Source organism: Rana temporaria, chromosome 2, assembly GCF_905171775.1.
Source record: "Rana temporaria chromosome 2, aRanTem1.1, whole genome shotgun sequence".
NCBI classification, from domain to species: Eukaryota; Metazoa; Chordata; class Amphibia; order Anura; family Ranidae; genus Rana; species Rana temporaria.
The window spans coordinates 211,343,550-211,920,265 of record NC_053490.1 but is presented as its reverse complement, the minus strand read 5'-3'; the positions used below and the strand labels follow the sequence as shown (position 1 = coordinate 211,920,265).

Below are 576,716 nucleotides of genomic sequence, written 5' to 3'. Positions count from 1 at the left end.
AATTTTAGGCAAAAAAATGTTTTCCGTTACAACTCCTTTAAGCTTACTGTAGTTGCTAGTCAGATTCAGACATGAAGCCGCAGACCTTATACATCTCTGTTTGTGCCCAAAGTACATATTCATATCTTCCAGGCTGTATGAGCTGTTATGTTGTATAATCGATGCAATGCACTGTATCATTTTCACCATGTAGAGATCTCACAATGTGCCTATTTACTAGTTTGGAAGGTTCTGTAAGACACGATGGTAACTAAATACAAACCAAAACAGATGGCTGTGTGTATGTTCTAGTCAGTGGGCTTTGTTTTTAGTGTAATAATTGCAGAGCAGCCAACTGCTTCAGCCCAGACAGATTTCTTCGATACAGGATAGGGATTTGGGGAAATAGCTGTTTGCTAAAGAGAGACCTCTGCTACTTGAGATCAATTTACAACACTAAAACTTTCTCAAGAACTTAATTTGTCTGATAGCTGCAGACAAAAAAAACAAACAAACAACAAAAAAAACTTAACCGTTTAGTCCGTAGTATTTTAGAAAAAGTTATCAATTTGACATAATATTCACATTTCATCTCTAAAAGACTTATGACTTTAGAGTGCTTGTGTTTTTATTGCAGTATTTCCCACAAGACCACTTAAGGGAAACCAATTTTCAAACTCATTATAACTGGCACAATTTTGTCAGTCCAAAAATAATTTACTGCAGACTTGGGTTTAGCATATCTCACTTACATTATTCTGTTTGCCACGGAGTATCTGGATAATTATACTTCAATCACATTTTCACAGTACCTCTGTGTACGATTTTCTACAAGTCTCATATTAACATCAAAAAAAGTGATTCTGGGAGTCTGGAATATGATCCAGTTACTGAAATGGTAGGAGGTAATTGTAGGTTCACGTTTCTGAAGAGGATCTTGCAGTCTGTCAATGGGAAAGTAAATAAATGTGAGTGGGTTTTATTTCTGCACTTTGTCTCTCCCAATTATCACCTGGATGGATTTAAATCGTACACATCAAACAAAGCCTAAAGAGCAGATGTGACATTGCCAACAAGAATATATTGAAAAAGAGGCATAACGGCATATGTAGATGAAGCCGCACTCCAGCCTCCTATAAAATATACCCATGCAGTGTTGCCCCATAGCCTCAAAAACTAAATAGGTTATATGCTGAAATTGGCTAGGGGGATATAACTAGGCCATAATCTTTACGTTACTAATCACTTCCTCTGCACTTTTCATTACAGCATGCCTGGTCACATGGTCTCTGGTGTCATCCTGTACAATGCAGGTCCTACAGTATTGTATGTACATGAAGATTGCGAGAGCCTGCTCACATACTGGGACTCTTTTCCAGTTCCCCTAGTTTTCAGCTTTTAGCAAACCTATGCATGTAGGGTAGGCGGTTGACACTACCCCCATGTTCCCCTCCTCGTTGGGTGCCAAGTGTGGGTCACATGAGAGGCCTACCCTGGGGTGGGTTCTTCTGGGCTACGTTAGGCACTTTTACAGGGTCAATTCACACACACAGATGGGGTAACTTTACTCTGTGCGTCTTCATCAATACCCTGGGACAAGGCTGAGGCTGCGGTGGGGGAATACTCAGCCTTCAGGCAGACCTCCACACTTAGAAATGAACATACACTGGCACTGTAACGGTCCTTCTGTTAACTCTCAGGCCCCCGTGACCATGTGTACCTTCACAGTAACATGCATTTTGGAAGCACACATTGAGCCAATTTCCACAGCCACCTGGCCAGCATTTTCCATTAAGATCCCCGGTAGTGGAGTGGGCCCTGCCGTGCACTCTGCACGGGGTTCCACACGTGCTCTCAACTCAACTATCGAACCTTCTGCACAACTGAACAGAATGGGGAACCTCTATGGTGCAATCAGCTCCCAATGCTGCGGAAGGAGTGCCGACAATATTTCCCTTGCTGCTAGAAGCCATGCCACCTGTAACAGGTACACATTATTGACCAACTGCTTGTTACACTTCCGTTGCTCTAGGTAACTACTTATGTCTTCACATTACTCTTCATACCCCAATGTGTTAAAGACCCACTCTGTGAACTATATGTGTGTCAGTTACTTGAAATACACAGCTTTAACGCAGGCTGAATGCACATATGCAGACTCTCGGCCTGTGGGCCTTCACGCTGAATGGCCGCATATATGAGGCCCTATGTAAACCACTTACTGTGCTGAGAGGGCGCTCCCTGCGTGCTCTCAGCATGGTAGCCGGTGGTTACCGGAAAGCTCCCAATGCATACTTGCGATCTGGAGCTTTCCAATCATGTGACAGCCAATCACAGCGGTCACATGACCCAAATGCCCCCATCCACCTCCTGGCATTAAAAACCCTTAAAGCGTTGGGAGGCGGCCATTGGGAAGGGGTTAATAACTTCAGATCAGGCAAAGAAAAAGTTTCAAATGCTTTACTTGACCAAAGTGCAAAAATACACATTTATGCCTTGTACACACAATCGCAATTTCCGATGGAAAAAGTCAGACGTTATTTTTTCATTCGGATATTCCGACCATGTGCCCCATTGGAAATTCTGACGGACTTAGAAAGAGAACACGTTCTCTTTTTTTCCGTTCGTCTGTATGGAACTCAGACGGAGAAAAAAACTTGCATGCTCAGAATCAAGTCGACGCATGCTCGGAAGCATTGAATTTCATTTTTCTCGGCTCGTCGTAGTGTTGTACGTCACCGCGTTTTGGACGGTCGGAATTTGGTGTGGCAGTGTGTATGCAAGACAGCTTGAACGGAATTCCGTCAGAAAAATCCGGCGGAGTTTATCCCGACGGAAATGTTGTTCTTAGACGCGAGTTTCACAACTCGCATTCAGCGCTCTATAAGTATTTATTCCAATCCAATCCAATCCAATGTGTACGGGGCACTAGAGTCCAACAGATAATGACATTTTTGCTTCCTAATTCACTAACTATATCTATACGCTTGTGTGCTGCCGGCATTCCTGTTAAAGTGCATTCCATTGTCCATAGTCCTTCATAGGCTCTATCACGCAAGTGTAATGCGCACACACGATCATTTTTCGGCATGAAAAAAAACTACGTTTTTCGGCATGTAGAAAAAACAAAGTTTTTCCAACTTCATCATTAAAACGACGTTGCCCACACACCATCGTTTTTTAAAAATGCTCTAGCAAAGCGCAGTGATGTACAACACGTACAACAACACTATAAAGGGGAAGTTCCATGCGGATGACGCCACCCTTGGGGCTGCTTTAGCTGATTCCGTGTTAGTAAAAGACGATTTGCGCTTTTCTGTCTGTTACAGCGTGATGAATGTGCTTACTCCATTATGAACGGTAGTTTTACCAGAACAAGCGCTCCCATCTCATAACTTTCTTCTGAGCATGCGCGGGTTTTTAACGTCGTTTTAGCCCACACACAATCATTTTTTACAACCCGAAAAACGACATCGTTTAAAAATGCAGCATGTTTCAAATTTTTTTTTGTGGTTTTTCAGAACCCGAAAAATGATGTGAAGCCCACACACGATCATTTTAAATGATATTTTTTAAAAAACTTCGTTTTTTTTCATGCCGAAAAATGATCGTGTGTACGCGGCATAAGTCCTTCTTTGGCATGCTCCAGCACTAGTGTCTTCAGGCAAACCCCAAGCCAATAATCTCTGTTTCAAGCCATGACAGGCGACATTCTCCTACTCCCACAGATCTCTTCTTCTGTCTCCATCCTCTATGGGTCTCACGACTCACTAGGTTACTCTTAGGCCTCGTACACACGACTGAACATGTCTGCTGAAACTGGTCCGCTGACCAGTTTCAGCAGACATGTTCGGTCGTGTGTACGGCCGACCGGACAGGTTTCCAGTGGATATTTGTCCAGCCAACCGTTTTCCGGCAGACAAATGTTTCTTAGCATGCTAAGAAACATGTCCGCTAGAAGCCTGTCTGTCGGACATGATCGGTCGTCTGTACAGACTCACCGTACATGTCCGATTGGCCGCATGTGATTCGACGCATGCGTGGAAGCTTTGAACTTCCAGGGCCGCGCACGTCGCCGCGTCATCGTCGCAGCGACGGCGCAGCCACGTCACTGCGGATCGTGTACGCGCGGATTTCTGTCTGATGGTGTGTACAACCATCAGACAGAAATCTCCGAGGGGACATGTCCGCTGAAAACGGTCCGGCGGAACCGTTTTCAGCGGACTTTCCCCTCGTCTGTACGAGGCCTTACAGGGCCAATGACAGCTCTCTGTACTCCCAGGGCAACTCTCTCTAAACTGGACCAATGTTTATATCACTCAGGGCAAGTGAGATAGACTCAAATAGGGCTGTAGCTTGCATAGGGCTTTGCTTTCACACCTGGGGGCTGAATGGAGTGACGGGAGAGGGAAAGGAAGATAAGTAAAAGTGATTGTGGAGACCTGCAATAAAGTGAACCTATTGCTTTGTCCTATAGATTTAGGGCCAAATCCACAAAGATCGTGCCTAACGTAAATTTTTCCATTTAAGTTACACTGCCTTAAAATTTCTACCTAAGTGCCCGATCCACAAAGCACTTACCTAGAAATTTTGGGCTGTGTAACTTAAATTCCGCCGTCGCAAGGCGTTCCTCTTCAAATGGGGGCGTACTGCGCATGCTCGTGACGTCATTTTCCCGACGTGCATATCGCGAAATTACGTTACGCCGAGCTTTGTGGATTGCGACGGGTCAATAAATTTGCTTCGGGAAAAAAAAAATGCGGTGAAAAAAAAAAAATTGCGTCGCTGGACAGAAAGGTCTGCTTTTACATGGTGTACTAACTTTACACCTTGTTAAAGCAGCCCTAATTTTGCGTATGCAAACTAAAACTTACGGAGAAAAAACGAAGCTGAAAAGCTTCGTGGATCTCCGTAAGTGCTAATTTGCATACCCGAGGCGGCATTTCGACACGAAATGCCCCCAGCGGCGGATGCGGTACTGCATCCTAAGATCCGGCAGTGTAAGTCCCTTACACATGCCGGATCTTCTCCCTAACTATGGAAAACTGATTCTGTTAGGAAAAGGGATAAGACGGAGTAACAGCAGTTACGCCGTCGTATCCCTTTTGTGGATTTGGCCCATACTTGCAAAAGTTTAATAACCCTTTAGGGCACATTTGCACCTTGCTTTGTGCATTAATGCAAACGTAAAGTCACTTTTTGTATGCCTTGTATATTGATTTTTTTATGGGAAATCAATACATGTTCACACAGAAAAAACATATCTGCTTTGTTTTCTCGCACGTGTGCCTTGTGGTGCATTTCAGTGTAAGTGCGGTGCTCAGTACTATAATAGTGTTTTTTGGGGAGCAAATCAAAATAAAGTCATGACAATGTATGGTAAAACATTATTGAAATGCAAAAGTATGAATGGGATCTTCGTTTAACAGAAATCTTCCAAGTTTTTGGTCTTATATGATGTGGCTATCTATAAACAGAAGATGGTGGTTGGAAAATCCAGTCCCTGCATGATTGTATTATTGGATAATAATGACATATTCATGCATAATCATTTAGTCCAAACATGCATGTTTATTCACTAAACACGTGGTGCTGGCTCTATCTGAGGAGAACAAGTGCAAAACAAGTCATATAGTGCTCCTAGTCATATGTTTTTCATATAGATATAAGATTAAATAAAGATTCAATGTATTTGCTTCTTTGAAATTTAACAAATGGTATTTTTGGACCTAGAATGTTGTAATTCTGGTTATTTATTTATTTTAATGTTTATTGGCCCACATTAAAAGTCACCCGGTATATGCCCATTGATCTCATGTCTACAGGTAATCTTTTTCTGGCAATATATTTTGTCTACCCATGGCAACTTGCTAACCAGAGCAAGATCTTTGTTTGGGGGAAGAGGGATGTGGAGAGAGCTTGCCCTAGGAAGGAAAAACAAGACTGGTAGAAACTAGACAGATAGAAATCTTGCATACAACTAGTAGAGCCTGTAGGGACCTTTCACACGGGCAGACCAATGAGGTCGGCCTGTCAGTTTTTCAGGCAGACCTGATCAGACCCTCCAGTCTCTTCTATGGAGTGCTGACACCCGCTGACATCTGATCAGATCCTGTCCACTAAAAGCAGACAGATGGGGATTCGTTCTCCATCTGTCTGGTGGATCGGATCGAATGGCTGTCAGGTGTAAACAGAAAGGTGGTCTGTTTACATCTGACCACCCATATAGGAGAGCAGGCTGTGTCTGTGTCCGCTCTTCATAAGCGGAGCAGACAGGGACCAGCCATCCGCCTGCTCAGCGGGGATCAGCGGACAGATTCCCCACTGAGCAGGCAAACTCCAACTGAGGATCGTGTAGCAAGTAGATGATTCCCAAGTTATCCTGGGAATACCTATGCACGCTCACTTTTCCCACTGCCCACACACACCAAACACACAGCCCGGGGAAGCTTGGCACTGTACGGGGGGGGGGGGGGGGTAACTCTGTATGGGGGTAACTATGTACAGAGGGGTAACTATGTACAGGACTATATACAGGGAGTAACTATGTACAGGGGGAGGGGGTAACTATGTACAGGACTATGTACAGGGGGGTAACTATGTATAGAGGGAGGGGATAACTATGTACAGGGGGAGGAGGGTAACTATGTACGGGGGGGGGTAACTATGGCTCTGCTTGGGACTCTGATGTAAGGACTGGGATTGGGGACACTGATGAAAGGACTTAGGCTGGGGACACTGATGTAAGGACTTAGGCTCCGCTGGGGACACTAGATGTAAGGACAGACTCTGCTGGGGGCAACTGATGCAAGAATGGACTCTGCTGGGGGCACCTGATGTAAGGAGGGACTCTGCTGGGGGCACCTGATGTAATGAGGAACTCTGCTGGGGGCGCCTGATGTAAGGAGGGACTCTGCTGGGGGCACCTGATGTAAGGAAGGACTCTGCTGGGGGGCACCTGATGTAAGGAGGGACTCTGCTGGGGCACCTGATGTAGGAAGGGACTCTGCTGGGGGCACCTGATGTAAAGAAGGACTCTGCTGGGGGCACCTGATGTAAGGAGGGACTCTGCTGGGGGCACCTGATGTAAGGAGGGACTCTGCCGGGGGCACATGATGTAAGGAGGGACTCTGATGGGGGCACCCGATGGCAAGTGACACACTCAGGGCTCCCACTGTTTCTGCATTATGGTGAGTTGAATGATTTAATTTTATAATACAATGTAATAATAGATAAAATGCGCTTTAATCATCCTGACTCCATAACAGCCATGGTGCTGGGATGATTGAATCGCTAACACCAGGTGTTTGGAGTATCTTTATCTGCTGATTCTTAAAGTTTCTAGAATACACATATTGCTATTGTGGTGTTGGATCTGGGCCTGCTGTCCCTCCATCTCTCTTTTTTTCCTTCCTTCTCTCTCCTTCCCTCTATCCCTATCTCTTTCTTTCTCTCTTTTTTGCTCTCTCTCTCTGTCTCCCTCGTGTATCTCAGACTCTAACCACACCCCTTTGAGCTACGCCCATCTAAGCCATGCCCAACATTCCACTTAAACCACGCCTATTTTTCACGTGCCGCACGTTGGCTTTTTTTTCTATACTACGCCTACAGAAGAAATTCCCCGCCCCTAATTATAATAAGACTCTGCCTACAGGCAAAAAGGGGTCCCTATAATTTTTTTACAATGTTGGCAACTATGTATTTGGAAGAAAAACAGGAAAGAAAATGAAATACAGCAATATTGATAATTTTCTGTAAAATAAAGGGGAAACATGCTTCAGACAATCTACCATGTTGGGTTGCTTCCTACCTAATTTATAAAGGTAGTGATCTGCAATGGACTATTTCTCCTCAACCAGTTACCTTTGGGGTCGGTACCCCATCAGTTGTGAGTTCATTTCTTTGCCTCTGAAGTGGTTGTCAGTTAAATAGACCAGCTGATGGCTAGGTCAGCATTACATTTTCTGACACCAGAGAATTATCCCGATCATCAGTTTGTATCCACATGCAGCTGAGCAGCCAGTATGATCAGAAATATATTTTGGAACGCATGAGCGATTAAACATATTCCATCTGATCTAAGAAAATGAGCGATGACAGCAGACTGTGTGGTGCCTCCAATATATGATGACCTCCCTCCCCCTACTGACTTTGCAGTCACTAAGTCTGGTGGATATTTTTAATGTCTTGTTAGACACTGTCCACCCCTTATCGGTAGTCACAAGCCTACAGGATCCTGTCTGATTCATTAGCAGCAATGCGTTAACCCATATTGAATGTCCTAAATTTAGGTATTTATAATCCAATCAACCTTTCAATCTAACCAGTTACCAGATCAGGTACCAACATTTTTTTTTATATAACAGCAACTGTAAATTTGCATGAAAATATCTAATCACTTGTAATGTTATAGTTATCGACTGATCCAAATACCAATCAATCACCTATAATAACAGATCTAATTTTTTTGTGATTTTTTGGGTTAAAATTGATTTTGATGATGGTTGCATAAATACTTTGATTGATTACTCACTATAATAATAAAATAGTCTTGGAAATTAAAGATTAAAATGGTCTTGGAAATTAACAATACAGTGTATGAGTTAAGCCCTGTACACACGACCGGAATTCCCGGCGGTAAAAAAGTCCGCCGGGAAAACCGAGAACCTGCTCGGTAAAGTTTCCCCATGTACACACGGCCGGGTTTCCCGTCGGGAAAACTGTGGGGAGAGCTTTGGCCGGGAATCCCGGCCATGCTCCCTCGCAGTGTTTCCAGATAGGAAAACTTCCGGGTTTAAAACCGCCGGGAATCCCTGCGGGAAAATAGAGAGCAGGTTCCCTATTTTCCCGCGGGGATTCCCTGCAGTTTTCCAGTCAGGAAAACTGCGAGGAAGCATACACACAGCCGGTTTTCCCGGCCAAAAGCTCTTCTGGCAGTTTTCCTGGCAGGAAAACCGGCCCTGTGTACGAGGCTTTAGATTTAATTTAAATTTCAAAACAATTAACTCATAAAACAATAAGATCAATATACAGTGAGGATCGAAAGTTTGGGCACCCCAGGTAAAAATTTGTATTAATGTGCATAACGAAGCCAAGGAAAGATGGAAAAATCTCCAAAAGGCATCAAATTACAGATTAGACATTCTTATAATATGTCAAAAAAGTTAGATTTTATTTCCATCATTTACACTTTCAAAATTACAGAAAACAAAAAAATGTTGTCTGCAGAAGTTTGGGCACCCTGCAGAATTTATAGCATGCACTGCCCCCTTTGCAAAGCTGAGACCTGCCAGTGTCATTGATTGTTCTCAATCATCGTCTGGGAAGACCAGGTGATGTCAATCTCAAAGGTTTTTAATTCCCAGACTCATCTGACCTTGCCCCAACAATCGGCACCATGGGTTCTTCTAAGCAGTTGTCTAGAAAACTGAAACTGAAAATAGTCGGCGCTCACAAATCTGGAGAAGGCTATAAGAAGATAGCAAAGCGTTTTCAGATGTCAATATCCTCTGTTTGGAATGTAATTAAGAAATGGCAGTCATCAGGAACAGTGGAAGTTAAAGCAAGATCTGGAAGACCAAGAAAAATATCAGACAGAACAGCTCGCAGGATTGTGAGAAAGGCAATTCAAAACCCACGTTTGACTGCACGATCCTTCCAGAAAGATCTGGCAGACACTGGAGTTGTGGTACACTATTCCACTATAAAGAGATACTTGTACAAATATGGTCTTCATGGAAGAGTCATCAGAAGAAAACCTCTTCTACGTCCTCACCACAAAAATCAGCATTTAAACTTTGCAAATGAACATATAGACAAGCCTGATGCATTTTGGAAACAAGTTCTGTGGACCGATGAGGTTAAAATAGAACTTTTTGGCCGGAATGAGCAAAGGTACGTTTGGAGAAGAAAGGGCACAGAATTTAATGAAAAGAACCTCTGTCCAACTGTTAAGCATTGGGGTGGATCAATCATGCTTTGGGGTTGTATTGCAGCCAGTGGCACAGGGAACATTTCACGAGTAAAAGGAAAAATGGATTCAATAAAATTTCAGCAAATTTTGGATGGTAACTTGATGCCATCTGTGAAAAAGCTGAAGTTAAAGAAAGGATGGCTTCTACAAATGGATAATGATCCTAAACACACCTCAAAATCCATGGGGGATTACATCAAGAGGCGTAAACTGAATGTTTTGCCATAGCCTTCACAAGCTCCTGACCTCAACATAATTGAAAATCTATGGATAGACCTTAAAAGAGCAGTGCGTGACAGACAGCCCAGAGATCTCAAAGAACTGGAATACTTTTGTAAGGAAGAATGGGCAAAGATACTTCAAACAAGAATTGAAAGACTCTTGGCTGGCTACAAAAAGCGTTTACAAGCTGTGATACTTGCCAAAGGGGGCAGTACAAGATATTAACTCTGCAGGGTGCCCAAACTTTTGCAGATGCCATTTTTTTGTTTTCTGTAATTTTGAAAGTGTAAATGATGGAAATAAAATCTAACTTTTTTTGACATATTATAAGAATGCCTCATCCGTAATTTGATGCTTTTTGGAGATGTTTCCATCTTACCTTGGCTTCGTTATGCACATTAAAACAAATTTCTACCCGGGGTGCCCAAACGTTCGATCCCCACTGTATGTATGGTCAGTATTAGACAGGGGTTCTAGTGAATTATAATTGTTCCAAAAGTGAAAAAAATAACATTTAGTAAGCTTACATTTTAAAGTCTTTTCATGTTTCTTACATACACTTGCTTTGCTTCTTGGCTTTCTTCTGTAGCTGGTTTGTTAATAATTTAAACAGTCAGAGTCCAACTAGACACTTTCCAGTGTCAAAAGATGCTCAAGTAAAGTCTGCTCAAATGATAGGAACACATAATAAATGTAAGCAGGCATGGTTACAAGAGGGGTCTTATGACACTTTGGCCAGCATATCCAATTGCATACTACTGTATGAATGCAAGCATATTGTGTTTATTTCCTATTTTAGTGTAAGTGGACTAATTCATTATATATATTGTGATATTGGGGGATAGTTAGATCAGTGGTAGAATAATTTTTATTGAGTCCAAACTGTGATTGTAAGGCTTTTATGTCCACTTTTATTAAACAAACTCAAAGTTCACAAAACAGTTGCCCGCACTGAGGATCTTCACCATCAAAACAGCTAACACAAAATACCAAGCTGCGCTTCTGCTTAGTTCTCAACCCTGACTTTTGGCTGGTCCAGAGATCATTGGATGTTCAGCTGAATTCTTCTAGAATAATTGCCATTAATACCATACTGGACAGTAACATTATCTTCAACATCAGGCTGAGGTAAGAACTGCATGGCTGACTTGAATTACCTTTGACAATTATGGAAAGATATCTCTCACCATCCATGCTTGAAGCAAATTTGGCAAATGTGGAGAGGTTCTACTCATTGGACTGTGAGACACACAGCTACCAAGTATGCAGAGAGTGGATTAGGCCACTTGTTACACATAATAGGAGACCAACTGCCTGCAATAGTAGACCTGCAACAACCACTAAAGCATCAGGGTACCCCTGTGTAGAGCGAGGCCTTGTCAGAGTACTGGGCCACTGATCAATTGACCACCAACTTGCTGGGAAGCTCCACCGTGATATTTCATTTTGAGATATCAGGGATTGTTAGTGGGTTGGCTGGTGACTAAGGCCTTGTACACACGATAGGATAGCCAGAGGACAACGGTCTGAAGGACCTTTGTCTTAGGTGAACCGATGAAGCTGACTGATGGTCCATCGTGCATACACACCATCAGTTAAAAAACCGATCGTGTCAGAACGCGGCGACGTAAAACACGACGACGTGCTGAAAAAAACGAAGTTCAATGCTTCCAAGCATGCGTCGACTTGATTCTGAGCATGTGCGGGTTTTTAGCCGATGCTTTTGCATACTAACGATTGGTTTTGACCTGTCCATCGGTTACATTTTAAAGCAAGTTCTTATTTTTTTAAACTAAGGTTAACTAACCTATGGGGCCTACACACGATCGGTTTGGACTGATGAAAACGGTCCTTCAGACCGTTGTCCTCTGGCTATCCTATCGTGTATACAAGGCCTTAGAGCCTGATATGGATGTCTATGTGAAAGATGTCTTTGAAATAGAGTCTGCATCTGAGAAGGAGGAAGAAAGTGCCATACCCCAACAAGTGTGCACCTGGGGATAGCTGATGGACGAGGAGGCAGTTGGGGAATCTAATCCCAATATTACCTCCCCGATCCAATTAGAGAAGTCTTTGATTCAGTTCTAGTGTTAGGTGTGCAGTTTGAAGAGAGAGTGTATAAGGTCTGGATATGGCTGGATGTAAAAGATTTTATATTTTATCTGACTTTCCCCCTGCACACCACTTCCCATGCATCAGTCCAGAACATGTCCAATGTGTTTTTTGTCACCAGATTGTTACTCTGACAAATGTTGCAGACTCTGATGGATAGTTATCAAGAAGATTGCCTATCATGGCTTAGAGTATGCCTATGTGCCAGTAGCGATTATGGATGAGATTGAAAATGCAAGAGATAAGTGGTATGAGGAAGAGATGTGGGGCTTATAGGCAGGTTGAAATGGTTGAATAGTTGCTGTCCTGGCCAGGGGGTTAAGAGTTAATGCCTTTCCCAGTTCTTTGAGACTTTTGGCGGGTCCTGCTATGGGTCTGGCCCACGTGCCCTGTGAGATATAAATTGGGTCAGTGGTCTGGCACAGCAGAGAGCGGGAGTGGAAGTTGGAACTGAATTCATGAAGTAGAGTTCGAAGGGTTGAACTGTGAGACCCGTAAGGGATGGAGAAGGACAAGAGACTCATAGGAGTAGGAGAATGTGAGGTTCACTCTGAAGACAACAGTGCTGGAGAAATGCCTCTGAAGGACTATGATTGCTGGAATACATTTCTTCAGGTAGCCGGGGCAGCACACAAGCTAGCAGTTAGGGATGTAGGAATATTATACCTTGCATTTTGGACTGTGAAATGTCTATTTTCTATCTGCCAAGTAAACTATTAAAACGTTGTCCATGCCTGTTAAGTGTAAATCACATCCGTGCTACAGGTATGTAGTTATTCATGGCAGTGAATGAATGAATGAAAACTTATATAGCGCAACACATGCAAACTTAATCGCCTCTGGGCGCTTGTTGTTCCTGTCTCCTTTGGTATCAAAGGGCAGTCCAGCCTCATGAAGCCAAAAGACGCTTCTAGCATTTTAAATCACCAAATAGACCACTGTAGGTAAAACTGACTGGAACCACCAAAATGTACACAAATGCCTTGCTGCCCTCTTCGGTTTAGGGTAACCAAAGCTAGAACATAAAAAGAACGTCTCCTTTTTTTATGTTCTAGTTTTGGTTGTCCATGCCTGGTCTGAATTGGCTAAAGAGGTGTATCGCAAATAACCGACACACATACAGATAACAAGGTTAACACGTGGGTCTTAACACATTGGGGTATGAAGACATTGGTGTAGAATGAAATAGTATGGAGACACAAGTGGTTACCTAGAGTAATGCAAGAGTAAGGGCCCTTTCACACGGGCGGACAAACGGTCTGTTTTTTACAAGTCCGTTTACGTAATCATCCGATTCCCCATAGGGGAGAGCGGAGGAAAGACAGGGCGGTCTCTGCACAGTGTGCGGGGACCGCCCTGTCCGCCGACAGATCAGCGGGGATTTACAGATGATCCCCGCTGAGCAGACGGACACACACGGGAGGGATCAATACGGATCCGCTCCGTGTGAAAGAGCCCTAACAAGCAGCACCTGTCGATAGCATGTACCTGTTATAGGTGGTGCTCCCAGTTACTCACAAGCATCATTATAACAGATGTCAAAGAGAAGCTGATCATGGCTCCAGATTCCAGACTCTACAAGTCAGTGGACAGAGAAAGCTTTCTCTGTCATAATATACAGATGAAAATTTCTGCAGATAGGAGTTTAAGCTCATAACAACATTTGCAAACAAGATTTTCTCCGATGGGGATCCAACTTCCACCCACAAGGCTCATTGGAATAGAGTCACTTTCAGAGAAGTTATTCAATAAAGTCCCAATCTCCCACCTTGCAGAAGCTCAACCTTTAGTTTTCTTTCAGTACATATTATTTTGGAGCAAGAAGATATATGAGGTGTATCTAAAAAGTTTGGAGAATGGGCTGATATCTCAATAGTAACATGGGCCAGGTGTGCAAGCATACACATGGCTATCCAGCGACACATTGAGAAGCGCCACCTAGCATGGGGTACACATGAGCGCCAGGGTAAACCTGCTGCGGGCAGTCGAACTTAGTCAGTGTGGGAGGTTGGGTCACAGTGCAATGGAACAACAAGTGAACATCAAGTTCTGCTACAAATTGGGTAAAATGGCAACGGTTTGTGCCACACAAACTGACATAGGAACAGAAAGCAAAATGGATTTCATTACCATGTGTGACCAGGAGCCATCCTTTCTGCGAACCATCATCACAGGGAATGAGACCCTGGCCCAGCGACTTGACATCGGGACATGCCAATGCCATAAATGTACTGCAGAGACAGTGCTACCCATGCCGCCAATGCCATAATGTACTGCAGACAGTTCCACCAATGCCATATTGTGCTGCAGACAGTGCCACCCATGCTGCCAATGGCATAATGCCATTGGCAGCATAGGTGGCACTGTCTGCAGCACATTACGGCATTGGCGGAACGGGTGGCACTGTCTGCAGAACATTACAACATTGGCGGCATGGGTGGCACTGTCTCTGCAGGCAGCACATGCGTTATGGGCCATAATGCATGTGCTACCTGCAGACAGTCCCACCCATGCCACCAATGCCGTAATGTGCTGCAGACAGTGCCACCCATGACCCAATGCCATAACGCATGTGCTACCTGCTGATAGTGCCACCCATGCTGTCAATGCCATATTGTGCTGCAGACACTGTCATCCATGCCGCCAATGGCATAATGCCATTGGCAGCATGGGTAGGCACTGTCTCTGCAGGCAGCACATGCGTTATGGCATTAGCGTCATGGGTGGCACTGTCTGCAGCACATTATGGCATGGGTGGCACTGTCTCTGCAGGCAGCACATGCATTATGGGCAGACAGAGCCACCCCTCCTCCACCAAGTATAGTCCAGCCTCAGTACAGACCCCCATCTCCACTAAGAATAGACCCTCCTTCCTTAGTACAGCCCCCCTTCTACACTAACTACAGTTACCCCTTAGTATAGGCCCCCCACTCCACTAGGTATAGACCACCACCTCCCTCAGTACAGACCCCCCTCTCCACCAAGTATAGTCCCCCCTCAGTACAGACCCCCCCTCAGTCCAAACCCCCCTCCACCAGTATAAACCCCCTCCCTCAGTACAGACCCCCACTAAGTACAGACCCCCTCAGTACAGACACCCTCTCTCAGTATAGAGCCCCCTCTCTTAAGTACATACCTCCCTCAGTCCAGACCCCCCTCCACTAAGTACAGACCCCCCTCCCTTAGTACACAACCCCTCCACTAAGTAAAGACCCCCCCCCCTTCCTCAGTCCATACCCCACTCCACCAGTATATACCCCTCTCCCTCAGTACAGATCCCCTCCACCAGTATAGACCCCCCCTCCACTAAGTACAGACCCCCTCCCATAGTACAGACCCCCTACCATAGTACAGACCCCATCCCATAGTACAGACCCCCTCCCTGAGTACAGATTCCCATCTCCACTAACTATAGTCCCCCTCAGTACAGACCACACCCCCTCACTATAGACCCCCCTCCCTTAGTCTAGGCCCCCTCTCCAATAAGTACAGACCCCCTCCCTTAGTACAGTCACCTCTTAAGTATAGACCCCCCTCCCCCAGTCCTGACCCCCCCTTAAACTACAAGGCCCCCCTTACACTAAGTACAAGGCCACCCTTACACTAAGTACAGACATCCTCCCCCAGCTCAGAACCCCTATACTAAGTACAAACCCCCCTTACACTAAGTATAGAGACCCCTCCCTCACTCCACACTCTGTGCCCCTCCTCCATCTACGACAATACAGTCCAAACAAATCTTAGCTCAGCATACACAGCAGTGTCCCTCCATTGGTCTGTGTACACCTCACACCTCACTTCAGGCTCAGGCAGTGGACATCCCATAGTAAGTGTCACCCTTTCCTCCCTCCTACCTGTTGCAGCACTCGCTTGCAGCTGGAGAGGAGACTCAGACGAGGATCGCGTGCAGCCGCGCCGCCCGGGTGGAGATCGTGACATCATCATGTCTGTGAGATGTCACTGGCTCAGTAGGGAGGAGGAAGCAGGACACACGCCAGGCACGGCTGCGGAGCTGGGCGTGTTATTCCAGCGGGGTCAGCGGAAAAAAAAAAAACCTAAGGAGAGTCAGGATGGTGTCACCCGGGCCGCACCCCCTGCACCTGCCTAGCAATGCAATTGCCCGCTGGCCGGGACTTGAGCCAGCACAGGGAGCGGTGCGGAGGTGGTATTCTTCCACACCCGAAATAGACAAAATAGTCCCTTCCCTCCTGCGATCTAATAAAACGAAAACAAAAAAAAAACGGAAAATCTTAAAGAGGGGGGGGGGGGGGTTGGGAGGTGTCGGTGGTATGGCAGTATCAAATGGTTGTGGTGGTTGGGCATTTGATGGACGTTAAGGGACACGGCTGCAGGATTTTTTTTACTACATTAACTTCTTGATCTGATCAGGTTGCCGGGCCCCCCTGCTGGCCAGCTGTACTGGCCTATCAGCGGCCCTGCCTGGTGCTACCAGTTCGATTCAAAATTTAAGTGGCAATTGATGGAATGGTGTTTCATTCCTAAAGAGCCATTTGCTGACAGTTTCCAGAAGCTTTATAAACATTGCCAAAATTGTAATGTGAAGGATGGTGATTATTTTGAAGATTAATGAACGTAATTTGCTTGTTTTCTGATGCCAATCACCAAACTTTTTTAGACACACCTCGTATACTTAAATGAGTAATAAGGCCAAACACACATACAGTGTATAGTTTGTTCTCGTCATTAGTGTGACATAATATTTTTGTACATTTTGCACCTCGTGTGTGAATAAATGCTCGATGCAATCTCTTTATTGGAATCAATATAGGCTTATTCCATAAAGTGCTGTAAGCAAGACATGTGGACACCCATAGTTAGCAATCAATATTAATGCTATCTTGGTCCCCTCTTTGAATAATGACATTGTTTACTTTGAACATGTCTAAATACATAATTATAGACATCATCAGGCTTATTTAGTAAGTCAGTGGGATATCCAGGTTGTTGAAACATAGTCACAAATCAGCAATCATACCTTTACTGATCTGACTGCAGTAAACTGTAACGGTTTGATCAATACTGATTACTGCATTTTACAGATCATTAATGCATTGTCTTGATTAACAATTTGAGCATCACAGCAAAAATTTCCAAAGGATGAAGTTGTATACTGTGTTTTTCAAATAATGGAACAGCAACATTTCCAACACACGCAATATGGTTACAACACTTAGAAACTCACATGGTCGATGTTTAAAACTGGCACATCTAAGTATGCAGGCATCCCCGGTAAAGCTGTCCAGATAGACCACCATCCTCATCGAAATCAACTCCATCCCTTTCACACTGCGCTCTACAAGCGATTCAAGCCTCGCTCTCAGATCGCTCTACTACAGGGTAGTCTTCCCGGTCACAATTGCAGACTGACAGCGGTGAGAGCCGGCGGTGCGGAGGATGGTCTATGTGTTCAGCTTTACCCCGGGCGCCTGCATACTTAGATGTCCCTCTTTTAATCATCAACCATGTGAGTTGCTAAATGTTGTACCTTCATTAAATGTAACGATATTGCTACACTTAGAGGCGCCTCTCTTCTCTTTTATACTCTGTAGCTCCTGCTGTATTTTGCTTCTAATCCCGTTGCGGAGGCTTCCATTTGTGAATAGACATTTTATGGTTACACAACCTTGCATCATCGTATACACATCACATTGCTATAATCTTTTTATATGGACTATGAACTGAAGGACCTATGAATAAATGGTTGTGGAACAAATCATCTGAGTTTCCATTATTTCTTATGGGGAAATTTATATTGATATACAAATGCTTTGGATTACAAGCATGTTTCTGGAATAAATTATGCTCGCAATCCAAGGTTTTACTGTATTTAAAAAGTTTTAATCTAGTGTAGCACCCTCTAGTGTACTACTAGTGTGAGAGAAGAAAAACATATTCTCTGACTCTTGTTTAAACCAGTGATTCTGTAATTGGCTAAGGGATATTAGAGTTTAGGGCAGCATGACTCATACAGACAGCTCTCTGGTGCCTCCCTCTGGTTCTGTAAGGTTGGAGAACATTCTGGAAAACTAGAGGGCGGAGACTAGGAGGGCTGTTCTGCATATTTAGGGGCACTTAGGCAGTCCCCAGGTAGTGGCCCTGGCAGGGGACTAAGTGAGCCCTTAAGTAGCAATGAGTCATGCTGGCAAAGTGGAGTGGGGTGGAAGATGGAGTGGGTCTAGGTCTAGGGAGAGGGACCCTACAGGCAGAGGCTTGAGCTGACTCAGGAAAGATCCCGTCTGCAGTGTGGTCTAATTGGAAGCAGTGGGAGCAAGAGGAGGACAGTGAGTACATCAGCACACTAAGGCCCCTTTCATACTGGGGTGTTTTTCCGGCGTTTTTCAGGTGCTTTGGCGTTAAAAAAAGCTCCCTCAATGGGAAGGGGGCTTTAGGAGTAGTGTATTCAACGCTCCTAAAGCGCTGCAAAGAAGCTGCTTGCAGGACTTTGCAGCGCCTCAGTTTGAAAGCACTCTGGCTTTTACATTGGGATTGCAGATGCAGCTTTTTTCAGGCGCTTTACAGGCGATTTTTTTAACACTAAGACCCCTTTCTCACTGGGGCATTTTGTAGGCGCTTTATCCAAGTTGTTATCCCCTAATAAAAACAACAAAAACAAATTACAGGACTGACTTTTTGTGTCTGGCTGCAATTGGAAAAATGTGTGTTGCCTGGCTGTGCAGGAAAAGGAGAGTCAGTTACCAGCGGCCCCTACAGGGGTAGTGCTACACTAGCAATTCTTGCACCCCGGTCACATTGGCGCAACATTGAAATCGTGCCACTTTACTGAAAGTAGCACGATTTCAAAGAAGCATTTCAGTGCTACTTCAGGTGTGACTTTGAAAGATATCTGTGTAACTTCATGCACAGATGTCTATTCAAGTTGCTCCTGAACTTGCAAAAAGTAGTGCATGAACTACTTTGAAAATTGGTGCGATTCAGTCGGAGGTGCACCGATTTGACCATTTCCAATGGGGACAATAAGGTGCGACTTTTCATGTGATTTGAAACTGTCAAATTGCATGACAAGTCGCCATAAAGACCAACTCCGGGAAACATAAACATTACCCCTGCAGTGGGGATGTGCCCTCACTGTAAGAATAGTGGTGGTGCTATCTCAAAGTAACAATAGTTTCTTGAATGCTTGCATAAGGAGAATAGGTTGATCTTGAGAGTGAATAGAAACAGCTGTAGAGTGACACATCATAAATATACTAGGACTCCCACTTCATCCATAGAAGCACTACAATTATAAATCCTCTAAATCCCACTCAGTATGGGCTCATCATTTGCTTCATATATAATTGGAAAGATAGAACAATCCTCAAAATGTGGAATTACAAGAAGGGTCCTTAGCTGGTAAAATCTTTCAAACAAAGTGGTTATACGCATAGACTAGAACCAGCAGTGTCTCAAAGTGGATTTAGTCTGTAATCTACACAGACTTCTACAGGGACCACTGAGACTGCATATATATGGCTCGCACATTATCCTGAGGTCTCCAGGTGGATTTAACCTGTAATCTATAGTACAAAGAAATGTCCACAGACAGATTTCTATAGGGACCACGATTCCATATATGCATGGCTTGGATGTCAGGCATATTGCTAGAAGCCCATTAAGTAGATAACCATAAGGAAACATAAACCTCAACTCAATCTCATAAGTCTTCTGCCGCGTACACACGATCATTTTTCGGCATGAAAAAAACGAAGTTTTTCGGCATGTAGAAAAAACAAAGTTTTTCCAACTTCATCATTAAAACGACGTTGCTCACACACCATAATATTTAAAAAGTGCTCTAACAAAGCGTGGTGACGTACACCGCATACAACGGCACTATAAAGGGAAAGTTCCATGCGGATGACGCCACCCTTTGGGCTGCTTTAGCTGATTCTGTGTTAGTAAAAGACAATTCGCGCTTTTCTGTCTGTTACAGCGTGATGAATGTGCTTACTCCATTATGAACGGTAGTTTTACCAGAACGAGCGCTCCCATCTCATAACTTGCTTCTGAGCATGTGCAGGTTTTTAACGTCGTTTTAGCCCACACACGATCATTTTTTACAACCCAAAAAACGAAATCGGTTAAAACGTTGTTAAAAAATTCAGCATGCTCGAAAAAAAATGTTGTCGTTTTTCAGAAGCCGAAAAATGATGTGAAGCCCACACACGATTATTTTAAATTATTTTCTTTTTAAAACAACGTTTTTTTCATGCTGAAAAATGATCGTGTGTACGCGGCATTCAAGTTGAAGGAGCTTCATTCCAGGTGTAAAAGCAAAAGTCCATCCATCAGAAAGAAATGTAGGGAGCACCACCTCAGGAGCAATGGGAGAGAGACTATAGTCTGACCAGTTTAGTTGGTATCTCAACTTCCACGGAGGCTGCCCCTAATTAATATTAATAAATACCAATGAAACTAAGGGAGTTGGTTTTTATCTTGCTATGTTTTAATGATGTTGTGTGGCGTCTCAATTACTTTAGACCAGGGGTGTCCAAACTTTTTTCAAAGAGGGCCAGATTTAATGAAGTGAACATGCGTGAGGGCCGACCATTTTGTGTGGTGAAGAATCTTTTGTGACCACAACGAATCCCTGAGCGCCGCTCAGGACTAAGGATGAGCTTGGGCGTGGTAATTGGATATGCGGTATTTATCGGTGTATAACACGCACAGGTGTATAACATGCACCTTCACTTAAATAAAGAACTGTGAAGCAAAATAAGGTGCCCATCAATGCAGCCTAATCAGTGTCTATCTGCAGCCTCACCATTGCCATGAATGCAGCCTGATCCATGCCCATCTGCAGCCTCAGAGGGGACAGGGAGGGGGCGGGCGAGCGCCAACAGATTACATACAGGAGAATCTCCTGTTTAATCAGCGGCCTCTTTATTACAAAGTTCCACCTCTTATGATAGATTTCTCCTGTATATAATATGACAGTGCTTGTCCCTCAATCCGCTGTGTCCCCTTTGAGGCAGCACTGATAAATACAGTATACATATCTATTGTGGCCCTGGGGGCCAAAAAATTATATATATATATATATATCCAAACTACCAGGAGGGCCACATTAAACCGAAACATGGGCCGCAATTGGCCCCCGGGCCGGACTTTGGACATGGCTGCTTTAGACCAACCCCATGATTTAGAAAAAAAATGTACCCTTACAGTAGGGCTCTGGGGAACTGAAAGGGTTATATGTTTGATATGGCCCACGGAGCACTCTGATGTGGCCCGCGACCTGTTCTGGGATGGCGGGTTGGCAAGCCAAGATTGCGGGTTGCCTACCCGCCATGCCAGAGCATCAGTGTTGTAAATAAAGCCAGCGGTACAGAAAGCAAACAGCTGCAGCTTCCTGTATATCACCGGCTCCTGTCTTAGGTGGAGTGATACCAAATGTACTCTGCCTGGGCCAGCAAGTTTATTACTAAAATCCTAGTATATATGGACATATGTGTTGTGCAGTGGTTACTGGGCTGCTTTCAAACTAATCCGCAGGTGTAGTGCAGTGCACCTGCAGTTTACCTGCACTGAGCCATATACTTCTGTTTTACCTGTGGGTTTGGTGCACTTTCAGAAAGTGCACAACACCTGCAGGATATAATAGAATTATATGGCAAAGTACAGCTAACCTGCAGGAAAGCCACTGGTGCACTGCGCTGCATCCGCGGTGTGGGTACACTGCAGACCATCATTGTAAAAGTAGCCTTAGGCCCCTTAAACATGATCGGACTGACCCAATCGGACCCTTCATTCAACTCTATGGAGCGGCAGATGGTAAACAGACTTGTGGCCATTTACACCTGCCTATTTGCAATCCGATCTGCTAAAAAAACAGAAGTGGATCCGACCCCTTCCATTTGATCAGATGAGAGAGCCCATAGAGTAGAGTGGGCTATGTCTGTGTCTGCTTTGCATACGCAGAGTGGATGCAGACCTGTCATCTGCTCATTGTGGCCCGTGGCTGGTTACTAAGTCGCTTAAGTGGCCCTCACTCTTGAAAATGTTGGTGTGGCAGGCGCAGCACTATGAAGTGCCTTTATGCGCTGTGGCATTAGAAGAATTTTGATTTCTCTGACAAGACTATCTGTTACTCTATAATTCCTGTAGTGCCGTTCTATGGAAGCAAATGGTTTAAAGAGCACACCAAACTCTTGAGATAACTTCTTTATTAACTTCAGCTTTTCTTCTTATATAACACTGACATTTTCGCAGCAGGCAGTCCATGTACAAACACGTGTTGAATAAAGTATAACAAATGGCAGTTCAACTGTTCAATCTTGTCATTCTACATAAAATGGTAGATATGTTTCTTTCTTCAGTATCTGTACTCTCACTTTAAGTTATGTAACACTTTATGATCTCTCCGAGGCTTAATCAATAGTTTTACTCACTCTATGTTGCTGTTTGCAGTTTGAAATTTGATGTTTGGTAGCACATTTGCTCTGAGGTTTGCTCTGATGTTTGGTTTGGTGGAACTACAAGTGAACACATAAATAGTTAGTACTGTATACAGTCCTAATCACACTATTAACAATAGAAACGTATATAACTGTATTAAAAGCCCATTTTGGCCACTTGCTTTCATAAAGTAGATATGCCGTCGTAACTCTGAATCTACGCTGTCGTAAATTTAAGCGTATTCTGGAAACCAGATACGCTTAAATTAGGCTAAGATATGAGCGGCGTAAGTCTCCTACGCCGTCGTATCTTAGGGTGCATATTTACGCTGGCCGCTAGGTGGCGCTTCCGTTGAGTTCGGCGTAGAATATGCAAATGAGCTAGATACGTACGTGCGCCCGGCGCATTTTTTTACGTCGTTTACGTAAGGCTTTTTCCGGCGGAAATTTAGTCGAACAAATAGCTGGCCTAGCCAATGTTAAGTATGGCCGTCATTCCCGCGTCTAAATTTTAAAATTTTACGTCGTTTGTGGAAGTTGTCCGTGAATGGGGCTGGACGTAATTTCCGTTCACGTCGAAACCAATACGTCCTTGCGGCGTACTTTGGAGCAATGCACACTGGGAAATGTCCACGGACGGCGCATGCGCCGTTCGTTAAAAACGTCAATCACGTCAGGTCACGAATCATTTACATAAAACACTCCCCCCTGTTCCACATTTGAATTAGGCGCGCTTAGGCCGGCCCATTTACGCTACGCCGCCGTAACTTAGGAGGCAAGTGCTTTGTGAATACAGCACTTGCCTCTCTGACTTACGGCGGCGTAGCGTATATGCGATACGCTACGCCGCCTCAAAATTAAGCCAGGCTATCTGAATCTAGCTAATAATGAGTAATGCAAAAGTATTTTTTGTTGTGTCTCAGTGATTCACATAGAATCCATATGAACTGATCCATGGGACCCATACATTTTTCTGGTTAGTACTAATGAGTGTTTATAAAAAGATTTTGGCATTCATGTGTGAGTAAAACCTTTAAATGGTATGATTAAGAATGTAGAGATCAACTATTAGACCCTAATTAATCCCTTTGGCAAGAAGGGTTTGTGCATGTGATGGCTTTTATTGAGAGGGTTTATGTCAGCTTTATGACAGCACAAGCTGAACTTTATGATATCCTAAAATGAAGACGTGTGGGGAACAATAAATATGAAGCAACTACTAGATTTGCTTTTTTTAACCACGGCAATGGCATTTCATAGAACCTTTTCGTATGAGTGACTGACAGCTGTCTTTTAATTCCTGAATCATTTTAATCATCTTCCTTTGTTTGTTTGCAAGCGTTATGTGTGTATTATAAGCTCTACAGATAAGCTGTTCCAAATTTAAATAATGTAAGGCAAAACATCTACAGTATACAGTGCCTGCTAAAGCACTACTGTGTATAAATAATTGCTAATTATATTTCAGTGATTCACAGTTAAAAATCTCTCAATACAATAACTTGTTGTCGTTCTAACAGTTTCAAATGGTCCTCTCGGGAAATGAAGACAATGTGAGAAGTGCAAGGATCTAATAAATGCTGGCATGACAGTAACTGAGTAAAATTAATAGCTCTTAACACCCATAATTAAGCCTGGAACTGAACAGCTCCTGTTTTTTATGTAATTGGAATGCAGTAATCAATTTTTATTATCACCACACTATCACAAAAAATAAATAAATCATCTCTGCTACTTATATTGCCAGGATTTTGAAAACTTTAAAGCCCAACTCCAGGAATTAGAAAATATCTAGCATTGTAGTACCCTGTCACCCACACACTGTAAGGGTTAAATGTTCTATATGTCTGTGGACTAGAACAGGCATTTTTATTAACCCTTCGGTGCTTCCTTCTTCTTCCCAAAGCTCTGGTCTGTGAGTGGCTCCTTGATGTAATCACATACAATGCAGGCAGGGGAGGGCTGGCAGGGGGGGCAGGGTGGAAATCTCCCCCCGGGCTGGTGACACTATGCACAGCCACCGGCCACCACTACCAAATGCTGTTTTTGCAGAGCAGGAATATGCCTGCTGGAGCTCTGTTAACGCAGGTCACGGCCGCTGCTAACCTCCCACTGTGAAGCCGTGCCTGTGTCAGCTCCGAGGTAGATGGCTGCAGATATGAGCTATGTCTCGTCTCACACATAGCTCAGCCTCAGCGCACACCAGCGCTGACATCCCCTTCTCTCTCTGCACAGACACGAGGAAAGATAGAGCTCATCTGCTCCTTCTCCTTCTGAGTCTGCCCTGCCCACACTCCCCGGGCATGTGTGGGCACTGGACAGGAAGTTGGAACCCGAAAAAGCATCAGACAGCCTGCCTGCGCCTCAGCCTCCATCCTGGAAAGCTCACCCTCTCTAGTCTCTCCTGCCTCCCAGTGTATAAAAAGGGGTGCTCTGTGGACTTTGTTAAAGGGGGGGGGCAGGCTTTGGTGAGCAGAGACCCTCTTTACACAATAGTCCACAGCATGCACCCTTAAATTAAGTTTTCCAGAACACCCCTTACATCAGATCTGATGTATATGGGGTCTGTGCGGACTCTGATGTAAGGGGAGGCCTCTGCGTGGACTCTTGTGATCATGAAAAATCTTAGACTGTTTTCCTTGATCCATCACTTTTCCACACTCTATGGGCCATTTGACTGGACTTGCCCCCCAGGCCTAAGGCTGCCAGCCCTCCCCTGAGTGCAGGGCTAGTGACCCTGCATTGTACATGAAGGAGGCGAGTTTACAACCATGGCCAAAAGCAGCTTAGAGAGGAGACTGGTTTATACAAAATGGTAAGTATTTCTCCTTAGACAAAACAAACATGCAAGAGTATTTTTTTGTTGTGCCTGCAATTGGGCTTTAATTCACATTCCTAATCCCAACATAGGCAGAGGGAGAAGACATTTCACTGATAGGATTAATTTGTGAATTGTTACTTGCAAATACTCCTCTCTCCCTTGCCGCACTATATGCCCACCTTGAGCTTAGAGAAATACCTGGTACTTCCAGGTATGGGGAGTATGGGAAACAAGTCACATCTGCTCTTCTCATCACATTGCAGCACTGGGTGCCTAAGTAGTCCATTGCCAGGCACCAGTGCTTTCAAATAGGGGTGGCTAGACACTGTCATGTTTGTGACCAGAGCCACTTGATGCTTAGACATGTGTCTTCTCTTTGCTCCTGTGGGCAAATGAAGAAGCAAAAGCAGAGAGAAAAGGAAAGGTGAGAATAAGCAACTGAGGAGTCAGCATTTAAGTAAATCTGTTGCTTTACCTTGGCACATTTGTTAATAGACAGATTCAAGTGCAATATAAAATACTCCTTCTCAGGCAATGGGAAATATGAGCAGCCATTAAACACTAGAAACAAGGTAAATGTTTTGCATATTTAGTAATTTATTCATATGCTATGTTTGGTTTTCGAATACAATAAGACTAATTTGAATAATCAAGTAGTAGAGTATACATTCTGAGTCTGATTTTTGGATTCGATTAATCTAACTGCATCAGAAGTTGATATTTTTCAGTGTAACCTGGACTGTAGCTGATAACTGCTGTAAAATTTACTCCTGCTGAATAATCCTTCTTCAGTGTGTACAAGGTTAAACTGAATATTCATTAATGCAGAAGTGCAGCAGCCATATTTATGGAGACAACTTTGCAATGTTCATCTATGGAGTGTCTTCAGTGTAGGGTGCAGCTATCTTGGCTGGGTATGGATCGATCTGAAACAGCATTGATGTGAGTACAGAAAAAAAGAAGAGAAGGGAAGCTAACAGAGCTCACCACAGGGTTGCAGTGAAGGAGGAACAGTGATATGTGGCCAGAGTTTGGCAGAGCTATCTGATGCTATGCTGCCCAGGAGAAAAGTGCTGATCAGAGACTGCTGCTGCTATTATATACTGTGCAGTGCTACTTGTGAGGGGATCTGGATCCTGAGAGCCCACACTGGGGATCAGTATTTAACTTGCAGGCCAGTGACCATTAACTGACCCCTGACCATCAGGAGGGAACCACTGGCTACTATTACTAAGTTCTAGCTTGTGAGGGAGGACCCTTCGCAAATTTATGTGGAAACACCTGGAGTTCAGACAATGCCTATTGTAGAGACAGGCCTCTTGGCCACAGACTTTTTGTGTTTCTTGCTTCCGTGAAATAGTTATGCCTGCGTGGGGTTGTCTTAACATTCCTTTATTTGGGAACATCCCAGTGCGGTCGGGTTGCCTTACCTCCCCTTTATTTTGGAACAATCCAGTGCCTCTTTGGATTACAAAGACTGTACTAGAGAGCATTCCTAAGTTGTAGGGAAGGGAAAGAGGGACTGTCTCAGCAGAATTGAAATTGAGGTCACAACAACTTTTTTCACTGTTCTCCTGAAGGCTTGCTACATGTGGCAGTCTCGCCCCTTGTGAATCACTGGGTGTGCGGATGTACTCACTCTGTCCTCTTTGCTCCCTGCTGCTACTTAGGCAAGATTCCTCCACAAACCGAGACACGTTGATAGGATCTTCCCAAGCCAGCCCAAGCCCAGCCTGAAGGCTGAGCCCCACAGAACCAGGGGTCCCCTACTTGGCCACCGACAGCCTCCTCAACACCCCAACTTCCAACTGAGATAATGATTAAGTGCACCTGTTAACACTTGGGATGTTCTGAATAAAGGAATTATGATCGATTTCGGAGTGCAGCCATTTCTTCTATTGTTGTTCCACCTGACTCCACTGCTGGCATGTCTCCGCCATATCTAAGGGATGACTCAGCCACCCTGCCAAAATATTCTTCCTGGGGATTGGCCAAGTTCCCGCAAGTATACAGATCACACCCTCCTGGCCTTTGCCCACTATCTTCTAGAAGTTTCTTTAAGCATCTAGATCCACGGGGAGGTACCATAGACCTACCTCTGTGGAGCCATCCAGCCTGACCTGCAGTAACCCTGACCCAATTTCTGTCTCGCAAACTAACCATGAGTCATAACTTAAATTTGCCTGTACTAACGCTAGTAGCACACTAGAGGGTGCTACAGGTAAATGCAATTCAGTTCTGTTAATTACTGTTTAAATACTCCAGGTGTTTAACTATATATTTCAAAGGAATGTTGTTGTCGTTTTGATTGTCTTTTATACATTTGTATTTATCCCTGGACATTTGTGTGAAGTGTTCCCACTCTTGAGGAATCGTTTCTAGTCTTGAAGATTGTGAACTGTTCCTACTTTTGATCATTGAGACCTCGTTATCGTTGTGGTAAAACTGATAGTATAGCATATCTCTGTGGGTGGTGTAGTTTGGTGACAAGTAGACAATGGCTCCTCATACTGGGATGCAAAAGCTAACTCCTAAATGTAAAATTATTTATATCAAGCTATCATTTTTAAGGTATTGGAAAGATTAACATGTATTTAGTGCAAGATGCCAAAATTTTCACTTTCACTTTCCATCAGTTTAGAGCAGCAATGACAATAAAAGATGAGTTCTGATTGGCCCAATGTATAGTCTTTGGCTCATTGGTCAGATAAAATATGTTCAATACAAAGCAGACCTCCAGGCAGATATAGAGTACACAAACCAATGCAGCATGTAATCATTATTGCAATATTAAATGTATTTTTCTAAATGCGAGCTGTTGAAGAACCTGGCTTTGACTTGGTATTAGCCTCTCGCAATCGATTGTACAGCAGAGCTGAGAAAGAGGTAAGGAGGAACAACACAAAGAGCTAGTCAGGTGTTCTACAGTGCGAGGAGAAGGCTAATAGGAGAGAGCAGATTGACAGAGAGATGAACTCATCAATGTGCTGCTTCTACTTTCACTGTCCAGTCACAGGGTGGGTGTGGCAAGGGGACCTGTAAGTGAAAATGAAAAATTAGCTTTACTCAATTGTTAGGCAGGACTGTGTTATGCAAAGAGCTGTGTAAATTGTAGAACTAGATGGACAAAAATACAAACCCCTGGCAGGTAAAACAGTTGTATTTCATCTGTGTATTTAGCTTTTAGCTAAGTCCAAAATCTCAGCTGGCTACCCCAACCGCCAGTTTAAGCATGTTCCCATTGATGCCAATAAGTGAGTTTGACAGCAGGGGGCCCCTTAGCAAACTCTGCAAGCCAAGTTTAATCTCCTACAGCATGTGTACAGACCCCTGGAGTTGACATGTCTGGTTGTAGGTTGGTGGCCATGGGGTCTTAAAAACACAGGTTAACTCCCTGTTTTGAAGGACTCCTGGCCACCCATGTGAAAGAAGCCTAAGCTTGATTCACACCTTTGTGTCAAATACCACTCATGTGGTGGCTGCATTGATTTTCTTTTTTTATGTTTTTTTTCTTTTTCTTATCAATGCTCACTCCTCCACTGTATCTATGTGGGAGCTATGGTGGTCACCCAGACAGGAAGTAAGTTAACTGATTCTAGGGCAGCTCACAGGAAGTGACAATGATACTGCATGTCTGGCAAGATCAACAGCAATTTTCTGTATTTGCTAAAAAGGTTTTTAGTCTAAAAAGTGCAAACTTTTCTATTTCTATTACAGGCCTCACATCTCTGGTACTAAAATATTTTACACTTTGTTCTTGGGTTTAGTTATCCTTTATGTGTTACTACAATGCCACATTATTATTATTATTATTATTATTATTATTATTATCACATCACATGTATTTATATAGCACTGACCATTTACATATACAGTATATTGTACATTCATATCAGTCCCTACAATCAATTGAAGGTCCATAACTCACATTTATACATATAATAGGGCCAATTCAGACAGGAGCCAGTAACATATCAGCATGTATTTGGAATGTGGAAGGAAACCCACGCAGGCACAGGGAGAACATCCTGACAACCCTATGACAACCCTAGGGCTGCTAATTGGAAGTGCTAACCACTTAGCCACTGTGCTACCATGCTTGGGCCCTTAAAGTGGAGCTCCACCTAAAAGGGGAAAATCTGCTTTAGGACTCGTCCCAGCTCCTCTTAAAGAATTGGCTCCTACTTCCGCTCCAACCACCTAGGTAAAGCAGAAGTTCTCCTGCCTCCCCCCTGCACGTGTCCCAGAAGACAGTTTGACCATTCAGGATGCGAAGCGCTGCTCACGCAAGCTGTCACAGCCGGGTGCCCATAGTTAAGATGCCAGCACCGAGAAAAGAAGACAGCAGGTGAAACCGGCTGGGGTAAGCACAATGGTGGATCTTGGGAAAGGTGAGTGACTGTTTTTTAGGGCGATGCAGATGCGCGTGCCTGGCGGCCGCGATGTCCGCCAGGTGCCTGCGATTGGCAATGACAGAGCAGGGACGTGGAGCTCTGTGTGTAAACACAGAGCTCCACGTCCTGTCAGGGAGAGGAAACAGATGCTGTGTCCCTTGTACATAGGGACACAGCATTGGTCACCTCCCCCAGTCAGTCCCCTCCCCCCACAGTAAGAATCACTCCCAGGATACACATTTAACCCCTTCCTCGCCCCCTAGTGTTAACCCCTTCCCTGCCAGTCACATTTATACAGTATGCATTTTTATAGCACTGTTCGCTGTATTAATGTGAATGGTCCCAAAAATTTGTCAAAAGTGTCAGATGTGTCCGCCGCAATATCGCAGTCCTGACAAAATTCGCAGATCGCCGTATTACTAGTAAAAAAAAATAATAATAACAAGTCAGAATTCTATCCCCTATTTTGTAGCCACTATAACTTTTGCGCAAACCAATCACTGTACGCTTATTGCGATTTTTTTTTTACCAAAAATATGTAGAATACGTATCGGCCTAAACTGAGAATTTTTTTTTTTTAAATGGGATATTTATTATAGCAAAAAGTAAAAAATATTGGGCCGGATTCAGAAAGATGAGCGCATCTTTCTTCCGGCGTAACGTATCTCTGATACGTTACGCCGATGTAACTTTGGGCGCAAGTTCTGTATTCAGAAAGAACTTGCGCCCTTAGTTACGGCGGCGTAACGTATATGTGTTGCGGCGTAAGGCCGCCAAATTTAAATGGGGATGTTGGGGGCGTGTTGTATTTAAATTTTACTTGACCCCGCGTTTTTGATGTTTTTTTTGAACGGCGCATGCGCCGTCCGTAAAATATCCCAGTGTGCATTTCGCCAAAGTACGCCGCAAGGACGTATTGGATTCGACGTGAACGTAAATTACGTCCAGCCCTATTCGCGAACGACTTACGCAAACGACGTAAAATGTTCAAAACTCGGCGTGGGAATGACGGCCATACTTAACACTAGCTACGCCTCATATAGCAGGGGTAACTATACGCCGAAAAAAGCCTAACGTAAACAAGGTAAAAAAATGCGCCGGCGGGACGTACGTTTCTGAATCGGCGTAAATACCAAATTAGCATATTCCTCGCCGAACTATACGGAAGCGCCACCTAGCGGCCAGCGTGATTATGCAGCCTAAGATATGACGGAGTAAGACACTTACACCAGTCAGATCTTAGGGATATCTATGCGTAACTGATTCCCTGAATCAGGCGCATAGATACGACCGACCGCACTCAAAAATACGACGGCGTATCAGGAGATACGCCGTCGTATCTCTTTTCTGAATCCGGCCCATTGTGTTTTTTTTTCAAAATTGGCACTCTTTTTTTGTTTATAGCGCAAAAAATAAAAACCGCAGAGGTGATCAAATACCACCAAAAGAAAGCTCTATTTGTGGGGAAAAAAGGACGGCAATTTTGTTTGGGAGGCACGTCGCACGACCGCGCAATTTTAATTTAAAGCGACGGGCAGGAAGGGGGTATATGTGCCCAGTAAGCAAGTGGTTAAGGTGGAGAAAGAAAAAAAAAATGTGTTTTTATACAAATAGTAAATCATAATAGTTTTTTTTTTTAAAAGAAAATGAAAGGTGAGACTTTTTGTTTTTGTTTGTGTCCGCTTCTTCAGTCTAATTAAATCAGTCCCTGCTTGTTTAAAATTCCATAATGGAACTTGTGTCATCCCATGTAATACTGAGTCACTGTTCAGTTTTCTGTTTTCTGTACAGTACAGAAATCCCATAGGCTGCACGTGGATGATGCAAGTGGCAGTTAACAGGATGGCTCAGTTTTCAGTCCATCGCAGCTGCACATTCAATAAACAGCATGTGGCTTTCATACAAACGATTGTTAAACTGTTTACATGGTGCATTTCTCCCACTGAAGTATGGATTGCTAAGAAATCAAGTAGGTTCCAGGCATATTTTAACTTTATTTTATTTTTATTTTATTTGTATTATTTTTATAATAATAGGTAATATTGTTTGTTTTAATAGGACCTTTGCTTTCTGATTTTTTTTTTATTTTGCTCTTTCTCTGTTTCTAGTATTTTAAATTTAACTGCATCAACTGTGCCAGAATGGTGGTATACACAATTAAACAATTTGCTTTTATTTTTTGGGGTGAGAAACCACAGTTGTTTAAGCTTTTAGAAGTATTTTAAAGGGTGTTGATAATGATCATTTTAAGTAATAGGTATACAGTACACTGTGTGCATTTCCAGAAATATGATTTTTAAACAGAGGCTCAATATAAGAGATCTGTAATGCATAGATGGAGATGGCCAGTCTTGTCAGCCGTGATGGATCGTATAAGCCTAGGAGTCTCCTAGGCTTATACGACAAGCCATCTCCATCTATGCAATAAAGATGTCTTATATTGAGCCTCTGTTTAAAAAAAAAAATTTGACCAGTTCCTTTGTGGATGTACCTTGTCTATCTGAGGTATCCCTTCTGGGCAGGGGCGGACTGACAACTTATGGGGCCCCCGGGCAATAGAAGAGTATGGGGCCCCTCTGGCTTACAGATGGCCACCACGCCAGGAGGTAGTGCAGAGGCGGCAGCTAAAATCTTGGGATATTCACATTAAAAGCATGTCATTTTCGGACATATCAGGGACAGATCTAAAAAAAACACAGATTTTTACATACTGTCCCTGGTTTTACTGAGCCTGGCAACCCGGATGGGGCCCCCTAGTGGCATGGGGCCCTCGGGCAGTGCCCGAGTGACTCAATGGTCAGTCCGCCCCTGCTTCTGGGTACTTTAGAGCTTCAAGTCTAGTCCTCTTTGTTTATATCCCAAGGCAGAGATTTACTTCTTTTGCTGGTCCGTGGTGTGGTGTTCCTTTTGGTGCTGGGTTGAGAGCCCTTTGTGGGTGATATGTGCTTCCCGCTCCCCCTCTTCTGGACTCTTGGCTGGTGTATGGCTGCAAAAAAAAACTTGTTTTTAAATGATGCGGTTTCTCGGGATGTTTCAGAATATCCACATGATATTATTGCTTTACCCATAACCCCTGAAGAAAAGGATTAACGCTTTATTTCGCAACACGTTGGGTACACTCTGTACACGTGTGTTCCACCAGACACAGCAAGTGGTTTTATGTGTTCAACGTTTGTGTAAACCCACGTTTTTTTTTTTTACTAGATATTTTGAAATTTCCTGTTTTGATAATTTCCAATAAAATATAATTTTTACCAAATATTTGATCATTTTGGAGCATTCGCCCTTTAATGTCCCATTGGAGGGATTTCCTCTGTAGCTTCTCTGACTGAAGCCTCGTACACACGACCTCGTACAAACTGCCAGGGGAGCATTTGCAGGGAATCCCGGCTGTGTGTATGCCGAGAATCCCAATGGGAAAAAAGAGAACCCTGCTCTCTATTTTCCCGTTGGGATTCCCGGCAAAGTGTTTCCTGCTGAGAAAACCGGTCGTCTGTATGCTTACCTGTCCCAGGTAAACCCACGCATGCTTGATATGAGTTCGACGCATGCGCGATAGCATACAAGGTTAGTGTAGGGTATAGAAAGATGGCGACAACGGCATCAAATGTGACGAGCGCTGGCTCGTCGTAGTCGATGACGTCACCGCGTTCTTGACATTCAAAAGAACGGCGGTTCTTTTGAGTGGCACGGCTATGCACGGCTTTGCAAGGCAAGCTTGCCAGGAATCCCATCAGGAAAACCAACGCTTTTTTTCCTGATGGGATTCCCGGCTGTGTGTACAGGGCCTTAGAGATGTGGGCATTTCATCATACCTTTTCCCATCAGCATTCAGCATACCTTTAAAAGAACTCATAAGCTGCAATATAATTGTTTTTGGAATTAATACTGATTCTGGCCCTTATTCACACATGAGCATTTTTCTTGTTTCCTTGAGTATACTCAACATGCAGAATCGCCTTTTTTCTAATTGTGCATAACACACAGTCATTCTATCATTCTATGTTCTACACCTTATGCTCAAAAAAGTACATGAACGTTTTATGAACGTATTTAGGCTCTTTTGGTCTTATAGACATCAATGGGAGCATCTATAAACATCTATAAATGTGCGATCCACATTTCCACAGCATCTCCTAAAGAACTGCTCTTCTCTCTTTGCCTAGCCCAGAAAACAAACTTCTAAAGCTTAATACATGTGCAAAAACACTTGTAAAACACCTGTAATACGACTGTAAAATGTTTATAAAACACCTAAACAATATTGAAAAAATGCTTCAAAATCACCTGTGCACAGTGCTTATGATCTGCTCATGTATGAATGCAGGATAAGGATTCCAGGGAATTTTTTTTTTGTAATCCTGATCTATCAGCCCGGCCCAGTCTACCTCTGTGATCTACAGACCCCTTGCACCCCCCCCCCCCTTATGTGGAGATGAAAAGGGGGAGTGTTCTGTACACTTCTTGGACTAAAAGGGCTGATTTACTAAAACTGGAGAGCACAAAATCTGATGCAGCTCTGCATAGAAACCAATCAGCTGCCAGGTTTATTGTAGAGGCTCAAAGTGGATGTAAACCCTCACATTTACCCAGTGGAGGGAACAGCCTCAGATGATACACAGAGATAAAACAAATCTCCCTACATAGGTTTTACATGTATAGCTGCTTTTTTTTATCTTTATATACTGTTTAGAAAGTTCATATCCTGTTAGGAGATTTTCTATTCCTGTTAAGCACTGCAGTGAGGCCTGGGCATACAGCCAAGACAGCTGATTGGAGGAAAGGGACACACCCCCTCTCATAATAGGGCGAGACTTTCAGATCTGTTTGTTGAATAGTTTAGCACTCTGCTAATCTATTTAAAGCATCCTCCTAAACACAAAACTCAGGCTGCTTTTATCATATTTGAGGGAGAACTTGAGGCTGATAACAGAAGAATGGAGCAGGAGAAAGTTACAGGATACAGTGCTTTGAAGAGAGATAAGAAAACACTGCAGATATATGTGCCCAGCTCAAATTTCACGTATCAGGTTTACATCCACTTTAATTGAACAAGTTGAAGTTAGAACCTGATGGGTTACCATGCAGAGCTGCACTAGATTTTGCACTCTCCAGTTTTAGTAAATCAACCCCGCGTGACAACGCTACACCTCCAAAGATAAACTTTAGTGATCAAGTTAGTGTTCATTCACTGTAGTATAAAGTTAGTGCATTCTGGACATCTAAAGACTGGTACTCTGCAATATGTTACATTTTTGTACTTGTGTTTTGAAACATTGTGCATATCACTTGCTGTCTAATTTAGTAGTATTTTTATTAAAAAAGATTTTCTATGGGGCGTTACAGAATGTGGGAGGTGGGACCCTACTGAGGGAAGAGACCTTGATTAATAAGGAATTTTTGCAAATACTCTTTAAGCAGTTGGATTTTGTATGAACCTACCTCCTGACTCACTTGTATTTACTTTCTCTGCCATCCCTACGCTACTCCATCGTTCTGGAATCACCCATGTGATAACTCTTTGCTAGATAGTGTTAGAACTTACTCAGGGTTGGCTCAACATCCTTTGATGAAGGGAAATGATCCACCATACCAAAAGGATATTTTACAGCAGCTCTGAGCAGAGGAAGCATAAGAAAGATAAAAAATAAATGGGTCAGGGTAGGATTTAAAGATACACTTTAAATCAATTCTAAACCAAAAATGTCATATATTGCAGCTTACCAATCATTAGGTGTGATGGCTTTATTCGTTTTCTTTTTCTAAGCTTCCCCCCCCCCCCCCCCTTCTATTTTCACCTAGTGTTCTAGCTAGCAAAACACCTCCTTTATTAGAGTGTCCTCACTCTGGATGAAGGAGAACAAGGGGAACCTGTGGACAGCAACATTGTCAGTCTGGGGGGAAGGGAGGGGAGGGTAAGATGTACTAGCAGATTTAGACACACTGACACAATGAAAGCCACACCCACACTACGGTTACGTAACCAGTTACACCAACTGTTTTCTTTTGGAATAAAGAATTTACATAAATAAATAAAAGCTGATCATTGTAAACTCCCCCGTCAGTGGTAAATGGTTTGTCTCAGCACTTTAACTGCTACTTTAGCATTTGAGTGTGTTCTGTTGAAAAACAACAGATTTACAGGCTGGATTTCTAGATGAGAATAAAAGAAATAAAGCCTAAAAAAGAAAATAAATGCATAGTTGCCAACATTTAAAAAAAAATTATGTTCATTCAATTAGCGTGTGGAGTATATGACAGTGGATAGTATGTGCATGGAAGGAGTGTATGATGGCAGGTAGTATGTGCAGGAGAGGAGTGTGGAGTAAATGATGGTGGGTAGTATGTGCAGGAGAGGCGTGTGGAGTATATAATGTCAGGTCGTATGTGCAGGAGAGGAGTGTAGAGTAAATTACGGTGGGTAGTATGTACAGGAGAGGAGTGTGGCGTAAATGATGGTGGGTAGTATGTGCAGGAGAGGAGTGTGGAGTAAATGATGGTGGGTAGTATGTGCAGGAGAGAAGTGTGGAGTAAATGACGGTGGGTAGTATGTGCATGAAAGAAGTGTGGAGTGTATGATGGCAGGTAGTATGTGCAGGAGAGGAGTGTGGAGTAAATGATGGTGGGTAGTATGTGCAGGAGAGAAGTGTGGAGTAAATGACGGTGGGTAGTATGTGCAGGAGAGGACTGTGGAGGGAATGATGGCAGGTAGTATGTGCAGGAAAGGAATGTGGAGTAAATGACGGTGGGTAGTATGTGCAGGAGAGGAGTGTGGAGTGAATGATGGCAGATAGTATGTGCAGGAGAGGAGTGTGGAGTAAATGACGGTGGGTAGTATGTACAGGAGAGAAGTGTGGAGTAAATGACGGTGGGTAGTATGTACAGGAGAGAAGTGTGGAGTAAATGACGGTGGGTAGTATGTACAGGAGAGAAGTGTGGAGTAAATGACGGTGGGTAGTATGTACTGTACAGGAGAGAAGTGTGGAGTAAATGACGGTGGGTAGTAAGTGCATGAAAGAATTATGTATATATTCTCAGCTCCCAGGATTTTTGGATCAAGTCAAGTCATGGGATATGGGAAAAGGCTGGGTTCATAGCTCTTGACTGTATATGCTGTGATGCTGTGGAGAAAGGCTGCTGCACTTTGCAGTTCATCTGCGGCACGCGGGGGGGAGGTCATGAAAAAAAAAAAATTTTCTCGATGTGATTTGTCGTGATTCCTCTCAAGCCTGCCTTGCATACACAAGTTTGTGAAACACGAATGCTCTAGCAAAGCGCGGTGACGTACAGCACGTACTATAAAGGGGAAGTTCCATTCGAATGGCGCCACCCTTTGGGCTGCTTTTGCTAATTTCCCCGTCTTATAGCTTCTGAGCATGCGCGTTTTTTTCCCCCTCGTTAAAGTGCACACACGATGTGAAAAAGGACAACGTGAAAAACGACGAGAAAAAATAGAGCAGGTTCCACATTTTTAACAGGCATTTTTCTCGTTCGAGAACAACCGGGCCTATTTTGGCACTTCTCTCTTTCATGTAAAAATCAAAAATTTTTTTGCCAGAAAATTAATCAGAACCACCAAACATTTTATATTTTTTTTAGCAGACACCCTAGGGAATAGAATGGTGGTCATTGCAACTTTATTTCTCGCACAGTATTTGCGCAATAATTTTTCAAACGCCTTTTTTTAGGGAAAAAACTGTTTCATGAATTAAAAAATAACAAAACAGTAAAGTTAGCCCAATTTTTTTGTATAATGTGAAAGATGATGTTACGCCGAGTAAATAAATACCTAACATGTCATGCTTTAAAATTGCTAATGGAATGGCGCCAAACTTCGGTACTTAAAAATCTCCATAGGCGCTGCTTTAATTTTTTTTACAGGTTACTATTTTCGAGTTACAGAGGAGGTCTAGTGCTAGAACTGTTGTACACGCTCTAATGCACACGACGATACCTCACATGTGGGGTTTGAACGGCGTTTACATATGTGGGCGGAACTTGCATGCGTGTTCGCTTCTGCGAGCTACCGGGGACAGGGGCGTTTAAAAATTATTTTAATTTTTTTTTTACTTAATTTTTTTATTTTTACACTTTTTTTCCTATTACAAGGAATGTAAACAACCCTTGTAATAGGAATCACTGTGACAGGTCCTCTTTATGGAGAGATGTGGGGTCAATAAGACCCCACATCTCTCCTCCAGGCTTACAAACATGAAATCGGTGAAAAAAAAATCACCGATCACATGCCGACAGCCGCAATTGTGGCTTTGTTTACTTGCGGGTACCGGGCGTGACGTCATAACGTCGCGCCCGGGCCTCCGACGGTCATAGAGATGACTGGTTACCAGTCATCTCTATGCTTCCCAGGCAGCGCCGGCCGATTCGCCGATAGCACGGGAGAGCCCGGGGAAACACCCGATGGCGGCGGGGGGGGGGGGGCGTCCCCTCCAGCCTATAAGAACGATCAAGTGGCAGAACTGCCGCTTCGATCTTATCGTGCACAGAATCGGCGGCTGAAGACGGTGATATCTGAATGATGCCTGTAGCTGCAGGCATCATTCAGATATCACTGCACAAAGACGAGGATGTTAAAAGACGGCCTCCGGTTGTAAAGTGGTTAAAAAATGGCATTTTTCTCGTCATGAAAAATGGTCGTGTGTACGCGGCAATAGGCTTTGGTGAAATGGTTACCATTGAACTAGCAGTCTGTGTTTTCATCCTTCTGACAGGGCTCACATTGCAAGGCAGAGCAGCAGATCGATGAATATTATATGCATTTATTATAGTTATATTATATATTATATTAAATGCATTTTTATATTATATTAATTATGCACTGCTTAAAGTTTCAGATTTTTTACTTGCATGGGAAAATGCTAGAGTCTTAGTAAGCTGTGTCTATGTAAATATCCTTTGTAGACGTTAGATACCTTTATGAAGCTGTGTAAATGTTCTACCCTGGCAACAAGCAAAACTTGAGTGATTTTTATTGTGCATTGTTTGTAATAATTATACCCATTACTGTTGATTTCACAGATTTGTTTTATAGGCTTTACAATGCTCTGGAAACATACCATAAAAGCTGTAAAAATAAAACACAGAGAAGATAGTGTTTGACTGTCATCCATGGTATTCTTCCTTGGAAATGAACTCATCAGAATAATATTCAGTATCTACACCATGATAACATAAGTGGGTGTTCATTACACAAAGTGAAAATGCACTTTTAGAAGTCATTGAGTTAAACTAAAGGCAAATAGGCTATTCTGATGCCAGACATGGCAGCATACATATGATATAGCTCCGCCCCTATATCCACCCACAGGACTCGTTTAACTCTCTATAAAAGTCTGACTGAGAGCAACCTCCCCCATTCTCCTTTTTGTCCTCAAAAGATCAACACCTACAGACTGTTACACTCAGGATAAGCCCTTACCTGCTAACTATGTCAAAGTTCCGTCTGGGTTCAGCCTCTCCCAGTGCGAAGTCCCACATCTTAGACACGCTAAACGCACCAACAAGGTGGGGAACCCCTTCTGGTGGTCTTCTGGGGTCTAAGTGTTCTCTAATCAGAGACGACAATCCTCCTTTGGCGTTGCCTGCGTTGGAGTCTGATTTAAGCAGCTGGGACTGCATTCAAATTGCATACAATTTGAGGCTCTTAAGGTTTGGCCTCATGTTGTGTGGTTTTGGAAAATCTGAGGTAAAAAATCTGCAGAGGATTGTATGGTGTGTAGCCAGTTTAAAAGTGTCCTTTTGTGTGTATTAGCTCTTATTTTGATTAGAACAGAGGTGAGAGAGGGCTGCGTCTCTCTCTCAGGTGATCTTATTGTAGGGAACAAATGGCCAGGTAATGGATGCCTTTGCTATTCAAGCATCCAGAGAGGCAGCATCTCATTCTGAGGAACAGTCAATGACAGGTCTTGCTATCCTAGTAATGGGGATAGATGGGGGGGGGGAGTAAGGAGAAATGTATTACTGGGGGTTGTGGGGTTTGTTTTGTTTAAATTTGTTACTATTTGCCCGAAAAAAAATAAAAAAAAATAAAGGGCATATATGTATATTTTTCTCTCTCTCTCTTCCCTTATTTCTCTGTTGCCATGCAGTCCCCCTTGCACCTTTCGGTAACTTCCATCAGCATGAGCCTACCGCCACATAGTCAAGACCACCGTGCTATCAGGTAAAGGGCCAACTTTTGGTAAGGAAGAAGACATGGGAGAAAAGAGTGCATCGAGCCCTGAGGGCGCAAATGTACGCTTAAGAGAACGCACACAGCTTCTCCTCCTGAGGACTCAGCGCCCGAAAGGCAAATGTTGGTCATGTGGAGACGACCCTATGCCTGGAAAGCTACTTTGCAGCAACTGCTTCAGGCAGCTTGCCAGAGACCAGGAGTATGAGAGTCGGCAGGTGTCAACCTTACTCAGCAAAATGGTCCCCAACCCCCTGGCTGAATTTTCCAGTCATCTTGGGCAACCAGGACAGAAGTGGACAAATAGTGTGGGCACTACACCAGGTCTAAACCAAGCAATTCAACCCTCTCTAACTGGAGGGGTACCAGGCACTTCAGGGGTGACTCTAGCCCAGCAGATTAGGCAGGCTGGTTCCCCAGATCCAATATTACAGCCAACCTTTCAGGCAGAGGAAGATGATATTGCCTGAGGAGAACCTCAACAGAGGGTCCTAAGGGTTGAGGCTTTTGTTTTTACGCTAATATCACCATTTGTTATGGCAGTAAAGCTGCACTGGAATGGGAGGATCCAGAACCTCTTCCAAAGAAGGAGAAAACCTGTTATTACACACCATACAATCTGATTTTAAATTGTGTGGCAATCGCTGTACAATATGCATTGGGTGCCGTTATCTTTTCAGGGCACCCCAAATGCCATGCGATTATTGCTGTGATAGTCACATGGGAGAAGGTGCCTTTTAAAACATTGTGGTCGCCCTTAAATAGGAGCAGGGGCTTATTTTTGCATACGTAGGGCAACCAAGTGAAAGGGCCGCACCCATGCGAGTTGCAACATTGTGTACAATCGCTCTTTGAAAATCGCTGAAACACTGGTCCCCTCTAATTGACAATATCAAATGCCTCTGAAAGGTGACCTAAGCACAGATTGCTTTTCAGTGCAATAGCAGATCCTGCTATTGAACAAGCCTTTGGGTTCCATAGGAGGAATCTAAAGAAACAGGTAAGCTACCTTTCCTCTTATGACAGAAATAAGAAGCCTGTTTCAGGAGGAATGAGAAAAGGGAGAGAGAAAATCCTCCTTAACCAATAGGTTGTAGAAGTTGTATCCAGTAACGGAGAAGGATGTGACCCCTTTATCTAACCCATCAACGGTGGATGTGGCAGTCATCAGACTGGCCAAGAATGTGACACTTCCTCCTTTCATGATATCCTTGATTGACGCATTTCACACATTCATTTTGTGCTTAATCATTACCAATGGCAAGGCCATTATTGGTGGTTCAAGCAGCAGCCTCCAGAATTCTACAATCTGAATTGGATTTGGGGTTCAGTTTGCTTAAGGTGAAAATTTCTGCCATCTTGGCTTTTACCCAAAATAAATGGGCAGCAAACCTGCTGATGGATCACTTCATGAGAGGTACTTGGACTACGCCCTCCCAAGAGAAATAGGTTCCCTCAATGGGACCTGGCCATAGTCCTCAATTTTCTAGCAAACCCTCATCGTATTTTGACAGAAGACTGTTCTTTATGGGAGATCTCTTTAAAATCAGCTTTTCTATTAGCCATGATTTCAGGGGAAAGTGTGTGGACTCCCTTCCCAGACAGGGTTGTGCTGAGACCATTGGATCATTTTGTTTCAAAGAGTGGCATCCATATTTCATCTTTCCAGTGAATGGGTGCTTCCAGCCTTCCCAGCGGAATCAGATGCTGATCTGCGCAAGTTGGACATTCCTAAAGTCCTCAAAGCCTATTTCCATGCTGCTTCTACATTTAGAATCATGGAGATTTAAAGAGTAAGGGACTTCGGCCAGAACCACCTCAGCCTGAATAGTAAAAATATTCACTGGGCATGTAGAGCCGGGAAGGATCCTTCTTGGACGGCACAGGTAGGGTTGTCTTTGGAGACAGTCTGCAAAGAGGCTAGCTGGTCATCACATATGTTCTTAAAACACTACAGGGTGGATCCAGCAGCTCTTACTACAGTAGAGTTTTGGAGGAAGTCTATCCAAGCTTCTATGTCTTTTTGTTGAATAAAGATTAAGTTTACAGCATTAAACCCTCCCTCTCAAAAGCTCATCATTTATCATATGTATGCTGCCATGTCTGGCGTCAGGAAAAGGGATGCCTTTTCCTGATGCCAAGACATGGCAGCATACAAACCCTCCCTCTGATCTTTTTGCTTCATTCGGAGAAGGGGGGAGGTTGCTCTCAGACAGACTGTTAAAGAGAGTTAAATGAGTCCTGTGGGTGTATATAGGGGCGGAGCTATATCATATGTATGCTGCCATGTCTTGGCATCAGGAAAGGAAAATTACGGTAAGTATTTGATACAATTTTCCCTTTTTCACTTTGTACAGGAATTTTCACTTAGCTTGAAAATTCACTTTGCATGAAATTCCCCATCACATGGAATGTTTTTCCTCAACTCCTGCATAACTTGGTATATTACTATACAGAATCTACAAGCTCATGTGGGGTGCAAAATAGCTGTAGTGGATTTTCCATAGGTGGCTAACTATGACAGCTGCGTTAGGGTTGTAGAGATCCCCTCCCTAGGGGTCCTGGACAGCAGTAAGGCCTGATTCACACCTACGCAGGTTTCAGTTTGTATATTCCAGGTTCATTTTGCATATTTCAATACACGTTTTTCATCCATTGAAGTCTATGGAACCAAAAACCAGAAAAAAGTCCCTGGCCCTTTCCATAAAATACACAGATGTGAACTGCATCCATGGGAAACAATGTTAAATGGACTGTAGTGTGTTTCTGCAAAAGTGAAAAAATGCGCTAAAAAATGCCGAAAGGCCTGGTAAAATACTAAGCCCTGTCCTCTTCCACAAAAGATAGGGTAATTGCCTTTTTAGTAGCAGAAACATTTCCAGTTCAATAAATGGGATATACCCTGGGACATCATTTTTGACATGTGTAGCCAATTCATCTTTAACAAAAATCCCTGAGGACTGCAGAGTTGGGACTGTTCCTAGTCATCCAGCTACTGTACTTTAAAACAAAATTCTTTCTCTATCCTGAGCTTTTTTCTTTAAATTTAAAGGCATAAGTATAATGAAAAAGACATAATGACATGGATGGTGAGAAGGTAGGACATTTTGTTCCAATTTCACCATCATGCATGAATGGAAGGTCATGTTTGTTATCAGAGTTTGACTATGTTATAATCAGATGTGGTAGCTGCTTTAGTGTTCTTTCTTCGGGGCGTTTTTTCTTTCTATACTTTCCCCTGATCTGGCCAGTAACACACTTCCTGTATTGAGGTGCATCCACTCTGGATGAAGAAGAACAGGGGGCACAGCAGACAGCAGTATTGTCAGTCCGGGGGTAGTCTTAAAGGAGAAGTGTAGCTCTTTTGGCTATACTTCTGCCGTGTCATATAAAAGAGCTGATGGGGATGTTATTCCACAGCCTGCCAATATGCTTGCTTCAATGCTGTATCATGACCTAGGCCAACAAGGCCCAGGCCTAGGGCAGCACTTTGCAGGGGGGCAGCACGGAAAAAGTCCCTGCCGGGTTGTGCTACACTGTTAGTGTAACGCAATCTGCTTCTAATTTCGATTGTCCTATCATCCTGGACCACAAACCTTCCTCACTGTGCTATATGTTTTCTGCTGCACTATTGGCATGGTTATATCTTCTTAGTCCTCACCATAAAATGATCAGATTTTTAATTTCATTTTGGATAGAGTAAGGGAGGGTTATAGCCCCTGTCAGTTTATTTGTTGTCATCCTTGTCCCATTGTAGAGATTTCCCTTCACTTCTTGCCCCATAGCCAAACAGGAAGTGAGAGGAAATCTATGCAAATGAAGGAAATCCAATGCCCCCCCCCCCCAGGCCCTAAGAACTAGTGTCCCCACTTGAAAATCCAGGGCGGGTCTTAAACAGAAAGGGGTGTGGCCTTGACAAGAAGGGATGGGTCATATTTAATTTAGGGGTGCACAAGTTTAGTCAGGCCTAGGGCAGCACAAAACCTAAATACACTACTGGCTTGCTTGCATGATCCACAAGTTAGTTTAAAGTGAACAGCAAGTAGTGTTACAAGATTTTTTCCTGTGATTACATTTGTGGTCTTTTGTCATCATCAGCCTATTAGCATATTTTCCAACATAGCGGTGATCACCCAATAATGAATTTACAGTATTGCCTGTGCTTATTTCTCAAGTAGCCCTTTAGAACCATCATCTGTGTTATATAAGATGATATGTTGTGGTGATTGATAAAATGGGTGTGAATTGGGTGCATCTGATGTTAAAATGTATAAAAATGTAATGTTGTTTAAAAAAAACACTTTTTGAAAATAAACTGGATACAACAAAAACTGTAGGTATGGAATTATTAGTCAAATCAAATTTAATATTTGCACTGGGTGGAGGCAGCAGGACACATTTTCCTTAAAGTGAAAGTAAACCCTCCTATCTATTTTAGCCAAGGAAGCTGCCATCTTGGCCTCTGTTTATTCTTCAACTGCCATGATACTGCACATGTGATCAGTTATGATACCAGTCATTAGATGGTTTTACAGTTTGGTTAAGAAGCACAACCACTGTGACAATTACATTCTCGGCATCAACAAGTTTTCAGGCCTGCCGTATTCATTGTGTATTTTTTCCTCACCAGTAGCCTTACACCAAGGCTTGAATTTTGCATAGTCAACATAAGCCATAACCTATGAAGTACTGTATGACAGCTTGGGGTTTTAGAAAACCTATTCACACATCCTGTTTTAACCTTTTTGGGCTATGCAAGCACTCACTCATAGCTTGCTATAAGTAAGGCCTCGTACACACGACCGGTTTCCTCGGCAGAATCCATCAAGAAACTTGGTGGGAGAGCTTTTTTGCAGAGGAAACCGGTCGTGTGTACGTTTTTCATCGAGGAAACTGTCGAGGAACTCAACGAGCAAAAAAGAGAACAAGTTCTCTTTTTCCTCAACGGGAGTCTCAATTTGCTCGTCGTGTTCCTCGTCAGGCTGGTTTTCGAAGAGAAACTCGAGCGTGTGTATGCTAAGAAACCCGCACTAGCTCAGAATAAAGTATGAGACGGGAGTAAATGTTGCATTTGTAATGGAGATAACACATTTTTCAAGCTGTAACAGACTGAAAAGTGCAAATCGTCTCTTAAACTTTTACTTAACACGCAAACACATGAGATTAGCAAAACCAGCCCCAAGAGTTGTGCCAGTGGAATCGAACTTCCCCTGCCGTTGTATGTGTTGTATGTCACCGCGTTTGAGAACGAGGAGATTTTGTCTTGACAGTGTGTACGCAAAGCAAGCTTGTTGAGTTCCTCGCCCGACGAGTTACTCGGTCGTGTGTACGAGGCCTAAGAGCTTGTATAGCCCAAAATCTAAATGCAGTCATATTCTGCTGATGTGACTGAGAATGCAATAAAGAAGGCATGATTATAAAATGGAATGCTGCCATCTTTCACAGTTTAAATGCCACCTGCCGACTTTATATTATAAACATGAATTATTAAAAGAAAGACAAAGAAAAAAAATCAAATTATAAAGCATCTCACCAATATAGTGTATATATGAATAAGGTTGAATGAGTGATGCAGAAGAAGATGCAGCTCAGTTTCATTGTCAAAGCGGTCCTCTTTTTGGCTGCAAAGAATGTTTTACGGGAAATTTATAGAACACTCAGATGAAGCTGAATTGCGAAATGGTTGTGTGTTGCTTCATTGCACAATAACTGTTCATTTTTCTCTGACTGGTTTTATAACCAGGCCTATAAGCTATGGGTTCATATCCAACAGAATCTCACAAAATTAAACCTTTTATCTCTTCCCAGGATAGAACCTAAACCGAGAACCCATCCAATATCCTGTTACTAAGCATTATTTACTGACTACCTTGAACAAGCGTGTCTTTCATTTTACTGTCTCTGCTTTACCAAATAAAAGTTTTTCATTAGGATCTCTGCAATTATTGTAGATTGACACAAATCCCATTTGAAACTACTTCCATTGACAACCCTATGCTCATTAAATCTTACTACCATTTAAACAACCTGTGTTATGAAAACTCTGCCTATAAAAGAGTGCCCGATCTACCATTGGAGGCATTTTAGTTGCATAACTCCCCTTCTAAGCAATGTTGTAATCATGTAATGCAATATCTTTGAACTAATTTGCTGTAAACTCTACATATCACAAACAAAATTATACAAGAAGATATTCCTCCCTGTGCAATGTTTTTCCTATTATACCATTGCTTTCTGCTGAAAGACAATAAATCAGATTATTTATAGATGCTGTTTAGTTGGCCTTTAGTTAGCATGCTCTGCTGCATGGCTGTCTCATTATTCAGCTGTATTCTATATAGCACTAATCTTCTAGAAACATTTTGCTAATAACAGGGCATAAACCTATCAATCAATAAGTGCCCAAAATTGTAAGGTAATGGCTAGTGCTATTTGTTCTAATGGATGCAATATTTATTTAGTGTTTTGTATTGATAATTGGCTGTACACCCAATCTTAGCAGATCACACTTCTTTCATTCAGCTACCGTATTTATCGGCGTATACCGTGCACTTTTTTGCCCTGAAAATCAGGGCAAAATTGTGGGTGCGCGGTATACGCCGATACCCACTTTCCCGCGCCGAGTTTTGAATACTGCGCTGACATATACCGAGCGCAGTACACTCGGGTATAGTCGGGCAGTCTCGGCTCCTTCCGCGCTCACGTCCTGGACGTACAGGACGTCAGCGCGAGAGTTGCCGAGCATTGCCGACAATACACGAGTGTACTGCGCTCTGTATATGTCGGCGCAGTATTCAAACACGGCGCAGGAAACGAGTGGGGAGGACGCCGCAGAAGGACGCCGGACCCGACGAAGAGGACACCCAAAGCCGCAGAAGGACGCCGGACCCGACAAAGAGGACACCCGAAGCCGCAGAAGGACGCCGGACCCGACAAAGAGGACACCCGAAGCCGCAGACGAATGCCAGACCCGACGAGGCCGCCGATGGACGCCGCGCAAGACACCAATACTGTAAGTACAAAAAAAAACTTTTTTCCCACAGGATTGGGGGCAACTTTAGGGGTGCGCGGTATACGCGGGAGCGCGTTATACCGCGATTAATACGGTATATATTTTTCCACTATTAGGCCCCTTTCACAAGGGCACCGTCAGTTTAGCCACGTTAAAAACGTAACAGTTCTTATCTGTTGCTTCATTCGTCTTCAGCTGTTGTAAATTCTGTTAATCTCCGTTTACATTGGTCTTCCGTTCAGTTAACATCAGTTAGTTGAACCATTTGCATCCGTTTTGATTCGTTTACAGCAGTTTCTGTGGCTTTGATGATATTACCCAGACAGCATTGCTCCTCCCATGTTGCATTGCCCTTTTCAGTGAGTGACTTGTCCTTGCTTTGTATCTTGTCATTGTGTGTTCTATCTGCGTTGTGTGATGGATTCCAACAACTTTTGGCACAGCGTGACATTGTTTGTCATATTTGCCTATATGTGGGGAAGGGAAAGGAGAGCAAGAAAAAGCAGATCGTGGCTAGGAGACTTCGTCAATTTTGGACCCATCCCGTGCTACTGAAGTGGCCTGAGGTTGAGTCAGCATATAAACCAAAAAAATATATAATTTATTCCATTCGGATCTCTACAGACGTTCAGGCGTTGACGGACATTGACGGCGGTAAAAATCTGCTAGTTTTAGCGGAGCTTTTTAGCCGCTAGCGGGGCGCTTTTAACCTCTGCTAGTGGCCACAGGGTGAAAAGCACCAGTTTTGCAGCGCTGCTGAAGCGCTTTGCAGGCGTTTTGGCAGTGCTGCCCATTCATTTCAGTGGGCAGGGGCATTTTGGAAGCGGTGTATACAGTGCTCTCAAACCGCCCCAAAGATGCTGCTTGCAGGACTTTTCAGTGAAAAGTCACACGGAAATGAATGGGGAGGTGATTTTTAGGTGTTAGTTAGAGGCTATTTCTAGTGCTAAAACGCCTGAAAACCGCCTCAGTGTGAAAACAGACTAAGGCTACTTTCACACTGAAAGTGCCGGTGTCGGCAGTAAAGCACCGCTAGTTTTAACAGGGGTTTACTGTTTTAGCTGCGCTTTTCGGCTGCCAGCAAGGTGCTTTTAACTAGCTAGTGGCCAAAGGAAGGGGTTAAAAGCACCTGTGTTTCTGCGCTGCCAAAGCACTTTGCAGGCACTTTGGCAGTGCTGTCCATTAATTTTAATGGGCAAGGCGTTTTGGGAGCGGTGTGTACAATGTTCCCAAAACCGCCCCAAAGATGCTGCTTGCAGGACTTTTCAGAACTTCGAAAGCACACCGCCCCAGTGTGAAAAGTCACACTGAAGTTAATGGGAGGCGGCTTTCAGGCATTAGTTAGAGGCCATTTCTAGCGCTAAAACGTCTGAAAACAGCCTCAGTGTGAAACCAGCCTAATGCTACTTTCACACTGAAAGCGCCAGGCGTTGGCGGTAAAGTTATAGCGGTGCTTTACCATAATTTTAGCAGCACCTTTCGGCCGCTAGGGGGGCAATTTTAACCCCAGCTAGTGCCCGAATAAAGGGTTAAATAGGGCCGTGTTGCGGCGCTGCCAAAACGCTTTGCAGGTGCTTCGGCAGCGCTGCCCATTCATTTCAATGGGCAGAGCGTTTTGGGAGGGGTGTATACACCCCTCCCAAACCACCCCAGCGATGTTGCTTGCAGGACTTTTCAGAACGTCCTGCAAGCGCAACGCTCCAGTGTGAAAAGTTGCCCCACCTTTTTTTAGAAGAAATACTGTGCAAATATATTGGCAGAGATAGAGACTTGAGCAGGTTGGTTGAATACAGGGTTTCCACAAAGGAAACCTACCAAGGGAGAAATCCAGGGCTATGTTGCTGATCTCTTTTTGACAATGTTAGCTACATGGATTTCTCTGGATTTAAACTTCAGAGTCACAGAAACATAATTAGCATTGATGTATGTGTAGCGCCCTGCTCATGATTACCAAGCGCTATGTTCAAATTTAGTGGGTGTCTGAGCTGATAATTAGCTCAGACTTTGTTAATTAAGGCTAAATCAGCCTCTGTCTCAGCTTTGGCTGTGCTTGGAGGGATTTCCCTTTGTTTGCCTGTGGGTGGCATTGCCACCATACGCCAATGTTGGAATTCAAGCAGGTCAGGGTGTATTGGGTGTCTTTCTCTGGTAACATCCCAGTGGGAGTGGTCTCCCCGCTGGGCATGCTGGGGAAGGATACTTAAGGAGCAGACGCAATTTGTTGGGGCCCTTTTTCCGCCTCGTGACCCTCCTGGTGCGAGGTATGTGCTGCATGATTTTTGGCCTCGGGCCATGTTGGCCTGAGGTTGCGTTCCTACCAGGTAGGCCCAGTTGTCCTGACTGGGGCCTACGATTTGAAGGTGATCCTGTGCTGTCTGTCCTGCGAGAGGAAGCCGCTCAATGGAGGAAACCAGGGGAGAACCTGTCCCGGAAAGGACAGAGCGGAAGACTGGTACTTTGGGAGAGGTCCGGTAACTTTATTGAAGGATTCACCGTAGTCTACGAAACCTTACAGTGTGCCAGGTTGGTTTAAAGGCTCTAAGACTGTAAGGCTAGATATCCGGGTACCAAATTCTGTGGCAGAGGATTCCGGACTGTTCATTTTGCTTGCAACCAATCTGTGGCAGAGACTGTTACTGATTATTGTTTGTGCTTCATTCCGGCAGCTAGGCCAGGTGAGAGGGGCCTAACCGGGTGAGCTATACCCACTCAAGAGGAAGTGGTGAGTGACTAAATTGGAACTTAGAAGTTTTCCACAGTGATCTGTACTATGCACCTGAACCTTCCCCTGTTCCTCCATCCTTCTACTTTCTTGCAAGTTATGAGAAAAATAAAACCTGACCGCTAAAGGTTTTACAACTTGTGTGGACATTGGAGTTCTTTTCTTCCCCTAGACAACGAACATTGAGGTAACATGCAAGGCCCAAAACGAATCCAGCAGCTCCTACGGGGGTAGTGCGACATATGTCTGTTTGTATTTTGACCAGGAGTAGTGTGTCACGTCATTGACACACTTTTTACATTCTGATTGTACAATCGCCTTTAGATATACCACCAGATCAGGTATAAACTGAATGTTTTTAGATAGGCCTTCATGCTAAATAATTGTCTATAAATTGTATCAGACTGTGACATGTGACCATCCTAAATTCCCCGGCAGTATGATTCTTTCAGATTATTGGTTCTGAAAGCGGTACAATTATTTTGCATGGAAATTTGGCGTTTTATATTGTAGGCCTGTAATTCTTATGCCGCGTTCACATGGTCGTTTTTTGTGATGAATAAAACCGACATTTTTAAAAACGTCATTTAAAATGACCGTGTGTGGGGAAAACGTTGTTTTATGTCTTCTGAAAAACGACCAAAAAAAAAATTCGAGCATGCTTCAATTTTTTTATGTTGTTTTTTGTGTCATAAAAAAATCACAGTGTGTAGCTAAAACAACGTTTAAAACTACGTTTTTAAACCCGTCCGTGCTCAGAAGCAAGTTATGAAGCGAGCTTGAATGGAACAGAGTGCCGCCGTACGTGCTGAATGTAACCGCGCTTTGCTAGAGCATTTTGAAAAAATGATGGTGTGTAGGCAACAAAAATGACGTTTTTTTTCATCACAAAAACGACCCTGTGTACACGGCATTAGGAATAACTCACTCAAATATGTCCAAACAGGAGTCTAGTAGACATCCCAGGTATGATAAAGTTTAAAACACAAAATCATAAATTATAATATAATAAATAACTATAAATAATTATAACAAATAATGGATTAATTATAATAAAAACTATTCAATAATGTAATCAAATCAAAAACACTGAAATTTGCTCAGTTGCAGAATTGTCGCTGTCATTACTTTCAGTGTTTGATGACGAATTTCCCCACAAATCGCTATCGCTCACTTGTGGGATAATTTCTTATAGTAGATAAGGTTGAATAAAGACAATAGTCATTCCAGTTCAACCTGTGTAGGTGCATGTGTGTCGGTGTCTATAATTATTTCCTATATTCCTGTATGTTGTGTTCTTTAAGATGCACATCCAAGAGTCTCTTAAAAATCTCAATACTTCCTGCACCCACCACAAATTGTGGAAGAGAGTTCCACATCCTTATTCCCCTGACAGTGAAAAAAACCCTGCTCAGTTTAAGGTTAAACCGCTTCTCCACCAATCTCATTGTGTGGCCCTGTGTCCTCTTACACACCTTGAGACTGAATAGTTTTTTTCCTATGCTGGAATCGAGGTATTTGTAAATCGCTATCATATCTCCTCTGAAACGTTGTTTCTCCATCGAGAATAAACTTTGTGTTTGCAGTTGTTCCTCGTAATTGAGCTCCTCCAGGCCCCATTATTATTTTGTTGCTCTTCTTTGGAATCTCTCCAGTTCCAGCACATCCCTTCTGAGGACTGGTGACCATAACTGGACAGAATACTCCAGATGTGGTCTAACTAGAGTTTTATAAAGTGGTAGGATTATCGTTATCTCTGGAGCATATCCTTTTTTTATTCTGCCGGCTTTATTACCTGCAGCTTGATATTGCATGCTATTGCTCAATCTGTCATCTACTAGGACCCCCAGATATTTCTCCTTGATTCTCCCAGCGATTCTCCCCCTTGTGAGTAGTTTGTATTTATGTTTTTTTGCCCCCAAGTGCATTACCTTAAATTTTTCCACATTAAGCCTAATTTGCCATGTATTTGCCCACTCCATTATTTTGTTCAGGTCTTTCTATAAAATGTCTATATCCTGATTTGAAGTAATTGCCCTGCTTAATTTTATGTCATCCACAAAAACTGAGATATGGATATTTATCCCATCCTCTATATCATTTATGAATAAATTAAATAGAATTGGTCCCAAGACAGAGTCCTGGGGCACCCCACTTACCACTCCAAACAAGTCAGAGTACACGTTATTTATAACTACCCTTTGGACACGCCCCTGTAACCAGCTTGTAGATTAAGCACTTATGGGCGACCGTGTCGAATGCCTTTGCAAAATCCAGGTACACTAAATCCACAGGCCTCCCCCTGTCTAGATGGCAGATCACTTCGTCATACAACCAACGATTGATGTTAGGCTGACTGGCCTTTTTTGAATATTGGTACCACATTGGCTTTTCTCCAATCAGCTGGTACCAATCCTGTTAGTATGCTGTCCCCAAAGATTAGGAACAATGGTCTGGCTGTAACCTGACTGAGTAGCGGTCGATATACCCCTCCTTTTCCTGCATAAAAACTAAGGAGAAGAAGGCATTTAGTACAGTTGCCTTCTCTGTGTCATCCGTAACCATCCTCCCATCCTCATCTTTTAAGTGAGCAATGTGCTCTGATCTTGCCTTTTTATTGTTAATGTATCTAAAAAAAATATTTGGATTTTTTTTACTCTCCTCCACTATGTGTCTCTCATAATCTTTTTTTACCGCCTGATTGCATTCTTTACACTTCTTATTGCATTCCTTGTAGTGTTGGAATGCTGACGGTGATCCATCCCCTTTATATTGTTTAGAGGCCATTTTTTTTCTCTATAATGAGGCTTTTTACATTACATGTTAGCCACCCAGGTTTAACCTTCACTCTTCTATATTTATTGCCCATTGCCAATGCATCGTGGGATACCTTTGTTTAATATGCTTCTAAAGCATTCCCACTATGAGCAGGTTGTCCTGGGCTGAGATCGTGCCTCAGCAGCCTCGCTAAACACAGCTGGTAAAATTTATTTGGCAGGCTGCGGGTAGGTGAGAGTCTCTCCTTTTTTGGAGCACAACTTCCAAAGTTCAGTTCTTCTTTAAGACTCTGGAGTTCCTGTTTTCAGAGGTTTCTGAGTCCTGGAAATGATACTTAAATCAGTACAGGGTATGGTTTTAAATGTCACTGATGTGATATCATATTGATAAATCATATAAAAACTGCATACCTCTTGACCTTCATCGTGTTAGAAATGCACTTTTTAGTTATATAGGTCAAAGAAGACAGTTACTATAGTGAAATGATATATATACTGGGTAACTATTTCTGATTTACCAAATTTACTGTTATATTGTAGTAAAAATAAACACACTTGTCACCAGAAGGGATTACTCATTTTTTTTATTTAGTGCATCTACAACATGTTGGCCTGTATTGTATATTAACAGTGAATCTTGGTATGACAGCTGACAGGTTTCTACCTCTGACCTGTCAGAAGATGACCAGAAATGTATTTTACATAAAGAGGTCATTTTCATAATGTCTCTCACATTGGCATCTGCTCCATAGGGCAAGGGGGGTCAATTGACCCCCCCTGGAATCGTAAGAAGGTGTTGAATTGTGGCTGAGAAGCTTCATACTGCAGCACCTCTCGCAGTGCTGACTGAACAGTATACTGAACTTTTCAGACGCTTCCTTGCTAACCTCTCCCATATAGGGAGTGTGGCCGGGGAAAGTCTGCTTCAGCAGTGGGGCACTGTGTGGAAAGATATTGTATTTACATATGTCCCTCCTGCTGGACGGGGGCTGGGGCTAGGAAGAGCTATGCACGGGTCTCATTTGTGTGTGGTGGGGATGATGCTGCTGGCTCAGAGGACGCTGAGTGCAGGAGCTAAGAAAGTGTGATCTTGGGCATGAAACAGGGAAGGTAAGGATAAAGAAAGCAACATGCCCATGCATTCTACTCATGGCACTGTGTACTGTGCACTGTGTACATGGCACTACTGCACTGCCACCAACTCCTAATATTATAAATACTTCAAGTTGCTGCTCACCATCAAATGTGTTCCCACATTCCACAACTTAATATATAAAGATTAATGGTGTTGCACTACCCTTTAACCACGTGCAAAAACATATTTTAAATAAATTATGTAAAAAAGTGAAAATTAAATACACAATCCCAGGGCAATAAATCTATAAATACCCCAAAAAATATTCTCCAAAATATTACCACATATGTTGAAATATTATAAATGAATTGCATAAAAAATGGTAATTGAATACACAATACCAATGCTGCAAATCTACTGATTAGAATATACCAATAAGTCGCTTTTAACCCCTGCTAGCGGTCGAAGAAAGGGTAAAATGCGTCACGTGTATCGCCGCTGCCTGAAGTGCCCCCCCGAAAAAATTTCAGCGGACGCCCATGGTCTTTCAGGACCAGTATAACAATGAATGATGAAAGTAGGTGGTCATTTACTAGGAAGTAAAAAATGAACTCCTTCCTTACAATCTGTTGATTAACATTCCCCTGCACAGTTTACTGCGCTAAAGGCATTTTATCTAGGTCCTACTTTTGACAACTATCTGTCAACACTGTGCGCAGCTGCTAGCTGTTAAAGCAGTATTAAATCGAAATGCAAAAATGTTATATATTGCAGATTACCAATCATTAGATGTGGTGGCTGCTTCAGTTTTCTCTCTTTTCACCTAGTGATCAGGCCAGTAACACACCTCCTGTATTAGAGTGCCCCCGCTCTGGATGAATGGGCACAGGAGGCACCTTTGGACATCAGCATTGTAAGTCTGGGGGAAGGGGAGTCTAATGCCTCGTACACACGGCCAGACTTTCCGAGAAAACAAGTGTCTTTTTTTGTCGAAAAGTCCGGCTGTGTGTTGCCTCCATCTGACTTTTTTTTCGGAAGTCCGACGGACCTTAGATAGAGAACCTGTTCTCTATCTTTCCGTCGGACTTCCGATGGACTCACGGCAGACTTTTACATGGTCAAAAGTCCGACCGTGTGTACAAGGCATTAGATGTACTAGCAGATAAAATACACAAATAATTTGACATCACATTTTAGCTCACACTTTATAATCAGTTATTTTTTTTTTTCCTTTTGGGATAAAGGTTTAAATAAATAAAAGCTGATCATTGTAAGCAGCCTTGCCAGTGTTAAATGTTTTTCTCATCCCTGTAAACTGATACCTCTGGAAGAGCGCTTGCTCTTTTAAAAAACAACCTATTTACTAGGCAGATCACCAGATCAAAACAGAGGAAAGAGAGCCTAAAAAAAAAACAATTTCAGCCACCACATTTAGGAATTGGTAAGCTGAAACTTGATAAATGTTTGATTTAGGGTTTAGTAGTGCTTTAAAATGTCCTGTGACTAACAGCCCTGGTTCTTATTGACAATGAGTCCCCAACAATGTTATCACTATGCCATCTTTTAAATAGTGACAATTACACTGATAAGCATAGGTGCACTGCCATCTTCTTTTTGAGGCTTAGGCCCCTTTCACACGGGGCAGACTCTATCAAGCGGATCTGCCTGCTCAGCTGGGGATCTGTTCACTGATTCCCACTTAGCAGGAGGATGACAGCGCCGATGCAGAGCAGACTCAGACACAGCCCGCTGTTCTCTGTATGGCGGTCAGATGGAAACGGACTGCCTGTCTGTTTCCATCTGACTGTCATCCAATCCAATCAGCTAGATGTGAATGTTTTTGGCAGACCAGGTCGAATGGAGGTGGGTATAAACAGACACGTGTCTACATGTCATGACACTGTCTGCATGTGATGACTATGTCAGCTATTACATACTGTAGTTATCACATGAACACTGGAGACTTCATTCACAAAAAATAATCCTCAGTATAAAGAACAGGGTGCATATGTTTAATATTGTAATTGTCAGACACAACTGCACTAAAAAAAAAAAAATATATGTTTGTTAACCATTTCATGCCCTTATGACATACCAGTATGTCCTCAGGTGCAGCCATGATCCCAGTATCAAAATTTGCAGCTGACAATGGGCTTTTCTGTAGACGTTCCCGGGCTTTCTGGTGCAATCAGGGAGCACAGGATCTCTGATACCTGTCCAGTTGGCTCAACACAGTGGAAAGACAGGATTTTTTCACTTCTGGTTTTGGTTTTATCAGATGCTTTTGGGGGCAGAGGAGAGATCTTGGGTCTAATAAATCCCACATCTCTCAGTAAAGAACTGCTATCACTGCCCATGCTATCACACAGCATGTTGTTCACCCCTTTGTAAGATTGGGGTGATCAGACTCCAGCAGTAAGTGCGTTTTTGGTGAGTACGCCAGTCCAGAACTGAATTTTTTAGGGTCTGGTAGCCCACGTTTATTTAAAAGCACAAAATGTTCACAAATACATCAGTAACCCTCGCAGGGGGTTCCACCATTACTGTATCTTGCATACTCAACACTTTAGCCTCCTGGCTTTCATTCTTGCCATCCGGCTGTTTCAGGCCTTTAGCCTAGGCCTTGGGTCTGTTCCTCAGAACAAACAGTTTCCTAGTGATAAGCTCACTCCTTGCTTACTCCTGGTCAGCACCTTGCTGCTCAATCACCAATGACATCTGCCTCCTGCAGACATGCATACTCTAGCTGCACCCATGCAGCGTCTCTGACTCCTCTCAGGGGGATGGGAGTCCACCTGGCTCCCAGCACAGACTTCCTGTCTGTGGGGTGGGGCTCTGAGCCATAGTCAGGTCAGAACTAAATAGCCCAAGACACAGCTGTGCAATTAATGTGTCTTTCTTTCCAAAATCTGGCGTAAACCAGCAACCTTTCACGTAGCACAGAGTCCCACCACCACATACCCCCCCCCCCCCTGTTTTGAACCGGAGGGAGGAACACATAGACCCATCATCACAAATGGGACACCTCTTTGGCAGCCATTGGCTGCGTAGGCCCATTTTTTCCAGGTATGTTTACACCAGCACTTCACAGTGGTGCCTCTGTGCCAACTATCAGCAGGAGTCCTCCTCCTCCTGATAGTTTTCACTAGCTGTAAACCATAATCATCAAAATTTTAAGAAAGAAATGCTTGAAATATAAAACTCTGTGTGTAACACATCTATGTGGAATTATGGAAATACAGTAAATTAACTTTTTGATGATATTCTAATTTTATGAGATGCTCCTCTATTCAACTGGTCTTATGAATTGCACATCCTTGATGGGCAGCAAAGCCAGGTCTGGGTTCTCTCTTCATACTTCCTTGCATTAAAAGTGACTCTGTTGTCTAAATAAAAGTTCTAACAAAAGTTAACTTGCAAAGAAGACAGTTCTAACAAAATAGTTAACTTACAAAGTAGACCAAAAAAAATATCCTCTTACCTCTCCTGCTGTCCACGGCACTGAATTCTGCTCTGATAGAGTAGAAATTGTTCTATGAAGTTTGTTTAAAACAAACACTTCTGGTAGCTTCAGTCTCCTGTGTCCGTATAGTGCATAGTGGTTCCTATAGTGATGTAGGGCAAAGAAGAACTTGTGGCATGGGCAGCAAGAGAGTTAATTATTAGTCCTCTATTGGGTTTAAACAACAGACTCAAGCAAACCAGCCTGGTTGGGGATGTATCCTTGGACAGTGGAGGAGGGGCAGCAAATTGAGATCAACTCTGAGATCAACTCTGTGCTCAGCCCTCCTGTAAGATGGTTTCCCATGTTAGACATACTGCATGCTACAAAGCAAGACTTTGTACATGTTCAAATATTTGTTTTTTGTTTTAATTAAGTATTCGTTTTTTCCTGTGCTGTTTGTTTGCCTTACCTTGTAATGATGGTGTCGCATGTTGTGGCTATCATTTGTAGTGTCATGGCTGATCTGTTCCTCTATCTTCATTCATTAATCAACCTACCTTGTCCCTATTCACCAGTGAGGCAAGCTAGTTCTTGTTCCAGGTCACACATGCATGCGACTTCTTGTTCCGGGTTACATTCACCAATTCACATAATGCCTTTAGGACTCCATGCATACTTAAAAAATGCCAGACCATTTCTTGTGAAAAAAAAAAAAATGCCAGACCCCTCATATAGAGCGTACATATATTTAGGCGGGCTTAGGATCGTTTAGCATTTTTTCTGCCAGAAAGCTCCAATAAAAAATGCCCCTAAATTCTAAGCTTTAAAATATGCCTCTAATTGTCCTAATGTGCATGGACATATAGGATAACATTGAGCTGCTTCAGAGTCCAATCTTTAAAGTGTTACTAAACCCAGGACCCTGCATTCACTATATCTGGACTCCCACAGTACACAGAACATGGAAATGTTATTATTTTAGTAAATATAAACTGCCTTTTCTCATCAGCAGTATATAGCAGTCTTGTGACTTCTATCAGTGTCTGGTTAAAGCTTGTAGGAGGAATTTTCATTCTATTCTGACTGTCCTATGAGGCAGCAGGACCCCTGACCCTCTATCTGGACAGTGCTGATTGGCCCTGTGCTGATTACATGCACTTTCTCAAAAAACTCTCTAGAAATACACATCAAACCAGGCATGTGCAAAATGCCCCCAAGGCTCTGTTCTATCAGCAGATGGATTGGGGACTGTGGAAGAAGGGGAGAATCAAATAGCCTTTCTACACAATGCAGAGGATTAAGATGTCAGGTTCCAATGTGAGCATAAGGCCGGGTACTAACGAGCAAACATGTACGGTGAAACCGGTCCGTCGGACGGCGGGCGCTCGGACATGTACGGCGGGCGCTCGGACATGTACGGTAGGTCTGTACTGACGACCGTACATGTCCGAGCGGGCAGGATTCCAGCGGACGGTTTTAAAACACGTCCAGGAATATTTGTCTGCTGGGAAAAGGCCCGGCGGGCAAATGTTTGCTGGAATTCGGCCCGCTCGCGCCTACACACGACCGAACATGTATGCTGAAACTGGCCCGCGGACCAGTTTCAGCATACATGTTTGGTCGTGTGTACGGGGCCTAACAAGCATACTTTGCTGCATATACAGACTGATTTTACTGTTTTGGGCATCCCAGATAGCTACGCAGATAGCATGGATAACTTGCCACAAATTTGTGGCAGTGTTGAATTGTAAGTCTGTTAACTTGCTGCACGTTTTCACTGGCAAGTTGTACAATCGCAGAGCACTTGAAGTTGACGCTTTTCCTATTTGTAGCAAATTTGTGTGGCGAGTCTCTAGCAAGAGCAAAGTTGCAGTGGTAAGTTTACAACAAGAGCTCTGCAAGTCCACATCAAAACAATTCAGCCACAGTGACCCCTGTGGTGGGATGACTATTGCACAACATAACTAAACCAGAACTTGCAGGAGACTTGCAGAATGTTTACAAGAAAGTTGATCTGCAGTCATGCAATGTACATAATATAACTGGGTGCTGAGTCTGACATTTATAGGTAAAGTCGATCCGGGTAATTTTTTTTCCCCCTGCTGTAGGAAATTGGATCATGCTTTGCTGGGTTTTTTGCCTTCCTCTGGATCAACTGTGGGTGAAGGATTGTGTATATAGGATTGTATTTTTTTACTTTTTTTGCTTTGTTTTGTTTTAATTGGTTGAACCAGATGGACTTGATTCTTTTTTCAACCTGACTAACTATGTAACTATGTAATGTGGACTTCCCACAATTGTGCAACAAACGTGTGAAGCCTGGCAAGTCTAGCAATAGCTTACCGTGTTTCCCCAAAAATATGCCCTGGTCTTATATTTATGTTTGGCAACCAAAAACAGAATAGGGCTTATTTTCAGGATAGGGCTTGCCATTTAATGTGCTGTCTTCTCGCCCCCTCTCCCTCCCTGCCTGGCAGGAATACCCAATGTGAAGTGAAATAAAAATGGTTGCAAACTGCAAGAATCCTCTCCATTACAGTAGTATATAATGAAAAAGGTGTGTGCTTCTGTAATTCATTGTGTCACATACCTTCTTATAGCGCCGCTCGGTGCTTCCATAGCCTGCTGGAGCTCTTTTCCACAATCAGAGCATTGCATAGGGAGGGGGGGCGATATCCCCAGCTGACAGGCAGGAGAAGAAGAGATCAGCTGAGCGCGCCTTGGTGCTTCCATAGCCTGCTGCGATCCAGCATTGCAGAGGGAGGGGGTGAGATCCCCCGCTGACAACCAGGAGAAGAGATCAGCTGAGCTCCCCTTGGCACTTCCATAGCCCACCGGAGCTCTCTTCCATGATCAGAGCATTGCAGAGGGAGGGGGGGGGCGAGATCCTCTGCTAACAGGCAGGAGAAGAAGACATCAGCTGAGCGCACCTTAGCACTTCCAAAGCCTGCGCGATCCAGCATTGCAGAAGGAGGGGGCAAGATCCCCTGCTGACAACCAGGAGAAGAGATCAGCCGAGCGCTCCTTGGCGCTTCCATAGCCTGCGCAATCCAGCATTGCAGAAGGAGGGGGGCGAGATCCCCTGCTGACAAGCAGAAGAAGAGGAGATCAGCTGAGTGCTGAGCGGCACTGTATACTGAAGGTATTTGGCTACAGATTCGATTACAGAAACACTAGGGCTTATTTTCGGGGTAGGGCTTATATTGCAGCCCTCCTGGAAAATCAGGGTAGGTTTTTTTTTCAGGGTAGGTCTTACTTTTGGGGAAACACGGTAGCAAGTATTTTTCAAACATGCAGCACAATTGCTTGCTATCTGGGTTAGTAACACTTTAAAAGATCCTTTCAGAGCTAAAACCACCAGAAGTGCGGGTAACCCATTTATACCATGCTTACATAGAATGCCCCTTAGCAAAATAGGTTATTTTGTAGAAGAGGAAAATATGGAGTTTCTGTCTTGAAGTGCTCTACATTCTTTGCCCTCCACTCAACAAGCTAAACTAAAGCTGGCCATATATTATACAATTTTCTTATTCAATTTCCTTTAGCTTTACCTTCAACTTTGTAGTGCAAGGACCTGCCTGATTGCATGCAAATTGAACGTGTTTAGGTTTGACCTCATATTATATGGTTTTAGTAGATCAAAAGGAAACTTGTGCATGAAAAGTGTATAATGTATGGCCAACCTTAGAAGCTGATTGGCAACCATGCACCGACTTCTGAGTGCACCAGTCTTAAGCCTCGTACACATAATCGGATTTCCGTTGGACAAAGCGTAGGACTTTTGTCCGAAGGGCGTTGGCCGTGAACTTGTTCTGCATACAGACGGCAAAACTTTTTCAGCCAACAAATACGAAACAAAGTGGTTTTTCAGCTCTTTAGCGCCATTCTTTGGGAAACTTCTGCTAATGTTGTACTATGGTTAGCATTGCTTCTGAGCATGCATGTTTGTAATTTGGATTTTTTTCCAAAGGACTTGTGTACACACGGTCGGATAATAAGACATCACACATTTGTTGTCGGAAAGCATGCTACCCAACATTTGTTGTCGGAAAATCCGACAAAAATTGTCTGATGAAGCATACAAACGGTCAGATTTTCCGACAAAAACCCTGCCATCACACATTTGTTGTCGGAATATCCGATCGTGTGTACGAGGCTTTAGGCTGGCCATACATGTTCTATCTTCTTTTACAATTTTTCTTTAGATTTGCCTTAAACTATGTAGTGCAAGGGCCTGTCTGACTGGATACAATTAAAAGCTGTTTAGTTTTGAACTCATATTATATGGTCTTTGGTAAAGCTAAAGGAAAATTGTACGAGAAAATTGAACAGCCTAAGTAAATCTACCGGACAGTGGGGCAGATCCACAAATCTGAGATACGCTACGCTGCCGTAACTTACCTGGCTTTGGTTTGAATCCTGAAAGAATTTGCGCCGTAAGTTACGGCAGCGTAGTGTATCTCTCGCGGCGTAAGGGCGCAGAATTCAAATGCGGCGAGTAGGGGGCGTGTTTCATTTAAATGAAGCACGTCCCCACGCCGAACGAACTGCCTATGCTCCGTCCGTCAAAACTCCCAGGGTGCATTGCTCCAAATGACGTCGCAAGGACGTCATTGGTTTTGACGCGTCCAGCCCCATTCACGGACGACTTACGCAAACCTAATAAATTTTTTAAAATTCGACGCGGGAACGACGGCCATACTTAACATTGCGTACGCCACCAGATAGCAGCTTTAACTATATGCCGAAAAAAGCCGAACGGAAACGACGTAAAAGAATGCGACGGCCGCTCGTACGTTCGTGGATCGTTGGAAATAGCTAATTTGCATACTCAATGCGGATTACGATGGGAACGCCACCCAGCGGACCCCGAAGAATTGCATCTAAGATCCGAAGGCGTATGAAGACGTACGCCTGACGGATCTAACCCAGATGCCGTCGTATCTTGTTTTGAGGATTCAAAACAAAGATACGACGCAGGAATTTTGAAAGTACGCCGGCGTATCAATAGATACGCCGGCGTACTTTCTTTGTGGATCTGCCCCAGTATGTTCAGACTCACAATGGTCAACTGGAAAAAGATTTTAACAAGTCTGACTTTCCATTACATTTCATTATATTGTACAATATCAGTATCATACAATTGCATGTTGCCTTATACATCATTTTAAAGGGGTTGTAAAGGTACAATTTTTTTTCCTAAATAGCTTCCTTTACCTTAGTGCGGTCCTCCTTCACTTACCTCATCCTTCCAATTTGCTTTTAAATGTCCTTATTTCTTCTGAGAAATCCTCACTTCCTGTTCTTCTGTCTGTAACTCCACACAGAAATGTGAGGCTTTCTCCCTGGTGTGGAGTGTCATGCTCGTCCCCTCCCTTGGACTACACGAGAGTCAGGGCGCTCTCTACGTTGCAGATAGAGAAAGGAGCTGTGCGTTAGTGGGCATCCTGACTCTCCTGTAGTCCAAGGGAGGGGGCGAGCACGAAACTCCACACCAGGGAGAAAGCCTCACATTACTGTGTGTAGTTACAGACAGAAGAACAGGAAGTGAGGATTTCTCAGAAGAAATAAAGACATTTAAAAGCAAAATGGAAGGATGAGGTAAGTGAAGGAGGACTGCACTAAGGTAAAGGAAGCTATTTAGGGGAAAAAATTGTACCTTTACAACCCCTTTAATAGAGATTTCAACACTCATCCTACTGAAGGCACAATTACATTGCCTTCCTATAAATTGCTGCATTGTTTAACAGAATGTTATTATTATTATTTTTACATTTTCCTTTTTATTGGAGGGGAAGGATTCTAAATAAAAAAAATCTTAAGCTAAATGCACTGCGTTCCAGTTGGTGTAGTAATCCCAGCATACAATAAAGCATGCTAGCCCTGTGTATGTTGTGATGATGATGATATACTTGCAGCTTTCTCTGTTCAGTACAAGGGTAGAGCTGCAGGCGCATGTCACATAAACGAGATCAGCCAAGCAATACGTAGCCACTGTCAGCAGTGGCTGCCCTATTTATATAAGTGCTTTCTGTTGTGCTATGCATGTGTGCTCACGCAGCAAGACACTCAAAGGAGGATTGTTTACATCTTCCAGCTTTCAGAATGGCATATATTATATCACAGGAGCTGAAGATCCCTTTATGTTTGGTAAGAGCACATTTTTTCTTTGCTTCTTTTTAGGAAATCAAATGGATTTATCATTAGTGCAGCCACAATAGGATTATTTTACAATGCTTTGTACCAGCACACATTGTTATCCATCACTTAAAAGGAGCGCCACATTGCATTTCATGAGCTCATCTTCACTATTTCTAGAAAGAAAACTTTTTTTTTTTTCCAGCACTGGCAGTGCCTCTGACATTAACTATATATTAATAATAAAATACCAATTTAAATGGCAAAAATGAATGGTATGTTTTGTAATTAAAAGGCTGATAGGATTTGTGTTAAAAGCTGGCACTCATCTTGCATATGTGGGGCATGATTGCTGAAGGTGTTAAAAGTTCATTTGTCGTGTGTTTTTTTTTTTTTGCCATGTGCCTAGGGTTGCCACCTCATCCCTTTAAACCCGAACACATAATCATTACGCAGGCAAATTTAATGGAGATAAGGCACCAAATGAGTTTTTATTACCACCTTAATTAGCCACAGAACCTGTGTAAATAATAGGCGTTCGTTTTTTAAAGGGATAAGGTGGCAACCCTACATGTGCCAAAGCAAATGGATCTGCAATCTGATCGCGGATGGCAAAAGTAGCTGCATTTTTTTTTTTTTTTAGGCTCGGTGCCACTTGAAGACATTGCTTTGAATGAAAGGGTATGGCAGATTTAATTAGGCAGTTTGATGGCGTGTCACATATGAAACTAGAACAGGATGTAAAGTAAACATTCCCTTCTAATTAGCAATTGCTAGAGCAGTTTGAGGCACATTCTGCAGGCAGCTGATTGCTGTTTTAACATCTCTCTAACAATAAAGGAAGCTGACATAGCAGGTGTAAACAGAGACAGTTCACTAAATGGCAAGCCTCAGAGGTTGATTTCAAGGTGAAAGTCGATTATGAAAGCTATATCCATAAATACAGAGTAATTACATCTTCACCCCCCCACATAGCAAATGCACTACTCAAACAGCTATTAGTGTTATCTCTCCATATCACTTAGTTTCCTATTTAACAACGCTGGCATAGTTTATATATAAAATGCCTACCAAAGGTAAGTGCAAAAATTGTTTTTTTCGTGATTTCCATTATAAAGAGACAGTAAGACACAATTTACGGTTTATGATTTACATCGCTGCTGTAAATGTAGAATTATGATATTGTAACATGGCTAAATGGGGGGGGGGAAAAAAGAACAGGTACAGTCTGTTCAGTACAGTATCATGTTCCCCAGAGAGTATCTTCACTGTGTGCTCTGCTAAGTGCTCGCCATTGATGTTTGTCTGAACAAATGTATATTACTAAAGTGTTTCCTGAGCTGCTGGACAAATGCACCGCTCCTTTAGGAAAGAATAAAGCTGATGGATTTACATGTAAATGTTGCATTCGTTTGCACTTTATGGAGCCAGTGCAAAGGATACAAAAACACAATCTTATTGTTCCACATACATTATAGAAAGGATTGTCATTTTACAATCAGATACTAAGGAATACATATACATTAACTGTGTGTATTACAGTGTTGCTAACCGTCAGTATTTTTACTGGCAGCCAGTAAAAAACAGGCAATTTTCTCCTGCCAGTAAATGCCAGTAAAAGGAAAAGGTTGCCAGTAAAAAATATGGCTGTGGCGCTTGGCTCGGTCCGGAGCCGGCCGAGACCATCCGAATGCCTGCTACAGTGTGTTTGGGGTGGCTCTAGCGGAGGCGGTGCCTGAGCATTTCCTGTGATGTCATGGTGCAAGGAAGTCAAGCAGAGCGGCCAGAGCCTCGTGTGCGGGTCGGGAGTAAGGCAGGCTAGGAGCAGGACTGTCAGTGCTGTTTAGACTGCAGTGGAATGGAGGGATCACCTGGCGTGGAGAGTGACTGTCGCTGTGACTCAGGAGGGTACATGTCGTGTCAGTGATCTGTGCTGCTGCACCCTGCTGTCATTGTCACTGTCAGAGTCAGTTCATATGTGTGTGCCTGACCCAATCAAATTTCTTACCCGCCTGTCCCTGAGCTACTTACCATATCGAAAATAAAATAAGAAATATGTTTTTTGCTTTATTATGCCTAAATACATCAACAGTATGCTGGATTTTTTTTTCGGTCTGTACTTACCTGTTTCTGTCGTTTTCACCCGGCTTCCGGGTTCTCGCTCCCCCGGGGAGTAGGCGTTCCTAAGATCTGCATAGATGATTGACGTGCGCGTCATCGCCTTCCGAAAATATCCGAGTGGGACTCGGCACTTTATGGCGCCTGCGCAGTCAGCTCTACACGGCAGGCGCAGGTGCCGTAAAGAGCCGAGTCCCCGTCGGATATTTTTGGAAGGCGATGACGTGCATGTCAATCATCTATGCAGAGCTCCCCGTCGGGGAAAAGGAGCGACACGCCCACTCCCGCAAGGAAGAAGACCCGAAAGTGCGGCTGAAGACAGGTAAGTGTACACATAAAAAAAAATGACAATGCTACAAGCCTTTATTAAGGCTACAGATAGGTTAGCCAAAAAGTTAATTTTAGGGTGAACCCCCGCTTTAAGTTCCTAGAGGGCTTAGAAGATTAATTACTCCACAATGCGTGCAGCTACAGAGGTGAAAGAGGGCTTGTTTTAAAGTGTTTTACTGTCTGTCCAGAATATGATAATACTATCAGTAAGTCACACAAGCAGGGATGATTACAAATCACATAAGGAAGCCCAATCACTCAGGTGTCACTAATATGAATGGATCTCATGAATCCCCTTGGTTCTGGTAGGAATGGCGCTCTATTTGGATTGACCGTGTTTCTCAGATCAAACACATCTGATTAGTGAATGTGTTGATTCCTTATGTGATTTGTAATCATCCCTGCTTGTGTGACTCACTTCCGTAGGGTATTTGAGACCACACTGTCTAGTAAGTGCAATATTACTATCCATGGTGGAGGGATTGTCACGCCTGTAGGTCAACATTTGCAGACAATGGGCATCGGTCCAAAGGATTGTTTATTTTAAAAATTAAATAGACTGATACCTGCAGTGAAACCAGTTAGTGTGAGTATGCTAACTGCAGGAATATGAACTGGGTAGCAGTGTTAATTTTGACATCAAATTTCAATTTGGTTTTAGTCATATGCCTCGTACACACGGCGGTTTTCCCGACTGACATAGCAGGTTCTCGGCTTTCCCTTCAGGATTTCTGTCAGAAACTTTTTCCGTCAGAAATCCCACACGTGTGTACGGGGCAATAGTCTTTTGACTAATGTGCCATTTTACTTTTAGTTCTATTTTAGTCATCTGAATTGTTTTAGATTAAGCCATATTTCAGTCTCCTACATTTTAGTCAACTAAAATCGGATGAGTTATCGGTATCTGTGGACTATAACTCCATTGTGTGGATTTTGATTATATATGGACACAGCATTGATGGCTCTTTGTGGACTGTTTCTATGATGAACTTTTCATTTTGCACTAATGTGGTGTTATTTTCATACATATGTTCATCTATATATTATCACTTTATGTGAAGCACTACATTTATGTGTTTTTCACTTTAAAGTGGTTGTAAAGTCACAAGGGGCCAGATCCACAAAAACCTGACGTAACTTAAAAAATCCAATTTAAGTTACACTGCCTTAAAGTTTCTACCTAAGTGCCTGATCCACAAAGCACTTATCTAGAAATTTCAGGCTGTGTAACTAAAATTCCGCCGGCGCAAGGCGTTCCTATTCAAATGGGGCGAGTCCCATTTAAATGAGGCGCGCTCCCGCGCCGGCCGTACTGCGCATGCGCGAAGTTACGTTACGCCGAGTTTTGAGGATCGCGACGGCTTAAAGTTGCGTCGGGGAAAAAAAAAATGACAGCGGCATGCATTCCTGAGGGAGAACTCCATGCCAATTTTCAAAGAAAAAACCGGCATGGGTTCCCCCCCCAGGAGCATACCAGGCCCTTAGGTCTGGCATGGGTTGTAAGGAGACCCCCCCACGCCGAAAAATTGACGTAGGGGGTCCCCCTACAATCCATACCAGACCCGTATCCAAAGCACGCTACCCGGCCGGCCAGGAAGGGAGTGGGGACGAGCGAGCGCCCCCCCCCCCTCCTGAGCCGTGCCAGGCCGCGTGCCCTCAACATGGGGGGGTTGGGTGCTCTGGGGCAGGGGGGCGCACTACGGGCCCCCCCCCCCCAGAGCACCCTGTCCCCATGTTGATGAGGACAGGACCTCTTCCCGACAACCCTTGCCATTGGTTGTCGGGGTCTGCGGGCGGAGGCTTATCGGAATCTGGGAGTCCCCTTTAATAAGGGGGCCCCCAGATACCGGCCCCCCACCCTAAGTGAATGGATATGGGGTACATCGTACCCCTATCCATTCACCTGGAGGCAAAAAGTAAAAGTTAATAAACACACAACACAAGGCTTTTTAAAATATTTTATTATTCTGCTCCGGACGCCCCCCCTGTCTTCGTTATTAGCTCTTTTACCAGGGGGGGCTTCTTCTTCCACTCTCCGGGGGTCTTCTCCGCTCTCCGGGGGGGGGTTTCTTCTTCCGCTCTCCGGGGGGGGGCTTCTCCGGACTCCGGGGGCTTCTTCCATCTTCTCCCCTCTTTCGCTGTTGACTCGGCGAACCCCGGTTCTTCTGCAGCTCTCCGGTGCCTTCTTCTTCAGCGCTGGCTGCCTGCTATGTTTGTGTGTTAGCTCGATTTCAAACAGGCAGCCAGCGCGGTCTTCTGTGGCGTCAGGGTCTTCTGGTCTTCTGTTCTTCCGATGTTGCCTCGTCGCCTGTTGTCGCTGTAATGATGGAAGCGCGCCTTGCATCCCATTTATATAGGCATCACCGTCCCATCATGCTCCGGTAGGTACCCACGTGGTGGGTGCACGTGGGTAGGCACCCACCACGTGGGTACCTGCCGGAGCATGATGGGACGGTGATGCCTATATAAATGGGATGCAAGGCGCGCTTCCATCATTACAGCGACAACAGGCGACGAGGCAACATCGGAAGAAAGGAAGAGAAGACCCTGACGCCACAGAAGACCGCGCTGGCTGCCTGTTTGAAATCGAGCTAACACACAAACATAGCAGGCAGCCAGCGCTGAAGAAGAAGGCACCGGAGAGCTGCAGAAGAACCGGGGTTCGCCGAGTCAAGAGCGGAAGAGGGGAGAAGATGGAAGAAGCCCCCCGGAGTCCGGAGAAGCCCCCCCCCGGAGAGCGGAAGAAGAAACCCCCCCCGGAGAGCGGAGAAGACCCCCGGAGAGTGGAAGAAGAAGCCCCCCCTGGTAATTGAGCTAATAACGAAGACAGGGGGGGCGTCCGGAGCAGAATAATAAAATATTTTAAAAAGCCTTGTGTTGTGTGTTTATTAACTTTTACTTTTTGCCTCCAGGTGAATGGATAGGGGTACGATGTACCCCATATCCATTCACTTAGGGTGGGGGGCCGGTATCTGGGGGCCCCCTTATTAAAGGGGACTCCCAGATTCCGATAAGCCTCCGCCCGCAGACCCCGACAACCAATGGCAAGGGTTGTCGGGAAGAGGTCCTGTCCTCATCAACATGGGGACAGGGTGCTCTGGGGTGGGGGGGCCCGTAGTGCGCCCCCCTGCCCCAGAGCACCCAACCCCCCCATGTTGAGGGCACGCGGCCTGGCACGGCTCAGGAGGGGGGGGCGCTCGCTCGTCCCCACTCCCTTCCTGGCCGGCCGGGTAGCGTGCTTTGGATACGGGTCTGGTATGGATTGTAGGGGGACCCCTACGTCGATTTTTCGGCGTAGGGGGGTCCCCTTACAACCCATACCAGACCTAAGGGCCTGGTATGCTCCTGGGGGGGAACCCATGCCGGTTTTGTTTTTTACAAATTGCCGTGGAGTTCTCCCTCGGGAAAGCATACCAAATGCCGTCGCTGGAATGGGCCTTTACAAGGTGTGACTAGTTTACACTTTGTAGAACCAGCCCTAATTTTACACTTGCAAAATAACACTTACGGCGCAAAAACGAAGCTAGAAAGCTTTGTGGATCGCCTTAAGTGCTAATTTGCATACTAGCAACGGCATTTCGACTCGAAATGCCCCCAGCGGCGGATGCGGTACTGCATCCTAAGATTCGGCAGTGTAATTCAATTACACATGCCGGATCTTCTGTCTAACTTTGGAAAAAGCCTTTTGAGGATCGTTTCCAAAGTTACACACAGACTGAACAGCACTTAAGTCGGAGTATCTCTTTTGAGGATCTGGCCCAAGGTTTTTTACCTTTATACATTCTATGCATGAAGGTAAAAAACTTCCAGTGTGTAGCAGCACCCCCAAACTCTGCCTTACTCGAGCCCCCTCTCGATCCAGTGATGTCCATGAGAGCCTTGCCTCTCCAGGGACTCACACTCCTGATTGGTTATTGGCGGGAGCCATTGAGCCAATTAGGAGACTGAAGGGGTGGGGCTGAACCGTGGCTCTGTGTGTGAATGGACACAAATGAGCAATAAGCAACTTCTGCCTCTCAAATAAGTTCCCACTGACACATTGATCATTTTAGCTAACTGTAAATGGGTAATTCTTCCCAGTGACCACAAGTGTAAGGAGCATTTTTCCCATCGCCTATCACACTAATATATCGCAAGCTGTTGATAAAGTTTTTTTTTTTAGAAGGGGTTCCCTGAGACCAGAAAGTTATTTCAAGGGTTCATCTGCGTTTAAAAGGTTGACCTGGAATAATGTGAGGGTCAGTGTGTTTTAAGTAGGAAAAATAAAAATGTTTTATTTCATGTTAGTGTTGTGTCAGTGTGTTTAGGTGAGATAAAAAGGAAAACTGAACACTATTGTTTCTTGGCCCTACGAGTGCAAACAACAAATAGTTTATAAACATTGAGGCCCAGATTCATGTAGGAGATACGCCAGCGTATCTCCAGATATGCCGTCGTATCTCTGAGTGTGAGGCGTTGTATCTTGGCGCCTGATTCAAAGAATTAGATACGCCAGAATTTCTCTAAGATACGAAGAAGTCTCCTATGCCGTTGTATCTTAACTGCATATTTACGCTGGCCGCTAGGGGCGTTTACGCTGATCTACGCCTAGAATATGTAAATCAGCTAGATACGCCTATTCACGAACGTACGCCCGGCCGTCGCAATACAGATACACCGTTTACGTTAGGCTTTTTCCGGCCTAAAGTTACCCCTGCTATATGAGGCGCAGCCAATGTTAAGTATGGACGTCGGGCCAGCGTCAAATTTTCCGTCGATTACGTCGTTTGCGTAAGTCGTTCGCAAATAGGGCCGTGCGTCATTTATGTTCACGTCGAAAGCATTGGCTTTTTGCGGGTTAATTTGGAGCATGCGCACTGGGATACGCCGTTCGTAAAAAGCGTCATTTACGTGGGGTCACAATAAATTAACATAAAACACACCCACATGTTCCATATTTGAATTAGGCGGGCTTACCCCGGCCTATTTACGCTATGCCGCCACAACTTTGCTTTGTGAATACTGCACTTGCCTGTCAAAGTTGCGGAGGCGCAGCGTAAATAGGATACGCGCTCCCTACGTGAATCTGGACCTGAGTATTTTTGTGAACATCAGAGTTTAAGTTTTTTTTTATTTTTTGGCAAAAAATGTACAACTAATAAAGATAATTAAAAAGTCAGAAGATGTCCATTATCATTCATTACCAAATGAATGCCTAATTTGTCCTGAAAAAAATAAAGTATTATTCACATGGGTATACTAAGTACAGTCAGTAGGATGTGTCCCCTGTGTTGATGCCTCGTCTGTTAGTTGAAAACCTCCTCTGCCAATGCTCCTCCCCACCCAGTGCGGTAAGGGTTATTACAACTAAGTAGCAGTCACAGACTCTTATCTTAAAGGGGTTGTAAAGGATTTTTTTTCCCCCTAAATAGCTTCCTTTACCTTAGTGCAGTCCTCCTTTACTTACCTCATCCTTCAATTTTTGTTATAAATGTCCTTATTTCTTCTGAGAAATCCTCACTTACTGTTCTTCTGTCTGTAACTCACCACCGTAATGCAAGGCTTTCTTCCTGGTGTGGAGAAAGCCTCTTGAGGGGGCGAGCGGGCAAGTCAGGACACTTTCTACTTTGCAGATAGAGAAAGGAGCTGTGTGTTAGTGGGGGTCCTGACACTCCTGCTCGCCCCCTCCCCCCTCAAGAGGCTTTCTCCACACCAGGAAGAAAGCCTCACATTACAGTGGTAAGTTACAGACAGAAGAACAGGAAGTGAGGATTTCTCAGAAGAAATAAGTACATTTAAAAGCAAAATTGAAGGATGAGGTAAGTGAAGGAGGACTGCACTATGGTAAAGGAAGCTATTTAGGGAAAAAAAATCCACAAAAAGCACAAAAAGATATCCCTTAGGCTGAGCCAGGGCAAAAGGGGAAGCTGCCCCTGGCCAAATCATTGTTCTGGGGCCCAAAGCAGCTGCCCCTTGAGCCCGCACTGCCTGCAAAATAGTTGATAAGTGAATTTGGGAGGGCCCAAGAAAATGTTTACCCAGGGTCCAATCAATAATAAAGACAGCCCTGACCACCTGCATTTCATCTAAATGATCTTCCTTGTGGCAATGTGTCCTAAACGGTATAATTTGTTCCTCCATGTTTATTGTCTACTGCCTAATATACAGTAGCTACAGTATGAGATTTACTGTCTCATACTGATACTACTGTCTCATACTATGAGACTTTAATCTCTTAGATAGTAAGCTCTAACGAGCTGATTCCTACTGTATTAAAGTGTATTTTATTTGTACTGTCTACCCTCAAGTAGCGTAAACTGTCAGTGCTATATAAATCATGTATAATAATAATAATAATAATAATATTAATAATAACCACCGGTATTCTGTTACTGACTTTTGGAAAATGAGCATGGCAGTGTGTGGAACATGATTTCTCTATTCCCTCCGCACAGTTTTGGAGTTGTCAGACTCCTTTATCATCACAGTGACACTACTATATAAACATAGGAATAATATTATACATACCCCTATTGATCATTTCAGGGTATGGTGTGTTATTCAAGACACTATTACCAATAAATTGGTGGGCATGACCATGCCTATAGTTTATCCCTGTTAATGTCTAGAAAGGAAAACCTGAATAGGAGCTCAACCCCCATCCTCAGCTGTTGGCTCTCCTTCTTGACACTTACCACGAGGCATGGAATGGTAGCATAAAAAGACATAAAATTATATAGAAAAGCATTGAGGGTTGCTGGGTTTAATATTTGGAATAAGAATAATTCATGAAGAAGGCTCTGAATGACAGCTGGATGAATAAAAGGAGACGGCTCCCTGAAGCTCTGCAGTTAAGGCATTTGTCTACCTGTTGGTAACACTATATTATGGCATTTTAACAATCCATGGCTTGTGTTTCTTTTCTGCAGTGCAGGGTCATTCTTTTTAAGAGCAGGAATTGTATTTATTTAATAGTTTTTGCAAATGTACTCTACATTTCTATTTTGTTTTTGTTTTTTTTGTTTTTTTTTTAAATGGTATGGATGGAGTTGCCTAAATCTGTTTACTGATTACAATATTAGTAATTAATTGCTATGCTTACAGAAAGATTTAAAGCCCAATTCCAGGCTGTCAATAAACAATAAATGTGGGAATCACTGGGATGAACCATCCCCCCACCGTCTGTGCATATGAAGGCTACAATGCTCATTTTACCTTTGAATGAATTCTCGTTTTTTCTTTAAAAATAACAAACATGTTATACTTACCTGCTCTGTGCAGGGCTTTTGCACAGAGCAGCCCAGATCCTCCTCTTCCCGGGTCCCCCTTCTGTGCTCTTGGTCCCTCTCTCCTGTCTAGTGCCCCCACAGCAAGTAGCTTGCTATGGGGGCACCCGAGCTGAGCCGCAAGCTCCCTGTCACAGTTCAGTCCCACCACCTCTCTCTCCTGATTGGCTAACTGACTTTGATTGACAGCAGCGGGAGCCAATGGCGCTGCTACTGTGTCTCAGCCAATCAGGAGGGAGAGTCCCAAACGGCCGAGGCACTCATTGACATTGCTGGATTGAGAGGGGGCTCGGGTAAATATTAGGGGGGCTGCTGCACACAGAAAAAAAACTTCTGACTTTACAACCACCTTAAGGTACGTATTGCTCTCTATTACCTCCCTCCAAAACAAAATGAGCATTATACCATCTTAAAAAAATATTGGCCATGAACCACTGTTTGATGTTATGTTTACAAGAAATCTGTCAGGATGCAAATATGAAAACTTTTTTGCTGACCTGTTTTTGAAGGTGCATGTTTTTAGATTGCCCCAGAGCAAGTACATGTTTATCAGTGTCACAACATGTGCTTGCTCTGGGTCACTGACTTAAAGCGGGGGTTCACTCTAAAAAAAAAATTCTAACATTACATCCAGGATACTAACAACATTTATAGTATGCAGGTCTTTTTTTTTTTTATCGCTGTACATACCGTTATATTGTGATTTTCTCCCCTGCTTCCGGGTTCTGATTCCTGCGGGACTGGTCGTTTCTATCCCTGGGTTAGATGATTGACGGCTGGTGAAACAGTTCCCATGTCGCACAAGGCGCGTCACCAGGAGATGCAGTGGTAGTATAAAGAATTTGGTCTTATATAAATGTTATTTGGGTGAACCTCCGCTTTAACGTTGCGAAAAACAGTCGTGTGTATGCGGCATAAGAGTCCAAAGAGCATATCCTTGGCACTGCATCACATTTGTAAATCATCCCCATGGGATGGTGAACAGGTGTTTTTGGTGTGATCCCATCTTTCTCAAGACAATGGTACAATAAGCCAAAAGCACAGTTGCTTGGCGGCACGGTGCTATGCCTTGAGTTGTTGTTTGCAAACAGAAATAGGAATATTAACTTTCATAATTCTAAGTGAATTCAATCTCAGATTCAGTCTTCTCTAATGTACAAAGCTGTGCATTATATAAAATATACAGTATGAGTAACCTATATTTATAAGCAACACTACATAAAAAGTCCTACGCAAAATTGCACAGGTCTAGGAGTTCCTCTCACTATCCATGTGGCAGTGCTTGGGAAGGATAATATTGACCTGAGCACTGCATTGTGAGTCAGAGTAAGGAGCATTGACATTTGTCTCATAGCCCAAAGTACATTTTTTAGGTGCCTACAGTAGCGTATAGGGTAGGCAGAGGGGCAGATGGTGCACCCAAGGGTCTCCTCTATACAGTCACATGTTTTTCTTTGCTCTTTAGCAGCATATGAAATGGTCTACTATATGTATATCATTTTTCACATGCCAAAACATAGCTCTTTGGATGTAAAAGTCCCAAAAATGTTAGCATGTTATACTCCTGCATGTAAAATGGATGTTGTGGTAATTGATAAAGTCTGCAAACCTATTGTTCGCAATGAGTTAAATCTGGCACTTAGACTTTTATCTTTTGATAGCTGGCATTTTGTGTGTAACAGTGCTAACTATAGTGTTTTATTGATTGTCCGTCCTATATGTTAGAGTTAACGACCAGATGCTATTAAGAAAATGATAATGTAAGAGTAGTATTTACCCGTCAAAGCAGGTGTAGTGGACCTGAAACACTCTGTACAAATAACATACCCTTTAAGATGTTTTTTAATGAGCTGTAAGCTTTCTTAAAACCTACAGCTCAAGGTACTATTTCATAAAGAGGATTCAAAATACATGTTTGTAAAGATAAATACATAATTTACTTGCTGTATATAAATGAAATACAAATTCTAAGAAAACCACCCAAGCTTTACTATTGAAGATTACCTATGTCTGTGTAATATGTAAACACTAAAGACAAATTCCACCAAACTATGCTTGTCCTTCTCTGCCAGGTCTGCAAACTCTGTTTTGCTCATGTTCTGCAATTTACAATTTACACGGGATGTGTTGGCAGATGGGATAATGCTTTTATGTATTACCTAATGCAGAAGATGTGTAGAATTATGATATAAGGCCTGAATTCAGGTTGATTGAGATAAGCACTGTAATGCCCTGTACACACGATCGGACCTTTGTCCAACCAAATTCACATCGGAATTCCGACAGAATTCCATCGGAGTAAAATAGAACATGTTCTCTATGTAAACTTCAATGGAATTCATCGGAATTTCCAATGGAATTACTCCGATGGGTCATACACACGGTCGGAATTTCCAATGGAAATTCCGATCGTGTGTACAGGGCTTAAGAATGGTAAGAGGTAAACAATAGAATCTGTAGTATCAAAAAGCTCACTTACTGCAAAATGTTAATTATTGAATTGAAGTTAATCTTTAATAACCAGAATTGATGACGCACACGTTGCCTAGGCATGCACCAGAAGTTGATGGCCAAAATGGAATATGACTGTTTGTGGCTGGTCTTCACATATGTCCATCTATCTAACTTTGAATTGATGTCATCTAATAATATCACTGCTTTTTTTTAAAACGATCCTACTGTGAAACTACACTCAGCTTTGTTACTGGATATAAAAATAGTTTTTTTTTGGCCTTTATTTTGTCTGGGAATCATAATCTAGAGCCAGTATATTCAGTCAGGGTTAGAGTGCTAGCCAACTAGCCACTATTCTGCCTGGATTCACATTTGAGACATTTACCGTACGTGTATTATATTTTTTGCTTTACCCAACTGCTCTTTACAAACATATCTTGATTGACAATATAAAGAGCAGTTCTGTCTTGTTTGTGTCCCAAGTTTTGGAGTTATTTATTTTATTTCCCAGTGACATCAATACTTTGGGGGAGAACTAAAGGAAACTCTAAATGTGTGTGTGAACACCACTCTAGTTCAGTCTCCCATCTCCACCTCCACTAACACACAGGCCAGGTGCTGGCCCTGTCCATTATGGATTCCAATGAACAAAAAGGATTATTTTTGCTTAAAGGAAAATCTACTCAAAGGTTCCAAATTTCAAACTTTCTATGCTCGTTGGGAAATTCCCCCTGACTTCCCCTTTGGAGACAGTTACTGGTACAGGGAATTTTCCCAACGGGGACACACAAATAAAAACATGACAAAAGTAATAATAACACTACACACGTTCAGCCAAAAAACATTTGCTGGAGTTGTTCTTTAGAAAGCGCTCTTTCTCATTGAACTTAAATATAACTTCTATTTACTATAATAAATTTGCCTGTATATGACTTTTGGAGCTCATAGTAAGGCTAGCCAAACACAGAAAGATTTTTCCCATTCAGGGAAATCAATAGATAATATAGCAATAATCAATAAGCAGTATCAAACACAGAGCCATGTGGGTACTCAAATTACTCAAAGCTCAGTTATTTGCATTCAGGAGTCACTGGGGTTTATTTACCTAAAGCAAATAGGCTGTTCATTTTGAAAGATAATTTTCCCTGAGCTTAGTGAATGAGATGAATGTCTGATGACTTCCATTATCCAAATATGCGCAAGCAAAAAATATATATATTTTTAATATGGCATGTAATTAGATATTCTTTGCAAAGTGAACTTTCACCACATTCACTAAGCTTAGGGAAATGTCCTTGCAAGGTTAACAGCTTAATTGCCTTTAGTAAGTCCACCCCACAAAAATGTATTTCAGGCATGGTTCTTTTCTCGAGCTGGTCAGAAAAAAATGGGTGCCAGTCACATTAGTAGACGTTTAAAAAAGGAAAGAATTTTATTGCACAAGGCAATTTGAGAAGGAGGGTGAGGTGCGGATGAGGATCACTAGATCTCAAACTACAGTTGTGCTCATAAGTTTACATACCCTGGCAGAATTTTGGATTTCTTGGCTATTTTTCAGAGAATATGAATGATAACACAAAACCATTTCTTTCACTCATGGTTAGTGTCTGGCTGAAGCCTTTTAATATCAATCAACTGTGTTTACTCTTTTTAAATCATAATGGCAACAGAAACTACCCAAATGACCCTGACCAAAAGTTTACATACCCCAGTTCTTAATACCGTGGATTGCCCCCCTTTAACATCAATGACAGCTTGAAGTTTTGTGTGGTATTTGTGAATGAGGCTCTTTATCTTCTCAGATGGTAAAGCTGCCCATTCCTCTTGGCAAAAAGCCTCCAGTTCCTGTAAAGTTACTACATCTTTACATCAACAATAAGTCAAGTAGGTGGCAGAGCAGCAACTGTTAGACTGATTTCTCACCTCTATCCTTTGTCTGATTTCCTATACTATCTGACAACCATCAAATAGGCAGGCAGTAATAAAAAATCTTCCAGGTGAGGAAGCAGACAGCAGTTAAATGTTGTAAGACATTTACCTGAAATTGAGGTTTTATACAGAATAAAGAGCAACTAAAGGGAAATATGAAGCATTCCTAGGTAATCATACACTTGTATGATGATTTAAGTCTAAATATAAGCACAGTCATTTTTCTATTTAAGATCTCTAGAATTTTAGCTTGTGCTGCTATGTTATTTCTCAGATCAGGAAAAATGCAGATTCAGTATTTCGACCATTAGCCTTAGCTTTTGATCTGTGCCAAGTAATATGTCTGATTTGTCAAGCCAAACTCATTTATTTCAGCCTTTGAAAAGTATTTAAACCCCAAATCTGTTATTCCTATCTGGTTATCTGGTCAGAAACAGCATCAGCATTTTCTATCACAGGCTGACAGTACTAAGCTACTGCCTGTGTACCCTCCTTCAGTTGACTATTGGCCTGCTTATTAGGTCTGTTATATATAAGAAGCAGCCCAAAAAACAACTCAAGAAGCTCCCAGTACAGGCTGGCATTTATACTCATTGAGACATTAAAACAGGCATCACTAGTGGACTGTAGTCCGGACCCGGACTAATTGACAGTTCTGTCAGGATCCTCTCCCGGGTGATATCCTCCTTTCCTGTAAAAGGGGCTAGGATACAAGGAAGAGAGGCTGTGAAGGGGACTGGGATACACATTGGGGTGCTGTGACAATGAATGGGATGCATGAAAAGGAGGATGTGAAGGGGACTAGGAAGTAAGGAAGAGGGGTTGTGAAGGGGACTAGGATACAGGGAAGTGGGGCTGTAACAGGGACATGGATGCAAGAAAATGAGGATGTGAAGAGGACTGGAATGCAAAGAAGGGGGGCTGTGAGGTAAGGTGAGGGCTTTTATGTAAAGCGAATTGGGACGTAAATAGGGTGAGGCTATGATGTAAAGAGGTGACAGAGCACACTGATGTGAAGAGGAGGGTGTATGTAATGTGAGGTGGGGGCTGAGGTCACTGGTGTAAAGGGGGAAGCCTGTAATGTAAGGAGGGGTTGTAATGTGAAGGGAGGACTGAGTACACTGAAGTAAAGGAAACGCTGTGATATAAATGGGGGGGACTTTGATGCAAAGGGGGGCTGTGATGTAAAAGGGGTAGTGTAATTTAAAGAGGAGGCTGTGTTGTAAAGAGGGGGATGTAATGTAAAAGGGGTGCTGTATTGTAAAGAGCGGTGCTGTGATGTGAAGAAAGGGGTTCTGCAAAGTTAAAGGGGGTGCTGTGGTGTAAGGGAGGACTGTGATGTGAAGAGGGTTTGCTGCAAAGGGAAGGAAGGGCTCCCCAATGGGGTTTTTAGGCAGCAAAGAATATATATAAGTAATTACAGAGATGTACCAATTTGTTGTAAAAAAGTAGAAAAAATGTATTTAATAAGTAGAAAAATTGAAAATTTTTAAAACAATGAGCTCTGGTACAGTTTACACTGAGAACACATACATGTAAAAATATAGCACCAAAATTACATGACACTGATCAACATGAATGGCTGATCTTCGAGTCAAGTTGTTCCTGCAAAGGGAAGGGCTGATTACACTAATGTAAAGGGAAAACTGTAATGTAAGGGGTGGGGAGGGCTGTGATATTAAAGATCTGAGTCATAGCACAAACATGAGACTTGGACCTCTGCTGGAAGAAATTTTTTACTGACTGGACCTCCGTGAATTTTAATTCAATAGCCCTGCATTAAAGCATACTGAAAAATAGATTTTGGGTTTGTATAACTTTAAGGTTCTTCCAAGCTCTACCTTACTATTTTGAAAGCTCAGAGAGCAAGACTATCTCCATATAACCAACTATTGTAGTGGTGTGTGTTTAATAGGATACATTTTATTGGTAGAATATACCTGTAAGCCATTATAAATAAATTGTGAAGTTGACAGATTTATTGTGTACAACTTGGCTACCACAAAGAGTCCAGGTATCCTGTATTGACACGTCTGATGGCAGCAAATCATTTGCCTATTGATTGCTTCTTTGCTTTTATTGCTTGTGTTTTCCTTTTGTTCTTTCTTTTTTTTTTGTTATTACTTACAGTTTATAAACTTGTCAAGTTTCTTATAAACCATCAGACCATTACAAGAATACTGCGCTACAAATCAGAACCTCTTGTACAACCACTGCTATGGTATATAAATATATTTTCTGCATAAGCCACCTAATAAGTACAGTTAATAATATTAGAAATTACTCTGATTTGCGATAACTGATGAAATTACATTGATTTTACAGTTAGGGTTTCCCTGGCTCTGCACTCCTCACTCTTGTGATTGGGTTACTCTTCCAGCAGACTGCATGAATCCTAAGGACAAATTATGGGCAAGTACAGTGTGGTTCCAAAAGAGATATTATTTGCAGAAGTATCTGTGCAGTCAAGAATTCATCTGATGAGTATTATAAAGGTATATTATTTAAAAAGTTATACAGAGCACCATCGATGCATTTAATGGCAAAATACCTTTATAATACTTATCTAATGATCCCATGACTGTACAGGCAATTCTGCATATCTTCATATCACTTTCAGGGCTAAAGCATACCTATTTCTAGTTCTGCTTGACCACTCATACAATGAATGGTAATGCTCTTGAACCGTGACCAGCATCAAATGCAATCTCCCATCTCAAAAGGCCTGCTTGGAGACAGAAGTATTCTCCACAAGCTGATCTCAAGGTTGACTGATCCTAACATGGGGTTTCCCGCAACCCTACAGATGTGAGTAACCACTTTTATATGACAAAACATTGCGGGTGACAGAAAACATTACACTTAGCCAGCTGTGACTTTCTATGCTCTTTTTTTCTTCATTCATTTTTTGGCATGATCTCTTGCATCTTTAAATTAGAGGCTACCTTATGCATGAATTATGATATCTTTGCCAATGTCCTGAAAGCTTTTTAGATTTAGCACACTAGAAGTTTCAAATGGCGTTGCAGGGATGTAACTTGTTTTTAATACTAATATGTTATTATAGTAAACTGAAAACATCCTGTTTAAAGCTGTGTTCCGCCTGGGAAAAAAAAAACAAAGTCAGCAGCTACAATTACATAGCTGCTGACTTTTAATATGCGGATACTTATCTGTCATGGGAGCCCGCAATGTCGGCACCCCAGCCGATTTTCAGGCTGGCTGTTGGGTGCTGTCGCCTTTATCTCCACTAAGGGAAACTGTCAGTTAGGCATTCTGGCAACACAAACCCTGTTCCTTATTGCGCATGCACAAAGTGCGCTGTGCTTTCTAACTGTCCCGGCGGAACAGAGAAAGGAGTCGGGGGCGGGGGGGGGACTGAACTATCGAGGGACAGAGCTGCAACACCGTCTCCCAGAAGTGGGGAAGGGTACCTGTTTAAAACAGTTACCCATTACCCCATCTCTCCTGAACGTTGCCAAATATGGCACCGGAGGGGGGAGGGGGAAGCATATAAGCAGAGGTTCCACTTTTGAGTGGAAATTCGCTTTAAGCTAACCACATATGCAACAAATTTATGTTATAGACGAAGTAAAGCCAGGCAAATATAAAATATTTAAACTCACGCGTCCCCTAATACATCCTAAATTGTTTTTTAAATGCAAACAGTAAGTACCTGAATCTGACAATCAGCCTCATGCAGGCTATTGTACAGCAGAACTTACACTGGGAAATGGAGAAACAACATAACAAGACATTTATTTGCTCATAAGCTGTCACATGCTAGAAGGAAAGAGACGAATAAAGGAGAGATGAGCTTATATGTGTGCTGTTCTTACTTTCACTGTCCATTTACAGGCTGGGGTAGGGAAAAGAACTGTTAAGCCGTGTACACACAATCGGTTTGTCTGGTGTAAAAAAAGGACATGCTTTAAATTTTTCCTATGGATAAAAGACCGATAGGAAATTCTGATTGTCTGTTTGGAACTCCATTGGAGAAAAACCCACGCATGCTCAGAATCAAGTCGACGCATGCTCGGAAGCATTGAACTTAATTTTTTCCGGCTCGTCGTAGCGTTTTACGTCACTGCGTTTTTGCACGGTTGGAATTTAGTCTGATAGTGTGTATGCAAGACTGATGAAAGTCAGCTTCATCGAATATCCAACGAAAAAATCCATCGGATTTGAGTCCATCAGAAATCCGATTGTGTGTACATGGCTTAAGTGTTAGTAAACTGCAGCAGAGAAAATGTAGATCACATGCCCTACCAAATAGGGCCACACTAGGTGACAGAGCTGTTTAAATCTTATGTGTGAACAGACAGAAATAAAAACTTCCATATACAGTGGATATAGAAAAGAATCATCCAACATGTAAAAAAACAAAAATCTAAAACCGAATCACTGAGTTGGAAAAGGGGTCATCCCCTCTCCTAAAAATGACTTGTAAACTCAATCAGGTGTGGCAAATCACCCTTTCAATGGCACACAAAGCCATTTGACTTATAACTGTGATCACCCGTGGTTATTTTGATTAGCTCAGCATGAAAAGAGCTTTCCTTGAGCATTTCAGTCCCTGGTAGTGCAACTGAAGCAAACAAATCAACTATGGGTGGCAAGGCACCAAGATCTCCAGGATAAAGTTAAGGACAGGCACAAGTCAGGAGATGGATACTAAAAGCTGTCAAAGTATTTAGTAGAATAGATAGTAGAAAAATTACACATCAACAAACTTCGTTATAAACCACTTTTTGTCACCAAATGCCAGGAAGGCATTTGACAGTAGGGGGTTTAACTTTATATTTACTGTATTAATCAATCTCCAACATCTGGGAATTCCGGGAAAAGTGATGTCACCTATAGGCTCACATAGCCCACTGTTGTTGACTCTCCCTCCTTTCACCTACAGCCACTGCTCACTGACAAAGGGGAGCTGAAACTAAAATTATGACTGGACCGGAGCAGACTAAAAAATGGTAAGTATACAGATCATTTATACACAGGGTAGGCAGGACAGGTAGGAGGAGAGGGGGACATGTTTAAGAATATAAGCATTAGGCTTAATTTCCACTTGAGAGTGTATTTAAAACCAAAACTTAAAAAAAAATTCTAGATAGAGTAGGGAAGAGTCAAAACTGCTCTCAGGTTACATTTTTCTGCCTGTGTCCTGGTAAGGGAGATTTCCCTTTGCTTCCCTTCCTGGAAGCAGCCACTTTTGACACTATTTTGGGGCCATTGTTAATTTTTACAGTGAAAAGTGCTATAAAAATGCACTGATTACTGTGAAAATGACACTGGCAGTGAAGGTGTTAATCTGTAGGGGGCGTTGAAGGGGTTAAGTGTTTCCTAGGGAGTGTTTAATACTGTGTGGGGGCGTGGCTTTGCGTGTGACATCACTGATTGTCGTTCCCTATGACAGGGAACAGACGATCAGTGGCAGTCACACTAGGAAGAATGGGTTTGTTTACACTTACCTCTGCACGTTCTTCAGTTCTGTGACCTGATCGCGAGACACCGGCTGCTGGGCTCTTAAAGGCGACGTACAGGTACGTGCTTGTGCCCAGCCGTGCCATTCTGCTGACGTATATCAGCGTGAAGGGGTCCTTAAGTGGTTAAACCATTGGCTCAAAATGTACATAGTCTAGTGTGGATTTACAGCATACATACTGTGTGTGTATACACACACATACACACTATATTGTCAAAAGGATTGGGATGCCTGCCCTTAAAGACACATAAACTTTAATGGCATCCCAGTCTTAGTCAGTAAGGTTCAATATTGAGTTGGCCCACCGTTTTTAGCTATAACAGCTTCAACTCTTCTAGGAAGGAATGTTTGACCATTCTTCGAGAAGCGAATTTGTGAGGTCTGGTGCCAATGTTGGGCGAGAAGACCTGGCTTGCAGTATCCACTCTACTTCATCCCAAATGTGTTCTGAATGGGTTGAGGTCAGGCCAGTCAAGTTCCCTACAGACTAACACTGGGATGCCTTTAAAGTTTAAAGTTCATGTGTGTGTAAAGGGGTATGGGTATGTGTGTGTGTGTTTTAATAAAAACGGTTTCCCTTTAAAAAAAGATTCTCTGATTTTATTTTTGGACCCAACATCCAAAGATTTTGGCCCAGATTCACAAAGAGTTATGCCGGCGTATCAGTAGATGCGCCAACGTAACTCCGAATCTAAGCCCGTCGTATGTTTAAATGTATTCTCAAACTGAGATACACTTAAACATGCCTAAGATACGAAGGCCTGCGCCGTCGTATCTTAGGGTGCAATATTTACGCTGGCCGCTAGGTGGCGCTTCCATTGTGGTTGGCGTAGAATATGCAAATGAGTCGTTACGCCGATTCACAAACGTACGCTTGCCCGTCGCAGGAAATTTACGTCGTTTCCGTAAGAGATACGCGGCGTAAAGATAAACATGCCCCCTAGGTGGCATATCCAATGTTAAGTATGGCCGTCGTTCCCGCGTCGCAATTTTAAAATTTTACGTTGTTTGCGTAAGTCGTCCGTGAATGGGGCTGGACGCCATTTACGTTCTCGTCGAAACCAATGACGTCCTTGCGACGTCATTTACCGCAATGCACATTGGGAAATTTTAGGGACGGCGCATGCGCAGTACGTTCGGCGCGGAAACGCGCCTAATTTAAATGATCCACGCCCCCTACCTGGATCATTTGAATTAGGCGGGCTTGCGCCAGGGGATTTACGCTACGCCGCCACAACTTTACAGGCAAGTGCTTTGTGAATCAAGCACTTCCCCGTAAAACTTGCGGCGGCGTAACGTAAATGTCATACGTTACGCCGCCGCAGTTTTGCACGAATCTACGTGAATCTGGCCCTTTATTTCCACAAACATGATAAAATGAAGTGCCTTTCGGTGATCTGTTTGTTACATAATTTCATAAAACATATGCAAATCTGTTGTTGCTTGATTTTCCACTCTGCTACAGTGTGCAGTATGTATTCCATCTTGAGCAATATGTAAATTGTCCCTGCTGCTTTTACAGTTGCTCTGTAAACTGCTTGCCAATTAAACATTTTAATGTAGTATTTTTGCATGTACAATCTCAAGGGCCTATTAAATACATCTCAAATGCTGCTGGGGTTTTTGCAAGAAGTTACAGTATGGGAGCAAGGATGCATTTTCATTGTGCGATAAGGCAACATTAAATAAAAAGGCTGACATGCCACAGTCAAATTTAATCTCTTCAGTATTTATTTTCTGCTACACTGCGGTAATCACCACTTTGCTCAAGGGATCTAGAGCTATCGTGCTTTGTGTGACGTATTCCAAGTACAGAGCTCACTGTAGCAGGTTATGCAAGTTCAAATTAATTCCCTTTTTTGTGTCTTAGCTAGTATGCAAGAATATACACATTTGAATGAAACATAAAATAATGTTCTTATAACAGAAAATCTGTGTAGCAGTAACATCATTTTATTTATGTTATAAACAGCAAACAGATACTGGATAGACAAAAACACTAAGGCTGGATTCATAATTTTTCCGTTTGCATGCAGGCAGTACAGCGTAAAAAATAGCGCTGCTATCCCGCCTGAAAAACTCCTGCACTGCATACTCAATGTGAAAGCCCGAGGGCTTTCACACTGAGGCGATGCGCTGGGAGAGAAAAAAATCTCCTGCCAGCAGCATCTTTGGAGCGGTGAGAGGAGCGGCGTGTATACCGCTCCTTCACCGCTCCTTCCCATTTAAAACAATGGGAAACCGTGGCAATATCGCCCGCAATGCGCCTCTGCTGAGGCGCATTGCGGGCGCTATTAACCCTTTATCGGCTGCTAGCGGGGGTTAATACCGCACCGCTAGCGGCCGAATCCCGCGTCAAATCCGACAGTATAGCGCCGCTATTTTTAGCGGCACTATACCTCCACCGCGCCTCCCGCCCCAGTGTGAAAGGGGCCTTAGACTTGGAAGAAATACTGTCATTAAAGAATATGTCAACCCAACATTTCCTATTCCTGATATGTACCTGCTGTACCATACTTGTATTAAAAATGATCATGTTCTCTTTGTATTGCTTCCTTTGTGTGAAATACCTGGTGTTCCTGCCAGTCCCTTTGCTTTCCCATTAAAAAACTGGCCACACTAGGCACGAGAGCACATCATGGTCAGTTCTGTGCTGAGAACTCAGCTTGCTCTCTTCCAATGATCAGACTTGTGCTGATAACCAGGGCTCAAGTCACAGCAGGAACTCAGTTCCCTTTGCAGGACTAGAGCAGCCGAGCCGCCCAAGCCAATCCTTCACTAAGCGGCGATGCCCAGCTCGAGTCACTGTCAGGGGCAGGCGAACCTTGGTAATCCTTTATGTTACTGGCTGCTTCCTGTATATGGATTCATCGGGTAGTGTGCGGGTATTCCGTCACTTCCTCCATGCCGCAATGTCTCCTGGGAGCTTTTGTCATTATTCCCAGGAGACATTGTGGAGGTCTGCCGCGAGTTATCGCAGGATTTAGAAAGAACTTGTTTCTTTCGAAATCCCGCGGTACAGTGGATCGAAAAAAAAGCGTATCATTTTTTTTTTCGGTGGGGGAGTGGATCTTGGGTGGGAGTTCCCACACTTTTTTCCCCAGGACTTGACCCCTGCTGATAACCCCCCTCCCCCTTGCAAAGCCATTCACAGTGTGCTGCTGTTTCTCCTTCACTAGCTCTCTGAGCTCCTTATGCATATATATAATTTTGCCTTTCATTTCTATTTTAAACTGAATGGGTTGTTTTACAACAGAGATGAAAAGGATACGGAATATGCTGCACTTCAACCTTTATTTTCTTTAAAATCATCACAGACAGTGTGGAGTACAGCTGAAATTTTACACGTTTCACGCTACAGTTAGCACTTATGCATAACCTCCCTGGTTATGGAGGTTATGAGTTACGAGTAAGCACTAACTGTAGCACGAAACGCGTTAACTTTCAGCTGTCCCCCACACTGTTTGTGATGATTTTAAAGAAAATCAAGGGTTGCAGCAGAGGCAAGGTTATAGCAAGGCAAGTTACAGAATGAACAGTGTAATCATAGAATGCCAGAAAAGAGGAACTTTTTCTTTTGCTCTGACACTCTTTAAAAGGACTAAGGAGAATTTGTATTTGGCGCCTGGTGCACCCAAGGCATAGTTAATGTGCCTTTGGTGCTCTGTTTAATTAATGGCATGCCTAGGAAGAACACACTAACCCAATGTAGAAGGATGACATTTATCCAGCATTAAGAACAGATAACCAAAGGCCAGTTTTGGAACGTTATAGGTACTTAAAGTATATTCATATCCTTACTCTCAAATGTAAAAAAAAAAAAAATCACAGCTTGGCCACTGTAGATTTAAAAAAACGTTGTTCAGAAACGAATGCAGTTATTTGTCAAAGCCTAATTTATTGGTGGGATTTAGACCGAAATATATTACAAAAATCCAGGCAAAAGTCATTTTCTACTGAATGGATCAAATAAATAAAATCAAATTTCTATTAGCTCTGGAAATTACTGTAGCAAAGAGTAAACTATTTCTGAGCCTCTGTAAGGCAAACATTTAATTAAAGCATTTGAATTAAGCCACGCCACTTAGAAATATACTGTCAGTGTGAGTAATTCATTTTAGTTGATGCATTTTTTTATTTTTATTGGACAACCAGTTCCCTCTGCAATTAAAGAACAACTCCAGGCAAATGTTTTTCTTAAAATCTGCTGAAAAAAAAGAAGTATACTCACTCATGAACTATTCACAAATTCACAAACTCACTCATGAACTATTCACAAAATACAAGGAGTTCTGTGAATAGTCAAGGGAATAGGAGGGTACTGTTAGGCCCCATGCACACGAGAAGCAATTACAAACACCTCTAAACTGACGTTTTGAAAGGCAAAAAACGGCGTTTAAAACGCCCGTTTTTGCCGCGAATTGCGCTGCGTTTTACCGCGTTTGCGGCTGTCAGCGCTTATCTCAAAGACATTGTAGACCCTCCCAAAGTTTAAAACGCAAAAATAAAACGCTTCTGAACCCAAAATTTTGCGTCTGAAAAAACGGACATAAACCCAACTGCTTTAAAACGCCAAAAAACGTGATTGTGTGCATGGACACATAGGATAACATTAAATGTGTTCAGGGGCAGTTGAAAAAAATGCCCAAATGCCTCAACTCGAGTTTAGCAGCGTCTCGTGTGCATGGGGCCGTAGGTGACAGTACAGGTGTTGTGTTGAGAGCTGCAGTTCTCATAGTGACAGTGCTGGAAGTATAGTGAAAGCTATACTATCTAGCATGAATAATATGGCATGTAGTAAAGAAAGGGCAGCTATCCTAAAAGTGCCACGTAGGTGACTTTTTATTTTTACACAGCAGATGAATTTTCTTTGGAGCTGTGCGCAAAATCATGTTGAGTTTATGGACTAAAAATACTTTTTTTTTACATTTCTGAATAGTTTTGTTTACATTAAAACGGTTACAAAAAGTAGATTTATAATGCCAACCAATTTGGTACCAATCCAGTCCCCAACTTTACTCCAATGTGTATCAAAAAGGCTGGAACTGCTCAATGGTTGCATGCATTCCAATGAACATTTTTACAATGGGAATGGAAGACTTTTTCCATTTCATCAGTGTAGACAATGTGGCCAAAATCCATTTTCAGTTTTTAGGGTGGATTCTTTTTTTTTTCTCTTCCAGAAGAGCATTTGTGAAGTCAGGCACTGATGTGGATGAGAACCAGCTCTCAAACATTTTGTTGTCGTAAATTCGAACATTTGCTGTCGGAAATTCCAATCATGTGTACGTGCCATTAATAGTTTATTTTTATAAATTAACAAGACTGAAAGTGACATAAGAGAAATCCAAATGTTGAGATCAGGGCTCTGTGGGGGCCAAACCATTACTTAGTTGGCTGTATGTTTGCGGTCGTTGTGCAGATGTGAAATAGAAGTGTATTGAGTATTATTATCTGATGTTATTGTTATTGCTAATTGCTGGACTTAGCTATCAATAAATGATTTACATCATACCAAAATTTACTATCTCACTACTTTCATTAAGCAGTGGTTTAATGGATAGAAACATAGTTCTATTTAATTACAGTGCAATATAAATAGCAATCAATAATCATAATCAATAAAAGTCCATAAGTTCTGTAGTTCCACGGGCAATGTCTCAGTCTACAACATAGGTAATTCTCAATGTGCCATCATGCGAAGCAAACAAAAGTGATATCCTTTGATAACGTCTCGTTGGAGGGACAAAAAGCGTCAGTTGCCCGTGGGTGGTGACATAATTTCCATCCGGTGAGACGCAAGTGAATGGTTACTTTCAGTTTCAGAATTTTAACATGTGTTATAACGTTTTTACATGTGAGTGGATATTGTTTGTTCTATGTAACCAATAAACGGAATTAGGCTATATTGCTTTCTCTGCCATTGGTTTACATTGCATGATTGTACATTGAGAATTGCCTATGCTGTAGACTGCGACATCACCCACTGAACTACAGAGCCCAGCCATCTTTACAAGCGTTATGACTTCTGTCATGGGAGTCATATATATCTGGTGAGTGAGGGCACATAGAGGGGAGCACGGATGGCACAGATTGTGGTTTTTTTTCAGCACTTGCCACTCTATTCTGCACAATTGAATATTTGAAGCTGCATTGGAAGATTATGATATGAAAATTTGTGAACTTTTGAAGGATTTTTGAACTTATGGACTTTTATTAATTATGATTATGGATTGCTATTTATATTGCACTGATTATAATGTGATAATGATGTGTTAGCATTATCTTTGTGTAGCGCTCTATATTTTGATTCACATTGAAAGGCACATGCACTTTGTGAGCAGCAACCTATTTAATATTTAATTATATTTAATTTATTCCCAATTTATAATTCTCTTATCCATTAGCGCAGAATTATATATTGGTGTAATATTTACATCTATATACCCATTTATCTATAGTTCTATATAAGGTAACTGGTAAAATATTAGTACTTTCTTTGGTAACTCTTGTCCTTACCATCTAATATCTTCCAGTGACATGTAACAATTTTTCATTGGAGCTTAATTTTTCTGTTAATATTTCCTTGGATGAATGCCATTTTGTCAATATTACTTTGAATACTATTGTACATAAATTAAAATACTATGACTATAAAATCTAATGTGTATTGCAGATATATTTTAAAAGATTAATGAAGCCTTAGAAAAATAATAAATATTAAATAATACTAAATAACAAAGATAAAATGATGTTGTCCATATGAGTTTGTATGTGGAAGACCAGGTATAATCTGCAGATAATCATCCAATGCCTGTAATAAAATTTTCTTTTTCTAAACTTGGCAAAGCATGGCAAGAATTGTCATGTCTAAAGATATCAGGTATTCATCGCTAGATGTGTTAAGACTACCAGTGGCAAGTTAGCTGAGCATCTAGATCTATTGGCTGATTAAGTATTTTTAAAGGTGAACAAGTACAATAGAGAACAGCCTATCGCAGGGAAAAAAATTGCAGTCAGACGAGGCCAGTTCCTATGCCCCATAATAAGGCATGGCCAGTGGTGTTTGCATTGCAGGAAGCTTATAGGTGATAGAAATGAGAAAGACCAGGAGGCTCTCTTATGATATCTATGACCACCATAAACAAAATGTAATGTAACTGCAGCTGATTATCTAACTAGTTTAGACAAAATATAACACAGTCAGAGCAGTGCTGCATTAAACTCTGTGGAGGCCCCTAGGTAGTCGAAACCTTGCTCCCCCCCCCCCCCCTGCAGGTTTCTAGATGTTTTTCTTGTGCACGGTCAAGTGGGATAACATTAAACTAAGTAGTGTGCACGTTGGCCGTTAGATGGAGATGACCATCATTGCATGTACGTAGGTTGCACCAAATAATTTTACAAATTGAAAGCTAAAAGATGATGAGCTTTTAGGTGATATGGTTTGTGTACATTAAATTATTATTGGTTATATTATATTCATACAGTATTTTCTCTTTAATGTAATTTTAATGTAATTTTTTTATTTCTTTGAGCTAAAGTGATACTAAAGTTTCTTTTTTTTAAATAACAAACATGTTATACTTGCCTGCTCTGTGCAGTTGGTTTTGCACAGGGCAGCCCGGATCCTCCCCTTCTCCGGTCCCTCTTCAGCACTTCTGGCCCCTCCCTCCTGTTAAGTGGGGGCACCCGAGTCAAGCCACAGCTCCATGCATCCATTCAGACATGAAGCCGTGGCATGGCCCTTACCCCTCTCTCTCCTCATTGGCTCACTGACTTTTATTGACAGCAGCGGGAGCCAATGGCACTTTGTTGCTGTCTCAGTCAATGAGGAGGCAGCTGAGTCTCTTGTCTAACATCGCTGGATTGAGATGGGGCTCAGGTAAGTATTAGGGGCTGAGGGGGGCTGCTGCACACAGAAGGCTTTTTATCTTAATGCATAGAATGCATTAATAAAAAAAAACTTCTGCCTTTACAGCCAATTTTAATTAATTTTCTCTATATTTTGTAAACAATTTAAGAATGTTTCATTGTAATTTTTCTTTTAATTTTCAAGATCAAATTATTATTATTTTGATCATTTGTCACGGGGGCCCTTAAACGGTGTGGGTCTAAGTACCTAGTCTGCTTATTGATTACTCCGACGCTGTGTGAAAAATACTTTGCTGTCTTGTGTACTCTGCACATTAAACTAAAGAAGATTGTGGGCAGAACTAGAACTCATCTATGGTTTAAACTAGGGGTCTCCAAACTTTTCAGACAAAGGACCAGTTTACTATCCTTCAGACTTTAGGGGGCCAAATTGTGGCCAGCGAGGGTAAAAAAATGTCCCAGGCTCAGCATCAGTAAGAATAAACATGGCCTCAGGGTTTGTGATAAGTAGGAGGAGGAGTGCCCCATCATTGGTATTAGTGGGAGTAATAATACCCTATCTTTGGTATAAGTAGAAGAAATAGTGCCCCATTGTGCCCCATTGTTGGTGTCAGTGGGAGGGATAGTGCCTTATATTTTTAGCAGAAATAGTGCCCCAAGGGCCGAAAAAAAAAGCTAGCAAAGGGCCGCATCTGGCCCTCAGGCTGCAGTTTGGAGACCCCAGGTTTAAACTAGCAGTTTTAAAACTAAAGAATATCTCACAAAAGTGGACCATGCTATCCAAAAATTTAGATACGTACACACACACATATTTTTATGCCAGAATTTCTAATTAGACTTGTAGAATATGTTTAGGAGTTATATTTAAAGCAAGATCTCAACTTATTATTATTTTTTATATATTTTCTATAATCATTAACAGCCAGGATTAGTCATGTAATTCTTGAAGGTCAATTTTGTTGTACCCCATAATTATTGGGTAGTCAGCATCTGCCAAGACTGCCTTTTTTGCCAAGTTTGGTTATCAAAGTGCAAACTCCAAGAAAGAAGAGGTCCAAATCGCAAGGGCAACTTATGATTGGCCATAATCCTAGTTGCATCAGTCCCTGAGAATACACAATTTTTTTCAGGAGGAAAAGTACAGTACAGCAAAGTATCTCTGCTATAGAACTTAATTTATTGGATGCAGGATAAAAAACTGAGAGTAAACATCCATTGCATCTCAGGTCTGTGTCACAGATTGATGTGCACTGTAAGCTCTTGCCTTGAGGTAAACTGTAAAAAAAAAAAAAAAAAGAAAACATTCAGTGTACTTTATCTCTCCAAGAGTTTTTCAAGTCACTGCTCTTGTTTAGGCTCAGCTGCCACATTCTATTCAATCACAGCGACAGTTGTAAATCTGAGTAATAGCTTTACCCTGAGCAGCTTTACCCTGAGCGGTCTCCATGTATAAACAGAATAATATGTAGGTAGACATTGTCATTAACAATTTGATTTAAAAACAGGATGTATTTTTATTTATTTTGTATCCTGTAATTGTTTTGCAGTATTGCGTTGCTGCAGCTCCTTCTATGCACAGCATTATTGATCAAGCTACAACTCATTAAGGAGTGACACCATGTTCTAAGTGCACAGTGGTTTTACATTTCATTAGAAGAAGCATTTCCCCCTGTGAAACCTAACACTGTCACATGGAAGAGCCTGCTATAAGTCATTAGCACTGTGAGTCTCAATCCATCATCGTTTTTTGTGGCGTGTGAAAATGAAACTGGCACCAATAAATTGCTCAGTAAAGAAGATGGAAATGACAATGCCAGTTAAAAGTCAGTTTTGAATGTACTATGTCTTGTATACACTACCTAATTCTCTTTGACATATGCATTAAAAGGCATCTCTAATGTAAACCTGTCACAAACCTGGGCTATGATGATAAAATGCATAAGCAAAGGTTACCTTCAGTGAATATATCAGCACAGTTAATAGAACCAAAGATGTAGGCGGAGAAAGTTGCATGCAAATTCTGACTTTTCCCAGTAAATATTGAGTTTAGCCTTTTGCTCTTTATTCTGGGACTCCCTGTTGGTCCTTTAATATGAATGGTAGATTCATAGACCAATAAAACGTTTTGAGAATCAGGAGCATGCAAGGCTAGGCTTTATTTACAAGATAAATCGAGATTTTCTATATAATTCCATATACCTGTGTCTCTTGATCTATTACTCCTTTTGATATATTGATTCACTGTAGGTAACCTGTGCTTATGCTTTGCCATAATATGCTAAGTTTGAATAGTTTAGGTTCGTGACAAGTTTACCTTTAATATGGCTACAAAAATGAAATTGTCACTGTAATTGTTTAAGTTCCAGTGATAGTAAAATATATGATAATGCCATCATTTTTATTTTTATCATTTTTATAGTAGCTATAATCTGAATTCATGTTATTAAATGTTCAGTACTAAAGATTATTATATTTTCAATAAAGCCTTGCCGTGCTTTTTTACCTGGGGTGGAAAACGTTGGAAGTATCCAAAAGACATTTATTTGAAAGTATTTATTGCCAGAAACCACTGATTCATGTTTTTGCAGTACTAGCATGGGTTTGCAGTTCTTTATTAAGCTCGTTAGTGCTGGTCATATACTTCAAAATTTTCACTTGATCTGAATATATGGACGGCTTGAAAAATTTGCCAACCAATAAAGCCTTGCCGTGCTTTTTTACCTGGGGTGGAAAACGTTGGAAGTATCCAAAAGACATTTATTTGAAAGTATTTATTGCCAGAAACCACTGATTCATGTATTTGCAGAACTAGCATGGGATTGCAGTCCTTTAGTAAGCTCGTTAGTGCTGGTCATATACTTCAAAATTTTCACTTGATATGAATATATGGACGGCTTGAAAAATTCGCCAACCAACAGAACCCAGTATCTATAGAGGGATATATATAATCAGCAACAATACTTAGGTGTGCTGTGGCATTAATTAGATGCTTAGCTGGAATTATGTGTGGCAAGAAAACATAATTTTTTTTTATACGTTTTGTTTTCATGTTAACTTTTTTATCTGAGTATAGATCTATGTTTGTCTCAAGCATGTTTGAAGCAATTATCTGTTGACTGGCTCACTACTTCTGCTTGAAGGTTATTACGAGCATCAACTATTCTTTCAGTAAAATAATACTTTCCTCCGGTTAGTTTGAGGTCATATCCCTGTGTTCTTGATTTTTATTTCATATTGAAAATACTGCCCTCCTGAACCTTATTCACCCCCTTGATGTATATAAAGGTTTTAGTCATGTCTCCCCTTTCCCTTCTTTCCTCCAGACTGTACATATTAAGTTCCTGAAGTCGCTCTTGATATATTTTATCCCCCAGATCTTTCACCATTTTTGTTACCAGTCTCTGGACTCGTTCAATCTCATCAATATCTTTTTGTAGGTGAGGTCTAACTGTAGATCTATATAGGGGAGTAATGGTGTACTACCTAAACTGTTACTCCATCACTCCTTCAAGATTGGGACTCTGACGCTACTAGTTGTATGTCGCAGCATAGATCAGCATTTTAGTCTGGGCAAAGTTTTTCCAATATTTAGTCATTTAGGTTTTGGTACTATGTGCCAACTGTAGCTTTTATTGGCTGTTCTCATCTAATAGCAATGGAACATGGTTTTATGTTGGCCTATTCACATCACAGTCCAATGACTTGAATTGTATCCAATGAAATGCATTCAATCAAGTTATTTTATTGAGAGATATACAATCCCAAACATGAATGACAGCTCCAACAGAGTATACATATTAAAATGTAATTTAATCTATAAGTCCCGTTAGAATCTCAAGCTCTTCCTATTTTATTTTAGTATGAATATAGATACCCTACACACTGACCACATATCGTCATATGCCCCCAGATTGTCATGGATATGCAATAAAGTCTGGCAGCTTACCTGTCTCCATGTGTTCATTAAAGGCCTGACTCTCTTTCTGGCTGCCTTTTTATCATCTCTCCTTCCTGTATGGCCCCACCCCAGGCCATCCCAGGAAGTCTATATTAACTGTTGCACTGCAGGTCTGCTTTGCTGTTCAACTTTGTTGTTAGCTTGAGTTCCTGTCTGCAGTTTACCTTTCTGTGTACCGATTTTGGCTCGTCTCTGACTACTCCTGTTTGCCTGTGAACCTGACCTTTTCGCCTGTTCCTTGGTTACCCTTGTCTGCCTGTTGCCCCGACCTCGGCTTACCCATCACCATCCCTTGTGTCTTCAGTGACTGCTTTCCCTCTCTTCCTACGGAGCGTGACCTGGGGGACCCCAGGGACCGCAACCTGGGTTCAGTTGCAGCGAAGGCCATCCTCACCACTAGAGGCTCTGGTGAACACCTGCTGGACCTTAGACTCCGCGCCCTGGGGAATCTTGGGTTCATGTTCCCTGTCCATCCACAGCAGTCTGCTATTGGGTTTACTACCTTGCGGTGCACCCCTGTCTCCATCAGGGTGCATTTGTCACCTGGCCATAGGTGACCTGGCACAGATCTTTCATCATTTTGGTTACCAGTCTCTGGACTCGTTCAATCTCATCAATATATTTTTGTGGCTAAACCGTTACTCCATCACTCCTTCAAGATTGGGACTCTGACGCTACTAGTTGTATGTCACAGCATAGATCAGCATTTTAGTATGGGCAAAGTTTTTCCAATATTTAGTCATTTAGGTTTTGGTACTATGTGCCCACTGTAGCTTATATTGGCTGTTCTCTTCTAATAGCAATGGAACATGGTCTTATTCACATGAAAGTCCAATGACTTGAATTGTATCCAATGAAATGCATTCAATCAAGTTATTTTATGGAGAGATATACAGTCCCAAAAATAAATGACTGGTCCAACAGAATATACATATTAAAATGTAATTTAATCTATAAGTCCCGTTAGAATCTCAAGCTCTTCCTATTTTATTTTAGTATGAATACTAGCTGAATACCCGGCGTTGCCCGGTCTTCCTATCTTAACCTTTTGGGGAGGAAAATCATAGTAATATAAATATACCCATCTTTTATATAAGGGTGTAGGTAAGGGTTAATTTAACTGTCATATATTTTTATTTGGCATATAAGTAATATGTGTACCAGGTATTATTGAAATATCTCCAGGCGTACAGAAGTTATGTGGGAACATACATTTCCCATTGATTTGCATGGGACTTTAAACAAAAACCCAGACCCTCACAAATGGGGGTAGTTAAGGGATAAATTAACTATCCTATAGTTTAAGTGGACATATAAGTAACATGTGACCAAGTGTTATCGAAATATGTACAGCCGTTTGGAAGTTATGAAGTAACATGTATTTCCCATAGAGTTGAATGGGACTTTAAAGAAAAACCCCGACCATGGCAAATGGGGGTGGGTAAGGGTTAAACCACCTATCCTATGTTTGTTGCTGACATATAAGTAACATGTGTGCCAAGTTTCATGTTAATATCTTTAGCCGTTTGGACGTGATGCTGGAACATACATACATACACACACACGTTGAGTTTTATATATATAGATAGATACCCTACACACTGACCATATATCGACATATGCACCTGTGAATGTGCACTTATCCATATACCCTCATACCTGTATACTCTATCTTTAAGTAGCCTTCCCTTCATACACAGGTTACTGCCAGTTTCTGATTGGCTGGTCTGATGATTCCTTTAATCTTACATGAAATTAAAATAATACATTTTATACATCTGGATCTGGGTGTTCTGGTAGATCATAAGCTGAATAATAGCATGCAATGCCAAGCTGCGGTTTCCAAAGTTAGCAAAATTCTTTCTTGTATTAATTTTAGGTATGGACTGCAGATAGAGAGTGAGATAATTTTACCCTTGTATGAATCATTAGTAAGACCTTGAATATGCAGTTCAGTTTTGGACACCAGTTCCCAAAAAGGATATCGGGAACTGGAGAAAGTGCAGAGATGGGGCAACCGAACTAATAAGAGTTGAGGATGGATAAAGGAGCTCAGCTATGAGGAGAGATAAGATGAACTAAATGTATTTTCTCATTGAGAAGAGGAGATTAAGGGTTGATCCAAAGGAGAGGAAGGAAAAAAAAATATATAATTATAAAGCATGATCTAACTTGCTCTGGGGGGGGGGGGGGTTCTTTCCTGATCCCCCAAGAGGCAATCAGATATTTCCTGGATAGACTTTACCTATAAATATTAGTATCCAGTTATATTATGTGCATTTAGGAAAGAATCCAGGCCTTTCTTAAAACAATCTACTGAGCTGGCCAGAACCAGTTCTTGAGGGAGTCTATTCCACATTTCCACAGCTTACTGTGAAGGTGCCTTTCCGTATTTGGAGATATAGCTGCAAAGGATTGGCCAACTCAATATTGAACCCTAAGGACAAAGACTGGGATGCCATTAAAGTTCATGTGTGTGTAAAGGCAGGTGTCCCAATACTTTTGGTAATATAGTGTATGTATAGTACAGTCGATAAAGTTCAGTAGTCTGGGGAATACATTTTATAATGCAACAGTTTGTGTTTGTGGTATGTGGTGTACTGTATCATTGCAGCTAGAATTTGTCCTAAACTTTTACCAGTTATATATTGTTGTTCATAACATTTGCAAGAATGGCATGTGGCTGGGTATACTGGAAGAATACACAACAAACTTATGCTATGCTTGAAAGTTTCTTGAGGAAAAAATAGAGGGTTGAATAAACAAGGACAGTGATAACCCTCTTACAGAAATAGGTGAGGTTAAATTGTGGAAGCAAGCAGTTTAAGATGTCCGCTACAGTGCATTTGCATCTCTAGGTGACATTCAGAAGAAGCGTGCAAAATATCAAGCCCCATCAAACATAAACAGCTTTTGGTGTAGATAAATCACAGACTTTTTTGCTATTCCTTCAGTTAAATAACCTCCACATTTCCTTCTCTTCTGATCGCAATCACTCAGATGTGCAGCGACACAATTCAGTCTCCATGCATTTTTCATGTTCCGAACTTGTGCTCATGTCACATCAGTCAGAGAAAAGGGGATTGATTAGGGAGTAGTTTGACGACTTGGCTTATTACCAGAGATCACAATACAGAAGCATGGCTGTAAAGAAATCTAGTGCTACACGCAGTTTGAACAGCTCTTCGGGGAATGAGCTAATAAGAGATTCACCACAAAAAGACAGCAGCCTCTCGTAGATCATGCTGAGGACATTTTATGAGGAAATATCTGCTTGTGATTTACATTTTGTAGTATCTCATAATCTGTAAATGCCTGAGAGCACTAAAAGAAATATTGTGGTCATTAACACATATAATTGTTTCTGTGGATTAATGCACTTCTTCTTAATATATCCCTAGTAAGGAGAAGCTTATGTTTAGAAATGAACAAAATCTAAATATTACTTGCAGGGATATATTTGTATGTAGTTCAGAATGTGAAAAAGGTTTTTTTTATATAAAACAATTTGAAGTAATACATTTAGTTTCATTTAGAAGTATGTATTACAACTTCAGTTTTTGCATTAATTCTGTTAAGCACATCTTCCTGAACTCCGTTAGCATTATTAACTTACTACTGGCTATACACAAAAGCCTATAAGAAAATGGTGGTACTGAGGGTTAATAATTGTCTGTATTTCTGTTGTTTATCTGTTACATACAGTATTCAGAGACAGTAAGCAGGAAGATACAAAATGGAGCACACCGAGGCCTTGTGTCACCAGGCCATGGGCTTGTGTTGATGGCATCACACTGACATCGGTCTCAGACTTGTATGGGAATGCAAAACCTAATCGAAACAAACAGATCCCGCCAATACAGGCCCTAAAATAGAAACTATACATATAGTAATTGTTTTCCTAGGACATGTTGTACGAATTATGTGGTTTCACATTTTCTCTCCTTTTAGAAGTAAGTCTACCATTCTAACTACTTTTGACTAAACTGTATATTGTATATGTCCCTCTGTACCAGGATGGAACTCAGAACATGCTGATCCAGTCTAATGATGTATGTTTTTTCTTTCAAAACATGAAAGCTTGTTTGATCCCTGAACAATCATAGCCACACGTCTGGTCAGCGTTAATTATACCATTTATACATTCCATTGGGATACTGCAATGACATTTTTGTTTCTTTTATTTCTATATTCAGGATTATGTCCAGCTGCCACACATTTATGCTCAAAACATTGCAAGCTAATGTTGTGTTTGTTTTTTTATTGTTTTTTACAGTGGATATGAACAAGATAAAAGTGTACTGCGCAGAAAGGAATGGGAAAGGAGGAGTCAAGAAGTCCAGCCAAGTGAGGATATTTTTCTTGTCAATTACCCCCTCTTCAGTGAGCCATACAAGGTAATATGTATTGTACTGTAATACATGTAGTCAGGACCTACATTAGGATTACCCTACTTTAGTTTGTCTGAGTTAGTGTTGCTTCCACCACATGCTTGTAAATGCTAATAATGAGCACATCCTACCATTTAGGCCACCCAACAAGTGATTGGGAGGATCAGCCTTGTTTATGGCCTTCTTACAGTTTTTTTCATACTTTTTTTGCTATTCCTGTAAGATCCACAGTTGTTTACTGAATAGTTTGGCTATTTAGAAGGAAGTGGGGGGAACCTCTTCATATTTTTTTTTTATATCAGTCAGTTAAAAATGTCATTCCTCTAGTAAGGCACCTACCAATCAACTTTTCTCAGGTAAAATGTTCTAAAATTGCTAGAGCACATTTTGGTAAGCCATGTTTTCTTGCATTGTTGGTATCTCATCTAGTAGCTACACATTGTAATGAAAAATTTGATTGGGCTATGTATTTATTGGATTTTTACAATTTCAGACTAACAAAGGAGATGAGCTTTCAACTCGTATCCAAAGTACACTTGGAAGCTATGATGAAATGAAGGAGCTGTTAACAGAAAGATCCCACCAAAGTCATTTTGTTGGCATTCCAAAGACCGATCCAGGAAACACACCCCTTGAGAAGACAGAGGGCCATCTTCCTCAAAACTCCATAGAAAGCCATTACTTGGTTTGTCACACTGTGCAAACAGGTATAACCTCTTCAGCAACAGCTGTACAGCTGAACAACAAAGCCAACATGAACTGGCAAATAGCTGGACATTCCCTGGAGGGGAAGAAGGTAGAAGGAAAAACTGACCAAAGAAAGATTACTCCCAGTAGTGATTTTAAGTGTGGACAACACATCATCGACAAAAGCAAAAACTACATGTTGAAACCAGAATCATCAGCAACTAATGAGCATCAACGCAACCTGTTAATATGTGGATTTGACAAACCCCTCAGTAGAAGGATAGCACATTCGAAACTGAACTGCAACATAGACTTGGATCTACCCATTAAAAAGAAGTCTTGTAGCCAGAATAGCAATAGTTTAAATTCTTTGCAGAACTTTCCTGCTTCAATCGTGTCCAAGGTAAACACTGTTCAGCAAAAGCCAACAGCATATGTACGTCCCATGGATGGCCAGGACCAGGCACCAAATGAGTCACCAAAATTGAAATTACCAAATGAACTGAGCATAATATTGCCAAGGGAACTTTCTAATATGGCTGATTCAGACAAATTACAAGATGAGAAAACTGAAACATTTGCAGACCACAGTCAAGCAGAGGTAGGTTTTTGGCTCTTACAACCTTGTTTTAGGTTCATAGCAGTACATTTGAAGGCAGCATCAATATTAAAGGGGAGTTCCACCCAAAATTTCACATTTTAAATATAAATACCCCTGTAATACACAAGCTTAATGTAGTCTAGTAAAGTTAGTCTGTAAACTAAGGTCCGTTTTGTTAGGTTGTTAGAGCATTTAGTTAGTTTATAATCTAGAAATAGACCGTGGCCATCTTAAGTGTGGGCATCATGAAGCCAGACTGTATGACTTCCTGGATTTCAGCCTTGCAGATCTCGCACATGCTCAGTGCTGCACAAGCGATGTAAAAGGTTTCAGTCAGGTTTCCATAGCAACGGGAGTGTCAGAGGAAGTTGCCGCCCCGTCTCTATGCAAATAGGCTATTTGCAAGGACTACTGGGATACATGATGCCTATCCCAGAAACCCTTGTGAATAGCCTTGTGACTTAATAGCCTAGGCTAATAAGGAGGAGGAAGTAATAAAGGACTACAAAATAAAGGTATTTATAAGCATCAAAATAAATAAAAATTTCCATTCTGAACACTATGAGATTAGGGCATGCAGCACAGACAAACATAAAAAAATGGGTGGAACTCCACTTTAACTTGTCCATTCGTATATTCTCCTATGGGTTTTATTTTGATAGAAAATTTACTATTTATTATTGTTTAGTGCTATTATTCCAAACACTTCATATAATAATTTAAAGTATATTGAGGCAGTAGCACAAAGTGCCTTTTTTCAACCTGACTAACCTGACCACGTAAAGTACTGTCATTGCATGCATGTCATTGCATGCCAGACCTTTATAAGCATTACTGCTCTTTACACTCCCTGTAGATAACTACTGTGTGGTGGGGGCATTTATAAATGCTACATATGTGGTTGCTAAAAGTAACTTAAAGTAAATGCATAATATTCCTATTGCTTTGCTTGCAACATAGTAAAGAGTTCCATGTTGCTATTGCGCCTTGGCAAAAATATTCAAAGTGCAAAAAAATTTGTTTCCAGCCTGTTCTAAAATTATTCATAGATAGGTTGGTTTAACAGGCCGGTATTATCATCCATATGATTCATACACTTGTATAGACTTGAGTTCTTTAGCTATTAATACTCCATAGAGTAATTTAGAGGATATGTTCTGCTTGAAATTATACTATAAATACACAATACTTTCTATAAATTATGTATTTGTTTCGTGACTGAGAAATTAGAAATCAATTATGGTAAATATGTTTTTCAACATTTTTAATCAAATTCATACTTGGGGGCTCAGTTCAGATGAAGGCCAGCCAAAGGATCATCTAGTATGTTTTAACAACCAGTCTGACTTCCCTGCGCTAGACATACGCTTTACTCACAAATCATTACTCAGTGGTACCTTGATTAAATAACGGATGAAAATTAAATGTGTTTCTAATGTTTTTTTTTTTAATTCTGTTTGCATTTGTTTAGTGTACGTAGCTGGGGCAACAGTACAAGAGCTTTTGTAAACAGCAATCCATCATGGTAGCACATTCCCTGAGTACTGCTCTATCACACTTTTAATTAGCATGGATTACACAGCAGTATATAAGTGCCATGACATTTAAATAACACTTGCTTCATTTACTTGACACTCTCATAACTTACTGCAGATATTGGAATCCCAGCTCCAGAGCACTACACAAAAACAATTTAACAGAATGAGAAGAAAAAAGAAGAGCAAAGAAACGTCTGAGATCTGATTCCTTGTCACTCTTGGTTACCTTTCTATGAAAACGGATAACTTTCAAATGAAAGCCGGCACCAGCCTGTCTGGAGAAAATGCATTCAAAGTGTATTTTCTAGAAGGCATTCCATTTTCATGTGACCCAATACGTTTAAATTATATTAGAGATGGCCAGCACTTTAATTTACTCTGCTCTGACATATAGTTTAATTACTACACTGACGGGTATTAGACATCCTGAAGCAGGTTTAAAGAAAAAAAAATAGAAGTCTGTATTAAATTAATTAGGGAACCACTGACCCATTCTATGATATATTTTTTATAAAGGCTATTGAGGGTAACCTTTGGAATAAGACTTGGCAGAACAAAGCTAATGTTACAGCTTTTCTATAAAAAAAAGAAAAAAAGACTGTTATTTAAAATACATGCAATTTAATAGTACAGTAAAACTTTGGTTTGAGAGTAACTTGGTTTGAGAGCGTTTTGCAAAACAAGAAAAATGTTTTAATAGATTTTGCCTTGATATACAAGCGCTGTCTTGATATAAGAGTAGCGTCATGTCAAAACAGAGTATAAAAAAGAAGAGAGGAGCCTCTAAGTGTAGCAATATGGTTACATTTAATGAAGGTACAACATTTAGCAACTTATTGCTACACTTATGCCTTGTACACACGATCGAAATTTCCAATGAAAAAAGTCAGACGGAATTTTTTCATCGGATATTCCGACCGTGTGGGCCCCGTTGGACTTTTTTCCATCAAAGTTTAGAAATAGAACATGTAAAAAAAAATTCCGATGGAAAAAAAACCTATCGTAAATTCCGATCGTCTGTGTGGAACTCCGATGGAGAAAAAAACACGCATGCTCAGAATCAAGTCGACGCATGCTCGTAAGCATGGAACTTAATTTTCTCGGCTCGTCGTAGTCTTTTACGTCACCACGTTTTGGACGGTCGGAATTTGGTCTGACAGTGTGCATGCGAGACAGCTTGAACGGAATTGTGTAAAAGTGTAGTTAGCCACAGGGTTTTATACAGGTCCAGGACCATGGTCAAAGGCCCAGCCCTGCAACAAGCTATTACTGCACTGGTGGAAGGAAATTAAAACACTTGATTCCCCCATTAACACATTCAGTGTTGATGTGGTAATACTTCCTGCAGTGCAATTGTGTTTTTCCGGTAGGGGGGGGGGTGCAGGGAGCCTTACCAGCTGGCAGAACTCAATGATTACAGCTAGCGGTTATAGCCACCAGCAGTGATACAATGTCAATTTTGGAACAATCAGCCTATCTATACATGGGTCGAAATTTGTCCGGTTTCTACTGAACCGGAGAGATTTAGATCCATTTATGGCCAGCCTGAAGTTGCACGCTTAGGCCTTAAGTTCAAAAAGGCATCTCTCTGTGATATTCTCCATTCAAGTGCAAGGTCTTATGGTTGCCTCATTGGAAGCTGTTATCTTCTAACACTCTTCATCTCTCAACTCCCCTATGCTTCTTCCCAGCCAAGCAAGAAACTAGCTAGCTTACACTGGAAATAGGAAAGTAATTTTTCCCACCTAAATTGAAGGTGACAACAGATGCCAGATTCACAGTCTGGGGAAGAGTGTTTTAATCTCTCACAGTTCACAGCAAAGTTCCTCATTAACCTTTTCAAGCTCAAAACAATACAAATGTGTCTGCACCACTGCACTCTCCTTCTTTAGGGACACCCAATCAGGGTGCAAGAAGACTGCCAGGACCTGGATTTTAACCCAGAAACTCTGTTGTGTCAGGCAATGTCTCTTCTTGCTGACCTGAAATGCTGGAAAGTTCCCTGGACAATTCCTTGAAGGATCCTATCTTGAACAGTGTTTGTGTGAAACTCTGAACTCTTTGCTCCTCCCATGAATTTCCTGATTAAGGTCATGTCTTTGGACTTCCTGTTTGCCGGATTATTGTGCTCTCTCCAGCCAGTATCTCGCTCATGTCTTCTCTGCTGCCGTCCATATTTTACTACCACTTGTAATCAACCCTTGCCTATGCTGCTGGTTGGTGGTAGTTTTGCTAATGTTATAGCAACTGGTTTTCCAGCCTGATCCCTAATCATGACAAAGACAATGCCATGGCAGTGACCTATATCAATAATCAAGAGAGAGCCAGGATTAAGGCAGCCTTGAAGGAAGTATGTCTGATTATCTGCTGGATGGAAATGCACTGGCCCGAAATCTGTTCATACCCTAGGAGTGGTCAATTGAAAGATGTATTTCCTTAGTTATTATCGCCTGGACCAAGGGGAGCATTCTCTACATCTGACATCTCCAATTTTGTATGGCAGAAATGGGATACCCCAGATGTGGACATCCTGTCCTCCAGGTACTGCTGTTACCCCGGTTTGTGGCCAGGACCCAGGATCCGATAGCACTGGCATCCAATGCTGTGGCAATCCTATTAACAGTTCAGGTTAATATTTGCCTTACCTCCAGTGTGGATTTTTCCTTGAGTGCTCTGCAACAAGAGAAGAGAAGAAAACAGTGATTCTCATTTCATTAAACTTGCTCAGAAGAACCTGGTACACAGATACACTCAAACTCCTAGGAAAATAACCCCTGGCCTCTGCCAAATAGACTAGACCTCCTGTGCCAAGGTCCCTTTAGAATCCTGCTTATTAGTCACTGGCTCTAATGGCATGGCTGTTGAAGCCCAGGTCTTGAATAATAGGGGTATATTATATCTGTCATTATCACATTCCTCAATGGCAGAAAAGCCACTTTTTTTCGGCATGTGTAAACAAAGGCATTTCAAACCCAAATGTTACTCAGTTCCTCGTATTCTGGCTTTCTTTTAGTTGAGACTTGACAAAACTTGGCTTTAAGGTTGTGGCCTTCTCCATCCTATTCCAAAAGCCTTTAGCTTCTCTCTCACTGGTAAAAGTTTTTATCCAAGGTTTTTCATGGATCTGAGCCCCATTATAACACTCTGTGCTTCCTTGGGGTCTCAGACAGGTCCTCTCTGCCCTGCAATAACCACCCTTGAAACTACCTTTAAATTACCCAAGGGAAAATAAATAAATACATTACCCAAGGGTAGTTCCCTCTGAATTAGAGAACTACCCTTGGGTGATGTCTCCTGCAAAGTAGCCTCCTTAATGGCTATTGCATCTATCAGATGTATTTTAGAGCTACTGGCCCTATCTTGTAAGGAGCCCTTCCTATTCCTTCACAAAGACAACGTAGTCTTGTGTTAAAAAAACACTACCTTTCTCCCTAAGGTAGTATCAGCATTCGATCTTAATGAAGACATTGTCCTACTTTCCTTGTGCCTCTCTTTTGGTCTTCCCCAGGGTCTTGAAAAGGGCACCCTGCAGCCATGTCCACTATTGTCAGGTGAAAACATAACTCATTGTATACATTTTTACTCTATAGGATATAGATTTACATTTTCTGTACAGTGTTTGGTCAAATATGTAATATACATAGACTAAATCATTAATAATATGATTGTCTAACATGTTTAGTTAGTGCTTAATTTTGCTTATATCTTACATTTTCTGGTATGGCAGGATTTGAAATGGCACCTTGGGCAAACAGTTAAAGCGGAGGTCCTGCCAGAAAAAATAAATAAAAGCCAGCAGCTACAAATACTGCAGCTGCTGACTTTTAATAAATGGACACATACCCGTACAGCGCGCCCGAGATGTCGGCAGCAGAAGACAAGCAACCGCTCGTCTCTCTGCTGCCCCGCCACCATCCTCGGTGAGGGAATCAGGAAGTGAAGCCTTGCGTGGGAGTCATTCACGGAAGTGGGTGCAAATACCTGTATTATACAGGTATCTGCACCCCCCTCCCCCATGAAAGGTGCCAAATGTGACACCTGGGGGGGGAGGGTTCCGAAAAGCGGAAGTTCCATTTTTGGGTGGAACTCCACATTAAGTTACCAGTAAAAATCTGTACATGTGTACTACTCTTTAGTTTATACCATTGGGTTTGCAGTTCTTTTCAGCTGCTCTTATAATTCAGACTGGTTACAGCAACAGACAGACAGCAACACTGGTTACACACCAATTCTGTTTTAGGTTTGAAGCTGTCTGTGACACCTGCCTGCTTGCTGGACAATGATACTAAATCATTGTCCATTGAGCATGTACTGTATGTGACGCATAAAGTTGCAAAGCTGAAATATAGGTATAACCCATTTGGCTGTGCAATGTAGCAGAGGTGTGCAAACCAGTATACATATTTGACTCTCTACTGTGTATCTGTTTGCCTGAAAACTGCATGTGTATGGCAATCATTGGAAAACTTGTTAATTGAAGTGCTGTACCTGTTGTTGCTTACATGGAGAATATAAAATAGGAAAATTCAGAAAATATCCACAAAATAGACACTTATATTGACTTTTTATAATTTTGGAGCATGGTAGAGTCTTCTTAGGATAGAATGTATCTACAAATCTTTTTCCATAATCAATTAAACAAATAAGGGTATTAATAATTTAAGATAGTGGGTGGAGCCATGCAAACAATTATTTTATGCCTTATGGCCTGCAAGTCATTCAAAATACGGCCGCTCGACTAGTGACTGGGAAAAAAACATGGGAATCAATCTCACCTTCACTGAGATCCCTTCATTGGTTGCCAGTAAAAGACAGAATCACTTTCAAGGCACTCTGTCTAATACATAAGTGTATTCAAGGCAACGCACCCCAATATCTATGCGAAAAAATAAAAGCCCATAACCCCAATCGCATTCTGCGATCCACCAATCAAAACCTCCTCCAGATACCCAAAGTCAGATACAAGTCCAAACGGGATCGAAGATTTGCAGTCCAAGGACCCCGCCTGTGGAATGCACTACCAACCACCATCCGACTGGAGTCGGACCACTTGGCCTTCAGGAGAAAGTTTAAAACCCATCTCTTCTGAGGTCAAGGGGTTCCTTACCCATGAAATGGATACAGCGCCCAGAGGCGATTCAGATCGCATGTGTTGCGCTTTACAAGTCTCTCTCTCTCTCTCTCTCTCTCTCTCTCTCTCTCTCTCTATGGCCAACTGTACATTCATAAATGCTGGTTTATAGCACAGACATGGTCTAAAAAAAAGTTATTAATTACAAACTGCATACAGCTATTTCAGGTTTGTTAACCATGATCAATGCAGTGCATGGAAACAATGGCCCGGATTCACGTAGCACTTACGCCGACGTATCTCGAGATATGCCGCGTAAGTGTAAATGTGCGCTGTTGTATCTGTGCGCCGTGCCCACAGAACTAGATACGCCTGAAAATAGGCTTCCTACGACCGACGTAAGTTTCCTACGCCGTCGTATCGTGGGCGCATATTTACGCTGGCCGCAAGGGGCGCTCCCATTGATTTACGATTCGAATATGCAAATGAGTGAGATACGCCGATTTACGAACGTACTTGCGCCCGACGCATTAATATACGTGGTTTACGTAAGGCTTACGTCCGGCGTATGGTTATTCCCCATCTATGAGGCGCAACTCATGCAAAGGTATGGACCAGGGAACAGCCGTCGTATTTAACGTTGTTTACGTAGTAGTACGTGAATAGGGCTGGGCGTAGGTTACGTCCACGTCGTAGGCAGTGAATTTTTTGACGTATCTTAGGGAGTATTCTCGACGTGATTCTGAGCATGCGCACTGAGATGCGTCCACGGGACGGCGCATGCGCCGTTCTTTCGGCCCATCATTTGCATGGGGTCACGCTTCATTTAAATGGAGCACGCCTACTTCAACCTACTTTAAATTAGGCCGGCTTACGCCTACAAATTTATGTTACGCCAGGGCAACGTTGGGAGCATTTGCTTTGTGAATTCCATGCTTGCCTCTCAGCGTTGCGTTGGCGTAGCGTAAAAGAGATACGGCGGCATATCTATGAGCCGATGTATGTGAATCCGGGCCATAGTCTTCTATGGACTAGAACTTGGGGAGCCACCAGAAAGGTTATAAAGTGAGGTTCTTTGAAGTTTACATATTACTACATTTGGAGTAGGGGCACAAGGGAATGATTTGCACGGCTTTGCCAAGTATCCTACAATGAAGGATAAATCCCTTGTTTTGGGGGTTTGTGATGGAATTCAGACATGCAAATGCTCTTCACACTAAATCAGTGGAGGTTTCTTTGGTTTTGTTGGTCCCCCTTATCATAATCATTCAGTTTATACATTCTTAAAGGTTATCTGTTAAATCATGTTTGCATACTTATGTATAAAGAAGTATGCAAAGGTTTCAACACTGTTTACACTGGACAAAAATCTTTGTGACACACACAAGCAGTCTACCTGCTACTGTATATTCTACAAATGTAGCACTCACATGCAGCATAGAGTTAATGTACCGTGCCATGACAATGCTTGTTTGCATTATAACTAATTTGTTTAGACAAATTATTTCAAGGAAATGTAAAACTATAGTTGAATGTCCTAGAAATATGTACACCAATATTTCAAGTATATGCTGCCATACAAAATGACAGGTTTATTTAATGCAGTTAGTTGGATGCATTCAGCATATATAATGCATTTTATTTTATGATTTTTAATTATCCCCAACGTAAGCATATAACTTTTATTTCACAGAGAACTGACTTTTCCTATCTTAAGTATACCATCTTACTGCTGTGATAGAATGTGAGAGACAACGTGATTTTGTCATGCAACAATCATATTCTTCAGTGTAATTTTGTTTCACAGAAGTTGCCTCCATTAATATAGGCCCATATGGCAAGTTTGCTTCTTATCACTTAGGGCATGATTCACATGCAGTGATGGTTTCTAGGATTCTGGTAATAAGAATAGCAGAAATACATTTTTCAGCAATAAGATGCTGACAGCTTTCCTGGAATAGATTCAAACAGGGAGTAGTTCTACTGAGATAGATGACATAAGTTAACACCTAAAAGTCAAATAACACCATATGTAGATAACATTCATAACAGCGGATGTTCATACACTGCAAATCTAAGTTTATTAATCACTCATTAGGAGTCTCATGTTCATGTAAATCCAATCAGTGCTGGTGCCAGACATTTCTGCAATGCCATGTGGCTTTTTTTTTATTCATCTGTGTTATCCCTGTAAACCCCTTGTTATATTAAACCACAAATATACTTACAGTATATGACCAATTTATATATCTTCACGTTTGTCAGTGGTGTGCATGGCTGAGCCAGCGATAATTTGGACAAGAGAATTTATCAAACAGATGTATGCAAAAATCAAGCACACATCTATTGCAAATCAGGCTACCTCTCATTTAGCACAGAATTTTCAATATGTTGAGTAATAACGATCACTCACTGTGTTTAGTCAAAATAGGAAGGGGCCGGTAAATATGATATATTATGATAAATTTACCAGTCCCTTCCCCTGCTCTCCATTCTGAAGCAATCCCCTAAGCCTCTGCAGCAGCTGGCAGGAGGGAGAGAAGGTAAAGCCGACAGTGCTGCAGGAGGGGCACACAGGAGGACTCAGGCAGCAGTGGGAAGGTGATTCTGTAGAGAATAGATGGATCATGTGGTTGTGCGGGGGGGGGCTTTTACTGGAGCCAATCTTTTTGTAGATCCCTACTGCAGCTGCTGAAAGCCAGAAGAGAAGGAAAGGAGAGGAGGGAAGCAAGCAGCACTGCTTTGGGGGGCAGCAGGGGTCATGGACAGGAGAGGGTGATCAGTGAGGGGAGGCAATTACAGGAACCATTCCCCTGTGTGACTCCTGCTGCACATGAAAGCAGGTTTTTTGTAGCTGGCTGTAATTGCCCCCTGCTGCACCGATCACCCCCTCCTGTCCATAAACTGATACACTTTGCTGCCAGGGACCCCCTGCTGAACTGATTGGACCTGGGCATGTACAGGAGATAAGAGGACAAGAGACCCAGCTGTACCCCCTTGTACCCCCTCAGCTGTACCCCCTCAGCGGCCTCATCTTAGGACTCCCATGCACCTGGGGCTCCTGGCCAGTGTACAGGGGTGCCCATGCATTAAGACAGACCTTTCAATCACTCCAGAGAGCAAGCCTCAATAATAGCTGAGGCTATTTTTGGAGACGATATTCCTAATGTTGCATTAAACAGAACAAGAGCAAGTTCAGACCATTCCATTTTGCCTTTATAAAACTCAGTAAACATATAAAGTAACAAAAAATATTTATTTATAAACTATTTATAATTTAAAAGGACACACATACAAGATTCTTGGTAAGTAATCTTTGCTGCATTTTAGAGTCACCTGGTTTGGGGAAAAGTCACAAAGTGATAATAAATAAGCAGGCCGATTTGGTGGTTCCATTAGAGCAGGGGTGGGGAACCATTTTTCTGCCAAGGGCCATTTGGATTTTTGTAACATCATTCGGGGGGCCGTACAAAATTATCAACTTAAAAATTAGCCTGTTATATTTGGTCAAACATTTAGTAGTGCAGACCTCAGACAGTAACCCCCACAGTAGTGCAGACCTCAGACAGTAACCCCCACAGTAGTGCAGACCTCAGACAGTAACCCCCCCAATAGTGCAGACCTCAGACAGTAACCCCCACAGTAGTGCAGACCTCAGACAGTAACCCCCACAGTAGTGCAGACCTCAGACCTCAGACAGCGGCGTGTGTTTCCCTCGAGCGCAAGCTCCTCCTCCTCTGTGGGTGTAAACAGAGAGGAGGGCCACTGCCGGGTGTACCAAGATGGCCGCCGCTCCGGAGCTAGGCCGAAGCCGGGGACTTTCCTAGGCCGAGGCTCGGGAGCGCTCCGCGGATCGCGGGGTGTGCCGATCCAAACAGGGTGACCTCTTCGGATCACCGATCGGTGACGATCCGTTGCACCCCTAGTCAGAAGGAGCCGGAACTACAAGGTAAACATCGGCTCCTTCTGACAGCTCCGCAGACACACACTCAGCGGCACGGGGGGGGGGGGGGCGGATGGAATGATTTTGCGGGCTGCAAGCGGCCCACGGGCCGCAGGTTCCCCACCCCAGCATTAGAGCAACTTAGGCTACATATTAACAAAGTATTTTCTACATATTGGTGTATTTTTTTGACCCATACAACTTGATCCTGAGCAGCCATCTGTGAGAGTTTGGAAGGATCCTGTCAGTGTGTAAGATGATCAAGATGATAACAGGCAAATATCTCACCTCCTATGGTTCTTGGTGAGTGATCTACAGAGGCAGCCCTAGTTCTTTTGGAAATCATTGGATGGTTATCCTATCAGCTGTAAATTACCACCGTTTTTTATGGAATCTCTTGGGCATCATTGCTCAAATTCAGACATAACTGCTGAAATGAAAATATGTGATTGAACTGCTCTAAAAGAGAGTATGAAAATTAGAACATATACCTCCTCTACACATACATATCTCTGGATAATAAGTGGATTCCTATCTAAATTCATGAGCTCTTTTCATGACACTCTGAATCTTGCTTGAAATAGAATAGATTAACCTTCTTAAATTCATCCACATACAGATATGTCTTTCTTGAAGTTGTCAGGTTCTTTTGGTGACAGTATTTAATTGGGCATGAAGAAAGGTGCTTATCTTTATAATAACATGTTTGTCCTAGTTTTCATTCAAATCTGTATTTCACTGATAATCAGAACTCATGCTAAGATCTGTTTGCATAGCAGAAGTCTTTATGCAGGTACTGTATGTGGGGAATTGTGTCCAAGCATTAGCACATAAAAAATATGAAATGCTTACAATAATCTTTTTTTCACTCTGTAATTCCATACTTTTGTTGACTTCCCATGGTGTACGGTAACTATTTATTCAGTATAAGCGTGCTGTGTTAATATTGTGTTTTATTGATGTACAGATGGTTCAGGATTCATAACGTACCTATTCAGGCAAGCTATGCAATGCTGGCTTAGCAGGTGTACAAAACAATTTATGCAATAGTCTTATCTGTAATGTAAATTCGAACATCATTTGTTGTAAAACACTTGACAAATATGAAAGTAACACATCAGGACAGAAGAATAAAACAAATGTAACAGTTGTTACATTTTTGTCATTAGGTTACATTCACATTGAACGTAGTGTATTTAGGTGGTTTTAAAGGCTTTTTATGTGCTTTCAATATACAAAGTAGATGCAGCGCTAGATAGTAATTTACCAAATATCAAAGTAAAAAAAAGGTAAATAAGAAAAACGAAAGCAGAGTCCCATTGAAAATCAAGTCCATAGATAACAAGGGAATGACACCCATCTGTGCAGGTAAGGTTATAAAACTGCAAAGAACAGATCGTGACAGAATCCTTCAAACAAAGTGCATCCAGTTTGATACCCAGGTGAATAGGTAGCCTGCTTACCGGATAGTTATGACCACTAAACAGTAGCCTCACCCAACTACGCGTTTCGTCACTAACGCGTAGTCACGGGGAATTGGCCAATCCCCAGGTGACGTCCGTTAGTGACGAAATGCGTAGGGTGGAGTCTACAATGGTGACATCATCACGTTCTCTTTCCCAGATGGTGGATGGGTAAAAAATACAGGAAGTGAAGTGAAGTGGTTGGAGACGTCGTGGTTCTGCCTTTTAAGATATGCTGCTATTTCGCTACGATATGGCTTCTATTTTGTAAGTGCAACTTATTCATTTTATTAAATATATTTATTCAAATTACTGCACTATGGGAGTTTCTCTTTTATGTTTTTGAGCACTACTAGACAATAGTTGCAGTTCCAGATACTACCTAAGGTCCTGGGGAGACTGTAATTTTCCCTGAGCTGGGTGAGACTACTGTTTAGTGGTCATAACTATCTGGGAGCAGGCTACCTATTCACCTTAGTGTCGAGCTGGACGCACTTTGTTTAAAGGATTCTGTCACGATCTCTTCTTTGCAGTTTTATTTTATAACCTTACCTGCATGGGTAGGTGTCATTCCCTAGTTAGCTATGGACTTGATTTTTACTTTTATATTTGGTAAATTACTATCTAACACTGCATCTACTTTGTATATTTATATTATTATGTTTGAGTTTTTGGTACTAGACTTTAAGGTGCTGGCAGCTGTATTCACTTTCACATTTACATTAATTTCTTTTTTCTAGAGCAGCATTAGCCTTTGATCTTGCTTTTTTACATTATTTATGTGCTTTGTTTGTGCATTTTAGGAGCAATGTGCCATACAGGAAATTCTTTAAGGGAGAATTGTGTTATTTTGGCCCCATAGACTTTTATTATTGGAGCGTCTGAAATACGCGTGCAATGCCTTTTTTTCAGGTGCTCTCATTGAACTCTGCAAGGCCAAAAATGCCAAAATCTGCCAGAAAAGAAGCTCCTGTACTTTTTCAAGTGACTAGAGTCTAGCAATAGATACCTGAACACTCAGGTGTAATCAGGCACCAAAACAATGGGATTTTTAATGTTGAGTGTTCTGTAGCAAGTGTACAAGTGTTGAGCTACTGAATACAATTTTCCTAGTCTACACTGTTGTGTGTAGTACAGCATGATATAATGGTCTTATTTGTGTTATGTTCTTGTTTTCTGGCTTTATTTTCAATCAGATTTTTCTTTTTATGTTCTTGTTTTCTGGCTTTTGAACTTTTGTTGATATGAAGATTTTTAGAATATTTTATAAGATGTTTTTTTTTTGGACACATACCTCTTTGCGATAGCCCTCTGAAATCCTTTTGACCACACAGCTGATAAATGTGATTTTGAAGGCAACCAGTGGAATTGGAAAATATTTTTATATATAAGAAATAAGCTTTATTTTAAATAAAAAAATAAAAATAAAGATACCTAAAGCTTCCTTTAAATAAAATTGCCAGCACGGGTCTGATCAGAGGAGGACAGGCAGGCTGTTCTTCCAGCACAAAAGACAAAACCAGAAAAAATTCCCCTGCTCAACTCACCAAACAGCCTGCTTACCAACCAAAGTGACCTGTCTAACAGTCTGCATTAAAATCGGGGGTTTAGTTAGCACACGTTTGCAAAGGCATGTGTAAGCTGCAGGGCCCCTTCACAGCACCCTGTATTATCTGCAGTTTGTTACTGTTTTCCCAGCACAACCAGAAAACTGTCCAGGCTGGGAGGGATGTGCTCTCATGCCTGGTGTGGTAATTTACAATAGGAAAGCAGGGGGCCTAGTGGGAATATCAGGAATTTCACACAAAGGAAGCAATACAGAGAGAACAGGCTACTTCTTAACCCCAACAGACACATACAGTATCAGGAATATGAAATGTTGGGGTAACATATTTGTAACAGGAGGGCCCGTGGAACCCAGAATCTCTTGGAAAGTATGAGATACCCTTACTTCAGCTCCCCTTGCACCTCTTATGTCTAAATCACCCTATGTCCATTAGGGGCATAGGGTGACTGAGAAAATATATCTTGGACTACTTCAAATGGGACAGTAATATTCATTAACAATATCTCTCAAGCAATATGAAGATGATATACCCTGAGTGCTGTGAGGTCTATGCCCAGGAAGTAACTAATATGGGCATTGCAGGATATATGTAAAGACTGACTGATTAGGAGGTGCTGATGTCGTCAACTCCAGCCACCTGTCTGCCTGTTGTACTGTAAATGAGTCCAGGCTAATTTCTAAGGTTCTTTTAATTGTGGCTTGTGCTAATTGACCCTGTATTGTATGAAGGAGTCCTGTGATAATGTGTATTGTAGTTTAGGAGACCGCCAGGCTGCTTTAAGGGATTAGTTAATTAGCTCATGTTAATTAGGTCTGGTCACAGGTGTATTTTCAGAGTAATATGAGCAGAATATAGATGCACCTCCTCTTTTGACTGTGTATAAAACTTGTAGTCTTTTCAATAAAGATTGTCATTCCTGCTTGAACCTCATACAGAGCTTCTTCTCGTATTTGGGGGAGAATTACTCGTATGGGGTCTAATTCGCTGGTTGGAGTGTCTGGTAGCTGCCTTGTGTTCGGGAATAGAATATCCTAAACAACTTTAACCCCTGTCATACTCGGGGTGTCGTTACAATATTCTTTAAGGATTCCGTTGCAGCCATAGCGCCAAAATGTATAAGTATCTCACCTAAAAACTCCATCGGAAATAGCAAAAAACTGTCTCACAGCTTTCATGTATTTTTACACAGGACTTTCGAATGTTCATAATGCCATAAAAGTGTTCCAAATGCTTTGTTGAATTGCTGCCATAGTTCTGTGAAGTAGGGTTTGTAGGAAAATGCAACTACATTCAGGGATAAGGTGAAAATAAAAATTATTATATGGAGGTGGTGGGTTTACCAAAACAATGCGGAAAATTTCTGTTGCAACTAGTAAGTGCTAAAAATTCACCATATTACAACAAAGCTCATCTCAAAGTTCCCATAGGTTTCCTAGTGCTAAATTGTAGAAAATAACTTATACTAAATGAGATGAGAATCTTTATATCAATTATCCAATAATATGAAAAAGCGTCTGTATATCAGTGGCGGTGCGTCCATAAGGGCGCACAAGTGCTGCACCCTCTCTCCAGCCACCCCCTCTATCACCAATAGATAAGTTTGTGCATTGCATGAATCTATCTATGGCCGCCACTGCCACAACCCTTTTCGGGTACCAGGCCCCTGAATTACAGCGGCTTGGGGGGGGGGTTTAAGCACCTTATTAGAGCCATAGGCTCTATTAGGCATCAAAAAAGGTAAACAGTGAGTGCCCTGCTTGGCGCTCGCAGTTCACCCAGTTGTGTTAGAGAAGCGAATGAATATTCACTTTCCTAACACTGAGCCGCCTCTCTGCCAATCAGATGCTCGGGTCTGTTACCCATCACCTGATTGGCTGAAATGGATCAGGCATCCAATCATAGTAGAGGACGGTAAGAGAGGATGGGAGAAGACATCAATGATGGCACATTGGGAGCATTTGATGGGGCACAGTGGGAGCATTTGATATGGCACAATGGCAGCATTTGATGGGCACAGTGGCTGCGTTTGATGGGCACAGTGGTTACATTTGATGGGCACAGTGATGGCAATTGATGGGCACAGTGGCTGTGTTTGATGGCACAGTGGTGGCAATTTATGGTCACAGTGGCTGCATTTGATGGCACAGTGAGGCTGCAATTGGTGTTTTTTTTTCAGAATTTTGTAGTTTGTTTGCGCCCCCCCCCCAAAAAAAAAAATTGAGCACCAGCTGCCACTGCTGTATATGAATGGTTATTCAAAGTGAACAGGAATATGCTTTTCACATGGTTGAATAATTGCGAATAGTGAATATTCGCAGATGTAAATTGAAATATTCCCGACACCTTTGGTAAAGTAGCCTAATTGTATTCATACATGAACACCTTGATAATGAAACAACCTTAAAAGAACACTAATTCTTTTTAGGGGTAAAATGAATAATAGTTATTATGGATGTAGCATTACCCCCATTGGAGCTGCTGGATTTTTGGGCGGCGTGTTACCTTGTGGCTCCTCCGAAATTCCTAGGGGTAAATGATGCGTATTGCATGTAGTAGAAGTAAAGGAATGTCCAGACAGGTGCTCTTTGCTGTGCTCTTTATTACCCAGCTGGGTAAAAACTGTAAACTTGTGGTGAGGAAAGTAAAGCTGAAGATAGGAGAATAGCAGATTCAGGCGTAATGATAGGAAACAGTCCTGCTCCCAAACGTAACACTTCTTTTCACCACTCCCGCCAGAGTGGGTTTAGAGGACCCGGACAGGCCTCTCTCACTGACCTGTCAGCCGGAGTATCACTTGGACAATTATAGGATGATGTCTCTGCCACAGACCCTCCTTGGTGAACTTGAACTTGGGAGAAAGTCTCTGCCACAGACCCCTCTCAATGAGCCTCAGAAGATACCTCTGCCACAGGTCCCCTCTGGGTTGAATTCTTGGAGATGTGCCTCCTTAAATGAGTTACGTCTGGATCTCCTTCAACTTGTCGCCCAGGTACCGACCGATAGGTGATCAATCCCTCGGTGCCGGCTACCGTGATCCCCAGTGGTTTGTTCAGGCCCTTTTGGACCGCCAGCCTCTCAATGGCGCTCCTCAGACTGACTCCCCACCGAACAGCAGTAAAGCTTGGGATCTTCAAAGTGAGAACCCAGTCAATCACTGGGTCCCCATCGCTGTTCAGATACTCCGGGCCAGCATGGCCCCGGAACTAGGAACACCGCATGGCATGCACGCCCCGGCCAGGTAGGCCATAATAACGCTGGGGCGCCATGATGTGGCCACCCTAAAGGTGGGTGCCACACTGGACGAAGAAGAACCCAGATTCAATGGCGTCTGTCCCATTAATACCCCTCCCCAGCATGCACAGCGAGGACAAACCCCTGTGATTGGCTGCTGGGAAAGAGCACCCAAACCTTGACTCCACTGCTGCCACCTGCAGCACTGGGGCTGAAAGAACACTCCAGCACAGCAGAATGGACCCACAGAACAGGCTGAGACAGAGAACGCATTTTGCTACTGACAATCTGGATAAGAGTTTAACTACACTCTGACCTACACATAAATTTAGCTAGCACCAATACTGCAAGGTATATAGGTGCTACATGGAGTACATGTATCTGCTTTAAATACCCAATCATGCACCAAGAAAATTAAATTAAAGATCACATAGTGCACTTGCTATTGTTATGGTATGTCACTTATGTTTAAATGACGCTTAAACAGAACCTTAGTTTATTTATTTTACTTATCTGTGATAGATGGTCATGGGACTTCCATCATTGTTCTGGTTTTCAGTTCTGCTTTTTCTTTCCCACCCTTTAATACTGTCTCATTCTCTAACTGCATTGGCGGCTGTTCTGCAGGCAGTCGTACAGCCATTTCCTGTCATTTGTACTCCCCCCTGTAGTTCTCCAAGCTAAAATAGTGACCAAATGACAATCCCAATGACACTATGGGGTGTTACTTCTACTGTTGTAATTGTTTTAGCCCTTCCAGTAACGCCCACTATCAATGATTGCCATGTTTGTTCTATCAGCATAGATAGGGGTCTCATAGCCTAAACACATGGATTAACGAGTTTGGGGTGGAGGAACTTGATTGGCCTGCAAAGAGTCAATCCTGATAGAACACCTTTGGGATGAATTAGAGTGTAGACTGTGAGCCAGGCCTTCTCATCCAACACAAGTGCCTGACCTCACAAATGCGCTTCTAGAAGAATGGTCCAACATTCCCAAAGACACACTCCTAAACCTTGTGGACAGCCTTCCCAGAAGAGTTGAAGCTGTTTTATCTGCAAAGGGTGGACCAACTTAATATTGAACCCTACGGACTAAGACTTGGATGCTTTTAAAGTTCACATGCGTGTAAAGGCAGGTGTCCCAATACTTTTGACAATATAGTGTATTTATAGATTTAAATATATATTTTTTTCCAGGTATAAACACTTAACTACATTCGTAGGTGTGTTTGTGTCTACCTGGGCTCAGCATTTTGTAATACAGTTCACTCTAGAACCCGCCATGCTTTATATGGACAAAAAAAGATAAGCAGAATATTTGAGGTCAACGCTGTGACCACTCTATACACTATAAGCATGCTCCCTGTGTCAGACTTTAATTCTACAAAGCCTTTGTGCTCTGATCATCTCAGCATCCTGACATCAAATCTGATTTTGGTACTCAAGGTACTGTATATGTAAATACATAGGACAAGATTTAGTAAAACTGGAGCACTCTGAATCTGGTGCAGGTGTGCATGGTAGCCAATGAACTTCTAACTTCAGCTTTCAAAATAGAACCTGGAATTTGATTGATTTCTATGCAGAGCTGCATACGATTTTGTACGCTCCACTTTTAGTAACCCCCATCCCCCATAGAATCATTTTTAAATAAATACCTAAAAAGCAAAAAGGTGCAATCAGTGCAAAAATTGATAATGACCAAGCTGAACACTATAGAATAAACACGAAAATTATAGTGACAAATCATATAAAAAAGGAAAAGTGCAGCGCAGTATTAAACAAATAATATTAAAGATAATATATGTGCAAATCAATATCCAATAAGGAAAATGAACCAGACAAATAAATATATTAAGCATGTGTCAAGTGAAAAAAAGGCCGTAGTGATAATCCACCAGTGTTGAAGAATTATTGACAATCCCTCCACCATAGGTCTCTCTAGGTACTCTCACCTTCTAGCATGGACCCCTGAATCACAGGAAGTCATGCAAAGCAGATAAACTAAAGATTAACCTCCCTGGCGGTATGATTCTTTCAGAAAAAACATGCTGAAAGCGGTACCATTATTTGCAAGGAAATTTGGTGTTTTATATTGTAGGTCTGTAATTTTTAGAAATAACTCACTTAAATCTGACCAAACAAGATTCTAATAGGCATCCCGGGTATAACATTTTTTTAAAAACAAAATTATAAATTATAATATAATAAATAATTATAAATAATTATAACAAATAATAATATAATTATAATAAAAATTATTCAATAATGTAATCAAATCAAAATCACTGAAATTTGCTCAGTTGCAGAATTGTTGCTGTCATTATTTTTTTTTTTTTATGACGAATTTCCCCGCAAATCGCTATCGCACAATTCTGCAAGTGATTATAATTTATTATCGCTGTTTTTTAGCTGATCTAAAACTATTTTTGACATAAAGGGACACTTTTGGTTGCTATGGACAATCTACAGTTTGCAGGGAGAAAGAAACGTTTTTATTATATAAAATGACATGCAGGGCACTGGACAGACCACTAGGGACAAGGGGGGTGTGTTTTTTTTACATACAGTACTGTAATCTATAAGATTACAGTATACTGTATGCATAGTGTTTGTTTACTTTTTTGAATTTGGCGCCGTTCTCCGTCCCCGTGCGTCGTAACGTCGCAGGGAACGGAGATCGGCGTCACACGGAGGCACTGTGTGAATCGAGCGAGGTCCTGCTCGCTCACACAGCGCGGTGGCATCGCTGGATCCAGGGACAAGGTAAGTAAAACTCCCTGTACATCCAGCGAGGCGAGCCCGAGTCTGACTCGGGGTTACCGATCCTTGCCCAAAAATCTCACCCCGAGTCAGACTCGGGAACACCGCCCAGGAGGTTAAGGGCAGATCCACAAAAGCATTACGCCGGCGTATCTCTTGATACGCCGGCGTAATTTTAAATTTCCCGCGTCGTATCTTTGTTTTGTATCCACAAAACAAGATACAACGGCATCTGGGATCGATCCGACAGGCGTACGTCTTAGTACGCCGTCGGATCTTAGATGCAATTTTTCGGCGGCCGCTAGGTGGCGTTTCCGTCGAAATTCGCGTTGAGTATGCAAATTAGCTATTTACGGCGATCCACGAACGTACGTCCGGCCGGCGCATTTTTTTACGTCGTTTGTGTTCGGCTTTTTCCGGCGTATAGTTAAAGCTGCTGTTATGAGGCGTACTCAATGTTAAAGGGGTTGTAAAGACAAAAATATTTTCCTCTTAAATTAAAGTCTGACAGTAGCTGATAAAGTAAAAAGTAATGTTTTGCATTATAACTAGTTTGATACCTGTTGAAATCGAGCTGTTTTATTCACCTCCAGCACTCCTGAATCATTATTCTCACTGACTTCCTGGTTTGCGGTGCGCATTCATTCTTGCTACATCACGGCCTAATGGGAACTACAGTTCCCATTAGGCTTAGCCTCCATGCCTGTGAGGGATAAGAGAGCATCTTCACGCAGGGCTGTAGTCATAGGGAGGGGGTGAGCACATTCTGCTTTCCACCATGCAAAACGGCTCAGATGCTGGTGGAAAGCAAGAAGAGGAGTGACAGGAAATGGCATTTTCAAACCTGGATTACTGTATTTTGGAGGTCAAAAGGAAAAACGAGGTAAGTGATATTTAATGCTCTAGCTTACAGCAGTCAATTGATCTAATAAAAAACAAACCTTTAGTGTTCCTTTAAGGGATTTGCGTAGAATGACATCACCGTCGGAAGCATTGGCTTTTTCCGGTTTAATTTCGAGCATGCGCACTGGGATACCCCCACGGACGGCGCATGCGCAGTTAAAAAAAAACGTTGTTTATGTCGGGTCACAATGTATTTACATAAAACACACCCCCATTACATCCATTTGAACTAGGCGCCATTACGCCGGCAAAGATACACTATGCCGCCGTAACTTACGCCGCGGATTCCTTCTGGATTTGAAAAAAAAAAGTAAGTTACGGCAGCGTAGTGTATCTTCGATACGCTACGCCCGGCGCATAAATGCGCCGCTGTACGAGGATCTGCCCCCAGATGTCTCAAAGTAAATCCTCCAAATAACTTAGGACTCCAAAGAAAACAATCTCCCTTATGGTTCAGCAGACAATGCAGATATATAGAAAATAAAGAATCTAAATGCTCTTCGTTTTAAATAAAAACAAGCATTTATTTAAAATAGCACAGGCTACTCACATAGCCGTTGAAATCACACAGCATGTAATTCACATAAGGACTGTATAGCAGCGGGTGACGTCATACGTAGCTGCCTCCCCGTAAAATAGTAAATAAATACCTAACTGGATTACATTGCGCTTTTTTTGTCTGGAATTAAGTATTCATTTTTTTACATGTATTTATTGGATGTCATGTGTCAGGTGTAAGTAGGGTCAACGTTAACATGTAACATAACTAAAACTGTTTCAATTGTTTTTAATAGAAGACAATTGTTTAAGAGTTGCTAAATCTTAATTACAAGTACATTTCCTGGAATTTAACCATGGTGTAAATTAAGAACCCATTAATAATAAGCACGATTTTAAATGATAATGCAGTACATCTGTGTATTTGTTTAATTTTAAACAAATCCAGGGTATGTTAATGGATTAAATCTGTCCCTAATTATGGTAACAGCTGTTGGATAGTTGTCATTAGTCTTATGATTGTGCTATTGCCCATGTATTTCAGAGCATTGCCATTACAACACAGGCTAAATGTATTGCCATTATAATCTGAAATTAGTTGAAATTATATGTTAATGTGTGCTTTTTGCATTTAGAATTCTATGTTAAAGATGTTTCATTAAAAATACTACCAAATGTTTCTGGTTTATATTCTGGCATCTACAGTGGATATAAAAAGTCTGTTAAAATTTCAGGTTTCTGTGATGTAAAAAAAAACGAGACAAAGATTGAACATTTCAGAGATTTTTTCACCTTCAATGTGACCTATAAACTGTACAACTCAATTGAGAAGCAAACTGAAATCTTTTAGGGGGGGGGGGGAATAAAACAAAAATAATGTGGTTGCATAAGTGTGAACACTCTCTTATAACTGGGGATGTAACTGTGTTCAGAATTAAGCAACCACATTCAAACTCATGTTAAATAGGAGTCAGTACACACCTGCCATCATTTAAAGTGCCTCTGATTAACGCCAAGTAAAGTTCAACTGTTCTAGTAGGTCTTACCTGACATTTTCTTAGTCACATCCTACAGCAAAAGCCATGGTCCGCAGAGACCTTCAAAAGCATCAAAGGGATCTCATTGTTAAAAGGTATCAGTCAGGAGATGTGTAGAAAATAATTTCCAAGGCATTAGATATACCATGGAACAAAGTGAAGATAGTCATCATCAAGTGGAGAAAATATGGCACAACACTGACATTACCAAGGACTGGACATCCCTCCAAATTGTTGAAAAGACGAGAAGAAAACTGGTCAGGGAGGCTGCCAAGAGGCTTACAGCAACATTAAAGGAGCTGCAGGAATATCTAGCAAGTACTGGCTGTGTGGTACATGTGACAACAATCTCCCGTATTCTTCAGATGTATGGGCAATGGGGTAAAGTGTCAAGATGGAAGCCTTTTCTTTACGAAGAAAAACATCCAAGTCTGGCTAAATTTTGCAAAAACAAATTTGAAGTCTCCCAAAAGCATGTGGGAAAATGTGTTATGGTCTGATGAAACCAAGATTAAACTTTTTGGCCATAATTCCAAAAGATATGTTTGGCGCAAAAACATGGCGGCAGGATGATGCTTTGGCACTGTTTTTCTTCAGCTGGAAAAGGGGCCTTAGGCCTCGTACACACGACCGAGAATCTTGTCATAAAAGAAATGTAATTTTCCTCAACGAGGTTCTTGTCAGGCTTGTCGAGAATCTTGTCAAGCCTTCTTTGCATACACACTGCCAAGACAAAATCTCATTGTTCTCAAACGCGGTGACGTACAACACGTACGACGGCACTATAAAGGGGAAGTTTGATTTCACTGGCGCCACCCTTGGGGCTGCTTTTGCTAATCTCATGTTACTGCGTGTTAAGTAAAAGTTTGGTGAGAGACGATTCGCGCTTTTCAGTCTGTTACAGCGTGAAAAATGTGCTATCTCCATTACAAACTCTACTTTTACCGAAGGTGCGCTCCCGTCTCATACTTTATTCTGAGCATGCGTGGGTTTCTAAGCATACACACGAACGTGTTTCTCTTTGTAAACCAGCCCAACGAGAAACAGGACGAGGAAATTGAGACTCCCGACGAGAAAAAAGAGAGCATGTTCTCTTTTTTTCTCGTCGAGACAGTTTTCTCGACGGAAAACATACACGCAACCTTTTTTCTTGGCAAAAATGCTCTGCCAGCATTTTTCTTGATGGATTTTGCAGAGGAAAATGGTTGTGTGTACGAGGCCTTAGTCAAGGTAGAGGGAATTATGAACAATTCCAAATACCAGTCGATATTGGCACAAAACCTTCAGGCTTTTCCTAGAAAGCTGAACATGAAGAGGAACTTTATCTTTTAGCATTATGACGACTCAAAGCATACATCCAAATCGACAAAAGAATGGCTTCACCAGAAGAAGATTAAAGTTTTGGAATGGCCCAGCCAGAGCCCAGACCTGAATCTGATTGAAAATCTGTGGGGTGATCTGAGGGCTGTGCACAGGAAAAAGCCCTCACAATCTGACAGATTTGGAGTGTTTTTGCAAAGAAGTGTGGGAAAATATTGCCAAGACAAGATGTGCCATGCTGATAGACTCATACCCAAAAGACTGAGCGCTGTAATAAAATCAAAAGGTGTTTTGACACAGTAATAGTTTAAGGGTGTGCACACCTATGCAACCATATTATTATTTTTTTATTATTTTTACTCCTCTCCACCTAAAAGATTTCAGTTTGTTGTTCAACTGAGTTATACAGTTTATAGGTTACATTAAAGGTGGAAAAAGTTCTAAAATGGTTTATCTTTGTCTCATTTTTTTTACATCAGAGAAACCTGACATTTTAACAGGGCTGTGTAGACCTTTTATATCCACTATATCTAATGCTGTCACCATCCTTCTTGCTATATTTCTATGGCTGCTGTTATCTGTACTAGTTTGTAAAAATGTAGGCCTAGTATTTGCCGATTTTCCTTTGCAGGGAAGACATGCCCCCCTCAAAATTCAAAAACAGAATCACTGAGTTGGAACACTCGCTTGTGTCAGTATTTTGTTGCTTTAATTACAGCCTTTAGTCTGTTGGGATATGTTTCTTCTAACTTTGCACATCCACTCTTCTTTGCAGAACTGTTCAAGTCCCGTTAAATTTGATGGTGACCATTTGGAGACTGCAGTCTTCAAGTCATTCTACAAATTTTCATAGGGGTTTAAGTCCGAGTTATGACTAGGCCATTCAAGGACACTCACCTTTTTTCTCTGTCAACCACTGTGTGGTCATTTTTCCTGTGTGCTTCGGGTCATTGTCATGTTGGAAGGTAAACCTTCTTCCAATTGACAACTTTCTGGGGCAGCAGGACAGTTTTTTGCCTCATTCATTTTTCACTTTATCCCTTTTATCCTGACAAGTCCTCCAGTCCCTGCTGCAGAGAAACACCCCCATAACAGGATATTACCATCTCCGTGTTTCACTGTAAGAATGGTGTTATTTGGATGGTGAGCTGTATTGGATTTCCACCAGACATATAGTTTGGTGTTAAGGCCAAATAATTAAACTTTAGTGTCATGTGACCATAGCACCCTTTTTCATGTTACCTTAGAATCTTCAAGGTGCATTTTGGCTTGTGGTCTTCCTTGAGGAGTGGCTTTGTAATAAATTCCTGCAACTGCTTCAGAGTTGCTGTAGGCCTCCTGGTAGCCTCTCTGGCCAGTGTCCTCCTGGCTCTTGCATCCAATTTGGAGCGACATCCTGATGTAGGGAGGGTCTGTGATGTACCAAATACCTTCCACTCCCTAATAATATACTTTACTGTGCTTTTAGGCATTGATAAAGCCTTCGAAAAGTTTTTGTATCCATCTCCTGACTTGTGCCTGTCCACAACTTTATACCGGAGATCTTTTAACAGTGTCTTGCCACCTATAGTTATTGTTTGCTTCAGTTGCACTACCAGGGACTGAAATGCTCCAGGAAAGCTCTTTTTATGCTAAGCTAATTAAAATGACCACAGCTGATCACAGTTGAAAATCAAATTATTTGTGTGCCATTGAGAAGGTGATTAGCTGCACCTTGGTGTTATATCTTTAACTTGAATGTTATAGGTTGCACTGAGTAAATACAGCTGGATTCTTTTGATTTGATATAGGATCTGTACTGCGCCGAATGTGCTCCCATAGGAGTTTGTCTATACCCACTGTACTTTAAATTATATTCACCACAGTATTTGGCTCCTATGTGGGCAACTTTTGCTGTATAAAAATATTTCAATTTTCTATAACCCTGCCCAATTATACATTTTTGACACAAATGAATAAATGTGGCACGTGCCAATTTTTTTATTTATCCCAAGGTGCTGTGCTTGATTCAAGTGTGCTTACTCCGCATGTGATAAAATTATGGCGAAAAACAAGTTATTTTCAGTAAATTATTTACACCACTTTAGTAATCATGTATATTGTAGAACTGTATTTAAATTACAGTAGAACATCAAGAAACATCCTTAACCACTTCAATACCACACACCATCATATGACGTCCACAAAGGGGATCTCCTATCCTGGGTGGACATCATATGACGTCCTGGACTTTGTGCGGTGATATCTGAATGATGCCTGCAGCTAGAGGCATCATTCAGATATCTTTGTGTTCCGGCGGCGATCCTGCGCACCATAAGAACTATCATTCCACCGATTAATCATTCTTATAGGTGGCGGGAGGGGACAACCACCGGGCAAGGGTTGTGGGGATGAGACCCTTGTCCCCATCAACATGGGGACATCCTCACCATGTTGAGGGCATGTGGCCTGGTGCGGTTCAGGAGAGGGGGGCCGCACTCTGTCCCCCCCTCTTTTCTGCGGCCGGCCAGGTCAACGTGCTCAGATAACGGGTCTGGTTATGGATATTTAGGGGGAATCGCACGTCATTTTTGTTTTAAATTGACGGCGGGGTTCCCCTTAATATCCATACCAGACTGAAGGGTCTGGTTATGGATATTTAGGGGGAACCGCACGTCATTTTTTTTTTAAATTAACGGCGGGGTTTCCCTTAATATCCATACCAGGCCTAAAGGGTCTGGTTATTGAATTTGCGGGGACCTCCGCGCATTTTTTTTCCCGAACTCCGATCCCGGACCCGAACTTTTTCCAATTATTCGGGTTCGGGTTCGGGAAAAACCCAAAGTCCGTACCGAACCCGAACTTTACAGTTCGGGTTCGCTCAACCCTAATAGAGAGGGCAGATTTGTGGTGAATGGTGAATCTGGCAGGAAAGGGCGGGCAGAGTTGAGATCTCTTGATGAGAACTTCTAACAGCCCTTTAGTTGTATTAACCCAGGCCACACCGGAAGATTACAATTGCAGGGGTAGGGGGTTTGTTAGGACAGAATACATTTTATTACAAGGACACCTAATACTGATGCCGCGGACACATGATCGGTTCGTCTGATGAAAACAGACCGTTTTCATCAGACGAACCGATCGTGTGTGGGCCCCATCATTTTTTTATCCATCGGTGAAAAATCTAGGAACTTGTTTTAAAATGATCTGATGGTTAAAAAACAGATAGAAAAAAAACGATCGTCTGTGGGCACGTCCATCGGTTAAAAATCCACGCATGCTCAGAATCAAGTCGACGCATGCTCGGAAGCATTGAACTTCATTTTTCTCAGCACGTCGGTGTGTTTTACGTCAACGTGTTCTGACACGATCGTTTTTTTAACTGATGGTGTGTAGGCAAGACTGATGAAAGTCAGCTTCATCTGATATCTGATGAAAAAATCCATCAGACCGTTTTCATCGAACCGATCGTGTGTACGTGGCATAACTGTAAGTAGTGTTGCTTTGCTTGATTTTTATGCTTTTGATTATAGCTACACGTAGGCTTTAACGTGCTTAAAGGAACACTAAAGGAACGTTTTTTATTAGATCAGTTGATTGCTGTAAGCTAGGGCATTTAAATATCACTTACCTCGTGTTTCCTTTTGACCTCCAAAATACAGTAATCCAGGTTTGAAAATGCCATTTCCTGTCTCTCCTCTTCTTCCTTTCCACCAGCATCTGAGCTGTTTTGCATGGTGAAAAGCAGAATGTGCTCACCCCCTCCCTATGACTACAGCCCTGCGTGAAGATGCTTTCTTATCCCTCACAGGCATGGAGGTTAAGCCTAATATGAACTGTAGTTCCCATTAGGCCGTGATGTATCAAGAATGAATGCGCACCGCAAACCAGGAAGTCAGTGAGAATAATGATTCAGGAGTGACGGAGGTGAATAAACAGCTCGATTTCAACAGGTATCAATCTAGTTATAATGCAAAACATTACGTTTTACTTTATCAGCTACTCTCAGACTTTAATTTAAGAGGAAAATATTTTTGTCTTTACAACCCCTTTAAGCACAGCTGGTACAACACCACATGTGGCAATATTTATATCAAAAAACTGATGCAGGGTTGAAGGCTCTCTTTTTTTGTGTGGCTTTAATTACCCATAACGCAGCCAAAACAAATGCTGATGGCAAAAAGTGAAACAGGCTACGGTATATTTAAAGTTAGTCTACCCAAGAACAAGAATTATAGCCTAAGTGCAGTAAAAATTAAAAAAATTAAAAATCATCACAAAGTACATAACTTATGCTGCGTACACACGATCGGTTAAACCGATGAGAATGGTCTGATGGACCGTTTTCATCGGTCCAAACCGATCGTGTGTGGGCACAATCGGTTATTTAACCATTGGTTAAAAAAAGCCAACTTGTTTTAAATTTAACCTAATTAATTAACCTAAGGATTCCTAACCGATGGGAAAAAAACAATCGTTAGTAGGCACAACCATCGGTTAAAAATCCACGCATGCTCAGAATCAAGTCGACGCATGCTTGGAAGCATTGAACTTTGTTTTTTTCAGCACGTCATTGTGTTTTACGTCACCTCATTCTGACACGATCACTTTTTTAACCGATGGTGTGTAGGCGCGACGGACCATCAGTCAGCTTCATCGGTTAACCGATGAAAACGGTCCATCGGTCCGTTCTCATCGGATGGACTGATCGTGTGTACGCGGCATCACAGTTAGTAGGATGTGTCCATTTGGCTGATGCCTTTTCTTTTATGAAAAGAAGAGGTTTGGGATTTTAGATGAGGTGTGCAAATAACAACTGGTACGATGAAACATAATAGACAAAATAACAATAGAAGGGTGATAAAAGCAAAGTATTTATTAAATAGCCTTAATGGCAGATGGTAAAACATGATAATACATCATGATTATAATTGCAAAGATACCTATGATGGGACATATACATAACAATAAGTAGATTCAACACATGAACATGGGAATGTAGAATGCGATTGCGGCTTTGTTTACTTCCGGGAACCCGGGCATGATGTCATAACGCTGTGCCCGGGCCTCCGACGGTCATAGAGATGACTGGTGACCACCTGGTCACCAGACATCTCTATGCTTCCCATCCGGCGCTGGCCGATCATTTCTCCCGGTCCCCGTTAGCACGGAAGAGCCTGGAGAAGCACCGAATGGTGGCGGGAGGGGGGATGTCCCCTCCTGTCACCTATAAGAATGATCAAGCAGTGGAACTGCCACTATGATCATTCTTATGGTGCACTGAATCGCTGTCTGAAAATAGTGATATCTGAATGATGCCTGTAGCTGCAGGCATCATTCAGATATCCCCACTGAAAGTCCAGGACGTCATATGACAACCTTGGGCGGGAAGTGGTTATTTTTTGTTATTATGTACTCAGTCTTTACAGATATCCCAAACTTTTATGCAGCCAGCTCTGAGTTCTACCTTCCCATGTTTATGTGTTATAAATCTACTTATTGTGATGTATATGTCCTATCATATGTATCTTTGCAATTATAATCATATGTATTTAATAAATACTTAGCTTTTATCATCCTTCTGTTGTTTATTGCCCTAAAGAGCAGAAAAACCACGTAGCTTTGTATTTGTTGTCTGACAAAGTTTTGCCGTCTGTATGCAGAACAAGTTCACGGCCAATGCCCTTCGGGTTAAAATTCCATGGCTTTGTCCGACGGAAATCCAATCAAGGCTTTAGGCTACATCTACATGGGAGTTTAGTTGTGGCCAGCATTTGCTGCTGGCAAGAATCAGTTTATTCTTGCTGTCAGCTGTAAACACTGCTTGCACACACTGTATTTGGCCATAGCACAGACAAGAAAGTAAAAGAAATGGGATGCACTATTTATTCTCTAGAAAAAAAATAAAGAATTAACATTTAAAACTTTAGAACTGGTGAATAAATACAGTTAACGGGTTAATGTTTGCTCTGTACAATCATACCATTTTTAAACAATTTGTATATTTTTTTAATAATTTGTATTTTTGTAAGCAAAATACTTCTTTCTATCCCAGCACCAAGCCTTGGCTCCTATGGGAATCGTTTGGATGAAGATTAGGAATGACAGTTCATGAAATTAATGAATGTATCTGTCTCTTTGTATGGCTCTTTCCTCTGGTTATAAGCCTGATGTACACTCGTATTAGCAAAGTGCCTCATTAATGCACTGCTTCAAGGCCCTGGCAGAAAGCACGGCAGGCGTCTACTCCTCCCCGCAGCACATCACAGCACACGGCCCAAGTCATAGCTATTGAAATAGGAAATTAAGAGAAACTACCTCATTATCATAATACCATCAGAAGCTAAATGATATATTCACAATCCAGCAAAAAAAGAAAGTGTAAATGATAAAAAAAAATAATGTTCAATTTAAAATGATTACAGCATATTAATATGCTATTAGCAAAAATGAATTCTATTGTTACTTACTGCTATGCATTCATTCATGCCAAATCAACGCTTCTTCCTTAAAGTTGGCTTTTGAGAAACCAGTTTAATTTTCTATTTTAAACTACAAGGAAATAATTATAGAAAAACAATTGGATTTGACTGAAAACAGTCTTTTTTGATTATTTCTTTTATTTTTGTCTGAAGATGTTTTTTTTTTTACTTTTCGTTTCTAAAGATATTACATTTCCAGCAGGAATAAATGATGCATGTTGGTAATCAAAACAAATTTACACCATCAAAGGGAAGGAAGGATAAGAGAAAAATGCCTTAAGAAAACAGATTTATCAAAATGCTCACAAGTTAAAACCTCAACAAATATATCACTGTATTCCCTCTAAAAGCTAATTCCAAGATAACAAATGTTTCATGCTATACTGGAGAGTAGAAAAACCAAAGTAAAATAAGGCTAGTGAACTACAATGCTTGGCAGAGTGACTTTTGGGATTATTGGCCCTGTATGGTTTATTTGTTGCATTAAAAACAAATATCCTGATATATAAAAAGAATCAAGACCGGAGATGGAAACCTGGAAGCCTAGAAGATGTGGTGAAAAGGATTCCACCAGAAGGTCATCTCTAAATTATATCGTACAACTATCCTTTTAAATTCTATATTTAGTTGACTTATTATGTAAAATCCCAGAATTGATCAAATGTATAAAACATCGTTTTTAAAACAAACCTGAACTGTAGATGCTCCCTTAAAAAAAAAAGAAAAGCAAATGGAAAATAATTAAAGTGATTGTAACGTGTCATAAAAAATAATGATAATAAACATGTTATACTTACATACTCTGTGCAATGTTTGAAGTAGGGAAGCAGAAGCAAGGAAATGCTTCCACTACAGATGCAGCTTCCTCTCTAGCAAGGAGAACATTGAGAATCACAATTGTAACATCACCAAATTTTACTCTAAACCTTGTGAGTCCAGCATTTAGAGGCAACACTGCCTTAAGTGCAGTTATGAAACCTAAAATGCACCTACTTTAAGGTACAGGAGCGCACTGCTATTTTCAGGAGCAATTTAGCACGAAAGGTTAATGGTTTGTTTTACCGCTTAGACATAATGAACATTTCTGAATGTAGAAGACAGAAAATCTTCACATTTTAAAGTGAATTATTTAAATATTGAAAATAAGCAGTAAACAAGCTTAAATTAAAGCTAACCCAACCTCTGTAGCAGCTTTTAATGTAAAACATTTTATTCTCAAAGATCACAACAACATCCGCTGGTCATTTACATTAGAGTCTGTCAGCATTCCAAGATATATTCCCAAAGAAAATAATGTTCAGTGATTTCAATGTCTGTATTGTGAACTGTGACAGCAGGCAGGTAAAATCGCCTAGTTGTGTCCAGGATAGAAAATATGTGTGTCCTAGATTCAGGCTTTATGCAGATTTGTACCACTAGGGGGAGTCCTGAAGGGGTAGAGGTAAAGAGCCCAGCTGAAGTAACCTAGTGCTCTAACAGAGCGGACCATAGGTCCCGGCGAGTTTTTAGCTTAGGTTCCCCATGCGCTACCCCAAGTGTTCCCTGGAACCCCCTTAGGATCCAAATGTTTTCCATTTTTATAGAACATGGGAGGGAGGCTGGACCCAAGAGAAAATCTTGCACACACACCAGGGAAAGGCGGAAAAACATTAACCCCTTCCCCCTGACCTGGGCAGCCAGGTGCTAACTAGACATACAGTAAGCCACCTGCCTACATGTGGGTCTTAGTACACAGAAATAGCTGCTTTCCTATAACTCTGGAAGAAAATCTCTTGGGAAAACGAAAGTCAGTTATGGATATTTTATGAATCTATTCAGTTTTTGTGTTGTTGTCATTTTTCCCATGGGGACATTTACCTTCATCAGGGTTTGGTGCCTTTTTAAAAAAAAGAAGAAGTTAACTAGTAAGGTCTAGCTAAATTTAGCCTTACCTAAAAGTGGACACTGTCAGTGGGGCTGTGGATGTTGTTAGGGCAGTGGATGGTGTCAGGAGGGCAGTGAATGATATTACTAGAGCAGTGGATGGTGCCAGTAGGGCAATGGGCAGTGTCAGAAAAGAAGTGGACGTGTCAGTAGGGCTGAGGCAGGTGTCAGAACATTGGATGGTGTCAGTCAGTAGAGCAGTAGACGGTCTCATTATGGCAATGGACTTTGTCAGAAGGGCAGAATATGGGGTCAGTAGGTTATTGGACGTGTCAGTAGTTTTTTTATGTCTGTTTTTTTATCATAATTCTTTACCATTTTTTTTTTTTTTATATTTTACTATGTTTTGCATTTTAGCAACCCTGTTGAGTATAAACAGACCCCTGATGTCTCACTTTTGAGACAGAGAAAGGAGATTCTCAATCTCCATCTCTGAACTGTAACCTCAGCTGCACAGAATGAAGGAACATGAATAGGTCTGTACAGAGCTTCCTGTTCATTCATAAACTGAAGGATAGTAAACACAGTTCAGTTATGAATGAACAGAGTGAGTGATCAGTACTGATTCATTCATTCATTCAGAAAAGTAAGGGGCCAGTAAATTACATATTTACCGGCCCCTTCCTAGCTGAAACATCCCCTACAGCAGCTACAGGGAGAGGGGGAAGCTGGCAACACTGCAGTGGTGGAGACAGGGGAGAACACAGGGGGCCCAGGCAGCAGAAATAAGAGTAACTTGTACTGGAGGGTTGGTGGGGGCAGCATATACAGTCAGGAACCAATCCCCTCCATTTTCCTCCTATAGCCGCTGAACACTGGAGGAAAAGCAGGTTTCCAGCGGTGGTAGGAGGAAAATGGAGAGATCGGTTTCTATGTTTGCCACCCCCCACTGCCTCTCCTGTGTGTAAAACCGATTGTGACAGGGAGGTCGCATAGAGCCCTGAAGCTACTCCATTGGTTGCGGTGTCTACTTAGACCCAGTGGTGGTGGGGTGCTGGTACAACTTATTTATAGTGTAATTTGATTCAATCTGCCCCCCCCCCCCTGTTTTTTGTTAAATAGCACAGACCCTCACCGTTTTGCTCATATTCCCTTAGTTCATTGCAAAGACATGGCTTAGGAAAGTAATTTCAACAGACCGGAAATATGCTGTGTATATGGTGCTGCCATATAGTAGTAAATTCATACCTCAATTGGAGAGTAATTGGAGATAACTTCTGTATACCCCACACTGCCTTTTAAATAAAAAATCTCTGCTCGTCATTCCTATTTTTCTTGGCTTCTTTTACTACTCTAGATGACCCCTCCAATAATTTCACTGAGCTATGTACCATGCATGCACAGTACAGCAAAGCAATCTATCACAGTTTCTGATTATAACACTGTCTTGAAGGGCAGTGCAAAGAGTGAATTTAAGGACTACATAGCTATATAATTTTTCACATGGGGAGCTGGGGATGTACTGTGTGCTGCATTTTTATAAACAAGTACAGTTACACTTGAAGCTGCTCACATGGTATGTGCAGAAATTGCAAGTAGTATAGTTGTTAAAATATATGGTGTCACAGTGATTGTCTGATATACTGAATTACTGTACATTCAACAGAGTAATCTTCTGCTGCTACAGTAGCAGCAGGCACAACACCCAGAAACAATAAAGTAGGCTTTAAAATTAGTTTGATTTAATTTTGTTATTAAAGATACCCCCATAGATTCTACAGTCTAAGGCTTCGTACACACGACCGAGTTTCTTGGCATAAACCAGCAAGAAACTTGCTGGGAGATATTTTTTTGCAGAGGAAATCGGTCATGTGTACATTTTCGTTGAGGAAACTGTTTGAGAAACTCGACGAGCCAAAATAAGAGGAAGTTCTCTATTTCCTCAACGGGAATGGAGAAACTTGCCTTGTCGAGTTCCTCGACAGTCTGACAAGGAACTCGACGAGGAAAACGATGTGTTTCGCACGTTGAGTTCCTCGGTCGTGTGTACGAGGCCTAAGTCCAACATCTTAAAAGAAGTAAAATGAATGTGCACAGGTTTCTAAATAAGAACAAGGGAGTTTTGTTATTGTCCGGCTGGGAGGCTGCGTGATCACTGCCATTGCCACTTATAAGTAAGCATGTACTCCATTTTCATTTTTAAAAATAAAGGTTCTCAATAAGAGCATCAACCACATGATATCATCTTTTATTTCATTCAATAGGCAAAAAAGCTTCTTGCTGGATTTAGTGTCCTGTAGTAAGGGCTGGTGGATAGAACTATAGCACACAGTGACTAGGCCTCTGGCACACACATAAGTGTGTTGAATTCTGAAAAGTAGGAAAAGCCACCAATTTGTACCTCTGAGGCCCCGTATACACGACCGAGTTTCTCGGCAGAATTCAGCCGAGAAACCCGGTCGTCTGTACACTTTCGGCCGAGGAAACCGACGAGGATCTCGTCGGGCCAAATAGAGAACATGTTCTCTATTTCATCGTTAGTCAACGGGGAAACTTGGCTCGCTGAGATCCTCGGTGGCTTCACAAGGAACTCGACGAGCAAAACGATGTGTTTTGCCCGTCGAGTTTCTCGGAAGTGTGTACGAGGCTTCACTGTGAGGGCTATTTATTAAGTAAGTGAGTCAGGTGCCTATATCATGCAAAGCAGACTATAGAGGATTTTCATCCGTTTTCCTGCGTGTGCGCAGCCATATTCTCTTGTAATCCTGAACAATTAATTGTAATAATTGTAAATAATTGTGATTAAGCCAGTTTAGAAAATTTTAAAAGAAGCATACCAGGTGCAATATCTATTTAACACTTGTGTGACAATTTACACAAGTGCAGTCTACAATGCTTTTCCAAAATTCTGTACATTTTTGTTGCCATTGAAGAACCAAGTATAGCATCAATGTAAACCTTTACTATATTATCTTAACACTTTATTACATAGAAATGTATACATGAATTTATTGACAGCTTCAAGAGCAGCCAAATTTGTTTTCACTACTCTAAATTGTATGTCTGAAGATTTTCTGTTACTGTTTCTTCTTGAACATAAATGTATATTGTTTTTGTATATATAAAAATTTGATAAATAGATAATTTTGGAAGCCAATTTGAAGTAGTTGTGGAAAAAAAAGTCTGTGTATTTTTATGCCATTAAATTAATATTATCTTTTTTTCCCAGCAATGATACATCACTTTCATTAAATTGCTTTGTGTTAAAGTGTATGGCTGGCAGTAGGTAAGAAATCCCTTGTGCACGTCTGGCAGCGAAATGTAAGGGAAAGATAAAGAATAAGTAGTGTGATTGATTAAACCAAGAGTGGCTTGCATGCAAGCATTATAGCGGCATGTGGCTTTGTTCACTGGCAAAACAGAGTAAATTAAAAATCATAGTATTTAATTTATAACAGTTACCTATGATGTGAGAAGGAGGCATCATTGTTGTTAAATAATACATAGCTTATTTCCATTTGTGGCAGCCTAATGGGATGATTTGTTCTATAAAAGACATATTTCTGCATACAAAAAGAAGAAAGCAACATCTTAAAAGAAATAAAATGAACTGTATAATTTGCTTTGCCGAGCTGAGAGTTGCAGATGCAATCTAAAGTTTTGGTCTCTAATGTAAAGTATAAGTGAAAGTTTTGAAAGCCACTTAATTCTGAAATGTTTAATTTTGTGCTCTGTTATTGACATGTCCCGAATAATATGGCTTGCCTTTCTTTTAGTAACAACTTACAGAAAGCAGCATTGTACTTATAACTGGGAAATGCGTGCATACTGCATGAGGTTTAAAATGTTCAGATCTATTCGACCTCAAAGGAATATTTAGCTTATTAATGGTTGGAGATAAAAAAGAAAACACACACACTCCGAAGCCTAAGGCTGAACTTGTATTATAAGATTTGTACAATAAAAATACAAGCACATATCAAAGCATACTAAGCCAAGGGATATGAACTTCTTACAATGCAATTATCCAGCATAACAGCATTCCAGCTAGGTTCTGAGCAAAATGAAAGTTATTTTTACAAACTTTAGTATATTTTTTTGTGTAGTATGAAAGAGATTTCAGATCTCTTTTACTATACTGACCCTCAAGTCTCAAAACTTGACTTGAAATATATATTCATCAAGAATAAATACACTGATGCCGCGTACACACTGTCATTTTTTGTGATGAAAAAAAAACGACATTTTTTAAAACGTCATTTAAAAATGATCGTGTGTGGGCAAAACAATCATTTTTTGTCTTCTGAAAAACGACAAAAAAAAAATCGAACATGCTTCAATTTTTTATGTCGTTTTTCAAAACGTCGTTTTTTATGTCATAAAAAATGATCGTGTGTGGGCTAAAACGACGTTTAAAACGACGTTTTTAAACCTGCGCATGCTCAGAAGCAAGTTATGACGCGAGCTTGAATGGAACAGAGTGCCGTCGTACGTGTTGTACGTAACCGCGTTTTGCTAGAGCATTTTGAAAAAACGATGGTGTGTAGGCAACGTCGTTTTTTAAAATTAAGTTTGAAAAACGTTGTTTTTTTTTCATGAGAAAAAACGACGTTTTTTTATAAGACAAAAAACGACCGTGTGTACGGGGCATAAGATTTGTATACCATTTTCTTATATACCATTTTTTGGATACTGTTTTGCAGGGTTTTCATAAAAAATGGCATATGTTTAGTTTAAAAAAACAAACATACCTGCCAAACTGGAACAAATCTATGGTATCAGGAAAGAAAGAACATGTTAAATGTTAATACATACATATCGTCAAACAATGCAGATATCTGCTTTTGTGTTATAGACTATAGGAAAATGTGACAAAAATGGTCTATAATAGTTCGACTTGGTTCACACTAGTGCAATTTCACATTTGATTTCAGTGGCACATAATCGCATGAGAAAAGAAATCACATTGTTTACAATGGTGCCTGTTAACATCAATGTCACATAGAATGGCACGATTTTGGAAAAGGGTCCTGCACTACTCTGATGTGATTCCAGTGCAATTTAGGCCCCATGGAATTTGTGAACCAAATCCAAAACACAACCATGTTTCAACCAAGTGGAACTACTTAATCACACTGAAAATCAGATCAAAATCAGATTGCAGTAGTGTTAACCTTGTCTTAGCAAATAAGGAAGTGACACTTAGTAAATAAGGTGAAACCATGTTTACTCCGAGTCAGGGCCCAAGTCCGGCGGGAACGCGTGGGAACGGAGTTCCTGCACTTTTTTCACAGCAGGAACTCAGTTCCCTTTGCAGGACTAGAGCAGCCGAGCCAATCCTTCACTAAGCGGCGATGCCCAGCTCGAGTCACTGTCAGGGGCAGGTGAACCTTAGTAATCCTTTATGTTACTGACCGCTTCCTGTATATGGATTCATCGGGTAGTGTGCGGGTATTCTGTCACTTCCTCGGAAGTGACGGAATACCCACACTCTACCCAATGAATCCATATACAGGAAGTGGCCAGTAGCATAAAAGATTACTAAGGTACAGTGGATCGAAAAAAAAAAAAAAAACATGCAGTTTAGTAATTATGCATATGAGCGTATCATTTTTTTGGATCTTGAGTGGGAGTTCCCACACTTTTTACCCCAGGACTTGACCCCTGCTCCGAGTACCTAATCATGTGCAAGGGAAGTTAAAAAAAAAGTCAGTAGTTTTCTTGCACTTAATTGGATGAATGAAGAGAACTCAGCTTCACCTAATTTACTAATCTAAATATAGATGCAATTTTCTGTTTACAAACGATTTTATTAGGAAGATCAGAAACATGTACAAATGTATAGAAATATAAAGATGTACAATAAAATTATATTGCATATATCAACAAAAGGCCGAGGCGTAAAGGTAATGAATAAGGGCAGTATATATAACAAACCCAAACGTATTAAACATGACTAGCTTTACCAAAAAGATTTTAGTGATAAACTATTACGTACATATGTACAATGTAACATTAGTATAAGGGTTATAACAGAAAATAAATCTTTGAGGATGCAGAAAAGTATAATATGATATTATGATGTTGGAGACATAGACCTGTCCCATTGATTCCCTTTTTAATTGAAAATATTCATTGAATCCTTAAATGTGTGATAAATGCGTTCAGATAGTTTAATCATTTCCATTCTTGCGAATACTTGTGGCCATGGGAGAGAAGTTGCAATTACAAGCTATCATCCATTGGATAAAACTAAAAAGAGTGTGTGAAGCCTCGTACACACGACCGAGAAACTCGACAGGCGAAACACATAGTTTTGCTCGTCGAGTTCCTTGTTAGGCTGTCGAGGATCTCGGCGAGCCAAATTTCTCCATTCCCTTCGAGGAAAAAGAAGACATGCTCTCTTTTTGGCTCGACGAGATCCTCGACAGTTTCCTAGTCGAAAAGTGTACACACGACCGGTTTCCTCGGCAAAAAAAAAAAACAGCAAGTTTCTTGCTGGTTTTTGCCGAGAAACTCGGTCGTGTGTACGAGGCCTGATAATCTAATGCAAGGAGTGGGTATACCAGGGATAGAGGTAGATTAAAGACATACATGAGGAGTTAAGGGGATTATTTTACCTTCTAACTGTGATATCTTTGTTGCAGTTGGATGCCTTAGAGGTTGCCAATATTTACAACTCCAGAAAATATGCACCAAAGTACCTTGCAGGGCAACCCCTAAAACAACAGGGAGATGCTGATGGGTAAAAGTAGTGTATCATGGAGGGGGTCATATACCATCTTGTAAGCAATTTCAAGGGTGCTTCTCTATTAGATGTTGAGCAGGTAGACTTACGTAGGTTATCAATCATGGTGTCCCATTCTTTAATTGAGAAGGAGCAGTCTATATCTGACTCCCACTGAAGCATGGGTTTTGATTTTTCAGGGAGAGGAAGTGTGTTTATGTAGTGATATAAATGAGAGATCAGACTTTGAGAATAGGGGGGTTGAAGGTTTAGAGAATAATGTTCTAGAAAAAAAAATTTGATTTGTTTATAGTGAGTGAATTATATTAGTGGTAAGTTATTTTTTGATTGCAAATGAGCAAAGGAACTAAATTGATTATTATTGGTGAGGGATTTCAAATTAGTAAGGTTATGTAACTGCCATGTAGCAAAAGGACTCCTATCTCTAAAAGCATAAGTGAAACAGGGATCACCTCGAAATGAGGCCAAAGGAGGAGCAGTGGAAGCAACATTTAGCTTATGTTTGAAGTGGGAGTATTTTTCAAAGGAGAGCCATGGAATGTTGCTATCTGAAGTGAACCATTGGGCAAATTGTGTAAAACCTAGCAGCAACTAGGTAATAAGACCATATGTGTTAGGCAGGCCTGGACACCCTGAAGGTTGAGGTCTGTGCGGAAGAGACTTAGGCCGCGTACACATGATCGGTCCATCCGATGAGAATGGTCTGATGGACCGTTTTCATCGGTCCAAACCGATCGTGTGTGGGCCGCATCGGTTAGTTATCCTTCGGTCAAAAAAATAGGAACTTGATTTAAAATTAAACCGATGGACGCCTAACCGATAGGTCAGAATCAAGTCGACGCATGCTTGGAAGCATTGAACTTAATTTTTTTCAGCACGTCGTTGTGTTTTACGTCACCACGTTCTGACACGATCGGTTATTTAACCTATGGTGTGTAGGCACATCAGACCATCAGTCAGCTCCTTCGGACCGTTCTAATAGACTGATCTTGTGTACGCGGCCTTACTATACAGCTTCTGTTTTTTTTTTTTATCAAGCCAAATACGTTTGTTTATGTCTCTTTGAAGAGAGTCTAGAGTGTATTTCAGAAATATTAATGGTAAAGCTCTGAAATAAAATAATAATTTAGGCAATGAACATACAATTTTTAAAGTGAAAGGCTAATTCCACCTTTCAGTTCATGTTACACCCCTAACATAAAAAAAAAGAAACATGGTCACATCCTCCAATGTGCCTTTAACTATGTGAGCCCCATTAAGTGAACCCCAGTGTTTACCACCATATAATATTTTCGCATCGTCATAAAATGTGTTTTTGTTGAGATCATGGCAAAAACTAGAAACTTATCAACCAATAAATTTAAATGTTGCTACATATTCTGAGTATTTTGTTTAATGATCTGTTTAGTGTCCAAAAATAAAGCCGCTATTTTGTGAGAGCAGAGCTAAGCTCAATAGTTTATGTCTGTATTTATTTTATTGAATTGTATTTTATTGAATTGTGCTCATCTCAACATTACAGTAATTAATAAGGTGGATAATCATTTCCACATACATGTATTTTATGAAAACTAAAACAAATGGCCTTCAAGCCTCTACAATATGTCAAACTCTGGAAAAGAGATCTAAAAAAAATTAGAGACCAAGAAGATTTGGGACAGATCTGTTATACCATGCACCACTGCCCAATAATCACAACAGCTATAGAAATCTAATTTTATAGGAGAATTCACTTTTTGACAAAAAATAAATAAATGCCCCCTCCCCCCCACCCCCTTGGTAGCACAACTGAAGAATGAAATAGTATGGTACCTCTTGAGTGAAAATATATCTGTGATCCTTACGGACAAATTGCTAAAACTGGAGCACACAGATTTTATTGCAGCTGTGCATAGTAACCAGTCAGCATCTAACTTTAGCTTCTTTGGTTAAGCTTTGACAATAAAACCTGGAAGCTGATTGGTTACTGTGCATAACTGCATCAGATTCTGTGTGCATCAGTTTTAATAAATCTCCCCCATTGTGTAAGTTCGACCAGGTCTGGATTTCCTAGATTAAACATAATTTACCTAGGGACTTTGACCACTTGCTCCTGTCTCTATGATTATTTCATCTAGGCCAATCTGTTTGGTTAAAGAGCAATTTGTGTCCACCCACGGTGGACCCCCTCACTACCTACCCACTCTGCCTTCCCACACTACTCTTTCCTTGATTCTTTTATTTTCATTTGGTCATTAAAGCACAATTTAGATATTGTTTGTGAGATTTTCTGCTGAAGGGTATTATGAACATAGATTACAGTCACAACATTCTTAATCAGAGATTATCATTGTACTGTACTTTGATAGTTTTTATCACCCCCTGTTACAACTGATAAAAAAATTGATATCCATGCATCTGTGATATTAACTAAAATATGTCTGCTGAAAGAGAAACTTGCAAATGGTTCTGTATTAAGGCAGGTGAAGATTGTAAAACCACCTGTCACCAAAATGACTAGATTAATGTCTGAGATTGTCACCAGTAGGAGCCCTTGGGGTATGTACTAACCACACCTGTTCAGTATTGCAGGGTGCTTGCTGGGTATAGGATCATTATGGTCATCCAGTATAATAAAAAAAAGGGGGGTGAAGGTGGGACTTTGTGTGAGGCAATGAGGGGTAGATTCAATTGCCTCCATCTCTAATGTATTTGAACAAGGGGGGAGATTGGTGGGACTTTAAATGAAGCATACTGCTATAAATTGAAAATGCATTTATGTTTATTGATTCCTGATACATAACTGTATACTGGTAATGACTGTATTAATAATAGCATTGGATAACAAATTATTGGTTAATGTGTATACACATATATTCCAACATAGATAAGGATAGTAAATAAATACATATAACCATATATTGCCGTAGCCACAGTAAACAGTTGAATCTCAGAAATAGTTTTGCAATGTGATAGCATGTAACAGTCGTTGAGTAGCTCTACGCATTTCGTGGGTTTTCCAATCATCAGGAGCCGTTAAAAGCAAAATTATCTATAATAAAACATAATAATAATAATAATAATAATAATAATATTAATAATAATAAGGCATATGGCACTTATTCTTATTATTATGTTTTATTATAGATCATTTTGCTTTTAAACGCTCCTGATTGGGAAAACCCATGAAACACGTAGAGCTACTCAACAACTGTTACATGCTATCACATTGCAAAACTATGTCTGAGATCCAACTGTTTACTGTGGCTACAGCACTATATGGTTATATGTATTTATTTACTATCCTTATCTATGTTGGAATATATGTGTATACACATTAACCAATAATTTGTTATCCAATGCTATTATTAATATAGTCATTACCAGTATACAATTATGTATCAGGAATCAATAAACATAAATTAAATTTTAATTTATAGCAGTGTGCTTCATTTAAAGTCCCACCAATCTCCCCCCCCTTGTTCATCCAGTATAATCATCTGCTCAAAAAGTAAACTCTGAGCCTGGGACAGAAATTAGCTTTGTGACCTCTGTTGCAAGATTTCTTCAAGATGGATCAATGGTTGTGTGTTAGCCTAGAAAGGACCCTTTTTTTCCTCTCCATCTCCCTCCATCTTCCTGTCATCTTATCCTATTTCCCTATTTGTAACTAGAGATGGGCGAACGGACACTGTGAAAGTTCAGACCTGAATAACGAACCCTACGTCAAAAATCAAAAGTGCCCATTTTGAAGGCTTATATGCAAGGAATTGGGCATACAATGGTCCGTTTGCGAGTTTTTTTTTAAACGAGTAGTGATTTTTAAAGTGAAAGCATAAAAATTAAAAATTCCTTCCACTATAGTGCCTGGGGGTCCCCTTAGTCTACCTGTAATTTGGCAGATCTGTACCATGTCTAGAATCTGCTGCAGAAATAATTGCATTTATAAATCCCCAAAAAATGAAATTTTCCCTGCAAACTGCCTTTATTTTGCTCAGCAACAGCTGGGGTGCCAGTGTGTATGATGAGGTCACAATGTAGTGCACTGGGAACAGGATTAGAGATTTTTTGGATACATTCTTTTGTCACTTTGACTTTGGATTGAAGTAACGTGTGAGTAAAAATTGGTCTTTTGGTGTTGGTGGCGCCTTACCACTATAACCCTATAGAGGTAATCTTGATGAAAGCAAGAATTGGCCTTGCTGTAAAAAAAATTGCAATGATGTGCACCTGTCAAACAGGTGCTGAAAAAATTGGTCTTTGTGTGTCGGTGTCGCCTTCCCACCGTAACCCTATGAAGGTACTCTTAATGAAGGCAAAATAAATTGCAATGATATGCACCTGTCAAACAGGTGATGAAAAATTGGTCTCTGTTTTGGCCCTGTGGTAATCACCCACCATGTGATGCAGATGCTGCCGATGGGGTGTGGAAGCTGACAGCCCTGGGCATCGAGGACTAAAAAAATTCAAAATGCTTCACTTAGGCGAACGCTTTATCCAACGCTCCTCTCTTGACCAACAGAAGACTCAAAACTAAGTTTTCCTTGACACTGTAACCTACTGGAGTCAGGAAAAAACGTTCAATAAAATCCTCTTTAACTGTCACGATCAGGCGTCAGGCTCAGAGGCCAGTAGCTATAGCAGTTGAAGACAGGTATACAGACAGTCACTTCTGGCAGATGACTCAGGCTCACATGAGGTTCGGAATCTAAGCGCTAACTGTTTTTCACCAGAGCTCCTGATGGTGGAGATCAATTTTGCTGCGTGTTAGCAACAGGTCGCGGTCCTCAGCATCGGCCCACCAGGAGGTGAACAAGCTGGGGTCCAGTAGCGGATTAGCAGATAAGGGTTAAACAGTAACGTGGTCAATAAACAAGCCAAGAGGTCAATCACGAGTGGTTGCAGGTTGGGATCAGGCAGTAGAGTAGTCAAGGAACAGGCAGAGGGTCAAACACAGGTGGTTGCAGGTACAAATGGCAGCAGGAATGACAACAGCAAGGCACTGGCAGAGAAGGCACAATAACCTGGCAAAGAGGAAGTGCTAAGACAAGGCTTTTATAGGAAGTTCATGGGAGGAGCAAGGGGTTCAAGGTTCAGCTGCAATCAAGACACCAAGCAGAGTAGTCTAATGGATCATATAGGTTTATCCAGCAGATCAGGCAGGGACCTGTCCAGCATCCCAGATAGCTCAGTGGGAAAAGACAATGCCAGACACAGAAGAGGTCCCAAGTTCAAGCCCAAGTCCTGACATTAACATGTCCTCAAGAGATTTTATCTTCTGCACTCTCTGTGGGTACAGGATGAGTTCTGAGACCTTCCCCTTTTAACGGTGGTAAAGGAGGGTTGCCAACCAGTAATCATCCTTCTTCTTTATGCCACATATTCTTGGGTCTTTCGTAGGATTTGAAGCATGAGGTTGCCCATGTGCCTCAAATTTGCAGAGGCTTGAGAAGCAGACTCCTCAGGGTCACTGAGTATGTAAATCACTATATGTATTTAGAATCTATATATATCCATTTGTACATAAACCCAACCTTTATTTAGGGATCAAGTTGTCCTTTTACCACTTGCTTACTGGGCACATATTCCTGCCCAGGCGAAATTTCAGCTTTCAGCACTGTCATGCTTTGAATGACAATTGCGCGGTCGTGCAACGTGGCACCGCCATCAGCTGGAGGCCGGAGGCCGTATATAGATGGCCTCCCGGCAATTCAGATCCACATTGCAGGCCGTAAAAAGTCGTCGGGCCGGCAGGAAGTGGTTTAACAGAGCACATTCTACACCGTCCTTGACTGGAATTGTGCTGGTTGTCTTGTATGTTTATAAATCTCTGAATAAAAATGTATTGAAACAGAAAAATATAACAAATGAGTACCGAGTACAGACATGTGTTTGTGCACATGTTTATGAATGTTTATTTTTTCACAGCGACACATAGAGGAAATGCCATTAAGGAGTAGCAGTAGGAGTAACAGTAAAAAAAAGGACCTCTATTCATACCAGTTCATTTGTATAAAGCAAAAATGTTGTTTTTTTAAGTATTTTATTGACATTTTTCTTTGGAGAAAAAATGATTTTATCAGAAAAACATTCAACAGACTTTCCCTCTTATTAAAATAATTTAGAAGCTTAAGTGATTTATTTTTATTATTATTTAAGGCAGCTAGACATTGTAAATTATTTGTAATGTGTTTCTTAGTCCTTTTTGCCTCACAAAACAAATACAGAAAAGAGCCTGACTCAAAAAGTGCCATTAGCACGAAAAAAAACATATCTTGAAATACTACAGTGCTTACCTTTTTCTTGTTTGAGGAGCATAATAAGAACTGACTAGAATGGCTCCAGACACCCAATTCTCTTTTCTACCCCTGAGGGTTATGAGAAAGTATAGATCCACTGGAAGATATAAAATATAGGACAGAAGTCAAATTGCCCTCTCTCTTGTCTGACACAATTTAATTCATCCATTATAGTGCAGGAAAATAGTTTTCTCAATTAATATATTGTCCTTACTACTTTGCCTACCAGATCCGTAATTATTGATTTCCATGTATTCTTGGATTACCAGAAGGTGTTGCAATATAAATCACACATTATCAAGATTTACCATTTTATTATAAATCATAGGTGTTCTAATGCCGCATACACACGGTCGGAATTTCCGCTGGAAAAGGTCAGACGTAATTTTTTCATCTGATATTCCGACCATGTGTATGCCCCATTGGAGTTTTTCCGTCTGAAATTCCGATGGACTTAGAAAGAGAACATGTTCCGTTTGTCTGTATGGAACTCCGACAGAGAAAAAAACACGCATGCTCGGAAACAATTCGACGCATGCTCGGAAGCATTGAACTTCATTATTCTAGGCTTGTTGTAGTGTTGTACGTCACCACGTTTTCGACGGTCGGAATGTGGTGTGTCCGTGTGTATGCAAGACAGCTTGAGTGGAATTCCGTCTGAAAAACTCGTCTGAGTTTATTCTGACGGGAAATCCGATTGTGTGTACGGGGCATTAGATGTCACATACTGTACAACAATAACAATGTTACAGTGGCTGTAACTATTCCCCACTCTATCCAAATATAACATGAAAAAGTTATGATTGAGGTTGGACTTTAATCTTTGTTATAGATTTAATGAACAAGAAGATTCTGATACAAAAGCATTATGGAGTCACATCCCATTCTTTCTCCACAATACAAGTGTGTGCAAGGGTGTCTGCACTGAGGACTATTGCCATTACTCATTTATGCCAGCATTAAGAATTTGAAAAACATGTTTTAGCCTAGGTTCACACTGCTGCGAATTCAAAATCGCGGTAAAATGCGCGATTTTACCGCGATTTTGCCGTGATTTCGGCCGCGATTTAATGTAAATCGCGGCCCAAAATCGAAAAAAGTAGTACAGGAACTACTTTTTGAAATCGCAGATGCGGCGTCGCACTGATTAGGACAGTGCCATTGCCGACAATTGCCGCCGATTTGAGATGCGATTTGACATGTCAAATCGCATCTCAAATCGTTCCAAATCGTACCCAGTGTGAACCAGGGCTAAAAGTGGTTGTAAACCTTGCTAGTACTAATACCATATTTCAGCAAATCAAATTAAGCTTGAATGTGCTGTGATTTTTTTTTTTTTTAAGTGCCCTTCCTGAACTTTGCAGCCTCATACCTGCAGGTTACGTGATTGCTCTTGGTTCCAAAGCAATGCATGAACCTGCCATTGGACATGTTCAGTGTCAGGGTATTTACGTAAGTACTGGAATCAATGTTCCCGCCCAGTGTCTGCCTTTCCATGGCAGTGGAACCCTCTCAGATACGGCAGCAGATGTAATTTCCTCCTTTCCCCAGTCGAGTGCAGGGATGGGCAGGGGTGGTTCTGCACTGACTACGAAAGATACAGGCGCACTGTGCTCTTGCACAGTGCTCCTGTAACATTAGCGGGATGACGCAAGATGTAAACTGACCACAGAACATGGATCGGCTGCCATGCCACCGTGGTCACTTTTATTTGTAGGAGTTGCACAGGCAGGATTAACCAGGTGAATCGGAGCATATGCAACCAGAAATAAAATACAGATATGAACAATCACATTGAGCTAAACTTAAAGAGACAGTAAAGTATGTTTTATTTTTACCTTTACAAACACTTTAAGGCATTTCCAAATCAGTTAAAAACATAACATGAGCAGTACATGACTATACAAAAAAGATGGGCTTTAATGAGAGAATTATAATACAAACGTATTATGTTTTAGGCATGACCAATCGAGTATGGAATGCTGTACCTACTTGTCCATACTGGTGGAAATATAAAGAGGGTCATACTAGATAACAGTTTCATATACATTAAAACCTTGGTTTGAGAGTAACTTGGTTTGAGAGCGTTTTGCAAGACAAGTGTAGCGCCTGTGTACTTCTCGTACAGGTGCTATATTAAATTTAGTGGGGGAATGAGAGAGTTATGTTGCTCTCATTCATTTGATTTGTTAAATTTGGCTGTCGCCAATTCTGGATTGTCCTGTGGATCAGTCTGTACTCCAGAGATGCAGTTTCATCTCTGGACGGCAGGTGGCGCCAGAGGGGTCCAGGCAGAGCCGCTTCTTCCCAGCAGCCAATTGGAGGAGTTTTCCCTCGCGGGGCATGCTGGGGAGGGGTATTTCTGTGGCGGAGGCCATTGTTTGGGGTTCTTCTTCCACGGGTTCCTGGTTCCAGGTGCGGCACCCACCTTCAGGGTGTGCGCACATCACGGGCCCCACCACTATGGCCTACCAGGCCGGGGTCGCATGCTACGTGGAGTTCCTGACTCTAGGCTCTCATAGCCCAGGGGACCCCAGTGACTTACTGGGTTCCCATCCTTATTGAGAAGATCCCAAGCTGGGTGCTGTTCGGTGGGGGTCTGAGGAGAACCCGGAGGCAGGTGATCCAATAGGGCTTAAACGAACCATCAGGGATCTGGGCACCGGACACTGACAGGTTGCATTCAGGCTGTCAGGCGGTGACCCCAAAAGACATACTGGGAGGATTCGCTCTACCTTTCAAACTTTCAAGCATTAGGCCTGTGGAAGAGGTCTTATCTCAACATCCTAATTCAGTTAGAGCCAAGTCTGTGGCAGAGACTTGTTTCCTTCCCAGAAGTTCTAAGTGGCGCTCTGGCTGCCAGACCTGTGAGAGAGGCCTGTCCAGGGGCACTTTACCCACTCCGGTTGGAGTGGCGACGAGATGAATACAATTATAGAAGGCAGGACTGCTTTCTCTATCCATAGCCTGATTCTGCGAAGTTGTTCTTCCTTCACCAAACTATCCTGTCTACTTCAAGTTGACATGTTGGTCGTGTTTGACCAGGAAATAAAGCATTTGAAAAGTCAACCAACAGTCTGGACATTCTTTTACTGCTTTCATCACTACCATCACCCCTAGACACAACATAGAGGTAACTTAAATACACTGATGCCAAATCTTACCAGCGGCTCCTCCGGGCTAAATTTTTTAATACATTTTGACTTGATATACAAGCGATGACTTGATATAAGAGTAGCGTCATGTCACAGCTGAGTATAAAATATAGGAGAGGCGCCTCTGAGGCCGCGTACACACGGGCAAACATGTACAATGAAACCGGTCCGCCGGACCGTTTTCACCGTACATGTCTGCCCGGGGATTTCTGTACGATGGCTGTACTAACCATCGTACAGAAATCCGCACGTAAACAATACGCGGGGCATGTCCGCGGCGTCGCCGCGATGATGACGCGGCGACGTGGGCGGCCCTGCCAGTTAAGTGCTTCCACGCATGCGTCAAAGTCATTCGATTCATGCGAGGGATGGCGGGCGCTCGGACATGTACGGTAGGTCTGTACAGACGACCGGACATGTCCGAGCGGGCAGGATTCCAGCGGACTGTTTTAAAACAAGTCCAGAAATATTTGCCCGCTGGGAAAAGGCCCGACGGGCAAATGTTTGCTGGAATCCTGCACGCTCGGGCCTACACACGACCGAACATGTCTGCTGAAACTGGTCCGCGGACCAGTTTCAGCAGACATGTTCGGTCGTCTGTACGGCCCATAAGTGTAGCAATATGGTTACATTTTAAGGAAGGTACAATATTTAGAAACTCACATGGTTGATGATTAAAACAGGCACATCTATGTATGCAGGCATCCAGGGTAAAGCTGTCCACATTCTCCTCACCGCCATTGATGTCGTCTCTTCCATGAGCGGTTTAAGCCTCACTTTCAGATCGCTCTACTGCAGGATAGTCTTCCCGGTCACGATTGCAGACTGACAGCAGTGAGAGCCGGCGGTGAGGATGGGGGTCTATGTGGACAGCTTTACCCCGGATGCCTGCATACTTAGATGTGCCTCTTTTAGTCATCAACCATGTGAGTTGCTAAATGTTGTACCTTCATTAAATGTAACCATATTGCTACAATTAGAGGCGCCTCTCTTCTATTTTATACTCTGAAGCTCCTGCTGAATTTTGCTTCTAATCCCTTTGGGGAGGCTGACATATTGTGGATGGACTTTTTTATGGTTACACAACTTATCACATTTCTATAATCTTTTTATATAGACTATAAACTGAAGGACTTATGAATAAATGGTTGTGGAACAAATCATTTGAGTTTCCATTCTTTCTTATAGGAAAATTTGCTTTGATATACAAGTGCTTTGGATTACAAGCATGTTTCCGGAACGAATTATGCTCGCAATCCAAGGTTTTACTGTACCAGCTTGATAATACTTTGTATTTAGGTTCTTTAAATGCGTAAGTTTGGTTGTGTGTGTGCGTTTTGAGTGTGGTGGTGTGTTTGTGTGTGTGGATGTTTGGGGGTTTCTCTTTCTTTCTTTATGGTCGGACTACTGTTTGTCCTGCTGTTTATTGTTTTCAGATATAACTGTTTTGCTGTTATGTTATAATGGCTGCCTCTGCCGCCTTTTGACTGTTTTGTAAATTTCTATGAAAAATCTAAAATAAACACCTTAAAAAAAAAAATAGGTTCTTTAAATGCATCAATTATGGGTACCCCACTGATAACAATAATTTGTAATGATAATTTTCCACGATTCGCTCTCCTATAAAAACAAAGTTGTTGCCAACATTAGTCCTCAGATAGCCCCAACAAGTCATGTTTTCAGGCTTTCCCTTACCTTGCATAGGTGCTTTAATACAATGTCAATGGCTCAGTATTTTACTTTGTTATGCAGTTTTCTTTGTTTTTTTTTAGTGAGCATTTAAGTTTACTGTAAGGGAATGTATGCCTTTGGTCAGATGAAGTGTGCAGGTTACAGTCTCCCATTAGGTAACTTTGTTTTATCAGCAGGAGAGGGTTCTGAACAATTAGCAATAAATATAAGGATAAGAGGAGTCTTTAAAGACCTTTGTACGTCTATAAATAAAATCTTAATATATGTTTTACTGTCATACAGTATATAAACCCTTACTTAAAATATACTATTGCATTCCTATTTATTTCTAGATATAGTGCATATAAAATTATACTGTTGTATTACTATATAATGTTTATTACATGTTATGATTTCCATTTTCTTTAATTAATCAAAAAGTAAAGCAGTCTAGTTTTCATAGTAGCAAGCATGAATCTGGTTTACTAATTGTGCCCATTTTCTTCCTATTTAGAATGTCCTTTCAGATGCTATAACTGGTATAAAAACATGAGGATTAGTCTTTCTTATTCAATAGTGCTTTTCTACAGGTCTCATTACTTCTCTGCTATTATCAGCATAAAACACATTGACGGTTACAGCTGCACAATCTTCCTAAATGCCCACAGCCAGGCTCAGACTTTTCATGCTCCGGTTATGAATTTTAGCCCCTGATATATTTAAATTACAATTTCCTTTATTAACATTTGAAGGTTCTTCTAGGGTATATGCAAGTTTAAATGTACAAATCAGAAAGGAGTCAGAGTACAAATTAAAGCCTCATATATTCTTTTATTTACTTTAAATATTTTTTATGAAGTATTATAGCACTTCATTTTAAAAGAAACTATAATGATTTGGGATCAATTTTCTTTTTGGAATTTTAAGCTGTTTGCCTGTTTTTTCTATTTATATAAGGTATTTGTTTTACAAATCAACATTTAATAGGATGCGCCAAGCCAAAAACACAAATTTAACAGATTATTATGGGTTTTGTACAGAGGCAGCACAACAGAAGCTGTTTACCTTCAAACTCTCTACCTTTGTTTGAAACCCTGCATAACCCTATCTAAAAAAAGAGCCAAGGACAGTGGCAAACCACTCCTCTGATTTATTCAGTTGAATGGGAAAACTTAATCTTGAAAGATTAAAGCTGGCCAAAGATGGATCAAAATGTGGCCTGTTCAATAGGTACCTGATGAATTTCAATCAATATTTGGCCATTATCCCTAGAGAGACGTTGATCTAACAATTGGCTTCTTTTGAACAGGAATGTTGGTATATTTTCATTTGATCGGGGCATGCCGCCAATCAGCTGCAGTGCGAGTCAATGTATTCTGATAGTGGAGGAAATTATCTGGCAGTGGAGGAGAGTATACTGCTCTTTCCACCTTTTCCTGGGGTGGAGCCTGATGCTTGCAAGAGTACAGGATTGTGTCAGTTTAGCTGTGAGTGCTGAGAGAGTAGGCAAAGGGGTTGAGCAGCTAATGGCTGGATGATCGCTTCATTCCTCTGCCTAACTAGTGCTCTACTACTGGGCTCTAGTAGTTAAGTTAATGTGAGTATATTTTTATTGTGTTTAATTAAATTGTGTAGACAATACCACACTATCTAAGTCTTCTTTTGGCATTTATATGTCCATCTGGAGCTGTGAAACAGAAATTGGAATAAGCACTAAGGACAGATGTGAACACCGTGTTTATAGGAATCATACAAACTGTGTTAGCCTAATTTGTTGCAGGATAGGCATGCATTTCTGGAAAGTCCATTGGCACAGTATGATGGAGGGCAATTTGGGCAATTTCTCAATGTTTGAAATACCATTGGGGGGGATTTACTAAAACTGGAGCACAGAGAATCTGGTGTAGCTCTGCATGGTAGCCAATCAGCTAGGTGTTATTGACAAAACTAGGTTAAACCTTGAACAAGCTGAATGTAAAAACTGATTGGTTACTACTATGCACAGCTGCACCAGATTCTCTGGACTCCAATTGTACTGTAGTAAATCTCCACCACACAGTGGTGAATATTTTTGGACAATACATTATTGGACTTATTGGGACTGTTTATGATCTTACACTATGTTGTATTAAAGCTTTTAGTCATATGAAGTTGGCTATCACATCAATTTAATGTTTACACATTGGTGGATTTGTTGATAGATGTTTGGGAATAATTTCAGCATTGTAGTTATTGATTTTTATTGATATGCATGGTTACATTTGTCCAAGTGGGACCAATGTAAAGATGCAATCAAATCCATACCTGGAGTTCAGCTTTAATATTAAGACTCCTGTACCGATCTAGCAACAGGTTAATGCAGAGGAACCTGACAGACATGATCGTCAACAGTCAACAGCTCTGAAAACGAAAACATGTTTTTTTTATTTTACTTTAAAGTGTATGACTGTATGGCTACTGTAAGGAAATCAAGCTCTTCTGCTTAATTTGATATACTACATAACCACTGTAGTTATATACTGTATATATTAGTGCTATATAATAGAATAAAATAACGATGATCATTGATTTACTATAATTGAACCTGTTGATAAAATCAGTGATGGACTGTAGTCTAAACTGAATGGTCCAGTAATTTAAACAGAGAAGGGCTAAATAGGGCATGCACGCAGTCTTATATACATCATATACAGTATATATAGATATATCTATATAGATATATCTATATATATTAGGCATAATTCACTTCATAATCCAACATGATAAAACCGTGGACATAAATCAGAAATAGGCTTTCCAGCTTCTACTTAACTCCACTGTAACAGCCAGTTCCACATTTGTACTTACTGAGGCTGTAAAGCCTTATCTAGCCATGGTTAGCTAAGATATAATCAAATTAGACTTTGTGTGTTTCCTTTAGCACAAATTCAGCGATTATATATTTGTAGTGGTAGCATTAAATCAGCAAACTTTATTTTATTTTTGTTTTTTTTCCTTTTAAATTGTCAGAAAAGATGAATGGATCAATTGACCCCAGGAGCAGTTTATTTATCCCTTTAGTCACACTTCAGTGGCAAAATCAATATCCTCCTGAAATATCTGATCCTCCAGTGGCTTCTAGTAAATACTAACAACTCCAAGCTTTGTGCAAGCTGAACAAGAATTCATTATCAGTTTAGATTTTTACTACCTCTATCGATTGCACTGAGTCTGCTTGTGGATTTCTATTTATCTGAGGTAAACCCAGTGACCTTTGCTTTAGAAAAGTTCAGCTTACGAATGTACAACACAAATGTAATAATTCACACAACGATATTATTTTTGAATACCGTGTCAGATCTATATATAATGCCATCTTTATAGTGTACTATATCACACTGTTATATCAGTGGTTTGGCTTTTGCTTTAATATTTATAGAACAGATGATCTGCCATGCTCAGCAGTAAGCCAGAAGGCAATCCCATTGTAACTCATGGTTAGAAATGCATCTTTAGTAAAAATATGAGCTACTGCAGATTTCAGCTTCATGGCGCCCACACATGGGATTATTGTTGGCCAAGATCGTTTTTTTCTTTCTTTTATTGATTAATTTTATCACGCTGCCCAGATGGCAAAATGTAAAAGTTTATTGTTGACACATTTGAAGTGAATTCAATGGGCTTGCAAACATGACAACATTACCTCTGTGATAACTACATGATATATATACTGTACATATCGAAAGGTTTAGACATTTGATTTTGACATATACATCGGGAGATATGTTGAAAATGTAGTCTTCTTGGTAGTTGCATACTGTCATTGTGAAATGTATCAGTACACAAGGGTTTCTTGTCCTTGTTAGGGAATGATCATGGGGAATGTTGGGTTATGTACCACATCACAACATGCTTCAGTTTGTTAGGATAAAAATCTGTAACTCTAGATAATTGTAATGAGAGAGTGGGTAACCACTCAAAGAGAACCAGGTAATCTGATTCCTGTGGTCCGAGCCAAGGGTGCAGGCAGTGCAATCAAAATGCAGGTTAGGATGACGTTTCGCACTATGCCTTATGGCTATGAAGAAGCACTAAGGCATAGTGCGAAACGTCATCTTTTCTTTTGTTGTGCTGTTTTTTGCTGTGGCATGTATTTTGTGATTTTTAATTAAAGGAGGAGTTTTTTTGGAGTGCGGCTGTCCCAGCTTTTTTCCTTCATTCTAGATAATTGTAGCCACAGAGAATATCAGTCTCAAACTTAATAACAGCCATATCCCACACAGAATAAATATGATATAGGTAGCCAGTGGCTAGTATACCTACTTGAGACAGGTGTTCCTGTCTTCAGTGAGCTTTTTTGGTGCTTCTGTCCAGTATGCTGACCTTTTGACAGTTACATGTCTGTGAGTAAGGCTTAGTGCCAGGATAGATGGGTCTTAATTCAACTCAGAGGAAAGTAAAGTTATGTGTAGCTTGGGTCTGTCATCCAGGGGTCTTTACAAGGACACAGGGATTGATTTCAAACCTAACATAGTTACTGTGCCTGCACTTCATTGCCCTAGGCACTTTTAAGTTTGGGTTGGACACATTGTAAGTGCATTAACCCACTAAAGCCAATTAGAATTATTTCTGCTGAAGTCATATCAGGATGATATTTATTCTCCCGGGTTCCTAGATGGGTTTTCTTCAACTGTGTCATACAACATTTAATTGAATGATAAAGAAAAAAATAGTTGTTGCATGGTCTGTATTGGTAAAACACTTCTAAAATATGCTAAACTAAACTAAAAACTAAATATAAAAAAATGTGCAAAGACACTTTGAAGCTAAGTTGCAGCAAGGAAGGTCCCTTGAGTTTTCAGTATTGCTTGTGCTTCTAAGCTGGGGCAGCAGGGGACAGCACATAACTACTCACATTATTTTTTAATAAATGCGTATGTTGAGTAATGGACCTTATTTTGTATCTTTTTTTAACTTCTCACACTTTTGTCATGCATTTTGCAATTTGTAAGCTAACTACATTGTAGCTGTGATAACTTGAGACAATGTCAGTTGTTTGAGGAGATTTCGGAGATGGTAGTGTCAAAGATATGAATTCAATAGTATCACTATATTTCTAATAATAAGCCATTTACCAATATCTCTACTGTAAATGTATGATAATACAGCATACATTTCTTTAAGTAAAACTACAGAAATATAAAACATATTTTAGCTCAGTTTTACATTGCTTAAAAAAAAAAAAACATAAAATGCATTTTAAATACTGTGAAATCTTTGTCTTGTTCAATCGTTTTTATTAATCATTTTAAATATAAGAAAAAGTCAGGGTCAGATCCTGTGACAAAATGTTGCAGTGCAGAATACAAGAAATGTTAAGCATTACATTTAGGTAGGTCAAAAGGTATATCTGTTTGACAACATGATAGGAGACTTATGTGGACAAATAAAAGTATCAAGGAAAGAAAAACTGTTAATTGTTTTTGGTAAAGTGACATTTAACATAGGGAAAACAAAGCTTACTGAGCAAAATAATACTCATGAAGGTATAAGTGATAAGCAACTGGTGTTGTCAATTTGTAATAAAGTGGCACAATTACAATTAGAAAAAAGGGGGAAGAAAAGGGTGAGAGTAAGAGAGAGGGAATTAAAAGAGAGGAAAGAGAAGAGGGGATTGGGCAGTGGGAAGGTAAGAATGGAGACATGGGGGTTTCATGGGAGTGGCAGGTAATCTAGGGTTTAGGGCATCAGGGTTTCGACTGAGTATACAGAATCCATAGAGACCATTGTAACGGCACCCCGAATATGAAAGGGGTTAAAGTCATTTAGGACATTCCATTCCCGAACACAAGGCAGCTACCAGACACTCCAACCAGCCGAACAAGAAACCCATACGAATGATTCTCCCCCAAATACAAGACAAAGCTCCGTGTTGAGGGTCAAGCAGGAATGAATCTTTATTGAAAGCAATACAAGTTGTATACAGTAAAAAAGAGGAGGTGCATACCTGCTCATATTACTCTGGAAAACATCTGTGACCAGAAATCTAATTAACATGAGCTAATTAACTAATCCTTTAGACAGCATAGGTGACTCATATGCATGAGCTTTCAGGTCCTAGTCTTCCTAGTCTAACTACAATATGCATTATCATAAATACACCTTCACACAATTGCAGGGTCAATTAGCACAAGCAACAATGAGATGCAGAGCAGCCACACTAGACTCATTTACATTATAGAAGGCAACAGACAGACAGGTGGCTGGAGGTGATGACATTAGCATCTCCTTATAGTATATGTCCCAACAGTATGAATGAGTCACTTTTTCTAATATGGCATATATCCTGGGAGATATTGTGGATAAATATTCCTGTCCCATTTTACTTTATTTATTTTCTTGCTCACCCTGTGCCCCTAATAGACACAGGGCAACCTAGACATAAGAGGTGCATGGGGAGCTGAAACAAGGATATCCCATACTTTTCCAAGGGATTCTGGGTTCCACGGGCCCTCCCGTCACAACCATATTTTCCAGAATCTCTCATAGGTATCTCGAAGAAATGGCTGATATCTCATTAATCACAGTCCCGCTCAACAGTGAACGCACCTCAGGGAGATTAAGTAAAGCGGACCTCAAAAAATCAGCTATCGTCTGCTTTGTGGCAGGAAGGATGAAAGAGATAAGCTTTGCTGCTGGGCTCGAAAATCCCTCAAGGGGTTTGTTCAGTAACACTTTTATCAGGTCTTTGCAGATGGTATGAACGTTTCAGTTAATTTCAGTTATTTTGAAAACGTTTCAGTTATTTTGAAAACGTGACCTGTTAGTGGGTCCTGAGGACCGGAGTTGAGAACCACTGGTATAGATGAAGGTAAAGGTACTAATCTATAGCCTATGTACTTTTGGGCAACCCCACCAAATGCAATATGTAGCATTATGCCTTCCTGACTACAGGCCTGGAAACAAGCCAGAGGATATTGGGGTGCAAATATGGCAAGTCGAGCTGTGGTAAGATACCATCTGAATAGCACTTTGTATGAGTTTTCTATGGCTAATATGTTGCGTGAAGTTTTTGCAGTAGTCTCCCATATAGCTCCCCAATCTTCATCGTGTTCTAGGGTATGTTGTAGAGAAGTGGATTATATCAAGTATCAATGTAATGAGGCCTAGAGAGTGGGATTGGATCAACATCTGCATTTAAAGGCTGTCAAGGTGGCAGAGGTTAGGGCGTTTTTTAATAAGGATGAAATATAATGACAGAGTTGCATACACTAATAAAATTCTTTCCCAGGGACGGAATGTTTTTTTGGAACTATGTAAATGATTTGATCTTGCCAAACATGAGGAATAAATATACATCAGTAAAGCTTTTACTGAGCCACCCTCGGAATCTGGCTGGGAATTCCACATCAGGAGGGAACAGTTGGCAGTTCACAATACTCATGAGGGGTATGTGGGGGGAAATGAGTCCCCCCGAGAATTCGAAAGAATCTCAAGGGCCACATTTGGGCATGTCCAAAAGAATCCAAAGAGGAGTTTCCTATTTGTCATGCAGAAATGTCAAGGGGAACCCAAATGCCACCATTAAGCATGTGGCGGTAAAGGGTCAATCCATTGAATCTCAGGTGGATTGGGTCCCAGATGCATTTAAGTAAAGATTTTTGGAGGATTCTAAAATAGTAGAGAAGCTTAGGGAGAAGAGTCATCCTACCAGCTTTCAGCTTGCAAAACTGTGAAATCCTTTTTTACTCAACCTTACCACAGTCCCTTGTGCAGCAGAAATTAGACTAAAAGTAGATGTAGATGAGGTGGGTGATAATTACAAGTGATGCTTACAATTTTGAGCTTTGTCTGTAATTATTGGGCTGTTTCTGACCACCTGGGGTCATAATGAGCCTTTACAGTTGTCATAAATGCTCATTATCACATAGGTAGATCTTCCAGCTTGTTAGAAAAAATGTCTGCAGCGTTAGGCATCCTTCTTTCTGCTGTGAAGTAGAGGGAGAAATCCAAGTGTTAAATACGTTTCCAGTGGTGGATGCTCATGCTTAAACTGCTCATTTGAGCATAAGAATATCTCCTAAATGTTATTTTCATATCAGAATATCTGTTGATCCATGGCCAGCCTAAGAGTGAAAGTGAGAACAAACCATCCTCTATTGCATTGCACAATTCTGCCAATTTAACACTTATGGGCACTGTATAACAAATTTGGAAGTGTTTAGACAGCTTACAGAAGGAAGAGGGAGCACAAGGAGATTTGATCATGCTCATTTATAGTCTACTGAAGTAGCAAAACTTTGAAAGTGAATATTGGTGTCACCCTAATGGCTAAGTAGTGTGGCAAGTTGTATAAATTAAAAGCAAAGTTGAGCCACATTATAAATATAATTTGTGTGTTTTTCCTGTTCAACTGTTGCACATGGGAGCTCTACTTAAAAGAAAAATTAGGGCACTGAATAATGAAAATTCTGCTCAGTTGTTTGCTATATGTCAAACAATAGATGCTTGCATAGAAAGGAACTCTAGCATGACCACATAGCAGGCTTCATTGGCTGTGACTTTCTGGTACTGTATCAGTCTCACTTAAAGTGGTTGTAAACCTCTGAAATAAAAACTGAAAAAAACAGTGTGTACTTGTCCCAAGCCAAAGCATTGAGTCATGTTCCTTACTGATCTCTCCTGTCTTTGCTATCTGCATGACTCACCTCTGACTGTCAAACTGGACATTATAAAATTCTGGGTTATGGCCCTGCCCCCTCCAGCACACAACATGTGATTGGCAATCTCAGCAGTACATGTTTTCCAATGAGAGTGTACTGTATAGAAGTTGGTGTATCCATTTCCTTCACTTAGGTCTCAGATTACACAGAGCTCTCCTCACTATGCTTTGAAGTGTGTGGCATCAGATCCCCATCCCTTGCTTGCTGGAGCTGAGAAAAAGCCTTTGATATGTGTGTTTTAGGAGGATGTAGAGAAGAGAGCGCTACAGATGAACAGGTACAACTTATGTAGGTGAATTTGTTTAATTTCTGTGTATCACCTGAAACTAGTCACTTTGCTTGATATATGTGAGGGTGTACAACCATTTTAATGTAACATGTTTTATATATGGTGACAGAATGCTGAAAATCCTTTATGTAGGCAAGTTTTTTTATATGCTATCTTTCGAGTCAGGCTCACCCTCCTTTCTCTGCCCCATGTTAGGGATCGTCAGTGCATAAATCAAGCTTCAAAGCCATGCTGCAGCTGCTGTGTTGGGCCTGCTAGTGCTTACACTCTAGGTCAGAGTTTCTCAACCAGGGTTACTCCAAAGGTTGCTAGGGATCCTTGAGCAATTGGCAATTTCTGCCTCTCAGATAAGTTCCCTCTGACACCATTGATCTTATTAGCTTTCTGTAAGGAAGTAATTCTTCCCAATGATCACAGGTGTAAGGAGCATTCTTCCCACTGACCATCACACTAATGTATCATGAGTTGTAGATATAGTCATTTTTAGCAGGGGTTCTACTAGATTGAAAAGTTATTTCAAGGGTTCCTCTGTTTTAAAAAGGCTGAGCAAGGCTGCTCTAGGTGTTATATGAAAATCTCTAATCCCATAGAAGGATGCTAAGCTTTAACATATGTAACCAGTCCTGTCTTAACACATTCATGCAAGAAAGTACCTGGCAAGTGACCCAGTTTTTCATTTCAGGTGGCATTGTGACCCTGCTGACATTAATAAAGCGTAACAAAATTACTCCATTCATGCCTGTGCTTCTCTGGGGAAACTGAGGACTAATAAACTAGAGAAATAATATTCTGCTATCCTAAATTGAATTATTCACCAAGCCATGCCTATGTGCAGCTTCATATACAGAATGAAACTCTGCCATACTGTAACTTTCATTTGGAACAACAGTTGGAAATAGCATTTTTGTAAAGTGTAGAAATCCAGTTCAAACTGGCTTCATTATGGTTTTAAGAAAAAAGTCTATGGTTTATGAAGCATTGCATAGGCATACCCCACTTTTACGTAAACAAAGGGGTTAATTTACTAAAGCTGGGAAGTGCAAAATCAGGCTCACTTCTGTATATAAACCAATGAGCTTTCAGGTTTTATAACCAAAGCTTAATTGAACAAGCTGGGGTTAGAAGTTCATTGGTTTCTATACAGAAGTGAGCCTAATTTTGCACTTTCCATTGTGTACTTAAAAGTGGGGCCTGTATTTACCAGTCTGTTAGCTAAGAACTATCTGTGTTGGCAACAGAAACGAATCAGACCCCACCAAAAATACATTAAACATATCCCATCACTAGTTCAGGTTATACATAAAATTATAATTGTGTGTGCGTGTATAATATCAACATTACCGGAAACAAAATCACCACATAAGACAAAGATAAGAAATGCTATATACCTGTAGGTATCAAAATTACACTTTATTCATTTACGTAGTATAACAATTTATTGAATCTACATCCTTTAGCCAAAAATCTATCCCACTGAGTTGAATTTTTACCCCTATGCAGTACTCCAAATACTATCTTACACCATTCACAAATGCCTGAGCAGATGAAAATGTATATTTGTGTATTGGAATTTAGTTTTTTAATGAAAGCCTGTAATTGGTGCCTCTCCATATTACCAGCACATCATTGATGTTGTGCACCCAGACAGTGATGTGTTGTTTAAATTCCTTCCTACCATGTGCCTACATATCTGGTAATAATAACTTTCTTTAAAAACAAACAAGTTGTGGTGGAGTATAAATTGCAACATCTCTAGAATAAGATCATAATGATCTTCTTTTTCTTTAGTTAAATTTCCAGGATATGTTTAACTGGCTCCAGAGTCCAGACCAACTTGGTGCTGAAATGACATATAGAACAATTTCAAGTACATGGCAACCAACAAGTTGCCATGCTTACTTAATGTGGAATTCTTCCAGATGTGGTAACACATCACCGGTATGTAAAATAAATAAAAGTATTTGATATACAAGTAACATTTACTTACTTACCCAGGCATTCTATCAGGCTTCCTATCAATCAAACAATGGGATGGGACCACTACAGTAGACCTGGGTTCAATATTTAATACAGATCCCCATATAAAGAACTTGACTTTACTCAGCGAAGACTGGCTGTGCTTAAATGTTTGCTTTTACGTGGAAATTATTGTTTAGCTTGCTATTGCTCTATGCTTCAGCATATGTCTCAACTGCATGCTTACTGTATATGGACAACATACTGTATTTACCAACATTGTTGTGGACCTTATTGACTTTCATAATATATGGGGCAGTTTTTTTCCTCTTATAAGTTTTTCATTTGTTCAGGCAATCATGAATAGTGCAGGTGGTATTTGCAGTGCTCCAGTCTAGGGGTGGTGTCACAATATTTCAGTAAGACAGCAGATAGATTTTTGACTAGGGAATGTACATTTAACGCATTTTTTATATTGTGTGGACTAAAAAGTTTAATTTTGATACCTTTCTCTTGTACCATTTTTTTGTTTTTGTATTACCATCCAGTTCTATTGTTTAGACTCTAGCTTGGGGTAATAAAATTCGTTTCTATTCAAGTTTTACAGTGTTTCCCTGGGAAATCTCACTTCCTGTACTGCTGGCAAAGTTTTACAAGGTAGAAAATGAAGATCATACCTTTCAACTCTCTTAAATGAGAAAGAAAACCTTCTAACACAAAATATTAACTCAAATGCAAGAGCATTTTCACATGCCCAATCATGCAGACCATGAAAGACAAATAAGAGCAAATATGATCTATTAAATCCACTTTTATTTTCACCACTACAGTATGTTTCCTTTATACTAGTGTTTGACATTAAATTGGATGTTAAAGTGTATCTAAAGCCAAAAACAATACCAGTTTGTAGGTGTGATGGCTGCAATAGTTAACTTTTTTCAGATTTTGTTCCTCCTGGTATTTTCACCAGCTGACCCTGCCAGTAACACACTTCCTGTTCTTGAGTAACAACACACACTCCTCTGTATCCTGGGTCCTGTACAAGGACACTTAATTTATGTCAGGATGAACAGGTATTTTGCTGTAGTGATCTGTACTATTTTGATACATGGGAGCTCAGCAAAAGCCCATAAAATTGATCCATAAATTGACACAAGGGGGGAGATTTACTAAAATTGCAGAGTGCAAAATCTGGTGCATCTCTGCATAGAAACCAATCAGCTTCCAGGTTTTATTGTCAAAGCTTAATTGAACAAGCTTAAGTTAGAAGCTGATTGGCTACCTTGCACAGTTATACCAGATTCTGAGCGGAGTAGTTTTAGTAAATCTCCCCCAATAGGTCTTTTTTGTGCAATGACAGTTAACTCTTCCAAAACACCTTGATGCAGCAAATCAAGGATACTCGAGTAATAGGTCCGAGATAGGACAGGGAATATGGAGGTCTGTGAAAAGCAATCGACCTGGAAATGACATTCTAAGGATGCTCTAGATGGCATAGCTATGCGTTTTGAGGCATCTGCCTTTTTGTCAAGCCATCATCTCCTGCTACATGTGTTACCTTTTTCTAATAAGTGAGGTGCCATTTTTCTTGTGCTTTTGATATCGAACACAATGCTGCACGTAGGCTAGGTTAGGCACCCCCTGGCATAGAGAAATGGAAGCCCCCCCATAGTCTACAAGCTTATTTGTTTATCTTATATTAAATTATATGATGAAGTGGACTGTTAAATATCCAATGTTTACTGTGGAGGGGGTGAAATATATAAGGGGTTTTGCTTAGATCTGTGTTCATGATGTGCATTGTTTCAGTGTATATGTTTATTTAAAGCATAATCAACTAGTTTCTCTGCTGGTATGATTTGATATAAACAACATTTTGGATTCTATCTATGCATGTTTGTACCTTTTCGAGGGGTAGTAAACAATTAAAGTGATTGTAAAGTCTCGTTTTTTTTTTAACAAACCTGTTATACTTACCTGCTCTGTGTAGTGGTTTTGCACAGGGCAGCCCAGATTTTTATTTTCAATGATTTTTATTGAAAATTTTAAAGCAGTTAGAAAATAGAACATCATGACAAGCAGTTGTAATACAATGTGAAATAAACATTCCGAGAAGGACAGTAACATCACTTGGCCTACACAACCAGAACCTCAGGTTGCCCCAAAACGAAAACCTAAAACAAAAATGTACACGAATAATTGAAACAACCCGAGGAGGCTGCACTGCCCCCTGTAAACAACTATGGGGAAACCATGGATCCTCCCCTCGCCCCCCCCCCTGAAGGGGGGGAGGGGAGGGGAAACACCCAATGTGGCACCACTGTTAGTTTTGCGCCAACTATCCCGCACATCCATGAGAACTAAACATTCTGGAGGTACTATTATGCCGTATTTACAAACCCTCTCATAAACAGAAGGTTTTTTACCTTCATGTATAGAATGCATGAAGGTATAAAACCTTGTGCCTTTAGAACCACTTTAAACTGGGGAAAAAAGTTTTGTCTTGACATACACTTTAAACCTTGTATGTTGTTTAAAGATATTATTCTATCTTAGCTGCACATACAACTGCAATAGTACGATTTTACTTCCATGTATTACTAACTGCAGCAGACACTTCATTAATCTGTTGTAAAAATCTACATTTAAAGGAGTTGTTTTCCAGATTAATAAGCCTTTCCCATATTATTTACATTTTGAAAGCTTATTAAAATAAGAAATAAGGTTCCAGTAAGCAAACTGCTTGAAAGAATAACTCCTGCACTATAATAACCTGTTTTTTGTTAACTGCTTAGACATTTATCAAAAATGAACATCATTTATCTCTGTGGTTTTGTTAAAAATCGTTTTTATTGTGCTTTGTTCCACGCACTCAGCTGGGAATAGTAATTCAGTCTATGACACGCACTTATTAACTTCAATGAAGTATGCAGTGCAGGGGCCTCTGGTATTTACATTATTCTCAGCAGTTGTGATTTTATTGCTGGAAGCTACAAGCATAATCACTGTTTATATACAGCCTTGTTTGCAAAGGATATAACATAGGTAATAACCTTCAGATGCCTCTAATTCTACAAAGAAGTAAACCTCAGAACAATTTCTTATTAACCTTTTAAGATGCCGACCAAAGGTCAGCAACAACACGTTAACCTACAGTACATCTGAAAAAACAACAAATACAGTACATAATTCTGTTCCTTCACATAGGCATGAATTTACCATCATCCTAGAAAATGTAGCAACTCATTCAACCACTTGACCCCTTCATGACCAGACCAGGCCATTTTTTGCGATACGGCACTGCATGAATTTATTTGACAATTGCGCGGTCGTGCGACACTGTACCCAAATAACATTCATGTCCTTTTTTCAAACAAATAAAACTTTCTTTCAATGGTATTTGATCACCACTGCGTTTTTTTATTTATAAAAGAAAATGACAATTTAAAAAATAAAAATATATAAATAAATTATTTTCTGCTATAAAACATAACCAATAAAAAATGTAAAAAAATCTAATTTCTTCAGCAATTTAGGCCAATATATATTCTACTACATAGTTTGGCATATATTGATTGGTTTGCGCAAAAGTTATAGCGCCTACAAACTATAGGATATATTGGATTTTTTTTACTAGTAATGGGGGGATCAGGGACTTATAGCAGGACTGCGATAATGCATGGAAAAATCAGACACTAACTGACACTTTTGACACATTTTGGGGACCAGTGACACTAATACAGTGCTAAAAATATGCACTGTCACTGTACTAATGACACTGCCTGGGAAGGGGTTAACATCAAGGGTGATCAAAGGGTTAACTGTTTGCCTAGCCCAAGGGTGTCCTAACTTTTTTCAAAGAGGGCCAGATTTGATGAAGTGAACATGCGTGAGTGCCGACCATTTTGCCCGATATTCTTTGAACCATTAAAATTCGGTCTAAGTGTGTTTGTCTGAGCACTAATACACTGCCCAACAAGAATTCTCTTCCCTTTGTGGATGTGTGTGGTGAAGAGATGGTCTCGGGTGTGTTATTTGGATATATATATATATATATATCTCTGTTGTGGCGCCCAACTAATCCCTGAGCGCCGCTCAGGACTAAGGATGAGCTTGGGTGTGTTATTTGGATATACCGTATTTATTGGCGTATAACACGCACCTTCACTTCGATACCGGCCCATAGTCATATGACGTCCACAGAGGGGATCTCCCATCCCGGGTGGACGTCATATGACGTCCTGGGCTTTTTGGGGGGATATCTGAATGATGCCTGCAGCTAGAGGCATCATTCAGATATCCTTCTCTTCTGCCGACGATTCTGTGCAACATAAGAATGATCATAGCGGCGATTCCCCTCCCCTCCCGCCGCCATCCGGTGCTTCTCCGGGCTCTCCGGAGAAAGAATCGTCCGGCGCTGGCAGGAAGAGTAGAGATGACTCGTCTTATTGACCCCGCATCTCTTCATAAAGAGGACCTGTCACACACATTCCTATTACAAGGGATGTTTACATTCCTTGTAATAGGAATAAAAGTGATAATAAAAAAATAAAAATAAAAAAAAGTGTAAAAAAATAAATAAATTTGTAAAAAATAAATAAATAAATAAATTTAAACGCCCCTGTCCCCGATAGCTCGCGCGCAGAAGCGAACACACACGCAAGTCCCACCGTCATATGTAAACGCTGTTTAAACCACATATGTGAGGTATTGCCGCGTGCGTTAGAGTGCCAGCAACAATTCTAGCACTAGATCTCCTCTGTAAATCTAAACTGGTAACCTGTAAAAAAATTCAAAGCGTTTCCTATGGAGATTTTTAAGTACCAAAGTTTGGCGCCATTCCATGAGTGTGTGCAATTTTAAAGCGTGACATGTTGGGTATCTATTTACTCGGTGTAACATAATCTTTCATATTTTACAAAAAAATTGGGCTAACTTTACTGTTTTGTTATTTTTTTAATTCATGAAACAATTTTTTTCCTCAAAAAAGGCGTTTGAAAAATTATTGCGCAAATACCGTGCAAGATAAAACGTTGCAATGACCGTCGTTTTGTTCCCTAGGGTGTCTGCTAAAAAAAACATATATAATGTTTTGGGGTTTTGCGTAATTTTCTAGCAAAAAAATTATGATTTGTACATGTAGGAGAGAAGTGCCAGAATAGGCCCGGTATGGAGGTGGGTATAAAAGCCTTGTATTGAAGTGGTTAAGAGTGAAGTTTCAGGAAAAAATTATAATTTTAAATAAAGAACTGTGAAGCAAAATAAGGGTCAGTGCCTATCAGCAGCTTCACCATTGCCATGAATGCAGCCTCGCCATTGCCATCATTGTAGCCTGATCGTTCACTTCTATGATAGACAGAACAGTCGTCCAATGGCAGCGCAGGAGATGGGAAATCCTATTACAGATGCCGCTGAGTAAACAGGAGATTCTCACCAGGGCCACAAAAAATATATATATATCCAGATTGCCAGGGGACTTTGGACATGCCTGGCCTAGCCTGTGCTTTTTCACTGTGGGGGGGCGTGCTTGAACTATGGGACAGCATTGATCCACGTTTCTGCTTGCAGAAACACAGGATCAATGCCTTACCTACAGATAGATAAATGCACATGTTTGCCAGCACACCATGGATCTTGAATTTGAGTCCAAAACTTTTATTGCAGAAATATCACCGCACAACAGGATAAGTGCAACATTTTGGAGTCACGCAGGACCCCTTTGTCAGGCATGTGACAAAGGGGACCTGCGTGACTCTGAAACGTTGCACTTATCCTGTTGTGATGTGATCTTTCTGCAATAAAAGTTATCTGTGATATATCCATTGTCCAGCTGGCGACCGCTGCAGCACCCACTACAGAGGAGCCTTTTTCCAGGAATGTGTGCGATGGGAATATAAAAAATACTTCACCTACTGACAGAACAACAATCTGCCTTGTTTACATAGCCAAATTGCTGTTCTGGCTCTCTGCCTAATGATTGGCGGGTGCCGACAGATATCGAGTTTGCGGTACCCACAGATCAGCTCCTGCTGTGTCTAATCAGAGAGGGAGTAGGTCATCGGCAGCGTGCATACACGCCCCAGACCCAGAAGTGCTGGATCACGTACTAGTTATCCAGGTGATCTTGCGCAGGAGAGCTGCCTTACCACATATAAATTTTCAGTATACGGTGGGCAAACAGTTGATGAGTGTGACAAAATGCGGTATCAGACCCATGCCCTCCTCACCAACTCTTGACAAAGGACGGGACACTTACGTAACAATGCCACTCTCAGCTACACCCTGTACAAAAAATTTCCAGCTCGCAGGACCACAATCAAGGTGCCAGCAGCCTGAGAGTGATTTTCGCTGAGTTAAGTACATTAAGCATTTAACCCTTTAAACTGTCACTGCCACTGTTTTTACCTAGAAGGAGGAAATTCACAATATTAGCAATATACATGTGCACACTGAAATATTTTGTTTCGGTTTCGTCCAACTTAGTTACTCCCAAATTTTGTTTTTATTTATTTTGTTTCGTTAAAAAATGCATTCGTCCGAAAATCAGAATTAAGGTTGAATCTGTCAATTGAAGGCTTATGGTGTCTGTCGGATGTTCTAAGAAGATTCAACGAAGCAGCTAAACTGTACAACGCCGCAATCGTACATTTCCGGTCGAATGCTCCGCCCACAAGCTATAGTAGAATTTTAATGTTGTATGACTAGTAGTAATTATAATTATTAATACTAATCAACCAACATTAGAATTCTTCTATAGCCCATAGAGCATTTGACCATAAATGTCTGCTCGCGGCGATCGTATGTTTTTAGCTGCTTTGTCGAACCTTCATATCTCTATAATGTTGAATCTTTTCTCTCTATGTCAAATAATCTTGGACTAATAGAGTTAGGTTAGGCACATTCGACCGCAGATTCGATAGACACAGATCGCTATTGTTACTGTCATGTCGTATCTTCTATCTATATCGAACTGTTGTTGCAACTAAACGAAAATAAAGCATTTTTTATGTCAGTTCTTTCGGATTTTAGATTCTGAAATTCAGACAAAAATGCATTCGGACGAAAACGAATGCACATGTCTACTTAGCAATAACAACTATGATTTTAGAATAAATGTCTATAACCCACACTGTTACCACAGACAGGTATGCTCAGAGATTTATACTACAGTAGCGCTCGTCAAAAGACAAGGACTCTTTCAGTTTGTGTTAGCACGTTAGAGACAGTTTAACACATTTCAAATTATATTTTAACCACTTTAAGACCGGCCACTGCACATATATTGCGGCAGTGCGGCTCTATTGCGCGAAACAATGTACCTGTATGTCGTTTCATGCAATAGATTCTATGGGTGCCACAGGAGTGTGCGTGGGTCCATAGGATTTGATGTCCACCAGCCACCCACAATCGCTGCACAGAGAGGCATAATGGGAATTTGTAAACAAGGTGGATCCCCGCTCTGACAGGGCACAACATGAAGATCTGCTGTTCCTAGTGATCAGGAACAGTTATCTCTGTGTTGTCCCAGTGAGCCCAACCCCCACACAGTTATAACACACCCAGGGAACACAGTTACCCCTTGATTGCCCCCTAGTGTTAACCCCTACCCTGCCAGTGCCATTTATACATTGATCAGTGCATTGTTTGGCACTAATCACTGTAATAATGTCACCGGTCCCCAAAAAGCATCACTTGGGGTCAGATTTGTCAGGCACAATGTCGCAGTCCCGCTAAAAATCACAGATCGTCACCATTACCAGTAAAAACATAAAAAAAGTCCAAAACTCTATCCCCTAATTTTTAGACGCTATAACTTTTGCGCAAACAAATCAATATAAGCTTATTGAGATTTTTTTTTACCAAAAACATGTAGCAGAATACATATTGGCCTAAACAAATCAAGATAAGCTTATTGAGATTTTTTTTTTTACCAAAAACATGTAGCAGAATACATATTGGCCTAAACTGATGAATACATTTGTTTTTTTATATATATATATATATATATATATATATATATATATATATATATATATATATATATATATATATATATATATATATATATATATATATATATATATATATATATATATATATATGTTTGGGATATGTATTATAGCAGAAAGTAAAAAATATAGTTTGTCAGTAATTTTTTGTTTATAGTGCAAAAAAATAAAAACAGCAGAGGTGATCAAATACCACCAAAAGAAAGCTCTATTTGTGGGGAAAAAAAGGACATACATTTTGTTTGGGTACAACTTTGCACGACCGTGCAATTTTCAGTTAAAGAGATGCAGTGCCGTATCGCAAAAAATTGCCTGGTCATTAAGGGGTAAATCCTTCCAATCGTTCCAGGGTTGAATGGGTTAATAATGGTGTTGCAAGGAAAAGGAAAAAGATGTTACAAGGAAATAAAGTGTCAATAAAGCAACAGAGAAATAAAAAGCAGTTGAAAATTATGAATACTTGCAAATCCTGTTTCAGCAGATTTCAGTCCACGAGCAAAGTGATCTATTGGCTCTCATAAATTGACAGGTCTTCTTTTGCTTGATGGTACATGACATCTGTCCCAATGTGAATGCATTACACCTTTCTTCACATCAAGGGGGGTGTTGACAGAGACCATCTGACCAATCATTTGGTCTAAGGGGTGGTTACTGGGATGTCACCACGTTTATGACCAAGTCCCAGATACAGTTTTCTATAAGTATTAATATCTCTGAATATCTGCAGGGTACAGTTGGCTACCCTGAGTATTATTGTCTAGCATGAAATTAGCTTTGAAACAGATATAAATATGACAGGTCTTCTGTTTTTCATGGGAGGGGTGTGGGGGTCTAATCCTCTCTGGTACCCCCTAGCATAGGGGTATTTGGGTTTAAAATGCTACCCAATAACTGATAAAGATAAATATGACTTTATTCTGGCTATACTGTCATGATATTATAAGTTATGACAATTATTGGGATGATGGATTCTACCCAAAGACAGATATGTGGATTCCAACTAAGGTATTTATGTAACTCTCTAGTCACTCAAGCATGTGAATCGGACATTTTTTTATGAGGGTACCTAGACTAAATTGTGTATTGGTTAATGGAGAGGTCTGTGAGTCCGATCAATGGACCGATAAGAAAGTCCTGGCATGAGTTACCAGTTCTATATTGTGCCAGATAGCTTCCTGGGGGATGTAAAAATAGACCACTGCTACCATTAGGCCTCCTTGTGTTACAAACTGTCATCTGTGAATTCTGAACATCTTTTTTGCCACAGACAAAGCTTTGTGAGCGCCTTGCCCACGTTACCAATCCAATGAGTGGGAACATCCATTTACAGGGTCAGAAAGTTCTCAATGTGCCTTAGTGTCTGTTGACTATAACTTCAGTGTTTCCCAGTGTTTATTTAGGCTTCATATTGAGTGTCCATATGCCATTCACTGGTGTAGCTCTTGCTTTACCATGGTGTACACATTGATAGTTAGGCCATAGAGAGGACAATTTAACGTCTGATTCTATGAAGATTCAAGTAAATGGTGAAGAGCAGATAAGTATAAAATTCACATCAACCCAGCCTATTCCTGGGGATGCAAACAACATCCTGGAATAATATTCCATATATACTGGACCTGCCTAAGGATCTGTCCATTTTGGGTAGTAGTATATCATGTCTGCAGTCTCTGACCGTCTCCTGTACCATGACTGCAGTCTCTGACCGTCTCCTGTACCATGACTGCAGTCTCTGACCATCTCCTGTATCATGTCTGCAGTCTCTGATCATCTCCTGTACTATGTCTGCAGTCTCTGACTGTCTCCTGTACCATGTCTGCAGTCTCTGACCGTCTCCTGTATTACGTCTGTGGTCTATGATGGTCTCCTGTAACATGTATGCAGTCTCTTACCGTCTCCTGTATCATGTCTGCAGTCTCTGACCATCTCCTGTATCATGTCTGTAATATGTCTGTAGTCTGTCAGTCTACCATGTCTGTAGTATGTCCCCCCTCCAGGTCCCAATAAAGTGTTCTGCTTCTCTTCCTGTATTTTGTTTATTGTTACGAGATCATGTAAGGATTCCAGGTTAATGAAGACTTTGTGGGGGAGCATCTCTGTGGTTGAGTCATTGCCATAGAAACATTTGTAAAGGGGAGGAGTTAGTAAAATTACCACGCCCATGTGGGGGCGCCAGAAATATTTCTGCACCCAGGCGCCTGTGACCCTAGGATCGGCCCTGCGCTTTTTCATACTCTCTTTCAGATACACATTGAGCCTGATGTGGCTGCATTCTTGTTTGGTCTTTGGTTTACCTCATATGCACAAGGATGGTAAAATACTGACCTTACATGTGCTAACAGATGCAAGATGTCTGACTACCTCTCACTAGCGACAGGTACAAGGACCAACTACACTTTTGTAATCAAGAGATCAACCTTATTGAAGCACTTGGGACCGATTGAATAATACATTTTCTACATATGAATTAATGTGTGAGCCATGGGCCCACTTGTAGGCCCTGCCCACGTTGTCTGAAAGCTGTAATCCCATCCCCCCATGTCCCCCTGCAGTTCTTTGCTAACCTTCTCTTCTACATCTTATTTACATTTTATACTCTTTCTATCTTTTTCTCTCTTCATCTTATTGTTGGTTTTTATAGCACAAGTGTAGCTTTCGATGTGTTATTAGATCAGGGCCACGTGCTATTGCTCTGTCTGTTCTTACTTTTATACCTTTTTGTTTGTTATATGATCTAATGGGCAGGTCTTGAGAAGGTCAGGTTTACATTCATGTAGCAGCCAGATACCTAACCTATGGTTTTCCACTGCTGGATTTTTTATCCCTAATCATGCCTAGGGTGAATAAGTTTTTCATTTTCATGTTTCCTAAGACGGCTAAATGTTTGATTCTTTATTTGCCTATTTCAAAACTGTGAGGATTGTAGCACAATGACGTTACTGTACTCTACAACTCTGGACAAAAAAAATTCTACTTTTCTAAGGAATACAAATTTACATCATATAATTTGCTGTTAATGCAAATTACCCAAACATGTAATGATTTTCTTGGAAGCCGTGTGTCACTTCATTTGAATATACTATATATTATATAGATGTCACAGCAATTCCACTATCCACCATCAATCACTGAGAATGATTTTCTGTAATATTGTAAAAACAATCTATTTATCAATATTTTCCAGATTTAGTGCATCATTTATACAAACAGTAAGCCAATCATGGAAGTTTGTTTAACCTTTGCAGGATCAAGAAATGATTCAGTTGTTCTGCTTTGCTCTATAATTGATTGTAAGTTCACAGTGCAGACTGATATAAGCTCCTTGCTGGCTGCTACTGATCTTTCCTTTTGAAAACACTACACTAGTTGTCAGGTGGTCAATATTATAGGCATAGCATTATATAATCATCATTTTCTAACTCAGAACAAGTATTAAAGTAATTGTAAAGGAAAAACATGTTTTTTTAACTACAAATAACGAACATCTCTATACTTATCTGTTATGTGCAAAGGAATTGCACAGAGCAGCCCTGAGCCTCCTCTTCTCAGGTCCCCTGCCGGTGCTCCTGGCTCCTAATCTCTGTCCAGGGCCCCCATGGGAAGTCACTTTGCATGGGAGCACTCGTGCATGGCTTTGATTAACAGCACTAGGAGCAGGTGGCTTCCTGCCAATAAGGAGAAGTAACAGCGCACTGAGCTTTCCAGTGAATGGCTGTGCAATGAGGGTGTGTCTGGACAATTCTAAACATGAGAGGAGAGTACACTGAGTTCCCACCATAGCTAGAGAACTGACCACGGTGTGTGTTCTCCTGCTTAGTGTGGTCAGTTTTTAATAGGAAAGAAAAGGGGCTGTCAGAAACACCAGGGATTTCACATAAAGGAAGTGATATGAAGAAAACAGGATATCTTCTCATACAAGTACATGGTACAGCAGGTACATATCAGGAATATGAAGTGTTAGGGTAAGAAATGCTTTAAGGTACAAAATGTTTAGGCTTTAGAACCACTTTAAGCAAGTGAACTAAAGTCCAAATGAAATCTCAGACACGAGGCGCGAATAACAGACCATGCACCAATGGTGTCTGTCCCTTTAAGTACTCATCCCCAGCATGCACAGCGGGGCGACCACTCCCACTAAATCGCTGCTGAGGGGGAACACCCAATATACCTTGACCTTGCTGCTGCCACCCTTGGCCTGGAGTGGTAATGACACCACAGCCATTCCTGGAACAGAGGCTAAATGTGCCATTAATCATACTAGTCTGAGCCAAATAACAGTTCAGACCCCCTCTAAATTTAAAGCAGCGCCTGATCAACAGGAGCAGGGCGCTACATACTCCCCCTACTACAAAAAGACACTGTGCCCAGTGTCGGGAACAATGGCGTCTTAAAGCCTGAGCGCCAACACCTGAACCTTAAAATTGGATGGGAAGGGAAAAGAAGAAAAAAGGAACACAATTAAAACACGTGTGACGTGGTGATTTTCATCACTCCCCAACCCATGGATTCCTTCCAACACATCCTAGCAAGTTATCACAAGACCAGCCTAGCTGAAATAATTGTATTCCTTCAAAAGAACTTTCCCATGCAATTAAAAGCATTTCCCGATCCAGCACCTCTATTCCAATCTTTTCCACTTATACTGTAAAGTAGTTATAAAGGTTGAAGGAGCCATTGGCTTCCGCTGCTGTCAATCACAGCTATTGAGGCAAGAACTAGGATGGAACTGCAGGTTTTTGGTCATGCCCCCCTCCTCATTCAAAGACATAAACATGCATGATCAGGCATTTCAAGAATGTATTTTCTGGAGACTTATTTAATGTAGTATCAAAGCCTTGGTGGTTTTTAGCTTAACACATTGAGCACAAAAAAAATTCTGGATATTAATAATACAAATAGTCTCCCCTACAAACTATTTGTTACAATTCTTACCCCTGCACTCACAGTTTACAACTTTCAATGCTAAACTTCCAGTTTTCACAGGAAACAGATAAATGTGGACTGTCAGGCTATTAGCTTGGAGAAGGGAGAGCCAGAGAGACAGAGTAGGGGAGTACCTTGCCTAGGTACGGGTGTATGAGTTTCTATTAATGCACGCAGTGTAGCGAGACACAGACAGTCTCTGTATGCAAGGCTGGCTCCATAGGATGCTGCAACAGAAAGGAGTCACCCTGAAACGGGGAACTTTGAGCAGCGATTCTAACGCGGAGTTCCACCTAAAAGTGGAACCTCCTCTTATATGCTTCCCCCCTTCCGGTGCCACATTTGGTACCTTTAAGGGGGAGGGGGAACGGGTACCTGTTTTTGACAGGTACCCTTCCCCACTTGCGGGACCGTCCCTCGTAAGTTTGGCCCCCCTCCTCCTTCTGCCACCAGTCCAGTTAAAAAGCGCAGAGTATGCGCAGTAGGGGACAGGCTGTGAAGCCGAAAGGCTTTACTGATGGTTTTACTTAACATGAATGGCGATGGCGGCACCCGAGAGGCGTTCCAAAAATCGGCTGGGGTGCCAACATTGCGGGAACCCTGGACAGGCTTTATAGATCTTTCTCTAGAATTACTCTATAACTGTCCTGCCTTTGTCTCAATCCATTTTTCCATCAATCTTGTTTTTTTAGGTCCCTGCTGTTGAAAGGCCTCCCAACAACTTGTTTGGTGTGTCTCAAATGCCTTTTTGATTTGGATTTGTTTAGCAATGGCTTTTAGATGAAGGTTGTTCCATACAGAACGTCTCCCATTTTTAGCTCTTTCAGAATATAATTGTCCTCTTGATTGTTAATGCCTTCCTTTGCCCTCCTTACCCAGTCACCAAGTTTTGGTGGATTTTTCTTTCTAGACATAGCTAGTTGTGCCATATTCTTTCTATTTTAATAATTGGTTTAGCAGTTCTCTGGTGGATTTTTAAAGTTTTGGATATAAACCAAATCCAGTGCTTCTTCAGGATAAAAATCCCAGATATGTTTTAATAGCTTTCTGGACTTAATAATGCTGTTTTTTTACACCCGTTTTATACAAATTAGAATGTGTATATTTTTAGATCATTTGGCGCATTCATTGTGCACACATGGATGCCATTAAATTAATTATTTCACTTATGAAGGAAACAATGGCGTCTTAAAGCCTGAGCGCCAACACCTGAACCTTAAAATTGGATGGGAAGGGAAAAGAAGAAAAAAGGAACACAATTAAAACACGTGTGACGTGGTGATTTTCATCACTCCCCAACCCATGGATTCCTTCCAACACATCCTAGCAAGTTATCACAAGACCAGCCTAGCTGAAATAATTGTATTCCTTCAAAAGAACTTTCCCATGCAATTAAAAGCATTTCCCGATCCAGCACCTCTATTCCAATCTTTTCCACTTATACTGTAAAGTAGTTATAAAGGTTGAAGGAGCCATTGGCTTCCGCTGCTGTCAATCACAGCTATTGAGGCAAGAACTAGGATGGAACTGCAGGTTTTTGGTCATGCCCCCCTCCTCATTCAAAGACATAAACATGCATGATCAGGCATTTCAAGAATGTATTTTCTGGAGACTTATTTAATGTAGTATCAAAGCCTTGGTGGTTTTTAGCTTAACACATTGAGCACAAAAAAAAATCTGGATATTAATAATACAAATAGTCTCCCCTACAAACTATTTGTTACAATTCTTACCCCTGCACTCACAGTTTACAACTTTCAATGCTAAACTTCCAGTTTTCACAGGAAACAGATAAATGTGGACTGTCAGGCTATTAGCTTGGAGAAGGGAGAGCCAGAGAGACAGAGTAGGGGAGTACCTTGCCTAGGTACGGGTGTATGAGTTTCTATTAATGCACGCAGTGTAGCGAGACACAGACAGTCTCTGTATGCAAGGCTGGCTCCATAGGATGCTGCAACAGAAAGGAGTCACCCTGAAACGGGGAACTTTGAGCAGCGATTCTAACGCGGAGTTCCACCTAAAAGTGGAACCTCCTCTTATATGCTTCCCCCCTTCCGGTGCCACATTTGGTACCTTTAAGGGGGAGGGGGAACGGGTACCTGTTTTTGACAGGTACCCTTCCCCACTTGCGGGACCGTCCCTCGTAAGTTTGGCCCCCCTCCTCCTTCTGCCACCAGTCCAGTTAAAAAGCGCAGAGTATGCGCAGTAGGGGACAGGCTGTGAAGCCGAAAGGCTTTACTGATGGTTTTACTTAACATGAATGGCGATGGCGGCACCCGAGAGGCGTTCCAAAAATCGGCTGGGGTGCCAACATTGCGGGAACCCTGGACAGGCTTTATAGATCTTTCTCTAGAATTACTCTATAACTGTCCTGCCTTTGTCTCAATCCATTTTTCCATCAATCTTGTTTTTTTAGGTCCCTGCTGTTGAAAGGCCTCCCAACAACTTGTTTGGTGTGTCTCAAATGCCTTTTTGATTTGGATTTGTTTAGCAATGGCTTTTAGATGAAGGTTGTTCCATACAGAACGTCTCCCATTTTTAGCTCTTTCAGAATATAATTGTCCTCTTGATTGTTAATGCCTTCCTTTGCCCTCCTTACCCAGTCACCAAGTTTTGGTGGATTTTTCTTTCTAGACATAGCTAGTTGTGCCATATTCTTTCTATTTTAATAATTGGTTTAGCAGTTCTCTGGTGGATTTTTAAAGTTTTGGATATAAACCAAATCCAGTGCTTCTTCAGGATAAAAATCCCAGATATGTTTTAATAGCTTTCTGGACTTAATAATGCTGTTTTTTTACACCCGTTTTATACAAATTAGAATGTGTATATTTTTAGATCATTTGGCGCATTCATTGTGCACACATGGATGCCATTAAATTAATTATTTCACTTATGAAGGAAACAATGGCGTCTTAAAGCCTGAGCGCCAACACCTGAACCTTAAAATTGGATGGGAAGGGAAAAGAAGAAAAAAGGAACACAATTAAAACACGTGTGACGTGGTGATTTTCATCACTCCCCAACCCATGGATTCCTTCCAACACATCCTAGCAAGTTATCACAAGACCAGCCTAGCTGAAATAATTGTATTCCTTCAAAAGAACTTTCCCATGCAATTAAAAGCATTTCCCGATCCAGCACCTCTATTCCAATCTTTTCCACTTATACTGTAAAGTAGTTATAAAGGTTGAAGGAGCCATTGGCTTCCGCTGCTGTCAATCACAGCTATTGAGGCAAGAACTAGGATGGAACTGCAGGTTTTTGGTCATGCCCCCCTCCTCATTCAAAGACATAAACATGCATGATCAGGCATTTCAAGAATGTATTTTCTGGAGACTTATTTAATGTAGTATCAAAGCCTTGGTGGTTTGTAGCTTAACACATTGAGCACAAAAAAAATTCTGGATATTAATAATACAAATAGTCTCCCCTACAAACTATTTGTTACAATTCTTACCCCTGCACTCACAGTTTACAACTTTCAATGCTAAACTTCCAGTTTTCACAGGAAACAGATAAATGTGGACTGTCAGGCTATTAGCTTGGAGAAGGGAGAGCCAGAGAGACAGAGTAGGGGAGTACCTTGCCTAGGTACGGGTGTATGAGTTTCTATTAATGCACGCAGTGTAGCGAGACACAGACAGTCTCTGTATGCAAGGCTGGCTCCATAGGATGCTGCAACAGAAAGGAGTCACCCTGAAACGGGGAACTTTGAGCAGCGATTCTAACGCGGAGTTCCACCTAAAAGTGGAACCTCCTCTTATATGCTTCCCCCCTTCCGGTGCCACATTTGGTACCTTTAAGGGGGAGGGGGAACGGGTACCTGTTTTTGACAGGTACCCTTCCCCACTTGCGGGACCGTCCCTCGTAAGTTTGGCCCCCCTCCTCCTTCTGCCACCAGTCCAGTTAAAAAGCGCAGAGTATGCGCAGTAGGGGACAGGCTGTGAAGCCGAAAGGCTTTACTGATGGTTTTACTTAACATGAATGGCGATGGCGGCACCCGAGAGGCGTTCCAAAAATCGGCTGGGGTGCCAACATTGCGGGAACCCTGGACAGGCTTTATAGATCTTTCTCTAGAATTACTCTATAACTGTCCTGCCTTTGTCTCAATCCATTTTTCCATCAATCTTGTTTTTTTAGGTCCCTGCTGTTGAAAGGCCTCCCAACAACTTGTTTGGTGTGTCTCAAATGCCTTTTTGATTTGGATTTGTTTAGCAATGGCTTTTAGATGAAGGTTGTTCCATACAGAACGTCTCCCATTTTTAGCTCTTTCAGAATATAATTGTCCTCTTGATTGTTAATGCCTTCCTTTGCCCTCCTTACCCAGTCACCAAGTTTTGGTGGATTTTTCTTTCTAGACATAGCTAGTTGTGCCATATTCTTTCTATTTTAATAATTGGTTTAGCAGTTCTCTGGTGGATTTTTAAAGTTTTGGATATAAACCAAATCCAGTGCTTCTTCAGGATAAAAATCCCAGATATGTTTTAATAGCTTTCTGGACTTAATAATGCTGTTTTTTTACACCCGTTTTATACAAATTAGAATGTGTATATTTTTAGATCATTTGGCGCATTCATTGTGCACACATGGATGCCATTAAATTAATTATTTCACTTATGAAGGAAATTATCTGCACAAGAACCTTATTTTACAGCACAGGAGGTCAATACTTACACAGTTGAAAGTTTGTAGTTTTTTAGGGAAAGAAAAAGGAGAAGCCGAATCGGCTTCTCAAAACATGGATTTTATGGGTACAGCATGAGGCAGTAGATATTAAAAGTAACAAATTGTATTGGATATTCATAAAAATGCAATTTTTATTGCAATGCTAGTATAGAGACAAGAAATGTACGATGTAAGGTAAAATATACTCTGTATAGGAGTCCACCAATGAGGTCAAACTTCAACGAAATACACAAAACTACTGCTAGTTGCTGATCTCCCGTAAAGCTGTGACTGGAAAAGTACCCGGGCAATAATTTCTGCAGGCATTAATCTTAATCTCAGGCATGGGTGCTTTTAACTACTTCAGCCCTGGAAGATGTTACCTCCTTCCTGACCAGAGCACTTTTTACAATTTGGCACTGCGTTGCTTTAACTGACAATTGTGCGGTTATGCAATGCTGTACCCAAACAAAATTTGTGTCTGTCTTTTTTTTCTCCACAAAAATAGCTTTTTTTTGGTGGTATTTAATCACCTTTGAAAAAAAAAATATATATATTTTTTACTTTTTGCTATAATAAATATCCCCCAAATCTTTTTTAAAAACAAAATGTCTTCATCAGTTTAGGCCAATATGTATTCTTCTACATATTTTTGGTAAAAAAAATCGAAATAAACGTATATTGATTGGTTTGTGCAAAAGTTATAGCGTCTACAATCTATGGGAAAGATTTATGGCATTTTTATTCCGTTTTTATTTATTTCTATTTGTTTATTAGTAATGGCGGTGATCTACAGTTCAGACACTTTTGACACATTTTTGGGATGCCAACATTGCGGGAACCCTGGACAGGCTTTATAGATCTTTCTCTAGAATTTCTCTATAACTGTCCTGCCTTTGTTTCAATCCATTTTTCCATCAATCTTGTTTTTTTAGGTCCCTGCTGTTGAAAGGCCTCCCCACAACTTGTTTGGTGTGTCTCAAATGCCTCAAATGGACATTTTTGGGACCATTGACATTTATGGAGCGATCAGTGCTATAAATATGCACTTGTTACTGTATAAATGTCACTGTCAGGTAATCGGTTAACACTAGGGGCGATCAAGGGGTTAACTGTGTGTTCCCTCACTGTGTCACCTCTCCTCTGACAGCGCAGGGATTTGCGCATCAGGTTCTCCGCTGTGCAGTAGGCCAGCATGCGTGACTCCGACAGCACTCGCGCGCCCTCTGGTGGCTCTCCTGGGCAAAGTGGTATATATATGGGATTTCACCCAGGAAAGCCATTCTGCCGCAGTATATCTGCGTGAGCTGGTCGGGAACTGGTTAATTGCTTTTAGTTGTCATTGGTCTCTTGGTGGCCTCCCTCACCAGTCTCCTTCTGGACAGTCACTTCCTTTTGGTGGACTGCCTGTTCCTGATTTTTAGCCATGCCATACTCTTTAATTTACATGACATCAATGGAAGCATTTGGAGAGTGATACAGCCTGGCAAACAACTCATGTCGGGTCAATTTTGATACAACACAACAGGATGCAATGTGAAGTGACACTAATGTGACCATGTGAACAAAGCACACCGTTTTGACAAGTGTTTGTGGAGCTTCAAAAATTGCTTATGAAATGCCAATTTTGAAGCTAGTGTAAACTTAGCCTAAATATTAAGCATACAGGTAGCTTTAGAGTATTGTGTTTGTTGACTTGTTTGGCTACCTAATCTGAGCAAATTGCAAGTTAAAAATGTTTAAGGGAATATTCAAATGTATTAACCTCCTTAGCGGTAATCCTGAGTCTGGCTCGGGGTAAGATTTCAATACCAAAAGCGGTATCCCCGAGCCAGACTCGGGGGTTGCCCCGCAGCATTCACAGGCACAAGTTACTTACCTTGTCCCTGGATCCTGCGATGCATCCCCGCTGTGTGAGCGAGCGGCGTCCTCGCTTGATTCACACAGTGCCTGTGTGTCGCCGATCTCAGTTCCCTGCGACGTTACGACGCACAGGGGCGGAGAACGGCACCAAATTCAAAAAAGTAAATAAACACAATACATACAGTATACTGTAATCTTACAGATTACAGTACTGTATGTATAAAATCCCCCCCCTGTGTCCCTAGTGGTCTGCCCAGTGTCCTGCATGTACTTTTATAAAATAAAAACTGTTCTTTCTGCCTGCAAACTATAGATTGTCCATAGCAACCAAAAGTGTCCCTTTATGTCAAAAGTGATTTTAGAGCAGCTAGAAAAAAGCGATAATAAATTATAATCACTTGTAGAATTGAGCAATATCGATTTGTGGGGAAATTCGTCATTAAAAGTAATGACAGCGACAATTCTGCAACTGAGCAAATTTCAGTGTTTTTGATTTGATTACATTATTGAATATTTTTTTTATAATTACATTATTATTTGTTATAATTATTTATAGTTATTTATTATATTATAATTTATGATTTTGTGTTTCAAACTTTATCATACCCGGGATGTCTACTAGACTCTTGTTTGGACAGATTTAAGTGAGTTATTCCTAAGAATTGCAGGCCTACAATATAAAACGCCAAATTTCCATGCAAAATAATTGTACCGCTTTTGGTACAAAATTCCAGACATAATCATACCGCCAGGGAGGTTAATCTCCTTACGACTATAGTACATTTTGCAGTGTGCCATGCTTGTTTGAACGGTCTGCCTGTACTGTGCTTGAACAAAAGGTTACATTGGGTGCAGAGGAAAAGAATGATTACTTATTTATATGTTTCATTTACTTATTTATTTGGGTAAGGAAGAAAATACAATTACTGTGTTTACTTTCCATTCCAGAGTTACATTACCATATTTCAAGTCATTGCTTTAGACGTGTAATCACATCTGAAACTATTTCTGAGATCTTGAAATGATCATTAGCTTGGCACTAATGTAATCTGCAGTAAGTGATTGCCAGAAACAAAATACTCACATAAGGTTTTTTGCTCCTGTGGTTATTGCTTCCCTCTCAATATTTGCACAATACTATGACCTATATTTATCAAAGGTTTACACACTTAACTATTTGGTTTATTTCTGCTATTTTGGTTGACTTCAGGAAAAGAGGACTAAATATTTTCACTGTAATGGTTTTTAAAATAGTTTAAAAGCCTTGAGTTGCTCATAGGAAGTCATCAGAGTTCATCTGTAATTTTTCTTTTTTTTTCAAGTGCAGTTAAAAAAGGCCTACTTTTCTAAAAATAAAGTTTTCAGAGAATACATTTTAATTTAATTTTTCAGTAACAGGATTCCTGCTCTACCAGAAAACCCATCAATAGCGCTGCCATGTTCCAAACGAGTGTTGGAACCTCCTTCAGTGTTCAACAGATTGATTGCATATAAAAACAGTATTCCAAGCAAAAAAATCAATAAATATGAAGAGAAGTGCTCACTCTTAAGAGTGTTTGTTCCTTAAGGTTCTGCTTCATTCCAGTGTTGCTTGATCTTCCTAAAAAGAAGCACCAAGGAGGCCTGTGAAGCTATAAGGTCTGAACACCTTATAGTGAGTAGGGATTGGGATATGGTACTTTAAATTTATATTAAGTGATCATATCATAAGGTTAAGCAGTTCAGCTGATGACCTTAGCCCAGTCCAACCATGGCCATTAACATTTCTAGCAGTAACATTACTTAGCCAAAAACTGATATTCAGAGACCTTTTAATTAGGCCTATCATACATCACATCACAGCATGGTGACACCTAGGCCTAGGTCATGAAAATCTGTTAAGCAAGGTATCTATTAAGCAGCTCAAGTTGAATAAACACCCAGAATCTGTGAAGCCTGAAAGACTTAAAGCGGGAGTTCACCCGAATTTTTTTTTTTAACATTAGATTGATGCTCATTTTGACAAGGGGAATCGGGTGTTTTTTTTTTAAATCGAAGCAGTACTTACCGTTTTAGAGATAGATCTTCTCCGCCGTTTCCGGGTATGGTCTTCGGGACTGGGCGTTCCAATTTGATTGACAGGCTTCCGACAGGCTTCCGACGGTCGCATACATCGCGTCACGAGTAGCCGAACGAAGCCGAACGTCGGTGCTGCTCTATACGGCGCCTGCGCACCGACGTTCGGCTACTTTCGGAAAATCGTAACACGATGTATGCTACCGTCGGAAGCCTGTCGGAAGCCTGTCAATCAAATAGGAACGCCCAGTCCCGCAGCCCATACCCGGAAGCGGCGGAGAAGATCTCTCTCTAAAACGGTAAGTACTGCTTCGATTTAAAAAAAAACTAGCCGATTCCCCTTGACAAAATGAGCATCAATCTAGTGTTAAAAATTAACTTTTTGGGTGAACCTCCACTTTAAATTAAGCCATTGTAATTAGGAAAAGTAACTTCTGTTGTAAAAGATGTGTCGAAACATTCTTTGGTATGTTGTTTTTTTTAACTGGCTTTGATTGCCCAATATAAAGCAATTAAGGAACATTTCGTGTTCCTGTCTAGGGATTTCTCTTTGCTAGGGCAAAACTCCAGTCATATTTCACAAATCCTGTAATGATAAAGTAACAGTACATCAATGATAAGAATCTACATAAATGTAGTAAAAAAAAACTATTGATTAGTTACTGGACACCCTCATATTACAAGGAGTAGATAGTTGATAAGACACATTACCCTTTCTGAGGAAGATACACATAAAGCTATGTCCTGGTTAGTCTCTAATGAACCATGATTTCATGATGTTCAATACTATATTGGTTATCCGACTCTAACACACGACCCTATGAAAATATCACTGCATGTAGAAATCTAGCTGGGAGAGAGGGTCTGCTGAAAATATAATACATATTTTAGCACTACTACCTCACATCGCTCAGATCCTTTGATTAGCTGCATCATTTCTGTAAACACCCTTTCTCAGGAACTAGATAAAATGGCTGCATTAACACCTGACAGCTCTCATTTTTCGCACCCATGACGCACTCACCCAACCCAACACCCAACAGTTCACCCATGCTGAAAATCACTCTGAGGCCCAGAATGGAATTTATGCTATATTGAATTGGACATTGTCAGGAACACAGACTAGGTGAAACATTGTTAAGTACTTTTACTTTTTCCATATAGTTTACTGTTGTTTATTTTCTATTTTGTAATATCTTTTTCTTCTCTTTTTCTGTTTACTTGAACAATTTTATTTTATTTTCATTAAATAATATTAAAAAATCATTAAACTTTATCTCTAATGCTCTAGATTAGAAATTTCCGAGTGCTTGCCTTTTTTTTTTAGAAAGCTACCATATTTAATTTCTGCTTTAACCTTGTCTGGAGTGGCAGTTGGTGTCAGACATTTTTTAACCACTTAAAGGAACACTAAAGGTTCATTTTTTATTAGATCAATTGATTGCTGTAAGCTAGAGCATTTAAATATCACTTACCTCGTTTTTCCTTTTGACCTCCAAAATACAGTAATCCAGGTTTGAAAATGCCATTTCCTGTCTCTCCTCTTCTTGCTTTCCACCAGCATCTGAGCTGTTTTGCATGGTGGAAAGCAGAATGTGCTCACCCCCTCCCTATGAATACAGCCCTGCATGAAGATGCTCTCTTATCCCTCACAGGCATGGAGGCTAAGCCTAATGGGAACTGTAGTTCCCATTAGGCCGTGATGTAGCAAGAATGAATGCGCACCGCAAACCAGGAAGTCAGTGAGAATAATGATTCAGGAGTGACGGAGGTGAATAAAACAGCTCGATTTCAACAGGTATCAAACTAGTTATAATGCAAAACATTACTTTTTACTTTATCAGCTACTGTCAGACTTAAATTTAAGAGGAGAATATTTTTGTCTTTACAACCCCTTTAAGGACCTGCTCACGACTATATACGTCCTTTTTTAAAAGATGGATATCTCGGTAATGGCAGCAGCTGCTGCCACAACCGAGATATCCATCTTTACTGTGAGTGGTCCTGTAAACGATAACGGTGGTCTCCGTGGCGGATTCGCCATGAGATCACCGTTAACGGCGCCGGGAGATGGCCCCCTCCCGCCGCTCTCCCGCGCCCTCCGCTGCTTACCGGAGCCGTCGGTAGCGGAGGAGGCGATCGGGTCCTTTCCTCTCCTTGGCTGGGATACGAGTGAGGGCAAGATGGCACCCACCCGTCCCCATAGCATAGCAGGGCGGAAGTGACATCAAAACGTCACCTCCGCCAATGCTTCCTAAAGCAATATTCTCTAAATGTCATTTTTTCAAATGACAAAAAAATTTTTTTTTGCATTTAAGTCTAAATATGAGATCTGAGGTTTTTTTGACCCCAGATCTCATATTTAAGAGGACCTGTCATTCTTTTTTCTATTACAAGGGATGTTTACATTCCTTGTAATAGGAATAAAAGTGATCCATTTTATAATTTTTTTTTAGTGTAAAAAATAATAAAATAAATAAAAATAAATAAGCTTGTGCGCAGAAGCGAACACATACGTAGTGCCCGCATATGAAAACGGTGTTCAAACCACACAAGTGAGGTATCACCATGATCGTTAGAGCGAGAGCAATAATTCTAGCCCCAGACCCCCTCTGTAGCTCAAAAGATGCAACCTATAGAATTTTTTAAATGTCGCCTATGGAGATTTTTAAGGGTAAAAGTTTGACGCCATTCCACGAGCGGGCGTAGTTTTGAAGCGTGACATGTTGGGTATCATTTTACACAGCGTAACATTATCTTTCACAATATATAAAACAATTGGGCTAATTTTACTGTTGTCTTATTTTTTAATTAAAAAAAGTTAATTTTTTCCAAAAAAGGTGCGCTTGTAAGACCGCTGCGCAAAAAGTATTGCAATGACCGCCATTTTATTCTCTAGGGTGTTAGAAAAAAATATATATAATATTTGGGGGTTTTAAGTAATTTTCTAGCAAAAAAACAGTTTTAGTCTTGTAAACGCCAAATCTGAAAAACAGCCAAGGTCCTTAAGTGGTTAAAGGTCAAAATTGTTACAGTAGAATGATTCTCTGAGTAGTGTGTGTCTCCATTAAATATGTTAGTGGTTGTTGAAAATGCGGCAGGTGCCATTGAAGCTGTCATGGTTGTCCATGCTGACTGCCCTAAACGGTCAGCGTTCAGACGTATATATGAACAGTTAATGTTTGGTCCGAACTTACATTTGGACCAAACACTTAACTCATACCTAATTATAGGTCACTGGATGGACTGACTAAGAAGCCATTTAAGTTTTTTTTAAGCTGGTAAAGCTGGTTGGACAAATTACTTCCCCTACTTCTTCTACTGACCTCGAAAAAACCAAGTGCGGTATGCTAGGGATAGATTTGACACTTTATCTACAGTCACGGCAGTAAGTTAAATGTCTTGTAATATACAGATAAAATATATTGTTTTTTTCAACAATTTTGAAAAGAAGAGTCATAATGGTAGGCAAGCATGAAGGTAAAAATTATAAATCAAAGGCTCTCTGTGGGGAAGAAGGCATAGAAACTAGAAATCTGTAAATGTTATCATATTGACTTTTTTTCCATTGCAGTACACCAACAGAAGCTATTGGCCTTTGTCATATTCTCTGATACAGAGCTCCCACTGTGAGATAAATAAAGGCCCTGCATATGAACTTCACTAAGATGGGTAGAAGATGAGACACATTGCAATTGCAGCAGAAACTTGTATACTTCCTCAAATAAATTACACCAGCACAAAAGTAAAATATTTAATGTGAGCAAAAAAGTAATTATCAACACAGCAGGAGTGTACATCCTATTGGGTAGTAAAAATACTTCAACTTAACCACTTCAGCCCCGGAACATTTTACCCCCTTCCTGATCAGAGCGCTTTTTACAATTTAGCACTGTATCGCTTTAACTGACAATTGTGCGGTCATACAATGCTGTACCCAAACAAAATTTGCGTCTTTCCCCCCCCCCCACCCCCCCCCCCCCCACAAATAGAGCTTTCTGGTGGTATTTGATGACCTCTACTGTTTTTATTTTATGCACTATAAACAATTTTGAAAAAAAAAACAATATTTTTTACTTTTTGCTATAATAAATATCCCCCAATTTAAAAAAAAAAGAAATTCAGTTTAGGCCAATATGTATTCTTCTACATATTTTTGGTAAAAATTAGAGTATATTGATTGAGTTAAGTTATAGCGTCTACAAACTATGGGTAAGATTTATGGCATTTTTATGGTGTTTTTACTATTTATTTATTTTTTACTAGTAATGGCAGTGATTGGACACTTTTGACACATTTTTGGGACCATTGACATTTATAGAGCGATCAGTGATATAAATATGCACTGATTACTGTATAAATGTCACTGGCAGGGAAGGGGTTAACACTAGGGGGCGATCAAGGGTTTAACTGTGTGTTCCCTGACTGTGCTCTAACTGTGTGGTGATGGGACTATCTAGTAGAGATGACAGATCATTGTTCCTACTTTGTAGGAACACACGATCTGTCTCCTCTCCTTTGACAGCACAGGGATTTGTGTGTTTACACACACAAATCCCCATGCTGGCTCTCGTGCATGTGATTGCTCGTGGCCGGCGGCGATCGCGCCCACTGGCCACGTGCATTAGGTCCCCCTGATGTGCGGCGGGTGCTCACGCACCCTCTGGTGGCTCTCCTGGGCAAAGTGGTATATGCACGAGATTTCGCACAGGAGAGAGAATCTACCACAGTATATCTGCGGTTGGGAACCGGTTAATAGAAAGACATCTGAAAATGGTACAATAAGATGGGAACACAATTCCAGGATGATACCAATGACTAGCAAAGTAGCTTAAACTAAGATCTTAAATGAGAGATATCTTGCAAAAAGAAAAATAAGAAATTGCATACTCCTGTGAATTTAACCTTGGCAGAAAAATAATGCTTGCTATGGAATCCCTGCAAAGTTGATCTTTTAATTAAACAGTGGTCTTACTCAGCAGCTGAAGTAGACAGAATGATTCCAAGAAAAGAGTTTAAATAATCATAAATAGTGGTGGCATACACAAAATTCACATATATGTTTTACAGTGTAAATATTAGATTTATTTTACTTGATTCAGCTATATGTTGTTGATTATATAAATATTTGTGAATTTATGCTACCACCCTCCAAATTCTATATCTTATATAATGATAATATTTTAAAGAAAAATAACAAAAACAATATATAAATAATGGGCAGGTGTAGTAATTGTTTATCTTAGGATTGTTATAATTACAAGGAGCCATACTGAAGGTGAAACCCAGATCTAAATGTATTATTTTAATTGCACAATACAGGACACAGGCTGGATATTTATAGACCCTGGGTTAAAGGCTGGGGGGTTTCCTCAACACTTGTGCAATGCCTGTAGTTAGTCAAAGGGTGCTATATATTTAGACCCCTAAATAGGAACCAGTGACATGGTCAAGTAAGACCAGTTCACCCTGTATTGAACTGATTCTGTAGGCCCACTTACATGTTTCCTGAATTTGTATTAGTTTCTGCCTAAAAGAACCATCCGAAAACCAGAAATTGTGTTTGGAAACTATTCACTTATGGAGTGTTACGTTTTTTATTAAAACTATCTCTGCCTAGAGTTCGTTATAAGGTACTCAGGCACATCCCAGTGCCCTTTTGACACAAGGACTACAGGAAGGTCGACACCTGGGTTGTTGTGTACTTATTTATGGACATGCTTGCCTCATTTGAATACCCTACTCCATAAGTACCCTACAGGGGAATACCATAAGTAATTGTTATGGCGGAAAAAAGGTGCAAGGCAACCGCAAAAAAAGCTCAGGCAAACATTCGCTCTGCCGAAGGTCTACAAAACACTCAAACCACTGAGAGTGATGTTGCTTCCATTGCATCGGAGCAGTATCCTATTTTAACACTAATCCCTGAATCTGATTCTAGCTCTATATTAGACACCCAATAAGCCGCCTTTTTGACCAAGCCGGATTTTTCTGTCAGACTTTCTTAGACAGCTAATGGCTTTAATACAGCCATTATTGTCCAGAGCTCAAGAGTGCCAAGATCCTTCTGCACCCCTGCAGTCTCTACTGGAGTCGTAAACTGAATTTTCTCCTCTAGAGGCTGCAGATGATTTCCCTCCCCCAGGTTCCTATACCTCTTATAGTATGGCTTCACACAATGTAGGTATGCTCACTTCTGCTGTGAGAAAAAGCCTCAGCATAGTATCACTCGATTCTCCTCTGTCTTGCCATGCCCCCTTGGATACTAAGAGACCATTTATGAACAAATAGAATAGTCAATTTATAGGTTAACCAAAAAAGTGGTCTGTTCCGGTAGTAGCCCCTGCTGTTTCGGTTTTAAACATCTTGTGCCTATAGAAGATGTTTCTTTATTTAAATATGAAATATTCTGCTAACAGACAGTTTAGGATTCTTTTAAAGGCTCTCTTTAACCTTGCATGCCCAGCTCTGCAATCGGCTATTTCTACTATGTCTGTGTAGCGCCTGGTTACTTCTAAGTACCGGTGCTGTTCGAAATTGAAGGGATAATCAGAGTGTACAGACTCTGATGGTGATTTCAATTCTAAAAAGGGTCTCTGTTCCAGCTGGGCTATACTGTGGGCTCATTCTGTTGTTGCCGGGGTGTTATACCACCCCAGGCCGACAGGTGGCGCCAGTAGAACTCCGGCTGGGGTGCCTCTTGCCAGCAGCCAATCAGGAAGGAGTTTCTCTTGCGGGGCATGCTGGGATCTAAGTTCTAGGGAGGGTCTGTGGCAGAGATCTTTTCCCTCAAAGTTTCGAGTGATACTCTGGCTGCCAGGTTGGTGTGAGAGGCCTGTCCGGGTACACTATACCCACTCCGGCTGGAGTGGCGACGAAAGCAAAGTGTCGTTGGAAGCAGGACTGCTTCTGTTTCGTTAGGCCTGAATCTGCTATTTCTTCTCCTCATACATCTTTACTATCTACCTCAAGTTTTATTTGTTTACCGTGTTGGGTAAAATAAAAGCACAAGAAAAAGACATTGCTTTGGCTCTCATCAACTACCCTAGATGGTGCAGTCACAGAGGAAACATGCCACCCAACAACATGCGGCAAATTCGAAAAGACACGGAACACCCTGTTAAAGTCTATGGGAGAAATCGAAAGTGCCAATTTTTAAGGCTTATATGCAAGTTATTGTCATAAAAAGTGTTTGGGGACCTGGGTCCTGCCCCAGGGGACATGTATCAATGCAAAAAAAAAAAGTGTATAGTATGCCTGTAAAGCAGCGCATGTTTCCCATGCTTAGAACTGTCCCTGTCATTTCTGAAGGAAAAAAGGTAATTTAAAACTCCTCGCAGCTATAATGAGTTGTCTGCTCCCGGCAATACAGAGAAAAGTCATTCATAAAAAATAAAAAAAATGCATAGGGGTCCCCCCAAATTAAATTACCAGGCCCTTCAGGTTTGGTATGGATATTAAGACGAACTCCACCCCAAATTTAAAAAAAATGGCGTGGAGTTCCCCCAAAAAATCCACACCAGACCCTTTATCCGAGCGGAGGGGGGACGAGAGAGCGCCCCCCCTCCTGAACCGTACCAGGCCACATGCCCTCAACATTGTGAGGATGCTTTGGGGGTCTGTGACCCCTCAAAGCACCATGTCCCCATGTTGATGGGGACAAGGGCCTCATCCCCACAACCCTTGCTCGGGGGGTCTGCGGGCAAGGGGCTTATTGCAATCTGGAAGACCCCTTTAACAAAGGGGACCCCCAGATGCCACCCCCCATATGTGAATTGGTAATTGGGTACTTTGTACCCCTACCATTTCACAAAGAAAGTGTAACAATTGTAAAAAAAAACAGACACTGTTGGGAAAGTCCTTTTATTAAAAAAAAAAAAAAAGATTCCAGCGGTGGTAATCCACTCTCGCTCTCCGCTCCAATGCTGTCGGTATCCTGCGATGGATGATCTCCTCTCCGGGGTCCAGCAATGAGAAGGTCCTCTGGACCTCTTTATCCAGGTCCAGGATCCAGCGATGCAATGTTTATCGAGCGCAGCGCATCACCTGTCACCATCGGAGAAAGCCCGGGAATGACGTGGCTTCAGCCAGTGAAATTTCTTATGTAGGTGAGGGCGGGGCCACCTGTCAAGTGACCCCATCCCCCTCTGACACAAGAGAAAACCCAGGCTTTCCCAGTGATGTGCGGGTGACCCCACCCCCCTCTAATGTAACGCTCGGATAAAGGGTCTGGTGTGGATTTTTGGGGGGAACTCCATGCCATTTTTTTTTTATTTGGGGTGGAGTTCCCCTTAAAATCCATACCAGACCTGAAGGATCTGGAATGGATATTGGGGGGGAACCCCATGTCATTTTTTTTTCAATTTGATGCAGGGTTCCCCTTAATATCCATACCTAACCTGAAGGGCCTGGTAATTGAATTTGGGGGACCCCCCCTTTTTTTTATTTTTATGAATGACTTTTCTCTGTATTGCCGGGAGCCGACAATTCATTATAGCCTTGAGTAATTTTAGATTACTTTTTCTCCTTCAGAAATAACATTTTGTGCAGGGACAGTTCTAAGCAAGTTCTAAGCCCCCCCCCCCCCCGGTATGAAATTTAAAGGAATATTTCTTTTTTTTTGTTCCACTTTAAGCTTTATTAAAATCACTGCTCCCGAAAAAACGTTTTTTAAAACCTTTTTTTGCATTGATACATGTCCCCTGGGGCAGGACCCGGGTCCTCAAACACTTTTTAGGACAATAACTCGCATTTTAGCCTTTAATATTAGCACTTTAGATTTCAAACATTCGAGTCCCATAGACTTTAACGGGGTTCTAAAGTTCACACAAACTTTTGGTCTGTTCGTAGGTTCTGGTGTGAACCGAACGGGGTGGGGGGTGTTTGGCTCATCCCTATTCCTGAAGGTAAACCTATTTTTAACCCTGTTGTTGCCAGAGCCGTTTTTGCGTTTTTTTGCACACAAAATTCATTTGAGGCCTGAAGATTAAATAAAACCCCCAAAACATTATATATTTTCTGAAAGCAGACCCCCTAGAGAATAAAATAGTGTTAGTCACATGATATAACCATAACATTTCCATAAAAATTATACTAAAGTTAATTTTAGGGGACACAAAAACACAATAAATGACCCAATTTTTGGTAAAATATAAAAGCCAAAGTTGCACCGAGTAAATTTATACCCAACATGTTAAACCTTATGTGGGCCCGTGAAATAGCATCAAACTTCAGTGCCCTATATTTTTTATAGGCGACTCTTTAAAAGCCTCTATAGGTCATCAGTTTAGCATTACAGGGGAGGTCTAGTGCTAGAATTATTGTTCTCATTTCGGCGTGTGCTCGATATTTAACATATGTATTGCAATCTAGATCTAGAATCATCAGTGATTCCTACACTTTGCAGTAGGAGACAAACACATACAATGTGTTGCACTACAATTGTCCTATTCTCTGCTCCAAAAGTATTCACAAAGGTACTTGCACCTTTCTTGCCCTTCTAGTAAGTCAGAAAGACTCACATTCCCTTCAACTATCTTAAAACATTCATAGGACCAGGGCTTTTTTTCAGCAGGAACGCGGGGGAACGCAGTTTCGGCACCTCCAGCACTAAATGTATGTAAGGGGTGTGGGTGTGCTGGAGGGTCTATTGATGCTGGTTTCAGGGCGATCTATTGTCACTGGTGGGGATCTGTTTTTGTGTGAGGGTCTATTGTTTCTGGTGGGGGATCTATTGATGCTGGGGGGTCTTGTGTTGCTAGTAGGTATCTACTATTGAGGGAGAGGTCTATTGTTGCTGGGGTGGGGTCCATTGTTGCTGGGGTGGGGTCCATTGTTGCTGGGGGTGTCTAATGTTGCTGGGGTGAGGTCTATTGTGGCTGGGTTGGACCCATTGTTGCTGCGGTGGGGCCATTGTTGCTAGGGGAGTCTATCGTTGTGTTACAGATCTATTGTTTCGATGGTGAGGTCTATTGTTGCTGGGGTGGGGTCCATTGTTGCTGGGGAGAGTCTACTGTTGTGCGAAGGATCTATTGTTGCTGGGTGGGGTCTATTGTTACTGGGGGACCTATTTTTGATGGCTCCAGGGGATCTATTTTACTGCTTTTCTTGTTTTTAGACAAGGGCAAATTCTAAACAAATTATTTAGCACCGCAAAATAATACTTGTGACAGTACTGGGAGGTGGGTAGGGATGAAGGGATGGTGCTCAGAAGAGCATAGGGTGAGTATACAAGGGGCGTCTCAGAAGGGGGGGAGTTCTTGCACCTATTCTCTGAGAAAAAAAGCCCTGCATAGGACTATTCAGATGCTTCAGGCTTTTGATTGAGTGATCAACTTTCAAAAGACTGTTTTCCAACTTTCTCTTCACCTAGAATATTTAGACCTCACCCTTTACACAGCCCAGGTAAAAGTCTTCCTTATACTACACAAATTCCTCCACTAAGATCTCATATTTAGATATTAAGGAAAATGAGACAGTGAGATTCTCTTAGAGAGTTCTGGGCCTAATGATAGCCTTATTCAATGCTGTCTGCTTTGCTCAATTTCAACCAAGGCCTTTCCCATGCAACATCTTGTTGATATGACATGAGCATGCCCCTTCTCTTAAACTCCCTATGCTCCTTTCCAGGCAAGCAAGGACCTCCCTAGTTTGTTGGATTTCCAATTCAGCCTTGACAATGGGAAAGTCATTTCTACCACGCTCAAAAAGGGTAATACCAACAGATGCCAGCATCAGAGGCTGTGAAATAGTGTTCCAATCTCTCACAGTTCAGGAAACTTGGTCACCTAAGGAAGCCAATATCCCCATCAACATCCTGGAGCTCAGAGTGTCGGAACTAGCTCTGAGGCCCCATACACACCATAGAATCTATCCGCAGATAAATCCCATCAAATGGGTTTCTGCGGATAGATCCTATGGTGTGTACACGCCAACGGATATTTATCCGCAGATAAATCTCCCCTGGAATGGATTTCCAGCAGATAAATATTTGTCGACATGCACAGAATATCTATCTGCTGGAATCCATTCCAACGGATGGATCCGCTCGTCTGTACAGACTTACCGGATCCATCCGTCCAAAGGGATTCCCCGCACGCGCCGTAATGAATAGACGCATGCGTGGAATTCCTTATATGACAGCGTCGCGCCCGTCGCCGCGTCATAATAGCGGCGACGGCGCGACACGTCATCGGCAGAGGATTTCAGCGCGGATTTCAATGCGATGGTGTGTACACGCCATCGCATAGAAATCCTCTGAAATCTTAGAGAGGATTTATCCGCGGATACGGTCCGCTGAACCGTATCTGCGGATAAATCCTCTCGTGTGTATGGGGCCTGAATCACCAGACTCTCCTTCTTTAAGGTCACCCGTTCAGAATACAATCAGATAAAGCCACAGTTATGGCCTATATCAACCACCAGGGGGATATCAGGAGTCAGACAGACTTACCTTAAGTAAGTCTAATCACATGTTGGAAGGTGGATTACCACAGTCCTCACTGCCTGGACCAAGGGGATTGCCTTCATCTCTTCATCTGAGATCTCCTGTGTCAGAAATGAGAGATTTCAGATGTGGACATCCTAGCCTCCAGGTTCAACGACAAGCATTATGCCCATGCTCATAACATCCAGAACATTTACTTGCTATGGGATTCTCATGGGCCACATTTTGGAGTAATATGAGTGGCCAACCAATTACTGTAGTTGTTTCCATTTTCATTTTCTAACCTGCACTTGAAGCGTTATAGGTGGAATCTGATTGATTGCTGTAACCAGTAACTTTATTAATTCCATTTGTTCAATCGTATTTTTGTACAAGCACCTTTGTGTTGACAGTAGATAATAAACAACATATGTTCTCTGATTTAAAATCAAATAGTCTCTGACAATCCTATTTAGTAAACCATGTTATACTTGGTAATGATAAATCTGAAATATGTGTATTTTAGCCACTGCTGTACACATAGGGCTGGATTCAGGTAGATCGGCGCAAAGTTATGCCGGCGTAGCGTATCGAATATACGCTACGCCGACGTATAGCAGAGCGGCGAGCACAGTATTCACAAAGCACTCGCTCCCAACGTTGCGCCTGCGTAACGTAAATTCCTCGGCGTAAGCCCGCCTAATTCAAAGTAGGTGGAAGGTGGGCGTGATCCATTTAAATGAAGCGTGACCCCATGCAAATGATGGGCCGAACGAACGGCGCATGCGCCGCCCCGTGGACACATCCCAGTACGCATGCGTCAGAATCACGTCGTAAATACTCCATAAGATACGTCGAATCACTGCCTACGACGTGATGTAATCTACGCCCAGCCCTGTTCACGTACTACTACGTAAACAACGTAAAATACGACGGCTGTTCCCTGGTCCATACCTTAACATGACTTAACCCTGCTTTATGAGGCTTAACATTACGCCGGACGTACGACTTACGTAAACAGCGTATATTATTGCGCCGGGCACAAGTACGTTCGTGAATCGGCGTATCTCACTCATTTGCATATGGGAATCTGAATTTCCCATATGCCTCCAGCGTAAATATGCGCCCAAGATACGCCGGCGTAGGCAAGTTACGTTGGTCGTAAGAAGCCTATTTTCAGGTGTATCTAGTTCTATGGGCACAGCGCACAGATACGACGGCGCACATTTACACTTACGCGGCGTATCTCGAGATACGCCGCGTAAGTGTTATGTGAATCCAGGCCATATTCTTTAAGTGGTTAAACAAAGCATGGAAAGATTTTGGGCCTGATCCACAAAAACCCGGCGTAACTTAATTTTTCCCGTTTAAGTTACACCGCCGCAAAATCTCTACCTAAGTGCCCGATCCACAAAGCACTTACCTAGAAATTTTGAGCGGTGTAACTTAAATCCGTACGGCGCAAGGCGTTCCTAATCTAATGGGGCGAGTCCCATTTAAATTAGGCGCACTCCCCCGCCGGACGTACTGCGCATGCTCCCGACGTTATTTTCCCGACATGCTTTGCGCGGTTTTACGATGCGCAGGGTTTTGAGAATTGCGACGGGCGTAGAAAAAAAAAAGAGTTGCGGCGGAAAAAAAAAAAAATGACAGCGAAGCGGGATAGAAGGGTCTACTTTTACATGGTGTACTAAGTTTACACCTTGTAAAAGCAGCCCTAATTTTGCGACGGCAAACTAATACTTACGGAGAAAAAACGAAGCGTAAAAGCTTCGTGGATCTCCGTAAGTGCTAATTTGCATACCCGACGCTGGATTTAGACGAGAAATGCCCCCAGCGGCGGCTGCGGTACTGCATCCTAAGATCCGACAGTGTAAGTCCCTTACACATGTCGGATCTTCTGCCTATCTATGAGAAACTGATTCTGTGGATCAGTTCCATAGATAGAAACAGGGATACGACGGTGTATCAGTAGATACGCCGGCGTATCCCTTTTGTGGATCAGGCCCTTTATTTTTATACATATTTTCTCTCATTATGAGTAATTTTTGCACTGCTTATTTTCTTGGTTGTGTCAATCTGTAAAGAGGAAATTTTATAGAGACAAGCAGTGAGCTCCACCAGGGTTGAGATTATGCAGTTAGGAGGCACCACACACTTGCGTCTCAAGCTTCAGAAGCCATTAAATGAAACCCATTGTTCTCAAGGGTCCATAGCAGCATGTGATTGCTTAATGAATGTGAGCTGTATAGTTTGGCAGTAATCCTTACCCTCATTATCTCACCTGTAGTCCTCAGTGGATAGTTTATATCTATACATAACAAGAAAGACGAGAAGAGCAATATTAATTTTCTATGTCTATTGTCAGGCATCACATCAGGACTAACATATAACAAAGGTATCTGTTGAGTCCCTAGGTGACACATATTTCTTAGGAATTGTGCTAAATTAGTTCTCCTATTGATCTCCATTTCTTCTTTATGTGCTTATTGACTGAGGCTTTTCCCATTAGCTTGCCAGGAAATAAACAGTTGCAATATTTATAACACAAAACAGGGTCTGTAACTTAGATCATTAGCAGCAATCATTAGGCCTTTCATGGATCATCACAGTTTGCTTACTGTAAACAGAAGACAAAGATTATAATGGAACTCAGAATAAAATGGTTGCAAAGGCAGAAATTATTTATTTATTTATTTTTACTTTACTACATTCTATGCAGTAAGATAAAAAACCTTCTGCATGCAGCTACCTTTGCAGACCCGTTAACCACTTAAGGACCGAGCCTGTTTTTCAGACTCTGGGCTAGATTCATGTAGATGCGCCCAGTATTAGGGCGGCGCAGCGTATCGTATTTACGCTGTGCCGCCGTAAGTTTGAGAGGCAAGTGCTGTATTCACAAAGCACTTGCCTCCTAACTTACGGCGGCGTAGTGTAAATGGGGCCGGCATAAGCGCGCGTCATTCAAATGATGATGAGGGGGCGTGTTTTATTTAAATTAAGGTTGACCCCGCGTATTGTACGTTTTTTACGAACGGCGCATGCGCCGTTCGTGAAAGAATCCCAGTACGCATGCTCGAAATTCCGACATTGGCATTGCTTTCGACGTGAACGTAAATTACGTCCAGCCCTATTCGAGAATGACTTATGCTAACGACGTAATAAATTCAAATTTCGAAGCGGGAACGACGTCCATACTTAACATTGGCTGCGCCACCTAATAGCAGGAGCAACCTTACGTCGTAAAAGCCTAACGTAAACAACGTAAATAAATTGCGCCGGGCGTACGTACGTTTGTGAATCGGCGTATCTAGGTCATTTGCATATTCTACGCCGAAAACAACGGAAGCGCCCCTAGCGGCCAGCGTAATATTGCAGACGATTATACGCCGCCGTATTCAAGTTACGTCGGCGGAGGAAGCCTATTTTTTGAACGTATCTGCCTTTGAGAATTGGCGTACAGATACGACGGCGCAGATTTGAAATTACGGTGGCGTATCTAGAGATACGCCACCGTAACAGCTACCTGGATCTAGCCCTCGGTGTTTACAAGTTAAAAACATTGGGCTAGATTCAGGTAGCTGTTACGGCGGCGTATCTCCAGCCGTAATTTCAAATCTGCGCCGTCGTATCTGTACGCTGATTCATGTAATCAACAAATATAATAGGCTGTGCTGACTGGTAAACAATATAGTGCAGAACAGGGACATGCAGTGAGATAAGTGGCTGGTGAGGCACTGGCTAGTATCAGAGCCAGATACATACGTCGCGAACGTTAGAGCGAGAGCAATATTTCTAGCGGCAGACCTCCTCTGTAACTCCAAACAGGTAACCTGTAAAAAAAATTAAAGCGGCGGTTAGGGAGATTTTTAAGTACCGAAGTTTGGCACCATTCCACAAGTGTACACAATTTTAAAGCGTAACATGTTAGGTATCTATTTACTTGATGTAACATCATATTTCATATTATACCATAAAATCAGGCTAACTTTAGTGTTTTTTATTTTTAGTTTATATTCATGAAACAGTTCGACCACCATTTTATTCCCTAGGGTTTCTGCTAAAAATATATATAATGTTTGGGGGTTCAGAGTAATTTTCTTGCAAAAATATTATGATTTTTACATGTAGGAGAGAAGTGTTAGAATCAGCTTGATTGGCAAGTGGTTATGTAACGAGATCCTTGCTTGCTCGCTTCCGCTCTCCCGACACTCCTCTGCTACTATTGAGTCAGCTTGCAGATTGCAACATCTGATGGTTCGGTCATCCAAGGCTCCGGGATCCGAACTACAGCTATGTGCCGTTTGGGATCCATTAGAACAAAACACCAGGCAGGCTGTATGTAAGTTCAAACAGGAAGACCTTTATTGGAAGTACACAACACACTTTTAAACAGAATTTGGAACATCCCGCCCCCAACAATCGCTTTCCTATTGGTCAATTGAAAAGTACATTAAGATCTCCTTCAGGTCCTCATAACCATTTAAATGAGGACTTGAACATGAGTCAGCAGGGATTGGTCCGATAGCTTGAATGGAGGGACTGTTATGTGTATTGTGACAGAAGCCCCAGGGGGAAATCAATGTACACAATAGCCAGGCACAGAACAATGGAGCCGTCTGGCATTAAGACAGAGCAGAAGACCCCCCCACTGTGTAACAGATTTCAAAGAGATACCCTTCAGCATTCCAAGGTCCATGACAGGTTAGTTAACATAAGTAAGTAATATGCAAATAATTATTATATATTGTTTTTAAGGTAATTTACTATATTTACAAAAACTGTACTCAAACAGGTGGCTTAACGGACAAATTACTGAAGTTTGAAGTTATAACTTCAGTACTATTGAGAAACCTCTAGTGATAGAATTTTTAAGGCAACGGGGAAAAAAATATAGCAAACAAAAATCATTTATATTTATATATTTTTGCTATATTTTTTGTTTCTGTTGCCTTAAAAATCCCATCACTAAAGGTTTCTCAATAGTACTTCATTATACAAGGGATGATGCCAACTACATGTTCCCATACATGAGCCATCTTAATCAGTAATTTCACAGTAAAAAGATAAATAATAAATTATTTTGTTATAACATATAACATAATATATGATTTAGCTTAATTAAAACAGTACCTTTCAGTAGGCAGTAGATTCTCATTCTCCCTCTTAACTGTGTGAGAAAAACATGGGATTATGAGTAAATCTTATACCCATAAACCCATGCCCTTTCCTTCTAGATAAAAGGGCTGGGCTGAAAGGGAGCATTTGTCTTTTAGATACATGCCCTATTCTATGACACTGCAGTGAGAGGAGAGCCTCCACTGCAGCATTTTTATTGGACAGCTTGTTCCAATGGTGCTTTGCCATTGGTCCAAGGCTCCAAGCTGTCCATTAAGCCCAGTGCTTCTGGCAAGAAGTGAGAGGCACTATGAGCTCATCCTCTCAGTCTTCTACAAACAGAGTATGCCAGCTTGTATTTAAATTGGCCGCTCTGTATGTAGTTTCTGACACAGTGCACAAGGAGTCCCAGATCTATGGAACCATAGGACCCAGGAGCCCCAAATTTTGACTAGTGTTGTGGTAGGACTTCAGCGAGCTACGGCCCTGGAAGCTCCATCATCATTTTTTTTTGGGGGGGGGGGGGGTTATGTTTACCTGTCTCCCCTGACTGCATGTCCCTGGTGCAGAGTCCTGTATACCAGTTAGAGTGCAAATGAAATAGTCCCAGAAACCAATTAGATGAAACAGATGGTGTTCCACAGGTGCACTACAGGTAAAATTTGTGCTATAAATGGTCACCACAATGTGCTCCACTCCAAGGTAAAAAGAGATTAGTCCCCTAACCAGAAAAACTGATCCTTCTTACATATAAAAGGGGGGGAACCAATGCGCAAAACCACAACTAACCTAGGGTAACCTAACTAATAAACAAAGTGTATAAATAAATAAACAAATATATGCAGCAGCCACTACATGAAAGTGCTCACGCACCAATCAGCATATAAGAAAGAGGGGGTGTAGTGGCGCTTGCAGTAAATAAATAAATAAAATAGACAAGAAACGCACAGCAACGTGTGATAATGTCCAAAAAAATGTGTTCCACTCCAAATTCCTCTTTATAATCCTCTCGCATCAATGACTTAAGATGTGAAGGAGGGGATGTGTGAAGATAATGAGATCCAAACAATATTTATGACTCAATGTCTAGAGTTCATACACAATCATATATGATGAAGCAAAATGTGGATAATTGCATTTGTATGAGTGAATCCATGTAACCACAAATAAACGTAGTAAAAGGGTGAACCCAAATGACAGTACGTGCACTATAATAATATAATAATAGGCAAAAAAAAAAATATGCACAGCAACGTGTGATAATGTCCAAAAAAATGTGTTCCACTCCAAATTCCTCTATAAACTCCTCTCACATCAATGACTATGATGTGAAGGAGGGATTGGGTGAAGATAATGAGATCCAAACAATATTTATGACTCAAAGTCTTGAGTTCATACACAATCATATATGATGAAGCAAAATGTGGATAATTGCATCTGTAAGAGTGAATCCATGCAACCACAAATAAACGTAGTAAAATGGTGAACCCAAATGACAGTACGTGCACTATAAAGTCTGTGCCTAAAAATATATAAATATATAATAAATAAATAATGTTCCAGTTAGGTGCACTAATTAAATGTGCCAAATAAATAAATAATGTTCCAGTAATCAAAGTGTCCCGAAAAAATTCCCATGCAAAAAACAGGATAATTGTATCACAGTGAACGTGGAATAAATAATAAAGTGCTTGATGCAAAAATTCCCAAAAAGTGCAATAGTGCTAGGTTAGAGGATGATGCTGCAATCCAATGCACGATCCATTCCGTGTAGTAGTGCAGAATCAGAAGGTAAATACTAGCCTCTCACCTCATGAAAGGCTAATTAGAGCCTTTAGGTAATATGAAGGTCAGCAGGGGATAGCTCTGGATCCAGGGCAGCCCAGGTAATTTTCATCACATAAGGTCCCAGGCAATTTTCATCACATAAGGTTCCAGGTAATTTTCATCACATAAGGTCCCAGCCGCTCTCAATAAAGCATAAGGCAAAACTCCATAGTGTAGTAGGTAGGAATAACATTTAATAACACATAGTATCACTTACAGTTAAAATCTTTGAACACCAGCAGCAACAGCAAACGGTTCACAGACAGACGAAATGACAGACAGCTAATCTCCGCTCTCGGCCGCGAGCGGAAATAACGTCTCCGACGGCACTTCTCCAAACACCTGACGCGTTGCGTGGCTGAACTACGCCACTTAATCGTAGTTCAGCCACGCAACGTCATATATGATTGTGTATGAACTCAAGACTTTGAGTCATAAATATTGTTTGGATCTCATTATCTTCACCCAATCCCTCCTTCACATCATAGTCATTGATGTGAGAGGAGTTTATAGAGGAATTTGGAGTGGAACACATTTTTTTGGACATTATCACACGTTGCTGTGCATATTTTTTTTTTGCCTATTATTATATTATTATAGTGCACGTACTGTCATTTGGGTTCACCTTTTTACTACGTTTATTTGTGGTTACATGGATTCACTCATACAAATGCAATTATCCACATTTTGCTTCATCATATATGATTGTGTATGAACTCTAGACATTGAGTCATAAATATTGTTTGGATCTCATTATCTTCACACATCCCCTCCTTCACATCTTAAGTCATTGATGCGAGAGGATTATAAAGAGGAATTTGGAGTGGAACACATTTTTTTGGACATTATCACACGTTGCTGTGCGTTTCTTGTCTATTTTATTTATTTATTTACTGCAAGCGCCACTACACCCCCTCTTTCTTAGATCCTTCTTACATGATGTCGGATTGAGGAGATGGAGAGAGCGTATCTAAGTATCTGAATTGGAGCATATGATCTAGCCCGACTCCAAAGTCGCATGACTTTCAGTGCAACTTTGGAGTCCGACTTTGATGTAACTTTTTACACTCTGTAGCATTAAAGTTGTATCAAAGTCAGACCAAAGTAGTGCAGGAACCTTTTCTAAAGTCAAACAGACTGGTGTAGTATCAGTTAAGACATTTCTCATAGGGAAAAAATTAATTTCTCATGTCATCCGACTTGGGATTTCACAAGTCAGATCCTATGTTGCATCAGTGTGAACCGAGGCTACAGTAAGTGTCATTTCTTGCTTCTGGGAGGCTTGCTTGTTAAGGCGATTTTAGACTTGGAAAGGTCAGGTTTTCTGGTAAGAGGCTAATCTATTTTTGCCTTGGAGTAGAGCACATTGGGTTGACCATTCATGAACTAAAATTATACATGGTTTATAGCACTTTTGCGCTTTGTGTAACTTTTATATCGTACTAATATTTGTAACAGGTATTTATATAGCGCCAACCCTTTACACAGTGCTTTACATATTGTATATTTACCGTATATACTCGAGTATAAGCCGAGGCACCTAATTTTACTACCAAAAACTGGGAAAACGTATTGACTCGAGTATAAGCCTAGGGTGTCCATCTGCATGCCTCACTGTGCCTCACTTTGCCTCACTGTGTCCATGTGCATGCCTCACTATGCCCCACTGTGCCCATACCTCACTGTGCCCGTGCTCATGCCTCACTGTGCCCATGCCTCACTGTGCCCATGCCTCACTGTGCCTCACTGAGTCCATGCCTCACTGTGCCCATGCCTCACTGTGTCCATGACTAGACGTTTAAGATGGGAGTATATAGAAGGGGTGCCCGGCTTTGAAAAACAGCACACTTTTCACACTTGTAGAGAAGAACTGGGGATACATGTGTGTCAAGTTTCGGGTCCAGGGGACCTACGTCCGGCCGGGACCGGGTCCGCAATTTTACCGGAGAAATTACCGTTTAACATGGGAGTCTATAGAAGGGATGCCCGAATTTGAAAAATCGGTGCTCCCCAGCCGCAGGTCCCCCGGACAACAAACTTTGCACACTTGTGGAGGGCTACATGGGGACCTAAGGCCAGCTGGTACCGGGTCCCCAAATTCCGGGACATTAGGCATAAAAAGGTGACTCGAGTATAAGCCGAGGGGGACATTTTCAGCACAAAACAATGTGCTGAAAAACTCAGCTTATACTTGAGTATATACGGTATATCAGTCACTGCCTCGAGTAATCTAAGGTCCCTACCTCACATGCATACATATGCATACATATATGGGCCACATATTGACAGGAGATGATTAAACTAACAGCACTCTCTTTTGGAGTTTGGAGAACACCCATGCAGCAACCAGTGTTGTCAAACATCAGTAAATTCACAGACAGTGAATCAGTGATTTTTACACATGTCTGTTGCAGATATAAACTGTCAGTAAAAACACTGCTGCCAGGAGATGGATGGGTCAAATGATTTATCCATCTTACATAGCCCAATTGACCCTTTTTTATTGCCCCCGTCCACCGCTAAAGTTCCACCTCCCTCCTGCTGGTAAAGTTCCAACCAAATGCTTTCTCTGCCCCAATCAGACAAGGAAGACGGAAATTCCTATTTCAGAGTCCAGACTTATTGGCAGTTCCCCGTCTGCTATTTTCACGTGTAGGTAAAAACTACACTACCAGTCTAAGCTCGAGCCAGCAATCATTGCTCTGCAGGGTGTCCTGAAATGCTGGCAGTGGTTGCACCTGGAGATGAAGGGTTAAACACACCTCTGCTTTTAAGAGACTGACATCACCCTCCAAATGACACCTGACATCACCCACACCTGTACACAGAGGCACTGAGCTGGGGAAGTGAGAAGATGACAGGGCTGTATGAAGCCTCGTACACACAATAGGTTAACCAGAGGACAACGGTCTGAAGGAACGTTGTCATAGGTTAACCGATGAAGCTGACACACCATAGGTTAAAAACCGATCATGTCAGAACGCGGTGACGTAAAACACAACGACGTGCTTAAAAAAACAAAGTTCAATGCTCCCAAGCATGCGTCGACTTGATTCTGAGCGTACGTGGGTTTTTAACCGATGGTCGTGCCTACTAACAATCGGTTTTGACCTATCGGTTAGGAATCCACAGGTTAATTTTAAAGCAAGTTATCTTTTTTTTAACCTATGGTTAAATAACCTATGGGGCCCACACACGATCGGTTTTGACCAATGAAAACAGTCCTTCAGACCGTTGTCCTTTGGTTAACCTATCGTGTGTACGAGGCCTAAGGGTGCCAATGGTCAAGAGGCCAGAGCTAACTTTATGTCTAAACTTTGGATGGCTCATTAGTGCTCTCATTAGTGCTCATTAGTGCTCCAGTTCTCTATCTGAAGCTATGAGCTGGGCAGGCTGTACCGAATGACGTCACACTCCAGCCAAATCTTATCATAGGAAGTGACAGCTTGATGCTGAAACGCATAAGTTATGGCTTGGAGTGTGACGTCATTCTGGACAGCCTTTCCAGCTTACGGTTTCAGTTAAAGAACCGGAGCTGACAGCCCTAATGAGTTTAGGCGTGCATTCTTAGTGTCTATTAACACTTATTAAATTAAACGTGCAATACTTTCTGATATGTTTAATACACATCAAGATGTTTTTACACTATGGATGCCTCTCTTGTGATGCCTTGTGATGCCTCTCTTGTGATGAAGACAGACAGTAAAGACCAACCCCTTATGTGCTGGAGAGGATTCTCTGTTTGTCAAGAGAAATAGCTTTATCTATTAAATTAAAGAGACACTTTACCTCATGAACTAATTTTTGATTGGGTGTTTTCGGTTTGGTGAGTATGTGATGTGCACAAAGGGGGGTCACAAGGTTTTTATTTCACTTTTATTTCATCTTATGAAATATTTGAAATTTTTGCATATTTTTCAATTTTTTTTGTTTGCACTGGAGAATTTTTTGCACTTCTTTTGCACATTGTATGCACTTTTTAATGAATATTTATATATTATACATTATATTTATATATTTGTATGACTATATGAATTGTTTGTCTGCATATAGAAAGCAACACGTCTTAATTGATTTTTACACTTGGGTTATTAACTTTTTTTGATGCAATGTCGAGTATACACAATTAGTTTGTTAGTTTTGATCAGTTCCATATTTATGTGAGCCTATACTAGGGTGGTACAGAGTGGTTACATATATATCAATATATACATATATATCAATTTTGGTAACTGCAGCTCAATATATAGAATGATGCTTAGTTTTTCTATTTGATGCAGATTCTGTTTGTGTGAGCTGTGTAGACAGCAATTTGGTCGCATAACTTATTTTTCTGTGTTATCCCATGGTGCCTCAGGCCTTTCATAATCCTAGTCATGCTCACATTTTGTTGCTCTGTTATGAGTTTTTAATTATTAAGCCGGCAGATTACGTGTTATGAGTATTGTTACTGTTTACATATTGTTTATACTGTTTAAAAAAACAATTGTTTTAGTTCATAATATGAGTTTTTGTCATATTTCAGGATGTTAGTAAAAAATTTGCTCTGTCAGTAAATTTTCCATGTTTTGTCAGTAAAAAAATCACGGGGGGCTGGCAAATTGGCTGGAACAGGTGAACATGCAAACTCCATGCAGGCAGTGTCCTAATTGGGATTCAAATTATGTAATGTGGGTCACTTATAATTAAAAGGCAAGGAACAAGCAAGTTCCATCCTTGGATCACCCAGACAAAGCTCTCCCTGACATGGCGGATCCCTCGTCCTGCTCTGGAATTGGGAAAGTCATTCCTTCACATGCCTTGGTAGGTGGTGATAATGGATTCCAGGCTTACAGGCTGGGGTGCAGTTTACAAGTTTCTGACTGTCCAGGGGTCATGGTCCCCACAGGTGTCAAAACTGACCATTGACATTCTAGAACCTAGAGCCATCAGATTATCTCTTTAACAGTGCACCTCCCTCACAAACCTCACATTTGAGGTTTGCCTTCCTGGTTGCCATTACTTCTTCGAGCGTGTTTCTGGGTTGGTAGATTCTTCTTGTAAAGAGCCCTTTCTTGTTTAGCACAGGAACAAGGTGGTTTAAGACCAAAAATTCCTTTTTACCTAAGGTGATCATCACTTTTTCTCACCTCAATGAGGACAATGTCCTACCTTCAGTTTTGTCTTACTGTAAAACGTGACAAAAAAACTGCCTTACACTGCCAGGATGTAGTTAAACTTGTCAGGTCTACTTGGTAGTCAGAGTCCCACTTTGTTTTTCCAGGAGGTTCTTGTAGAGGGCATTCTGCTTGTTGATCCCCCATTGTCATGTGGATCAGACAAATTGTTTTGAGGACCTTCAACCTTAACAAAACCTTTCCCCCTTTCTAGCCAAGCTCATTCTACCAGGGCTGTTGGTGTCTCTTGGGATTTCCATCTTCAAGCATCTGTATTCCAGATTTTCAAGGCCACCACCTGGTCCTTTGTTCACACATTCTCTAAGTTCTACCAGATGGATGTTTAAGTTTTGGCTGATCTAAGTTTTGGCTGCAAGGTGCTTCAAGCTGTTTTTGTGGGTCTGTTGGCAGTTCTGTATGTTGTTGCTCACCCCTCATTTTTTTGCTTGGGTATTTCCCATAGTCAATGAATACAAGTCCTATGTCCTTTACTGTTGGAGCAAGATAATAGGAATAACGATTTACCTGTAAATTCCTTACAGTACAGGACATGGTCTCCTCCCCTCTTAATTTCTCCTTTTTGCTTGCTAAAAAAAAATGGAATCTCACAGAGTTGGTGAGGTTATATGAGTGTGCACTGGGGGTGGCCCTAGCAAGTTTCTACCAGTGTCCAATCACCTCAAGGTAGCCTGTGTATAACCCATGGTCTATGAATAAAAGCCATCTATCATGTACTGTACTCCAAGATAAGGAATTTACAGGTTAATATTCCTTGATTTTTTGCTTATTTTAAATGTCCCTTGCATATGATTGCCTATCATTTGTATATTGAATGTTCACAACATTTACTAAGCTAAGGGAAAATTCGCTTGAAAAGTGAACAGCCTATTTTCCTTTGGTAAATTAACCCCACAGAGTGTAGCAGTCCCCACTACATTGGTGTTCTGTGTAGAATCAACCCATTACATAAGTAGTCAGTGTACATTTCAATGTTATACTGTATGTGCCCCCTTAAGTCCCATATTTGTATTGGAATTAAAATCAAGGGAGTAAGAGCGAGTGGGACTCCTAATGTGACTCTGGCTAAAAGCAGCTGAAAACACCAAGAACAAGGAAAAGGCCTAATGCCCCGTACACATGATCACTTTTTGTCATGAAAGAAAACAACGTTTTTCCAACTTCATCATAAAAAACGATGTTGCCCCTTGGATACACTATGTGGGGCCGGAGGAGCTGCCTGTGCCTGCCCCCCCCAGGGGGTGATTTCCTCTGGCAGGGGGCCCGGACTTAGAGAGAGGGAGGCCCTTGGAGGTCCTGATGACGACATGGACTGTAAGGCCGCGTACAGACGAGCATACATGTACGATGAAACCGGTCCGCCAGACCGTTTTCACCGTACATGTATGCCCGGGGATTTCTGTATGGTGGCTGTACTCACCATCATACAGAAATACGCGCGTAAACAATACGCGGGGCGTGTCCCCGCCGTCGCCGCGACGATGACGCGGCGACGTGGGCGGCCCTGCCAGTTAAATGCTTCCACGCATGCGTCGAAGTCATTCGACGCATGCGAGGGATGGCGGGCGCTCGGACATGTACGGTAGGTCTGTACAGACGACCGAACATGTCCGAGCGGGCAGGATTTCAGCGGGCTGTTTTAAAACAAGTCCAGAAATATTTGCCCGCTGGGAAAAGGCCCGGCGGGCAAATGTTTGCTGGAATCCTGCCCGCTCGGGCCTACACACGACCGAACATGTCTGCTGAAACTGGTCCACGGACCAGTTTCAGCAGACATGTTCGGTCGTCTGTACGGGGCCTTAGAGCCATGATGGAGACGTTACAGTTTCACTAACTTCTTGATGCACGCGTAACGGATGCTTCCCCCCCCCCCCATCCCTTTCCTTTGTCTGTGTGACCCCTCTCTGTGTTCCCTCTCCCTGTTCCCCCACTGCATGTGGGTCCAACCCACATGTGGGCCTGTTCCGCTTGTTTTGGTTAGTGGAGGGGTTTACCTTCTACTGGGGTGTGCTTGGGTAGGGCAAGCGGGGTGATCCACTATGAAACAGGTTTATAATTTGTCCTTTATATGCTGCTTATTATTCCCCCGGACGCACTTCCAGGTATAGGCACGCCCTAGGGGTGTATTTCGCCACTATGTTGCACTTGAATGCCCGAGATAGGATCCGTATTGACATGCAGTGTGATTGTTGTATTCAATTTATTGGGCCGTGTTGGCCGACTGTATGTACGTCTGTTTTTCCTCTGAAATTTTTTGAAAAATAAAGATTATACAAAAAAAAAACGATGTTGCCCACACACCATCGTTTTTTCAAAATGCTCTAGCAAAGCGCGATGACGTACAACACGTACGACGGCACTATAAAGGGGTAGTTCCATACGCCTTTGGGCTGCTTTAGCTGATTCCGTGTTAGTAAAAGACGATTCGCGCTTTACTGTCTGTTACAGCATGATGAATGTGCTTGCTCCATTATGAATGGTAGTTTTACCAGAACGAGCGCTCCCGTCTCATAACTTGCTTCTGAGCATGTGCGGGTTTAAAACGTCGTTTTAGCCCACACACAATCATTTTTTACAACACAAAAAACGACATTTTCAAAAACGACATAAAAAATTGAAGCATGTTCGAATATTTTTTTGTCGTTTTTCAGAAGACGGAAAACAATGTGAAGCCCACACACGATCATTTTAAATGGCGTTTTTAAAAATGTCATTTTATTTCATGCCAAAAAACGACCGTGTGTACGCGGCATAAGAAGGCACTGTCCATTGTCATTATCAGAGGATACAATATAAAGAACATTGTGTCCTTGGCAACATGGAAACAGCAACATCTTTTAATGGAAAACTGCACCTGCACAATTCCACGCTGGAACTATAGAGTAATACGCCACACAACTGAAGTGCAGGACTACATTTAGTACATTATTCCAACACTGGCATTAATATTTGTTTGGGGCAAAGTGAGTAGCTCAAGATGAGTGTTCAGTTAAGCAACAATGATGTCAGCTTCCAGCCATTGACCAGCAATGAAAGGGAGCATGTTACAGCTGACCATCAAAGTAATGGGAACTTTATCTCTGACAAATCAATGAAATTGGTGTAGGGGGCACTGCACTGATTGTTAATGTAAATTAGTACTTTATAATCCAAGAAAATGTTCTCCACCTAAATTTGTATACTTTTATTTCATCATGCACTGCATGGTTGAAGTTGATGATTTACCTGATTGACCATGAGTGTGGTTCATGCTACTTTGTTAGGCACCTTGTTGCATGCTTCTTAGATTTTTTTCCTTCGTTTGAGATCTACAAAGCTTGGTTACCTACTTTTATCATTGCCATGAGTATTTTAGTTTTATTGTGTGAGTGTTAATAATAAACAGTGCTATATTGCAAATCACCCTTTTTATAGGAGTACACTATATTCTCAGCTGTGCCCATTTTTATGAATGAAGACAAATTTTACTGATGATCTCTTGCTGAACTTTACTGTAAGGTCTTAACATTTACAATGAGAGCTTCTGTGTCACTAATGTTTCAGTGATTTAGAGTTTGATCCTTTCATGAAACAGACCTTACTGAATTATTGCACTTTTTATATATATATATATATTTTAAATGAGACTGTAAATGCCACAGGCATTTTTTCTAATTTACAACTATTAAATCCATCATTAAGTCTTTTAGCGAACAGCAGTTCAATTTAACGATGCCCTACAGTACTAACACAGGTACTTGACTGTGTTAATATTGCTGTATATGTAGTTACAATGAATTGTGCTTAGGTAAGCTGGTAATGTAGGCAGTGGTTACTAAGCCAATAAATAGAATCTCAAATTAAAGTCATAATCAGCAACTCCTATTTTCAGTTAGCTTTTCTTCTCTGACAAATACATTCTTAGTGTACTCTAGGTAAAATGTATATGTATATGTGTACTGTGTGTGTGTGTGTGTATATATATATATATATATATATATATATATATATATATATACTGTATGTATACTGTATTATTTTTCTGTTTTCCTATGTTAACGAATAAAGTGCTTTCTATTGTAGCTTTCTTCCTAGACTACATACTCTTAAGTGCTCTATTTAACACGGATATATTGTTTTTTAATTCAATAATTTTTATTTGGATTTCAAGAAAGGTACATTACATCTCAGTACAGTGTACAGCGAAGTATCAAGGTACAATAAAATAACAATATTAACAATATTTCCTTGAAGCGACCAGTTGAATATACATTTCAAAGTAACGGGAAGTTGAGAAATACAGTATAAGAAAGAAACAAGATAACATGAGGTTAGCCCCCATGTAGAACAACCACTACCGCTTACAAGCAAAGAAGCATTAAAAAGGAGTATGTAACCACTCACCGATTAACGGCGGACTGCTGATGAAAGTAGATCAGAGACCAGGACCCCACGGACGCCCCTTAGGCCCCGTACACACGGTCGGACAAAACCGATGAGACTGGTCCGACGGACCGTTTTCATCGGTTCACCGCTGAAGTGGCCTGATGGTCTGATGTGCGTACACACCATCGTTCCAAAAACCGATCGGGTCAGAACGCGGTGACGTCAAACACACGACATGCTGAATAAAATGAAGTTCAATGCTTCCAAGCATGCGTCGACTTGATTCTGAGCATGCGCTGGTTTTGAACCGATGCTTTCTGTACTAACCATTGGTTTGGACCGATCGGGCAGCGGTCCATCGGTTCGGTTTTGAAGCATGTTTTAAAATTTTGGACCGAAGGAAAACAGACCGATGGGCTATACACACGGTCGGTTTGGACCGATGAAACTGAACCTCGGTCCATTCTCATTGGTTTTGTCCGACCGTGTGTACGGGGCCTTAGGGAACACACTAAGTTCGCATGTGTTGCGCTATATAAGTTTTCATTCATTCATTCATTCACACTGTGTCCACTGGGGTACCAGTACTCCTTCACAAGGATATATTGTTAACAGATCATCAAGTTTATTTATTATTAGTAATCTGTGTATGTCAAGTAGAAATGCATTATTTACCTTATTTCAAGGTAATTTGCATTGGTTTGATTATTTATATAATTCTTTCATAATATACCAATATTTTCTTTGTATGTTGTAGATAAAACCAAATGACTCTTAGCATTACAATAATAGAGGACCATGCATTTAATTTAATTGTGTGTATGCTTTTGCTTGTGCTCCATGTTTTTGGTTTAGGTGGCACCCATTGAGAGATCTTTAGGTTGAGGATGGATCTTGGTCAGGTTTTCATTGCTGTCTGTGTCCCCAGAACAAATATAAAATATTCCATTATTTGGTGCATATTATTTTACAATTGATTGCATTGATCACAAAACTGATAGAGGTGGTCCCCATATTACTTCTTCAACTAAGTGACTATCCATATATATAGAAAACAAAAGAAAACATAATTTATGGAGCTGTATGGGTTAGATAACCATACATATATAGCCGTACCCACATCCCAGTGAACATAGAACAACAACAAAGATATGACAAAGAAATTGGACTTTCTGGAGTACAAAAATCCAAACTAAGTAATTATAAATAATATCACTTTATTCTAAACTCAGCTAAAAATCACATTGGTGAGCATATGCTATTCCTTAGAAGCTATCAATATTTATATAACAAAGATACATACATCATACCAGAAAAGGGTTTTATATTTCAGCAAATCGGAAGCAATCATATCTCTGATAATTCCGTTTTTTTTTGCCTCTATAGTGAGATATTATTAGTCATATTAAATAAACTATCACCGAGTGCATTCCAAGGGTTAATAAATATAGAAGAACAAAGGTTAAACATGGGTGACTAAACCAAAATGTAAAATGTTACATTAAGGACAAAAAATGGCCTTTAAACAAATCGGAGGGGTCAGTGTCAGCATTCCAACACTACAAGGAATGAAATAAGAAGTGTAGGTATGCAATCAGGGTGGCTGAAAAAGACTATGAGAGACACATAGCGGAAGGAGAGTGAAAATAATCCAATACGTTTTATAAATATATTACCAGTAAAAAGGCGAGGTTGGAACACAAAGGCCCCATAAAGGACGGGGAAAGGAAGATGGTTACAGATGACAAGGAGAAGGCAGCTGTACTAAATGCTTTCTTCTCCTCAGTCTTCACACAGGAAAAGGGTGGGTATAACAACCACAACGTTAATGTTAGCAACATGCCACAGGATCTATCCTTGTGGCTAACAGAGGCCAGAGTCCGGAAAGGATTAGAGAAGCTTAACATAAATAAATCACCAGGACCAGATAGCTTACAGGTTATAGCCACAACACTATTCCTAATCTTCATGGACAGCATACTGACAGGATTTGTCACGTACCTTAGGTGTGAGCCTGATGTGCAGACCTCTTGTACAACCCCGGCTCAGGGAGCACTGGAGTTGAGACAGTGATGGTAGGAGCACGGTGGGGTAAGAGTGCCTGCAGGGTTCGCTTTAGCTGGAGCTGGTGGTGCAACATGAGAACAGCTGATGCAGGTATGCTTCGGATGCAGGGCAGCAGATGCAGGTGTAGCGCCTGTGTACTTTCAGTCCAGGTGCTATTCTAAATTTAGAGGGAGATGAGAGAGTTAGCTCTCATCCAAGTGATTTGTGTAAATTGGGCCTCTGTTCTAGCTGGGCTGTACTGTTGGTTCATTCTGTGTTCCTGAGGTGCCATTCCACCCCGGGGCAGCAGGTGACGGCAGTAGAGTTCAGGCTGGAGCGCCTCTTGCCAGCAGCCAATCAGGAGGGGTTTTCCCTCGCGGGGCATGCTGGGGAAGGGTACTTATTGAGCAGACCATTAGGCGGGGTTCTTGTTCCGGATGTGGCGCCCACCTTCAGGGTGACCACACATCACGGGCCCCCGGCCATATGGCCTACCAGGGCGGGGCGCATGTGCCACGCAGTGTTCTTGGTTCCGGGACCATGTTGGCCCGGGACAACTGAAGCTATGGCGGGGCCCCAGTAATCAACTGGGTCCCCAAGTTCTGAGGAGAGATCCCAAGCGAGATAGCTGTTCGATGAGGAGTCAGCCTGAGGAGAGCCAAGAGAGGCAGGCAATCCAACAGGGCCTCGACAATTCATCGGGATCGGGGTAACCGGACACTGAGAGGTTGGATTTCAGCAACCTGTCAGTCGGTGACCCAAAGCAAGGAAAACTACCTGAGGGAGATTCAGGCACCAATATTACTAAGCGAGTCTGGCTTCATTATCTACGTTCTAGAGGAAGGGCCTGTGGCAGAGGTTCCACTCTAAATGTCATCCCTACCAAGTCTGTGGCAGAGACTTGTTTCTCCTTAAGGTTCAGAGTGATACCCTGGCTGCCAGGTCTGTGTGAGAGGCCTGTCCAGGTACACTATACCCACTCTGGCTGGAGTTGCGACGAAGTTAAAGTGTCGTTGGAAGCAGGATTGTTTCCGTTGCTGTTAGGCCTGAATCTGCAAATTCTCCTCCTCGCCCATCTTTTACCTATTTACCTCAAGTTCATTGTTTGCTGTGTTGGGCAAGAATAAAAGCACAAGAAAGACACCTGCTGTTTGGACATTCCATCATTGCTGCTCTCATCTATCTACCCCTAGACACACATAGAGGTAACACGCCATCCCATAATATAACCAGCGGCTCCTCCGGGAGTAGCGCTACACAGGTAAGCTGCGGTTGCAGAGTAGCAGGTGCATGTCAGCAGATGCTGGTATGCCGCGGATGCAGAGCCGTGGATGCAGGACAGCAGGCTGGAGCGGGGTCAGACAAGCCAGGTCATACACAGAAGAGCAATCAGCATAAACAGCAGGCAGAGAGTAGTCAGAGTCCAGGCTGGGTTTGGCAACAGGTGATCAGGCCAGCAGACAGGAGAAAGCAGGGTCAAACAAGCCAAAGGTCAGGACTGGAGATAGAAGCGTGGTCAGGAAGCCAGGTCAAACACTGGAACAGGACATAAGCACAGAGTCAGGTTTCAGGTGCAGGTAAAACTGCAAGGACCTAGTGCCCCTGGAGCGTCTTTTATAGGCCACTAAGTGCCAAAGTGCGTCTAACGAGCGCATTCACACATTCGTGCATGGTGTCCGTAGTTCGTCCATGCGTGTTGGCACACGTCTTCTAATGCGGGCAGCACGTCCCTGACAGGATTGATACCAGCTGATTGGCAGAAAGCTCACGTGGTACCAATATTCGAAAAAGGGCAGAGATACATTCCTGGGGACTACAGGCCTGTATGTCTAACGTCTGGAATTTTATAAACTATTTGAATGGATGATAAGGGACCATATCCAAGAATTTGCTGATGAAAACTGTATAATTAGCAGTAATCAAAATGGGTTTATGAAAGGTCGCTCTTGTCAAACTAAGCTATAAACATTTTATGAGGAAGTGAGCTGCCATCTGAGCTGCCGGTGGATGTAGTGTATCTGGATTTTGCAAAAGCACTTGATACAGTCCCCCACAAATGCTTAATCCACAAGCTGAGCTCTGTAGGCATAAACTATAAGGTTTGTTCTTGGATAGAAAAACAGCTACGGGGGCACGTCCAAAGGATAGTGATAGAACGAATACTCGGAATGGTCTAGAGTGGTAAGTGGGGTACCCCAAGACTCTGTCCTGGGACCAATTCTGTTTAAATTAATTATAAACGATAGAGAGGGTGGGATTAGTAGCTTGATCTCAGTGTTTGCTGTCAATACAAAAATTTGTAGGGCAATAACAACACAGCAGGATATAGAAACTTTACAAGAGGACTTTAATAAATGAATGGAGTGGGCTACTGAATGGCAAATTAAGTTTAACATTGAAAAATGTAAGGTAATGCACTTGGGGGTAAAAATATAAATGCAAGTTACTTATCAGGGGGAGAACCCCTAGGGGTTTCCAGGATGGCGAAGGACCTAGGGGTCCTAATAGAGGACAGACTGAGAAATAGCATGCAGTGTCAAGCTGCGGCTACCAAAGCCAGCAGAATATTAGCATGCATTAAAAAGGGAATTTACTCCAGACATAAATAGCCAGATTCAGGTAGAGATACGCCGGCGTATCAGTAGATACGCCGTCGTAACTCCGAATCTGCGCCGTCGTATATTTAAGTGTATTCTCAAATTGAGATACGCTTAAGAGTTTCTAAGATACGACCGCCAGCGCCATCATATCTTAGCTGTCTATTTACGCTGGCCGCTAGGGGCGTGTACGCTGATTTACGCCTAGAATGCGTAAATCAGCGAGATACGCCCATTCACGAACGTACGCTTGCCCGTCGCAGTAAAGATACGCCGTTTATGTAAGGCGTTTTCAGGCGTAAAGATAAACCACCAAAAAGATGGCCCAGCCAATGTTAAGTATGGACGTCGGAACCGCGTTGAATTTTTACATTTTTTTATGTCGTTTGCGTAAGTCGTCAGTGAATGGGGCTGGTCGTAATTTACGTACACGTCGAAAGCAATGAGTCTTTGTGGCGTAATTTGGAGCATGCGCACTGGGTTAGGTCCACGGACGGCGCATGCGCCGTTCATTCAAAACGTCATTTACGTGGGGTCATGCTTAATTTACATAAAACACGCCCACTTCTTCCACATTTGAATTAGGCGCGCTTACGCCGGCACATTTACACTACGCCGCCGTAACTTAGGACGCAAGTTGTTTGTGAATACTGTACTTGCCTCTCTAACTTACGGCGGCGTAGCGTATATGAGATACGCTACGCCTGCCTAAAGTTACGCACATCTACCTCAATCTGGCTAAAAGAGATTATTCTGCCTCTTTATAACACTCTGGTTTGGCCGCATCTGGAGTATTCTGTCCAGTTATGGTCAACAATCCTCAGAAAGGAAGCTGGAGCTGGAGATAGTCCAGGGAAGGGCAACAAAATTAATATGGGGATTAGAGGACCTCAATTAAGAGGAATGACTACAAGCACTAAATGTATTTTCCTTGGAGAAGAGACGCTTGAGAGGAGATATGATAGCCATATACAAATATCCTAACTGTGATCCCATCCTAAGTATGAAACTTTTCAGTCCCAGGGAGTGTAAAGGAAGACACAGGGCCACACGATGAGACTGGAAGAGAAGCGGTTTAACCATAAAGTGATTGTAAAATCTTTGTTTTTTTTTTAAATAAAAATAACAAACATGTTATACTTGTGTAGCGCCCTGCTCCCATTGAGTGGGCGCTATGTGTTAAATTATAGTTGCCTGAGCAAAAGTTTGGCTCAGGATTATTCTAAATTGTTGGTTCTGTTCAGTTCAGCTGGGTTACACAAGTTTCCCTATGACGGTAGGTGTCGCTGTCACTGCAGGTCACGGTTGGAAAGGCAGCAGGCTGGATGTATTGGGTATATCTCTCTCAGAAGAGGCTCAGGGGGCGTGGTTAACCCGCTGTGCATTCTGGGGAGGGGTACTTAAGGGACAGACGCCATTTAGCGGGGTTCGTCTTCCGATCCTCACCTGAGGGCCCTCCTGGCCTCAGGGATGTTGAGCTGTTTTATAGCCTCAGGGGCCTGCTGGCCCAAGGCCTAGCAACTAAGTGTAGGCCCAGAAGTTTCTGGGGACTACTGATCCAGGGATGGTCCTTCGCTACCTTATCCAAGGAAGGAAGCTGAACCAGTGGGATTCAATTGATGGACGTACCCTGGCGGATTTACCTCACCGCGCTGCCAGTCCGGCTGAAAGATTCTTGGCACAGTGAGTCGTGTAACTTTTGTTGGAACTATATCGAGTGGCAGTCGGTTACATGATCTTGTGCCAGAAGATCGTGGGACGGCCTGACGACACTTGTCAAGTCTTTGGCAGAGACTTTGTCGAGCTCCGCATCAGTTGCTAGGCCGGTGAGAGTAGGCTTTTCTGGTGGTTGCTACAATCCAGTGTGGAGCTGAGTTAGTCCTCTGCATCTAAGTGATACCCGTGACCCACAAAGACAAAAGTGCCTGAGTCTTCCCTATCCCTCTACCCCTCTGTTGGAGAATTTTGTTAATAAAACCCTTGAAAGAGACTTTGTGTTGGTGCGTACATTCTTATGGACAACTCTTCAAGGACAACCCCTGCAACGAGCATATGGAACAGTAAGGTAACGGCAGGCCCAAATCTAAACCAGCAGCTCCTTCGGGGGTAGTGCTACACTTACCTGCTCTGTGCAGTTGGTTTTGCATGGAGCAACCTGGATCTTCCTCTTCTTGGGTCCTTCTTCGCTGCTCCTAGCCCCTCCCTCCTGTCGAGTGTCCCCAGAGCAAGGAGCTTGCTATGGGGGGCCCGAGCTGAGTCACAGCCTTTGTATGTCCATTAAGACACAGAGCCCTGACCCGGCCTTGTCCTGTCCCCTCTCTCCCCTGATTGGCTAATTTATTTTGATTGACAGCCAAGGGAGCCAATGGTGCCGCTGCTGTGTCTCAGCCAATCAGGAGGAGTGTCCTGTATGGCTAAGACACTCATTAAATAAAAAATAAAAAAATTCCTTAACCCCCCCTGCTGAAGCTGAAAGACGGCTACAGCTCGTGCTGACTTGTGCGACCATGGACATTCTACCGTGATCGCTCTGCCCAACGGCAGATCTGGATAAAGTGCCAATCACAGCTGATCATGGATGCAAACACAAGCTGGTTAATGGATTTCCTTTCCCCACGCTGACAGTGTGAGAAGAGAACAGAGCCGATAACTGGCTTGTGTTAAAGGGACATCTACACGGATTATTAGGCCACTGATTTTTAGTGTTCTAACCATCAGTGCAGTCCCACCAGTGCTGCCAATCAGTGCCCACCACTGCTGCCAATCAGATGCCATGCTGAGAGTCTAGAAAACACGAAAAGAACACTACTGCTGGTTTAAAAAGAGAATGCAATATAGTTAAAGATAAAATAATTAATATGTGGCATTTCATATTTACCAGATAAAAACTGAAGTTGCTTTTATTTTTTAATGTACTGAACAAAATAGATAAATAGAATTGTACAAAACCACATTATATTCCCTATATTCTTAAATAGACATACTGTAGTGAGGCATATTTTCTACAAAACTACATCTTATGGGAATATTACCTTAGTTCTCAGGATTCAGTGTATGTCCAGTCTATCCAAATGTTTTTTTCTATAAGACAGTACTAAAGTAATTGTGTACAATAAACTGACCAATGGCCAACATTTTTCTTAGGTTATTTTCCCTAAAACGCGTGTAAATACATGCAGATTTAAAGTAATGCCGTCTTAAAGTAGAATTGCAGTTAAATGTATTATAAACAACTATATGGCATATTGTATTTATCAAAATCTATATAGTGGCCTGGATTCACAGAACTAGACAAGTTCAAATTGTTTTTGGGCCTTACACTTAATATGGGGCTTACAAAGAAGAATGAACTGCATGACTACTTGATGTCTGCCGGAGTACTGCGATTGTGTCACAGAGCTGCAGAACAGGTGTAAACAAGACATTTCCATGTTCTGCCTTCTGTCATCCGGAGCAGTGATCAATGTCATGTCACTGGTAGCCCAGCCCCCACACCGTTAGAATCACTCCCTAGGACACACTTAACCCCTTCCTCGCCCCCTAGTGGTTAACCCCTTCCCTGCCAGTGTCATTTACACAGTAATCAGTGCATTTTTATAGCACTGATCGCTGTATAAATAACAATAGTCCCAAAATAGCATCAAAGGTGTCCGATGTGTCCGCCATAATGTCGCAGTCACGATAAAAATCGCCATTACTAGTAAAAAAAAAATATTAATAAAAATGCCATAAATCTATCCCCTATTTTGTAGACGCTATAACTTTTGTGCAAAGCAATCAATATACACATTTTATATATATATATATATATATATATATATATATATATATATATATATATATATATATATATATATATATATATTGGGGATATTTATTATAGCTAAAAGTAGAAAATATAGCCTTTTTTTCAAAATTGGCGCTCTTTTTTTGTTTGTAGCACAAAAAATAAAAACCGCAGAGGTGATCAAATACCACCAAAAGAAAGCTCTATTTGTGGGGGAAAAAGGACGTAAATTTAGTTTGGGAGCCACGTTGCACAACTGCGCAATTGTCAGTTAAAGCGACGCATTGCTGAATTGCAAAAAATGGCCCGCCCGGTCAATGCAGCCAAATCCTCCGGGGCTGAAGTGGTTAAAAAAGGCAGGAATTCTTTCCTTAATGTACATAATATTACTGGGTACTGACATGTATAGGTAAAGTTGATCCAGGGACAATTCAATTGCCTGTTGGGGGATCAGGAAGGATTTTTTTCCTCTGCTGTAGCAAATTGGATCATGCTTTGCTGGGGTTTTCGCCTTCCTCTGGATCAACTGCAGGCAGGGCCGGCGCTGCCACTAGGCAGATTAGGCGACCGCCTAGAGCGCACTGCCGCTAAGAGCGCCCCGCCACTGGTTATTCCACTGCTCCCTCACTGTCCTATTTCTTTCACAGAGCTTGCACCGTACACCAGTGCCTCCCCCCCAAATCGTGGCGGCTCCGCTCTGACATCAGTGTCACATCGTGTGCCCAGGCTGCAACCCCCCAGGGCGCTCTCCGAAGTGTCACTGTGTCCAGCATCTCCTTGTACGCTCTCCGCTCTGAGATGTGTTCAGAGTGAGGCAGCAGCCCCTCCCTCTATGCTCTGACACTGTCTGTGTGTCACATGTGTCTACAGTTCTTTTCACCGAAGCTGCTCTCCCTCTGTGTCCAGCAGCACAGCCCCCCACCCCCCTTTCCTAGCCGTGTCAGTAGAGTGGACATGGATGCATCATGGGAAATTATTGTGTGCATGGCCCCTGGCGATGACTCCCGGGCTTGGGGACAGGTGGAGCCTGGGTGGAAAAGGTTCTGACACAGAGGCAGCAGAGTTGTTGATAAGAGCACACAGGCAGCAATCACAGGGTCATCGCTCTCATTGTCAGAAGTTTGCTGAGCCAAAGATTGTCACCTGCTGACACTGGTTTCGTGAGTAAAAACTGTTGTGTACTGTATATGTGATGCCAATGACATGTCATTTTAAAATGTGTGTATGTGTATATTAAAATATCTGCCAAATGCCCCCCCAGGGATTGAATACATTGATTGGTGCTGGTGAGATGGCATTTGATTGGTGCTGGTGAGGCGGCATTTGGGCGCTGGTGAGGCGGCATTTGATGGGCACTGGTGAGATGGCATTTGATGGGCGCTGGTGAGATGGCATTTGATGGGCGCTGGTGAGATGGCATTTGATGGGCGCTGGTAAGGTGGCATTTGATGGGTGCTGGTGAGGCGGCATTTGGGCGCTGGTGAGATGGCATTTGATGGGCGCAGGTCAAATGGCATTTGATGGGCGCTGGTAAGGCGGCATTTGATGGGCGCTGACCAGGCAGCATTTGATGGGCGCTGGTGAGATGGCATTTGATGGGCGCTGGCTGGATAGCATTTGATGGGCGCTGGTGAGGCGGCATTTGGGTGCTGGTGAGATGGCATTTGATGGGTGCTGGTGAGGCGGCATTTTGGTGCTGGTGAGATGGCATTTGATGGGTGCTGGTGAGGCGGCATTTGGGTGCTGGTGAGATGGCATTTGATGGGCGCTGGTGAGGCGGCATTTGGGTGCTGGTGAGATGGCATTTGATGGGCGCTGGTGAGGCGGCATTTTGGTGCTGGTGAGATGGCATTTGATGGGTGCTGGTGAGGCGGCATTTGATGGGCGCTGGTGAGGCGGCATTTTGGTGCTGGTGAGATGGCATTTGATGGGCGCTGGCTGGATAGCATTTGATGGGCACTGGTGAGGGTGTATTTGATGGGCGCTGGTGAGGCCGCATTTGATGGGCACTTCATTAAAAAGATGGGGTTTGCATGGGCAGGGAAAAGGGGGCGGAGTTAGGGGTGGAACCAAGGGGGCGGCAACATGAGGTTTCGCCTAGGGTGTCAAAAATCCTTGCACCAGCCCTGACTGCAGGTGAAGGATTGTGTATATGGGATTGTAAGATTTTTTTTTATTTTTTTATTGGTTGAACTGGGTGGACTTTTTAAACCTAAATGCCTATGTAACTAACTATATAACTATGTAATTCTAACTTGAATGTTAACTCTCACCTTTTTTTGTCCAGTTATGTAATCATTAAAAAATCATTAAAAGTGTTTTAAAAACTGCTATTATAATTATCAGAGTTTTTAATTTATTAACTCTCCATAAATCATAAATTAGACTAGTAGTATGAGATCCAGTATTGTGAGGAAATCAAGTTCTAATGTTAACAGGATAGGAAGTTTTTTAAATACTGTATTTATTGGCGTATAACACTCATTTTTTTACCCTGAAAATAGAGCATAAACTGGAGCTGTGGAAAGATTTTTTCCTGAAACTTCCCTCTTAGGCCGAGTACTCACGACCAAACATGTTCGCTCGAAATGTCCGACGGGCTGTTTCCGGCGTACAAGGCTGTTTTTTCATTTGGCCCGCTGGCTTGTACACACCAGCGGACGATATTTCCCTGCGGACCTGAACGCGTGCACGTAATCCACGTTTGACGTCACTATAAAGGGAAAGGCCAAAGTCAATGGCGACGCCCTCTGTTACGCTTTTGCTAGTTACGGCTTTGCTCGTGTTAGTGAAGGTTTGGTTAGAGCTGATTCGCGCTTCTCGGTCTCCAGGCTTTAGTAGGTAGTATTTTCTCGTTCAGTGCGTGTGCTTGTGGGTACGTAGTTGGCATTCGGGTACAGGCGTGCAGTTCGTTCTGCTTAGCAGATTCGTACTGTGCGTTCGTATCTGTGTGTCGTGCGTTCTTTGCAGGTACCGCTGGATTTGATTGTGCTTTCTGTTGGAGTGTGTTCTTGACTGACCAGCCGGCCGGTTTGAAGCCATGATGGAGCAGCAGCGTCAATTTTCGCGAGTTGGTGCTGTTTATGGGATGGCTGCTGGATATGTTCATTTGTCCAGTACTTTGGCCAGAAACAGGGGGCGGAGGCGTTTCTGGACCAAGAATTGGTTGCGCCAGCGTGACCAGTTCTCTCATATGCCTCTGCTTAGGGAACTCCAGGAGAATAATCCTAATGACTATAGGAATTTTCTCCGCATGACGGACCCCGTATTCAACAGTCTGCTGGAACTTCTGTCCCCCTATATCACGAGGCAGGACACTGTGATGCGCCAAGCCATCACGGCCGAGCAGAGGCTTATTGCCACGTTGCGGTACCTGGCGACTGGGAGGAGCCTGCAGGACCTCAAGTTCTCGACAGGCATCTCTCCGCAGGCGCTTGGGGTCATCATACCGGACACGTGTGCTGCCATCATTAAAGTTATGCACGAGGAGTATATGAAGGTAAGTTTCCTCATTTTAACCTCACAATGTGTCTTTAATAATGTGGCAAACTAACTTTTTATTTTATTTCCCAGATATGCTGTGTGTTTAACTAACGTTCCCTTTTCTCACTATGCATGTTGATATCAGCTTTTACATGTTCTTTTTATTTTGGCCTACCTGCATATTTTGATCTTACCCAATATTAACCTGTCCAGCATGCTATCTTCGGGCCAACCCCCACCATGCCACTTTTTTTTTTTTTTTTGTTTTCTAAAAACAGTTTAAACACCCCCCACCCCCCCTTCAAAGTGTTTTTGTCCCCATCAGAGGGCTGTGGAGTCTCTTATTAATTAAGTGGGCCTATATATTTGTGCCCCGAAATTCTCCCTTCATAATTTGCAAATGCTATTTTAAAAATGTAAAGTTGCACAAGGATGCTTGTAGGATTATGTTTGCAATGTTTATGTGCCAAAGTACTAAATCTCTTTTTTGTTTGTCCCCACAGCTACCCTCCACACCACAGGAATGGCAGTCTGTGGCTTCCCAATTTGCCGAGCGGTGGGATTTTCCTAACTGCGGTGGAGCAATAGATGGGAAACACGTCCGCATTGTGCCCCCACCCCACTCGGGGTCCTTCTATTATAACTACAAGGGTTATCATAGTATCGTGTTGATGGCGGTGGTGTCGGCACAGTATGAGTTTCTATATGTGGACGTGGGGAAGAACGGCCGGATGTCAGATGGGGGAGTGTTCGCACGGACTGATTTCTATGATCGTCTCCAAACTGGTGGTCTGGCATTGCCACCAGATGAAGATAATGTGGAAGGACTTCCGTTTGTGTTTCTAGTGGACGAAGCTTTCGGCCTTGGACCTCACCTAATGCGGCCTTTTCCCCAGAGGACCCTCACCTCAGAGAGGAGTGTGTTCAATTTTCGGTTGTCCAGGGCTCGGAGGGTAGTCGAGAATGCCTTTGGGATCCTCAGCAACCGGTTCCGCCTGTTCCTGACATCGATACATTTGGCGGAATATAAATTGAACACCATTATATTTGCCTGCTGCATTTTGCACAATTTTCTACGCAGGCATTTCCAGACGTACCTAGCCTCCATGGGCTCTGAGGCAGGACTACCCTCAGAGAACATTCCTGGCCTGGACACTGGTCGCGCTGGCTTGGCCCCCCAATCTGCTCGTGAGGTACGCGACAAATATGTTGAGTACTTCATGGGTCGGGGGGCCATTGCTATGCCAGATCATATTTCTTTCTAATTCGGCCCCCAAAGAAAGGAATATTCTCACAACTAATAAATAATTAGACCATTGGACTTTATACAGTTGTTTGTCATTACTGCTTTTTCTCTATTTTTCTGTCTTCCAGGTTATCTCAAAAAATAGTGCACTTCTAGTGCCAGATTTACTTACTCAGATGTATTAACTAACCACATTTGCACATTATTCACTCATCTACAAACTGGGTATTCAGTCTAGAAATAAGAAGCCACTCATTTTTCTGCTTTTGATGTCACATTTTTTTTTTTTTATTTTAGTCATTTTTTAACAAGAAATGTGTATTTTTAGGCAGAAAACATTTCCTGCAAATTTTTGCAACAAAATATTGGCTTTTAATTATTTTTTTTTTTGTCTTTATTGACAGTGATTAGCAATAATAATGATCGAAACACAATGTAAGAATAATTTCACTGAAACTATACGCAAAAATTTTTGGGCTTGTCTCCTATATATCTATCTCTAGAGATATATATAGATATATATATATATATATATATATATATATATATATATATATATATATATATATATATATATACACACTTCTAAACAGAATTTTTTTAGACTTTGGTTCAAAATTTAAGTTCTTATTTAGTTTGGTTTCCAATAACCCAGACTAATTTATGTAGAAATTTTTTGGTTTTTTTTTTATTTTCTAATTTTTTTTTGGGTATTTGTTTCGAAGACATTTATTTACATTTAGAAATTTTTGTGTATTGTTTTTATACAAAACATTTTTTGGCTTTGTATTTGTTTGTGTATAATTTTTTAAACAAGATTTTAACACAACACAACACAATTCTTTCTTTCTTTAGGTGAGATTTCTTGTTCGTTTTGTGATCTGAAACTGGAAACATTTACAAACCAAAAAAGATCAACACCAAACAAAAATTTAAAAAAAGAACAGCAGTCAGTCATATGGATGGTGTGCTTTCACACTGGAACACGCCAAAATTTCTAAATGCACACATTCAGTGAAAACTCGCCAAATGTCATTGGTTAAACAGACAAATGGCCACATGTGCTATCTGACATCATGGGTGATCAATGTCTGTGTTTTGTGGGAGCAAACCCTTCCTCTCAACTACTTGAGGATCGAGGAGGGGTTTGTACCCACAAAGTACAGACAATAGATAGTCTGTGATGGCAGATAGCACATATTGGCACACTGTGTGTGCATTTAGAAATTTTGGCGTATTATAAAGTACAAAAATTAAAAAGGGTTTTGTGGGCGGGGGGGGGGGCGGGGGATGGGCTTCTGTGGTTCAGTCTTTGACACGGCCCATCATGTCAATGATATTTTTGTAATTTTGTTCGATGACTAGCATCCTTTGTCGCATGTTCTCCATTTCCGTGCTACACTCTGAAATGACATTTCGCACATTCTGCTCCATGACTAGCATCCTTTCCCGCATAATGTCCATTTCCGTGCTGCACTCCATTAGTTGCTGTACAATTATAGAAGCACTTGCACGTGAAAAATGTGCTACACCATCTTCATCCCCTAAAAAGAAACAAATTGGCATTCAAAATATGTAAATAATTTCCAGCCTATCTGCATATGTTTGGCCCTATTAATATAGGGGTGACACTGACCTGATGGCCTGATAATTTCCACATCCCCAATTTCTTCATCTTCTATCACTCCTCCTTCTTCCACCACCTCCCCATCATCTTCTATCACTCCTCCTTCTTCCACCACCTCCCCATCATCTTCGACTCCTCCTTCATCCATCAATCCACCTTCTTGCAATTCGCCAAATTGTTCTTCCGCCACTTGCCCTTCATCTGCTATAAATTCTAAGTCCAAAATAACTTCTTCCTCCTCTCTTCCTTCCTCCTTTCTTCCTTCCTCTTCTCCTTCCACATCCTCTTCTCCTTCCACATCCTCTTCTCCTTCCACATCCTCTTCTCCTTCCACATCCTCTTCTCCTTCCACATCCTCCTCTCTTCCTTCCCCAGCCTCCTCCTGCTCAACATGTGGAGGTGTTTGATTTTGCGGGTGTCTGGCCCTCTCTGCCTCCTCCAATTGCTGGCGTCTTCTTTCCCCTATAAGAAATAATAAAAAACAAAAGGGATACTCATCAGCACACAGATATTGGATATCATAAATCGCACACATTGCATAGACGATACATTTATGATGATTTTTGGTTGTTTATTCTTTCAGCAATCCTCCATTTTTGGCGTAGTTCTAGGCCAAGCTCTGATCCTGCCCCTTTTTTGCAAAGAAGTGACACACATGGATGTCCCCCCAAAACATTAATTCTCGTCGACCCTCCAAATAAATATACTTTGATTTTTGAGACACAGGTGCTTTGCATTTCAAGATGTTAAAACATCATCTTTATTTGCATTTTGGAGAATGAATCTTGTTTGCCTGTCACATTCACTCAATTTAATTTCTGTGATTTTGCTATTCAACAATGTTGGAAAACCAAGTTTGGGGCCAGTCAGCCATGTCCAGGTGTGTTGTTCCTGGAGTAACGTCACATTTTTGCAAAACAATGTCATATTACGCGTGTTTACTATTTCACAAAATTTGGTAAGGGTTGTTATTTGACATAAACACAATACAGTATCTACACGTGTTCAAAAGTACAAGCAGGCCAAGGAGGCAGATGTGAAAAAATACATGTCAACACATTATTGCAGACATTCCCCCCCCCCTTAAATAATCTGGACTTACTTTTACGCAGAATTTTGAGGATCTTCTTCATGTGATGTGGCTCCCTCAATTTTAAATCGGACCAACGCTTCCGTAGTTGCTCCTTTGACCTGGTGACACCAAACATTCTACTCATTCTCCTTGCCACCTTGTCCATTATGTGTGACTTTCTACGGTTCGGTGTTTTGTAGGGCCCACATTCACCATCATAATCCTTCCTCCTCATGATGTAAACCAACTCCACCATTTCTTCGAACGCCATATTAGTGGCTTTATATGTTTTAGGCCTGGATCGGGACGGTCCTGCCTCTGTCCCTTCACTTGCGCCATGAGAGCTCCGTGCCCGCTCGTGTGACATCGCCATCTTTCCTTCCCACAGAGATTAGGGGCGTGGAAACGAGGAAATGTCCCGTCAGGGGCGGAGATGAGGGCGGGGATTCTTGCATATGCGGAGTGTCGCGAATGCCAACAACGTATTGACGTAGGTTACGCGGAGAATATTCGCGCGATTCCAGAACCTACACAGTTAACGCCATATTTACTTTTTCAATTGATTAGGGGCATGGCAAAGGTGACGAGGGCGGCGTTTCATACATACGCGGAGTGGATAAAAGGCGCTTGACGTGATTACGTAGGTTACGTGTTAATTCAGCGAGCGTAAGAAACGAGGATTTTGAGAGAGGCAGGTAAGAAATTTAAACATGGGATCAGCAGCGGGCTCTAAAATGTAGAGCAATGGGATGGGGGTTTGGTCGGTTGGTTGCACAGTTTTATTAAGCTATTATGTCTCTTGGATACCAGAATGTGATTTTCGTACCCAAATGCTTTTGTAGACATCACAAAATAGAGAGGTCAAAAATGCTGTGACTCATTATCAATTATGTAGGGTGTATTCAGATCAGGCCAAGTATTGTTCTGTGTTGGTTGGACAGAGGTCATTAGGAAGTTTCTTTCATGTAATCAATGCTGAGGGGCAGGATATCTACACATGCAATAGTGCCTTGATGAATGCTGTCATTTGTAATAATTGTGTATGGTTGTACATTTCTATTATTTCCTGCAATGTAACCAAAGGGGCGGCATGTATAAAAAAAATGTTAGCTAAAACCAACCAATGGGGCAGAGCTGGCCAGCATTTTCTAAACAAGAGACACTGTGTTTGTATTTCTATATAGGTACTACTTTTTAAACAACATATTCTATCAATGTAAATGCTGAGTCTTTTTTTAATTGTGTTTTTGGTTTCTTTTTATTTTTTCAATCTAGAATAAAAAACAGTAAATCATAATTTCACAATGGATCTCCTGCAGACCCAAGAGATTATCCAGCATTTGCTGGATAAATTTAGGGAAATGCCCATCCTGTGGGATTCAAAGCAGCCCACCTACCACAATAAGGACGTACGAGCGGCAGCACTTGAACAGCTAGCAGCATACATGAGGACATGGGTGCCAGAATGCAGTGCCAACATGGTGAAGGATAAACTTGCCAACCTCAGGGGCACATATAGGAGAGCGTACAAAGCTCACCAAAAGCAACTAAGATCTGGAGCAGCAGCAAGACCACCAAAGGAACCCAAGCTGTGGTATTACAGCCAGATGTCATTTTTGCGGGATCAACTGGAAGGCAGGCCATCAATGTCAAGTCTGAATCCCAACCTTTCCTCCACGCTACCTCCCAGCGGGACTTCCCCAGATCACCACAGCCCTGCAGAGTCAGATGAAGAGGGCCTGGCTGACAGAGAGGCAGATCTGCGCCTCTACGATGATGAGGTATAGTAGTTTCATAACTAGTTATGTAATAATATTAATTATTGTTTGATTCTTGACTTGATATTGGTTAATAAAATACAAGCTGGGAAGTAAAAATCTAAAATCGTGGGCAAACAAATAGGTGTCAGGGATGACAACTGCAGGGGTCAGAGGGTGAGTCTGTTTTCAAGTTTAAATTCAAGGCAAAAAATAAGATTCAAGCATGAAAATGTGAGTGAGTATATTCCTAAATATATTACAACATGTCCCTTTTTTTTACACAGGAAGAAGAGACCAGCCAGGAGGTGGCAGATCCTCTCCTCACTGTCAGCCAGGACGAAGGGGTCAGTGGCAGCCAGGAGGAGGCCGGGCCCAGTGGCGTTCAGCAGCTCCCCAGGACAAGCACCACCAGCCAGGCTCCTCCCCTTTATATTAGGCCACCAGGCCGTAAGAAGAAATTGGGGGCAGTGGAGGAAGCCAGCCTCAAAATGATTCAGGAGGCGAGTGCCATCATGAGGGCCCCCCTCAACCCCACTGAGGCCTACAGTGCCTCCGTGGCACATGATCTCAATAAAGGCACGGAGGAGCAGAGGCAATTGGCCAAGGGCATCATCAACCAGGCCCTTTGGTGGATGCAGAGGGAGATGCTGACCCCAGACACTGGGCTATGTGACCCGGCCCGGCTTGCTGAACATCATACTCCTGCTGCCACATCATCCCCACCTGCAAGGGCCCAGGGAAGACCCGCTGGAAGGCAGCCTGGAAGGAAGGTTGCAAGGAAGAGGAGACGTTGATGCCCTGCCTTCCATTTGATCCCCCACAAATGGCATCTTATGTGCTGCTGCTTCAGATTTTATTTTGTGTGCTTCCTGAGGTTGGCTAGTTTATCCTTCACCATGTTTCAAATGCAAGTTTGCATGTATTTTGCTAGCTGTTCAAGTGCTGCCATTCTGTTTTTGATCCTTTTTATAATTTGCTCAAATAAAAGCCTTTTTGTTGATTTGAAAAACGTGCCTATTGTTTGTAATACTGTGGGTATTATTTTAGGCATCAAACATTACAAACAAATAAAATGTTTAATCTAAAATATTCACTAACTCATGGGGGGGGGGCATTTGGTGTGCCAACATGGTAGACAATTTAAACAACCTTCAAAATAATCCAGTTAAATATACAAACAAAAGCAAAATCAAAACTATTTCCTATTAAAATATTCTAAATGGTGACATAACTATAAACACCTAAATAAAGTGGGAAAGATAACCATTAAACATTAAAAGCAAAAAATTTGAAATGTGGAGGACCACTAAAAATATGATACGTCGGGCCAATAAAAGTTTGCAAAAATCTTACTACATCACAGCTAACAAATGTCACTTTTCAGTATGGAACAACTCAGTTGAAATAACATGAGCTAAATAACTGATTAGTTATAGCAAGAGAAGAATGAATAAAACGACGGCATCAAGCGTTGTTTATTGTGTGGTTTGCTTCAGTGTTCTATTGCTAGAATTAATCTTTCTATTGACGAATGTGCCATATCCCAAACAAACGTGAGTTTTACCTGAACGAGCGCTCCCGTGGCCTCATTTAGTCTGAGCATGCGCGGGGTTTTTGTACGTTGGTTTTGTGTACTCACCACCAAACATGTCCGTTCGGACAGGATTTGAGCGGACGGTTTTAAAACAAGTTTGGAAATAAATGTCTGCTGAAAAACGGCCCGGCGGGCAAATGTACGGTGAAATTCTGTACGCTCGTAACTACACACGACCAAACATGTCTGCTGAAACTGGTCCGCGGGCCAGTTTCAGCAAACATGTTTGGTCGTGAGTATGGGGCCTTAGAGTTAGGGTGCGTGTTATACGCCTGTGCATGTTATACGCCGATAAATACAGTAGTTAAAATGTAGTAGGCTCCAAACTAGCCTTTCTCAAGCAGGGTTGCTTTTAAGTTGAGTTCCTTAACCACTAGAGTACCGGGCCATTGTCAAATGACGGCTCCACGGTGACTCTGAATATTCAACAGGACATCAATTGACGTCCTGTATTCCTGCGGCCACTGGGGGGCGCGCGCGCGCCCGGCGCGTCCCCGAGATGCCGTTGCGCGTGCCTGGCGGTTGCGATGTCCGCCAGGTACCCGCGATCGGTAACGACAGAGCAGGGACGTGGAGCTCTGTGTGTAAACACAGAGCTCTACGTCCTGTCAGGGGAGAGAGGAGACCGATCTGTGTCTCTTGTACATAGGGACATAGATCGGTCACCTCCCCCAGTCACCCCCCTTCCCCCACAGTTAGAACACAATACAGGTATACATATTAACCCCTCCCTCACCCCCTAGTGTTAACCCCTTGAATGCCAGTCACATTTATACAGTAATTAGTGCATATTTATCGCATTAATCGCTGTATAAATGTGAATGGCGCCAAAAACGTGTCAAAAGTGTCCGATATGTTCGCCGCAATGTCACGGTGACAGTAAAAAAATCGCAAATCGCCGCCAATACTAGTAAAAAAATTAATAAAATAAAAATGCCATAAATCTATCAGCTATTTTGTAAACGCTATAACTTTTGCGCAAACCAATCAATATATGATCATTGAGATTTTTTTTACCAAAAATATGTAGAAGAATACGTATCGGCCTAAACTGAGGGAAAAAAAAGTTTTTTTCAAAAAAAATTTGATATTTATTAACCACTTCCAGACCTGCGCACGACGATGTACGTCCTATTTTTAAAGACGGATATCTCGGTAACGGCAGCAGCTGCTGTCACAACCGAGGTATCCATCTTTAGGGTGCGCGGTCTGGAATCCGATAATGGCGGTCTCCGCGGCGGATTCACCGCGAGATCGCCGTTATCGGTGGCGGGAGAGGGCCCCCCCCCCTCCCGCCGCTCTCCCGTGCCCTCCGCCGCTTACCGGAGCCGTCGGTAGCGGCGGAGGCGATCGGATGCTGTCGGCTGGTGAGCGGGGACGGGACTGAAGGAAAAATCTCCTTCGCCCGTCCCCATAGCTCGGCTGGGCGGAAGTGACGTCAAAACGTCAGTCCCGCCCAGCCTCTTAAAGAGACAAATTTTTTTTTTGGTCATTTGAAAAAATGACATTTTTTATTTTTTTTCTATTTTTTGCATTTAAGCCCAAATATGAGATCTGAGGTCTTTTTGACCCCAGATCTCATATTTAAGAGGACCTGTCATGCTTTTTTCTATTACAAGGGATGTTTACATTCCTTGTAATAGGAATAAAAGTGATAATTTTTTTTTTTTTTTTTTTTTCAGTGTTAAAAATTCTAAAATAAATAAAAATAAATGCGAAAAGCAAAAAAAAATTTTTTTAAAGCGCCCCGTCCCGACGAGCTCGCGCGTAGAAGCGAACGCATACGCGAGTAGCGCCGACATATGAAAACGGTATTCAAACCACACAAGTGAGGTATCGCCGCGATCGTTAGAGCGAGAGCAATAATTTTAGCCTTAGGCCTACTCTGTAACTCAAAAAATGCAACCTGTAGAATTTTTTAAACGTCGCCTATCAAGATTTTTAAGGGTAAAAGTTTGACGCCATGCCACGAGCGGGCGCAATTTTTAAGCGTGACATGTTGGGCATCATTTTACTCGGCGTAACATTATCTTTCAAAATATATAAAACAATTGGGCCAAATTTATTGTTGTCTTATTTTTTAATTCAAAAAAGTGAATTTTTTCCAAAAAAAGTGCGCTTGTAAGACCGCTGCGCAAATACGGTGTGACAAAAAGTATTGGAATGACCACTATTTTATTCTCTAGGGTGTTAGAAAAAAAAAATATATAATGTTTGGGGGTTTTAAGTAATTTTCTAGCAGAAAAAAATGTTTTAGTCTTGCAAACACCGAATCTGAAAAACACCTAAGGTCTGGAAGTGGTTAAATAAAAAAGTAAAAAAATTGTGTTTTTTTTTTTAAATTGTCACTCTTCTTTTGTTTATAGCGCAAAAAATAAAAAACGCAGAAGTGATCAAATACCACCAAAAGAAAGCTCTATTTGTGGGAACAAAATGATAAAAAAATTGTTTGGGTACAGTGTAGCACGACCGCGCAATTGTCATTCAAAGTGCGACAGTGCTGAAAGCTGAAAATTGGCTTGGGCAGGAAGGGGCGTAAGTGCCCGGTATGGAAGTGGTTAACCAGTGAGTTGGCAAGTTAATCTCTCGTCTACACTAACCACCAATGCAAGGGAGAACTTCTACACTGACCACTAATTTTAGGGAATGTCAATCAATGTTTCTTTATTAAAAGGTTATTACTGAAAATAATGTTGTTGTATAAAGCGGGGGGGGGGGGGGGGAGGATTTAAAAGAAAAAAACTATGATAGGTACACCACATTTATTCTTTCATTTAAAATGTTCCACAATTATTGATCATGTCAATGTACCATCATTTTTAGGTATAATAATTTTTAGCAGAGGTTCAGAGACCTAAAAATAATAATATTTTTCTACAGAGTAAAAAAGGTAAGTGCTGTTACCTTCTAGCTATATATAATAGTGTTGCAGGGGTGATTGTATCCCTAGAGTGATTTGATAAAATTACAATTATTTTGACAGGTAAAAGAAATCTAGTATGTCCATTTAAATGTATATTTGTTAGTTTTTCTGGAGTTCTGGTTAAAAATCTGCACTGTATGAAAAATATATTTTTTTTTATTTTATAATTGCAATGCAGATCCTGATCCAAATTAAAACCATCATATAGTACTTAAAGTCTTTTATGCTCTGTCTTGGATTCACACATTTTCCTCTTCTGATTCCCCTGAAACTACAAGTGTACTTAAAATGTGAAACATATGTCAAAGGAATTATTTATTGCAAATGGTCTCTGCAATGTTAATTTCTCTTGCTCCATCTAAGCAACCCAAACTCATGTAGACTTGACATTGTTGGATTCCCTTTGAGTAAAAATAAAGAATCTCTATTTTTTTCTATTTTTTTAATCCAAAATATAATTTATTTGCAGTCTGAGAGAGTATGGTTTTGGAAAAAGTCGCAATACATGACTTTGGAATGGCAGAGAGGGTCTATTTTCCTCCCCATAGGGATGCCTATCTGTTAACTTTTGGCACAGCCAGTAATGTATTAAGGAGATGGGTGCTACATAGAAAGTTGGATAATAATGTAAAAGAGGTGACTTCTAAAAGACATTTTAAGAAAGCATAATAATATATTACATGTATCCTATAAAAGTATGCAGTATTTCTTGGTGCTTACTTTAGAAGGCCCAGTGCTGGAGTTAGTTCTGGTTGGTCCTGTGGGGCCCTTCAACATATAAATTAAATTATATGACAAATAAAAACGTGAACTAAAATGAATGATAAGCCGCATTTATTTAAAAAAAAAAGAAGAAAAAAAAACTTCCAAAGAAGACACCTGTCTGATTCCCCCCCCCCCCTAATTTTATTGACTGTAAGAGTACACATTACACAGGTAATTGGAACTGGCAGGTCATACATCACAGCTATGCATCACATTACAATATTTACAAAAAGTCTTTCTACCTACACCAAGCATCTGAAAAATCTTTAACTAAATCGTCAAACTGTATCATCTTGAGGACATTGCTCTTCACAGCCAGTAGGCACAGAACACTTTGTCTTTCAAGAGTAATCGTGGTTTCTAAGATAATTCTTTATCAGTGCCAATTTGTTGATCAACCCTTCTCCCGAACAATTAGTGACCATCTTGCTTAAATATATTCTAAAAGCTACAATCACACTTGGAAAGGTATCAGCAATCCCATCATTATATAATAAAACTGCCTATTAAGATGGTGTTAGGGCCTGCACCTCTGTGAGCCCATGTCATTCACCAGGGTAACTGCCTATGTACCTATCCTGCTGGTCAGAGGTAGTTCCACTTCTGCTATAGAAACTACTTGGCAAAGGCTGCAAACTTGACAACACTACTGAAGTCTTGATGGAAAACCAGTTTCATTTTTCCATAAAGGAAGTCTGGGAACCCTCTGGCAATTGGCCCTTTTGCTGCAACACTGACTGTCAGTATTCACATTCTTTTAGTGCTTTCTCTGATGCTCTTTAGATGTATTTAATGAGCATTTATTATTGTTAAGAGGTTGCTTATGGTGTATTTTACTTTATTAATTATTGCATTATAGTGCACTTCAGCTCATCAAGACATGCCTTATTGCCCTGTCACACTTATGTAGTGCCCCACTGTGTCTTGTAGGGGCAGGATAACTACTCCAGAGTCAGGAAGCTAGCTAGCATTTACCCCAGGGCAAAATCAATGGCTATAATAGGGAGTTTTGAACAAAAATTGGGAGCCAGTCACTTTTGATCTTTTCAAAGCTTTAATGTAGACCTTAGAAGAAGTTAGTAGGAGAGAGGGTTAGGGGGTCGCAAATACCAGTAGCTGATCACTTACAGACTCATTTGATCCAGAAAATGTACAGCTTCACAGTACCAGAACCTTTAAGCCGACCCGGCGTTACTGAAAATACGTTTTCAGCTGTAGAACAAGATCCAACTTCACAGTATCAGAAACTCTAAGCTGACTCGGCAACACTGTAAGCACGTTTTAGATGTAGATGCGTCCTCCAAATGAGTCACCAGGCCCTCCTGAGAGATCAGCCTTCATCCTGGCTCTCTCCAGCAAGGGTCCTCCCTTGGGTCTTCTCAATTTGGCTTGGCTTCTCCCATGCTGAGCAAAACAGCCTAAGGGCCACCTCAGGATTAGTAGGTCCCAGACAGGCTTCTGGGCCTACTTGCAGAGCTCACTTCAGCAGCACATCCCCAGGCCAGGAGGGCCTGAAATAAGAGAGCAAGCACAGGGCCCCACCCAAGTATATATCCTCTCCCAGAATACACCAGTGGCCAAGAACCTCCTACTGGGCTGGCTGGAAGAAAAATAAATATTCATAACTCAACCTAGTTGTACTATCTCATACTGGCCTGTGGTACCAGTGACACCTACTGGCGACAGTGAGAAATGCACTACCTAATTGAGTTTAGGAAAAGACTAGATAAACTGTACAATCAGTCTGAGCTGTCTACAACCCAGCCAAAAACTAAATTTACATGAAAGACCCAGTTTAGGACCAGGGGGGCTACAAGTATGCTTGTATGTTTCATGCCACTGTACGTCAATGCACATGCAAATGTTGACATGCAATGCAAAGTCCTTTGCAATGTGTGTTGAAGCACATGTCAATGTGCATTTTCATGTGTCGATTTTTATAGAAAATGCATGTACCTAAAAACAGATAAGTGAAAATGCAGCCTAAAATATAAAGGTGTGATCCAAATCTTAATAGGAATTTATTAAACACTTTAAAATATAAATATTTATTTTCATCTTATAAAAATAAACATACCCAGGGTATTATTAATTACCTAAAAAAAATGTAATAATTTAATTCCAGACGTCCTCTATTGAGAAGGGTTGATGGATTTAGAAGAGACAACTTTTGCTATGATGTTGATATTACACATCAAGGGGCAGATCCACATACCTACGCTGTGCCCGGCGCAGATGTGAGATACGCTACGCCGCTGTAACTTACTTTGCAAATCTTTGAATCCTGAAAGAATTTGCGCCGTAAGTTACGGCGCCGTAGTGTATCTCTCGCGGCGAGGAGGGGGCGTGTTTCATTTAAATGAAGCGCGTCCCCGCGCCGAACGAACTGCGCATGCCCCGTCCGTCAAAACTCCCAGGGTGCATTGCTCCAAATGACGTCGCAAGGACGTCATTGTTTTCGACGTGAACGTAAATGGTGTCCAGCCCCATTCACGGACGACTTACTCAACGACGTAAAATTTTCAAAATTATACGCGGGAACGACGGCCATACTTAACATTGAATACGCCACCAGATAGCAGCTTTAACTATACGCCGGAAAAAGCCGAACGGAAACGACGTAAAAGAATGCGACGGCCGCTCGTACGTTCGTGGATCGTCGGAAATAGCTAATTTGCATACTCGACGCGGATTACGACGTGAACGCCACCCAGCGGCAGCCGGAAAATTGCATCTTAGATCCGACGGCGTACTAAGGCGTACGACTGTCGGATCTAACACAGATGCCGTCGTATTTTGTTTGGTGGATACCAAAACAAAGAAACGACGCGCAAAATTTGAAATTACGCGACGTATCAAGAGATTTCTTTCAGGATCTGCCCCCAAGGGTGTAAGTTTATTACTGTCAATGCTATAGTAAAAATTCAGTTTGATATAGTATTACATACATTTATGAATTCAGAATAAATATAGAACACAAAATTGTGAAAATCAGTATTGCATACTATGCACATAAATGAGAAAATTATATATGTCATGTAATAAGAATGTGTTTTTTTTTTTTTTTTTTTGCTCATTACAGGATAATGATCACAGTGACATGGGATTTAGCAGTCCAAGTAAGAATCTTTTTTCTTATATATATTTCATTGCATATGTTGTACGTAAACAGTTGGCAGATGATGTATGAGCATGCTCATATGCGTTCATTCGATTTAGTTTTATGTGTTTCATTGCAGTAGAACTGGGACTGCAAGTATGAAAAAATGGAAACTGGTATGTTAGTTTGGGGCAAAAAAAAGGTCTCTGGTCACAAACAAAAACAATTGGCAATAAATTCTACAATAAAGCACTTACAATAAAGCAAAGAGGCTGGCATAGTTCTTATCCTCAAGTCTTTGTTTACCTAAATCCACTCAAGTTACAGAACAGCAGGGTTCTGTACATTAAAGTGGATGTAAACCCTCTCATATACCCAGTGAAGTGAACAGCGTCTGATGATACACAGAGTTGAAACAAATCTCCCTACATAAGTTGTACATGTATATCTGCTGTCTTCAACTTGCTATATTCTTTAGAAAGTGCACATTGTGTTAGAGATTTTTTTCTTCCTGTTCAGCACTGGGAGTGTAGTCTTGGCATACACTCTAATCCATTATATAGCACCCACCCCTACACACATTTCAGGCTGTTTTTTTCTCCTGTGTCAGAGTACTTGTCAGAAGTTATCATGCTGCTAACAGAGGAATGGAGCAGCAGAAAGACATGGGACTTATTGCTTTGGAGAGAGATAGGAAAACACTACAGATATATGTGCTTAGGTCAAATTTCATGAATTGGATTTACATCCACTTTAAACCTTTTTCCAATTTGTATTCTACCCTGACATATTAAAAATGCATTTTCCTAATGATAAATGGGACCCTTGATATGAGAATCAACATTTTTTTTCTAACTGACTTAAAGGAGACATATAGCTAAAGCTATTTTGGCTACACTTCAATGGGTCTCAAGAGTGCAGTTCATTCTGCAGTCCTGTGACCTGTTTTCAGCTGACAGTGGGCTGACGTCTACACTTCTTCCTCTGGCCATAGAGGCTACATGACAGCATAGTACCGACTTTTGTTATGCCTACTTATGTGAAACAGTATATAAAGAGGTCAGCGCTAACTGGTTTCAGATCAGTATTTAGGAGGGACTGGGGGGGGGGGGGACTAGTGGAAGATATTTTACTTGCAGGTAATGCTTCTTGCTTTAGAACTACTTTAAACCTCTTCTACTTTATATATCTATTGTGGCAGTAACAAACCCTTTCACAGAGTATGAGAATTGTTAACCAGCATGTGGGCTTCTCATTCATGCAGGTCAGAGGACTCTAGAATGTGTGTTTGGTAGAGAATAAACTGGTTTCCAGTGTTCCCTGAGATTAGTAAATCCTAGTATGGTCCCGGAGACCGGAGACTTTGTGGAGACTTGGGAGGGGAAAGGCTTCATAGAGACTTGAGAGGGATGAAGTCTCCTATCCTGGGTCCATGCTTTTCCAGTAGCCAGCACTCTGATTGGGCAGGTGTCTGCAACCCTTATGAGTTTTGTGTTTGCAATAGTTCAGGGCTTTTCTTTTCCCAAAGAGTCCATGTGGTTGCAACTTACAAGGTAGCAGTAAGGCTAGGTTCCCACTGCGAATCCAGTATGAGTTTCCACATTGCATGTCACCTGTGAATCGCTGCGGGTGTCAATAGAAAAGTTATTGGTAAATTGGTCAATTTGGACAGGAATTGGATCGCATGGGTGTGAACACCGATGAACTCTTACTACAAACCCTTTGCATAGAAAGAGTCATAAAGGCATTGAAGAATGAATATGCCATCTGTGGAAGGATCAGTATCATCACCAAAACTCCACCCATGGTCACCAATGATCTATGTTATCAATGTTATAGCGGAATATGTAAAAGAACTGGGAAGACCCAGGAAGACACTTATAGTGTACAATTGTATAGGCAGTTGATTAATAAATGCATGACTAGCCACCCATATTGATAAAAACAACAAGCGCTTAAACATTAAAATGTAATGAGGGATACAAATACATCTCTTTCTCAACTCATAAAACATAAACCTAAATAAACCAGAGGTTTTGCTGCTTCATACAGTACAATATCACATACCCCTCAGACTTTAAAGGAGCCCCATTGATTTGCAGTTATTTTCAGCTTTGGCTTTTTCATGAGCTGCAGACACGTGGTGTTAATTAAACACATGGTGACTTGTTGACCAGAGAACCTGTCCAAGTATTTCCCTTGTTAGACTTCAGAACCCATTACTGGCTTTTACTTAGTAAACAAACTCAGAAACACAGTTTACCCAAGGGGCCCTTTTATAAATATGGACACATTCTCTGAGAAATGTTTCTCCTGTCCACCACCTATCCATTAACATTCTCACGGTGCATATTAATAACCAAGCCTGAGCAACCAAACTTGTATGCTATTGCTTTTATTAGCTAAACATAAAATGATTACTGAATTTTGCACACTGTTACACAGACACACATCCAAATTGCATATTATTACCAATAGCAGTAACAAAGCTGTACTCTTGTCTGGACTTGGTATGGGGTATAATCAATTTTTAGTTGTCATCCAGGGCACAGCCTGCATGTAACTCTTCCCTATCCTACTCTTCATCAAACTCTTCCCTATCCTACCCTCCATCAAACTCTTCCCTATCCTACCCTTAATCAAACTCTTTCCTATCCTACCCTTCATTAAACTCTTCCCTATCCTACCCTTCAACAAACTCTTCCCTATCCTACCCTTCATCAAACTCTTCCCTATCCTACCCTTCATCAACTCTTCCCTATCCTACCCTTCATCAAACTCTTCCCTATCCTACCCTTCATTAAACTCTTCCCTATCCTACACTTCATCAAGCTCTTCCCTATCCTACCCTTCATCAAACTCTTCCCTATCCTACCCTTCATCAAACTCCTCCCTATCGTACCCTTTATAAAACTCTTCCCTATCCTACCCTTCATCAAACTCTTCCATATCTTACCCTTCATCAAACTCTTCCCTATCCTACTCTTCATCAAACTCTTCCCTATCCTACTGTTCATAAAACTCTTCCCTATCCTTCCCTTCATCAAACTCTTCCCTATCCTAAATAGGGGCGGAACGAGCGGCGTGCTGACGTCATCACCCTCATTCGCTTGATCTCTACACGGACGGGTTTGCCTGTTTAGCGTCCGGCCGGTGCAACAGGCTCAAGGCTTGTCTTTGTTCACAGAAATAACTGCCAATGAGAGATTTGAGTTTGGAGTCCATCTGACATTATACCATACTGCAGATACAGCTGTTATCACTATCCTGCTGGATTTTTTACATGCTGAATTTGGTCCATTAGGACCTTAGGATCTGGTAAGCAGACTACTTGGCTAATGGTCATGGATTCACACTGGGTTCCATACGGTATCACAAGAGTGCAGTTGTTTGGAGTATGCACGGGTGTTTAATATACCACACAACTTTATGGACTCTTTCATATATCTAATTGAATGGACTTTCACTTTTTTATGTCACTGTTCAATATATTCAACAGACTCACAAGGAATTTACTTCATTGTTATAAGTTGTCTATTGAAGATTGAGCACTTATGTTGAATTGCTAAACGGCTCTTAACAGTTTGGTGATATATGCACATGATATGTTCCTTCAGTGGTAGTTTATTTTGCATAATTCCATATCACTATATGTTTTCTTGTTCTAGTTTATTTAAGTTTATCCACTATTTGGAATTCGTATATTTTCTTACCTCACAGGTTTAATTTAGTATATGCACTTGATATACTCCCTCAGTAGTAGTATATACATTTATCACAAAAGATTTAGCGCCACTATTTATTTTCTTAATTTTACACACTGTTACTTCACAGATTAGTTGCTGCTTATCAATCTAGTTTCAGGCTACACATTTTCTAACCAACATAGCGCAGTTGTTTCCCCAATTTTATATCTTCCCTATCCTACCCTTCGTCAAACTCTTCCCTATCCTACCCTTCATCAAACTCTTCCCTATCGTGCCCTTCATCAAACTCTTTCCTATCCTACCCTTCATAAAACTCTTCCCTATCCTACCCTTCATAAAACTCTTCCCTATCCTACCCTTCATAAATCTCTTTCCTACCCTTCATAAAACTCTTCCCTATCCTACCCTTCATAAAACTCTTCCCTATCCTACCCGTCATAAAACTCTTCCCTATCCTACCCTTCATCAAACCTGGATTTTATTGGGACAAAGGCACTGCAAAAATCGAAAATGTGGTGACGTACAACACTGTGACGAGCCTAGAATAATGAAGTCCAATGCTTCCGAGCATGCGTCTAATTGTTTCCGAGCATGCATGTTTTTTTCTCCCTCTGAATTCCATACAGACTAACAGAATTTTCGTCGGAAAAAATAAGAATATGTTCTCTTTCTAAGTCCGTCAAAATTTCCGACTGAAAAAGTCTGATGAGTCATACACACGGTCAGAATATCTGATGAAAAAATTCCGTCTGACTTTTTCCATCAGAAATTCTGATCATGTGTACGTGGCACATGTAATGGGGATGTGTGAAGTAATGACCATTATGTTTTCATAAAGACCACAATCAAGCAGGGTATTCCTGATTGTCTACGAAAAGTCATGTTTATATATTTATGAACACGATGACTAGACAAGGGTGGGGGAAAGGATGTCATGATGTGGTCACTAACTTTGATAGTCTTTCTTTGTAATGATAGCCTGTTATATTATTTGCGTTAAAAATGTAATATGTGAAAATATTACTTACTTAGTAGCAACCAAACCAAAACTAGGCCATTTTAAATGACAAATGTGTAGATGTACTATATCTCTGTAAACCACAATGCCTGGGAGGAACAAGTTTCTGGTGTAATTTTTGTAGGAAATTTCTTTGGTAAACAACAATAAAGAATCAACAGAATGAGCTATTATTCCCTGGGATGAAGACGCAGTTTACTTTCTGTGGATATTAAAAAGTGAAGAGAAATATAAGAGCCCCATCCATAACACATTCACTTTTTAAGGCCAATTTAAAGTTTGTTTATGTGTAACGTAAAAATGGGAATTTAGCTGTAAATATAAAGGCCTCTTACACTGTGTTGATATAATGACTAATTTAGAATGCAGCCTGTTGTAAAACTGGATTTATAACATGGGCAGTAATTTCATGTATTTGATCATTAAAATGCAATGTGGATTACATGCTGATTCATATTGTTTCATAAAAAGTCATGGATTTCAGATATTGATTTAAAATGATATAAAATTACCAAGTTTATAAAGTAACTTTAGATCACAGTGCTAATTAATCTTCGTGGCTTTGCTTAAACTTTTCCCCTTAGGAAAAAAGATGTGTATAAAGGCATATTTACAAAGTACATTGGGTTTTTGTTTTGCACAAGCATGGACACTGGTTTGAAATAGCACCGTATACCAATTCAGTAATATTTGTTACGCTACACATAGGCGCATGCTAGGGGCTGGTGTCGCCTGAGGCGGAAATTTTTGCACCGCCACCCTCCAGCTCACCCACTCTAACCCTTTCTCATGCACTGAGCAGGAAGCTCAGTGACCCTGAGCCTTACTAAGGTGCTTACCAATTAAATGTGAAAAGTGTTTTTATCTATGAACATACAGTATATTGATATACCTTTATTTACAGAGATTTACTTGGAGTTGATACTCTTCAGTTTCAGATGGTGATAACTTTGCAAATGCTTTGTAAAAGCTTGCGGTACACACAGCCCTTCAGACTCAAATTTACCTTCTGAAACCCTTGTAAACAAAGACAAATTTTGCATTTAAAGACAATTTACAATCAGACACAATAGCATTTTCTATATTTCTATGTGTAATTATAAATAGTTGTGTTCATATTTAGGCAACTTGCCTATTTGGCATAGAAAGTCTTCATACAAAGCTTAGTTAATTATTATTCATGTTTGTACATATTTAAGTTAATTGGATGATGTGAGCAGCAAGATCAAGGTTCTGCTGTTGTTTGAAAGAGCTGTAGGGGGTCTCACCATATTGATACCTGGAGAGTAGAAATCATAACATTTCATGGAAATGCTTTTTATTTTTAATTGAACAAATTCACAATTAAAGAGATCTTACTAAAGTATCTTCTACTGCTTTACTAGAAAAGAAAGTACCTCTTACTGAGGTTATTATTATACAGGATATATTTAGCGCCAACAGTTTGCGCAGCACTTTACAATATATAGGGAGACAGCAGTTACAATATAATAAAATACAAGAGGGTTAGGAGGGCCCTGCTCATAAGAGCTTACAATCGAATAGGGTGGGGCAAGTGGTACAAAAGGTTATAACTGGGGGGACTGAGCTTATGGAAGAGATAAACGTTCATCTAGTTGGAGGTGATGTGTAATAGACGTCCTTGAAAAGATGAGTTTTCAGGGATTGCCTAAAGGCAGACAGAGTAGGAGATAGTCAGACAGATTGAGGTACAGAGTTAGCCTAATAGCATATTTATCTTGCTAGTACTCAAGGTTGTTCTCTGGCTCTAGTGATACATGCATGGTTGTCACTGTTTCTCGAAAAAAAACAACTATGGCTGACATTGCTTGTTGAAGGTGCCACCTAAAAACCTGTGACCTTGACTTTGCACACACAACTCTACACGTTGGTTACAATAGAATTCAGAGCTTGCTAAACACCTCCACCCTCCCATTTATTAACCAACACTTGATGTAGGTGAGACAAGATATTCCTTGCTACATCCTTAAATCCTAACACCATAAAGCAAAATTTTCACTTGTCTTAAGACAGTCACATTCTAGCAAGTTGAACAAAGTTCAACTGCCATCAATCCATGTAAAGAACTGCATTTAGTATTGCTCCATCAAACTTCTAGATCAACAATAACTTTGATCTGAACTGTGCTACATTTATTACCCTTATTGACACTGTGAATATAAACCCTTTTTAAAAAAAAGGTTTGACCTGATATTATGTGATTTTGGGAAATCTAAAGGAAAAAATCGAAAGAAAATTGTATAGTGTGTATCCAGCTTAAAGCAATTGTAAAGCTTCAAGTTTAAAAAAAATAAATAAAAATAAATCATGCTTACCTCCACTGTGCAGTTAATTTTGCACAGAGTGCCCCCGAAAACCATCTTCTGGGGTCCCTCGGTGGCTCTAGTGGCTCCTCCTCTCATCAGATAACCCCCTAGGAGAAGCGCTCTCCTGGGGGGGTTACCTTGCAGGCACGCTCCCGAGTCCATCATGTGGCATCCATAGACACTGAATGTAAGACTCGGCCCACCCTCCGGTGCCCACATCATTGTATTTGATTGAGAGCAGTGGGAGCCAATGGCTGCAGTGCTATCAATCTATACAATCAAGAGCCAAGAACCCCGGGAAAAGGAAGAGCGTGTCTCGGCCGGGTGAAAATCCAGGGCTCAGGTAAGGAAAACGGGGAGCTGGGGGGCCAGTCACTGCCGGGTGTTTTTTCACCTTAATGCATAGGATGCATTAAGGTGAAAAAACACGAGGGTTTACAACCCCTTTAAGAACACTAACAGGTTTTATAAATTCCCTCCTCTAACCAAAATGAACAAAAAAAATGATCACATTTTTGGCTTTACATTTTGCAGTAACCCAGTCAATAAATCAATATGGGGGCTGTTGTTATTGTGCTAGTTCTGAAAATGCTAGTTGTCTGGCTGTAATCCTGAAACTGACTCAAAGTATTGAAGCCAGAGGGTAAACATAATTACATGGCATCCAGCATTTTCAGAAGGAGAGGCCACCAATGGCAGTTTGCCTGCTCGTCTTATGTTTCCTTTAAATTAATTAGTAAACTTCTGCATGTACAAGTGCTCTTTTTTTGGTGAGAGATCCGTTTTCCACTATCCTATCCATGCTGCAATATATTTCACTCCCAGAAAACAGTAAAAATGTTTTTAATGTAATAAATTATCCATTCATATTTTGGTTTTGTTTAAAAGATATTAACCCTATCTTTTTTTTTTCAAGAACACAGTGATTTAAAGATCAGAAGCCCAGCTGATTGTTCGGCTCAAACATCGTAAGTGCCTTTGTTTTGTTTGTTTTTTTTCAATTTATCGCAATGAATAGGACTACAGACACATAGAGAGTGGAGGCCACAGAATAGCCTGGTTTATTTCCGCAAAGGTACAATCACAAAGATATAATATACTATATGTACAGTAGTACCTACCACAGAAAAAGTAGGACTTTAAATGTATCCAAGAGGAAAATAGTAATCAGATGCCACCTTTTAATGGATCTTTTAAAAAAAAACATATTTTATTCATCATTAAAAGTGATCACCCATTTTATAAAATACATATCTGTTACATAAAATCATAATATAAGACTTAGGCTAGGTTCACTCTATTGCAGGTGCAGGAATGGGTATGGCACCGTCGCACATCCGAAATTGAAACATGTTTTTGGGTGTGTGAAACTACATGGTGCTGCAGCAGGCGAGTTTTGGAAAAAGGTTCAGGGATCATTTCCCTGCATTTCCTACAGGTATAGCAGCCCGATCAAATTAATGGGCTGTAGTGCCTGCTCAAACATAACATGCAGTAAACAAGAAGATGTGAACCTAGCCTTATTGTAAAGATCACAAAATCAAAAATAAGATAAATCTCAACACCCATATTTAGTGATGCATTTCACAGTCCCCAAGAGCTTCTTCAGAACCTGGTTATAAGATGTATTTGAGCACTTTCAATTGATCTGTCTGATAAATAAGGGTGTTGGGATTTATCTTATTTTTGCATTTGTACAGTAAGTCTCAAGCCCTGTACACACGGCCCGCATTCTCGTCAGGGAAAAAAACGTTGTTTTTCCTGATGAAATTTCTGGCAAGATTTTCTTGCCGGCCGAGTGTACACATGTACGATTCAAAAGAACCGCCGTTCTTTTGAATGGCACGAATGTGATGACGTCATCAACTACGATGGGCATGCGCTCATCACATTCAATGCCATCGCCGCCATCTTGCTTCACCCTACCTATCCAGGAAGAGTATTTGAACAAAGCATAGCAAGAAAAACACTATGGGGGTTATTTACGAAAGGCAAATCCACTTTGCACTACAAGTGCAAACTACAAGTGCAAAGTGCACTTGAATTTACACTGAAAGTGCACTTGGAAGTGCAGGCGCTGTAGATCCAAAGGGGGGCATGCAAGGAAAATAAATAACAGCATTTTAGCTTGCACATGATTGGATAATAAAATCGTCAGAGCTTCCCCTTATTTCAGATCTACCCCTAAGGCCCCGTACACACCATAGAATCCATCCGCTGAAAAATCTCAGCGGATCGGTTTCAGCGGATAGATTCTATGGTGTGTACATTCCTGCGGATATTTATCCGCGGAAATTTCCCAATTCCAGCAGATAAAAATTTGTAGACATGTCTACAAATCTATCCGCTTGAATTGGCTCCCGTGGATCGATCCGGTGGTCTGTACAGACTCACCGGATCGATCTGTCCGAAGGGATCCCCCGCATGCGTCGTAATGATTCGACGCATGCGCGGAATTCCTTATATGACAGCGTCGCGCTCGTCGCCGCGTCATCATCGCGGCGACGGCGCGACACGTCATCGCGAGGGGATTTCGGCGCGGATTTCGATCCTATGGTGAGTACACTCCATCGGATCCAAATCCGCTGAAATCCTCAAGAGGATTTATCCGCGGAAACGGTCCGCTGGACCGTATCCGCGGATAAATACTCTCGTGTGTACTAGGCCTTAGATTTACAGCGACTGCACTTCCAAGTGCACTTTCAGTGCAATTTCAAGTGCACTTTGCACTTGTAGTTTGCACTTGTAGTGCAAAGTGGATTTGCCTTTCCTAAATAACCCCCATTGTCAATGGCTTTGATACCGCCAATAAATTGGCGGTATAATGGGCTATCAGCAAATATAAATGTCACGATTGCCCTATTTTTTTTTGAAGATTTAGTCAAAGATATAACTATGTCTTGGCATATATTGAAAGAGTTATCAGAAAACCTGGCAGGCACTCAGCAAGATAATTTCCTACTACATGGTACTTTACTACCACAGCATTTACAAAGTATGATATAATTGCTCTTTTGAACAACCAAATGTGAACTGTAAGGAAGAGCTGTATTGCCATCTGGAGGCATATGCGGAAAGCGGTAACTCTGGCCATACTGAAAAAGTTATACATTTCATAGTTCTGTGTAAAGACCTCTCCTTAGACTCAGTAGTAGTTTTTATGGACATGTATATAGCTAAGATATTGGTACACATGAAAGATGATAAATGTGTAAAAAAAAAATGTTGTTAAATTTGATAATGAAGCTTTTACATTTAGATGGATTTATATTGAAAAAATACATTTAGATATTAGACACCTGTTACTATACAGTATAGCTATAATATTAAAAGGTTATGCTAGTCCACTAAAAGTCTGATTAAATGCAGAATTCTCTCTCTCCCCCCCCCTCCCTCTCTCCCCCTTACCCCCCCTCTCTCTCTCTCTCCATCTCTCCCCTCTCCATCTCTCTCTCCCCCTCTCCCTCTCTCTCCCCCTCTCCCTCTCTCTCTCCCCCTTCCTTCTCTGTCTCTCCCCCTTACCCCTCTCTCCCTCTCCCTCTCTCTCTCTCTCTCTCTCTCTCTCTCTCTCTCTCCCTCTCCCCAATATCTACAACTCATGATACATTAGTGTGATGGTCAGTGCAATGGTCAAGACTTACGATGACATGATCTGGACAGCTGCTCTCCAATATGCTCACCTTTATTGAATACAAATACAGTCCATACAGCACAGGAGGTAAAGGAATTAAAGTAATTCCTTTACCTCCATTTGTTGTATGGACTGTCTTTTTTATTCAATAAAGGTGAGCATATTGGAGTGCGGCTGTCCAGATTCTTTCATTCATCTGTTGCATGCAGAGCCAACACCCTTTCACATGCAGGGGAAGTGAAGTCTTAGGACTGCTACCTGGAGCGGTATATTGCCTGTATTTATGATGACATGCCCCCCTGCACAGCCATTTAACTGGGAAGATTAGTGAAGTGCTGTTTCTCCATCCCCACCGTTTTAAGCCCATTGTGAAGCTATCGGTATTTCTCAAAAGTGAGTGCGCCGCTCATATTTTTGTAAATATTTTATTATATCTTTTTATGTGACAACACTGAAGAAATTACACTTTGCTACAATGTAAAGTAGTGAATGTACAGCTTGTATAGCAGTGTAAATGTTCTGTCCAGCTGGCAACAAACTTAGTACACCCCTAAGTGAAAATTTCCAAATTGGGTGCAATTAGCCATTTTCCCTCCCAGTGTCATGTGACTCGTTAGTGTTACAAGGTCTATGGTGTGAATGAGGAGCAGGTGTGTTAAATTTGGTGTTATTGCTCTCTCTCATACTGGTCACTGGAAGTTCAACATGGCACCTCATGGCAAAGAAAACTCTGAGGATCTGACATTTTTTTTGTTGCTCTACATAAAGATGGCATAGGCTATAAGAAGATTGCCAAGACCCTGGATGTCTAGAGAGGAGATAGAGCATGAATTAATCAGAGGAAGTGGATCCATTTAGACAAATGCAGCTTAATGCTTTTCTTCCATCAATTTCACAGCGAATAACAGAAATATCTATACCATCTGAGTTCGAGAAGATATGTCTAAAGAGGGACTTTTTTTTTTATTATCAAAAAGCCATCTCAGACAATGGGGGGACTTGGTGAGACATTCACTATCATTAATGTACGCCCTGTTGACCGAATCAAAAGCCCCACAAGAATTGGGCTTTATACAGGCATGTGGAAGAGATCTGGGGGTCACATTCTCTGAGATGCAGAGAAATAAGATATTCAGGTTCACACATAAGGCATCATTGGCAACTAGATACCAAGAAGGGGGGTGTAAGATTCTGAGTAGATGGTATAGAACCCCAGCAGTATTGAATCGGATATTGCCACAGGTGTCGAATCTTTATTGGCGATGTCAAAGATCGGTGGGCACTCTGGTAAACATCTTTTGGGAATGCCCGGGTATAAAAGATTTTTGGAAAATGGTATCTGAAACAATTAAAGAAATTACAAATGTGTCTCTTGGAGAGAATCCTGCTGCCTTTTTGCTGTTTGATATCCCTTTATCATCCGAAAAATATAAAAAATCTTTGCTGAGACATATACTTAAAGCGGAGGTTCGCCGGTAAAATGCTGTTTTTACCCTTAGATGTATGCTCATTTAGTCTAGGGGAATCGGCTAGTTGTTTTAAAATCCGAGCATTACTTACCGTTGGAGAGGGCGATCTTCTCCGCCACTTCCGGGTATGGGCTGCGGGACTGGGCGTTCCTTCTTGATTGACAGTCTTCTGACAGGCTTCCGAAAGGCTTATGACGGTCGCATCCATCGCGTCACGATTTTTCGAAAGTAGCCGAACGTCGGTGCGCAGGCGCAGTATAGAGCCGCACCGACGTTCGGCTTCTTTCGGCTACTCGTGACGAGATGGATGCGACCGTCGGAAGCCTTTCGGAAGCCTGTCGGAAAACTGTCAATCAAGAAGGAGCACCCATTCCCGAAGACCCATACCCGGAAGTGGCGGAGAAGATCGCCCTCTACAACGGTAAGTAATGCTGGGATTTTAAAACAACTAGCCGATTCCCCTAGACTAAATGAGCATACATCTAAGGGTAAAGAGCAAAAACAGCATTTATGGGTGAACTCCCGCTTTAAGACAGCTAAAGCATGTATTCCAGCTCTATGGAAAAGTACCGTCTCTCCTACTAGACCATAATGGTTTGCTAAAATAACAGAAATTCAACAAATGGAAAATCTCACAATGAGGCTAAGGGAGCAGGAGGTCAAGTATCGCTAAATCTGGACTCCCTATATTATATATAGTGAAAAATTGACATGAGGGGGAAGAAGCTGAGGGAGGGGAGATGTGGAGTTTTTGCTTTTTTTTTGTTTCCTCTTTCTTCTTCTTTTCCTTTCTCTCTTTTTCTTATCTTTCTATATTTATGTTCTAAGTTTTAATTTCTATGATACTTGTTCTTCTTGTATTGGGGGATAACCAGGGTGGGGAACAAGGTAATGAAAATAGAATGAAAATATGGCACTATAGTAGACCTATATAAAAGTGTGATTAAAATGATGAGATAGTTGAAGTAGAACCACACAACTGTTATGGTTGGTGAAAGAGTAACTAATGTTAAGGAAAATAAGATGTTATGCTTAAAGTAACCGAACTGTAAAACTAAAATAAAGAATTTATAAAAAAAAGATTGCCAAGATCTTGAAACTGAGCTGCAGCACGGTGGCCAAGACCATACAGCGGTTTAACAGGAGAGGTTCCACTCAGAACAGGACTCACCATGGTAGACCAAAGAAGTTGAGTGCATGTGCTCAGCGTCATATCCAGAGGTTGTCTTTGGGAAATAGATGTACGAGTGCTGCCAGCATTGCTGCAGAGGTTAAAGGGGCGGGGGGTCAGCCTGTCAGTGCTCAGACCATACGCCACACACTGCATCAAATTGGTCTGCATTGCTGTCATCCCAGAAGGAAGCCTCTTCTAAAGATGATGCACAAAAAAGCCTGCAAAAAGTTTGCTGAAGACAAGCAGACTAAGTACATGGATTACTGGAACCCTTATTTTCTTCTTAATTTGGGTTGATAGTTTTAATGCACATGTGATTTTAGAATGTTATGTTATAATAGCAGCTTATATATTTATACATGTCAATTTAATTTCCATGAGCGCCTAATTAGTGATTTATTTACTTCTGAATTTAATGTCCTGTAGTCTGATGAGACCAAGATAAATGTATTTGGTTCAGATATTGTCAAGCGTGTGTAGCAGCAACCAGGTGAGTACAAAGACAAGTGTCATGGTCTGGGGCTGCATGAGTGCTGCCGGTACTGGGCACAGTTCATTGAGGGAACCATGAATGCCAACATGTACAGTGGAACCTCGGATTGCGAGTAACGCAGTTAACAAACGTTTCGGAAAATGAGCACTGTATTTAAAAAAAATCCTAACTCGGTTTGCGAGTGATTCAAGCCAAAGCGGTGTGCAATACCGCGTTTGGCCTGGAGTGGGAGGCGCCAGAGCCGAGCAAAGCCAAACGGCACTGATCGGAGCTGATCAGCGCCGTTCGGAGCTGTTCGGAAATGCTCGGAAAGACTCAGAAATGGTCCGTTCCCAAGCCTTTTCAAGGTTTGCCGAGGTCAGCCGAGGTGTCCTCTGGCCTTTCCAAGTGATTCCAAGGCTCTCTGGCGCCCCCCACCTCTGGCCACATGCGGTATTGCATGCCATTGAAGTCAATGCTTAACAAATTATTTTTGTTTACATTGACTTCAATGGGGAAACTCGCTTTGATATGCGAGTACTTTGGATTATAAGCATTCTCCTGGAATGGATTATGCACTGTACTGAATGAGAGCATGATCCCCCCCTTTCTGAGACTGGGCCGTAGAGCAGTATTGCCAAATGATAACAACCCCAAACACACCTTCACACCTCCACAACCCCAAACACATCTTCATTTAAAGAAGTTGAGGGTAAAGGTGATGGACTGGCCAAGCATGTCTCCAGGCCTAAACCCTATTGAGCATCTGTGGAGCATCCTCAAATGGAAGGTGGAGGAGAGCAAGGTCTCTAACATCCACCAGCTCTGTGATGTCGTCATGGAGGAGTGGAAAAGGACTCCAGTGGCAACCTGTGTAGCTCTGATGAACTCCATGACCAAGTGGGATAAGGGAGTGCTGAAAAATAATGGTGGCCACCCAAAATATTGACTTTGGGCCCAATTTGATAATTTTCATTTAGGGGTGTACTCACTTTTGTTGCCATTGGTTTAGACATTAATGGCTGTGTATTGAGTTGGGGACAGCAAATTTACACTGTTATACAAGCTATACACTCACTACTTTACATTGTAGCAAAGTGTCATTTCTTCAGTGTTGTCACATGAAAAGATATTTACTGAAATGTGAGGGGTGTACTCACTTTTGTGAGATACTGCATATTAAGAAACAAAATATATTTATAATGTTCTTATATATAATTGCCATTGCATGCTACAAAACTGGGGATTCAAAGTGGGGGTAGAGTTACCGGGGAGGCACCAGGGGGAGTGTCCATTCCCCTGAAAGTATCAGTCTATAACCTAGGACAGAGGTCCTCAAACTACAGCCGTGGGCTGGATACAGCCCGCCAAGGTAATTTACCTGGCCTGTGGGGGGGGGGGGTGTCCAGATGTGTGCCACTGCGGATGCTTTGGAAAGGAGCTTTGAACATCTTGACTTCATCCTGCACCATCTGTGACTCTGAATGCCCGGTGAGCCTTCCTCCTTGCTCAGGCTGTCTCCCTCCACCCCCTGCATGGATCCCTCTAATTATTTCCCGACCAGTCCGCTCATCTGTGGTGTTAATCGCTGGCTGCATACGCACTGAGACTTGGGAAAGTTCTGATCTTTTTAAAAGTCCAGAAAAACATCATTTGTATTTGACCTTGGATTCAACTTCTGTGTTTTTCTGAAGAGATAAGCTGCCTATGGATTCTGTTAAGTCAGCAAGTGGCCACAATGTCCCTACGGACTTGGTCTAGTTATGTCATGAGCATTTGAAATAAAACAGTAAGAAGACAGATTACTAAAGTCTTCAACACACTATGTTCTATGTGCTGAAAAGACTTGCCTTTGTCACTGAAAGTTCATGATCACTGTCTACACTCCGAGTAAGATCTCTGTAGAAATTACTCTGCTGTATCATTCTTGATGCGCTTGTTCTCACTCACTAGAAGCAAGTCTTTCTATAATCTGGAAAGCTGGGCATGTTTTGGAGTTTTCCATGTATGTTTGAAATATATTCTTCTCTTCTATCAAGTATTAGAACATAGGAATCCATTCAAGAGCTAAGTAACTTTACCGTTCTTAACCAACAAAGGCTTATTCCTGGAGGCCAAGTTACGGGCAGATGACAGGAAATTATAACTTGCAACTGAACTTCCTCCAAGCATTCTAAACAACCGTCAAGATCACTAGCACCCTACTTACAGCAATCACTGCATGATCCTGCTGACAGCTGTCATCCCTATGTATTCAACTCATAACTGTCTTCTCAGAAGCCGCAAAAATGGAAGCATATTGCATTGAAAGGGAAGCAGCCAGCTCCAGATGACCAAACAGAAGTGCAAGCCTACCCAGGCCCAAACAAAAGTACAAGTTTTTCACAGGCAGAGGTAGAATCACATGCTATCAACTCAGTTGCATAGGTTGCTTCAAACCAGAATACATTCGCCAGCAGCAGAAGCTATACCAATCAATCACACAGGTCATCCTGATGCTTCAGATACTTCTCTACTTACCCAAGCTACTAACACCCTATGCAGAAACTCTTGTGCCATTGCAGACCTTATTAAATGTTTAACAAATCAATTCAAAACCTCCTGCCACTGGGCACTTGGTTCATTATGTTTTCTTTCCTCCTTTCTCCTTCTTCTAGAAGTTCATCAAAGATTTAGCCAGAACTGGGAATGATCCAAGCTTCTCAGTGATCAATTTGAGCATTCCTAGCCCCCCAACTACAAGAAGAGAACATCTCTCAATTAAATACAGAGACTGTTTGTGATAAAAAGAAGGAAATTCTACCCACTACCAGTGACAACAGAGAAGAAAGGCAGAAGGACCCAAACTCTTGAGATTTACTAAAACTGGAGCATCAATAATCTGGTGCAGCTGTGCATGGTAGCCAATTGGCTTCTAACTTCAGTTTGTTTAATTAATCTTTGAAACTTCTAGGCTAAAACCTAGAAGTTGATTGGTTTCTATGCAGAGTTGCACCAGATTTTGCACACTCCCGTTTTAGTAAACCCCCCTATTATTGTCTTATTCAAGAGGTTTTTTTTTTCGGAACCATGCCATTTGCTTCAGATGTTGTGTATCCACACAGTACCTCTCCAGAGACTGCAAGGCTACAGTTAAGTGCTCAGAATTTGACATATTCCAACCGTGTGTAGGCTCCATCGGACATTTGCTGTCGGAATTTCTGACAACAAATGTTTGAGAGCTGGTTCTCAATTTTTCTGACAACAAAATTTTTTGTCGGAAATTCCGATTGTCTGTAATTCCGAAGCACAAAAATCCTACGCATACTCAGAATCAATTTGACGCATTCTCGAAATCATTGAACTTCATTTTTCTAGGCTCGTCGTAGTGTTGTACGTGACTATGTTTTTGCTGCTCGGAATTTCTGACATGTGTGTGACCGTGTGTATGCAAGACAAGTTTGAGCGAACAATCTGTCAGAAAAAAATCCACGTTTTTGTTGTCGGAATGTCCGATCGTGTGTACATGGCATTACACTGAGCCCCCTTTGAACTGGACTCTACATCCACTGAAGATCTTACACCAGGATCAGATCTTGGCAGGGAAAGCCATAACATATAACCTCTAATGATTATATCTAAATGTAGTGAACTACATTACAAAGGATTTTCAGATAACAAAAAAAAAAAAACAGTAGTAAAATATGTCTGGTTTGGGTGGTTCCTTGAGATCACCTAAATACAGAAGTCAGGATGAATGCTGTTTTAGATCACCACAATAGTCATTCATTTGCCACTTGATAGCACTGACACAGTTACTTAAAGTATTGTCCTACACACTGAACACATGTGCTGGCACAATAGAAAACACAAAAAGTATTACCCCTGCTTAAGAATATATTATATCAGACTTAAAAGGAACTGTGTCTGCTTACATTCATAAAGAATGTATCTTATTACATTCAAGAGCAATCAAATAACTAAATACAACATGGTGGCTACTATACAAGAAGAGTGAACAGACTTGTAAGCATGAGGTGAGCTGGGGAGAGCCAGCCTAGAGACATGAGGTATCAGGAACCGTAACCTACAAGGACCACAGGTAAATGGTGTGCTTTAAATATCCCCAGGCTCCTCGCATAAATTCAGGCCATCATACTATATACCATAAATTAATATATATCATATATATAATATATACCGGTATATATTTTATATATATATATATATATATATATATATATATATATATATATATATATATATATATATATAAAGGCTGCTCACTCATCAGTGCCTATCAAATGCAGCGTGATAAGTGTCCATAAATGCAGCCTTACAAGTGCCCATCAAATGCAGCCTGAGCAGTGCCTATCAAATGCAGCCTTACCAGCTCCCATCATTGCAGCCTTACCAGTGCCCATCAAATGCAGCCAGATCAGTGCCCATCAAATGCAGCCTCATCAGTTTCCAGCAATGCAGCCTTACCAATGCCCAGCAACACAGCCTTACCAGTGCCCAGCAATGCAGCCTTCCCAGAAATGCAGCCTGACCACTGCCCAACAAATGCAGCCTCACCAGTGTCCAGCAAATGAAGCCTCACCAGTGCCAAGCAATGCAGCTTCATCAGTGTCTGGATATTGGATTTGAATATCCTGGTGCACCCGTCCTCCCCTCCCTCAGTCCTCCTCCTCCAGTGATCGCTGTAATAAGGTCCCGCCTCCTAGACCGACTCCTATAATACACGTCACACTGATTCAATTTGCCACCTATAACTGGAGGTGGGACTTTGTTACAGTGGCTGCTGGAAAAGGAGAATGAGGGAGGGGAGGACGGGCGCTGGGGTGACAAACCCCTCACTCGAATGTGTGGCACTCAGGACAAAACGCCCCCTGTTTGTACGGACGCCCCCCCTTCCCATACACCCACGCTGCCTGCCACAGCTCGCATGCTTGAGGCCAGTCCTGTAGCACGCGGCTGCTAATCGGAATGGCGTTACTGCTGTGGAAAAGTACAGGAATGCCATTCCCACGCGTTACCTCAGGACTCGAGCCCTGAGTACAAGGCATCCTCTTGTTGGACGAGATTTATATTGTGATGTAACCCTCCCCCATATCTCTACCTCGGCAAATCAGAGGATACAAGGCTTTCTGAAATGGGTGAGAAACAGATATCCTGATTCGATTTTGTTCTGGCAGCAGATGTGTAGTCTTTTGAGATGCTGCTGTATGTACCTGATGCTACATAAAGTATGATACGGTTCTTACAACAGCCACATAATTTAGAAAAATAAATTGTTCATTTGGGTAAGCCTGGCAAAAACTATTTAATGTAAAAGAAAACCTGGAGTTAGGCTTTAACCTAATCTGCAACTCAACTATAGTATCATTCATCAAGACCCAGGCTGATGGATGAAATTTACAAATCAGATGAAAGGTTTAGTGCTGGGAAACACTTTTATAAGATAAAAAGTGCATTTTATATACATTTATATAAATCAGACCAAAATGAGGGACAAATGAGGAGGAATGAGGGACAGATGGACATTGCTCCAAATCAGGGACAGTCCCTTAAAATCAGGGACAGTTGGGAGGTATGTAATAGTGACAACAGATAACAGTATCATACCACCTGCACTCCTCTCCTGCACAAAACGCCTGCTCTCATACCCTTTGCAAGGCTCTCCTGCTGTCATACCCTCTGCACTCCGTCTTCTGAACGTATTGCCCATGATCATACCCTCTGCATATACTGCCAAATGTCATAGCCTTTTCAATCTTCTCCTGCACATATTGCCTGCTATTATACCCATCACACTCTTTTTTACTGCCCACTGTCATGCCCTCCACATTCCTCTTCTGCACCAACCTGCCCTGTAATGCCATCTGCGTGCCTTTCTTCCACAAACTGCCTTCTGCCATTTCTTTTGCACTCCCATCCGGCACATACTGGGCTAGATTCACATAGATCAGCGGATCTTTAGATCCGCGTGACCTATGTGATTTAGGATCCGCCGCCGCAAGTTTAAGAGGCAAGTGGGTAATTCACAAAACACTTACCTCCAAACTTGCGGCGGCGAATCGTAAATCCCCCGGCGTAATTCAAATTCCGTGGCTAGGGGGAGTGTAGCATTTAAATCAGGCGCGTCCCCGCGCCGATTTAAATGCGCATGCGCCGTCCGCGAATTTTCCCGGCGTGCATTGCTCCCAATGACGTCGCTAGGACGTCATTGGTTTCGGCGTGAGCGTAACTCGCGTCCAACGCGTTTGAGAATCGGCGTACACAAACGACGTAAAAAAAAATCTACGCAGGAACGACGGCTATACTTAACATTGGCTGCGCCTCATCGAAGCAGGGGTAAGTGTACGCCGGGAAAACCGCTACGTAAACGTCGTAACAACACTGCGTCGGGCCCGCGTACGTTCGTGAATTGGCGTATCTTGCTGATTTACATATTTCTCAGCGTAAATCAGCGAGAACGCCCCCCCCCCGACGGTGTAACACAGTTACACCTGTCGGATCTTAGGCATATCTATGCGTAACTGATTCTATGAATCAGTCGCATAGATACGACCGGCCTAAGTCAGAGATACGACGGTGTATGAGGAGATACACCGTCGTATCTCTTTGTGAATCTGGCCCACTGTCTGTTGTCATACCCTCTGCAAGCCTCTCCTTTAAATACTGATGGCTGTCATACCCTCTGCTCTCCCTTTCTGCACATACTGCCCACTGTCATACCCTATGTACATCTCTCTTAAACATACTGTCCACTGTCATACCCTATGTACATCTCTCTTAAACATACTGTCCACTGTCATACCCTATGTACGTCTCTCTGGAACATACTGTCCTTTGCACTTTATTCCTACATATATTGCAAACTGTAGTACCTTCTGCACGCCTCCCCTGCACATACTGCCCACTGTTATACATTCCAGACTCCTCTTATGCACATACTTCAACCTGTCATACCATGTCATACTCCTTCACAAACTGCCTGCTTATCATTAGCATGCCTCTTCTGCACAAACTTCCCTGTGTCATACCATCTGTACTCCATTGAATTCCTTTACACACTGCCTGCTGTCATACCATTAGCATTCCTCTCCTGCACATACTGTCCATTGTTATACCTTCTGTGCTCCTTTCCTGCATATACTGCTTACTACCGCACCCTCTCCAGGCCTTTTCTATATTTACTACCTGATGCCATACTCTTTGCACTCCTCCAGTGGCGTATCTAGGGTATGGCAGATATGGAAAGTGCCATGGGCGCCATCTGAAGGAGGCGCTCGTGAGTGGCTGGGCAGCAAGGCACTTACCAGGGCATACTTGCCAACAGTCACAATTTTGCTGGGACATTCCCAGGCTATGGCCATCCTGGGTAGTTTCACGAAAAAAAAATTTTTGTCCTAGGCAGGGATGGACTGGACTGAGTTGTGATATCTCCCCCCCTTAAAAAAAGATGAACTGCCCCGGCTTGCACGGTGCCGCCCACACAGAATGCTGAGGGATGAAACAGCCAGCTACAGAGATAGCAGGGGATCCCCTGTGTCCTAGCCAATCAGTGTCTGTGGTACAGAAGGCCCCGCCCTCGCAGGTGTCAGCTGACTGCAGTCACATGACAAGAGATATCCTGCCGCCATCCTGGTTTACTTCCTCTTTAAACTTTCTGGAATACACATATTGCTATTGTGGTGTAGGATCTGGGCCCGCTGTCCTTCCATCCTTCTTTATTTCTCTCTTTCATCTCAGACTCTAACAACACCCCCTTTAGGTTATCTAAGAGACGGGTTTCAAATGTTTTGACGGGGGCGCAGTTTCAGTGCTTGCCATAGGTGCCATTTTTACTAGATACGCATCTGCACTCCTCTCCAGCACATACTGCCAACTGCCATACCCCCTTGTCTGAATTCCTGCACATACTGCCCACAGTCATACCATCTACACTCCATTCATGCACATACCGTCATACACTTTGTACTTCTCTTCTGCACATAATGCCTATTGTTACTTCCACCACATACTGCACCTGTACATACTGCCCTTTAACATACTCCGCACTCCACCCCTGCATATACTGCCCACTGTCATACCATCCATGCTACTCTTTTCTACATACTGCCTGCTGGCAATCCAATTATATTACTTTCCAGCATATATTGCTTCTTAAGTCACTGGAATAGGCATGCTTTTCTACAGTCTGCTTATCTTTTTGCAAAGATGTCCTTTAAAAAAATGTTTAGTTATGAATAAAGTTAGGAGCAGAGGTTGAGAAATGATGTGAGCCGAAGTCTGACACTTTAATCACACACTATCTGCCTGACAGCAGACAAATAATGTCTTGTGTATGCATCAGTTTACTTTTAACACAGTCTTGGATAACTAAAACGGCTCCATGAATCAGTGAAGGATTGAGTCAAAGAACTGATTCAATCTCTACAAGCTGAGAGATTTCTAAAATAACCTACCGGTAAATAAGTACAAACAGTGTCTTTGACGGATTCTGCATCTTTCGAGTCTGTCATCATTGGATCAACAAGAGTTAGAGTCTTCATGGAAAATAAATGGTGTACAACATACAGTATTTAATAACTGCTAAGGCACCTCCATGCGAGATGAAAGGAAAGCATTATTGATGTAACTTTTCAAAAGCTTAGGTCACCTTTTTGATGAGCTGAAAACTATGCTTGTTCTCACCAACACCAAGCACCTCACTCACTGTAACATTTCATGCTTGTACATAGTTTATCTATACTCATCTAAATTCAGCGCAACAATACAAAACAAAAACAAAAAACACTTAATTCAACTATACATACTTTTATATTTGCTCACTGAAATCAGTTGAACGAAGTGGATTTATTTTTGTTTTGTATGTTGCGCAGCACTTTGGATGTTACATATTACTTTTGGTGTGGGAACACCCCGCAGTGATTTAATATAATAAAATATGATCACTTATTGTTTATCTTTTGGGTAGCACAGAGATTGTTTTGCTTTACAAGCCATCCAAATTGAGTCATATTTCTGATGTCTAGTGATGCTGTGAAAAGCAGTTATTACCTTTCCTCCATAGCAACATCACATTTGTAGATGTAGGAAAAGAAAGGCACCTCCAAGTGCAGTATGCAAAATATAATAAAGTATACAAAGTGTTAAAAGCACGTTCAAGAGTGCTAAAAAACATGATAAAATCAGGAGTCATCTGTAGCATGTGTCCATCCTCGGTACGGTCGTAGAGAGCAGTGTAGAGCCATCCAGCAGCTGTAAAGGGTTCTCGTACGTGCTGGAGAGAGGAGATCCTCCTTCTGACGAATGCCTGTATTCCTATTCAGCCAGACATACATTCTTAACATACATTTAATTTGAATGGTAAATAAATAATATGCACATATTTAAAGGGCCAATTCATTTAATACTAAAAAAAATTTAGGTAGTTGTTGGTGACCTGAATTACCTTTGGACTTCTTAAATCAGTAGGGGGTGATGGTAACAAAATATTTGGTCTTTAGCTTCTAGCTTCCAAAACCCTTACAAGGTAGCTTCTTTATTAATAAAGAATTCTTTATTTCAAATGGGGAATGCAATTATACAGAACTTAGACTTCAAAGTGGAGGAAGCAGTGCCAGGAAATATAGAAAAGATCTTACCACTTCCAAATTCCCAAGAAATAAATGACCCACATTAGTAATTAATTGTACTAGCTGCCATCCACAATTTTTTTTTTCCAGTTTTGGATAGACAACAAGATAGTTGGAAAACTCTTTTAAAAACCTAATATACTGTTCACTAATATCCACTTTTGACAAAAGTCAAAATTTTCTGGTATTTTTCTTCTTCAATAAAATAAAAAACATTTCCTCTTTCCCTTTATACCATTACAATGTTGTTCAGCCTCTGTGTTATTCCCCCAAAAAAATGCTCATTCAGAGCAAAGAAAAATGAAATGCATGCAGAAGCTGGGACATAGCCAAACCAAACACGTGTAATTGTGTAGACACTATCCAGAGCTTAGAAAATGGAAAATGTGCCTCATAGACTCTATAACCAAACAACATTCTTGTGCCCTGTAACATTATTATGTCTACAGTTCTCTTTATACAGTGGAATGTAACTGGAGCAAGGTCAGGTTGCTTGTGTCCCTCCAGTTATAAGATCATTCATCCTTAACATTTTACCATCATTTTCTAAAAAAATGTGAAATACAATAAAAGAGGATTGAAACCAGCTCATACAGGTTTATATTTTTTGTTTTGGTGGTAGGTGGGCAGGGGGCAGGTAGTGAAAATTGCATCTATTATTCCTAAGTAATTGGAAGAATGGATCCTTAATCCCTTAAATGTGGCACATTGCAAGTTAAATTACTGGTGAAACCTGTGGTCCATATATATGTGTATCCAGAATTACTTTTTAGCATGAAAAATATAAATTAACAGCATTTCATGTTTCAATATTTACACCTTGCATCTAGCAAAAGGTTAATTTTGGTCTACTCTGCATTTTTCCAGCAGCAGTTTGTAATCTCCAGTGATTACAAAAATGCAGTGGAGCACAGTAATCATCATTATTGGCTACTTCTACTAATTATATTGAATCAAATACATACTGTATGAGAAGTAGATGTATTCTATTCTGAGACCTTGTCTGTGGTTACACTGCAAACTCAAAAAGGCAAAACCTAAGTGATTTAGTGTTTGTTCTACCCTAGGCCTATGAACAGCTCTTAAAGCTGAACTCCAGGAATTTAGACACTTTGTAAAATCTGCTGTCTTATTATGAGTTAAGATCAAAGAGGTGCATGCCACCTCATGGCATTATCTCTGTTATTTAAATCTGACAGTTTTACTGAGCACCAGGAGTACAGCTGTCACTACACTCCTGGCGGTCTGCCAGGAGGGTGCTGCTTTCTCATACAGAAGCATTTCTGCCTGCCCTTAAACACTTCTGTTCATTTACAAAAGGTATCATATAATACAAAGTGCTGTGTTGTTGAGCAGAAGGAGGGGACAGGCAGACACAGCAGCTGCATACAGCTGCTGGAGCTAAGACCAAAATGTCCAGTGTCAGAGCACTGGAACTATAGAGATAGCTGCACGCTCCCAGTAAAAACATAAACTGTAAATTAAATAGATAAGTCCACGAGAAGGGATAAACCTCATTAGACTTAACCTATAGCAATCCAGCAGATTTTACAAAATGTCTGACTTCCTGGAGTATTTAAAAGTTGAGGTTATATTTACAAAGTTGTTTGGTATCCTTGGATACCTTAACAAAGAAAATCCTATATATATATATATATATATATATATATATATATATATATATATATATATATATATATATATATATATATATATATATTGTGACAGGAAGTCAGGTAAATCTGGGGGTGTTGTCACAGATGGGAGATACATTTCTGCCTTGTTTAGAAAATTCACCAATTACTATCAGGTGTCGGCTGCAGAGATAGCCAGAAAGGTTTAAGGACGTTGGATAGCTTCAGCTGTTCAGAATGAGGAAATTAAGGCCTCTATAAGTTGTCCAGAGGATTACTGCTCAATGCTGCCTCCTGAGGCTTGTTGAGTTAAGGAGAGCAGTGAGCTGAGGAAGACTTCTGAAGGTGAAGTGGTTGTTGATATCTTTGCTGTGTGATAAGAAAATCAAAAAGACTATTGTTTTCTGCTGGAAGACCAGCAGTGTCTGCCCAGCAGTAGGCTGTGCCAGACTCCATAGGTAGGTTCCTGTGTTGTGAAGGTAGACAGCCCAAGTGGCCAGGGTTTATTTTATGTTTTATTTTGTTTATGCTGTTTTGATGCTTACACTTGTTTCCAGCAATATGGAAGAATAAACCAGAACCCTTGTTTTTCAACCACCCACGGCTGCCTCTCTGTATAAATTAGTGTGTAGTGAACCCACTCAGGAGGTCACACACCCCGCTACCGAGCTAACCCCTTTACAATATATATATATATATATATATATATATATATATATATATATATATATATATATACATATATATATATATATATATATATATATATATATATTAAAAAAGCTGCCCATTCGCCGAACAGTGAATTTTATGGGGCATTTGCGGAAAATTTAAGCCCTGCGGAACGCCCCATAATGCACTGCGAGATCGCAGTGCATTGCTGTATGATGATTGATCAAAGCATACACCTGACCTGCATGCTTTGGCCAATCACAGCACGCTCCTCAGCGAGAGCCATAATTGGCAAAAAGACTAAGTTCACGCCCCACACTATATAAGGCTGCTTATACAGCGCTCGTATAGTGTGTTATAGTGGACAGTGTATTTGATATATTTATATTGTAATGTTGGGGGTTATTAGCTCAAGTGTAGCACCCGCTAGCGAGAACAGTCCCACACAAATGTTTTCTTTTGAGGGCTTGTTGGCCCACTTTTATTAAATAAAATCAAACAAAGTTCCAGAGATGAAAACAAAAGTGGTTTCCCTCACTGGGGTTTTCACCATCAATATTAAATGATAGTATGTTCAGCCTCCTGGCTCACACATGCAAATGAAAATACAGAGCCACCTGGCTCTCTTCAGCAGCAGCACCACTGCTCAGGCTCCCGCATGAAGCCCTCCTGACTCCTGTCAGCAACCTCAGACTCAGGTCTCTGGGTTTCAAAGTGCAACCTGCACTCTCCAGCTTCTCTAGCTACTCCAGTGCACACCTGCACACTCTGGGTTCTCCCTTGCAAGCCTGGAGCCCTTGGGAGGGTGGAGCCCAGAACCATGGTCAGGTGTCTACAAATAGGCCAGCACACACCTGACCAGTCAGTGTGCTGGTAAATCTCAAAATCTGGACCCAGGACTGGGGATTTCATCCCACCCGGATCTCTACGAAATCCCCGGTCTCCAGGTCCCAAAGTGGACTTTATTAAATAATGAGGAAACTGAAACACCAGTTTCCTCTCTACATTATAAGCTCCCTGGAGCCCCTCAACCCATCCAGTTGAGAATTCTGGGACACTACACTTTTGGGGTACCACACTACCACAATATATATAAATATATATATATATATATATATATATATATATATATATATATATATATATATATATATAATCTGCATTCAGCATAGCCCACATATACAGTGCATTTTGGCAGTGTACAGTTTCAAATACACTTTAGGCGGTGTACACAGTATATAAAACAGTGTAGTGCAGTGTTAAAAAAAATACTTATCATGTCAGGAAGGCCTCCAAGGAGAGGCAGACACTCACAGGCCACTAAAAGAGGGCAAGCAGCCCCTGAAATAATATTTATTGGAGGGGCCGTTCCTGCACCCAACAAGAGTAACTGTGAGGGGTTACATTGTTCTGGCACCACCAACACTTAAGGCCGATTTGTTTAGCAGAGCATATAGTGCAGTTCGTATAGTATAGTATATATATATATATATATATATATATATATATATATATATATATAGTGATGAAAATAAGTATTTGAACACCCTACTATTTTGCAAGTTCTCCCACTTGGAAATCATGGAGGGGTCTGAAATTGTTATCGTAGGTGCATGTCCACTGTGAGAGACATAATCAAAAAAAAAAATCCAGAAATCACAATGTATGATTTTTTTTAACTATTTATTTGTATGATACAGCTGCAAATAAGTATTTGAACACCTGAGAAAATCAATGTTAATATTTGGTACAGTAGCCTTTGTTTGCAATTACAGAGGTCAAACGTTTCTTGTAGTTTTTCACCAGGTTTGCACACACTGGAGGAGGGATTTTGGCCCACTCATCCACACAGATCTTCTCTAGATCAGTCAGGTTTCTGGGCTGTCGCTGAGAAACACGGAGTTTGAGCTCCCTCCAAAGATTCTCTATTGGGTTTAGGTCTGGAGACTGGCTAGGCCACGCCAGAACCTTGATATGCTTCTTACAGAGCCACTCCTTGGTTATCCTGGCTGTGTGCTTCGGGTCATTGTCATGTTGGAAGACCCAGCCTCGACCCATCTTCAAAGCTCTAACTGAGGGAAGGAGGTTGTTGCCCAAAATCTCGCAATACATGGCCCCGGTCATCCTCTCCTTAATACAGTGCAGTCGCCCTGTCCCATGTGCAGAAAAACACCCCCAAAGCATGATGCTACCACCCCCATGCTTCACAGTAGGGATGGTGTTCTTGGGATGGTACTCATCATTCTTCTTCCTCCAAACACGGTTAGTGGAATTATGACCAAAAAGTTCTATTTTGGTCTCATCTGACCACATGACTTTCTCCCATGACTCCTCTGGATCATCCAAATGGTCATTGGCAAACTTAAGACGGGCCTTGACATGTGCTGGTTTAAGCAGGGGAACCTTTCGTGCAATGCATGATTTCAAACCATGACGTCTAAGGCCCCATACTCACGACCAAACATGTTTGCTGAAACTGGCCCGCGGACCAGTTTCAGCATACATGTTTGGTCGTGTGTAGTTACGAGCGTACAGAATTTCACCGTACATTTGCCCGCCGGGCCGTTTTTCAGCAGACATTTATTTCCAAACTTGTTTTAAAACCGTCCGCTCAAATCCTGTCCGAACGTACATGTTTGGTGGTGAGTACACAAAACCAACGTACAAAAACCCCGCGCATGCTCAGACTAAATGAGGCCACGGGAGCGCTCGTTCAGGTAAAACTCACGTTTGTTTGGGATATGGCACATTCGTCAATAGAAAGATTAATTCTAGCAATAGAACACTGAAGCAAAACACACAATAACCAACGCTTGATGCCGTCGTTTTATTCATTCTTCTCTTGCTATAACTAATCAGTTATTTAGCTCATGTTATTTCAACTGAGTTGTTCCATACTGAAAAGTGACATTTGTTAGCTGTGATGTAGTAAGATTTTTGCAAACTTTTATTGGCCCGACGTATCATATTTTTAGTGGTCCTCCACATTTCAAATTTTTTGCTTTTAATGTTTAATGGTTATCTTTCCCACTTTCTTTAGGTGTTTATAGTTATGTCACCATTTAGAATATTTTAATAGGAAATAGTTTTGATTTAGCTTTTGTTTGTATATTTAACAGGATTTTTTTGAAGGTTGTTTAAATTGTCTACCATGTTGGCACACCAAATGACCCCCCCCCCCCCCACATGAGTTAGTGAATATTTTAGATTAAACATTTTATTTGTTTGTAATGTTTGATGCCTAAAATAATACCCACAGTATTACAAACAATAGGCACGTTTTTCAAATCAACAAAAAGGCTTTTATTTGAGCAAATTATAAAAAGGATCAAAAACAGAATGGCAGCACTTGAACAGCTAGCAACATACATGCAAACTTGCATTTGAAACATGGTGAAGGATAAACTAGCCAACCTCAGGAAGCACACAAAATAAAATCTGAAGCAGCAGCACATAACCAAAGGAACCCAAGCTGTGGTAGTCCAAACAAGATGCCATTTGTGGGGGATCAAATGGAAGGCAGGGCATCAACGTCTCCTCTTCCTTGCAACCTTCCTTCCAGGCTGCCTTCCAGCGGGTCTTCCCTGGGCCCTTGCAGGTGGGGATGATGTGGCAGCAGGAGAATGGTGTTCAGCAAGCCGGGCCGGGTCACATAGCCCAGTGTCTGGGGTCAGCAGCTCCCTCTGCATCCACCAAAGGGCCTGGTTGATGATGCCCTTGGCCAATTGCCTCTGCTCCTCCGTGCCTTTATTGAGGTCATGTGCCACGGAGGCACTGTAGGCCTCAGTGGGGTTGAGGGGGGCCCTCATGATGGCACTCGCCTCCTGAATCATTTTCAGGCTGGCTTCCTCCACTGCCCCCAATTTCTTCTTACGGCCTGGTGGCCTAATATAAAGGGGAGGAGCCTGGCTGGTGGTGCTTGTCCTGGGGAGCTGCTGAACGCCACTGGGCCCGGCCTCCTCCTGGCTGCCACTGACCCCTTCGTCCTGGCTGACAGTGAGGAGAGGATCTGCCACCTCCTGGCTGGTCTCTTCTACCTGTGTAAAAAAAAGGGATATGTTATAATATATTTAGGAATATACTCACTCACATTTTCATGCTTGAATCTTATTTTTTGCCTTGAATTTAAACTTGAAAACAGACTCACCCTCTGACCCCTGCAGTTGTCATCCCTGACACCTATTTGTTTGCCCACGACTTTAGATTTTTACTTCCCAGCTTGTATTTTATTAACCAATATCAAGTCAAGAATCAAACAATAATTAATATTATTACATAACTAGTTCTGAAACTACTATACCTCATCATCGTAGAGGCGCAGATCTGCCTCTCTGTCAGCCAGGCCCTCTTCATCTGACTCTGCAGGGCTGTGGTGATCTGGGGAAGTCCCGCTGGGAGGTAGCGTGGAGGAAAGGTTGGGATTCAGACTTGACATTGATGCCCTGCCTTCCAGTTGATCCCGCAAAAATGACATCTGGCTGTAATGCCACAGCTTGGGTTCCTTTGGTGGTCTTGCTGCTGCTCCAGATCTTAGCTGGTTTTGGTGAGCTTTGTACGCTCTCCTATATGTGCCCCTGAGGTTGGCAAGTTTATCCTTCACCATGTTGGCACTGCATTCTGGCACCCATGTCCTCATGTATGCTGCTAGCTGTTCAAGTGCTGCCGCTCGTACGTCCTTATTGTGGTAGGTGGGCTGCTTTGAATCCCACAGGATGGGCATTTCCCGAAATGTATCCAGCAAATGCTGGATAATGTCTTGGGTCTGCAGGAGATCCATTGTGAAGTTATGATTTACTTTTTTTTATTCTAGATTGAAAAAATGAAAAGAAACCAAAAACACAATTAAAAAAAGCCTCAGCATTTACATTGATAGAATATGTTGTTTAAAAAGTAGTACCTATATAGAAATACAAACACAGTGTCTCTTGTTTAGAAAATGCTGGCCAGCTCTGCCCCATTGGTTGGTTTTAGCTAACATTTTTTTTATACATGCCGCCCCTTTGGTTACATTGCAGGAAATAATATAAATCTACAACCATACACAATTATTACAAATGACAGCATTCATCAAGGCACTATTGCATGTGTAGATATCCTGCCCCTCAGCATTGATTACATGAAAGAAACTTCCTAATGACCTCTGTCCAACCAACACAGAACAATACTTGGCCTGATCTGAATACACCCTACATAATTGATAATGAGTCACAGCATTTTTGACCTCTCTATTTTGTGATGTCTACAAAAGCATTTGGGTACGAAAATCACATTCTGGTATCCAAGAGACATAATAGCTTAATCAAACTGTGCAACCAACAGACCAAACCCCCATCCCATTGCTCTACATTTTAGAGCCCGCTGCTGATCCCATGTTTAAATTTCTTACCTGCCTCTCTCACAATCCTCGTTTCTTCCGCTCGCTGAATTAACACGTAACCTACGTAATCACGTCAAGCGCCTTTTATCCACTCCGCGTATGTATGAAACGCCGCCCTCGTCACCTTTGCCATGCCCCTAATCAATTGAAAAAGTAAATATGGCGTTAACTGTGTAGGTTCTGGAATCGCGCGAATATTCTCCGCGTAACCTACGTCAATACGTTGTTGGCATTCGCGACACTCCGCATATGCAATAATCCCCGCCCTCATCTCCGCCCCTGAAGGGACATTTCCTCGTTTCCACGCCCCTAATCTCTGTGGGAAGGAAAGATGGCGATGTCACACGAGCGGGCACGGAGCTCTCATGGCGCAAGTGAAGGGACAGAGGCAGGACCGTCCCGATCCAGGCCTAAAAGATATAAAGCCACTAATATGGCGTTCGAAGAAATGGTGGAGTTGGTTTACATCATGAGGAGGAAGGATTATGATGGTGAATGTGGGCCCTACAAAACACCGAACCGTAGGAAGTCACACATAATGGACAAGGTGGCAAGGAGAATGAGGAGAATGTTTGGTGTCACCAGGTCAAAGGAGCAACTACGGAAGCGTTGGTCCGATTTAAAATTGAGGGAGCCACATCACATGAAGAAGATACTCAAAATTCTGCGTAAAAGTAAGTCCATATTATTTAAGGGGGGGGGGAATGTCTGCAATAATGTGTTGACATGTATTTTTTCACATCTGCCTCCTTGGCCTGCTTGTACTTTTGAACACGTGTAGATACTGTATTGTGTTTATGTCAAATAACAACCTTAAACAAATTTTGTGAAATAGTAAACACGCGTAATATGACATTGTTTAGCAAAAATGTGACGTTACTCCAGGAACAACACACCTGGACATGGCTGACTGGCCCCAAACTTGGTTTTCCAACATTGTTGAATAGCAAAATCACAGAAATTAAATTGAGTGAATGTGACAGGCAAACAAGATTCATTCTCCAAAATGCAAATAAAGCTGATGTTTTAACATCTGGAAATGCAAAGCACCTGTGTCTCAAAAATCAAAGTATATTTATTTGGAGGGTCGACGAGAATTAATGTTTTGGGGGGACATCCATTTGTGTCACTTCTTTGCAAAAAAGGGGCAGGATCAGAGCTTGGCCTAGAACTACGCCAAAAATGGAGGATTGCTGAAAGAATAAACAACCAAAAATCATCATAAATGTATCGTCTATGCAATGTGTGCGATTTATGATATCCAATATCTGTGTGCTGATGAGTATCCCTTTTGTTTTTTATTATTTCTTATAGGGGAAAGAAGACGCCAGCAATTGGAGGAGGCAGAGAGGGCCAGACACCCGGAAAATCAAACACCTCCACATGTTGAGGAGGAGGAGGCTGGGGAAGGAAGAGAGGAGGATGTGGAAGGAGAAGAGGATGTGGAAGGAGAAGAGGATGTGGAAGGAGAAGAGGATGTGGAAGGAGAAGAGGATGTGGAAGGAGAAGAGGATGTGGAAGGAGAAGAGGAAGGAAGAAAGGAGGAAGGAAGAGAGGAGGAAGAAGTTATTTTGGACTTAGAATTTATATCAGATGAAGGGCAAGTGGCGGAAGAACAATTTGGCGAATTGCAAGAAGGTGGATTGATGGATGAAGGAGGAGTCGAAGATGATGGGGAGGTGGTGGAAGAAGGAGGAGTGATAGAAGATGATGGGGAGGTGGTGGAAGAAGGAGGAGTGATAGAAGATGAAGAAATTGGGGATGTGGAAATTATCAGGCCATCAGGTCAGTGTCACCCCTATATTAATAGGGCCAAACATATGCAGATAGGCTGGAAATTATTTACATATTTTGAATGCCAATTTGTTTCTTTTTAGGGGATGAAGATGGAGTAGCACATTTTTCACGTGCAAGTGCTTCTATAATTGTACAGCAACTAATGGAGTGCAGCACGGAAATGGACATTATGCGGGAAAGGATGCTAGTCATGGAGCAGAATGTGCGAAATGTCATTTCAGAGTGTAGCACGGAAATGGAGAACATGCGACAAAGGATGCTAGTCATCGAACAAAATTACAAAAATATCATTGACATGATGGGCCGTGTCAAAGACTGAACCACAGAAGCCCATCCCCCGCCCATCCCCCGCCCACAAAACCCTTTTTAATTTTTGTACTTTATAATACGCCAAAATTTCTAAATGCACACACAGTGTGCCAATATGTGCTATCTGCTATCACAGACTATCTATTGTCTGTGCTTTGTGGGTACAAACCCCTCCTCGATCCTCAAGTAGTTGAGAGGAAGGGTTTGCTCCCACAAAACACAGACATTGATCACCCATGATGTCAGATAGCACATGTGGCCATTTGTCTGTTTAACCAATGACATTTGGCGAGTTTTCACTGAATGTGTGCATTTAGAAATTTTGGCGTGTTCCAGTGTGAAAGCACACCATCCATATGACTGACTGCTGTTCTTATTTTAAATTTTTGTTTGGTGTTGATATTTTTTGGTTTGTAAATGTTTCCAGTTTCAGATCACAAAACGAACAAGAAATCTCACCTAAGGAAAGAAGTTAACTAATTTTTGTAAAAAAAAATAAAATTTTTTGTGTTGTGTTAAAATCTTGTAGAAAAAATTAGACACAAACAAATACAAAGCCAAAAAATTTTTTGTATAAAAAAAATACACAACAATTTATAAATGTAAATAAATGTCTTCGAAACAAATACCCCAAAAAAAATTAGAAAATAAAAAATAAGCCAAAAAATGTCTACATAAATTAGTCTGGGTTATTGGAAACCAAACTAAATAAGAACTTAAATTTTTAACCAAAGTCTAAAAAAATCCTGTTTAGAAGTGTGTATATATATATATATATATATATATATATATATATATATATATATATATATATATATATATATATATATATAGAGATAGATATATAGGAGACAAGCCCAAAAATTCTTGCGTATAGTTTCAGTGAAATTATTCTTACATTGTGTTTCGATCATTATTCTTGCTAATCACTGTCAATAAAGACAAAAAAATAAATAATTAAAAGCCAATATTTTGTCTCAAAAATTTGCAGGAAATGTTTTCTGCCTAAAAATACACATTTCTTGTTAAAAAATGACTAAAATAAAAAAAAAAAAATGAGACATCAAAAGCAGAAAAATGAGTGGCTTCTTATTTCTAGACTGAATACCCAGTTAGTAGATGAGTGAATAATGTGCAAATGTGGTTAGTTAATACATCTGAGTAAGTAAATTTGGCACTAGAAGTGCACTATTTTTGGAGATAACCTGGAAGACAGAAAAATAGAGAAAAAGCAGTAATGACAAACAACTGTATAAAGTCCAATGGTCTAATTATTTATTAGTTGTGAGAATATTCCTTTCTTTGGGGGCCGAATTAGAAAGAAATATGATCTGGCATAGCAATGGCCCCCCGACCCATGAAGTACTCAACATATTTGTCGCGTACCTCACGAGCAGATTGGGGGGCCAAGCCAGCGCGACCAGTGTCCAGGCCAGGAATGTTCTCTGAGGGTAGTCCTGCCTCAGAGCCCATGGAGGCTAGGTACGTCTGGGAGTGCCTGCGTAGAAAATTGTGCAAAATGCAGCAGGCAAATATAACGGTGTTCAATTTATATTCCGCCAAATGTATCGATGTCAGGAACAGGCGGAACCGGTTGCTGAGGATCCCAAAGGCATTCTCGACTACCCTCCGAGCCCTGGACAACCGAAAATTGAACACACTCCTCTCTGAGGTGAGGGTCCTCTGGGGAAAAGGCCGCATTAGGTGAGGTCCAAGGCCGAAAGCCTCGTCCGCTAGGAACACAAACGGAAGTCCTTCCACATTATCTTCATCTGGTGGCAATGCCAGACCACCAGTTTGGAGACAATCATAGAAATCAGTCCGTGCGAACACTCCCCCATCTGACATCCGGCCGTTCTTCCCCACGTCCACATATAGAAACTCATACTGTGCCGACACCACCGCCATCAACACGATACTATGATAACCCTTGTAGTTATAATAGAAGGACCCCGAGTGGGGTGGGGGCACAATGCGGACGTGTTTCCCATCTATTGCTCCACCGCAGTTAGGAAAATCCCACCGCTCGGCAAATTGGGAAGCCACAGACTGCCATTCCTGTGGTGTGGAGGGTAGCTGTGGGGACAAACAAAAAAAGAGATTTAGTACTTTGGCACATAAACATTGCAAACATAATCCTACAAGCATCCTTGTGCAACTTTACATTTTTAAAATAGCATTTGCAAATTATGAAGGGAGAATTTCGGGGCACAAATAGATAGGCCCACTTAATTAATAAGAGACTCCACAGCCCTCTGATGGGGACAAAAACACTTTGAAGGGGGGGTGGGGGGTGTTTAAACTGTTTTTAGAAAACAACAAAAAAAAAAAAAAAGTGGCATGGTGGGGGTTGGCCCGAAGATAGCATGCTGGACAGGTTAATATTGGGTAAGATCAAAATATGCAGGTAGGCCAAAATAAAAAGAACATGTAAAAGCTGATATCAACATGCATAGTGAGAAAAGGGAACGTTAGTTAAACACACAGCATATCTGGGAAATCAAAAAAAAAGTTAGTTTGCCACATTATTAAAGACACATTGTGAGGTTAAAATGAGGAAACTTACCTTCATATACTCCTCGTGCATAACTTTAATGATGGCAGCACACGTGTCCGGTATGATGACCCCAAGCGCCTGCGGAGAGATGCCTGTCGAGAACTTGAGGTCCTGCAGGCTCCTCCCAGTCGCCAGGTACCGCAACGTGGCAATAAGCCTCTGCTCGGCCGTGATGGCTTGGCGCATCACAGTGTCCTGCCTCGTGATATAGGGGGACAGAAGTTCCAGCAGACTGTTGAATACGGGGTCCGTCATGCGGAGAAAATTCCTATAGTCATTAGGATTATTCTCCTGGAGTTCCCTAAGCAGAGGCATATGTGAGAACTGGTCACGCTGGCGCAACCAATTCTTGGTCCAGAAACGCCTCCGCCCCCTGTTTCTGGCCAAAGTACTGGAATAATGAACATATCCAGCAGCCATCCCATAAACAGCACCAACTCGCGAAAATTGACGCTGCTGCTCCATCATGGCTTCAAACCGGCCGGCTGGTCAGTCAAGAACACACTCCAACAGAAAGCACAATCAAATCCAGCGGTACCTGCAAAGAACGCACGACACACAGATACGAACGCACAGTACGAATCTGCTAAGCAGAACGAACTGCACGCCTGTACCCGAATGCCAACTACGTACCCACAAGCACACGCACTGAACGAGAAAATACTACCTGCTAAAGCCTGGAGACCGAGAAGCGCGAATCAGCTCTAACCAAACCTTCACTAACACGAGCAAAGCCGTAACTAGCAAAAGCGGAACAGAGGGCGTCGCCATTGACTTTGGCCTTTTCCTTTATAGTGACGTCAAACGTGGATTACGTGCACGCGTTCAGGTCCGCAGGGAAATATCGTCCGCTGGTGTGTACAAGCCAGCGGGCCAAATGAAAAAACAGCCTTGTACGCCGGAAACAGCCCGTCGGACATTTCGAACGGACATGTTTGCTCGTGAGTACTCGGCCTAAGTGTATTACCAACAGGAACCTTGGAAACGGTGGTCCCAGCTCTTTTCAGGTCATTGACCAGCTCCTCCCATGTAGTCCTGGGCTGATTTCTCACCTTTCTTAGGATCATTGAGACCCCACGAGGTGAGATTTTGCATGGAGCCCCAGTCCGAGGGAGATTGACAGTCATGTTTAGCTTCTTCCATTTTCTAATGATTGCTCCAACCTTTTTTCACCAAGCTGCTTGGCAATTTCCCCGTAGCCCTTTCCAGCCTTGTGGAGGTGTACAATTTTGTCTCTAGTGTCTTTGGACAGCTCTTTGGTCTTGGCCATGTTAGTAGTTGGATTCTTACTGATTGTATGGGGTGGACAGGTGTCTTTATGCAGCTAATGACCTCAAACAGGTGCATCTAATTTAGGATAATAAATGGAGTGGAGGTGGACATTTTAAAGGCAGACTAACAGGTCTTTGAGGGTCAGAATTCTAGCTGATAGACAGGTGTTCAAATACTTATTTGCAGCTGTATCATACAAATAAATAGTTAAAAAATCATAAATTGTGATTTCTGGAATTTTTTTTTGATTATGTCTCTCACAGTGGACATGCACCTACGATGACAATTTCAGACCCCTCCATGATTTCCAAGTGGGAGAACTTGCAAAATAGCAGGGTGTTCAAATACTTATTTTCCTCACTGTATATATATATATATATATAGTATATATACTGTAGTTCAGAGTATATAGTTCGCTCAGTGTAATATATATAATGCAGTGCAGGGTATATAATGCAGTGTACAATATACAATATAGTGTATTGAAGTGGTTAAGGGGAGCCCTATGACAGAATTAAGAAAAAAACGGCATGGGTTCCTCCTGTCCATACCAGGCCCTTTGGGTCTGGTATGGATTTTGGGGGGGCACCACGCAATTTTAAAAAAAAATGGCGTGGAGTTTACCTTAATATCCATAACAGACCCGAAGGGCCTGGTATGGACTGGGTGGGGGGGAACCCATGCTGTTTTTTTTAATGATTTCTTTATGTATATTGCTAGGATCTGGCAATACATTACAGCCGTGAGCAATTTTAGATGACATTTTTTCCTTTAGAAATGCAATTTTGCTGTGGTACTTTTCTAAACATGGGAAACTTTTGCTACAGGCATACTAAGGACACCGTGAAAAACATATTCTAAAACCCTAAATTTAGAACTTGCGAACGACAAAAAGTTTGTGCGTACATTCGAACACCGTTAAAGTCTATGGGACACGAACGTGAAAAATCAAAAGTGCTAATTTTAAAGGCTTATATGCAAGTTTTGGGGACCTGATCCTGCCCCAGGGGACATGTATTAATGCATAAAAAAAGTTTTTAAAGTGGCCGTTTGTTCGGGAGCAGTGATTTTAAGAATTCTTAAAGAGAAACAATAGGGAGTGTCCTTAGTATGTAAATAATGCTAACAAAGATAAATCCGCCCTTTCTGTGTTCCCACCACTGCACTTATGAACAACTAGTGATAATCAAATTGGCAAAATAGTGAAGCAGCTACTTTAAAAAAAAAAAACTGTGAAAAACATATTCTAAAACCCTAAAATGATTGTAATAAAATATAAGCAGAGCTGTAAACAATGTAAGATGAAATATCCGTTTCCACAGGTATTCAACAATAATGCTAATGTCCATAAACATCACCATGTGACAAAGGTGAATATGTGCACAAATTTCAAAAAAATATATATAAATGTGTTTAAATATTAATTAAATATAAGTCCATAAAACACATCAAGTAGGTTTGTGAAAAAATAATGATAATAGCTTCCAGTCTTCCACCACACCCGGTGTCAGTGAATCCTCTCCTGTCAGATGCAAAACTCACCGGGGCAGATTCATGTAGCACTTACACCGTTTTTTTGGGAGATGCGCGGCGTAAGTGCAGATTTGCGCCGGCGGATCGCTGCGCCGTACCCAGAGAACCAGATTACGCCTCCAAATAGACTTCATCGCCTCGGTGTAACATTTCCACGCCGGCGCGGCGTTGGTGCAGATTTACGCTGGTCGGATCTGGCGCGGCCATGGTTTTTGTGTTTTAAATATGCAAATTAGGTTTTTGGGCCGATTCATCAACTTAAGCTTGTCCGGCGCAGGCTACTCCCGGTGAGCGGAAGAGAAAATTCCAGCGCCAATTTACCCCTCATAAAAGCAGGGGTAGCTTTGCACCAGACTTGCACAGGTCAGCTGGAGAGCAGCTAAAGCAGCAGCGTTACACACGACCTGAGCAACAACACTTGCTGGACAACACATCTGTGTGCCAACATGCCAGGGGCAGCCATGGTCCTTGCACTATTGCGTCGACGGGCACGTAGGAGGGCACGGGAGAGAGTATTCCGCACGCGCATTGACGTCTTTGACATGGGGGAATTGGAGGTGTTTCGCATCTACAGATTCAGCCGTGAAGTCATCCTGGAAATAACCAGAACCCTGCAGGATGACATCACCAGCAAGACACACCGCACACAAGCAGTGCAGCCACTGGTGAAGGTCCTGGCAACACTGCATTTCCTGGCCACTGGATCTTTTCAAAGAACAAGTGGATTTTCGGCTGGGATGTCACAATCCACCATGAGCAGATGTGTGCACCAGGTTATCCCTGCAATCCTGAGACGCATGGCCAACCAAATCATAAAACCCACCCAGGAGGTCCAGCGGATGAAGACAATGACAGATTTTTTCCAAATTGCCAGATTCCCACGCACCATCGGGGCCATTTATTGCACCCATGTGGCACTACAGCCCCCCCGTGACATGGAGCACATATACTGCAATCGCAAGCATTGGCATTCCATCAATGTACAGGTGATTGCCGATGCCCAATGCCTCATATGGCACGTCCGTGCCAAACACCCCGGGTCCTGTCATGACAGCTTCATCTACCGGCAAAGCAACATCCCTACAGAATTTGAACAGAACGTGTACGGGAACAGCTGGCTGGTTGGTGAGTGACAGGGTGTCAGGTATGACTGTCCCCCCCATGATGCAGACATCACGAGGGGCACATGTATGACTAACATCCTCCTGTCTTTTCCCTTCCAGGTGACGCGGCATATGCACTGGGTCCCCATATGCTGACTCCATTCTGGAATCCCCAAACACCAGGAGAGAGAAGATACAATGAAGCACACGCACGCACCCGTGGAGTGGTGGAACGCACATTTGGCCTCCTGAAGTTCCGTTTCAGATGCCTGGATAAGTCTGGGGGTACCCTGTTGTATTCCCCAGACTTTGTGTGCCAGATCATCGGGGCATGTTGCATGCTGCACAACCTCGCAGTGAGAAGGGGCCTGGAGATTGACATACGTGATGACCTGACCCCCCAACCACATAATCCCCCCCCTGCCAGAGGCTATCCCGTCTGCTGATGGAAGAGCCGTCAGGACACGCCTCGTGGAACGCTTCTTTTCTCGTTAAACACACACATTAATCATGGCACAATGAGAATGCATGCATGCACACCACTGTGGTCCCTAGCACACACACCCCACATCCACAATGAATTGGATTAGACCGAAGTACCCCCCATGGTACTAGGGAGCAGCAACGCCGCGCCAAGGCTCCAATTATGTTGCTGTCCATTCATACACCTTTCACACGGGTCGTGGGGATCACTTCTCCCCAACGACTGAGGGTGACAAACCTTAATGGCAGGATTGTCACCCCCCCACATTCACACACCATTCACACTGAAGCCTGCACTACTCCCCGTGTGCAGGGAAATTAATAAAAAAGACTCATAACCTGAGTATCAAAAAAATAAATAAGACTCATAACCTGAGTGCACAAAAAATAATCAAAACAATCAACGTCCCTTGCGTGGGCTCTTTCTTGTCCCTAAGGTTTTGGGCCGCTGTTGCCTGGTGCGAGCCGGGGCTGGGGGGGCTGGTGGAGCTGGGGGGGCTGGTGGTGGAACCTCCCCCAGTCTCTCCATAGCTGCCTGCCTTCCCTCCATTGCCACAGCTAGCCGGTGGAGGTAGCTATTCGTGGCAGCCTGCATCCGCAGCCGGCGGGTGATATTGCTGCGCTGCTGGCGCCTTGTCAGCCTCCCCTCCTCTCTGACAGCACCTGCCAGGCTCCGGACCTCAGTAACCAGCTCGGATGTGGTGTCCTGCAGGTCACCCATACAGGACAAAAGGGCTGCCCCGTTACCCACAACATCCTGCAGGCTCTCGTTTAGGAGCCGACTGTCCACAGCCTGCTGCATAACGGCCTCCTTCAATGCCACAGTGCAGGCAGCATGGCTCTCGGCAGAGGATGCCAGTCTACCTGCGACCGGGTCAGATCCCCCGCAAGAGTCCCAATGTGGCGGGTCTGCCTGCTTTGGTCCCTTGCAAGACTTAACTCCAGCTCTGCAGGGAGTCCCCTCGTTTTTTGTAATGCCTTCCTCTGGGCAGGAGCGACTTGAGGCCGGGTGGAAGGGCTGTAGGGGCAGATGTAGGGGCAGTCTCCACCCTGGATGTGGTGGGTCGGTCTGCAGCCGATGATGGCCCAGCTCCATCCTGCACATCTGTGGAGGACACAAAACATTCAGATGTTGGTGGTCCCACACACTTGACACTTGTTCCCCCCCCCCACACACACACATGCAACACACCCGAAAGAAGATAAAACACACTTACCTCTCCTCAAGGGCTGATCCCCAGAATCAAAGCCCTCCAGGCCCTCCACCAGCTCCCTAGCCAGGAACCTGGCCACAACAAGGTCCTCCGCTGTCAGGATGATCTTTTTGGCTGGTCCTCCTCCAGTTCCACTGGCATGTTTTCTTTTTGCCACCAATTTCTCTTTGACTAAGCGACGCAAGTCATTAATTTTCTTCCGGATATGCCTGGGCTCCCTGTCTGCCACCCCCAAAGCATTCACCTGTGCTGTGATCTCCGCAAAAATTCTCACTTTGTCAGCCTTGCCAGTGTAGGCACTCTGTGACCCATAGAGGCGGTCCCCATGTTGGGAGAGGCCCTCAATAATCACAGCCCTCTCCTCAGGGCTGAAGTTGGTCATTCGCCCACCTGATTCCTCATCAGCCATAACTGACCAACACACTGAAAACTACCTAGCTTACAAAAAAAAAGCTTCAGTACATTTGCACCTGTAGGGCGGAAGTCTGGGCTGATTTATGGACTGGGCGTTGGTAGTGCGCCGGCGGAGCTCAGGGCTCACGCCGGGGCGCAGTTCTGAGCATGTGCAGATTGGGGCATTTACCCCTGGATGTCACTGAGCATGTGCGGTCTAAAATGCGCCCCCGGCGTGACCCCTGTGCCACGGTCGGCACTTCATTAGCATAGGGTGACTCCCATTTGGCTTTACCCCGCCTTACGCCGTCTAAAATCCGCCCCGCTGGGGCATCGTAGACAAAAAAAGTTTCTTGAATCACCTAACTGCCTCTCCGCGCTGGACCGGTGTAGTCTAAAAATGATGCACCACGCCGGTGCAAATCTGCACCATTGTACATGAATCTGGCCCACCAACTCAAATTGCCTTACACTCTCGTGTTCGGCGTGTAAACGTGTACAAAGAGACCTCACTGGTAGGTATAGCAGATAATTCCAGTTCCAACCAATTCACTGCCAGAAAGCTCCGCATGTCATAAAATACTTAGTCATGGGATTGATCAATCCCATGACTAAGTCTTTGATGACATAACATGTCGGAAGTGGCTGTGCGGCAACCATCTGAAGTGAAAGTGTGACGTATCAAGGCCGATCAAGGAAGCAGAGATCCAGGAAGGAACAGCGGGGAGGTGGTGAGCGATCAGTTGACACCTTGGGTCTACTGTGACCAATATACTCGGTTTTCGGTTCATCTCTGAACAAGTATTTGCTGTGCAGTGTATTGCTCTATTTTTTGAGATTCATGTGAGTGCTATATTTGAAGATTTAAGTGTGTTATTAAACAGATTTTACGGTATCTGGCTATTTTGAGCACTTCTTTTATTTACATGCGGAGCTTTCTGGTAGTGAATTGGTTGGAACTGGAATTATCTGCTATACCTACCAGTGAGGTCTTTTTGTACACGTTTACACGCCGAACACGAGAGTGTAAGGCAATTTGAGTTGGTGAGTTTTGCATCTGACGGGACAGGATTTACTGACACCGGGTGTGGTGGAAGACTGGAAGCTATTATCATTATTTTGTTCACAAACCTACTTGATGTGTTTTATGGACTTATATTTAATTAATATTTAAACACATTTATATATATTTTTTTGAAATTTGTGCACATATTCACCTTTGTCACATGGTGATGTTTATGGACATTAGCATTATTAGCATTATTATTGAATACCTGTGAAAACGGATATTTCATCTTACATTGTTTACAGCTCTGCTTATATTTTATGGGAACACAGAAAGGGCGGATTTATTTTTGTTAGCATTATTTACATACTAAGGACACTCCCTATTGTTTCACTTTAAGAATTCTTAAAATCACTGCTCCCGAACAAACGGCCATTTTAAAAACTTTTTTTATGCATTGATACATGTCCCCTGGGGCAGGACCAGGTCCCCAAACACTTTTTATGGCAATAACTTGCATATAAGCCTTTAAAATTTGCACTTTTGATTTTTCACGTTCGTGTCACATAGACTTTAACGGTGTTCGAATGTACGCACAAACTTTTTGTCGTTCGCAAGTTCTAGTGCGAACCGAACCGGGGGGATGTTCGGCTCATCCCTACTTGTGAGGCTGTTTCCGTTTTCAGTACTAAAGGATTCTACAATTGTGTCTGTTTTTTTGCTTACACTTATCTGCAGGGTAGCACTAATTGGTGTATCAGGAGCTATTGTCAGCTCCAGTTTCTCCCTATGCAATCTGTGGGGCAGTCTGGTAGCCAGTCCAACTCTGTGTATACAAAGGTGCAGTCAACACCCCTAATACATAGAGGAGTGGGACATGGTCAACTCATAAGAGGATAGCAGCCCTAGAACCAGGTCATCTACTGATCTGATGTAAGTAATCCCAACTGCATCTTCCTGATTCTACATTATAGCTATACCCTAATGTGAAGGGGCAGTTAGAATTCATCTGTCATTTTTTTTTTGTTAGTATGTAGACTTTTTTTTTTTCTTTTTTTTTTTTTTTGCATCCATTTAAATTTGGTATTTTACTGCCTGTATAATCAATGAATAAAATGTGCACTTTTGATGAGTTATTAGCTACTATAGTTTCCAGATGGAAGAACATATTTTGGTTAGTGGAAACCTTTCTCTGATTTAGTATGCCCATTATGTCTAAATCACACTGGTTTACCCATATCATTGTTCTTCCTGCTGTGCAGCCACCATAAATGCAACTTGGCTCAGTAGGAGGGAGGCCTACTTTGTCTTCTTTGCATTGAGTGGCAGATGACCTTGTCCTGACAATGTTCCCAAACAGATCTTTTCTTTCTCCTGCCCTCAGCCACCTTTAAGTCATCTCTCTGCCATGTCTCCTCATTTTCTAGGGGCTCCACAAAGAAAACCTAGGACCAGGAATTGGTCTCTTCAGTTTCCATTTATAAGGTCAAAACTAGCAAAAGATGTTTAGAGTGCGCTGTGCACACATAGTAAACAATATAATGAACTACATCTATTCATAACCAGCATTATACAAGCCTTAATGATGAGTACAGATTGACTGTAGGGGATGCCCTATGTCATGGTAGTAGAGGGATAAAAAAGAGGTGATCTTAATTTGGCAGGCTCTGGTCTGTGCAATTCACCCCTTGCTGTTGTGTAACTTTGTGCAAGTTTCTTGGCAGAAACCACAACCACCCACTTGTGGTTGGTCTGACTATGCCTCTACCACCTTCTTTTCTCCACCTATTTCACCACCATGATGACATCCATCTCCCAAACTAGGAGGCCTTTGTTGCTACATCAATCCCACTATCGTTCTAAAACCATACTAAACTCCACCCAGTTCTGTAAGAAGTGGTATTTTACAACTACTAGTGCCATTATAATACGGTTAGGCCGCGTACACACGGTCGGTCCATCCGATGAGAATGGTCCGAAGGACCGTTGTCATCGGTTAATCGATGAAGCTGACTGATGGTCTGATGTGCCTACACACCATCAGTTAAAAAAACGATCGAGTCCAACGTGGTGACGTAAAACACAACGACGTGCAGAGAAAAATGAAGTTCAATGCTTCCAAGCATGCGTCGACTTGATTCTGAGCATGCGCAGGTTTTTAACCAATGCTTTTGCATACTAACCATCGTTTTTGACCTATCGGTTAGGCGTCCATCGGTTCAATTTTAAAGCAAGTTCTAAAATTTTTGACCAAAGGATAACTGACGAATGGGGCCCACACACGATCGGTTTGGACCGATGAAAAGGTCCTTCAGTCCGTTTTCATCGGTTTGGACCGACCGTGTGTACGCGGCCTGAGTGTTATTTTTTGATACTTATGAAAAATTCAATGTCAGTTCACAAAGACTATTACACGATATCATCACTTGATAAATAACACCAGCTTCAGAGTAGTGATACCTGGAAGTTTTAAAATCGATGTAGAATAGAAAACATTTTTTGGCAGTGAAAAAAATAACACTTCATGCGATAGACTAAGGATTCAGTTAATTTCTGGTGAAAAATAAAGATTAAACATCTTTGTGACATTTCTGTTTGCAAATTCATTTATTTTAAGGAGAAAGTGATCATGAGATAAAATAAGTAGTGCTGTTTTAATAACTCATCCATCTACATGAAATGAGCCTTATGTTTATATGTTATGCAGGGCACTGGCTGGCAAGATTGTTATCTGTGTATGTGTGTCAACTAGGTTTTTCACATATTGTGAAGGGCTCCAGAATATATGTAGCTTTATATCATAATATATTATGTTCTGTGTCATGGAGCCTAGGGTCTTTGTAGCGTTTTGAGTAGAATAAAGCCTCCATTACTAAGCTCTTATATTACCTGGTAGCCAGACCTTATTAGTCTAAAGAACTGTACACATGATCAATTTCTGATGGAATCAAATCCGATGGATTTTTTTGTCGGATATCCGATGAAGCCGACTTTCATCAGTCTTGCATACACACTATCAGACTAAATTCCGACCGTTCCAAAACGCGGTAACGTAAAACACTACGACGAGACAAAAAAAATGAAGTTCAATGCTTCCGAGCATGCGTCGACTTGATTCTGAGCATGCGTGGATTTTTCTCCGATGGAGTTCCACACAGACAATCGAAATTTCCTATCGGTTTTTTAGCCATAGGAAAAATGTAAAACATGTTCTATTTTTTTTACACCGATGGAAAAAAAGACCGATGGGGCCCACACATGATCGGTATGTCCGATGGAAACAGTCCATTAGTATTTTTTCATCGGACAAACCGATAGTGTGTACACGGCTTTAGCTGTCCACATGATTTTATATATTTGAGTTGACTCATGCTCAGGGCTCTCTAGCTCTCTCTGCTGCAGGTAAAGAGGCTAACTTCTGATTGAATACTAAAACAAAAGATAGTGTTTTTTATTTGTTTTGGGGAACCCATTATGGAATGTGTTTAGTTGGTGGCTTAGACAAACAGATATACTTTTTGTTTTATACTATACATTTAAGGATTTATTTTTTTACTTTTGCAACAACAGCCTTACATTGAGTAGGTCTTTTTAGGTCTCTGTCTAAAGGAATTCCAATACAAATTTTCATGCTAAAACTGGAAAGGATGTTTGAAGTGAACAGGGCTTTGCTAGGTTACTGAACCATTAGAAAATCATCCCCTTATTTTATAATTATATGGTGTGATTTATATAATATGATGTGGCATGCTTCACTGAAATGGTTGCTTAGCATTGATGTGTTGTGTCACATATGCCTAATAGACAGTGCCACAGTAGCACTGTGTAGAGCTAATTCAACAGCTATACAGTAATAATTTCCATGGTATCCCTAAGTGATTAAAAATAAAATTAGAATTAGGGTTGTATAGTTTATTGCCATACAACTGAGGACACAATACGATCAACTACAGATAACAGGAGGAAATGCTATAAACAGTCACTGTACATTTTGTATTGCTAAGAGGACCGAGACATTTGGTACTTTATTTTATGGATTTGTGTAAGTGCACTTTAACAACTGCTTTATGATGCCTTGGGGACACACTTGAATAAAACTCTTCTTCCTACATGTTTTATGCCAAGTACAGGCTGCTTGAGGTTAATATACTGTGTATATACTGTATATATATATATATATATATATATTCTACTTCTAAGAACTGCCTGTTTACTGATGTGAAGCACAGTGAAGCCTTCTTTAAATAGAAGGTATCTGCCTGTCTTGCTTCCATCACAAATCCCAAGAATAAGTAGTATATTACTCATTTATCACTCATTTCATTCCTTTATGCCTCTGGGCCAACTGTATAGTCAGAACACTAATTTACAGTGCAGATAAACCCTAATATTATAGGCTAGGCATTAAGCAAGTAGATACCATGGCCCAGATCCACGAAGAAGTTACGTCGGCGTATCTATTGATACGCCGCGTAACTTCTAGGATGCTCCGGCGTATCTTTGTTTTGTATCCACAAAACAAGATACGCCTGAAGCTGGGCTAGATCCGACTGACGTACGTCTTAGTACGCCGTCGGATCTAAGGTGCATATTTACGCTGGCCGCTAGATGGCGCTTCAATTGATTTCCGCGTCGAGTATGCAAATTAGCTAGATACGCCAATCCACAAACGTACGTCTGCCCGACGCATTTTTTTACGTCGTTTACGTAAGCCTTTTTTCGGCGTAAAGTTACCCCTGCTCTATGAGGCGTACGCAATGTTAATTATGGTCGTCGGGCCAGCATAGAATTTCCCGTCGTGTACGTCGTTTGCGTAAAACGTTCGCGAATAGGGCTTTGCGTAAATTACGTTCACGTCGTCTAGGCATTGAGCGGGCGTAATTTAATTTGAAAATTCGACGTGATACTGAGCATGCGCGCGCATGCGCCGTACGAAAAAAGCGTCATTTACGTGGGGTCAAGCTTATTTTACATAAAACACCCCCCCCTGTTCATCATTTGAATTCCGCGCCCTTACGCCGGGAGATTTACGCTACACCGCCGTAACTTTAGAGGCAAGTGCTTTGTGGATACAGCACTTGCCTCTCAGAGTAGCGGCGGCCTAACTACGATACGCTACGCCTGCCTAAAATTACGCCGCTGACTGTGGATCTGGCCCTATGTTTTTAAAGAAGGCTCCATACCATTTATTGGTATATTGTCTAGTGGAGCATCTTTTTGTTTCATTTAGCCACTTCATCATCATTACCTGGTTATGCCTTTTAAATATAGCAGAAATGTTTCCGTCACAATGAAAATTCTTAATTATGTCACCTAATATTATAAAATTGATCATTTCGATAACAGAATCGCTTTTGGATTGCAGGATTTCACATGTTGATTGCATTTATTGGTGGGTTGACCCTGGTGGAAAATTACGTTGAATTCAACCAAATGTTTTGCTTTTGTTGTGTCAGGTGCTAATTTTTCAAGATAGAGTGTTGCAAATGATTAAATCCATGGTCAATCATTTTATCTTTAGGTGTAAGGACAGTATTTGTAGTTTCTAAAAAATCTGAAATCAACATAATGGCAAATGGAACAGATATTCACCAATAAAGCTACTACTGATTCACACAAGCAGTTCGTCAATGGTTCTTCGCATGTCTGTTAGCTTTGAGCTTGATAGCATCAGTTTGACATCATATTGAGGCACTTTCAGATATTCAGATTGAGATCTTTCAATATTCATTGACAGGTGCATGTGACCTGCAGTTGGCCTTCTTCTAACCTGCATTTGAGCTGCTTTCAGTGGAGTTTGCTTTCCTATAAACTTCTATAGGAATGCAAATCCCGCTTAAAGCAATTGACGCAGGCCCTTATATTGTTACTTGAGTTGTTTGTCAGAGACTTTTAAATATGCTATTTGCATTGAATGGTAATTGGACCTATTAAACAATCTATAAAGATAATTAAGCTTTGTTTCCCACTGCAATTCATAAATGTTGCCTGATCTGTAATGATTTGCTCAGATGCCAGATCAAGGCCAACATGTGTTTTCTTAGGTAATTATAACTTTTCAAAGCCAACAATAATCATTTTACACTCTACTAATTAGGAGACACAGTGGCACAATAGCATTTGCAGTGAGATGAAAAATGTTTTGTATGGTAACATTACTGTTGCTTGTTTATGTCTTATTTACAAAATGAATTAATCATATCATTTTGTTTGTCTCTATTAGAGTGCTTGAAGATGACCTGAAGCTAAGCAGTGATGAAGATGACTGTCAGCAGGTAATGCCATTCTCCTCTATGAGAGCAATTCTTAAAAATATGCTTTTTGTAATTAAAGTGAAATAAGGAATTTTCCAACTCTATAAATATGCAGCTTTCATTAAAATAATATTTTGGTATCATACCTATTCGTTCTAATTTAGACACGTCCTGTTATAGCTTGACAGCTGTCTTTCAGCTGCCTTGATGGAAACTACTAGTGGCTGTTCCCACACACATTTAATACCTTAAAGCAAACTCTCCCATCCAGGTCTACGTGCTTTATTTTTTTAAGAAATCACTTTGAAAAGCAACCCCTAGCATTTCTGGCCATGGCCATCTTGAGGAAGGGCAGATTATTTATGTAGCACTTACTTTCTGAAATCCATCTGCCCTCAGTTCAGGCATGCAGGCAGGAGGATGTTCTTAGCTGAGAAAAACCCATCCTCCCCTTCTGAAGACTCCTGGGATGTATGACATCATTTTTCTATTCCTGTAAACCAGGAAGTAACTGAAGAAATGTAATAAAGTTTAAAACAAGTAATTAGTATATACAGTGGGAATCGAAAGTTTGGGCACCCCAGGTAAAAAATTGTATTAATGTGCATAACGAAGCCAAGGAAAGATGGAAAAATCTCCAAAAGGCATTAAATTACAGATTAGTCATTCTTATAATATGTCAAAAAAAGTTAGATTTTATTTCCATCATTCCACACTTTCAAAATTACAGAAAACAAAAAAATGGCGTCTGCAAAAGCTTGGGCACCCTGCAGAATTTATAGCATGCACTGCCCCCTTTGCAAAGCTGAGACCTGCCAGTGTCATGGATTGTTCTCAATCATCGTCTGGGAAGACCAGGTGATGTCAATCTCAATGGTTTTAAATGCCCAGACTCATCTGACCTTGCCCCAACAATCAGCACCATGGGTTCTTCTAAGCAGTTGTCTAGAAAACTGAAAGTGAAAATAGTTGACGCTCACAAAGCTGGAGAAGGCTATAAGAAGATAGCAAAGCGTTTTCAGATGTCAATATCCTCTGTTCGGAATGTAATTAAGAAATGGCAGTCATCGGGAACAGTGGAAGTTAAAGCAAGATCTGGAAGACCAAGAAAAATATCAGACAGAACAGCTCGCAGGATTGTGAGAAAAGCAATTCAAAACCCACGTTTGACTGCACGATCCTTCCAGAAAGATCTGGCAGACACTGGAGTTGTGGTACACTATTCCACTATAAAGAGATACTTGTACAAATATGGTCTTCATGGAAGAGTCATCAGAAGAAAACCTCTTCTACGTCCTCACCACAAAAATCAGCGTTTGAATCTTGCTTTGGGGTTGTATTGCAGCCAGTGGCACAGGGAACATTTCACGAGTAAAAGGAAAAATGGATTCAATAAAATTTCAGCAAATTTTGAATGGTAACTTGATGCCATCTGTGAAAAAGCTGACGTTAAAGAGAGGATGGCTTCTACAAATGGATAATGATCCTAAACACACCTCAAAATCCACAGGGGATTACATCAAGAGGCGTAAACTGAAGGTTTTGCCATGGCCTTCACAATCTCCTGACCTCAACATAATTGAAAATCTATGGATAGACCTTAAAAGAGCAGTGCTTGACAGACAGCCCAGAACTCTCAAAGAACTGGAAGACTTTTGTAAGGAAGAATGGGCAAAGATACCTCAAACAAGAATTGAAAGACTCTTGGCTGGCTACTAAAAGCGTTTACAAGCTGTGATACTTGCCAAAGAGGGCAGTACAAGATATTAACTGTGCAGGGTGCCCAAACTTTTGCAAACGCCATTTTTTTGTTTTTTGTCATTTTGAAAGTGTAAATGATGGAAATAAAATCTAACTTTTTTTGACATATTATAAGAATGTCTTATCTGTAATTTGATGCCTTTTGGAGATTTTTCCATCTTTCCTTGGCTTCGTTATGCACATTAATACTAATTTTTACCTGAGGTGCCCGAACTTTCCATCCCCACTGTACTTTCCTATTACTATTTCCTATCTTATTTTCCATCTATTTACTTATGCTAGCAGCATAAGGATTACAAATAGTCAAAGTTGATTGAAAGAGTGAAGTTCCTTTTTAAGTGCATATAGTCAAGAAATGGCTAAAAGGAGTAAGAGAACAGCAGCATTGAGATGAAACAAAGGATGAAAAAACACAGAACACAGGAAAAAAATCCATGACAAATGTTGTCCAGTTATGGTTTACTACGCTTTCTACTACAATTTGAAAATCATCATTCACATTAAAATAGAATGTTATATGTCATTACTAAATAATTCTGATATATTCAAGATTCAAATTAAAAAACAAAAAAAAACAAAAAAAGTTTTCAAAAAGTCCCTTTTGATCCATCTGTTTAATGCATCCCAGCTGTGTATTCCTGCTCTTTGGAAGCAGGAGCCACCCCATCCTTTCTCTATTATCCTCCAAAACCAATGACATTAATGCATATATATATAAAAGCCTCCCTGAAAAGCCAAGGTGAGAAAGTTCAGAATACCTCATTCTACTGGTGGGACTATACATGGTCTTAGGTATACAAATCTGTTCTTGCTATGGGGGCACCCGAGCCGAGCCACAGCTCCCTGTTTCCATTCAGACAAGGAGCTGCGGCATGGCCCCACCTCCTTTCTCTCCTAATTGGCTGACTGACTTTAATTGACAGCATCGAGAGCCAATGGCGCTGTGCTGCTGTCTCAGCCAATGAGGAGGGTAGTCCCGGGCAGCCAAGACACTTTTACAACATCGCTGGAGCTATATGGGGCTCGGGTAAGTATTAGGGGGGCTGAGGGGGGCTGCTGCACACAGAAGGCTTTTTATCTTAATGTATAGAATGCATTAAGATAAAAAAAATTCTGCCTGTAGAACCACTTTAAAGTGGGGGTTCACCTTAAAAACGATTTTCTAACATTACATCCAGCTCACTCTCTACATTGACAGTATGCCGTTATTTATTTATTTTTTCTGTACATACCTCGTACAGCTATTTTCTTCCCCGGGCTTCCGGGTAGGGCCTCCCGCGGGTGATTGACGTGATGACAAAAACGACCTCCACCCGTCGCATAAGGAGCGTCACGGGTTGCCGAAAGAAGCCGAACGGCGAGTCGGCGCTATACGGCGCCTGCGCACCGACGTTCGGCTTCTTTCGGCAACCCGTGATGCTCCTTATGCGACGGGTGGAGGTCATTTTTGTCATCACGTCAATCACCTGCTGGATAGGAACCCCCACTCCCGCGGGAGGCCCTACCCGGAAGTCAGGGAAGAAAATAGCTGTATGAGGTATGTACAGAAAAAAAAAAACTAACGGCATACTGTCAATGTAGAGAGTGAGCTGGATGTAATGTTAGAAAATCGTTTTTAGGGTGAACCCCCGCTTTAAGTATTGCTCTGTTTTCTTATTTTCCCAGCAAGACTAAATATCATTAAAGATTAACATTATTTAACCATCACACTTATTAATATACAAATGATTTTTCACAGATTTTAGTTATTATGTTTTCATGTTTTTATTTTAAATGTCATTTTTATTGACAAAACTCGTGAATAAGGTTCATTGCACATATTGGAGTATTTCTTATTGGTAGGTATTCCATTTAGACATACCAAATTGCACATATGAAATCACATGTGTATTCACTTATCTTTTACAAATTTCGCTCATGGACTTTATTTTTTTCAAAAACATATTGAATTAAATTTAGAATTTGATTCTAAATTTAGATAATGTATTATTTGTAAATTTGTGCATGACTCTGTAAATGTGGGTACTATTTTTATAGGTTTAACCCTTTCATGACCAGAAATCATGGATGTGTGAATGCCCAGTTCAAATTTGCCAACATCATTATACATCAGTTAATGTTTCAATTACTCTATGACTAATTTTCCTACCTAAATATTTTTTAATTGTTTTGTGGGCTGACAAAAAAGTCTACCAAAAAATTTTTTTGACAACATTTTTAAAATGTTTCATTTTATTTCAAAGACTGTACTGTCTTCCTCCTTTGTGCATAGTGTGTGAACAGAAAAATAAATACTCTGATAGGGGCAATCTTCAAGATTTATTTACTAACAAACCTGATATGACCATTATGACATTGCTGAAATGGTGATCACATGATCTGAAGCCATGCTAATTGGTTCAAAATTGTTAGTGGAAGCCAGCTAGGAGCACGCACAGCTGTGTACGTACTTCTAGCTGTGAAAGAGAATATGGACTAACATTCTCTCAACATGAGGCATTGTGCTGAGGAATGTTGATCTATTGCAAAGGGCAGTAATACAATTTAGCTGAAGACACAACAATAATAACACTAGATTGTAAAAAGTATTGGGATGCCTGCCTGTACACTCACATGAACTTTAATGGCATCCCAGTCAATATTAAGTTGGCCCACTGTTTGCAGCTATAACAGCCTAAACTCTTCTGGGAAGGCTGTCCACAAGGTATAGGAGTGTGTCTATGGGAATGTTTGACCATTCTTTCAGAAGCTCATTTGTGAGGTCAAACACTGATGTGGATGAGAAGGCCGGGCTCGCAGTCTCCGCTCTAATTCATCCCAAAGGTGTTCTATCTGGTTGAGGTCAGGACTCTGTGCAGGCCAGTCAAGTTCCTCCACCCCAAACTCTTTAATTCATGTTTTTATAGACCTTGCTTTGTGCACGGTGCTCAGTCATCTTGGAACAGGAAGGGACCATCTCCAAACTGTTCCCACAAATTTGGGAGCATGAAATTGTCTAAAATGTCTTGGTATCCTGACGTCTTAAGATTTCCAGTCTACAAAGCAAGGTCCAAAAAGACATGGATAAGTGTGTTTGGGGTGGAGGAACTTGACTGGCCTGCACAGAGTCCTAGACAGAACACCTTTGGGATGAATTAGAGTGGAGACTGTGAACCAGGCCTTCTCGACCAACATGAGTGCCTGACCTCACCAATGCGCTTTAGAAAGAATGGTCAAACATTCTCATAGTCAAGGCCTCGTACACACGACCGAGTTTCTCGGCAAAAACCAGCAAGAAACTTGCTGGGATTTTTTTTTGCCGAGGAAACCGGTCGTGTGTCGAGTTCCTCAACAGCCTAACAAGGAACTTGACGAGGAAAACGATGTGTTTCGCCCATCGAGTTCCTCGGTCGTGTGTACGAGGCTTCACACTCCGAAATCTTGTGGAAAGCCTTCACAGAAGAGTTGAAGCTGTTATAGCTGAAAAAGGTGGGCCAACTCAATATTGAACCCTACGGACTAAGACAAGGATGCCATTACCGGTCATGTGCGTGTAAAGGCAGGTGTCACAATACTTTTGACAATATAGTGTATGTTAGTTTACTAACATTAAGTAACAGGAAATTACTTTAAATTATGTATTTTCATTGAAATATTTTAATTTGATTTGTAACGGTGGGATCCCTAACTTTTATTTACTATTAATGGGTACACTGGTAACAAGGGTTATCCAATGATGAGTGTGTCGATTGCAGGATATGATTACCCTACAACATGTTTATCCATATCTTTCTAGTTCTTAGGATATTGATTGCCAAAGTAAGTAGTTATCACATCATACTAGTAACAGTTATCTACAGATAGTATCTAATTTGTAAAAAGCTGCTGGTCCAACCTCTCCTCCTACAAAATGGACATTCCTTGGCGCCCACTCCTTCTGTTGCAATCATCATAATATAAAGTACATTTAAAAACTAACAGGGAGGTAGGGACATGGTAGATATGTTGACAAAACTGTAGGGAATTAACATATGAGGACCTCTCCAGCAGATGCCCTGAGAGACAAAAACAAACTGTACAATGGTTTAACTTCCCATCTAAAAAAAAAAAAAATTTTTTGCATCAACAGACATCTTCATGGTTTCATGGGTTTGTTGTGGAAGCTGTGGGTAAGAGATGGCCTTTGAGCAGATGGAATGTGTGTAGCTCTGAGGAAGAGGGCATGTCCCGAAACATGTCAGCTTTGCCTATCTGGCTGACACACGTCTAGTGGTGTTTTGTTCTTAATGCTTGTTGTTAATAACCTCTCTATGTGTGTATCAGGGATTTTTTTTATTATTTATTAAAGCGGGAGTTCACCCAATTAGTTTTTTTTTTCTCTTTTCCCCTTAGATGCATGCTCGTTTTGTCTAGAGGAATCGGCTAGTTGTTTTAAAATATGAGCTGTACTTACCGTTTACGAGATGCATCTTCTCCGTCGCTTCCGGGTATGGGTCTTCGGGAGCGGGCGTTCCTTCTTGATTGAGAGGCTTCCGACGGTCGCATCCATCGCGTCACTAGTAGCCGAACGATCGGTGCGGCTCTATACTGCGCCTGCGCACCGACGTTCGGCTTCTTTCGGAAAATCGTGACGCGATGGATGCGACCGTCGGAAGCCTCTCGGAAGACTGTCAATCAAGAAGGAACGCCCAGTCCCGCAGCCCATACCCGGAAGCGGCGGAGAAGATGCATCTCGTAAACGGTAAGTACAGCTCATATTTTAAAACAACTAGCCGATTCCCCTAGACAAAACGAGCATTCATCTAAGGGGAAAATGTGTTCTCTATGGGTGAACCTCCGCTTTAAAGCTTCTTACGATAATGACCTGGGCTGGTATGCCTTCTTCTTATTTTCATTTTCAGATGGAATATGTGTGCCTTTTTTTTTTTACTTTAGTTTAATTTGAATGGGGGCATTTAGAAAGTGCTACGCACACAAATGTATTATAGAACTAATTAATGGTATTCTCTTGTGTACTTTCATCTATGGATGGGTCATGCATGAGATGTCTGAAAATTATTTGCAAAATGCAAAAAATATTTATATTCCCCAATAATAATAGTAAGTATATATTGTATTGTTTTTAAAGATCTTGGCTTGATATACTCTCACCATTCCATACAACACAATTTATCACAGCAATGTCCACATCCTATAGTTTCAACTAAGTTTTCTTTTTTAGTTCTCTTAGAAGCCGATTTCAATTATCTGCCATGTAATCAATCAGATAGAATGTTCCTTTTGGAAATATTTCACCCACATTGAAAAAGGACAAAGCAACTAATTGACAATAGAATGGTAGAGAAACCACAAGGGCAAACTGACAGCTATAGAGGCAACAGAAATATGACCTGTGGAAAAGCCACTCATGACTATAACTTTGTCATTGCTACTCTAAGAGTCCCTGGAGCACTGTAACATTAGGCAAGAGATCTTCTTTTGATTGTTCCCTTCTGTTCTTTACAGGGAAGGTAACAAGTTCTGAGTCCATGAATTGTGCTAAAGACTAGTACTTTATAAAAGGTCACCAGTGATTGAACTCTGTCGTGGGTACACCATGAAAAACTGTATGTCAGAACAGTAGTTACCTTTTTTATTGTACTCCTCTTTAGTGCTATCATTATGATGAATTATGGCATATATACCATATAAAACATTGGCAGGAAATTTATGATTTAAAGCTAAAGCTTCAAAGCCTTTGCCTTGACAGGAAGGAGTTCCTTATGCCTTGTACACACGATCGGAATATCGGATGAAAAAAGTCAGACTGAATTTTTTCATCGGATATTCCGACCGTGTGTGGGTGTGGGACCGTGTGTGGGTCCCATCTGACTTTTTTACGTCGGAGTTTAGAAATAGAACATGTTTTATTATTTTCCAATGGAAAAAAAAAACATCAGAAATTCCGATTGTCTGTGTGGAACTCCTACAGAGAAAAAAAACACGCATGCTCAGAATCAAGTCGATGCATGCTTGGAAGCATTGAACTTAATTTTTCTCGGCTCGTCGTAGTGTTTTACGTCACCGCGTTTTGGACAGTCGGAATTTGGTCTGACTGTGTATGCAAGACAGCTTGAACGGAATTCCCATCAGAAATTCCGATCGTGTGTACAGGGCATTAGTCCTGAGGAGCCATTGTTGGTAAAAGGGATTCTCACCAGAGTGACAGCTATTAGTAAAACAAATATCTTAGATGTTCTTACAATATAAACACAGTTGGCCTAAAAAGTAACTTTATGCAAAGAACTACTGTACATATAAAATTGATGTAAGAAAAAAACAGACCTGTCTATCAGACTACAGCCGACAAATGCAAAATTATGAATAACATATAAATTAAACAAAATTATTACAAAAGTGGGAACTACATTTATTGCGTTACTTCTTCATTGTCCGTATGAAACAAAAGAAGTATGTTATTATTCTGTTTTAATCCTACATCTCTGAATCTGAGTGCAAGAGGTTCATATTAAGTCAGGTTCAAATACATACAGTACATTAGTGTTCTGTAAAAATGTTTAATTCATTTTAAGGGATACATAAGCAGAGCCTTACCCAAAAGGGGAAGCTCCACCCCCCCTCTCCACTGCCACATTTGGTACCTTTCGAGGGGGAGCAGGTACCTGGTTTTGAAATGTACCCGCTCCCACATCCAGGTGAGTTTGCTGCAGCAAACTCAACCTGACACTTAGCCCTCCTTCTCCTTCCCCCACTGCCAGGCCATTCACAAAGCGCAGCAGGAATCCGGCTCTGAAGCCACAAGGCTTCACTGCCGCTTTAAATTAGCTGAGATGGTGGTGGTAGCACCCGAGAGCGGATTAAAAAATCCGCTCTGGTTAAGACACCACAGGATTAGTGAACAGGTAAGTGTCCTAATATTAAAAGTCAGCAGCTACAGTATTTGAAACTGCTGACTTTAAAAACAAATTCTGAAGGAGCCTGGAGCTCCGCTTTAAGTTTTATCTTTATATTTGCCTTTGAAGCAGAACTAAAGTCCAACTTTAACAGCTTATGAGCAGGCAGGCTATTAATTGCACATAATTTAAAACAGTTTACATACAGGATGCATATATTAATAATATTCAGTTTCAGGGTACTTCAGTCTATTGTATCTTAAAATCCTGCATAGCTCATAATGTGCTGCTATTATAATTGTAAGGCTTTATTCTATCTTTATTCACATTTTTTTTATATATATATATATTTATGTAAAATGAGTATGTAAACGCTTATAACCAATCCTGGTTCATCTTTTTGCGCAAACTAAGGTCTGATTAGTTGCTGAGAGCTATTGCACATTGTCATTTAAAAAAAGGGCTATATCACATACATCAGTTCTGCAATGTAAAGGGACTCATCTAGTGTGCACAGAACAACAGTGATAGATCAATTTTGGGTCTCATTAGGACCTGTGTACATGGGTGCTGCTGTCAAGCACTGGCTTTTGCATTTAAGTGCCAGGGACATACTGCATCCATAGAAACAAACAGAGATGGGCTGAAAATCTCTTGTTAAAGGGGGCTTCCAGATTCCAATAAGCCCCCTGCCCGCAGACCCCCCATAACCACAGCCCAGGTTTTTCTGGAAGTGGCCCTTGTCCCCATCAACAAGGGGATATGGCAGAGCTCTCCCTGCCCCAAAGCAACCCCCATGTTGAGGGCATGTGGTCTGGTATGGTTCAGGAGTGAGCGCACCCCCCCTTTTCTGGCCTGCCGGGCTGCATGGCCAGATAAGGGTCTGGTATGGATTTTGGGGAGACCTCGTTTTTTTCCTTCACTTTTTTCTATTGCCGGCAATGTTTTTTTTTTTTTTCATTCAACTGTCAGCGGGGAAGTGGCTTCCCAGCCCCACTCCTTAATAACAACTATTCACTGTGCCCTGATTGGGCAAAGCTTTTCCCAAACAGGGCTTGGAATGCACTGTGCAGCACACAGTGCATTGTGGGGCGCTCAGCAGGCCAAGATCCCGCCAAGTGCCCCGCAAATTCGGGTGTTCGATAAACGATGTTAGGGCCGAACTTTTGCTCAACCCGAACCGTTCATCCAACTATAGAAACAAAATAGAACACAAAGCAGGTCAAATGTGACCTCAGAACTATTATTCATGTTGTAACATTGATGTAATTGGCAATTTTCTGACCAGCACTTGACGTGCATTTCAGACATGCATTTCAATTGACTAGCTGTTTGGTTGCTGCTGTTAGTCTTTGTTATTCTTCAAAGCATTAAAGGAACAAAAGTGGAGTTTTGACTCATACAAACCAATTAGTTTCTGCCCTTTGTTCTCTAGGAATATGAAACATTTGATTGAGTCAAATATACTTTTGTTTCTGTGTTAGAGCCGGTTCACACTGGGGCGATCCGACTTCCAGTGCGACTTCCAGAGGCGATTCCAACACGACTTGAATGTGAACCACAGGGCGATCTGGGGAGATTTACAACAGGACTTGAAGTCGTCTCCAGGACAAGAGACTTTCCAGTGGCCAATAAAACAACCATCTGCTCTGGGAGAGGGAGAGGGAGGGAGGGGTTTGCCTGAGAAATGTCTGTTATCTTCCTAGAAAGTAGCTTCAGTTAAGACAGTGATCAGACTTCTGAGGCGACTTCCATTGAAATCAATGGGTACAAATCGCCTACAAGTCGGATTGAAGTAGTACAGGAACCTTTTCTGAAGTCGGATCGCCTTGAGTTGTGTGTATTAACACCGCTCCCATTCACTTCCATTGTTTTTCTCTACAGCACGACTTGGGACGACTTGAGGCGACATGAAGTCGGATCGCAAGTCGCCCCAGTGTGAACCGGCTCTTATTGTTTTGTTTTTGTTTTGTTTTTAGGGTAGTTTCCAGGGAAAAATCGGTAAAATATATAAATTTTCTCACTAAAATCAAGCATAGTTGGAGACATAGGTGTACATTTATGGAAAGTGGAATAAATGTTAGTGTAAAACTGGTTAACTAGGACATCCGACAAAGCTTCCTTGTATTGTGCTACAATTAAGTAGTGTCAGGCAATGCAATGAGAGAAGCCCATCTGATGGCCTGTGTAAATAAATGAAAGCATAATCTAACTGACTGTGTTCAGTACTTTATGACATGATTTTTTTTTCTTCTTTTGGCTTGGGTTACCTTGTTTGAAATGATGTGAAAATTTATAGGCGGGACAGTCAATCTGTATTCAGTCTGCCAAGTGTGAATAAATAGACCTTTGTGCTTGGTTGTTATTTGTAGAGCATGTTCATCTGTATGGCCTGAACACAGCATCCACAGGGATTCATAAAAGTCAAAGCACTGGTATGTGCTGCTGAATGTTGCTGGATAAATGTTTAAATTAGAGCTGGAGAGGAAATTGCACAGCAGTGTCAAGTAGCGAGCACCAACATGAGACATCACCCTTGCAAATAAGAAGCCATCAGTAATGAAATATGGTTCTTCTCTTTCCAATCTTTCAAAATAAACTAAAAAAAAAGTCTTCATTGTAAAGACACTTTATCATCAAAATGCTATAAAATTGCACTAAAGTTGTTATCACTAAAGATATAGCAAATATATGAGTGACATGCTACTGTCCTTTCTAACACTATTGGCCTCTGGCCTGTCCTAAATATCAAACCTTCTATCAAAATGTTATTTTTCTTATTCATATTTAAGATAGCTGGAGGTCTCACAAACAGCAAAGAGGGGAATTTATAAAAGCTGGAGCAGCGAGAAACCAGGATTAAGCTGAACACCATTAATCTATGGGACACGAACATGAATAATCAAAAGTGCTAATTTTAAAGGCTTATATGCATGTTATTGCCATAAAAGTGTTTGGGGACCTGGGTCCTGCCCCAGGGAAGATGTATCGATGCAAACAAAAGTTTTAAAAACAGCTGTGTTTTCAGGAGCAGTGATTTTATAAATGCTTAACCACTTCAGTCCCAGACCATTTGGGTGGTCAAAGACCAGGCCACGTTTTGGGATTCGGCACTGCGTCACTTTAACTGACAATTGCGCATGTGTCGTGGCTCCCAAACAAAATTTACGTCCTTTTTTTCCCACAAATAGAGCTTTCTTTTGGTAGTATTTGATCACCTCTGCGGTTTTTATTTTTTGCGCTATAAATAAAAGTAGAGCGACAATTGTGGAAAAAAATTAATATTTTTTACTTTTTGCTATAATAAATATCCCCAAAAAATATCAAACATTTTTTTTTTCCTCAGTTTAGGCCGATACGTATTCTTCTACATATTTTTGGTAAAAAAAATCGCATTAAGCATTCTCTGATTGGTTTGAGCAAAAGTTATATAGCCGGATTCATAAAGACTTATCTACTGATACGCCGCGTAAGTCCACGGAAGTGCCGTCGTATCTATGCGCTTGATTCTGCAAAGGAGATACGCCTGAATTTCGGCTCCATCCGACCGACGTAAATCTCCTACGCCGTCGTATCTTGGGCGCATATTTACGCTGGCCGAAAGGGGCACTTCAATTATTTTACGCGTCGAATATGTAAATGAGCGAGATACGCCGATTCACAAACGTACTTATGCCCGTCGCTGTAATCTACACCGCTTACGTAAGGCGTACGTCCGGCGTAAAGATAAACCACCATTTAGGAGGCGCATCCCATGCAAAGGTATGGACGTCGAAACAGTCGTCGTATTTTACGTCGTTTACGCAAGTCGTACGTGAATGGGGCTGGGCGTAGGTTACGTTCACATGGTAGGCATTGAGCCGTCGTATCTTAGGGAGTATATGCGACGTGATTCTGAGCATGCGTCGTTCGTTCGGCCCTTCATTTACATGGGGTCACGCTTCATTTTAATACAGCACGCCCACTACCTTCCTACTTTGAATTAGGCGGGCTTACGCCGGCCCATTTACGCTACGCCGCCGTAACTTAGGGAGCAAGTGCTTTGTGAATACTGTTCTTGCCTCTCTATGTTACGTCGGCGTAGCGCATATGAGATGCGCTACGCCCGCTCAAAGATACGCTCTACGTGAATCTGGGTCATAGCGTTTACAAAATAGGGGATAGTTTTATGGCATTTTTATTAATTACTTTTTTACTAGTAATGGCGCCGATTACTGATTTTTTTTCGTGACTGCAACATTATGGTGGACACATCGGACACTTTTGACACATTTTTGTGACCATTGTCATTTTCACAGCGATTAGTGCTATAAAAATGCATTGGTTACTGTGAAAATGACACTGGCAGTGAAGGGGTTAACCACTAGGTGGCGCTGTAGAGGTTAAGTGTTCCCTGCATAGTGTTTCTTACTGTAGGGGGGATGGGCTCTGTGTCACATGACTCTGATCTCCGCTCCAAGTACACAGAGCCGAGATCAGTGTCATTGTCACTAGTTTACACAAGAATCTCCCCACTCTATGAGGCCCCGTACACACGACCAGTTTCCTCGGCAGAATTCAGCTTCCGACCGAGTTTCTGGCTGAATTCTACCGAGAAACCCGGCCGTGTGTACACTTTCGGGCCGAGGAAGCCGACGAGGACCTCGGCGAGGAAATAGAGAACATGTTCTCTATTTCCTCGTAGTTCTATGGGAGCTCTCGGCCCGCCGAGCTCCTCGGCGGCTTCAGGGCTGAACTGGCCGAGGAACTCGATGTGTTTGGCAAGTCGAGTTCCTCGGCCGTGTGTACAGGGCCTACCTCCGTGAGACGATTGAGGGGACCGCGTTCTGACTCACGGTCCGACTCACAGGGTCGCAAGTGCGCCGCCGGCAGCGCGTTCGCGACCACACGGCAGGCATTTAAAGGGCCACGTACAGGTACGTGATTATGCCTGTCCGTGCCATTTTGCCGACGTATATATACAGTGGGTGGTCCTTAAGCGGTTAAAGTAAAAATATAAAAATAAAATATTCCTTTAAATATCATGTCTAGGGGGTGTCCTTTGTATGCATGTAAAGTTGTGCATCTTTCTAGTGTTTAGAACAGTACCACAGCAAAATTACATTTCTAAAGGAAAAAATTTAAACTGCTTGCAGCTATATAGAATTGTCGGATCCCAGCAATATAGATAAAAATCATGCAAAAAAATGGCATGGGTCGCCCCCTAGTCCATTACCATGCCCTTTGGGTTTGGTATGAATATTAAGGGGAACCCCGCACCAACATTTAAAAAAAATTGCGTGGGGGACCCCCCAAAATCCTGGAGGGCCTGGTATGGATATTAAGGGGAACCCTGCGCCAAAATAAAAAAAATGGTATGTGGGTCCCCCCAAAATCCATACCAGACTCTTATCTGAGCGCGCAACCTGGCAGGCCACTGGAAAAGGGAGGACAAGAGAGCGGCCCCCCCTCCTGAACCATACCAGGCCAAATGCCCTCAACATGTTGATGCAGACAAGGGCCTCTTCCCCACAACCCTTGCACGGTGGTTGTGGGGTTTGCAGGTGGGGGGCTTATTGGAATCTGGTAGCCCCTTTTAACAAGGGGACCCCCAGATGGGTACCCGGTACATTGTACCCCTACACATTCGCCAAAAAAAGTGTCAAAATGGTAAAAATTACAGTAGACAGTTTGGGACAAGTCCTTTATTAAAAAAAAAAAGTGTACCGTGATGTAACTCCAAGTTTGATGACAGCGCAGATGACCCAAGAACAAAAAAGAAGAAAAAACTCTGCCTCGATTCGAGGCATCCCTCGACTGCAGGCGTTTTGCAATGACAGCTGTTATATAGCTGAGGGCAGAGCCATCCGGTAACTTAAATGGATGACCCACCACCTTCTGACGTCATGTGACATCACGTAACATCAGAGAGGGGTGGGGTCACCCGTTTCCGTCTCCGGGTGGCCCTGCCTTCAGCTATATAACAGCTGTCATTGCAAAAAGCCTGCAGTCACGGGACGCCTCCCATCGAGGCAGTTCTTCTTTTTTCTCGGGCCATCTTCGCTGTCTTTGAAGATGGTTTGTCTGTCCACAAGGTTTAAGCATGTGTCTATGGGTGACCATTCTTCCAGAAGCACATTTGGGAGGTCAGGCACTGATACAGACGAGACGTCGTGGCTCTCAGTCTCCACTCAAATTCATCCCAAAGGTTTTCTATCAGGTTGAGGTCAGGACTCTGTGAAGGCCAGTCAAGTTCTTCCACCCCAAACTCGCGTATCCATGTCTTTATGCACCTTGATTGTGCAGAAAAGTTGAAGCTGTTATAGCTGCAAGGGTGGGCCAACTTAATATTGAACCATACAGACTAAGACTGGGATGTCATTAAAGTTCATGTGCGGCTAAAGGCAGGTGTCCCAAATCTTTTGACAATATAGTGTATATGGCATGAAATATCTGCTCCCCAACCTAATCAGAGCAACAACAGCCCCATAGAGAATGTCTCAGTGAACTGTCCAGGATTACGCTTAGTGCACTTCAAACTTGAGTATTTCTAATCCAATACTGTGGACATATTATTTACCCATCCACCCCACACCTTATCGAACTTAGTGGGCGTTCTTCTGCTAGCATATGTGGCCTTATGGAGCGGAGGTTACTATCAGCAATACTGCACATGTTCCCTGTGCTGGATAATCCATGATCCAAGACCCACACAGCTTCACCTTATGCTAGACCACCTATAATTTGGGGTCTAGCAATTTGGTAAGAGGCTGTTTGTTTCTGTGGTGGTGGGCTCACTGGTCACACATCGCTGGGTTTGAAAGATATGAACACATTTTTTCTTAAATGAACTGTTTGCACATGGACACCATGAGGGTCATTTACTAAAGGCATTTACCAAAGTGCACTTGGAAGTGCAGTCGCTGTAAATCTGAGGGGTAGATCTGAAATGAGGGGAAGCTCTGCTGATTTTATTATTTAATCATGTGCAAGGTAAAATGCTGTTTTTTATTTTCCTTGCATGTCCCCCTAAGATCTACAGCGACTACACTTGAAAGTGCACTTTCAGAGCAAAGTGTATTTGCCTTTCGTAAATAACCCCCCTTTTTTGGATAATTATATAGTGCTCATGAGCATGATTACTTATGGACTATATGCTATTCACTTAATTGTGTTGTTTTAATTTAACTTTTATTTAATAAAATGAGTGTCACATTGTGATTACTTAAGAATTTACCTAATGATAGTGATTCATTTTACACAGCGCAACTATATTGGGAATAATTTGTACATTAGGCATTTGCTTTTTCCATGGTTTTGAGTGCAGCTGTGAAAACTTGGTATTTATATTTTGATTAGGCACTAAGCGCAGTTTTCTTTACATTTAGAATATTATCATTACAGAACAGATAGAACAATCCTATAAAGTCTGAAATAGGTTACATCATTTTCTTCTTAACATATGTGCATTGCATTATCATAAATATTACTGTGCGTTACCACAACACACATGCTGCACTGCATTCCCAAAAATAATACATGTTTATTTTTTGTGCGCTCAATTGTGTTGACAGCCCATTCAAATGAACAAACTGCCATAATACAATCCATGGCTACACGAAAAAAAAAAAAAAAGTTTCACAACATTGTGAATGGGCCCTAACGGCAAAGAGGACCTGTACTGTGATTAAAGCCTAATGCCGCGTACAGACGGTCGTTTTTTGTGATGAAAAAAAACGACGTTTTAAATCATGAAATAAAATGACGTTTTTGAAACTTCATTTTCAAAAACGACGTTGCCTACACACCATCGTTTTTTCACAATGCTCTAGCAAAGCGAGGTTACGTTCACCACTTTTTTCCATTGAAGCTTGCTTCATAACTAGCTTCTGGGCATGCGCGGGTTTAAAAACGTTGTTTTAAACGTTGTTTTTTGCTACACACGGTCAATTTCTGTGAAACAAAAAATTACGTTTTGAAAAACGACACAAAAAATTCAAGCATGTTCGAATTTTTTTTTTGTCGTTTTTTTAAGACATAAAACGACGTTTTGCCCACACACGGTCATTTTAAATGACGTTTTTTAAAACGTCGTTTTTTTTTCATCACACAAAACGACCGTCTGTACGCGGCAACCTTTCTGGTGATTTAACCACTCTTTCTGCCTTTAGGCGATCCCTAAAAAATAGCAATTAGCTAGCAATTGAATTTTTCGATCAACTCACCCCATCCTCACCCAACTCACCCCATCCTGTTCTACTCTTTGCATTACTCCCCCATCCCTTTAGATTGAAAGCTCTCACGAGCAGGGCCCCCTAACTATCTTGTCTTGAACTGTATTGTGACTGTATTGTCTCACTTTATTTTATAAAATGATTCAGAAACTGTTGACACTATATAAATATTAATAACAATAAATTACCAATAATATTAATAATATGGGCACAGTGCAGGAACACAAATTAAGGAATAGACTATATTTTATTTTTACCAACAAATAATAAAATTCTGTTTTATTTACAGCTTACAGTCCTCCACAAAACTTAGTAATCTTTATTTTAACTTTATTATGTATTTATTTTTAATTTTACCTGTCTAAAAAAAAAGAAAAATATGTTTAAAAATATTATGGTCTCTGCCCAAAATAAATACTGTTAAGCTAAATCACCGCTTTAAATTTCTCTTTTAGAAAAAGCTTTGACTTGTATTATTAGTAAAATAGCATTGAATATCATGCTAAAAGTAAATTCTTAAGAACATTCACTGTCTTATATTGCATAGCATAGACATACTTACCAAGTGTAAATGTTAAATAGAAAGCTTCTGTCTCCACCTATGCTATTCATCTTGGAATGTTGATTTTTTGTGTGTGTGTTTGGATAGGAAGTCAGATGATCTTGCAGCTTCTTTTTGGAATGTAAAGTAAATTTTTCTTGTCTGTTTTTTCTCAGCCAGCAGCCCAGGGACAAGCCATCGGAGTCCAAAGCGACAGGTACCTTTTATCATTTTTATAAATCATAAATTGTTTCACGAAGCATGGAGACTTATTTACTGCGGTATATAACTCAAAGTCAAATTGTGAGCACAAAGTGCCTCCGTTGCTAAAATATTATTTGACTCAAAACCACAGAGCAACTAGAAGACAATTTATTTTAGGAAGGTACATCATAGAGTACCAAAGGGGTGAACTTAGTCAAGGAATTTAGGCACGTGTTCATCACCTACAATTTTGGGGTGGTTCTCAAATATTGTGTTTTCTGCCAATCCCCAATCAAGTTCTGAGGACTTTATTGACTATTGCCATAAGCCTGACTGTGTGTTTAAAGTTAAAGTCGATGTAAACCCAATTTATTTATTTTTTTGATGCCACAATGTACAGTATAAGATTTCCTATCATCTGTGCCCAGTCTTGCCACACAGATTAATCCAGCTCTGAGCAATCCTCTTTTATTGTTTAGTGAAATAAAACGGACTTAGGCCTCGTTCACACGACCGAGGAACTCGTCGGAAAAGACACATCGTTTTCCTCGTCGAGTTCCTTGTTAGGCTTGTCGAGGAACTCGGCACGCTTGCTTTGCGTACACACTGTCAAGACAAAATCTCCTCGTTCTCATACGCGGTGACATACAACACATACAACGGCAGGGGAAGTTCGATTCCACTGGCACAACTTTTGGGGCTGGTTTTGCTAATCTCATGTGTTTGCGTGTTAAGTAAATGTTTGTTAAGAGACGATTTGCACTTTTCAGTCTGTTAAAGCTTGAAAAATGTGTTATCTCCATTACAAATGCTACTTTTACTCCCGTCTCATACTTTATTCTGAGCAAGCGCGGGTTTCTTAGCATACACACGCTCAAGTTTCTTGTCGAAAACCAGCCCGACGAGGAACACGACGAGCAAATTCAGACTCCCGTCAAGGAAAAAGAGAACTTGCTCTCTTTTTTGTTTGTCGAGTTCCTCGACAGTTTCCTCGATGAAAAGCGTACACACGACCGGTTTCCTAGGCAAAAAAGCTCTCCCACCAAGTTTCTTGATGGATTCTGCCGAGGAAACGGTCGTGTGTACGAGGCCTTACAGAGAAAAACCTTAGTCCGTTCCGCCCCCTTGCTGTGAGTGACAGGTTATTTACATATCTCATGCACTAGCCTGGAGACGGGCATTATTTTTTAATTCCCACCCCCACTCCTTTTCTGAAGTCATGTGGTTACTTTTCTGGATTTTGACTGGATGTTAGTGATCATAGCAGAATTTAGTGTAAGGAATACATAGGAAAAAATGCATGTTGACAAGGGGAGTGTAGAGGAGGGAGGGGAGTCTACTCACATCATGACTCCACCCACCGAGCTCCAGACAACAGATCCACCCACAGAATCTGCAGTTTTTCAGTTCTTATAACAGACAGAGGGGAGACATTTGACAGGTAAGGATACATGCAGGAGGTATCTATATCCTTATAGATCAGCACTATGGCAATTGTTTAGAAAGGATGAGAGTGGGTTTACATCTACTTTAACACAAGCTAGGATGAAAACTATTCCTGTAGTGATTCAGACTCTTTGTGTTGACATATCTTTTAAATGCTAAGGATTGTTATACAATATTTTCATTTGTAATATTTATGTTATTGATGTTAAGAATTCTTTTTGTTATTTGCATATTTGCAGTTGGTAGAGCAAATTGAATTCTGAAATGCATCACTAGAGCAGCCACTAAAAGGAGAAAAGATGTCCTGATTGCCCAATTTTGCCCTAGCTAGACCTCATTTAGAATACAGTGTCCAGTTCCTGAGACCTCATTTACAAAAGTGTATTGCTAAGATAGAACGGGTCCAGAGATGGATAACAACAACGGTGAAAGGTCCGAGGTATAAAACATATCAGAATAGACTCAAGGACCTTAAAGCGGGGGTTCACCCAAAAAATAATTTTTAACATTACATTCAGGCGAGTTGACATAATGACATTAGGCTGTTTTTTTTTTTTAAATCCTTGCCGTACATACCGTATTATCTATATTTTCACCCCGGCTTCCGGGTATGTAATCTGGGCATTCCTAATTGATTGACATGCTTCCGACCGGCGCATACAGGGCGTCACGAGTTCCCGAAAGAAGCCGAACGTCGGTGCGCAGGCGCCGTATAGAGCCGACTCGCAGTACGGCTTCTTTCGGCAACTCGTGGCGCGCTGTATGTGCCAGTCGGAAGCATGTCAATCAATTAGCCCAGTCCCGCAGATTACATACCCGGAAGCCGCTGTGAAAATGTAGATAAAACGGTATGTACGGCAAGGATTTAAAAAAAAAAACAGCCTAATGTCATTATGTCAACTCGCCTGAATGTAATGTTAAAAAAAAATTTTTGGGTGAACCCCCGCTTTAATATGTACAGTCTGGAGGAAAGGGAAAGGGGAGACGTTATTGAGACCTTTAAATACATCAAGCGTGTGAATAAGGTTCAGGAGGGCAGGATTTTCAATATGAAGCCAAGATCAAGAACACGAGGACATGACCTCGAACTAGCAAAGGTAAAGTTCAAAACTATTCTTAGGAAGTATTATTTTACTGAAATAGTAGTTGATTTTTGGAATAGATTTTCAGCAGAGGTAGTGAGTCAGTCAACAGAAAGTGGATTTAAACATGCTTGGGACAAACATATGTGTAAAAAAAGGGTGCGCTAAATAAATATAATAATAGTATTAAACAGTATTAAAAACTAGATATAAATACTAGACATCAGAAAGAAACAAAGTATCGTGGTGAATCAATATATCCAGTCCCTGGATATAATTAGTAATTATAGTGATAATCAAAAGTGAGTCCACAGTAATGGTGATAAACAAATATGAGTCCACAGTCAAAAAAGTCCAGTGATGACGTTTTTAAAGCTGGAAAATTGAATTCCCATAGGTGATTTCTTAATTGAAAGAAGTATTGTGTTTACAATCAAAATTAGAATGATCCACCTTCACCGTGATTTTGTCAAAACACCCAATGTGAATGAATAGGCAGGCTCCTTACCAGATGGAATTGCCCCCAATTTTGATACCAAAAAGGGAGGACAATTAAGGCTTTGACAGGATCACCTGTATATGAATGGGATACGTCCTGACAGCAGTGATGGAAACAATCATGGATTCTCGGATATGTGCATGGAAAATAAATGGTGGCAAAACATAGTGTAATTCGTTTTAATATGATATAAAAACATATACTTTAGGGAGCCAAGTGGCCGCTTACTTTGTGAGTGCCTTGGACCCGGCACTAAGGCTATAGTGATTTGGAATCAGCTAAAGAAGATCCTGGGTGCTGTGAGCTGCGAGATGTCCGGATCCCCGGAGCGTGCGTTCCACGGCCGCAGCAGTGTAGAGCCAGCAATGCAGGAAGTGACAAGGTACTGGAGCGTACAATTGCGTGGTTGGGTGCCGCCCCAACGTACGTTTCGGAAAGATCGTCTTCAGGAGGCGTATAACATCTTGTAGAACAAACCATAGATCTTCTGTGAATAAAGGATGCCTTAAGGCCGCGTACACACGACCGGTCCAAACCGATGAAAACGGACTGAAGTTCAGTTTCATCGGTCCAAACCGACCGTGTGTACGGCCCATTGGACTTTTGTCCTTCAGACCAAAGTTTTAGAACTTGCTTTAAAATCGAACCGATGGACGGCTGACCATCGGTCAAAACCGATGGTTAGTACACAAAAGCATCAGTTCAAAACCCGTGCATGCTCAGAATCAAGTCGACACATGCATGGAAGCATTGAACTTTGTTTTTTTCAGCACGTCGTGTGTTTTACGTCACCGCGTTCTGACCCGATCGGTTTTTGAACTGATGGTGTGTACGCACATCAGACCATCAGTCTGCTTCAGCGGTGAACCGATGAAAACGGCCCGTCAGACCATTCTCATCGGATGGATCGACCGTGTGTACGCAGCCTCAGGCTTAAAGCCTTCTGTCTGTTCATGTAATCCCAGACAGACCTGATGATGTTGAGATCGGGGCTCTGTGGGGGCAAAACCATCACTTTCAGGACTCCTAATGACATTGGTATATTTTGGGGCCTTCACCCTGCTGCTGAATAAATTTGGAGCCAATCACTCACCTCCCTAATGGTATAGCGTTATGGATAATGCCATACATGGCACACAATCAGAGGGAGGTGTGTGATTAGCTCAAAATGTATTCTGCAGCAGGACAAGGACCCCAAACATACAGCCAATGTCATTAGGAACTATCATCAGCGTAAAAAAGAACAAGGAGTCTTGGAAGTGATGGTTTGCATCCCATAGAGCCCTGATCTCAACATCCTTGAGTCTGTCTGGGATTACATGAAGAGACAGAAGGAATTGAGGCAGCCTACATTCACAGAAGATCTGTGGTTAGCGCTCTAAGAACTTATCTGAAGAGTTCCTTCAAAAACTGTGTGCAAGTGTATCTAGAAGAATGGATGCTGGTTTGAAACCAAAGGGTGGTCACACCAAATATTGATTTGATTTAGACTTTTTTTCTCTGTGTGTCTGTTTAAAAATAAACATTTAAATATATATTTTTAAAAGCATTCTTACGTTCCAGTATTTCTTGACACCTGCCTAAAACTTTTGCACAGAAGATAAAAAAAGTAGGGGGGGGGGGGCAGACTCGATAGACCACTTTTTTTTCTGCCATCACTTCCATGAGTATGGTAAATCTGAATCCGAAAAAGTGAAATTCTTGTAAGATCTCCGATCTTAACCACTTGACCTCTGGAAGATTTACCCACACTTCATGACCAGGCAATTTTTTGTGATACTGCACTGCGTTACTTTAACTGACAATTGCGACAATTTACCCAAACAAAACTGTTTTCCTTTTTTCCCCACAAATAGAGATTTATTTTTTACGATATCAACAATAAAAAAAAACAATATTTTTTGCTTTCTGCTTTTAAACATATCCAATAAAAAATGTAAAAAACAAAAAACATAAATATTTTGCTACATTGATTGGTTTGCGCAAAAGTAATAGCATCTACAAACTATGGGATATGTTTTTTACTAGTAATGTTGGAGATCAGCGACTATAGCGGGACTGCAATATTGCGGCAGACAAATCGTACACCTAACTGACACTTTTGACACTTTTTGGGGACCAGTAACACTAATACAGTGATCAGTGCTAAAACAATATATGCACTGTCACTGTACTAATGACACTAACCTGGGAAGGGGTTAACATCAAGGGTGTTCTTAGCACCTTATCTTTGGCTTTAGCTTATTTTGGGTCACTGCAGATGGAAAACACCTTATAGCAAAAAAAGCAGACTGACTCTTTAGGTGAATTTATTCCAGGTTTGAATGCCAGAACTGTCTTTTCACTGATTTATTTATGCCTAAAAAGCAACAATGGTTAACTGGCAAGATTGTCATGCCCCGCCTCATTCAGGTTTTACAAAGCACATATAAAATATAAATTGGTATATGTTGTCAAAGTTTTACCTGACTGGGCATGCATAGCTGGACATTAATACAGGCATAAAACTATGTAGGATAATTTTTGGGGAATGTGTTCTTTTATGATTTTGGTTGTTCGTTGATTCAACCACAGACCTTTAAAGTAGTAATAAAGGTTTGACTTTAAAAAAAAAAAAATATGTTATACTTTCCTGCTCTGTGCAGTGGTTTTGCGCAGAGCAACCCTGATTCTCTTCTTCTCGGGCCCCCAGCCGGCGCTCTTGGCTCGTCCCCCTTGACCAGTGCCCCTGATAGCAAGTCACTTGCTATGGGGGCACCGGTGCATGTTCACTCCGGAGCTCTGCTCTATGCGTCCATAAGACACGAAGAGCCGTGGTTCGGCCCTGCCCCCGCTCTCTCCTCATTGGCTCACTGGCTATGATTGACAGCAATAGGATTTCCCATAGTATTGTTTTGGTGATGCTAAAATTCTGGATTTTCTCTTGGTTTCTGTCAGTGATAATAACTGCTAAGGCAATTACAGTGGTAAATATCCCCAGCTGGGACACAGACAGCCATGAAAACCTCACAGAACCTCTAAACCCGCCCCACTGTCTCTGAAACAAAACAAAAAAAAAAGTTTGCCACAACATACATTTTAAAAAAAAACAATTAATTTGAAGCATATATTTAATTAACACATTTAAACCAAAATGGTTACCCCAAATGTTTTAGAATTCTAAAAGTATCCCCGGAATACATTTTAACTGATTCCCATCCTGTTCATGCAGCACCTTGGTTTTGCTGGCATGAAGAAATAATAATTTCCCATAAAAAGTTGTATTACCAAGAATTGTATATATCCAATTACTCTGAGTAAACCATGCATAACAAACCTATTAACATACTGAGCAATTTTGCTGATGTAAACTGCTGAAGCTTATGTCAGCAGAACCCCAGTGTTACACAGTTCCTACAATCCATCATGCATTATAATGATCCAACTGCTACAGTAAATGCACAGGGACAATGTATTTTTTGTGCATATACACACCTTTTTTTCCATTTATTCTGTATAAATAAACCTAAATATTTGAGCAGTTTGAAAGAAATGATCTTTTATGTAGTACTTATTTTTCCTGGACTGATTTGGGTTCAATGCATCAAATGGATATCTTGTTAGTAACAAGGGTTAGATTGAAATAAAATAACATTACTTTATTTTACACTATTTAAAAAAAAATTACGATCACAGACAGCATTTTGTATGGGTGATTTACCAAAGGAATAAAGATTTTCACACTGCAAATTTGTTGTTTATTTAGGTCTACAAACTGTGGCCTCAGGTCAGCTGTGGCCCTCAGCTTGCCTTTATCCAGCCCTTGAGGCCCTATTCCTTCCACTGAGATGAGGCACTATTCCTCCCACTGACACTAGAGATGGGGAGTTAATTCTCCCACTGAAATAAATGATGGGGTACTATTCCTCCCACTGACACTAGAGATGGGGAGTTAATTCTCCCACTGAAATCAATGATGGGGCACTATTTTTCCCACTAATGCCTCGTACACACGACCGTTTTTCACGACGGGAAAACTGCCATTTTTTATATTGGTCAAGAAAACCGGTCTTGTTTATGCACCCTAGCAGTTTTCTCGATGAAAAAACTGCCCCGCCAAAGAATTTAAACCAGCTCTCTTTTTTCTCGTCGTGTTTCACGTCAGTCTTTTTCTCGCCGCGAACAATGGCCGTGTATATGCTTTTCCGAGGGGAAAAAAAATGTGCATGCTCAGAATCAAGTATGCATCCCAAAAGCAGCCCAAAGGGTGGCTATATTTGAAAAGAACTTCCCCTTCATAGTCCCGTCGTACCTGTTGTATGTCACCGTGCTTTGGTTGGACTTTTTTTGCATGAACGTGTGTATGCAAGTCAGGCTGGAGAGGAATCATTTGAACGTCTGGAAAAACGATGGTGTGTAAGCGGCATGACACCAGAGATGGGGAGCTAATTCTCCCACTGACATCAATGATGGGGCACTATTCTTCCCACTGACACCAAAAAATGGGGAGCTAATTCTCCCACTGACATCAATGATGGGGCACTTTTCTTCCCACTGACACCAGAAATGGGGAGCTAATTCTCCCACTGACATCAATGATGGGGCACTATTCCTCCTTTTGACCTTTTTTTTTGAAAGTTAGAAGTCCTCTGTTTTTGCTTATTGGATAAGGTGAGGTTGTATTCGTCTAGAGCAGGGTTTCTCAACTAGGGTTCCTCCAGAGGCTGCTAAAGGTTCCTTGAGCAATGAGAAATTTCTGCCTCTCAGATAGGTTCATACTGACACCATTGTGTCTGTAATTCTGACCACAAATGTAAGGAGCATTCTACCCACTGACCATCACACTAAGGATCATGAGTTGTAGCTATAGTCATTTTAGTAGGGGTTGCCTGAGAACAGAAACTTATTTCAAGCTTCCACTGTGTTGAAAAGGTTGGGAAAGGCTGATCTTGTCATACACCAATTGACTTTTTTTAATAAAAATTTACTTTTTTTAATAACCTTGCACATGTTGGATTTAAAAAAAAAATACATCCTTTCACTGTTTACTAATTGCTTTGCCTACAAAGTTTTATGTAGAATTACTGATGATCTGCTGAATTTAGAGTGATGACAAAAAAAAAAAACATGAAAAAAAAAGAGAAAAGAGAAATTTGATTTAAAAAGCTTAGGGCATTACCCTCAAAGCACCTTAATAGCAAATTTAATCCCCCCCCCCCCCAAAAAAATGCTTTTGTTTTTTTAACTTACGGGCAGGCAGCTGAATCTTGTTCAAAACCTCCTTTCATAGCCTCTGTATATAGTTATCTTCTGACACTGTGACAGTTAACAACTACTGCTTCTAGTTTGAAAAGTTTCCCTGCTTGCCCACCTCCACGTCAAGAGCCTTTTGACTTGTCTAGCTGTTTGTAACATAAAATATTTAATTATCAGATATCTTTAGAGATCACAACAAAGACTCTATGGTCAGATTCAGTTTCGAACAGGCTAGAAACACCTGCTCTGGATATATTAGAGAACTGACTGCCGAGCATCTTCTGAAAGGGAAAGTAACAGGAAAATAGCTAAGATTTCAGTGCTTCTGTTGTGAAATTTGAAGACCATTTTCTTCAAAATGGCTACTGCTACATAGATGAGTGAGAACTTATATTAAAGGTTTTTTTCTGCTTTTTCAGAATATGTGAAAGCTTTAGTGTACATTGTGATGATTACATGAAATTGTCCAAAATGTCTTGGTATGCTGACACCTTAAGATTTCCCTTCACTGGAACCAAGGGGCACAACCCCTGATAAACAACCCCACACCATAATCCCCCCTCCACCAAATGATTAGGACCAGTGCACAAAGAAAGGTTCATAAAGAAATAGATGAGTGAGTTTGGGGTGGAGGAACTTGACTGGCCTGACCTCAACCCGATGAAACACCTTTGGGATGAATTGGAGACTGCGAGCCAGGCCTTCTCGACATCGACATTAGTGCCTGACCTCACAAATGCGCTTCTGGAAGAATGGTCAGACATTCCCATGCACACTCCTAAACCTTTGGGACAGCCTTCCCAGAAAAGTTGAAGCTGTTATAGCTGCAAAGGGTGGACCAACTCAATATGGAACCCTACGGGCTAAGACTGGGATGCCATTAAAGTTCATGTGCGTGTAAAGGCAGGCGTACAACTACTCTTGGTAATATAGTATATATAATATATATATATATATACATACACACACACACATATATATATATATATATATATATATATATATATATATATATATTCCACTCTAATATCATGCGCAATAATTATTTCTTTGCTTGAAGAAAATAAACAAGTCAGGCAATATTATGATTAATACATTTCTAACTGGAATCTTCTAGTTATTTTAGGATGTTTCAGTCATGTTTTGGCACAGCATTGCACTACATATTATGCTGGATAGACATTGCAGAAGAAATAAAAATAGCTCAAGCAGACTGAAATAATCCATTAGAGCTGTGGACAGTATGTCTTCAAACTGCATAACTGCTGATGGAATCTTTTTAAATATAATATTGGAGCTCAGGCTCTTTCGGGGAGGGCGAACACCTGCTAAACTGTTTATGTGCTCTCCATTAAATTGCAAATAGGCATATTTTACTTGGGGAGATATATTGGATTACACTGCAAGAACAGAGCAGTAGCATATCAATCACCTGTCATCTACTGTCAGATATTGGTGATATTTTTTTCTCCATCAGTCCTACAGCCTATCAGTATATGAAAGTTATGAATTTTTTTATGTTTGTGAATCTTTTGGAGTCGTATAAGTGTGAAAGGGGCAGACTTTTGCTCTGATACTGTCATAAGTATGCCACAAATGCCCAGCATTTCAGATTGCCATCAATTATGTAGTACAAGGGCCTGCCTGATTGGATACAAAATGAAACATGTTTTCGATTTGTGCTCATACAGAAATTGGACAATCTGATTTTTTTATTTTTTATTTTTTATTTTTTTAATCACTGATCCAGAACAAGCTTGCAGATAATAAAGTTGGAACTCTTGCTATATAGATTCAGCGGTGCAGCAGACGCTCTCATCTTAGTCTGCTCACCCCAGGGATAGTGAGAGCAGGACGCTCTCAAACGAGTCGGCTCTCCCCAGGGATAGTGCAGCCAGGCAGGGTCCTCCCAGCTCTCAGGTGCTGCAGACACAACTCAAAAAAACCGGACTAAGACCCCCTCCCCCCACCACACCCCCCTAGCCAATTGATCCAGGGTTGCACCGATCGCCGTTAAGGGGTCAGGAAGGAATTTTTTCCCCCGATCGCTGCAGATTGGCACAGCACGCCTGGGGTTTTTCGCCTTCCTCTGGACCAATTGGGGAGAGAAGACTTAACGAGTGACGGCTCACTTGGACAGTCTTCCACCCATCACGTCCGGCGTCTCGCGGCTCTTCCTGCATCCGCGCCAGACCAGGCCTCATTCGCGGCCGCCGCAATTAGGAAAGACTGACGACAATGTGACTGGCGACAATGGCTAATCTGCGATACTCTGCGGACTCTATTCGGGGTCTGAGACAATTCGCAACAGCATTACCAGCCGTCACCAAAAAGGCCTTAAAAATAGAGCAACTTTTGAGATTCGATCGACGATCGACCATCAAAAATGTAAACTATTTAACCCAGCTCAAGCACATATCATGTGCTTTGATCAACACAAGATCGGCAGTAAAACACCGATTAGAAATCCACGATTTCTTACTACAAAACGATCTAGACTGCCTCTTTATTACAGAAAGCTGGCTCTCAGACGACTGCAACACCATTCTCGGAGAATTGGTGCCAGAAAACTATCGCATTATAACGGAAAACAGAATAGGGCAAAGAGGAGGAGGCCTGGCGGTGATCCACAAGAATCACATTACAATCACTAAGCCAGCCCTTCAAAATCCTCTTCCATTCATGGAAACCCTTACTCTTCAACTTCAAACTTCCCCCCAGGAGACTGTTCACATTCTCCTCTGCTATAGGCCACCTGGGCCAAAATCGCAGTTTTTGCCATCTTTAACGGAGTTTATATCCACTTATACCCTTAACAGCAAACACCTTTTGCTGCTCGGGGACTTTAATCTGTGGGCCAACTCCGCACAGGATCCCATTGCGGACGCCTGCATCGATCACCTGGAGGGATTAGGGCTACAGCAACTTATATGCGGGCCAACACATGCTTCAGGTCACACACTCGACCTAATTTTCAGACAAAATCTGAAAATAAGCATTTTAGAAAATGAACCATTGCCATGGACAGACCATCATGCAATCAATTTCATAATCTCCAAAATTTCCCCAGTGATAAAAGCACCCAAGCCGGTGACAATACACTGGGCTAGATCTCAGAAGAAGCTCCATTCGGAACTCTTTAAATCTACCTTGGGAAACAGAATCAAAACAATCCATCCACATCAAACAGCCGCAGATACACTGGATGCCATAAACGCAGCCCTGCTACAGTCAGCCGATTTAGTAGCACCGAAATGCAAAGCCTGCATCCGAAAAAGAAAGTCTGGCTGGTTCAACAACCAGCTGTCGCTTCTGAAGCAAGAGCGCAGAAGGGCGGAAGCCGCCTGGAAAAGAAGCCCTGCAGAGGATAACCTCATCATCTACAAGGCAATAACAACACGATATCATAAAGAAATCTTCAAAGCCAAGAAACATCATTTTTCTATGGCGATTAACAGCGCCCTAAACCGCCCCCGCGAACTCTTCAAGATGGTCACCCAGACCATGAATCCAGGATGTCTTGAAGTCCCCAACTCAGACACCCAAGAGTTCTGTAATGAACTATCGGATTTCTTCATCAACAAAATTGAAAGAATCCGGGAAAGCATCTTGCAAAACAATACCCCCCTCAACCCCACCGTCAATCAACCACAAAACACCCACAGAAACGCTCTACAATCAACAAAGTTCACTCTGGAACCGATCTCCATCGATACCACAAAAAATATCATTGGTGCTTTGCGGAACAGCACATCGCCCAATGATATCATCCCCACCAAACTGCTGAAGGAATGTGCCGACATCCTGGCACCACCCATCACACAGCTTATAAACCAGTCATTTAAGGAAGGCACAGTGCCATCCCTGTTGAAAGAGGGCACAATCCAGCCCATCTTGAAAAAACCTAACCTGGATCCCAAGGACCCAACTCACCGCCGTCCCATAACAGGCCTAAATGTTCTCTCCAAGATAATGGAGAAAGTAGTGGTACAACAGCTGCAACAGCATCTAGATACCCACAATCTACTGGATCCATTACAATCAGGCTTCCGTCCCGGACAAGGGACAGAAACGGCCTTACTCAAAATATGGGACGATGCCCTCGAGGCCGCAGACGAAGGAGAATCTTGTCTCCTGGTTCTGCTGGACCTAAGCGCAGCCTTTGACACGGTAGACCACAAACTGTTACTGATGCGACTAGCCAAGGTAGCAGAAGTCGCAGAAGGTGATTTACCATGGTTTTCTTCCTTTCTTGAAAACCGATCACAAACAGTTAAATTGGGTTCTTTCACGTCGGAAAAGCGCACGGTGTCATGTGGAGTCCCCCAAGGATCCCCCCTGTCACCGGTGCTTTTCAACATCTATCTTCGCCCTCTCTTTGATATTATCAGTAGCCAAGAACTACTCTATCACTCTTATGCAGACGATACGCAACTGTATTTTCGCATCTGCAACAAAAAGGATCATCATCCCAGTTTAGAGAAATGTCTCTCTTTGATAGAAAACTGGATGACAAAGAGTTATCTTAAACTCAACAGTTCCAAAACAGAACTCCTTATGTTTCACGCCAGCCGAAAGAGTCAACTGGCAACAACCTGGACACCCCCGCCCATTCTGGGCCAAATCATCACCCCTAGCTCCAAAGTCAAAAGTCTCGGGGTCATCTTCGACACCTTCATGACAATGGACGCACAAATAGGGTCAGTAGTCAGCGGAGCGCACCATCTGTTGCGCCTACTACGCAGACTTATTCCATTTATCCCCAAAGAAGACGTAGCAGTCGTGGTGGGAACAATCGTGAATTCCAGACTGGACTATGCTAACGCCCTGTACCTCGGACTCCCAAAGTACCAAATCTCCCGTCTGCAAGTCGTTCAGAATACGGCCGCCAGACTGGTGACTGGGAAAAAAAAATGGGAATCAATCTCACCTTCACTGAGAACCCTTCACTGGCTGCCAGTAAAAGACAGAATTGCATTTAAAGCACTCTGCCTGACACATAAGTGCATCCATGGGAAGGCTCCGCAATATCTTTGCGACAAGATAGAACCTCACAATTCGAATCGCGTTCTGCGATCCACCGACCAAAATCTGGTCAGGGTACCAAAAACCAAATACAAGTCCAAAGGAGAAAGAAGGTTTGCTTTTCAGGGTCCTAGACTATGGAACGCTTTACAAACCAGCATTTGGTTGGAGGAAAACCACCTGACTTTCAGAAGACAGATCAAAACTCTGCTCTTTTGATGTCATGAGACACGAACAACTAGCGCCCAGAAGCGATTCAGTTCGCATGCGCCGCGCTTTATAAGTTTTTCATTCATTCATTCATTCATTATAGCATGTGGTCAGCTTTAGCTCCCAGGGCATTTCAGCTGGTATGGTATCTGCTATTAACCATTTCAGCGCTGGAAGATTTGGCTGCTCAATGACCAAGCCATTTTTTGCGATTTGGCACTGCGCCGCTTTATCTGACAATTGCGTGGTCGTGCAACGCTGTACCCAAACAAAATAGTCGTCCTTTTTTCCCCACAAATAGAGTTTCTTTTGGTGGTATTTGATCATCTTTGCTGTTTCTATTTCTTGCACTATAAACAAAAGTAGAGCGACAATTTTGAAAAAAACACAGTGGGGGTTATTTACGAAAAGGAAAATCCACTTTGCACTACAAGTGCAAACTACAAGTGCAAAGTGCACTTGAAATTGCGCTGCCCCTCGAGTTTACAGTGACTGCACTTCCAAGTGCACTTTCAGTGCAATTTCAAATGCATTTTGCACTTGTAGTTTGCACTTGTAATGCAAAGTGGATTTGCCTTTCGTAAATAACCCCCAATATCTTTTACTTTTTGCTATAATAAATATCCCAATTTAAAGAAATAAAATATTTTTTTTCCCTCAGTTTAGGTTGATATGTATTCTTCCACATATTTTTGGTAAAAAAAATTGCAAGAAGCGTATATTGATTGGTTTGCGCAAAAGATATAGCATCTACAAAATAGGGGATAGATTTATGTCATTTTTATTATTATTTTTCTTTTTACTAGTACTGGAGGTGATCAGCGATATTTATCGGGACTCCGATATTGCAGCGGGCCGATTGGACACTTTTGATACATTTTTGGGACCAGTAACAATTATACAGCGATCAGTGCTATAAAAATGCACTGATTACTGTATAAATGTCACTGGCAGGGAAGGGGTTAACACTAGGGGGGCGATCACAGGGTTAGCTGTGTTCCCTAGGTGTGTTCTAACTGTGGGGGGGGATGAGACTGACTAGGAGGAGTTCATACTTAGTAGGAGTCTCCTCTTCCCTGTCACGAGCGATCGCAGGTGCCCAGCAGTCATCTCGCCCACCGGTCACTCGCATCGGCTCCGGCGGCGAGCCGCGCGCGCACGCCCCCTAGTGGCCAAAAGACAAACTGATGTAAGGTAATGTTGCGGCTGCTGGTGGAGAAGGGGTTAAAGTGATTGTAAACGCAGACATGAAATAAGAACAAAGCATATCCCTCTATAGTGTGTACTTGTCTCAATCCCGAGCACTACGTGTCATTTCTTCCTGCTGCCCCATTTCTCTGCTATCTGCACGAGTCACTTCTGACAAGTTTTCCTGACACCAAGAGAAAAAAAGATGACAAGGGAGGGATCTCCAGCACACAGCCTGTGACTGACACAGCCTAAGCCCTGTTCTTTTTACGCAAATCTGTCACATATTTTACCATAAATGTGTGTGCACTAAAAGTATTTAAATGTTTTTTTTTTTACTGAAAATAAAGACTTAATAAACAGGGCTAATATCAAGTATCCTAAGATTTGCAACTGTCATGTTTTTATCCTATCAGTCCTCTGCTTTCAGGAAATATATAATGTTTTGGGGTTTTAGGGAGGTTTTTAAGAATTTGGAGTAAATGAGATGATTGTAAACATGAGCTAATTCTTAAATTACTAAGCACATATAAAATGTGTAAGCATCTTAGCCCTGAGTACTGAAAAGCATGTCCTCCGGCAGTCAATATGAGGACCAGTGGCAGTAACTTCCTCTACTAATATTGTAATTTAAAGGTAAACCCCAGGCACACAGCTAAATACACAAATAAATACATATACATATATGGGAGTTGTTTTACCTGCCAATATATAATATATATTGATTTCCTTCCATCCGGTTCTGAGATTTATAAAGCTTTTGCCACACAGCACAGCTCTGTCTGCTTTTTCTCTGCTGCAGTTAAGCTAGCCATACATGGATAGAAATTTGGTTGGTTCAGCATCCATATATGGGCAGGCTGGTTGTAGTCTACAACCAGCCTGTTGGGTTTTTGCCGAAGGATCAGCACCGCCAGCTATAGCCGATCAGAATACACTGATCATTGTATTCTGAAACTTTCCCACTGTCAGGATACAATAGCTCAGCGGTATTGCCACATCCACATCGAATTTGTGGATGGGTAACAAGCTCAAGTTTTTTTCGTTCAACCCGCTAGTGCTGTATGACTGCCTTTGCAGATCTTGTCCTTCCTACAGTATATTATAATTATTTAAGGTACTTATATAACGCCGTCAATTTACGCAGCGCTTTTCATATTCATTGTACATTCACATCGGTCTCTACCCTCAAGGAGCTTACAATCTAAGGTCCCTAACTCACATTCATATACTGGGGTCAGTTTTAGACATAAGCCAATTGACCTACCAGCATGTCTTTGGAGTGTGGGAGGAAACCGGAGTACCCGGGGGGGGGGGGGGACCCACGTATATGACTGGACAGTGAAAAACTATACAGGCCGAGTAGCTCATGTTTCTATCACTTTGCTCTTTCCTTCTGTCAGTATGATCATTTCCAGCACTTGGCTGAGCGCTACAGCACAGCTGACCGGCTCCATGTGCTGTGCCTTTCCGAGTCTGAGCTTCAGGGATTGCAAGCATCAAGTTGATATATTGATATATTCTTGATATATTCATACTAAACTAAATCTCTTTAATTATATATTAAAGTGGACATGTTTATCATATGTTATGTTATGTTTATCATAATATGAGGTGATCAACAGGTCATTGTATATTACCAGGATGTGTTATGTGGGGGAGGGGTGGATTTCTCACTTTTTATACTGTGGATCACCTCATATTATGATAAACATAACATAACATATGATAAACATGTCCAAGCTAGATATGTAAATAACCTGTCAATAACCAAGCAAGGAGAGAGGAAAGGACTTTGTATTTAGACAAGGTTTTATCTGGAAGTCTGTTAATTTTCACTGAACAATAAAAGAGGATTGCTCAGAGCTGGATTAACTCTGTGTGGCAAGACTGGGCACAGATGATAGGAAATCTTATACTCTACATTGTGACATAAAAAACAATTGGGGTTTACATCCACTTTAATGATTACACAGCTGCTTTCATTTGTGTTTTTATATATGCTTGGAGTTTAGCTTTACAAATGCTAACATATTTATAGTTTTGCCTATCGGCTTTATATAAGGGATGCATGTGTAACATTTAATTACATTTTTATTGGTTTTAATGTAGAACAAATAATGAATATAAAGTGGACCTTTGAAAAAGGTGAAAGCTGGTAGGAAAAGGGAAAGAACAGGTGATCACCAACACAATCAAATAAATGTCAACTTTTTTTTTTTTCTACTGCTCTGAATTCCATTTGAATTCATTATTGCTTTCTAATCTGGCATTGAAATAATTCACAAAGCAATATTTTACTTAAAGGACAGTGCAGCCCATACTGGGGGTTGATATACAAAAACTGGAGAGTGTACAATCTGATGCAGCTATCAAAGCCTAATTATACAAGCTGAAGTTAGAATCTGGTTGGCTACCATGTACAGCTACACCAGATTTTGCACTCTCCAGTTTTAGTAAATCAACCCTACTGCATGTATTTGATTAGGGGTAGAGATGAGATGCTACTAAAACTGAGCTAAGATTCAGGCTATAAACTCTGGGGCAGATTCACGTACATCGGCGCATATTTGCGTCGGGCGTAGCGTATCTAAGATACACTACGCCGCCATAACTCACTTTTTTTTTCGAATCCTCAAAGAATTTGCGCCGTAAGTTATGGCGGTGTAGTGTATCTTTGGCGGCGTAAGGGCGCGCAATTCAAATGGATGTGATGGGGGCGTGTTTTATGTAAATACGTCGTGACCCGACGTAAACAATGTTTTTTTTAAACGGCGCATGCGCCGTCCGTGGGGGTATCCCAGTGCGCATGCTCGAAATTAAACCGGAACAAGCCAATGCTTACGACGAATGCCTATTCGCGAACGACTTACGCAAACGACGTAAAAAATTCAAAATTCGATGCGGGAACGACGGCCATACTTAACATTGAGTACGCCTCATGATAGAAGGGGTAACTATACGCCGGAAAAAGCCGAACGCAAACGACGTAAAAAAATGCGCCGGCGGGACGTACGTTCGTGGATCACCTTAACAAGCTAATTTGCATACTCAACGCAGAATTCGACGGAAACGCCACCTAGCGGCCGCCGAAAAAATGCACATAAGATCCGACGGCGTACTAAGACGTACGCCTGTCGGATTGATCCCAGATGCAGTCGTATCTTGTTTTGTAGATACAAAACAAAGATACGACGCAGGAAATGTGAAATTACGCTGCGTATCAATAGATACGCCGGCGTAATTCTTTTGTGGATCTGCCCCTATGTTTTGGCCAAACCTGTGGAAAACTGTCACATGATAGCATGTTCCAAAGGGACTGGGATGCTGGTGACAGGGTGCATTTTTGGTCAGTGTAGTTTTTATTTTATACATAATATATGTATTTTATGTATGATATATATATGTATTTTATGCATGTATGATACTGCCTTTTTATGTTAGGGGTGCTCAAAATAAAACATTAAATGTTTACCGCTCTTGGACTGCCTTTTGTTTGCAGCAAGCTGCAGCATTGCTTGAAAGAAAAAAATATGTTAAAAAACAGTATCGACCTAAATCATCTCACTTTATATCGCTCACATTCACTTCACACCCCTATTCCCATTGATAAAATAAAAGTTAGGTCTATTATCCCATAATAAATCTGTCCTGCTGATGGTCAATTTTACACTGCTGTATCTTGCACCTTAATGCAGTAAAACTCCTGCCTGTGCTCCTTATCTCTAGTAAATCTGGACCTAACCTTGCTCATTAAAACTGTACTGCTGCTGGCCAATTTTTCACTGCTGTATCATTTTCAGTCTTTTAATTACCGTAATTACATTTTGATAGGACTTGGTCAGAATCAGGACAGTTTTGCATTAGGGATAATAGGGATGCCACAGCGAACTACTGGGCAATTTCTATCTGTCGGTCAAAGCAGGTCTATTGCCATTAGAAGAAAGAGCATGTGCCACTGGTAAATCTACCTAAAAATGCCTTTTTTCAAAGTAAAATAAATTAGATTTGGATGATGCTGCTGTATGTAAATCTAGCTACAGTGTTTCCCCAAAAATAAGTTAATTTTGGCAACAAAAGACACAGTAGAGGTTATTTTCGAGGTAGGTCTTAGGCCTCGTACACACGTCCGAGGAACTCGACGGGCAAAACTCATCGTTTTGCTCGTCGAGTTCCTTGTGAAGCCGCCGAGGATCTCGGCGAGCCGAAATTTCCCATTGAACAACAAGGAAATAGAGAACATGTTCTCTATTTCCTCGCCGAGATCCTCGTCGGCTTCCTCAGCCAAAAGTGTACACCCGCCCGGGTTTCTCGGCAGAATTCAGCTCCGATCAATTTTCTGGCTGAATTCTGCCGAGAAACTTGGTCGTGTGTACGGGGCCTTATGATGTCATGTGCTGTCTTCTCTCCCCCTCTCCCTCCCTGCCTGTCAGGAATCCCCAGTGGAACTGAGTAAAAGTGCTTGTAAAATGCTTCAATAAATGCTTCAAATACCTTCTTATAGCGCCGCTCTGCGCTTCCGTGACCCACTGGAGCTCTCTTCCCCGCTCCGAGCAGTGAAGAGAGGGTGGGGGGGGTTAGATCCCCCGCTGACAGCTGGGAGAAGAGGAGAGCAGCGGTAGGTCAGCTGAGCACCAAGCAGCGCTGTACCGAAGGTATTTGACACAATTATATTACAGAAACATACACAGTTTACATTATATAATATTGTAATTGAGTGGATTCTAGCACTTTACAAGCACTTTAAAATGGGGCTTATTTTTGAGGTAGGGATTATATTGCAGCCCTCCCTGAAATTAACAGTAGGTCTTATTTTCAGGGTAGGTCTTAGTTTCACACAGTAATTGTAGAAAAAAAAACAACAATCTACTAAATAAACAAAATATGTACTGAAAGTGCAAGCTGGTGCTGAAACTGTCCATCGTACATTGTACTGTTCCAAAATACCACATATGACTTTAAGGTATGCCTTAAGAATGTGTATTTATTCAATGTTGCCCTCAAAGCTGCATGAAAAGACCCTCTCCCCACTGTATGGTATTTTTTAACAACAGTTTTTGGATTGGTACATGTCCCTCCCATGAGTTTTTTTAAAGGAGTTTGGCTATTAGCCTAAAATGGCCTGTATTTACACTAACATTTTACTTCCAAAGATTTTAAGCAGAACTAAAGGCAAAAATACTTACCTTTTTTTCCAATGGTCAGCGCCGTCATCTCTCTCAGAATTCCAGGTATGGAAAAAGGTTATACGTAGGTACATGTGCCTTTCAGAGAATGCTTTGCACTTTCTGAGTGAAAATAAAGCGCTCTCTGATTTGACGGATGGAGAGGCGAGATGGTGACATCACGCTCTTTGCCCAATCGAAGAACGCTTTGGATTGATTCAGAAAATGCAAAGCATTCTTTGAATAATGCCTTTTTTCCGAGTTTTCTTACGAAAAATAACAACGAAAACAAATCAAATAATTATATATCAATTTACAAACAATATGTGAACCTGTATGTATCCAGAAACAATACCCCCCCCCCCCCCCCCCCCAATTCTCTCTTCAAATAAATCCATACTTGTGCACCTCTAAGATAAAAAATCAATATCTAAAAATATGCAAACAATTGTGATGATTAAAAGTCTCTGTATTTTTCCATCTCCACCTCCAAAAAGAAAGAAAAAATCCACCTTCAGCAACTTTTTATAGCGAATCAAAATTACTCACAATTAGAAAGTGCTGGCCACAAAATCTCCTCATGGTTCAAAATGCTTGAATCCTGCTTATAATACCCTCTGGGGAGCTTTGGCTGTGTAAACTCACAATTACAAGAAGAGAACCATTTGGTGCTCGCTGTTTATTCATATTTATTGTAAATAATAAAATTCCAATCACATATGTCAAATGAAACATTCTCTTTAAATGTAGACCATTCGGCCTCCATATACATATCCTCTGACTGAATACCAGTAGCCTACAACATTACAATTGTTTGCATCCTTTTGGATATAGATTTTTATCTTAAAGGTGCACAAGTGTTGATTTAAAGAGAGCAGTGGTGCAGGGAGCATTTTTTTCTGAATACATACAGATTCACACATTGATATATAATTATTTTATTAGTTTTCATATACACCAGAGCTATGCACATTTCAGTTTTTATTATTTGTGTATATGGTGAAAACACATGTAGCGCCTGGTTACTTTCTAGAACCGGTGCTAGGTTAAATTTAGGGGGGGTCAGAGAGTTAGGTAACTCTGACCATGTTAATTTGTTCAAATTTAGCCCTCTGTCTCAGCTTTGGCTGTGCTGTGGGCTCATTCTGTCCTTTCTGGGGTGCTGATCACACCCCAGGTCGGCAGGTGGCAGCAGTGAAGTCAAGGATTGGGTGCTCTTACCCAGCAGCCTATCAGGAGGAGTTTGCCTCGCTGTGCATGCTGGGGGAAGGTATTTATCAGGCAGACGCCATTTTCCTGGGTCTTCTCTTCATGTGGTGCCCACCTTTAGGGTAGGCACTTCACGCCACCCCGGCAAATGGCCTTCCGGGAAAGGGGGCACATGCAACGCAGATCCTGGTTTCGACACCACATTGGCCCGGAGCAATTGATCTGCCGCTTAGGGACTCAGTAGTCGACTGGGTCCCATCTAAAGAGGTCCTGGGCTGTCCGTCCTGTTGGAGGAAGCTGTACGGTGGGGAGTCTGCCTGAGGAGTACCAAGAGAGGCTGGTGTTCCAATAGGGGCCTGACCATCCATCGGGGACCAGGGGAACCGGACACTGAGAGGCTGGATGTTGGCCACCTGTCAGTCGGTACCAGGGGTCAAGTCCTCGGGAAAAAAGTGTGGGAACTCACACCCAAGATTCACTTCCCCACCAAAAAAAAAAAATGATACGCTCATATGCATAATTACTAAACCGCATTTGTTTTTGTCGATCCACTGTACCTTAGTAATCCTTTATGTTACTGGCCGCTTCCTGTATATGGATTCATCAGGTAGTGTGCGGGTATTCCGTCACTTCTTCGATGCCGCAATGTCTCCTGGGAGCTTTTGTCATTGTTCCCAGGAGACATTGCGGAGGTCTGCCGCGAGTTATCGCATGATTTAGAAAGACCTTGCTCCCAGGAGACATTGCGGCATCGAGGAAGTGACGGAATACCCGCACACTAACCGATGAATCCATATACAGGAAGCGGCCAGTAACATAAAGGATTACTAAGGTTCGCCTGCCCCTGACAGTGACTCGAGCTGGGCATCGCCGCTTAGTGAAGGATTGGGCTCGGGCAGCTCGGCTGCTCTCGTCCTGCAAAGGGAACTGCGTTCCTGCTGTGAAAATAGTGCAGGAACAACGTTCCCACGCGTTCCCGCAGGACTTGAGCCCTGGTCGGTACCCTAATTCAAAACTACCTGAAGGAGATCCAGGTGTCTGCTAAGGAGGATTGTCTCCTCTGTTTCAACCATAGGGCAGGTCTGTGGCAAAGACTTATTTTCTCAAGTTCTAAGTGACATTCTGGCTGCCAGGCTTGTGAGAGAGGCCTGTCCAGGTGCACTACACCCACTCAGGCTGGAGTGGTGAAAAAGAAAGTATTGTTGGAAGCAGGACTGTTTCCCTATTGCTCACACCTGAATCTGCTATCTCCACTTTCGCTAAACCTCTATTCTTCACCAAGTTTTATTGTTTTTACCCGGCTGGGTGATAAAGAACACAGAAAAGACACCTGTCATGTGGACATTCACGTTACTACAACTTTCACCAAATACCCCTAGACGGCGGAGGAACACGAGGTAACATGCCACCCAAAACAAACCAGCAGCTCCTCCGGGGGTAGTGCTACACACAGATTATACCTTTCAGTAGTTGCTCGAAGCATAGATCTTATCGAAGTGAAAAACGCTGTTATTATAGGTTAGCTATAAAAACACTACAGAACTGCTGAACAATCAGGTTATTTGCTACTGAGATAGCATAATAATGAAGAGAACAATTTAATTAAGAGGTAAAGCATGAATCTTAGCAGAAAATGAATCCATATTATATTTTGCTGCAGAAAGAAACCTTTTCCAATCCTGTTAGAATTTCAGTGTAAAACATGCTATAAGTACCAACCTATTTGCAACCTCAAATACATACAGTATATTGCACTCCTCGTGATCTGTAAGGCTGAAATCAAGACTTATGTACTTATACTGGTTGCATTTAAAGTGCATGCCTGGACAAAATCAAAAAAACATATTTAGCACAGCTCTCCTACATGCACATATTTTGTCTGTTTAAATGTCTGCAAGTACTGAATAATACCTGATGCCTATACCAGGAATGTAGTCATGTACTAATCCCTATAACACTTCCTTCTTTTCATTCTCCCCCTCTCCTAAAACAGCTGCCTGCTGTTTCACCCCTTTTCCCATTTCAGTACTGATAGGATATATGCTCTCCTAAATAATATTGATAACGCAAATGTATTGTGCAACACTGTACCCAAATTATTTGTTTTATCTTTTTCTTTACACAAATAGATCTTTCTTTTGGTGGTTTTTAATCACTGCTTGAATTTTTATAAAAAAATAAAAAAAATATTTTGAAAAAAAAAAGTTTTTCTTATTTTCTGTTAGAATTTTTTTTTTGATATATTTTTTCGTCTTCACTGGTGTGCGCTGATGAGGCTGCACTGATGGGCACTGATGAGTTGGCACTTATGGGCACTGATGAAGCAGCCCTTATGGGCACTGATTAGGTGGCACTGATAACGAGGCACTAATATGACACACTGATGGGCACTTATAGGTAGCACTGATATGCAGCACTGATCGGCACTGATAGGTGGCACTGTGAGAGAGAGAGAGAGAGAGACTTGTAAAGCGCAACACATGCGAACTGAATCGCCTCTGGGCGCTGTATCCATTTCATGGGTAAGGAACCCCTTGACCTCAGAAGAGATGGGTTTTAATCTTTCTCCTGAAGGCCAAGTGGTCCGACTCCAGTGGGCACTGATAGGCAGGAGTGGTGGACAGTGGACACTAATGGACAACACTGGTGAGCAGTGATAGGCGGCACAGATAGGCAGCACTGATGGGCAGTGCTGACAGGCACTGATGGGCACTTATGGTAGGCACTGATCGGTATTGATGGGCAGCACTGATGAGCAGGCACTGATGAGCACTGATGGGAGGCACTGACTGGCATCACTTATGGGCACTGATTGGTGGCACTTATGGGCACTGCTTGGTGGCACTTATGGGCACTGTTTGGTGGCACTGATAGGCACTGATTGGTGGCACTGCTGGAGCTTTCCTGTTATCAGGGCACTAATGATCAGTGCCCTGGTTACTTGCCCAGAAGTTGCCATTGATCGTCGCTCCTCGCCACACACTCTGTCAGTGTGAGACGAGAAGAGCCGATTCACTGCACTTCCGTATTTACATGTGACCGGCTGTGATTGGACACAGCTGATCACATGGTTAAAGAGCCGCAGCTACTCTTTACAGAGATCGGGGTCATGCCAGGTTCTAGCAACACGGCGCGGCTATGATAGGCACGCTGCGTGCGCACGATAGTGGCCGTTCTGGGACGCTGTCATATGACATCCTCCCAGAACGAGAGCCGCACCACCCCTCCGTCATTTAATGTTGGGCGGGTGACAAGCAGTTAAGCAGAAATATTAAATGCTATTTTTCTATAACTCAGGAAAGAAGAAGTGTCTTCTTGTGCTAGCTAACCACAAAAGAACAAACTTACACAATATGTTTAGTAAGTAATAAATGCTTATCAGAACATATAACAAGATCTCTGGTAATATGGAGATAGATGCAATGGTACTTTGGGGGTAAATGTGCCATCCACCCATAAGAAGGGAATTATGTCCTATTTAGGAGTATACTATGAGTGGGTGCCACCTTTTATATCACATGATACTATTATTATTATTATTATTATTATTATTATACAGGATCTATATAGCGCCAACAGTTTTCATCCTATACTGTGCATCATTATATCCTGTAATGTGATTTTTAAAAAAGATCAAACACGGAAATAAAGGCTAAGCATTGTACAGACTTCATTGTGTTGTGTATGGTGCTTCCCATGCATGGTCTCTGAGCAGATTGAATTGAAGGTGAGAGGTTAACCTGAGAATATAGATAAGGTATTTAAGAAGTGTTATGCAGATATTAATGGGTAATGGTTTCTATTAAGTACAGCCTAGGCAGTGTTGGTAGCTCACTATAGGATGGTATGAGCTGACTACATTTCTGGCAGGATCATCGAGTATTTTAAAGAGAAATAACACAGGGAACAGCATTGTCATATATGCTTTTAGATGTTGCTAGCACATACACTTTAAAACAAACATATTTTTTTTGCAAACTTACATTGGTCCAGCTTGGCTTGATGTAAATATCCATATCTGAATACAAGGCATTCTCTGAACGAGGTGGAGAGAAGGGGCCGTGGACATTTTGATCACCACCTTGCCCAATCAGAGAATGCCTTGTATTGACAAAAACTTCAAAGCATTCTCTGAATGGAGGTGATGTAGTCAGTTTGCAGAAAGAAAGCCGCTGGAGCAGCACCCAGGAGATCACAGCCATCACTGATATGCAGCCATCAGCAGCACCCGGAAGATCACAGCCATCACTGATATGCAGCCATCAGCAGCACCCGGAAGATCACAGCCATCACTGATATGCAGCCATCAGCAGCACCCGGAAGATCACAGCCATCACTGATATGCAGCCATCAGCAGCACCCGGAAGATCACAGCCATCACTGATATGCAGCCATCAGCAGCACCCGGAAGATCACAGCCATCACTGATATGCAGCCATCAGCAGCACCCGGAAGATCACAGCCATCACTGATATGCAGCCATCAGCAGCACCCGGAAGATCACAGCCATCGCTGATATACAGCCATCAGCAGCACCCGGAAGATCACAGCCATCACTGATATGCAGCCATCAACAGCACCCGGAAGATCACAGCCATCACTGATATGCAGCACAGAATACTACAGTAATTTTTAGCATCCTCAGTGGCCCTCTGGATATCAAATATAGATACTAACATCAAGCCAAGCTGGGCCAGTGTAAGTTTACAAAAAGATCATTCCTGGAGTGTGGGAATTTTCTTTATGGATTACATAACTGTGTTATTTGTATTTTTATTGATCTTTATTGATATTATTTATTTGTATTTTTATTGATATTTTTTTGATATTTTTATTGATACAGCGGACAGGACTTTAGTTTTAAAGAAGTAATTGTGGGAAAAACAAATGTAGTTTTCACATAATAATCTATGCTTCCTGATTTACTTTACTGTGATAACTGTAGAAAGAAGAGTAGGGTATGTAAAACTTTAGAAAACACTATAATACCGTATAACGTAGCATAACATTTGTGTCTCTCTAGTGCTCCCAGTGGTGATACTCAGAAATGCGGAAGTACAGCCTCAGGAATCTTCATCAAAGGGTCAAGCAGCAGCTCAAGTGAATCTGACACTAGCTCTGAATCCGACTCTGAGACCGAGAGCAGTTCCAGTGAGAGTGAAAGCAGCACGCCATCTGCTTGTACCAGTCCTGAGGTAAGGAATTCTTTGGAGTTCTGTCATCGAGTCATGAAAAATCTCTGTGTGTTTTTCTTTTGCTTTGGCTGAGTATTTTCCTGTGCGATACGAGTGTGATAAATTCTTACCCAGCCTATGAAATGTCCTGGTTGGTGCTTGTGGTTCTGAAGTTTTGCATTGCTGTAGAGGAGGCACTTCACTAATAACACATCAGGGAATTGCCGTCAGTTTAAAAAAGTTTTGTACGGAGACCAGTAAAAACCCTGGTTTACTTTATGCATGTTTCCTATGAGCTGTACTGCGCAACAATAAGTCTAGCTCATTTCTGATAATGTTAGTTAATAAAACTATTTTTAAAATAAAAAATGAAAGACTAGGCAACCCTGTTACATATGGCGTGTGTAAAAGACGTCATTATCGTCTGTAGATTTTGTTAAATATCTAATAATATACACATACATATACTGTAACTTGCTGTTAAAATTAATTTGGGCTGTGAAATGCTGCATCTATGGAGTAGAAAACGAAACATTCTATACTGTACTAAACTACAGGGTTGAATTACTAAAACTGGAAAATGTAAAATGTGGTGCTGCTGTGCATGGTAGCCAATCAGCTTCTAACTACAGCTTGTTCAATTAAGCTTTGACAAAAAAAACTGGAAGCTGATTGGTTTCTATGCAGAGCTTCACCAGATTTCGCACTCTCCAGTTTTAGTAAATCAACAACTATATGTCCTAATACAATGTTTAGAAAAACTAGCTATTACAGCTGCATATTTATTGATTTGTTCCAAACTGCCCTATATATGTGGGTACTTATTGCCTACTATCACCAACTCTAGTCAAAGCTGGAAATCGGCCCTATCACCCCCCACCCTTTCAAAATGCAGTCTCCGAGCCTTTCTATGGGCCACTCATACACCTGTATTGCACTGTGGAATCCTAGGGAGTAGGTCGGAGCTCTCATTTAGGTTCCATTCACACTTGTACAACTCCAAAGTTGCGCCGACTTTGGAGTGCAACTATAACGCAGCTTTGGATGGGTGCAGCTTGTTACGACTTTGGCTTTGACCAGTGATAATGGACAACTGTTGCATGGTATAACATTCAGGTACGACTTTCATGCAACTTTTGAGGGTTAACATTTAAGTCTATGGCCCTCAAGTTGCATGAAAGTCGGACCAAAGTAAAGCATGAACTACCTTGAAGTTGCTGCAACTTTTAGTTGCACATACAGCGGGTAATATAAGTATTGAACACAACACCATTTTACTAGGTAAATATATTTCTAAATGTGTTATTGACATAAAATTGTCACCACATGTCGATAACAACCCATGCAATCCATACATACAAAGAAACCAAAGCAAATAAGTTCAGAATTTAAGTTATATGTAATAAAATGGAATGACACATGAAGAAAATGAGATAGCATGGAAAGCCAAGACACCAGCTGAAATCTATCAGTAATTAGAAAGCAATCCTGCCCCTTGTCAGTGCAAATTAATATCAGCTGGTTCAGTCTCAAATAATGTCCTATATAAAGGTGTCTCATTACCAAGGTGTCACACAAGAAAAATCTCATGATGGGATAAAGCAAAGAGCTCTCTCAAGACATTCGTTGGAAAACATACTGATGGCATTGGTTACAGAAGGATTTCTAAACTTCTCAATGTTCCAGTGAACACTGTTGGGGCCATAATCGGGAAGTTAAAAGAACATAATTTCACCATAAACTGGCCACGACCAGGTGCTCCTTACAAGATTTCTGACAGAGGAGTGAAAAGAATTATCAGAAGAGTTGTTCAAGAGCCAAGGACCACTTGTGGAGAGCTTCAGAATAACCTGGAATTAGCAGGTACAATTGTTTCAGAGAAAACAATAAGTAATGCACTCAACCGCCATGGCCTGTATGGACACTCACCACGCAAGACAAGAAAAAGCATGTTAAAACTCATTTAAAGTTTGATGCACAACATTAAGACAAGCCGGTGAAATACTGGGAGAATATAGTCTGGTCAAAATTTAACTCTTTTAATGCCATAATACGCCTCATGTTTGTAGGTTAAATGGCACTGCACATCACCCCAAAAACACCATACCAACAGTGAAGTGTGGAGGTGGGATCATCGTGGTGTGGGGCTGCTTTTCAGCATACGGTATGGGCACATTGCTTATCATTGAGGGAAGGATGAATAGAAAAATTTACCAAGACATTCTTGATAAAATTCTGCTGCCATCTACCAGGATGATGAAGTTGAAACGAGGGTGGACATTTCAGCAAGACAATGATTCCAAACTCAAAGCCAGGGAAACTCTCAATTGGTTTCAAAGAAAGCAAATAAAGCCACTAGAATAGACCAGCCAATAAACTGCCTTGAATCCAATAGAAAATCTATGGAAAGAACTAAAGATCAGAGTTCTTAGAAGAGGCCCATGGAACCTTCAAGACTGTGTGGAAGAATGGGCAAAAATCACACCTGGACAATGCATCGACCAGTTTCTCCATACAGGAGGCGTCCTCAAACTGTCACTACCAAGAAAGGATTTTGTACGAAGTATTAAATACATTTCCGTTAGCATGTCCAATACTTATTCCCTGTGTCATTCCATTTTATTACACATAACTTCATTTCTGAACTTGTTTCTTGTATTTATGGATTACATGGGTTGTTACCGACATGTAAAATATAAAAATATAAATTTTAAATTTCATGTCAATAGCACCTTTAGAAATATATTTACCTAGAAAAATTGTGACGTGTTCAATACTTTCCACCTACTGTATATTATTTGTTATCATTGGAAAACATGAGGAGGATATCCAAAGTTGCATGACAAGTCGCACAAAGGTAAATGGAGCCTTGAAAGGAATTAAAACTACATGCAGGTACTGATCTTATAGTTATGTGCCATCTACCTTTTTTAATGTACTTGATGACAAATTGTCTGTTGATTATAAGCATTGACTTAAATCTTTTGATTTGCAGCCCAAACAAGCAACTTCAAACAAATGGCAGCTGGATAAATGGTTGAATAAAGTAAATCCAAACAAAAGCACCATTCTGAACCAAGCACAGGGCCTAAATCTCAGCGGAGTCCACCCAAAAGAGCCAAGCCACACAGAAGTATCCAAAATTTGTCATACAAGTCCAAATCCTAAGGATGACCAGAGCCCCATCAGAGAGGATCGAAACTTGGGAGCAGTTTGTGCAGTTCATGGAAGCAGAAATGTAAAGTTGCAGTCATCTCCACATGTTGCGCGTTCTGCTACAATTGTCCTTGCTGTTCCTGCTGAAAGCACTTCTTGTAGGAGACCTGTATGCCGAAAACTAACAAGGAGGGCAGAGAGGACATCTAGTGATGATAAGCTGAACTGCCACAAGCTTGATGAGATTTCTGTAAGCCAAGGAATACCAGAGAATGAAATAACTGAACAGGCTAAAGATAGGTTAACTTGCAATAGCAAAGGATTTCATAGAAAAGAACCAAGATTGGGTTTCTTAGGCTGTGAACGCAGACGGACTCGAATTACTAGATCCGCCCCTAAATTCAAGGAGGCCACTGAGTTTTCCGTGCAACCTGAAGAACTTGGCACAGAAACAGAAGCAGATACATCACAGCTTTCCAAAACTTTCTCGGCTTCCCCATCAGAAAATAACCACAGGATCAAAGAGTGTGAGCGAAATAATAGTACCTGGGCTAATACGTACAGTTCACACAGCTGTGTTAATGCAAGGACTAGAAATGACATTGCACCAGAGTGCGAAGAACAGTTTTATACACTAGTTCCATTTGGGAGAAATGACAATGTGTGCTCATTGAAGGGTATTGAGGAAACCAAATCACTGTGGGTCAGGATTGATTTAAATTTTTTGGACAGAATTCCACAAAATATGTCCCAGGAAACCCATAATATCAATTCCAACATGGACAAGACACTCATAGCAGCTCAGAGTGAAAAGTTTTCTCCAGCAATAGATAACACTGCTTTTAAAATACGTCGGAAACGCAAGGTAGGAATACATGGTGATGCAAATTTTTGAAAAAAAATAGCTCTTTTCATTTAATCTGAATATTATAATAAAATTCTATTCACAGTCTTGTGTAGAAAAATATATACAGGTTAATGTGGAACAATGTTTCAGATGATAATGCAATTAAAGTTAAATTTCAGGCTCGCAGGTACAATGTATGGGAGATGTTTTACTTGCAAAAGCTTTTTTATTTATGTCTATCTAGTGCTGAGATATAAAAAGCCTTATCAGACAGCAGAGCCAGGTTGACAATTTGACTTTTCTCTACTGCAGTTCAACAATACAGACTAGTCTAGCATTTCTCAACTCTTTTCAGTTTTTCAGCACCGTTTAAAAATTATGCAATATTTCAAAGCTCCACCGTCTAAAATGGAAAGAATGCAATTGTTACTTATCAATGGGAAATCTGATCCTAACACAATGCTCATAACAGCCTTGATGAAATTACATTCATATCTGAAGCCCCCTTAACATCAGAGATCCATCCATCACATCAGAGATCCCTCCATTACTGCAGAGCCCCCTTCAAATCAGAGTCCGCCCTTCACATCAGAGCCCCAGTCTCATCAGAGTCCCCCCCTCACATTAATGTCACTTCTTTACGTTGGAGGCCCCCCGATACATCGGAGCCCCCTATACATCAGAGGCCCCCCTTCACATTAGAGCCTTCACATAACATCAATGTCCCCTCAGCACCGCAGAGGGGCCCCATAACATCAGAGTTCCTCCATCTTTGAACCCTCTAATCACATAGGCCCCCAACACAGAGCCCCCCAGTCACACAGGTTCCCCATCACAGAGCCCCTTAACCAAATATTCCCCCAATCACAGAGCCCCTTAATCACATAGATCCCTGTTCACATAAGAGTCCTTATTTTGGGCTCCAGCAGCGTGGTAGGGGGTGAAAGGTGGAGGAGGCCTGGAGGAAGCAGACTTCTATCTTCTCTAGAATGCTGGGTGCAGCCATGCATGCCGCCTGCCCTGGATCAGTTTCATGCATTGCCATGGTGCCAACCATCATCACCATAGAAATTAATGATGCTGTGTGTCCTAGAGTGAAAGTGTCATTAGTTGTTATTGTGCTTGCACCCGGCCGGCCAGCCTGCACCATAGAAAATCATGGTGCTGATCCAGGGCAGACTAGGTCCCTTACTTGCAGCACCCTAGAGGAACCCAGACAGCATGTCAGGGTGTTCTTGCAACTTGGTTCAGAAACACTACCTCTGATGGGACAGTTAAGTAAAAGCAGCACATTACAGTAATGAGTGATCCCATTGTTCACTTTGCCCCCTCCTCTTGTCAAAATACAGCTCATTTGCATTAGGATACATGTGACTGGCACCTAGTGCTGCAGAACTCTCCAAGACTTAGTGCTGCTAAGTAGGGATTACAGAAGCTGTTACTGCTGTTACAGGTACTTAGGCTGGCCATACATTATACAATTTTCTTGTACAATTTTCATTTAGGTTTACCAAAACCAAATAATATCAGGTAAAACCCAAACAATTTCAATTTGTATGCAGTCAGGCAGGCCCTTGCTTTACATAATTAAAGGTAAATCTAAAAAATTTTAGAAAATATGGCCGGATTTATACATGCATTAAAAAATGTATCCATTTCAATACCTCTTTTATATATATATATATATCTGCCTGGAGCCTTAAATGTAATTTGCAAAATAACAGCAATTTTGGAAATATGTATTCTTTGGTTATATTAAAAAGGTATTTGTATGTATTTAAAAAATCTGTATAAATCTTTGTTAATCCAGAGGAAGGTTCCTGTTGTGTTATATGCGGTGTGTGACGTCATATTTGAAGTCCTTGAACAGTTCCCCCTTCCCCTAAATCTAAAATAAGAGAAAAAGTTCTACTGCCGTGATTTAGCTGAAACCTCGGCTGCTCTGTTCCTGAAAAGTAAACTAACGTTTGGACAAACCTAGTTTGTCCCAAACCTTCAGGAAGCTGTCACATGATAGCAGGCCACTGGCTCAATCAGCTGCAGCTGGGGAATTGCCCCTACCTAAAAATTAAAGGAACACTTTTTAATCAAAGTATAGCATCAAGTCAGTTAAACTCCTGGAATATTGATCTGGTCAGTTAAATAGCAGAGGGGGTTGTTAATCAGTTTCAGCTGCTTTGGTGTTAATGAATTTAACAAAAGGTGCAACTAGATGGGCAACAATGAGACGACCTCCAAAACAGGAATGGTTTTACAGATGGAGGCCACTGACATTTTTTTCCCTACTCATCTTTTCTGGCTGTTTACTAGTTTTGCATTTGGCTAGGGTCAATGTCACTACTGGTAGCATGAGGCGATACTTGGACCCTATAAAGGTTGCACAGATAGTCCAACTCCTCCAGGATGGCACATCAATACGTGTCATTGCCAGAAGGTTTGCTGTGTCTCCTAGCACAGTTTCAAGAGCATGAAAGAGATTCCAGGAGACAGGCAGTTACTCTAGGAGAAGGGCAGGGCCATAGAAGGTCCTTAACCCATCAGCAGGAACAGTATCTGCTGCTTTGTGCAAGGAGGAACAGGATGAGCACTGCCAGAGCCCTACAAAATGACCTCCAGCAGGCCACTGGTGTGAATGTCTCTGACCAAACAATCAGAAACAGCCTTCATGCAAGTGGCCTGAGGGCCTGACATCTTTTAGGGGGAGCTGTACTCACTGCCCGCCACCATGGGGCTCGATTGACATTTGCCATTGAACACCAAAATTGGCAGGTCCGCCACTGGCGCCCTGTGCTTTTCACAGATAAGAGCAGGTTCACCCTGAGCATATGTGACAGATGTGAAAGGGTCTGTAGAAGCCGTGGAGAACGTTATACTGCCTCTAACATCGTTCAGCATGACCGGTTTGGTGGTGGGACAGTGCTGGTCTGGAGAAGCATATATATGGGGAGACGCACAGACCTCTACAGGTTAGACAATGGCACCCTGACTGCTATTAGGTATTGAGATGAAATCCTTGAACCCATTGTCAGACCCTACGCTGGTGCAGTGGGTCCTGGGTTCCTCCTGGTGCACGATAATGCTCGGCCTCATGTGGCAAGAGTATGCAGCCAGTTCCTGGAGGATGAAGGAATTGATACCATTGAATGGCCCACACATTTGCCTGACCTAAATCCAATAGAAATCCTTTAGGACATTTGGTTTGGGTCCATCTTCTGCTGTCAGGTTGCACTGCATTCTGTTCAGGAGCTCAGTCAGGCATGCATGCATGCAGGCATGCAGTCATGCCCATACAAACTACTGAGTACCATTCTGAGTTGCTGCAATGAAATTTCAGCAAAATGAACTAGCCTGCTGCATTATTTTTTTTTACTTTGTTTTTCGGGGTGTCTTTGAATTCAGCCCTCTGTAGGTTTATAATTTTCCTTTCCATCAAACAATGTGGCATCCTTTGGTTCCTAACTTATTACCCAGTCCATATTAGAATAGATTGCCAGCATGATATTTTTCCTCATTGAGAGCTGATGTGTTTTCAAAGTGTTCCTTTAAATTAAAATGTTATATATATATATATATATATATATATATATATATATATATATATATATATATATAGATACATACATACACACTATATTGCCAATAGTATTTGGACACCTGCCTTTACACGTACATGAACGTTATTGGCATCTCAGTCTTAGTCCGTAGGGTTCAATATTGAGTTGGCCCACCTTTTGTAGCTATAACAGCTTAAACTCTTCTGGGAAGGCTGCCCACAAGGTTTAGGAGTGTGTCTATGGGAATGTTTGACCATTCTTCCAGAAGTGTATTTCTGAGGTCAGGCACTGATGTGGACGAGAAGGCCTGGCTCGCAGTCTCCGCTCTAATTCATCCCAAAGGTCAGGAGGGTCGCAGGCCAGTAAAGTTTCTCCACCACAAACTTGCTCATCCATGTCTTTATGGACCTTGCTGTGTGCACTGTTCCAAATCATTTGGTGGAGGGGGAATTATGGTGTGGGGTTATTTTTCAGGGGTTGGGCTTGGACCCTTAGTTCCAGTAAAGGGAACTCTTAAGGCATCAGCATACCAAGATATTTTGGACAATTTCATGATCCCAACTTTGTGGGTACAGTTTGGGGATGGCCTCTTCCTGTTCCAAAATAACTGCACACCAGTGCATAAAGCAGGATCCATAAAGACATGGATGAGCGAGTTTGGGGTGGAGGAACTTGACTGGCCTGCACAGAGTCCTGATCACAACCTGATAGAATACCTATGGGATGAATTAGAGGGAAGACTGCGAGCCAGGCCTTCTCTTCCCCATCAGTGCCTTATCTCACAAATGCGCTTTTCCTGAAAAATGGTCAAACATTCCCATAGACACACTCCTAAACCTTGTGGACAGCCTTCCCAGATAGGTTGAAGCTGTTATAGCTGCAAAGGGTGGGCCAACTCAATATTGAACTCTACAGACTAAAGCCTTGTACACACGATAGGTTAACCAGAGGACAACGGTCTGAAGGACTGTTGTCCTAGGTTAACCGATGAAGCTGACTGATGGTCCGTCACGCCTACACACCATAGGTTAAATAACCGATCGTGTCAGAATGCGGTGGCGTAAAACACAACGACGTGCTGAAAAAAACGAAGTTCAATGCTTCCAAGCATGCGTCGACTTGATTCTGAGCATGCGTGGATTTTAAACCAATGGTTGTGCCTACTAACGATCGGTTTTGACCTATCGGTTACCAATCCATAGGTTAATTTTAAAGCAAGTTGTCTTTTTTTTAACCTATGGTTAAACAACCTATGGGGCCCACACAGACCGTTGTCCTCTGGTTAACCTATCGTGTGTACGAGGCCTTAGACTGGGATGCCATTAAAGTTCATGCGTGTGAAGGCAGGTGTCCCAATACTTATGGTAATATAGTATATATTGAACAAAAACTATAAAAGGGTTTTTTAGAAAAAATACTGAAGCATTTGTGCAGCCTTGCATTAATTAAACAGATGTCTATGTTGTATAGTTTGAATGTGAACAGTCTCGGGATACAAAGAGGAACCACATGGAAAACAGAGAAAGATTACCCTTCCCTCTAGGCAGCTACGATGTGACCAACAGAGACAGCACAAATATCAGCAGGTATGGTGCTTCCCACCTTGGTGGGATACATTGTATACAGTATAAAAGTTTACTGTAGCTTACATTTATTTCTTATTGTTCATTAATTGCCAAAAAGTAATTGTAAACATATGACAGTGTTTTAAGTTAAACAGGCGATATCAGTCACTGCCCCTTAATGTAAACCTATCAGTAAATGTTTACATTTTTGACTTGTCACATTATATAGCAACAGTATACTTTTTCAAAAAACAAATGATGTTTTATCAATAGAAAGGAGACTTTGGAGTTTTATCCATGTGCCTTTGTCTATGCTTAGATGATGCTACAGGCAGGAGGAAACATTTCTTCAGTCTCCTCATTAGTAAATGAGACTTTGAAGCAAGTCACATGGTGAAAGCAGGGCTGATCTGGTCAGAAATTTGTAGACAGCCAAAAACGGCACATGTTACAGGATTCACCAGACTGTACCATCTCTCTGAGGCCTCGTACACACGACCGAGAAACTCGATGGGCGAAACACATCGTTTTGCTCGTCGAGTTCCTTGTGAAGCCGTCGAGAAACTCGACAAGCCAATTTTCTCCATTCCCGTCAAGGAAATAGAGAACATGCTTTCTTTTTGGCTCGTCGAGTTTCTCGACAGTTTCCTCGACGAAAATGTACACACGACCGGTTTCCTTAGCAAAAAAATATCTCCCAGCAAGTTTCTTGCTGTTTTTTGCCGAGAAACTCAATCGTGTGTACGAGGCCTCAGCCAACATTTCCATTCATATAGTAAAATTCGGGCCCTTGATAAAGCTAAAGCAAAGAGGGCTCCATCTTTCTGGAGACAAAGTGGATAAAGGAATTCTTAAGGGGAGTAATAAATAATGTTATTTACATTACATAAAACTTCTTTGGGAGCATTGTATATTGAGAATTTTATATTGTTGTAATATGTCAGTATTTAATCACATTAGCACTTTGTATAGATCTTTATATTTTTGATGTTAAGCACCGCATTGTGGACTGTGATGGGTTCTCTGTTTATATGTATTTTTTGAGAGGGATTAATGCAGCAGCACACTTATTATTTATTATGTCACATTTATTTATGACTTATGCCTTGTACACACGATTGGATTTTCCGTCGGGATAAACTCAGTTTAAGCTGTCTTGCATACACACTGTCGCACCAAATTCCAACCGTTAAGAAGGCGGTGACGTACAACACTACGACGAGCCGAGAAAAATTAAGTTCAATGCTTCTGAGCATGCGTCGACTTGATTTTGAGCATGCATGTTTTTTTCTGTTGGAGTTCCCTACAGACAAACGGAATTTCCAATAGAAATTTTTTCCATCTGAAAAAAAGAGAACACGTTCTCTTTCTAAATTCCGACGAAAAAAAAAGTCAAATGGGGCACACACACGGTCAGAATATCCGATGAAAGAATTCCATCTGACTTTTTCCATCAGAAATTCCGATCAGGTGTACAAGGCATAATCAAATCAGACGAAAATTCGTTGACTTGTGTTTTTTTTTTTCAGTTTTGCCACGTCTCACCAAATAAGAAGTGAGAATAGCCTGTTACCTTTACCTTGCCTTTCTGATGAACCATCTAAAACTTCAAATGGTGGATTCTCTTCTGCGACAAAAACTGATGGGGATAACCTAAACTCTTACATTTCTTGCATTCAGCACCACAGACCAGAGAGCCAGTCGCATATTGAGCAGGTAGGTTTGTTTGTAGGAGCCATGTAAGCTTTGGGACACATGTCTATTTATGTCTAGTTTAATTCAGGTTATGAATTTATAAGTCATAGACTGTAGCTAGTAATTAGTGAACATCTTATCAAAGGCAGCCACCACAACTGTACCAGTTATATTATAACTAAAGGAGAACATCAGCCAAGCACACTCATGTAAAACCTATAAGCTAGAAGGTGAAATTTAACAGTATTGTGCTGCCATATAAGTATAATGCACATGTTTAAATGTTGTCTAAACCAAATATTCCAAGATTATTCAAATGCCACAAAACATGTATAATCGTGCAGTGTGAGTGCAAGAATGTAGTGCATAAGATATGAAAAAAAGTGTTAATCCCATAAAGATTGAGTCCAAAAAACAAAAGTCCATTAGATGGTGATCCACACAGTGCCAGGTGGCTCTTATTATAACGTCAGTGAATTGACACCCAGTGCCCCCCTTGCAGTTCAGACGCACTATAGCTTCTTTCCAGAATCTCAGCCCTAACAAGGTCATTAATCGCCTTGGTGAACTTCACCTCTCACTTTAGCTTTGGGCTAACTTTCCCTTCTCCAATCGTCCTTTAGGCTGGGTTCACACTGCCTCGCGGAGCGGCTCACAGCAGGGGGTCCGGTGTGTCCCCGTTCACCATTTCAGGTCCGATTTCAGTCAGAATTTTTGTCTGACTTCGGACTTGAAACAGACCAGAAGACACACAGGACTCCTGTGCAATTCACACCGGAGCCGCTCTGGAGATATGTGAACCAGCTCCATACAGAGTTGGTCACAATCTCCTGACATGCAAATTGGATGCAGTGAAACCACATCCAATTCGCAAAAGTGTGAACCCAGCCTTAAGATAGCAATGCTGGGAGGCACCTCACAGACTCATCCAGGACAGTGTCAGACCAGATGATTCCACATAACAATGAGAAAAGAAGCTCATTGTGCAACATCCAGTAAAATCAAAGAGGGTTTATTTAAAATCTACTTACAGCAGCGGGGATAAAAAAAAGTATTTGAAATAAACACAATCCGTCCTACAACCTCCATGGGCATGCTGACGTCACTGCTTTTTCCTGTGCCTTGCTTGATGTATGTGTAGCACTACCCCCGAAGGAGCTACTGGTTTGTTTTGGGTGGCATGTTACCTCATGTGTCTCCGCTGTCTAGGGGTATTTGATGAAAGTAAATGGAATGTCCACACAGCAGGTGTCTTTTCTGTACTTTTTATTACCCAGCCGGGTAAAAACAGTAGAACTTGGTGAAGAATGAAGAGATAGTGGAAATGAGGAATAACAGATTCAGGTATAAATAATAGGGAAACAGTCCTGCTTCCAACGACAACTTCTTTTTCTCGCCACTCCAGCTGGAATGGGTATAGCGCACCTGGACAGGCCTCTCTCACAAGCCCGGCAGCCAGAATGTCACTCGGAACTTGGGGATAAGTCTCTGCCACAGACCCTCCCTATGGTTGCAACAATGGCGAAAATCGTCCTTAGCAGATTCGACACCTGGATCTCCTTCAGGTAGTTTAAACAGGTTACCGACTGATAGGCAACCAACGTCCAGCCTCTCAGCACCCGGTTACCTTGATCCCCGGTGGATGGTCAGAACCCTCTTAGAACACTAGCCTCTCTTGGTAATCCTCAGGCAGACTCTCCACCGAACAGCCTCCTCTAGCAGGACTAACGCTTGGGACCTCCTCAGATTGGGGACCCAGTCGATCACTGGGCCCCAGCCACAGCTCAAATGTTCCAGGCCAACGTGGTCCCAGAACATGGAACACAGCGTAGCATGCACACCCCGGCCCAGAAGGCCATTTTGCTGGGGTGCCATGGTATGGCTACCCTTAAGGTGGGCGCCACATGTGAAGAAGACCCAGGAAAATGGCGTCTGTCTCATAAATACCCTCTCCCAGCATTCCCAGCGAGGAAACCCTCCTCCTGATAGGCTGCTGGGAAAAAGCATCCAAATCTCTGACGCCACTGCTGCCACCTGCTGACCTGTGGTGTGATCAGCACCCCAGAAACAGCATGAACCCACAGTACAGCCAAAGCTGAGACAGAGGCTTAAAAATTTTAAATGATTAACCTGGTCAGAGTTACTTAACGCTCTGACCCCCTCTAAATTTACATTAGCACCAGTTCTGGAAAGTAACCAGGCGCTACATACGTTTCATCTTAACAGACTTTTTCCAAGAAGCTTCACTTTAATAACCATTAATTATTAATCATCGTTTGTAATAATTTTTAGTAATTTATCACTAAGCGCCGGTATTTTTACTTTTAATTTATAAACTAGAAAGGGCTAGCCCAATAGTGGCATCCAATATTAAAAAGGAAGGAAATTGCACATTTTAATTAGTTAAAGAAAATGTAACACACATTCACAGTATTTTGTCCAATATTGATGAGCTCTCTTTCTCATGCTTTTTATATGGTTATGCTTGCATTTTTATTAATATTTGTTGGATTTTAGCAGCATGTATTGTGTACATAAGGCAAAATATTTACATACAAAAACAATGAGTACTTGTCATTACTTTTACAGATACAGTATATGAAACAGACCTGGCTTTATTCCAGAGTGTCCTTATATATCAGAACAAATGAGCCTCAGATACTCGTTACTTATATCAGGTTGTAACGTATTGTAATCCTAGTGTGAATGCAGAGGGAAACCCATTTTAGATTCATATGGACTATCTAAGCTTGGCACAATGTTTTTGCTAAAATTACTAACCTAAAGGTACTTCCCAGTTAACATGAATACAAAAAAATTGAAGTCCTGAGCCTTTATGCCTAGGGTTTCAATTTTTCATCCAGCCATGACTGTATTTTATCAGTCTACTCCAGTCCCTTCGGTTAGTAATCTGTTGACCAGGAAACCCCTTTCACTTACCCTTCTCTTACACAGGATAGATATTCCCAAACACAAATTGCAGGTTCCTGGTTGTCTCACAGATGAAGAAAAGGAATTAAACATATAATTGTCGGTTAATGCCTTGTACAATCGAGCGGAATTTCCGACGGAATTAGATAGAGAACATGTTCTCAATTTTTCAGATGACATTTTTTTTCCGTCGGATGCAATTCCGATGGACTAAAAACCACGTGTGCTCAGAATTAAGTCGATGCATGCTTGGAAGCATTGAGCTTAATTTTTCTCGGCTCGTCGTAGTGTTGTACGTCACAGCGTTCTTGACGGTCGTAATTTTTGTGACCGTGTGTATGCAAGACAGCTTGAGTTTATGCTGATGGGAAAACCAGTCATGTGTACAGGCCATCAATGGAGCTGCTTCATCACAGCCACTTATGTGTTAGGTGCAGCATTGTGAGGCAGGCAATAATAATGTATTGTAAAAAATTTCAGCCAATATAACAGGCATGGTGGGGAGCACACCTGGCCGGAGCCACTTAAAACTAAGACAGCGGTGAACCCATGAGATGCATAACAGCAGATGCCAACAGCATCTGCCATGAGGAGTGAAATTCTGCCTGGCCGGTCCATACTCAAAAGAGGAGGCTTCCTAGAAGGTAGATGTAGTCTCTGCATTGTCCCTACTCCTCTGGATCCTTTCCCTATTTCTAACACTGTCCTTAACAGATGGGGTTCCTTTCCCTACGCTAACAACTCGCAAAAAGCGCGCCGAGCCCAGGTCTGTGCCTGACCCAAGATGGCCACCAGAGTTACATGGGGCACTAGCATCCAATGTGATAGCTGCCTCCCTGTGATCGAGGAAATCATAGAGGAACTCAGTTTCTCGAAACCTCCCCACCTGCATTGCCGCTTCAGTCACGCACCACCTGCAATGGAGAATATAGACTGCACCTGCCTACACGCCTGTCAGATTCAATCCTTCTTGGAAGTTTAGTCAAGTTCAAAAAAAGGACATTACACAGCACTTATTCAGGAAGCAAAACCATTCACCCCATATGTGACAAGCACTCAAAAATCAGAATGCAGTGGATTACACAAATGCCTGAGTGCAGTGCTACAAGTAGGCTTTCTGACAATCGTTTTCAACACTGGTTACCTAACACTAGTATTTTAAAGCCAAGAACAAGTGAAAATCCTAATGTTCCCCCTTACTACCTTGAACTTTAAATCATACTAGCAACACTAAAACCCACCCCTAAATCCTTTAAACTTCAGCTGACCCCTAAAAAAAGCTTTTAAAAGGTTACTATAACTGGGGTCAAGTTTTTAAACATTGATTACCAGAGCATTATGGAATAGATAGACAGCACAATAGATGATCTGAAGCTTCAGTTTGTGTGGCTGAAACTTCGGCCTAAGCCATCCAATAAGTGATAAATCACTGTGATACGTCACTCACATGTCTGTGTAAATTCGAGCTATAAACAGACATTACAATAAAGAAGCAAAATTGGAGGCTAATCGTGAAAATTAGCTTAATGCTCAATCAGTTGTTTTAAATAAAAAAATGCAAAATATTAATTACCTGCCAAAATATATATATTTTTCAACAATAATAAAGTAACAATTTTCCAAATCACTGCACTTTGCCTTCAACACATAGCTGCCCCTTAATACTTCACTTAAACCTAGTAGTTAACCTCTTGTTTACACTTAGCCCACTCTTTGTATTAGCTCCAAATATTTAACAACTTCTCCACAGGATTCTCAGAACTATGACTATAACTATAACCTTAACAGTCAGATAAATCCCTACAGTTTTGCGTTGTTACAAGCATAGTCTAATCTCTTAACTTAAACTAACACCTCTACCAGAGCATTTAACTATTTGCCCTGTACTCTCGGGGTAGCATCAGCTCTTTACTGCTTGATTTCACTTGTTATTTAGAATTGCACTTTAAGTAAGTTGTGTGTACTAAATAACAGTCTAGTATTTATACCTTTATTTTTAGAGGTCACTTCCTGTTCCCTCAGAGAGCAACATCACTGTAAGCTACAGAGAAGACCCTCAGTCAGAAATGTGGTCGTCTGGTTTACATGGACACAAAGATATAAGGAAAACTAAACAGTCTGTGGACAACACAAGGTGGGTATAACCATTACAATTTTATTTGATTTTTATCTATAGTTAATTCCATCCGCTATTTGAATCTTCTACATAATTGCTTGAGGCTCACTATAAATTATGGAAACAGAGAACAGAATTTGCATAATAGTGGTATAGTTTGATCCGTTTATTCATTACTGAACAGAAGGAAATACATTAACCAATTTTCTTTCCTTCAACCATGGGTTGAAAAGATACATTTTAAATCTAACCAGTGTTGTAATTGAATTTTTTTGGTTATAAAAATACGACAAAAAAGAAGGTTACATTGTGTTTTTTTGGATATTTGGCTTTATTTAGCCTTTCTTTGACACCATCTATAAGCTAAATCAGTTTATCACTCCTCTGTGGCCCTGTGCAAATGCCGCTGTTGTCTTTTTGGCAAAATTGTTCAGTTTCTGAAGCTGGTTATCCACATAAACCCTTCACATGACAAATTATAAATGAATACAATTATCTAAAAGGGAAATGTGTGCATTAAAATAAGATAGAAAATATTTTATTTGTTCTCAGATTATAGAGCAACAAATAAGAAATAATATGTAAAAAATGTTTATAGTTATTTTATTAACCTAGCTAAAAAAAATTATCGCAAATAATTTTTTTACAAACAAAAACATGGATTTGGTTATTTTTGTTGATTGCCATGATAGCTTACTGTTTGTATTTCTGAGTTCTAATTTGCTATTTCATCCCCTCTGCATACAGCAGAGGCTAAAGCCTCGTACACACGATAGGTTAACCAGAGGACACCGGTCTGAAGGACCATTGTCCTAGGTTAACCGATGAAGCTGACTGATGGTCCGTCACGCCTACACACCACAGGTTAAATAACCGATCACGTCAGAACGCGGTGACGTAAAACACAACGACATACTGAAAAAAACGAAGTTCAATGCTTCCAAACATGCGTCGACTTAATTGATTTTTAACCGATGGTTGTGGCTACTAACGATCGTTTTGACCTATCGGTTACCAATCCGTAGGTTAATTTTAAAGCAAGTTGGCTTTTTTTTAACCTATGGTTAAATAACCTATGGGGCCACACACAATCGGTTTTGACAGATGAAAACAGTCCTTCAGACCGTTGTCCTCTGGTTAACCTATCATGTGTACGAGGCCTAAAGCCCCATACACACTATCAGTTTTCCTGCTGGTTTTCTCTTCAGGTTTACCAAAACCATGTAGTACAAGGACCTGCCTGATTGCATTCAAATTGAAACGCTTAAGGTTTGACCTCATATTAGATGGTTTTGGTAAACCTGAAGAGAAAACCATCAGGAAAACTGATAGTGTGTATGGGGCTTAAGAGGCAAGTGGAAAGATAGCGGAGGCAACACATGGGATGTTCAGCTTCAAGGTTTATTTTACTCTCTAGCATCTACATCTGACTTTTAAATGTGTATTTCTGTATGCAAACACTTTATTCTGACTGCCCTGGAACACAAACCAAGCTCGAAATCAGAGATCATTTCCTAACACAGGCCAGCAGAAAAATATCCTTGTCTGAGCACTCAATTTGTCGTCATCGTAACGTAAAGGCAGTGCAATATCTTCTAAAGGAAATACGTTCTAAAAGTGAATTGTGGAAACTGCCTTATTCAGGAGTTTTAAAGTTCAAACAAGAAAGTGAAGAACCCATTGACTTGCTACAGGTGTTGACCAGCAGAGCCCCATCAGATCAGAACACATATTAGCTGCTTGGCCCCAGCTCAGATGCCGTTTTCTCCCAATAGAGTTACATGCTGAGATTAGTTGCACTGAAAATGCCTGACAATTCTCAGTGCTTGATCATAGGGCTGCATTTATAGAGGTTTGCTTTTACTGGAAAACCCTTTAGTTTTATTAATAGCCTGAAAGTCACTAATTTGTTTTTTTGTACGTGTATACTAACAAACGATAGATAGATAGATAGATAGATAGATAGATAGATAGATAGATAGATAGATAGATAGATAGATAGATAGTTTGCAGCATATGTACTGAGATATACAGATTTTTTTGACAAAAATCATTTTATTCTCTTTCTGAAGACCTCGCAATGCTGATTACTTTATGCAGGAAGCTAAACGGATGAAGCATAAAGCAGATGCTATGGTAAGAACAATATCTTCTCTAGATATTATGTATGTTGAATTAATTTTGTACTTGCATTTTATGTGCATGAACTTAAAATCCGCACAACTGCTAAACATAATTATAAAATCAATTATAACTAGCGTGGTTAATTAAAGTAATGCCAGTATTGTTATGTGTTTTTGCTAAACAATATCCCAAAAATAAGTAATTTAGTAATCTCAAGATAAGAGGTTTGTTAAAAGATGGATTTATAATGAATAGTATACAGTTTGTGGTGACAGTCCTCCCTCCTTTCACATTGCAAGATTTCGTGATGCTGCTTTTTTTTTCTTTTAGTGAAGTGAGTATTGAGTAAGGTTATACAACAGGTGATTTTAGTTTATTCATTCATTTAATGCCAATTATGTAAACATATTCCACAACTCTTTACAGACATCACACACTGAACAGTGTACATAATTCCATTCCGCAAAGGAAATTATAATCTAATGTCTACAGATGGAATACAGACACACAGTTGCCGAGGGTCATTTTGGATGGAAACCAATCAACCAGCCAGAACATGTTAAGCTGTAGGAGGAACCTTGAGCTCCTGGAATACTAAATATCGTAGCAAATTATCAAACTCCTCGAACTCCTTGCATATAGTCTCTCTGGTGGGAAATAAACCTAGGACTACATTACATAAAATATTACGTTTCACATACAAGGCATAAACAAAACATCAGATTAGGCTATTAATATGTAACATGCCCAGAGTTATTTATACATTAGGTCATTCCTATGAATGATCAATATATACCACTAACAATATAACTTGTAAAGTACTTGGCGTTACATATTGTATCTTATGGGGACTATTGGTTCCTTCCTGTCACTAGCCATGTGACCAGTAGTCAGTAATTTCTTTCAATGGCACTTGGGGCACTACATCTACTCTACCTAAAGAGAGATCCTTCCCTTTACAGAGACTACCAGGTAAGGAACCCAATGCCCTGTTTTTACACCAGCAGTTACACATTTTTGCTTTCCTGTTAACACTTATTTAAATCATATATTACGCATTTCAAATTTACAGTTACATAAGAAATTTAGGTCAGCTTGTGGAATAAAATAACAAATTACCTTGAATAGTAGGAGACATCAAAAGCCTTTATGTTGGCACTAATCCTTTGTAGAGTTCCCAGGAATACTAGGACCCAGCTGAACTGTAATGCATAGCTTGCATGGTTGGTGCTGCAGATTACAAAAGAATGTTTTTTATTATTTTATCTAGCGGTTATATATGCAAATATACACAATATATATATGCTCCAGCTGGCGATACTACTAGGAGGCACAGGTGATATCACCATACCCCACCACTGGTGCACAAAACCCCCAGTATTGCATTCTTGGGTTGCAGGGCATTCTCATGGGATTTTGTGCACCTTGCTAGGAAGCACCTGGGGCCTAAAGTAAGTTTTTTTTATGTTTTTTTATTTATTTTTTTACAAATTTACATTTTTCACAGGGATGTTTAGGCAACATATATTTGGTGGGTGGGAACTGTGAGTAAAGCAGACATGCTATTGTATCATAAGCAAAATATTGCATTCAATACACACAGATATACCCTCTATAGGTAATTTTATCTTTCTCAAAATCAAAGCCATATATGTTTTTGTCATGCTAAAAATGTTAGGTTACTACATAATATAATGTACCGCTCTACTTTTCGTAGCAACATATTGTTGTCATGGCAAAAATATATGGGCCACTGACCTCTTTCTGAATGAGCTAGTTGTCTGCCTGTCATGCTGATCATTAAACAAATATGCAGAAGTCCTGACCTCATGGATGCATACTTGTTCTGGTTAAGTGATTCCAAAAGTTTTGATGTGAAGGCAGAGGATCAGCTTAACAAATATGTAAGTCAAATTTCCGCATTGGAGTTCAGCAAAGGCACAGTGCATTGCCCTATTGAAATTTTTCCCATCAGTGTAGGCATCCTGGCACATAAAAACTGTGCCTGTTTTCTCATAGCATTCCTCTGCGGTGTTAGCTGTTCCTCTTTACCATTCAATAGCTCCTAAATAGATTTGATTCAAATGTTTATTTCAGACTCCTAGGTACCACGTGAAAGATTGAATCACAAAACAGGACTATGCTGCCATCTAGAGCTTAACTGATTAAATTATCAGAAGAGAATTGGTGCTGTACAGTTGTAAATGTTCTGGTCATGTACTTATTATTTTCTACTAAATGCAACTTCTAATATTTTTCTATAATAAAATAACTATGCATTTTTCACATAATTTTTTTCTAAGCCTCCATTGTTTGAGTACTTTTCTTGAGTCTAGATCTCAAATCTTACATAAAAACCCCCACTGTAGCTGTCTTTTTGGCTGCTTGGATCATAGTCTAGCTCCATGAGAATGCAGCCCAGCCTTACTGTCCATAAGAATGCAGCCCAGCCTTACTGTCCATGAGAATGCAGCCCAGCCTTACTGTACATGAAAGCAGCCCAGCCTTACTGTCCATGAATGCAGCCCAGCCTTACTGTCCATGCATGCAGCCCAGCCTTACTGACCATGCATGCAGCCCAGCCTTAATGTCCATGCATGCAGCCCAGCCCAGTCCAGCCTTACTGTCCATGCATGCAGCCTTACTGAGCCCATCAATACATACTTGCCTGGATCACATATACATCGGATATCTCCTGCGCTGTGTGTGAGAGCTGGGTCTGTGTTCAGCTGCCTGTAGGAAGGTCCAATCAGTTTTCCATGATCCATCTACTATCACATGAGCAGGTCTAGAGGGGCGGGACCTTCCTACAGGCAGCACAGCCGAACACAGACCACAGTGTGGGAGATGCCCGATGTATGACACATAGGAGAGAGAGAGGGAGTGCTGCATTCAGCTGCAGCTCAAAGCAGCCCCAGGACAGGCAGCCTACCGGGAATTATCCCGCTATACCGGTGGGCCAGTCCAGGCCTGATTGCAAGTAGGAGTGGAAGTGATGTAAGAAGGCCTACGGCAGACAAATAAATCTGTGAGAGTAGAAGCCAAGGTTGGTACATCAGATATAAATCCAAGAGGAACAGCAGGCTGCAAGGGAAGCCATAGGTGGGAGTTCGGGGGAAACAAAAGCGTTGCTCGGCCACTGGAAGCTGGGACTAGGTTATTTTAAATGATACAGTCCCTTTAAGAGAAGCACACCTTTGGAGGGGGGGTGCATGGTGGTAAAGGAATGAGGTACAATGACACCACTTTTTTTCAAGACTCATTGCTAGATTCACACAAAGCATGCCACATTTGTGCATGGCAACCAATCAGCTTCAGCCCTTATTTTTTAAAGCTTAACTAAAAAATCTGAAATTCCCCCCATTAAGTTCTCTCTCCAAACAAAAGATAGTCCTAAGAAGTTTAGAACTGATCGGACATGTCCATTGTACAGATCCACACCAATCGTGTCACCCAACTTTTTGTTTTTCAAATCTGAGCTGGTTGTATTAAATGCATGATTACTGGTAGTATCTCAGTTTGGAAAGGAGGTTGTGGAACAAAACCATGTAATGATTTTCTGTTTGATTTAGTAAAATAAATAATTTATCATCATTTAGAATGTTTAGAACATTGTAAAATGAATAGTAATGCTGTACTATACAAAAAAAATATATAATTAAATTACATTTTCTGTGATTATGTTTCAAATTTTTGCAAGATGGACAAATTTGACAAAGTTCTGAACTACGCAGAAGCAGCTCTTTCTTTCATTGAGTGTGGGAATGCAATGGAACATGGACCGATAGAAGCTAAATCTCCATACACAATGTATTCAGAGACTGTGGAGTTGATAAGGTAAGTTTCAAAAACATGTTTGATTTGAGTATGTGTATGTTTGTAAATAAGGTACAGTATGAATATATATATATATATATATATATATATATATATATATATATATATATATATATATATTGTGAGGGGTTAGCTCGGTAGCGGGGTGTGTGACCCCTTGGATGGGTTCACCACACACTGAACTTATACAGACTGGCAATCAAAAACGGTTGAAAACAAAGTTTCTGGTTTATTTTCCTTCTTGCTGGAAAACAATTTCAAGTATCCAAACAGCATAAACAAAATCAAAACATAAAATAAACTCTAGCCACTCTGGGCGTCTACCTTCCACACAGGAACCTATCTATGAAGTCTAACACAGCCTACCGCTGGATAGACAGTGCCGCTCCTACAGCACAAACAATAGTCTTTGGACTTTTTATCACACAGAAAAGTCAATGGTCTCCTCACCTCTCAGGAGACTGTCTGTCACTGCTTCTCCTGTTCACACAGCCTTAGGAGTGATGCAGCCATCAAGTGGTAAGCCTCTGGACTTCTTATAGAGGCTTAATGGCCTCATTCTGAACAGCTGGAGTCTTCCAACTCCCTTTAGACCTTGTCTGGCTATTTCTGGCAGCCGACGCCTAATAATGATTGGTGTATTGTCTAACCAGGCAGAAACATATGTCCCAGCAGTGACAACACCCATAGATTTAACTGACTTCCTGTCACATACCCCCCCCCTCTTGTTTCAACCCTAGGGTTGGGACACAGGTTACCAAGCAGGCATGCACTCGGGACAACCCATCTGCCTTCCCCACTTTAGCACCGGGGCGATGCGTTACCAGTTCAAGCTTTTTCATTTTCTTCTGAAGCTCATCTACCATGCTCTGTTTACTGTCCAGAAGGGACTTGCTCTGTACGCTGCTCATCAAATGTTTCACCCTTTTTCTCAGTTTTTCATTTTCCTTGTTTAATTCATCTTTTCCCTTCTGTTGCTTTTTAATGGTTCTCTGCTTTGTTCGCAACTCTTGGTTTAGGTTTTCCAGGTCTTCTGTGAGGTTATTCTCTCTAGCCTTGCTAGTTTTTAGGGCCTCTTTAAGCTTTAGTTGTAGCTCATTTAAATCTTCAATCCGTGCCTTTAAATCTTTAGTCTGTGCCCTCCACTTTAATGGGGCGTGATCCGTCACCAGTTCAAACAGTCTACCCACGAGGTAGTACCGGAGAGAATCCAAAGCCCATTTCACCCAGGGGATTTGTATTTGTGTCATTATCTCTTGTTTTATTGAATTGATCACCAACAGCAAATTATCATATTCAGTATTCAGGCCGCACAGCTTCACGTTATTGGCTTCATACTGGGCTTTCTTTTTTTGACGGCCAGCTATGGAAGCCAGCTTGTTTTTCTCCTTACGAGATGGCGGCCTGGCAGTGACAGGAAGCTCCATAACGGGTGTTAGGTCACTGATTACTTTATTCAGTTTACGCAGTTCACCACCAATCTGCAGAAGTTTTCTTGGATTTGTAGTCAGGTCTTCCACACCTGTCCTGCGAGATTTGTTCACAGTGTACTTGCCGTGATGCCGACCATTCTTCTGGTACATATTTCTGGGAAGCGTGTCTCTGTCCCATTCAGACCGTCTCAGTATCCCTTTATGCTGAGAAGGCATTAATTGCTCGCTATATTCCCAGAAATACCTTCGCTTTCCTCTTTTCCTCGATGACACGGCAGTTATTCCTTTCAAATCTTCAACAGAATCATTTTCATAATCTGGCTCTGAAAAGGCATCACTGATATCATGTTTGTCATCTTCATTGTCTTCTTCCACCTCTCTAGTAAACTCCACCTTCTTATGTTTGTGGTACCACACAGGATTCATGCTCTCCATGAAATATTTCACATCGCTGTAAAGCTTAATTCCGTCAGCTGTGCCTTTACCTTTCAGTGGGGAGGCAGACATTGCACTTTTTCTACGAATTTCCTGCATTAGATCTTCCATACCTTTTTTGGTAAGATCCATTTCAGTCGTGTCGTCTCCCCTGCTATCTTTTACCACAGCTTTGTAAAGTCCTTTATCTTCATTTGTAAACTTTTTCATTACAAGTGTCCCTGACCCAGTTTGATTATCAAATTGACCGTTAGATAGTGGTTTCTTGTCCACAGACCACTTGAGCGTGGTCTCTGTTTTGGTATTTTTAACTTTGCACATCATAATAACGTGGCAGTCTTCTGTGACCTTCTTTTGGGACTCATCATAAACTTTATCAAAATCTTCCCCAGTAAGGGTAACAATGAGCTGGTTTGATGCTCTTCCATCCACTACTTTTTCAGTATACGTTCCTTTATCTTCTTCACCAAAGTCTTCCTTAATTATTTCAATAAGTCCATTTTCCTTGTCAAATGTTATTTTTCGTTTCGGTGTATTTTGGATGACTTTGTCATTAAGAATCATCTCCAAAACTGCATCAGAGGACAGTTTTTCTACTTGTAACCAGAGGCGCACATCTCCATTCTCCAGTACATCCACACTCCAGCCTGAGATTTTCCGTATCAGTGGATGTCGTACATCCTGGCTTTTGCGCATCAGTTCCTCTAGTTCTTCCTTTGTTAGCATGTGACTAGCAGATACTCCATCTGTATTTGGCACTTCAACAGCATAGGTGCCTACATCTTCCTCAGAAGGGTTTGTTAGAATAAGTTTAGACTTATTTCCATCGGTAGAAATGTCTGTTCTCTCTGAGTCTGGAGCTCCCTTGTAGTCCTTGGACCAGAGGAACTGTGGATTGTCAACTGGCTCCGGGTTTTCAAATGAAAGGTAAATAAATCCTTCCTCGTCTACCCCAACCTCAATTTCATTCGTGCCTCTTTTTCCGGTTGGCTCATCATCCGAATCACTGGCAATGTGATTTTGAGCCTCTTCATTTTCAGAGTCACTAGCATTACGACTATTGCTACCATTTTCTACATCGCTGGATGTTTGCTCCCTAGGTTCATCATCTTCTGAATCATCAGAGTCACGCTCATCTTGAACTGAGTTTGCACCACCGTCATCTGAGTCATCCAGACAGTCAGATTGTCCACCGCAAACAGCACTGATTGGAACACAATTAAGATTTTTACACTGATACTCGTTACTTTTGTACATCTGCAGTTTGCAGTGAACTTCATCACTGCCATCATGGCAGTCCGTGCGACTATCACACCGCCAGACGGTCGGAATACATTGATCTTCACTAGCACAAGCCCACTGCTCATTTTCACAAGTGATCTTCTCCAATTTACAGTCCTTTTCATTACTTCCGTCTTTACAGTCTTTTGCACCATCACATTTCCATTCTATTAGCAAGCATTCACCAGATGGACATTTAAATTCCCCACTTTGACAGCGGACGTGTTTAGTGACTGTACAGTTTTGTTCATCTGAATGGTCACCACAATCACAGTCTCCACCGCAGTGCATAGTATAGGGAATACACTGTTCATTATTACACTGGAACTTGTTACTGCCACATTCCTTACGTTCACAGCCTTGTTCATCAGGCTCATCAATGCAGTCTGATTTACCATCACAGATCCAATTCTGAGGCACGCAGCAAGTCTTTGAAAGACACCAAACAAAAGGATCTGTTGGTCTCCAACAGTTTTTTTCATCAGATCCATCAGAACACTGTGGCACCCCATCACAGCGGTATTTCTTCTCAAAACATTTTGTACTACTTTCACACTGAAAAAAGTCTTCATTTGTCTTTTCCTGCTTTTTGGCTTCAGCACCACAAAAACAAGTATTTTCCTTGGCTGCATCTCGAACTTTAGGTACACAAGTGGCTCCACCCACTATGATCACGTGATCAATTTCCTCCATGTTCATTTCAGCACCACTCAAAGCCTTTTGCACAGGTATGGGGACTCTTTCAAATGGATCTTCACAGAGCTCCTCACTGTTTAGCTGAGCAAGAGTGGGGGTTTTACTGATAACTTTTTCATCCGGATAGGGACTTGAAAAGTCATCAAGACGAAGATAATCCAGCTCTTTTGTTCCCCATGTTTCCAAACTAGTTAGCTTTGTGTACTTGGTCAGATCCTCACAATATGTATCCCACCGCTCTGAGTGAGATGTTAAGGGTGGACTGTTTCCAAGGATACCAGTAAACAAATTAAATATTTCAAAGTCTTTGCACTCCTCCAACAACAGACAATTCTCTGCTGGGCTTTGTTGCTGTGTCATGATGGCCTCCATGCTCTCTTGGTGAGCCTGTCGTTGAGCTGCAAGGCTCCGCTCCAAATCTGCATTCATCTGCTGTTGATTTGCATTTGATAAAACCAGCTGTTTCAGTATCTCCTCCATTTTGGGTTCACTTTAGTTGCCCGCGGCACTCCACCATATGTGAGGGGTTAGCTCGGTAGCGGGGTGTGTGACCCCTTGGATGGGTTCACCACACACTGAACTTATACAGACTGGCAATCAAAAACGGTTGAAAACAAAGTTTCTGGTTTATTTTCCTTCTTGCTGGAAAACAATTTCAAGTATCCAAACAGCATAAACAAAATCAAAACATAAAATAAACTCTAGCCACTCTGGGCGTCTACCTTCCACACAGGAACCTATCTATGAAGTCTAACACAGCCTACCGCTGGATAGACAGTGCCGCTCCTACAGCACAAACAATAGTCTTTGGACTTTTTATCACACAGAAAAGTCAATGGTCTCCTCACCTCTCAGGAGACTGTCTGTCACTGCTTCTCCTGTTCACACAGCCTTAGGAGTGATGCAGCCATCAAGTGGTAAGCCTCTGGACTTCTTATAGAGGCTTAATGGCCTCATTCTGAACAGCTGGAGTCTTCCAACTCCCTTTAGACCTTGTCTGGCTATTTCTGGCAGCCGACGCCTAATAATGATTGGTGTATTGTCTAACCAGGCAGAAACATATGTCCCAGCAGTGACAACACCCATAGATTTAACTGACTTCCTGTCACAATATATATATATATATATATATATTACACCAAACGTTTTAGGCAATATTTTTTTTATCAAATAACAAAGTGGAAAGTAAACGAACAGAAGAGAAATCCAAATTAATATTTGGCGTGACCACCCTTTGCCTTCAAAACTGCACCAGTTCTTCTAGATACACTGCTTTTGAAGGAACTTGACAGGTAGGATGTTCCCAACATGTTGGAGAACTAACAGATCTTCTGTGGATGTAGGTTGCCTCAATTCCTTCTGTTTCTTCATGTAATCCCAGACAGAGGATTATCAGGGCTCTGTGAGGGGCAATTAATCTCTTCCAGGACTCCTTGTCCTTCTTTACACTAAAGGTAGTTCTTAATGACATTGGGTGTATGTTTGGATTTGTTGTCCTGCTGCAGAATAAATTTGGGGCAAATCACACGCCTTCCTGTTGGTATCGCATGATGGAAAAGTATCTAGCTGTATTTCTCAGCATTGAGGATACCAATGATCCTTACCAAATCTCCAACTCCATTTGTAGACATGCAGCCCCCAAGGAACCTCCACCATGATTCACTGTTGCCTGCAGACACTCATTATTGTAACGCTCTCTAGGCCTTTTGTGAACAAACTTCTTCCTGCTACAGTCAAATATTTCAAATTTTTGCTTATCAGTCCAGGGTACCTGCTGCCATTTTTCTGCAGAGCATATCATAATGTTCACTCTCCTGCGCTGTGCGGTAAGTCCCAACGTGTTATCAAACTCTTATCTTGACATGTTAGTATATGTGGCTAATGCACATCTCGCTGCCTTCCAAAGACTGGAAATGTCCAAAAGAACTGAAATCATAGAAGAAAACAGAGGACGCGTAGGCCTAGTGCATTATCCTCAATCATGTTTTTATTGAATAAAAAAGAGGTGAATACATTGCAGTTTAGTGAATCAGGGTCTATTTGTTCCTTTTTCAACTCATTACTCCGGAGTACACTTAGCATTAACATGAACAGTGAAAAACGAAACATTATTATCAGAGCACAGCATGGGGTGGCCCTCTCCCGCGGCCAATAAAAGTGATCTTGCGGCGAATCCACCGCAGAGACTACTTTTATCTGAAAGCAGATTGTCATGGACATGCAATAATGTCTGGCAGCTTACCTTCTCCTCCATGTGTCCATTAGAGGCCTGACTCTCTTTCTGGCTGCCTTTTATCATCTCTCCTCCTTGTATGGCTCCACCCCAGGCCATCCCAGTAAGTCTATATTAACTAGTGCACTGCAGGTCTGCTTTGCTGTTCAACATTGTTTGTTAGCTTGTGTTCCTGTCTGCCGTGTGCTGTGTTTACCTTTCTGTGTACCGATTTTGGCTCATCTCTGACTACTCCTGTTTGCCTGTGACCCTGACCTTTGGCCTGTCTCTTGGTTACCCTCATCTGCCTGTTGCCCCGACCTTACCCATCACTATCCCTTGTGTCCTCAGTGGCTGCTTCCCCTCTCTCCCTACGGAGCGTGACCTGGGGGATTCCAGGGGCCGCGACCTGGGTTCAGTTGCAGCGAAGGCCATCCTCACCACTAGAGGCTCTGGTAAACACCTGCTGGACCTTAGACTCCGCGCCCTGGGGAATCTTGGGCTCACGTTTCCTGTCCATCCGCAGCAGTCAGCTATTGGGTTCACTACCTTGCGGTGCACCCCTGTCTCCAATGGGGTGCATTTGTCACCTGGCCACAGGTGACCTGACACAGACCGCCGGCTGAAGAAGAGGATACTGGGTTATAATAGCTAGCTGCTGCAATAACAACGGTATTCCTCTACAAAGTACCGACATAAAACGATGACGGGCAGTCCGGAATTTGACTTTGGTAACACTTTGAGCTTCCTTTGGTCAGCCACTACATCTACAATCCTCAACGTTGCTTATTTCTTTGTGCTTCTTCAAAAGAGCTTGAACAGCACATCTTGAAATCCCAGACTGCTTTGGAATCTTTGTCTGGGAAAAACCTTGCTGATGCAGTATAACTACCTGGTGTCATCCAATGTCATTAGGAAATACTGTATCCTCAGTGTAAAGAAAAACAAGGAGTCCGGGAAATGTTTGTTTGGCCCCCACAGAGCCCTGGTCTCAACATCATTGAGTCTGCCTGGGATTACATGAAGAGACAGAAGGATTTGAAACAGCCTACATCCACAGAAGATCTGTGGTTACTTCTCCAAGATGTTTTTAACAACCTACTGACGAAGTACCTTCAACGACTGTGTGCAAGTGCACCTGGAAGAATTAATGCTATTAGGCAGAAAAAAATGTGTCAAATGTGTCCGATGTGTCCGCCATAATGTCGCAGTCCTGATAAAAATTGCAGATCGCCGCCATACTAGAAAAAAAAATAATAATAATAAAAATGCCATAAATCTTTCCCCTATTTTGTAGACGCTATAACTTTTGTGCAAACCAATCAATATACGCTTATTGCAAAAAAAATTACCAGACTTGCGTAAAAAAATACATATTGGCCTAAACTGAGAAAAAAATTGGATATTTTTTATAGCAGAAAGTACAAAATATTGTGCTTTTTTTTTTTTTTTCAAAAAATGTTTTATAGCGCAAAAAATAAAAACCCCAGAGATGATTAAATCCCACTAAACGAAAGCTCTATTTGTGGGTAAAAAGGACATCAATTTTGTTTGGTTACAGCGTCGCACGACTGCGCAAATTGTCAAATTGAAAATTAAGGTCAAGTTAAAGCGATGTAGTGCCTTATCGCAAAAAATGGCCTGGTCATTGAGCAACCAAATCTTCCGAGGCTGAAGTGGTTAAGGTCATTACAGAGGACAAGGGTGCTATCTTCATGTCTTAAGGAAAAGAGATTTAATCTTCAAATACAGAAAGGCTTATTCACAGTAAGAGCTGTGAAAATGTGGAATAGACTCCCGCCAGAGGTGGTTCTGACCAGATCAGTAGATTGCTTTAAAAAAAACTGTATTCTTTCCTAAATGTACATAATATAACTGGATACTAACATTTATAGGTAAAGTTGATCCAGAGAATATTTCCGTTTGCCACTTGGGAGATCATGAAGGAATTTTTTCCCCTGTTGGAGCAAATTGGATCATGCTTTGCTGGTGTTTTTTTGCCTTCCTCGGGATCAACTGTGGGTATAAGATTGTGTAAATAGGGTTGTAATTTTTCCCCCTTTTATTGGTTGAACTAGATGGACTATAAACACATAAAACATATATATAGATTATACGAGAACCAAGAGGAATATATTAGGTTATTTCAGTATTTTACTATATCAAATATTTATGTGTGTTAAATATTTATCATCTACTATATTTTTACTTAGAGAATGTGATTTGGAAGTAAAATTAGTTTTTAAGCTAGATGTATTTTAAAAAATAGAAATTAAAATATTTTTATGTATAAAAATAAAACAAAATATGTATGCAATATAAAAAATAAGAAAATAAATATCCTGAAAATGAGGTCTGGGTAAAACAACCTCAGTATGAGATAAAATACAACTGTTAATAACAACTTTATCCTCTGAGGAAACCATTTCCAATGTTTTCCAACATTTAAGGGGATTGTGACATGCTACTGTGGAGCTCTGTAACATTTCAACTGGCTGGTCTGTTTACTGGACCTGGACTTTTACTGTTTCTTGCAGCTGCACCCTTTGTAGAACATCTACACTGTATTGTCAAAAGTATCGAGACGTCTGCCTTTACACACACATGAACTTTAATGGCATCCCAGTCTTAGTCTGTAGGGTTTAATATTGAGTTGGCCCACCATTTGCAGCTATAACAGCTTCAACTTTTCTGGGACTGCTGACAACAAGGTTTAGGAGTGTGTCTATGGCAAAGTTTGACCATTCTTTTTAGAAGCGCATTTGTGAGGTCAAGCACTGATGTTGAATGAGAAGTCCTGGCTCGCAGTCTCCGCTCAAATTCATCCCAAAGGTGTTCTATCGGGTTGAGATCAGGACTCTGCAGGCCAGTCAAGTTCCTCCACCCCAAACTCGCTCATCCATGTCTTTATGGACCTTGCTTTGAGCACTGGTCCAAATCATTTGGTTGAGGGGGGATTGTGGTGTGGGGTTGTTTTTCAAGGGTTGGGCTTGGCCCCCTAGTTCCAGTGAAGGGAACTCTTAAGGCGTCACCATACCAATACATTTTAGACAATTTCATGCTTCATGGAGGCGCACAGTGTCCTGTAACTCTAAATTGCCAGACAAAGGATGCAATCTGACCCCACTAACACAGATCAGCGCCTGTGCTTTGTGTGGTTAGTTTAAAACAAGGAAGAAAGGTGACTGGCAGGATCAACCGGGTACTTCAAATGGAAGATGTACATGAAAATGATAAAGACCATGATGCCTGTATCCAGGCATTTTAAACTTTTTGTTTTGCAGTTCCAAACTGTAACCTTTTTCCTTTTTTTTTCATACTGCAGGATTATTGCACCTGTTATTCGCATGTATATCTAGGCGTGAGGTTGAGGTTTAAGGGCTTCAGCTCCATGGACCACTTAATTTCTTCTGTGGTTATAGGTTTTCCAGACTCTATAGGAACTGTCTATCATTGATGACATTTAATATACATACTTATTTACATACTCTGTTTATCAAATGCTCTGCCCTAGTGGCCATATTGAATGGACCAAATCGTATTGCCTTATTTGCATATTACAATTTTCTTTTGTGAGGACCCAAAGCATTTGATATAATGCAATCTTTTACTGATCTATGTAAATAAAAGTTATATTTTATCTCATAGTGTGTTTGTTTTACCCAGACCTCTTTATTTGTACCTGTTGATAATTTATTTTTGAGTGGGTACCACTGTATTTACAAGTACCGTATTTATCGGCGTATAACACGCACAGGCGTATAACACGCACCCTAACTTTAAGAGGGAAGTTTCAGGAAAAAAACGTATTGCTTTAACATAATGCCCATTTTTGCATACTCTTTACACACAAGTCTATATAGCATGAACAATTACAAAATTAGGAGGTAAAATCTATAAATGTATATTTTTTTTGTTGCAGGTATGCTTTGAGATTAAAATCCCATTCAGGTCATAGTGGATCATCTCTGGATAAGAAAATTACAGCATTATGGTTTGTATATTTCTGATACATTCCCCCCCGTCCTATTTTCCACTCTGTATTTCTACATGTATATTTTACATGCATTTGCTATTAATACACAGAGTGGAGGATGATGAAGTATGTAAATATGCATGATTACTGAACTTTAAACAACTTTCCCTTGGGTACGATTAAATGACTCAATCATCTTGTAATAGAGTCTTTCATTTTCATATTGGAGGTGATATACAGTACCGTATTTGCCGGTGTATAAGACGACTCGGCATATAAGACGACCCCCTAAAATTCTGCTGAAAACTGTGGTTTTGTGGTCTACTCACCGTATTAGATGACCCCCTTGTGCAGTAGTAATGCGTTTTAATTAAACGAAGAGGCCGCAGCCCGCCGGGTGCTCTGTAAGGCTGTATGTAGTCTGTATATGCGCAGCTCAGCCAATCCCGATGCACTCTGTTGATGACAGAGCATGCTAAGCCTGCTCGGATTTGAGTAACAACCTCTGCCAATCCGAGCAGGCTACATAATGTAGCCTGCTCGAATTGGTAGAGGTTATTACTCCAATCCGAGCAGGCTTAGCAGACTCTAGTCATCAACAGAGTGCATCGCCCGCCGGGATTGGCTGAGCGGCGCATATACAGAATACATACAGCCTTACAGAGCACCCAGCGGGCTAATATCAATCGAGCAGCTGCTTCACCTGGCGTATAAGACGACCCCCGGATTTTGGCTGTGTAATTCTGGTGTAAAAGGTCGTCTTATACGCCGGAAAATACGGTACTTAAAGCGGTTGTATAGTACCATAAAATGTTTTTTTTTTTTTGTTACCTGTAAGGCAAAAGGCATAATGAGCTAGTATGCAATGCATACTAGCTCATTATGAAATACCTTAGAACGAGGCATCGGTAACTTATCTGGTTCACGCTAAGGTAGCTGACATGTTGCCTCGGCGTGTCTTCCGGGTATCCTGGCTCCAGAGCTGTGAGTGGCTGGAGCCGTGGAAGACTTCTTTCCGGCAAGGTCTGGCCTCTCCCGGGCCTTATGCCGAGAATCCCCTGTGCGCATGCGCCACTGCAGTTAGCGGCTCATTGCAAGAGGAATATCTCCTAAACTGTAAAGGTTTAGGAGGTATTTTTTTTACCTACAGGTAAGCCTTATTTATTATAGGCCTTATTATAGGCTTACCTGTAGGTAAAAGTTCCAAAAATGACTATACAACTGCTTTAACAAAGCCAATAAACTAGCTAACTTGGCTGAAATGTCCTGTACTGACCCCATGCATTTTCTATGTGGGGCATATCAATGAAGTTGTCTGATCCACTAAACGGTGAAATAAGGGTCGCGTATCTTATTTCGGCCTGTTTTCACATTGTACCCTTTTCAGTTAAACCTGATTCACTAAATTGTTAGACAATATCTTAACTACAGTGTAGTTGCACGTTAGTAGGCCACAAAAATTTTAAAATGTTTAAGTGTGAAACTGGGACAGCTCCAATTCATCTTCTGAAATCAGGTAACATTTAGTTGCTGATGAGGATTTACTATTTTGGTATAAAAAGAAAAAGTGTGGCAGCGCTGCAAGGGTATAACATGTGAACAATTTGTGCAAACAACAACAGATGATAAATATAATTTGTGCAAACAGCTGATAATAAATAGACATATAGAAATACATGTGTACAAAAAAGTCCAATAATATAATGAAAAATTCTTCCACCAACCAAAAAAGCCTGTGTGCTATTTCTTTAGAACAGCCTCCATATCCAGAGTGCTTCCACCACCACATGCAATGCTCGTACTTTTTTGTACACGTTTATTTCTATATTTCTATTTATTATCAGCTGTTGTTTGCACAAATTATACTTATCATCTGTTGTTGTTTGCACAAATTGCTCACATTTTATACCCTTGCAGCGCTACCACGCTTTTTCTTTTCATACTGTCATCTGTGGGAGCACATTAGTGACAGCTGCAGCAATACATGGTATAGTATTGTATTTTTTCACATTATGCCATTTGCATGATAGAGCGCAACTACTTCAGTTTTAAGTTTTACTATTTTGCTAGGTTTCTCAAAAAAGGTTTACTATTAAATTGATTTGGCATTAAAAATTCTAATACATTTCGATGTAACTTTCATAAATAATTTTTCGGGAGTCTTATATATCTTGCGGCACAAGCTCAACAAGTGATTGTGTAGCATGAACTGAATTCATATGTCTTTTTGATAAGCTTAAAACATTTTTGAATTTTTTAAGGTGTATGTGGACATTGCAGTTTATTGAATCAGGGTCCATTTGTTCCTTTTTCAACTCATTGCTCCGGAGTGCACTTTGCATTAAAATGAACAGTGAGAAACGAAACATTATTTTATTACATGGTGTGGTACTTCTTCTACCACCATGTATTACTTTAGTACTTTCTCTACTGGTTCTACCAAAATACATCCTGCTGATGGATTGTCAGCATTTAACTTCTTTTTATATGGCAGGTATATTGCCGATTATGACACAACTGAGTATTATTTGATATATATATATATATATATATATATATATATATATATATATATATATATATATATATACACTGCTCTAGAAAATTAAAGGAACACTTTGAAATCATATCAAATCTTAACGGGCAAAAATCTCATGCTGGATATCTATACTGATATGGACTGGGTAATGTTGTTAGGAATGAAAGGATGGCACATCATTTGATGGAAATGAAAATTATCCACCTACAGAGGGCTGAATTCAAAAACACCCCGAAAATCAAAGTGAAAAAATATTGTAGCAAGCTAGTCCATTTTGCTGAAATTCCATTGCAACAACTCAAAATGGTCCTCATTAGTTTGTATGGCCCCCAAGTGCTTGTATGCATGCCTGACAACATCAGGGCATGCTTCTAATGAGAGGACGGATGGTGTCCTGGGGTATTTCCTCCCAGATCTGGACCAGAGCATCACTGAGCTCCTGAACAGACTGAGGTGCAACCTGGCGGCACCGGATGGACCGAAACATAATGTCTCAGAGGTGTTCTTTTGGATTTAGGTCAGGTGAGAGTGGGGGCCATTCAATGGTATCAATTTCTTCATCCTCCAGGAACTGGCTGCATGCTGTTCCCACATGAGGCCCTGGATTGTCGTGCACCAGGAGGAACCCAGGACCCACTGCACCAGCATAGGGTCTGACAATGGGTCCAAGGATTTCATCCCGATACCTAATGGCAGTCAGGGTGCCATTGTGTAGCCTGTAGAGGTCTGTGCGTCCCTCCATGGATATGCCTCCCCAGACCATCAATGGCCCACCATCAAACTGGTCATGCTGAACGATGTTGCAGGCAGCATAAAGTTCTCCGCGGATTCTCCAGACCCTTTCAAGTCTGTCACATATGCTCAGGGTGAACCTGCTCTCATCTGTGAAAAGCATGGGGCACTCTGCAGGCGTGGGAAAGGGATTTGGGTATCACCTTCACGGAGACTAAAAAAAAAAAGATATTGTTATTTGCACACAAAGCATCGATGGCAACTAAGTATCAGGAAGGAGGGTATAAAATCCTGACCAGGTGGTATAGAACGCCGCCAATACTGAACAGGATGTATCCGCAAGTGACCAACCAATGTTGGCGCTGCCAGAATGCGGAGGGCACCATATTTCATATTTTTTGGGAATGTCCTATGCTGAAAGAATTTTGGACGATGGTGTCAGAAACGGTTTTAGAAATTACAGATTCAGATATGGGAGATAATCCAGCAGCTTTATTACTTCATGATATCCCTCTATCTAATGAAAAATATAAAAACTCTCTTGTAAGGCACTTGATTACGGCAGCAAAGGCATGTATCCCGGCCCTATGGAAAAGTACGACCGTTCCAACCAAAACACAATGGTTGGGGAGAATAGCAGAAATTCAGCAAATGGAAAGCTTAACTATGATACTGAGAGAACAAGAAGAGAAATACCGGGAGGTCTGGGAGCCATATATTAAATATAGGGAGCAAAGCCGGTAGTTGAAGATACGAGGGATTGGGGGGGAAGCGGGGAGCCCGATGTCCAAAAATGTTAATATATATTTTTTTTTATACTGTTTTCCTTCTTTTTGTCTTTTTTTTTTTTTGTGTCCTATCAGGGTTGTCTATTTTAGAGTGGATGTGAAGGTTACGGGGGTATCACCCCAGTTAAGGAAAAGATATTGCAGTGGTGTTGTATAACATAATCGTATTAGTAGTATGAGACAAACAAAGAGTAGGACGAATTTAAAATACGCTATGTGAAGAATAGTGTAAAGGAGCTAATGGGAGAAGGAATCATGGCAAGGTTGGAGGATAAACTGTTTGTATAGATAGAAGAGAATTATGAATGTATATATATGTGTTGTTGTTGTATAATACTAGTGCAAAATGGAAAATAAAGAATTTATAAAAAAAAAAAAGCATAGGGCACCAGTGGCAGACCTGCCAATTCTGGTGTTCAATGGAAAATGCCAATGGAGCTTCACAGTGTCTGGCAGTGAGCACAGAGCACACTAGAGGACGTCGGGCCCTCAGGCCACCCCCATGAAGTCTGTTTCTGATGGTTTGGTCAGAGACATTCACACCAGTGGCCTGCTGGAGGTGATTTTGTAGGGCTCTGGCAGTGCTTATCCTGTTCCTCCTTGCACAAAGGAGCAGATATCGGTCCTGCTGATGGGTTAAGGACCTTCTACGGCTCTGTCCAGCTCTCCTGGAATCTCCTCCATGCTCTTGAGACTGTGCTGGGAGACACGGCAAACCTTCTGGCAATGACACGTATTCATGTGCTATCCTATAGCAGTTGGACTGCCTGTGCAACCTTTATAAGGTCCAAGTATCGCCTCGTGCTACCAGTAGTGACACTGAGCCTAGTCAAATGCAAAACTAGTAAAAAACTTTTAGAAAAGATGAGTAGGGAAAAAAAATGGCAGACACCCCCACCTGAATAAACATTCCTGTTTTGGAGGTCGTCTCATTGTTGCCCATGTAGTGCACCTGTTGTTAATTTCAATTAACAGCAAAGCAGCTAAAACTGATTAACAACCCCCTCTGTATATACCCCTCCACCTCTGCTACTTAACTGACCAGATCAATATCCCAGGAGTTCTGATTCAAAAGTGTTCCTTTAATTTTTGTTGAGCAGTATATATATATATATATATATATATATATATATATATATATATATATATTTATATTTATTTATTTATTTATTTTTCTTCTTGCAGTTATCGTTGTCTTGCACTTCTGTACTGGAGGATGTTCCGCCTCAAGAGAGATCATGCAGTGAAGTATTCTAAAGCACTCATTGATTATTTTAAGGTAGGCTCAAATAACTGCTATGCAACATATTTTTTTGTTTGTTTATTTTATTTACTGGTATAATTACAAAATGCACAATGGCGGGGTTTACAGAACAATTTAAAGCAGAACATCAAGATAAAATAACTATGCCTTCAAAAGCTAAAATTATAAAGCAGCTTATGCCGCAATATTCACTTTCAGTCGAGATAGTTCCCCAGCAGTACTTTCTCATCTGCTAGATGTCTATGTTTTCCTGGACAAGCCCCAGATTGTGACTGGTCAGTGAAAGGAGAAACAGCAGTGATGAGCTCTATTCTCTCCTCTCTGATTTCTCTTCCTTCTTGTTACCTCATCAACTGATTGACTTCTTGTACTTTTTCTCCCTGATTAAGGTACTTACACTGCTCGCATATAAAAACACATTTAATATTACTTGTATTAATGCTTACAGAGCTGTAATAATGTGTGTTATACCTGCTTAGAGTTAAACTTTATTATTCAAATGGACCTATCTTGCAGCTTTGCAAACATGTCTCCTAATACCAAAGTCTAAACGAGAATTAAAGTGAAGTTGCTACTACATAAACTACACAACTCTTTATTCATTAACAAATAGATAAACGTATTCTTTACATGCAGGCAATGTTTTTAATACCTCAAGTTTTAACTTCTTGCAATACCCTTTACATCACAGTTTACTCTAGGAGAGAGAGAAGCAGCACAAATAGCCATTTAATTGTTATGCAGTACTCATGTTCTAACAAGGAACATGCTGACAGGAATAGACAACAGAGTGACAGAGAGGTGAGCTAATCAGTCTGTTTCTCTTTTTACTTTACAGTCACAGGCCAGGGGAAGGACAAGATCATTATGTATTGCAGTAGAAAAAATACAGAACTTCTGGCCAGCCATACAGGGATGTGCTGTGTGAAGGGCCTGTGTAAATTGCAGAACGGGTTAAACAGATATACAGAATCTTTGGCAGGTTAAAAAAAAAAAAAGTTTTGAATGAGGTCTATAAATTCCTGTGATTCTCTAAAAATCTTCCAAGGGGGCCAGTTATGTATGTACTTGCTCCTCAGTATCCACTGCCAATGATGTTGGATAATTACATGGGCTGCAGTGAGGAAATGTCTAAGCATGGCTCTCTTGGGGAAATGTCTAAGAATGACTCTCTTGGCTGTCTTTTTTGAGCCAGAAATCAGAGAGAAATACCACATGAGGGGGATAGTTACAATTTTAGCAACTCTAGTTGGATGCGTTAAGCATTGCCAGCATCGTTCTGACCCCAAGTGGTAGATACAGTGGAGAGTAATTGGGCACTCATACCAGTCTGAAAGTATTTTGAAGCTCACCTTGTGAGCCCCGTGGTCAAGGGATAAATGGTGAGTTAATGTAAAGGTTTCTTCCCATTCTTCCAGAGAAAAGAAGGTAACCATTTCTGCAGCCCATTTTTCCACATAGAGAGACCAGGATGCACAAGGGACAAAAGTATGTTGTAAATATCAAGGAGTGTGCAAGGAGGAGAGTCTTGGGGTAAAAGGGTCTCAAATGGTGTCAGCTTCACAGACAAGTTTGTTCAATTTGGAATTGAATGAAGAAGTAAAAGGAGTAAAAAAGGTTTCAAATTGTGACAGATCCACAAACAAATGTGTTATATATTCAGAATTGAATGACGTAACAAGAAAATGCTGGGTTCCCAATTAAGGGGGTCATAGGGCCCAATGGGAGGGAGATGTGAAATTTAGGCAAGGCCCCATCCCACACTTCTAGGAGGTGGCAGGTAATAACTAGGGTTGTCCCGATACCACTTTTTTAAGACCGAGTACAAGTACTTTTTGTACTCGCCGATACCCATTACCGATACTTAAAAAAAAAAAAAAAATTGGCGACCGAATGTGACGGTGATTCGTCATATTCGGCCACCCATCTCATCTTGCTATGGAAGTGACGTTCCGCCAAGAAATTTCGCACTGCGCATGTGCGATGCATTCCAAATGATTTGCGACAATACAGAGCAGTGAAACCGTCAGATAATGTCACAGAAGTGACGTTACAGACAATACAAACACTGGGCTATGCATTCCAACACTAATACCTTCCTTGTTACCTAGTGTCTCCAGAACTGTCCCTGTACAACCCAAAGCAACCTGTGGTGTTAAGTTCTGCATTGCTGGTACTTGTAGTACCTATCCAGAGCAACCTGTGGTGATAAATCCTGCTATGCTGGGACTTGTAGTGCCTGCTGTGCTTGGACTTCCCTATACAATCCAGGGTAACCGGTGTTGATTATCCTGCCATGCTAGGACTTGTAGTGCCTCTGGAGCTGTCAGCTGCCCCAATACAAGGCAGGGCAACCTGTGGTGTTAGGTCCTGCTATGCTGGGACTTGTATTACCCCTAGAGCTTAGAGCTTTAAGCTGCCCCACTACAAGCCAGGGCAACCGGCAAATCTGGAGACACTACAAGTCCCAGCATTGGGTTGTACAGGACAGCTGGCATTTCTGGAGACACTACAAGTCCCAGCATGGCATGATAATCACCACTGGTTGCCCTGCCTTGTATAGGACAGTCAAAGGACAGCTGGCATCTTTAGAGGCACTACAAGTCCCAGCATTGGATGATCTATCACCACAGGTTGCTCTGGCTAGGCACTACAAATACCAGCAATGCAAAACCTAACACCACAGGTTGCTTTGGGTCATACAGGAACAGCTGGCAATTCTGGAGACACTAGGTAACAAGGGAAGTATCATTACTGTTGGAATGTCCCCAATCATTTTTTCTTAACTGGATGTAGGTACAAATTACAGATATTCCCACTGCAACTTTAAGAAGATAAAATGGACAGGTGTATTGGATACAGTTAAAAAGTTGTATAGATTTATTGATAGCCAATAATACACTTACATTTTTAGCAGCTTGTATTCAGCTGGGATACTTACAGGACAAGATAGCTTCTGGATCGGGCTGGAAGTGACAGTGGTTGTGAAGCCCTGATGCTGGCTCGTTACGGACCCACTCTATGTGCTGACCCAGAGCAGCATCCTGCACTACCATGTACCCTTGTGGCTGGACAGTACACTAGGAGAAGTGGCAGCAGCGTGTTTCAAGACTCGCTCAACGCTCCGCCCTCCACTCCACCCGCTGACCCATTCCAGGTATCGGGTGAAGCATCGGGAGCATTTGTGCGAGTACAAGTACTCGCGCAAATGCTCGGTATCGGGCCCGATACCAATACTAATACTAATATTGGTATCAGGACAACCCTAGTAATAACTAAGTATGTGGTTGGGGTATCCCTGTGTATTAGTTCAATCCAAGGAAGGGCTTGAAGGTCAGAGGTTAGAGTTCTACTTTAAAATATGTCAACATTTGACATTTGACTCTTACTAGGAATTTGTGCATTCTGGAAAACTTTTGCCAGGGAACTGCTCAGTCTCCCTTTTAGAAAAGTGAAAAGAGTATATCTGTTGAGTGAGTTTGAGTTTGCTCTTTTTGTACTTTTGGGGTGAAATGTGGTACATTTATGAGAATATTTATTAAGAGGTAACAATAAATTCTTATTATTGCTCTTCTCGCTAAAAAAGGAAATGTTTGGATGCTAATTTTATTTGGTAATAATATAGTTGACTAGTATCATAGTTCTTACTTGTGAAAAACAGTGTGCTTTTTTTTTTTTTTTAAGAATTCATCAAAAACATCTCGAATATCATCACCAGGGAATGGCAAGGAAAAGTAAGTGGCTAGATTAGAGCTTGGAAAATGTTCCTCTAATATTCAAAATTGTGAAGGAGCAGAGTGAAAATGTTTCAACCAAATTAAGATAATGCAATATTGTCTGCCCTTTGAGATGTATTAACTGTAAGGCCGTGTACAGACGACCAAACATGTACGATGAAAGCGGTCCGCCGGACCGTTTTCACCGTACATGTCTGCCCGGGGATTTCTGTATGGTGGCTGTACTCACCATCATACATAAATCTGCGCGTAAACAATACGCGGGGCGTGGCCGCGCCGTCGCCGCGATGATGACGCGGCGACGTGGGCAGCCCTGCCAGTTCAATGCTTCCACGCATGCGTCAAAGTCATTCGACGCATGCGAGGGATGGCGGGCACTCGGACATGTACGGTAGGTCTGTACAGACGACCGAACATGTCCGAGCGGACAGGATTCCAGCGGGCTGTTTTAAAACCAAGTCCAGTCCAGAAATATTTGCCCGCTGGAAAAAGGCCCGGCGGGCAAATGTATGCTGGAATCCTGTCCGCTCGGGCCTACACACGACCGAACATGTCTGCTGAAACTGGTCCGCGGACCAGTTTCAGCAGACATGTTCGGTCGTGTGTACGGCCCATCAGTTAACACACAAAATTTCCAATTTACTCTTGGCATACTACACCTTTACATATTTCTAGCAAACTATTGCTTAAAAATAGTGAACATGTGTTTGCTCATACTGCAATACAGTTTCTAGCTGACCAGCTGAGTCAAACTGAGCCCTATTTGGCAAGTCCCTACTTTACTGTGCAAAATTCCAAATACTTACAGTTGTGCTCATAAGTTTACATGCCCTGGCAGAATTTATGATTTCTTGGCCATATTTCAGAGAATATGAATGATAAAACTTTTCTTTCACTCATGGTTAGTGTTTGGCTGAAGCCATTTATTATCAATCAACTGTGTTCACTCTTTTTAATTCATAATAAAGACAGGAACTACCCAAATGCCCCTGATCAAAAGTTTACATACCCCAGTTCTTTTGTGGTATTTTTGGATGAGACTCTTTATCTTCTCAGATGGTAAAGCTGCACATTCCTCTTGGCAAAAAGCCTCCAGTTCCTGTAAATTCTTGGACTATCTTGCATGAACTGCACGTTTAAGATCTCCCCAGAGTGGCTCAATAATATTGAGGTCAGGAGACTGAGATGGCTACTCCAGAACCTTCACTTTATTCTGCTGTAGCCATTGACAGGTCGACTTGGCCTTGTGTTTTGGATTATTGTCATGTTGGAATGTCCAAGTATGTCCCACGCGCAGCTTCCTGGCTGATGAATGCAAATGTTCCTCCAGTATTTTTTGATAACATACTGCATTCATCTTGCCATCAATTTTGACCAAATTTCCTGTGCCTTTGTAGCTCACACATCCCCAAAACATCAGCGATCCACCTCTGTGTTTCACAGTAGGAATGATGTACCTTTCATCATAGGCTTTGTTGATATGGCCAAAAAAAACTAAATTTTGGTCTCATCACTCCAAATGACTGTACCAGAAGGTTTGAGGCTTGTCTCTGTGCTGTTTGGCGTATTGTAAGTGGGGTACTTTGTGGCATTTGCGTAGCAATGGCTTTCTTCTGGCGACTTGACCATGCAGCCCATATTTCTTCAAGTGCCTCCTTATTGCATCTTGAAACAGCACACCACGTATTTTCAGAGAGTGCTGTATCTCACCTAAAGTTATTTGTGGGTTTTTCTTTGCATCCCAAACAATTTTCCTGGCAGTTGTGGCTGACATTTTAGTTGGTCTACCTGATCGTGGTTTGGTTTCAACAGAACCTCTCATTTTCCACTCATTAATTAGAGTTTGAACACTGCTGATTGGCATTCTCAATTCCTTGGATATCTTTTCTTTATCCTTTTTCTGTTTTATACAGTTCAACTACATTTTCCCGCAGATTCTTTGACAGTTTTTTTGCTTTCCCTATGACTCAGAATCCAGAAACGTCAGTGCAGCACTGGATGAAAGATGCAAGGGTCTGTCAGGAGTCCAGAAACTCATTGACCTAATATACACACACACTAATTACAAGCTTTTTTTAGCTCCGAAACACATATATGTATCTAGAGTATATCCACCATTGTTGCAGTATTCATATGTGGGAACATGCACCAATGTACATATATTAACTGCAAGGAAAAGTAATAAATGCGGAAATCCAGTAAAGCTAAACTGCTTCTATTGACCCGCAACTGTAGAATTTCTAATGATACTCTGGGTGTCTTGAATCCCCATAAAAAGGAATTGATTAGGGAATGTTTGTATAGAAAGGATATTTTCCAAACCATTCCTTCTTACAATGACAATTGAACCTGTTACTTTTTGCTGATCTTACATATAATAAACAATTGAGGAGTTTGTTTATTGGCTTTACACAAGCATAATTCATAATCACATAGCTTTGAATAGAAGTAGGGTTTATTGGGACCCCAGAGACCCAAAAAAGTCAAAAGGGTAGGTAGGGGCAGGGGGACTATAGCGGTACTAGGTAGGAGAATATGAAGGAGAATTATAATGAAGGTAAAAAATAATTAAATTTATTGAAAATAACATAAAAAAACAGGAAATACACAATTTTTTTAAAATACATCAACAGCGATATAAAATAGACGTATTATACAACCAGCCAACTCATCACAGAGATGGTAGAAAACCCTGGTCAGAGGGAGGCGGTGGAGCGAAGGGGGTCGTATAAGTCAAGATCTCATCTCTACTAGTTTCGCTACTGTAGTAGCTTCGTCAGGAGATTTGTTCTGTGCACAGGATGACCACTCGTTGGGGGAGCAGGGGTCCAACGTGGAGAGGCTTTCATACAATCATATTGCGTTATTAAACGCAGATGTAAAACTGTACGCAAAAATACTGGCGACAAGACTAAAAAATCTGATGCCAGAATTAATTAATATAGACCAAGTAGGCTTTGTCCCAGGAAGGGAAGGTAGGGACAATAGTATAAGAACAATGCTACTAATGCATAGGGATCAAAAGAAAAAAAAAACAGTCTTACTCATGTCAATTGATGCGGAGAAAGCATTTGACAGAGTAGACTAGGGGTTTATGATGGATACGCTAAGAAGCATAGGGTTGGGCCTAGGGTTGTCCCGATACCGATACTAGTATCGGTATCGGGACCGATTCCGAGTATTTGCGGGAGTACTCGTACTCCCGCAAATACCCCCGATACCAAAATAGAATACTCCCCCGCCGCATCTCCACTTGGTTAATACGGGCGGGGAACATTACAGCATTCATTTGAATAGCTGTAGTCTTTTGCGCCGCATATAGACACTCCCCCTTGCTCGGGTGAACTGTCCAATCCCGAGCAAGGGGGAGTGTCTATACGCAGCGCGGCGCGAGAGACTACAGCTATTCAAAGCTGTAATATTCCCTGCGCGTATTAACCAAGCGGGGATGCGGCGCGGCAGCGGGGATGCGGCAGCATGTACGGTAAGGGGGACATGGCTGCTTTTTTGGGGGGGGACATGGCTGGATATGGGGAGGACATGGCTGCATATGGGGGGGGGCATGGCTGGATATGGGGGGGGTCATGGCTGGATATGGGGGGACATGGCTGGATATGGGGGGACATGGCTGCATATATGTGGGGGGACATGGCTGGATATGGGGGGGACATGGCTGCATATGGGGGGGGACATGGCTGCATATATGGGGGGGAAAAGGCTGCATATATGGGGGGGACATGGCTGCATATATGGGGGGGACATGGCTGCATATATGGGGGGGACATGGCTGCATATGGGGGGGGACATGGCTGTATATATGGGGGGGACATGGCTGCATATATGGGGGGGACATGGCTGCATTTGGGGACACCTTTAAAAAAAAAAGTATCGGTATTCGGTAACGGCGAGTACTTGAAAAAAAGTATCGGTACTCGTACTCAGTCCTAAAAAAGTGGTATCGGGACAACCCTAGTTGGGCCCAAGATTTATGAATTTATGGATTGACAATCTATATAAACATCTGGCATAATAAAAAACCTAGAGTAAGCTTCTGGCTCCTATCTAGGAATAAAAAGAAAGGAGGCTTAGCGGTGCCTGATATTAAAAGATACTATACGGCAGTAATAATTGCAAGGTTAGTGGAATGGGCAAACACAAACACAAGTAAGAGATGGGTAAAAATGGAAAACACGTTGTATAAGGCACAGTTAGGGAAAAATATTTGGATACCACCTAAAAATAGAACACTTAATTCTGACACGCACAAATTAACTAAAATTGTTTTTGAAGTATGGGATAGAATATACAGACAAGAAAACTGGGAATATAATTCCCCATTAATTCCACTGACGGGAACGAGTTTTTTTATCCCAGGTAATGGGACACGGATGGGTAGAGATATGGGAAATGCACAACTACAAGATATAATATCACAAGGTCAAATTAGTACAAGATTAGATTTAATAACAATACACGGGTGGCGGCATGTGAGTGAGTGGGAGTACCTGCAACTTAAGCACTTAGTAAGTACAATTCCTCAGCCAATTAGAGAGGAGAAGACCCTGAATCCAATTGAAAAACGTTGTAATGTTAAAAAGCCTTTGAAGCACGTAATTTCACAAATGTATGAAATATTAACAGAATTAGAAGGAAGGGGGGCTTTACCGTATATAAGGAATTGGGAACAGGACTTAGCAATAAAGTTAGAGGAAAAGCAAATGATAGAAGCAGTGTATAATTATGCAAACGATATTACTACTATTGAAGCTAATTATAAGTGTTTGATAAGATGGCATCTGACCCCGGAAAGAATCAATACATTTCATCTAAGTAGATCCCCCCAGTGTTGGAGGGACTGTAAACCAATAGTAACAATAATACATATCTGGTGGTAGTGCCCAAAAATAGAAGAGTATTGGCATAGCATTCTAGAGCACGTTGAGGTGATAACTGGGGAAAATATCCCTCAAAATGCCTGGAATGTATTATTCCACGGGAACAATAAAACTAAAACAATATCAAGAAACCCTGGTCCCTTCTCTCCTCAATGCTGCAAAGGCACTGTTCCAAAAAAAATGGCTGCAAGTAGGGAAGCCATCTATAAAAGAATGGATACAGATGGTAGACTATATATCTGAGATGGAGTACCTTTGCAGCAGAGAGCAGGGAAGGGAGGAAAGATACAGACAAACTTGGAAGAAATGGCGGGAGTTCAAGCAGTTTATGCAGTGGCTTTGATAGAAGTGGAAGGGATTGAAATGAGTTAAAAGGACGAAAAATATCGGATCTTGGGGGGGGGGGGGGGGCGTGTGAATGGTAAATAGGATGTTTTGTTAGAATTTTTGTATGTATTTTGTACTGTATATGAAAATATTCTTAAAAGTAAAATAAAGATAAAAAAAAAAAGTTGTGAGGTATCTATACCTTTTAATACTATACGTATCACATCTCTAGGTGTGTAAGAACATAACAAGAAACTTTAGTGATCAGGGATATGACATAGTCCACATTTTTCATTAACTGGCTTAGTTGAATAAAATCTGCTAGCTTCATTTATAAGTATCAATCATATTTTTTAATTAGCACAATGGCATTCATAATTAAATTGTGAACTAAATAGATACTAGGAGAATGATAGCTAATAGCTAATGTTTTATTCAGGACCACAATTACTTCATCACCCATATCTCCCAGTCCTCTGGTGAACTCTGTCATAAGCAACTCTACAACAAGTACTTCTGTTATCAGCATCCCTCAGCGAATCCACCAGATGGCAGCCAATCACGTCAGTATTACTAACAGCATACTACACAGCTATGATTATTGGGAAATTGCTGATAATATCGCCAAAGATAATGCAGGTTGGTTATCTTTCTTGTCGCTGCTTCTTATTTCACAATATTACATTGTCAAGTTTTTTATTATACCTGCCTCAAAAATAATATATTTTTTTAAAAACCCATTTTTATTTTGGTACACATGATATACTAAACAGGTGTGATTTGACAACAGCACATAAATAATTATTTTTTTTTGGAAGAAATGTACAAATACATGATACTTAAATGGCAATGACAGATATATAATTTGACAAACTTGCTGAATAATTATAACTCCATACATGGCATATCTCATTTAAAGTGTATGTATATCATTTTTTGTATTTTGTGCTTATATAAGGAAGGGTTAAAAACCCTGTTAGATTTTATTTGCTACCTGTGGCCCATTGAGGAGATTTCCATTTACTTCCCAAAGACACAAAACTTAAACTCAATAAATGGAATTCCCCTTCTATACAGTTGTCACCAGAACAAGCCAGTGGCGGTGCGTCCATAGTGGGCGCAGGAGCGCCGCCCCCTCTCTCCTGCACCGTCACTCAACAATACATAGATTCATGCATTAAATGAATCTATGTTTTGTCGCTGCTGCAGCCCACTATTCAGGTGGCCGGCCCCCTGTTAGCGCCGGCCATCTGAATAACAGCGGTGGCTGTGTTTTGGAAGTGTCTATCAGAGCCAGCGGCTCCGATAGGCTTCCCGATTACAGCCTGTGGGCTCTAATCGGCTTCCAAATGGTTAACCAGAGGACGCACAGGGTGTGCGTTCCCTGGTTAACACTGACACGCGTCTCAGCCAATCAGGTTCACCGGGTCTGGATACTGGTCACCTGATTGGCTGAAGGCGACATCGAGGGTGGGAAAAGACATCGAGGGAATGTGGAGGAGGATGGCTGACCCGAGAAAGGTAAGTGCCGGGCGAAGGGGGGGAAATGGCGGTATTTGATGGGGCAATCTGGTGGCATCTGGCATTTGAGGGGGAAAACTGGCGGCATTTGAGGGGGCAAGCTGACGGCATTTGAGGGGGCAATCTGGCGGCATTTGAGGGGGCAATCTGGTGGCATTTGAGGGGGCAAACTGGCGGCATTTGAGGGGGCAAACTGGTGGCATTTGAGGGGGCAAACTGGCGGCAATTGATGGCACAGTGGCGACAATTGATGGCACAGTGGCAACAATTGATGGGCACAGTGGCTGCGTTTGGTGGCACAGTGGATACGTTTGATGGCACAGTGGTAAAAATTGATGGGCACGGTGGCTACCTACCCCAAAAATAAGACCTAGCGTTATTTTCTAGGAGGGCTGCAATATAAGCCCTGCCCCAAAAATAAGCCCTAGTTTAAAATGCTTGTAAAATCCTATTATCCACTCTGTTACAGTAGTATATAATGTACAATGTGTGTGTTTCTGTAATTTAATTGCGGGGAAAAGAGCTCTGGCTGGTCACAGAAGCGCAGAGTGGCGCTATAACAAAGGTATTTGGCACAATTATTACAGAAACACACACATTGTAATAGAGTGGATTATAGTTTTTTTCAAGTATTTTAATTCAGTTTACACTGGGGATTCCTGTCAGGCAGGGAGATAGAGGGGGAGAGAAGACAGCACATTAAATGGTAAGACCTACCCCGAAAATAATCCCTACTGTGTCTTTTGTTGCCAAAATTAATATAAGACCTGGGCTTATTTTCGGGGGAAACACAGTATGTAAAGCACTTTGGCTAGTCTAGGAATTATTCTAATATGGTTTGGTGGAACAAGATGGTAGGCATGATACACTTTTTATAAGGTACTTTAAGGACAAGGCCAGTGGGACATGTTCAGAGCATATTTTGTTCAGGTCGGAGGGTTTTGTGGACTCAAGATCTTCCAGTTTGTTGGTCATGGCGGTTTGCAAAATATGACCTCACTGGTCAACCATTCAAAAAAAATGTCTTTACACACACTTTAATATACCTTTGCCATTCTGTAAAGAGTTACTGCTTTTGGTTTTCCAAAGTGCCTCTCTTCTTGGTGAGTTAACACTAAGGCCGGCTTCACTCCTATGTGAATTGAATGCCCGTTTTCCCCGCATTCAATTCACATAGCATCCCTATGGAGCCGATTCACATATCTCCGCAGCAGTTGGCGGAAAAACAAGTGCTTTTTTGGTGCGTTTTAGGTTAGATTTCAGCCCAAAGTTTGGGCTGAAATCGGACCTGAAACCGGTAAACTAGCACATACCCGACCCCTGCTGTGCGCCGCTTGCGGCGTCGGTGTGAACCCGGCCTTAGTGTACCTGAATTGATGTAACAGTGCTTTTTAATTTTGGTTGTGTAAATGTATAGGACATGTTACAATTGTCAACTGAAAAAATCAGAGGGCACTTCGCTCCTGTGTAAAGACCCTAATTGTAAGCAAAGCTGTAGGATATATTGTAGATATGCTTTTTCCTTTTGTATTCTAAACAATACATTTTTTTTTCATATTCCTCTATTAGAATTCTTTAAGGAGCTGGATGCATTAATGGGACCAATCACACTGCACAGTTCAATGGAGCACTTGGTTCAATACACTCGACAAGGACTTTTATGGATTCGACAGAGGTCACATCATGTACTGTAGCAGCTTCTGGTCACTGGGTTTTATTTCCACTGGACTTCTAGAACTGCAAGCACTGAGCAATGTTCTATCACTGGCAGCACTTGTTTAAATATCTGTTTCTCCAGCATTGGGCGAATTCATGAACTCCTTGTTATCATTATGCAGGTAATAATTTATATTAAATCCATGCAGCTAGGCAAACCTTTGCATATTGTAAATGCATTACATAATCTGTTCTATGCACCCCAAATGGTTTATTTTTTAATGGTTTGCTGGAAATTCAGGACAATAATAATGTACCTAACATTCTCTTTTCATTTGCAAGTGTCACTTTTTATCTCGTCTGTAGTACATTGTAAGAATAGGCCACTAAACTCCAGATTAAAAAAATAAATATCTGTTCAATAGACACACACAGATAGGCTTAGCTCTGCCCCTTTTTTCCCTGCACTTCCTTTGATTGACTGTCCGAGTCCCTGTGTGAAAAGGAAGAGAGGGGAGAAGAGATGCAGCCTGGATCTCTTCTCCCCTCTCTACCCATTCACACAGGGAAGGGGGAGGACAGAAAAATATTAAAGCATTTTTTACCTAAATGCAAGGAATCCATTAAGGTTAAAAAAAAAATTACTTTAGAACCACTTTAACCACTTCAATACCGGGCATTTTCACCCCCTTCCTGCCCAGGCCAATTTTCCGCTTTCAGTGCTGTCACGCTTTAAATGACAATTGCACGCTCGTGCGACGTGGCTCCCAAACAATATTGACGCCCTTTTTTCCCACAAATAGAGCTTTCTTTTGGTGGTATTTGATCACCTCTGCGGTTTTTATTTTTTGCGCTATAAACAAAAAAAAAATTAAATTTTGAAAAAAAACACAATATTTTTTACTTTTTGCTATAATAAATATCCCAATTTGTTTTCTAAAAAATATATATTTTTTCTCAGTTTAGCCTGATATAAATTCTTAGACATATTTTTGGTAAAAAAATCGCAATAAGCGTATAGTGATTGGTTTGCGCAAAAGTTATAGCGTCGGCCCCTACAAAATAGGGGATAGATTTATGACTTTTTGTTTTAACTAGTAATGGCGGTTATCTGCGATTTTTGGCAGGACTGAGATATTGCAGCGGACAGATCGGACACTTTTGACATTATTTTGGGACCATTCACATTTACACAGCGAACAGTGCTATAAATATGCACTGATTATTGTATAAATGGCAGGGAAGTGGTTAAGACTAAGGGGGCAATCAAGGGGTTGAATGTGTTCCCTGGGAGTGATTTTTACTGTGTGGGGAGGGGACTGACTGGGGAAGGGGACCGATCGTTGTCTCTATGTACAAGGGACACACCATCGATCTCCTCTCCCTGACAGGACGTGGATCTCTGTGTTTACAAAATAAATGCCGATCGCGGGTACCTGATGGACATCGCAGCCGCCAGGCACGTGCATCGGCACCCACGTGACGCGGCAGGCACAGCTTTTCCCCGATAAGCGTCCGCGGCGGCGCGTAGGCAACTAGTAAACAGGAGGACGTCCAGGGATGCCCTCCCGGCAATTGAGCGCCATGCTGTAGACGTCTTTTGTCTATAGCGTGGGCGCGAAGTGGTTAAAAAAAAATGCTTTAGAAAACTGTATACTGAAATGCTCAAAATGCTGAAGAATAGATTTTCATTTTATGTATACTTTAAAGAGACTCTTTTACCAGCTTAAAAAAAAATGCATGTTAAAGTGATACTAAAGTCTCTGTTTTTTATTGTTATACTTACCTGCTCTGTGTGGTGATTTTGCACAGAGCAGGCCAGATCCTCCTCTTCTCGGGTTGCTCGTCGCTGCTCCTGGCCCCTCCCTCCCATTGAGTGCCCCCACAGCAAGCAGCTTGCTATGGGGCACCCGAGCCGAGCCGCTGCTCTGTGTATTAAGACATGGAGATGTGGCTCCGCCCGCCCCCTTTCTCTCTTCATTGGATCACTGACTTTGATTGACCAATGGCACCCTACTGCTGTCTAAGGCAATAAGGAGCTGAGTCTCTCCTGCAACATCAATGGACCTAGATGGACTTCAGGTAAGTTTTAGGGGAGCTGAGGGGGGCTGTAGCTTAGAGTAGGCATTTTATCTTAATGCATAGAATGCATTAAGATAAAATACCTTCTGCCTTTACAACCACTTTAAAGCACAGAAACTATTTGCAGTGTTTTTCCTTTCCATAAATTATTTGTTATTCATTTGCAATGTGCCTTTGAGCTTGCGAGAAAATCAGACCACTCCAGAAAGTAATTTCCTTTTCACCCTCCCCTCCCTCCTTACACATTATAGACCTCTCCACATCTGGGGGTATTTAAAGTGGAAGTAAACCCGTCCATAAAACAGTTTCATTTCCGGCACATGCTGGAAATGTAACCCTCCCATTGGTTGTGCTCTCAACCAAACCGTCAAACCATCCAATGACTGGTGTCATAACTGATCACATGTGCAGCATCATGGCAGTTGTAGATTAAACAGAGGCAAAGATGGCCGCTTCCTTGGCTAAAAATGAAAAGAGTTTACTTCCACTTTAATGAAACTCTCTCTGAAACTCTCCACCCCTTCCTTCACCTCCCAACCTAAACTTTTATGTAGCAGCTGGAGGAGGAGCGCAGGGGAAAATTATAGAGTGACAGCTCAGAGTCTGCTGGGGCTGCTGACATCCCAACCAAGATGGCAGTACCCAGCAACAGCCTCAGGACTTTTTATTGTCAACACAAGGGAGGTCTTTACAGGTAAAAAATACAGCATAAAATACAGCACATATCATTTTATGGTGTGATTTTTGTTGAAATGAATGGCCTGGCAGCAAGGTTTCATTCAAGGTAAACTTCTTCCTGATATTGCCTACTGCTTTTTTGGTATTCCTCTTACAAAAGAGCCCATTGAACTGATACACACATTGCTTTTATATACAACCTTACATGGTTTACTATATCTCAATGCATCTTCTTCCATTATTGGCAAATTTTGAATTGAAGATCCTTTACAGAGTACTATACTCAATTGTGCCATATTTGTGAATTTTTGATGCGAAAATAAATATATTTAAATTTAATGTGCAGGAGCTTTAAGTGAAAGAAGACACTATATTTATATCAATAAACTTTTCAAATTTTTACAGTGCAATATTAAATAGGATCTACAATGCTGATGAAAAGAGGAATAAAGTGTTGCCTAGTGCTTCAGTGTTTTCTCAATACATGATAACCCAATGTAGCACACTTTCTAGATAATTAATATAACAAAAGGGCCTTAATTATTATATCCAGAAGCACTTTTATATTTAAGAGATAAATGTTCATTATTCAGTAACAATACTTTTATATGTGATATTAAAAATAAAAACTCTATAATCACAATTTGTGTATAGATTTCATGTTTATGCCATTTCTATACCCACATGATCAGGTTTGATATGACTTACCAACAGCTGTGTAACATATTAAAGAGGAACTGAACTCAAAAAGTGAACATTTGCTATGTTATAGGGAACAGTTAAGGCCCATTTAGGCCCTGTACACATGATCAGTCCAAACTGATGAAAACAGACTTAAGTTCAGTTTCATCGGTTCACCGATGAAGCTGACTGATGGTCTGATGTGCCTACACACCATCAGTTCAAAAACCGATTGAGCCCAACGCGGTGACGTAAAACACAACGACGTGCTGAGAAAAATGAAGTTCAATGCTTCCAAGCATGCGTCGACTTGATTCTGAGCATGCCCGGGTTTCGAACCGATGCTTTTGCGTAATAACCATCGGTTTTGAACTATCGGTTACCAGTCCATCAGTTCAATTTTAAAGCAAGTTCTAAATTTCTGGACCGAAGGATAACAGACTGATGGGGCCCACACACGGTCGGTTTGGACCGATGAAACTGAACTTCAGTCCGTTTTCATCAGTTTGGACTGATCGTGTGTACAGGGCCTTACACTTACAGTATGTGTTGTGATAATGCACCCCAAAACACACCCATTACTACAGCAAAAATTAATTGTACAGTAGAGCCAAATGCACCACACCACACCACAATGCATATACATTGTGGTGCGCTGCATTTAAAAAAAAAAGAGTAATGTATTATTGTTTCATTCGTTATGGTGCACTGGTAGCCCATTCATATTAAATGGGCTGCTCTAATATAAGATGCCTTAATACATGTGATTTTAACGCTCCACAAAGAAAGACTTTAGTGCGAATGAGCCTTTCAAAATGTTAATTGTGCTTAAAGGATAAGTTCACCTTTACAAAAAAGAAAAAGAAATGCACAATTTTTTGCGGGTAAAAAAAAAATATGCATTTGTTATTTATTTATTTTTGTTAGGAGGCTGTAAAGCATTGCATCCACGGTCAGCAGATCGTGGGTATAATTCCAGGCTCTTGCAGACTGTCTGTGTAGCTGTCTGCCCGTATCGAATCACAACACAGTGATTGGACACAAGAGGCGGGAATTATGATTTCTCCAATCACTAGCAGGGGGTGGGATTGTGCTCTTCCAGGCATTCCTGGCCAGGACAAGTACTGTCAGTGAGTAAAGTGGTGATGTGGCGGCCTTTTTTGGGGGCATCAGATTGGCCCGGGGGGGGGGGGGGGGGGGTGTTGGCTGTGTCAGTTTCATTCCGGGACACTGTATTGTCCTGGAATTAATGTGCCCGGGACTGACCTGCAAAATGCGGGACACGTGGTCACCCTAACAATGACAAGATGCTCAATGAACTACCTAGAGCGCTAAACAGTGCCCTAGTAGTTCATTGAGAACTACAAGCTGACAGCCGCAAAGGTTTACTGATTTACAGGGATCTGTAAATCAATGATGCAGCCGAGTGAGTGGAGCCCCACACAGCCAAGATCCCCGACTCGCTGTCACACGGGGGGAATCGGGGGGAAAGGGTTCAGATGCTGAACTTATCCTTTAAGCACTGCCCTAAAAAATGCAGAAATTTAAGACACTACAGATTTAAGGCACTGCTGCCTCTGACTGCTAGTCTCACGAAATGTGGAATATGATTTGGTGATGTCCCTACCATAATCACAAAATTGCTCTATTCTGCTTACTCACGGGTCTTTTGTTGTGGTAACACGCACGTTACCATAACACATGCTAATGTATGTTGGTGTAGTGGGGACCAATTCATGCTGAATGCCACCCCGACACACCTTCCCAGTGCACGTGTGTTGCAGTTCAATATGTGGCTTGCCACACTTATGATGTGATGTGCTGAAGAAATTGTTGCATTTATGATATTTAGTCCATTTTGGTGCCTTAGGCAAACCTTTCAAATGATTGTGCTGCCTTAAGACAATGCACATTATAACACATGTCAAAGTTCATTGAAATGTAAAAATAAAATTCCAATCACAATTATCTACAGGGGGAGAGCTGTGTTGTGGTGTGAACAGGGCAAATACAAAACAATTGTTTTCCATGTGACATTGGTGCAGTGCAGAAAATGCCAGTCACCTGTGAACATGCTCCAAATCCAAAAGAGGAAATGAATGCTGTTTAATATAGCTCATTGACTGAAATAGAGTAAAAGTAATTTGCATAACAGACAAAAGTAGAAAAACAGGCTGCTAATGAATCTCCCAGTACAAAAAGCATCCCCCGAAGTGAAATACATCTTTACACGCACATGAACTTTAATGGCATCCTAGTCTTAGTCCATAGGGTTTTATATTGAGTTGGCCCACCCTTTGCAGCTATAACAGCTTCAACTCTTCTATGAAGGCTGTCCACAAGGTTTAGGAGATGGCCCCTTCCTGTTCCAACATGACTGCGCACCAGTGCACAAAGCAAGGTCCATAAAGACATGGATGAGCGAGTTTGGGGTGGAGGAACATGACTGCCCTGCACAGAGTCCTGACCTCAACCTGATAGAACACCTTTGGGATGAATTAGAGCAGATACTGCAAGCCAGGCCTTCATGTCCAACATCAGTGCCTGACCTCACAAATGCACTTCTGGAAGAATGTTTAAACATTCACTTAGACACACTAAATCTTGTGGACAGCCTTCCCAGAAGAGTTAGAACTGTTATAGCTGCAAGGGGTGGGCCATCTCAATATTGAACCCCAGAGACTAATGCTGTGTACACGCGGTCGGAATTTCCGACAACAAATGTTCGATGGGAGCTTTTTGTCTGAAATTCCGACCGTGTGTAGGCTCCATCGGATGTTTGCTGTCGGTATTTCCGAAAACAAAAATTTGAGAGCTTACTCTCAATTTTTCTGACAAGAAAAGTCCAATTGCGTGTGGACAATTCCGAAGCACAAATCTCCACGCATGCTCTGAATCAAGTACGAGACGGAAGCGCTCGGTCTGGTAAAACTAGCGCTCGTAATGGAGATAGCACATTTATCACGCTGTTACGGACTGAAAATCACGAGGCTGAAAAGCGTGAATCGTCTCTCACCAAACTTCTACTAACACGACTGGTATTGAACTTCCCTTTAAAAGTGTCGTTGTATGTCTTGTGCGTGACCGCGTTCTTGGCGTTCGGGATTTCCGACAACATTTGTGCGACCGTGTGTATTCAAGACAAGTTTGAGCCAACATCCATCGGAAAAAAATCCACAGTTTTGTTGTTGGAATTTCCAATCGTCTGTATGCGGCATAAGACTGGTGTGCCATTGAAGTTCATGTGTATGTAAAGGCAGGCGTTCTAATACTTTGGACAATATAGTGTATATTAAAATGTTAGATGATATTGACACATACCTTTAATTGATTCCTAAAAAGCTCCACTATCATTCTTAGCAGCTCTGAGGAGTAACTCATCCCATTGATAGCCACAATACGGCTATCAGTTCAGTTCAGGCCCACCTTAAAGTGGACCTGAACTTGTGTTATAGGGAGCATGTAAAAATGTTAATTGTGTCTAAGCAGTACCAGAAAAATGTACCAATAATCTGGAGTTTCTCCAAAAATGATGCCTTTTCACAAAGCAGTCACAAGAGTAACACCATAAGCACAGAAGGTTGGGGCATGTGTCCCTCAGTTAACTTCAAGACAAGCTTTCTACTATAAGTTCAAAAATCGTATTTTCTTCTCTTCCACTGAGGAACACAGGATTCAGAGACTCTTGGGATGCCCAAAAGCAGTCCAGCCAAGTGGGCAACACAGCAAACAAAGCGCTAACAAGCCCACTGATAAACAACATAAAAAATGGGGACTGTCTGCAGCCCAAATTGCTTCCTGAAGAACCTTATTCCCAAAGCTAACATCAGATGAGCAAATCATAAATTCAAAAAAGAGAAGTGCTATTGCATTACTGTTATTGGTAAGATATATATATATATATGTATAAAACAAATCAAATGCTCAAACCCAAAATACATGTACAAATATTTGTAAAGTGCATTAAAAAGTGCTATATAGTGCCATCAAATAAAGTGCTGAGACAGTCCATAAAGTGTATTGTGCTCTGTGTGACCCTTCTTCACAACTATAGTCTAACAACCTCTAGTGTTCTTCCACATGTCACCTAAAGGGTTGCTCACTCACCAAAAAGTATTGATTACCTATATTTGTCATAAGCATTTCAATATATGTCAGTATTCAACGCTTTTGCACTTATTGACTCAGCTCTCCTCCATTTGTCTGGCCTCCAGAGACTTTACAGAAACAGGTTAACTCAATTTTCACATGTGATATCAATTTCTAGACTTAATGGCTGCGTGTGCAATTTTGACACGGTGATCTAGCCAGAAAATCCGCTCTCCTGGCCTCTGTGGTGGGCACCTGGTAGCAAAGGAGAAAGGGGAATCCAGTCTGCTGACTCCACAGTGCAGAAAGGTAAGAATGACAGGAGGGAGAGGGCTGGTGCAGCCATCATGTCTAAGAATTGATATCAATTGTGAAAATGGAGTTAACCTGTTCCTGTAAGGCCAGTGGAGGACAGTGGAGTCTAAAATTGGAAAGGAGTTGAATACTGGCATATATTGACCTGCTTATGATAAATAATAGCTCTATGCCTTTTAGTGGGTGAGCACCCTTTAAGGGACACGTGGAGAAGCACTAGAGGTTGTTGGACCATAGGTGGTGAAGAAGGGTCACACAGAGAACAAGACACTTTATGGATTGTCTCAGCACTTTAATTGATAGCACTGTTTAATGCACTTTACAAATACTTGTGCATGTATTTTGGGTTTGCACATTTGATTTGTTGTATATACAGTATATAACTACAGTTTACCACTAAAGGTAATAACCCTGCCTTATTTTTGAATTTACGATTTGACCACTACATTGTACTGAAATGTATACATTTTAGAACAGCAGCTGATTGCACATATATTTTACAGACATCAGAGTTGAAATTGTATTTCACACATAGCGTGGGTGTTTGTGATTGTAATTTGTGGTTAACATCAGATGAGGCCTGTACACTTACCTGGTAAACTTGGAGAACACATTAACAGAAGACCAGGTGGCAGCCTTGCAAATCTGGAAAACAGTTCCCTGATGCCAAAAATCCCAAGAAACAGTCATAGATCTAGTAGAGTGTGCTTTTAAACAGTAAAGTGTGGAACCTGAATCTTGAGACCATAGGCTTGTAAGTGGGTTGAAATAGCTAGAGAGGTGCTGTCTTAGTTGGGAGGGTAGGAGTTAATGTCTTTTCCGGGTCTTTGGTCTTTTGGCAGGTTCTTCTCTGGGTCTGGCCCACTATCCTGTGGTATATAAATATGGAACAGTGGTCTGGTACGAGTTCCATCTGGTGCATAAAGACTTTGCAGCTTCCCCCTAACAAGAGTCCCAGAGGGATTGAGGACCTGTAAGGGAGGGAGACGGAGAATGATACCTGCAAGGAGTAAAAGGAGGCCATCTATTACCATTGGAATGAAGACACCAGCACTGGAGTGTGCCTCTAAAAGACTTACAGCTGTATGAGAGTGCCTCTACACACTGTAATTGCTTGGATTTCACATTCACAGGTATGCCAGGGCAGCACACAGCCTATAGTAAGAAATAGGAACATAGGAATAACCTTAAACTTGTATGTTAGACTTTGGAATGCTCATTTTGCACTTTTCTAACTAAAGTATTGAAACATTGTCCCTGCCTGGTCTGAAGTTGGTAAAGAGGTGTATTGCAAGTAACCATTCACATATAGTTCACCAAGTGAGTCGTAACACATTGGAGTATGAAGACATTGGTGTGGAGTGGAGTAATGAGAAGACATATGTGGTTACCTGGGATAACAGAAGTGTAACAAGCAGCCTGTCGGTAGTGTGTATAGGTAGAATGGCCTCTAGCATAGTGGTAGGTGTTGTCAGCACTCCTTCCGCCAGCGGCCTCTCTCCCAGAGCAATGGGAGCAGATTTGCAGTGCAGATGTTCACATCCTGTACAGCAGGGACAGGCGCATTTGTCAGGATAGAAGGAAAAATGGATGGGGAAAAATACCATCAAATTCTTGAGGAAAATCTGCTGCCCTCTGCCACAAAGTTGTCAATGGGAAAGAGGTTTACCTTACAACATGACAATGACCCAAAACACACAGTGATTCAACAAAAAACTGACATAAGGGGGTGTTACTTTTTCCAACTCTGTGATTCTGTTTTTGATTTTTTTTTCTGACATGTTGGTATTATAACTTTCACTTAGATGTTATAAGGTTTCACTAGTAAATACAGCTTGATAAAACAAAACTGTGTCTGTCTTATTTCAGGCTGCAAAGCAACGAAATGTGATTATTTATAAGGGGAAGGGGATTCTTTTCTATATGCACTGTATACAAAAACTTCACCTTGCAGTCCAAAGCACAGATCGGATGCCAACGTTCAAACAAGCTCATCTAGGCTAGCTGAAACAGATCGAAAGACAGAGCATAGAAACATTGCACACCAGAACCTGGCCACTATATAGAGAGATAAAGATACAGATACAGCTCATCTGACATTCTTCGCCCAGCATATGGGGCTTAATCATGAAGCCGTATATTTACATATTTACCTCTTAATACAGTGGCTGGGTTCCTATGTACAGAGTCCTCCGATCAGGTTTTAAGGACAGTTTTTGTTTAACTACAAAAAGAACCAAATTCAAATCCCACAGAGAGACAGGTGAACAAATGGGGGAATCACATGAGAGGCACCCTGTACAAAATTGTTACAAAATGCTACAGACTTTGGAACAAAACCACAAGTGGCAAAATATGACCCTTGAAGATATCTATATGTAAACAAAGTCAGAATACGCCCTGCAGAATAGTGGATAGGATATTACCGTGCTACCAAAGAGGAGGGAAGGGGGGGGAAGGGTTAGGAGGGGGAGGGAAAAGAAAAGGGGGAGTGTAACGGAATGACCCGTGACAAACAGAGACTTTTGCAGGATGAGGGGTACTCCTGTGCCAGCATCACTAATAACTCTTGGGTCTTAGGTCACCCTGTGTCCCTTTTGGGCATAGGGTAACTGAGAAATATTAATTAGAAATTACATGAGCTGGGACATAACTGATAATTCATATTGCAGGATATCTTGAGATATTTAAGTGATTTCATGCTGACCCACAACCGGTCAATAGTGACTCATTCTTCTGTTTAACCTAGGCTGTTGATATGCTAAGTCTGCTACTGTAGTGATGAAAGCTGTGATTGCATTCCATTGTCCATTGTGAGATGCTAATGCCACTATTTTGTGTGAAGATGCTATTGATGATAGATATGTGTTGTGAGTTAGCAGTCTAAAGGTCAGACGTCTGACTTAAGGAATGTGTATTATGCAGGTGAGGGGAACTTGTCGGAGACGTAACGTCTTGGGGATAATTAACTCCTCTGAATGTCATTATGTAAAAGAATGTGATTGAAGTGCCGTGTGGGTGGAGTTGATTCATTGTACACTTGGGTTCTAAAACTGTATATAAGAAAGCTAAGTTACCATTAAAAGTGTTCATGCATTTTGACTCAGAGAAAAGAGCTTGCCTCGTTATTTCTGGGGAAATGGGATGTCTGATGTCTGCTAGATTGTGGAGTGTCAGATAAGCTGTCGTGACTGATGGAAGGGAAATCATAAACGGTGGTGACCGTTACAGGGGGGAAGGGGTTAGGAGGGGGGGGGGGAGGGAAATGAAAAGGGGGAAGGGGAAGAGAAAGATAGAAAGGGAGTACTGCTGCAACATTGAAGGTGTATCAAACCCAAAAATGTTGTAATAAATAAATAGTGCTGCGCTGTGTGATAGGGTAGATGAATTAAAGAAAAGACAGTTGCTATAACTGATATCAGTTATAGCAACTGTCTTTTCTTTAATTCATCTACCCTATCACACAGCGCAGCACTATTTATTTATTACGCCTTGCAGAATACTTTCCCTGCACTAAGCTAAATGAATCTTCTATGTGCAAAAAAGGCCCTTATCCATCTAGATCTGGGCTTCAAGATGCCTTTATCCATCCAGACCTGGGCCAAGAGCCAAGCTGTTAAATCCAGCCACAGTGAATAAGGTCTACTGCTCATTCCTTCAGAAGAGTTCTGTATCTGAAGACATACATGTTTAGTTTGCAGTAAAACTTGGAGGCCAGGAGGTCAACATATGGAATCCCTCACATTTGACAGGTCCTGTGTATAGGGCCTATTCTTCTAGATCCAGGCAATGCTGGCTAAGGAAGTCCACCTGCCAATTGTCTACGCTTGGAATGTAAATTGTAAACGGTTGGACTGTTTTCATCAGACAAACCGATCGTGTGTGGGCCCCATCGGTTTGTTTTGCATCGGAGCAAAAAAAATAGAACATGTCTTAAATTTTTCCTGTGGATAAAAAAACTATAGAAAAAAACGATCGACTGTGTGGAAGTCCATCGGTCAAAAATCGACGCATGCTCAGAATCAAGTCGACGCATGCTCAGAAGCATTGAACTTAATTTTTCTCAGCACGTCATAGTGTTTTACGTCACCGCATTTTGGCACGGTGGGATTTTTGACTGATGGTGTGTAGGCAAGATTGATGAAAGTCAGCTTTATCGGATATCTAACGAAAAAATCCATCGGATTAGATTCTATCCGATCGTGTGTACGAGGCTTATGAGGCTGAAACATGAAGTCAAGTGCAAAACTTCATATTCTTCAATGCAAATTGATGTCCAGCGTTGAATGAAAAAAAAAATCTAAGTTTCAGAATGTTGATTTCACCAGCATCCAAGCAGGGATCTGAAAAGTGTGTAGGACTCCTCTCTGGCCAGGAAAGATTTCCCCAACTCCAGGCAAGGATTAGCAAACCATCAGGCCAAAGAAAGCATAGTATTCAGCGAAAGGTAAAGCAGTTTGTCCCACGATGACAGGGTGTTTAATTGTAAGGGGTTGGAGCAAAAATGGGTAAATGAGCATTCCTCAAAAGGTGGCTACCATTAACCCCATGACCTTGGTCAACACACAGGGTGCAGAAGAGAGGCTGAATGGTAGAGCCACAAACTGACAGTGTTGAGGAACTAGAGCAAAGCTAAACAATCACTGGTGTGCTGAAAAATAGGTACATGTAAGTACATGTCTTTGATGTTTAAAGAGAAAATCTCCCTGATGGAGTTAGGCTATGACAGACTTGGTGGATTCCATGGGGAATTTTTTGGTTCAAAGGATGATATTTTGAGCGCTGAGATCAAAGATGGGGAAATGTTTGGTTTGGAAACAATGGAAATGTTTGAATAAAATCCTGCTCTGAAGGCAAATATTTCAACAAATCGTCACTAATAGGAGACTTATTCGGGACATAAGACTGGAGACATTCACTATTCCATCTATACAGTAATGTAGGGCACAGGCCCGGCGCAACAGGACAGGCAAACCAAGCAATTGCTTGGGGCCCCCAAGCTGGCAACCACAGCTGCTAGGTCCTCTCCAGAGGATTGGATCCCTTGAAGGGTGGTGGCTGGTGCGTGCGGAGTGTAGCGGGAGGCAGCTCCAGGTGGCTAGCTGCAGAGTCGCTGGGCGGGGAGAATGTGCAGGGAGAATGTGCAGTCAGATCCCCCCTTCCCCAGAGCCAGGGGCGACCATGCTGATGTCCAGCAGCAGCTGTGGGTGTCAGCTCTCTGCCCGCCCCACCTCCCTCCCTTGGTGATGTGCAGCCATTGGAGGAGTAGGGCGGGCGGCATTGTGCACAGAGCGGGAGGGATCCACCCTGGTACATACGAAACACACTGGGCCGAGGCCTCCAGGCCACTTCTGGAGCTGGATGAGTCCAATGTAAAGATTCTCCTGCAGCCCGCCCCCGTTAAAACAAGCCATCTCCGCGGCCAGCAGCCGATGCCCGGGGGTGGAACCGAATGATCAGCTGATCTGAACGGAGGAGGAGCTGGAAGAAGTCTCTCGTGATCCTGGGATTGGTGACAACGACTGACGCCCACTGCCTGACATGTGGAGGGAGCTGGAAAAAAGTGCCACAAGGTAAGAACTTGTCAGGTCGTGGGGGGAGGGGGAGCGCAGGGGATGAGGGCTTCCAGTCAGACCTTTTCACTGGTGTGTGACCCCCTCCACTTGGTTGCACCCCCCTCCCCCCCACCTGGCTCATCCCCCCCACCTGGCTCATCCATTCACCTGACTTATCCTCCCACCTGGCTCATCCCCCCACCTGGCTCATCCATCTACCTGGCTCACTCCCCCCCAAATGGATCATCCCCCCCCCACCTGGCTCATCCTCCCACCTGGCTCATCCATCCACCTGGCTCATCCATCCACCTGACTTATCCTCCCACCTGGCTCATCCCCCCCACCTGACTTATCCTCCCACCTGGCTCATCCCCCCCACCTGGCTCATCCATCCACCTGACTTATCCTCCCACCCGGCTCATCCCCCACCACCTGACTTATCCTCCCACCTGGCTCATCCCCCCCACCTGGCTCATCCCCCACCTCCTGAATTATCCTCCCACCTGGCTCACCCCCCCACCTGGCTCATCCCCCCACCTGGCCGACCCCCCCCCACCTGACTCATCATCACACATGGCTTATTGGTGCCCCAACACGGAATCTCCGGTTCTTCCAGGCACTTCTAGAGCTTTCCCTGGGTCGTTACCAGCACCTACTCAGGCAGCTACTGTAGACAAGTTGGGTCGGCCCATTCAGTATCTGGGGAGATCACCTATTTGCAATAACTTTAATCACGGGGTCTGCAATTATAGTCAGTGCCGTTTGCTGCACATCTGCTCAGGCTGTTTCAGGGCCCATCCCAAGTCTTCCTGTTCGCTCAGACAGAGCAAGAACAGCTGACTGAGCCGCATCAATGTCGGGTTTCTGCAGGACTGCTTGTCCTCCCACCTGTAAACTGAGTTAGGTCCCTTTTTGGTAGAAGGTTTCACATGGGGCTTCCACACCAAGTTCATCACGTTGCCGTTAGAGACCTTCGAAAGTTCCAATCTCAGGTCTTGTGGTGGGGACATGGGGGCGGTGGACGTGTTACTCCAGTCTGAACTCGACAAGGGGTTCATCATTGGTCCTTTTTCGGTGTCTCCATTTCAGTTCTGGAGGGTCAATCCTTTGGGTCTGGTCAAGGGGAAGTTCTCCAATAAATTAAGATTAATTTATGACTTGTCCGCCCCTCATTGCTCCGCTGTGCCTAGCCTCAATTCATTGATCCCATCTGAAAAGTTTTCCTTAAAATATGCATCCATAGATCAGGCTATCCAACAGATCATCAAGGTAGGGCAGGGGGCTTGGCTGTCCAAAGCGGACATAGCTGACGCTTTCAAACTCCTCCCAATCACGCCGTCATTTTGGCAGTGGCACGGGATAAAGTGGAGAGATTTGTACTATTTTGCCACCAGACTCACCTTCGGGTCCAAGAGTAGTCCATGGTTATTTGATGTTTTTGCACAAGCACTCATGTCATGCGGTCATTCACTACCTAGATGACTTCCTCCTTATTGAGAGTCCCCAGCGAGTCCCCATGGATTTGCAGAAGTTGCTGGCTGTTTTTTCAGCGCTCAATGTGCCACTGGCAACCAAGAAAATATATGGGAAAAAATTGCGCTGATCGCGTGAAAGAATCAATGTATGGTATAGCAGCTGATACCAACAATAGAACAACATTGTGCAGAACAAAAGTGCAGCGCTAAATAATATATGATATGAAAGCATATATGTGCGGTGTTATAGTACAACACGAGTGCTCACAATCAAGTGAAAAATAATTGAATCAAAATGGGTAATAGTATATAAAAGATATGTAATACCAATGAGTGCCACACGGGTGTTCTCACTGTAGTGAGTCAAATTCGTGGAGGAAAAAGACCTATGTGTGAGCATTCATGGAGATAAATGACACAAATATTGAATGTAAAATGTCAAGAACAGCCACAAAAAAAAAATATATATATATATATAATAAAACAAAAGTCCAATGTTAGTACAAAATATTAGTCCTGGTACGGTGAATCCAAAGTGAGAAACTAATGGCCCACATTGAAGTAGACTGAACTACAACAGTTGAAGAGCTCTCAGCTCGAAACATGTCGGGTACATAGCCTATACGCTACCTGCCTACCATGCTGCAATCTTTCTTACATTTGTGATCACCTGTATTGGTCCTTCCAAGGACTCATACTTTTTACTTATTTGTTTTTGTTTGTTTTTTACTGTTTTTATCTATGCCTAACAAAGGCTCGTTTTATTGGAATTAACCACACCATGTGGAGCTGTTTTTTCTTCATTTTCATGTTTTTATGATCAAACATGCCCACTTGCCTCCATCCATGAGGATTCCTTTAAGGATTGACCTTGCATTGGATACATCCGGCTTCTGAAGGTGATTGTTTGCGGTTCCATCAGCTGTTTCAACATCATCATCGCCCCAAGGAGTTTGTGCACGCCTGATCGACACCCCGTCGCTGACGAGGGTGTCCACTGCTTTCGGTAAGGGTATCCATCTTGTTTTATTTGCCTGTTGGATGTTTCAATTGATCCCGAGAGTGATACCTTGGCATTGTCACCATTTTCTGCCCTAACCACTAAGTGGAGTACGCAACGGATATTATATAAGTCTTCCACTCTGAGAAGACTTTCTTCACCTGTTATAGTTCAGTCTACTTCAATGTGGGCCATTAGTTTCTCACTTTGGATTCACCGTACCAGGACTAATATTTTGTACTAACATTGGACTTTTGTTTTATTATATATATATATTTTTTTTTTGTGGCTGTTCTTGACATTTTACATTCAATATTTGTGTCATTTATCTCCATGAATGCTCACACATAGGTCTTTTTCCTCCACGAATTTGGCTCACTACAGTGAGAACACCCGTGTAGCACTCATTGGTATTACATATCTTTTGATATTTATATACTATTACCCATTTTGATTCAATTATTTTTCACTTGATTGTGAGCACTCGTGTTGTACTATAACACCGCACATATATGCTTTCATATCATATATTATTTAGCGCTGCACTTTTTCTTTTTGTACACTGGCAACCAAGAAGCTGGAGGGCCCGGCGTTGACTCTCACTTTTTTGGGGGTCATTTTGGACACCGAAGCCATGCAGGCCAGGCTCCCGGCTGACAAACTCACCAGGATGAGTGAGTGCATTCATTCCTTCACAGTTTCTCTCGGGTCTGTACCAGGGTGGAGTTGTTGTCTCTCCTGGGCATGTTGGATTTTGCCATGCGTATCATCCCGCAGGGAAGATTCTTCATTTCCAGGTTGTTAGCCTTGTTACCGTTAGCCCCGGATTTGGACTCGCAAATCAAGCTGGACACTGCGGCGTTGGCGGACCTTCGCATGTGGGACAAGTTCCTCTGGTGTTGGAATGGGATCGCCATGTTCATTCCTGGGGAGTCCTGTTCCTCTCCCCAGCCACGGTGGGTTATGCTGCCATTTTTGCCACTCATTGGTTGGCAGGGCCTTGGCCGGAGGACATTTTGGCTATCCCAGGGTTCACAGAGTCATCTGCCTTGTTTGAGATTTTCCCCATAGTGGCTGCGGCTTGGGTTTGGGGCAGTTCATGGTCAGGGCAGACAGTGATTTTCTCCATGGACAACCAGGCGGCCCTGGAGATTATCACCAAGGGTAGGTCACGGTCCTTGATCATCATGTCGTTTGTACGTAGGTTAATTTGGTTGTCCCTGCAACATCATTTTCATTTCCAATGCAAGTTCATCAGTGGGGTGGACAATGTTGCGGCTGATGCTCTATCACGGCTCAATTTTCCGTCATTCTTCCTGCAGGTCCCGCATGCCGACCCATGGGCCACACCATCCCCGCGGGCTTCTCTTCTGTTGCTGGATTGAATCCCTTTTGCGTGATGCGGCAGTCTTAGTTGGTGCGTCATTGGCAAGCAATACCAAGAAGGCTTACACCACGGCCTGGAAATCCTTTCAGGTTTTTCAGTCCCAGCACCCATGTCATAACGGCCTTAATGTGCGCTATTTGTTGGCTTTTGTCGTACACTGCCATACTCAACTGAGGTTGTCTCATGACACCATCAGAACATATCTCGCTGGGGTTCAGCACCATCTGTCCTTGCAGGATCCAAATCGGCCTTCCATTTTTTCTGCCCATGTCATCAAGGTTGCGTTGAGGGGCATCCGAAGGAGTTGTCCTCCAGCTACCATTTGCCGTCTCCCAGTCATAGGGCATATCTTCCGAAGTATGTCTGGTTTGCTGGATGGGCTGCCTTTCGGGAAGCTCCTCAGTGTGGTTCTCAGAGCGGCCATTTACCTAGCCTTTTACGGATTCCTTAGGCCAGGTGAGTTTTCCCGTTCCGGCCCTGGTTCCCGGATACTCACGGTCGGCCAGCTGGTCAGACATCCGTATCATTACAATTTACATCTGTCAGCTTGCAAGACGCAGAAATTTGGGGCTGGCACAGATGTGTTGTATTTCAAGACCGGCGGGACATGGTGCCCCATGGTGGTGTTGGATCAGCTTATGGCGCTGATCGGCGACAAACCTTGGGACAGTGCCTTGCTCCCTTTCCCGGTGGCTCCCCTCACGGTGGCACAGTTTTCCAAACACTGCCGCACATTGTGGTCTAACTTGGGTTTGAACACGGCAAGCCTGTCGGGTCACTCATTTAGGATAGGGGCGGCCTCTGCGGCATCCCGCCAAGGTATCCTGGCCCATGTCATCTGGAAGTTGGGGAGGTGGAATTCAGCTTGTTACGCCAGGTATATTCCGGATCCTGAGGTTGAGATGGCTCGTGCCTTCATGCATCTGACTGATTGATGTTCATTTCACTGCTAATAAATCTATTTTCTACTTACCCTAGTGTCCTCTTTTTTGGCCCCTTTTAGGCGTACTGACCACGTGACCTTTGGCACACTCCAGGTCTTGCTCAGGTTATCTTTCCACGTTCATTACTCACATCTCACGCAGAGACTCCGAGTACAAATGGGAAGGCCAGCCGTAGGTTGGCCTGAGTTTGTAGGAGGAGTCAGGGGTATTTAAACCCGCCCTCCTCCTTACTCCCACGGCGGAACCTTCGTTGGTTCCCCACCCTCCCGACCCCTTTTATTTATTTTTTTGTTTTTCTTTTATCATTTCATGTTTGGGTATGCCCCCTTTTAGGCGTACTGACCACGTGACCTTTGGCACACTCCAGGTCTTGCTCAGGTTATCTTTCCACTTTCATTACTCACGTCTCACGCAGACTCCAAGTACAAACAATATCAGCTCATAATACCATGTACCGGAGTGTATACGGCTGCTGGTGTTGTGTCCAAACAGCAAGTCATCGAAATCTCCAATTACTGACGGTTTACAGGAGTGACGTAAATTGGAGATCTTGATGAATTGGCTAGTTTGACAGAACACTGGCCAATAGTTGGCCTGACTTTTTTTAGAGTGTGTACCAGGCTTTAGATCATGGGTCTTCAAACTATGACCCTCCAGTTGTTCAGGAACTACAAGTCCCATCATGCCCCTGCCTTTGGGAGTCATGCTTGTAGCCTTGCAATGCCTCTTAGAACAGCTGGAGGGCCACAGGTTAAACATGCTTGCTTTAGATGTAGCATAGTCTGGAAGAGAGAGCGTGTGTTCGTTGTGCGGAGTCGGAATAAAGCTGGTTGAATAAGAACATCGCTGGGAGGGAGAGCAGGCAGGGCCTGGTAGGAGGTGCAGACAGAAGGCGGGAGAGACAGTGACACACAGGAAGCGCTGCCTGAAGGGGGACACACACCTCCCGGGACCGGCCGCTGGGGACACTGCCGCATAGAAGGGACGACGGCGGGCTCTCTCCTCCATGACCCCGGCCGGCACACCGTGATAGCTGCTGTCACTCCGGGAATGCTGGGCACACACCGGGAGGAAGGTGAGCGCACTGACCGACGTGTCACAGACACGCAGTCCCGCGGTGTACGGTGTGAGGGGAAGGGGAGTGCGGGGCGGTAGGTAGAGGCGCACATGATGCTGCAGAGCGGAGGAGCACGTCTGCTTAGCGTTATACTGCAGGAGGTGGCCTGGGATGACCCGCTCCCTCTCAGGGAGTGTTGTATTACTGAGGAGACACCACGGCCAGGGGGGTACACCCACCCTCTTATCCTCCCCCGGCTCCGCCCACTCAGCCTGCTGCAGGGCTAAAAACAATGACAAGTGCCGCTGAGCGCCCAGCCAGGCCTGACATCGGCATGCACCGCACGGACTCGGCACAGGGCGGCCTCCTGACAGCTGGCCCCTTGGAGCACAACCCTCATCTACACCGTCTGATCTTTATGGGCTTTCCATGTTATTCTCCCACTTCCCTTACTGCAGTGTTTTCACAATGACATTTCTTTACATTGATTTATGATCCCCCCTCCCCAGTAATTTACTGTGTGTAAGCTCTGCATTTTGAAACGGTAATAAACCTTGATTTGTTTCGTTCTTTGTTGCTGCATCTGTCAGACCTCCTGGATTTATACTGGCTGTTTTCAGTTTAGCTCTTAATCCCTTTGTGTTTTCTCTAAGGTGTGCATGGATAGTATACAGCACCCCCCTCCCATTGTGTCACATCACATGGGGGATGTCACTACACACATTCACACTCGGGTATATTAGGAGTCATCATCCGGCTCTCAGAGGCTTTGTAGTGCTCTGGTTTGTTGACAGCTGCATGGCTCCGACCCTTCACTGTGAGAAGATTAGAGTCCTCCACAGCCATTTGTCACACTTTATTATTTATTTGGTAATACCCTCCATCTGCTGTGGCGTCTCTCCCGTTTACAACGTTTTTTTTTTTTTTGCAATCTGTTATTGATTTTTGCACAAGCATGTCAATTGCATCCACCCGGCATTTCTGTGTCAATGTCAGTTTGACAATAAAGATTCTGAAATATCCCAGTAAGACCAGGAAAGACCCTTGCAGAAACACACTACAGTCCATTTAAATTGGTTGTAAATCCTTTACAATCACTTTAACCTACAGGTAAGCCTAGATTAAGGCTGTATTTAGACCTAATCGCGGAATTGCAGCGTTTTGTATCGCGATTTGCGGCGACAAAACACCGCGATTTTAACCCCCAGGTCCACATCTCCTATGCCGAACACCAAAGCCGCCTGAAAAAAAGGGTCCGGGACTTGTTTTGAGCTTCAGGCTTTCGGCGTTGGGCGTGGAGATGTGAACCATCTCCATAGAGGGCAATGGTATTTCTCCCCTCCAGCATATCGAGCGTCGGGCGTAAATACGCCTAGGTGTGAATGGAGCCTAGGGGCTCTTTCACACGGAGCGGACCGTTTCTGGGTCCGCTCCGTGTGTCTCCGTCGGCTCAGCGGGGATCCCCGCTCAGCTGTCGGCGGATAGGGCGGTCCCCGCACACAGTGCAGGGACCGCCCTGTCTCAGCTGCGCTCTGCCCTATGGGGAACCGGATGCAGACGGACCGTCTGTCCGTCTGCATCAGTTCCGTTCCGCCGGACGGAAGAAAAATAGTGTTTTCTTCCGTCCGAAAACCGGATCCTGACGGACGCTAGCGGATGCTCCATCCGCTAACGGACGCCATCCCATAGGGATGTATTACAAGTCCGTTAACGGACTTGTAATAACGGACAGGCGGAGCGGACGTCTGAAAGGGGCCTAAGGCTTACCTGTAGGTGCTTGAAATTTCTCTTAAACCTCCAAGGTTTAGGAGATATTTACAGAAATGATGGGCTCTGATGTCTAACGCGAATGCGCCTTAGACAACGGCGCAGGCGCACTTTAGCAACAGCGATCGTGCCGTTCTTAAAGGAGCCCCTGCCGTGACTGCCGGCTGCAGCCAATCACAGCGACAGCCTCAAGTAACCCCCCGGGAGAGATGTCGGCCACCCAAGCGGTGTACGAGGATGGCTGCGGGGGCTTCGATCGGAGGTGAGTATTACATAATGAGCTAGTATGCTATGCATACTAGCTCATTATGCCTTTGTCTTGCAGGTGGTATTCTCAAAATAAATAAAAAAAAGGTGGGTTTACTTCCTCTTTTTAATGTGGTTTTCTATATGGATCTAGTTCACATCTGTGCGTTCTGAGCTGGGGATTTTTTTCTCACAGCAGATTGTGTTTTGTGCGTTAGGCCTCGTACACACGACCGAACATGTCTGCTGAAACTGGTCCGCGGATCGGACAGGTTTCCAGCGGACGAATGTTTCTTAGCATGCTAAGAAACATGTCTGCTGGAAGCCTATCCGTCGGACATGTTCAGTCGTCTGTACGACTTGCCGGACATGTCCGCTCGGCCGAAAGCCCTTGCATGCATCGAAGTGATTTGACGTATGCGTGGAAGCAAAGTAAAAGCATAATGTGCTAGTATGCATCACTTGCGAGCATATTATGTGACACTTACCGGTAAATAAAGCCTATGCTGTCCCCACTGGAGACCGCATCCATGTTCGCCCCTTTTCCTTCCAAGGCCACGGACTCCGGCTCTGTGACTGGATGGAGTCGCGCGACGTCACTCCCGCACATGCACACGGGAGCCGCCAGTCACGGCAATCGCTGGTGAAGAAACGGCACGGAGGGCTGTTTCTTCACAGCGCATGCGCCGATGACATCATTGGTGCAGTACATAGTAAATATCACCTAAAACGGTTATTATAGGCACAACTTTAAAATGGAGGTTTACAACCTCTTTAATGGTTAATGTTAATTCTAACACTAAATGTTAGGGTTAGCATTAACCATTAGGGTTAGCAGTGATCTAACACTAACATTTAACCCTAACCCTTGGCCTTAACACTAACGCTTAACCCTAAATGCTACTTTGGACACATAAGGGTTCCTGCACTATTTTGATGTTACTTTTGTGCCCAAGAGTATAAAATCACATCAAAGTCTAAGTCCCCTTTCACAACTTGTCCCACGATTTTGGACGGCAAAATCGTATGACAAGTCATTCTCCATGATTTTCATCGACTACCATTCATACTGGCACGACTTTAAGTTGTGCCTACTTCAAAGTAGTCCGTGCACTATTTTGTTTCGATTTTGATGCCACTTACACAGGCATTCATTGAAATTGTGGCCGCGAATCGTGGCGAAATCGCGGGACTTTGAAGTCGCACAAGTGTGAAAGGGGCAAAACCCTTAAATGCTACTTTGGAGACATTAAGGTTTCTGCACTACTTTGATGCTACTGGAGTGCCAGAGAGTGTAAAGTCACACTCCATGAACAGAACTGTAATACTTTCCTATTGGCCAGAAAAACCAGCAGAACACAATAAAAATGCGCGTTCTAAAACACAGTGCAAAATGTGCCAAAAAAACGATGGACCACAACCTGCATGAATGTGAACCTAGCCTGAGACCATGGTTATAGGAATTACAAGCCTCTTAGCACAAGGTTTGTGTATCCTACACAGTTTTTTTTATTTATTTTTTAGAAAAGGCAAAAAGACTGTCCACTTTGCAAGTGGAGATGCACTCATTTTCCCAGAGCTTAATGAGTGTGGTGAAGTTCTACAGATTTCCATCATCCTCATGTGCAAGTAAAATTGCTGTGTGTTTTTTTTTTTTCCTTGCACCCAATTGGGTATTATTTACAAAGTCACATTTCACCACATTTACTAAGCTATGTGTAAAGTAAATGCAACTGCTCTTGCAAAGTTCACAGTCTATTTGCCTTTAGTAAATCGACCCCACTGAATCCTTTGGCAAGCCATACATTATGCAATTTTTTCTTTTAACAATGGGACGAAGATAAGATTAAATTGCTCAATTTCCCCCATCAGCACAGTTGGTGTTGATGGTGGAATCCCTGCTGTTATGCTATTGTATTCTGACAGTGGGAGGTTTCCTAGCCATCAGAATACAAGGTTTGCTGCTGGCTGCTGGCAGTGATCCAATGGAAAAAAAACAGACAGGCTGGTTGTACTGAGGTTAATCGATAGATCAACTTCAGTACAAGCCGCCTGCCCAAAGATGGATGGAAATTCTTTAGATCCTTCTATGGCTGGCTTTTATGATATGTAGGCCATCCTGAAAAAGGAGGATGGACAGATAATTCTGCTCTCACAATGAGGCCGCAAAGAATGCAGAAGTAAACATAGCTATGACTAAAGCCGGCCATAGATAGATAGATAGATCGAATCTCGTCTGGTTTAGCAGGGAATAAAATATGCATATAACGATTGTATTTACTCCATTTTTCTTTCCCCTTTTTTTATTTTAGAATGCAGTAGATCGGTCGAGTGCAGGGTGGATTTGATATAAATCACTAGTAATAAAGGCTTGATTTAAAGCCACTCGATTTAAATCATTATTTTTTAAAGAGCAACTGTCATCTCTGGCCCGCAGCGGCTCCTCCTCTGACCCGCTATTGACTCGCCAACAGTCCCATTCACTGGTGGCATATGGGACAGCTGGTAATACTGCAGTGACACAACAAGGTGAGGGACATTGAGTGGATGCCCGCTAACGGGCGCTGCCATGATGGATCTGAAATGACAGGTGCTCTTTAAATGTAAGGACTTATTCTTGCTGGTAGTTAGAATCTTTAACATTTGCAAACAAAATGAAGGTTTCCCATTTAGAATAATAAGCTGTAAGGTTAGTAAAATGGCGATATCAGAACCGATTCAGTTTGTAGTGTACATAGATTTGCAAAACAATGAAATAAGGGAATATTCCTGATCTTTGTTATCTCATGGTTAATGTGACATTGTGTGAATGCATCAATGCAGTGCATGTTGTCTCAGCTTGCAGAGCTTGGATTCATTGAATGAGTTTACCGAAAATGTAAATATTGCAGAATATACAGCCTCATGCTACATAACGGCTCCATTTAATACTGAATAAGCTAAATTATTAATGTATCTTAAATAGAAAACTATCCTTACATAGACTTTTACTCCTAAAGCATTTTTTTTAAATACATTTTGATAAAAATCAAAAAATTCTTTTTTGTAATCAAAAAAATCGTATCGAAATAAAAAAATCTGATTTTATTTAATTTTTTTTTTATTTTTGATTTATACCTACCTGGTCAGGTGACCTTTCAGTTAAAGCCGTTGTTGGCATTTCCCAGGATGTTTGAGGAAACATTGCTGAGTAAGAGCAAGCCAGAGACTTTTAGAAGATAAGACCGTAATTAACAAATCTATTTTGATAAAAACCTTATTGTGGAGGTTTACATAATGTATATGAATACTTGAAGTTCTAAAGGGTTAAGGATTTGAACCTTATTGCACTCTCTTACCGGTAAAGATTATTATCATAGATGCTGAGCTTAAGAAGGTCTCTTACATAAAATTCTCACCTGTGTATTTGTTAAAATTAGTATCTATGTAAGATTTGGCTCCTAATGGGGTATATGTGAATTCATTTCCTAAGGGCTCGTTCCCACTATCAGTTGGTCTCTGTGTGCCCTGTTCCCACCATAACATTGCACCAAGGAGGGTTACAGTGCATCATGTTAAAATGCAAACCTACATCATTTTTACACAGTGCAACTTACTGCATCCTTCAGCATATCGCAAAGTCCTGAGGTGTATAGACTCGAGTAAGGTAACATTTTGTGGAGCTTGTATTCCGTAGCCTTCAATGTTTAATGGAACAATTTTTTTTAAATATCACTGTTAGAAAATGAAACTAAACATTTATTGCTAGTAAAATAATAAAAATATTAATAAAGGCAAAATATTTAGCATATAGTTAGGGAGGGTTATAACCCCTGTCATTTTTTTTTTTTGCGATCTGTGTCCCATATGGGAAATTTCTCTCTTCGCTTCCTGTCCCATAGCCTAAACGGGAAGTGAGAAGAAATTCCTTCACACTGAGGGAATCCCAGAGTGCCACCAGGGTCACCAGAACTAGAGTCCTGATGTGAAGGCTATACATCTATTACTGTCTCAGTGTCAACCCAGAATTTTAAAATTTACTTTTGGTGATGATGGTAAAAAGGGCAAATTGAGCAGGTGAATTTCTGTAACAGGCACAGACAGAAATAAAGATGGACAGGGGTTCTAATACCTCTTCACCCTCTATCCCAAAAACATTTATGCCTTTAGTTATACTTTAAAAGTACTGTGAGGAATGACTAATGTATGTGTGTGTGTGTATATATGTGTGTGTGTGTGTGTATATGTATATGTATATGTATATATATGTGTGTATATATATATATATATATATATATATATATATATATATATATATATATATATATATATATATATATATATATATATATATATATACTGTGTGTGTGTGTGTGTGTATATATATATATATATATATATATATATATATATATATATATACTGTTTATTTATTTTTATTTTCTCTTCATCAGAAGCGGCACAATGCGTCAAGGAGGATGGAGGAATCATGTCAGCGACAGTGATGGCTGGAGTGCCTGGGTATGTCTTAACTGAAGCACCAGGTCTAAAGTGAATTTGCCTTTAGTAAATAAACCCCATTGTTTACCTTGCACCTTAGCTACATTAAGGATACTAATCAGCATGACATTCTGGTCATGGTTGCTGACCCCATGCCTATAGGATGCGCCTAACATTATTGACCACCTGTTGTAAGGAACATTCAGCAGACTAGAAAACCTGCCCAAATCGCTGTTGTGCCCCTGTAAGATAAATAGCACCACTAATGTTTGCTAGGACAACTCATACCTTTTCATTGACCTCAATAGCAGCTTTCTGCTGGATGATTGTCTGATATTAGTTAGATCATTAATTCAGGCTAGAAATTAATTATGCTAAACTATTCTACCATTTCGATCATTAGCAGGGATATATAACTTAGGTTTGTTAAACGGAAGATGTATACATGTTCTGAAATTACACATTGTTAAAAATAATCGACTATGTAGCATTGTTTATCTGGTACAGTAAAATAGTATCCGTGCAGTTTTAAGGCCTTGTGCACACTTTTTTTTACTTGCGTCTGAGCTTTTTCTCTTTATTTGTAAATGCCCCTCCGTGTTGCATGTTTGGGTAGGAGTGTAGAGGCAGAAAAATCACACCTAAGGTTTGGCGCATCACAACGTAATTGCCGTGTGTGTGTGTGTGTGTGTGTGTGTGTGTGTGTGTGTGTAAAAAAGGTACATGTTCATATTTATGTGCAGCAAGGTGCTCGAACAGCACATTCAAAATTAATAGGATGACTTAATGCTGTGTATCTTACTGTATGGTAACATGTTGCACCCTCATTTTTCAGGGTGGATATATTTCAGCTAAGGTGCAGAAATTAGATCAGCAGTTCCATCTGGATGCACCAGTGCAGCAGCAACATGAAGGAACATCATCTAATATCTTTAACGGTGTATCCATTTATGTCAATGGATATACAGGTATGTTATTTTGTTTTATATATCTGTGTGTGTGTGTGTGTGTGTGTGTGTGTGTGTGTGTGTGATATATGTATGTGACAAGTTGAGGGTTTTGTAGCTCATTGGTAATGTGAGTTTACGCCAGAAGTAAATTTTCAGGGTGCACATGCTCAGCATCATATCCATAAGTTGTCTTTGGGAAATAGACATATGAGTGCTGCTGGCATTGCTGCAGAGGTTGAAGAGGTGTCAACCTATCGGTGTTCAGATCATACGCCGCACACTTCATCAAATTGGTCTGCATGCCTGTCATCCCAGAAGGAAGTCTCTTCTAAAGATGATGCACAAGAAAGCCTGCAAACTGTTTGCCGAAGACAAGCAGACTAAGGACATGGATTACTGGAACCATTTCCTGTGGTCTGATGAGACCAAGATAAACATATTTGGTTCAGATGGTGTCAAGTGTGTGTGGCGGAAACCAGGTGAGGAGTACAAAGACGAGTGTGTCTTGCCTACAGTCAAGCATGTTGGTGGGAGTGTCATGGTCTGGGACTGCATAAGTGCTGCTACCACTGGGGAGCTACAGTTCATATCTTATATGTAATAATATTGGTAAATTGGCACAATCAAAAATTTTACACAAAATTAATTTTTTTCAGGGTAAAGGAAATGTAAAGCTAAAACAAGTAGATTGTAGTAAAATAGCAGAATATTCAAACCTCTGTGGATCTTTCTCAAGATACTTGCATCTAAGACTATTAAAGCATTTGTTAATCCCCAAAAAAACACTTAAAAAATGGATCCTGTTCCCTTAAAGCATGTTATATGACACAGTGCTTGTTCTGTGTAAATTGGCCCCCTGAAATACCTTGCTGCTCCTGCCAGTCACTCACCTCCCCTCTATACGCTGACCAGGAAATATAAGGGCTGCTGAGCCCTGACACAGTGGTCAGCGTACGTGCCTCCGTAATCCCCATGCTATCTGCTTCTCTGCATCTCTCCTGTGTCTTTCTCTAAATTCCCCCCGCCTGTCAGCTCTCACTATTGCCGCTCTGCTCCTCTCCCTGCTGCTTCAAAACTATCTGACCTTTATATCATCCCTACTGTCAGATAAAAAGCTGTATCCTAGTGCCTGTGCTTTATTTAAAAAAAAAAAAGCTGCTTTCTACCTGTTTTAACAGTGTCTCTTTTAGCGATCACGTTACTCCAGGCTCTTTCCTCCTCTTCTTCCCTGCTCACGTCAGCAGGGGAATCTCCTCCCCACCCACTGGAGCTATCAGGTGGGGGAGAGCAGAGAGCCTGGAGTCCCATCATCGCTGGGAGATTCTGTTATAACAGGGGACGCGCAGCGCAGGGATTGGTGGTGTGTCAGTCTGACACACCGCATCTCCGATCCTGGTAAAGCGCCTCAGACACATGTGATCAGCTGTATCCAATCACAGCTGATCACATGGTAACCAGAAAGAGCCGTTTATTGGCTTTTCCTCTACTCGCACTGAGAGGAGCGAGTATAGGAGAGCCGATCGGCTGCTCTCTTGAAGGGGGGGCTGCGCTGGTAATCCACTCATTGATTATCAGTGCAGACCCATTGGGGATGCCCACTGGAGACCATCAGATGAGCCCACCAGGTGATGCCAATCAGTGCCCATTAAGATAGCACTCTGTGCCCATCTGTGATACCTGTCAGTGCCGCCTAAAAGTGTGCATATAAGTGCCTCATCATCAGTGCTCATCGGTGTGGGAGAAAATGTACTTATTTAAAAGTTTTGTAATGAAAACTTACAGAAAAAAAATTAAAACATTTTTTTTTCTATTTTTATTTGGAGCACAAAAAATAAAAACCCCAGGGGTGTTTACAGAAAGCTCTATTTGTGGGGAAAAAAATGATAAAAACTACATTTGGGTACAGTGTTGCATGACCGCGCAATTGTCATCCAAAATGTGACATCGCTGAAAGCTGGACTGGGCAGGAAGGGGTGAAAGTGCCCTGCATTGAAGTGGTAATGACACCTCAAAGAGGTCAAACTAACAGGACTTTAAAGGACATTGTGCTTGGTATAACCATGTCTTCATAAAATCTGAATTAATTTTGCCACAATATTAAAACATTATACACTGTTGTTTGCATACATATAAAACTGTACTACATACAACACCTGCACGCACTCCTATTAAAGCTTTTACAGATACAACATGTGGGGCATAGATTATCACCGATTATTGGCTGATAGGAGATGATTTAGACTAGGGCCAAAACAACTAATCAATCGACAAATAATCGATTATGAAATGAATCAATTACTATTTTCCTAATCGATTAATCGGCCAGTAACATAATGGGTTAAAAAAACAAATTGGCCCTTTTATAGTACAAAGAGCAAATCGCTACTGTAAATATTACTTTCACTGTTCCACAGTAAAAAAAAAAATGAACCCCTTAGGCCTTGTACACACGGGCAAACATGTCCGATGAAAATGGTCCGCTGGACCGTTTTCAGCGGACATGCCCGCCCGGAGATTTCTGTATGATGGCTGTACACACCATCATACAGAAATCCGTGCGTACACGATACGCAGTGACGAGGCCGTGCCGTCGCTGCGACGATGATGCGGCGACGTGCGCGGCCCTGGAAGTTCAATGCTTCCACGCATGCGTCGAAGTCATTCGACGCATGCGAGGGATGGCGGCCGCTCGGACATGTACGGTAAGTCTGTACTGACGATCGAACATGTCCGACGGACAGGATTCCAGCGGGCATGTTTCTAAACATGTTTAGAAACATTTGTCCGCTCGAAAACGGTCTGGCGGACAAATGTACGCTGTAAACCTGTCCGCTCGGCCGTACACACGACCGAACATGTCTGCTGAAACTGGTCCGCGGACCAGTTTCAGCAGACATGTTCGGTCGTGTGTACGGGGCCTAACAGTAGCGATTATTTGCTCTTTTTGTACTATAAAGGGCTAATTTTAGTTTTTTTAAACCCCATTATGTTACTAAACGTCTTAGGCCGGGGTCACACCTATGCGTTTTTTGCAGACACACACTACAGTTCATTTACCATGGTTTCCTATGGGAGGCTGCAGCCTATTTGGAAAAGGTCAAGGACTTTTTTTTTTGTTTAATATACTTCAATGGAGAAGCTGCAGAAAAGCATGTAATCTGTTTTTGCAGAAACTTGTGTTTTTTTTTTTTATCTGCCCAACAACAAATTGGCCAAAAAAGCATCAAAAAATGCAAATCGCAGGAAAAATCATGTGCGCAAAAATCTAACTGCACAGCAAAACGGATCAAAAGCAAACTGCATAGGTGTGTGTACTGAGCCTTATGCTGGCCACACATATCAATTTTCAGACTAGAATATTAATACGAAAAATCTTTGTACATTCGCTGAATGAAAGAATGTTGTTTTGAAATTTTCACTTGCTTTTAACATTCAGTTTTAAAAGGAATGTAATTTCTGAATGAAAACCATATACACTGTCAGAAAAATCTTCTTGGTGAAAGGAATTTTCAATTTCTAATAATGATATCTGATGATATTTACCAGATTCACCCTCTAATACGGTATATAATACAGTATATCTAATCTGTCAGTTATTCTCAGAGTGGATTAGGGATTTTGCTCTCTAACCATATAGTTGGTTATTTATATTTACCACTTCATAGAGATATTTTTTTTTAAACTTTACATATTCACTAAATTATACACCTCATTTTTTTTTAAGGTAATTAACCGATTAATCGAAACAATAATCGGCCAACTAATCGATTATGAAAATAATCGTTATTTGCAGCCCTAATTTCAACTTTTTTCTCAGGTCATTTGACCCGCTTCTTTAGGAGCTAGAGTAGAGGTAAAATCTGCAACGTAAATCGCAATGTCATTGTATAGATCTGGGGTCTTGAATTAAAAATTGGAGGTCCAGTCAGCAAAATTTTCTTCCGGCAGAGGTCCAAATCATCTCATGTGAGTGCTAGAAAACATCAAGGTCCCCCTGTACATCATTGTCTTCAGCCTGCCTTTCACATCGTAGTCCCCTTTACATCACAGTCCCCTCTTTTTAAAGCAGTCTCGCGTGCCCCCTTTACATCACATTTCCCCCTTTTTAAAGCAGTCCCATAGTGTCCTCAGTTCCTCTTTACATCACAGTGCCTTTTACACAAAACACAGTGGGCCAGATTCTCCAAGATCCCGCGTTGGCGTAGTGTAAGCCATTTACACTACGCCACCGCAACTTAATGGAGCAAGTGCCGTATTCTCCAAGCACTTTCTCCGTAATTTGCGGCGGCGTAGTGTAAATGGCCCGGCGTATGGCCGCGTAATTCAAAGGGGGCGGCTTGTATTCAAATTAAGCGCGCCCCCGCGCCGATTGAACTGCGCATGCGCCGGGCTGAAAATTAGCCCAGTGCGCATGCTCCAGCTCACGACGGAAAACGTCAATGACGCCGACGTGAGCGTCATTGACGTAAAGTCGTATTCAAGAACGACTTAATAAAACGACGTGACCGACGGAAAAAGACGACGCGGACCCGACGCCATACTTAACATGGCATACGGCGGACTGGCGTAAGGTTACCCCTCATAAAGCAGGCGTAACCTTACGGAAACGACGACGACGCGGCGCAAATTCGTTCGGGAATCGGCGTATCAGGCTCATTTGCATAGTCAAATGAGACCTGAACGTAAACGCCACCTAGCGGTCAGCGTTGTATTGCATTTAGGATCCGACGGTGTAAGTGACTTACACCAGTCGGATCCTAGCCTAATTCCGGCGTATCTTGTTTTGCGAATACAAAACAATGATACGCCGGCGGGAATTTCGAATTACGCCGGTGTATCTGTAGCTACACCGGCGTAACTCTTTTGAGAATCTGGCCCAGTGCCCCTTTGTAACACAGTGCCCATTTTAATGCAAACCTCCCCTACTGTGGTACCTTTTTGGAAGGGCAGAGGCACTTTCTGCTGTGTCCTCTCCCGGGTCTCCTGATCGTGTCCCTTTTACATGGTGGTGCCCCATTGCATCGCAGTTTCCTCTTTTTTTCGATATCCACAGTCGCTGGTGCTCTACAAGTAGGTTTTAATTCACAAATCCTGACGGTACATCCAGTGGAAGTACTATGTTACAAGCCAGCTAAAACTTTCTTGCAGGTTTTCATTCACAATTTTCAAGTAGGGTGTGCATCAAGCGCATGGTTGCTTGGCAACATTCATACTAGCTCATTTTGTCTTGCTCTGTGTAACAGCACTGGTAAACGGGAGTGAACCACAACTGCGGATGCAAGGATTTCAATGCGATTCTCTATGTGACAACTCAGTATTGGGCCCCAGGCGTCACTTCTCGCAACAGGAGTTTGGGGGATCTATACATCATCTCTGTGTCACATAAAGAAAAGCGTTGAGCTACTAAGCATGGATGCATTACAACATGCGACCAAAGCTTAGCGATTAAAATTATATTATATTGCAAAAGGTTGTAATGCACAATTGTACGCTAGTGGCTATGAGTATTACGTAGCGTCGTGCATTAGGCGATTTAGGGGAGAAGGTATACAATACGTCAACCCTTAGCGTAGGAAGTTTAGGCGAACATGTTCTGCAACTTTAGGGCATGGGCCCATTTACAAGTAGCACTTATGTCAGCACGTAGTAAATTGTATTTGTAGTAACAAATATTACTGTATTGGCGTATAACACTCACTTTTTTACCCTGAAAATAGAGGGTAAACGGTGCCTGCGTGTTATACGCAGGAGGCTGTGGAAAGTTTTTTTCCTGAAACTTCCCTCTTAAAGTTAGGGTGCGTGTTATACGCCTGTGAGTGTTATACGCCGATAAATACGGTAATTGCATATGAGAGGCAATATAGCTCAGGTACTTTGAGAGTACATATAGTAATTAGGAGCTGTAGTAATAACTATTAGTTATACATGGGAGATGAATATAGCTCAGGGTATTTGGGAACAGATATGCCTTTAACTTTTCCCTTAGCAGACAGTCCTATACACAACAGTATCCTAGATGTTGAGCAGTAGAAGATATGATAGGGAAACAGCAATTGTATAGCTGGTGTATATGTAGCAGGTATTGCTATAGCACTACAAGTAACAGAAATGTAACTTATCCGTTTTGCAGTCTTCAGTATATGTACTAGGGATCCTGTGGTGAAGGATGTTCAATATGGCAGTCTGTGAAGTTATCCCCAGCAATGGCTCCAAGTTGTAGCATCTGTAGATGGTAGTCAAAAGTAGTAGTTGAGGCTGGAGCTTTGTTCCGGCATGGGGAGTAAAGGCATCATGTCTGGAGCGTAGGCCGAGCTACGGCTGACAATAATAGAACAATGGTTTGGTTTCATGTGAATGCCTTTATAGACAAATCACAGCTGCAGTACTTCACACTAATCCAAACAAAGCACCGTATGCGCATTCCATGCTGGAACGCATCACGGCGACGACATCATCGGGCGAGCGCCGTATGCGTTCCAGCATGGAACGCATTACGGCGCTAAATGGTGCCTGTTAATAGAAGAGAGAAGGCGCACGGAGCTCTTGTTGTAGAGGGAACAGGCAGCGCCTGTTACACTCTGTTAAAATAACCTTTGTAATCCATTTGATGGATATGGGCCAGCTGCTAAACAAATAAACAAAACCACATAAATATTAAAGTATAACTAACAGTAATTTTTATTTTTTTCACATTTTGGATAGTGGAGAGGGATTAGAGGGATTTACCCCCCTCTATTTATCCTGTTTACCATTATCATTGAAAGTGAATGTAAAAGAAAATTCCAAATTTTAGATTGTTCCCAGAAAAGTAATGGAGGGGAAAACTTCCAATGGGGACACTAGTACTGGTGAACTGTGGGCCACAAGGAATTCCCTTAATCTGCAGGGATTTCCTTTCACTTCCTCTTTTGACTATGGGACAGTAAGTGAAGCGAAATCTCCACAATGGGACACTTTTTAAAAAAAGTAGTCCTAGACCATGGGGTATATTCCACTACCTTCAGATGAATGAACACCACAAAAAGCTGAGCGATCACATGATTGGTCTCCGTCACCACTCTGCCCCTCCAGTGCTCACTGGGGTGTCTGGCTAGTGAGGGGTGGGAACAGCTGGCTTTAGCTCTCAGCCGCGCCAGAGCCAGGTGTTGATCAGGCAGCTGGGTGAATCCTGATAATATGGTTGCGGTTTGGGATCTTTCCAGAGCCTTGAACGGTTCTCTGACATTAGCCAACAGCCTGTCGGATGATTCTGGGTAACAGGAGTGTAAAAGTAAGTGCATTCCTGTGACCCAGAAGAGAAGTATGGGCAAAAAAGCTTTATTGTTGAAAGGCAAAATTAATTTGGTTTCTTTTTCTTGTTTCAGATCCTACTGCAGATCAGCTGCGCCATCTAATGATGCTGCATGGAGGTCAATTTCATATGTATTATTCCCGTTCTAAAACAACGCACATTATTGCCACAAATCTCCCCAACAACAAAATAAAGGCGCTGAAAGAGGAGAAGGTTGTACGTCCTGAGTGGATTACAGATAGGTATTTTAATTTCTTTAATTGAGTGGAACTGTTTAATTGGGCAACTATGTGACAAATGAGGTTTAATGTTGATAAATGTAAAGTTATCCACAGCTGTGCTTGTTCTCTGAAATGTGTGAAGGGGGTGTGTCCCTTCCCTCCAATCAGGGCTCAGAGCTGTAGATGCTGTGTGTATATTTAATATCCCTACCCCCTGCTCCTAAAACTAAAGAGAAATCCTTTCTATGTGTATTCAGAATGATCTACATAAGATAGTATCTGTATCTGGAGCCATTTCTTATGTAGAAGGATTTGTTTCATGTGTGTGTCACCCAATGCTGATCATTTCACTAGGCACATGTCCACAAATTTGAAAAAATGATGTACCTTTCTGTAAGGAAAGGCCTTCTGTTTATGTTGTTACTGTTTGCTTCTTTAGAATCTCAGACCGACAGTTTTCATGCGCCATTCCTGTGTTCTGTTATAAGTCATGGGACAGCGGCAGCAAAGCACATCATTCCCAGCATCCTTGCTGTCAATCACGATGGCGTGGCAGATGGTGTGAACACAGAATGTACATCACTCTCAGGAGATCTCCTGTCACTTGTAACATTTGGGAGTGCTTTTTTATTTTCACAATCGTATTTCATGTCAGTGCAGGCAGGAACTAAGGATGAGCTCCAGCGTGTTCGCACAGTCCATGTGCAGAGCCCGCCAGGAAGTTGGCACCGCGCTGCGCTAATCACAGGCAGGGAGACATTTCCCTATGCTCAGCTGCAGAGATCGGGAAATGTCTCCCTGCCTGTGATTAGCGCAGTGCGGTGCCGACTTCCTGACATGAACTGTGCGAACACACCAGAGCTCATCCTTAGCAGGGCTATGACCATGATACTGAGAGATCAAATTTATTAGGGTTTTTGGTTCAGATGGTCTTGTTTACAGGTAGTGTCTTTATTTTTTTTTCCTTCAGGGAAATCTTTTCGGAGATGAAGACTTCATAAAAAATAAAATTTCTAGGCACAGCGTTCTTATACATTAGTACTATATTAATTTATCAACTGTTATTGTTTGATTATCAAATCACATCTGATCATAACTCTTGCACATAGCCTGTTATATGAAAGCAGAGATGCTCAAAAAACTACAAGTAGGGTTTCTGAGAGCTTTCTCACCCATCATGGCCTTAGAAATTAAATATTTATAAATCGTGTTTTGTTTAATGCTACATAAAAAAAATACTCAGAAATAACCAGTGACACATGCAGCTCTGACTGAGATTTGTAAAACAAAAAGCACATTTTTTTTTTTTTTTCTGTTTCAATAGTTTTATTAAAAAATAACAAACCTATACTTATCTGCCCTGTGTAGTGGATTTTCACAGAGCAGCCTGGATCCTCCTCTTCTTGAGTCCATCTTCAGCTCCCGTTTTCTCTCCTCATTGGCTGACTGACTTTGACAGCACCGGGAGCCACAGGCGCTGTCTCAGCCAATGAGGAGGGGAATCCTGGGCAGCTGAGACACTCCTACATCATCACTGGATCGAGATGGGCTAACATAAGTATTGGAGGGGCTGCTGCACACAGAAGGTTTTTTTATCTTAATGCATAGAGTGCATTAGGATAAAAAACCTGCCTGTACAATCACTTTAACATGCAAAAGTTCTGCCCACGCAGGGGCTAGCATTCAGGTTGTAACAGAAGTTGTCTCACAAGCGGTAAATAGGCATGTTCCTGAAACCAAAAGGACCAAGGGGTCCCGGAGAGGTTCCCCACTACCGTGGACAAAAAGCACAATTTGTTTTTCTTCTGCCAAACTCAACCTGGCTCATATTGAAAATGAGGTCATGCTTAAATTTTTTTTTAGCTATTACTGCTTCTTCCATTTGGTGCCAGACATGTTGCCTGAAAGGGATATATATCTTTAAAAAAAGTAACCACCCAAATCCCCCAGAAATACATATAAACCTATTTAGCCCAGTGGTGTACTAGGGGTCATACACTGTAGCTGAAAAGCTAATCCATACATTTGTGTTCTGACTTGACTACTACAATGATCTTATTACTTGTGTGACTAAATCTGCTATTAATCGACTACAATATGTTCAAAAGGTCTGGTGCAAGTGATCATATTACCCCTATGCTGGAGTCCTTGCACTGGCTATATGTCAGGTTTTGCATGCTCACCTATAAGGCTCTTCATGGCTTGGCACCCCATTATCTATCTGAACTTTTATCAAATTATTCCCCCACTTGTAACCTCCGGTCTTCTGCCTGTGATTCAAAATAGCGGCAAATCTCTGGACGCCTGTGCGTTCCCTGTCACATTCAATAGCACCCCAAACACGGCTCAATGTTGCAAGAGCTTATTTTGGGAGACAGGCATCCCGTGATTCTGTTTTGCGTGATTTTACCGCGATTGTCCCCGGATACCCCAAGATGTGAATGGAGCCTAAAGCAGTAGTCCCTGCAAGCAGCATTTTAGAAATAATTGTGTGTCCACTGACAAGATTTCTCTAAGTGTAGCGAAGGCTGTAGAGATGCTATTCATAGAAATGCAAACTGTAAAGTGGTAAAGGTTATAGCTTCAAGGACGCTGGCCTAGTGTGTGTTTATCCTGTAGGTGGCAGTATAACCATAGGCTGCTCTTTGTCTTTCAATAGATGATAGAGAAATAGCTGCTTGATATGGATACATATGAATGCAGAGTTCTATGCCCCCTTTTTATGGAAAGTCCATAACATAATAGGAGTCAGATGATTTAACTAATGTTATGTATGGATATAATTGTGATGTATAAGACATGTATTGAAAAAACATTTGCACAGACTTAGAAACTTGTCTATTCTACATCAATCTTTGTTGCCTATTATTTAGAAAAACAGTGATTTTATTTATTACTCTTATGTTTTTTTTTCAGCATAAAAGCTGGTCGGCTCCTTTCCTATGTACCCTACCAGCTTTACACAAAGCAGTCTAGTGTTCAGAAAGGCCTGGACTTCACATTCAAATGCAGGACAGAGAATTCCCACTCCGGGTCAAGAAATATAACACGAGATTTAGATCTTAAAGTGTGAGTAATGTCAACAACTGTGTGTTGGAACTCAACTAAAGAGTGAAATACAGGAGTTCAATACTAGCATGTTTGTTGGATTCAGCTAAAGGATTTATACCTAAATATTGGAGGTCAGATACACTACCAACTATTTTTGAGTCACTATTGAAAGTAGACCAGACCTCTGGGTCTATTGTATAGCCATAAACTCCTATGATAATGTTTTATAGAGTTTGGAAGCGATGGATTGAATTTAAACGGTCCCCAATATATGCCATTTGCATGAGTCGTAGTAGCTAAATTAGATATTTTAGAAATAAGTGATCTGATTCTGATAAAGAATATTCAAGGAAATATGCAATTGTAGGAGCAGTGAGGGCAGACCCTTAAAGCGGAGGTCCGGCTATAAAAAATATTTTTTTGTTTAAAGTCAGCAGCTACAAACACTGTGCTTTTAATAAGCACACTCACCTGTCCAGGATCGGGTCCTGCCACCGCCATTCAAAGTAAGGGAAACAGGCAGTGGAGCCTTGTGGCTTCACTGCCCATTTCCTACTGCGCTTTGTGAATGTCCGACTGTCTTCTGGGACACACACAGGTCCCAGAAGACAGCGCAACCAGATATCCCAGAAGACAACGCGAGGAGGAGAAGAATGAAGACTACTGCGGAATAGGAAGTGGCAGATTAGGATGATCTGTGTAGTAACAGCCATTTCTGGCAAGTATAAAAAAATAATAATACATTTTACATGTTCTATTCACCTGCTCTGTGCAATTATTTTGCACAGAAGAGTCTCCTACCTCCTCTTCTGGGTCCCCCCCCCCCAGGCCCTTTTTGCTTCTTCTCTGAAAGTGCCCCCATAGCATGCCAGCTGCTATAGTGGCATTTGAGCAGACACACTCCCAAGCTGGGCTGTGTGAAGCTATAGACACAAACAGTGGTGCTCGGCCCTGCCCCCTGCTTCTTCCTCACAAAATTTGATTGACAGCAGCAGGAGCCAGTGGCTGCCACTACTACCTATTTGTCCTTCGAGAGCAGGGAGAGTCGCGAACACGTTCGAAAAATTGCTGTGCAAATACTGTGCGAGATAAAAAGTTACAACGACCGTCATTGTATTCTTTAGGGTCTTTGTTAAAAAACATATAACATTTTTGGGGGTTCTATGTATTTTTCTAGCAAAAATCGATTTTTACATGTAGGAGAAATGTCAGAATTGGCCTGGGTGGCAAGTGGTTAAAGGAGGGGATAAATATGATTTTGTATTTTAAATGTGGTAAAATAATATGAATATTTTAAATCACCAACCATTTGTTACCTGATTTATAAATAGCATGTATTAGGGGTTAACACTAGGGGGCGAGGAAGGGGTTAAGTATGTTCCCTGGGTGTGTTCTAACTGAAGAGGGGGTGGGACTGACTGGGGGAAATGACTGATCACTGTTCATACATTGTATGAACAGACGGTCAGGCATTTCTCCCCTGACAGGACTGGACCCTTACACACACAGCTCCCGGTTCTCACTCTGTAACGAGCGATCGCGGGTGCCCGGCGGCGATCGCGCCCGCCGGGCACGCGCGCCAGGATCAGGGACGAGCGGGGGGCACGCGCCCCTATTGGCTGCTGGGAGAGATGACGTATAGCTACGTGATCTCGCCCAGCAGAGCCGACCTGCCGCCGTATAACTGGTCGGCAAGCAGTTAAAGAGATTATTATAATATAATAATAATAATAAACATGTTCACATTGTTGTTAACGGTAGAGAAATACAAATTTGCAATTCTGATATGTACATTTTATCTTTTTAAATTTGCCATTGTTGTCCCACTCTAGAAATCATTCAATAGACAAAACTGATCAACTTAATGGAGTGGATGAATTCGAAGAGGATGAAGAAAACTTTGAACAAGGAAAAGAGGATTTTGATCTTTGGGAACTGGAGGAAAAATCGTGTGATCCCCAGGTTAATGGATTACAGAACCACAAAGGCAACACGGAGGTGTTCAACGGACATAGCTGTAGCTCTAATGGTGCCTTAAAGTCACTGGATGTCTCAGTGCAATCAAACTCTTTCACAAGTAGACTTCACTCATTGCAGCAGCAGGAAAAGCCTAGTGCAGGCACTATAGATTGCACTTTAGAGCAGTTTCAACCAAACAATGGGCACACAGGTATTCCATGTGACCCTCACAGAACTGCGTTAAACTCCACCTCATTCTCATATTTGCACAATAATAATAATAAACTCAATGGTGCTCACCACTCTCTCCAGGGGCCTTCAAGCACAAAAAGCACTACCATGCATTTGCCTACCAAGGCGGCCTCTCCACAGCTGCCTAAAACGGCTGACTCTAATTTTATTTCAGACTATTATTCTCATTCTCGGCTTCATCATATTTCAACATGGAAGTGTGAGTTCACAGAATTTGTTCGGGATCTGCAGACTCAGAGTAATGGCATTTTCCCTGGTCGGGAGAGATTAAAAAAGATGAAAACGGGTATGTATGCATTGTACAAAGGTCTGGTATGCTACATTTGCATTTTGAAAATGTTGTTTATACCCTGCTGCAGGTATAAAGCTTTTTTGTTGCTTCTGTCGTTTGTAATTCTTACAAGAATGGTGTCTTGTAAAGCTAGCCATAGACTGAGCGATTTAAGAAAATCACTTATTTATTTATTTATAAAATGCTTATTGGGAGCGCAGTCATTACCCAAAAGGCCTCGATTCTCCCATCAAGACAGTCAGTGTTGATGCGGGAATCCCTCCCACAGACCCTTTGTGTTCTCCTTGGGGGGGGGGGAGCGGCTATACTAGCCACACGCAATAATTGCATGCAAAATCTGACAGGCTGGTTGTACCCAAGTTGATTGATCAACTTGGGTACATTCAGCCTACCCATACATGGTTAGAGTCTTGGCTGGTCCCTGCTGAACTGGCCGAGATTTGACCCATCTATGTCCAGCTTTAGCTCTTGTATGCAGTTAGCTTCACTAAAGTGAGATTTTTTTGTGATCAGTGCAATAGACGTTAAGGTCAATAGTTGAAAATGTTGCATTATACATTTGGGTGGAATTTTAAATGTAAGTGATCATTGCCAGATGTTTGCTGAGGTTCCAGGCTCCCAAAGGATCTAGGTGAAAACTGAGAATAGGATGAAAATAATTTTGATTGTAGTGTGTAGAAATGATCATATGGTGTTTTAGCCACATATGGCTAACTTTAAAAAAAATGCAGCTGCTGTAGAAAAGATAAGATGTTTTTTCACTTTTGCAGTTAAAGTTGAAAAACTCCACCATATGTTGGGTGTTTCCATTCACACAGCATACCTAACAATAAAATTTGATAAATATGGTGTCAGGACTGGCTGCAAGCATTTCTCAAGAAAATCCCTGTGATCTGGCTAGATTAGCTAGCTAACTAAACTAATTTACAATGCTTCTAAATGTTTAACCTTTTTTAGGACAAGTGGTGTTTAACCCTTTTGCCGCCAGGTCTGTACGTTGTACAGACCTTACAGCGCGGGGTATTGCACAAAATCCGGTGGCTGCAGCACACTGACAGGCAGACTGTCTGTCAGGTGAGAGCATTCGTTCAGCAACGTTGCTGCCCGATTGTTCTCACACACCCCCGGTACGGACTCCACCTCCTGCCGCCGCACCCTACCTGGCTCCACTTGCCCATCTGTGGACCCAGGAGCCCAATGGCAGGCGCTGGCAGCCCCTCCCCTTCTTCTTGTGACCCAAAAAGCGACATCTCTGACGTCCCTCCCTTCCAGGTCAAGGTCTCTGTGTTCCTGGCTAGCTCAGCCGGGAAATAAAGTTTTGCAATGCGATCTGCATTGCAAAACATTTAGTGGAGCAAAGGGGAGACGTGCAGGGTCTTTTAGCATATTTCAATAAAGAGAACCTGTCACCAAAAAAAACATCACATAGTTTTTCTCCTCACACTATGGATAACATGGCCGTGGCTGTCAATCACATGCCATTTGCAGGAGCCTCCACAATCCCTTTTCTTGTGGTGTCATAAAAAGCTGTCAGAAGTGATTCATGCAGATAAAATAAGAACCAGGCAGAAGAGGGAAATTACACTCAGAGCTTTGCATAGTGATGCGTACACAGAAGGGTGTGCTCTGTTCAGATTTCATATCTGAGGTTTACAACCACTATTGCCATGTACGCACGATCATTTTTCGGGTTGTAAAAAACAACGTTTTTCAGGTTCTAGAAAAAAAGTTTTTTTCAACTCGATCATTAAAACGGCCTTGCCTACACACGATCGTGGAAAAAAAATGCTCTAGCAAAGCGCGGTGACGTACAACACGTACAATGGCACTATAAAGGGGAAATTCCATGCAAATGACGCCACCCTTGGGGCTGCTTTAGCTGATTCCTTGTTGGTAAAAGACGATTCGCGCTTTTCTGTCTGTTACAGCGTGATGAATGTGCTTACTCCATTACGAACGGTAGTTTTACCAGAACGAGCGCTCCCGTCTCATAACTTGCTTCTGAGCATGCGTGGATTTTTCACGTCGTTAAAGCCCACACACGACCATTTTTTACAACCCGAAAAGTAACATTGTTAAAAACGTTGTTAAAAAATAGAGCATGTTCAAATTTTTTTTTTGATCGTTTTTTCAGACCCTGAAAAATGCTCTGAAGCCCACACACGATCATTTTTAATGACATTAAAAAAAAACGTAATTTTTTTACAACCCGAAAAATGATCGTGTGTACACGGCATTAGAATTTGTGGAAAATCTTCATGTCTTCAGTTTTTTGCTAACTCTGGGACCTGTTTATGGAAGTTGTAAATGAAACAGATGGCCAATGTCTATGGTTAAAGCACTATGAGATATGTTGTACCTATTAAATGTACTCTTCTGCTTTTCTTTCTTTTCTTTTTCAAGAATTTTTTCAGTTTACCACAAAAATGCTGATGTGATAAATATTTCAAAGTATACTCTTCTGCTTTGTCATTAGGTGCATGTGCTTCTAGCCCTCCAAAGTGCCAGAACTGCATTATTCATGTGGATATGGATTGCTTTTTTGTATCGGTTGGCATACGTCATCGACCAGATTTGAAAGGTAATCGTAAGCCTATATATAATAATCTAGAGGAATGTGTAGGGACGTCAACTAGAAACCAGAAGATCTGCCGTAGCACTCATTTCCTACCTATAGCTCACCTAATGGCATTATAACACCCCTCCCTGCAGCTTACCTTGCAAAAATTCCTCTTATTGCACTTCACCTCCTACCACTTCACCTACCTTATACCCAGTTAACCCCCCCCCCCCCCTATAGCTCACCTCTTGGCAACTCAACTTCCCCCACACCTCCTCCCCAACTTTGCCACCCACTTAACTTCTTTACTTCCTGCCACTGCACACCATGCTTGTGCTGTACAGCTGGCTAATGATTGAGTCACAAATTAACTGACAGACTGGGGCTACGGGAAAAACATGCTCCAATCATTTGCAACAGGGAGGCTGGCCTTAATTCACCAGCATTACCAATACAGCAGGGATAATAGCCACCACCTAGTCTCAGCCCTAATGTATAAAACAGTGTGGCTTTGATTTAACCTGTGCGGTTCTTACCCTTTTGATAGACAGAAGTGACCATGATGTAGAGCACTGAGAAAGCTGGTCCAATCTCCTACATAATGTTAGCTTAGAGGAAACTTCAAGTGGTTCCTCACTCTGGTCCTACCATCCCAACCCCATAATTATAGCTTCCCGGCAGCCAGTCAGCTTAGCTTTAGCTTGTTCAATTAAGCTGTGGCTAAAAAACATGGAATATGATTGTTTTTTTTTTCTACTGCCCCTAAATGCTTATGCCTCCAAACGTCTGATGGTTTGTGTGCATGGACACATAGGCTAACAAGGAGGGCAGTTAAAAAATAAACATCAGACGCCCCTAACAGCAGCTGTAAAAACGTCCTGTGTGCATGAGCCCTAAATTGGCCCCAGTATGAGCACATATAAATGTGAATTGGTAACCTTGGATTGTGAGCTCCTTGAAGGCAGGGACTTTTGTGAATGTACAATATATATCTTAAGTGCTGTGTTAATTGTCAGCCCTATATAAATACCTGAAAATACATTCTGATGCAACGATCCCTATTAATGGTACTCCCTTCTTTAACCAGTTCCTTACCGAGCCATAGTAAAATGACGTCGGCAGGAACCTTCTCTCCCTCCGGTGGACGTCATGTGACCTCCTGGGCTTCCCCGGCCGTCTAGGGGCATGCGCACACCCGCCGCATCGCTCGGGACCCGGTGTGTGTGCCTGGAGGCCGCGATGTCCGCCGCGCACCCACGATTGCCCGTGATCACAGCAGGTCCTTGGATCTGTGTGAAAACACACAGATCCACATCCTGTCAGAGGAGAGGAGACCGATGTGTGTTCCCAGTACAGAGGAACACACATCGGTCTCCTCCCCTTGTAAGTCCCCTCCACCTACAGTTAGAATCACTCCCTAGGGAACATATTTAACCCCTTTCCTGCCCCCTAGTGTCAACCCCTTCCCTGCCAGTCACATTTACACAGTAATCCGTGTAGTTTTATAGCATTAATTGCTGTATAAATGTGAATGGTCCCAAAAACATGTCCGATATGTCCGTCGCAATGTCAGTCACAATAAAAATAGCAGATCGCCGCCATTACTAGTGTAAAAATGCCATAAATCTATCCCCTATTTTTAGACGCTATTACTTGTGCACAAACCAATCAATATATGCTTATTGCGTGTTTTTGGTAAAAAAAGGGGGAAGTATTTTTTTTTTTTTTTAATTGTGATATTTATAAAATCAAAATGTAAAAAAAATAATAAATATATATATATATATATATATATATATATATATATATATATATATATATATATATATATATATATATTTTTTTTATTGACGCTCTTTTGTTTATAGCGCAAAAAATAAAAACATAGATGATCAAATACCACCAAATGAAAGCTCTATTTGTGGGGAAAAAAACATAGATTTCATTTGGGTACAGTGTTGCATGACCACGCAATTGTCATTCAAACTGCGACAGCGCTGAAAACGAAACCCCCCCCCCCCCAAATCACACTTCACTCTGCATTACATATCTGCTACTGTGTGGTTGTCGTTCATGTGATCTACTGCAGGTCTTACAGTTGTGCCAGACCTTCCTTCTCCAAGCTCACCAGAGCTGCTGAAAAGCTTCTTCGTACCAATAGTTCGCTCCCTCTTAAGGCGGAAATGTGGTGTTCTACGGACACTTCCCGTGAGATGTCAAAATATTCTCTCTACCTTTCCAGGAGATTTTACCTTGCATAACTAGTTATTTTCTGTTTCTACTCGCTTAGAAAAGTTCAAGATTCCTTTACCCTTTTAGCACTTTTTAAAAAAACAATCTACTGAGTTGGCTAGATCTAGATCCTGTGACCGACTATTCTACATCTTCACTGCTCTTGCAGTAAAGAAACCTTTCTATATAGGGAGGTAAAACTCTCTTCTTCTGGTCGCTTTACCAATCTATCAAAGCTACAGGGTGAATATGTTGAACCCTTGCTATTCTAGATTCACATCTATGTGGGTTGTGCATCCTAAATTTTTAAGGGTACAGAAGCCCATTCATTTAAATGGGCTGCTGTGCCTGCGTTTCCTGCTGGGGAAAAGTACATGGCCTTTTTTTTTTTTTTAAACACGGCTGTATGGCACTGCATTGTAAGTCATTAAAGCAGTGGTAAAAAAAAAAACTTTTCCCCTGCAAGGCAATGTTATGATGTGCCAGTATGCATTGCATACTAGCACATTATTTGAAACTTACCTTTAAAAATAACCCCTCCAGCAGCGCACTGACAGAGCTTCCATCTTCACCTGATATTTTTTCAGGGTTCACGGGATCTGGTCCTTTGGCCGTGCTGAAATGACATCACTCCCTGTTTATGGCACAGGGCTCTGAAGGCATGGGTATGCTGTTCCTTCAGAGCGCATGCGGCAGTGATGTCACCGGGGCTTCACAAGTAAATATCTCCTAAACGGTGCAAGTTTAGGAGATATTTATAGTACCTACAGGTAAGTCTTCTTATAGCCTTACCTGTGGATAAAACATAAACAAAGGTCCTTACTACCACTTTAAGAAATGATGGCATCCTCACGTATCTGGAACACGTGTGATTTTAAACCTAGCCTAGGTAGTTCACCATATACTTGGAAAGATGTAGGCATCGTACATGCTGTTTGATATTGTTGCTGATCTGATAATGGTTAGGATTACATAGTATAATTGGATTTTTTTATTTATTTCTATATATCTATATAATATATATATATATATATATATATATATATATATATATATATATATATATATATATATATATATATATATATATATATATATATATATATATATATATATATATATATATATTTATATATATATATATATATATATTTGTGTGTGTGTGTGTGTAGACCCACCCTTCTATGTATATACAATATGTACATACCAGTTGTTAATAATAATATGAGTGTTTTTTTTTCATTACTCTGCAGGAAAACCAGTAGCTGTTACAAGTAATAGAGGGAATGGAAAAGTGTCTTCCCGTGAAGGTGCTAATCCTCAATTGGAGATGGAGTACTATCAGAATAGGATATTGAAGAGCAAAGCAGAAAAGGGTATGAGGTTATAATCTGAATATGAATTATTGTTTTAAAACAGTTTGTACAGGGTTTAAAAGAACGACTTTGTACCCAAAGACTCTGTAGTGCTAAATAAATTGTCTCTTAAAGGGTCACTAAAGGAAAAATTTGTTTTTGCTGAAATGACAGTTTACAAGGTATAGAGACATAATAGTCAACTGATTCCTTTTAAAAATAGATAAAAACCAATCATATAATGTACCTACAGTTTAGTTTCGTTTTTGCTGTTGTTTCCTGGTTCTCTGACGTACAGAGCCAGGGAGCCAATAGAGGGCAGTGAAGGTTTTGCAAAACGAAACTGGATTGGTGCTGAGGAGTTTTAGACACACAGTAATCACACCTCCTTGATTAGTCACCACAGTGAGAAATCTCCCAGTACTGTGGTGATCAGGAAACAGACAACCAGGAAGTGTCCAGAACAGAGAGAAATTACAGCAACATCAAAGCAAAAACGAACAATGAGGACATGAAACCAGTACTGCAGTAAGGTAAATGAAGCTATTTAGCTAAAAAAAATGTTTTCCTTTAGTGGCCCTTTAATGCTCATTGAAGGACACAACCCACCTTTGGGTATTCGTTCTGTCCTCTTGAAGGTGGACACAAAGGCAGGCATTAGATTATGTGATTGCAGGAAAGAAAATTGCTTGATTTCTCCCCCATCCCCCCCCCCATCTACACAAACACTGTTGATGGGGGAATCCCTCCCTCACTGCTATTGTGTTCTCTGCTGGCAAAACACAATGATTACTGCTGGTGGCTATAACAGCCAGCAGTAATTGCTTGCAAAAAAATTGAACAGGTTGGTTGTACTAAAGTTGATCGATGAAACATGTCGGATGTGTGTTGTGTTTGTTTTTTATTTATTTTTTTAAAGCCGCGTCCTGTATAATTGAATATTTTGGTTTAGTAGACATAAGTCTGAATCTTATTTCTGTAAATGTATCATTTCTATGCCCTTTCAGAAAACCCCAATACAGTAGAGCAATCTGCTCAGAGCAATCTTGACTCTTCCCAAATAAATGGAGTGGACCAGGGTAGTTGTGCACGGGACAATCTAATCTCCACACAGAATGAAATGAACCTGGATACCTCACAGCTGTCATTGGCCGAAATTGCATCCTGTAGTTATGAAGCAAGGTAAAGCCAGACTTTATTTACTGTATGTGTGTATTAAAATAAAACTCTGATCTCTTATAGTATTAAAGAACTTCTGGTTTCTGGTGCTAATGGAGCGTAATCTTGAAGGCACCTATGTATAAACACGTTGCTTGCTCTACACATGCTACAAATTGCTGCGCACGCTGGAATGAGGGCAGTAATTCTAGGGCCATTTTTCATGGTTAACTCTAAAGCGAGGACCCGTAGGGGCTTTTAAAGTGTTGCCTATGGGAAAAAATAGGGTTCTGAAGTTTTCTATCATTTTTCATGTTCGTGCAATTTTAAAGCTTGATATCTTGGGTACCTAATTACTCCGCAATATTTTACCAAGAACCGGGTAATATATTGCGTATGTGTGCCTCTAAATTTACTTAGATTTGCACTTGATAAACTTTTGCACAAACATCGGGTCACATACAAAAATGGAACTACCATAAATTTACTCTCCTATGGTGTCTGCTTTCAGGAAATACAGTGCCTTGAAAAAGTATTCATACTCCTTGAAATTTTCCAATTTTTTTTTTTTCATGTTGCAACCAAAAATTTGAATATTTTTTTTTTTTTTATTGGCATTTTATGTGATCGACCAACACAAAGTAGCACATAATTGTGAAGTGGAAGGAAAATAAGGAAAATAATGGTTTTCAATTTTTTTTTTTTTTTTACAAATAAATATCTGAAAAATGTGGTGTGCATTTAGCCCCCTCTACTCTGCTAAAGTTGTGTAATTTAGTCTCTGTATAAATACAGCTGTTCTGTGAAGCCCTCAGAGGTTTGTTAGAACCTTAGTGAACAAACGGCATCATTAAGGCCAAGGAACACACCAGACAGGGATAAAAAAAAATATCCCAAGCTTTGAACATTGCACGGCGCACTGTTCAATCCCTCATCCAAAAATGGAACGAGTATGGCACAACCTACCAGGATATGGCCATCCACCTAAACTGACAGGCCAGGCAAGGAGAGCATTAATCAGAGAAGCAGCCAAGAGGCCCATGATCACTCTGGAGGAGCTGCAGAGATCCACAGCTCAGGTGGGAGAATCTGTCCACAGGACAACTATTAGTTGTGCACTCCACAAATCTGGCCTTTATGGAAGAGTGGCAAGAAGAAAGCCATTGTTGAAAGGAAAGCTATAAGAAGTCCCATTTGTAGTTTGTAAGAAGCAATGTGGGGGACACGGCAAACATGTGGAAGAACATGCTTTCAGGCATTTTAGCACTAGAAATAGCCTCTAAATAGAGCCTGAAAACCGCCTCCCATTAATTTCCGTGTGTCTTTTCAAACTGGGGCGGTGTGCTTGTGGAAACTTAGGAACAGTCCTGCAAGGAGCATCTTTGGGGCTCATTTAAATGAATGGGCAACGCTTCCAAAGTGCTTTGGAAGACGCTCGCCATCTTATTTTGCAAAGAATGGGCAACAAATTCACTCTGTAGATGTGCAAAGCTTGTAGAGACATACCCAAAAAGACTTGCAGCTGTAATTGCAGTGAAAGGTGGTTCTACAAAGTTTTTCCTTCCACTTCACAATTATGTGCCACTTTGTGTTGGTCTATCACATAAAATCTCAATGAAACACAATTGCGTTTTTTGGTTGACAAAATGTGGAGGATTTCAAGGGGTATGAATTCTTTTTCAAGGCACTGTATATGTTTGGGGTACAAAAAAGTCACTTCCAGCGCTAATAGTTCTTCCAAGGTGTGACATAACAGATGTCAGATTAAATGGTGGTGTGATAGGTATATATGGTATGCCAGAACTAGGTGAATGCTGCCTTCCTCAGATGGGGTAATCCAAAAAGAACTACAAGAAAAACAGAAATGGAAGGCGCGCACACCTAGTGCATTACCAGAGATGATTTAATAATAAAACTTTTGTATAAAAGTTAGTACTCACAAAATGCAACTGATAAAAAGCCATAAACGCAGTGCATGGACGTGCACAGAACACGTGGTACAGATAACGCATTTCGGGAGGCGCACCCTCTTCCTCAGAGCTTGGCCTAGCTCTGAGGAAGAGGGTGTGCCCCCGAAACACGTTGACTGTACCCCGTGTTGTGTGCATGGCCATTCACTTTGTTTATGGCCTTTTGTCAGTTGCATTTTGTGAGTACTAACTTTTATACAAAAGTTTCTTATTATTAAATTATCTCTGGTAATGCACTAGGTGTGCGCGCCTTCCATTTCTGTTTTTCATACAATGTTTGGAGGGTTTTAATTTAATCTCTGAACGTGTGCAAAAAAAACTAAAAATTGGAATTAAAGGAGATTTTTCAAGTAAGCTTATATTGGATTGTCAAATTATTACAATGCTGAAGTTATAAAATGGATGTGTATGCTATGACTATGGAACTCCTTTAAAGGGCAAGTTCACCTTTTACAGAAAATTCTGTAAGGTGAACTTACACAGGACCCCCTCCTCACCAGTCCCCCCCCCCCCCCCCCCGTTTCTGCTGGCCTGGATCGCGGCCATCTCCTTCTAAGCCCTGGTATGTCCACGCCAGGAGTCCGGGGCTTATAAATCCCCTGAGCTGAATGTCCAAAACATCCCTTGTCAGGAGGGACATTTAGAAGCATTCTTATTGGTCAGCGCCATCACATGGCCGGCGCCGACCAATGAGGAGCCACAAAGCCCATCCTGTCGGCTATGGAGAAGACGCGTGGCTGCATAGAGGATTTCTAAGCCCCGGGCTTCTGGCGTGGATATACCGGGGCTTGGAAGCAAGGAGGGGGACCTGTGTAAGTTCACCTTACAGATTTTTGTACATTTATGTAAGCGATATTGTTTTGTGTAGCTGTTCATTCAGCTTTTATCATTGTTTTCCAGGCAGGCTGGCGTGAGAAATGGAATGATGTTTGGGAAAGCTAAGCAGCTGTGTCCTGATCTACAAGTTGTTTCATATGATTTTGATGCATACAAGGACGTTTCCATGACCTTGTATAGAACATTGGCAAGGTAAAGGTTCCTTGGAATGACACCTATAACCTATGTATTATGATTTGATCATCATTAAGCAAATTTGTTTTGTTTCTTATTATAAATGAGTCTATTTATTATATTTAGGCCTTTGTTATAATTAAATGTTTTAGATTTGTAGAATAATTTTTTTTTTTTTGCCCAAGACCCCTTTCACACTGTTTTTCAGGCACTTTAACGCTAGAAATGGCCTCTGCAAAGTGCCTGAAAAGCACCTGACATTCATGGCAGTGTGTCTCTTCACACTAGGGCGGTACGCTTGCGGGACATTCCGAAAAGTCCTGCAAAAAGCATCTTTGGGGCGGGTTGGGAGCGATGTTTTTTTTTTTTTGTGTGTGTTAAAAGCGCCCCGCTAGCGGCCGAAAACCATCGCAAAAAGCGCAGCTTAAACGGAGCTAAAGTGAGTGGCATTTTAGCGCGTGCGGACGGACAACTCAGTATCAAAGGAGTCTAAGTTGTACTGAGTGCAGTCTTTATACACTTTTTGTTTGCAGAGCTCACTGATGCCTAGATGTCTGTATGTGTTGGTTAACTTGACAATAACTCTTGACTAATTTGCCTACCTAAAATATTTTTTTACATTGCTAAAGGATATACGCTTTTTTTCCCCAAAAGTATTGGGTTTAGGAGTGTGTCTATGGGAATGTTTGACCATTCTTTCAGAAGTGCATTTGTGAGGTCAGGCACTGATGTGGATGAGAAGGCTTGGCTCGCAGTCTCTGCTCTAATTCATCCAAACGGAGTTCTATCAAGGTCAGGACACTGTGCAGACCAGTCAAGTTCCTCCACCCCAAGCTCACTCATCCATGTCTTTATAGACTTTTTCTGTCAGTGGCAGCTGTTTACTAACAAAGCCAAGTTATTACCATGTCATACCTTATATGGTTATTACATGATTGGGAGCAACTCTGATGGAGTCCCATTAGTGGGGACCAGTGCAGTCAAAGACAGCCAAGTCTGCCAGCTGTCATCCTTTGACAGTGTCGGCTGCTAGCTGTCATTTAGGAACCCATAATGACATCCCCCACCCCTATGCCTCTCAACAATTACCTGTTTCCTTTAATCAATCTTGCACTGTGCCTGTCTGCAGAGTCTTCTCCCTTCACTTCCTAGCCTCACAGGAGACTCGGGCAGAAGGGCTTGGTATGGGGACACCCGCAAGAAGATGTGGATAGCACTGGCGCGGGATCACTGAAGAAGAGGAAAGGGGCCCCTCTGTGCAATATAAACATTTTTTTTTATTTACTTGGATTAAGCACACCACAGTGTGAAGATACAATGTGCTGTGCCCCAAAACTAGCATTGTTTTATAAGTCTTGCAGTGGTTTCTCCATGCTCAATAAGAGACTGGCTCACACTTCTATATGAAGCCTTTTTCCTATTCATACCAATACAGTTTATTGCAGTATCTTTGTGTGACTGCTTTTGTGATAGTATTAGGGACATTAGATTGTAAGCTTTTCAAGGTAATGCCTAAAAGGCATAGTAAGTGTTGTGTTTTTTTTTTTTTTCTTTTCATTCAACCCAGCATGCTAGAGGGAAAAAAAAAAAACACGAGTCCTCTGTACTAACTATGCAATGTTGGTACAGTGTTCTCCATGTTCTGACAGAGGGACCCCCCCCCCCACTAAAACTCTGGTCAGCGCTCACAGCCAGTGGCAGAGAGCACTAATCCAATGCTAATCGGCTGCTGGTTTTCTAGCATAACCCCCCCCTCCATGTACTATAGTGGACACAGGCAGTGATCACTACGATTGCTCCTGTGTCCACTGATAACTGAGCATAGTATAATTTCGATTAATTATAAATGCACATACAGATACAACTACTTTTAGCTGATCTCCTTGCATTGCAACTCTGCATTGGTCAGTGGTAAATACGGTATATACTATATACAGTCACCCGACACTAGTTCGTTTCCACAATCCATGACTTTACTTCACAGTTCACACACATACGTTTTAATTTCAAACTGTAGCACTAACGTAAGTAATTTTTTTCTTATTAAACTTTAAGAAAAACGTAGCGTATCTAGTATATTGACTGTCAGTCACTTTATAGTAGGCAAGTAGGCATCACTTTAGCCAGTCACACAGACATACCAGAGTGTTTACATTTTCTGGAAGCACACATGATCGCATTTTATTGACAATATACCCTGAAGAACTGAACAGTCTTTCGCACAGAACAGATGTTACACAAAGAATTGTCTGCACAAAACTGCTTAGGACAGGAAAACAATGGTTATTTTTGCCCCCTTCCCCTGATGGAGCCTGATGCATCCTCCTGCTCCACAGATGCAAACGTACCTGAATCCAATGGGTGCAGTTTGCTCGCATCCAGCCGGGTAAGTCTCACTGTCCGGTGACGTCAAGAATTTTGATCGATCAAAAAAATTAAATATTAATCAAGGAATTAATCTTTCATTTACCCAGCCCATATATATATATATTTTATTCTCAAAATATAATCGTAAAAATAAATAAATAAATAAAAAAACATAGCAAGGCTCTTTTCATTTGGAGCAGACTCTGTCAAGCAGATTCGCCTGCTCAGCGGGGGAACTGTCCGCTGATCCCCACTGAGCAGGCGGATGACAGGTCTGTGTCCGCTTCGCTGATACAGAGCGGACATGGACACAGCGCGCTGTTCTCTATGGGGACGGTCTGTGGACTTCCTGTCCTTTTCTATCCAAACTGATCTGCTAGATGGATAGGGAATGGGATCCCCTATACGTCTGTTTTTAGCGGACTGGATCGGATTGGATGCAGGCGGGTGTAAACGGACACATGTCCATTTACATCAGCCTCTCCATAGAGAACAATGAGTGGTCCAATCGGGCCCGCCTGAAAAATGGACAGGCGGACCCAATTGGTCTGCTCGTGTGAAAGTGACTGTGATGGACTTAACCGGGACAGAGGCTTTTGGAGGGGACTGAATGATGGCCTCTTGCCTACTGATTAGGACCCTGGATTTTGGGGGAACAGTGCTCTTTGTGAGGTGTATGCCTGGGGGCCCTTGAGGTGGTGTTTGGATTCAGGCCCATTTCCCCCAAAGACACACAGACTCTGGGAACCCTGTGTATGCCACATTAGAAATGGTGACTGATTTACACGCCTACTGTTAGATGCTGATGTCATCAACTCTAGCCACCTGTCTGTCTGTTGTCTGATAAGTCTAGTATGGCTTCCAAGAGTCTTTCACCCATTGTTGTTTGCGCTAATTAACTTTGCTATTGTGTGAAGGAGTAATGTGTTGATATTTATGATAATGTGTATTAAGGTGAGCTAGGAGATGTCAAAGCTGCTCTGAAAGGTCATATCTCTGAGTCACCTGTCTGGTTAAAGGATTAGTTAATTAGCTAATGTTAAGGGTTATGGTTACAGTTTGTATTGTCATTCTGGTGTATATATTTGTGTGAGATCTCAAATAAAGCAGGCTATTTCTGATGTACGCCAAGACTGATTTTGTCCGGTTCTTGGGGGTTACTATAGCCAGATCCATTGGTCTTGTGTTCCAGGACTTAGGAAGCGATATACTGACGGAAGCACTCAAGCGGTGTGTGGGACGTTCCGTCACAGGGACTTAAGTCCTTTTTCACACAGGGCATACGCAGCGTACATCCCTGCAAGGCCATGTTTACCTCTACAGGGTTGCACAGGTGTTCTGTGCATCCCTGTGCAGACAGTCCCATTCATGTCATTTGGGATGTAGCAACTGCACGAACAGAGCCGTTGCTCCCAATTTGACATCCATGTAGGTTCAGGTTCATGTCCCTGAGCTCCCACTGTCTGCGTTCGGGGGTCATGCACCCACACCCACATTGAAGTCAGGTTGGGAGCAGCAGCTATGCCTGTGCAGTCGTTGCATCCCAATTGACATAAATGGGACTGCCTGTATGGGGATGCACAGCTTTGCATCCCTGTGCAGGTAAATATGGGCGTACACTTTAGTATGCCACATGTGAACGATGGTTTAGTAGTAATTTAGCAGGAATTGTAAGTTGATTATAGTGTATTTTTGATGAACATTTGTGCAATTATTGCGGGGCCCAAAAAATCAGTAGCACTTTTTTTTAATTCTATAGGTCGTGTGCTTTCAGAAACTGTATGGTTTAGGGGGTCTTTTCAAATTCTGAAAGCTGTAAGTGAAAAATGGTAACACCTGGATTTTCACAAAAAGGTGCAATTTAAAATGTACAATTATTTATTAACAGTTAACAGTTTTAACTTTTATATTTACTAGGAATTTAGCAGGAATTTTGTAAATCTTGCCATGTTTGAATCCACTAATAATGATTTTTTAGAAAGGACCCCTGTGGATCTTTACCACGGGACACCTATTGGTGCGGCACATGTACAAACTCCCACTGGCTCCCACTGCCAAACCGTAACACTCCCCACTGGCCAGAACCTTGAGCTGAACCATTTTGTAAATTGCAAAACTATCGGCATAGTATACCTACGCACATGTGGGTGTGGGGGATACTATGTGGGGTAAACAAAACACAGTTTTTGGAAACGCATTAGAGACCACGTAATGGCGATACATGGTGGGGTTGGTGGGGTTGCGGAAAAACGATAGCTAGACACTTTGCCGAACATCATGATTATAAAAACAAACTTCCTCTATTTTCAAACTTTGGCAAGGATCAACCCCGCCCCCAAGAGAGATGAGGAGACTGACAACTAGCCCACCAGGTTTAAACTACGCCATCAGCTTTGTCCCTTTTTTATAGATCAAGAATATTAGAATCATCGACTTGCCACGTTCATGTATTGTTACTTTGATATATGTGAACTGTAATTTTTGGTCTGCATATTGTAAATCCAATGCGTCAATCTCATGCGTCAAAAATATTTCTTTATAATCTTGCATCTATTTTTTCGTATATTCATTTTCACTTCTACATTTATTTTCCTTTCTTGTACACCAATAAATACAGTAAATAAAAATCACTTTTTTACCCTGAAAATAGAGGGTAAACAGTGCCTGCGTGTTATACGCAGGGGGCTGTGGAAATGTTTTCCTGAAACTTCCCTCTTAAAGTTAGGGTGCGTGTTATATGTCGATAAATACAGTATAACTTTCTTTTTTTGTCACGCTTCAAAATTGCACACGCTCTTGGAATGACTAATCTCCATAGGCGACGCTTTAATTTTATTTTACTGGTTACATGTTTTGAGTTACACGCTTCTGCGTGCGAGCACACGGGGACAGGGGCACTTTAAAAAATATTTGTTTTTATGATTATTTTTTTTACATTTTGACACTTTTAAAAAAATATATAATTTTTTGATCACTTTTATTCCTATTACAAGGAATGTAAACATCCCTTGTAATAGGAATATGGCATGACAGGACCTCTTTACAGTGAGATATGGGGTCAATAAGAAAAAGAAAAACGATAACAGCCGAAGCGGCGCCGTTTTTTAAAAAAAGCAGAGGCCAGGCGTGACGTCATAACATCGTGGCCGGACGATCATAGAGACTTTGACGACCAGAAGTGAGTCAGTAGAAGCACCGGAGGGCGCCGGGAGGGGGGGATGTCCCCTTTCGATGCTCGTAAGAATAATCAAGCGGTGGAACAACCGCTATGATCATTCCTATGGTGTAGGGAAATCGCAGGCTGAAAATGCCGATATCTGAATGATGCCTGTAGCTTCAGGCATCATTCAGATATAGCCCCACAAAGCCCAGGACAGCATATGACATCCTCTGGGCGTCAAGTGGTTAAAGTGAAACAATAAAATAATATTCCTTTAAATTTCGTACCTAGGGCGGTTGTATAGTATGCCTGTGAAGCAGCGCATGTTTCCCGTGCTTAGAACTGTGTCTGCACAAAGTGTCATTTCTGAAGATAAAAAAGTCATTTAAAATCACTTGTGATTTGTCGGCTCCCGGCAATTCAGAGAAAAGTCATTCATAAAAAAAAATGGCGTGGGGTTCCCCCCCAAATATCAATTCTGTACCCTTCAGGTCTGGTGTAGATTTTAAGGGGACCTCCACCCCAAATCTAAAAAAAAAGGCGTGGAGTTCCCCCAAAAATCCACACCAGACCCCTTATCCGAGCATGCAACCTGGCCGGCCCCTCCTGAACCGTACCAGGCCACATGCCCTCAACATGCTTTGGGGGTCTGTGACCCCTCAAAGCACCATGTCCCCATGTTGATGGGGACAAAGGCCTCATCCCCACAACCCTTGCCCGGTAGTTGTGGGGGTCTGCGGGCGGGGGGCTTATCGGAATCTGGAGGACCCCTTTAACAAAGGGGACCCCCAGATCCCGGCCCCCCCCTATGTGGGTTGATGATGGGGTACATTGTACCTCTACCATTTCACTAAGGAAGTCTAAAGAATTCCACACCGTGGAAAAAGTCCTTTATTAAAAAAAAAAAAAAATCCAGCAGTGGTAATCCACTCTCGGTCCCTGCTCCAACATTGTCGGTATCCTGCGACGGGCGATCTCCTCTCCACCGGGGTCCAGCGATGAGAAGATCCACCCAGGTCCGGGATCCAGAGCTCATGCACACATCGCCGGCCGTCTGTCTCCACCGGAGACAGCCCGGCGAATGACGTGGCTTGAGCCAGTGACAGCTCTTATATAGGTGAAGCGGGGTCACCCGTCACGTGACCCCTGACGCACCCTCTGACTACATCACTGGGGAAGCCCAGGCTCTCCCTTGCCTCACCTATATAAGAGCTGTCACTGGCTCAAGCCGCGTCATTCGCCGGCGATGCATGCGCTCTGGATCCCGGACCTGGATGGATATTCTCGTCATTGGACCCCGGCGGAGAGGAGATCACCCGTCGCAGGATACCGACAACGTTGGCGCGGGAATCAAGAGTGGATTTTTTGGGGTTTTTTTTTTTTTTTTTTCTTTTTTAAATGAAGGACTTTTTCCACGGTGTGTGTGTTTTTATTTTCACAATTCTTTACACGTTCTTAGTGAAATGGTAGAGGTACAATGTACCCCATTACCAAATAACATGGGGGGCGGGATCTGGGGGTCCCCTTTGTTAAAGGGGTCTTCCAGATTCCGATAACCCCCCCGCCCGCAGACCCCCAGAACCACTGGGCAAGGGTTGTGGGGATGAGGCCCTTGTCCCCATCAACATGGGAACATGGTGCTTTGAGGGGTCACAGACCCCCAAAGCATCCTCCCAATGTTGAGGGCATGTGGCCTGGTACGGTTCAGGAGGGGGGGCACTCTCTCGTCCCCCCCCTCTTTTCCTGCGACCTGCCAGGTTGCGTGCTCGGATAAGGGGTCTGTTGTGTATTTTTGGGGGAACTCCACGCCATTTTTTTAAAAATTTGGGATGGAGTTCCCCTTAAAATCCACACCAGACCTGAAGGGTCTGGAATTGATATTTGGGGGGAAACCCCACGTCTTTTTTTTCTTTTTTTTTTTTTAAATTGACGGCGGGGTTTCCCTTAATATCCATACCAGAACTGAAGGGCCTGGTAATTGAATTTGGGGGGACCCCCATGCTTTTTTATTTATTTTTTATTATGAATGACTTTTCTCTGAATTGCCAGGAGCCGACAATTCATTATAGCCGCGAGTGATTTTAAATTACTTTTTTTTCCTTCAGAAATGACACTTTGTGCAGAGACAGTTCAATATTTCACTTTTATTGTTTCACTTTAAGCATTATTAAAATCACTGCTCCCGAAAAAACGTCAGTTTTTAAAACTTTTTTTTTGCATTGATACATGTCCCCTGGGGCAGGACCCAGGTCCCTAAACACTTTTTTTAGGACAATAACTTGCATGTTGGCCTTTAAAATTAGCACTTTAGATTCCTCCCATACACTTTAACACGGTGTTCCACGGCTTTTCGAATTTGTCGCAAACACCCCAAATTTTTCGCTGTTCGCCGTACATGCGAACATGCAATGTTTAGTTGAACATGAGTTCCACACGAACCCGAAGCTCATCCGTAGTGACCAGCTCCTTCTGGATAACTTAAGAACACATTAAAGGGTCACTAAAGGAAACATTTTTTTTTAGCTAAATAGCTTTCTTTACCTTACTGCAGTCCTGGTTTCATGTCCTCATTGTTTTTGCTTTGAAGTTGATGTAATTCTGCTGTGATCTCCACACTTCCTGCTTGTCTGTTTTCTTATAACCACAGTAAAGGGAGCTTTCTCACGGTGGTCTAAGCTGTCATTACTGTGTGTCTAAAACTTCCCAGAACCAATCAGATTAATTTTAAAAACAAAACACTGCCCTGGATTTGTTTGTTTTTGTTCTGTGTGTCTCTCTACTTCACAGAAACATGAAGCCAGTTTAAAAGTGAAAGTGAAACTAGAGGCACATTATATGATTGATTTGTATCTACTTTTAATCATTTTTAAAAGGAATCAGTTAACTTTTATGTCTCTATACCCTGTAAACTGTAATTTCAGCAAAAAAATTGTTTTCCTTTAGTGACCCTTTAAAACACAGAATTCTCTGGGCAATGGTTTTCCTGCAACCCCAAGTTTGTGACAGCCCAGATTTGCGGTGTTGTCTTAGGAAAGGTCTTTTTGAGGATAGTCCCCACAGGCCAACTAGGCTGTTCACCACCAACTATTTTGCAAATACCACACGGGTGATAAAATACTTGTATGTAAGTGTGTGTGTGTGTGTGTGTATATGTATATATATATATATATATATGTATATATATATATATATATATATATATATATATATATATATATATATATATATATATATATATATATATATATATATATATATATATAAATATAAATATACTGTATATATATATATATATATATATAAATAAATGCTTATCATATTATACTTCTAATGAGTTGCATATATTTACCCTTCCTTGTGAATTTTCGAAGCGGATATAATCTTTTCTAACTTTGTTTGTTAAAGAGTAGCTCCACTTTTATGAAGAAAAAGACATTCCCCCCAGGGTGATCTATGTACATTGCAAGGATTTTAACAAACTTTGTTGCAGATTCCTACCTTTTTGTTTTGAGGAAATTGACGTTTGTCTGCTTCTGTATGGAAGTGGTTTTATAAATATCAATCAGCTGCTGCACCTGCAGGGCTCTAATGAGGAACGCTGCAGGGCCTACATCCCTTTAATGTGATTTCCCTTTGAGAGTGTCACATCAAATATTACATATTTCTTGCAGGGGATGATTAAAATCCAACTTGTGTCTTTAGTGCAGATGTCTGGGAAAGTCAGTAAGCCAATCACACAAGCAGGAAATTGCCTTTCTGGGGGGCGTTCTGTACACTATCTGTGTACAGAACACCTCCAGGTAGCCATATTGCATTTTACAGACAATTTCAGTGCCTCAGATTGAAAAGGAAAGGTCATTTTTAATAACATTCAATTACAATATACAGTGATGAAAATAAGTATTTGAACACCCTGCTATTTTGCAGGTTCTCTCACTTGGAAATAATGGAGGGGTCTGAAATTGTTATCGTAGGTGCATGTCCACTGTGAGAGACATAATCAAAAAAAAAAATCCAGAAATCACAATGTATGATTTTTTTAAACTATTTGTATGATACAGCTGCAAATAAGTATTTGAACACCTGAGAAAAACAATGTTAATATTTGGTACAGTAGCCTTTGTTTGCAATTACAGAGGTCAAACGTTTCTTGTAGTTTTTCACCAGGTTTGCACACACTGGAGGAGGGATTTTGGCCCACTCCTCCACACAGATCTTCTCTAGATCAGTCAGGTTTCTGGGCTGTCGCTGAGAAACCCGGAGTTTGAGCTCCCTCCAAAGATTCTCTATTGGGTTTAGGTCTGGAGACTGGCTAGGCCACGCCAGAACCTTGATATGCTTCTTACAGAGCCACTCCTTGGTTATCCTGGCTGTGTGCTTCGGGTCATTGTCATGTTGGAAGACCCAGCCTCGACCCATCTTCAAAGCTCTAACTGAGGGAAGGAGGTTGTTGCCCAAAATCTCGCAATACATGGCCCCGGTCATCCTCTCCTTAATACAGTGCAGTCGCCCTGTCCCATGTGCAGAAAAACACCCCCAAAGCATGATGCTACCACCCCCATGCTTCACAGTAGGGGTGGTGTTCTTGGGATGGTACTCATCATTCTTCTTCCTCCAAACACGGTTAGTGGAATTATGACCAAAAAGTTCTATTTTGGTCTCATCTGACCACATGACTTTCTCCCATGACTCCTCTGGATCATCCAAATGGTCATTGGCAAACTTAAGACGGGCCTTGACATGTGCTGGTTTAAGCAGGGTAACCTTCCGTGCCATGCATGATTTCAAACCATGACGTCTTAGTGTATTACCAACAGTAACCTTGGAAACGGTGGTCCCAGCTCTTTTCAGGTCATTGACCAGCTCCTCCCGTGTAGTCCTGGGCTGATTTCTCACCTTTCTTAGGATCATTGAGACCCCACGAGGTGAGATTTTGCATGGAGCCCCAGTCCGAGGGAGATTGACAGTCATGTTTAGCTTCTTCCATTTTCTAATGATTGCTCCAACAGTGGACCTTTTTTCACCAAGCTGCTTGGCAATTTCCCCGTAGCCCTTTCCAGCCTTGTGGAGGTGTACAATTTTGTCTCTAGTGTCTTTGGACAGCTCTTTGGTCTTGGCCATGTTAGTAGTTGGATTCTTACTGATTGTATGGGGTGGACAGGTGTCTTTATGCAGCTAATGACCTCAAACAGGTGCATCTAATTTAGGATAATAAATGGAGTGGAGGTGGACATTTTAAAGGCAGACTAACAGGTCTTTGAGGGTCAGAATTCTAGCTGATAGACAGGTGTTCAAATACTTATTTGCAGCTGTATCATACAAATAAATAGTTAAAAAATCATAAATTGTGATTTCTGGAAAAAAATGTTTTGATTATGTCTCTCACAGTGGACATGCACCTACGATGACAATTTCAGACCCCTCCATGATTTCAAAGTGGGAGAACTTGCAAAATAGCAGGGTGTTCAAATACTTATTTTCCTCACTGTAACTTGTGTCACAACTATATATGCTATATTATTTATTTTTATTAGCTTTTTTCCCCCCACAAAAGTGGAGTTACCCTTTAGTTGTATTTGAGATTGGATATAATATATGATGTGATTTGCTGTTAAATGCTAATTTTTGTATTCGTAATTTTTTTTTGTACACCACTACAGTATGTAACGGGATCTGAGGGCCAGACGAAGCGAGTTAGCCCACGAAACTCGTTGGCTACAAAATAATTGGATCCCAAGACCAGGACAATATCTCCCTGGACAACCATTGTGATAATTTGTTTTTAAAACCAATCTTTTTAAAGAAATTGTGGAAAAAGTTTGAATAAAGATATGTAATATTGTTTTTAAAATAAGTGGTCAGTGTTTATTATACCCAAGGAGGTACATGCAAAGTCCCAAAACCACTATGTATCCTTGTATTCACTTTTCGAGGGATGGTACCTCCTAAGGGTAGGAATTGATTTACACTCTACCCCCCCACACAACCTTTTTTTAATAATGATTTTAGTGTATTTTTAGCGAAAATGTTGATTTGATAAACATTTGCGCAAATATTATTGTACGCTAAAAATCATTGGCACCTTATTTGTAGTCTACTGATCGTGTGCTTTCTGAAAATATATGGTTTGAGGAGTCTTTTACAAACTCTGAAAGCTGTAAGCGAACATTTTAAAGCAATGAAAATATTGCAAAAATGGTCTGGTCAGCTGATTTTAAAAGCCGAGCACAGCCTGGCAGCGAAAAAGGTTAAAGTGTTGCAGTATATGTTACTATGTGTATTTGAATAAAATTATAATTTACATTAAACAGTAAAAAACATTGCAATTCATACCATAATCCTTTGTTTTTAATTTGCCAGTTACACTCGTGACATTGAAGCTGTGAGCTGTGATGAAGCCCTTGTTGATATCGCAGAAATTCTTGCAGAGACCAAACTCAGCCCTGATGATGTTGCTAGTGCTATTCGTGCTGAAATTAAAGAGAAAACTTTGTGCTCAGCTTCTGTTGGAATGGGTTTGTATAATTATACTTCTCAATTATGTGACTGAGGAATTAGAAAATTGGTTTTACCTTTTGCAAACTAAGCTGGTCTTAGCCTTCAAGCTGTATTAAACCCAAAACCAAAATTGTATTGCAATTTACCAATCCTTAGATGTGGTGGCTGCATTCGTTTTTATAATTTTTTTTGGCTTTTCCAACTCTGTTTTTACCTGGTGATCTTGCCAGGAACACACCCCCTATATTAGTGTGAGACAACTCTGGAGGAATAAGAAAAGCAGGCACAGCAGGCCGCAGCATTTTCTGTCAGGGAGGGAGGGGAGTATTAAATGTATTCACAGATTTAGAACCACTAACAAATTTAAAGTGGAGTTCTGCTGAAAAAAAAAAAAAAAGTCAGCAGCTACAAATACTGCAGCTGCTGACTTTTAATATATGTACACTTACCTGTCCAGGGTGCCCGCAATGTCGGCACCCGAAGCCGATCTGGCCCTCGGCCGGTTGGGTTGGCGGCACCGCCATCTTCGGTAAGGCAATCAGGAAGTGAAGCCTTGTGGCTTCACTTCCTGGTTCCCTACTGCGTATGCGCGAGTCACGCTGTGCGATCTAACTGGTCCCTGCTGTCTTCTGGGACCTGTGTGTCTCCCAGAAGATGGTGGGGGGGCAGAGGAGGGGCCATACATGGCGTAGTTCGCCGCAGATACTGCGACGATCTATGCCCGACGTGCCAAATGTGACACCATGGGGGGGGGGGGGGGGATCCGAAAAGCGGAACTTCTATTTTTGGGTGGAACTCCGCTTTAAGTCAAACTACAGATCATACTTTTACGACAAATAACTATTTTCCTTTTGGGATAAAGCTTTTGTATGAATAAATAACCACTTAATTACTGCCCAATTTCACCCCATTCATGCCCAGGCCACCTTTCATCTTTCAGCGCTGTCACACTTTGAATGACAATTACTCCGTCATGCAGCACTGTATCTATATGAAATTTTCAATTTTTGAAAAATTGTTGACGGCTTTCTTTTGGTGGTATTTAATCACCACTGGGTTTTTATTTTTTGCTAAACTTAAGACCAAAAATCAGTGCTCTGTTTATCATTTGTAAATCTGTGCTGTCAAAAATGCCACTTACAAGCTCTCCTCTCACGCTGTGACAGTTCTGCGGAAAGGAATGCCGTCAGCCGGCAAGTTTGTTCACATGTGATCAGCTGTGATTGGACACAGCTGATCACATGGTAAAGGGCCATTATGATTGGCCATTTACCGCAATCTGTAATTGGCCGTGTCCAAAGGACACGGCGATCACCGTGCACGACAGATGAGAGCCTGGTTTTGGGAGGATGTCCATGGAGGCCCTCCCCAGAACTGGATGACTGCGCTGTAGTTGTCTTTTGTTTGGGAAGTGGTTAATCAATCCAGCCAGTGTTAAGTGGCTTGTCTAATCCATGTAATCTTATACATTCTGCTGGAGAGTTTGTGCTGTAACCGGCAACAGACTTGCTGGGTGGATTGCCAAATGAAAATAGAAGAAAGTAAGTTTAAAAAAGGAAACAAATTCAACTATTGGTAAGCTGCAATATAATGTTTTCTTTTGGATTTAATACTGCTTTCAGAGGGTGGAAAAATGATACACTGACATCATGACATCTGAGGGGTGGGGGTGGCGTTTTCATTGTCCTGCTTATCCTGGGAAAACTTTTCCCTTCATGATCATTAAGTCAGACTATCGAAGACCAGCCGATACACATTCAGTCGTCAATAGGTCTAGGCTTTTTTTTTTTTTTTTTGGATATGATGACTTCATATAAAAAAAAGACTTCAAAATTAAAGTAAGTAAGTAATTACATCTTTTTTTCCAGGCTCTAACATTCTTCTGGCGAGGATGGCAACTAGGAAAGCTAAACCTGATGGACAGTATCATTTAAAGCCAGAAGAAGTAGATGATTTTATTAGAGGTCAGCTAGTCACTACTTTACCAGGTATTATCATTTTGTCTTTTCTGTGAATGTTTATATTTTATAGAATCTTCTTTAAAATGAGATATTAATGGAGTAATTTACTTTGGTAGCCACTAAGGTCTCAATGGGAATTGTGTGTGGCGTTTTCCACACATTCAGCTGCACCAAAAATTTACAGGCGTGACTGGGGCCTAACAGACATTTCTTTGCAGTGTTCATTAGACAAGATTTAAAAAAAAAGATGACTTTTTTTGAGAGCTGACATGACAGGCAGCTAACAGTTTTATTTTTTTCTGTGAAACAATTAGACTGAAAATCAGTTAGATGCTAGTAAGCATACTTCTACTATATCGCCCAGGTTTTCATTGTCATCTTTGAATATTGTTAAATCGGAACTAAAGGCAGTAAGGGAGTCATAATCTTTGCCAATTTTTTTTGTTGTTGTTGCCTTTTTTGCCCTATTTGCGGGATTTCCCTTTCACTTCATGTCCCACGTCTAAAACAGGAGGTGGGACAAAATCCCTCCTAGGTGAGGGTATACCTGTCAAAAAAGGGGGCGTGGGACTTTAAATGAGGCATATGATAGGAACTACCACAGACCTCCATCCCTGTAAATGGATAAAAAGGGGGGGAGGTTTTGGGACTTTAAATGAGATGTGTTTTTAGCATACTGCTAAAAACGCAGGTGAGGGTATACCTTATTGTGACCAGGGTCACCAGAACTAGAGACCCCTTTGAAGATTTCCTCTCTATTCCTTATCTGGTGACAACCCAAACTGTGGAGTATTTTATTTTCACTTATAATGGTAATTAGGACAAATTAAGCGTTACTCTCCCTAATGGGGGACACAAACACCACTAATAACCTGGCAGATGTTTTTCTCCACTCCTATCACTCTATCCAACATCAAAAAAAAATCCTGGGGTAATTTATGCCAAATCAGCATTTGTGGGGTTAGTTACTGAAGTTAACTCATAAATCGAAAAAATTTAACATCTAAACTCCTGAAAAAGCATATAGCATGTGAAATATTTCGAGCAAGATGTTGAGCTGGACATCACCAACCCTCAAAGAGCCACTATTGGATATCTGGATATTTGGAAACCAGGGAAACAGTGCATGACGATTTAAGGAGAATATAGACTAGGTATAGACTGTTAAAGTGGTTGTAAACCCTTACACCACATTTTATGCTACAGGTAAGCCTATAATAAGGCTTACCTGTAGCTACCCTGGATATCTCCTAAACCTGAATGGTTTAGAAGATATCCCCTGTATTTGCATTGGCACATGCGCACTGAAGCAATGGCATGTATGTGCCGTTGCTTTCAGTGACTGTGCCGTTACTGACGGGTCCCATGTGCATGCGCGGGAGTGACATCGCGGCTTCGGCCAATCACAGTGCCGGAGCCGCGATACACGGAAGTAACTCCCGGGACGACATGTTGGGCACCGCAGCGTGGACTTCGATCCCAGGTGAGTATTGCATTACATTGCTATGCATACTAGCTCATTATGCCTCACTGTGCTTTAGATTTTCACACTCTAATGTGCTGTTCCTCCTTCTAGGAGTTGGCCGGTCTATGGATTATAAATTGGTATCATTAAACATAAATACATGTGGTGATCTTCAAAATCTCTCAATGTCCAAACTTCAGAAAGAATTTGGGCCTAAAACAGGTCAGATGTTGTACCGATTCTGCAGAGGATTAGATGATCGGCCTATTAGAAAGGAGAAGGAAAGGAAATCTGTATCTGCTGAGATTAACTATGGAATCCGTTTCAAACAGGTACATAATTGCTGCAAAATAAAAGGCCACATCTTCCTGGTGAGAAATATATTCTATAGATGGTTTACCTTTTTTTTGTCAAGTATTGAACAAATACTCGAAATAATCTATTTATCGTAACCGTTTCACAGTGGTATTTCTTAATTCTGCATCCATCTTCTGTTCCTTTGCCTGTTTTTGGTTTGCTTTGTGCCATGGGATTGAGGCACAATGCTTATTACTGTCCATAGAAAGGCTAATTTATTAGAAAATTCATTGGGGGGCACAGCAGACATCTGTTAAATGAGTCCTGCCCCTGGGAGAATGGATACTAGCACACCACACTGCACAAGATAGAGAAATCTGTTTCGGCTTAGTGTCCCATAGAGTGTAGGACATTTTAACATTTTTACTCCTACTTTAAAGATTCAAACATCTACCATTTAGAGTGACTGGCTGCATTTTCAGGAGCAGCTATCTGAGTAAAATAAGCATTCCACTACAGCAAAGGTATTTGAGTCTAAGGGATCGTAGTATTGGTAATATTTGTCAGTCCTTTGGGGAAAAAAATGTGTCTTTTGTGGTGTTGAAAAAAACCTTAGTCTTTTAATATTATTAACAATGCTCTGGTTTCGACAGGATTTTTGTGCAAACCATAATATCTATTTCTTGGTGATTATTGAAGTCACAAACTTTTGGACTATACTGCTGCCTAAAGGATTGGATACTGCCAAACAAACTGTAGGCCAACCCAGGGGTTAACTTTTCCTACTACCAGTATGCCTCAGTTTTGCAGCAAAGCAGTATGAAGAGCAATGGCCTTCCAAGAAAAGGATTTTACATAGAGTACAAAAATCTTTTTTTGTTTCTTATTCGTTTTGAAACTCGTGGAATCTTAAACCTTTAGAACAGTTCAAGCAGTTGTACTGAGAGGTGGGCAATACAGCAAACAATCGTTATGCCCCAAGTTGGCATGTGAATAGAAGACCAGATGGTAGCCGCACACATATGAGAAAAGTCCAAGAGGCACTCGCAGATCTAACTTAAAAAAGAGGAACATGATTCTTAAGACCATACGCTGAACAACGGTCTACTGAGACACCTAGAAATGATGGACAGAAAAGCTGGGGTGCCTATCATCTGGGGCTCATCCAGAATAACAAATAGGAATCCATATATCTGAAAGAAGCAGTGGCTGCGAAATAGACTAGTATAGAGCCAGATAATGGAGGGAATTTTTCTTTTGATGAGCTGATGCTGGACAAATGCTGGAAGGACAATGTCCTGGTTAAGATGAAAGGCAGAGACTACCTTGGGTAAGCAGAAGGTCCTGGGCCTTAACACCATTAACACCATTTTGTTCCTACACTGGACCAAAAAGGGGTCTTTGCAAATAAGGCTACCAGTTCACTTACCTTGCAGAGATTATAGCTACAGGGAAAACCTGGTGAGACTAGCGAGAGGACTGGGAGGCACATATACAAACTGTTGTAATTCCTACACCGTTCACCTGATTTGGATGTAAATGCCCTCAAATTAAAGCTGAAAGTCTGCAGTTAATGCACATCGTTTCAAATCCATTGTGGTGGTGTGTATAGAGCCAAAAAGATTAGAATTGTGTTGATGTCCAATATTTATGGACCTGACTGTATATAAATAAATCAAGAAAAAAGTGAAGATGTTATGAAAGATGTGCCCAAAAATACCCTGTATGAACGTAAACGTGTGTGTAAAAAAAAAAAAAGGGGGCGGAGTCATGAGTGAGTGGGTCTCCACTGCACATCATTAAAGTGAAAGGCAAAAAACGTGATAAAGGAACCAAAACTGTAGTAGCAGTGAAGGCCATCGTAATAGACCCTTTGGACTTCTGAAGCGTGCTTCTGATGTGAAAAAAACGGAGGAAATGCCACTGACTCATCAGAGCTTAAATACCGAGATCCGGGGTGGATCCCCCACCAGCATCATACCAGAGACTGACATTCTGCCCATGGTGCATCTGCTGGAAGTCATCGTTCCACATATGCATGGGACCATCCATTGAGCTCATTCAACAACTGAATCGTACAAGAATCTCTGTGGTTGATGGCTCAGAAACTGCCAAGGTGGTGGGTAAATCAAATACAGAACCTTCGGGAAAGGGAGCAGGAGCATACTTGCTGGTTCTGCAATCAGAGTCCGACAATAACTGGTAACTTGGGTCATAAAGTCCTGCATGACGATAATAGAAACCTCTGTCAAGAAGGCATACGATCCAGTTACACCTCACAGACTTTTTACGACGGAAGAGACTTTAACAGCAAAAGACAATGTGATTCTAGGATGCAGCAGTCTGCACCTTCAGTGGGTGCGCTGCAAGCGTTCCCTGACCTGTTAGTAGAAACTGTCCTCTTTCCGTTTCCTTAACCTGTGTGTCTACAATCTGACATGTTTTGACTACAAAGTGGATAGGCAACATGCAGGCTCAGGGTAATAGACCAGGCCTCAAGTACTCACGACAAAAACTGACAGCTGGTGGCAGGTGAGAGTTGGATGGCCAGAGGTGACTAAAGCCACTGTAGGTGTGTAGTAGGAACAGATCAAAGTTCCACATGACAGGTAACACAGCAAGAATATGCTTCCGCTATGTTGTCTAGCAGTAAGAAGTTGGCAGCTCCACCCAGTGAGTGACATCTGCGGTTTGTCTCGCAGCTTTAACCCACATTAATCTGGCAGAAAATAAGGGGCAATGGTACCCAGTGACCAACAAACACGCAGGAACTCCCAGTGCTCAGCCCAACCAGCCTACTCAGTAAGTGAGTCTTCTGAGTCAAGTAAGCAGAGCAGCTAACAGAACAGAGCCTGGAAAACCCAGAGCCCAGTTCCTGAAGGTCCAGGCTGGCCCTGCAACTGAATGTGGTACTATCAGAAAGCCAGGCTGAGAACAACTCTGGATAGCTTCAAAGTGGAGACTTATTCTCTGGTAGCAGTGTACACGTTGACCGTCTTAACAGAATATATAAAAGAAAAAATAAATAGTGCTGGTTAAATAATAAGTTAGTAGGCTGACCTAACTTTTTATTTTTTTATTTTTTGTTTTACTTTATCAGAGTCCAGTCCTCATGTAGATCCCCTGTTGTTGTTTTTTTTTTTTTTTGTTTTTTTTACTCTCCGATAACAATTACTGATGCCTATCACCTAGAAAGAGTAGGTAGAGAGGTGGTTTAGGAGGTGAGAGTTGGGTGAGGGGGTAAGTAAGGATGGGGGGGGGGGGGTTGAGCACTGGGGTGGTTGGAATGACGCTTCTCTTGTGGGTGGATCCTCTGGAGCTGGGAGCCTGAGACTAGTTGAGCACTGCTAATATATCTGGTCCTGTCCCTTCCTCCTGGGCAGCTGGGGCTAGGGGACTACTTTTTTTTAAAATGGCTGCACATTTAAGCGGCTGAACTGCCGAGCTATGATTGTTCTTACGGTGCACATAATCGCCAGCAGAAAAAGAAGATATCTGAATGATGCCTACAGCTGCTCATTCAGATATCCCCACTGAAAGTCAGACGTCATATGACGTCCTTGGGATGGAAGTGGTTAACAACCGATAATTGCTGGCATCCTTTTCTTTACATCTCAAAATCCCGTTGAAAGCTGAAAGAACCAAGCCAGATGGTATCAGTTTTGGGTATCTGAGCATTTGCACGAGTACCGATACATTGAGCATGCATTATCTGAAATACTATATTTTGTCCTCAGGTCAGTGAGGCAGAGGCCTTTCTTATGAACCTTTCAGAAGAGATCCAGAAGAGGCTTGAGTCTGTGAAAATGAAGGGAAGAAAACTCACGCTTAAAATCATGGTACGAAAATCGGGAGCACCCATGGAACCTGCAAAATATGGGGGTCATGGAATCTGCGATAATATAGCAAGGTGAATACACTGTGTGATTTATAAAACATGTAATGTTTGACAGAGTTATGACATCTTCCAGTTTTATGCCTCTTCACATTACGTAATGCTGCCTGTAGTATTTTTTTAACATATTATACTGCTTACTCTTTCTTGAACCTAATTATTATAAGCAACACTGTTTACTGGATAACAGAACAAAGCAATGTATAAAAAAACATTTTTTTGCATTGCACCATTTTCCTGTTTAACCGCTTAAGGACCGCCTCCTGTATATTTACGTCGGCAGAGTGGCATGGACAGGCATAAGGACGTGTATATATATATATATATATGTCCTTATGCCTGTCCATGCCACTCATATGTCCCCTTTAAGATGCCGCTGTGTGGCCGTGCACCACTTTCTCCGTAAGCCCGACCATGGGTCCTGCGGCCTCGGTCTTACGGAGAGATAGAGCAGGGAGATGTGTAAACAAGCATCTCCCCGCTCTGCCTAGTGACAACGACACTGATCTCCGCTCTGTGTAGTCGGAGCGGAGATCGGTGTCATGTGACACACAGCCCACCCCCCCCTACAGTAAGAAGCACTCCCTAGGAAACACTTAACCCCTAAAGCGCCACCTGCTGGTTAACCCCTTCACTGCCAGTGTCATTTTCACAGTAATCAGTGCATTTTTATAGCACTGATCGCTGTAAAAATGACAATGGTCCCAAAAATGTGTCCGCCATAATGTCGCAGTCACGATAAAAATTGCTGATTGCCGCCATTACTAGTAAAAAAAAAATATTAATAAAAATGCCATAAAAATACCCCCTATTTTGTAGATGCTATAACTTTTGCGCAAACCAAAAATATGTAGAAGAATACGTATCGGCCTAAACTGAGGGGAAAAAAAATGTTATATTTTTTGGGGATATTTATTATAGCAAAAAGTTTGAAATATTGAATTTTTTTCAAAATTGTCGCTCTATTTTTGTTTATGAACAAGGTGATCATATACCACCAAAAGAAAGCTCTATTTGTGGGGAAAAAAAGGACGTCAATTTAGTTTGGGAGCCACGTCACACGACCACGCAATTGTCAGTGCCAAATCGCAAAAAGGGGCCTGGTCCTTTAGCAACAAAATGGTCCAGGGCTGAAATGGTTAAATAAACAAATGCTCAAATGCTCCATGCCTAACCTAAACCACAAAACACATTTTTGCATGATGCAAGATAGACCTATGTTAGCCAATTGTTGCTGTAATTTTCAAGAAAATACGTGCTTCGGTGTTGCTATGTAGAGATTTTTTTTTTAAAACAACCTCTACTTTCATATTGACAAAGGGGCGGAGTCTCAAAACGTTAAAGCGGAGACCGAGATTATTTTCCTCATTCCAGGACAGTCCTGTTTATAGCTTTACTCTCATTAAAGAGGAAATTAGTGGTTTAGCATCTGCTTCATGTTCAATAAATGTATTCCTTGGGCCCTTCAAAAACCATTTTGGAACCTCACATACAATTGGTGGGTTTTCCCACAGACCACATCTCATCTGGTTGCCCATGCAAGTTTAATTGACTTGCATCATATACCCACAACCACATTGTGTGACTATCTGTTGCTTTATGCTCCACACATTTGAGTGTGCTGAGCATCTCATTTGTGTGCTTCCATATTCAGCCTATCCTGAGAATAGCATAGAAACTGCCTGCAGTTTAACCACTAGCCATCCAGCGACAAACCCGGTACGACGCTGGATTGGAAGGGTGATTGTTGCTGCAGCAATTATCGAGTTATAACTTTTTAGGGCCAGCAATTTTCTTCAATGCAAAATTAATCCTAGTAGCTATGAAGCTGCTGGATTACTTTTACAGGCAACTGAAGTGAGTCCCACCGCCCCCTCCAGCCACTGCCTTTAACGACCTCACCTGTGCGATCGGGGAGCCCAGTAAGGATGTGACTGGTGGCATTCGATTTCTGGGGCACAGTGAGGGGAACTGGTGGTGTTCCTCCCACTGTGTAATGTGGGATTTTCAGTCTAATGTAAACAAGCTGTTACTGGCTTGAAAAAGCATCTGATCAAAATGGTCTTGGTTTGATCAGATGCTTTTTTTTTTTTTTTTCAGAAACCTAAGAGCAATTAGTAGACTCAGCAAAAGATCCATGGGATACATTCCTTATCTGTATAGTACTCTATTATAGTCCACAGTTCATATGCAACATGTTGTCAGAAGCCTCTTAATCCATTTATATTCAAAAAAATATTTAAAGTATATGTGAACCCTTTCACCACATGTAGGTAACAACCCATGCAATCCATACATACACTATATTACCAAAAGTATTGGCATGCCTACCTTTACATGCAGGTGAACTTAAATGGCATTCCAGTCTTCGTCTGTAGGGTTCAATATTGAGTTGGCCCACCCTTTGCAGCTATACCAACTCAATATCAACTTTTCTGGGAAGGCTGTCCACAAGGTTTAGGAGTGTGTCTATGGGAGTGTTTGATCATTCTTCCAGAAACGCATCTGTGTGGTCAGGCATTGACGTGGACGAGAAGGCCTGGCTCCGTTTCCACTCTAATTCATCCCAAAGGTGTTCTATCGGTTTGAGGTCAGGACTCGTGCAAATGTAAAATAAAGTGTAAAAAAAAAAAAAATTTTTGTCTCTGGTAGCTCGCGCTCAGAAGTGAACACACACGAAAGTCCCGCCCACATATGTAAACGGTGTTTAAACCACACATGTAAGGTATTGCCGCATGCGCTAGAGCGCATGCAACAATCTTAGCACTAGACCGCCTCTGTAACTCTAAACTGGTAACCTGTAAAAAAATAAATAAAGCGTTTGCATATGGAGATTTTTAAATACCGAAGTTTGCCGCCATTCCATGAGTGTGTGCAATTTTAAAGCGTGACAAGTTGGGTATCTATTTACTCGGTGTAACATTATACAAAAAAATTGGGCTAACTTTACTGTTTTTTTTTAAATTCATGAAACCGTTTTTTCCCCCCAAAAAATGGTGTTTGAAAAATTATTGCGCACATACCGTGCAAGATAAAAGGTTGCAATTTATTCCCTAGGGTGTCTGCTAAAAAATATATATATATAATGGTTGGGGGTTCTGAGTAATTTTCTAGCAAAAAAATTGTGATTTTTTTTTACATGAAGGAACAAAGTGCCAGAATTGGCACGGTAGGAAAGTGGTTAAATGATCGTTTGGCAGTTGTCATAACCTGTAGTATAATGTGAAACTGAGCTCTGGTACAATCCAAAGTCTTATGGTTCAGCAGCGCAAGAGATGGGTCAGGGTCTAAAGTAGTGTTGATCAGTAAGGAAGCCATGCTCATTGGAACTTTGTAGTTTCGAGTGCTAGTGTGTTTTGAAAAGAGGATTTTGTGTTTGCCCGGATACCATCTCAATCCTCTGCCTCCAGGTCAGTCCCCAGATTTCGGGACTACTGACCAGTATAGAATGGCATACTGGATGGTGGGGGACGTAAGATGATTACATATGCGGGATGTAATTCCCGGGCGCATGCAGGTCTGAATTGCATATACCCTCATATAGAGAGAGGCTATCTAGGGATGAATGTGCCTGTATGCCTAAGCAAAGTGGGCTATCTGGAGATAGCGAAAACCTTATTTAGGCAGTAGTTGAGCCTGCTCCTGCAAGGCAGTGAATGTTTTCAGGCAATTGCTTGTTCCAATGGATTAAGGAAAGATGGATAGAAATCCGGGTGAGGGATTAAGGGGGTGTGAGGTGATGCCAGTTTAAATGGACCCCGTAATTTATTTAGTTGGAGGGAATGCTGGGTTACTGGGTTAGCTATGGGACCTCGGTCAGATCGGGCTAGCCACAGCAAGTTGTTAACCGATAAGGGGTGCAAATCGATTGCCTCTAGACCCACCCATATTGGCGCCTCAAACCTTTGTGTGGTATAGCGTGAGTTGAGCCAACTGGGCAGCGTGGTAATACCTAAGAAATTTAGGAACCCCAAGGCCTACATGTAACCTGTAATATGGCGCAAGGCGCTCTGGGCCTTTTGGGGCCCATATATATTTATATACGTGTCTTTGATTTGGTCCGAAAGAAAAAAAAAAGAGGGAACCATAACTGGGAGAACCCTGAAAAGGTACAGAAGTTTGGGCAATAAGGTCATCTTGACAGACACCAGACACCATTTTTTTTTCAGAAACCAAACCAGTAGACGCTAAGCGGCTGCCAAACGGCCAACAAGGATGATAAACGTGACAAGGTGGGAAGATGATTTGCCTAGAAGTGATCTGAAGGTTATCTTGTTGGCTTAATCCCCCAAATATGGTATTTGAGGTGGAGGACCAAAAAAATTGGAAGGTTTCTTGAAGGTAACTAAGTCTGTGGGAGGGACACGTTGAGGGCCCTAGATTTGGACGGGTTGAACTCCAGCCCGGACACCAAAGAAAATGTATCTAATATGCTAAGGAGATTTAGAAGGTTTGTATGAGGGGAAGTGACAAGTAACAAGGCATCGTCTGCTAACAAGCATAATTTATGGTTAGTGGAAGCAGTTTTCAGGCATTTAACATCTGGGTTAGTCCTAATCAGAATTGCCAGGGGTTCTATTGGGAGGAAAAAAATTAAGGGAGAGAGTGGGCAACCCTGTTTGGTATCCTGCTGGATAGGGAAGCAGAGCGAAACTGCAATACTTAACATATGCCTGTGGCTGATTGTATAAAGAGTCTATCCACCGCAAAAAATTAGGGGCAAAACCCCAACGCTGTTGAACGCTTTCCTAATATCCAGAGAAATGAGTTGCAAGGGTATCGTACGAGTTCTAGCTAAGTGTTGTAACGGGATGTCTGATATTATCACTAGCTTGTCGTTGTGGAATAAAACCTACTTGATCTTTATGGAACCACCCTCCAATGATCAGATTAAGTCTAAGTGCCAAGATTTCAGCTAGCAATTTTTATCTAAATTAAGCAGGGAGATTGGTCTATAATTAGTTATAAGTAGGTTGCTGAGATACCGTCAGGGCCAGGGCACTTATGAAGTTTAAGGCCCCTTTCACACGGACGGCTGTTCTGCCGCAGTTAAAAGCATGTTTATGTTTTGCTGGAATTCAAGACTCCAGGCACAGCGGTCAGCTTAATTTGTACAGTGCGATTAGCCGCGGTTGCGTTTAGCCACGGCACGATATTGAACGGGGATCCGACTTGGATCCCTGCCAATACCAAGCACTGTGTCTGGTATGAATCTTGAGGGGGAACTCCACGCCAAATTTCAGATAAACTGGCATGGGTTTCCCCTCCAAGAGCATACCAGGCCCTTGGATCTGCTATGCATTTTAAGGGGAAAAAACGGCGTGGGGTCCCCCCAAAATCCATACCAGACTCGTATCTTAACACGCAGCCCGACCGGTCAGGAAAGGGGGTGGGTACGAGCGAGCGCCCCCCTCCTTAACCGTACCAGGCCGCGCCCCACCCCAAAGCACCCTTTCCCCATGTTGATGAGGACAGGGCCTCTTCCCGACAACCCTGGCCGTTGGTTGTCGGGGTCTCCGGGCGGGGTGCTTATCAGAATCCGGGAGCCCCCTTCAATAAGGGGGCCCCCAGATCCTGGCCCCCCACCCTAGGTGAATGAGTATGGGGTACATGGTACCCCTACCTATTCACCTGGAGGGAAAAAAAAATCAAAAAACACACTACGCAGGTTTTTAAAGTAATTTTATTAGTCAGCACCGGGGGGCGTTCTGCCGGGGGCCCCCGCTTTTTTCTTTTAAGCTCTTTTACGAGTGGGGGGGCACTGGGCTTCTTCGGCGTCTTCTCTGTTGTCTTCTGCTGGGGGTGGGGGGTCCCGGTCTTCACCGTCGTCTGGTTCTCTTCTGCCGGGGGCCCCCCGCTTTCTTCTTTAGCTCTTTTACGAGCAGGGCCCCCCTCGGGCTTCTTCTACGTCTTCTGCCAGGGGGGGGGGGGTTCCTGGTCTTCATCGCCGTCTGGTTCTCTTCTGCCGGGGGCCCCTGCTTTCTTCTTTAGCTCTTTTACGAGTGGGGGGGCCCACTGGCTTCTGTCGCCTTTGTCTTCTCTTCTTCGATGTTGACACGTCGCTTCCTCCCACTGTAATGCCGTGTGCGTGTCTCGCACCGATTTTATATAGGCCTCTTATGACTCCACAGTCCCATCATGCTCCGAGTGGTGACGACATAAGGGGGCGGGGTCACCGGACGATATCCGCCCCCTTATGTCGTCACCACCCGGAGCATGATGGGACTGTGACGTCATAAGAGGCCTATATAAAGCACACGGCATTACAGCGGGAGGAAGCGACGTGTCAACATCAGAGAAGGAGGAGGCAGAAGGCGACAGAAGCCCGGTGCCCCCCGCTCGTAAAAGAGCTAAAGAAGAAAGCTAGATGGCCGTGACAGGCATTATTCAGATATCACCGTCTTCAGCCGCCGATTCTCTGCACGATAAAAACGATCAAAGCAGCAGTTCTGCCGCTTGATCGTTCTTATAGGCAGCGGGAGGGGACACCCTCCCCCGCCGTCATCCGGTGCTACTCCGGGCTCTCCCGTGCCATCGGGGGCCCGTAGAGCGCTGCCTGGGAAGCATAGAGATGACGTGACCAGATGTCACCAGTCATCTCTATGACCGTCGGAGGCCCGGGCGCGACTGTCGGCATGTGATCGGTAAATTTTTTTCCACCAATTTCATGCTTGTAAGCCTGGAGGAGAGATGTGGGGTCTTATTGACCCCACATCTCTCCATATAGAGGACCTGTGACACTGTTACAAGGGAATAAAAATGATAAAAAAAAAAAGTGTAAAAGTAAAATATATATATATATATATTTTTTCCCCTCAGGTGAATGGGTAGGGGTACCCCATACTCATTCACCTAAGGTGGGTAAATGGTAAAGTGTGATGTAAAGCTAGGAAAATTCATCTGTGCTTAGTTTTAGCGGAAGCAGTAAATGCTTGTGGGTAACGGGAACTAAAAAATTTGAGAATTTGGGCACAGTTTGAGCAGCGAAGTGAGTCTCCTGAAGAGCTACCACAGCCCGAAAGGCCTTAACCCTTTTATGAGGGGAGTTTAGGCCCTTAACGTTCAGGGATAAAATGTTTAGGGGGGGCATCTGGGAGTCGGAGGGGGATCAGTGTAAAGGAGCTCCTGGACCATAAGAAACCAACGACCTTGCGAGAAAAAAGGAAAGTAGCAGAAGAGAAAGAAACCAAGGAGAATTTCGAGGGAGGAAAGTCTGTAAGGCAACCATATTACCAAGACCTATATTGTGGTTGGACTCTATTGCCTGACCAAATGGTGCTCAGATGCCCAGGGCAGCCCGCTGGCCTGAGCATGTGGGCACAGAAAGTGGAGGAGCAGTGTCTACTCCTGGCAGCATTCAAGACAAACCGTTTAAAGAAACATATATAGGCATATCAACTTTTTGTAGTTAAAATAGCAAAGACCACCACAATTTACAATGTAACAGTTTAAAACTTAGTTAGATCAGGCCCTATGAACTCAGCCCTAAGGTAGGGATAAGATGGGAGGGTGGAGGGAAGGTCAGGAGGGGAAGGGGGAGGAGGGGGGAATGGTGTAGCAGGCGGGAGGGCAGGGAGATGGGGAGACAAAAAGGGTGATAGAGGGGAAGGGGGTGGGTTAGAAAGAGGACCATAGAGTGCCAGTGAAACTAGGCTTTGAAAAACTTGACCAGCAAATGACACATTAGTAACCTGAATACATCTCTAAAGTGTGCATCTCAAATAGTAATGTTGTTAGCTCCATAAAACAACGTTGTGCATGAAAATAGAATAAAAAGAAAGGAAATTACATATTAACCACTATAGGACTGCCTAACACCGATATACGTCGTCAGAATGGCACGGCTGGGCACAGGCACGTACAGGTACGTCGCCTTTAAGATTCCAGCCGTGACCGCGGGACCCAATCGCCACTGCCGGTGTCCTGCGATTGGTCACAGGAGCTGAAGAACGGGGAGAGGTGTGTGTGTAAACACACCTTCCCCGTTCTTCTCTGTGGCGGTGTCACTGATCGTCTGTTCCCTGTTTATAGGAAACGACGATCAGTGACATCACACGTCCAGCCACGCCCCCCTACAGTAAGAATCACTCCCTTAGGGCACACTTAACCTCTTAGCGCCCCCTAGTGGTTAACCCCTTCACTGCCATTGTCATTTTCACAGTAATCAGTGCATTTTTATAGCACTTTTCGCTGTGAAAATTACAATGGTCCCAAAAATGTGTCCGCCATGATGTCGCAGTCACGAAAAAAATCGCTGATCGCCGCCATTACTAGTAAAAAAAAAAAAAAATTAATAAAAATGCCATAAAACTTCCCCTATTTTGTAGACGTTATAACTTGCGCAAACCAATCAAACGCTTATTGCTTATTTACGCTTATTTACCAAAAATAAGTAGAAGAATACGTATCGGCCTAAACTGAGGGGAAAAAAAAACGTTTTTTTATATATTTTTGGGGGGATATTTTATTATTGCAAAAAGTAAAAAATATTGCATTTTTTTTTTTCAAAAAGCGAAGCAGTGCCGAATCGCAAAAAGGGGCCAGGTGCTTAACCTGCATATTGGTCCAGGTCTTAAGTGGTTAAAGAATAAACGATAAGCAATATACATGACCTGAACCGCTATAACCCAATAGGGTAGTCAAAACTAAGGTTCCTCATGGGAGCACAACCAGGGTAGTTCACAAAGTAATGGAATGTAGTATGGTTCGCTTAACCTGGCGTGAAGGTTGTAGAATCTCTGCTGCCTGAAGCAAATGCCCTTATGGGGGTTCACTTCCGGATAGAAGGCGGACCCGGTTGGGTGCGTTTTCGCGTGGCATTATAAGGGTCTGTGGCCAAACGAGCTGGTGTTCGGGGCAACACGGTCTCAGATACTTGGTCTGGAACTGCCAGTTGTAAGGATTCCAGCAGGTGTTGTAAACTTTCAGATGATGTACAGGAGTGTTGCTGGCCACGCTAAGTGAACTGTAGGGTAAAAGGGAAGAGCCATGTATATTTGAGCTGGTCCCGACGCAAGATTTGGAGCTGAGGCTTCGTAGCTCAGCGTTTTGCCATGGTGAAAGGAGCTAGGGCGGAGAAAAGCTAGTATGCGTGACCTTGAAAGAGTTGAGTGTTTTTGGTGCGAGCAGCAGACAGGATTTGCTCTTTTGTGCGAAAGTAATGTAGTTTGACAATTCTGTCACAAGGTGGGAACTCTGATAGGTGGCGATTAAGGGCTCTATGGATTGTCAAATTTTTAAATTGCTATTGAGGGTGCTAGCTCCTGGAATAAAGCGGTGGTGAAGGAGTTCAGGTCATCAATGGATTCCGGGATGCCATGGAGCCACAGATTGCATCTACCTGAGTGGTTCTCTGCATCTTTAGGCCGGAGAGAAGCATTTTATTTTCCTCATGGGAGCGCCTTATGTTCTTGAGCGTGCTCCTGTAGGGTGAGCTCCATATCATCCACCCTAGTTTCAAGGTCTGCCGTGCGCTGGCCTAGTTCCCTAATCTCACGGGAAAGCCAGCATTGTTTCAATATGACTGAAAAAGTATTTCTGTGACATACCTGACTGCGATATCACAGGAGAGCTGCTGAGAAAACCCGGCGTCTGCCTCTTCCTCCCTGTCCACAAGCCCACATCGGGACGGCGAAGCAGCATGCTGCTGTGCTTCAGCCTTTGCCCACCATCTTGGAGGAGGCGCAGGCTCGTTCCTCCTTGATGGGCTTTGGTTTATTCTTCCTTGGATGGGCAGTCGGGGGGTTCAGTGAGTGATCGCGGGGTGAACGAGCGTGTTGGATTGTTTAGATCAGTGCGGTAACCCGGCAATGCTGCGAGGAGTGTGGAGCTCTAATGGGACACGTTCACCATGTTGAGCCTCGCTCATGCGCCCCTCCAACATGCATATTTTTAAATAAAATATGGTGTTATAAAATCGAGCATCACATATTACTTATTTTTATCTCAGATATTCTATTGGTTGTGTGGTACAATTTGTATTGTGTTGACTTTTTTTAATGGGTAAAAATTAAAAATGTTTTCTTTTGTTTTTTTGTTTTTTTACAGGACAGCAACCCTAGAACAAGCAACAGATAATGCCAAAGTATTTGGAAAAGAAGTTCTAAAAATGTTTAATTTAATGAAGTTGAATGTTTCAGATATGAGAGGGGTAAGTAGATTAAACAACATAATTTCATTTGTTATAATACTGTTTCACATTGCTACAAAAAGCTGGTTTGTTGGCTCAGTTCTTCTATGGCATGGAGAAGTTCCACTGAAAGGTTATGAGCGGCTGTTGCTATTTCTTCACATAAGATAAATCTGAATTTGTGCAGAAGAAACTGAATCTGCAGCGGGACCGCATTGCCCAGGGTTCTGGCACCTTCTAGGCAATGTCGGATTAGAGAAACCTGTAGATTTGTGCTTTGCATTTGGTTTGAGCTGGCAGTAGTTCATATCTGATAGGAGGTTTCATCATGTTGGTTATGCCAATGTCCTTTTTTGGTTCAGAGGATCCTTTTATTTGGGAAGAAGTGCCCAGGTAATACAGAGCAGGGTCTCTAGGTAGCCATGTTTGTCTGCTGCATGCGTGTGCCCCCCCCCCCACCCCAAAAAAAAAAAAAGGATTAAAAAATTTGACATATTTCAAAATGTTTTCTCTTTTACGTGTTATTTTTTTTTTAAATATATATATTTTAAATAAGGTGGGACTTCAGATGCAGCAGTTGGTTCCAGCGCACATATCTAATTTTAGCCCCATGCCACTTAAATCTGGCCTGATGCCAGGAGGCTCCCGCTCACTGATTGACATGTTTCACGATCAGAGAAAAAAGAAGCCAGCTGAAGAACTACCCGCGAATAAGACAGGTAATTTAGTACATAACGTGCTATGTAATAATGTATGTTGTTTATAAAAGGTAAATCCCTTAGGTAAATGCACCCAAGGGTTTCAAAGATTTCTGGCATCTTCTATCTATTTTTTGAAGTTTGGATGGCTTTTGACTGGCTGGTTTAAATGCCATAAAAAAATAGAAAAGTTGGAAACCTCAACGGAGTGAGAGAGATTAGGCACCGCTCCAATACCCACCTAAATTCACCACATACATTAAAATCAACCAAGCCATAGAATTCTTCCTGAGAGAAAAGGAAATATAGATCCTAATTATCCTGAATGTATAAATACAAACCGCCATTATAACAAAACTTAAAGGATAATTGGAGCAGAACACACAGATTGAGAAAACACCTACCCTCCCAACACCCAACATCTAGTATACTTGCCAAAAAGTTTAGCAGTTCGCATTTATACTGAAATCTTCTGGACCTGATTTGTTGAGGTACTGGCAGGATAATTTTGAGCATGTATCTTTAAAAAAAGAAAAATGTAAGCACAATTGGTCATTTTAATATTACCACAAAACGTTTACCTGTTTACAGATATTCTACTAGAAATGTGTCTACGTGGCTATTCTTATATACAACATGTTTTTCATTTTATCTCAGTTATTGTTGCTGCATTGGATGTTCAGATTTCATCAGCATTTGGAACATGTGCTTCCATTACTCCTAATAAGAGTGAAGCTTCCAGCCAAGATCCAAGTACCAGCAAAGCAGCTTCCCCTGTGAAAAAGAATGGCCTGCACACTCCTTTTAGTGTTAAATCAAGAGTAAATTTCACCATTGAAGTTCCATCCCCTTCTCAGGTTGGTGATTTATTTTTTTCTACAAGGCCACTGTTATCTTTCTCAATTTTTTTTTCTCATTGACTTTTTATTTGTGTTATCTATAGTTTGGGTTATATTGGATATGCTATGGTCATTCTTATGTTTCAGTGATTTACATGAAAAAAAAATGGTTTATTTATAATAGCCTGTATTTCTGGAAAAAAAAACACCTGCATGACAATAGCATAATGTGCTAGTATGCAATGCATACTAGCACATTTTGAAATATTTACCTTAGAACGAAGACCCCATGCACGCGGGATAGGGGTGCAACGGATCAAAAAACTCACGGATCGGATCGATCCTCGGATCAGGAGTCACGAATCGGATCATTTTCGGATCAGCAAAAAAAAAAAAAGACAAATCTTGTTACACCCACCAGAGTTTTAGATTTCACAGTTCTTCTCAACACAAAACGGAGCTTATGTGCTTAAATACAGTGTTTGGAAATCCGACGGACTGTTTATTGCTAATGTGACAGAACACCTCTGGTTTTCACATTTAAACAGTCCGTCAGATTTACAAATACTGTATTTAAGCGTATAAGCTCTGTTTTGTGTTGAAATAACTGCATCTCGCAATACTTATATGTGCAGCCAAGTGGAAGTCGCAGCCCCATGTATGAAAGTGGTGTCACCAGTTCCCTACCTTGACCTGAACTATCTCAATCATCAGATCCCTTTAGTGTCATTGATCGGCGGGCTGAGTGTCTAGTGAAAATCCCCCCTACGTGCTCAGTCCATACAGATCCCCCCGATCGCCTCCTCTCTCTTCTCTGGCAAGCAGCAGGACGCCCGGTGCGGCGGCGGCAGCAGCTCCCCGTGTGGATTCCTCAAGGTGCAGCATGGAGCTCATCGCTGGGCTGTTAGGAGTCAATGACATATTGAGCTCAAGTGCCCACAAACTTCCGAGGAGCAGCCTGCATCCCCCGCGCCGGGTGGACCTCAATGGCCGCCGCTTCGATAGCTAGGCCGAAGCCGCGGCCTTTCCTATGGACCAGGAGGCCCGTGGATCGCCGTGTGTCCCGACCCGAAGGTGCTGATCCGTACGGATCAGTTGCACCCCTAGTGACAATACATGATGTGTTCCCACTGTCATATGGCATTCTTGTGCCACAGTGCCTACACACCGTCACGGTTTTATCCACTAACCTCTTTCCTTCATCATTATATTTGACAGGGAAGCCAAAATGCTCCCTTACAGGGGATTTAAATGACGCGGGGCATTCAAGCTCCTCCGTTCGCCATGACCACGCTGTGTGTGGACTGAACATTTTTTTTTTAGAAAACAATCCTCGGATCACGTGTGTGCGGTTCGGATCAATCTTTTTCTGTTCGGATCACGGATCAATGACGATCCGTTGCACCCCTAACGCGGGAGCCCTCTGTTCCGGCAAGGAGCTCTGAAGTTCCAGCACTACACGCCAGACCTTCAGGGCACATGTGTCCCTGACGCCTGCGGCTGCATGCAGGGTGGTTATATCCCAAACGGTGCACGTTTTAAGAGATATTCGTTTTACCTACAGGTAAGCCTTCTTATAGGCTTACCTGTTGGTAAAAATCACCAAGCAGGCAATAAAACTGCTTTTAACAATGGGATAGAATATATAAGGGGTATTATTTTCCTATTGTAACTTTGTGTGGCATGTTAATTTGTATACTTTGACATGTTTTTCTAGTCAATGATGATGCTTCTTTTGCAGATTGACCCATCTGTCTTGGAAGCTCTACCTCCGGATATCAGGGAACAGGTGGAGCAGACATTTGCTTCACAGCATAGGTCATCTACTACCGAGAGCAAGAGAGAGGCCTCAGATGGCTACCGCACTGAGCAGCCAGTGGCAACTGTCCTTTTACAGATTCCACAGTTGTCAGAGCAAGGAGAAGAGGCAGGCATTAATGTCATTGCCTTACCAGCTTTTTCACAGGTGAGGCCTGTCACTCCCAACAGTTAGTAATTTTACTGGACCCTATAGGTTGTTTCAACAGGGAGATAGCTGTGAGATTTGGCAATGCACAAGTATATGTTGCCATGCTTAGATTTAAACACCTTTGAACAGGGTTGTTCTGCCCTTGTCAAAATGTCATACATTTTTGTGTTAATTTCTGTCTAAATACTGTATGTTGGTTCTTAAAAATCTTACCATTGTGTCTTTGCCACACTGTATTTTTTGTATTGGGATTGATTGCATGTATATAAGTTGTGTCGTTTTGTTTTAACAGGTAGATCCAGAAGTGTTTGCTGCTCTGCCCGCTGATCTTCAGGAAGAGTTGAGAGCTGCTTATGGTCAAAGAAACAGGCAGTCAGACGGTAGCATTGGTACAAACTCTTTACTTGGTAAGGCATCGATTATTAAAAGGCAATATTTAAAGATTCTCCTTCCACCAAGTTGGATGCTTAACCCACTGACACTTTTTAATACAAAGTCCTACCTGGCAGCTTTTCTCTGTATTTGATTCCTTTGTGTATTCCTCTACCTTCAATTCACCCTTTCATGTGCAGAAAATGTTTCTTATAGACTACGCATGCTAATCGTATGGGCATTAAATTGGAGATTTTATTAATGTATTTGTAGAGATTTGTAGGCATGATTGATCAGACCTTTTTAGCACTGCTATTCTTAAGACTTTGTGCTTGTATTCACTTATCAGGGCATAAAACAGCATAGCACTACCTTTTATTCAGGTTTGTGTAACACCCCTTCTTTAGTGTCTGCCTTTTGTGATAAGCTGTGCCGCATTCATAATGTATCTGTCTTGCTAGAAATATTTATATCCCATCTCTGTCACTAACCATTAGCTCAGCTAAATAAAGCTGGGTATACATGTATCGAAATTTGGCTAGTTCAGCAGGAACTGGTACGTGTTTACCCTTGTCTGAAGCATCTTCTGTTAAATGGTCCTGCTGTAAAACCAGCATTCGATCAGCTGCTACAGCCAATGGCTGCAGCGCTGATCAGTGTATTCTAACAAGGAGGGGAAGTCCCTGCTGTCACAATACAATAGCGCGGGAGATCCCTACATCCACATCACTGGTGTGGATGTGGAGATCTGTCGGTTATTTTTTGTTTAGCCAAAAACAACCTGTGGGCTATTATTTTAGAGAAGGGAAGTGAACATGTGGTTTGCAGTATTGTGGAAAAACGTTTTAATTTACTTCAGAAATCAAGCATAGACCATGACTGCTTTCTACGGGCAGGTAGAAAGCCTGGGAATATTATGCTGCATTTATGATTGAAGATGTATTTACACAAATAAGGAATAGGCCTGTAAGGCTGATTTTTTTAAAAGACTGCCAGGCGAATCAACTATTTTAGTAAGAGGCTTGAAACATTATAGCACAATTACTGTTTTAAATCATTTTAACCTTGAGGTATTTGTTTTTTCAGTTGCAAAAAATCCTTTACTGCAGTTAAAACGGCCTCCTCTGAAGTCAAAGAAAAAAAGTAGAAAGAAAAATCTAGGAAGTCCTGTAAAGAAGATACAGAGTCCCTTGAAAAATAAGCTCTGTGGTAGCCCAGCTAAAATCTTTGGATATAATTTGAGTCCACAGAAACTTAAAGATGGGACCCTAAAACAAGAAGCCATACCTACTGGGCAATCTCAGGTAACCCAGACAATGAGCTTGCATCTAAGTGCATTTTGCCTTCCTTAAGGCTCATTTACACTTGCTTTGGCTTCAACACATATTAAAGTGCCTACCTCTTCAACATGCTTATATGATGGGTTTTTGATGCTTCAGTGAGGCTTCGGTGATGCTCTTTTGAAGCTTTGTTGAAGCTTGGCATTGTGTGTGTGTGTGTGTGTGTGTGTGTGTATCTCATACCTGCAATTTCTCCAAAACAAAGTGAAGCTAAAGCTGAATTAAAGCCTCTCAAAAGCTTTAGGTGATTCAAGCAAGCTGTGCCATAGACTTCAATGAGGGCTTTGAAGACGCTTTGAAGCACCACTAAAGCTACATGGGTATGCTTTAAGAGCATATTAAATAAGGGTTTCGGTGCATCCCAGTGGGAAATACATTTAAAATGGCTAATAAAAGTCCTAGGTGGCTTAACTCCAATGTAAGAATGCACATAAAAGCAAAGGAGAAGGCCTTCAAAAAATACAAGGCTGAGGGATCATCATCAGCATCCCAACTTTATAAAGAATACAACAAGAAATGTAATGGTGCAATCAGGACGGCTAAGATAGAACACAAAAGGCACATAGCGGAGGAGAGTAATTCAAATCCCAAGAAATTCTTTAAGTACATAAATAGTAAGAAGAGGAGGTCAGATCATATTGGTCCCATAAAGAATGATGAAGGGAATCTGGTTACTAAGGATGGAGAGATGGCGAAGGTATTGAATTAATTATTCATGGTCTTCATGAGGGAATGGGGGGGGGGGGGCTTCAGTAACCAAAACGGCAATGTTTATTTTCGTGACACATCACAGGAAGCACCCTCATGGCTAACAGAGGACAGAATTAGAAATAGACTTGAAAAACTTAACATTAAGTCACCACAACCAGATGGCTTGCAACCGAGGGTCCTTAAAGACCTCGGTCAAGTAATTGCCAGACCATTGTTTTCTAATTTTTACAAACAGTCTACTGATTAAAATGGTACCAGCTGATTGGAAAAAAGCCAATGTAGCACCAATATTTTAAAAAGGGCCAAGATATTGGAATTACAGACCAGTTAGCCTAACATCAATAGTATGCAAGATCTTGGAGGAGATAAGGGGCTATATACAAGATTTTAGTAATGACAGCGCTATCATAAGCAGTAATCGCCATGGATTCATAAAGAATCGTTCTTGCCGAACCAATCTATTAACCTTCTATGTTGAGGTGAGCTGCCATCTAGATAAAGGAAGTCCTGAAGTCGTGATGTATCTGGATTTTGCAAAAGCATTTGCTACAGTTCCCCATAAACGTTTACTGTACAAAGTAAGGTCTGTTGGCATGGACCATAGGGTGAGTAGATGGATTGAAAACTGGCTGCAGGGGCAGATTTAGAGGGTGGTGATAAATAGGGAGTACTCGGAATGGTCCGGGTAGAAAGGGGGGTCCCCCGGGGTTCTGTCCTGGGACCAATCCTATTTAATTTATTCATAAACAACCTGGAGGATGGAATAAACCGCTCAATCTGTGTTTGCGGACATGCGCATTAAGTCCCCAGCTGTGCAGCGGGCGCATACAGGTACAGCGATTTGCCTGAGCTAGTCGGCAAGTGGTTAATCAGAGATGCAGCCAAGAGGCCGATGGTAACTCTGGAGGCGCTGCAGAAATGATGTGCCACTTTGTGTTGGTCTATTACATAAAATCCCAATAAAATACATTTATGTTTTTGGTTGTAACATGACCAAATGTGGAAAATTTCAAGGGGTATGAATACTTTTTCAAGGCATTGTATATTTAGTGTAATTGCATCCCATTTTTCTAATGTCCGGTTTCCTGTGACAGTCATTGCAGTCATTTAACCCTTGAGGAGTTGCAGGTAGTAATGGAGCCCAAGGTACACAACAGTCCTAATCTTCTGGGTACAGCAGGAGACACCTGTACTTGGCACAGTGGTGACAACATATTTGATAGCTGGTGGAAAACCTCTATATTGGAGTGTTTTGAAAATGGCAGCATTAAAGTACATGTAAACTCTGACTGAATTACATTTAGATTTCTCTATGCACTCTTTAAAAACTTGCCTTTTTTTTTTACCTTTTTTTTACATCCTTTGTTGCATCTCTGTGTTATTCTCCTGCAGCCTCTTTGCAGCCACTTTCTGAACACACCCTCCAGCAAAAGCTGCATGGCTTTTGTCAAGGCGGGTTTCCTAATGGTAACAATGAATTATGCCTTGGTAATATGTGTTGAAACTGCCACTTGTAGTCAGCATCAGCAGCCAATATGACTGGGTGACAGTGCAGGAGGGACAGAGCCTTGTCACCCTCTAATAGGACTTTTAAGGTAGTATAGCCAGATATTATTTTAATCTGCATATTTAAAAATATTGAAAATTACATTTGAAACCATATTAACATGTTAACGCTTGTAAGCATCTGCTTCGTGTTGTAAGTTTAGAAGAGTCATGTACTTGCAGAACTCATTGTCAATTCCCCCAATGTGTGTCTTTGCTTTTTTTGGCCTTGCAACACCTTTCATTTGCAGAAATTTAAGCATCAACATATTTTTTATTTTATTTTTTAGGTTGAATTATGTCCCACGACTTCAAATGCCCAAGGATCCCTGACAGAAGGATGCAATCCCCACAGAGCAAAAGCACCAAACTTGGCTGGTGCCATTGAGTTCAATGATGTGAAAACCCTGCTAAAAGAGTGGATAACTACAATTGCTGGTATATGCTGCCAAATCTAAAAAAATATATATACAGTGAGGGATAAGAAAGTATTTGATCCCCTGCTCATTTTGTACATTTGTTCACTGACAAATAAATGATCAGTCTATAATTTTAATAGTAGGTTTATTTTAACAATAAGAGGCAGAATAACAACAAAAAATATCCAGAAGAACGCATTTAAAAAAAAAGTTATAAATTAATTTGCATTTTATTGAGTGAAGTAAGTATTTGACCCCTTCTCAAAACATGGCTTGTTGGAAATCAGAGGTCAGACGTGAATGAGTGAAATTCGTTTTTGATCCCCTATCAATCAGCAAGATTTTCTTCTATACAGGTAACTAGCTGAAACTAGGAGTGCTCCTATTCTCAGCTTGTTACCTGTATAAAAGACACCTGTCCACAGAAGCAATCCATCAGATTCCAGTCTCTCCATCATGGCCAAGACCAAAGAGCTGTCCAAGGATGTCGAGGACAAGATTATAGACCTACAGGAGGCTGGAATGGGCTACAAGACCCTCGCCAAGCAGCTTGGTGAGAGGGTGACAACAGTTGGTGCTATTTTCCGCAAATGAAAGAAACACCAAATAACTGTCAATCTCCCTCAGTCTGGGGCTCCATGCAAGATCTCAGCTTGTGGAGTTTCAATGATCATGGGAATGGTGAGGAATCAGCCCAGAACTACACAGGAGAATCTTGTCAATTATCTCAAGGCAGCTGGGACCATAGTCACCAAGAAAATAATTGGTAACAAACTACACTGTGAAGGACAGAAATCCTGCAGTGCCTGCAAGGCCCCCCTGCTCAAGAAAGCACATATACAAGCCAGTCTGAAGTTTGCTAATGAGCATCTGAATGATTCAGAGAACTGGGTGAAAGTGTTGTGGACAGATGAGACCAAAATCAAGCTCTTTGGCATCAACTCAACTTGCTTGCCTATGGCCCATTGAACACCATCCTCGCCGTCAAACATGGAGGTGGAAACATTATTCTTTGGGGGGGGGGGGGGTTCTGCTAAGGGGACAACCATAAAACTTTTGCGTTTTTCTGGATTTTTTGGTTGTTGTTGTTCTGTCTCTCACTGTTAAAATAAAATAAACCTACCATTAAAATTATAGACTGATCATTTCTTTGTCGGTGGGCAAACATACAAAATCACAAGGGGATCAAATACTTTTTTCTCCTCACTGATTTTTTGTGTTGGTGTGGAATGAACATGTAGGTTATTGTTATTAGATGAAATAATGCAGCAATAACACCCGATTCATTAATCTACTGCAGAACACATAGCTTGTGAATGTTGTACGCTTACATTGTTTAATAATTTATTCTATTTACTTAGGATCAGGGAAAGGAAAAAAAATCTATAGAACACTGGTATAGGACACCTGCATACATAAGGACCAGATTTTATGGCCACGCGGTAGGCAAGCAACAACATTCACACACTGACTCTTCTTACTTATGCTCCTAGAAATCTGAGCAATCTTCCATGCTACTTTCATTCTAATATATGTAAATCGTTTTCACACTGTCTCATTGGCATACCTATGTATTGGAGAAATGGAACTTTGGCACCTGTTTTTGTAAGTGGATTTCCTTTCTCCACTCGTCTCCCTCAGCATGTTTAAGGTACACTGGATATAAATATTCTCCATTCCCAATATCACAAGTTACCAGATGAGGGATCTTGCTATCCCTCCTTATTTTTACACTAGCTATGGAACCTCTAGCACAATTAATTAGAAATAATCCCAATATTTAGGCATAGACTTGGCAGACACACATTACAAGCTAAGCAACTTTGTGGACAACACACTACTACTCCTCATCACAAACCCCATTCCTACTATACCCGTTATTCCAGAAACCCTCAAGGAGTTTAGTAAAGGTCTCAGGCCTGCAAATCAAGAAAACTCAGTAACTCTAAAACACTTGTTTTCTCCCAGACTTCAATGCAAATCTTTTAAAGCAGTAATTTGATTTAAACTTGTAATCATTCAAACCCCCCCCCCCCGCCATCTGGGAGTCTTCCCGACTGCTTTCCATGACATCCTGTATACTGCAAACTACCCAACACTAATAAAAATATGGAACTGCTTACAGCCTGGAGACACTTCAAATTGTCTTGATTTGACTGTATAACTGTTCTCAAAATAACACTTCTAAACTTCAATACCCCTTTAGGGTCTACCCAAATTCCGCTCCCATCCTCCGAATCCTAAGAAGGGTGATCAATAAATTGATCTGGTATAATAAGAAACCAAGACTCCCTAATGCCACAATATACCCACCAAAATCTCTGGAGGCCTGGGAGTTCCTCATATCTCCTAAATATTACCTGTACCCTCTTTGTGCTGATAACCTGCTTTGGTTATTACCTAAAGATAATCAAGACATCCCATCACAGCCAACTCTCTAAAAATTTGGGATTACCTCAAATATATGGGAAACCTTATGCCTCCGTTCCCTTCCCCATTTACCACTACAATACATTTTTTACCTATCCCTACCCATTCTGTAATCTATCTTTCACCCCCAGGCCTCATGAATCTGCCAAGTTTCAGAAACTTTTTTTCCCCAAATATAAACCTTTTACATAAACGGTGCATTGGGTCTGGAACTAAAAGCCTTAATATCCTCCAGGGGAAATTTAATCTCCTCCACACTGAACTCCTTCCATATCAACTTTACTAGTAATTTCAATTCCTTATTCACTGCTTTGAATCCAAATGTTTGATGCAGAAATTGTATTTCTCTTGTACTTCTTCTAATCCTAAAATCTATTGCGCTACCTACCTACCAACGCTTCCAAATGGAACAGGAGCTGGGTATATCACTTGAGGTGGAAAACTGGACCTAAATGGCACTTAAAAAAATTGTCTATCCTAAGGTATACATCCTTGGGCCAGATTATAACTTGCTATCCAGATAGTCCAAACATGCATAGCCAAATTTTCCCCAAACTAATCGTGACAATACACAAAGGGATGTAATGAGAAAGCATCTTCCAATGCATATGGTAGACATGCCCAGTGGTGAGCAACCTATGGTCTGACACACACATTAAATGTTGAACATTGCCTCGCAAAATTGTCCTAACCAAGACCCAGTTACTCAAAAGGTCAGAGACATCCGATTCAACACAAGCCTACACACATATTATTTTTGAATTAGAAATCTGAATTTTTACTGCAACTAGACAGACCAGAAAAAAAGACATAGAAATCTGTGTCATAGACATAGAAATCCAGCATTTCCAAAGATGTGCAAAGATAAGATTACCACAATACCGAATGACAGAATGGCAAGCAGACTCCTCAGACATATGTAATAGCCCACACTGTTCCACTGGCCACAGACCAAGACTCCTGACCCTCTAAACCAGTGGTTCTCAACCTTCTAGTGCCGTGACCCCTTGATAAAATTTCCCAAGTTGTGGGGACCCCTAACAGTAAAATTATTTTCATAGCATGAGTTGAAAGCACCCAAGGCAAGACAAATAATTTGCGCCCCTAACCTGCGGACATTTAGCCCTCCCTGAGTGCCTTCCACTCGTACTTATGGTACATTTTAGGATGTACCACCCTTCTTCTTTGTTCTCCTTTCTTTCCCTTTCATCTCTCTCTATCCTAATTCCTTGTTTATTTCCCCCATCTTTCCCTCTAACTGTCTTTCTTGCTCTCTATTTTTTTCCTTTCTCTCCCTTTTTCTTTGTTCCTCCCCCTCTTATCATCTCCCTTCCTGGGAGAACCGTGTGGGCTTCAGGAACAGCCCAGGATCTGGTGACCCCTGGCAAATCATCATTTGACCCCTGAGGGGGTCCCGACGCCCAGGTTGAGAACCACTGCTCTACACCGACACCCATCCCTTTTCTATTATCTGTACTCTCTCTTTCCCTTTCTCGATAACCAACAAATGTCAGCCAGACAAAGATATGGAATGAATTTGTGTTTTTTATGTTATGTCATTATTCCCACACCTTTAGTCTAGTGTTAATTCAGCCATCAAATTGGAGGAACACATTCTAGCTCCGGGTTTCAAACTGCAAAGTGTCTTAGATGTGCCTTTGTTTCACACTTCATCATTACCTAGTGCCTCAGGATCCAATGAGTGGCTCCACGAATGTCAGGACTGACAGTTCTACATTTGGTTAGGCGTCCCTCAGTGCCACTTAATTCATTTACATTTCTGGCATATACATGTAGACAAAGTGCAGTGCAAGAATAAGAATAAGGGACACTTGCCTGCAAGGGTGTTCTTACAATGAAAGAATATCTCTTTTCCTCTGTCAGCACCTCAATAAAAGCCTGCCTAGGGGATGATGTGTAGCCAGAGGGCTCTTGGGATATGTAGTAGCCTATGAAATTCAAAGATTTGGAGGAGCTCTGCAAAGAGGAATATTCCTCTGCAGTAAAAATAAGTACATTTTCTAATGAGCTGTGCTTTTATGGGGGTAGTTAGAGCTGTATTTTCTAATAACTGGAACTTTGAATCTGAAGTGTTATTGTCACTAACTGAAATTATGGCTTCAATCTCTCCTTTTTTCCTTTCTTCTGCAGATCCTATGGAAGAAGATATATTACAAGTGGTGACATATTGCACTGATCTAATAGAAGAAAAAGACTTGGAGAAACTAGATTTGGTCATGAAATACATGAAAAGGTACCTTTTGTCTCTTATTTAAATAGCGTACGCCAAGCTGGGTAATGTGGCAGTTGTGATCACAAATGTAGAACTAGAATGTTAGTAAAACAGGATATGTGACTTTGTTGACATGATTCATTAATACCCACTACGAGCCTTCAACAACTTAAGTCCGCTGTATATTCTCTACAGTATGCTGTACGCTTATTTATCATCTTATTAAATTATTATTTGAGTAACTCCTTTTCTTAGGAAAAAAAAAACCCAATCCCATCTGGGCCTTCTATGTACATTGCAAGGATTTTAAAGAGGAAATAAACTTTCATCACCAAATTGCACTTATAGGTAAGCCTATAATAAGGCTTACCTATAGGTGGTGTAAATAGGTGGTGTAAATGTCTCCTAAACTGCATCTTAACTACTTGCCGACCTGCCGCCGTCGTTTTACGGCGGCAGGTTGGCTCCCCTGCGCGAGAGCCCGTAGCTCTACGTCGGCTCTCTCGCAGGCCACTAGGGGCGCTCGCCCCCGACTCCCGTCGCGTGCCCCAGCTGGCACAATCGCCGTCGGGCACACGCGATCGCTCGTTACAGAACGGGGACCGGGAGCTGTGTGTGTAAACACACAGCTCCCGATCCTGTCAAGAAGGAAAATGCTGATCTTCTGTTCATACATTGATCGGTCATTTCCCCTAGTGAGACCACCCCCCCTACAGTTAGAACACACCCAGGGACATACTTAACCCCTTCCCCGCCCCCATGTGTTAACCCCTTCACTGCCAGTGGCATTTTTATCGTAATCCAATGCATTTTTATAGAACTGATCGCTATAAAAATGCCAATGGTCCCAAAAATGTGTCAAAAGTGTCCGAAGTGTCCGCCATAATGTCGTAGTACCGAAAAAAAAACGCTGATCGCCGCCATTACTAGGAAAAAAAAATATTAATAAAAATGCCATAAAAATACTCCCTATTTTGTAAACGCTATAACTTTTGCGCAAACCAATCAATAAACACTTATTGCATTTTTTTTGTTTTTTTTTACCAAAAATATGTAGAAGAATACGTTTCGGCCTAAACTGAGGAAAAAAATGTTTTTTTATATATTTTTGGGGGATATTTATTATAGCAAAAAGTAAAAAATATTCATTTTTTTCAAAATTGTCGCTCTATTTTTGTTTATAGCGCAAAAACTAAAAACCGCAGAGGTGATCAAATACCACCAAAAGAAAGCTCTATTTGTGGGGAAAAAATGACGCCAATTTTGTTTGGGAGCCACGTCGCACGACCGCGCAATTGTCAGTTAAAGCGACGCAGTGCCGAATCGCAAAAAGGGGCCTGTTCTTTGACCAGCAATATGGTCCGGGGGTTAAGAGATATTTACTGTACATGCTTCCAGTGACATCACTGGCACATGCACTCTGAAGGAATGGTCACCTGTGCCGTGACCGATGGCTCCCGCGCACTGGAGTGGCGTCATCGCGGCTCCGGCCAGTCCCCATTTTAGAATGGGGTGCCTTGGGATTTTTTGTTCACGAAAGTGGAGTTACCCTTTAAAGTGGTTCTAAAGGGTCTAAGTTTTTGTGTGTGTGTGTATATGTGTGTGTATGTATGTATGTGTGTATGTATGTAATGTGTATATATATATATATATATATATATATATATATATATATATATATATATATATATAATTTTACCTTCATGCACTCTATGCAGCAACCCCCCCAATACTTACCTGAGCCCCATCGCGATCCAGTGAAGTGCACTAGAGCCTCGGGTCTCTGGGACTCTCCTTCCTCATTGGCTGAAACAGAAGCGGGAGCCATTGGCCACGGCTCTGTGTGGGAATGGACACACAGAGCAGCGGCTCGATAGCAAGTCAGCTTGGGTGTGCCCTCATTGCAGGGTACACTTGGCTGGAAGTAGGGGACAGAAGCTCTGGCGGGGGGCCTGAGAAGAAGAGGATGGGGGTCACTGCACAGAGCAGGCAAGTATAACATGTTAGTAAAGACATTTAAAAAACAAAAAAACAATTACAGTAAAACCTTGGATTGCGAGCATAATTCATTCCGGAAGCATGCTTGTAATCCAAAGCACTCTTATATCAAAGCAAATTTCCCCATTAGAAATAATGGAAAATCAAATGATTCATTTTACCACCATTTATTCATAGGTCCTTCAGTTTATAGTCCATATAAAAAGATTATAGCAATGTGATAGGTTGTGTAACCATAAAATGTCCATCCACAAATGGAAGCTTCCACAAAAGGATTAGAAGCAAAATCCAGCAGGAGCTACAGAGTATAAAAGAGAAGAGAGGCGCCTCTAAGTGTAGCAATATGTTTACATTTAATGAAGGTACAACATTTAGCAACTAGCATGGCACATCTAAGTATGCAGGCATCTGGAGTAAAGCTGTCCACATAGACCGTCCTCCCCACTGCCAGCCTGCAATCGTGATCGTAAAGACTACCCTGCAGTAGAGCGATCTGAAAGTGAGGCTTAAAGCGGTTGTAAACCGCATATATAATTTTTTTATTTTTTTTTTACCTGCAAGGCAAAATGCATAATCAGCTAGTATGCACCGCATAATAGCTGATTATGAAATACTTACCTCAAAACGAGGTGAACAACACTTACCTGGTTCACGCCGAGCGAGATGTCATCTTGCTCCGGCGTGTCTTCCGGGTATCGCCGCTCCAGCGCTGTGATTGGCTGGAGCGGCGCCGCTCCAGCGCTGTGATTGGCTGGAGCGGCGATGACGTACAGGTGACCGTACAGGTTTAGGAGATATTCTTTTAACCTACAGGTAAGCATTGTTATAGGCTTACCTGTAGGTAAAAGTGCAAATTTAAGGTTTGCAACCGCTTTAAAGCGCTCGTGGAGTGCAGCATGGAAGGGATGACATCAACGGCAGTGAGGAGGATGGTTTATGTGGACATCGTCACCCCGGATGCCTGCATACTTAGATGTGCCTCTTTTAATCATCAACTATGTGAGTTGCTAAATGTTGTACCTTCATTAAATGTAACCATATTGCTACACACTTATGGCGCGTACACACGGTTTTTCCAGCGAAAAAAACTCAGACGGAATTCCGCTCAAGCTGTCACACACACACGAACACACCAAATTCCCACCGTCAAAAACGCAGTGACATACAACACTACGACGAGCCTAGAAAAATTAAGTTCAATGCTTCCGAGCATCATGTGTCGAATTGTTTCCGAGCATGCATGTTTTTTTCTCCGTCGGAATTCCATACAGACGAATAGAATTTCCGATGGAAAGAGAACATGTTCTCTTTTTTTTCCCAACGGAAAAAAATTCTAATTCCGTTGGAAAAAGTCCGATGGGGCATACACATGGTCGGAATATCCAATGAAAAAAATCCGTCTGACCTTTTTCCATCGGAAATTCCAACCGTGTGTACGTGGCATTAGAGGCGCTTCTCTCCATTGTGAAATGATGGTACTCGTATATCAAGACATTGCTTGTATATCAAGTCAAAATTAATTAAAAAATGTTGCTTGTCTTGCAAAACGCTCTCAAACCAAGGTTTTACTGTACTTTAAAGGATGTAAATCCAAAATGTCATATCCCTGATATGTGCATGCTTTACCATGTACTTGTATGGTAAAGTATCCTGTTCTCTTTGTATTGCTTCTTCCTTTGTGTGAAATCCCTGGTGTTCCTGCCAGTCCCTCTGCTTTCCTATTATAAACTGACCACATTAGGCATGAGAGCACAGAGTGGTCTGTTCTCTAGCTATGCTGGGAACTCAGCCGCCTCCTCCATCTAACAGACTTGTTCTGACACCCCCTGCACAGCCATTTACTGGCCAGACCGGTGTACTGCCCCTTCTCTCTGCCCCTAGCTCCTGTGCAGTATAGTAATGTTTTTATATCTATACATAAGATATTTTGCCTTTTTTTATTTATTTTTTAACCTGAAAGGGTTGCTTTACAAGGTAAGGGTTTACATATACTTTAGGAATAAAGATGAGGCTTGTTTGAGTAGAGACGACTAACATTACATTTTATAGTTATGGGTTGTATGAGGTCCAAGGTATTTTGTTAGGAAGCCAAACTTATACTGAGAAAGGGGACACAGTGGACCTAGACTACAAGAATTAAGGAGGCAATTCACCCCAGTAAAGGTTTCAGCTGTTGGTAGGAATATTTCCCCACAATAAATATCTGGATATGGGTGTTAAACAGTGGGAAAACAAGCAAGGCTGGCTTTATGCGATACCATCAGGCCCGTCGCTACAGGACAGGCAAAACAAACAATTGCTTGGGGCCCCGAGCTGGCCTGGGGCCCTTAATTTCCCCTTCCCAGGCTGTAGCGTGGCCGAGCTCCTCGTCCTCCTGGAGTACTGTCAGTCCGGCCGGGTACCGTGCGTGGTACAGGAGATTCAGTTTCCTGTTCCCGGCCAGACTGACAGGAAGTGCACACTGAGTGCTCACTTCCTTTCAGTCCGGCTGGGAACACAGGAAACTGAATCTCCTGTACCGGACGGTGCCCGGGCACTATCTGATAGGGGACCCATAATGACAGAACACCGGACTGACATGAGGAAGAGGCGCTTGGCCATGCTACAGCGGCAGCCTACAGGGAAGAAGGGGAGGTGAGAATAGAAAAACTTAGGGAGGGGGGAGGAGTAAGAACATGGGTGTAAAAAATGAGTGTAGCGCTTAAATGTAGGCTTTGCCTGCGGGGGGGTGCGTGCTTGGGGGGGGGCCCCCATTTTTCTTGGGGCCCCCAAATTCCATGTGTGCTGCAAGCACAGGGAACAATGTGAATCCAGCGTCATTTTATTTTGAGGGCCTTCCTAATCCATCCCCTTCAAATTACATCTACTCAGTAGACTCTTTCCACTAAACAGTTGTGTAGTGGGAAGAGTCCGTTTTCAGTTTTAGCACTTGCCTCAAGTTGTATGTTCATGGGTGCCAGCCCAACTTCAGGTAGAGCTATTTGTACGGTTTTAGATTCTTTAATTCTAACATTGTGCATGTCATTGTAATTTTTATTTCTTTAGGAGCTCCCTTTAAACCCTACTGCTATATAGTGGGACCCACACTTCAGACTTCCCACCACTTCAGAACAGTTCATCATGCAGGCCTCTCCCTCTAATTCCCTCCAGTAAAAATGTTGCTGCTGTGCTTTGTGATCAGCATAGCACAAACTGGTGTCATGAATAGACATTGCTCCGATGCAGCACCATTCCTGCTGTATAGTAGCAGCACTCGGTGGAGCTTAGAGAGTTCTTTAAAGGGGGGGGGGAAATAAAAAAAATACACTTGTAATATGAAAAAAATTGTACAATAGCTGTGCACAGTATTGGGCTTTAACTGCTCACGCAGACACCAAGGATCCTGAGCGTGTCACTTATGCTACCATAATGTTTTTCACTTTAGGTTAATGCAGCAGTCTGTGGAGTCTGTTTGGAATATGGCATTTGACTTTATTCTGGACAATGTCCAGGTGGTTTTACATCAGACCTATGGAAGCACATTGAAAGTTGTTTGATCCTCATCCTTGGCAGAGGAACCTGGAATCCCTTGCCTACCTGTACCATAAGTGCTTGTGAAGTATTTGCAAAACGCATGATTTTAAAGCTTCAATCATTTTACATTTCTTTTCATAAATAATTTTTGTACATTTTCTTTCTCAAGTGCCAAATTTGTCAGTATTGCATGTAAATATTTGTGTTCCAGATTCTTTTATTGTAGTATAGAAACTTTGAAAAATGTTTGTTTATAAGAGTTTTATGGATTTTTACAGTGAAGTGTTCACAGTTGTTTAATAAAGAAATAACTGACATTGCTGGTGGTTTTCAGTTATTCTAAAATGAAATAAATAATTTGTGTTTTAATAATCTTCTGTAAAACATTAGTAGCTATTACAAGGCTGGTGCAGATGTACTGCTTTATTTAAAAATGATAAAATCTGTTTTTCCATAAGCAAAAGAAAAAATAAATCTTGCATGGCTGTAGTAAAATAATCAGCCAAGAGGGCAGATGAGCTGGTCACACCCAACAGAGCAAAGGAAGACGGCAAGGATGGGATAGATTCTGGAAGCAGAAGACGGCAGGATTACAGGCTGCCGACACTGGCTGCATCAGTAGGTGTTCTGAAAGCGGCACCGGAGCAGATGGTATAGTGTGAGCTAGAATCAGACATGTTGCAATTGCGTAGCAGCAGGAAATGTTTCGTAACACTGTATAGCAGGAAAGCACTAGTGATGGACGAACATCTCACAGGATGGGTCGCGAACGCTTCACAAATGTCCGCAAACCGCAAGTTCGCGGCGGGCCCCATTGACTTTAATGGTAGGCGAATATTAAAAACCTGCAGGTCATATTTGCAGCCACAAAATACTTACTAGCTGTGCACAAATAGTCCCACAACATGGACACTGACCTACCAGAAGTATTAAGTGAAAAACCGGATACATAAGTAAGTGCCGGCCATTACAAGCCCCAAAAATTAGCTGACAGGCGTTCACCTGACAGCAAACAAGTTTGTATTCTGTGGCTGGTGGTACATTAGGCATTCACCGAATACAGAGGTAAGTGTCGGCCATTACAGGCCCCAAAAATTAGCCCACGGCCACAGGCGTTCTCCTGCACATGCGCGTGGGAGTCACAGCCAGGGCACACAGCTCTTAAGTAATGGCCCAGTAGACCATGATGTCACTGGTTCCAACCAAGTGAATATCTCTTAACCACTTGCCGACCGCTGCACACACATATACATCGGCAAATGGGCGTACCTGTATGTCCCTTTGTTCGGTGACACTGAGAGGCAGAACGGGGAGATGCCTATGCAAACAAGGCATTTCCCTGTTCTGCCTAGTGACATGGTCATTGGGAGCAGTGATCGCTGTCATGTCAGTGGTAGCCCATCCCCCCCACAGTTAGAATCACTCCCTAGGACACACTTAACCCCTTGATTGCCCCCTAATGTTTAACCCCTTTCCTGCCAGTGTCATTTACACAGTAATTGGTGCATTTTTATAGCACTGATCGCTGTATTAATGGCAATGGTCCCAAAATGGTGTCAAGTGTCCGATGTGTCCACCATAATGTCGCAGTCCCGATAAAAATCGCAGTTCGCTGCCATTACTAGTAAAAAAATTAAAAGTAAATAAAAATGCCATAAATCTATCCCCTATTTTATAGACGCTATAACTTTTGCGCAAACCAATCAATATACGGTTATTGCAATTTTTTTTTTTTTTACTAAAAATGTGTAGAACACATATTGGCCTAAACTGAGGAAAACGTTTTTTTATATATTTTTCGGGGATATTTATTATAGCAAAAAGTAAAAAATATAGTTTTCTTTTCAAAATTGTCGCTCTTTTTTTGTTTATAGCGCAAAAAATAAAAAGTGCAGAGGTGATCAAATACCAGCAAAAGAAAGCTCTATTTGTGGGGAAAAAAAGACATTTTTTTTTTTGGCGTACAGCATCGCACGACCGCGCAATTGTCAGCTAAAAAGACGCAGTGGCGAATCGCAAAAAAATGCTCTGGTCAGGAAGGGGGTAAATTCTTCAAGGGCTGAAGTGATTAAACGGTGCAGATTTAGGAGATATTAATTTAACCTACAAGTAAGCTTACCTGTAGGTAAAGATCAAACTAGTGTGCTTATATTGAAAGCAGAGATTACATGTAATTGAGATTAAACTAAACCGAGTGAGCATTTTGCAGAGTTGTTTTGTTTATTGGATAGCGGTAGTAGCCCACAGAACACTTTCATTTGTTTCCTGGAATTGCTTTTTAATTGAATGCATTCGTTTATTTTTTTTAATTTTTTTTTTCGTTTATAATGTAAGGCCTGTAATAATCATTTCTGGCAGTAGATATATAGTGGCGGTTGAACGTATCTGACGAGATATAAAGATTTGGGAAGTGATCGTTGCAGTGTATGTACATAAATGGAGGCGCTCTGGAGAGGAGTCTGTGTGTAGCATCGGGTATGAATGGGGTGCATTTGATTTAAATCACTAGTAAAAAGGCTTGATTTAAATCATAATTTGCACCTAATAGGACTTGTTACTATACTTACCTCGGTTTTATTTGCTTTAGTCAACCTACCACTAATGTCCCCAATTCTACCCTCTGGGATATGTTCATTGCTGACTATCTCTACCTCTGGACATGTCACCTAGTTTAAAAACCCCTCTAGCATTCCAAAGTGCTTAATAGTAGGACAAAATAATGGAAACACAATATCCTACTGATTCAGGTGAAATGAAGAAGCCACCTTAAGCAAAAAGGGAGGATTGATGTCTCGATACCACCTAATCCTGGTGAAGGACCAGAAAAGATGATTTGCAGGAAAGCACAGCCAACTCTGAAACCCTTGCGAGCCAAGATAATGGCCATTAAAATACAACCTTGTGTGTATGTAGTAAAAAGGGAAATTGTCAGAGAAATTCCAAACAAGAAGATCTGGTAGTGGCAGCTTAAGATCAGTCTTAACTCCCGTCCACCATGACCTTCTGTGCCAGAGACAATCATGGACCATGAAATTCCACTTGGAATGATTCATCTATGGAGGATTACAGCCCCAACAGCTTCCAACTTTTCCTCCCCCAGCAGGAAAAGGAAAAGTACCCACATTTGCGCTCCAAGGTATTGCGAACTCCTGACTGCTCAGCCCAAAAATTACTGTAGAGAATTCCTCCCTTGACTGAATGGAAGTGGATGATTGAGCCCCTGAAACAGATACAAGATAATCAGACCTAATCTGACCCAGTGGGGAGCCATTACAAGGTTAAACTCCAAACCTGGCAAGGGAATCTGGATGCCCCCACTGCCCTACTCCACACCTCTCTGCTTACAAGACGCCATGGCATGTCGAGGGATGAAAGGCCTGTAACCCAGCGTGGCCTCCCAGCCGCAATTAGTGTCGGACGTTGTCAAAGCACTAAATGTGGCAGCACCCTCCAAAAATACAAGTGCCTTTTTACATGTGTTCCTGTGACAGGAGTTCAGCCAATCAGCAGTTGTGAAAGGCAGGGTGGCTAGGATGGATGCTGTTAAGCAAGGTGGGCAGTAAAACCCATACAAGTGAAAGGGAAACAAGATGGCACTCATGCATGCACAGTAGTGCACCCTGTTATGCGGACAGAGCCTATTTATTGCTCCCATAAAGGGGCACCACATACAACAAAGGGAGGCATGAACCAGTCCATGCTGCAGTACATTAGTATGCCTTCCTGTAGCTCTGCCATAGAGCCTGACAAGCCTCCTGTTTGTACCGGTGATCTGCCGATATGGTTCCCCTCTTGATTGCGCAGGCGCAATCCGAGCCGACGAAAATCACCAAACCTGAGCAGCTGTAGCAAGAGGTTCAGGGTGACGTGGAATTTGCTGCATGTGGCCAGTCAGCCTCACGTGCTCGCTGTGCTCACTCGGCCTCCTGGCTCTTTTTTTAACATCCTCCACGTCTGCGCAGTGAACCATATCGATAGGGGAACTAGATCGACAAGACACCGGCATCCTTGCTTGTACCTGCTCCTGGGACACCTAGCCTGCTGCCACCTCACCACTCTCTACTGAAATGTCCAGAAGAGGACAAAACAGCTGCGTGGTTTCTAAGCCACCTGGCCAAGATGGCAGCTCAGTGCCTCTTTGCCAGAACCCCAGCTAAGGACTTTCCACTTCTCTCAGGCAGCACCTGCCAGCCCTAATCTGGATACAGTTCCTGAAGATGGATGACTCAGGCATCTCCCCAGTGAGTAAACTGTACATTGAAGATCACTGCCTGCAGGATCCACGGCTGAAAGGCAGATTTACAGGCCATCCCACTCTTGTATGCAGGCATTTTTGGCCTGCTGGGCATAGTGACAGACCTAAACAAAAAAACACACATCTACCTGGAAAAGGTGCAAGGAATGGGCCCGGAGATGTAGACACAAAATCCCATAAACAAGAGAGATTCTGGAAGCACCCATCATCTTGAGATACTAGCACAAAACTGAGGGGACTTCTGCCTCCCCCCCAGATAGTGTCCATTCACATCTGCAGTTGGCAGCATAATCTATGTACTAATGATTAGTAACTGCTCTGTGTCCTGGGATATATGATTAAGAAGCAGGCTTTTCGTACGATACAATAAAATCTGTTTCTTGGAGTGCATTAAGGCAGTGGTCCTCAACCTTTTTGGCACAGGGAACCGGCTGCGTGGGAGAAAATTATGCCAATGACCGTTGGGGGGGGGGGGGGGGGGGGTACATTAAGGGACACAGGTCCCTCCCCCGTTTATGGACATGCTTGCAATACCTACAGTTAATTTGTTAGTGTTACTGAACCTAGGACCCTGTAGTCACTATATCTGGTCTCCCACAGAACAATGGAAATGCAATTATTTTAGTAAATCTAAACTGCGAAATACCTTTTCTCATCAGCAGTATATAGCAGTCTTGTGACTTCTATCAGGGTCTGGCCAAGGACTGGTTAAAGATTGGAGGTGGTTTCATTCTCCTCTGACTGTCCTATGGAGGCTGCATGACCCTCAGCCCTCTGTCTGGACAGTACTGATTGGCCCTGTGCTGATCACATGACAGCAGCTAGATACTGCAGCCTCTGTCTTTTAATAATAGGACACTTACCTGTCTTGGAGTCCTGCAAAGTCGGCACCCGCAGCTGATGTTTCCATCCGCTGTTGTGTGCTTCCGCCGCCATTGCAGCCAAGGGTACCTGGCAGTATAGCATTTCGGCTTCATGCCAGGAACCCTACTGCACATCTACGAGGCCCGCTCCTTTCTCCTACTGGCCCGGCGGCCGGGGGAGGAGGAGGGAGCCCCGCGCTGACGTCACGGGCCACAGCCTGGACTCCCGGAAGTGGGAAAGGATACCCGTTGAAGAATTCGATGAGCGAAAGCTCCACTTTAGAGGTGGAACTCCGCTTTAAGAAATGACAGTATGAAAATAATCTATTCGGCATAAAAGCGGATGCCTAAAAAGATTTTGTTTTGTGGGTCTCATCCAATTAGTGTCCACATTATAGCATATGTAACTCATCACCACATACAATTCCAAACACATTCTAGTATACACCATGCTGTCACTCTACAGGGTATTGGGATGCAGTTCAAAGTATTGTCTTAGCAGGTACATGCAACTATATTATACATCATATTCAGAGCACATACTGAAGTATTGCATGGAGAAAATGAATGGGCTGTTTTTACTCATTGAGCTTAAATGCACATAAAATAGATTTATTGTAACATGACCAAAAGTAAGCCCCAATGAATGCTGCACAGAATGAATAAAATTACATCCAATTATATCAAGACAAATAACATTGTCCATTTACTTTTTTATTTCTGGCTCTGTGTGAGGATTACATTGGAACTTTGTTGTGTCAACCAAAATGCTGCCCAAAGCACAATTTACATCATCATTTTACATAAAGCAGAAAGAGATTTCATGAAATGATATTAAAAAAAAAAAAAAAATCTGTAGGCACAAGGGAACAATGAACACATACAGTGCCAGGGCAAACAAACTGCATAAATAATGCATTCAATTCATTGTTTTTACATTAAAGTGATACAAAATTCTACGCAGCAAAGTCAAATGCTGCAGTGCGAATCTTGCAAGTAAAAAAACGGAGCCAATCGTTTAAAACAGAAGCCAGTTATCCGAGTGTTGTGGAGAGATAGTGGGCAGGCACATTGGAACTGTAAGGGGGGGGGGGAGGGAGGGAGGGGGTGTAAAACTGAGCACTGTCAAACCAGTGTAAATTCTTGGTTTCCCATGGAAAACAATTTAAAACTACTTTTTTTTCCTTCCAAAACACAGGTTCAATCCCTGGTTTCTCCCCTCTTCCATCTTCATTTCTTTACAAAATTATCACATCAGCTTAAGGAAGTTCCAGCATTTAAAAGCATTATATGATTTCAAACACTTTTTTCAATTCAACTATGAGTTGCCAGTCTGATTTCTGCATTTCATCTCTAAACCAGTTTTTCAAAGCATCAATTGATTGCCGGTTGATCTAAAACAAAAGCAAAATAAGAATTTGAAAAATAAATTGCTTTTATAGCTCAACAGTTCATAACTTAACCACTTGAAGACCAGGCCTATTCTGACACTGTTTACATGTAAAAATCTTTTTTTTTTTTTAAATAACATTACTTAGAACTCCCCAAACATCATACATATTTATTTTTTAAGCAGAGGACCTAGAGAATAAAATAGTGTTTTTTTCAATTTTGTTATACCATGCGGTATTTGCGCAGTGGTTTTTCAAATGCAATTTTTTTGGTGAAAATACGCTTGCCGACTGCCTAACGCACAGATACGTCGGCAGAATGGCACGGGCAGGCAAAGCAACCTACAGGTACGTTGCTTTGAATCTGCCACCTAGCGGGTGCCCGCGGGACCCGTAGCCCCCAATGTTTTGTAAACAAGGCATTTCCATGTTCTGCTTAGTAACAGGACACTGATCTACTGCTCCCTCTCATCGGGAGCAGTAATCAGTGTTGTGTCACATGTAGCCCAGCCCCCTCACAGTTAGAAGCACTCCCTAGGGCACACCTAACCCCTTCCTCACCCCCTGCTGGTTAACCCCTACCCTGCCAGTGTCATTTACACAGTAAATCGGTGCATTTTTATAGCACAGATTGCTGTATAAATGACAATGGTCAGAAAACAGTGTCAAAAGTGTCCAATGTGTCCGCCGCAATATCGCAATCACGATAAAATTGCTGATAGCCGCCATTACTAGTAAAAAAAAAAAAAGGCCATAAAACTATCCCCTATAACTTTTGCGCAAACAAATCAATATACTGCGATTTATTTTTTACAAAAATATGTAGACTACCCATCGGCCTAAATTGAGGAAATCTCTCTCTCTCCATGGCTAATTAGCTATTTGGATTGCTTTTACGTAAAAGCCCATCGCCAGCTGAAAAGAACAATACCAGGATGATCATCATCCCAGTATAACCACTTGACGTACATGTACATTACCCGGTCGGCAAGTGGTTAAAGTAAACATGTACCAAAATAATGCGACTAGGTAAGCTGCCATTACTAACCATTCTTTTGGAAAATGCTAGCTGCTTGGGTGTCAGAACAATCCATTGTTTTTATTACTATCTACAATAAATTACCCACAAGTATGCCATTTTTCCAGGTCAGTTATACGTACTACAGAACCTGGGGACAGCCAGGCAACAAACAGCAGCCACTGTACTTCTCTTAATACAGGTAAAGCCCAAATAAGACATTTACAGAAGTGGAAAATTACTTACCTTGCTTACAAGATGGTCTGTTGCCTCAAAGTGTCGGCCAAACATTTTCGGAGAATCTCCAGGGATAGGCTCTATTTTGATACACACTTCTTGGCCCTTTTTTGCCACATCTACAGTTTTGTGGTTGATTTCAATACTAGTTATGATGCCAATGTCTACAAACTGAAAGTGCAAAAATGCGTCACATACATTTTTATTACATGAATAAAGTGCTCATGGTGTACAAGCTCTTATTTTTACATGGAAAGGCTATTTAACAATAAAACACCTTTGGTTCACTAGAAGGTGAAAACTGACTTTTTTCTAGGCTTTAATAAATGAGAGACTCGAAGTGCTACTGATTGGTGATATTGTACAAATTAACAAATAGGAGTGCAATTGTCCATAAATGGCGTAAAGGGTTCATGTAGAAAGGGGATGAGGATGTACCAACTATGCACACATCTTTATAGCGTATTCCCCTTCAATGACTTAAAAAAAAAAAAAGTGTGGCTGGAACACCGCTTTAAGTCAGCAGCTACAAACACTGACTTAATAAGGACACTTACCTGTCCAGCAAGCCTGCAATGTCGCCCCCCCCAACTAAGGAAAACAGGCAGGGGACGTGGCCTAGGTCCCGCGGCGACCTATGCAGAGAAGTGGGAGCAAATACCTGGATTACACAGGTATCTGCTCCCCCCTCCCCACTGAAAGGTGCCAAATGTGACACCGGAGGGGGAGTTCCGAAAAGCAGAAGTTCCATTTTTGGGTGGAACTCCGGTTTAGGAAATAGTATCTCCGTTTTACAAGAGAGTAATTATCTACACCAATACATGCAGTGCTCTGATGCTTTAGATTCAGGTTAGCCACAATAATATGCATTGCTCAAATTCACAACACAGAATAATTACTCCTGAAGTGACGCAGTGGCGCAGCACAGATGAGTGAAATAGGTCGCTAACACACCAAGAAGCTTGTTTTCTCATGCCTGAAGAAGGTGCGGTCCAGAAACATTGCTTTTCCATGGGATCATATGGGAATAAAGTCTGTGTGCTGGCAATTATTAGACAAGTTGTATTTTTGAGGATTAATTTTATTATTGAACAAATACAGTGCTCTTGGTCAATCCAAAATGTTAATAAACCTCAAACCTGAATAATTAGGAAAATAAAAATTAGGTTTTGGCTTTCTTATGAGAGTTGAGTGGCATCTTGATATAGCGCGGTCAATTATCCCGTAGGATCCCAATGCGCTTTGCGGGACCTTACAACCTAAGGTCCCCAACACACAGTCATACACACACTAGGGATAATTTAGACTGGATCTGATTAACCTACCAGCATGTCTTTGGAGTGTGGGAGGAAACTGGAGTACCCAGAGGAAACCCACACAGGCACAGGGAGAACATGCAAACTCCAAGCAGATGGTGTCATGGTTGGGATTCGAACCAGAGACCCTTTTTGCTGCTAGGTGAAAATGCTAACCACTACACCACTGTACTGCATCTATGTCTGCACCACTATTGGGCAACTACTAGTGTGCAGAATTATTATGCAACGAAACGAAAAATTGTGCCAGCTCACTTGTTTCTTTTCATGTGTCAAAGTGAGAATAATAAACTCAAAATTTACAAATAAACATAAAAAAATATATATATATATATATATATATATATATATATATATATATATATAATAATAATAATAATAATAATAATTGGGGCCAATATAGCCACCCTTCTTTTCAATAATAATAATAATAATAATAATAATAATAATAATAGGGGCCAATATAGCCACCCTTCTTTTCAATAGCAGTCATAAGCCTTCCATTCATGGAGTCTGTCAGTTTCTTGATCTGTTGATGATCAACTTTTTGTGCAGCAGCAACCACAGCCTCCTCCTTCACCGTAAATCTCCCATTTAAGACAGGCCCATTAAGACTGAGCACTGAACACCTTGTATTTCTGGGCACTGCAGGTAGGTTGCAGTTCTGGAAAATGACAGTACTGGAGGATAATGGGTTCCTGGTAGCTTCACATTTGCTTCTTCTCAAAGCTTTGGCAATTAATATGCATCTTTTTTTTCCCCTTAAAACATTTGAGACCATGTGAACTATTTGCAACAAAACTTTTGCTGGTTCTGTTATCACGCCCCAATATCTTAGCAATTTCAAGAGTGCTTCATCCCTCTGAAATACTTTTTAAAAATTGTTGACTTTTCAGCCAAATCTTTTTGGCCTGGTTTGTCTGAGCAAAAAAAAAAAAAAAGAATGAATAAGGCTGGGTGTAGGTTACGTTCATGTCGTGGGCAGTGATCCGTCGTATCTTAGGGAGTAGTTCGGACGTGATTCTGAGCATGCGTACTGGGATACGTCCACGGGATGGTGCATGCGCCATTCGTTTTAAATACTTGGATGGCACTCGGCCCATCATTTGCATGGGGTCACGCCTCATTAGCATGGCTCACGCCCACTTCCACCTACGACAGCTTACGCTGAGGGAACCCAGCACAGTTTGGGAGGCAAGTACTTTGTGAATTCTGTGCTTGCCTCTCTGCGCTACGTCAGCGTATCGTATATTAGATAAGCTACGCCGGCATAAAAAGAGATTTTTAATACAGCTTACCTGTAAAATCTTTTTCTTGGAGTACATCACGGGACACAGAGCGGCATATTCATTACTATATGGGTTATATGGAGTACCTTCAGGTGATGGACACTGGCAATCTCAAAAACAGAAAGTGCCCCTCCCTATATAACCCCCTCCCATAGGAGGAGTACCTCAGTTTTGTAGCAAGCAGTATGCCTCCCAAAATGGTCCCCAAAAGAGGGGTGGGAGCTCTGTGTCCCGTGATGTACTCCAAGAAAAAGATTTTACAGGTAAGCTGTATTAAAAATCACTTTTTCTTTATCGTACATCACGGGACACAGAGCGGCATATTCATTACTATATGGGATGTCCCAAAGCAATGCTTACAATGAGGGGAGGGAGAACATCTTCCTAAGACAAAAGGATTTAATTTAGAGATATACTCAAATCATAATAAATCCAACTTAGTTGAGAAAAAATAATTTTAAATTTTAAATTTAACTCAAAAGGGAGCCCCCCGGAATCCGAGGGTCTCAAACTGCAGCCTGCAGCACTGCCTGCCCAAAGGCTGTATCAGTATTCCTTCTTACGTCCAACTGGTAGAATTTTGTAAACGTGTGGACAGAAGACCAGGTTGCCGCCTTGCAAACTTGAGCCATAGAGATCTGGTGGTGTGCTGCCCAGGAGGCGCCCATGGCCCTAGTTGAATGAGCCTTTAATGATAACGGAGGAGGCAACCCTTTCAAGCCGTAGGCCTGAGTGATTAACTGTTTAATCCACCTCGAGATGGTGGATCTTGCAGCTGCCTGCCCCTTCTTGGGCCCATCCGGTAAAATGAACAACACATCTGTTTTCCTGATCTTCTCTGTAGCTTTAAGATAGGCCTTCATGGCCCTGACAATATCCAAGGTATGCAGCAACCCTTCCTTTCTGGAAGTAGGTTTAGGAAAGAAGGATGGTAATACCAAATCCTGGTTTAGATGAAAACTGGATATAACCTTTGGTAGGAAGGAAGGATGAGGGCGGAGAACGACCCTGTCCTTATGCAAAATAAGATATGGTTCCTTACAGGATAAGGCTGCCAGTTCCGATACTCTTCTGGCGGAAACTATGGCGACCAAAAATACTAACTTCCTTGTCAGTAAAACCAAAGGAATTTCAGCCAACGGCTCAAAAGGTTGTTTCTGTAAACTTGACAGAACAAGATTTAAATCCCACGGACAAAGCGGGGATTTAACTGGAGGATTAATACGTAAGACCCCCTGCATGAAGGTCTTAACCAGCGAGTGGGTGGCCAGCGGCCGCTGAAACCACACTGACAAAGCTGAAATCTGTCCCTTGATAGTGCTTAATGCCAGTCCTTTATCCACTCCTAGCTGGAGAAAACTCAATACTCTATCGATGGTAAACTTACGAGAAAGCCATAGCTTGGACTCACACCAGCCTACATAGGCCTTCCAGACTCTGTAATAAATCACCCTAGAGACCGGTTTCCTGGCTCTGATTAGGGTAGAGATTACCTTCTGAGACAGACCTCTACCCCTGAGAATCAGGGATTCAGCCTCCAGGCCGTCAAATTTAGATGCCGTAAGGCAGGGTGGAGGATCGGACCTTGCGATAGCAGGTCTGGCCGTAGAGGAAGAGTCCAAGGGTCTCCCACTACCATCTTTAGGATTAGTGAATACCATGCCCTTCTGGGCCATGATGGAGCTACCAGGATGACTGGTATGTGCTCCACCCTGATCCTGCGCAGCAGGCGGGGTAGTAACTGGAGCGGGGGAAAAGCATAAAGAAGTTTGAACTGATGCCAAGGGCAAACCAGCGCATCGGTTCCGCAGGCCATCGGATCCCTTGAGCGGGATATGAACCTGTCTAGCTTCTTGTTGAGTCTTGATGCCATGACGTCCACGTCCGGCACTCCCCATCTCTGGCAGAGTGTCTGAAAGACCTGTGGATGTAGAGACCATTCCCCCGGCAACAGAGTCTGGCGACTTAAAAAGTCCGCCTGAAGGTTGTCCACTCCTGGAATGAATATTGCCGATATGCAGGGCACATGAGCTTCTGCCCATAGGAGAATCAAGCTCACCTCTCTCTGAGCGGCTTGACTCTTGGTTCCCCCTTGGTGATTTATGTATGCCACTGCCGTGGCATTGTCCGATTGAATTCTCACCGGGAACCCCTGCAACTTGGACGTCCAAGCCCTGAGGGCTAGTCGAGCAGCTCTGAGCTCCAAGATGTTGATGGGCAACTGCTTCTCTGGCTTTGCCCAAGTGCCTTGGCGAGTGCAACCATCCAAAATTGCTCCCCAGCCTGTCAGGCTGGCGTCTGTGGTTACTATCTTCCAAGCCACTGGGCTGAAAGACTTCCCCTTCAGTAGATTCTGAGGGTCTAACCACCAACACAGACTTTGTCGGACTCTTGATGAGAGCGGCAAAGGGATATCTAAGGCCTGTGGCCTCCTGCTCCATGCTGACAGGATGGCTGCCTGCAGGATGCGAGTGTGGCTCTGGGCGTACGGTACCGCCTCGAATGTGGCCACCATCTTGCCTAGTAACCGCATACATAGGCGAACAGTTGGTTCCTTCTTGCTTAGAACCAGTAGGATTAATTCCTTGATGGCTTTGACTTTTATCAGAGGCAGAAACACCCTCTGTTGTTCTGTGTCTAATCTCATGCCGAGATATTCCAACTGCCTTGTGGGCTGGAATGCTGATTTTTCTCGATTTAGGACCCAGCCGAACCTCTCGAGGTACTGAACTGTGAGGGCCACTGCTCGTTCCAAGCCAGGAGACGAGTGATCTATGACTAGGAGGTCGTCCAGGTATGCTAGGATCGTGACCCCTTGGATCCTTAGATTGGCTAGGATTGGAGCTAGGACCTTCGTGAACACCCGGGGGGCCGTAGCCAACCCGAAGGGAAGCGCCATGAATTGGAAATGACGTAGAGCCACCGAGAAGCGTAGAAATCTTTGATGTGGCTGGTAAACTGGAACATGAAGGTAAGCATCCTTTATGTCTATGGATGCCATAAAATCGTCCTTCTGAAGTGCGGCAACTGCTGACCGCACGGATTCCATCCGAAATGAGCGGACCTTTAGGTATGCATTCACCATTTTTAAGTCCAAAATTGGCCTGACATCGCCGTTGGGCTTTGGGATGATGAATAGGTTGGAGTAGAAACCTAGCCCCTGTTCTTGGACTGGTACCTCTACTATTACCTCCTGAGAGAGTAGATGATTCAATGCCGCTATTAATGTGGCTCCCTTCTTCGGATCGTTTGGTACTCTTGACTCCTGAAAATGAGGAGGAGGAAACTTTAGGAAGTCTAGTTTGTAGCCTGTAGCCACGGAGGACCGTACCCATCTGTCGGGAATGCTGGCCTCCCAAACCTCTGCAAAGAGACGCAGTCTTCCCCCCACCTTCGAGGGTGGGGGCGCCCCTTCATAAGGCCGGCTTGGGGGCTGGCTTTGCTGGCTTGCGAAACCACTGCTTCTTGCCTGCGACGGCCTGTCCCTGCGACTTGTTAAAATTTGATCTTGCAGGAGGCCGTCGATACTGTTTGGTATTGGAAGGCCCCTGCCCAGGGGAGTACTGTCGTTTAAACGCAGGCCCCCGAAACTTCTTCTTGGTGGGCAACAGAGTACTTTTTCCGCTTGAAATGGTCTGGATGTATTTGTCCAGGTCTTCTCCGAAGAGTCGTCCTCCATGGAAGGGGAACCCTACCAGGAGCTTCTTGCATGGGGGCTCTGCCTCCCAGCTCTTTAACCATAAGAGTCTTCTCATATGGATAAGGGATAACGATAAACGTGACGCTTGCTGGATAGAATCCTTAATCGCATCTACCGTAAAGCGTATGGCCCTAGGGACGTCCGAAAATTCTTCTGCCTGCTGGGCAGGAATAAGTTTAAGCATCTGCTTAGCTTGATCCGATAATGCTTGTGCAACCCCAATTGCAGCCACAGCTGGCTGCACTACTGCCCTTGCAGTAGTGAAGGAGGTTTTAAGTAGCGTTTCCAAGCGTTTATCAACCGGATCCTTGAACACCTGTATGTTTTCTACAGGGCATGTTAAAGATTTGTTAACACATGAGATGGCTGTGTCTACAGCCGGGGCTGCCCATCTCTTGGAAAATTTCTCTTCCATAGGATATAAGGCAGAGAATCTTTTTGGTGGCACAAAGATTCTATCTGGCTTGGCCCAATCTTGGAACATAACTTCCTCTAGTAGAGGATGGATCGGAAAAACCGCATTGGTTTGAGGCGCTCTTAGTGAGCCCAAAGCTGAGACCGTTGATACTTGGAGATCTGGTACTGGCAAGTTGAACGTCCTATGGACCAAGTCTGTTAAAACTTGAACCCACCAGCTCTCCCCTTGGGAGGCTGCGCCAGACTCCTCCGTACCCGGATCCTCGATCCCTGAACCTACTTGGTCCTTGTCCAAGAGGTCTTCCCATTCCCCTGCGGAAGGGACCTCCTCATCTCAGGGTTCACGCTCGGGCGACGGAGATCTATTCCGTTTTCTGCCCCGCATAGCCTTGGCTATCATTTTTTCCATTCTTTTTTCCATCTCCTTTAGAGAGGTGGACAGTACCTCGTCCGTGACCACCCTAGGGTTGGACTGACCCGTGCCAGCTCCAGCCCCAGATCTCGATGGTCCCACCAAGGCTCCCTCTGGGGAAAGTAGCGGCATGCCTTTGTCTGAGACCTCAGACCCTCTGGGGGAATCCCCACCTCTTGTACCCTCTAAACCAGACGCCATGGTACAATACTGAGGTACGCCCGCTACTTAACGGTGTTTGGGAAAATAAATAGTTGTTGCCCAAAACCTTCTGGGGGAAAAAATGCCTTCTTTCTTATTAACTTGGTTTGTTTCTTCTTTTTTTTTTTAAACCAAAGAAAGAAAAATCATTCTGTCCCCCTTTAGTAGTATTTGCCAAAAAAAACTGCTGAAAAAGACACCCTATCTCTAGGGTAAAAGACAGTCCTTTTGAAGACTGTAATATTCTTCTTTGGCCACTGTGTGTCCTCGGCGCCCCACGCTGCCGCTCTGGTCCTTCCTCTCTCAGTTCCACACTTCACTGAGCTGGGAACTTTTTGGAAGGGCCGCCCCTTCCTTTTACCTACAGGCCCGCCCTTCCCCTGTCAGCAAACGGCGCGAAATTAGCCCACTTTAATCCCGAGGCAAGCTTAACCATGACCAACACCTAAGACACTGGCGTAAAAACTGAGGTACTCCTCCTATGGGAGGGGGTTATATAGGGAGGGGCACTTCCTGTTTTTGAGATTGCCAGTGTCCATCACCTGAAGGTACTCCATATAACCCATATAGTAATGAATATGCCGCTCTGTGTCCCGTGATGTACGATAAAGAAATATGTGCCAATGTATGTGAATACGGGCCATGGTTTGTCTCAAATACTGTGCTCACTTAAAGACTGGCCCTAAAATTTTGCTCCAATGAAATTCAATAAAATATATATGATGTAGCCATAAATATATCCATAGATGTAGATAAATAAAATCAATGTAAAGTAACACAACTATTGGTACTTACACCTTTACTTGGTACACATATTGGGGTTCCTTGTTTGACTTGTCCAGCTTCTATAATCACTCCCATGACAATGGGATCTCGGGAATTAAAAATAAATTGAGGAAGAATTCTAATTTTACATGGAAACACAGCTATGTGCCTAAAATGAAAGCAGAAAATGGTTTTGGTTTTATAGTTAAACACAGGGATTTTATAAATATATATTGATATCTATATCTACACACACCGTGTGTATATTTTTTACAAAACATTATATTTAGAAGAAGAAACAAATAAAATAAATCAGTATAGATTCCTTGCATACACTTAGATGGCTAATTTTCCATGCTAAACAACTTCTATGTTCATTCCTGAAACATTTATGAAGTCCCATGAGGCCAATTTAAAAGAACTTTCGATAAATTTGTTTTCTCCACAGTAGCCAAAATAATTTAACTTTTCTGCTGTAGGACAGAAAATTTTATTTACAGACAGATTAGTTGCTTTGAGGCCTCCAGGCTACCTTATTTACATATATCGTGTCCCACAGCAATTTAATGCTTAGTGCTTATGTACCTTGGCTGCAAAACTACACCTCCTGTACATAAGGGGGAAATGTCAGTGCATGGTAAAGGAAGAAAATGGTGAAAGCAGTGGTGGTAATGGTACAACGAATATTACTTCTGAATAGTGGAGCCTTTATAAAAGTATTTCACAAATCAGGTTTGGCTGTAACAGCAGACTTGTCACTCACTTAAACTCCTCCTGCTTCTGTTTCTTGTAATCTTGCCTGTATTTTGTAAAGGCGTCAAACAAATGGTAGATGATTTCAGCACTAAATACCCGCACACCTAAACTATCCGCCATTTCCTGAGCTTCTCTCTCAATGCGCACATCGAAAGCTAGAATGACAGCATACCTAAAAGGGAAGAAAAAAAAAAAAAAGAGGGAGATCTTAATAAGTGTGAAGCAGAAATTACCAATTACAAAAAGTGTTCTTTAAGATACATACACATAAATATACATAGATTATACACACACACACACACACAACAAAAAAAAAAAAAAAGGAAAAAAACACTTGTATTTTTATTATTCATAATGGTTTTTAACCCCTTCCATACCGGGCACTTACGCACCTTCCTGCCCAAGCAATTTTCAGCTTTCAGCGCTGTTGCACTTTGAATGAAAATTGCGCGGTCATGCTACACTGTACCCAAACAATTTTATCATTTTATTCCCACAAATAGAGCTTTCTTTTGGTAGTATTTGATCACCTCTGCGATATTTATTTTTTGCGCAACAACTAAAAAAAAAAGACCGAAAATTTTGAAAAAAACTATTTTTTTCTGTTATTTTTTTTTGTAAATACATTTTCTTCTTCGATTACGGGCACCGATATGGCGGCACTGATGGGCACCGGTGAGGCGGCACTGATGGGTAGCACAGATGGGCACTGAAAGGTGGGCACTGGGCATGGATGGGCACTGAGAGGTGGCACTGATGGACACTGAGGGCATTGCTGGGCATCACTTGTTTATCCCAGTGCCCAGGTTGCCAGTCAGTGCCCATTTTTTTTAACCAACATGTCATACCTACCTCCACTGTGCATTTCTTTTTTCACAGAGTGGCCCCGATCCGCCTGTTCTGGGGTCCCTCTACGGCTGTCTCAGCTCCTCCCCGCAATAGCCAACCCCCTCTTGGAAGCTCTATCCCAAGGGGGTTAGTGTGCGGGCGCGCTCCCTGTCATACACGCTGCGTCCATGGACAAAGTTTATGACTCGGTCCTGCGCCCCGGGGGCTGTGTCATTGGATGCAATGGACAGCAGCGCAAGCCAATGACTGCACTGCTATCAATCTATCCAAATCAACGGCCAGACTCCGTGGAGAAGAGGAAACCGGGGGACGCGCACAGCAGGTGAATGGGCTCAGGCAAGTAAACGGGGGGCCGTCATTGCCAGGTGTTTTTTCACCTTAATGCATAGGACACATTAATGTGAAAAAACACGAACCTTTACAACCCCTTTAATACACCGATATACATATGGCTTATGGAAATAAGGTACTCACTGAGGATCATGCTCCAGCATCACAGAAGCTTTCATGATGTCCTTTTTATGAACGGGTCCGATATTAATTCCAGCATACTAAAGGAATAAAAAAAAAAAAAATTTAGATGAATGGTATGCATGTGAAGAAGCAATACAAAAATTGGGAAACGAAGAAACTTTTACTTGCACGTTTACTGTATCCACTTGGCTGTCATTCATCATCATCATCATCCCACATTTTAAGCTTCACCCTTTTAGTCCAAAACAGCAGCAGAGAACCATTGATATTTAAAAAAAAAAAAAAAAAAAAAAAAAAAAAAACTTGCATTCCCGCTGTCAATCATCACAGCCAGTAGGGAGGGAGTGGGTGGTGGGGCCAAGCCATGCTCTGTGTGTCTTATGCACTCAGCAACACTGGACACAGTCGGCTACAACTATGCAGGCTGAGCCCGATTGTTGAATCGGCCTCAAAAGTCTCAGACATCTATTATTATGTTTGCATTATTGGGAGGAGCACAGCAGATTGAATTAACTTATTTTGCAAAGAAGACTTTCAGGTGTAAAGGACCAGCATGAGGATTCGGACTGCAAGAGTCCTGAATAAAAAAAAGAAAAAAAAAAAGAAAAGGTTTCCTGCAATGGGGATACCAGAAAAAAAAACACTAGGATGGCCATGAGTTCCACTACTTAGAACAGGTACTTCTGGATTTTGTTGAATGGGCAGAAGCTTACCAGCAAATGAATAAGTCACAGTGGATTCCTGACAATCTGGTGGGTCCAGGAAAGGACTGATGAACAGTAAATGCCATGAATGTACCAACAGTACTCAAAGACTCCTCATTAAGGATGGGTACAAGTTCAAAAGGGGTAACAGTATTGAAGGCAAGTTCCTGCACACAGAAGGTTCTTTACCTTCATGCATAGAATGCATGAAGGTAAAAAGCCTTTAGAACCACTTTAAGAGGTCTGTCAAAGTCAGCGTCCATCGGGCAAGATGGAATATCGGAACCTGAGACAAGACCGGCTGATTTGGGAAGAATCCACAGCTTAGTTGCCAAGAGGTATACAAGGTTTACATGCCATGTTCTTCTGGGCTATACCAGAGCAATCAGGTTTACTGGAAGGCTCTCCAAATTTTGTGTAAGGCATTGATCATAGAAAACGGATTCCAGAGAGTCACCAGTGCATCCACCTTAATGGCCAGAAGAACCATGGTGCAGGACACAAATCTGCCCAGTTTATTGTTAAAACTGGACACCCAGAAGAGCTCATTTCCCCCAATTCAGCTGTTGACAGTAGAAAAGATCCGCCTGCCAATTCTACAGCGGAGAGGGCCAGAACATGAATTTATGTCCAAGACAACATCAAGTCCACGTCTTCCGAAGCAGAGTGACTTCTTGTCCCTCTTTGACTGCCCTTAAAGGCAGCCCGATCAGTGTGAGGGCCAGCTCAACTGCCCGAAGTTCCAATACGTTGATCAACGACTTCCGCTCCCCTGAGAACCATGTTCTAAAGAACCTCTTGGTTCAGGGAATGCTTTCCAAACCTGACTGGCAGGTATCTGTCAGCAAGACTTTTCACTTCATTGGAAGGAAGGATTAACCTGCCTCAAGTATCAGCACAGATTTCCAGTTTCAGAAATGCTTTGATCTTAGATGTCAGATGCATTGGATGATCCAGGGACTCCTGATTTTGTACATTTGCCCACTGACAAAGAAGTGATCAGTCTATCATTTTAATGGTAGGTTTTTTTTTACAGGGAGACAGAACAACAAAAATATCCAGAAAAACGTGTTTCCAAAAAGTTATAAATTGATGTGCATTTTAATGAGTGAAATAAGTATTTGATCACCTAGCAATCAATCTGGCTCCCAGGTGTCTTCTATACAGGCAACGAGCTGAGATTAGGAGCACTCTCAAAGGGATTGCTTCTATTCTCAGCTTGTTACCTGTATTAAATGCACCTGTCCACAGAAGAAATTAAACAGATTCCAATCTCTCCACCATTGCCAAGACCAAAGAGCTGTCCAAGCATGTCAGGGACAAGATTGTAGACCTACACAAGACTGGAATGGGCTGCAAGACCATCGTCAAGCAGCTTGGTGAGAGGGCGACAACAGTTAGTGCGATTATTCGCAAATGAAAGAAACACAAAATAACTAACTGTTAATCTCCCTTCATCTGGGGCTCCATGCAAGATCACCCCGTTGAGTTTCAATGATCATGAGAACGGTGAGGAATCAGCCCAAAACCACACGGGAGAATCTTGTCAATGATCTCAAGGCAGCTGGGAACATAGTCACCAAGAAAACAATGGGTAACACACTGTCGTGAAGGACTGAAATCCTGCAGCGCCCGCAAGGTTCCGCTGCTCAAGAAACCACAAGTACAGACCGTCTGAAGTTTGCTAATGAACATCTGAATGAGTCAGAGGAGAACTGGGTGAAAGTGTTGTGGTCAGATGAGACCAAAAATGTAGCTCTTTGACATCAACTCAACATGTTTGGAGGAGAAGGAGGAATGCCACTCATGACCCCAAGAACACCATTACCACCATCAAACATGGAGGTGGGAACATTATTCTTTGAGAGTGTTTTTGTGCTAAGGGGAGGGAACAACTTTACAGCATCAAAGGGCGATGGACAGGGCCATGTTCCATCAAGTACTGGGCGAGAACCTCCTTCCCTCAGCCAGGGCATTGAATATGGGTCATGGATGGGTATTCCAGCATGATAATGACCCAAAACACACGGCCAAGGCAACAAAGGAGTGGCTGAAGAAGAAGTACATTAAGGTCCTGGAGTGGCTAAGCCAGTCTCCAGACCTTAATCCCATGGAAAATATGTGGAGGGAGCTTAATGTTCGAGTTACCAGAAGTCAGCCTCGAAACCATAATGATTTGGAGAGGATCTGCAGAGGAGCGAGACAAAATCCCTCCCGAGATGTGCGCACACCTGGTGGCCAACTACAAGAAACGTCTGACCTCTGAACGCCAACAAGAATTTTGCCACCAAGTACCAAGTCATGTTTTGTGAAGGGGTCAAATACTTATTTCACTCATTAAAATGCAAATCAATTTATAACTTTTTTGAAATGCATTTTTCTAGATTGTTTTGTTGTTATTCTGTCTCTCACTGTTAAAATAAACCTACCATTAAAGTTATAGACTGATCATTTCTTTGTCAGTGGGCAAACTTACAAAATCAGCAGGGAATTAAATATCTTTTTCCCTCACTGTAGATGGGCCAAAAAGCTTACTATACAGTAGACAAGTAATGAAATTAACTAGGCTCTGATTGAAACATAAAATAGCACAGTCGTTGAAGTAATAAAAAGATGCAACACGTACTGGCACTTCTGAGGTCTTCAGGAATTCAAGCAGGGCCTCCAAAGAGCCCAGTGTAGATGCTTGCACATAAACACCTTTTTCTTCCAACTTGATGGCATTCAATGTCTGTTTCAACTCATGGATGAGCTCATCCTAAATATAAATTGAATTAAATTAATATGAGATTGCCAGGAAACCCACATCGGTCTACTGTAAATTTAAAAAAAAATGGCATTTACAACTTACTCTCAGCACCGGGATTTCATCTTCCTTGTGAGCAACCAACAGCGGTAAACCAGCCAAGGTTTTCTCCAAGTCCTTACCAAGAATCTTCACTCCCTGAGCTGCTGGCACTTCTTTATGTTTCTCATATTGATTCTAAATGTGGGAAGGGAAAGTTTTTAGCCATCTGTTTATTTTTACAATACATACAATGTAAAATTGCACTATCCACTTAATTACAGGAAAAAACTAGAGCTGACCAAAGCAAACATCTCAGACACTTTACCTTTACTCGCAACTCTTTCATTGGAGGAGGCAGAAGAAGGCCACGGATTTGTGTTACAATTGGCCCCTCCACACCTGGAACAATAATGGTGTCACCTTCTTTTAGCCGACCATTGATAAGGATGACATCAATGGTTGTCCCCATGCCTGGCAGCGCTTTAACCTAGAGAAAAAAATTAAACAAATCATTCAGTGGGGGGGGGGGGAGCAATGTGAAGGACAATGGTATAATTGCATGTGTCCCTTACCTCCATTACTTGGGCTCTCAGCTCTTCTGAATGAGCCAGTCTTTTACCAAGCATGCTCTGTGTGAGCTCCACCAGAAGGTGGATCAGATTCCCCATACCATCTCCAGAATGAGCAGAGGTAGGAACCATAGACACAAACGTGCGGGGGTCTTTATTCTCATAAAATAAAGCTGCGTTCAAGCCCTTTAATAAAACACAATGACAACAAAGATATGAGGCTATATTTATAACCTAGATACACGGCACCACCCATGCATGCAAACATTACCAAGAAACACAGCTACATCATTTCCATAAACTCTCTATAGCAGAGAAGTTGTTACCTGTTGTGCAAACTCAACAATGATGGACTTTGTGCGCTCTTCAAACTCATCTTTTGTATTTTTCTTTTGTTTCTTTAATGTGGCAGCAACATCTGTCTCTGGGCTCTTCTTCCAATCATATAATCTGTCAATCTGAGGGCATTCAACGCACAAGTGCAGAGTCATTAGAATTTTGTTTTAGATCACTTGGTATACGGACACACTTTATATCAAACAGTAGTAAAAATAAAGAATGGTCCTTACTTTGTTTAAAGCCACGATGAAAGGACACTTCTTATTCTTCAGTAAATTTAAAGATTCAATGGTCTGTGGCTCCAGCCCATGCATGATGTCCACCACAAGGATGGCAATGTCACACAACGAGCTTCCACGGTTCCTCAGGTTACTAGGGATTAAGAATTAGAACACTACACTCAGGAAAGGAATGGTCACCCAATTCAAGATCAGCAAACATTCACACAACTATGTTAAAAACATTTCACCATGATACTAGAACTCTTAGGCCCCATACACACGGGAGGATTTATCCGCGGATACAGTCCACCGGACTTGATCCGATGGAGTGTACTCACCATCGGATCAAAATCCACTCTGAAATCCCTTCGCGATGACGTGTCGCGCCGTCGCCGCGATGATGACGCGGCGACGTGCGCGACGCTGTCATATAAGGAATTCCACGCATGCGTCGAATCATTACGACGCATGCGGGGGATTGATTCGGACGGATTGATCCGGTGAGTCTGTACAGACCAGCGGATCAATCCGTTGGGATGGATTCAAGCGGATAGATTTGAAAGCATGTCTTCAAATTTTTATCCGCTGGAAATCCATCCCAGGTGATAAAAATCCGCGGAAACAGATCCGCTGGCTCGTACACACCAGGGGATCTATCCGCTGGAGCCGGTCTGCGGATCAATTCCAGCGGATGGATCCTCTCGTGTGTATGGGGCCTCACTTAAAGCGGGAGCTCACCCGGAAAAAAAAATGTAACATTAGATTGATGCTCATTTTGGCAAGGGGAATCGGGTAGTTTTTTTAAAATCGAAGCAGTACTTACCGTTTTAGAGAGCGATCTTCTCCGCCGCTTCCAGGTATGGTCTTCGGGACTGGGCGTTCCTATTTGATTGACAGGCTTCCGACAGTCGCATACATCGCGTCACGAGTAGCTGAAAGAAGCCGAACGTCTGTGCGGCTCTATACAGCGCCTGCGCACCGACGTTTGGCAAATCGGGACGCGATGTATGCGACCGTCGGAAGCCTGTCAATCAAATAGGAACGCCCAGTCCCGCAGCCCATACCCGGAAGCGGCGGAGAAGATCGCTCTCTAAAACGGTAAGTACTGCTTTGATTTTAAAAAAACTACCCGATTCCCCCTGACAAAATGAGCATCAATCTAGGGTTAAAAATTAACTTTTAGGGTGAACCTCCACTTTAATGAACGTTTAGGCTGCAGGGACCTGTGCTTTGATCATGGAAGGCAAAGCAGCAGGTTTTCTTAATTGCATTCCTCCGCCCCCCCCCCCCCCCCCCCCCAAGTTGCTCATACTTTTCCATCACTCCCCCAGCATTCTGTTCAGTTCAGAAATACGCTGGGCACTGCCAGGTATGTGGACATGTGACTTGCTCACCTTCCTCCTACAATGTAGGGCTAGATACCCAAGCATCCAATCACCAATGTTGTTAAGTAGTGGTGGAAAGAGTGCTTAAAGTATATGTAAACCCTCACCTTGTAAAACAACCCATTCAGTTTAAAATAGAAATGAACTGCAACACATTTGTGAATAGATATAAAAACATTATAAATACCCTTTTCCTCCTTTTAATAAACAATCACATAATCTCTGTTCATAAGGAACTCTGAGAGCTGGAGGAGAAACAGGAGCACCCGGGTCTTCCCAGAAAATGGCTGTGCGGGGGGGGGGGGGGGGGGGGTGGGTCCCAGCACAAGTTGATTATTGGCAGAGAGCAGGCTTATATCCCAGCACAGCCAGAATACTGACAACCATGTGCTCTCATGCCCAGTGTGGTCAGTTTTTGACAGGAAATCAGAGGGACTGGCAGAACACCAGGTATTTCAGGCACATATCAGGAATATGAAAGGTTGGGTTTACATATTCTTTAACCCTGTATAATCTTTAATCTGGGTAACTTGGAGCTTGCACAGGGCTTCCTCTCTTTATTCCTGTGAGCAAACAGAGTGGTGGAGTAGGAAAGGAAAAATAAGCATAAGTAGCTGCTGGGATGTAGTGTATGGCACATAAGAGAAACCAGTTTCTTTTGTTTGTTACAATCCTGTAACGGAATGACCCGTGACACCCAAAGACTTTTGAAGGATGGGGGGTACTCCTGTGCCAGCGTCACTAATGACTCTTGGGTCTAGCGTCACCCTGTGCCCCTTTTGGGCATAGGGTGACGGATAAATGATAATTCATGTTTTGCAGGATATCTTGGAATATTACAGTTTGATTTCATGCTGACCCCCAACCGGTCAATAAGAGTGTTTACTTCAATGCTTAACCTAGGCTGTTGAGATGCTAACCAAGTATGTCTGCTCCTAAGACCTTTCATTGTGTGAAGATGCTATTGATGATAGATATGTGTTGTGAGTTAGCAGTCTAAAGGTCAGACGTCTGACTTAAGGAATGTGTATTATGAAGTAGGTGAGAACAGTTTGGCGGAGCCATGCTGTCTGGAGAAGGTTTAGTAATTAGCCCATCTGAAGGTGTATTGAAGCCCCATTGTGTGATGCTGGGGGTGGAGAGTTTCATTGTCACTGTAACATGCCTGTAACTGCATAAAAATCTAAGATATCATTAAAGTTTGTTCTTTCATTTGACTCAGAAAGAACAGAGCTTGTCTCGTCTTAATTCTGGGGGAATTCTTATGGAATGGATCCGGTCAGCTAGATTGTGGAGTGTCAGATAAGCTGACAGCGGAAATAGAATTGGAATATCGTAAACGGTGGTGACCGTTACAAATCCCAATTACAAATCCAAGGGGGCAGCAGTGAAGTAAAACTGTTGCTGTTCCCTGTTTGGGCAAAGCAAAAGATTGCTTAAACCCCATCCCAAACAGATGTTCCAAATAGATAAGCACCATTATTACAAGAACATACTGAACTACATGGTAAATATTTTTTTTAAATGGCTACTAAAAGAAATACCTGAAAGACTCGTGGCCGGGAGTGTCAATGATCAGCATTCCTGGAATCTTTATGTTATCCCTGTCAAACTGAATTAAATATGAACAACTTTGAGCACACTGGTAATAATAATAAATAAAAAAAAAACATCCCATAAAACACATCCATATCATTATAACCTCTCCTCCACTGCCAACAAATCGCCAGTCTCTAAATGTTCCTAGCCACTTCGATAACAGTCACCCAAAAAATAAACTTTTAAAAAATGTGCACAGATTCATTGCATAGTAAAATCCTGAAATGTCTCCCAATATGTTCCGAAAGGCACAGCTCCACTTCAGCAGCATAGACTACTGACCGGGAAATGTGCAGGTATAACACTAGAATTATGTTTGTATGTAGACTAAGCACTCTGCCTCAAATCTAGTCGGCTTCAAAGTGTAAGACATGAATCAAACATTTAGAGAATAAGAATGCAACCACTAAAAAATCCATGCCTTGTACAGAAGTGATACTTACATTTTTAACCATTTTAGTCTGATCCTTTAAAGCATCCAGAGGGACATTTGTTGCTCCAATTTGCTGAGTGATGCCACCAGCTTCACCATCTTGTACATGAGTATGACGCAGCTTTAAAAAAAAAAAAATGAAAAAAATAAATAAAAAGAAATTGAGATGGAGAACACAAATCAAAAATGACAAGCAAAAAAAGGTGAAGTGGGTGTCACTTTTTTAAATCGGCTAAAGAAAATCTCCCTCTATAGGTTATTACCATGTTTCCCCAAATATAAGCCAGGGTCTTATAATAATTTTGGCAAGAAACGACCCAGTAGGGATTATCGGGGTAGGGCTTATCATGTGCCGTCTTCTTTTCCCCTCTCCCTCCCTGCCTGTCAGGATTCCCCAGTGGCACCAAGTAAAAAGTGCGTGTAAAATCCTAAAATGCACTGTATTATATAATGTAAACTGTGCATGTTTCAGTAATCCATTTGTGATAAATAAGTTTTTATAGCGCTTCCGTGACCCGCCTAATTGATTCTCCCCGTTCCTAGCACTACAGAGGGGTGGCCCTTCCAAGAACAGCTGTCAGAAGAGGAGTGCCGCTCTGCGCTTCTACAGCTTGCAGCGGGGGATCAGTTGAGAGCCGCTCTGCACTTTTATTGCCCGCCTGATCGGTCTTGTCCGCTCCGAGCACTGCAGGGGGGACGAGATCCCCCGCTGACAGCTGGGAGGAGAGAAGGAGAGCAGCGCTGTAGCGAACACACACACAGTTTACATTATATAATACAGTGCATTTTAGGGATTTACAACCCTTTTAAACTAGGGCTCATTTTCGAGGTAGGGCTTATATTGCAGCCCTCCCCAAATATCACAGTAGGGCTTATTTTCAGGGTAGGTCTCATTTTTGGGGAAACACAGTACTTGCCCTTCCCACCACCAAAACCCACTGCATTTAAGAGCTCCACCGGCTAAACAATCTGCAGCATCGGACACCATCAAGAGCATTGGACGCCCCCTTGGCACGCCGACTTCAGACCCTTACATTAGACTTTTTTTCTTAGACTTTTACATCACTAAGTCCCCTTCCACACTGGGGCGTTTTTCAAAACGCTTTGGCGAGAAAAAAAAAGCTCCTGTAAAATGCCTGAAAGAAGTGTCACCTGCAATCCCAATGTGAACGCCTGAGTGCTTTCAGAGCCCTTTCACACTGCCAGCGCCTGGTAAAGCTCCGTCAAGACATCTTTCACACTGGGATGTTTTTCAGGCGCTTTGGCGTAAAAAAAAGCACCTCAATGGGAAGGGCACTTTATGATTCAACGCTCCTAAAGCGCTGCAAAGAAGCTGCTTGCAGGACTTTTTTTGATGCTTTGCTAGCGCAGCGCCTCAGTGTGAAAGCACTCAGGCTTTTACATTGGGATTGCAGATGAGGCTTCTTTCAGGTGCTTTACAGGCACTTTTTTTTAACGCTAAGGCCCCTTTCACACTGGGCATTTTTCAGGCGCTTTAATGTGAAAGCACTCAAGCTTTCACATAGGGATTGCAGATGCAGCTTCTTTCAGGCGCTTTACAGGTGCATTTTTTACCGCTAAAGCGCCTGAAAAATGCCCCAGTGTGAAAGGGGTCTAAAGGATAGAGCATGAAAGTCATGAAACAAGGGACCAGCATCTAACACACACAAAAGTGTACTGCTAAAGAGGTTTTAGTAAGCAGTAAGAATAAGTATGCTGCCCCCTGCTTGCTCCTTATTAGCTTACTGGCTGTGATTGACAGCAGCGAGAGCCAATGGCTCCCGCTGCTGTGTCTCAGCCAGTGAAGAGGCAGAGACACAGCAGAGCAACCGTGCACATCACTGGATCGGTAAGTATTAGCAGGGACTGCAGGGGGGATCTGCATACTGAATTTTTTTTTACCTTCATGCATAGAATGCATGAAGGTAAAAAACCTTCATGGGCACACAGAGCAGGATTCGGGAGTGAGCACGCACAAGCGCTCACAAAGCAAGTGGCTTGCCATCAAGGGACTCTGGGAAGAGTGCCTGTGGGGCACCCAGGAAGAGGAGGATCGGGGTGGCTCTGTGCAAAATCATTGCACTGAGTAGAGAAGTATAAGATGTTTGTGTTGGTTATTAAAAATGTATAAATTACACCTTTATATCACTTTAGGACCCATTCACACCTGAGCATTTTGTAGCTTGAAGCCTAAAGCTACAAAACGCTGGAGGGGAAAATGGGTGCTTTCAGTGTGAAAGTAGCCTTACTGTCCCTGTAAATTCCTGTGGACTGAACCGAGATCTTAAAACAAAAGGGTATCTGCTTTCCCAGCTATCGTCTGTGAAACACAAAAAAGCATAAGGACGTGCAAATCAAGAGTGCAGTATAGGGTGACAACACTGCTTCTGAATACAGTGAGTATGCATTGTCGCCCTAGGACAAGAAGTGTTTTACTGGCAGCGTCAAAGTTGAAAATAAAAAACGAATGCAGCCACTGCACTTAAAGTGGTTGTAAACCCCTAAAATTTGAAGAAAAAACCCCCTGCAAGACAAAGGCATAATGAGCTAGTATGCCTAGCATACTAGCTCATTATGCATTACTTACCTTAGATCGAAGCCCCCACAGCCATCCTCGACCCCCCTCCGGCCGCAGACATCTCTCCCGGAGATTGCAGGTTTAGGAGATATCTAGGCTCGCTACAGGTAAGCCTTAATATAGGCTTACCTGTAGCAAAAAGTTAAAAAACGGGTTTACAACCACTTTAAGGACTGGTAAGCTGCAATGCGTTACATTTTTGTTTGTGGGTTTAAATGTACATTAAAATTAGAACTAAAGGGGGGGGGGGGGGACTTTAATTTTGGATAGAGGAAGGGAGGCTTATAACTCCAGACTAATTTTTGGCATCCATGTACCATGGGTGAGATTTTCCTTCACTTCCTGGAAGTGAGTTTGGACCAGGTTAGGTCCTTGCGTTTATTCCAGTTATAAAAATGAGAAAAGGGGTTGCCCGCCAATGATCGTGGCACAAGTCCAACGGAACGTCCTGTATACTGTTTGTACTTAACAGAAGTGCAAATAGGGGCGCGATATGTGGGCTCTATAAAATAACTTGCACTGTACTGTTTGAATTGTAATAGATGCGAATTGCCATTTGTTTTCTGGAATGGCAATACCGTTTCTAGTAAAAATAAAGAATATATTTTATATATACACATTTATAAAAAAGTCATTCACTTTCATAATGGTTGTAATTCAACTCTTAAAAACAGAAATGCAGAGATGTGTATACCTTGTCTAGAATTTTGGTCTTCCCAGTATCTACGTGGCCAAGCACACAAATGACTGGTGCGCGCAGGACTTGGTAATTTATAGTTTTCTGGTTGTCGATACGTCGTTTCTAAAAGGAGAAAAATATGATGTGTCAAAATTATGAGTTCCATTTGGCTAGCTGGTAATTCTTTCTAGGAGCACTCTTGACTGGCGAAATGCATGCAAGGTTCGTATAATAAACACCTATGCCTCACTGTAGCACTTAAGTAATGGTACCTGAAACGTATAAAATCACATCGCAAAACAACTTATGCAGATTATAGAAAAATCTGATATACAATTTATGCACACAGTTTAAAGGGGTGGTTCACCCTAAAAACTACATTTTCTTATTCCACTGCCCCCCCCCCCCCACATTACAATACGATTAAGGCTCTTATTATTTTTTTCATGCTGTACATACCTTAGTACAGCATATTCACCCGTGCATCCGGGTTGCGAGTCCCGCGGGAGTTCCTCACATGCCGGTGATTGACGTTTTGCCCAAAAACGAGCTCCCCCAGTTGCGCAAGCCGCGTCACGGTTGGCGAAAGGAGCCGAACGGCGAGTCGGCGCTATACTGCGCATGGTCGTTCGGCTCCTTTCGCCAATTGTGACGCGGCTTACGCGACGGGGGGGGGGGAGCTCGTTTTTGGGCAAAATGTCAATCACACACGTGAGGAACGCCCACTCCCGCGGGACTCGCAACCCGGATGCACGGGTGAATATGCTGTACTAAGGTATGTACAGCATGAAAAAAATAATAAGAGCCTTAATCGGATTGTAATGTGGGGGGGCAGTGGAATAAGAAAATGTAGTTTTTAGGGTGAACCACCGCTTTTAAGTACCGTAGTTTTGGCTGCTCATATATACTGTAACTGTAAACCAGCCTAAACGGCTTGCTAAATATTCAGACTGCATATAGCTTAGCTTTATACCTCCACCAAGACTCCCCAAGAACTCATGGCGGCTTATGTTAAACATGTGAAAAGACATCTTATATACTGACTAAATTAAAAACACCCTAGGTTTTTTTTTTTTTATCATTATTATTACCCTAGCACAGGACCAAGGTAATTTCTATTTTATCACTGTACATGAATAATAGATAATGAAGCAAAGATGCGAATTTCTGCACCTTTCAAAACAAGACATCAATTTTTGTTCCTTTATTTCTATCTTCACAGCTTTACACTAAACATGAAGAGAATTCAAAACGTGATTGCATGCTACAATTTTCAGATGAAAAGGAAAAAAAAAAAGGTTCAGCTAGGCATTTATTTAGAAAAATATATAAGCACCTCAATTCTCTTCTTGGCTTTATCATAGGCCTGCTCCTCTTTGGTGCGATCATCATCAGATTCAGACTCCGAATCTGAACTCTGTTCTTTCACTGGCCTCTTCTCTGCTGCTTTGGAAGCCACAGGCTGAGATTCTACTGGCTTTTCATCTGAAGATTTCTCATCCTCACTGCTCTGCCCTTCTTCTTCCTCTTCATCATCTTCATCCTCTTCATCGTCATCATCATCTTCATCCTCTTCATCATCATCTTCCTCTTCATTACTTTTTTCCTGGACTTCTATGTGGACTTTCTTTGTGTCTGAAGAGCACAACAACATATAGAACCAGTTTAGTGTGGTCCTTGTTCAGGCTCAGTTGGGGGTATCACTCAGACAGATGTTCCAGTCTGGCTCTGATCTTCACTTACTTAAAAAGCGCATATCCTGCGCTATTCAAATTTACCGCTAAACCTCCCTTATCCCTCTAGAAAATGTCCCAGCATTAAATATTTTGTCACTTTATTGATGATCTCACTAGGCTTGTAAAATTCTTGCCGTGGCCTGAAGCAAGGACACTGACAGAACTACATCTCCCAAGAGACCTTTCTGTATATACACAGTATGCAGCTGTACACCCCAGACTAAAGTCTCAAGAGGCCTTTCAAATACAGTGTGTGGGGCAGGCTCTTGGAAGTCGAGGCAGCCGCATTTTTTAGCTGTGAAAGAAAACAAATGTATGCAAGTGCAGTGCTACAGAGAGGGGTGGAATTTAGTGCAGAAGACACACCCTGTTGTCGGCTCTAAAACAGGCAGATTTCAGTGCTGTCGAGCTTTGAATGATCATTTATATTGCGCTATAAAATGAAAGAAGACCCAACGTCCAAGGAGTACCTTCAGGCATTATCCACGTTAAGACCAGGCCTTCTCCTGACACAAGTAAAAATCAGTGTTTTTGCTAGAAAATTACTTAGAACCCCCAAACATTATATATATTTTTGTAGCAAAGGCCCTAGAGCAGGGATATGCAATTAGCGGACCTCCAGCTGTTGCAGAACTACAAGTCCCATGAGGCATAGCAAGACTCTGACAGCCACAAGCCTGACACCCAGAGGCAGAGGCATGATGGGAGTTGTAGTTTTGCAACAGCTGGAGGTCCACTAATTGCTTATCCCTGCCCTAGAGAATAAAATGGTGGGTTTTACAAATTTGCACAGCGTTTTTTGGAACGCAATTTTGCACACTAAACACAAATACAATTTAATGAATTTCGGTGCACACACAGACCATACCCAAATTTTTGGTAAAATATAAAATATGGTGTTGCGCCAAGTAAATAGATACCAAACACGGCACGTTTTAAAATTGTGCACACTTGTGAAATGGCGTCAAACTTTGGAAATATAAAAATCTCTGTAGGCGACGCTTTATAAGCCTTTACTGGTTTACGAGTTTAGAGTTACACAGGAGGTACAATGCTAGCATTATTGCTCTCATTCCGACGTTCACGGCGATCGCTGTTTACGTATGTGTACAGGACCAACATGTGCGTTCACTTTTTCACATGAGCACGGGGGAACGAAGGCGCTCTGAATTTTTTACTTATTTATTAGTGGGACACTGGTACACCGACGGATGCTTTTGTGCACTTGGACAAGGACAGTGGGGCTTGGTGTACTGTGTGGGGGTGGCTGCAGTCTGTGTGTAATTTACAACTAAAATCATCAATTACGCAGAGAGCTGTCACAGGCTGCAACATCCCTCTCTGCACTGAGCTCTCGCTGAGCTCAGTGAGGAGAGCCAACACAGAGACACGTGTCTCTGTTTACACTGTAAGATGGCTGCGATCGGACACAGCCATCACATGATCGGGAGGACTAATAATAGTGCCCCTGTCATGATCTGTGATGTGCTGTATCCAGAGGACACAGCTATCACAGGATGGGGCCACGTGCGGCCATCTGTTCTGAGGGACTTACGAGTAAATTCACTCAGAACGGGGACACTCGCACCTGGCTGTTTATGTACATTGTCTGGGTGGGCATTAAATGTGCCATTGTTGCAAAGACTTGATAAATACGTTTGGGTTTTTTTTGCCTTGACATACACTTTTAGACATTCTGCATGTCTAATGGCTAAATCAGTTTCCCTACGCACATCGTAGACGTCTGAATGTTTTTAAAGACCCTTGTAAAAATATAACATTTTCTGATTTTACATATCCAGTGACATAATAACAAATATTAGTGCACACAGCAATCTATGTAGAACATCATAATGTAAGTGTAGGTAAACACGGACCTTTCTCGTCTTCTTCATCACTCACTCTGGCTTCCCAGTCATCCACACCAGCATCATCCTCTGCTTCTAAAAGTTTTAAAGATATCATTAAATTAGAAACATAGTGTAAAACTGAATTGGGCCCAATCCAAGCAATTAAAGGGAAACAAAAAAAAACATAAAAAGCCAAATACATCCTTTTAACTCACCTGCTGGTATGAAAAGTTCATTGTAATGAAAAAAAGAATATAGATAGGATAAAGTCTGCCCTGACATGGCAAGCCTCCTCAATCCTGTGGCATTATATTAATCAAGTACAATGAATGTATGGGGCCCTTACTTTTTTACTCTTCTACACCCTAGGTGCGAGAACAATTAAATACACGTTTTCCCCAACACGCCATCAAGAAGTACACACACCTATTCCCAACTTTATCTAGAAATGGGTACCTGTAAAAGGGCAAACATTTTTCTTCCTCTTCTTCTATAAATCACATTTATATTTACCCCAGTCCTGTTAGTGGAGATGTAATACAATAAAAACATATTTCTACCTTCTACATTGGAGAAAAAGCAATTTGGCCCTGATTTTGAAAAGGAACCTGCAGGAAAAACACGTGGGAGCTGCCATCACGGAGCTCCTTTGGAGGGTAAGTGTGAGAAATAAAAAATAAATAAAAAAACATGCATACTCACATATGTGGCTCCAACTGTCCCCCGCAAGGAACTTCACTGAGCAGAGAGCGGTGACTGTCAATCACCACTCTTTTCTGCCCCTCACTTTTTTTTTTTTAAGGTGCATTAACCTGGGCTGCCATCATCCTTTGTTCATTTCTTGGTGACCCAGATGTCAGGCATACTGTATACATATATACTTGTTCTGGGTCAGTGACTTCATTCATAAGCAAGCCTTCAATAGTAGCCCCCTTGTTTCAATACAGATAGGTTCCCTTTATCATTATCATACATTTACAGGATTACCACATCTATAAGTTGATGTACCATTTTATTTTTTTTTCCTAAAAACTGTTTATTATGACAACACAATGGACTGAAGATTCATTAAAGCTCTTAATAAATATGTTTTAGAGTGTCCAATTAAAAGCATTTGTGCAGAATAAATCTATAATACCAAACAATAATGCACACAGAATAAAATGCTATCTTTCAGGCATCAAAAGAGTTGTAGTGTCTGTAAAAGATGGATCACTGCTACTTTTTCAGTCAATACAAGAATAGTACTGCTGAATGAATATAGAAGATATAACCATTCATGATGTCACATTATTTAAATGTAATTTGTGGTATAGAAAAAAGAGCCGTCCATGTGCAAATTCAGGAAAAAATAATGAAACTGCATTAGCCATTGGCATTCGAATGTTAACACTTTCTTTTTTTAACAATGCAGTTTTCAACATCTATCCATTGTTAAGAATGTAATTTTCTAGATTTGTCTACTATTGTTTGTCTAAATTTGACAAGTATTAATTGCCTGAAAAAGAACCAACTCATTTCTAATAAGCATTCTAAAAACTTCACACAAAAAAGATATCATCAAATGAATCCAAGCCTAAATATTAGAACACACTGCAACTCACTCACTTACTAGAGCACTATAAGATAATGTATCTAAACTGCAGCCAAAGGCTAAAAACTTGTAAGCCAAATCAAGCAAAGCTTACAGCAAACCTCTTTAAAACCTTAGCAAACAACACGGCCATGCAATAGCCTGCAACGAAATACCTTCTTTATCTGTGTCACTATCCTGATTTATGTCAGCCGCACAAAATGTCTCTGTAAAGTCTGTGAAGAATATTTCAGATGTAGCCAGAAATAACATTGCATCACACTTTACTTACACACAGCAAACATATTATACATAAGTATACAACCCAGGGGTCTCCAAACTTTCTAAACAAAAAGCCAGTTTACTGTCCTAAAGAACTTTAGGGAGGAAGACTAGGACCATTGGGAGTAGAAAATGTACCGATGTCCAAAGAGGGTAAACAATGACATGTCGTTGGCGTCAACGGAAGGAATGATGCTCCGCTGTTGGTGTCAGTGGATGGAACAGTGTCCCAAGGGCCGGATAAAAGGCAAGCAAAGAACTGCATCTGGCCCCAGGGCTGACATTTTTAGACCGCTAATATAACCCATCTAAGAAACACCTTTACAAGCTGTGCACAATCAGGACAAAGTGATGTAATGATCCATCTCAATGAAATCAAGTCCAATAATCAAGATACATTTTTGGGGTTGGTCAATTTTTTTTCAACATTTGTCCACGGTTATCAGTTAGAAGACAAACTTACCAGAAGACAAGTGGTAACTTCAAATTTGCCTGTCCTTCAATTAAAATACAGCTTGAGCTTTGTGGCAATTTAAACAGAAATGGTCATGAAACCAAACACCTTGCTGCAGGCACACAGAAAAATCTGCTTATACCCCATCACACTCCAAAAGACTGTGGGGCAGATTCAGATAGAGATACGCCGGCGTATCTCCTGATACGCCGTCATATCTCTGAGATCCGACAGTCGGATCTATGTGACTGATTCATAAGAATCAGTTACGCATAGATGTCCCTTAGATCCGACAGGTGTAAGTGACTTACACCGTCGGATCTTAGGCTGCAATCTCCCGCCGGCCGCTAGGTGGCGCTTCCATTTGTATACGCAACGAAAATGCAAATGAGGAGATCCACCGATTCAGAAACGAACGCCCGCCGCTTTTTTTTTTACGTCGTTTACGTTCGGCTTTTTCCGGTGGCTAGTTACCCCTGCTATATGCGGCGTATCCTGTTAAGTATGGCCGTCGTTCCCGCACGGAGTTTTGAAATTTTACGTTGTTTGCGTAAGTCGGTCGCGAATACGGATGGACGTAATTTACGTTCCCGTCGAAACAATGACGTCCTAGCAACGTCATTTGGAGCAATGCACGCTGGGAAATTTAGCCGGCGGGGCGTGTGCAGTTAAATCAGCGCGGGGACGCGCCTGATTTAAATACTACACTCCCCCTAGCCGCGGAATTTGAATTCCGCCGGGGGATTTACTGAATACAGCACTAGCCTCTCAAACTTGCGCTGGCGGATCGTAAATCAGATAGATTACGCGGATCTAAAGATCCGCTAATCTATCTGAATCTAGCCCTGTGTTTACAGAAGAATTGCAGGCCATTCTGGCAAGCAAAGTTTAGGCATTGCCTGTTTATGGCCAAGATTGCCTCCTCCTTCCGAGCCTTCTGCACATTCTTTTTGGCCACTGGGATAGCCAATCCTACGTACTGCTCAGAGCAATGTGGAAAGGGGGGGGGGGGGGGTTGTTGCCAGAAAGCTCTAACTGCTGTAAAAAGCAAGGTTCTAGATGTATAGGACACTTCTAGGTGCACGCACTTCAAACATGCAGAAGTTTTTATTTTGTTTCCTTATGGAATGGCTAGGGATGATAAGCCAACAAGTTACAGTATGATTTGCAGGGCATCACTGACAGATTGGCCCCTGCTGCAGCTTACCAGCCTCGAACAAGGCTGATGCTAGGCTATGGCTACCTGCGTCTCATCACAAGCTATCCATGATAGCTTGTGATGAAAGCTCCATGAATGACAAATGAAAATTTTGCAAGTCACAGGAAGGGTGGCTGAAGGTCCTGGGACAAGTCTGGCACCCAACTGCAAGCAACCTAAGGAACTCAATAGCTGTAATCAAATGAAAAGTATAGGTGCCGCTCAGGCTCTTGGAGGGTCCTCTTCCGATGTCAAATGCTGGGAGTGCCAGCTGGGAATGGAGCTCATCTCAACTCCAGATGTCACCACGTAGCAGGAAAAGTATCCCATAAGACGCACATCGCTGCAAGTCCACTGTAAGGCTCCATGCACACTGGGCTTAAAAAAAATGCCAGTTCCCTTAGCAGGAAAAAAAACTCTCATATAGAGCAATTTTGGTAAAGTTTTTAAATGAGTTTTGCATTTTTTTGTGCCAGAAATGTCCAAACAAAAAATATATATATATTTTTTTCCCCTGCCTCAAAACATGTCTGTAATAGTCCTAATGTGCATGGACACATAGGGTAACTTTGAGCTGCTTCTACAGGTAAAAAACACAAAACTCCTGTAGAAGCAGCATTTTTAATCCAGTGTGCATGGAGCCTAAGGCTGCATTCACACCTGAGCGTAGGGCGTTCGGTCGTTTTTTCGGGCGTTTTTTTTCGCGCGTATTCATGCTTATTTGCGCGTTTGCATACAGCGTCGTGCGACGTTTTTGTACTTCGGCGTTTCTTATTTTAGCCAATAGGAAAAATTATCATCTTTTCATCACTTGTTGCTATGTTGGTAGATTTTTTTTAATCTTCTGCATGGGCGACAAGTTCTATTGATTAAAGCGACGAAACGCCCATAGCAAACGCCTGTTGTCGCGCGATACGCTCAATACGCGCGTTTCCCATTACTTTCTATGGGGAAAAAAAAACGCTCAAACGCCTCTGTCGCTCGATTCGCGCGACAAAAAAAGGTCCGGGACTTGTTTGAGCTTCGCGCGACAGGCGTTTGGGCGTTCAGGCGTTCAGGTGTGAACAGTCACCATAGGGAATAATGTTAATTCTCCCCTCTGGCGTTTGTGAGCAGTGCGCTTCAGGCGTAAAAACGCCTAGGTGTGAATGGGGCCTAAAGGAGTATGTGGCAGTCTTAGCCAAAGCTCCAACCAGGCCACACCCCTGGGCTGAGACAGCGTGCCACATTTTACAGTGGACTTACAGTGATGCGTGGTTTATGGGATACTTTTTTTGCTCAAAGGCTGTAATGCTTTGCAGTGCTTCTCACTTTATAAGCCTATGGTAAAAAAAAAAAAGTCATCAGCAGGCTATGGTAGATACCGTTTTAGTTTTCTCCTCCCGGACAAAATGATGCAATACTTACCAACAGGCTCTGCTGGCAACAGTATCTCCTCTTTCTCTGGCACTGGAGATTCAGCAACTTCTTCAACTGGAGAGCTTGCTTCCATTGGCTCTGAAAGGAATATAGACAGTTTACCATTTACATTCTAATTTTTCATAATTAAAAAGGATCTATACTACTGAAGTGAAAAAAATAAATGTAATTCACACGTAAATACATTGGATTAGCGTCAGATCTAAAGGCTACTCTGTCAATTGCTCTAGCAGAAGAAACTGACAAAACAAATAAAGTTTAAAATGCCTAAATGGAAAGGGCATGCTCAAAATGGGCAAGAACGCCATGGCAAACCAGCGTGGTTTTTCCTGATCTCCACAATTATGCACATCAGTTTATCACTTGTGAACATACTTTTTGGCCTATTTATATGAACTAGTATTGTACTATTTGTTTTTCTCTCTGACACAGGACTTTCCTGATCAATTGGAGGTCTTTGCATTATGGTTTATATATTGTGGAAATTATTTGGGATGCATCAAAAGGTCAACAAAAACCTGCATTCGCCACACACAAATGACTCAACATGAGATTTGGACAACACTTTGACAAGAATTGATGAGTGTAAGCCAACAATGATTGCTGCATAATCCGAGGTCTCATAACATTTTTTATGTGTAGGGTGCAGAAGGTGAGCCAGTATGTTCTGACAGACTATTAGCACCTTCAGTCTGCATTCACCAGCCATGTTATTAGGTAAACCTGTTCAATTGCTTAGTAACACAAATTGCTAATTAGCCAATCACATGGCAGCAACTCAATGCATTTAGGCATCTAGACGTGGTGGAGAGTTCAAACCGAGCATCAGAATTGTGAAGAAAGGGTTTTTTAAAGTGGTGTTCTGGCCTTCCCGTACAAAAACTGTAGCTGCTGAGTTTTAATAATAGGACACTTACCTGTCCTGGAATACAGTGATGTCTGCAACGCAGCTGATGTTTCCGTCGGCTGTTGGGTGCTACATTGCGGCTTTGCGGCCGGGTCCCTACTGCGCATGTGTGAAGTGTGCTGTGCTCTCATACTGGCCTGAGAGCAGGGGAAGGAGGAGGGGGCCAAACTTACGACAGATGTGGGGACAGGGTACCTGTCAAAAACAGGTACTGGCTCCCCCCAAATGTGGCACTAGAAGGGGGGAGTCAGATAAGACAAGTTTCACTTCTGGGTGGAACTCCACTTTTAGTGTCTTTAAACCTGGCATGGTTGTTGGTGCCAGAAGGCTGGTCTGAGTATTTCAAAAACTGCTGCTCTACTGGGATTTTCACGCACAACCATCTCTAGGGTTTACAGAGAATAAATGAAAAACAGAAAATATCCAGTGAGGCTGGTTGTGGTGGAGGTGTAGGGGATATTTTCTTGGCACACGTTGGGCACCTTAATACCAAGTGAGAATTGTTTTTAATGCCACGGCCTACCCGAGTATTGTTGCTGACCATGTCCATCCCTTTATGACTACCGTGTACGGATCTTCTGATGGCTCCTTCCAGCAGAATAATGCACCATGGCACAAAGCTCAAATCATCTCACCACTGGTTTCTTGAACATGACGATGAGATCACTGTTCCCCAAAGGCCCCCACAGTCACCAGATCTAAATCCAATAGAGCACCTTTAAGATGTGGTGGAATGGGAGGTTTGCATAATGGATGTGCAGCCAACAAATCTGCAGCAAATGCGTGATGCCATCATATCAATATGGACCAAAGTCTCTGAGGAATGTTTCCAACACCTTGTTGAATCTATTCCACAAAGAATTAAGGCAGTTCTGAAGGCAAAATGGGGTCCAACCCGGTACTAGCAAAGTGTGCCTAATAAAGTGGCCGGTGAGTGTATATATGCAACAACATGGCAACTAACCAAATAACAATTACCTTCTTTATTAAGTGTCTGCTGCTGTTGCTTCTTTTTCTTTTTGTCTTCATAAATAGGCTTCTTTCTTGGCAGAGCATCCTTAGATGGCACTTCAACACCTGTTAAAACAAAGCAAGGGTAAAAACAAGCACAGGACCTCATTTGCTATAGAACCCAGGTCTGTAGAAGCAGGAAGAAAGAAAATGATTTTGAAAGGTAAACAGTAGATACACATATTTAACATAATACTACAAGGAAATAAAAAACACTTCTGGACAGAGTAAGGAAAGGTGGGACTGCATTGCTCTGTGTCCCTACTGAAAGGATTTAACCACTGGAGCTCTGTAAGATTTTACCCCCTTCCTGACCAGGCCATTTTTTTCGATTTGCGCCACTGCGATATTTAACTAGCAATTCCACGGTCATGCAATGCGGTACCCAAATAAAATGTGTATCTCCCCCCCACACAAAGATTTTTTGGTTGCATTTGATTTTTTGCAATATAAACAAGATAAGACCGAAAAAAAAAAAAAAAAATTGTTTTCATAAATGTTGGGCAAAATGTATTCTGCTACATGATTTAAAAAAAAAATTATTCCAATAAGTGTATACCGATTGGTTTGCGTGAAAGTTAAAGCGTAGACAAACTATGGTATAGATATTGGAATTTTTATTTTTTTATACTACCAATCAACAACTTATAACGGGAGTGCAGTGGGCGATCCGACACTAACTGACGCTGGGGGGAACTGACTAACTGCCACTGACATCAATACAGTCATAATACTATACACTGTAATCAAATGCAAAGTATAGGTGCCGCTCAGGCTCCTAATGACACTGGTTGGGTAAGGGGTTAACATCTAGGGTGATCAAGGGGTTAAATATGTGCTGAACTATGTGTAACTTTTACTAACTGATCTCTGAGTTTCTCATACCTGCTTTGCCCTGTATACTGAGCTTTGTGTGTTGAATGTCAACACAGAGCTGTGGGCTGTTAATGTACACAGCCGATCAGCAGGTCCCAGGCATAAATCATTGGCCTAGACTTGCTGACAGGCTCCCACCATTTACAATCACATGCGTGCGCCCTAAAGCCCAGAAATAGGCAGTGATTTACAGGTACATCGCTTTGCCTACAGTGGCCGCTTACGGGCGGGCAGTCGCTAAGTGGTTAAATTGGCTTGCCATCTTGGTGACAACACAGGAAGTTAGGGAAAATCTTACCTATGGTGACAAAAAAAATACTGCCAAAAGTACTCTGTCCAAATCTAAAAGAAAAATAAATATGTTTTGGTAGAATTCCACAAAGCAATTATACACACCCTGTGCTTGAAGGAAATTCAGAGTAGCCAAGGCACGAGCCCGGGCATCTTTCTGCGATTTTGTCAGCAGCTTTCCTTCTTTTTTTAAACGCTCTTTTCTTTCCTTCTCTTTCAGCTTCTTCTTTTCTTTCCTTTCTTGCTCCAGTCGTTCCTAACAGACAGAAATAACAAGGAATCGTCAAATTCTCACAGTGCTTAATGCAGCAATGCATAGCAACAAGATTCCACCTTCCATTAGTTTAGAGCAGGCAAAACAATGCAGTTTACTGCACTTTACATTAGCAAGCAGGCTTGAAATTTTCATCTATAATATGTGGTTGTAACCCCCCCCCCCCCCCCCCCCCCCAAAAAAAAAGGATTTTTGTACTCACCGTAAAATCCATTTCTCTGAGTTCATAGACGGACACAGCCTTCATTGACCTTAGGGTTATGCTTCTTCCTACCAGGAGATTTAGGCAGAATTCTACAGCACTTAAGGTGTTAAAAACTTTCCTTCATGCTGCTCCTCCCAGGGGGCGTGGCTCCCCCAGGCATAACCCACACCCTGCTTTAGCAGCCTCAGTTCGTAACAAGCAGTACAAACAAAGGAGGGGTGGGTGCTGTGTCCGTCTATGAACTCAGAGAAATGGATTTTACGGTGAGTACAAAAATCCTTTTTTCTCTTTCGTTCATAGACGGACACAGCCTTCATTGACCTTAGGGACGTCCCCAAGCAGTGTCAAAAAAATTCGAGGGGTGGGAAAAATAACACAGCAAAAACAGGTTACACCCCAAACAAAAACCGGAGTTACTCAACGGAGGAACTCCAACCTTAAACTGCCGCCTGTAACACCCTGCGGCCAATGGAGGCATCCGAAGATGCACTCACATCCACCATATAAAACTTTGAAAAAGCGTGGACCGACGACCAGGTCGCAGCCTTACACACCAGTAACACAGAGGCTTGGTGTCGGAAAGCCCAAGAGGCCCCGATCGCCCTGGTCGAATGCGCCATGACCCGAAAGGGGGGCGCCCGCCCTTCAGGGCATAGGCCTGAAGCACAATCCGTCGGATCCACCTGGAAATGGTGGCCGACGAAACTGCCAGGCCCTTACTGGGACCGGACACAGACACGAACAGCGAGTCCGACATCCGGAACGGAGCTGTCGCCGACAAGTAAACTCGAAGGGCCCGAACCACATCCAAAGAATGTAAAGTGGCCTCCTTCGGGTTCTTCGGCTGAGGACACAAGGATGGAAGAACAATGTCCACATCCAAGTGAAAAGCCGAAACGACCTTAGGGAGAAAAACGGCTGCGGCCGCAGCACCACCTCATCCTTACGGATGACCAAGCAGGGAGCCTTGCAAGACAAGGCCACCAGAACAGACAGACACCCGTCTGATCGAGGTAATTGCTACCAGAAATAAAATCACCTTTTGTGACAATAAAACAAAAAACCTCCCGAATGTCCTCAAAGGGAGCATCCCGAAGCACTGAAAGGACTAAATTCAAGTCCCATGGGGGTAATGGAGGGCGCACCGGAGGGGCCACCTGCCAGACCCCGTGACCCAACGCACGCACCCAGGAGTGCTATGCCAAGGGTCGCTGCAAGTAAAAAACAGCCAGAGCAGAAATCTGGCTCCTAACCGTACGTAAGGCGAGAGCCTGAACCACTCCCTGCTGCAAAGACAGCAGAATCCTGTACACAACGCATGTACGAGAGTGCCAGTTCATCTCCCCACACACAGAGAAGTAGGCCTTCCATGTATGAGGAAAAAACCTACGTGAGGTAGACCTCCGTGCAGGCAGCACGGTAGAGACCACCGAGCCCAATAGGCCTCAGTCCTTAAGCCCCTGGCTCTCAACAGCCACGCCGCTAAGGCCGGTGGCTGTGAAACAGGGTGGAAGATTGCACCGTAACAGAAAATCAATTCCCAGGGGAAGACGCTAGGGGGCGTCTGCCAGCAGACGCACCTGGTCCGCGTACCAGAAGCGACGCGGCCAATCTGGGGCAATCAGGACCGATAGAATCCCTACAGCTTCTACTCTGCGCAGCAGGCGAGGAAGAAGCTTCCGAGGAGGGAAGGTGTAAAGTAGGCGACAGCGACCCCAAGGAGCCACCAACGCGCCTGACGCGTCCGCCCACGGGTCCTTAAACCTGGCCACGAACCGTGGCACCTACCGATATAGAGACGGAACGCTAGAAGGTCCACGTCCGGAGTGCCCCACTTTCGGCACAGACCCCGAAACACCTGCGGGTGGAGAGACCACTCTCCTTGGCCCAGTGCAGTGCGACTTAGGTAGTCGGCTAGCCAATTCCGTATTCCCGGAATGTACCCGGCCGATAGAGCCGGAACGGACCCTTCAGCCCACCGAAAGGATGCGCGCGACCCCCGTCGCTGCAACAGAACTCCGTGTGCCTCCCTGATGATCAACCTACGCCACGGACGTGGTGTTATCGGACAGGATCCTGACCGGTCGGCCCTGTAGATCCAGGGACCACCTGGTAAGGCAAAGCTTGATTGCTCGGAGCTCCAGAACGTTGATCAGTAGGCAGGACTCCACCTGAGTCCAGTGCCCCTGGGCTGACTGGGTGCCCCAAGCGCCCCTCCCCAACCGGAGAGGCTGGCATCCGTCGTGACCACTGTCCAGTGGCCTGCAGAAAAATGACTTTCCGGCCCGAAGCACTGGAAACGCCAGTCACCATACCAGGGGAGACATGATCAGATGACTCAACTGAATCTGGTAATCCAGAGATGACGGAAGCTAGTCCCATCGTGACAGCAGTTCCCTCCGTAGTACCCTGGCGTGGAATTGGGCATACGGAACCGCCTCGAAAGAGGCTACCAACTGACCCAGAACCTTCCTGCAGAATCGCAGAGATGACCGCTTCTGGGTCGGCAACTGCTGCACAGCAGATAGCAGAGTCTGAAGTTTTTCCGCTAGGAGAAAAACACTCCCGCCCCGGAGGAATCCAGGACCAGTCTCAGGTATCCCTGAGACGGAATCAACCCTGATTTCAGGACAATCCAGAAACCAGCCGAACACTCGGAGAGCCTGACACGTGATAGACACGGCTCCACCAATGCAGAGCTCGAAGAAGCTCGTAGGAGAATGTCGTCCAGACATCCCATGATAACAAACCCCCGCTGTCACAGCCGGGCCAGTATCGGTACGAGCACCTTGGCGAAAACCCGCCGAATGGGAAGGACACCATTGAAAATGGTCCCCCCCGACCGCAAAGCACAGAATCTCTGGTGGTTTGAGGATATGCAGGTACACGTTCATGACATCCAAGGATGCCAGAAAAACCTGACAAAACAAAACGAGGGACTTGAGGCCCAGGATCGACCGGGCCCCATCCTCCATGGGGACACAAACAGAATGGAGTAAAACCCCGAGACCGTTCCAACGAGGGAACCGGCACAATCACTCCCCTGACCAGAAGATCCTGGACAGCCCCTGACGGAGTCAACCGGCGAACCGGAGGAGGCCAGAAGCCGGAGGGAAAAAACCTGTTTGGCAGACAAGAGAGAAACTCAATCTTGTACCCCAAGGAAAACACTTCGCAATGCGAAGCCAGTCTCCCACCCGAGACACGGGCGGGAGCAGACCTTCAGGCGGAAGCAGGTATGTCCGCAGACTTGTTAGGCATGCGGTATCCGGTGCGCTGCTACCCCGCAGCGGGGATTCAAGCACCATGTAGACCTACCCCCACCGCACAGGGCGAGCGAAAAAACGCTCGGAGGTAGGCAAGGAGGGTCCTTGCACAGGGCGAGGTCCCTAGCCCTTCCCAAACCGTGGGAACAGCATGCGCTTAACACCTGTGGCATCCTCAATGATGCCAGTCAGGGAAGACCCAAAAGGACCGTTCACCCTTAACGGTGATCACCAAGGCCACCTTAGAGGTCCTTCTTCCAGCTCCTGCAGCAGGAGCTTCGCCCTTTTAGTCGGGGCCTGCCAGGGCCCCGGCCAGAGCCGGCCTCACCGTCGAACCCACCACCGTGAATAGGGAGCGGGCCACGGCCTCCACTCTCCTATCAGCGGGATCCTGAAATGCAGGAGCCCCTTCCACAGGCAATGTGGTGGCCTTGCGCAGTCTGGACACAGGGGGGTCCACTGGCGGAGGAGAGACCTACTTTTTTTTTTTTTTTTTTTTTTTTTAAAGCCCCCCTCAAGGGGGTAACTGGTTGCAAAGTTTTTTGACAAACTTTTTGCGGTGCATCCCATTCCTTGTATAACATATAGTCCAAATAAGGAACACAAGGAAACACTTCAGCGATGCGTGGTAGTCTGCTGGTACTGACACGGAGGTGTCTCCGCCACATCCTCAATTTTTAGAGCCTCACGCACCGCAGAAACAAGAGCTCCAACAAATTCTTGCCAGCAACTGACTGCAGCAGAGTCATCCTCACTATCCATAAGGGTTAAAACCCGCAGCCTCTGACATAACAGAACCAGAAAAAAACAGCGATTCTGTGTCATCCCCAGAAGCAGGCTTCAGGGAGGGGGCGCTTTTTTACCCCCCATCCGGGCACTAGCTGCTTCAAACCTGGCAAGAAACCCAGGACAGCCAACATAACAGATGTGGCAGGGGGAGGGGCGGTAAGGGTTAACTCAGGCATAGCTTGAGTTCCATAGTGTCAGCGCTGAGTCACCCACCCTGCAAGGCAGGACAAAAAAACCCACTGGTCACCTCCTTGCTGCTATTGCAGAGCATGGGGGCCCCCGGTATTCACCACCCCACCCAGCTGCAGAGGGAGCTGAAAAACCTCAGGTGTGCTCTGATGTGCTGACTGTGATGTGTATTCACCTCATGGAAGATTCACAGCACTAAAACTGTAACAGCACTAAAACTGACCAGAGGCTGTGTCTCAGGGAAGAATCACATCGTTACCAAGGAGATTTCCAAGATGGCCACCATCTGAGGTAAAAATTACCTCATAGAACACAGCAGCACTGACTGCTTTGTCTGTTACCTCAGAAAAGAATCACAGTGTTACCAAGGAGATTTCCAAGATGGCCACCATCTGAGGTAAAAATTACCTCATAGAACACAGCAGCACTGACTGCTTTGTCTGTTACCTCAGAAAAGAATCACAGTGTTACCAAGGAGATTTCCAAGATGGCCACCATCTGAGGTAAAAATTACCTCATAGAACACAGCAGCACTGACTGCTTTGTTACCTCAGAAAAGAATCACAGCGTTACCAAGGAGATTTCCAAGACGGCCGCTGTCTGAGGTAAAAATTACCTCATAGAACACAGCAGCACACAGCAGCACCCCCCAGAGTAACAACACAGTCCCCCTAACAACACACGGGCTCCGGTGGTAACAAAGAAAACCCAGGAGGCCCCCCTTCACAGCCACTACCCAGTCAGGGGAAGGAGGGAGAGGAAGGGGAGAGAGGAAAGCAGGGCGGACCCTCAGTCGACTTCCCCAGGGAAACCACCAGCCAGACCACTTACCTGAGTAAGGGGCCACTACTTACCTGTCCTGCGACTACCCGGCTGGAGGTATTCCAGACAGAACCAACGTCCGTAAACGGCATGGCTGTCGGCCAGACACACTGTGACAAAGCCATAGAGACCGGTCATATGTGTGCCCTAGAACCAAAGTTCCCCGGCCGCCCCTGAAGCAATGGGGCCTGTCGTGGACGTCCCAAAGCTGAGCTGAGGGCCGGCACACGCTCGAAGGCCGAACATGGGGGGACTACAAGAGTCGAGGACCCAGCCTGTCACCCAGTCGGCTGTTGATAGAAGAATCGCAGGATTCAAAAATGCAGGAACAAAATAATAAAAAAAAAGCGAGAAAAATCGCCAGAAAAAAACTCCAGAGTCCAGGAACTCCAGAGATAGCCTTGACCTCCTGTCGTTAGGCAGAAAACAAACTGAGGCTGCTAAAGCAGGGTGTGGGTTATGCCTGGGGGAGCCACGCCCCCTGGGAGGAGCAGCATGAAGGAAAGTTTTTAACACCTTAAGTGCTGTAGAATTCTGCCTAAATCTCCTGGTAGGAAGAAGCATAACCCTAAGGTCAATGAAGGCTGTGTCCGTCTATGAACGAAAGAGAAAGTAAGATATCCTGTTCCCTTATAGCAGGTTAAACAGCACAGTGCTTGTGCTGTCTAACCCAGCGTTTCTCAATGCCAGTTCTCAAGGCATCCCAGCAGGTCATGTTTTCAGGCTGTCCATTATTTTGTACAGGTGATTTGATCAGTTTCACTGCCTTATTAATAACCACATCTGTTTCATTTGAGGGAAACCCTGAAAACATGACCTGTTGGGGCGCCTTGAGGAACCGCGTTTGAGAAATACTGGTCTAACCTGTCCCTATCCAAGCCTAAAAAACAGGTTGATCCTGCCTGTTCCTGTGTCCCCCTTGGTGTGTGGAACAGGGTAATCATGGCCCCCCTCTTGTCGCTATTAGTAGTAAACTTTAAAAAATTTCACTGCCAACCCCTCTCATTTATCCAGCCATAACACACTGTGTAAGCATTTGTTGAAAACAAAACCAATAAATACTTTTTTTCAGGTATCTTCAGGCCGGTCACGTGACCGCCGACCGCCCTCCTCCCCATCTAAGGGCTACAGTGGGAGGGGCTAAGCAGCCAGCACTGCAGTCACGTGTACTCCCCAGCTGACGTCAGAGGGAGATCTCGACCTCTCTTGCTGTTGCCCATAGACCGAAGTAGGAGAGTGGCCGGGAGTCACATGACTGGCCTGAAGATATCTGAAAAAAAGGTCTTTGTAGGCTTAGTTTTCAACAAACACTTACACAGTGTGTTATGGCCGGATAAAAGCGGGGCTGGCAGTGAATCAATTTGTAAGGTTACAACCACTTTAAATGTTCTTACTTCAGCAACAGTTAACCTCCACTTACAGTTTAGTGACCGCCTATTTCCCCCAGTGTAGTACCCATTTACGGCAGAAATGCAGGTGGGCCTTAAATCAGAACTAAACCCTCCTATACTTTTTAGCCAAGGTAGCTGCCATCACAACCTCTGTTTTATTTTCAACTGCCATAGTGCTGCACATGTGATCAGGTATGACTACAGCCATTTGATGGTTTGACAGTTTAGTGGAGAGCACAAGCAAATGTGACAGTCAGTCATCCCGACATATAACTTTTTTTTTTTAAACTGTTAAATCGATGGGTTTAGTTCCGCTTTAATGCCCTCCTTGCTGTGACATATATGTGTTCATAGGGGCCCAGCTGTTGAAAGAAAGCATGCTCACAAAACACTGACCGAGCTGTCACCATTTATGATCGAAGCCCATGGGAACGACAAACCACAGTGGTCACATGATCAGGAATTCCACAATTCAACTTACCTGAATCGCGGGGTTCTTCTCCACACAGGCTTCTTTTTAATACTGAATTTGGCACGGCTGGCTGTGGTTCCATTCACCATGGCAGAGGGACTTGTTTTCAATGCAGCAAAGCACACTGATGTCACCAAACTCAGTCCATTGGTACTTCCTCCAGCTCCTTGGTACAGACCACCAACAGTACTACAACCAGCTCAGTACAGACCTGGAAGAATAGGCTAGAAGAGCCTATGCATTGCACCTGCAATCCATTGGTTGCGACTGCAATGCTTTGCAGGAGAACATGTAAAATGCACATTTTTATTTGTTTCAGTACTACTATATTTTTATTATTTAAAAGGTGGAATATGCTTTTAAAAAAGGTCCAGTTATAGGACCATTGGGAGGTGTTGGCATTGGGTTAACCTTCACTTACAAAGCAACATTTTTATTTTTTACAGTCTGGAAGAAAGCTTTTAGACCAACGGTCATTAATTTCTTGATGCCCACTAACATTGTTAGTAGACAACAAAACTTATCTCCATCCCTTACTACATCTGAGTATCACCTGTACCCTACCACCCAGCACCACCCCATGTAGTGAATAAAAGTAAATTGTATAGACCGACCCCTGGCAGAAAAAATTGATTCCTCCCAACAAATGATTCCCCTGCAAGCAGCAATACATTTCCTCCACCAGCAGCAACCACAGAATTCCCTCACCAGCAACAACAATTGATCCCTCCAGCAGTAAAAATAGACATCTACCACACTTAACCCACCATCAACAATAGATCCCTAGAGCTTCAGCAACAGCAATAGAGCCTGTGCAGCCAGCAACATACACCCCCTTCCCCAGCTGCCATCATCAACAGACTCCTTCACCCACAACAATAGATATTCCCCAGCAACATCAATCAGTAAGAGTAATGAATAAATAAAAACACACACTTTTTAGCTCAGCAAGAAAAGTGAGGGGGAAAGACAGTATGGAGGAGTGAAGAAGGCAGAGAGGTATCCTACTTTGCAGGCAGGATGGGGGGCAGAGATATCACTCCACGGTGGACTGACAGCTGCTGTCAAGTCTGTCCTGGCTGAAACTATAAAAAAAAGTGTTGGCAGACATGGGCGAGGTAAATCTGTGGCCTGACTACAACTATTTAGTTCTGCTACCTGAGTGGTGACAACAACCTGGTGGCAGCTACAGATGATCATGCAAATAGTGTTAGTTGGATATGGAAGCTACTGTTTTGGGTGGGGAAGGGGAGATGTTTTGGTGTGGTTTCCTGCACACCTAAAGCACCCCCTGCTGCCAGTTCATTCAGAACTTTTTACCCCCACGTTCGTTCCTTCCCTCTATATAAAAAGGCATAATGGGAGACTTACTACACATCATAAAAAGTATAGAACATGTGGCTAGAAATTTTAAAGGACATAAAAGTATGCAATATATAGCTAAAAAAAAAAAAAAATGAAGCAAAAAAAAAAGAGAAAAAGAAGACAAAAAAAAAAAAAAAACCCACCAAAAACTCTATTCTGCCCCCTATTGGTTGCCAGCACACACAATAGGCTTTGTATTTACAGAAACCAAAGACCAATGAGTTGTGAATGCTCTGAAATCTGAGCACTTGGCAAAATGCTAGCAATATCCTCAGAAGTGGAGCCACAATAACATCCCCTTTCTTCCTAGTAATAAAAGTTTCTGCAGCAAAATAAGCCAATCTGCTATATACAATGCGTCAGAAATTACATTCCCAGTACCTCTTCGATACGCTTGGCTTCCAGCTCTTCTAGTCTTTGAATTCTCTCCTCCTCTTCCCTCTGAAGCCTCTCCTCCTCCTCTTTTAGTTTAGCCAGAGCTTCCTGCATGGACTTCACAACGGCCAAACTAGGACCCTTCTTTTTCTTATCTTTCGGTTTTTCTTCCTTTTCACCCTTTTTCTTCTTTTTGTCCTTTTTCTTTTTATCACCATCATCATCTAAAGAAACAAATGCATTGCTTAGTTTTGTACTTAACCTCAACTGGAAGCCAACAGAATGGAAAAAAACATTGCAATATGTTGCAGAATATATCCAACACAGGGCATGCAAACCACCTTTACCTTCGTCCACATCAGCCACTGCTGCTGCGTCTTCTGCTTTTTTGTCCTTTTGGGGAGCCGCCACATCATCAGGCTTGTCAGGAACCTCAGCCTTTACAGGTTCTTTCTTAACACCCTCAGTTTCATCTTTCTCCTTTAGTTTCCTCTGCTTGGCCTTTTCCTCCTCTTTTTTCTTACGATCACGTTCCTTCTTTTCAGCCTTTTTTTGCGCTGCGGTCTTCATTTTAAACTCCCCCTCTTCCTCCTCGCTTTCTACTTTAGGGGCAGGCTTGGGCTTCTGTTCTTTCTTTTTGCCTTTCTTACCCTGACTGAACTCATCTGAATCTTCATCACTATCCCCAGGGATGTCTGCTTTCTCCTTACCACGATCCATAGCTTCTTCTGCAATGCGCCCTTTTTTATTAGTGGTCTCGTTTTTGCCTTTGCCTTTCTTAGATGTCTTATTAAAGCTTTCATCATCGTTATCATCATCACTATCTGAGATATTTTTGATGTTCTTTTCTGGTTTTCTGGGCTTTGTATTTTTGCTTTCCATATCATCACTATTTTCATTATCATCGTCGTCCTCAAAACTGGCTCGCTTAGCTTTCTGGCCTGATTTCTTTTTCTTATCCTTTGAAGGGAAAGCGTCAAAATCTTCAGTTTCTGCCTCCTAGAAAAACGAACCAACATTTTAGTGCTGCACATGTCAGAAATAACTTAAGCAACGGTTGATAAAAATAAATAATGGTTATAGTTTGCATTGCAAATAAATTGCCCAAAGTCCCTTCAAGAACCAACAGCCCTCCACCACTATAATAATCGATTCACCCCTCAGACCTCTATGCCACTACTGCGTCCTGTAGTGGTGTAGGGACTGGTGGAAGGAACAACCAAGTTCTGCATGGGACCAGGGGATCAGCACTTGGGAAGTTTGGGTTTGTGCTCAAACTTCAGCAGACCATTTCTCTGCATTACAGCAGGATTCAGAAGCAAGGGTGATTAAGCATTACTATCTTCTTTGCCAAAAACCCGTTTATGGGCATTTTGATTTTAGCATCAGATTCACATTAAAGGATAAATTTACCTTGCAGGTAAAAAAAAAAAAAATTGCATTTATTATTTTTTTTTATTTTTATTAGGAGCCTGCATTGTACCTGCGATCAGTAGTTGGTGGGTGTAGTGTCACGCTCCTGCAAACGGTCAGTGTAGCCGCCTGCCAGTACCTCATACGGGCAGGCAGTTACTAAATGGAGGGAGGAATCGAACTACTAGAGCGCTCACCGGAGCCCTCATAGTTCACTGAGAACTACCACTAGCGTCAGCCACAATGGTTGACAGTAGTTGCAGTTCGCTCATTCACAAACTCTGTGAATAAATGATGCAGCCGAGGAGAGGAGCTCTTTTTAAATTGTGACAGCGGGTTCAGGGAGAAGGCCCCCCACCTGCTATTACAACGGGGGTTGCTGATCTAGTACAGGTTTAACATGTAACGAAAGATTAACTTATTCATGAAATTTTTGAAAAATGGTTACAAAACTGGTTCTCCACTTTCCATGCAGCATCATGCTCATCTATTCCAAGTATATGGCCTGTGCACTTTCCAGTGAAACTCCATACCAGAGCTGGTGGCTTTAATTTTTTTGGTTGCAAATGAGAACTCAGCTGAGCAGACATGGGCAAAATGACTGGCTTGTAACATTAAAACAGGCTGCCTGGTATTCAGGCATTGGGTTCTTAACAACCATACCAGGTTTAAAAAAAAAGTTTGGTATATAAATAGACGGGAGGGCCACCTCAAGTAAGGACATGGGTGGTTCAAGGAAATGCATTTAGCGCAAATCCCCCCAGTGTTGGGTTATATAATTACTGCTTAATAAAAAAAATATATATAGGATTTTTGTACTCACAGTAAAATCCTTTTCACTGAAGCTCATTGATGGACACAGCCCCTTATTCTTGACCTTAGGGTTATATACCTTCCTGTCAGGAGAGGACTAGGCAGAATCATGAAACACATGAAAAATAGCAAAGCTGAACAGTATTGCCCAGGGGGCGGTCCCACTGGTTATAACCCCTCACACTGCATCCAGCAGCTCAGTTCGTCAAAAGCAGTAAAAACATAAATAGGAGGGGTGTGTCCGTCAATGAACTTCAGAGAAAAGGATTTTACAGCAAGTACAAAAATCCTATTTTCTCTTTCGTTCATTGACGGACACAGCCCTTGACCTTAGGGACATCCTCAAGCTGTGCCAAAAAAACGAGGGGTGGGAACAGCAAGCAAACAACCTCCACCCAAAACAACCATAGCTCCTCAACAGGAGGAGTTACAACCTTAAACAGCCACCTGCAAAACCTTGCGGCCGAAGGAAGCATCCGCACTCACATCAACCTTGTAAAATTTGGTGAAAGTGTGAACGGACGACCAAGTCGCCACCTTACACACCTGGGAAACGGACGCCTGATGTCGGAAAGCCCAGGAGACACCAAACGTCCTGGTCGAATGTGCCGTGACGGGAAAGGGAGGTGCCCGCCCTTTCAAGGCGTAAGCCTGGACCACAATCTTTCTGATCCACTGAGAAATGGTGGCCGACAAGACCACCAGGCCCTTCTTTGGACCCGGCTACCGACACAAACAGCGAGTGTGACCTCCAAAACTGAGCCGTAGCAGAGAGGTACACCCTCAGAGCCCGGACCACATCCAAGGAATGCAAAGCAACCCCTTTTGGATGTGATGGCTGAGGACACAGAGACGGAAGCACAATGTCCTCATTTAGATGAAAGGCCGAAACAACCTTAGGAAGAAACGAAGGTTGCGGGCAAAGCACCGCCTTATCCTTGTAGAGGACCAAGTAGGGAGACTTGCAAGTCAAGGCCGCCAACTCAGAAACCCTCCTGGAAGAGGTAATAGCCACCAGAAAAGCCACTTTCTGAGAGAGTGTCAACAGGGGAATCTCCCTAATGTTTTCAAACGGTGGTTTCTGAAGTACCGATAGCACCAGATTCAAATACCATGGAGGCAGCGGTGGACGAATCAGAGGGGCCAGCTGTCGAACCCCTTGTACAAAAGTACTCACCAGTAAGGATGAGCTCCGGCGTGTTCGCATAGAACACGTGCAGAGCCCACCAGGAAGTGTGTACGGCGCTGCGCTAATAACAGCCAGGGAGACATTTCACGATCCCTGCAGCCGAGCATCAGGACAATGTCTCCCTGGCTGTGATTAGCACAGCGCCGTGCACACTTTTTGGCGGGCTCTGCACGTGTTCTATGCGAACACGCCGGAGCTCATCCTTACTCACCAGTGAATGAGCCGCCAAGGGTTGTTGAAAGAAAAACAGCCAAGGCTGATATCTGTCCCCTAATGGTGCTTAAGGCAAGTTTTTGATCCACTCCACACTGCAAAAACAGCAGGATGCTGGAAACCGAATATGCTCGTGGACGCCACCCTATCTCCTCACACAGAGATGTAGGCCTTCCATGTACGATGATAAATGCTCTGAGTAGATTACTTTCGCACCCTCAGCATAGTAGAGATAACCGAGTCCGACAAACCTAGGTCCTTTAGCACCTGGCTCTCAACAGCCACACCGTTAAAGCCATCGACTGTAAAGCAGGATAAAGTATAGGACCTTGCGAGAGAAGCTCCTCCTGCAGCCGCCAAGGTACATCCACCACCAGCCGTACTAATTCGGCGTACCAGGGATGCCAAGGCCAATCTGGGGCAATTAGAATCACCAGAATCCCTTCGTTCTCCACTCTGTGAAGCAGACGAGGGAGACGTTTTTGTGGGGAAAAAGCATAAATGAGCCGATACTGCCCCCACGGAGTCACCAACGCGTCTGTCACGTCCGCCCAGTGATCTTTGGACTTGGCCACAAACCTCAATACCTTCCAATAGTCGAGAAGCCAGGAGATTCACATCTGGCGTGCCCCATCTCAGGAAGAGGAGTCAAAACACATCCGGGCGCAGCGACCATTCTCCTTGGTCCAGCATCTGACGACTTAGGTAGTCCGCTTGCCAGTTTTCTACACCCGGAATGTATACCTTGATGGTTGACATACGCCACCGCCATGGCGTTGTCCGACTGGATCCTGACTGAGTGTCCCTGCAGCCTCTGTGACCATGTGGAGAGGCACCGCCTAATCGCCCGAAGTTCCAGCACATTGATCGGCAGGCGGGATTCTTCCTGCGTCCAGCGACCCTGTGTCAACTGTACGCCCCAAACACCCCCCCAACCGGTCAGGCTGGCATCCGTCGTGATCACCGTCCAGTGAAGAGGAAGGAATGACTTCCCGGCCTGCAGGGCCGGAAACCTCCGCCATCAGATCAGGGATTCCCGGGGTAGGTGGCTCACCCGGATTTGACAATCCAGAGACAATGAAGATTTGTCCCATTTTGCCAGGATCTCCTTTTGCAAGACTCAGGTGTGGAATTGAGCATACGGTACCGTCTCGAAGGAGGCCACCATAAGACCCAGGACTCGCATGCAAAAACGCAGCGGTGACCACCTGCGGGATGCCAAGATCTTCACTGCAGCCTGGAGAGTCTGCAATTTTTTTCGAAGGGAGAAAAACTTTCACCGCTGAGGAGTTCAGAATCAATCCCAAGTACTCCAAGCGTTGAGTCGGCACCAATGCTGACTTCTGGAGATTTAGTACCCAAACTCCCGAAGAGCCTGACTGTCAATTGCCACATCCTCCTCTAATTCTGAGACGGAAGCTGCTCTCAGAAGGAGGTCGTCCAGATAGCCCACGATTGCAATCCCTCTTTGCCTCAGCAAGGCTAGATTTTGGGAGAGTACCTTGGTGAAAACCCTTGGTGCCAATGCCAGGCCAAAAGCGAGAGCTACAAATTGGTAGTGATGCCTGACGCATATGGCTCTGATGCCTGACGCATATGGCTACATGCAAGTATGTCTCCAAGGACGCCAGAAAATCCCCCGGATGGAGTGCAGTGACCATAGAGAGAAATAATTCCATCCTGAACCATTTTTACAAAGGTGTTCAGGGCCTTGAGATCCAGGATTGGACAGACCCCAGACAGACAAACAGATTGGAGTAGAATCCCTGAAACCTTTCCGGCGGTGGCACAGGTACTATCACCCCACGCATCAGCTGGTCCTGCACTGCCCCAAACAGGGCGTCCCGACGAGCCGGAAGAAGATGAAGGTTTGAGGGAAAGAATCCATCTTGTATCCTGATGAAACCACTTCGCAGACCCACCGGTCAGAAAGAAGAGAGAAGCCCACCGAGCTGCAAACTCTCTAAGGCAACCCCCCCACCCCAGAGTCGGGAGGGGGCAAACCTTCATGCTGTCACAGATTTGTTCGCAGGCTTGTTTGGCTTGCGAACCCAGGTACACTTTTGTCCCTCAGCTGGCACCCTGTGAACGCTTATCTGCGGGCCCGGGCGGACGAAAACAAAACATTTCCGAGCGGAAAAGGAGGGCCCTGGCCTACAGCGTGGCTCCTTACCTTTTCTGGACTGTGGGAGCAGCGTGCTCTTACCCCCAGTGACATTTTTAATAATGTCATCCAGCGAGGCTCCAAATAGCCTCCCTCCCTGGAAGGGCAAATCCGCCAGAGCCTTCTTGGACATCTGGTCTGCGGACCAGCATTTTAGCCAAATCAGGCAACGTTGCACCACAGCTGATACAGAGGCTCTGGAAAGAAAGGGAGCTGCATCTAAGGCCGCATCGCAGGCATACTTAAGGCCATGCACCAACTGGCCGGCCAGTTCCAAGCAGACCGGGAAGCCTGTTGCTCTACCAACTCGTGGTGCAACAATTTTGCTCATTCAGTAAGTGTCTGACACCAGAGCCATGGCCAACACTGGCCACAATGCTGACCCCACTACTGTGAACATACACCGGTCTACCGCCTCGGCCCTCCTGTCTGCAAGGTCCTTAAAAGCAGGGGTCCCCTCTACCGGAATCGTGGTTACTTTTTTTAACCTGGAGACCAGGGGGGTTCACAGTCAGGGGAGATGTCAATTTTTTCAGGAAACTCTCTTTAAAAGGGGTAACGAACCGCCATGCATTTTGGGACTAAAAAGGCCCGCTGTGGTCGTTCCCATTCCTTGTTTATAAATGTATCAAAATAAGTTAGGTAGGAAAACACCTTAGCAATGCGGGCCGGCTTGTGGGACCCAAAAGGGACTGACACCTCAGTAGATGCCCCCGCACTGATAAGTGCTCCAACAAGCGCCCTTTCTTGCGCTGACCCAGACACAGAGTCATCCTCACTGTTCGAATGGTTCTGGTCCGCATCCTCTGACACGTCAGAACAGGGGCCGTGTGCCACAGCAAGGTCCGAGTTTGGATTAGAGCTTTCCCAGGAAGTTGTTGGTGGGAGGGGGAGTTTTTTACCCCCCTTGTGCCCGCACACCGCTTCTACCCTGGTAACAAAGGACTCCAGGACCGCCGACAAAGCATCCATATTCACCGCAGGTGCAGGGGCACCGGTTGCTACCACAGGGATGTCTAGGGAAGAAGCACCAGTTCCTGACTCATGCCATGCTGACCCACACTCGCCTGACACCCTTTAGGGACTAAAGGCAAGGTACAAAAAAAAAGGTCCACCCTCCTAGCTGCCCTGACTGAGGGGCCCCCTAGAGGACTCACCACCCCGACCTAGGTACTGCGCAGCGCTGCCGTCTCTCCTGTAGGCTGAGGTGTTCTAAGCTGTTCGCACCGTTCATAAGGAACATACCCAGTGCTAGAGGCAAAAACTAAGCTGGGGCTACAAGAAAATGGGTGCCTCAGTAATAAAGCGTGGCTACAAGAAAATGGCCGCCAGCCGATGTAGTAAAAGAGCGCGTGGGCTACACCAAAATGGCCGCCAGTTGTTCTGAGGTAATTAAAAACAGGCCGCGAACACGCTGAAACCCCTGTACGAAGGCCTTTACCCAACCAGGAACACACACACACACACACACACACACCCCTGTGGAGAGTGGACCCAAGCATCCAGCGCAGCTCCCAGCCAGGACACGCCCCCCCCAGAGGAACCCCATCAGGTACACAGCAGGCCCAGCCACCACATTGCATGAGGAGGAGGGAAAGAAGAAAGAGTGAGGGGCCCCCTAATCGACCTCCCAGGAATGCCTAGCTGTTCCAACCTGCCAAAACAGGTGGAACCATACTTGCCCGTCCTGCGGGGAGTGCTGGATGCACTCCGGACAGACCCATTACGTGAGCGGTACTGGGTGGCTGTCGGCCACTGCACACTGTGACTTGGACAAAACTGAGCTGCTGGATGCATTGTGAAGGGTTATAACCAGTGGGACCGCTTTGCTGTTTTTCATGTGTTACATGATTTTGCCTAGTCCTCTCCTGATAGAAAGGTATATAACCCTAAGGTAAAGAATAAGGGGCTGTGTCCGTCAATGAACGAAAGAGAAAAACACTTGACTGGGAGCACAAAGCATGTTGCTATACATTCAGATGCTACAGTTTCAGATACTCTACCACCCAAAAGAAGTGTAACTTACGCTTATACCCACCTTTCGGGCAGTAGGGGTTGAAGGGGGGGGGGGGGGAGTACATGTTTTTGACAGATACCCTGTCCCCACTTCCATCGGACCTCGCCGCAGGTACGTCAGAAGTCCGGCCCCCTACTCCTCCTTCCCATGCTGCCGGGCCAGTAGGAGCGCAGCGCACATGCGCAGCAGGGACCCGGACGTGAAGCAGCAAGGCTTCACTCCCGAGTTCCCCTACCGGCAATGGCAGGGGGGAGGCCGGAATACCGCCTTGATTTAAAAAAGTATTGAGATGACAAAGAAAAATATGTAGCATGCAGCATAGTTGTACAGATAACATACCTTAGGTGCAGAGTCCTTATTGGTTTTCCCTCCTTGAGTTTCAATGGACAGCTCTTCCAACTCTTTCAAAATATCGTCTTCACTACAAAAAAAAAAAAAAAAAAAGTGTTAAACTGTTTTTTGAATCACTTTTTAAATTTCCAACACTCTAATTAATATTTTATCTGCTTTAATCCTATCCCAGGACTTGGAATTTACACTCAGTTTAAGTCCAATACAAAGATCCCTCTGCGATCTTCCATACTGGCCACTGCAGCATATTTTGGAGTGTTTGGCTGCACAGAGAGGCACAGGATCTGTACGAGAAGTTCGGTCTAACTCTTTGCTGCTGACTGCTAAGACAGGGGGCAGGAGGTTGGAAAAGGAGGGCACAGACAAACTTCTATGCAGCTACACCAAGAAGCACAGGTTCTGGCGGAGCAGTTCTAAGCAAGCAATCCATCGCAGGAGACTTGCTTGCTTGGAATCCTTCCCCGACTCCACTGTGCCCCTGTCAGTGGCTCTGATGTAGGCTAGATTCTAAACTGATGACTTTTACATGAAGCTTGTTTCAATGCTTAATACCAGCGATGTCTGTGCGTGCCTAAGCTTTGTATTTTACCTTTTTCTACTAATAAAAACCTGCTACACTATTGGCGGCTTGGCACCTCTCTCCCCATTTATTTTCCTCATTATAGAGAGCCCTCCTGGTACAACAGTACGCCCAAACAAAGGCCCCATCAGAGTGCACAGAGGGTACTAAATTGCCCCCGAGCAGGCTATAATTACTCAACCTACTATGTAAATTCCTAAAAAAAAATGTATATTATATATATAAAATTATAGGAAAATAGTACAGATGTCCCCATCCTTTGATCAACTTCTGTTAACCTGGGATGCCCGCACGCTTATCAAAATTCATCCGGTCACAGGCAAATGTCAGTGTTTGGCTAGCTTTAAAGGGGAGGTTCACCCTATAAAAAATTTCTAACACTACATCCAGCCCAGTTCTGCAAATAAAATTACACTGACCTTTTTTTTTTTTCTGCCGTAGATAGCGTTTAGCCTTAGAATTCACCGCGGCTTCCGGGTAGGGAATCCCGCGGGAGTGGGCGTTCCTATTGACATGCCAATTGATTGACATGCTAAACGACGGTTCGGCTCTATTCGGCGCCTGCGCACCGGCGCCGAATAGAGACGAGCCGACCCGAGCTTCTTTCGGGAAGTCGTGACGCGCTGTGTGCGCCGTCGTTTAGCATGTCAATCAATTGGCATGTCAATAGGAACGCCCACTCCCGCGGGATTCCCTACCCGGAAGCCGCGGTGAATTCTAAGGCTAAACGCTATCTACGGCAGAAAAAAAAAAAAGGTCAGTGTAATTTGCCTGTGACCGGTCACAGGCAAATGTCAGTGTTTGGCTAGCTTTAAAGGGGAGGTTCACCCTATAAAAAATTTCTAACACTACATCCAGCCCAGTTCTGCAAATAAAATTACACTGACCTTTTTTTTTTTTCTGCCGTAGATAGCGTTTAGCCTTAGAATTCACCGCGGCTTCCGGGTAGGGAATCCCGCGGGAGTGGGCGTTCCTATTGACATGCCAATTGATTGACATGCTAAACGACGGCGCACACAGCGCGTCACGACTTCCCGAAAGAAGCTCGGGTCGGCTCGTCTCTATTCGGCGCCGGTGCGCAGGCGCCGAATAGAGCCGAACCGTCGTTTAGCATGTCAATCAATTGGCATGTCAATAGGAACGCCCACTCCCGCGTGATTCCCTACCTGGAAGCCGCGGTGAATTCTAAGGCTAAACGCTATTTACGGCAGAAAAAAAAAAAAAGGTCAGTGTAATTTTATTTGCAGAACTGGGCTGGATGTAGTGTTAGAAATTTTTTATAGGGTGAACCTCCCCTTTAAAAAACAGTCATTAGAAGATTTCCCTCACCTTTCTTCAAGTTTGTTTGTGATCACCCATTATCTTTCCCAGGATAAAATAAACAGGATAAATATTCTTAGTGGGACAAAAAAAAAACCCTTTGGGTTTAAATACATTCCAACATATAAAACAAAAAAAAGTTTGGGCTTTAGATACACTATATTGGCATTGTTTATATTTCTGCATTTGCAGATATAAAACTACTGTTAATGAGATACTTACTCAAAGTCCTGCTTTTTCTTGTCTTTCTTTTTTTTCCCTTTGGCTTTTTGGTCCTTGGAAGATCCAGCTCCTTCTATCTCTGCAGCAAGAGCATCAAGGTCAACATCGTCCTTTGCACTTTTAAAGAAAAACAAAATTAGAGTTAAAAAACAAAAAAATAAAAAACGTGAAGTTTCACTCAGCAAGCTTTTGCATCAAGTCAGTACTTCCACGTGTTCGTAATTCACTGTGAAATAACTGAACATGTAGATTGCAGATCTAATGCATTCAGTAGCAAGTCAACCATCTTTTCAGATTTTCAAAAAACGAAATTTGTCATCTTATGATACCTCATAGCTAAATTAAAGGAGTATTCTGAAAAGAAAGACTTAATTTTACATAGAGAGAGACATTAACAGAATATAAAAAAGTATCTAAAACTATAGATCAAGGAATAATAAAAACAATACATATATAAAAAGCAATTCAGATAAGCACAACTGGTCCCATATCATTATCAGGTGAATATACTGGTCATGCAATGATGAAATACCTGTAAAAGCCTCTGCAGTGTTAGAGCTGGTGCCTGCACCGATCTGCTAATCAGCCTCCGACAAGGAAGTACAGCCCCTCTGATCTGTTTATATAGTATTCTAGAAAGTTGCAAGTGATTGAGTCAGCCACAGGGAACTTCCCATACTGTCAGCTTACATAGATTTCCCAGCTGTTCCTCATCTATTGCTTACAAGATCATTAAATATTTGCTATAAGAATTTTAAAAAGTAGTAGAACCCCACTGCAGCGGGCCCTTTCCACCTACATTTGTGGCATAACTAAACAAGATGGGTAGCATGAAAAAACATTGGAAGCAATGTCCACTTTTTAGCTTTGTGTGAAAGATATAAAACTTCTGAAAGGTTTCTAGTCAGGTTTTTAATTCTGCGCATGATAAAGTTACAAGCTTGGGTTCGTTCACACGTGCGGTCCAGTGGTAAAAGTAGACAGTTGAGCCGCAGCTTTGAACCACTCTACTTAACCACTTAACGACCGCCGCACGACGATATACGTCAGCAGAATGTCACGGCTGGGCAGATCGACGTACCGGTACGTCCTTTGCATCTACCGAGCCGTGGGTCGCGACCCGGTCCGAAGCTTCGGGACCACGTGACCCGATCGCCGCCGGGGTCCCGCGATCGGTCCCCAGAACTGAAGAACGGGGAGAGCCACGTGTAAACACGGCTTCCCTGTGGCGGCTGCACCGATCGTGTCATCCCCTTTATAGGGAGACACAATCGATGACGTCACTCCTACAGCCACACCCCCCTACAGTTGTAAACACACACTAGGTGAAACATAACCCCTTCAGCGCCCCCTGTGGTTAACTCCCAAACTGCAACTGTCACTTTTACAATAAAGAATGCAATTTAAATGCAAAAATGTGTCAAAATTGTCCGAAATGTCCGCCATAATGTCGCAATCACAAAAAAAAAAAAAAAAAAATCGCTGATCGCCGCCATTAGTAGTAAAAAAAAAAAAAAATTTTTAAAAATGCAATAAAACTAGCCCCTATTTTGAAAACGCTATACATTTTGCGCAAACCAACCGATAAACTCTTATTGCGTTTTTTTTTTTACCAAAAATAGGTAGAAGAATACGTATCGGCCTAAACTGAGGAGAAAAAAATGTTTTTTTATATATTTTTGGGGGATATTTATTATAGAAAAAAAGTAAAAAATATTGAATTTTTTTCAAAACTGTCGCTCTATTTTTGTTTATAGCGCAAAAAATAAAATACCACCAAAAGAAAGCTCTATTAGTGGGGAAAAAAATAATAATTTTGGTTGGGAGCCACATCGCACGACCGCGCAATTGTCTTTTAAAGCGACGCAATGCCGAATCGCAAAACCTGGCCTGGGCATTTAGCTGCCTAAAGGTCCGGGGCTTAAGTGGTTAAACCACTCTACTTAAAGTGACACTTACTTTTCTTTTATAAAATACAATATGTCTGAATATATGTAGACCCTACCTTCCATCATTTTCTGCTTTTGTTTAATATCTCAAATGTAAGCTTGTTTGTGCTATTTTCAAACTTCCTGTTCTAGAGTGGCTACATTTGTTCTCCATGCCCCCCTTGTGTATATGAATGTTTCAGTAGATTTATCGTCCTTGTGTGTATATATATATATATATATATATATATATATATATATATATATATATATATATATATTATACACACACACCTGAGCCTGATCTCGATCCAGCGATCAGCCCACCTGAAGCGGCTCGCTCCTTTTCTCCCCGCTCTCACAGGCTTTGCTCCATTGGCTACTGCCGCAGTCAGTTAAATCCTGTGACGAGGGAGTGGGGCTGGGGCTGACCCACGTTGTCTGTGTCTATAGGTGAGTGGTGATGGCTAACTCTGGCACCCCAGATGTTTTGGAACAACATTTCGCATGTTGCTCAACTACACTGCAGAATGCATGAGTATCATGGGAAATGTAGTTTCAAAGCATCTGGGGTGCCAAGGTTTGCCATCACTGCTATAGATGCAGACACATAAGCAATCGGTATCAGGGTGGATTTGATTTAAATCATAATTTTTATAGAGCAACTGTCATCTCTGTCCTGCAGTGGCTCCTCCTCTGACCCGCTGTTGAATCACCAACAGTCCCAATCACTTTAATGGGACAGCTGGTGATGCAGCAGTGACACAAGGTGAGGTACATGGCGGCAGCAGCTGAGTGATGCCCGCTAACGGGCGCCGCCCTGATGGATCTGAAATGACAGGTGCCCTTTAAACGAAAGCACTTATTAATGCTGATCCTTTAATATTTGCAAACAAAATGAAGGTTTCCTATTTAGAATAATAAGCTGTCAGGTTAGTAAAACAGCGATATCAGAACTGATTCAATCATACAGTTTGTAGTGTACATAGATTTGCAAAACAATGGGATAAAGGAATATTTCGGAACTTTGTTTTATCTCATGGTTACTGTGAAATTGTGTAAATGCATCAATGCAGTGCATGCGATCTCAGCTTGGATTCATTGCATAAGTTTACCAAAAATTTCAAAATATTGCAGAATATACAGCCCCATGCTACATAACTAAGCTCCATTTCAGGCTGAATAAACTAAATTATTAATGTATCTTAAATAGAAAACTATCTTTAGATAGATTTTTTACTGCAAAAGCATTTTATTCAAACACATTTATGTGTGTGTGTGTGTGTGTGTGTGTGTGTGTGTGTGTGTGTGTATTTATTTATTTATCAGATTTTATTTTTTAAATCATTGATTTTTATCCACCCCGATCGGTATACATTGTCCTTCCAGGGTTTTTCTGGAATTACAGGAAGGTACTGCATTTATCATATTCCTATATGTTTCAGAGAGGTACATAAAAGGGATATCTGATGAGAAATGTTTTCACACTATGAGAAAATGGATTATAAGTGCTAAGAAAACCGTGCAATAATTACATGAGCCTCAGCAAAATCACTACGCACGCACTGCATACTCTGCAGAAAAAACAAAAACACACAAAAAGGAAGGGAATGTAGGGCTTTTCACTTGCTATATGTGAGCAGGCCTTGGATGGGCACTGCTAGAATGGAGCCCTGAATGATGCAATTCATCTACCATACAAATGGTGAGATCTCTGTTCAGCAGTCTCCACTTCCCCACAAAACCATCAGTTTCCCAGTGATCTTTTAGTACTCTACTATGGGGAAACCAATAAGAATTTGTGACATGTCACTGCTGGAGTTCATGCGATTTATACCGAGCCAACACATGATTACAGCTACAACAAAGATGAAATGATTTTGGGTGGTGGTTGTGCGTAAGGAGGCAAGACATCTTACACAACCAATTGAGTAATAGCATGATTAAAGTGCTACTAAACTCATTCACATAATTACTTTCTACTGCTTTCTCTAAATCTCAGATTTCCTCTTTTTTCTTCTGTGATCTGGCTTCCTACTACAGGGTGGCTACATTTGTTCTCAATGGTCTCCTTATATGTAGGAATGTAGACACCCTCTCCCATTTGCTCCTGAGATGGCGAACCTTGACACCCCAGACGTTTTGGAACTACATTTCCCATGATGCTCATGCACTCTGCAGTGTAGCTGAGCATCATGGGAAATGTAGTTCCAAAACGTCTGGGGTGCCAAGGTTCACCATCACTGGACTATGGGATCACTAACATGCACTGGTTTGCTTCAAACATATAGAAGTGATGGAGGTGAAAGGAAAAGGTTTGGGAGCTCCCAAAAAAAAAAAAAGATTGAAAATGACCCTTAAAGCGTTTCTAAAGGCATTTTTTTTTTAAATTAAAATGAACATCTTATAGTTACCTGTTTTGTGCAATGGTATTGCAGATTGACCCCGAACCTTCTCTTTTGTGGTTCCCCCCCTGCTGTCTGCCCCCAAAGCAAACCACTTGCTATGGGGTCAGAGGCATAGGCTGGATTGCTATGGGGTCAGAGGCATAGGCTGGATCCCGAGTCGGGCTGAGTGAGCCCATAGTCACACAGTGGGGCTCAGCCCTTCCCCTGCTCCCACCTCACAGCATAGGACTGCCAACAGCAGGAGCCAATGGCTCTCACTGCTGCCTCTGTCCCTGTGAGTAGAGGGAGAGGTCAGAGAAGAGATGGAGTGGTGTACAGTGTTGGATTGATTGAGAACAAAGATAAGTATTTAGGGAGGTGGAGAAGCACAACAATGGAATGCATTGAGGTTAAAAAAAAAAAAATATATTTGCTTTAGAACTGCAGTGGGTATGGGTATGGATTATTTTTATACAATAAGGATATTGTTTAGTGGAACTTTAAGACCTCATGCACACAGGATGTTTTGCAAACTCTCCTAGAAGCCTTTCTTCCTGGCAGAATGACACTTAGAAAAGTGGCGAAAGCTTTTAGGCACGTTTACAGGTAACAAGAGCTCGCACATTAAAGGAGTCGTAAAGGTTTGTGTTTTTTCCACCATAATGCATCCTATGCATTAAGGGGTAAAAACATCTGGCTGTCACGGGGCCCCCCGTTTTACTTAACCAAGCCAATTCACCTGCTCTGCACGTCCACTGCGTCCTCTTCTCCTTGGAGTCTCGGCTTTGATTGGATAGATTGATAGCAGCGCTGCTATTGGCTCCCGCTGCTGTCAATCAAATCCAATGACATGGCTGCCAGGGGGCGGAACCAAGTCATACACTCGGTGGCTATGGATCCCGAGTGTATGACACAGGAGCATGCCCGCAAGGTAACCCCCTCGGAAGAGAGCTTCCCAGAGGGATTTAGCTATTGCGGGGAGGAGGCACGAGAGCCGTAGTGGGACCCCAGGTGAGCAGGATTAGGGCCACTCTGTGCAAAAAGAACTGCACAGTGGAGGCAAGTATGATATGTTTGTCATTTAAAAAATAAATGATCCTTTATTTACAACCACTTTAAATTCATTTCTTTGGCCATAATAATATATTCTGTCCATTGAAATTAACATTCAAGCACTAAGCGTGACTAGCTTTTAGCAGCGTCAATCATTTTTTCTGCCAAAACTCTGCTCCTGGATGCAATGAGTTTTTTTTTTACCTGCCTCTCTGCTAAAAGTCTGTGTGTGCGCATAGACACACAGGCTAACATGTAGGGGAATTTCGAGCAAGGGAAAAAAAAAAAAAAAACTAGAGGCAACTGCAAAAAGTTCACAGTGTCTCCCCGCAGGGATGTAGTCCCAAGGGAGGGGGCGAGCACGCTGACTAACCCCCAGCCAGAATGGTTTAGATGATGGGGGAAAGTTTACTGAGGAGCAACAGGAAGTGAGAAATTCAGACAAAGAAAAAAAAAACATTTAGAAGGGAAATCAAAGGAAAAGGTTCGTGAAACAACAACGTACTACCCCTGCTCACTCGATTTAGGGCTGTGTCAGTCTCTAGCGGCTCTCTCTGCATTCACAGGACAGAGGCAGCAGCGGGAGCAATTGTCTCCTGGTGCTGTCCAAACATCATGCGGGGAGGGACCGTGCTCTGTGTGTCAATGGATGCACACAGGCCTGCTTGGAAACAAGCCTGAAGTGGATTCCTATGGTGGACGAACAGAATAGAGGAGCAGCCAACAGTGCTGGTGAGGGGGGCCCCCGAGAAGAGGGGGTTCAGGCAGCTATGTGCAAAACACTTGCTGCCGGGTTCGATTGTGTTCCCTTGGCAAGTAAGCACAGAAGCTCAGCGGCAACGTCATTTCTGGCTCTGACGTAAATGTCTCAATAGCGAACACTCTCTCGGCAGGTGGTCCGTGCATCTCTCTGCATTTGAGAGCGAACCTGCAGTTCGGAACCAAAATAAAGTGAAAAGGCAAATAAAAAAATAAAACAAAGATCACTGCCTTTTAAGCTTGATTTTGTCTGTTGACAGAAAGGGTTACAACCACTTTAAATTAAATTAGAGATGCAGTGAAAAAAAACACGTGTCAAAATTTTTTTACTGCATTTTACTGAACGAGGCGTCGAAAGCGCACACGAGTTTGCCACAATTTTACTGCACTTAAGGTGTGCTTTTCATAGGTCATGTGAAACGCATAAAATCACATCAAAAATGTAACAGGTGCATTTATGGTGCGGCATTTTTAACTGACCAAAAATGCAGCAAGCAGGATTTTTAACACCACAACGGAAGTGCAGCAAGCCAGTATGAAGACATGCATGGAATTTAAAGGAATGCATTTTTCTTGCGCTAAAGGTGCCAATAAATTCATATTCCATTTAAATTCATGATATTAATTAAAAAGTTAAATATAATACAATTATAATATTTTTTTTTTAACTGTAATTTTCGGCCATGTGCATCCTGAATTTTCCGTTTTGATACCAAAACTTTCATACGGTGCACCTCTAACTTTAAATGCGATATGACCACCTTTGTCCAACAACAGTATTTCAGAGGGGAGTACACAGAGTCACAGAATAAGAGCAAGAGACAAGTTACTCACACTAGTGCACTTTTGCTGTTCATTTTCGTTGTATGTCAATAAGAACGTATCAAAAGTGCATCAGTGTAAAAGGGGCTTAAAAAGTCATTGTAAAGCTTTGTTATTTAAATAACAAACATGTTGTAATTGCTTCCTCTGTGCAAGGGTTTTGCACAGAGTGGCCCCAAGCCTCCTTTTCTTGGGTCCCCCTGCGGCGCTCCTGGCTCTTCCATAGGGGCACTCTTGCGGACGTGCCCCCGAGTGCTGCTGCTGCTGCTGCTGCGTTCGTTGACACAGACAGCATGACTCGGCCCCGCCCCACTGGATTTGATTGACAGCAGCAGGAGCCAGTGGCTCCTGCTGCTATCAATCTATCCAATGAGGACCAGAGACAGCGGCTGCTGCAGCACAAATGGTTTTTCACCTTAATGCATAGAATGCATTAAAGCAGAGTTCCACCCAAAAACTGAACTTCTGCTTTTCAGGTTGCTGCCCCCCCCCCCCCCCCGTGTCACATGTGGCACCTTTTGGGGGGAAGAGGGAGCAGATACCTGTGTAATGCAGGCTTTTTCTCCCACTTCGGCACCTCCTCCGTTCCACCCCCCGTGCTGTCTTCTGGGAGACACACGGGTCTCAGAAGACAGCAGGGACCAGTGGGATCGTGCAGCGCAACTCGCGCACGCGCAGTAGGGAACCAGGAAGTGAAGCCGCAAGGCTTCCCTATTCGATTCCCTTATCGAAGATGGCGGCGCCTCCACCCGAGAGCAAGATCGGCTTTGGGCGCTGAACATCAAGGGCGCCCAGGACAGGTAAGTGTCCATATATTATAAGTCAGCAGCTGCAGTATTTGTAGCTGCTGACTTTAATTTATTTAATTTTTTTCGGTGGAACTCTGCTTTAAGATGAAAAACCGTGAGGGTTTACAACCCCTTTAAAGTCAGAATTTCTTATCTCTTCCCTTGTTTTGGCCTAGTGATTCAAAAAGCATTGAGGTAAAAGCATCAGCATGGCAGCCAGGCAAACAGCATGTTTACAATGAGGTCAGTAACAGCAGAGTACATATTTATTTTATAACGTGTAATTTAAATCTCAGGATTTGTTTGGGTGGTTCCTGATTGTAATTACTAGAAATCTTAGAAGAAACCTGTCATGCCAGAAACACAGACTGCCATTGCTGACTTCTCCTTGTGGAAATGTTAGTTGTGTCGCTATCATGCTGCCCCCTTGCTTCAATAGTTTGAATTACTGATCTGGATTAGGTATGCAGATATATACTTCTGACTTTTCTGTTCTGTATACCTACACGGTTTAGGACAGGGTTTGACAAATTTGCTTGGAATCTAGGAGCCAGCTAAAAAAAAAAAGTTAGGAGCCAAAAAACACACCCTGTCCCGCCAAGCTTGCGCTCAGAAGAGAGTGCATACGTGAGTAGCGCCCGCATATGTAAACGGTATTCAAACCACACAAGTGAGGTATCGCCGCGATTGGTAGAGCGAGAGCAATCATTCTAGACCTAGACCTCATCTGTAACTCAAAACATGCAACCTGTAGAATTTTTTAAACGTCGCCTATGGAGATTTTAAAGGGTAAAAGTTTGTCGCCATTCCACAAGCAGACGCAATTTTAAAGTGTGACGTTGGGCATCAATTTACTCGGTGTAACATTATCTTTCACAATATAAAAAAAAAAATTGGGCTAACTTTACTGTTGTCTTATTTTTTACTTAAAAAAGATTTTTTTCCCAAAAGAGGTGCGCTTGTAAGACCGCTGCGCATATACAGTGTGACAGAAAGTATTGCAACAACCGCCATTTTATTCTCTAGGGTGTTAGAATAAAATATATATAATGTTTGGGGGTTCTAATTAGAGGGAAGGAGATGGTAGTGAAAAAAACACATTAGAACTGCTGTTTTTTGCTACTTGTAATGTAACCTGTAATGCCAACGGCCACCACAAGATGGCCACTCCTAGATTCCTTCTGCAGGCCTCAGCTTCCTTCTGTGAAGGCTGCAAAGCCGTGGCCTCAATTGCCGGCTGGTAATTGAGGCCTTGGCTTTGCGGCCTTCTGCTTCCTTCTGTGGCCTCAGCTTCCTTCTGTGAAGGCCGCAAAGATGCGGCTTCAATTACCGGCTGGCGCGGGGCGCGATCGCGATGGGCCCGTGCCCGCCGGTAATTGAGGCCGCGGCTTTGCGGCCTGCTTTCTTCTGTGGCCTCAGCTTCCTTCTGTGAAGGTCGCAAAGCCCCGCCCTCACGTCCTTCTGCAGCCCTAAGCTTCCCCAAGCGCCAGGTCACAATTTGTCGCAATTGCGACCTGGCGCCCGGATTTTGTCGAGGCCTGGCTTAGGAGATATTTGTAAAAAAGACAGAACCGATGTCTACGGCGCATGCGTGCCGTAGACAACGGCGCAGGTGCACTGAGCATGCCATTAGTGAATGGGATCATACTGTTTGTGGCATGCTCAAAAGTGATGTCATCACAGCTTCGGCCAGTAACAGTACCGGAGCCGCGATACCTGGAAGTCACTCTGGGAGAGATGGAGGAGACAAACGAGGACGGATGCGGGGGCTTCGACCTCGGGTAAGTACTTCATAATGAGCTAGTATGCTATGCATACTAGCTCATTATGCCTGTGTCTTGCAGGGAGTATTTTTTTACTTTTAACCAAGTCTTTACTTCCTTTTTAACCACTTCCATACAGGGCACTTATACACCTTCCTGCCCAGACCAATTGTCAGCTTTCAGCGCTGTTGCACTTTGAATGACAATTGCGCGGTCATGCTAAACTGTACCCAAACTAAATTTTTATAATTTTGTTCCCACAAATAGAGCTTTCTTTTGGTGGTATTTAATCACCTCTGGGATTTTTATTTTCTGCAAAAAAAATGACTGAACATGTTCTCCTTCACAGATGGGCACTGATGGTACTGCACTGACGGGCACTGATGAGGTGGCACTGATGGGCACTAATAGGCGGCACGGATAGGTGGCACTAACGTACTAATAGATGTGTTGTACTAATGGATGCCAATCAGTGCCAAACAATAATGCCTGCCAGTGATTCCCATTGTGGGCACTGATTGGCATCCATTATTTGTGATTGTCATCCCTGGTGGTTTAGGATGGCATACCTGTGGTGGGCATCCCTGGTGGTCTAGTGGCATCCTTGGTGGTCCAGTGTGGGCATCCTCGGGGGGGCTGTGCTGATAATCGATCAGCACAAACCCCGTCAGAGGAGCAGCCGATCGGCTCTCCTCTACTCGCGTCTGACAGACGCGAGTGAGGAAAAGCCGATTACCGGCTTTTCCTGTTTACATCATGATCAGCCGTGATTGGACACGGCTGATCACGTGGTAAAGAGTCTCCGTCGGAGACTCTTTACCTAGATCGGTGTTGCGGGGTGCACGCAGCGGCTCAATATCCTGAGGACGTCATGTGACGTCCACTCAGGATATTGAAACCACTTTGCTGACGTCTTTTTGCATAAGGCGGGCGGAAAGTGGTTAATGTCTAAACCTTTGGCATCAAAAGTGAGTACACCCCTAAGCGAAAATGTCCAAATTGGGCACAAAGTGTCCCTATTTTGTGTGGCCACCATTATTTTCCAGCACTGCCTTAACCCTCTTGGGCATGGGTGATCAACCTGTGGCTCTCCAGCTGTTGCAAAACTACAATTCCCATAATGCCTCAGCCTTTGGGAGACATGCTTGTACCTGTCAGCGGCTTGCAATGCCTCATGGGAATTGTAGTTCCGCAACAGCTGGAGAGCCACAGGTTGAGCACCCATGCTCTTGGGCATAGTGTTCCCCAGAGCTAAACAGGTTGCCACTGGAGTCCTCTTCCACTTCTCCATGATGACATCACAGAGCTGGTGGATGTTAGAGACCTTGTTCTCCTCCACCTTCCATTTGAGGATGCCCCACAGATGCTCAATAGGGTTTAGGTCTGGAGACATTCTTGGCCAGTCCATCACCTTAAGGTCGTGTTCATACAATTATGCAGGATTCCTGTGCGTCTTTTTGGTCCATTTCAGCCCGAAATTCGGGCTGCAATCGGACCTGAAAAACAGTGTACCAGGGTGCACAGGATCCCTGCTGGGAGCAGCATCGGCATCCAGTGTGAACCGAGCCTCACCCTCAGCTTTTTTAGCCAGGCAGTGGTCATCTTGGAGGTGCGTTTGTGGTCGTTATGTTGGAATACTGCCCTGCGGCCCAATCTCTGAAGGGAGGAGGGGGATCATGCTCTGTTTCAGTATGTCACAGTACATGTTGGCATTCATGGTTCCCTCAATGATCTGTAGCTTCCCAGTGCCGGCATCACTCATGCAGCCCCAGACCATGACACTCCCACCACCATGCTTGACTGTAGGCAAGACACAGTTGTCTTTGTACTCCTCACCTGGTTGCTGCCACACACGCTTGACACCATCTGAACCAAATAAGTGTATCTTGGTCTCATCAGACCACAGGACATGGTTCCAGTAATCCATGTCCGCTTTTCTTTAGTAAATGGTTTGCAGGCTTTCTTGTGCATCATATTTAGAAGAGGCTTCCTTCTGGGACGACAGCCATGCAGACCAATTTGATGCAGTGTGCGGCGTATAGTCTGAGCACTGACAGGCTGACCCCCCACCCCTTCAACCTGTGCAGCAATGCTGTCAGCACTCATACATCTATTTCCCAAAGACAATCTCTGGATATGAGGCTGAGCATGTGCACTCAATGTCTTTGGTCAACTATGGCGAGGCCTGTTCTGAGTGGAACCTGTCCTGTTAAACTGCTGTATGATCTTGACCCCCGTGCTGCAGCTCAGTTTCAGTGTCTTGTCAATCTTCTTATAGCCTAGGCCATCTTTATGTAGAGCAAAAAAAAAAAATTCAGATCCTCAGAGAGTTCTTTGCCATGAGGTGCTACGTTGAACTTCCAGTGACCAGTATGAGAGAGTGAGAGCGATAACACCAAATTTAACACTCCTGAGACCTTGTAACACTAACGAGTCACATAACACCTGGCAGGGAAAATGGCTAATTGGGCCAAATTTGATTATACTCCTAAGTGAAAATGTCCAATGTTAACTATTTTAACTGCCTTAAAAGGTGTTAATTCTGAACAGCCAATCTTGTGATTTATGCCCACCAGTCAACTACACAGCCAGGCAAGCAACGCACTAATTCTCTGGCAAAGCAATACGGCTTTATGTACATCAAATCTGTCTCCAGACTGCTTACTGGGCAATACATAAACATCACTACCTCAGTTAGAAATTTAGGAGCCGATTCTAAAAGATGGCAGAGCTGGGAACGGACAAAACAGAATGCACATAATGTAAAATCCTTTGGCAGTGTTGAAATATATATTTTTTTACCTTTTGCAGAAAGCCAAATTACATTATTCTGTTCTACAACTAGTGTAAGTAACAAGCACCACTATAATAAACTCTGTCCACAAAAAAACAAATATTGCTGCCTGGCAGGCTAGGGAACTTTCTGCTTGCACTGCATACTGTGACAAAACAAAAACCAAAGCCAATGTCCAGCTCATATGCAATGCACAGGGAAGATAGCAACAACTTACAATGGCCAGCTTAACCATTGAGATAAGGAGCCATGCCATCTGTAAAAACTGACACAGATTATACAGTTCTATAGCAGGACAGCCAATAGGAAGCATGTACCGAAAGTCAAGGTAATCAATAAAAGCGGTTTGTTCTTATACAACTCCAAGTGGGTTTAATTTAATGCAATTTGATAATTATTCATATGTAGGATATTCTTAGCGTTGAAAAATACAAAGCAAAGTGCAGTAAGTTCCAAGGAGAAGGGCTGTCCCCTACCTGGTTTAGGGCTCCTGACCAGCTGGGCACTCTGTGCTGTCAGCTGCCACCTTCTACCTTGCCGCCTCCTGAGTCCGGAGCATACAGGCTGCATGGATCAGAGCATCAGTGGAGCTCCTGGCCCCGTCCCAGCCAAGCTGGCTGGGGTATACAGGTACAACACAGCACTGCTGTCTGTCTTCCGCATACCCGGTCCTGGTCGCTGACGCACCAGGATGGGACCCCAATTTGCAGGCAGCGTGGGCTAAAGGGGCAGCGCTGCTATGGGCCCCACACTGACTGGGCACAGGTCAGCTTTCCCCTGTGTTAAAGAAGGCCCTAGGAAATAGGAATTGTTCATGCCTGGTGCCAACAGTGAATGGGCTGACTAAAAACCAGACGCCACAAAGGCAATTTTTAGTCACTATGGTGACCTGGCGCCTGAGATTTGTCAAGCCCTGACTTAGGCCTTGACCCTCTTACATACAGAAGTGACACAGGAATCTTCTCTAGGCAGTGAGAGGGGGGAATTCAGGATATCTCTCAGAATACATCAAGTTGGTGAAGCTTGTCTTGGGCCCCTACATTAAGAGGTGATCTCATCTGGGAAGTGCTGGGAACCAGGAGGTCTCTCTTATAATATGGACCACTGGTAATATGCCCTACTTACATACAGGAGATGGCATACAGATCTCTTCAAGGCAGTATCTCTCAAAGTATTAAGAGATGGTGATAGCTGTCTGACTTCCATGCCCCATTACAAACAAAGGTAGTATAGAGATTGGCAGTGGAAAGGATTGGAGTGCCCTGATCACAGGGAATAAATAGCTGTGGTAGGTGTCTTACCATATTCCCAATTACATACAGAGGTGACACAGGAACCTCCTTTGAGCAGTGCAGGGAACATGGTTGTCTCCTTCAGAGTTTGGAGAACTGCCGATGGGTGTCTCAGCCCCCATGTTCTTATTCCACACAGAGGGGACACAGGGATCTCCATTGAGTAGTGCAGGGAACCTCTCTCAGGATACAAACATCTAGTGATGGGTGTTCCAGCCCCCTTCCCCACTCTCTATACAGAGGGCACACAGGGATCTCCTCTGGGTAATGCAGGAGATCGCTCTGAACATATGAAAATGTAGTGAAGGATGTCTCAGCCCCCAGTCTATACAGAAGGGACCCAGGGATCTCCTCTGGGTAGTGCCTGCCCCATTCCATAGAGTGGACACGGGGATCTCCTCTGAGTAGTGCAGGGGGACCTCTCTCAGGATATGAACATCTAGTGATGGGTGTCTCAGCCTCCTGCCCCCATTACATAAAGAGGGGACACAGGGATCTTGTCTGGGTAGTGCCTGCCCCATTCCATAGAGTGGACACAGGGATCTTGTCTGGGTAGTACAGGGGACCTCTCTCAGAATATGAACATCTAGTAATGCAGGTCCCAGCCCCCTGCCCCCATTCCATATAGAGAGGACACAGGGACCTCCTCTGGGTAGTGCAGGGGACCTCTTTTAGCATATGAACATCTAGTAATGTGGGTCTCAGCCCCCTGCCTCCATTCCATACAGAGGGGACACAGGGATCTCCTCTGAGTAGTGCAGGGGACCTCTCTCAGGATATCAGTATCTGATGATGGGTGCCTCAGCCCCCTGTCCACATCCCATACAGAGGGGACACTGGGATCTCCTCTAGGTAGTGGAGGGGACCTCCCTCAGGATATAAACATCTAGTGATGGGTGTCTCTGTCCACATACCATACAGAGGGGACACAGGGATCTCCTCTGGGTAGTGCAGGGGACCCCTCTCAGGATATCAGTATCTGATGATGGGTGTCTCAGCCCCCTGTCCACATCCCATACAGAGGGGACACAGGGATCTCCTCTGTGTAGTGCAGGGAATCTCTCTCAGGATATAAACATCTAGTGATGGGTGTCTCTGCCCCAATCCATACAGAGGGGACACAGGGATCTCCTCTGTGTAGTGCAGGGAATCTCTCTCAGGATATAAACATCTAGTGATGGGTGTCTCTGCCCCAATCCATACAGAGGGGACACAGGGATCTCCTCTGAGCAGTGCAAGGACCATGGTGGGTCTCTCTGGCAGGGAATGAACAGCTGGCGGACGCAGCTCTTAGGCCTCTGCCTTGCCCTCAAAGACAAATCCCAGGATAAGGACAGGCCCTCAGTGTACGTCTGCAGGCTCTCACCTCTCGTCGGTCTTACTCTTCTGTTTCTTCCCCATTATGACGATGTCCGATGTTCAAGATCTGCTCAGTCCAGGTTTTCTCTCACCTCGCTGCATACGATGGCCACAAGCCTCTCCAATTCCTCCACAACGCATGTGCATGACCCGGTAACCTGGGGTGACGTCATCAACCTGGGGCCATGCTTGGCCAATGGCGAACAGCAAAAGGCATGAGTTGATTACACACTGCGATGCATATGAAGCGGTGAAAATATTAATACAGCGCGTTTACTGCATGGAGGATACACGGAGTATGTTTACGTTCATACAGGTCGTGAGGAAGTTATAAATTGCATGACGGGTCTGTGCGTATCTCTAGGGTGTACCAACATGGCCGCCACACGTGTACTCTTGCAGGGGGGAATCATTGCGGCACTACCCGCAGCTAGTTTTTTTGATTTAACTTCATATCAATGCGTGCAGTTAAAACTGTCAGCTTAATGAATACTGTCTTGAAAGTAAAATAAAGCCTCAGGGTTTGCCAGTAACAAATATGGCGTCGCGTGAGCTATTAACTACAGGGAGGGGCCAAGGTAAGATCACGTGGGAAACGTCAGCGAGCACTTTGCAAGTACGCAGTGTGAACGGTTTGGTTGTCGTGACAGTGCTGTGTTGGTGGGAGTGGTTGTGCGGAGTCCGAGAGCAGGTAATGTGGTGGGGTGGGTTGCTGTGGTGTGTGTACCCCATAGAGGTGTGTGGGAGGCCTGGCACTGTGTGCCAACTAGGCCTGAGCAGACCCTCACACAGACTCGCTTTGTTTCTGCTGCCATGTAGTCTTTACCACCATCTAAGGCCTATTTATGTGTTTTCTATGGGGCCTGTTGTGAAACTACAAGATTGGTCTGCCAGTGTGGTGACTGGGGAATTGTTCTTGGCGCTGGGTCATAATTTGGAGTGTGACCACACCCTACCAGAGCCTGGAGAAGGGACAATGGGGTTCTAGGCCTCCTAATGATAAACCTTGCAGTAGGCACAGTGTGTATTGCAACTTACCAGTCCTTGGTCTGCCCATACATTATACAATTTACCAAAACCATATAGTATGAGGTCACTCTTTCAATTGGCATGTAATCAGACAGGCCCCTGCACTACATAGATAAAGGAAATTGAATAAGAAAATTGTATAGTGTATGGCCAGCTTTAGGCCTCATACATGGTGTTTAGCCCCCTATGCCCCTCATCCTGGCATCTTCATGCTCCTGGAAGGGACCAGAGCGCCGGCCAGCCCTGCTGCCTTCATCTTATAGAAGTCAATGACAGGCAGAAAGACACTTGGTGTTTGTTAAAGCGGGAGTTCACCCAATTAGGTTTTTTTTTCTCTTTTCCCCTTAGATGAATGCTCGTTTTGTCTAGGGGAATCGGCTAGTTGTTTTAAAACATGATCCGTACTTACCGTTTACGAGATGCATCTTCTCCGTCGCTTCCGGGTATGGGTCTTCGGGAGTGGGAGTTCCTTCTTGATTGACAGTCTTCCGAGAGGCTTCCGACGGTCGCATCCATCGCGTCACTCGTAGCCAAAAGAAGCCGAACGTCGGTGCGGCTCTAGCCTGCGCACCGACGTTCGGCTTCTTTTGGAAAATCGTGACGCGATGGATGCGACCGTCGGAAGCCTCTCGGAAGACTGTCAATCAAGAAGGAACGCCCAGTCCCGCAGCCCATACCCGGAAGCGGCGGAGAAGATGCATCTCGTAAACCGTAAGTACAGCTCATATTTTAAAACAACTAGCCGATTCCCCTAGACAAAACGAGCATGAAGCTAAGGGGAAAATGTGTTCTCTATGGGTGAACCTCCGCTTTAAGACGTATAATTGCCTATGCCAGCCCGTCTATTTAAAAAACGAGTGCTGTAAATATTGTATTTCAGCTGTCTTCAAGCCGATCACATGACTCACGGCCGCTTTCCAGCTTCCGATGGATGTCTTCTGTGGGAGGGGCATGATCTCCCTCTAACGTCAGAGGGAGATCACATGGCCGCTTGTCTCCTCCGCAGAAAACGCCCATCGGAGCGGTAAAGCAGGCATGAGTCACGTGACCGGCCTGAAGACATCTGATATACAGTATTTACAACGCTCGTTTTAAAGTAAAACATACACAGTGTTCTATACCAGCCTCTAATAGAGAGGCTGGCAGTAAAAAGAATGAATATTTTATTAAAATAATAGCCGCGGGGCCGGCCTGCAGACAGATAGGATAGGATGAGAAATATAAAATAGGAGTCTTTATGTCTAGTAATGGCAATGACAGGGTACCCTTTTTTTAGGTGGAACTTTGCGTTTAAAATAATGCAGACTCCCACCCAAAGGTGGAACTTCTGCTTGTATGCTTCCTCTGCCTGGTTCCCTTGCCAGCAATGGTGGCTGCAGCACCTGCAAGCCGATCCGAAGATCGGCTGGGGTGCCGACATCGTGGGCGCCCTGGACAGGTAAGTGTCCAAATATTAAAAGTCAGTAGTTGCAGTATTTGTAGCTGCTGACTTTTTTTTTTTCTTTGGCTGGACATCCTTTTTAAGTTGAATTTTGGGGTTTCAAAGTATAACTAAAGGCAAAAGTGTTGTTGTTTTTTTTTTTGATAAAGTGGAGAGGGCTTGGAACGCCTTCAGGAAAATAAGAAAACTCTTTCCAGTGGGTGGCAATGGCAATTAAAAAAAAAAAAAACGGACAGGCTTTTTTTTTTTTTAATACCTTATTGCATCCTCTGCATTAGGGTAAAAAACATCCTTCTTTTCAGCTCCCCCTCTCTGCAAACACCTACAGTCACTGCCACTAGCTACAGGATGGTTTCTGCAGCCTCCCCCTTTTCCAGGTTGTACAGTAGGGCAGGGCTCAAAATTTCAAGTCCTGAGCTACTAGCCAGGCCTCAAGAGTTACTCGCCACCAGTTGCCCCACCTAATTCATACACTGCCCTGTGCCTAATTACACCCGTAAACACGCCCTCGTAGATTGTCTCATGGAATGACAATGTTTTATGCAGAATCAAGTTACAAAATTAAATATTAACAACAACTTTAACAAAATGGGACAGGGCACTGGGGGCAGACCAGAGGGACAGGGCACTGGGGGCAGACCAGAGGGACAGGGCACTGGGGGCAGACCAGAGGGACAGGGCACTGGGGGCAGACCAGAGGGACAGGGCACTAGAACTGGGTCTGTTCCCCATTCTCTTGCTGTCTCCTCTGCAACTCCCATCCATCCTCTCTCTCCCATTCATCTCATCATCAGGAGCCTGTGTGTGCGGCTCCACGCTTGCATGTCCCCACTTCCCCCTTTTATTCAGGCTGGCAGAGAGGAGAGGAGCTGCAGCACAGCGTGAGGGAGTACAATCCAGCGCTGAGATCCACACAACTGCACAGCCATGGACACCAGAGCACAGCGTACAGCACCCATTGAGACCAGTCTGTTCACAGTGCTCAGGCTAAACTGTTGGACACTTACATAGAGCACAAGGAGAAGAAAACTGCACAAACTAGAAGGCTGCCGCTCTCATGTCAGGACAACTTTCAGTGAGCGCTGCACCGGAGTGGTAATTTTTGCAATCCTCCACCTCACTCATTACTTTCTGCTCTCCAGCTACACTGATCGGGGCCCAAGGGAGGGGGGCAGGCTCAGAGAGGTCATACTGTTAGGACCCATGGCTTAATGAAAATTGTAAGGAGAGCCCCTGTGTACTGCTCTGCCTGTGCGCGGCTCACCAGACTACTTTTCCCGAGCATGCACCTTTCCTCTTCGGCCACCAATCTCATCGGGACTCTAAGTGTAGGCACAGATTGGAGGGAGATTGGTCACGCAGCCCTGTAATCACTCGCCAAATGCTAGTAGGCGAGTGGAAATTTTGAGGGCTGCAGTAGGGTACTGACGTCTGCTTTTGATCATTCTGTTGAGAGCAGGGGCAGAACTCTAGCTTTGTGGGGCCTTTGCATGTCAATGGACTGGTTAGGAGCATGCCCACACTGGTGTCTCCTAGCAGCTAAGGAGACACTCAGACAGGGGGTGCCAATAGCTTGGGGCCCACCGCCAGAGACTAAAACGGGCAGTTTTAATAAAGAGGATTCATTATGTCATGAAAGTGTGAACCCTTTTTTCAAATGGAAAAGAAATAAGGTTTTATGTCACTTTAAGTGTATATAGCTAACCGTATGAATAAAGTGTATTCTGAACAGTGCCTGTAAGTACCCTAAAAATCCTTTAAATAGCCTTTGGGGCTCCACAGAACTCAAGCTGGTTGTTTCATAGGTTTTGACTTAAAATAAAGCTCCACCTTTTTAACCATCTAGGGCCAGAGCCCAAGTGATTGGTAAAGGTGGAGGCATCAAATTTCTCAGTGGTAAGGCTGGCGCTTTGTTTAAAGTCTTGTAGAGCTCTTTATAGCTGGCACATGAGGGCTCTGTTAACTCTGTGGAAAATTTGGAGCTTTTGAAATAAATTTTAGCAATATTTTGTGCACGTAAAGTGGAACTTTAGTCAGAAAATTATGTCCTGTTAGATCACTTCAGGCTGGCCCCTTTTGCAAGTATAACCAGGGCTGTGGAGTCGGTAGATAAATGTTCCGACTCCTCAGTTTTATGTACTTCCGACTCCTCTGTATTAATATGCAAATGTATTTTATACATTCCTTGAGGGAAAGAAACGCAACCTACCACAGAACTACTGGCTGGGAAAGCCAACAGTCTACTGTATTGCACAGTTTAAGCAAAAGACAAACACAATGAAAACAATCAAGTGACTGGATAGTAGCAAAAGGCATAAACATCAGGAACAGGATCTTTACCAGTTCAAAAATACAAACCACATTATTTGGTTGTTTTAGAACAAAAACAAAGCTTATCTATAATGAACCAAAAACAAAATCTGTAAAACCTAGAAATGGTTTATATTAATCTTGAAATGTAGTTATAGGCTTAGCAAATGCAAATCAATTCAATGTAGAGTTCTAAGGAAGAGAATTGCCTCTGCCAGATCCTCTTTCATAGAGGCTCTTAAGTCAGACTTATTATTTTTAGGGCTGAAAATAATCTTTCGACACTGACTTGGGTGGGTGGCATTGCAGTAACTATTCTGGCCACATCACTAACGATCTCTGGATAAACAAGGATGGCTTCTTCAACAGTAAGTTTTGATGAGCGATCATACTTTTCAACTTCTTTTAGTGCTTTATAAAACTCATGTTGGAATTTTTTTATTTGGACACTTACTGGTTCTCTAACATGCGTTCCCTGTAAAAGCAGAACACAACACTATGGAAAGTATAAGTATTGCCGCTCCTAATTGTGCGTTGCGTGCCATATAGTGACGCACATGAAAAGCATGCTTCTTCACGGTCACTTAACGTGTTCGTTTTGCGGTTACGTGAGGCACTGCATGCATTGGTCTTTATTCTTACAGTAGAGAAGTCATTAATTATAACTTTTTGTGAATTGGGACATTTAAACTTGCTTTTTTTTTTTTTTTTTAATTCCAATCTAAATTTAGTAGGAGTCGGAGTCGGTGCATTGTTTGCCGACTCCGACTCCCCAAAATTTACTCCGACTCCACAGCCCTGAGTATAACCATGTAAAACATTGCAAATAAGTGCCTATACTGTTTAAAATCCAGTAATGGACTCGCGCCCTACTCTGCACATGCTCATTTGCTCGTTATTTTAGGAATTTTTAGGCACTGCCAAGTTTTTAGAGGCCGATCTGCTTGATGGCCTTAATTCGGAATTAAATCCTCCTATCCTTTACAGCTAAGGAAGCTGCTTCTGTTTGATCTGCATACTGCAATGGTGCTGCACATGTGATCAGTTATGACACCAGCCATTTGATGGTTTGACAGTTTGGTTGAGCACACAAGCAAATGTGACCGTGATCCCGGCATTCCAGGAATGTGAATGTTTTTCAAAACCGTTAAATCAATAGGGTTAAATTGTTCCAGCCTGATAAATTTAAATTTTTTTTTTTTTTTTTAAAGTCGGCAGCTTCAAATACTGTAGCTGCTAACTTTTAATATAAGGACACTTACCTGGCTAGGGTCCCACGATGTTGGAAACCCCAGCCAATCCGTGCTTTGGCTTCGGGTGCAGGCGCCAGCATTGCTAGTAAGGGAAACTGACAGTGAAGCATGCAGGCTTCACAGCCGGTTTCGTACTGCTCGTGTAGATGTCTGTTCTGTGGTAGAATCATGGGCGTAGGAACCGGGGGGGACGGATCCCCCCCCCAGATAATAATGCGGGGGGGACAGGTATGGTAAAATCCCCCCCACCCGCTGAGCCTCGTCCAGTCAGTGTCCAACAAGCTGGCAGCATGAGCGGGCTGCGCTGTAGGGGAGGTGGAGGCGGAGCGGCCAGGCCGACAGTTGCTGAACCTGCCAGGAGCCGAATGAGGGGGGTAAGGGAGGCTAAGGATGCCGCTTGTTCCGCACTGCTGAAGACAGCCTTGCCGGCCGCCGGTACACTGTCTGCAGCAGAGCGGTGCGAGTGTGCTGTGAGTGAATCACGGACCATTCACTTCCCTGTCAGGCTGCCTGACTCAGGCAGAGTGTTCTCCGCCCGACAGGAGCTTCCTAGTCCCGCCCGGCGTGATGTCATTCACAGACCGGGAGGCGGGAAGAAAGAGCCGAGGAGAGTGCTGCTGTGAGGAGCCAGTGAAGCCCCTGCAAAAGTGCAGGTAAGTTTTCTAAGCTAAAAACGTAACCTAAATCACTGTTGTCACAGTGGCTTAGCTGTGTCAACCTGCCTGAAGTGTTTAACTCTTTGGGGGGGGGGGGGGGGGGGGGGTTTACATTGGTATTTGAAATATGCAGCATGGAGGGGGTTATTGCATTAGTGACCAGTTAATTAACCCCCTTGTGCTGCATTTATGTTGCAGCATCAAAGGGTTCATAAACTCTGATACCAGTGCCACTAATGCAGCACAAAGGGGTTAAATAACTGGCACTGGTCACTAATGCATCAGTGGTGTATTTGATACTACCCACCCCTCTCTTGTACATACTACCCACCCCTCTCTTGTACATACTACCCACCCCTCTCTTGTACATACTACCCACCCCTCTCGTGTACATACTACCCACCAATACCCACTCCTCATGTACATACTACCCACCTATACCCACCCCTCTCATGTACATACTACCCACCCCTCTCGTGTACATACTACCCACCCCTCTCATGTACATACTACCCACCTATACGCACCCCTCTCATGTACATACTACCCACCTATACGCACCCCTCTCATGTACATACTACCCACCTATACCCACCCTGACCATGTACATACTGCCCACCTATACCCACCCCTCTTGTGTACATACTACCCACCAATACCCACCCCTCTAATGTGCATACTACCCACCAATACCCACCCCTCTAATGTACATACTACCCACCTATACCCACCCCTCTTGTGTACATACTACCCACCCCTCTTGTGTACATACTACCCACCCCTCTCATGTACATACTACCCACCAATACCCACCCCTCTCGTGTACATACTACCCACCTATACCCACTCCTCTCATGTACATACTACCCACCTATACCCACCCCTCTCGTGTACATATTACCCACCCCTCTCGTGTACATATTACCCACCCCTCTCGTGTACATATTACCCACCCCTCTCGTGTACATACTACCCACCTATACGCACCCCTCTCATGTACATACTACCCACCTATACGTACCCCTCTCATGTACATACTACCCACCTATACCCACCCCTACCATGTACATACTGCCCACCTATACCCACCCCTCTTGTGTACATACTACCCACCCCTCTCATGTACATACTACCCACCAATACCCACCCCTCTAATGTACATACTACCCACCTATACCCACCCCTCTTGTGTACATACTACCCACCCCTCTCATGTACATACTACCCACCAATACCCACCCCTCTCGTGTACATACTACCCACCTATACCCACCCCTCTTGTGGACATACTACCCACCCCTCTCATGTACATACTACCCACCAATACCCACCCCTCTCATGTACATACTACCCACCCCTCTCATGTACATACTACCCACCTATACCCACCCCTCTCATGTACATACTACCCACCTATACGGTATAGGTGGGTAGTATGTACATGAGAGGGGTGGGTAGTATGTACATGAGAGGGGTGGGTATTGGCGAGTAAAAATGCTGTCCCCCCCAGATTTGTAAGGGTTCCTACACCCATGGGTAGAATCAATCATTCTCCATGCCACCTTGTGTATGTGAACACATTTACCCTTTCCTGGTCTCCCCTGTGATGGGCTACACATCTTCATGCAAACACAGTACACATGGAGCAAGTAACCAGAATTAAAAGCATTGCTCTATCCACACTAGTGGTATAGTGAGGTCCATCAGTGGACATTAGGGAGTGTGCACAGGACGAAACTGTAAGGCTAAACAAAAGAGCCATGGTATGCTGGATATTCTAGAATGCTAATAAAGAAAATAAATGTCTATTAAGGCAACTGTCAGATGCTTGTGCTCATATATGAACTGGCAAGCTATCCAATTGCTGATGTCAGTGATCACATGTTCAGCACCATGGCAACTGCAGATAGCAGAGGCTAAGATGGCAACTTACTTGGCTTGTATATTTCAGTACTTGCCCTGGTTACTTTATGCAAATTAACAAACGTTTAGGAGCTGTAAAAACATCAATCGCTCCTAAACTCCTGTTATCTCTTGTGAACGTCAAGTTTCAACGTTTTTTTTTTTATTATTTTATTTGGGAGTCAACTTTTGCAAAGGGGAGTGCAAAAAAACGCCTGTAAATTCAAACGCTCATAAACTCGCCTAGACTTTGTACAATATGCTCTCAATTTGCATTTTTTTTTGCCACGTTTTCCCAGCTAAAACGCTGACGTTTTTTCTGCTCCTAGTGGGCATGGAGCCTTATAGTCATTTCTAGGCAGTTGAGATTAAAAGCATTTTTTGGAAAGCAAATACACGTGTTCAGGACAGATGTTCAGAGGCATTTGAAAAGGCATTTGCCTGTAACGGCTTGTTAATGCGGTAAATCGCGTTTAGCCTTGTTTCGTTTACAGGTATTTTTAATGGAGATACATTTTTGACTTTTTATTTTTAACGTGGCAAAACAGACGTTTTTAAACGTCGTTTGTGATCTGTCAAATCATGCAGGGGAGGTTGTAAAACTTTCCTTGTACAATTACACCTTCCACCAATTAGAAGCTATGAAAAATGTAGTCTATTTTAGTATTTTTCTCTTTTGTTTATTTTAGACATGGCTGACACTTCTGCAGGGATGTTTAAAAAAGTCATGGAGAATCAGTTGTTGCAGACTGCCAAGATGATGGAAGAACAGCTGGATGCTCAGTTGGAAAAGCTAGATAAGTTGGATGAAGATGAATTGGAGAACCTAAAGGCAAAGCGACTAGAAGCTTTAAAGAAGGCCCAGCAGCAAAAACAGGTAATTTTGTTTTTAAGGGAACCTGGGCTTTCATTTTACTATACAGGAACTAGCCATCCGTGCATGGGAGTCCTCTGTCATGTAGTTAACACGCAAGTGTTTAGTTGTACAAATGCCTCAATTTACAAACCTACAACCCTGATTCCAAAAAAGTTGGGATGCTGTGTAAAATCTACATAAAAACAAAAATGCAATTATTTGCAAATCTCATATACCCGTATTTTATTCCAAAAGTCATTGTCTGTGAACATGGTTTACTGTGCCATACACAAGTGAAAGGCAGGGGTTGACAAATTTGCTTGGAATCTAGGAGCCAGCTAAAAAAGTTAGGAGCCAGAAAATGCGCCCCGTCCCGACGAGCTTGCGCACAGAAGCGAACACATACGTGAGCAGCGCCCACATATGTAAACGGTGTTCAAACCACACATGTGAGGTATCGCCGCGATTGGTAGAGCGAGAGCAATAATTCTAGCCCTAGACCTCCTCTGTAACTCAAAACATGCAACCTGTAGAATTTTTTAAACGTCGCCTATGGAGATTTTAAAGGGTAAAAGTTTGTCGCCATTCCACGAGCGGACGTAATTTTGAAGCGTGACATGTTGGGTATCAATTTACTCGGCGTAACATTATCTTTCATAATATTAAAAAAAAAACGGGGATAACTTTACTGTTGTCTTATTTTTCAATTAAAAAAAGTGTAATTTTTTCCCAAAAAAGTGCGCTTGTAAGACCGCTGCGCAAATACGGCGTGACAGAAAGTATTGCAACGATCGCCATTTTATTCTCTAGGGTGTTAGGATAAAAAATATATATGTTTGGGGGTTCTAATTAGAGGGAAGAAGATGGCAGTGAAAATAGTGAAAAATAGTGAAAAATTTCTTTAGAATTGCTGTTTAACTTGTAATGCTTAACTTGTAATACCAACGGCCACCACCAGATGGCTCCAGCTTACACATCTGGTGGTAATAACTTGTAATACCAAGGACCCTATTTCTAGTCGCCATGGCGACCTGGCGCCCGGGATTTGTCGAGCCCTGGTGAAAGGTATCTTCTATCTGCAAAGAAGCCATATCTGAAAATTATCTAGAAATGCTGCCATCTTTTCTGGGCCAAAGCTCATTTAAAATGGTCTGTTGCAAACGTGGAAAACTGTTCTGTGGTCAGACAAATCAACATTTTTTTTTTTTTTTTTTTTTGGCAACTGAGTCCCGCATCCTCTGGACTTAAGAGGAGAGGGATGCTGTACTGTGGTAAACATGGCCCTGTTGTTGCCATCAATTTTAAAAATATTTTATTAATTAAAATAATTATATTAATTTTTGTTTCCTAAAGTGTTTGAACCTAAAAGATGATACTGCTTCTTTAAAGCAATATAATATGCCCTTTGCCCCTACTTTGAGTAAACTGACCATGCTAATATGGTCGGTTAATGCCTTGTCATTCCGCAGTTAATACAGGCATGCTGTGCAAGAGCAGATCATGTCTGTAGAAAACCATGCTCCCTCCAGCCACTCCTTCCCTCCACTCGCTGCACTCTGCTGGGGAAAGGGGGATGTGATGTTATGCCACTGGGTCTAACTGCGTTTCATTGCCAGGGAAATGCAGAAGCTCAGCAGCAATGTCATTTCATGCAATGATGTCACGCCCCCTCTCTTGACATGCCCACCAGCAGGTCTGTGGATCACTCGTAAGCTATAGCTATCATGTGACCTGCAATTTCAAAGCCAGGGATTTCATTATAGAAGTGATCCATGGAATAATGTTTTTTTAAATTGGTGAACTTTGCAGCTATGACCAAGTGCTGAATTCCTGAAACGCGTTAACTGCTTCCCTGTACGGAGCTGTATTTGTGCCTTTTTTGCAATATTAAAGGATTGCAGATTTTTACTGCTGAACGTGGGTGTCACCAATTCTTTTTACATTTTTGTGAATTTCACTTTAACCTCTTGGTGCAGAGCGCACGCAAATATGCAGCCTCTCGGCGGCTGGGCCTTGGCGCGGAGTAGCCGCATATTTGCGTGCAGTAGCGCCGACAGTGCTGTGCGGAGTGTGCGTGCCTTGCATTCTCACGACGGCTCACAGAAGGCTCCTGATCGCTGTTTGTAATCGGGACTTTTCCGATCAGGTGTCCGCCATGACAGCCAATCACGGCGGTCACGTGGCCATGAGGCCCCGCCTCCTGGCATGGCCAACCCCTTAAAGGGCTGGCAGCAGCAGGTTCTCAAAGGGTTAAAATAGTACATTTTCTCAGTTGAAACATTTGATAGGTTTTCTATTGTCAATAAAATATGGGCTTGAGAGTTGCAAATCATTGCGTTCTTTTCTTTGTAGATTTGAAAGAACTTTTTTGGAAGTGTGTATGTGTAACCCACTTCACTGGCAAAGATGGGCCCTGAATTTTATCAAGCAAGTATAACAAATGGAAAATTTAGCATAAACATACCAGGGGATATAGTAAGGCTGCGTTCATATGTAAGCATTCTGTAAATGCGCACAGTGCTTGTGGTGCAATTCACTGTTAATGGCACACCAAACGCGGCAAGCAAACACCCAAAACTCCATGCCCAAAAAGGCAAATGAGCTTCTTTGGCACACTTGCCTCTTTTAAATGCATGGGCAGCCCTACACATGAGGCATGGGGAAAAAAATGCAGGAGACACTAGGTGTGAACCTGGCCCAACGGTACCATTAGAATCCCCACCTCCAACAAAACAAATTAACTTTTCAATCTTTAACTGAAGGCTCTGTGGATGTGCTTCTGTAAAGTAGTTTGTCATAATTCGTAATTTATAATCAGTTTAGCTTTGTTTGCTTCTTTCTCAGCAATGGACAGCTCTATGAAACTGCTATATAATACCTGTGGAGGTGTAAGATACAGTCCTTGCTAATGAGCATCAGAGGCCAAAGATTTTTTTTTTATAGTTTTGTTGCTGAAAACCGTCCAAAACTAAACCCATTTATCACTTTCCCAAAACAAATAATTTATGGCTTCCCCTAAATGTAAAACTGTCGTAGTTGCGTTTCCTCTCAACCAAACAGACAAGCCATCAAATAGCCAGTGTCATAACTGATTCACATGTGCTTTGGCTTTACAATGTATACTGATACAGCTGCTTATTGTATATCATTTTGTACTTCAGGAATGGCTCTCCAAAGGGCATGGTGAATACAGAGAAATACCCAGTGAAAGAGATTTCTTCCAAGAAGTGAAAGAAAGTAAAAATGTTGTCTGTCACTTTTACAAGGACTCTACATTCAGGTATTGTATAGACATTACTGATGTACTCAGTGTGCATGTAGATTTGCATAAATCAACCTGGCAAATCAGTTTTTGTACAGCTTTTCCAGTGCAAAACAGTCTTGTCCAAGAAAATCTTCTGCTTTTGAAAGGGTTCTAAGGACAAGGCTGTGATGGGCTATGAAAAATCTCATAACCTCTTATGTCAATGTATTTGTTCAAAGAAATGGGTTTAACACGGCTTCCAAGCAGCATTACTCTGCCCTGAAATGTAAATCTGACTGCTAGCAGGGAGGAGATGTATATTCTCAATAAAAAAATGTTTTCATATTTTGGCCAATGTATTCTGCTAGGTGTTTTTGGTTAAAAAAAAAAAAAAAAAAGTTTGATTGGTTTACGCAAACTTTATAGCATCTACAAACTATGGGATATATATACTGGAACTTTTTTATACTAGTAATGGCAACAATCGAAACACTGACACTTTGCGGGAACCAGTGACATTAATGCAAAACAGTCCAGGGTATTTGTGGTTTTGATATTTTATTGTCGAGCTTGAACTTCTCGCAGTAGATAAAGACAACTGTCACTTGGCCTCACTAGAAGATTTGTGCAAGCACACACTGCTTTTACCATACTGCCACATGTATGGAAGAATTAAGTCTTCTTGCTCCCTCTAGCAGCAGACTTGATGCAACTACTTTATCTTCAGGACACTCTAGCATCCCCTTCACTGACACCCATCCACTGACTCTTCTAGCTGAAGGGGTGGCCCTCACAAGACAGGCCCAAAGACACAGATCTGTACTCGCTGTAGGCAGAATAAGATCCTTGCTGGTATCCCCCTTTCAGTCAGCTCTGCAGGACCTCTGGGTTCAGGACCTTGGGTCTACTATCCAAGGCCGCATGACCACTTCTACGGGGGGGGGGGGGTCAGCCTCCCCTCCCTCTCCCTCCAGGACTCTGATCTCCAGCTGAGACCCCAAGAACATGTGCCCTTGGCATGTTATACAGTATGCCAGCATGCATTGAGGCACTGTCCTCTGCCAGTAGCGCAGGCTGTAACAACGCCTGTGCCCTCACTTGTCGGGTCCCCTCCCACTGTCCAAAATGCCCCCCTATTGGACCAGTGTAGGACATTCAGACAAACGGAGCTGCACCTGAGCACTATGAGCAGACCTTACCAATAGATCCTGCTCCCTGGTAGGCAGAGAACACTCCCAAGTTTGCCTGACAATCTTCCTCGTAAGCAGACCAAAAACCTATTCTCTCTCTTCTAGCACCTACCTAGGAGGGTTCTACATGTGTATTTGTGATCCTGTGCACAGCTGCCACCCTGTAGCAGTAAAACTGATATATAGGGCAGTCAGCGAGTTGTTAAGACACGACAGTTTCTTGGTGGCTTATTTGAAACGGCTGATTGCAACAAGCATAATATTGTGTAGACTGTTGCTTATCAAATGATGCATGTGTTTTATTTAGCGTGCAAAACTTATCATATCTTAGAATTGATACTTAATATCAAATGTACTTTTTTTTTTTTTTTTTTTTTTTTTTTTTTCCTTTCTTGTGAACAGATGTAAAATAATGGATAAGCATCTTGCATTGCTGGCTAAGAAACACGTAGAAACCAAGTTCCTGAAACTGAACGTGGAGAAAGCTCCTTTCCTGTGTGAGAGACTGCGTATAAAAGTCATCCCAACTCTTGCCCTTGTGAAAGAGGGGAAGACCAAAGATTACGTGGTTGGTTTTACCGATTTAGGGAATACAGATGAATTCACCACAGAGACTTTAGAGTGGAGACTCGGCTGTGGTGATATTATTAGCTACAGGTAATTTACTCACTTGCCTTGTTTTCTTCAAATAATACGCTTGAAATGCCGTATGGTTATGGTGCATTTTTAACCCTTTCAGGATAAATTGGGCTGCCTTTTGGTGGTATAATATTATTATTATTATTATTATTATTATTATTATTATTCAAAGGAAAAATTTAGCTTAGATAATTTTTTTTTGTCTAACCAGATTATTTGACCTCATTTGCATCCATCAAGGTCAGTGTGCCGTTTGTGGTAGGCCCCAGGTATAAACGGTAATCATCATTTCACCCTGTAAATGCTCCCATGACACTCAGGTTTGAATGTGCAAAACGGTACACTGTCCACATGTGCAATGAAAACCGCAATATAGTGCAAGAACGTTCCTGTATTTAAATGGCAACAAGTGTAATGATAAAATCAGATCGGTACACAAGTAAGAAAAAAAAAAATACTCTGTACATTTCTATTTGATAAGGAAAGGTGAGGTCAAATAATCTGGTAAGGCCTCATGCGCATTGACTTATTTCCATGCCTGGGCGAAGTAGCCGCAGCATACAGCTGTGCATAGTAATGAATAATTGTACGTGGGAATATGCCATGCATGAAAACTTGTGCAGGGATGGTTATCTTGGAACACTTTTGCGTATTCCTGGATTTACACCCATGTTCAAAATGTTGTGTCTTCTGTGCGCCCGCTATTTACATCCAGTGTCTTAAAGTATTCATACCCCTTGAAATTTTCCACATTTTTGTCATGTTATAACCAAAAACGTAAATGTATTTTATTGGGATTTCATGTGATGGACCAACACAAAGTGGCACATAATTGTAAAGTGGAAGGAAAATGATAAACAAAAAAAAAGATTTAACAAATATCTAAAGTGTTGCATGCATTAGTCCATACTTTGTAGAACCACCTTTTTGCTACAATTAAAGATGTAAGTATTTGGGTATTTCTCTACCAGCTTTGCACATCTAGAGGGACATTTTTGACAATTCATCTTAGCAAAATAGCTCAAGCTCTGTTAGACTGGATGGAGAGCATCTGTAAATGGCAATTTTCAAGTCGTGCCACAGATTCTCAGTTGGATTTAGGTCTGGACTTTGACTGGGCCATTCTAACACATGAATATGCTCTGATCTAAACCATTCCATTGTAGCTCTGGCTGTATGTTTAGGGTCGTTGTCCTGCTGGAAGGTGAACCGCCACCCCAGTCTTAAGTCTTTTGCAGGCTTTCTTCTAAGATTTTCCTGTATTTGGCTCCGTCCATCTTCCCATCAACACTGACCAGCTTCCATGTCCCTGCTGAAGAATAGCATGATGCTGCCACCACCATGTTTCACAGTGGGGATGGTGTGTTCAGGGTGATGTGCAGTGTTAGTTTTCTGCCACACATAGTTTTGTTTTTAGGCCAAATGTTCAATTTTGGTCTCATCTAACCAGAGCACCTTTTTCAACATGTTTGCTATATCCCCCACATGGCTTCTTGCAAAATTCAAAGGGGACTTCTTTTGGATTTCTTAACAATGGCTTTCTTATTGCCACTCTCCCATGAATGCTAGATTTGTGACGTACACGACTAATGGTTGTCCTGTAGACAGATTCTCCCACCTGAGCTGTGGCTCTCTGCAGATCCTCCAGAGTTACCATGGGCTTCTTTGCTGGTTCTCTGATTAATCCTCTCCTTGCCCATCCTGTCAGTTTAAGTGGACAGTCATGTCTTGGTAGGTTTGCAGTTGTGCCATACTCTTTCCATTTTCATATAATGGATTGAACAGTGCTACGTGAGAAATTCAAAGCTTGGGATATTTTGTATAACCTAACCTTGCTTTAAACTTCAACTTTATTGCTGACCTGTCTGTGTTCCTTGGTCTTCGTGATGCTGTTTGTTCATTAATGTTAAACCTCTGAGGGCATCACAGCACAGCTGTATTTATACTGGTATTAAATTACACACAGGTGGACTTGCTAATTGAGTAACTTCTGAGGGCAATTGGTTCCACTAGATTTTAGTTGGGGGTATCAGAGTAAAGGGGTCTGAATACAAATCCACGCCACACTTTTCAGATATTTATTTGTAAAAAAAAAAAATTGAAATCATTTTCTTTCCACTTCACAATTATGCTCCACTTTGTGTTGGTCTATCACATAAACCCCAATAAAATGCATTTATGTTTTAGCTTGTAACATGACAAAATGTGGAAAATTTCAGGGGGTGTGAATATTTGTTTCAAAATGCCGTGTATAGACCTAACTGTATATATTAATGGGCCCTTTTTTGCCTGCTTTTTTTTTTTTTTTTCCTCTAAATGAATATATTTGTCAGCTTCCTGTTTAACAGCTTTATAACAAATATGATTTGCTTTTTGTCTCCCTCCCCCCTTTTTTTTTTTTTTTTTTTTTTTTTGTTTTTTTAGTGGAAATTTAATGGAACCTCCATTTCAATGTCAGAAGAAATGTGGCAGCCATTTTACAAAACTGGAGAAGAAAACTATACGAGGAATGAAGTATGACTCTGACTCGGATGATGACAACTAGTTTGTCAAAATGCCCGACTGAGCCAGCTCTACGATTATCATCCCCCATCACTGGGATTTTATAAGAACTCACTTTGACAGTTTTTCGGACATATTGATCTGCTTTGAAAATGTAACATTACTTTGACAACAGCACTTGAAAACACATTGAATATTTGTTCAAAGCCAACTACAATCCTTCGGTGTAAAACTTTCTTTCAAAAGTTTTATACAGCCATCACAAATTTATGTATGACAGCTAAAATGTGTAGATGTCATGGATAAAACAAGATCTGTATTTTTAAAAAGACACTAGGATTGAGCTTTTACGAATTTCACACTGGGTGGGTGTGGGTTTTCATTAATTAACTTGTTCATATATCGGTATGTATCAGATACCCAGGTTGAAGCTAAACTCTGGTGAAAAGTAAGTCTTCCCTTGCCACGCCTGAACTTCATTATTTAAATGTTCATTTATGTCTAGAGGGACTGGGTAAAGTACATTTAGGCCCCTTTCACACTGTCGGACCGATCGGGTCCACCTGTCTGTTTTTCAGGAGGACCCGATCCATCGCGCTCTATGGAGTGGTGATCTGATCCCGTCTGCTTAACCACTTCCATACTGTAGGCCCATCCTATGACGTCCTTGATTTTTTGGGGAAATCTGAATGATGGCTGCAGCTACAGGCATCATTCAGATATCGTTCTTTTTTGCCGGCGATTCTGTGCACTATAAGAATGATCATGGCGGCAGTTTTGCCGCTTGATCGTTCTTACAGGCAATGGGAGGGGACATTCCCCCTCTTGCCGCCATCTGGCGCTTCTCCGGGCTCTCCCGTGCCATCGGGGGACTCGGAGAAAGAATCGGATGACGACCATAGAGATTTGACAGTCGGAGGCACAGGTGCGACGTTGTGCTGTCACGTCCGTCCCACGGATGTAAACAAAGCTGCAGATGATAAGCATGAGATCGTTGCGTTTTTTTGGATCTCGGTCTTTCCCCTCCTTGAGGAGAGATGTGGGGTCTTATTGACCCTGCATCTCTCCATAAAGTGGACCTGTCACGATAGATTCCTAATTACATTCATTGTAATAGAAATAAGTGATAGAAAAATGTAAAAATATTTATATATATATATATCGCCATTCCATGAGTGTGAGCAATTTTAAAGCTTGACATATTGGGTATCTATTTACTCGGAGTAACATCATTTTTCACATTAAACAAAAAAAATTGGTCTTGCTTTACTGTTTTGTTTTTTAATTCATCAAGCGTTTGAAAAATATATTGCGCAAATACCGGGCGAGATAAAGTTGCCATGCCCGCTATTTTATTCCCTAGGATGTCTGCTAAAAAAAAACATATGTTTGGGGGTTCTGAGTATTTTTCTAGCAATAAATGATTTGTAGGAGATGAGTGCCAGAATAGGCCCGTTATGGAAGTGGTTAAAACGGACAGATGGAGTTCATTCCCCATCCATCCGGTGGATTGGATGACAGTTGGATGGAAACGAACAGACAATTTATTTACATCTGACAGCCCATAGAGGATAGCAGGCTGTGTCCTCTTTGCTGCTAAATTGGACTATAGCCCTGCAATGGACATGAGTACACCCATCCATGGCCAGAGCACAGGGGAGAGGAGGCTCTGATAAGTAAAAGTGCATTTATTGTCACCTAGACCAAACAAGCATTTAAACCGTGCAATGCAGGCACAACCCCATGCAAGAGACAACTTTTACTTTTGCCAAATTGAGGCTTTCAATGTCGGCAAAGAACCTGAAAAGCAGACCTTTTCTTACCTGGGCTACTATCTGATAGATTCATTTACCAAACAGGTTTAGATGTCATGTGGATTATGTTGAACCAATCTGATCTTCCATTGACTTTTTGCCCTGCACTAGAAAGAATGAAGGGGGGTAGTGTGGTTGCCATGAAAAATGCTGCCTGAGACCATTCTTTCAATACAGATGTTGCGAAATGAAGTCTATTGTGGTATGGGGTGCTTTTGTTATTCTGTATTGCGGTCTTTAGGGTTTTGAATGGACAGGCAATGTTAAGCTGACAAAATAAATGCTTTTGCGGTGCATCGACTGCAGGTACTTATTAAAGTGTCCTGAAGTAAAATGCTTATAGCAATAGCAGCCCTTACTAGCCCTTACTAGTCCCTAATGCCACCTTGCATGAACTTTGCAGGTTTATGTTGAACAACAGCTGACTTTCTAAATACTCTGGGGCCTTCTAATGCATTTGTCTGAATGGAAACCATTTTTCATCTTCTATGTTATTATTTTTTTATTTTTACATATTTGAAATAAACGAAAGCCAGAAATCAAAAGCACGATTGTATTTCTTTTAAGAACAGAAAGTACAGCTGTCTGGTTTATGCTTACTGTAAAGGGTATCAAAAGCCAAAACTCTTTTTTTTTTTTTTTTTTTTTTTTTTTTTGGTTGGAGCAAAGCAGGGGTCCTCAACACTGCAGAGCCTTCTGATGTGGCCAGCGACCTCAAACCAGTAAAGCGCAATCATGGGGTCTGAAAACTGTTGATCGCCATCTGGGATTGCCGGCCTCCCATCCCAGAGCATCAGAGTGCAGTGAGCCGATGCAGGTAGCCACGGAGGGAGATGGCGCCATTTAAGTGTGGACTTGGTATCACTCCACTCCAATAGGTGACAGAGGAAACCACCTAATCTTTTCTAGCAGCCTAGAGAATGATGCCAGCAGCAGCTGCAAGAGAGAAAGGTCTGTGTATTAAACACACACTGGGAAGAATAACCCTTTTATAGTTGGCAATTTGCCCATTGCAAAAGCTAGGCTGCTTTCACACTGATCCACAGATGCAGTGCACCTGCGGGTTAGCTGCACTGAGCCATAGACTTCTATTATCCTGTGGGTTGGTGCGCTTTCTGAAGGTGGACCACGCCCACAAGATTTAATAGTGTGCAAACATCCATTGGGGAAAAAAAATGATGATCCTGATTGTTTCAAATCTTCATTATGCTATTCAAAATAAAATAAAAATTCAAGAAACTTCATTGTGGCTTACCAAATAACTTAAATGGCCCTCGCTCTTAAAAACATTCAGCACCCCTGGATTAACCACTTAAGGACCGGCTTCTGCAAATTTACGTCGGCAGAATGGCACGGCTGGGCACAGGCACGTACCTGTACGTCCCCTTTAAGTGCGCAGCTGTGGGTCGCACGCGCTGACCTGACCCGCGGACCTGATCGCTGCCGGTAAGAGGTGTGTGTGTAAACACCTTTCCCGTTCTTCACAGTGTCAATGTCAATGATCGTTTGTTCCCTGATATAGGGAAAGGCTATCAGTGATGTCACACATCCAGCCCAGCCCCCCTACAGTTAGAAACACATAACCACTAGGGGCGCTGTAGGGGTTAACTGCAATTGTCATTTTCACAGTAAACAATGCATTTTTATAGCAATTTTTGCTGTGAAAATGCCAACGGTCCCAAAAATGGTCTGATGTGTGCGCCATAATGCCACGTAAAAAATCGCTGATCACCACCATTAGTAGTAAAAAAAAAAATATTAATAAAAATGCCATAACTATCCCCTATTTTGTAAACGCTATAAATTTGCGCAAACCAATCGTTAAACGCTTGTTGCGATTTATTTATTTTAAACAAAATACGTATCGGCCTAAACTGAGGGAAAAAAAATGTTTTATATATTTTTTGTGGGGGATATTTATTACAGCAAAAAGTAAAAAATATATATTTTTTTTTTTTCAAAATTGTCGCTCTATTTTTGTTTATAGCGCAAAAAATAAAAACCGCAGAGGTGATCAAATACCACCAAAAGAAAGCTCTATTTATGGGAAAAAAAGGATGCCAATTTTGATTGGGAGCCACATCGCACGACCGGGCAATTGTCAGTGAAAGCAAAAACTGTTCAGGTCCTTTACCTGCGTAATGGTCCGGGTCTTAAGTGGTTAAAGAATGAAGGACAGAAATTTAGGAGAAACCTCCAAAGGGGGGGCATAGGCAACAAAAGACACAGAAGGATAGACCTGTTGGCTCCTTTTGAGCTGGCCTGATGGATGTGACATTCTTCACCCTATATACCAGTTCGAAGATGGGCAACCCATGGGTTGTATCATTGTTTGGATCCAGAAGTTGTTACTATTGCTTGCTACTACAACTGTGTTCTGGTTTGCAATTGGTCGGCTAGAGTTCCCACACTGGAATGCCCCCTAAGGAAATTGTTTCTCTGTAAGACCCTTGCTTTGAAAGTATCGCAGCTGAAGCATGTGTACCCCCAGCCACTGCTGCTTCAGCTAAAGGGGAAGTGGTAAAACCTTGTGGTTATGCTAAATTGTTGCACTATTAGTGTAAATAAGCCCTAAGATTGCAAAGATTCTAGCCTTATAGTAATCCCTTGCATCCAAGGCCTTGTTCATTGTGTAGCGGGAATGCACATTCACAATTAGTTCAGTGTGGTTCACACACATTTCCCGTTTAAGGGATATTTTACTTCAGATGCAGCCAGTATCGTCACCGCCGCATGCACTCTGAAGGAACCGCTTGCGCAGGAGTTATGTCATCGCTGGCTCAGCCATTCATTTCGCTGAAGCTTGTAAACCTGGAGGCGCCGTCAATGGTGACGGCACACTGTTGGAGGGATTATTTTTCAGGCAAGTCTGTTATAATGCGCTAGTATGTAATGCATATTATGACTTGCACAGCCCGGTGGCTTTTTTTTTTTATGCGGTTTACTACTGCTTTTAAGAATGAATGGAAATTTTGAATGAATTTGGAAACGCAGGCAGAATCGTTCCCACAATTTCAAATCCCTAGGTGGGACTGCAGCCTGATATCTATTGCGATCCCCTGTTCAGGATTAATAGCTGCTATGATTATAAAGGGTAACGCCACCACTAAAGTGTGGTTTTCTTCCCCAATATTCATACAAGAACCTTTTTTCAGAATTAATGTGCTATGATCTTTAAGGGGAACTTTGGCAACAATTAAAAGCTGTGTAGGGGGTTCCCCTTTAACATTATAACAGATCCTCAACTAGGACGAGTGTCTGATATGAACATAAAAAGGAACTCCACCGCAAAACTAAAGTGTGGTTGCTTATATCAGTGAAAAGTAAACCTAATGTGTAAAAAAAAAATAAAAAAAAAAATCCTGATCACCTCCTCCAAAGTAGTATAGTGTTCCTATGTATAGGAACACTATATTGCTCGGGTCACAATATGTAAAAAGAAAATCGTAAAACAAAAAGTCATTAAAAAAATGTAATAAAGGAAAATAAATTTAGAAAATTTAAAAAATATAATTTTATTTACTGTCACCAGTCGGTGTCCCTGATCACTGCCACACCAGTTGTATGATGACAGTGTACTGCACCAGTGATGGTATGTAAACAAAAAAAAAAAAAAAATATGGGTAACATTTTTTTGAACTGTACTGGCCTCAAAAAATGAGATTCGCTGTCAGTCAGTACATCAGAATTGATCTTTTTTCAGATAGATATGCCATAGCTTGTGGACTCTCTTAACTTTCCTATAAACTAAATAATATACACTGATTTGGGTTCTATTCACCAAAGAAATGTAGCAGAATACATTTTGGCCTACATTTATGAAGAATTATTATTTGTTGGCTTAATGACCAGGCCAATTTTTTTTTGCGAAACATCACTGCGTTGCTTTAACTGACAATTGCGGGAATGTGCGACACTGTACCCAAACAAAATTAACGTCCATTTAATGTTACATTTTATAAACATAGCAAAGATCCTCTCACTCTTCAGCAAAACATAAATGCGGTTTCTGCAAACTGTCCATTCACCAACCCGTCCTTGGACACACACATTGTACAACTCCCTGAATCACACCAAGATATGATGCATTGCAATATTTAAACACCCATTTCATGCATTAACCAGTTCCCAACCACCCCATACCAGTTTTACTGCTACAGGGTGGCCGCGCTGCGCAGGATCACATATATGTACGTGATCTGTGTTTCTGAGCCACGTGTGCCCGGCGGTGCTGTGATTTTCTCCAAGTGCTGATCAGTCTTCAGGTCCAGGCCAATCATTTTTGCCCTGGACCTGCTGATCGGTTCTGACCAATCACAGCATGTGCCTGCGTTTATAAATCACAGGAGTAATGCTGCCCCATCATTGGTATTAGGGGGAGTAATAGCGCCCAAATCATTGGTATAAGGGAGCGTAATAGTGCCCCATCATTGGGATTAGGGCAGGGATTGACAAATTTGCTTAGAATCGAAAAGCCAGCTAAAAAAGTTAGAAACCATTTTTTTTCAAATCGGCTGTGCAGTTTCCAGAACTGCATGTCTGGGGCCTCTGGCAATAAGAATTGCTCACGTCTGATGCCAAGCGAAAACAAAAACGAAGATGTTTGTTATATGGTTTTGAAAATGAAGTAACTTCTCCTTCACTGATGGTTGCCGATGAGGCGGCACTGATAGGCTGCACTAATGGGTGGCTGTGTTAATGGGCATTGATGAGGCTGCGCTGATAAGAACTGATGCGCTGCACTGTTGTTCACTGACAGGTGGCAATCCCCGTCCACAGTGGCGGTAAGGAAAGGGCAACCCATCAAACCTGCAAACTCAAACCCAGCTGTTAAACTGTGAAGATGATATCGGAGGTGGGCAGACAGTGAGAGCAAGCCTCGCTCATCACAGCACCACTCACCAGAGGGGGGTGCTGGTTCACAAAAAGGAGCGTATATCCCAATCCAGCAGGCCGCAAAGCTGCAGCCTCAATTTTGCCCAGCTCAACCCAAGTCCATGCACCACGTGGGAGAAATCCAAACCACTGCTGCGGTGTAGCCTGGGCGCCAGGATGCAATTTCCTGGGGTCTGGGTTTTGTTGAGCCCTGTATTTGGGGAAAAAATAGTGCCGTGTCAGTGAGAGGAAGAGTGTCCCGTCATTGGTGTCAGTGGGAGGAAGAGTGCCCTGTCATTGGTGTCAGTGGGAGGAAGAGTGCCCCATTGTCTCAGTAGCAGGAATTATGCCCCACTGTTGCTGAAAGAGGGAGGAAAAATGCCCAAAGGGTCGGATAAAAGCAAACAAAGGGCCACATTCGGCCCCTGGACCGTAGTTTGGAGACCACTGGTATAGGACATAGATTGTTTGCTACGACATCCTTATTACTGAATTTTAACAACAACCTGAGTATGAAAGGGGTTAAAGTCATTTAGAATATTCCATTCCTGAACACAAGGCAGGCTACCAGACACTCCAATCAGCCGAACAAGAAACCCATATGAATAATTCTCCCCCAAATATGAGACGAAGCTCCGTGTTGAGGGTCAAACAGGAATATATCTTTATTGAAAAATACAGTCTTGTATACAGAAAAAGAGGAGGTTCCTCTGAACATGTTCTGCTATTCTGATCCTCAGAAGTCGCTTGGTTCTCCGGAACCACAGAGGATGCGGCGTCCGCATCCTCTGTGGCTCTCCGGTGTTCCTGTCCCCTGACACCGATCTCAATCCATCTGCTACAGCTTACACTCTGGATGCCCGCCAGCCAAGACTACTGCAGGACTCCAGGCACATATTCATTTGCTGATCGCCCACATCTCCCCATTTTGGTCTCTTTGCCTACCATCTACTTCATGTTTGTGAGTAGGCATTTTGTATATGTATATTTAATTTATTTTACTCCAGCTATTAAATTTGGGCTTACTGCACTCAGATTGGCGCACTCTGTTTTTTCTTTATTTTTTTTTTTTTTTTTCTTTCCACCCATAAATATAATATTACATCAGTAGTTTAAAAAAAATGTCATTAGTCCTTTACAAATTTTTTTTTAGATGCCTTCAAAGTGTTGTTGCTAGGCAGAATAGTTAATCTTCCCACTTCCTGCACCTAGGTGCTTAATGCACCGCACAGACTCCTGGGAATGTAGTGGGTGTAACTTTGCAGGAGTCTGTGCACTCCCCAGTCTCAAAGAATCATGTGACTTGGACAGCACAGGTGCTGAAACCTGATCTGACACTGCTTGTGCAGCACTGAGCATGTGCGAGATCTGCAAGGCTGAAATCCAGGAAGTCATACAGTCTAGCTTCATGATGTCCACACTTAAGATGGCCCCAGTCAATTTCTATTTTATAAAGTGTCTAAATGCTGTAACAAC

At 42.2% G+C, this 576,716-nt stretch overlaps 4 protein-coding genes across 6 annotated transcripts; 3 read left to right on the top strand and 1 right to left on the bottom strand.

The window, feature by feature from the left end:
* The first annotated feature begins 98,942 nt into the window (after nucleotides 1-98,942).
* AFF3 (AF4/FMR2 family member 3) lies at nucleotides 98,943-378,751 on the top strand. The gene is made up of 18 exons (XM_040336366.1): nucleotides 98,943-99,088; nucleotides 99,576-100,370; nucleotides 236,237-236,273; nucleotides 244,223-244,274; nucleotides 285,252-285,303; nucleotides 302,846-302,886; nucleotides 328,956-329,127; nucleotides 332,102-333,127; nucleotides 338,134-338,249; nucleotides 339,758-339,944; nucleotides 344,855-344,988; nucleotides 347,043-347,106; nucleotides 350,795-350,931; nucleotides 360,911-360,982; nucleotides 366,209-366,302; nucleotides 369,972-370,021; nucleotides 375,686-375,885; nucleotides 378,337-378,751. The coding sequence occupies exons 2-18, from the start codon at nucleotides 99,636-99,638 to the stop codon at nucleotides 378,459-378,461; spliced, it is 3,294 nt and encodes a 1,097-aa protein (XP_040192300.1). The 5' UTR covers nucleotides 98,943-99,088; nucleotides 99,576-99,635; the 3' UTR covers nucleotides 378,462-378,751.
* An 18,731-nt stretch (nucleotides 378,752-397,482) lies between these two features.
* Nucleotides 397,483-476,636, top strand: REV1 (REV1 DNA directed polymerase). 2 transcript variants are annotated; one of them, XM_040336365.1, is made up of 23 exons: nucleotides 397,483-397,704; nucleotides 404,133-404,199; nucleotides 405,014-405,146; nucleotides 412,493-412,661; nucleotides 415,557-415,709; nucleotides 417,524-418,188; nucleotides 420,671-420,775; nucleotides 424,240-424,362; nucleotides 425,349-425,523; nucleotides 428,370-428,498; nucleotides 440,368-440,522; nucleotides 442,374-442,493; nucleotides 444,043-444,263; nucleotides 447,966-448,138; nucleotides 458,171-458,273; nucleotides 458,809-458,971; nucleotides 459,608-459,807; nucleotides 461,531-461,755; nucleotides 462,051-462,165; nucleotides 463,217-463,434; nucleotides 466,017-466,164; nucleotides 467,507-467,587; nucleotides 470,727-470,781. In XM_040336365.1, the coding sequence occupies exons 2-22, from the start codon at nucleotides 404,143-404,145 to the stop codon at nucleotides 467,545-467,547; spliced, it is 3,591 nt and encodes a 1,196-aa protein (XP_040192299.1). In that variant the 5' UTR covers nucleotides 397,483-397,704; nucleotides 404,133-404,142; the 3' UTR covers nucleotides 467,548-467,587; nucleotides 470,727-470,781. The 2 variants fall into 2 exon arrangements, with proteins under 2 accessions (XP_040192299.1, XP_040192298.1); XM_040336364.1 differs by lacking the exon at nucleotides 467,507-467,587 and adding an exon at nucleotides 476,231-476,636 and having other exon boundaries at nucleotides 397,486-397,704; nucleotides 470,727-470,829.
* Nucleotides 476,637-482,028: 5,392 nt separating this feature from the next.
* On the bottom strand, nucleotides 482,029-551,700 carry EIF5B (eukaryotic translation initiation factor 5B). Of its 2 annotated transcripts, XM_040336361.1 has the most exons (25): nucleotides 551,537-551,700; nucleotides 536,585-536,701; nucleotides 534,451-534,532; nucleotides 526,650-527,301; nucleotides 526,309-526,526; nucleotides 517,260-517,410; nucleotides 515,955-516,053; nucleotides 514,058-514,147; nucleotides 510,893-510,952; nucleotides 509,171-509,236; nucleotides 506,894-507,192; nucleotides 505,573-505,680; nucleotides 502,311-502,421; nucleotides 501,813-501,880; nucleotides 498,893-499,034; nucleotides 498,650-498,781; nucleotides 498,327-498,509; nucleotides 498,080-498,241; nucleotides 497,818-497,949; nucleotides 497,593-497,724; nucleotides 494,263-494,339; nucleotides 492,947-493,111; nucleotides 492,214-492,352; nucleotides 484,093-484,254; nucleotides 482,029-482,831 (listed from the first exon to the last, which is right to left on the bottom strand). In XM_040336361.1, the coding sequence occupies exons 1-25, from the start codon at nucleotides 551,569-551,571 to the stop codon at nucleotides 482,724-482,726; spliced, it is 3,690 nt and encodes a 1,229-aa protein (XP_040192295.1). In that variant the 5' UTR covers nucleotides 551,572-551,700; the 3' UTR covers nucleotides 482,029-482,723. The 2 variants fall into 2 exon arrangements, with proteins under 2 accessions (XP_040192295.1, XP_040192296.1); XM_040336362.1 differs by lacking the exon at nucleotides 510,893-510,952 and having other exon boundaries at nucleotides 551,537-551,699.
* Nucleotides 551,701-552,108: 408 nt separating this feature from the next.
* On the top strand, nucleotides 552,109-569,324 carry TXNDC9 (thioredoxin domain containing 9). The gene is made up of 5 exons (XM_040336363.1): nucleotides 552,109-552,220; nucleotides 560,810-560,997; nucleotides 564,138-564,256; nucleotides 565,813-566,067; nucleotides 568,474-569,324. Exons 2-5 carry the CDS (start codon nucleotides 560,812-560,814, stop codon nucleotides 568,592-568,594), a joined length of 681 nt encoding a protein of 226 aa, XP_040192297.1. The 5' UTR covers nucleotides 552,109-552,220; nucleotides 560,810-560,811; the 3' UTR covers nucleotides 568,595-569,324.
* Nucleotides 569,325-576,716: the final 7,392 nt, after the last annotated feature.

Excerpts from the sequence above, each read along its gene's own strand:
- EIF5B (XM_040336361.1), bottom strand. The coding sequence starts at position 551,571 with ATGGGGAAGAAACAGAAGAGTAAGACCGACGAGAG. Across the intron at positions 507,193-509,170 it reads TGATGAAGAAGACGAGAAAG|ACACAAAGAAAGTCCACATA; the intron begins GTCCGTGTTTAC and ends TGTGCTCTTCAG. Across the intron at positions 493,112-494,262 it reads ATGCTGGAGCATGATCCTCA|GTATGCTGTCATTCTAGCTT; the intron begins GTGAGTACCTTA and ends CTTCCCTTTTAG.
- AFF3 (XM_040336366.1), top strand. The coding sequence starts at position 99,636 with ATGAAGGAGCTGTTAACAGAAAGATCCCACCAAAGTCATTTTGTTGGC. Across the intron at positions 100,371-236,236 it reads CAGACCACAGTCAAGCAGAG|GATAATGATCACAGTGACAT; the intron begins GTAGGTTTTTGG and ends TGCTCATTACAG. Across the intron at positions 236,274-244,222 it reads CATGGGATTTAGCAGTCCAA|AACACAGTGATTTAAAGATC; the intron begins GTAAGAATCTTT and ends TTTTTTTTCAAG.
- TXNDC9 (XM_040336363.1), top strand. The coding sequence starts at position 560,812 with ATGGCTGACACTTCTGCAGGGATGTTTAAAAAAGTCATGGAGAATCAG. Across the intron at positions 560,998-564,137 it reads AGGCCCAGCAGCAAAAACAG|GAATGGCTCTCCAAAGGGCA; the intron begins GTAATTTTGTTT and ends TTTGTACTTCAG. Across the intron at positions 566,068-568,473 it reads GGTGATATTATTAGCTACAG|TGGAAATTTAATGGAACCTC; the intron begins GTAATTTACTCA and ends TTGTTTTTTTAG.
- REV1 (XM_040336364.1), top strand. The coding sequence starts at position 404,143 with ATGCGTCAAGGAGGATGGAGGAATCATGTCAGCGACAGTGATGGCTGG. Across the intron at positions 428,499-440,367 it reads TTGTATAGAACATTGGCAAG|TTACACTCGTGACATTGAAG; the intron begins GTAAAGGTTCCT and ends TTAATTTGCCAG. Across the intron at positions 448,139-458,170 it reads ATCTGCGATAATATAGCAAG|GACAGCAACCCTAGAACAAG; the intron begins GTGAATACACTG and ends GTTTTTTTACAG.